Source organism: Capricornis sumatraensis, chromosome 7 (genome assembly GCF_032405125.1).
Source record: "Capricornis sumatraensis isolate serow.1 chromosome 7, serow.2, whole genome shotgun sequence".
Taxonomy (NCBI): domain Eukaryota; kingdom Metazoa; phylum Chordata; class Mammalia; order Artiodactyla; family Bovidae; genus Capricornis; species Capricornis sumatraensis.
In genome coordinates this window covers 105,550,777-106,036,259 of record NC_091075.1, presented here as the reverse complement: position 1 = coordinate 106,036,259, position 485,483 = coordinate 105,550,777, and the positions used below count along the sequence as shown (strand labels likewise).

General features: G+C 47.5%; 4 protein-coding genes and 1 non-coding gene across 8 annotated transcripts; 1 reads left to right on the top strand and 4 right to left on the bottom strand.

Moving 5' to 3' along the window:
• Nucleotides 1-21,941: 21,941 nt before the first annotated feature.
• Nucleotides 21,942-164,365, bottom strand: EVC2 (EvC ciliary complex subunit 2). The gene is made up of 20 exons (XM_068975462.1): nt 164,207-164,365; nt 160,028-160,096; nt 158,006-158,192; nt 155,307-155,416; nt 149,490-149,543; nt 130,400-130,534; nt 127,672-127,811; nt 96,372-96,696; nt 89,572-89,811; nt 85,276-85,451; nt 82,372-82,531; nt 74,614-75,068; nt 69,934-70,138; nt 64,543-64,665; nt 45,567-45,794; nt 36,279-36,493; nt 32,966-33,053; nt 27,288-27,484; nt 24,804-24,905; nt 21,942-22,400 (listed from the first exon to the last, which is right to left on the bottom strand). The coding sequence occupies exons 1-20, from the start codon at nt 164,354-164,356 to the stop codon at nt 22,130-22,132; spliced, it is 3,630 nt and encodes a 1,209-aa protein (XP_068831563.1). The 5' UTR covers nt 164,357-164,365; the 3' UTR covers nt 21,942-22,129.
• Nucleotides 76,336-76,442, bottom strand: LOC138082502 (U6 spliceosomal RNA). The gene has a single exon (XR_011145129.1). It is a non-coding gene; the product is annotated as a U6 spliceosomal RNA (small nuclear RNA).
• Nucleotides 164,366-180,678: 16,313 nt separating the features above from the next.
• On the top strand, nt 180,679-272,439 carry EVC (EvC ciliary complex subunit 1). 3 transcript variants are annotated; one of them, XM_068975219.1, is made up of 22 exons: nt 180,679-180,852; nt 182,785-182,910; nt 189,044-189,127; nt 191,224-191,456; nt 192,874-192,958; nt 203,360-203,458; nt 206,427-206,564; nt 210,126-210,284; nt 214,742-214,958; nt 217,530-217,678; nt 220,200-220,298; nt 237,526-237,738; nt 250,943-251,052; nt 255,140-255,350; nt 257,253-257,459; nt 260,173-260,317; nt 263,207-263,318; nt 267,433-267,559; nt 268,878-268,971; nt 269,911-269,913; nt 270,038-270,149; nt 270,623-272,439. In XM_068975219.1, exons 1-22 carry the CDS (start codon nt 180,679-180,681, stop codon nt 270,705-270,707), a joined length of 2,982 nt encoding a protein of 993 aa, XP_068831320.1. In that variant the 3' UTR covers nt 270,708-272,439. The 3 variants fall into 3 exon arrangements, with proteins under 3 accessions (XP_068831320.1, XP_068831318.1, XP_068831319.1); XM_068975217.1 differs by lacking the exon at nt 269,911-269,913 and having other exon boundaries at nt 270,626-272,439; XM_068975218.1 differs by lacking the exon at nt 269,911-269,913.
• Nucleotides 272,440-275,076: 2,637 nt separating this feature from the next.
• On the bottom strand, nt 275,077-339,603 carry CRMP1 (collapsin response mediator protein 1). Of its 2 annotated transcripts, XM_068974858.1 has the most exons (18): nt 339,429-339,603; nt 334,994-335,062; nt 330,172-330,234; nt 321,656-321,706; nt 316,590-316,597; nt 316,122-316,210; nt 310,458-310,642; nt 309,072-309,236; nt 302,168-302,229; nt 300,175-300,255; nt 294,497-294,565; nt 292,652-292,772; nt 289,521-289,677; nt 285,435-285,576; nt 284,449-284,619; nt 279,054-279,233; nt 277,852-278,017; nt 275,077-275,733 (listed from the first exon to the last, which is right to left on the bottom strand). In XM_068974858.1, exons 1-18 carry the CDS (start codon nt 339,601-339,603, stop codon nt 275,642-275,644), a joined length of 2,046 nt encoding a protein of 681 aa, XP_068830959.1. In that variant the 3' UTR covers nt 275,077-275,641. The 2 variants fall into 2 exon arrangements, with proteins under 2 accessions (XP_068830959.1, XP_068830958.1); XM_068974857.1 differs by lacking the exons at nt 316,590-316,597; nt 321,656-321,706; nt 330,172-330,234; nt 334,994-335,062 and having other exon boundaries at nt 339,223-339,603.
• A 78,307-nt stretch (nt 339,604-417,910) lies between these two features.
• Nucleotides 417,911-480,049, bottom strand: C7H4orf50 (chromosome 7 C4orf50 homolog). The gene is given in 12 exon segments (XM_068974982.1): nt 417,911-418,156; nt 422,554-422,675; nt 424,308-424,356; nt 432,699-432,881; nt 435,013-435,069; nt 443,148-443,309; nt 450,787-453,321; nt 454,990-455,117; nt 456,376-456,487; nt 468,178-468,771; nt 472,731-472,869; nt 479,763-480,049. Coding segments are annotated over 12 exon segments (4,614 nt in total).
• Between the last annotated feature and the right edge of the window lie 5,434 nt (nt 480,050-485,483).

The following is a 485,483-nucleotide window of genomic DNA, read 5'->3' as shown; positions in this document are numbered from 1 at the left end:
TCCATACGTTGCAAGCAGGGCCACACCTAGAACATTCTGCTACCAGCTGGGGCCACAGCCCCAAACCCCAGGACGACCGTCCCCAACTGTAGCAGTGCAGGTCTCCTTCTGCCCAGATTGGCAGGACAATGTGAGCAGAGCCATGCAGGCCTCCTCTCCACACTGACCTCTTAAGCACAGGAGGCCCAGCCCAGACCTCCTCGGGCCCTCTCACCAGCTCTGTGCCTCCACCCCCACACCCTGTACGCTCTGCCACCACGGGTTTGTCTTGTAACCTCTCCTAGACTTGCCCCAGGGACTAGAGTCTTCTTTGCTGGTAGAGATTGCGAAAAGAACTTGAGAACTCTCCAAGGGCCCTTCCTTCCACCCCACCACCCCAATGCCAGCAATGACCAGTGCAGGAATACACAAGTCTGCACCTTGGCCTGTGGCAGGACAGACTCTGAGGATGACCTCTGCTTCCGCACTCCGCTGTCAGGCTGAGGCTGGAGTCTCACCAAAGATCAGAATCTTCCCAAGTTGGGAAAAGCATTCATTAGGCAGAGTGAAAGAGGAGAGTGAAAAAGTTGGTTTAAAATTCAACATTCAGAAAACTAAGATCATGGTATCCGGTCCCATCACTTCATGGCAAATAGATGGGGAAACATGGAAACAATGACAGCCTTTAATTTCTTGGGCTCCAAATCACTGCAGATGGTGACTGCAGCCATGAAATTAAAATATGCTTGCTCCTTGGAAGAAAAGCTATGACCAACCTAGACAGCATATTGAAAAGCAGAGACATTACTTTGCCAACAAAGGTCCGTCTAGTCAAGGCTATGGTTTTTCCAGTGGTCATGTATGGATATGACTGCTGGACTATAAAGAAAGCTGAGCACTGAAGAATTGATACTTTTGAACTGTGGTGTTGGAGAAGACTCTTGAGAGTCCCTTGGACAGTAAGGAGATCCAATCAGTCCATCCTAAAGGAGATCAGTCCTGAATATTCATTGGAAAGACTGATGCTGAAGCTGAAACTCCAATACTTTGGCCACCTGATGCGAAGAACTGACACATTGGAAAAGACCTTGATGCTAGGAAAGATTGAAGGCAGGAGGAGAAGGGGACGACAGAGGATGAGATGGTTGGATGGCATCACTGACTCAACGGACATGAGTTTGAGCAAGCTCCAGGAGTTGTTGATGAACAGGGAAGACTGGCGTGCTGCAGTTCATGGGGTCACAAAGAATTGGACATGATTGAGCGACCGAACTGAACCAAAATGAACTAAGGCAAAGGGTGGCGAACCAAACAACACAGTCCCTGACTTCAGGAAGCCCACTGAGAAGAAGAACAGTAGCTTCACTAATGGGTGCCAATGACTGCAGAATGAGGAGGGGCGAGTGCCTCTGTTCATGGCGGAGTTCTGTTGCCCAGCGATGGCACGTTGCTTCAGCCATCTTTCACACATGAGCATACTCCAAGGACCGTTCCCACTCCGCTTCTCAAACCGTTGTGCTGCCTTCAAGAGTGGAGCCTGAACAAAGTCTGTTGTTGTTCAGTGGCAGGTGTCTCCCAACCCCAGGATCCCCTGAGCATCCTGGGTTTTTTCTGTGTGTGCTGGTTCTCTTGGGGACAAACACACAGAATCCAACCTATAAACAAGGCCCTCGGGTAGACAGAGATCCAATTCCCTCTCGTCTTCTGAGAGTCCACTTTGAAGAGAAACCGTGTTGTTTTGGTGTTTGTGAAGGTGTTTGGGTTTTTTTTTTTTTTTAACACTTCCTGAGAAAACAGAACTGAGCATCAGTGAGGAGCTGGATGACAAGCGTAGGGGATAAAAGCTGTCTTTCCCCTACACTTCTGAGCTTTTCTGACAGCTCCCAGCTGAGAGGAAGCAAAATGATGAAAGATAAAGGACCCCAGAACAGAGAGAGGGTGAATAAGAGGGTGACCTCATCTCCTGGTTGTTTCTCGTAGAGTCTCATTTGACAAGATGCCTTCCAGGTGACCCCGCTGGGAGGGTGCCCTGTACCTCACACAAAACCTTACTCAGTCTTCACAACAAAGCTAGGATTCTTTTTTCTTCCCCCGTAAGAGATTAAAAATTGAAGTTCAAAGAGGTTATGGAACTTGCTTGTCCGAGTAATAAAAGACCCTGGGTTAGAACCCAGATATATCTACCTCCAAAACTGAGCTTTTTTCTACCAGATGACAAATATCTTAGGGATATAATTTCATCCACAGTCTCTCCACATTTCACCTTTTCAGGCAAATCTTGTGAGGGTTAGATGGGGTGATGCATGTTAAGCAAACACACTAAGCTGCTCCCTAGAACTGGAGGAAGTGATGTTATGGTTGCGGTTGCTGGATTGCTGAGATGCTGTTGTTGTTGTTATGTTGATGAGGGTGGTGTTAATATACCTGTCTGAATTCATTGCTTCTGTTACAGTTTTCTAAATCAACCTGAACTTCAGCCAGCCATAATTTGCCAGGTTCCTCAGGAGAGAAATTTCTTCCCCACTTCAGATATTTCCATAAAGGCAAGAGTATTTCCATCCCCTCCACAGGAGGGAGCATCTGAACCCCTCTGTGTTTCATCACTGAGCTGGGCATGCTCGTCTCAGACTCCTCTTCTCAGAGAGCAGACCGCTATGCACCATCAGAGTGCACCCCTGACCAGATCGGGGTTAAGTCTGAACTCATCTTGTACGTGTGAACTGTCGTGATGGTAGGGAGTAAGCCTACCTAATGCAAGGGATGAAGTAAGAGGAAATCAATGCAGCCACTCAGCTCAGGTACAGGGACCAGCCCGTGGTGGTGGTGGTGGGGAGACAAGGAAGAGTGACACTTCTGAAAGCCAGCAGATCAAGAAGCTGGTGGACTAGTGCCCTGAAGAACCATATTCCAATCCTGGCTGTAAAGATGACATTTTCATCTCCACCTGTTATACTCCTGTGTTAGTTGCTCAGTCTTGTCCAACTCTTTGCCACCCCATGGCAAAAAGAGCCCACCACGCTCTTCTGTCCATGGGATTTCCCAGGCAAGAATACTGGAGTGGGTTGCCATTTCCTTTTCCAGGGGTTTTTCCCAATCCAGGGATCAAACCCAGGTCTCCCACATTGCAGGCAGATTCTTTACCATCTGAGCCTCCTGGGAAGCCCATTACACTACTGTTTCTTAATTAGTTCAAAGTTAGGTGTTATCCTGCCTCCAAGATACCCACAAATCCCTCATAATATAATTTGATCAAATTGTCACCTCACCAAAGAAGTCTTCCCTTCTTCCCACAGTGAGCTCTCCCACCTGTGAATCTCTGTACCAGCTCAATATTTATTTGCATTCCAACATCACATCTATACCATGAGATACGTGCACCCAGCTAGACTGTGCATCCTTCAGGCTGGAAGTGTGTCCTTTGCTGCCCCCCTCCCATCTGCGGGATTGATGTCTTCCTGCTTCCTTTTAAAGCTGAGCATCCTTCTCCTCTCTCCCCAGTGACCTTTTGAGTGTAGCCCCCTCTGAGCTGAACCTCTGGCAGACAGTTTAGTGGCTGATAGTTACTTGCTTCAAAGCTTCTTCAAGCACAGTGCTCAGGGTACTCAAGGTGAAGGGCATTAATCAGATTTGTTTCCTGGACAGCTTGTGTGGAGTGAGAAGCTGACCTGCAAGGTGGACAGTGGGGCACCCAAGGCTGGTACTTGTGAGCGGTACACCAGGCACTCTAAGGACCTAATCTCATTTCATCCTCACAGGCCTGATGGCAGGAGGGACTCTAACCACCCACTGCAAGGGCGAGGAGGACAGGAAGCTGGCCTGCTTCATTCATTTGCTCAGCAGATGTGCCTACTGTGTTCTTGGATTTCAGGTGCTTGAATGGCATTCTTTCTCATGGAGCAGTCATTTCAGCGAAGGGAGACAGAATATAAACAAGTAGATGACACAGTATGTTATAAGCTGATGGGTGATATGGAGAAAAACAGCGCAGGAAATGAGAGGAGGAGGATGGAGGGATGGATTTGCAGTTTTCAATGAGGGAAGGTCTCATTGAGATGGCCATGTTTGAGTGAAGGCTTAAGGACGTGAGGAAGCAAACCTGTAGATGGTGAGAGAAGAGTACTGCAGAGAGAGCAATTGGCAAGTTCTAAGGCCCTGAGGCAGCAGCATGTCTGGCTGCTTGAGGTACACCAAGGTCCAAAGTGGCTGGAGCAGAATAAGAGGAGAAGGAGTGGGAGACACAGTCAGGCACATAACTGTCCAGTTGGTTTGACTTTACAGGGTGGAGAAAGGAGCCTGACTTTATCTCTGCCTGAGATGGGAAGCCTTTGGAAGGCTATGAGCAAAGAAAGCACATGAGCTGACTTACCATCTTTACAGGATCAAAGAAATTAAGATTGTTCCAGGTCACATAGCTGGCATGGGATAGAAAGACAGGTCAGTGTATCGAACTGTGAAGACTGTTATTGCCTTTCACCACCACTATATCAGCCAGAGTCCCTTGCTATTGCTCGTGACTAAGAAAGTTGACTGATAGCATTATGTGAAAAATAAAACAGAGGCTGAGGAAAAATGGGTGAAAGTGGCATACAGTAGATCCTCCAACAACTGAACTGCTTAAATGAATGAATACATATGCTTTGGAAATTGTGAGACACTGTACAAAGGTGAGAGATTGTTTTTGTCTTATTTTATTTTGCACTGACCATTGCGCTTGCCTCAGCCAATCCTTTAAAAGTTTAAAAGCTTTCCCAAGACATGGAAACAACCTATTAATAAAAGTCTATAGACAGATGGATGGATAAAGAGATGGTACATATATACAATGGAATATTACTCTGCCATGAAAAAGAATTAAATAAAGCCACTTGTAGCAACATGGGTGGACTTAGAGATTATCATACTAAAAAAGTGAAGTAGTTGGGAAAAGACAAACATCGTATGGTACCACTTATATGTGGAATCTAAAATATGACACAAATAAACTCATCCACACTAAACAGAAACAGACTCAGAAGCATAGAGAAGAGACTTGCGGCTGCCAAGGGGAAAGCGGGGGTGGGAGAGGGATAGTTTGGGAGTTTGGGGTCAGCAGATGCAAACTATTGTTTGTGGAATGGACAAACAGCAGGGTCCTACTGCATAACATAGGGAGCTATGTTCAATATCCTGTGATAAACTATAATGGAAGAAAATTGGAACAGAAAAGTGGAAAGGAATGTATATGTATGTATAACTGAAACACTTCACTATACATCAGAAATTAATACAACATTGTAAATAAACTATACTTCAATAAAATAAATTTTTAAAAAATGTTAAAGGATTTCCCATCTCATAGCAATGGGAACTAAAGGGGTTATTGATCACTTCTGGGGATTTATTTTTTTCCCTTAGCATATTGTCATTTTGTGTTAGCAAATTTCCTGTGATCTTGTTGCGAAGTAGGGGTGGAATAACCTCCTGCTAATTTATCAAATCAACATGTTTGGGCTTCATGTTCAACAACTTCGAACATCTCACACCACGCAGCCTGCACAGAATTATTTTCCGGACACAATTGCAGTGAGTGATAAAGGCTTTAATTGTTTTTGATATCCCCACTGGTCAAAAGTTTTGATATCCTGGTTTTCCTCCTGCTTCTCACAGAAGTCTATCAGTTGGCACAGCATCTGGTATATAGAAAAGGCTCGATTTCTTTTCAAATGAACAAAGAGGATGGTTGGTGGCCACGATGCAATAGTTTTATTTTCTCTCATCTCTACTCTTAAGAAAACAAGGGGAACTTTTTTATTTGTCTCCCTCTATTTTTTCTTATTAGCTGGAAAAAGGTGCGAGTTTCAAATGTGTCTCCTTACTGACAAGCCATTAATAATGAGCAATAGCCAGCGGTACCCTCACCACCAATTTAAAGAAGTTTTACTTTCCAGATCCCACCCTTTCCAATCAAAGAGTCTGAAGATCAAGTTTGAGGTGACGACAATATCCAGGAACAATATCCAAATGCCCCTACTTGTCACCTCCAGTGAAGTTCACTTATTGCCACTTCCACTGAGCATAGACATCTTAGCTCACAAGGCTCCCTGGGAGGGTGAACCCCAGCCCCCCAGCCCTGACTGCCCCTCTCTGAAGCAGCCTCTGCTGTACTTCTCCTGAGAAAGTGAATTTCCAGATGCGCTTGCCTCAGCCAATCCTTTCTCTTTTGCAAATCAAAGTCTCATGTCAGTGCATCTGATTGGTGAAGCCTGAGTCACATGCCTGCCCTGAACTGCAAGGGAGGCTGGGAAAGTGAGTGACTGATTTCTGCTTCAGGGATGCAGAAATCATAAGGAGGATAAGATTCCAAGTTTAGGAAGGTTATTCCCCAGACTAGGCAACCACAAACAGGACTATATCCACTGAAGACTTTCTCTTACAACTGTGTTCTTCTATTGTGTCATTACATAGTACATGCTCAATCAGTGATGACACCACTTTTCTCTAGCCTTGCTTCCCTGCCCATCCCTAAATGTCAGTCTTTCTGCCTGGGTTCCTGTGCTTGGAATTTCTTCCCAGGGACCCTTTCATTATAAACAGAGCTTTGAAAAAACATACAATGGAATTCAGGGCTTCTCAGGTGGCACTAGTGGTAAAGAACCTGCCTGCCAATGCAGGAGATGTAAGAGCCATCACTTTGATCCCTGGGTCAGGAAGACCCCCTGGAGTAAAGCATGGCAAAAGAGTCAGACATAACTGAAGTGACTTAGTATGCACGCACAAAACTGAATTCAACATGCAGAGGTTTACCTTATCCAACTTCAGCAAATATTTTATAACAGATTCATATAAATATTCAATACAAATGTATTTCAAAGATACTATTCTCTTTAAAAAAAAGTCTAGGTACTGACAGTCTAACTGTTATATCAGAACCTTAGCATCCTTCACCCAAAAGATGCTTGAAGAGTTTACCTGAATGCTTGGTTTCTCCACAATATGCTTACTTATATTGCTTTTTTTTTTTTTAAGGAATACATCTAATAATTTAGAAGCAATAAGGGAAAGTATTTTTACATAAAATTAAAAACATTTGCATGAAAAAATATAAAACTTTAAATGACAAATGTACTAGGAAAATATCTGGAATTTAAATCACAAGAACAACAAAGTGTTAGTATCCCTAACATATAAATCTCTATAGAGTTTTTCAAAATTATAGAAGGAAGAAAAACCCTGGTGAGAAATGAGCCAAGAAATGAACAGACAATTCACAGAAAAAGAATCTCAATTGTATGAAAAGATGAACTTTACTGATATGAGAAAAGTAAATTAAAAGTATTTTGGTCTAAGGACAGGGAAGCCTGTTATGCTGCAGTCCAAGGGTTCGACTGAGCAATTGAACAACAGTCTAAGCTTATGACCAAGATATGGTAACAAGAGCTAGATTAATCCTCTGCCTAGGAAAAATGTCTTTAATAGACAAAGGTACAAAACAACCAATTTCAAGACATTGGACATTGGGCAATAAAAGACAGTGAACCTGAAAGATGGGAAATAAATCCCCTTCTCCTCCTGCCTATGATTGTCCCACTTTCTGCCTTGAGAGACATTACAGGCATCCCTGCAGGGAAGGGAACTCAGATGGAGTCCAAGGGCTCCTTGAGTTAAAGAGACAGAGCTCGGAGTCCAGAGAGTTCAAGGTGGCCAGAGATTCTGGGTAGGGCACTGCAGAGGAGAGAATTTCAGAGACTTTCAAAGAGCAGCCATCCTCTAATCAGTAGAGTACTATGCATGTGAGAAAACTATTTGAGGCCAGTGAAAGAACCACTAAAAAGGACTAGAGGGAAGAGTATTCAGGGCTCACACAGGGCTGGGAATAGTGCTGCTCCCAGATCTTACAACATTTTAATTCAGGGATCATTCTGTAGAGTACTAAGAAAAAACACGTCCCAATAATGGGGAATAATTCAGTTCAGTTCAGTTGCTCAATCGTGTCTGACTCTTTGTGACCCTACGGACTGCAGTACACCAGGCTTCCCTGTCCATTACCAACTCCCGGAGCTTACTCAAACTCATGTCCATTTAGTCAGTGATGCCATCCAACCATCTCATCCTCTGTCGTCCCCTTCTCCTCCTGCCTTCAATCTTGCCCAACATCAGGGCCTTTTGCAAGGAGCCAGTTGTTCACATCAGGTGGCCAAAGTATTGGAGTTTCAGCTTCAGCATCAGACTTTCCAATGAATATTCAGGACTGATCTCCTTTAGGATGGACTGGTTGGATCTCCTTGCTGTCCAAGGGACTCTCAAGAGTCTTCTCCAACACCACAGTTCAAAAACATCAATTCTTCAGTGCTCAGCTTTCTTTATAGTCCAACTCTCACGTTCATACTTGACTACTAGCAAACCAAAGCTTTGACTAGATGGACAATTAGCCATAGACTAAACCCTGCCCTGGTTTCCACTTAATAAATCTTAAATGTGTGCCTGTGTGCTCAGTCATGTCCGACTCTTTGCAACCTCATGGCCTGTAGCCCTCCAGGCTCCTCTCTCCATGGAATTCTCCAGGCAAGAATACTGGAGTGGGTTGCAGGGCTTGAACTTGAGACTCCTGTATCTCCTGCAATTGTGGGCAGATTCTTTACCACTGAACCAAAATCTTAAAATCCAGACTCAAAAGATCAAAATGTCTCCCAGTGATTAATTGCATCCAAGAACAAAGGATATTTATAGGAATACAACATATCTAGGGCTTCCCTGGTGGCTTAGATGGTAAAGAATCCACCTGCAGTGCAAGAGACCCAGGTTTGATCCCTGGGTTGGGAAGCTCCCCTGGAGAAGGAAATGACAACCAACTCCAGTATTCTTGCCTTGGGAATCCCATGGACAGAGGAGTCCAGTCCACAGCATTGCAAAGAATCAGACACAGAAATATCTATCCCCTGCTTCTGTTGCTGCTAAGTCATTTCAGTTGTGTCTGACTCTGTGCAACCCCATAGAGACGGCAGCCCACCAGGCTCCCCCGTCCCTGGGATTCTCCAGGCAAGAATACTGGAGTGGGTTGCCATTTCCTTCTCCAATCTAGCCCCAAACAAGCTACAATGATTATCATTCAATAAAGTAATGTCAGGCATGTAAAGAATCAGGGAATATGATGAAAATGAAGAGGATAAGAAATCAAATGGACTTAACTCAAAACAGAAATGATCAAAATTTGTTGGAGTCACCAACACATTTACTAGAGGGAAATTTATAGCACTAACTGTGTATATTAGAAAAGGAGATAGATTTGACTTCAGATTTCCCCCTAAGAAACTACATTAAAAAAAAAAGAACAAATTAAACCTCAAGTAGGGACTTTCCTGGCCATCCAGTGTTTGGAAACTCACCTTCCAATGCAAGTGGTGCAGGACTGATCCCTTGATGTGGAGCTGGGATCCCACATGCCTCATGGCCAAAAAACCAGAACGTGAAAACAGCAGAAGCAATATTGTAACAAATTCAATAAAGACTTTAAAATGGTCCATACTTTTTGAAAAAATCCTGAATTTAGTCAAATAAAGGAAATAATGAAAATAAGATCAGAAATAGAAAAAAACGTAGAGAAAAATCACTGAAACTAAAAACTGGTTCTTTGAGGAGGTCAGTAAACTTGATAAGCCTCTAACCAAGCTCATCATCATGAAAAACAAAAATCAAAGACAGCACAGATTATCAAGACTAGGAATGAGAGAAGTAGCATCACTACAGATTCTACAGAAATTAAAAAGATGACAAGAAAATATTACAAACAGCCTTATGTCAATAAATGAACAATATTTCAATAGGTGAAAAGGAAAAATTCCTTGGAAAATGTAAACTACCAAAGATTATTTAAGAAAACACAGAACTTTCTATGTGTTTAAAGACATTGACTTTTTAATTAAAAATCTCCCAATCATGAAAATTCTCAGTACTCAAATTCCCTTTGCATTCTAGCAAATATTTAAGGAAGAAATAAACCTAATTTTCCTCATACTCTTCCAGAAAAGTAAAGTAAGAATATACTTTCCAACTCATTTTTATGAAACCAGCAATACCTTGATTCCAAAACCAGAAAGATAGCAGAAGAGAACATTCAGTTCAGTTCAGTCACTCAGCCGTGTTCGACTCTTTGCGACCCCATGAACCGCAGCATGCCAGGCCTCCCTGTCCATCACCAACTCCTGGAGTTCACCCAAATCCATGTCCATTGAGTTGGTGATGCCATCCAACCATCTCATCGTTTGTCTCCTTCTCCGCTTGCCCTCAATCTTTCCCAGCATCAGGGTCTTTTCAAATGAGTCCACTCTTCGCATCAGGTGGCCAAAGTAGAAGAGAACATTGCAGATGAATATTCTTCATGATCTTAGTTGCAAAAGTTTTCAGGGAGATTTTTGTAAATAGTATATTTTATTTTAAAAGAACAGTATATCTGACCAAGTTGAGTTTGTCCCAAGAATAAAAAGTTGATTTAATATTTAAAAATCAATGTAATTTATTCTAAAAATTATGAAAAAGAAAATCTCTTATGAAATAGGTGAAAATTTAAAAAATTTTACAAAATGTGGCATTCATTTCTGATTAAAACTATTAGCAAAGTAGGAATTGATGGAAACTGGTGAAGATACGGAGGGGGGTTCCCACAGATGCCCAGACTGAGCCCCCAGTTTGTTTCTCCCTGAGGACACTGAGCTTTGAGACAAGTCCAGCCTTGTCTCCAGGACCCGCCCTGTCACCCTGACCCTTTAACTCCGGAACTCCTTCACCTCATCTTCCCATCCTCACTATGACTCTTCAAGCCTGAGTTCCTTTCCTGTCTGAGCATCCCACTTGGTCCTCCCAGCTCAGGTACACCCAGTATCCTTGGTCACATTCTCCTCAGTGCTCCCTAGAAAGAGGGAATCATAGCATCCGGTAGATGGCTCTGGGTGGCCCTGATCCATGTCCCTCACCAGGAAGACAATGAGCTCCTCCCCACAAGGCAGGCAGTTACCCACTCACTCATTGGATAAATATTCACTGAGTATCTACTATGTGTCAATACCCAGTGTACTTACCAATAGTTGAAAGAATAAGTGAATGATGCTTCCATTTGCAGACCAGGGGAGTCAGAATGGTGCAGAGGAAAGACATGGGCTCTGGAGTCAGAGACACCCAAGTTAGAAACCCAGCTGAAATTTGCATAGCTGGGTGAGTCTCATGGACAAGTTTACTCTGAGTCCCAGTTTCCAGAGGTAAATGGGAATAGTAATATTGAATTCTGAGTCTAAAGAGTTTTGAGGAGTAAATGAGAATGTTCATAGAAGAAATGGCACACAGAAGGCTTAGCTTTTTTCCCCATAAGAAAATTCTCAACTATTTCTGGTCTCCCATCGGCCACACAAGAATTTGGCAAAGATTTTGAGTTGCCCACCCAAACCTTTTCTCCTTTTCTATTTAACTTCTTCTTCATATGTGCTCAGTTGTGTCCCACTATTCGTGACCCCATGGATTGTAGCCCACCAGGCTCCTCTGTCCATGGGATTTCCCAAGCGAGAATACTGGGTTGCCATTTCCTTCTCCAGGGGATCTTCCAGACCCAGGAACTGAATCCATGTCTCTTACGTCTCCCTCAGTGGAAGTCAGGTTCTTTACCCCCTGGGCCACCTGGGAGTCCCAGTTTGGAGAATGCCAGTTCCAAAATGCCATTTCACATCCACCCTTGTAATCGGAGTGGTCATGTGACTTAATTCAGGCCAATAATTTGTAAGCAGACCTTAAGAAGTGGGGCTTTTAGAAAAGTTCTTTAAAATGAGCTGCCACAGTTGGTATATTTTGCTCTTCTTCTTCCTCTTCTCACAGCCTAGGATGAGGATGTGATGACTGGAGTTGCAGCAGCCATCTTGGGACCATGAGATAATTGTGAGGATAGAAGCCATGCACCTAGGACGGCTTGAGCAGAAAGATGGCATTGGTGACATTGTGGAACTTCTGTCCCAGCTTGCATGCCACTTCTGGAGTGTGTGTTGTGTGAGAAAAAACTAAACTTCTGTCTTATTTACCTCACTAAAATCTTTTAATCCTGTTACATGCAGCAGAACTCAATCTCTAACTGAAATCACGAGTGTCTGCTGATCACTCAAATGTACCCAATAATAGCACAGTAGAAAAACTGGTAGGAAAGTTGGTTTTATGGTTCATTATTGTTATGTGAAGTGGGTTTTAGATACTTCTAAACCAGGAATATGATTAGAAGGCAAATAATGAAAATCATGCTCTTTATACCAAATCTCTGATTTTAGATATCATTCTCTGCTCTTATCTGATTACAAAGGCAATGAAGATTCATTTTAACAAATTTTGAAGCTATTGAGAAGCACAAAGGAAAAATAAAAGAAAATCATCTGTAATCAATTCTCTGGGGACAAGTAATGTTAACGTTTTGCTTTACATTCTCAAGGCCTTTTATTTTTTTAATTTCTACATAATCACTTGAAAAACAAGGCTCCTTTTTCTTCCTCTTTCCTTCCCTCTCTCCCTCCCTCCCTCCTCATTTCCTTCTTTCCTGTTTCATTAATTCATTTACTGAACAGACACTGATTAAATGGTAAACACTGTTGTCTCCCATAAGTCTGCATATTTTTTTACTTATTTGTATTTGTTAAAGCTCTCCTAACTATTCATCAACACCACTGAACAACTGAATAACAACAAAAAAAACTGAATAAAATATAGAATGTTTATATTAGGTTGTACTGCCACAAAGACATCAATAACAACACAGTCAGTCATCATTTGGTAGGCCCTTAATATGAGCCGGACATCGGGAGTCGGCTCAGATGGCTTGATGGCTCAGATGGTAAAGAATTTGCATGCAATGCAGGAGCCCTGGGTTCAGTCTCTGGGTTGGGAAGAAACCTTGGAGAAGGAATGAAAACCCACTCCAGTATTCTTGCCTGGGAAAATCCCACAGACAGAGGAGTCTGCCAGGATACATTCCATGGGGTCACAAAGAATCAGACACAACTGGGTGACTAATACTTCATACTTCATTGGGAGTTGACTTTCTCTTTTCATCCTTTCCACAACCATGAGATGGGTATTATTTCATATCCTTGCTGTACAGATGAACAAAATCAGTATTATGAAGGTTGAGAAGCTAGTCTAGAGTCCCACAGCTCATCGGGGGCAACACAGAGCCTCAAATTTGAGTCTATCTCATACATTGCTCTTCTTGCTCCAGCTTCGTAATGGAGAAACTTAGATGACTGATTTCAGATCTTTTGTCTTGTCTACTATATGCCTTTAATGGTATACATTTTCCCTTACATACTGTTTGTGCTGAATCCATACATTTTTTCAAGTTGTATTTTCATTTTTGTTCAATTCAAAGTATTTTAAAAATTTTCCTTGAGACTTCTTTTTGACACTTGTTTTATTTAGAAGTGTGTTTTTTTAATACCAAATACTTGTGAGACTTTCCAGCCCTCTCTCTGTTTTTGATTTTTAGTATAGTTACACTGTGATATGACAACATACTTTGTATAATTCCTTTTCTTTTGGATTTTTTTCAGTTGTGCTTCATGGCCCAGAATGTGGTTTATCTTTGTGAACTTTGCATGTGAACTTGAGAAGGATGTGTATGCAGCTGCTGTTAGATGGAGTATTTCTCCTTGTAGTTCTATCACTTTTTCCCTCATGTATTTTGATACTTTATTGTTAGGTGCATATATATTTGCTGCTGCTAAGTCGCTTCAGTCATGTCCGACTCTGTGCGACCCCATAGATGGCAGCCTGTCAGGCTCCCCGGTCCCTGGGATTCTCCAGGCAAGAATACTGGAGTGGGTTGCCATTTCCTTCTCCAATGCATGAAAGTGATAAGTGAAAGTGAAGTCGCTCAGTCGTGTTCAACTCTTAGCGACCCCATGGACTACAGCCCACCAGGTGCCTCCATCCATGGGATTTTCCAGGCAAGAGTACTGAAGTGGGGTGCCATTGCCTTCTCTGGCATATGTATTTAGGATTGTTATATCTTCCTGAACAACTGACCCATTTATTAATATGTATTATCTTCTTCATCCATGATAATTTCCTTTGTTCTGAAGTCTGATTTGCTTCCTTGTATAACTACAGCCTTTTCTTTTCTTTCTTTCTTTGATTAGTGTTGACATGCATGGAATATCTGTCTCCATATTTTTCCTAAAGGAAATCAACCTTGAATATTCACTGGAAGGACTGATGCTGAAGCTGAAGCTCCAATATTTGGCCACCTGATGTGAAGAGCCAACTCATTGGAAAAGATCCTGATCCTGGGAAAGACTCAGGGCAGGAGAAGAGGGTAGCAGAGGAGATGGTTGAATGGCATCACCAAGTCAATGGACATGAGTTTGAGCAAACTCTGGGAGACAGTGAAGGACAGGGAAGCCTGGCATGCTGCAGTCCATGGGGTTGCAAAGAGTCAGACAGGACTGAGCAACTGAACAACAGAACAAATCCCTTTACACAGAATCTGTTTAAGTCTTGGGTCATGCTGGGACTCTCTCAGTTGGCCTGTCCCTTCAGATTTCAGGGTGGGAGTTCGCCCTGTGACTTCAGTTCTCTGATGGGCCCCAGAAAAGACATTGGTTTTCAGTTTTTTCAGCTTTTCTTCCTGTTGGAGAGAGAGAAGTTCTGATTTCTAAGCACTTTACATGTCAGATCTGAATACAGAAGTTGCCTGAACACTTTTACATCTTCTACTTCTCCCATCATGCTCATATTTTCTCCTTCATTTTGAACATACAGGGAATATATAATAGCTGATTTGATGTTCTCATATGCTAATACTTTCGTATCTGTCATTTCTAATACAATTTCAGTTGGATGGGTGTGTTTTTTTTCCATGCTTATGGATCTTATATTCTTGTTGTTTGCATGCCTAGTAATTTTTAATTGGATGCCAGACACCAGTGACTTTATGTTTATTGGGCACTGGAGTATCTTGCATTCCGTTAAGTGGCTTTGGGCTTTGTTTTGTCATGCTGCTAAGTCACTTGGGATCAGTTTAAATTGTCTGAGGCTCCTTTTCTTCTTCATTTTTAAATCTTTTTAATGGTTTTATCAAAATAAAATTCACATACCATAAAGTTCACCCACTGAAAGCATCCAGTTTCTTGTGTTTGTAGTATATTTACAAAGTTATGCAATCATAGCTGTAATCTAACATTGGAAAATTTTCGCTACCCCAAAATGTACCCAATAGCCACCCCATGGTCCTGCCCATCTCTATGATTCCAGGCAAATATTAATCTACTCTCTGTCTCTATAGATTTGTTGAGACTTGCTTTAAGCTTTCTATGATGGGCCCAGAGCAGTTAATTTATTCCCATTACCAAGGCAAGATCCATCAGAACACCAGCCGATGCATCACACTCAGGCTAGTGGGAATGGAAAATATTCCCAGTCCTTGGTGAGCTTTGGGAATTGTTTGAAAACTACTTTTTCTGGTGGTTTGTTCTCCCCACTGACAGTTTCTCCTCATGTACACAGGGCTCAGTATCCAGACAGACTCAAGGGAGCCCTTCTATTGATATTAACTTGCCCTCTCTCTCTCTTGCCCCTCTAATGTCTCTCCTCCATATTCTGCCTTATAAATCTCACTTGCCTCAGCCTGCTTGATTTCCATTCTCTGTCTCCTTACCTAAGGAAACTGCTGGGCCCTGGGTTCCCCTCCCTGATCTGCAACCTTAAAACTCCTCTGGTGCTGAGCTGGGGCAGTCGCAGGGCTCCCTTCATGTACTTTCCTTCTTTCCAGTATCGCAGTCCCATGCTGCCTGTTGCCCAGTGTCTGAAAATAGTTCTCTCCTATATTTTGTCGAGTTCTCCAGTTGTTTAAGTTGGGAGTTTAAATTCAGTCTGTTACTTCGTCATGGCCAGTAAGCCCTTCCATATTATCTTGAAGCAAATCTCTAACATCACATAATTTCTTTCATAAATATTTCAGTATGTTTCTCCAAAAGATAAGGAGTCATTTTTAGCCATAACTACAGTTTCTAGCCAATTATTAACTCTAGGGAAAACAAAAAGTTACACAGAAAAAGGAAATTAATTAAAATTCACTACATGGCTCAACTTCAAATGAAATGTTATTAATAAAAATGCTGAATATTTAGTGAAAATTGTGTTTTAATTGCATCAGATAACTGGAAAGGAAGACTATGTATGTTTACCTGTGTATGTGTGTTTACATGTATGTGTGTCTAAGAGAGCTAAATTCTCATCTGCTATACTAAAAGGTCAATATATATTATGAATAACACAGCACTGAGAAGTTGCAGTATGCTCCTAAGAATATAAAAGTTGATGCCACAAGAAACAGCTAAAGAACTGAGAATAGTTTCTCCTGGAAAAGAAGAAATTAGAGGTAAGGGGACCATAAAGGGCTGCAAGAGACTGCCATTTAAGCTTAAATAGAAAAAAATTAGAAAAACAGAAATACTAAAATTTGAACATGTCAAGGAAATTAAAAATAAGGCAATAAAAGATAAAGAAAATGAGGTTCTTATATAAGTTCTGATTCTTGAAGAAGATCAATGAAATTGCTATACATGTAGTTATGTTAATCAAGAGACAGAAAAAGAATAAGCTATTATAAATCAGAAGTGAAAGCATGGTCATCACAACTATTTTCATGGATATTAAAAGGAACATAAACAAGTATTTTCCAAAACTTCATGTTGTATATTTGATAACTTATATGAAATGGACCAGTTTCTGGATAGACACACAGTACCAAAACTCACACAAGAAGTAAAAGACTATATAAATTGGCTTATATCTATTAAAGTTCTTGAATCAATTGCCTTCCAAAACAGAAGGCACTTGATCCAGATGGACTCACTGGAGACTGTTTCATATGATTATTATTATTCAAGGAAGTTTAGTTCAGTTCAGTCACTCAGCCATGTCCAACTCTTTGCGACCCCATGAATCGCAGCACACCAGGCCTCCCTGTCCATCACCAATTCCCAGAGTTCACCCAAACTCATGTGCATCAAGTCAGTGATGCAATCCAGCCATCTCATCCTCTCTTGTCCCCTTCTCCTCCTGCCCCCAACCCCTCCCAGCATCAGGGTCTTTTCCAATGAATCAGTTCTTCACATCAGGTGGCCAAAGTATTGAAGTTTCAGCCTCAGCATCAGTCTTTCCAATGAACACCCAGGACTGGTTTCCTTTAGGATGGACTGGCTGGATCTCCTTGCAGTCCAAGGGACTCTTAAGAGTCTTCTCCAACACCACAGTTTCAAAGCATCAATTCTTCGGTGCTCAGCCTTCTTCACAGTCCAACTCTCACATCCATACATGACCACTGGAAAAACCATAGCTTTGACTAGATGGACCTTGGCAAAGTAATTTCTCTGCTTTTTAATATGCTATCTAGCTTGGTCATAACTTTCCTTCCAAGGAGTAAGTGTCTTAATTTCATGGCTGCAATCACCATCTGCAGTGATTTTGGAGCCCCCCAAAATAAAGTCTGACACTGTTTCCACTGTTTCCCCATCTATTTGCCATGAAGTGATGGGACCGGTTGCCATGATCTTAGTTTTCTGAATGTTGAGTTTTAAGCCAACTTTTTTACTCTCCTCTTTCAAGGAAGAAGTGATACCAATTTTCTACAATTACTTCTGGATAGTACAAGCAGAGGAACCACTTCCTAAATTGTTCCATGAGATCACCATTACCTTAATACCAAAACCAGATAAAGCTATTACAAGAAAGAAAAACAAGTTAGGTGGCTTCTTTAGAGCCACATGGTAAATGGCAGATCCAGGATGGAAATCTAGATGCACTTTCTTCTTTGTGTCTCATTACCACTCAACGGCTCCTTAGAAAGTGAAGACTTCCCTATAGACACAGATAGGAAGGCTATCAGAGGACAGTTCATGGAGGTCTTGTGAGTAATGAAAAGTTTTTGGAAGTCTTTCAGCAAGGGAGTGACTTATATATGGCTACCACAGAACAGACAGGTTGTAGCCAATCCAGAGGAGAGGCTGCTGGCACCATCTGGGAGAGACAGGACCTAAGCAGGCAGGGAGGGGCGGGGGAGGGCATAGGTTTTACCACTGTACTAAGGCAGTAGTACAATCAGCAAGATTTGGTCATCATATCTGGGGGATTGAGAAACAGGAAGATGTCTAGGATAACTTGTAAATTTCCGACTTGGTCCCATCCACTCAGAGAGGGGACATCTGTAGTGGAACAGGTTTTCTAGGAAGCCAATGGGTTCAGGGTTGGACAGGCATCTGTGACAAAAGGGTCTGGAGCCCAAGAAGTCCAGGATGGAGGTAAAGACTTGGAGTCATAAGCTTCAAGCTGTTCCCAAATATCCTGTCAGGTTGGATCTCACTCCCAAATCCCCACAGCAAGGCTTTCATGTGCGTGTGTGCATGCTCAGTCATGTCTGACTCTCTGTGGTCCCACGGACTGTAGCCCACTAGGCTCCTCTGACCATGCAATTTGCCAGGCAAGAACACTGGATTCTCCAATGCATGAAAGTGAAGGCGCTCAGTCGTGTCTGACTCTTCGCGACCCCATGGACTGTAGTCGACCAGGCTCTTCCGTCCACGGGATTTTCCAGGCAAGAGTACTGGAGTGGGATGCCATTGCCTTCTCCAGATGGACTCTGCATATAAGTTAAATAAGCAGGGAGACAAAATACAGCCTTGACGCTCTCCTTTCCCAATTTGGAACCAGTCTGTTGTTCCATGTCCAGTTCTAACGTTGCTTCTTGACCTGCATACAGATTTCTCAGGAGGCAGGTCAGGTGGTCTGGTATTCCCATCTCTTGAAGAATTTTCCACAGTTTGTTGTGATCCACACAGTCAAAGGCTTTGGCGTAGTCAATAAAGCAGATTTTTTTCTGGAACTCTCTTGCTTTTTCAATGATCCGGCGGATGTTGGCAATTTGATCTCTGGTTCCTCTGCCTTTTCTAAATCCACCTTGAACATCTGGAAGTTCACAGTTCACATACTGTTGAAGCCTGGCTCTCATGGAAGCCTCTCATAGATAGCCTTCCATATATTGTGGCAGGTTCAGCCCTTCTGGAAGGGTCACTGTCTTTACTTAAGGTGGAAACAGGAATGAAAGGAAACATAAAACTCAATTTTGTGAATATGTTAAAATAGAATAAATAAGCTTCACTATTGCACACCAACATTTTACTGAATGCTACCATTTTATATGATATGTGATATCTTCACTGCTTGTGACATCCTTACCCTAAGGTAGGTGTTAGGGCCTCTGCTTTCCAGATAAAGAGACTAAAGAGACTGAGGTTCAGAGTGGCCAAGTGACTTGCTCAAAAGTTGTAGAGCCAAGATGTAAACCTGATCTACCTGATTTCAGAAGCACAAGCTTTCCCATCATGTCTTCGTGTTTCTCATGCAGTGAGTTAAGAGAACTTAAACCAGTAGTTAGCCTTTCTCTGTCTATTAACATAGGGAGTTATTATTAGGTTCAAATGTTGTATTTTGAACAGTTTGAGCACCTCCTGTTGTTGCTAATAGCTTATTCATTCAACCTTCAGCCCATAATTTTGAGACATTTTTTCAAATCTTTGTGTGCAATCTACTTTCAGTCATGCATAATTCCAGCTGAGTCCTAGAATCAGGAAATTATTAGAAAAGCAAACCGATCACCTTCAAAGAATACAGAAGGACATAGATGTGGCAGGCCCATGCCACCACCAAGCGCTTCACAGATCTGGTTTCATCTAATTCTTGTAATCTCATTATCCCTTTGTTGATGAAGAAAATGAGGTTCAGAAAGGTCAGGTGACTTGCCCAGGACACACAGCTCACAGGCAATAGAGCAGGATCTGAACTGTGTTGGCTTATACCAAAGACCGTGCCTTTTCCATTCCACTACCCTGTGTGTGAAACTCACTGCCCTTTCTCTCTCCGCTCACTTGATCTTCTGATGGGAAAATCGACCCCATTCACTTTTTTCTCCTGCATTTGAACAGCTTACTTGTGAATATCCACTATAGCAGTGACGTGATCAACTGACAGCCACTATAATGGTCCACAGAGTTCCCTGGAAGAAGTGCCACCCCCAGTAAAGGTCCCTGATCACCATGCTGCATGGTGCCCATGGAAAAACTGCAAATAGGACTTGACCTTCATGGGGACTCCCCAGGGGTCCAGTGGCTAAGACTCTGCACTCCCAATGCAGGGACCCTGGTTCGATCCCTGGTCAGGGAACTAGAGCCCACATGCCACAGCTGAGAGTTCACATGCTGCAAGGAAGATCCTGCCTGGTGCAACTAAGACCTGGTAAAGCCAAATAAATGAATAAATATTTAAAAAGAGAGAGAGAGACTTGGCCTTCAGGTTGCCAAAGGCAATGCAGAGTCTCCTGGCAGGTAAGGTCTGAAAGTTAGGAGACTTGGGTTCAAAGCGAGGATTCCTCCTTTACAGGTGGTGTGATTGCCAGAAACTTTCTGATGCTCAGCTTCCTTGGGTGTAAGATGGGAGTAGTTATCTCCACCTGCTGGGTATCATCAAGGATTAATAAGTGGATTCAAGTAGCTGGAAGGGTCTATTAATAGAAGTGATTCTCTTGTAAAAGATGCTTCATCATCAGGATCCCTTTTCTTCCTCTTGCTGGTGACAGGACTCCCTGCCCAATCATTTCCCACCGTCAGGAAAGACCCATGGTAACTGTAGACCCAATACGATTGTAACTGTATTCTTTGCCTTGTTCTCAGAAATGCTCATGCAACCACCACTATGAGGATGGGAAGGTCAGGGTACAGGAAAGCACGCTGTGAAAGACAAGGACCTGTGTGCAGTCAGTTTGCTGGCAAACAAGCGAGGGCAAGTGTGTGTCCATTTACCGAGTCCAGGAGAAAGACGAGAGTTTGGGGCTGTAAAGTCTTCAGTGAGTCCTGACTTTGTTACTTACTGGCTTTATGATCTCAAGCTTCTGGGTTTCCTGATTTGAGTTGGAGATGGTACACCCCAGTGGCTGGCACCTCTTCAGGCACCTGATGATGAAAGGCAAACCTCTATTGAACATCACAACATGGGCCAAAAACCTCAGAAGGGACTAAAAATAAATGGTTCCTACAGAAAGCAACAAATGAACTTATGGTTGCAGCAGGGAAGGATGGGGGAAGGGACAGTTAGGAATTGGGATTGACATGCACACACTGCTATATTTAAGATGGATACCCAACAAGGACCTACTGCGCGGCACGGGGAACTCTGCTCAACATTATGTGACAGCCTGGATGGGAGCGGAGTTTGGGGGAGAATAGATACATGTATAGGTATGGCTGAGTCCCTTTGCTGTCCACCTGAAACTATTACAACATTGTTAATTGGCTATGTGTTGTTTAGTCGATAAGTTGTGTCTGATTCATTTGTGACCCCACAGACTGTAGCCCACCAGGCTCCTCTGTCCATGGGATTTTCCAGGCAAGCATACTGGGTGCCATGTCCTTCTGCATAGTTGGCTATGCACGCATGCTAAGTCGCTTCAGTTGTGTCTGATTCTTTGCGACCCCATGGACAGAATGTAGCTCACAAGGCTCCTCTGTCCATGGGATTCTCCAGGCAACAATACTGGAGTGGGTTGGCACGCCCTCTTATACTGCAATATAAAATAAAAAGTTAAAAAATAAAACAAACATAAAAAATAAGTAAATAAATGGTTCCTACAGAAAGCAAAAATGAGTCTCCTTGAGAGTAGCTTATATAAAACACATTAATCAAAAGTTCCCTTGATAAAAATAGAATATGTAACAAACACAATGTGAGAACTGAGAGCCTTGCCCTTTGGCACACAGCCCACACTTCAGTCAGGTGTTTCGGGTATGTGAACTGGGGGTTGTGGGGGGGAGTCTCCCCCAGATCCTCCATGAGCTGGACTGAAAGCAGTGAGGATTCATGGGGTAGTCCCCTGTCTCTTCATGTCCCTTGTGATGCTGAAGGGAGTGGGCCACCTGGGAATTCATGGGACCAGATTAAACTGAGTCCTTGAAAGTCATGGTGGGAGAGGGGGAGGGTTAGAGATGTGTCAGACTCCTTCATGTACAATCGATACCTGCGAGTTGTACATAAAACACGCACACACGCAGATGGGCAGGAGAAAACAAATCTTTGTGTCTTTAGACTCTAGAAACTTCCCTTTGGGCTAGTTCATGCCCAAGGCCCACGCAGCCTTCTTGGTGTTCAGAAAGTTCTTTTTCTTCTTCCTGGGAGGAACATGCAGTGAGATCTCAGGCTCCTTTGGATTTCTGAAGATAAAGAGCTTTTCACCCGTGTTTAATAAATCAACGGCTTCTGCCCCTACAATGGGCACTGGGGTCAGTTCGTCAGTGGACTCCAGGGACAGGTGAGGCCAACTTCCTTTTCCAGAGAATATCACCCTCTCTCTGAGAGGGGGACACGTCTTCTTTAATATGCTAAAGAGAGAACAGAAAATCAGACTGGACATGTTTGGCAATGTACTCTCCTGAGTGTGCTGGACAAGGTTCTCCAGGAAAACTCCCTCTTGGTTCCTAGGTGCCCAGTTAAGTGTCATGTTATAGGGTTTTCTCTGTGGTTGCCAGGGTGGCCCCTGAGATTAGCTGAAGCCCATGGCAGGGGTGGCTGCAGACGGCTCACACTGACTCATCACTGTTCACTTCTCTGGAGTTTGGTGAGCCTGTTGTCAGCATGCTGTCAGCATGCGATCAGCCAGGGTGGGGGTGTTTCACACCACGGAACCTGACAGATTCTACAAGTCAGAGCTTCCTGTCTCCCCCCAGACGACTGGGATACATTGTCCAGGATGCCACTGCCTGTGGGCCTCACACTAAACACAGGCTGGTAAAATCTGAGTGTAAGGCAACAGTTAGAAGTTAGGTAAAATGTGTTAGAAATAGAACAGAGTGACACACTGGGGGAATATCCTATAAAAGGGTTGCTGGAATCCTGCCCATGAGCAGTCCAGTCCCTCAGTTCCAGCTGCACCTGGAAATGGCTCTGACTCCCTCTGAGAGCCCTATATGACCCGAAAGCCGCAGGGTCCTTTGCCCAAGCAGGGCAGGACAGGGCCATGTCATTGCGGGCTGACATATTGGGGGCCACTGGTAGGCTCATGGGCCCTTCCTGAAGAGAAGCGGCTTTGAGGTTCCAACCCCGTCACCATGAACTCCTGCCCTGGCAGCTGTGTCATCTGAGCAAGGATTCAAAGACAGCTCCATCAGCTCCCTCTGACTCACAGTCTCTCCTCCTCCCACCACCCATCCACAGCGCCTTGAGGCAGAGAAAAGGCAGGCACAGTGGCCCAGCACCATGGGCCCAGGGTCCTCCTGATCTGCACTCGCCCACTGACATCAGTGCAGCCCCGGAATGCCTTTGCTTTCCCAACCTCATCCTATTCTAGGACCCCTGACTTCCAGTCCTTAGTGGAGCGCTTTCCCTTTATATGGCCTGAATTTAATTTTCTTGGTTTGGGCTCAATACCCTGATCTAATTCCTCTGGGACTAAATTTTGATGTCCAGCCCATTATCAATGGCTCTGAGACTGTTATCATGGACTCTTTGGGCAGCTTGGTCTCTGCAGCTTCACCCTGAGAAATTCTGGAAGGTGCAGGACTCGGCCACGTCCTTTGGGCATCAGTATTTCCACAGTACATTTTGGTTATCACTTTTTAACCTGTTACATGAAAACGGGTTAACGTAAGTCTTGTCACTCGTGTTACTCTTTTTCCAAATTTCTAGTGGGAAACACACGAGTTCCGGAGTCTGTTGTCTGCGGCAATCTAAAACCACCCTGCCTCCAATTTGCCTCTGCCCTCCAGGTGTGCCGTCCCCGCAGCTCAAAGAGAAAGGGACTCAAGAAAGTGAAAAGAGCAGTGGCCTGGGAGCTCAGGGAAGCAGAGGGCTTGGTTCAGTGCCCCTGAATCCCACGGCCACTTTTCACCAGTGGGGGTCTCTTCCTCTGACCTCCCTGGGCTGGTAAAGCGTGGCCGTGGGATTTCTCCCATTTGCCGGAAGCAGGGAGGCTCAGTGCAACAAGATGAGAAAGGGCTTTGTAAACTATAAAATCTAAGCCTTTAGAATTATTAGGAATAATTCTCCTAATGAGGCCCCATTTAAAAAGAACCACTAGTTAAAATAAGTACTGCAATTAAAATGCTAATAAATGATAGCACATTGTCCCAGTGATAGCAGGCGGCTTATCTTCAGCTCCTAGACTAAGCTCACTTTGCCGTTTTTTTAAAAAAATGGAAGGATAGTTGATTTACAATATTGTGTTTATTTCAGGTGTAAAGCAAAATGATTCAGTTTTATATATGTATTGTTTTTCAGATTCTCTTCCATTATAGGTTATTACAAGATACTGACTATATCCCTGAGCTATACAGTAAATCCTTGTTGCTTATCTATTTTATATGCAGTAGTCTGTATCTGTTAATCCCATATTCCTAATGTATCCCTCCCCACCCCTTTCCACTTTGGTTCCATAATCCTGTTTTCTAAGTCTGTGGGTCTACTTCTGTTTTACCTTCATTTGGTACATTCATTTGTATTATTTTCTTAAACTCCACATATAAGTGCTATCGTTTGATATTTGTCTTTCTGTCTGACTTACTTCACTTTAAACTAAGCCCATTTTGGTAGTATGGCTCTGTGTTCATGCTCTCCCTTGAAAGAAAAATAAACTAAGCCCACTTTGAATAAAGATGTTATCTGGAGGGAAGGAGTGTGTTGCGTCCGCAGTAACCTTCCCTTCACGGTCCCCTCCACCTCCCCTTCCGGGCTCATGGGTGCCCTGACTGACAACCCCTCCAGCCCACCTGAACAGATGCCCTCCTTACCTCTCCTTCCTCTTCCGAGCCCAGAGCATCTTCTCTAATCCTCTGCTTATCAGTTCTCCACGAAGTTTGCTCTCTAAGGCTTGCCACCAGCCCTGGTGTTTCCTGAAGGCAAGAAGAGACATTCTTATATTTTCAAAAAGAACAGAACCTTCAAGCGATGCCTAATCCTAAAAAGCCCTCTGGGAACTCCTTCCTTCAGTATGACATTTGGCTGACAGGAAAAACCCTGAGAGTATTCACATTTGCTCACTTACTCACTCTGTGAACACTAATCAAGCATCTTGCTGGCCAAGTCAAGACACAGTTTCTGCCCCAAGGGGTCCCCAGTCCAGGGGTCACAAACAGGTAGCACGTGACATCGGTCAGATAGAGGGAGGCTGCCGAGATGTGGGGACACTTGAGCTGAGTCTGAGCATCCCAGCAGTTGAATGCATGGAAGATTCCAGAAGCAAAGAGCTCTCTGCGCCGGCTTGTGTGTGGTCCATCTCCCCCAGAGTGGACGTTCTGGGCGGCAGGACTGTCCCTTATTCTCCCACCTACACCGGTGCCTAAGACAGTGGACATACTAAAAGCTCATACATGTTTTATAAATACATGAATAAGAAGATTGAGAAGGTACAATGGAAGCTTAGAAGGAGGGTAAGGCAGCGAGCCTGAATGCCACGTGATTCTCAACTGAAGAAGGGACAGCGAACAGGACAGCGGGAGTGAGGAGATGTCCACGGGCTTGGGTTCAAGTCAAGTCAATACAGGATCGAGTGTCCGCTGGTGCCTGGCTCTGGCCAAGTTCATCCTCTGCCTCAGCTGGTTCACACTGAGCAGCTATGGGGGTTGGGGGGTGGGGTGGGGGTGGGTGCTGAGAGGGGCTACGGGGAAGGCAGAGCGCGGGGAGGGGCGGCTGTGGTGAAGAGCCCTCACCCAGGCTGGGCCAAGCTGTGACCATGCAAGGTCCTGCTCCAGGGTTTCCCCCAGTACCTGCTGCCTGTGTGTCCTCTGATTGCACTAGAGAAAGCAGGCTGAAACAGGAAACTCCGACCACGCCCACACCCAGCCCCGACCACGCCCACCCACACCCCTAGTCCTGTGACCACACTCACGTCCAGCCCCACCCCCGTGCTGGGTCCCTCCTGCTCTTCCCGGCCCCTGCAGACTCCCTCCCCTCCCCTACAGCTGTTTTCACACTCCCATCCTTCCTTGCACCCCAACCTTACTCTTGTTCCTCTGTTGTGCATCTTGCCTTTGTGAATCAGGGACTCCTTTATAAGTCAGGGAAAATAACCTGCATATACACACGTCCACACAATCATGCATTTCCACAGACTCACGGGCATCAAGACGCCCTTCCCTAACCTCCAGGGGATCCTCGTTGAGGACTGGGCTTTGCTGCCTGGCCTTCAGCACTTTCCACGTTGGTCATGGCTTTCCTTGCAGCCTCACCCTTAACAAATTCTGCTCTCAAGTGGCACGGCTGGCTGCCCCATACTCACCTTAGCCAAGGTCCCCCTTCATGCCTTTCCTTAATAAAGACCCTTAACTGGCAAAATGCACACCTGCAACTTGACCCTAAAGTATCTATGCAGCCTTATCCATAATTGAGGAAAAATGAACCCAAACTAAATGTTCAGCAATGGAGTAAGTTACATACACTATGCTACACACCTCAGTAAAATAATAAGCAGCTATGAAAAATGATTTCTATGGAGATGTTTCTATAACTGGGAAAAGCATGAATTTTTTAATTGTTAATAAAAATAGCAGAAAGTCGAAACAGATGTTTAGGAAGACGTTTGTATGTGGACAAGAGCTGAAAGGTAATAAGCAAACTTGCCTCTGCTATAAGGTTCTGAAAAGCAGGAGGTAAGGCTGTATATACTGGGATTCCTATACATGCATGCTCATGCACATGCACACACACACACACACACACACACACACACACACCACACACACTCATACAACCCAGCAGACAAACCCATTCTGGAGGAAGAACTGTAACAAAATGCTAATAGCCAGTTGCTCCAGCTGATAGAACCATGAGCTGAGTCTGAGCATCCCAGCAGTTGAATGCATGGAAGATTCCAGAAGCAAAGAGCTCTCTGCACTGGCTTGTGTGTGGTCCATCTCCCCCAGAGTGGACGTTCTGGGCGGCAGGACTGTCCCTTATTCTCCCACCTACACCGGTGCTTTTCTTTGCCTTTTTCCTTTATGCATTTACTGGATGTATATGGCATATTTACTGCCCAAGGAAACCTACTGTCTTAAGATCCCACTGCGAAGTGAACCGGTGATGAAAAGAGACGCTGTGGACAAAACCCTTGGGCCTGCCATGACTTCCAGGATTCATGATGACACTCCTGGATGCCGTCTACTCCTTGAGTGAGGAAGTTCCCCTGGGAAGCCAGGTGTGCTTGTGCCCATGGTCCGGCTCACCACCCCCAGGAAAATGGGACCTCATTTTCCAAAGGCGGCCGACCCTGCACTCACCCCCTCCTGCCCAGGTCAGCCTGCACCCCGCTGCCATTGTTCTCCACCACGTGGTCTTGATGCTTCTGGCCCACGGAGTCCAGCACAGCCAGCAGCTCGGCCTGCGAGGCTGCGGGCAGAGCCACGGTCAGGAGCCGGCGCAGTGTGCTCCCCGGCAGCATCGTCAGCTTCGACAGGTACGACGCCAGTCTCAGCTCCTGGAGGAGGGAATGCAGGGACTCAGAGCCTCACAGCTCTCACCTTGATGAACAGCAGGGTTGAATGGATCACGGTCTTAGGACTTTTTGTCCCAGGGAGATAAATATTTTAGTAGCTTGGTCTTGAAAACATGTCCCCAAATTTACAGAGCTGTCAAGAAAATCTATTTGGTCAGCAGCCTTGGCTCCCCATGACATTCCCTAAGCCTTCATCCATCCCTTCCAGCTACCCTCCTGGATAGAGGGTAACTCACTCATCATAGTTACAGCCCTGGCCGGCAGCCAGGCCAATTAGTAATTTCTCCTCCTACTCATGTTCCGTGAGGCGGCAGGGCTCAGAGGGAACAGCACAGGCTGTGGAAACAACTGAAAAGGCCCTACAGCAGTGGAGGGTTAAAGAAACTGTACTATGGCCATACCACAGAATTCCAGCCTGCAGTGAAAGAAATGGATGGATCCCTAGGGCTTTCCGCTGCCTGGAAAGAGCCAGGCTGCACAGTCACATCCTGTATGATTCCAAGTGAGTAACCAGAGTTGACAGAATGTAGGGATGGAGAACAGCAGAACTGGCCAGGAGTTAGGGACGCAGTGTGCTGCATGCTAAGTCACTTCAGTCGGGTCTGACTCTTTGTGATCCCATGGACTGCAGCCTGCCAGGCTCCTCTGCCCACGGGGTCCTCCAGGCAAGAATAATGGAGTGGGTTGCCATTTCCCCCTCCAGGGGATCGTCTCAACCTAGAGATCGAACCTTCATCTTTTATGTCTCCTGCATTGGCAGGCAGGTTCTCTACCATGAGCGCCACCTGGGAAAAGCACAAAAATGCTGTTAATTACTCCAAGGGCCACTACCCAGAAATAATTATCAGTAGCATTAGGCAAAGCACACTCTAGCAATCTTTCTACGTATGTATGTAAATAGATGAATGGATGGATGGATGGATGGATGGGTTATACAGATGGATAAATGGATGAGTGGATAAATGAGTTATGGACAGTGGATGGATAGATGATGAGTGGACAAATGGTCAGATGAATGGATGGATGGATGCAGAGATGGTTGGGGGATGGATGGATAGACAGAATAAATGGATAGATGGAAGGATGGGTGGACAAACAGCCAGATGAAAGGAGAGGCAAACAGATGGAGTGATGGACAATGGGTGGATAGACGGACATGAGTATAAAAATGAGATCACAATCCATATAAAATAATATCTATTTTATGTATCTGTTTTGTTGCTTGCCTGCTCTATCCACTAGAATATCAGTTCCTGAGAGACTGGGCTTCATCTGTTTACTTTGCTGCTAAAATCCCAGGGCCTAGGATAGCACTTGCCACTTACTAGGAGCACAGTCAATATTTATTCAAGAAAAAAGCCTCTTCAGAAGATGTTAAGCTGACTCTAAGAAGGAATGATGCTAAAGCTGAAACTCCAGTACTTTGGCCACCTCATGCAAAGAGTTGACTCATTGGAAAAGACTCTGATGCTGGGAGGGATTAGGGGCAGGAGGAGAAGGGGACGACCCAGGATGAGATGGCTGGATGGCATCATGGACTCGATGGATATGAGTCTGAGTGAACTCCGGGAGTTGGTGATGGACAGGGAGGCCTGGCGTGCTGCGATTCATGGGGTCACAAAGAGTCGGACATGACTGAGCGACTGAACTGAACTGAACTGAAGTCATATTATATGTGGTTAAAAAAGAATTCCACTCTACTGTCTACAAGTCATACTGGCACCTCGAGGGAGTAAAGGAGATGAGTTCAGTGAGGACCTCAGGTGGGGTCCCAACCTCTTCCCACAGCACAAGGAACCTTTCTGCCTTGCTGAGTTAGTACCATTCATTTTAAAATGAGCTCCCCCTTCCCATTTTAATCACAAAACAGTTAGGAAATATTTTGCTTCAAAGGGAATGGTGCAGTAGCATGAAATGAGTAGCACCTTTAAAGGAAGAGAAACTGGTTTAAAACCAGCTTCACCACTGACTGGCTGTGGGACCTTGGCTAAGTCACATCACCTCTCTGACCCTCAGTTTCTTCATCTGTCCAGTGATGGTCCTCTCCATGCCTCTCCGTGACACTGGGCTGATATCCACTGCTGCTGGTACCACTGCCATCTCAGAAGGAGTGATGGATTTGCAGCAGTGCCTCGGGGAGGCTCTTCCCACTGCCAGGGCCCCCAGAGCAACAGTGAGTATTAACTGGGATGATGTGTGATGTGTCTAGCACAGAGCAGACATCTGAGTGTTATTTTGACATTGTCATAAGTATACAAAGTTGCATAAATATGAAAACATGGGTGCTCATGTGGAAATGATCCTTCATGCAAATATTGTAATTCAAACTACGCTGTCCCTAAGGTAGTGTAATAAGCAGGAAATAAAACAAAAGACACAGAGAGGTGGGGGAGGGTTGGGAGGGAGGGGGAGAGAAAGACAGAGATTGCAGGGGAAAGAAGAAAAAGAAGGAGGAGAAGAAGGAAGAGGAGGAAGAGGGGGAGGAGTATTCAGAAGAAGTAGAAAGAATGGGGGTGGGACTGGGTTTCCCTGGTTATTCTCTTGCCTGGTACAAAGAAAAAACAGGCAAAAACAGGACTCTTCTACAAAGGGAGTGATGGTTAATTTTATAGGTGAACTTGTCTAGGCCACAGTGCCAAGATTTATATGGAGAAACATAATTCTGGATATATCTGTGAAGTAGCTTTTGAATGAGATTAACACTTGAGTCAGTGGACTTAAAGCAGATTGCCCTCCACAATGTGGGTGGGCTCCATCTAATCAGGTGAAAGCTTGACCAGAACAAAGACTGACCCCTGAGCCAGAGGGAATTCTGCCAGTAGTGGGCCTTTGAACTTGAACTGCGACACTGGCTCTTTCCTGGTCTCCAGCCTGCTCTTCCATATCGTCAGCCTATTTGGACTTGCCAGTCTCCACAATCACATATGCTAATTCCTTAAAGTAAACCTCTTTCTCCCTCTTTTCCCAAGTCTTTGTGATTCTGTTTCTCTGGAAAACCCTCACTAATACACAAGGGCTGGAAAGAAAGAAATGAAGTTGAGTAGACATGGCTGGGGGATTCTACAAGGCACAGGATGGGGAGGGGGTGCAAAGCAAAGTCACCCTCCTAATGATTCCTGCTGCTCAAGACTTCCATCCCATCAGCATTTTACTGCTGACAGAGCCAGTTCTTTAGCAGAGCTCACAGTTTAAAAGAGCCAACAAATTAGGGGTGAACCTGGATGATATTCTACACATGGCACTTTGGCCATCTGTCAAGTCTCTTAGTGACAAAGAGGAAGGGGAATCACAGTGAGCATGGGAGATGGCTCAGTTCCCACAGAGACCCAGGCCAGGAGCAGCATGTGCTCTGCAGGGCAACAGGGCAGGAGGAGCACGTGCTGTGTAGTCACCAACCCCAGGCCGAGTCCTGAGCTCCAAGGAGGACGGTGAGCCCTGGAACTCTAAGCCACCCATTCATACCTTGGTTGCTCTATTTGCAAAATAGAGAAGATAGTTCCTGATTCCCAGCTTTCTGCAGGGATTAAATGAATAACTGATATGAGTGCCTAGGATGATACTCAACGCACAACAGGTGTTCTGGAAACTTCTGCTCCCTCCCCCATCCCCAGTCTGGAGCTCAGGCTAAGAGATGTGGGGTAGAAGAATGTGGGCTCCAATCCTAGCTCCACCAGGCTCCTCAATGTGAGCTTGGGCAATAATGTCCCCTCTGGAGGACCTGTGTATAAGGGGATGATAGTAGAATTGCCAGACAGTGAGATGAATGGCAAGTACTCTCCTGGGTCCTGCCATGAGTGGGTACTCCTCTCTTGCTGTAAATATCAAGAAAGCCCCAGTCAGCTCTCATGTCAAAGAGGAAGAAGCATGTTAGACTTAACTACTGACTTTGACGCTTAACTTTGTCTTCCTGTCTGGTGTGATTGGCAGAATAATGGCCTCGAAGGTGTTCATGCCCCATGCCAGAACCTGTGAATATGTCATTTTACATGGCAAGGGACTTTGTGATGAAGCTTAATGATCATGAGCTGAGAGTATCCTAGACTGATTATCCAGATGAGTCCAACCTCATCATCATACAGGTCCTTAAAAGCACAGTACTTTTCCTGCTGTGGTAGGTCAGAGAGAGATGTGATGACGATGGAAGAAGCATCAGTAAGATGTGATTTGTTGAGTTTGAGGGTGAAAGAAGGGAGCCATGATCTAAGAAATTCAAATGCCTCTAGAAACTGGTAACAGCCATCAGCTGACAGCTAGCAAGGAAATGAAAACCTCAGTCCTACAACCACAATGAATCAAATTCTGACAATTACTGGAATGAGGAGGAGACAGATTCTCCCAGAGCCTTAGAAGGAGTACAGACCTGTTGACACTTTAATTTTAGTCTGGTAAAACCCATGCAGGACTTCTGACCCACAGAACAAGAAGATAATAAATTTGTGTTCTGTTAACCCACTAAATTGGTAGTAATTTGTTACAGGAGCAATAAGAAACTAATACAAGTGAGAAGATGTGTGTGCCTGTGGACAGTTGTGGCCAATCCTGCTGGCTGGACACCAGAAAGTGCCCCTACCCCTGCTCCCTGCTGGCTCTCTTTGGAGGCTGAAAAGGAAGTGTGGAACTTGCAGCCCCCCAGCAACCAGGGATCCATGGGTCGGGTCTCCTCAGGACATGAGTATAATTTGCTTCAGAGACTTGGTGGCATGTACTTTCTTGGAAAGAAAAGATAGCAGAGTGATTGTGTTCTACCTTCACCCTCTTCACGTGAACACAGACACAGCAGCTGGAACTTCAAGGAGAGGTGGGAAGAATCAGAGTGTAACAGTGACATCGTTGAACTGAAGCAAGGTCAGCAACACCTACCTCCCAATGGCCTGTGACTGGCATAAGCCACTGTCACAAATCACATTTGCTGAGACTCAAAGAAACCAGGAAGCCCGCCTTGGGATGCACATGAAACACCACTGGTAGAGTTACGTAACTCTGCGTATGACTCCGTGTGCACAGCCTCGCGCTCTGTCTCAGGAACACTGGTGAGGGCTGCAGCTCTGGCCAAGAATGAGACTACCTAACCTCAACACAGAAAAGTTGAAACGTGGTGTACAATCTCAGCATTCTCCTTATATGGCCCAGATTTCAATGACTAACTTTGTCCCTGGTAGAACTTACTCTGTGTATATTAAACCTATTTAAGACTGAGAAGAAGACCATTTGGGTGCCTGTCTAATCACAGAAAAGAAACTGACCAGGGCAGCGATTACTATTGTTTTTGCTGCTGTTGTAACCCCAATTGAATGTCCCCTAGGTGCTGGCCCTGGGCCGGGCCTTTTCACAAATCCTCTTAGCAGTTCTCAAGGTTCCTGTTACCATCTGTGTCCTGCAGGTGAGGAAACGTGGACTCTGAGAAAAAGGTCAAGTTATGGGCTGGCAAGGGATGGACCCAAGGCACAGTGAACTTGTTCTCACCTGGCCATACAGGGTCACAAAGGTGTCAGTCTCCATATTCTCCAGCAAATCTTCCAGCACGACACTGTCTTCTTGCTCCTCTCTCACACTAGGGTGAAAACAAAATCTCTATCAGTTCAGTGTTGTTATAAAGTGATCCTATGAGAAGACTGTCTAGTTGGTTAAATAACAAAGTATCAAAAACCTAATCTACATGATTAAAAAAAAATCCATCAAAAGAGATAGCCAGAAGAAGCTGTCCTCTTTTTAGCTAGATTATCTCACAAATACATGAATCAGGGACTGCTCACCAGGATGGAGGGCTCCTTCAAGTGAGAATTTTTGTGGGAACTATATGGAGACTTTTCTGTGGCTTTGAAGGGCAACTTGTACTCTGCATGGCTATTAGTATAACTGATGTCATCTTGGGCCCTTACAGTATTTCCTGTCCTTCTGCTGACCCACCCAGGACTGTGCAATTAATCACTTCTCTGTCATCAAAGGCTTTGTAGTTAATAGATATTGTTTAACAATCATTCAGTTCAGTTCAGTTGCTCAGTCGTGTCCGGCTCTTTGCACCCCATGAATCGGAGCACGCCAGGCCTCCCTGGCCATCACCATCTCCCGGAGTTGACTCAGACTCACGTCCATCAAGTTGGTGATGCCATCCAGCCATCTCATCCTCTGTCGTCCCCTTCTCCTCCTGCCCCCAATCCCTCACAGCATCAGAGTCTTTTCCAATGAGTCAACTCTTCGCATGAGGTGGCCAAAGTACTGGAGTTTCAGCTTCAGCATCATTCCTTCCAAAGAAATCCCAGGGTTGATCTCTTTCAGGATGGACTAGTTGGATCTCCTTGCAGTCCAAGGGACTCTCAAGAGTCTTCTCCAACACCACAGTTCAAAAGCATCAATTCTTCGGTGCTCAGCCTTCTTCACAGTCCAACTCTCACATCCATACATGACCACAGGAAAAACCATAGCCTTGACTAGACGGACCTTAGTTGGCAAAGTAATGTCTCTGCTTTTGAATATGCTGTCTAGGTTGGTCATAACTTTTCTTCCAAGGAGTAAGCATCTTTTAATTTCATGGCTGCAATCACCATCTGCAGTGATTTTGGAGCCCAAAAAAATAAAGTCTGACACTGTTTCCACTGTTTCCCCATCTATTTCCCATGAAGTGATGGGACCAGATGCCATGATCTTCGTTTTCTGAATGTTGAACTTTAAGCCAACTTTTGCTCTCCTCTTTCACTTTCATCAAGAGGCTTTTTAGTTCCTCTTCACTTTCTGCCATCAGGGTGGTGTCATCTGCATATCTGAGGTGATTGATATTTCTCCCGGCAATCTTGATACCAGCTTGTGTTTCTTCCAGTCCAGCGTTTCTCATGATCTACTCTGCATATAAGTTAAATAACAGGGTGACAATATACAGCCTTGATGAACTCCTTTTCCTATTTGGAACCAGTCTGTTGTTCCATGTCCATTTCTAACTGTTGCTTCCTGACCTGCATACAGATTTCTCAAGAGGCAGGTCAGGTGGTCTGGTATTCCCATCTCTTTCAGAATTTTCCAGTTTATTGTGATCCACACAGTCAAAGGCTTTGGCATAGTCAATAAAGCAGAAATAGATATTTTTCTGGAACTCTCTTACTTTTTTCATGACCCAGCGGATGTTGGCAATTTGATCTCTTGTTCCTCTGCCTTTTCTAAAACCAGCTTGAACATCAGGGAGTTCACGGTTCACGTATTGCTGAAGCCTGGCTTGGAGAATTTTGAGCATTACTTTACTAGCATGTGAGATGAGTGCAATTGTAACAATCATTCTCTCTCTGCTAAGTCACTTCAATAGTGTCTGACTCTGTGTGACCCCATAGATGGCAGCCCACCAGGCTCCCCAGTCCCTGGGATTCTCCAGGCAAGAACACTGGAGTGGGTTGCCATTTCCTTCTCCAATGCATGAAAGTGAAAAGTGAAAGGGAAGTCGCTCAGTCGTGTTTGACTTGTAGCGACCCCATGGACAGCAGCCTACCAGGTTCCTCTGTCCATGGGATTTTCCGGGCAAGAGTACTGGAGTGGGGTGCCATCGCCTTCTCCCTTAGGGTCAGGTATTTTCTGTGCTTTGTTATTCCCTAGAAAAAGATTAAAACCTTCCCTGAAGTATTCCTGGCATCCAGAGACTAGTTACTCACTCATAAATTTTGACTTAGGAACACACATCCCATTTCCAAGCACCTACCCCATAACATAGGTTACTTAGAAAATTGTCTCAATGGCCCCTCGGTTTAGAGTGAAGCTGTGAAGCCTTCTGGGTTGTTGTCCACGTGATCCCACTATGTGAGTAAGTTACCCTAGATAAATGGATCCATTGGTTAAATGGAGCTGCCTGCCTTGCTTTTCAGTCTCAAGACGCCTGCTCAGTACAGTGGGTGCTTTTTGATCCCTCTGACCTCCAACAGTGATCCTAATTAGGTGATCTCAGTATTAGCGGTCATGCCTTGTGCTCAAGAACACCAAGGTCTGGGGTCTTCATCCACCACGTGCTCCTGTGTTGAGGTGGGCCCAGAACCATCTCCCAAGGGTGGACCTGGCTCTGACCACAGAAGCTGGGTGACACCTTATCACATGAGGTCTCCATCAGGCTTCTTGACTTCCCCACAAGGTGGCCTTCCCAGTCTATCCCCTCAGATGATTAAAGCTGGTATTCTGGGTTATCTATCCTGCCTCTTGCTGGTTATTAGGCCTGATATACTGCAATTCATGGGGTCGCAAAGAGTCAGACACGACTGAGCGACTGAACTGAACTGAAACCCTGTGAGGGTACAACTCATACAAATAGCTTGATCCGCAGCAATTTTCTCCATGAAGCATGGAATACATTAGGGTGTTAAATATACTAAAATCCATAATCAAGTCCAAGTCAAATCAACATCTCTGAGCATTTTCCTCTGATCAAACAGAGTCAGCCTCTTATGCAATTATTTCAGTGGAACAGAATTGTGCTTTGATGTTGTGTTTACACAGAAAAGCATAATCAAACACATTAAAGTCACCTGTAATCTCACCACACAGAAATCACATCTATTACAGTCTGGCCTATTTTCTTTCAGTGAATTTGCATTTTCAAAAATGGAGTCATGCTATGTATTATAGTTTTCACCCTGTTCTTCACAGTGGAAAATTACAAAGCTGTTAAAAATTGTGTTTTCCGAAACATACATGTACCCCTGTGTTCACTGCAACACTAGTTACAATAGCCAAGATATGGAAGCAACCTAAGTGTCCATCCACAGATGAATGCATAAAGAAGATGTCATACACTGGGTCCTTAGCTCACCTCTGCTGGTGATGCTCCAGTAGCTTCTGACCCTTGCTAAGGGCTCGCCGCAGGACAGCAGAGACTTGCCTTTCAGAATCTGTCTCCTCCGGTTCCTGCAGAAGCCCAGGTCCTTCGCCTGCCCACTGCTGCCAACTGTCCAGTGCCCGCTGCAGCTGGGCCGCCTCCTGGTGTGCCAGCTGGTCCTCCAACTTTCTCTCCAGCTCCTGGAGCTCCTGCACACAGAGGGGCAGGTACTGAGCACAAGGCAGGTGGGCCGAGGGATAAAATCCACCCCTCTTGGCTCAGCACTGAAAGCCTGGCAGGACCTTCTCTTCTTTTTTAAATTAATTAATTTATTTTAATTGGAGGCTAATTATTTTACCATACTGTAGTGGGTTTTGCCATACATTGACATGAATCAGCCATGGGTGGACATGTGTTCCCCATCACTGTCCGCCCCCTGCCATCCAGCTGTGCAAATAGCACAACGAGATTGCATCCGGGTCTCTCACACCTCGTGCCTTTGCACATGCTGTGCCCCTATCTGCAGGCCCTTTCCCTGTTTGCCTGGCCAACTCCGAGTCTTCTTTCAAAGACTGGCTTTAGAAGACCCTCCTTGGGGAAACTGCTTTGTGCTGTCTCAGCCATAGTCCATGATGCTACTGGCTAGAGCTGCTGGGGGTCCTCACCTGGGTCCACATTTCCTGTGGCAGCCCCCAGAGACATTTCCCTGTTGGGCCGATGCTGAGGTTAGACCAGTCTTTGTGATTCTTATGACTATTTTTGTGACTTCTTGTGAATCTATAATTATTTCAAAATAAAAAAGCTGAAAAATATTATTTTCAGTAAAACTTCAGTATTAAACATTCAGTACAAATTAAATATTAAACAGACACTAGAAAATGAAGGGTAGAAAGATGTGAGGGAACAGAAGCATGTTACAAAGTTAGCAGCTTTTGCCTGCACACTGGGACAACACCTCAGCCACAACCATCAAGGACCTTGAAAACACAAGGAACACATTCTGGAGGGTACATGGCACACCTGGGCCACACAGCAGGGTCAAAAGGAGAGAGAAAGAACATGACCCGGGTGCTCTGCCATTTTGGGGGTCAAAGGTGGAGTACCTAGGGATCACTGGTTCTCTCTCTGTTGGTAAACTTAAGACAGCAGGAATTAGGATGCAGAGAGGGCAAAGCAGGTTCACTCAAGAGATCAGTTATGTAGGTCAACCAGAACTTCCCAGAAACAGGAACTTCATGGGTGGGGCAGTCTGCTTTTATCTAGTTGTTTAGTTGGCAACCTGTTTATTTCAGTCGGATGTTTTTGAAATGGTTGCCTCGGTAATCAAAAGCTGTCAGGGACTTACTACAGGCTCCCTATGTTCCTTGAGAGATACAGACACCCCTTCCTCAACTGCCCACTCACTACCCCTAGTATTTTCCTGTTACAGACTGAATGACTGCTTGTGGCGCCTTAGATCCATATGCTGGATCCCTAATCCTCAGTGAGAGGGTGCCTGGAGGTGTGGGCTTTAGGGGTCAGTAGGGCTTCCCAGGTGGCACTAGTGGTAAAGAACCCACCTACCAAGGCAAGAGATGCAAGAGATGCAGGCTCCATCCCTGAGTTGGGAAGATCCCCTGGAGGAGAAAATGGCAACCCACTCCAGTTTTCTTGCTGGGAAAATCTCATAGGCAGAGGAGCCTGGCAGGCTACAGTCCATAGGATTGCAAAGAGTCAGAGAGGACTGCAAGCAGTCCTGCATAGGTTTAGACAGACATGAGGGTGGGGCCCCCCATGATGGGATTAGTGCCCTTATAGGAAGAAAAAGAGATTGGCGCTCTCTCTGTCACATGACAGCACAGTGAGAAGGCAGCTGTGTGCAAACCACAACGATTCTTCACCAGAAACAGAATCGGCTGTCACCTTGATCTTGGACTTCCCAGCCTCAAGAACCGTGAGAAAATCAATGTCTGTTCTTTAAGCCCTGAAGTCTATGGTGTTTGGACCCAGCAGCACAAGCAGACTGGAACAATCCTCTATTTCCTGCTAGAGTGTGAGCTCCTGGGGTGCAGGGCTGCATTTCTACCCCCTCATCTGCAGCCCATGGCACCTGCCCAGCAACTCACACCTGTTACAGATGTATGTGGGGTATCAGCATGTATTCTACACGATGAAGGCTGGGCTGGACCAGCAAACGTGGATCATGCCTCACACCAACCATTCTCAGGTCACACCCAGCACTGCTCTCAGTGCCCTGCATAGATTCATCTCATTGAATCCTTATAAAAATTACATGGAAACCATACTTCTTTTCCGTTAGCTATGTAGAAACTGAGGCAGAAAGAAAAAGGTCATGTGATTCTTAAGGGGGCTTCCCAGGTGGCTCAGCAGTGAAGAATCCATCTGCAATGCAGGAAACACAGGACACATGGGTTTGGTTCCTGGATCAGGAAGACCCCCTGGAGGAAGGCATGGCAACCCACTCCAGCATTTTTGTCTGGAGAATCCCATGGATAGAGGAACCTGGAGGGCTTCAGTTCATAGGGTTGTAAAGAGTTGGACATGACTAAAGGGACTCAGCACGTACGTCCATGAATCTTTAGTGGCAGAATGAGAATATGGCACCAGGTCAGCTGGCTCCATGATTTGGTTTGTGCCCTAACCCTCAAGCTATACTGTCTCTCACTGGCCAAACAAGAAATTGGCAGCCTGAGGCCATCAGAGTCAGAAAATCTGGGAACAAGAGACTATCCACAGTCTGTTTAGGTGGGGAAGAGAGGGTGGGCAGGAAGGTGGGCTTTAGGGGTTACTGGCCAGTGTTCTACCAAGGGGTGGGGTGAGGGTGGGGTTTGATCCTAAGAGGCCTTGGATAGACGGCATCAGGTGATGGTCGTCGTTGATCTTCCTAAATTTTGTACAAAACAATCTGCCTTTTTGCAGAGGCACCAAAGCTTGCATCAAAGTCTCAGAAACATTACTCAAAAATCAAGACATGGAGAAAATGGCAAGAGAGGTAAACTGAGGTCATGGCATGGAGAGCATATAGGTTTTGCCTCCAGTGCTGTGAAAAGTTTGGGATGCTCTGAGTACTGGCTTCTGGCATGATGAGATTTCCAATTGTTACCATCCTTCTCTTTGCTGCACCCCAAATGGAAACATAACCAAACACAGCGTTTCCAACAGCACTAATGAGTTTCCACTCCCATGTTCTGTCAGTGTGCCTGGAGCTGGTCATGGACCAGGCTTCCACTGAGGTGCCAGCCCCAGCCCACTGCATGGGGAAGGAAGGGACAAACCCACGCCTGCCAGTGTCCCTGAAACAGGCAGAGCACAGAAAGCTGGCATGTCACACTTTGATTTTCCAAGACCAGGTGAACCCCCGTTGGGAACAAATATATCCTGCAGGTTCTAAGTTGCTGATGGCAGGTTCTCCCAGGGGTCAGTCCTATCCTCAAGCCCCTGCCACTGAGCACTACTGGAATCCAAGATGTGGTTCTAGAATCTGCTCTCTTCACTAGAGTTTCCATGCTGAGGCAGGGACTCTGGGATTGTCTTGCTCATCCCTCTCCCCAGCAGAGAGTAGGCTTCCCAGGTGTCTCAGCTGTAAAGAATTTGCCTGCCAAATAGGAAACCTGGATTGGATCCCTGGGTCTGGAAGATCCCCTGGAGAAGGAAATGGCAACCCACTCCAGTATTCTCACCTGGAGAATCCCATGAACAAAGGAGCCTGGCAGTTTACGATTCATGGAGTCACAAGCGTTGGACATGACTGAGTGAACAGCAGCCGCAGCTTCCCAACAGGAAGCAGGCGCCTGGCCTATGGAGTCACAGTAATCAGCATCATCTTATTATTAATAATAATAATGGCAATTAGCACGCACCGAACTTCCACATTGTGCTAGATTCGATTCATGGTATCTTTACATGAATTAATATGTTTGACCTTCATAAACCGGCACAAACTAGGAATTTGTTAATACCCCATTATATAAGTAAGTTAGCTAAGGAGCAGAGAGTGTAAGGACATGTGAAGTCCCAAGAACCTGAGAGAGGAGTAACTTCAGGTTTCTCTAACTCGGGGCGCTAGCTCTGGAAAGCACTCTGTAGACATCTGTTGAATGAATGGATGGATGGACAGATGGGTAGATGATGATGATGAAGACAGACAGTTCCAGGCCATTTACTGGGCATGAGGGATTCCGGGGTGAATGAGACATGGCCCCTAGACTCTGGAAACTCACAGTCTAGCGTGGGAGACAGTTGTGCAAACACAGATACAGTGACAGCTAACAGGTCACCTCACGGAATCTAGACGGAGGGTGAGCACAGAGCTAGGAGAAATCAACTCTGCCCAAGGGAATCATGGATGGCTTCACAGAAGAAGCAACATTTGGCTTGTTGCAGCTGCCAGAGAGGAGACTGTAGGGTGGGCAGCAGAAGCTTTCTAGACAGAGGTCCTTCAAAGGAACTGAGGCCTGAATGTATCTCAACCGTTCAGGAAGGTCTAAGGGCTAAAATGCAGGGTCTGAGGGAGGGAGGGGTAGAGGGGAGATATTAAAATATGGAGCTGGGAATGGGGCTGTCACTAATTATTTTTATTTTTCAGAAATGTTGCTTTGGCTGAAGGGTGGAGGAGACTGCAGGAGGGAAAGAAGGAGCCAGGTGAGAATTGGTGTGAGAACAGGAACTGGGCTTTGCAAGCAGGAGGTGTGGGCTTTGATTCCCAGTTCTGGGACTGTCGTAAAATGAGTTAACAGTCCTAAGCCTCAACTCCATCTGTAGAATGGGAATAAAAACATCTCGGGGCTGACAGAAGGTTTGCACACTTAACACGATGCCCTGGCCCTGATGAGAGCTACTCCTGGTGTGATTTTTTGTTTTCAGGTCTAGATTTGTCTGAGTAGCGAAGCTGGGTGGCAAAGGTCAAAAGTAAGAAAATTAAGGCAGAATCGACAGACTGAGTGACTGGTGGTGAGTGGGCAGTAAGGCAGAGGACAGAAAGGGAAGACATCCAGTCCAGGCTTGGAAAAGTAGATACGCACCAAGCAACTTGCTGCTGCTAAGTCGCTTCAGTCGTGTCCGACTCTGGGCGACCCCAGAGACGGCAGCCCACCAGGCTCCTCCGTCCCTGGAATTCTCCAGGCAAGAACACTGGAGTGGGTTGCCATTTCCTTCTCCAAGGCATGAAAGTGAAAAGTGAAAGTAAAGTCGCTCAGTCGTGTCCGACTCCTAGCAACCCCATGGACTGCAGCCCTCCAGGCTCCTCCGTCCATGGGATTTTCCCGGTAACAGTACTGGAGTGGGGTGCCATTGCCTTCTCCGACGAAGCAACTTAAACTGGATTAAATACAGTGGGTGCAGTTAGCCTGGGGTCACATGATGTGTTATGAGTAAGACCATCACATTTAAAGCTGCTCATGATTGCCATTCAACTCCATGATTCAGTTCTGTCCTTTCTGTGGTCCAGTTTCACAAAATGAGTCTAAACGCTTCATCAAATGAAGGGAACCTGACACAGTTTTCTTAGGAATCACTATTTCCAAAGCATTTCATTTCATGCTTTTAAAATTCTGAATGTGTAACAGCTTAAAAGCCCATTCCCAACAGGAAAGTGGTTTTCCCAGAATGATCAAATTGCAGGATGAAAGTCTAATATCAAGTGTAAAATGATAGGTTTGTCTTCCCTCCAAATGTAAATCTTCATTTAAAAAAAAAAACAGCATTGTATCCATAGTTTTATCAGTTGCTTCCAATTCAGGACATATTAACTCTTCTACTTCAAGCACATTCGAGAATAAGGAAGCTTTGATGTCACTCAAAAGGGCTTTAACGTAAAATTGAAAATGTAAGTATTGTGCTACCCAATTGCTAGTAGAAACGAGGGTTGTTGCAAGTAAAAAGGGCCATTAGGTGTCTTAGGGTTGAATTGAGGTGTTTCTCACAGAGTTCATAAGCTCCTCCTTCCCCTCTATACTTCATTATAATGAAGAGATGAATTGGGAATTAAAAGCCAGCAGCTCCTAGTGTCTCACTTTGTTGCTTATTTGCTTGACACGTGACCATGGTCCTGCCCCTCCTCTGAAGACCTCACCTCCTTCACCTGTAATTCCAAGAGGTGGCCTTGCCTCCATGCCAATCACCTACCAGTGATACTCCCTGTGGGTTTTGGGTAAATATCTTACAGGATTTCCTCCTATTGCTAATTTGCTAAGGAGTCTTTCATTGGATGAGCACTGAATTCAATAAATTACCTGTTCTGTTCACACCAAACTAATCACAGGAATTGTGTTTCTTTAATCTGTTAATCTGATGAGTTTTGTTCACACATGTTTCAGTGTTAAACTAACCTTATCTTCCGGGGAAAAACTCATACTGGTCGTGCTGTATCTTTTTATAGATGACTGGATTATTCATTAATATTTTTTTAGGCTCATAGGTAAGACTAAACTGTATTCTTTCTCATACTAGTCATGTCTCGTTGTGGTGTTAAGGTTATATGAGCTTCATGAAAGGAGGAATATTCCGTACTTTTATTAACATCCGAATAATCTGCATATGAGATTGGAAATTTTTGCTACCTTAAGGTTTGGTGGAGTTCGCCTATAAAACCATCAAGGTTAGATATTTGTGTGTGTGTCAGAAGATTCTGAAACTATTGAATCAATTTCTTTCATGGTAACAGGACTATGGAGATGTTTTTCTACTTGAGCCAATTTTTGTGAGCTACAATTTTTTTAGAAATGTTGAAATTCACCTACATAAAATTATTGCTCATAGAATTCTCTTATTTTTAAAACCTCGAGGGCATCTATTGTCATGTTGCCTTTTATACTTCTGATGTTACTTCTTTATCTCTTTTTTAAATGGTCAATCTTGCCAGATATTTGCATATCTAATTTAATTCATCACCTTGGAGATTTTCTGACTGAATGGCTAAAAGTATTTTTTAATTCTTTTGTTCTGGTAGCAGAAACCTTTGATGACAAACTCACAGAGGGGACTCCCCGCCCCCAACCCTGGCAGGGCTGGAGATAGACAGGTGATCCTCCTTTGAGCACAAGTGGCTTCCCCCCGACCACCCACCCTCCGCACCAACCCCACTGGTTGCTCTTCTCCTCAGGACATCCCACAGCCGCACCTCCTGGTCCTTCAGATTAACCCCCAACCCCTGGAGGTCCTGGTTTCCTCCCTTTGCTTTTGGATTTCAGCCTCTGGGTTTGCATTCATCTCTTTCTGTGAGTTCAGACTTTTCCAAGCTATCCTCATCCCTTGGGGATTTTCCTCATCCTACTGTGAGCTCACAAAGCAAGAAAAAGTACATTGATTTTTATTTATCCAGTGTCGGATGTTTTGTGCTGGGATATCTACAAGGTTTCCCCTTCCTTCCTATCCCTACAAGCAGGTTTCACAGTGCAGGGTGACCTCTATTTGCTGGAAAAATAGCCTGGACTCTTCAGAATCTGGGCTTCCCAGGTGGTGCAGTAGTAAAGAATCTGCCTGCCAATGTGGAAGACACAGGAGATGCAGGTTCGATCCCTGGAATGGGAAGATCCCCTGGAGAAGGAGATGGCAATCCACTCCAGTATTCTTGTCTGGGAAATCCCATGGACAGAGGAGCCTGGCGGGCTACAGTCCATGGGGTTACAAAGAGTCGGACACGACAGAGCAACCAAGCACACATGCTTCAGAGTCCAATGTTATTTATGATTTTCTGTGAAGCAATGGGAACCTCCATCGACGGGATCAACTGAGATATCTGTGGACATGACCCAGGGGCTAAAGTCAGAAAATAATACTTATGAGCTCTGTGGACCTTGGAAAAACTTGGAAAAACCTTGGAAAAAGCTTGACCTGCCACTTGCCCAAATCTCATTTCTTTACTTGAGAATTGGGCACAGAAACACTACCGAGTTCACAGCATGGCTCAATGATTAACTGACATAATGTCTGACAAAAAGCATAATTGCCAAAAGGCATAAAATTGCAACTTATTATTAATCATGCTTAAACGATCATCTTAAGATGCATGATTGAGTAAAGAATTATTAATGCTTAAATGAGAGCATGCCCATTTCACACAGCTCGTTAGTGCTCTCCTGCCACACACACGGCACTCAATAAATGTGAGTTCCATTTAGGTGACTATTATAATAATACATACAGGAACTAAAATTAGTCCTCAAAGCAGTCACGTCGCTAGCTTTTGTGTTATGAATATACCTCCCATACCTTGAAAACATACAGCATGTAGAAATAATGGTAATAATTAAAATTTTGAAAATAAAAAATCCAATACTTCATAACATCTAAGGCACCCTTCACTGAAAGCTGTGCTAAGTTGCTTTGCTCCTGCTGCTGCTAAGTTGCTTCAGTCATGTCCGACTCTGGGCAACCCCAGAGACGGCAGCCCACCAGGCTCCCCCGTCCCTGGGATTCTCCGGGCAAGAACACTGGAGTGGGTGCCATTTCCTTCTCCAATGCGTGAAAGTGAAAAGTGAAAGTGAAATCGCTCAGTCGTGTCCGACTCCTAGCGACCCCATGGACTTCAGCCTCCCAGGCTCCTCCGTTCATGGGATTTTCCAGGCAAGAGTACTGGAGTGGGGTGCCATTGCCTTCTCCAGCTAAGTTGCTTTAGGCATGTCCAATGCTTTGTGACCCCATGGACTGTAGCCCACCAGGCTGCTCTGTCCATGGGATTCTCCAGGCAAGAACAGTGGAGTGGGTTGCCATGCCCTCCTCCAGGGGATCTTCCCAACCCATGGATCCAACATGCATCTCATATCTCCCGCATTGGCAGGTGGGTTCTTTACTACTGGTGCCACCTGGGAAGCCCTCATTGAAAGCTACACAGCTACTTTTCATTGTGGTGGTGGTTTAGTTGCTAGGTCGTGTCTGACTCTTGGGATCCCATGGGCTGGGAACCTACCAGGATTCTGTGTCCATGGGATTCTCCAGGCAAGAATACTGGGGTGGGTTGCCATTTCTCTCTCTACTTTTCATAGCACTCTCAAAGAAACAAACAGCTGCTGGCTGCAAGAGGAATCCCAGGTTCCCAGATGTTAAAAATGCTAATATTTAAAAGGTTTGCTTTCTGAAGGCAATGAAATAGAGGAGCCTTGGGCAGCAACAGTGCACCAGCCTCCCACGTAAGTTACCTCACTCAGCCCTCCCCAGGACCCCTTGGCAGAGACAGGACGGCGGATCATCCATCCGATGGTGGGAGAAATGGAGGCAGTCACCAGAAAGAACCACTGAGGGGTGCACTGTAGCGGGCATCCTTTCCTTCCTGGGTCCTGCACTCACCGGGCTGTGTGACTCCAGAATCTGCATGCAGGCTGACTTGGTCAGAGTCTCCGATGCGCTCAGCTCCTCCAGAAGCAGGTCCTGGATGCTCAGGAGGGCGGTGTACGCCCACAGGGTTCTGGCCATCCTCGCCGCCTTCTGAAACTGCAGGGAGACGAGGGACTCGGCAAAGAGTCCCTCCTGGGCCTCCAGCTGCTGCACTCTCTCCCGAAGCAATTCTCCTCGGACCTGGGAGGGGCCAGCCAGAGATCAGAGAGCCGTAAGTAAGGGGAGGGCAGAGGATAGAACCTGCAGCTTACAAACAGCAGCCGGTATCGGTGATATTTGTATCGGTGCAGGTAGGCAGCCAGTCATCCAGTCAGGACCCTGAGGAAGGTCTCAAGAGTTAGAAGCAACAGTACTGGAATCTCAGCATGCAATTTAAGACAGCAAGGGCACCTCCGCTCATAAAGACGGTCACTGCAGGGCTTTTGGAATCTAGCTGTTCATTCCACATTTATCATTCTTGGAGGGAAACTGAACTGTGTTGCTCTCCAGGGCAAAACCCTTCAAGCTTCCCCATCCTACAGGATGAAAGTTCAGTCTTCCTAACAAGGTCTCCAAGCCCTTCCCACCCCCATCCAGGCTAAGGTACAGCTGGTCTGTTTCACCACCACCACCCCACACCTAGACTTCCATACCCGTGATGGCTCATGCCCTGCCCACCAGGCTCCTTGCATCCACAAATCCAAACTCTTTGCTATGATTCAAATGCCATGCATCCTCGTCCTCCGGAAACCCTCCCGTTTGTTCTCTGCATCTCTGGTTCCCAAGGAGCCACTTTGAAGCATCCTCACTTTGCATATCTATCGCCCCCTTCTCTGTGTTTCCTTCCTCTCTCAAGTCTCTCTTCCCAGTTGGCACCGTACTGTTTACCCCAGCAGAACAAAACTCCTCTGGGGGAGGGCCTTAGCACCTGAAGGGCTCAGAAGAAATTCTAAATGAAAGAATCCTTCACTCAACTAAGTAAGTATTGGGGAGACCTGGGTTCAATCCCTGGGTTGGGAAGATCTCCTGGAGAAGGAAATGGCAACCCACTCCAGTATTCTTGCCTGGAAAATCCCATACACAGAAGAGCCTGTTAGGCTACAGTCTATGAGGTCGCAAAGAGTCAGACACGACTGAGCGACTTCACTTCACTTTGCATATCTATCGTCCCCTTCTCTGTGTTTCCTTCATCTCTCAAGCTCCTCTTCCCAGTTGGCACCAGCAGAACAAAACTCCTCTGGGGGAGGACCTTAGCATCTGAAGGACTCAGAAGAAATTCTAAATGAAAGAATCCTTCACTCAACTAAGTATGAATAATTTGTTCATTCCAGCATCTCTACATTTTTTTCTCCACATCACTACCTCTTACACTTTCTCTAGAAAACCTGCTACAGAGAACACAGTCTAATAGATGGTAAAGAATCTGCTTGCAATATAGGAGACCCGGATTTGATCTCTGGGTCGGGAAGATTCCCTGGAGGAGGAAATGGCAACCCACTCCAGTATTCTCACCTGGAGAATTCCATGATAGAGGAGCCTGGTGAGCTACAGGCCATGGGGTTACAGAGTCAGACATGACTGAGCTCATGCAACTCAACTCTCTGATTTCACCACTTGAGCCCCTAAGGGTAAGTATACATTCCACTCCCCTGCCCGGGAAGCTAAAGCACAACCCCCACAGTAGCCTGCATAAGCACCATATCTCGATGAGGCCCTTAATTTCACCTTTAATGGTTTATGGAATTATATTCCCAGTAGCCCAAAGTCAAAGCAATCCAAATGCTCCTCAACAGATGGATGGATAAACAGAACAGGCTCCTTATCTACATGATGGGATATTATACAGCCTTGAAAAGGAAGTAAATTCAAGCAGATGCTACAGTGTGGATGACAGGGAAATCAACCAGTCACAAATGCATGAATCCCATAGGATTCTGCTTATATGAGTCTCCTAGAACAGTCAAGTTCATAGGGTCAGAACATAGGATGGTGGTCGCCAAAGGCTGGGGAGAGGAGCAGTGGGAGTTAGTGCTTAATGGGGACAAAGTTTCATTTTGGGAAGACAAAAAATTTCTGGGGATGGATGATGTTAATGGTTGTGCACAATGTTAATGTACTTAACACCACTGAACTGGACACTGAGAAAATGGTTAAGATGCCACATTTCATGTTATGTATATTTTACCACCAAAAAAAATTGAAAAAATGTTTGTGAAACATTTTTTCCTGTCGCGTAACCTATTTTTAAGAGTCACGTGTTTGTATTTAGAGGTTTTAAAGTAGTTGGCATATTTTCCTGATGTAGAGGCTGGCAGAAGATGATGCCCTGGGTTCTCCCATGTCTGTACAATTTTCTTGTCCCCATTGTGTGTGCTTCAGAGGAGAGCAAGTCCCAGCTTGAAAGGCTCAGATTTCACCTATATGATCTGTCCTTCAGAAAAAAACTCTGCCACAGGGAGGAGGGAAAAAGTGCCCCAAAGAAGAAAATAGTATACTTTGGGTGTTGTTGGCTGGAAAAGAAAATTATGCTGAGGGTAATTTCAAAGGCTTCTTGGAGAGGTGGTCCTGGCCACAGGCCCTGGAGAAGGAAGAATGACAAAGGAAACTAGTTCTTCAAGACACACTGTGGAGACCTGCATATTTAGCTCACAAAACAGCCCACTATTATCAGGGACCAGAGGCAATAACATGCAGAACCACAGCATGAAACAGTTCCTCTGCAAGTTGTTATTATTCAGCCGATAAGTTGTGTCCAGCTCTTTGTGACTGCATGGCCTGCAGCATGCCAGGCTTCCCTATCCTTCACTATCACTCAGAGTTTGCACAAACTCATGTCCATTGAGTTGGTGATGCCATCTAGCCATCTTATCCTCTGTCACCCCCTTCTCCTCCAGCCTGCAATCATTCCCAGGTCTTTTCTAGTGAGTCAACTCTTTCCATCTGGTGATCAAAGTATTGGAGTTTCAGCTTCAGTCCTTCCAATGAATACTCAGGGTTGATTTCCTTAGGACTGACTGGTTTGATCTCCTTGCAGTCCAAGGGACTCTCAAAAGTGTTCTCCAACATCACAATTTGTAAGCATCGATTCTTTGGCACTCAGCCTTCTTTATGGTCCAACTCTCACATCCACACATGACTACTAGAAAAACCACAACTTGAACTATACAGACCTTGGTCAGCAAAGGGACATGTCTGCTTTTTGAGAACTTCATTTCCCTGCTCGGAGGAAACATGAAGTCTTGTTATCAAAAGGATGTTACTAGACCCCACTCCTTCCTGGTTTGGAGCACCAGCTGGACAGCCATCTGCCTGGTGATCTGCAACCAGATCATAGGCTCAATTCAGTTGGTTTCCTGTATCTCAGGGATCACTTTTGATTATTGTCTAGGTCAAGACGCAACAGTTAGAACCAGACATGGAACAATGGACTGGTTCCAAACTGGGGAAGGAGTATATCAGGGCTTTACCCTAACTTATATGCAGAGTACATCATGAAAAATGCCAGGCTGAATGAAGCACAAGCTGGAATCAAGATTGCTGGGAGAAATATCAATAACCTCAGATACGCAGATGACACCACCCTTATGGCAGAAAGTGAAGAGGAACTAAAAAGCCTCTTGATGAAGGTGAAAGTGGAGAGTGAAAAAAATAGCTTAAAACTCAACATTCAGAAAACTAAGATCATGGCATCTGGTCCCATCATTTCATGGCAAATTAATAGGGAAACAAGGGAAACAGTGACAGACTGTATTCTCTCGGGCTCCAAAATCACTGCAGATGGTGACTGCAGCCATGAAGTTAAAAGATGCTTGCTCCTTGGAAGAAAAGCTATGACCAACTTAGACAGCATATTAAAAAGCAGAGACATTACTTTGCTGACAAAGGTCCGTCTAGTCAAAGCTATGGCTTTTCCAGTGGTCATGTATGGATGTGAGAGTTGGACTATAAAGAAAGCTGAGCACCTAAGAACTGATGCTTTTGAACTTGTGTTGTTGGAGAAGACTCTTGAGAGTCCCTTAGCCTGCAAGGAGATCAAACCAGTCAATCCTAAAGGAAATCATTCCTGAATATTCATTGGAAGGATTGATGCTGAAGCTGAAGCTCCAATACTTTGGCCACCTAATGTGAAGAGCTGACTCATTAGAAAAGACCCTTATGCTGGGAAAGATTGAGGGCAGGAGGAGAAGGAGACAACAGAGAATGGGATGGTTAGATAGCATCACTGACTCAATGGACATGAGTTTGAGCAAACTCTGGAAATTGGTGATGGACAGAGAAGCCTGGCATGGTGCAGTCCATGGGGTCGCAAAGAGTCAGACATGACTGATCGTCTGAACAATAACCAGTGTTTTCAAAAAACGATTGTTTCATATATTTTGTTCATTCCTTTTTGTGTTTTAGGTGAGGGGATAATTTGATGCTTTAATTCTGTCTTGTGTGTGTGTTAGTTGCTCAGTCGTGTCCTACTCTTTGTGACCCCACAGACTGTAGCCCGCCAGGCTCCTTTGTCCATGGGATTCTCCAGGCAAGAATACTGGAGTGGGTTGCCATTTCCTTCTCCAAATTCAGTCTTGGCCCAAAGCAAAATGAGTAGAATTATTTTGATTATTAAATAATCCACTATTTTTAATTGACTATAACAGTGCCTGACACATTGGAGTGTTCAATGATGGTTAGCAGTTGTTGTTTATTGTTCATTTTAATTTTATTATTAAAGGTAGGACATGGTTGGTGCCAGGCTCCCCTGGTGGCTCAGTGGCAAAGACTCCGCCTGCAATACAGGAGATAGAGGTCAGTCCCTGGGTTGGGAAGATCCCCTGGAGGAGGGCATGGCAACCCACTCCAGTATTCTTACCTGGAGAATCCCAAGGACAGAGGAGTCTGGTCCATGGGGTCACAAAGGTTCAGACAGGACTGAAGTGACTGAGCATGCAGGCACATGGTTGGTGCCATAAAGGAGGTCTTTATATAGGGCTACGATAGTTGAGAGGATGGAGAAGGGGAAGGGAGAGGGGAAAGTTGTGACGACCTCGGCATTTGAGCTGGATATTGAAGGACCCAGGCATTCAGGAAGAGGGACCAGCAAACCAGAGGCACTGAGGCTGGAATGCACGGGGTCCCTATAGGATTAGTGAGAGGGTGAATCAGACCAAAATTGAGAGGAAAAGTGGGAGATAAGGTCATAGAGGTCAGACAGAGACCACAGCACAGAGGCCCTCACCACCAGGTGAAAGTAGGTAGCCTTTCTCTGGAGGCAATAGAAAGGGGGCTATGGAAAGCTTTCTGAAGTTCTTCAAAAGGAAAAATGTGAGTGATGGGAGATAAATAAGAAAAGGATGAAAGGTCCCCTCATGACACACCTGCCATGACCTAAATTTTCACGTTTCCTCCATGTGATTTCAATCTTCCCTGCCTTTGAACAGGTAACGGCCCCAGTAAGCTATAAGGTCTAGTCCCCTGGAGACACGCAGGGTACAGTGAGGTGGCCAGGAGGGATATCTCATTTTATTTATGCAAAAGTGAAGGTTGCTCAGTCGTGTCCAACTCTTTGCGACCCCATGGACTATACAGTCCATGGAATTCTCCAGGCCAGAATGGGTAGCCTTTCTCTTCTCCAGGGGATCTTCCCAACCCAGGGATCGAACCCAGGTCTCCCACATTGCAGGCGGATTCTTTACCAGTTGAGCCACAAGGGAAGCCCTATGTATGCAAAGTTATTCCTAAAATGGAGGATAAGTGTAAAGCCTTTTGTATATACTGCAAGAACAACTTGGACAGTGAAATTAAGAAAAGAAAAATTCTTTAACAACCTATTTCTTTCTTCTTGGAAAACTTAATTTGTTAATTCCAGCACCATGAGAATGTGCCTCCAAAGGGGGCTTTCATCCTTGTCTAAAAGAACTCCTGGGAAAAGATACAGATTTGCATTTCTATGAAGTATTAATGACAGATTTAATTAAATATTCAAGCTACCTAAAGTAATAAAAATTCACTTCCAAAACAGTATGCTGCTAAATACTCTTATTTTAAATGTGAAGCTCAAACAATTTCCTAGTTTCCCTGACAGAATGTGCATTTTGAAGGAGTTTCTTCTATGCTCTCTCTGATGTCCTTTATCGCAAAATAAAATCAACCTGTCAATCAGCAGAGAATTACTGGGACTCTAAGGAGTTCAAGACATCACACCCCTCCTCCTTGCATAAGTTTGGAAACAAATACAACTGGATGCATGGGTGAGCCAGCCAGACACCAAATGTCAGCTTTAATATTGATGAAAACTAGATTGGAGAATGTGGCTCAGATGAGTTTACAAAGGAGTGGACACTCCCCCAACTAACCAGCTTCCCCCCCTAAGCTCATCACATCATGGTCAGAGAATTGGGGCTTCCTGCAGGCAGGCAGGCTTCTAAAGAGAGGGGGAAGCTCAGTTCCTTCTTTAATACCACCAATCAGATAGCACCCTTCTTGGAGAGAAGTGGGCAAGGAATGGAAAGAGGCCAGGATGTCACCAGCAAAGAGAAAGGAAAGCCAGAGGTCAGAAAGGAGTCACATCAGGAATTTTATAACCAAATGCTGGGAGGAGATGTTGATGAAACACTATTTAAATATAAGCATTCACTCCTATTTGAGTGGCTGGCCACTTCCCAAAGCAGGTCAGTCTACATCATGCTCTTCTGGATGGATTCAAAATTTAAGACTTTCTCCTTTATCTCGCATCAAGAAGGGGGTGGACTCAGTAATGGTGTGTTGTTCATATTTGTTGAATGAAATAGCACCCTGCTAAATAAACATCATTACTTAAGATAGAAAAGTCGATTTCTATGCCTGGAAAGACATTTCCACCCATCCCATCATCTAGATCATTAAAGTGCAAAAATCTCAAACAGATTAATTTGACTTTGGAGGCCAGTGGGCTTGATTAAACCAGTCAGTGTAGTTTTGCTTATGGATGATCTGTAGTCCTTTATGAACTCTTACCACCGAAGTAGCTATGTGACCTAAACAAATTGCTTAACTTCTCTGAGTCTTGGTTTTGTATGTGTAAAGCAAACAATAAGATAATAGGTGACAATGTCTAGTATAGTCTGTGGTTTAAGCCCCTAATAAACAGTAGCTGCCATATTCTTACTGCTGCTATTATTTTCACTATCATTACTGTAATCAGTTAAATAGAGCTGCCTTTGGGTTGCTCTAAAGATAAAAGACAATAGCTTATAATACTGAGAATTTTCTTTCCTCCTTTAGGAAATTTCTTCATTTCTAATTATAAAACACACACAATGGAGAAAAATATTAACCATTGAGATTCCTGGTGAGAGACAGTAGATTTATAACATGCATCTACCATTCTACTTAAGGCTATTTAAGGCTATTCTACTCAAGTGAAGCTTTACCTACTGACTACTAAAAATCTCAGTCCTCTTCCCTCATTTGGCTCCTGACATGTGCAGCAAGGCAGGAGACTTGTCTTCTCTGGGAACTCTAACCAGACTTTAGAAAAATTCTAAAACTACTGTTGTTGGGAGTTCTCCAAGTTCATGGTTCAGCCCAATCACACCAGAGTGAAGGTCACAGTTTGCAAACCCCAGTTACAGCTCAGAGACTCCAAGCAGCTTTTAAGTACTTCACTCTTAAACATGAGTAGACCACGAAGGATGGCCACTTTCCTGGGAAAACTTTAATGAATGTAGAGGTAGCAATAAATATGCAGGAATTGAAAAAAAAAAACCTAAAAAATGAATGTTCTCAGAGAGATATAAGAGCTATAGAAGCCTTAAAACAACAAGAGAATGTTCTTTCTTTAAGAAGAGAGTGTTGAGAGAGGGCAAAAAAAGCTCTTGAAAAAATTAAAATTAAAAATATAAATAAAAATTCAAGGGCTTCCCTGGTGGCTCAATGGTGAGGAATCTGCTTACCAATTCGGGGGACATGGGTTCAGTCCCTGGTCCAGGAGGATCTCACACGCTGCAGGGCAACTGGGCCGTGGGCCATAATGACTGAGTTCATGCTGTAGAGCCAGTGCCCCACAAGAGAGGCCACTGAAATAAGCAGCCCGGGTGCCACAACTAGAGAGTGGCCCCCATTCGCCACAACCAGAGAAAACCTACCCAGCAAAGAAGACTCAGAACAGCCAAAATAAATAAATAAATAAAATTAAAAAAACATACAACTCAAAGGTTTGAAAAATAAAACTTAAGATGTTCCCCAGAATGTAAAGCAGAAGAACAAAGAGAAGGAAATTAGTAAAAAAAAAAAAAAAGAAAGAAAGATAGATAAACGGTCTGACCTCTGAATAATTAGAGATCTACAAAGGCAGATTAAAGACCAGGAGTAAATCATCAAAATTAGTCACGAACATATTCCAGAATTCCAAGATGGGTCAAATTATCCATCAATTATGGGGCAGAAGGAAACATTTTCAGTCTTGCAAAATTTTACAATATTAAATCCTCCATGTGTCCTTTCCTTGGAAACTAGTACAGGATATATTTCAATGGGGAAACAATGGAAACAGTGGCTGACTTTATTTTTTGGGCTCCAAAATCACTGCAGATGGTGACTGCAGCCGAAATTAAAAGATGCTTGCTCCTTGGAAGAAAAGCTATGACCAACCTAGATAGCATATTCAAAAGCAAAGGGCTGTCTAGTCCAAAGCTATGGTTTTTCCAGTAGTCATGTATGGATGTGAGAGTTGGACTGTGAAGAAAGCTGAGTGCCAAAGAATTGATGCTTTTGAACTGTGGTGTTGGAGAAGACTCTTGAGAGTCCCTTGGACTGCAAGGAAATCCAACCAGTCCATCCTAAAGGAAATCAGTCTTGAATATTCATTGGAAGGGCTGATGCTGAAGCTGAAGCTGCAATACTTTGGCCACCTGATTCAAAAAACTGACATTGGAAAAGACCCTGATGCTGAGAAAGATTGAAGGCAGGAGGAGAAGGGGATGACAGAGGATGAGATGGTTGGATGGCATCACTGACTTGATGGACATGAGTTTGAGCAAGTTCTGGGGCTTGGTGATGGACAGGGAAGCCTGGCATGCTGCAGTCCATGGAGTCGCAAAGAGTCAGACACAACTGAGTGACTGAACTGACTGTATTTCATTAAAGGAACATATCAGGAAAGAGAAGGGTGAAGGGAATTCGTAGCATGACCTCAAGATGGCAGCTGTGCATGAAGTACAGAGGCCAATGCCTGCTTTGGAGCACAGCTCTCCAGAGGCACAGAGAGAGATGTCCTCAAGAAGATGGAATTAATAGATGACATGACTTGTGTGATGGTCTTGATAGGATATTTGGCCATCCACCAAGAAGTGATTGAATTAGTGATAAGTACATAGAAAGGTAACCAAAGAAAAAGAAACCAAAGGACAATAATGACTCCAGAAAAAACTAAAAGTTATATAGGAAAAAAATAAATCTGTTTTTATATGGCTCAGATGTGGATACTTTTTAAATAATCATAGTAATAGAAACCTTAAATACAGATCTATCTGGATTGAATATGGGGGAGAATAGGAAGGGCTCACGTGTTGCACGATGATAGAAGAAAGACAGCTATATCTTATCTTCTACAAAGAAAAGTGAATAGATAATACCCGAAACAGACAACAGAAACAGACAAAATACCCAAAAGAAACAGGAAGACAAGCATGGTATTTAACGATATGGAGGTAAACACCAGAAGATCAAACTGAAAAATTACAAGTTGTTACCTCCTGGGGATTTGCAAATGTGTGTGTGTGTGGCTGAGAGGGCTGCTTTTTGGGAGGCACAAAACTCATAGAGTTACATGACTTTTTAAAAGGATGCATGCATGCATAAGTTTGATAAAAATGAAAAGTGAAATTTTAGAATGGACGATGTAGAAAAATGTTACTACAACCAAACTATCCAAAGATAACCATGACAACATTTTGGTATGAGAAAAGTAGAAGTAGAATGAAAGACTGGAAAGGTAAGCTGAAGACTGTTTGTAAGGTCTTGAATGTAATGCTCAGGAATCTAGGCTTTGTTTCGGAGCAGTGGGAACCTATGAAGCTTCTCTTAGGAACTTTGCTCAATATTTTGTAATAACCTAAATGGGAAAAGAATTTACCAAGAATAGACATGTATGCATATCACTGAATCACTTTGTTGTATACACCTGAAACTAACACAATACTGTTAATCAACTGTACTTCAATATAAGATAGAAATTAAAAACAAGGAAATTCCCTTAAACTGGTGCTTCAGGGAGATGACTCTGACAGACTCTGCCTTGAGGGGTAAAACAGGGTCAAGAGCAGACAGGAAGAGAACCATCTGGAGGCTTTCCCGGTCTTTGTAGGTGGATGAATGGATTTTCCCTTCCAAAGTACTTTTTTTTTTTTTTTCCTTCTCCCAAGCTTTATAAGGACCTGCACCATCAATTTTCTCTCTTGTCAGGTCATCTGAAAAAGCACATTATTCTCATGCTTAAGCTCCAGTCACTTTTGAAATGACAGGTATGTGAGGAGCTATTGCTGACAGAAGCTGTTCCTGCTCCAGTCACCTCTGCATAATTGCTGAGGCTGCTGCAGAAACACACTGGGGTGCATGGCCGATTGCCGTGCAGGAGTTTCACTCCTGATGAAGGGATTGCTAATGAAGTGTGCAAGCATGGCATATTCTGAAACCTGGAAACAGTGAATGAATAATGAATGGGTGAATGGTTATGTGGCAGACACGGCACAAAGACAGAGGGCATCATTAAGACAATACCAGAAATCATGGGTGAGCAGAAAATACAGTCTTGCCATTTTCATTTATATTTGAATGTCCCTAAAGATATATATGAGGTCTCCTGCATGGCAGGCAGATTCTTTACCATCTGAGCCACCAGGGAAGCCCAAAGATATATTTGAGAAATTTGTATATCAGTTCAGTTCAACCACTCAGTTGTGTCTGATTCTTTGCGACCCCATGGACTGCAGCATGCAAGGCTTCCCTGTCCATCATCAATTTCTGGAGCTTGCTCAAACTCATGTCCATCAAATCAGTGATGCCATCCAACCATCTCATCCTCTGTCATCCCCTTCTCCTCCTGCCTTCAATCTTTCCCAGGATCAGGGTTTTTTCCAATGAGTCATTGCTTCACATCAGGTGGCCAAAGTAATGGAGCTTTAGCTTCAGCATCAGCCCTTCCAATGAATAGTCCGGATTGATTTCCTTTAGGATTGACTGGCTTGATCTCCTTGCAGTCTAAGGGACTCTCAAGAATCTTCTCCAACACCACAGTTCAAAAGCATCAATTCCTCGGTGCTCAGCTTTCTTTATAGTCCAACTCTCACATCCATACATGACCACTGGAAAAACCATAGCTTTGACTAGACGGATATACTCTGTGCAAAACCAGCAACAGAACACACCAAATATGAACTGAAATAGTCTTCATTTCTGGATCTATCAAATAAAAATTGGCTAATAGAACAAAGAAATGAGCATCAAGAGACCTGTGCTTTAGGCTTTATTCCACCACTCCACAGCTATGTGATCTTGGACAGGCCTCTCCACCTTTCTGAGTTTCAGTATTCTTACCTGTGAAATGGAAATAGTAAGAGTCGCTCTACTCGATTTACTACAGAGGGGTGTGGGATACACACAGAGGTTCCAAGATCATTTGAAATATCAAGAGACTGAGAAGAACCTAAATGTCTTTTAACTGAGCATCAGTTAAGTCATGTAGGGTTCATTCATATCATGAAATGCTATACTGAAGAAAAAAGCAACGAGGAAACTGTCATGTACTGATACGAAAAATTTTGAAATTCCAGGGTTAAGTAAAAAAGCAGAGATGATAGACAGATGATAGATGGACATAGAGATAACAGATAGACATAGATAGATAGATGAACACAGAGAAACAGCTCCATAGACAGCTAGATAGATCTATTTCTAATGGCTGGAAAGTAAAAATGAGCCACATAGTTTGTGCTATGTTTTCTACTCTGCTCTATGGACTGGCCCAGGCATTAAAGCAGGAGAAAGAAGCCACGTTCTCTGTCCTGGTCAAGGCATTCCACAAGTAAAACCTTGGCCAGAGGCCACTATGAGTGGCAGCCTTCCAGCCCTACAGACTGATCAACTGCCCCAAGCTCTTGAGAGTCTCCTGAAGTTCAAGGTGCATGTGTGTGTGTGCTAAGTTGCTTCAGTCCTGTCCAACTCTTTGTGACCCCATGCACTATAGCCCACCAGTCTCCTCTGTCCATGGAATTCTCCACACAAGAATGCTGGAGTGGGTTGCCGTGTCCTTCTCCCGGGGATTTTCCCAATCAAGGGATCAAACCTGTGTCTCTCAGGTCTAAGCTGCATTGGCAGGTAGGTTCTTTACCACTAGCACCACCTGGGAAGCCCAGGGTAGATGCTCAAATGTCCCTTTACCAGGTGGGCACGTGCCTCTGAGCTGCCTCCCTTGATTGCCCTCCAGGACACGGTAACAGCACTGACATGATGGACCCCTGCAGAGAAGAGCTCTGACCATCAGTCAAACCCACCTTGGAACCTTATTCTTGCCGAGGTGTCTGGTGTCCCCAGAGAAGAACCCAGCTCTTGATTGGGGCTGGGACTGCAACTTTACCTCCGTCTCACACTTAGAAGCAGAAGGAAAAGAAGTGGAAAGTCTAAGACACAGCCCCCAACCCAAGAGCCAATGAGAGCAGAGGTCATGAGAGGAGGACCAACCAGCAGAGACCAACTTCCAGAAGCACTAATGTATATATCCTGCAAAGGAGTCTCTACAAAGTGCCTAAATCCCGACAATGTTCCCCTAAAAGGTCCAAGCTTCTCAGTGCAGTCTTCCAGGCCCCTCACGGTCCGGGTCCTGCCTGCCTCCTAGTGCTCCTTTCTCCAAATCTAACAGAAAATTCTCAGCCTTTCTGAGGACAAACAAAGCCACAAGTAACCCTCAGTAAATTCCAGACACGTGTTATCATATACACTTTGTTCTCTAATACATACTAAGAGTAGAAACCAATAACAAAAGGATAAGGTTTCTTTTTTTTGAAGGATCTGTTAAAATTAAAAATCAGTCACCAAAAGATAAGTTAAAAAGTCTGGCCCTGGCCATGGCAGAAGAACGGGAAACAAATCTACTCATGAACCAGATTTGCTTTCCCACAAGTAGATAATTTCCCTCAGGGTGGTGACGACTTCGCCTTCCAATGCAAGGGGTGCGGGTTCCATCCCTGGTGGGGGAGTTAAGATGCCACATGCCTCACAGTCATAAAACCAAAACAAAACAGAAGCAATATTGTAACCAATTCAATAAGGACTTTAAAAATGGTCCACATCAAACAAATCTTTTTTAAAAACTAGACAAACCACGTTATGAAACAGTTTTCAGACTCAACAATGGGAAGCACAGGACTGGGATTCTTGAGAGGAAAGGAAACAGACAAAGGTGAGCCCCACGGCCGCTCCAGGTTCCAGCCTGAATGCAGTTCCTGGGACCCAAACGGATGTAGTGGGAAGCACAGGGGGAGACCAGCAGTCTCGGTAGCTTCAGAAAACAGAAGCACAGTTTGCGAGGCCACTGCGTCTAGAATCTGTGGAGCAGAGTTCCAAGGAAGAGGAAGCTGCCCAGAGAGAGGAAGAGATCCAGAGATTTGCAGGAGTGACCTCAAAGCTCTGGCTGAGTACTGTGCATGCTTGAAAAACAAACCCCATGCCAGGCTGGGGAAAGAACCATCAGAAATAAGAGGCAGAACCATTGCTGGAGCTCACACAGAGCTAGGAAGAGTTTGTGTTCCCAGTACCCAGAATGAAAGACCCCATAACACCCAACGCAGCAGGTCGAGTTCTAAGAAGGGTGTTGCCTCAGCAGCGGGAATAACCTTAGCCCTCGACTAAAGCCAGCTCTGGACCCAGCCTAATAAGGCAAGTCTTGAAAGGACAAAATGAATCCCAATATATGTACATGTCAAAACTCCAACAGTAATAAAGAAAATACAAAAGCCAGTACCTAACATGTAGAATCTACAATGTTTAACATCCAATAAAAAGTTACCATGCGTGCAAAGAAGCATGAAAATATGATTCATAATCTAGAGAAAAATCAACCAATGGAAATGAGAGCATTGATAGAATAACCAGACAAGGACACAAACTGATAAGAAAAATAATTGAGGTGTAAGGATCAGAAGGGAGGTTACGAAACTGTGATTATTTGCATACAGTATGAATTACTATGGGTTTCTCAGGCGGTGCTAGTGGTAAGAACCTGCCTGGCAGTGCAGGATATGTAAGAAACACTGGTTCGATCCCTGGGATCTCCTAGATCTCCAGGAAGATCTCCTGAAGAAGGGAATGGCAACCCACTCCAGTATATTCTTGCTTGGGAAATCCCATGAACAGAGGAGCCTGGCAGGCTACAGTACATAGTATTGTAAAGAGTCGGACATGAATGAAGCAACTTAGCACAAAAATTGTTAGGCAAAAAATCAGTAGAATCAACAGACACATGCTCACAACCATCCCAAGAGGTAGGTGCGTCTGCCATCACACTTGGAAGATGAGCACACTAGGGAGGACACAGAGTGGTTGAGCAACTTGTTCAAAGTCACACAGCTAGAAAGTGGCAGAGCCAGGACTTGCACTCAGCAGTGTGGCTCTGGAGACAGAAGAAGGAAGTCTGGAAAGACTGTTAAAAATTGGTAACACTTTTTTACAACAGCATAAAATAAGCCCCAAACATAATTAAAAATAGGTCATCATTCACAATTGCAACCAAACCTGTAACACATCAGGGAATCACCATAAGGAATACACAAGACCTTAGGTATATGTGACCCTAGAATTTGTCACCTAAGCTTAAAGTATAAGGGAAAGCTGATGGGAATAGACATGGGGGTGAAGGGGAGACTGGAACTGTCCCAAGCATATCGAGATGGAGGTTCACCCTATATAATGGAAACAGATGTAAAATCTATTAAAGATCCTAAAAAAAGGTCCACATAAAATAAGAAACATTCCAACTTTTTGGAGAAGAAGACAATTCTCAAGTGAGCCTCTAATTTTAGTTCAACCTCAACAGAGATTTCTTTTGGAACTTGGTTGACTTATTCTAAAATATACACGCCCCCTGCACCAACATCTCCCAGGTTGAAAGTCTGCATCTGTGCATTTGTAATGAGCCCATCAGAAGGACCAGGTATCTGTGGAGGGTCACGGGTGTACTCCAGACACCCTGGACAGCTCCTCTGACCAGAGTTAACACCTTACTCTAATAACCTCTCTACTGGACAGAAAAGGTGGGCAGGTAGGAAGCCAACATTCATCCCTCTGCTGGTCTCTCTTTTCCTCTCTGAATCAGTCACACAGCTCTTTCCAAATGAGTCACACTCCCCTCATTCAAGGCAGAGCTCAGGGTAGTCAGGGGGGCTTTCATGTGAAAGAAAGAGGCAAACTTCTAAACGCTCTGTGCACCAATTGCCTGCTCATCTAAAACTGAACGTCTCAAGAGCAGGATCCTAGAACAGGGCCAGGCCCAGAGAAAAGGCCACAAAATGTTTCTTACAGGAGGAGGTGAAGGGGCCGAGGAAAAGGGGAAAGCCAAGGAGGTCAAGGAAAAGAAAAAAGATGGAAGCAAGGGAGGGGATTTCAGGAGGAGGATCAACAAGTCCTGCTGGGAGACGGAAGCCTCCTTGCAGTCACTACAAGCCCAGCCCCGTGACAGGAAGGGCACAGGTGATGGAGACAGACGTGCCTTTTGGAAGCCCCAGCTCAACCCCTCCCTGATGGCATGACCTTGGGTAATCCCCTCAGCCTTTCCAGACAGAAGAGTCCCAACCAGGGACATAGCGATCTGGGGCTGAGGGTGGGGGGATATCTGATGCAGATTCTATTTAAGAAAGGGGGTGCCCGCCAGCTGCTCCCAGCCTGCTCTGCAGCCCCAGCCGTGAAGCCGTGGTCCCCCTGGGGACACCCGGGTGCCAGCCAGGCCAGGGATTGACCATGGGTCTTGGGACAGTGGTCAACAACCCCCTAGCTCCATCTAGACAGCTGCACGAGCTTAGAGGGGCTTCCCAGCGCTGAAACAAGATCAAACAACTCTCAGCTGTTGGCATACCACACTCCTCCTCCCCCGACCCAAGTGCTGTCATTTCTCTGCAATTACCCTGCAATAAAAAATCTGAACAACGGCCGCTTGGATGCTGAGATGTGGCCGATCAATTTCGGGAGGAACATCAAAGCCGCGTACTGGGGAGTGCCTATTTTACTGGCACTGAAACAGCCATTTGTGAAGATGGCCTGTCGTGAAAGGTCACAGCTGACAAGTGACTCTTGGCCGCCTTTCTCTGTGAGCCTGGGATCGGGTGGTCTATGAGCTGCCCCATCACTGGGAGAAATGGCCACGGAGCCCACTCCAAAGGTAAAAAGCACCTTTCAGCCCACTGCTCCTCACAAACTGGTGGGCTATTACTGTCTCTCTCTATATTTAACAGATGTGGGCGCCAAAGTGTGCTCATCCAACATTGCACAACTGCAGGAAATAACTGTGTTCTGTGAGAATATTCCGTCGGTCCTGAAGACGAAGATGAGATAGAGCTTTAAAATGTTGGGCCCACCACCCCCTAGTTACAGAAACTCAGGTGAACTCAGTTGGAGACTCAGTTTCCACATCTGTAAAATAGGGATATGGATCATTCCTATTTCTTAGGGAAGTCAGGAGGGGTAAAGCCTATGGAATGAATGAGAAACAGGTTAGAATGGTAGATGTACGTGGGGTCAGGGGAACTCAGGGAAGGTGGGCTGCTGCGTCTGGCTCAGGAAACCTGGGGAACTTCTAACCCCGTCCTTCACTGTCTCTCTCCTCCTTCTTCAGTGCTGATGAGACGCAGCCTGTCTTCCTAGCCAACACTTGAGATCCTTCCACCACAAATCTGCTCCCACACCCCCTTGGTAGACCCCACACTCCAGCAAACCAGCTTTTGTATGGGGCTACAGGCTCTCTGGGCTCCTCCAAACCTGCACTGTGTCCTTGGCTATGCCTCAGACCACCCATTACTCCCACCAAACCAAACCCTAAGTTATTCTTCTCCGACAATATCCACCTTATGTTTGACGTGCATGCATGCATGCTAAGTCACTTCAGTTATGTCTGACTCTTTGGGACCCTATGGATTGTAACATGCCAGGCTCCTCTGTCCATGGGATTCTCCAGGCAAGAATATGGAGTGGGTTGCCATGCTCTCCTCCAGGGGATCTTCCCAACCCAGGGATTGAACCCGAGTCTCCTGAGACTGCTGCACTGCAGGCAGATTCTTTTACCACTGAGCCACCAGGGAAGCCCCCTGAAGTCTGACAGTGGGTCCCAAACCAGTGTGCATTGGGGGAAATGTCTTGCCATACCTGCCATGTTGCTAGTTCCTCCATGTAGCCCCTGCCCACTCCACCCCTTTCCTGTTCCCCTCCTGGGTGAACTGGGAATCCGCTGGGCAGGCTTGGCTCAGCTCTGCTCTGGAGCCCCATTCCTGCTCCTCCAGGAAGCCTGCCCCCACGACACCCCAGGGATGCCTCAGATTGGTCCATTTAATTCTGGGGTGTTTAGCAAGCCCATTTGGCTCTCTTATAATTTCTAGCTTCTGAATTAGCCTTGAACAGTAAGACAGATGGTATTTCCACATGTACCTGCCTTAGTCTTTGTCTCATGTCTCAATAGTACACGAGTGGGAATAAGGGTGCTACCACTTGGTCTCATAGGACATCAGCAACCTGGCACACCGGGAAGGGGCCTGACCTTGCCAGAGCAGGTGCTATGGCTCTGCCAGATGATGCATTTGTGTTCTGAGAAATACAGTTTAAAAATAATAATAGTTTTTAATAATAATTAAATTTTATTTCATTTAATAATAATTAAATTTATTTCATTTAATAATAATTAAATTTCATTTCATTTAATAATTAAATTTTATTTCATTTAATAATAATTAAATAATAAATTGAATAATACTAAAATTTTAATAATTAAAAAAATAATAATACTTTTAAAACTTAGGCAAAGGACCTGTGGGACAGAAGGTAGGAACAAAAACAGCAGCTCTAGAATACGGTCCATACATCCACTCACTGACACACTCCTCCGGGCGCCTGCCCTTACTGGGGGAGGTGGCAGGCACCCCAGCAGTGACAACGTGGTGTCGACTCCTAAATGTCACCTCCTCAGAGACACCTGACCTGACCCTCCGACCCACTGCTGATTCTACTTCCCTCTCACCATCCCCCTGCCCGTCACTATCACAGCATCTTATTCATTTCTTTAACCGCGCTGACCACAGTCTTGCATTTTAAGGGCTTTCTGTCTAGAATGTGCATCCCTGAGAGCGGGGACCACCCAAGGGATCATGGTCCCTTCAGCATCCCAGTGGATGAAGGCACAGCGTGAGGCATGCTGGGACAGGAAAGGGAGCTGGTTGGGGTGGCAGGGGTGGGGAGGGGTGAGAGGGAAAGTGGGTGTTCCAGGAAGGCTTCCTGGAAGAAGGGGCACCTGAGGACAGCTGAGGACAAAGTTGAAGGTAAAGAAAGGCAGAAAGGTAAATCCAGGAAGAGGGAAGGACAGGTAAGCAGCATGTGGTCGTACGTGGTGTACAGACAAACCAAAGCCTCACTGGAGAGATGAAGAAGGGGAGCTGGAGAGGGAGGTCAGGCTGCAGGCAAGATATACGGGAGACAGAGGGAAACAGCACGAGTGAACCCCTCAGCACCGAGCCAGGGGGAAGCCCAAAGGACACACCTGAGACCTCTGGGTGGAGAAGTAGAGGAAAAGTGTTCCAGGCAGAAGGAGCAGGAGGAAAAGCATGGTGCCCACGTGCAGGAGCACGGCGTGAAAGCCGGGTGCAGGATGGAGGCAGATACTCACAGCACCCGAGGATTCTGTATGCCCTCAAACCGGGCAGCGGCCAGCCCTGTGATGAGTGGCAGGGGAAACACTGACCTTTTCAACCAGGTCTTCGGGAGCCTGTTCCTCAAACAGCTGAATTTTATCTTCAATGCACTTCTTCAAAAGATCTATCTTGCTTCTGCTCTTGGAGCGTGGCTTTCTGGCCTTGGACTGTGGCTGGAGTAGGGAGAAAACATGGGTGAGAAAGTGATCGCCAGCAGGCGGGGGCAGCCCTCGATCTCTTCAAGCCCAGAGAGGCTCCTGCAGCTCTCTGCAGCGCACAGCTATCTTAGCCAGAGATGGGTGGAGAAATGAAGCCTTTCTTGGAAGGAGCTCTGATCACTGGCCATTGGTCTTGGTGTACTCTGGGGGCTCATCCCACCAAGGGGAGGAGAAGGTTGCTTGTGGGCAGCAGATGGACAGAGACACTCTCAGAGGGTCAGAGAGCGCCATGAAGACAAGGCGATGGAATGAGCGTGCTGGCTGGGGATGGGGACATGTCTGCAGAGGTGTATGGCTGCCGAGGACATCTGCATGCGTCCATTCAAGGAAGCACTATGCTTGGGGGCCAGGGGGATGTTGACATAGACCATTCTCCTAGAATAGCAATCTGCACACCCTGCACACACATACTAGCTGCTCACAAATGTGAGGACATGACACTGCAGCCGAGCCTGGCAGGACAAGGTGTCAGGAGGGTGAAAATCTGGGAACAGACCCCAAAGATCTGAAGCCCTCAGCAAATGTGAGAGGGGTTAAGGAAGAGGTCGTGGTTGCTCAGTAAACTGATATTCAAGGAATGAATGAATGGGTCTAGCAGATGCTACAATCTCTGAGGCTCCGTTTCCATACCTATAAAACGGAGATAATAGCGCCTACCTCACAAGATTACTGCCAAAACAAAACACAAGGTAACACAAGTGTTAGTCGCTTAGTCGTGTCCGACTCTTTGTGACCCCGTGGCTCCTCTGTCCATGGGCTTCTCCAGGCAAGGATACTGGAGTGGGTAGCCATTCCCTTCTCCAGGGGATCTTCCCAGCCCAGGGATCAAACCCAGGTCTCCTGCAGTGCAGGTGGATTCTTTACTGAGCCTCCGGGGAAGCCCTTAAACCACATAAACATAACAACATAATATAACACACAAAACACAACGTCACACAGTGCAGCACAGCCTAACACACTGCAGTATAACACAGCAACAGGCCACATCTGTGACACAGCAGCGTGCTGTGACAACAGAAGGCACATAACATGAGAATGTGACGACAGGGCATGGCAGCACAGCCAACACAGCCCGGTGCAGCACAGCCGGATGGAGCACGACCACCGCAACGCAACGCACCCCACCTCAGAGGCTCAGCGCAGCATGTGGCCAGCGGCCACCCCCACGAGGGCGGAGGGCGGGTGCTTTGCGCTCCCTGGCTCACATGCCTGCCCTTGCTCCTCTCTTTCATTGCCATGAGCCCCCAGAGCCTGCTGTCAACCTGGACTCAGGCCTGTCCACTCTGCCCCGGCTCTCATGACCACGGTGATAATAGTAGAGGGGACCAGCATGTCCTCGGGGCTTGCCTTAGCCCACTCAGAGGAGGCCAGCACTGAAAGGAGAATTCACTGAGTTCAGATGCCCCATTTGACAGAGGCCAGGAGAACAGAATCAGTGGCCTCAGCCACATCACAGGAGCCCTGAGCACTCGACAGTGAGCCTCCTGACCCCTGAGCCCAATGTCTTTAAGTACTCAGGCTGGGCTCACTGACTCCATGAGTGAACTACAGTTTTCATCTCCTGTTCTAAAGGAGGTAAGACCACACTAAAAACGGAAATTGTGAGTCAGGGCCTCTGAGGAACAGAGCTGGCCTGGAGGGTAAGATCCTGAAACCTAGAGTGAGGATTGGCACTGGGAGGGGGTGAAGCCAGAGTGGGGCGGGGGGGGGGGGGTCTGATCATGTACACCTCTCTCAGCGCCCACGTGCTGTGATATCAAGTTGGTTGACCTTGGAAGGGGTACTGACATGAGGGAAATGGGAAAATGCTACAAATTAGGAACGATAAACTCCCATCCAGAGTCAGTTTACCAGCACATGGCTCATCAAGGGTCAGATTCAGTGGAACCTTGAGACCACAGTAGAACTTATATCCTGGCAGAAAGTGCCAAGGAAAGGCTTGGAGGAAGAGGAGGGAGCAATCTGACTTGCAAGTCTGTTAGAGTTTACGAGAGCCTCAGACACTCATTTGCCTCAGTCGTCGAAGAACCCTGGGAGGGGCCAGCTGATGTGTCAACCAGACGATTCTGCTCTTGTTTAGGGCGCTGAATCCAAATGGTGATCAACAGAGAAGAAACTGGAGGGCTACCTGGTGGTCAGAAGAAAGACCGAATGGGGAGGCCCAAGGGAATGGGGATGTATGGAGTACGATTAATTCTCTTCTACATATCAGTCTATCTAATGCCGAAGGCTGAAAACCAAGGAATTGATGCTTTCAAACTGTAGTGCTAAAGGAGACTCTTGAGAGTCCCTTGGACTGCAAGGAGATCCAACCAGTCCATCCGAAAGGAAATCAGTCCTGAATATTCATTGGAAGGACTGATGCTGAAGCTAAAGCTCCAATACTTTGGCCACCTGATGCAAAGAACTGACTCATTGGAAAAGACCCTGATGCTGGGAAAGATTCAGGACAAGAGGAGAAAGGGACAACAGAGGATGAGATGTTTGGATGGCATCACCGACTCAATGGACATGGGTCTGAGCAAACTCCAGGAGATGGTGAATGACAGGGAAGCCTGGCATGCTGTAGTGCATGGGGTCACAAAGAGTCAGACTCAACTTAGCGAGTGAACAGTTCCCACAGTATTAATCTTCATTATACTCATTTTATAGATGAAAAAATGATGTATAAGAAAAATAAGGCTATAATAAATAAGATAAAATATGAATTAAAAAAACTTTTAGGTGCGAGCTCCCAGCTCGCTTGCCTGCAGGTAACTCACCCACACCCCCAGGCTGGCAGGGGAGGAAGGCCTGGTGATGGAGTGGCTCCTGGGGTGCCCTCCCATGTCTGCCCGCCGTGATGTTCTTCTCGAGGTGCTGCTGGTAAAGACAGCCAGGCTCAGCCAACTGCAGGCTCTATCCCTCACCTCCGCCCCTGCATCTCTACAGGGTTTCCAGGGAGCAACCTTAGGTCCAGGGCAGATGCTCTGGCCCTCTGGGACACAAGGCCAATTCAATTTCAAAATCCAGCACTTTGAACAGCTTACAGTCAGACACTAAATTCCTGCTGGGATCGGCCCTTGGTCCAGCTCAAAAGCCGAGGAAACACACTTCAGTTCAGTTATGTGGAAACTTTTTTTTTTAATTAACTGTTCCAAAACCTTTTACACATTTTTGGGTATAACCTGTCCCTAACTCTGTAAGTATCACCATTTTATATATCTTGCAACATTCTAATAAGAGAAATATAAAAAAATAAAATAAAAACCCACTTCAAAAAAAATCATAATGTTTTTGAAAAACTATTTTCATGTATTTATTTACTTAGGCTGTGCTGCAGAGCCTCTGGGATCTTAGTTCCCCAACCAGGAATGGAACCCAAGGCCCCTTCAGTGGAAGCATCGAGATCTAACCACTGGACTGCCAGGGAATTCTCAATCCACTATTTTTTTTTTAATGTGCATACTAAGTCATCATGTCTAGCTCTTTGCGACCCCGTAGACTGTAGCCCACCAGGCCCCTCTGTCTGTGGAATTTTGTAGGCAAGAATACTGGAGTGGGTTGCCATTTCCTCCTCCAGGGGATCTTCCCGACCCAGGGACTGAACCCGAGTCGTTTATGTCTGCTGCCTCAGCAGGCGGATTCCTCACCACTAGCGCCACCCGGGAAGCCTTTTTTTCTAATGTGAAATGATGTAAAATCTTCCAAGTCGGTTCTGTTCACTGATTTTATTCAGAAAGGATGTGGCTGCATTTTTTTTTTCTCCTCAAGGAGAAGCACTGGGTTTAAAGTCAGAAAGCACCAGCTCCAAGACCAGTCCTTCCACTCTGTCCTACCTCAGTCAATTAATTCACTTTTCCTCTCGGTCAGTTTTCTCATCTGTAACATGGGGACAGAACATCTACTCCCGGCCCTGCTGAGTTAACCACAGCTGAGTTAACAGACGTGTAAGTGATGCGAAATGCTTTCAACCTCAATGTGATAGCACCTCAAGGGAAGCCCCCCACACTCTGCCCACATCTGGTGGTTGGTTGGTTCAGTCAATAACACTCACTGCACACCTACTATGCGCCAGGCACATTCTAGATGCTGGGATGGAGTGAATGGGAACTACACACAGGGAGCTTGTTGGTGGGGGCGGTGGTGCACAGACCGTGAGTACACTGAGTAACCAGGACATTCCAAATAGCGATCAATTCTACGAAGAAGCAAGAACACAGCATTCTGGATGCCTGAGGAGGTGATGACTTTGGATAGTGCTCAGGGAGGACCTCTGTGTAGATGACATCTGAACTGAGATGTGAAGAAACAGCAAAGAGTTGGCCCTGTGATATTCCTGACAGAGGAAACAGCAAGTTCAAAGGCCTTGTAGAGGCCAGGTTCCCCAGAGGCAGAGCCAGAGACAGCAGGGACTGGGGTGAATGCTGTTTCCTGAGAGAGGAGTTCAGAGCAAGCCACAGGAGGTGTGGGAACCAGGACCAGAGGAGGAAAGGGCTAGGTAAGGTGGGGGCTCTGGCCTTGACTGGCCCACGGAGGGCTCCAGAGTAAACCCAGCACCCAAGAGCTGCCTCTCCGTGGCACATAACAGGTGCTCACTGTAGGTAGGTCAGGGCTTTCCCGGTGGCACGAGTGGTAAAAACCACACCTGCCAATGCAGAAGACTCAGGTTCAATCCCTGGGTCAGGAAGACCCCTGGAGGAGGGCATGGCAGCCCACTCCAGTATTCTTGCCTGGAGAACCCCGTGGACAGAGGAGCCTGGCGGGCTACAGTCCATGGGGTTGTAAAGAGTCAGACACGCCTGAAATGACTTAGCCCACACAGGCATCTGTCAATCACCCTCCAAGCTCTGGGATCAGAGATGCCCTTTTCCACCTGAGCTGCAGTGAGCATCTTCCTCATGCCACTTACACAAGCCTCCTGCGTGGGTCAGTGGCTGTGGCTAAGGGAGGGAGCAGGAGGGAGAGTCACCTCTCAGGCCGGGTGGCTCCCACCACCAAGGGCAATCAACGCCCAGGAGAGGGGTGGACCTGTTAACCATGAGTGCTGGAGACTCACAACTGCTGGTGGACAGTGCTAAGGCAGGTACCAGGGTGTCCACTACAGAACTTAAGGCAGTTCCGGGAATGCCCAATGCTGGCATGGCGAGGGCTGAGGGCGGCAGTGGAGCTGGATTATACAGCCTCAGCAGCTGGAGGAGGCCCTGCCTCTGCCAGCACGAGGCCCCGAGACGCCCATCCTACCTGCAGCTCAGGGGCGGCCACGGCCTGGTCCAGTTTCAGGAACTCTGCTTCTCGCCAAGCCGTCTGGAATCGTTGCAGCAGGACTCGGGCCCGGATTTTGGGGAGGGCCAAGCTCCTGTCCATCTGAGCGAAGCAGCCGTGAACTTCCTGCCTCATCCCAAGCAGCTCCTCTTCGGACAGAGAGAAGGCAGAAGAGCAGAGCTTCCTGGAAAAGCAAGAAGAGTGGTCTGTTCTTGAGGCGGGTTGTGCTGGGGATGGGGAAGTGGAAATTCAAAGCTCAAATTCCATTAGTCAAATCCATGTCCGGAAACACCCGCCATCTCCTGGATCAGGCATTCATTCCACAATGGTTTCTTCAGCACCTAGTATGTGTCATGTTGGTGTGTGTGTGTGTGCACGCTCAGTCGCTCCGTTGTATCTCTCTGTGACCCCCATGGACTGTAGCCCTCCAGGCTCCTCTGTCCAAGGGATTCTCCAATCAAGAATACTGGAGTGAGTTGTCATTTCTTTCTTCAGGGGATCTTCCCCACCCAGGGATTGACCCCGTGTTTCCTGCATTAGCAGACAGATTCTTTACCACTGAGCCACCATATTGCACTGGACATGGAACCATATCATCTGTTTGATTATTCTGGCAATGTCTGATCAGCACTGGCTGCAGAAAATACACTTTGCGGATGCTTTAAAATTTGGAAATACCTGCAGGACATTGCTGTGGGAGGCCAGGGCCGGGTCTATCAGGCCCAAATTTCCATGGAGGGGTGTGCAATTTCGGCTCAGCTAGAAAGTTCTCTCCTGGGAACAGAATAAGACTATCAGAGCTGATGTGGGCCCCCAGCCAGAAGTAGTCTGAAGGCCTCAAGCCCACAGGGTTTCATGGGACCCACCAATTTTTCTGAAGCACATAAGGAAACCACAGCTGCTCCTTTGTACCTTCCTTCATGGAAATCCTTGCCCCACATCTTTGCTGCTTATGTGGCCTCTAAGGTGAAAGTAATTCTGAAATGAATCGGAGTCTTTATTCTTCCCTGGGTGGCCTAGGGACTTTCCAGGTGGTGCCTAGCAGTAAAGAGTGTGCTTGCCCATGCAGGAGATGCAAGAGATGAGTGTTTGATCTTTGGGTTGGGAAGATTCCCTGGAGAAAGAAATGGCAATCCACTCCAGCTCTTCTTACCGGAGAATTCCATGGGCAGAGGAGCCTGGTGGGCTACAGTCTGTGAGGATACAAAGTGTCGGACACAACTGAACATGCACACATGTGCTGGGTGGTCTGGTCTTGATCCTCAACTAGGTAGGCACCAAGATATACAGAAACATGGGAGACTGTCTTTGCCCTGCAGGAGTTTAACATCCAGGCAGGAGTTTAGAAACAAGGTCTTAAAGACATGCTTTCCCTGGTAAAATATGCATCTTGATTAATTCTCACTTCCTCAGACCAGGTTTACAGCAACTTCATCCCGTTTGAAATCAGGAAACTTATAAAAACATGTTTCTGAACTATTGTGCAAAGTCATTTCTACTTAATGCCTCAGAAATAAAGGCTGAAACCTTTTAGAGTCTTAAATAAGCAAGTATATAAGCAGGACCCACATTGTGTGTACTGTGAGTTGGCCCTCTTTAACCCTAGGGAAAATCATAGAGGTTTTCTGATAGAAAAGTAAGATTTCTCTTTTCCTGTTTTATCAGCAGCGGCTTTAGTAATATTCCCTGCAAAATGGAACCAAATGAAGGCGAAGAAGGTGACCATCTGATAATGGGAATGTCAAGTCCAATCCACAGACTTTAAAGAGCCAGCCCAAACAGGTTGGATGGAGCAAAGAGACTTTGGTAAAATGCAGATTGAGCTGAATAATTACTGCTGAGAACAGCTTGTGCAAATAAGAAGTGACATTTAAGGGTCTGATTTGTATGGGCTTGGAGAAGACAGCATCTTGTTTGTTCAAGTCAACAAAAACTAACACAGACTGTAAGCTAAATAAGGACAGACCCATAAAAAAGAGAGAGATGAGAAAGAAGGGAGAGGTCACTTCATCCACACCAAGACACCCTCCCTCTCCACAACACCTGGGACCTCTCCTCGCTGGGTGCAGGGTCAGTCCCCAGGGAGAGCACTTAAGGAGGAGACACTGCATCACAGAATCCCGGAGGACCCTGCTCCATGGATGTCACTGCCATCAAGGAAGGAAGGGCGTTGCAGAATGACGCTCTGCTGTCTGGTGTCCCTGAAAGGGTTCAAGGAGAGCCCAGGCTTTGATGCAGGTGGAGAAGACCACAGATGTCAAGCAAGCAGCATGGGGCTCAAGAGAGGAGGTGGACAGACAGACTGAGCAGATATACTGGGAGGGACTCCTTCCCCTACCTGCCCCCCTGACCCCTAATACCCTCTCTATGACCCTATGTCAATAAGTGTGTAAATACTCAGTTGCTAAGTTGTGTCCAACTCTTTGCGATCCCCATTGACTCTAGCCCACCAGGCTTCTCTGTTCATGGAATTCTCCAGGCAAGAATACTGGAGTAGGTTGCCATTTCCTCCTCCAGGGGATCTTCCTGATCCAGGGATTGAACCCATGTATCCTGCGTCTCCTGCATTGCCAAGTGGATTCTTTACCACTGAGCCACCTGGGATGTCCTATGTCAATATAACCATTTCTAATCAAAAGAGCTGTAGATTCAGAATTGAAATTGCAGCTAAGATCCAAGTTAAACTACAGAATGGTCACACTGAGGAAAGAATGGTCAAAGGGCTTTGGTTTTGTTTATTTGCTTGAATAGGGTTTTCTGGATTGCTTTGTTCAAAGAGAAAGCAACTTGATGGAATATTGATTGGTGGGTCCATTGGTTTAAGGAAGTAGCACTAAGTTATAGCCAAATGCCCACAACTAACAGTTTCTATTACTCTAAATAAATAGACTAGGGAGGTGGGGGCTATTGTTTCTCTCCACTGTGCTGTTGGTGGGGCTTTTGATTTTGTTTCTCTGTGCAGTGAGACTGGTCTCCCCATTTCACACCCAGACAAGGACCCACCAAGCTGCTCACCACCCAGTCCTGCCTCCTCTCAGCACAGCACCAGTGGGTACGGTCCCCTCATCTCTGGCTCTGTACCAGCTCAGAGTCTACCACCCAAAAAGATCCTGATCCTCCACACGATCACCTGGTTAACTGCTCCTGCTTTGCTCATCACAATCATCTACCTGTGTGTCTGTTCTCCTCCTGATACTCTGAGTTCTTCCTACACAGGAATGATAGCAGGTACCTCTTACCATCCACTTATTTCTGATCAAAGGTTGTGTTAAAAGATTGACATACTTGCTCACACAACCCCTCGTCAATGCTGGGAGTTGGCATTTTGCTAGATGGTGATCTAATGGTCTAATCTAGAGTCACTTCCTTGTCCCTTGTCAGCTCAGCTTTTGTTTACAGGGGTTACCCTCCAACAATGTTGGAGATATAAACACCCTTAGTAGCCCCAGGGAGGGAATCCTGAGTGGTCTAAGGCAGGATTGGCAATCTGTGGCTTATGGACCAAATCTGGCCCACTGTTTTTTTTGTCAATAAAGTTCTATTGGAACACAGTCATGTTCATTTACAGATTGCCTGTAGCTGCTTTCATGCTGTGGCCAGAGTTGAATAGCTGCTACAGAACCATGTAATCCTCAAAGCCTAAAGAAAAAGTCTTAGCCCTCTGGTCTAAGACAATCATGGCCTTTTCAGCCTCCTAGCAGGTGAACAGTTGGGCATGGACTTATGATGTAGTCCTGCCCAATAGGATAGGGAAGATCAATGCCACAGATGTTAGAAAGAGATGATGTGTGTGACACCTGGAGCTGCAGCAGCCATCATGAAACCATGAAGAGATGAGCCCAAGGACCAAGGTAGCACATTGAGTATAGCAGAGCAGAAAGATGTTGAGGGCTGAATCCTTGATAGTATCACTGAGTCATGGAATCAGAACTAGAAAATTCACCTCCTGACTTCTTATAAAACACTTTCTTCACTTTCTAACAACCCAATAGTATCATGTGCTACTCAAAGCGCCATAAATGACAGAGCATTGTCATCCCATTCCACAGACAAGAAAGATGAGGCTCAGGGAGGTTAAGTAACTTGTCTACACTCAGACAGCTGGTGGTGGTGCTGGGATTTAAACCCAGATTTTTGGTCTACACCGCCCACATTTCATTCCTCTCTGTTGCCCCATGTGGGTGGTGTTTGAGGCTCCTCCAGTTTCCAATCTGATGTACCAGCCCCAAACAGCTGCCAAAGCTTTGCTGGCATCTATCATACAACCAAAGCCCCTCTTTATTTTAGTTCAGTTCAGTCGCTCAGTCATGTCTGACTCTTTACGACCCCCATGGACTGCAGCACACCAGGCCTCCTTGTCCATCACCAACTCCTGGAGTTTACTCAAACTCATGTCCATTGAGTTGGTGATGCCATGCAACCATCTCATCCTCTGTTGCCCCCTTCTCCTCCCGCCTTCAATCTTTCCCAGCATCAGGGTCTTTTCAAATGAGTCAGTTCTTCGCATCAGGTGGCCAAAGCCCCTCTTTGGGCCACATTAAATCTCAGTCTCAGGATCAGGTGTCATGTGTCTGGCTATGCCCATAACCAGCAGGTGGAATCCCTCCCCCACCAGTGGGAACAGAGGAGGAGGGGCGACACAGAGGGATTAAGACTCACGTGAAGATCAAGCGCTCCCAGTGTCTCAGCTCCGCCTGCTCCTCTGTGGAGGCCTCCAGCGCGTCGTCCTTCAGTCTCTGCCTCACACTCTGGACGCCCTCCTGGCCCCGGTCCCTCTCCTCGCCCTCCAGCCGCTCGGCCCGGGCCACCAGGTCCCTGCCGTGCTCCTCCAGGATCTGCTGCAGGAAGAGCCAGGGCACCCCGCGCTTGAGCAGCTCCTGGGTCATCCCTGAGTTCTGCAGGCGCCGCAGCTCCTCCGTGGCTTTCTCGGACAGCGAGAGGGTCAAGGCCCTGAGCTCGTCCAGGGCAGCCTGGTCCAGGCGCTCCTGCAGCTCCTCCAGGGCGGCGCTGTGCTCGGCCATCAGGCCCCGCCACTGGCCCAGGTACTGGCCGGCATCCTCAGCGGCCCCGGAGGCTTCAGCGATGGACAGCTGCTCCCTCCGCTGTTCCTTGTGCTGCCAGCAATTCCAGAGGGGACAATTAGCAGAGGGCGGGGCTTGGCTGGTACAGCCCTCAAGAAAACACTTTGGGATATAGCTGCAGGAGGCACAGAACATCAACAGCCCTTTCCCCAACTATTGCACATTTGGCAAATTATTCTTTAAAAAAAGGAACTGATGTTCTCAAAGACCAATGGAGAGAGCCAAAGTATGACAGCAGCGGAGGAGAAAGGAACTACCAAACGGTTACTTTGAATGAATGCTTTGCTCTTCTAAAACCAGCTGAGTTGAGAGTGTAGCGCTGACATATATACACCACCATGTGTAAAACAGACAGCCAGCAGGAACCTGCTGTGCAGCACAGGGAGCCCAGCCTGGCCCTCGAGGCTGACCTAGAGAGGCAGGCTGGGGCGTGGGGAAGGAGGCATATGTTTATATACACACACACTTATGGCTGAATCGCTTTGTTGTACAGCAAAAACCAACACAACTTTGTAAAGCAATTATCCTCAATTAAAAATTTAAAAATTATTGTAAATACTAGAAGAAATAAAAGGAAAAGCAACTAAATTTTTCTGCAAATAGGCCAACAGGAGAGAAATACTTTAAGAGTGTGTTCAGAGTTGGAAGGACTATTGATTTCTCCCCACGGTCAAGACTTAAACAATAAGAGAGGATGTTTCTATTAAGATTCTTTTTTTTTCTCTTGCCTCAGTCATTTTTTCTTTGGTTACGTTTGTGTTTTTCTCAATCAAAACAATTCTTTGACCTCTGGGATTAGCACCAGGGGCTGTGGAAAGGTGACTTCACTAAAGTTCTCAAGATTTCCTTATGAGTACATTAACTTTGGAAAAGGCAGTGTGTGTGCACATGTGCGTGAAGTTGCTTCAGTCGTGTCCAGCTCTTTGTGACCCTAAAGACCGTAGCCCACCAGGCTCCTCTGTCCATGGGATTCTGCAGGCAAGTATACTGGAGGGGGCTGCCATTTCTTCCTCCAGGGGATCTTCCCAAACCAGCGATCAAACCTAGGTCTCTTAGGTCTCCTGCACTGGCAGGTGTGTTCTTTACCACTGCCCCACCTGGGAAGCCCCAAACCAGTATAGCTGGCTTAAATTTATATTAATAGGAGTGATGGTATGCTTTAGAAATGTGGTAGATTAAATACACCAGTAACTCTCATTGTACGTGGTGTTCAGGATTAATGGCTAATTTTTTTTAATTGGAGTATAATTGCTTTACAGTGCTGTGTTAGTTTCTGCTGTACAACAATGTGAATCAGCTATAAAAAAAAAATCATGGAATGAATTTGCATGTCATCCTTATGCAGGGGCCATGCTAATCTTCTCTGCATCATTCCAATTTTAGTGTATGTGCTGCCGAAGCAACCACAAGACTCTATCTCCTTAACACATCCTCCCCAAAGGAGAATAGCACATAACTTGATTGAACTTTAGTAAAATGTGATCATCTTTATGTGTTTCAAAGAAGGATCCAGGGCATCTTTTTCCCACCTTCTTCACTTAAACAGTATTTTTTCTTTCTTGCTCTCACCTCCTGGACTAGACAAAATCTGCCTCTGTGTATATTAATCACAATATTCCTAAGGCAAGGGGTGGCAAATTGGATAATTCAAAGGCAAGATTTATGGTGAGGATCCAGGCAAAGGAAAAGGCTTAATTTGCTTCATCCAGCTGAACTTTAAGCATTGCCTCTTTTGTTTGAGGTTTCATGGCTTTTAAGTAAGTTAATAAAGCTGATAAATGTTCCCCCAAAAAAGAAAATTTGGAGAAGGAAATGGCAACCCTCTCCAGTATTCTTGCCTGGAGAATCCCATGGACAGAGGAACCTTGTGGGCTAGAGTCCACGGGGTCACAAGAGTCAGACACGACTAAGTGACTTTAAAAATAACTGAAAATGTAGTGAAAACTTCATTTGTTTGACTTTTGTTGGACATGTATTTATTGAGTAGGTAAAGCTCAAGAGGCAGACCACATGTGTTCCAATCCTGGCTCTTCCACTTACACGCTGAGATAACCCAAATGACTGTCTAGCCCTCTCTGTGTGTCCAGCGCCTAAACTATAAAGAGGATAATAATAGAATCTACTTCATAGAGTAGCTGTGAGGAGTCAATGAGATGCTCAAGACGTGAGTCAACTACAAATTGGCACTTAGCAAGAACGTTGCCAACTGAACAACAAAGGCATTTGCCACCTGCCTCTACGGAGACTGAAGCCCATGCTGCTATGGCTGCTGACTTCAACACCCCTGACAGAGTTCAGGGTGAGTGAGACACTCTGTGCTCCAGGGAATCTGGTGGGACAGGACTTTAGATAGTTGGACGTTTTTAGAAACAGATTTTATTACCTCAACCCTTGCATCTCCTCCTGTCTAGAGAAGCACTAAATCCCTTCATGGTGACATCAGATCCTCATGATAACAATAAACCTTTTGTAAAATGAGTGCTTAACGGTACTGAACTCCCTCTTCACTAGAATCTTATATATTGGCCTCCCCCCACTGCTGCTTTGGAGCAGCCTCTCAGAGATATCAGAGATGCTGCCTCTTGGGCTGCAGTTCTTGTTTTGCCTCAGATAAAATGTGTAGGTAGCTCTTAGAGAAGGGCCTGGTGCAGAGTAGGCATCAATGAATGTCTGCTATTATTATTACCACATCTCAGGCACATAGGAACTGAAAATCAAGATATTCTCAGAGAAAAAACCCTGAGATCCATGAGAGACAATTTAAATACGGAGGTCACAGAGGGCTTTTAAAGAAGAAGATCTATATGGATAAACAACAAGGTCCTTCTGTATAGCATGGGGAACTACATACAATATCCTGTGATAAACTACAATGGAAAAGAAAAAAGACTAACCACCATCAAATGTAATTATATTTGCTATAATTATGCTACTATGAATTTTAAAAACGTTAAAAAATAAAGGAGACCCAAGAGAGACCTGAGGGGTGAGGTCATACCTCAGTCGAGTGAGGACGGGGAAAAGGATATTTCTGGAAGAAATAACAGAAGGTATAAAAGGCGTTGTGATGAGAAAAAAGCTGACATGCTCAGAGATGTCAATCACAGTGTTATTTATAATAGTGTACCCATGGGGCTTCCCTGTGGCTCAGCTGGTAAAGATTCCCCCTGCAATGTGGGAGACCTGGGTTCAATCCCTGGTTTGGGAAAATCCCCTGGAGAAGGGAAAGGCTACCCACTCCAGTATTCTGGCCTGGAGAATTCCATGGACTGTATAGTCCATGGGGTTGCACACCCAGCTTTTCATTACAAGGAAGAAATAAAAAGAAAAGCCTATAATAGTTGTCCCCAGCAGATAGTCTGGGTTCTATTTTGCACAAACATATCTTTTGTTCGTGGGTTCAGGTGACCTGAGAGTGTCAGTTCCTTCCTTCTATAAATACTGGTTAAGAACCTGCAACATGTCCTCAGTGCTGAGGATACAACACAAACCTTTGCCTTTGTAGAGTGGCATTCCAACCCTGTGGCACTCACAAGATTTAGCAAAAGCAACTGTAAGAAATTGTGCTCATGGAAAATCACTGGAATCTCTGCAGTTCATCCATCCTTGCAGATCCTAACCTTGAACCAGGCCAGACCATCAGAGAAATATGGGTATAAACTCCATTGCTTTGATCCTTGAGCCAATGGAGATAAATGAGGCAATGCTGAAGTTGGGGTGGAGTTCAATGGCTGAGATAAGAATCACAGCTTCCTGTTGGGCCCAACATTCGGTAATAAAAGTAGACTTTCTATCAATCAATTTAAGTTATTCTGCTTCCCTCTCCTTCCTGAAAGGTACCACCTACGTCATCCTGACAGCCATCTATGTCATCCTGACATCTCATATCTCCTGAATCTGTCCTTGTTCCCATGCTCAGGACATGGTCTCATCATCACTTCTGATCTGGTCAAGTGCTAGAGCCTCCCATAGGTCTGTACCTTAGGGCTCCTTCAATTCTATCTGACAGGCTGCTCAATTGAGCTTCCTAAATTCCAAATCTGATCTTCCTTCTGAAACCAAGCAGGACCCTGTGGGGCTCCTGGGCACTGAAACCTTTCAAACAGTTTCTAACCAGGGAATGGAGGGGATTGGAGACAAGAGAGGAGCAGTCAAGAAACACTAACGCAGCCACAGGGCAGGGTCCTGGTTCTGCTTCAAGGGATACATATAACAGTATCTTTGAGCTCTTCTGCAGAACTGAAACTCCCAACTAATGGAAGACATTCAGTTCAGTCGCTCAGTTGTGTCCGACTCTTTGTGACCCTATGGACTGCAGCATGCCAGGCCTCCCTGTCCATCACCAACTCCCGGGGCTTACTCAACTCATGTCCATCAAGTCCGTGATGCCATCCAACCATCTCATCCTCTGTCATCCCCTTCTCCTCCTGCCTTCAATCTTTCCCAGCATCAGGGTCTTTTCCAAGGAGTCAGAATCAGGTGGCCAAAGTATTGCAGTTTCAGCTTCAACATCAGTCCTTCCAATGAATATTCAGAACTGATTTCCTTTAGGATTGACTGGCTGGATCTCCTTGCAGTCTAAGGGACTCTCAACAGTCCTCTCCAACACCACAGTTCAAAAGCATCAATTCTTCGCTGCTTAGCTTTCTTTATAGTCCAACTCTCATATCCATACATGACTACTGGAAAAACCATAGCTTTGACTAGATGGACCTTTGTTGGCAAAGTAATGTCTCTGTTTTTTAATATGCTGTCTAGGTTGGTCATAGCTTTTCTTCTAAAGCACAAGTGTCTTTTAATTTCATAGCTGCAGTCACCATCTGCAGTGATTTTGGAGCCCAAGAACATAAAGTCAGCCACTGTTTCCCCATCTATTTGCCATGAAGTGATGGGACTGGGTGCCATGATCTTAGTTTTCTGAATGTTGAGTTTTAAGCCATCTTTTTCACTTTCCTCTTTCACTTTCATCAAGAGGCTCTTTAGTTCTTCTTCACTTTCTGCCATAATGGTGGTGTCATCTGCATATATGAGGTTATTAATATTTCTTCCAGCAATCTTGAATCCAGCATGTGCTTCATCCAGCCTGGAATTTCGCAAGATGTACTCTGCATGTAAGTTAAACAAGCAGGGTGATAATATACAGCCTTGACGTACTCCTTTCCCGATTTGGAACCAGTCTGTTGTTGTTCCATGTCTGATTCTAACTGTTGCTTCCTGACCTGCATACAGATTTCTCAAGAGGCAGGTGAGGTGGTCTGGTATTCCCATCTCTTGAAGAATTTTCCACAGTTTGTTATGATCTACACAGTCAAAGGCTTTGGAGTAATCAATAAAGCAGATGTTTTTCTGGAACTCTCTTGCTTTTTCTATGACCCAACAGATGTTGGCAATTTGATCTCTGGTTCCTCTGCCTTTTCTAAACCCAGTTTGAACATCTGAAAGTTCACAGTTCACATACTGTTGAAGTGTGGCTTGGAGAATTTTGAGCATTACTTTTCTAGAGTGTGAGATTAGTGTAATTGTGTGGTATTTTGAATATTCTTTGGCATTGCCCTTCTTGGGGATTGGAATGGAAAGAGACCTTTTCCAGTCTTGTCACCACTGCTGAGTTTTTCAGATTTGCTGGCATATTGAGTGCAGCACTTTAACAGCATCAGATTGAACCTGGGTCTCCTGCATTGGAGGCAGAGGCTTTAACCTCTGAGCCACCAGGGAAGACTATGGAAGATGCTAGCATTCTTCATTTCAGAGAAGGTGACAGTTAACCTGCTTATCAAGAGACCACCTGAGGCCAGATTAAAGAAGTGCAGGCCCTGCACACACCCTGATCCTTATCAGCAGTACCGCCCTTAAGGTATAGCTATAAACTCCTCACCAAATCCTCCCAGGTAGGGACACACAGTTTTTTAGGGCAAGGGCCTGCTGTGTCCTCCTTTTCCTGACAAAGCAATAAAGCTTTGCTTTTCTATTTCACCCAAAACTCTGTCTCTGAGATTTGATTCGGCACTGGTGCACAGAGATTGAGTTTTTGATCAATTTTCCTGAAAACTTCAGTGTTCAGGGACACTTCAGTATTCCCTCATCCTCGGCTGAAAGTCAGCTGGCAGCCCAGCACACTGCCTTCCTTGAAGAGGTGCTGCTTCCTGGCCATGCCTCCCCCAGCCCCTGCCCTCTCAATCCTCATGTTCTTGGAGCACAGCAGGGCACCCTTGCCTGAATCCTTCACGTTTGAACAAGATGCCTGCCCACCACCTGCAGTGTCCTTCCTGTCTTGCACACATCAGATGCTCCCTGTCCCCAGGACTCAGGTTCAGCTGCACGTGCTCTGTGCAGCCTTCCCCAGGTGTTGGTGACTTCTGTGCTACCGGAGCATGAAGACAGCACAGGGTGTTTGCCCCTCTCCAGGTGGGCAAACAACTGAGCAGGTTAGCATCAAGGGCAAGGCTGAGACTCTAAGTCACACAGTCCTGGACTCAGTCCCACAACTGCCGATCACTAAACATGTGACCTTGACCTCGTTACTTAATGCTGTAATCTGAACGCTTGTGGTCCCCCAACATGCAGATGTTGAAACCTAACACGTGTTCTGAGGATGTAGGAGAGGAAGCTTTGGAAAGGAGCGTAGGGCATGAGGATGGAGCCCCCTGAATGAAATTAGTGTCCTTGCAAAAGAGGCCCCACACCCACCCACAGAGCTCCCTCCTCGCCTTCCACCCTTCTGACTTCTTCCACCAGCAAGGAGTCTATCATCTGCAACCTGAAGAGGGTCTACATCAGAACTTGACCTTGCGGGAACCCTGATCTTGGACTTCCAGCCTCCAGAACTGTGACTTATCAATTTTTGTTCTTTATAAGCCACCTAGTCTACAGTATTTTCTGTAGTAGCTCAAACGGATCACAACACTTAAGCCCTCTCAGGTTCAATGTCTTCATCAGAATAAAGACAGAAAATAGTAGTATCTACCTCACAGGGTTAATAGAACAATTAAGTAAGATACATAATACACTTAGCACAATGCTAAGTAAACACTCCATAAATGTGATAGTAGCCGCCAGTCATTATTCACTGGAACCAGCACTGCTATTCTCTTGTCCTGGCAGACATTACTAATCTACCACAACCATCAGCTTTGCTGAGCTGAATGGGACCCACCGAAGCCTTATGACAGCATTCCAAAGAGTCACTACCAATCAACTCCAGATGGTGCATCAGGATGCCTGTCCAGTCACCCTTCGGATCCTAGCCTTCTGATGGCAGTGCCTGGCAGTGAAACTGGCACTTGGTAGGTGTTCACAATGATTATGCAAAAAATAAATGTCATAATTCCTTATATACCTTTTGCAGCATCTCTCGTCTTCTCTTAATTATTAGTTTTTGGTGGAGTTTTTTCTTTTCCTGCTTCAAGTCATTGTCCAACTTCTGTTTTATAGAAAAGACTTCTGTTTGAGCCCGCTCCAAGAGTACTTGCATCTGATCTTCATCCAAGTAGCCTGCTCTAGATGAAAAAGATGCCGAGTTAGTTGATGTACTGTCCAAACTCACCTGCAGCTTGAACGTGCTGTGGATGAGTGTTTATCTCCATATTAGTTTGGTTTGTATCTGAGAAATCTCTATCATCAGAACGGCCAGCTAAGACATTACTAAACTGCAGGAAGGGAAAGATCATCTTTTTTAGAGGCATGTAGAGGAAGCTCAACATCACAAGAGACATCACCTGTTAGGGCAGAAATTGGGGAAGAGTTTTTGGAGAACGTAACATTCAAGAGGACCACAGTGGAACAAAAAGAATCTTCCAGGAGGAAATGATGGACTAGGACCTCCTGGTGACATGAATGGCACAAGCAAAGTCCAAGAGATAAATCAGGGAAAGCTCAGTGTGAGGGTTAACTCTGTGTATTGGATAGACTGGCCAGGGTGCCCACATCAAGGATCATGCTTGAGTGTCTCTGTGAGGATGTTTTCTTGTGAGATTAGCATTTGAATGGGTAGGCTCAATAAAGCAGACTGACTCTCCCCAGTGTGGGTGGGCATCACCCAGTCCACTGAGGGCCTGAATAGAATAAAAAGTGGAGGAATAAGAAATTCCCCCTTCTTTCCTGCCTTGCTGTTGAACTGGGACATCTCATCTCATCTCCTTTTCTAAGACTGGGATTTCCCCAGTTCTCAGGCCTTTGGCTGAATTGCACCACTGGCTTTCCTGTGCCTTCTCAGCCTCCAAGCCATGTGAGCCAATTCCTCAAACATGTCTTACTGGATCTGTTTTTCCACATGCTGTCAATATTACCACTACTGTTCCCAGTCTGTTTGCACCCCTGGTCGAGGCCCCTGCTTGGCACACAGTAAATTCTCCATGGAAGCTTCCTGAATGAACGATAGATACACATTTCAGAAATATGTCTGTGCCAAACTACTAAAATAGGATTTAAAAATCAGAGGTAATATACTTCCCTGGAAACTGCTCCCAACAGTACAACCAGCTGTCTGGAGCTTCTGCTCAAGGCAAAGAGCTGTTTCTTTCACTAGAGTGAAAATGAATCAGGAATGTCAAATCAACCGCAGTGACAAATTCATTAGCATCTTTAGGTGAGAAGTGTTCATATAATTTGCACTTTACAGAATCCTCATTAAAGATGGCAAGAGAGCTGGAAAGTCCTAATACAATTAGCTAGATAGTAGAACCAATCACAAAACCATAGTTGTCCTAAGAAAACCAACCTTATCATCATGGCCCTATTCATTTTAGAGCTTGCAACCTACAAAGAATAAAATTCATTGTTGACAATCATGAGTCTCAAAGACTAGCTGAGAAGAAATGCTGTCAAGGGGCTAGAAGCTATAGTGATTAACACCATTTACCTGGCCTCATGGTACCCCAACGTTGCTGAGAAAAAATACCCAGAATCCAAGATAAGCATCTATGTGTATATACTTAATTCCAAAGGTCAAGACATGGAAGCAACCTAAATGTCCATTGACAGATGAATGGATAAAGATGTGGTATATACATACACATATACAGTGGAATCTTACTCAGCCATAAACAGAAGGAAATAATGCAGACAACGCCACTTGCAGAAACCAGGATGTAGCCAGAGATTAGCATACTAAGTGAAGCAAGTCAGAGAAAGACAAATATCATATGACAGTGCTTACATGTGGAATCTCAAAAAAAAAAAAAAGATGCAAATGGACTTATTTACAAAAAGAAAAAGCCTCACAGATATAGAAAATAAAATTATGATTACCAAAGTGGGGAGGAGAGGAGGGATCCATTAGGAAGTTGGGATAAACATATACATACCACTATATATAAAATAAATAACCAACAAGGACCTACTGTATAACATAGGGAACTATATTCAATATTTTGTAATAACTTATATTGTTAAGTAATTAACCTCCAATTAAAATAAATAGATTTATATTAAAAAAATAAAAATTCAATAAAAAAAGATTCTGGAAAAGAATATATATATATACACGCACATACACTCATTTACATGTATAACTGAATCAGTGTGCTGTACACCTAAAACTAACAGAACACTGTGCATCAGCTATAATTCAGTTTAAAAAATTCCCCAAAACATAGAAAACAAAGGAGAATGCAAGAGCCAGCAGTGTGCTGGAGCTCAAGGAGAAGCAGGCTGTCCTGACCATCCAGTTCCTCTAAGCCTCCACCACTGATGCCTCAATGAAATGCTGGGAATCTGCTTTAAAACGACTCAGGGTCAGGATGAGCAGCTACATCAAGACTGGCCACAAGTTGGTACCTACTGAAGTTGATGATGGGAACATGTTGGCTCATTGTAAAGTCATCTCGACTACTGACTATATTTTAAATATTCTATCATGCAAAGGATTCTTCTAGCTAGAGAATTCTTAAGAAATAAGTCAAGTAGCCAGTGCATTCGATGAATGAACAGAAGTAGATGGTCTCTAGGGCTTCCCAGGAGGTGTTAGTGGTTAGGAATCCACCTGCCAATGCAGGAGATTAAGAGATGTGAGTTTCATCCCTGGGTCGGGAAGATCCCCTGGAAGAAGGCATGGCATACCACTCCAGTACTCTTGCCTGGAGAATCCTATGGACAGAGGAGCCTGGTGGGTACAGTCCATGGGATCACAAAGGGTGAGATACAACTGAAGCGACTTAGCAGCAGCAGCAGCAGATGGTCTCTACGAGGAATGTTGGAGGAAGGCTGTTTATCTGCGTTACCTGGGGTGGTTCAGGAGTCTTACCTCTCGTGTTTCTGGATGAGGAGGGTTAGCTGAGCAGACGCAGTGCTCAGCAGGCCTTGCACACGGGTCTCTGACGACTGGATATTCTGGACCAGGTACTCCCTGTGGCCGAATCTTTTACTGAGATGATATCTCTTACTAGCCTGGAAAAAGTCCATTAACTCTTCGACACTCTCCTGTTTAAAAGAAAATCGAGAAAACATGCCTAATTAAAATTTAGAGAAAATTCTTTCTAGTCATTTAAAATATTACATCTCCTTTCTGAAGAAAATATACAGGAATAGAAGCCCCGAGATGAAAACCTTAAATTCCCAGCCCTGAACAAAGGCTTAGAGAAAAGTACATACTAATAGGAAAGGGAAACTGCTGTATAGCTCAGGGAGCTCAACTTGGTGTTCTGTGATGACCTAGAGGGGTGGGAAGGGACGGGTGGGAGGGAGGCTCAAGAGGGAGGAGAATATATATATACACATATATACATACTTATAGCTGATTGCTGCATAGCAGAAACTAACACAACATTGTAAAGTAACTATCCTCCAATTAAAAATAAATTTCAAAGATAAATTATAACAAAGGAGGCAAGAATATACAATGGAGTAAAGACAATCTCTTTAACAAGTGGTGCTGGGAAAACTGGTCAACCACTTGTAAAAGAATGAAACTAGATCACTTTCTAACACTGCACACAAAAATAAACTCAAAATGGATTAAAGATCTAAATGTAAGACCAGAAACTATAAAACTCCTAGAGGAGAACATAGGCAAAACACTCTCTGACATAAATCACAGCAGGATCCTCTATGATCCACCTCCCAGAATTCTGGAAATAAAAGCAAAAATAAACAAATGGGATCTAATTAAAATTAAAAGCTTCTGCACAACAAAGGAAAATATAAGCAAGGTGAAAAGACAGCCTTCTGAATGGGAGAAAATAATAGCAAATGAAGCAACTGACAAACAACTAATCTCAAAAATATACAAGCAACTCATGCAGCTCAATTCCAGAAAAATAAATGACCCAATCAAAAAATGGGCCAAAGAACTAAATAGACATTTCTCCAAAGAAGACATATGGATGGCTAACAAACACATGAAAAGATGCTCAACATCACTCATTATCAGAGAAATGCAAATCAAAACCACAATGAGGTATCACTTCACACCAGTCAGAATGGCTGCGATCCAAAAATGTGCAAGCAATAAATGCTGGAGAGGGTGTGGAGAAAAGGTAACCCTCCTATGCTGTTGGTGGGAATGCAAACTAGTACAGCCACTATGGAGAACAGTGTGGAGATTCCTTAAAAAATTGCAAATAGAACTACCTTATGACCCAGCAATCCCACTGCTGGGCATACACACCGAGGAAACCAGAATTGAAAGAGACACATGTACCCCAATGTTCATCGCAGCACTGTTTATAATAGCCAGGACATGGAAACAACCTAGATCTCCATCAGCAGATGAATGGATAAGAAAGCTGTGGTACATATACACAATGGAGTATTACTCAGCCGTTAAAAAGAATTCATTTGAATCAGTTCTGATGAGATGGATGAAACTGGAGCCGATTATACAGAGTGAAGTAAGCCAGAAAGAAAAACACCAATACAGTATACTAACACATATATATGGAATTTAGAAAGATGGCAATGACGACCCTGTATGCAAGACAGGAAAAAAGACACAGCTGTGTATAACGGACTTTTGGACTCAGAGGGAGAGGGAGAGGGTGGGATGATTTTGGAGAATGGCATTCTATCATGTATACTATCATGTAAGAATTGAATCGCCAGTCTATGTCTGACACAGGATACAGCATGCTTGGGGTTGGTGCATGGGGATGACCCGCAGAGATGTTATGGGGAGGGAGGTGGGAGGGGGGTTCATGTTTGGGAACACATGTAAGAATTAAAGATTTTAAAATTTAAAAAAAAAAAAAAAAAGAAAGAAAGGGCTTTGAAAAGTGCATTCAAGACCTGGATGGTAAAGTCTTATCAAAACAATTTTGCTGCCTTAGGAATGGAATGTATATTTCACTCAGGTGTCCTTCACCCACATGCAGTCACACCTCTGAAGTTCCCCAAACACAGCACCAGGTCAGGTGCTGAAGTTCTGGGATAAATCGCCACTGGCTCTGACCCCAGCACCCCCACATTCAGCGAGCACATGAGATGAGTCTGGTCACAGAGTAGCAACAAGTTCTTAGAATTTACAAAATGCATAAAAACCCAAGCAAGCACATGAGAGTAATAATAGCCTAGCACACACTGGGTGCTTCTTCTGGGCCTGGCACTGGACCCAGAGTGTTTCTCATCTTTTCAAACTTAATCCAGGGAGAGGATTCTATTATTCCCATTTCACAGATGACGAAACTGAGTCCACATAGCTGGTAAATGACTGAGCAAGGCTTTGAACCTCAGCCATCTAATTCCTGGGCCTGTGCTCTAGCTCAGTAGAGGCTGTCTCACAAATCGAGCTTCAACCAGTAGCACCGTAATTCAATCAGCAGAAATGAGACCTGCAGTAATTAAAACATCAGCCTTAGTGTGTTATCCCACAGACTGGCTCTGCCGTCTCTTTTCCACCTGGTGAAATACTGTCCATGCAATGGGTTACTCGGAGGTTCAATGTCTTCTTCAAAAAGAAACATACGAGGCCCTGGACTGTCCCCTTTCCACACAAAAGCTATAATCTTTCCAGGTCCAACACCTGAGGATTTGCACTCTCCAGACAGCGAAGAGTGGAATGGTCAGTGGGATGTGTCCAAAGGCCAGCTTTTCCCTAAGAGTTCTTGGCAGCACAGTCAACACAGCAGGAACGCTGAGATGATATTTCCATCCTCCACAGAGCTGGATCCCATGAGTCGGCTGATCTGAGCCCTTGATGTCGGGAAGCTCAGAGTCGGGGTCCTCAGATACCAACGTGTCTGTGCTGTGGCACTATTGCCACAGCTGTTACTTTCTGTCCCCAGTCTTATGAGCAATAAAACATGTACTTTCCGACATGGAGAGTCAGACATAGCTCATCATGAGGAGTAAGTAAACTGGCAGCAAAGTCTGTTCATCCCTAAGGGATGCTCTAGGGTCTGAATACCTACCAAGGAGTTTATTTACTCTCCTAAAGTTTTAGTGGCAAAAACCAAGAGGAAAAAGGAGAGGCTGGCTAGTTCTCTTCACGCTCAGATGTCCAGTACCTTCAGAGAAGGGTCCTCTTTTCCCACAGAAGGCTCACGAGGGCCACCTGGTCTCCTCCTGGGATGGCTCTGCTCTGTCACAACCCTTACTCACAGGGCCTGAGTCAGAACCAGAACTCCGGTGTGTTACTGCACACCAGTGATCTCATTCTGTGTATACAGGGCTTCCCTGGTGGCTCAGACAGTAAAGAATCCGCCTGTAGTGCAGGAGACCTGGGTTCCATCCCTGGGTTGGGAAGATCCCCCTGGAGGAGGACATGACAACCCACTCCAGTATTCTTGCCTGAAGAATCTCCATGGACAGAGGAGCCTGGCGGGCTGCAGTCCATGGGGTCACAAAGAGTCGGACATGACTGAGTGACTAAGCACACACATATAGGTGCAGGTAAAAGACCTTAGGCAGGCCTCGTAAAAATATTGACAGTCTCATATAAACTATAGGTTTGGCCAAAAAATTCATTTGGCTTAAAATGTTACAGAAAAACCTAGATGAAATTTTTGGCCAATCCAGTATTTGCACAGTCATCTAGGAATTCATTCTGTCTGGATTAATGACACTCAAGCTTCCATGCACATATACCCACAAATTCACCCAAGCCTATGAAGACAGAGATCATAAGCCCTAGGTACACATCACCACACATGTGCACACACACGTACATATATGCACTTATATATTTCTAACTGCTATGTATATTAAACATATATTGTGCCAAGCACTGGCTTTCTGTGAATTTGATTAAATCTGCATCATACCACTTTTAGTATGGGGACTCTATTACTTCCATTTTACAGATAAGGCAACTGAGACCCAGAGACACTTGGCAATTTGCTTTAGCTGACAGAGCTGACAGGTGGTGGAACTAGAATTCAGGTCCAGGTGAGCCTAAGTCCAGGGCCTGTGCTTCAAGCCACCATTCATTTGACCTGCTTACTGGAAAGTCACCCTCTACATCAAGAGGTGGAAGGAAGACGGGGTTACTTCACTGGAACCCAGCACAAAAGAAGAGACGGGACTTAACTTGGGGAGAGGAGACATTTAGTGAAACAGTTCAGGAAAATGACTCCTCCATCAGAGGGAGCCTCATTTGAGGCATTACCTGTATTTTAGAGTAATCTTGCAGCAGCATTTTTGCTGCCTCTGGCTTCAGCTCTCCTTTGAAAATAGCACTTTTTATCTGGGTAAAAAAGATATTGTGCAGTTCGTTCCTCTGGAAAATGGCCAGCTGCCTGTGGGCCTTGGCAAAGTCCTCCTCCTGCTGTAGAGCGAGCGACCTCCTCAGGTGTTCCTGCTCCAGGCCGTGGAGGGTCCGCAGGAGGCTGCTGCACTCGACGGCGGACTGTGGAGAAAAGAGGGAGTGTGTGTGGGGGTGACACACCAGCCAGGTGTGTACAGGCACATGCACGCAACATGCAGGCACACACATGTCCCAACACACATGCACAATGCACATGAATGCACCCAGCAATAAGGCATATATATACATGCACACTCGTACAGGCACACACATGTACACACAGGACACATGCATGCACCATCAGCATACATGTGCACATTGGACATTGATGCACATAGAAAATGCACACGCATGTGAAGTTACATACACATGTACACACAGCACATATACATGCAGCGCCAACACACACACATGCATATACACATGCATAGTGCACATACACACACCCAAAATAATGCATAGACATGCACACACAGGCACATACACAATACACACGTACACACAGGACACGCACATGCACCATCAACACACACATGCACAGTGCACATAAATGCACATAGCAATAATGCACATACAAATACACAAAGAAGCACACGTATGCACTCACATGTACACACACATACACACAGCACACATGCATGTACCAGCAAACATACACATGCACACACCCAGTGCATATAAATGCACACAGCAACAAACAGTGCACATACATCCACAAAGATACAGGTACACACATATGCACACAAGGCAATACACTTACACACACATACATGCAGATGCAAGCACATGTGTGCACACACGGAACACACACATGTATACACACATACACAGAACCATCTGAAAGAAGAAATTCATAAGTGTGGAAATCTTCAAATCAAACTGCCTGAAAATAGCCCACAAAATGGAAACATCAATGGACTGTGCTGTTAAGCCTCTCAAGCTTATTTCCATCATCTTTCATTTTTAACTTAGTTGAAGAGAAAAATAGCAGTGATCAGGCCCAAGCTGAGATCATTTGTGTAAAAGAGAGGCAAAGAGGAGGTAGGAAGTGGCTTCTGGGATGCCTGCACTTTCCATGGTCCAGAGAGAAGGCAGGGGACACACTTTCACTGAGTTCCTGATGCATCTGCACTCCCATCATCTCAGAGACTCATGCTGCAGGAGGGTGTGTTAGTAATCCTACCTGCAGGGGCAGAATTCTAAGAAGACCCCAAGATCCCTGGCCCCTGGTATAGACATCACATGAATCCCCTCCTTTTCAAGGGACATAAACTTTGAAGATGATGAGACTGTCACTCCCATGAGCCACAGAAATGTGTTCATTCCCTGCTCCAGTTCAGTTTTCCTGTTGCACAGATGAGAGACTAAAGTGTAAAGCAAAGGACACCCCTTCCCAGGCCTGCCAACCAGGAGAGGTCATGTGACGTGGCCTGGCATAGGACACACTAGAGTGGTGGGGAGTGGGGCAAGGTGGAGACAGAAAGCCCTGCCTACAGGGCCAGCCACTTCAACCCACCAAGGAAGGCTCTGCAGGACTATGCACTTGGTGTGGCCACATCTTCCCATTTTTTTTCTTTTTTAAAGAGAAGCTGAAAGTCTGGGTTTTCATCCAAAATTTTATATTTTAAAAACTGGCAACATATGTGCATTTTTAAAGACACATTAATATAGTAGTCATTCACCACAACTCCCTACTGAACTTTTCACTAAAATAGACTTTTTGGATAAATGAGGCATGTTTATCCTTTGGCTTCAAATGCCTGAAAAAGCAACATGCATGGAGGGATTGGGGGACAGGACAGGGCACTTCAATCCTAGCTCAAGAATCACAGGCCTGGGCCAGGCTATTCTGGCAACTGCTATTTACACTGACTCTACACCATCAAGATGGGGAGACAATGGAAACAGTGACAGACTTTATTTTCTTGGGCTCCAAAATCACTGCAGGTGGTGACTGCAGCCATGAAATTAAAAGACGCTTGCTTCTTGGAAGAAAAGCTATGACCAACCTAGACAGTATATTAAAAAGCAGAGACTTGACTTTACCAACAAACGTCTGTCTAGTCAAAGCTATGGTTTTTCCAGTAGTCATGTATGAATGTGAGAGTTCGATCATAAAGAAAGCTGAGGGCTGAAGAATTGATCCTTTTGAACTGTGGTGTTGAAGAAGACTCTTGAGAGTCTCTTAGACTGCAAGGAGATCCAACCAGTCAATCCTAAAGGAAATCAGTCCTGAATAATTCATTGGAAGGACTGATGCTAAAGCTGAAGCTCCAATACTTCGGCCACCTGATTCAAAGAACTGACTCATTGGAAAAGAACCTGATGCTGGGAAAGACTGAAGGCAGGAGGAGAAGGGGACAATAGAGGATGAGATGGTTGGATGGGACCATCGACTCTATGAACATGAGTTTGAGCAAGCTCTGGGAGTTGGTGATGGACAGGGAAGGAAGCCTGCTGTGCTGTGGTCCATGGGGTCAACAAAGAGTCGGACATGACCCAGTGACTGAACTGAACTGAATGAACTACATCATCAAAAATGTGAAATTGTATCCAGAAATTATGACTGTACTAAATGACACTCCCTGTACTCAATTTAGCAGGCTGGGCAAATTGTAAAAATGTTTTATAGAAGTTAATCTACCAGGGTGGTTAGAGTATAAGAGTTCTTGCACGGAAGGCATTTCTTCCTTAAGCACACACATAGAGGAGTTAGGAGACCTCAGGGAGCTCAGGGCAGGTGGTGCTGGCGCTGCCTCTTCTCCAAGCATCTGGGAAGCCAGCAGATCTGGAAGAGAGTCCTGGTACACAGCACATACCCTGAACGGCCAGTGGCTGCTTGCAGGAAGCTGGGCAAGTCACTTCCCCTCTGGGCTTCCGTTTCCCCAGCTCAAACTGAAAAGACTTCATAGGCTGACTGTTTTATGCCATGGGCTTCTTTAAAGTTACACAAAATAACGAAACATGATAAACACTGTATAGAACAGGGCCCACGGTTCCAAGTTCTGGTCTAAGTCCTACACAAGCATTAATATTAACTGTCCTATAAGACAGGCATCATCATTATCCCCAGTGTAAGGATGGGGAAACTAAGACCCAGGGAGCCTGAACAATGCACCTGGAGGAGCAGAGTGAGATCTAAACCTAAGCCACCTGCGCTCAGAGTCCATGGTCAGCACTGACCTCCCAAGAACCTCTCCCTGGAGAAATGCTTTGAAAACTCTTTGGGATTACATAGGCCTTTCAATTGGAGAAGGCAATGGCACCCTACTCTAGTACTCTTGCCTGGAAAATCCCATTGATGGAGGAGCCTGGAGGGCTACAGTCCATGGGGTCACTAAGAGTCGGACACGACTGAGCAACTTCACTTTCAATTTTCACTTTGATGCATTGGAGAAGGAAATGGCAACCCACTCCAGTGTTCTTGCCTGGAGAATCCCAGGAACGGGGGAGCCTGGTGGGCTGCCATCTATAGGGTTGCACAGAGTTGGACACGACTGAAGCGACTTAGCAGTAGCAGCAGCATCAGGCCTTTCAATGTGAACAGAATTCACTGCTATACTAATTATTGGAATTCCTAAACTTTAGTCAAGAAAACTGATACTGCCCATTTTGTTTTTTTTAAAGCAAATTTTTGGAGGAATAATATGACTGATATATTTTCATGCATTTTTATTTAAAGGTGACTATAATAAATGAACAGATAAGTACCAGGTCGTCAATAGTTTTCTAAGATGGAATGGTTTGAACAGACTGGAAGGGAAATAGCTCTGTTACCTTTTGCCCTTCAGATGGTATTTTTGGAAGTAGAATGGCTTAAATAAAGAGACTGGTCTCTGCACAAGGTGGCCTGGGAGATCCAGAGGGATAGTCCCCTCCCATTGGCCCCTGCATGGACGAAGCAGGAAGACACTGTGTGTCACGCCTTCTCAGTGCTCCCAACAGCCAGTGTAAATAATGAGCCAATACTTAAAACTGCATTGCCTTGGGCGGCCGTGAGGTGCAGTTGCTGGGATGAGCTGCCTGTGTCAATCTTGGTCCACCCACCTGTCCTACGGCAGGTGACCTTCTCTCCATCTGATTCCTTCCCTATAAACATGGGATCCTATCAATTTCCACCTCCCTGAGTGAGTGTGAATATTTGAAGAGAAGGTCCAGGTGATGAGCTTAGAACAATTCTTGGCCCACAGTGAATGCTAACTAAGTGTGAGAGCATTTCATGAAATCAGAAACTGTACTGTGATGGTGAGTGGAAACAAGCATGATATACTGTTAATGAACTGCATAAACTTCACTCAAATAAGAAAATACATTTAAAGCAAAGGGCTTAAGCTGAAATCCTAGGACAGGAGTGGGGGCCCTTTAGCATAGCTATATCTCCAGGCTGAGACACAGTAGAACTCAACAAACAGGCTGAACAAATGTTGGTCTGCTGTTGAGCTGTCAGATGAGTTTCAATTTTTTTTTTTTGGAGGGGAGGAGTTCTTTTTATGCTGTGGAGCTGGAGTTGGCAAGCTTTCAGTAAAGAACAAGATAAATATTTCAGGCTTTGCAGGACACATCGGGTCTCTGCCACATATTCTTTTTTGTTTGTTTTTATTTTTTGTAATTCTTTAAAAATGAAGAAACCATTCTCAGGGGTCAGACAGAAAAAGGCCAGGCAGGATTGGACTCCTGGGTCCCAGCTTGCTGATCTCTGCTTTCCAGTCCTTCTCAAGCCTTCTTTATTGAACGCATATTATTTTTATCAGAAAAAAAATTAGAATAAATTTAGGAAATGAGAGAGAGAGAGAATGAGGCTGTTTGGGACTGAATCACTAACTGTGTGTAATGCATTCTTTTTAAGTGCTGAGCTCAAGGAAACACGGTCCTGACCTATAAAGTCACAGATGGAGATCAGAGAGTGCGGTCAGCTAGGGGAGCCTCGGCGAGCTCAACAGTGCCCCTCCTTAGAAAGACACATCCACCTTCTGACTCCAGCACCTGATGAATGTGATCTTCCTTGAAAGCAGGGTCTTTGCAGATATACTTAAAGATCTCATGAGGTCATCCTAGATTATTTGGGTGAGTCCTATATCAAAAGATGAGTGTCCTTATAAGAGATAGAAGAGAAGGTGACAGTGTCAAGGGGCCATGTGAAGACAGAGCTTAAGATTGGAGGGCTGTGCCACAAGCCTTCAAGGAATGCCTGGAGCCACCAGAATTTGGAAGAGGTGGGGGTAGGGGGGATTTCTCCCCAAGAGATTTCAGAGTGGGCACGTCCAGCTGACACCATGATTTTGGACTTCTGGCCTCCAGAACTGTGAGAGAATGAATTTCTGTGAACTGTTCTAAGCCACTACGTCTGTGGTCATTTGTTATAGCAGCTGCAGGAAATTCATACAGGAGCCAAAGAGAGGATAAGTCACACTTATTTTCTTATCCCTAAAATGAGATGGGTGTTGAAGTGAAGGGACCCCAGTTGCAGGGGAGGGGGTGGGAGCGAGATAGCATAAATCACCCCTCTCTTCTTCACTGCCCGGTCCACGGTCTGACCACAGGTGACCATGTGAGAGCCAGGACGCGTCACCCCAAGAGCTCTCCTCACTCCTGGGGAATTCTGTGCACAGCTGCCAGTCTGGGGAATGGACATTAGGAGTCGAGAAGCTTGTTCCTAAGTAGATGTTAGACACCTCCCCACCCCCCCACCCCCCCCACTGATGGATCAGGATATGTGGGCTCAAGTCACTAGAGCCAACCAGTCATCTCTTTCATGAAGGAAGGAAGAAGTCAGGCTGGATTTGGTACACTTGGGAAAAAAACACACTGGCATGATTCCTTTCAGGATAGCAACTGACACTCTAAAAAAATGAGAGCTGGTCTCTGATCAACAGAGGCCGGCCCTGGGAAGGCTGACGGATCAGAACTCCCAGGTCCCGTACTGTGCAGGAGAGCCTTCTGTAGCCCAGACCAGGGGACACCTTTCCTGCATTACTTTTCCCAGCCACTCGGAGAGGCTGGTGCCCTTGCCCTTGATTCATAGACTTACAGAAGCTAATCAGGGCCTTCAGGAGCAGAGGGGAGTCTAGGCTTGTTTGGTTCCAGAGCCCATGCTGGAGAGAGAACCATGATGTAGTACAGTGCAATCCAGATGGACACGCATGCACTGACATCACAGCCCCCTGAGCTATGGCTTCCCAGAATGAAGCCTTTCTACTTGCCCCATTGCCTTCCACGGCACTTGAACGTGCCTCTGTTATAACACAGCTGAATGAAGTCATACTTGTCATATGTGAGGATCCTTCATTAGCAAGAACCATGTCTCGATGTTCTCTGCACCTTCACTGCCTATACAGCAGTGATCAGTAAATGCTTTCCAAATGAATTCTGGGTGGTTGGATGGGTGGATGGATGGATGAATGGATGGATGTGTAGACGGACAAGTAGATAGAACAGTGGTAGGTGGCTGGATGGATGGGTTGGGAGTTGGATGGACAGAAGCACGGATGAGCCGTGAGTGAATAAATGGATGGATGAATGAGTAGATGGGATAGATGGAAGGGTTGGCAGGTGGGGAGAATGGATGGATGGATGGATGGATAAAAGGGATGGATGGGTAAATGATGAATCCCTAAGAGGAAGGAGGGAGGCAAAAGAAAGCCTCCCTCTCAAAGCTGCCTTACCCGCTCACTGACACGTTTCAGCACCTCTTCTGCTTCCTCCAAGGCTGCCATCTCCCTCTGGTACTGGCTTTCTGTCTTCTTCCTTGTTTCCAGGTCACACTCAGCCGTCAGAGCCACCATCTTCCGATCATACTCCTCTTGAATTTCTTTCTCCAGCAACAGAAACTGCTTTTTGAACACAGCACCCATCCTCCTCTCCACCTGAGGGGAGAGCTGGCCACTGCTGGTCAGATTTTTCAGCAGAAGAGCAATGATATCTTTGCTGATTTGAGTTCGACAAGCTTCCAGATCTGAGTCTGCCCGATTCAGGGTTGCAATTTCCAACCTGGGAAACACAGAGGTCAAGAGAATTGCATTACATAAAATTGCAACAGAAACCAAAGGTCCCTCAGAGCGCTGAGGTTTTTCAATTATTTGTGGGCAAGGTCTTTCTTTTTTCCTTTTCTCTCCCTTTCTCCTCTTCCACTCCAACCAGTTACAAAAGGACACTGAATAAAGCAGCAGAATCTTGCTTAATAAAATTCCAACCATGTTGGAAATGACATGGAATATAACTAATATAAGACATGGTCTTTCTCAACAAACCATAAATCAACAACATCAACAAGACTAAGAGAAAATGGTTAAATATTTGGAGGATTTCAGAATTAAAGTTTACTTTTTTCCAATTAAAAATTAATTTATAGGTGTGCCAACTAAATGTAACCTGGTATCCTGTATGGAATCCAGAAATATAAAAAGGACATGAAAAACTAGGGGAATCTAAATAGAGCTTAATTAATAATAAAGTAACAGTATTGGTTCATTATTTTTAACAAGTGTACCATAGGAATGGAAATTTTAATAATAGGGGAATCTGAGTACAGGGTATGTACAAACTCTCTGTACTATTTTCTCAGTTTTTATGTAAATCTAAAACTGCTCTAAAAATGAAGTCTACTCAGGAAATATTGTGAGATACTTCACAGGGTCTCAGATTCTGAAACTTGATTGTGACAACTAAAGACACACATATACATCAGCCTGTCTTCAATGTGGCTGAATTTTATGGTATCTCAGCTATACCTCCATAAAACTATTAAAAAATACAAAGGACAAAATTAATTTATGTTCACAATAGAAAAATCTGGAAAATAATAAAAACACCAAAAAAGACTTCATTGACTGTAGGTCTACCACCCAATCAGAACCAACGAAAGCATTTTGTTGTATTTGCTTCCAGTTTTTTTTTTTCCCTGCACATATTTTAGGTACATAGATCCAAGTACAATTTTGTCCTTTTTTCATTTACTACTATAGCAGGCATCTTCAAATGGTGTTTAAAAGCTGCAAAAGTTTCTTTTATAATGGTTGAAAAACATCTCACGATGCGGTGTACCATGATTCAATGACTCGTTCTTCTGGTGGTGCACATTTGGGTTACTCGAAAAATTCAAAATCTAAAATAACCTGAAGTAAACATCCTTTGTAAAGAGTTTTTTTTTGGTATTCACAATGATCTCTTCGGTATTATTTTCACAAAGAGTGTCAAATGTGGGTCAGATGCGACCAACATTTTTAAGTCTCCTAGGACATCATGCTAAAACCACTTTGCAGAAAAGCTTCCCATCAATGCAGTAGGTCCTTATTTCACTTGTCCCTCTACTTAAACATTTTTACCAATTTGATAGAAAATGGCATCTGACTGTAAAATATAAGAGTCTTAAGAACACTTTATTGTGGACATTTTTAAGCATTTAAAAGTAGAATAGTAGGACTCCCAATGCAATCATTACTCAACTTCGAAAACTGTCAATATTTACCAATCATGTTTTAGCTACTCTACTCAAAGTCTGAGCATTTTAAAGCAAACCAAGCTATTTCATTTTACTTTGGATTTCCTCAGTATGCATCATTAACTATCAGGAATATATGTGTGTCTATATATAACGTTTATATACATATATACGGGCTTCCCAGGTGGCACAGCAGTAAAGAATTCACCTGCCAGTGTAGAAGACATAGAAGACACGGGTTTAGTCCTTGGGTCTGGAAGAGCCTGTGGAAGAGGAAATGGCAACCCACTTCAGTATTCTTGCCTGGAAAGTTCTACGGACAGAGAAGGACTTTCTCTCCTCAACAATGCAGTTACTCTGACATAAAGCTCATAATTAGGATAGATGTTTGAGTCTTTGCTAATTAAAGAGTTGGTGTCATAGCAACCTCCAATGGTGACAAATGAGTTGGGAGTCTATTCATTGGTTTATTTGCTTGTTTGTTTTGGTATGAGAGCAAAAGATTAATAAAACTTTCCCCAACTCCCTGAGAATCTGAGCTCTGGCTAACTTCTACCCGAAAACCTCAGAAGGGTAAGAACATCAAATGTGATACTAGGTGACATGGCTTATTATAAAAATGATGCCTGATTGATAAATTACTTCTGGATGGGAGGACTTGTAAATGAACCATACATTCTGAATAGGGAAGCATCCTCTGAACTTCCCTGAATAAGTTCATTCTTGGACCTATGCAAGTCCCTTGTGGAACGCTGGAAGCTATGCCTGTGAGTTCCTACAGAAGATGCTGGCAACTGTGGGGTATGAAGCATTTAAGTTAAGAAGGCTCCCACACTTGCCTGGTGTGGACTGAATTTCCTTGCACCGGTGCTGTGTGACCTGGGGAGAAAGCACCTCAAAGATAGGTGTAGGCTGCAGTGTGACCTGAGACAAGGGCACCCACAGAAGAATGTCAAACTCTGCACTCAGAGGACATGAATGCTGTGCTCCATCCTTGAGCTACACAGAAGGGGTGGAATGTGGCCTATGGAAGTCTTAAGAGTCCAGCCACTCTTTCTAATGCTCAAATTTTACCATTTTAGATCAAAATGGTTCCCACGTCCTTTAGACCAAATCAACCTAATTTTAAACAAAAGCTCGTCCATTTCATTCTTTCAGTTCTTCAACAGGTATTTACTGAACATGGCATGGGCAGAGAGTGCTTTGCAGGTTACAAAGCAAGGAAGAAGCAAAGAGATGCCTCCAGGTGATGTGTGCATGGTTAAATATCCAAGGAACCAAACAAACCATGGTTCACAGGTTCAAAAAAAAATTACTTCTCTACTGAGACAGGCAAGATAGATTTCACACCTTTAACGAAGCTTTGTGTGATAGACAGACAGTGTCACCCCCAAAGATGTTCACGTCCTAATTCCCAGAAGCTATGAATCTGTTAGGTGATACGGTAAAGGTTGCAGATGGAATTCAGGCTGTTTAATCAGCCCACCTGACAACAGAAATTGATAACAAGGTCTTTAGAAGTGGAAGAGGGAGGCAGAGGAGAGGTGGGAATCAGAGGAAGAGGTGATGAAAGACAGAGAGGCAGAAGTGATGAGATAGTCAGCTTTGAAGATGAACAAAGGGGCCACAAGGCAGGAATGTGAGCGGCTCCAAGAAGCTAGAAAAGCCAAGGAAATGGATTCTCCCTACAGCTGACACCTTGATATTTCCTGAAAAGGGAAAATGAATGTGTTAAGTCGCTCAGTCATTTCTGACTCCTTGCAATCCCATGGACTGTAGCCCACCAGGATCCCCTGTCCATGGAATTGTCCAGGCAAGAATACTGGAATGGGTAGCCATTCCCTTCTCCAGGGGATCTTCTTGGCCCAGGGGTCGAACCTGGGCCTCCTGCATTGCAGGCAGATTATTTACCATCTGGGCCACCAGGGAAGCCCCTGATATTTCCGAAGAAGGCCCATATTGGACTTTGACCTCCAGAATTATAATATTGGGCTGGCCAAAAAGTTTGTTCGAGTTTTCTGTAATAGCCTACAGAAACATTTTGACCAACTCAATACATTTGTGTTATTTTAAGCCACCAAGCTTGTGGTCATTTGATACAGCTGGATATGAAACTCATTCACCTTAGCTGATTCACGCCATCCATCCATCATTCATTCGTTTATAAACTTGTATGTATGGCTGCCTGTTGGATAAACTGCAAGTGCTTTCCTAGGGACATGAAGACTGAAATGAACAGGAGGACATGTCCCTATATTCTTTGCTGTTAAACCACTTCTGAGCTTAAACAAGCTGGGTAAAGGACTTAGTTTCCCCATCACCTCACGGGGACCATCTTCATAGGTTTTTGTTCAGGGTTAAAAGACATAAGAAATAGAAAATGCACGGAGTCTGGCATTTTGTCGCTTCTATATGCAGTAATTTCCTTATTCTTTACTATTCTCTCTCCCGGGAAGCTGGCTTCAGAAGAAAGAAGTTCCTCACACTTCACCCTTTCTGACTGCCTGGGAACGCAGGTTCACAAGCACTTTCTGTTTTAATAGTATTAATGTTAATCACCATGGATAAACGCTCAGAAGCAGCAACAATAAGAGCTGTCAGGGTGTTCCAAAGCCACAACAGAAAGAAAAATGTCCCTTTAAACCAATTAAAATAGCATGCAATTAATGAAGCGATCATCTGTTAATTTCCCAAATGGCCCAGAAGAACAAAATGCATATTAAGAATGTATAGTTGGCATATAGGACTAGGTCCACTTGTGAAATTCCCATCACCCACTATGGCACTTACAATTATTTAGACAGTGAAATACACATATTTTTCCAACCCTCTCCCACAAATTCTCTAATGCCTCCAGGAAACAAAGACATTTTAAGTTACACAGGCTGGACTGAGATTCTTAAAATTCTCTACTACTTCACAAAGTTGGCAGAGTCGGCAAGGTTTAAACCTGCTTTCCTAGGGAACATTCATTTGGGATTCCCAGGTGGCGCAGTGGTAAAAAAATCTGCCTGCCAGTACAGGAGACGCAAGAGACTAGGGTTCGATACCTGGGTTAGGACAATCCCCTGGAGTAGAAAATGGCAACACTCCAGTATTCTTGCCTGGAAAATTCTACGGACAGAGGAGCCTGGCGGGCTATAGTTCATGGGGTTGCGAAGAGGTGGACATAACTGAGCACACACACGCAATTCCTAGGGAACTTTCCTTTGTTCAGGTCACAGAAATGTTATCTTGTCACTGTACTTTAGAGGGGGAGGTATTTGCTCAGGCCAGTTTTGCTACACACACACCCTGAACAAGTAAGTGATAGCCCTCTTAAAAATGAGTGACTTCATATGGAACTTAGAACAGCGACCAGCACAGAGGAAGCACTTCATAAATATAAGCCCTTAAAATGTATGAATAGGCTTGTCTATGATAACATCCTTCTAAAAGAAATGGAACAGCTGAAATTATCCAAGAACAGATAAATACTTTGAATAGCTACTGATGATAAAAGAGAGAAAATAACATGAGTGTCTTTTTCCTTATTAGTTCATATAAAAATTAATCAAGTTCTCACCAAATGGCAAGTAAGGTGTCAGGACAAAATCAGGATAAGATTTGATGCAGGAAATGTTCTGAATGAGAAAGAGGACTCATTAACATGGAAGGTAATTCATTCAGAAGGAAAACGAAATGGCCACGGCCATTTTTTACAGTATAAATCCAGTGTCTTCAAGTTGGCTGGTGTAAGCATAATAAGCATAATAGACCCATGAAAACCAACTGAGTATTCAGTTCAGTTCAGTCGCTATTAGTGACACTGAAATTTTCCTCATAGGAGCCAGTTTCCATGGCATTTTACTGTAGCAAGATTCTATGCAGGGACTATAAATCATATTTATATCCAGTGGATTTGAGGGCCTGGACAATGGATATTTAGGGGGAAAGACCCCCTGGGTGTCCTCACTGCAAAATTGTAATGGCAGGTTAAATAAGTAAACACTGTGTGTGAGTGAAACGCTGGGTAAAGTTATGATAAACCTTAAGTCTGGTGGCTCAGATAGTAAAGAACCCGCCTGTAAAGCAGGAGATGCAGGTTCAATCCCTGAGTTGGGAAGATCCCTTGGAGGAGGGAACAGCAACCCATTCTGGTATGCTTGCTTGAGAAATCCCATGGACAGAGGAGCCTGGTGGGCTACAGTCCATAAGGTTGCAAAGAGTCAGACACGACTGAGCAACTTTCACTCACTCACTCACACTCACTCTCACACTCACTCATTCACACTCACACTCACGTACACTCACTCACTAAGTTTTTCAGTTTGGTATAAACTCAAATAGATTATGATCAGACTCAAGGTCAGCAGTCTGTGTCCTTGTCCTTGACCTTTTGCTCTTAAAGATCTCTTGGTTTAGAAGTCACACTGGTCCCTCTCTCCAGCCTTGAGCTGCTCCTCAAAGGAAGCACAGATGTAGACAGAGGTTCATCTTTTCATCCTGGTGTTTCCATATCACTGCCTGCTGCCCACTCCCCATTCCCACCTCCTCTTGTTGGCCAGACCCCAACAGGACAGCTCCGGAAGAGACGAAAAAGAGAAGGGAGGGTTCCTCTCTCCACTTGCCCGTTTCTCAGGAGATGATGTTTCACTATGTCTGAAAACATCATAAGCCTGGAAGTCACACCAATTTAGCTTCCAGTCTCAGCTTCTCCCTCCCCGTTAAGCCCTGGGTGATTCAGGTGAGTTACTTTATGTCTCTGAGCCTGGTTTCCCAGTTGGTTAATGAGGAAATTATCACCCCTGTCAAATGAAGGTCACTGAGACACAAATGACCTTATCTATCACAGACATAGCGAGCAGACTTGTGGTTGTCAAGGGAGAGGAGTGTTGGGGGAAGGACTGGGACTAGCAGATGCAGATTATTATATGTCGCTGTTTATTGTTTACACTAAGCTGTGTCTGACTCTTTGGGACTCCATGGACTGAGTGGACACATCTCCTACGTGTCTCCTGCTTGGCCGGCAGATTCTTTACCACTGAGACACCCGGGAAGCCAAATTATTATATATGCATGCTAAGTCGCTTCAGTCAAGTCAAACTCTTTGCGACCCCATGGACTGTAGTCTATCAGGCTCCTATGTCCAGGGGATTCCCCAGGTGAGAATACTAGAGTGGGTTACCATGCCCTCCTCCAGGGGATCTTCCTGATTCAGGGATTGAACCGCATCTCCCGAATTGGTAGGCAGATTCTTTACCACTAGCATCACCTGAGAAGCCCAAATTATTATATATAGGAGGGATAAACAACAAGGTCCTACTGTATAGCACGGGGAATTCTATTCAATGGCCTGTAATAAACCATAATAGAAAAGAATATGAAAAAGAATGTGTATACATGTATACGTATATATAAATTGCTTTGCTATACAGCAGAAATTAACACAACATTGTAAATTAACAACTATATTTCAATAAAATATTTTTTAATGAAGATCATTGAGATGATTAATAGTGCCTTTTATGCACAGGCTTTGTTTTAATAGCTTGATGGGTATCAAACCATTTAATCCCCATGATGACCTTGTAAGGTAGGTGAAGAAACTGAGATGCAGAAAACTTAAACAATCTTGTTGAAAGTCACATCATTATCAGGTGGCAGAAGTGAGATCTGAAGCCGTGCCATGAGACCAGAGTCCAGGCTCTGCGCTCTGCCGCACTGCCTCACACTGACATGCTCAAAGTCCTGAGCCAGCACCCGGCACAAAACAGATGCTGGAAAATGTTACTTCACGTTGTCGTTGCTATGGTAATGGCCGTCAGAGTCTTCCGTGGCGTCTTTCTTTATGGCAAAGAAGAAAATGTGAAGAGAACGTAAGCAGATAGATAGAGAGAGAGGCAGAGAGACGAGTGATAGATACACAGGTGGGTTGCACATGAATTCTTATTTGGAAAATTAGATTTTGCTGTACCTGGAGACTAGATGACGGTGACAGGAAAGGAACTGTAAGACGGAACGTTTAAAGATGGCTTTAGAAATGAGATCAACCTTGGATTTCAGCTAAGTCATCATTCCAACCAATGCCCAGGTTTCCTCAATGCTTTTCCCGCTGGAGTTCCCCAGCCTCCACTTTGTCCACACACAGGAGGGGCGTTAAATGCTCCTCCGGGCATCTGTCCATTGCGGGAGAGCTCAGTCAGAAGGGTCCTCTTTGTAACCCTCTGAGAGCCACCTTCCTAAAGTTTCCATCGTTCCAGGTTCTGCCGTCTTCCTGGTGACCTCAGAGGTATCTGGGGATGGTGACCACATGCATACCAACTATCTCCAGTCATGGGTATATGACAGGGTTTTACCAAGAGCAATGAGAGGCCAGTGAAGTCAGGGTCACTGAAAAGAAGGGACCAAAGGCCCTGGATGTGAGGTTGAGTGCAGGTAGCCAGTGAAAACGTGCCAATGGCCAGAACTCAGGCAGTGAAGCTGAGATGGACATGGGGGAGAGCTCTGGAAGGGACAGGTGAGGGCCCCTGAGGAGAGGCCATGTCGAGATGATGCCCACAATTCCCTGGGCTGTTTGTTTCCTCCCATGGGACCCCAGATGAGAATTCCTGGTTAAAGATGAGAAAAGGCCTTTTGAGAACTACAAGCTGCCCAAACTGACACGCATGACTCTCTGGTTTCCTGGAACGGGTATAACAGAATCTTAGGAACCAGGCAGGCTCAGGACAACAGAAATGTCTTGGGTCACAGCTCTGGAGACCAGAAATCTGGATCAAGATAAATAAATGGGAGCAAACTGATCCCAGAACTGGAGATTAACTGTGCTCAAAACTGTCAAGACGACCACTGATGAGACCACTAATCATGACCAATTTCCAGATGACTGTCAGCTGATCGTGCTGTTTCTAAATGTTGCCCCTCCCTCCACGTATACTCCCTGGAAAATTCCCTCTAAAAACTCATGCCCTCTGACTGGCAGTGGGAATTTGGTCTTTGGACATGAGAATGTCTTCTCCTTCTGTTGCCCACCTGCAAGATAAATGAAACATTTCACCAACTGTGCCTCTCAAGTATCAGCTTTCAAATGGTGAATAGCTGGACCCAACTTTTGGTAACAATACTTCTTCTCTGGCCAAGAATTTAGGCCTCTAAGATCCTCCGCAGCATTCAGACTCTAAGATCCTGTTTTCCCAGGAAAGTAAAAATCACTTTATACTTGAAGTTAGCTAACAGATGATCAGCAATTTGTGCAAACAATTTCCATGCCACATTTGTCTTTTCACTAGTGTACAAGGATGGGCTCTTACATAACCAAGGAAAGCTTATTTTCCCACCCATCGATGCATACAAATAAAACCTACCTTTGTGGCTCATTTAATCTTCACCACATCCCGACATTTCATGAGGACCACCTCCAAGGTGCCTGATTCTGGGAGCCTCAGGGAACATTCAACCCCTCATGAGCTCAAGCACCACAGTTTCAGGAGGTGAACAAACCTCTAGGCTCTTTATCCTCACCCTTGCACAGAGTTTATGACTTTTCACTTTACGAGCACTGGATGCAATCACAGTATTAATCACATTCTTATTCACTCATGTAGCAACATTTACTGAGCACTTGGGATGACTTTTCCACATCTCGAGACTGGTGCTGGTTATAGGGCAGACACGTGCTAAAGACAAGATGAAGTTTCATGGTGCCTAGCACTGTGTGTGTGTTAGTCACTCAGTCATGTCCAACTCTTTGTGACCCCATGGACTGTAGACTGCCAGGCTCCCCTGTTCATGGAGTTCTCCAGGCAAGAATACTGAAGGGGGTTGCCATTTCCTTCTCCAGGGGATCTTCCTGACCCAGGGATTGAACCCAGGTCTCCTGCATTGCAAGCAGGCTCTTTACTATCTGAGCCACCAGAGAAGCCTAGCATGGTGTGGAATCACATATTTCCCATGTGATTCTCTGATGAATGCCTGTCTTCCTCACTAGACTATAAGCCCCAGGGACCAGCACCCTGCCTCTTAGGCTCACCCTTGCATTTCCAGCCCCTTGCCACCTAATGTAGACTGAACAACTGCAAGGCACACGTGGACAGAGGAATGAATAAGGAGTTGGGAGTCACCAAGAAACTTGCGTCCATTTCTGCAAAACTTATGAAGCTGTGCCATAGAAAGAAACCATAAGATTCAGTGGGCAGAATACAGCCAAGAGCTAAAGTGATTGGAAAGATATGAATCACTTACTATGAGCCAGGCACTCTCAGGTCTGGGTGACCGTGAGTTCATTAAATGCTTACCTCCCATGGTGTGGGCATCATCACCATCCATCCTCATGCTCAGATGAAGAAACTGACACACAGGGCTTTGATCGAGGCTATCAAATGATTAAGTGAAGGAGCCAAGAGTTGGGAAGAGCGCTGCAACTCAAGCAGCTCAGTGCTATTCCCAAGCTACTTCCTCTGCTAACCAGACAAGGAAACACGACTACACCTTCAACACAGGAAGAGTTGTCTGACCTTACACTATATAAGGAAAGGGCAGAATTAAAGCTCCCAGGAGGTGCCATGGTTTCCTATTAGATCAGCACAGGTACAAAGATCAACTGCCCCTCTGATGAGGTTAGAACTTCCCTGGTAGCTCGGATGGTAAAGAATCTGCCTGCAATGTGGGAGACCTAGGTTCAATCCCTGGGTCGGAAAGATCCCCTAGAGAAAGGAATGGCAACCCATTCCAATATTCTTGCCTAGAGAATTCCATGGACAGAGGGGCCTGGTGGGCTACAGTCCACGGGGTCAAAAAGAGTTGGACACAATTGAGTGACTAACACTGACTAACTATGACTAGGTTGTGCTGTCAAACACTGGGGATGGCAAACTGGTCCAGCCTCTATGGTGGGCAACTGGACAATACCTATACTTTTAAAAATGCTCACTAATGCAGCAATTTGACTTTGAAAAAGTCACACTACGGGTGGCCCTGTACGTCTGTGACCAGAAAAGCACTGCAGTGCTGACCAAGAGGAAACGTGGTAGAATCCAACCACATATTCTTCAGTGGGTGGCTGGGAGGTACAGTGGTTAAGACCACGAGCTCTGAACCCACATCCTGACTGCAGCTCATACTTGCCTTCTGACCCTGGGCAAGCGACTTAAACCCTCTGTGCTTTAGTTTCCTCATCTGTAAACCGTACTCAGCTCAGAGGCTACTCTGAAGAGTAAATATTAAATATGTCCATGTCAATAAAACAACCAGGTCTGTGTTTCACTCACATTAAATTTTTTAAAAATTCAGTTGTCATTACTATTACTGGAAAACTATGTCCCACTTAAAGAGCAGTGTTGTTCTGCAGGTATAATCAACACTCTCCAAGATTGCTGCAAAGTAAGGGAAAAGGAAGCAAAACAGTGGGTAAAGTATGTGATCATCTTGCATTTTAATAAAGGCGTGTCTGTGTAAATATCCATACAGTCATAGACCATCTCTAAAGGGTACATGACATTGCCTTTGCCTTTGGGGATGACAACACCATGCAGGCAATGAGACGATAATTTGGTTTTCACAGTACGGCCTTTTCTGTCATTCTAATTCTGTGCCATGTTCATTAGTGACTGTTCAAAAATTCAAGTAAAGAAACAGGGGGAAAAAAGCAAACATGGGTATTATCAGAGTCTGGGATGATGTATCTCTGTGGAACAGAATGAGTTTCTGGGTTGCTTCTGACACCCCCTTTCCTGGCCGCTCTCTGAGGCTGGTGCCAGACCAATGTGGATGGTGACGTGCAGATGGTGGCCCGGGACAGGACCCCAAGAGTCTGTGAGAAGCACCACCACCCCCAGCGCAGCTGGCCCTACCAGCCAGAATGCACAAAGTTCCATCACTGAAGCTGACTGATGGAAATGGCTGGTGCTGGGGAGGGGCCGTGTGTGTCTTGCCTCTGTCTGTGATCCATCCATATGGGAAGTGAAGGAGAACTGGAGCAGGAATCCCCTGAAGTCAGTTGTGGAGAGAGTCCAACTGCGGGGCTGGTTATGCCTCCAGCTAAAAGCCACATCCTCCAGCCTAGGTTTTCTACGTAAAAAAAGAGTGATTTTTGTGGCTGGGCTGGACAACATGCCTGAGGTATGTCTTATTTCCCAACTGGTTCGGAACTCAAGGTGGCGGGAGACGGGAGTTCCTTACTGACCCCTCAGACACGCCCAATTGTTGAGATGATTCCTTTTATGGCTAAGAAATTCCTAAGAGGATGCATGAACCTCGTGGTCTAGAAGGAGTCGGGTGGAAAAAGTGAGATGCTGAGTCAGAGAGCATACCCATCACATCTTGCAGAGGTTAGTGAAGTGTGATAGTCACTCAGTCGTGCCTGACTCTGCGACCCCAAAGACTGTATAGCCTGCCAGGCTCCTCTGTCCATGGAATTCTCCAAGCCAGAATACTGGAGTGGGTAGCCTTTCCTTTCTCCAGGAGATCTTCCCAACCCAGGGATCAAATCCAGGTCTCCCCCACTGCAGGTGGATTCTTTACCATCTGAGCCACCAGGGAAGCCCAGGTTAAATGGACCATTTATAACTACCTGCACACAGCAGAGACACTGTGGTGGGGATGGGTGGAGGGTGCAATTCAATGATCTTCCCAGCCCGCGCCTTCTCCTTGTGCTGCATTTATCTGTGTGAGATGATTCACCCTGTGGATGGTTGCATCTTGAGTCCTCCCTTGGCTTGGCTTCCTCTCCAGCACCTCATTCAGCTTGGTGCCAAGCACTCAGTGGGAGCTTGGTAAACACTTGCTGAGAGGAGCTTGCTGGACACACATTCTCCAACAAACTGTCACCTAGCTGGGGAGACGAGTGAGGGTCACCATGGCAACCAGACTGGTGTTGCCGCTGCTCTGCTTGGCAGCAGCCTCACTGTAGCCTGCCAGGCTATGAAAATCCCTCTCTGGCTTGTTGGGTCCTTATGGGACCCCAGGGCAAAGCACAGGCATGAGGACAGGGCTGCTTCCAATTCAGTTGGCCTGGGTAGCAAGATGCTTGGTCATTTGATGCTCTGGGTGAACTCGATCCTTCCAGAAACCTAGAAACAGCCTAGACTTGGGTTATCTTGTCAGAAGCCCATTCACCTTCTAATAGTGTCCCGATGACCCTTCAACACCCAGCACAAATTTTAGCCACTCATTCATTCACAAGACGATTGCTGATGCTTACCTAGTGCCACCAAACTGGTTCCTCCCGAGGGCTCGGGGGTCTAATGTGGAAACAGACACAGCCTGAGTATCACAGAACCACGAGGCAAGGGCCCAACGGGAGACCAGGGTCGGGAGCAATGAGCGGCTCTTGTTTGTGTCCCCATCGTGTGGCACAGTAACTTACACAAGCTATTAACAGATGCTTAATCAATACAGGAAGAAAATGGAAAGAAGGTGGGGTTGGAGAGGGAAAGAGAGGGAGGGAAGGAAAGGGAAGGGAATGAGCTATCCTCAAAGTCATTTAGGATTTGAGAAGAGGGGGATTCCCTGGTGGTCCAGTGGTTAAGACTCCAAGCTTTCACTTCTGAGGGTCCAGGTTCAATCCCAGGTGGGGGAACTAAGATCCCCACAAGGCAAGCAGCATGGCCAAATAAAAAAGAATTTGGGAAGAGAAGAGGAGGGAGTTATTTATTGGCTCCCTAAAACTCACTACCACCCTACAAGTCTCCAGTGGGGCATCTGGCCAGAGGTGATGAGGTGCAGCTCTTCAAGGCCATGAGTATTTTCTGAGCCCCTGCCGTCTACAAGTCACCATTTATGTCCCAGTCCTACTGAGGGCAATGCAGGTCAGTTCAGTTCAGTCGCTCAGTCGTGTCCAACTCTTTGCAACCCCATGAATCGCAGCACGCCAGGCCTCCCTGTCCATCACCAACTCCCGGAGTTCACTCAGATTCGCATCCATCGAGTCAGTGATGCCATCCAGCCATCTCATCCTCTGTTGTCCCCTTCTTCTCCTGCCCCCAATCCCTCCCAGCATCAAAGTCTTTTCCAATGAGTCAACTCTTCGCATGAGGTGGCCAAAGTACTGGAGTTTCAGCTTTAGCATCATTCCTTCCAAAGAAATCCCAGGGTTGATCTCTTTCAGAATGGACTGGGGGGCGGGGGCGGTGCAATGTCACGGGGAGGGCCACCCTCACCTGGATTGGGCCCCTTTCCCTCCTAGGAAGTCTCCTTTGCTCAGTTCGAGAAGAATCTCCATCCAATGGTCTGTAAGCAACAAGGAAGACCAGAGGGCACTAGCCTCGGGTCAGAGACCCGGATTTGAGCCCTGGACCAACCACTTCTTTTTTTTTAATTCTATCTTTGGCTGTGCTGGGTCTTCATGTCTACACACAGGCTTTCTCTAGTTGGGGCGAGCAGGGGCTACTCTTCAATGCGGTGTGTGGGTTTCTCATTGCTGTGGGCTCTCTCGTGCAGCACAGGCTCTAGGGTGCAGGCTTCAGTAGTTGAGGCACATGGTCTTAGTTGCCCTGCCGCATGTGGATTCCTCCCCGACCAGGGATTGAACCCATGTCCCCTGCACTGGCAGGTGGATTCTTAACCATGGACCACCAGGGAAGCCCCTCAACCACTTCTTAATGGAAAGAAGACCATCCCCAGTGGCCCTTGTCTGAAGAGAACCCTCAGGAACATTCCAGAAACAATGCTATGACTCACCTTCTTGAACCCTTCAACCCAGTTCTCACTTCTTCCTGTGAGTCCTCAAGCCTCCACTTCCTCCCTCATTCTCCTGAGATTTCCTGATCACTTCTTGGAATAATGGCCATTCAAAGACATCAGGTCCTCCCGGAAATCTGTCAATGCAGCCTTTTATGAAAAATGGGTCTTTGCAGATGTAGGTGAAGGACCATGACTTGGTGAGACCATCCTGGATTATCCAGTAGGCCCTCAATCCAATCAAGAGTGTCTTTCTAGGAGAGAGGCAGAGGGCAACTGGATGCATACAGAAGAGGAGAAGCCAAATGGAGGCAGAGACTGCAGTGATATGGCCACAAGTGAAGGACTGCTGGCCCCCGCCCTGTGGATGCTGGAAGAGGCAGGAATGACCCTCCCCAGGAGGATTTACAGAGATGCAGCTCCATCAACTTCAGCCCAGTGGAACTGCCTTTGGACTTCTGGTCTCCAGGACTGTGGGACAATAAGTTTCTGCTGCTTGGCACCATCTAGCTGATGGTACTTCCTGACAGCAGCCACAGGAGGCACCACACTCCCTTTGTCCCTCTCCTGCTCACCTGGAAAAGCCCTTCCCATGCAGAGCACGGGGCTGGCCACGGTCCTAGCACCCTATGAGGCAGGCACGGTTATCCCCATTTTATAGATAAGGCAACCAGAGTCACCCAAGAGCTAGTGGCAGAGCTGGGACCCACACCAGGCAGTCGGGTTGCTGAGCTCGAGTTCCTAAGCCCTGGGCTCTACCACCACCCTTCAGTGGTCTCTGCAGGGGACGGCGCCTCCTCCAGGCAGGCTGGGACCCCTGGCCTCAAATGGGCCCTCCACCTGCCTGGTGATTCTTTGGGGTTTCTCTAGTAAACCACTTCTTCCTCTGGCAGGACTGCTCCATATTTCCTACAGTCCTCCCCACACTTCCCCTCCCCGGTGTCCTTAGCGGTTCTTCCTTGAGAAACTTCAGAAAGGCACGTGCTGTGTTTACACCTCCTACACTTCCCACCACACACCTGCACACACCTGCATTTGCTCTGGGTCTTCCTTCCCTGGGTGATGGGTGATATGCCTCTCCAGCGCTTTCAATGGAGCCCTGGTTCCATCTCCTCACACCTCAGTGACCTCTTCTCTGCAACTATCCCTGCTTTCTCCTGCACCCTCCATCTCCCCTCCTTTGTGCTGGACCATCCCCATCAGAATGCTAAGATGCTCTGGCATCAGCCTTAAGCATTCCCTCTCATGGCTCCATGTTCTTCTTAAGCTCCGGCTGCATTTCTCTGCTCCCCGTCATAGCACAGCACCTTGCAGAAGCCGTCCATACATCTTGTTGCCATTCTACTCATTCTATCCTGGCTTCCTACCTCTGCCTCTCCCCCAAAGCTGCTCTGATCATCGATGATATCCCAGCGGCCAAAAGCAAGACATTTGACTGAACTCCAGGCAATACTAGACATGGTCCGTCATCCCATTTATTTTCTGGAAGCCCCCTTCTCTTGACTTTCCTGACCTCCTTGTTCTCCTGGGTTCTTCTTACCTTTCTGACTTCTAAATGCCGGCATTCTTTAGGGGACCATCCTGGTTCCCTCCCCTCCCTGTCCTCCCCAAAGGTTCCTCCATCAACCCCCTCTACTTGGCACCTCCATCCAGACTTCCACCTGGTAACAGACCTACACAGCTGACCGCCACTTGACGTTGTCATCTGGGTGTCTCAAAGGCACCTTTCAGTCGCCATGTCCAAAACTAACTTCCAGTCTTTTCCTCAAAATGCAATCCTGTCCTCTTCCTTCATCTTAGGAAATAACATCACAGTCTCCCAGTTGGTCAGGCTGAAACTTAGCATCACCTCTGATGGCACTTTCTTCCTCAAATCTCACTCGCAACCCCTCAGCAGGTCCTGCTGAGTCTCCCTCATTTGCTCCTTGATTCCTTGTGTACATATGAAGCCTGTAAGATGGACATCTGACAGAATTACAAAACATCCCAGGGGGTCTGGTTTGAGGAGGCCTGCACCTTCTCCTAATCTTTGCCATCAAGTTAACTGCAGTATGTATATAAAAAACGTATCATATGATTGGCACATAAAAAAACTACTTGATAACAGGCAGATCTTTGGGCTGGCTTTACTGAGCTGCACAGCTACTGTGCTTTATAGAGACTGAAGGTTTGTGACAAGCTGGTGTCGAGTAACTCTATCGGTACCATTTTTCCAACACCATTTGCTCACTTCCTGTCTCTGTGCTGCATTTCTGGCAATTCTTACAATATGTGAAATGTTTTCATTGTCATATACTTCTTATGGTGATCTGTGATCAGTAATCTGTGACGATACTACTGGAATCAATTCGCAGCACCACTCTAGCACCCAGACAAGATGGCAAACCCAACCGATAAATACCGTGTGTGTGTTCCATCTGCACCACCGACTGGCTGTTCCATCACCCCTCTCCCTTTCCTCAGGCCTCCATATTCTCTCAGACACAACAAGATGGAAATGAGGCCAAACAATAACCCCACAATTGCCTTGAAGGGTTCAACAGAGAGGAAGTTCTCTCACTTTAAATCAAAGGCATTTTTTAACAATAAGGTATTTTTAAATCAAGGTATAGACGTTGTTTTCTTAGACATAATGCCATTGCACATTTAATAGACAAGAATATAATGGAAACATAACTTTCTTATGCACTGAGAAACCAAAAAAATTCATGGAACTCACTTTATCTTGATAGCCTGGAACCAAAGCCACAGTAACTCTCTGGTATGCCTCTACACGTATTTAAAAGCCTCGGTTTTACAAATACTCTTTGAACACACACTTAATACAAAACAAAATTTTGAGGCAGTTTACATGGTGATGTTGGTATCACTAAAAGACAGCAATAAGCTTCCATTTAATAAAAGAGGAAATTAACGCAGACCTAGACTTACTTTCTTATTTTTCTTTTCCTCTCTAGAAAAACCTAAGCTCAAGCTTTAAAAAGCTGTTCTGTCAATAGAAGAGTGAATTTGAAAGCACTCAGGCCTGGGACCAAATCCATTACCTCGTATGTGACCTCAGGCAAAACCAATAAACCTTCTGGAACATCAGCTTCTTTTGTTAGAGTTGTTGTGAGAATTAAGAAAGATCAGGGTATGAGGTGCTTGGCGGTGGTCAGGGCGAGAACAAGAAAGGAGCTAAAACTCTGTGGGCATGCCATGCTTCCAGAAGCTTCCAGGACCGGCCAGTCTGGTCAGTTCCTCCTTCCCACCCTGCCCCCCACCCTAACCCCAGCCCACCTGGGGCTGAGCCACCTCCATTATAATAGTCAAGGAGCATGATAAAAATCAGCGGAAATATTCCTTCCTCAAATCCTCTCTGTTTGAGGCAGCCTATGAATAAACAATGTAAAAGATAAACAACCAAGCAAACCAAGGAAATGTTCTTTGAGAAAAATAAATCAGCAAAACAGAGCAAAGTTATGGCTCTGATGGGTCTCGGAAATGAGGTGACAATCAAATCACCAGCATGTTTAGAATCCCAGCTAAACCTCATGGAACAATTACAAGTGGAATAAGTGATTTGCTGGAGGAAAAAAAATCTGTTTAGTGGGGAGGTCATCACAGGTTCCCATACATACTAAGCCCCTGACATTCTGAGTGACATTTTCTTTCTGGGAGTTTCTAAGCCTGACATAAGTCAAGATGGAAAGATTAAAAGTAATTGGCAATGCTAGGATTTTGTAAATAATTGCCAGGTCCCAAAATAAGCATCCAACTACAATGCCTGAAAAAGAACTGGCGTTCAATAAAAACTGCATGTTGGGATGGGGAGGGAGGGCAGAGAGATGGGGGAAGGAAGGGAGGAGAAAACTTAGTTTCCTAGTTAGGACTTTCAGGTCATGCTTGATACAAAGATTAATATTCTTTGGACAAAATAAGATCAGTTCCCAGTGAGAAATTTAAGTCCAGAGCTACTAAGTAATTTACAAGAATAAAATCTTGGTGAACCTCAATTTCCCTATTACATTCACACACCAGTATCAGAAAATTGCAGCAGCTACAACACAAGAGAAGACTCTACACATGGACATCACCAGATGGTCAACACCAAAATCAGATTGATTATATTCTTTGCAGCCAAAGATGGAGAAGCTCTATACAGTCAGCAAAAACAAGACCGGGAGCTGACTGTGGCTCAGATCATGAACTCCTTATTGCCAAATTCAGACTTAAATTGAAGAAAGTGGGGAAAACCACTAGACCATTCAGGTATGACCTAAATCAAATCCCTTGTGATTATACAGTGGAAGTGAGAAATAGATTTAGGGGACTAGATCTGATAGATAGAGTGCCTGATGAACTATGGACAGAGGTTCATGACATTGTACAGGAGACAGGGATCAAGACCATCCCCATGGAAAAGATATGCAAAAAAGCAAAATGGCTGTCTGAGAAGGGCTTACAAATAGCTGTGAAAAGAAGAGAAGCAAAAAGCAAAGGAGAAAAGGAAAAATATAAGCATCTGAATGCAGAGTTCCAAAGAATAGCAAGAAGAGATAAGAAAGCCTTCTTCAGAGATCAATGCAAAGAAATAGAGGAAAACAACAGAATGAGAAAGACTAGAGATCGCTTCAAGAAAATTAGAGATACCAAGGGAACATTTCATGCAAAGATGGGCTCAATAAAGGACAGAAATGGTATGGACCTAACAGAAGCAGAAGATATTAAGAAGAGGTGGCAAGAATACACAGAAGAACTCTACAAAAAAGATCTTCACAACCCAGATAATCACAATGGTGTGATGACTCACCTAGAGCCAGACATCCTGGAATATGAAGTCAAGTGGGCCTTAGAAAGCATCACTACGAACAGAACTAGTGGAGGTGATGGCATTCCAGTGGAGCTATTTCAAATCCTGGAAGATGATGCTGTGAAAGTGCTACACTCAATATGCCAGCAAATTTGGAAAATTCAGCAGTGGCCACAGGACTGCAAAAGTCAGTTTCCATTCCAATCACAAAGAAAGGCAATGCCAAAGAATGCTCAAACTACCACACAATTGCACTCATCTCACACGCTAGGAAAGTAATGCTCAAAATTCTCCAAGCCAGGCTTCAGCAATACGTGAACCATGAACTTCCAGATGTTCAAGCTGGTTTTTGAAAAGGCAAAGGAACCAGAGATCAAATTGCCAACATCCACTGGATCATGGAAAAAGGAAGAGAATTCCAGAAAAACATCTATTTCTGCTTTATTGACTATGCCAAAGCCTTTGACTCTGGATCACAATAAACTGTGGAAAATTCTTCAAGAAATGGGAATACCTGACCACCTGACCTGCCTCTTGAGAAACCTATATGCAGGTCAGGAAGCAACCATACGGTCAAAGTGATTAGTCACGACCCTCTTCCTTAAGGTATGGATTGTCTTCTGGCCTTATGACCCCTTACTCCTTGTTTCCTTGGTAACTTGTAAGTCTGGTCTTTTGATCTTTATCTTTGCTGAAAAAGCTACCTTGTAAAACAGTATATATACTCACACAAAGTTCAATAAAGCACCCTTGTTCCACTAGAGACTTGGGTCCCTGTGTCCTTCTTTCTCTTTCTATCTGACTAAGTTCTTTGGAGTGTGGAAACCTGCCAAGCTCACTTTCCTGCCCAGGCTTTCAAGACCTTCTCGAGAGGACGCCCTGTGCCTTCATGAGTGGTACAAGCCTTGTTCTAGGGCTTTATTGGTTTTCTGCATAACCCAGGGAATATTAGTCTCTTTCCCTCTTTCACTTTCTTATTGTTGACTCCGGACCACCAGGTTCCGGTCCATTAAAGGACCGCAACACTACTCATTTTCAAGTTTTGGAAGAAAACAGACTTTTAGTTATGAAATATACTAATAATCATCTGCTCATACCACTTAATATCATTAGTGCTAAGTCGCTTGAGTTGTGCCTAACTCTGTGTGATCCCATGAACTGTAGCCTGCCAGGTTCCTGTGTCCATGGGATTTTCCAGGCAAGAATACTGGAGTGGGTTGCCATGCCCTCCTCCAGGGGATCATCCCGACCCAGGGATCAAACCTGCATCTCTTATGTCTGCTGCACTGGCAGGCAGGTTCTTTACCACTAGTGCCATATCATTAGAGATATTTACAAATCTCTCCCAGTAACTGCCCCTTTCTCCCTTTCCACCCTCTCGGACAGTGTGGCAAATTTAAATTTGTCAACCTTGGCATTCTGATTAGGGAATTAAGCTAAAATGAAGGATCACATCTGAATGGCTGCACAACCTTAACACTCAGAAATGGATTAGCAGGCCCGATTCCAGCGGGGTGTGAAGTCAGCCTGGGACTCGTGAAGCTGGCAACCTGGCCTGCACCAAGGCACTCACTCAGCTGGGAAGGAGCCCCCTTTCAAGCAGGAGGAAAGTCCCTCTCTACTTAGAACACTGCCTCAGCCCACACGGTTCTGGGAATCGACACAACAGAGCTCTCCTCTCCGGGCAATGAATAGTCCCTCTAAAGATAGGGAGGCCACACTTTCTGTTTCTGGTTGGATCTTGGATCCATCTCTATGAGCCACCCGTTTCCAGGGAGATAGGATCACTCAGCTGCTCGATTTTGCCTCTGAGTTTGTAACTAAGCAGGACACTATGGGGCTGAGTGACAGTCAGCCAGCAGATTGTGACCCATGTGTCCAGCCGGGAGAAACAGAGTGGGTTTGAAACCTGTCCTCTCATAGACTACCGTGTATCCTGGAGCAAGCCCCTTAACCTTAACTTCTCATCTGTAAGGTGGCAAAAAGTGTTACCTGCTTCCTAGGGTTCTTATGAGGATTACACATATTTGTAAAGTTCTTAGAACCGTGTCTGGCTACATGTTCAATTACACATACATAGAACACTAGAAAGGCTTCCCAAAGTGGTGCTAGTGGTAAAGAACCACCCACCAATGCAGGAGATATAAGAGACACGGGTTCGATCCTTTGGTTGGGAAGACCCCCTGGAAGAGGGCATGCCAACCCACTCCAGTATTCTTGCCTGGAAAATCCCATGGACAGAGGAGCCTGGCTTATTGCAGTCCATGGGGCTGCAAAGAGTCGAACATGACTGAAGCAGCTTAACATACATGCAGGCAAAACACTATAGGTTCAATAAATAAAAAGAAATGGATTGTGGTGGAGGACATCAGCATCATGGTGGAGTGAGACATTCCCTTTTGCCTCCCCCTTCAATCTATCATCAGTAAAATACCCACAAGGCAACAACGGTGTCTTTGCCCAACAGGATGTCAGAGAATTCCACACACCTGTACATCTGAAGGTGGACACACAGGAACAGACAGAGGAGGCAGACCCAGGGGAACAGCAGAGTTGATGCCTGTGGTCCTGGTGTCCCCAGCCCTGGCAGATGAGCCCACAGCCCCATACTGCCCTGTAGCACCAGGAAGAGGCAGCACAGACGAGGACAACCTGGCTGCAGCAGTGCCCATGGCTACAGGGAACTGGGCAATGACAGCGGACCTGGGACCCTGTCCCTCCAGCCTCTGAGTTACCCATGACTCTGGTCCCCCAGCTCTCTACCCACAGCAGGAGAGCCCATAAACCTTACAACACTGGACATGCTAGAGGTGCCCATGTGACTCCAGCTCCTTCCCACCTGAATCCTCCCCCATAGTGGCTGAGCCTGCAACTTAGGGGTTCCTAGAGGTGGCAGAAGAGCCCCTCTTCCTGGTAGCAGCACCAGTGATGCTGGCAACAGCAAGGCACCAAGTAACCAGAAGCACAAGGCGTGATGATGAGGACACAGAGCCACACCTCTGACAAGGGCAGTGGAGGACTGCTGTCTATTGCTATTGCTAAATCACTTCAGCTGTGCCTGACTCTGTGCAACCCAATGGACTGTAGCCCACCAGGCTCCTCTGTCCATGAGGATTCTCCAGGTAAGAATAATGGAGTGGGTTGCCATGCCCTCCTCCAGGGGATCTTCCTGACGCAGGGACTGAACCCACGTCTCTTATGTCTGCTGCGTTGGCAAGCGGGTTCTTTACCACTAGTGCCACCTGGGAAGGATGAAAAGTGTTAATTCTTAAGTCTATCTAGAGGCAGCTCAGAATCAATCAAAAACATGTTTGCTACTTCAAGTGCACTGGCAGAGGAACAACTCACCGAGCACCACGAAGAACCACAGAAACAATATGTCACAAAAAGAAAATGACAATTCTTCAGAAACCAAACTCAGAGTCACAGAATACTGAGATCTAATGCATTCAGAATTCAAAATAGCTGTCGTGAAGAAACTCAGCGCGCTACAAGAAAACTCAGAAAGGCAGTTCAGTGGACCAAGGAACAAAATTAATGAACAGGAGGAATACTTTACCAAACTCAAAAAAAGAACCAGACAGAAGTTCTGGAGCTGAAGAACTCATACGCAAGGTAAATAATGCATTAGAAAACATTGGAAATGGAGCAGCCTACATGGAAGAGAGAATTAGCAAGCCCAAAAATAGACATCTAGAAATGATACCGGTAAGAAGGTGAAAGCGAAACAAGATGTTAAAAAAAGAGGGAAATTCTAGGAGAGTTATTCAGCTCATTTGGGAAGGGTAACATTAGCGTGATGAGCATCCCAGGGAAGAGAGGAAGAAAGGAACAGAGAGTTTACTTAAAGAAATGATAACAGAAAATTCACAAAGCTGGGAAAGGAATTAGATAGACAAGCTTATGAGCTAATTATTTGAGGTAAAACGACCTTCTCTAAGACACATTACATTAAAATTGTTGAAAGTCAATGACAAGGAAAGAAATTTAAAGCCAGCCAGGGTAAAAAGGACAGCAACCTACAAAGGAACCACTGTTAGGCTATCAGCAGGTTTCTCAGCAGACACTTTACAGGCCAGGAGGGAGCAGAATGACATTCTCAAAACACTGAAAGATATAAACTGTCATCCAAGAATCTCTATCCAGCCAGGTTATAAGTCAGATATGAAGAAGAAATTAAAGGCTTTCTGAGGCAAACAACAGCTGAGGGAGTTCATCACCACTAGACCTGGCCTACAAGAAGGGTTGAAAGGATCCTTTTGACCAGAAACAAAAAGGCAAAGTAGCCAAAAGCTTGAGTAAGGTGATAAACAGAATGAGAAAATTGTAACTCTTTCCCAGAATAGGTTTTAAAACATTTTATTACAGCTAAAGGTTAAAGGAGCGGGGAAAGCAGAAGAAACAATGATAACTACTTCAGTTTCATAACTCACAACATAAAAATGGATAATTTGAGAAAACAAAAAAATAAAAGGGGAAGAAGAAAAAGATGGAACCCAGGCAGTGATATTATCAGCATGTGTGTGCTCAGTCATGCCTGACTCTTTACGACCTTGTAGATGGAGAAGGCAGTGGCACCCCACTCCAGTACTCTTGCCTGGAGAATCCCGTGGATGGAGGAGCCTGGTGGGCTGCAGTCCATGGGGTCGCCAAGAGTCAGACACGACTGAGCGATGACTTTCCTTTCACTTTTCACTTTCATGCCCTGGAGAAGGAAATGGAAATCCCAGGGACAGGGAGGCCTGGTGGGCTGCCGTCTATGGGGTTGCACAGAGTCAGACACAACTGAAGTGACTTAGCAGCAGTGGCTGCAGACGTGGCCCACAAGGTTCCTCTGTCCATGGGATTCTCCAGGCAAGAATACTGGTGTGGGTTGCCATTTCCTTCTCCAGGGGATCATCCTGACCCAGGGATCGAACCTGTATCTCGTGCACTGCACGTGGATTCTTTACTGCTGAGCCATGGGAATCCCCATCAGGAAAAGATGACTATTTTATCTATGAGAAGTTTTACACAAACATCACAGTAACAACAAAACATAAATCTAGAAAAGAAAGACAAAAAATAAAAAGGAGGACACTGAGAAAACATCAGAGAAAACCATCAAATCAAAATAGCAGACAGAAACACAAGGAGAAAAAAAAAAACAGCGGAGAGATTGAGCAACCAGAAAACAAAATTGTAGTATTAAGTCTTCATCTATCCATAATAACCTTAAATGTAACTGGGTTGAATTCACCAATTAAAAAGCATACAGTGGTTGGATGGATTAAAAAACAGGACTCAACTACATGCCGCCTCCAAGCGACCCACATCAGCTCTACAGACAAACACAGGTTCAAAGCGAAGGAACAGAGGATGCTGCTGTTAGCAAATGATGGCCCAAAAGGTGTGTCAGTTCAGTTCAGTTCAGTCTCAGTCGTGTTTGACTCTTTGCGACCCCATGAATCACAGCACACCAGGCCTCTCTGTCCATCACCAACTGCCGGAGTTCACTCAGACTTGCGTTCATCAAGTCCGTGATCTCATCCTCTGTCGTCCCCTTCTTCTCTTGCCCCCAATCCCTCCCAGCATCAAAGTCTTTTCCAGTGAGTCAACTCTTCTCATGAGGTGGCCAAAGTACTGGAGTTTCAGCTTTATCATCATTCCTACCAAAGAAATCCCAGGGTTGATCTCCTTCAGAATGGACTGGTTGGATCTCCTTACAGTCCAAGGGGCTCTCAAGAGTCTTCTCCAACACCACAGTTCAAACCCATCAATTCTTCGGTGCTCAGCCTTCTTCACAGTCCAACTCTCACATCCATACATGACCACAGGAAAAACCATAGCCTTGACTAGACGGACCTTAGTCAGCAAAGTAATGTCTCTGCTTTTGAATATGCCATCTAGGTTGGTCATAACTTTTCTTCCAAGGAGTAAGCGTCTTTTAATTTCATGGCTGCAGTCACCACCTGTGGTGATTTTGGAGCCCAAAAAAATAAAGTCTGACACTGTTTTCACTGTGTTCCCAACTATTTCCCATGGAGTGATGGGACCGGATGCCAGGATCTTCGTTTTCTGAATGTTGAGCTTTAAGCCAGCTTTTTCACTCTCCTCTTTCACCTTCATCAAGAGGCTTTTCAGTTCCTCTTCACTTTCTGCCATAAGGGTGGTATCATCTGCATATCTGAGGTGATTGATATTTCTCCCAGCAATCTTGATTCCAGCTTGTGTTTCTTCCAGTCCAGCGTTTCTCATGATGTACTCTGCATATAAGTTAAATAAGAAGGGTGACAATACACAGTCTTGACGTACTCCTTTCCCTATTTGGAATTAGTCTGTTGTTCCATGTCCAGTTCTAATTGTTGCTTCCTGGCCTGCATACAGATTTGCCATACTCATATCAAGCAGAACAGACTTGAAGACAAAAATGGATAGCATATTATTATGAGGGTGAAAATTTATCAAGAAGATATAAAAGTTATTAATGTATTTGCACCTAACATAGGAGCACCAACATATATAAAACAATTATTAACAGACTTAAAGGGAGAAATGGGGGCTTCCCTCGTGGCTCAGTGGTAAAGAACCCACCCACCAATGTAGGAAACATGGGTTACATTCTGGGTCAACAAGATGTCCTGGAGGAGGAAATGGCAACCCATCCCAGTTCTTGCCAGGAAAAATTACATGGACTTGCAGGCTACAGCCCATGGGGTCGCAAAGAGTAGAACATGACTAAGTGACTGAGCAGACACCCACCCACAAAGGGAGAAATTATTTCACATGGTGTTGGAAGTCCTAGCCAGAATAATGAGGCAAGAAAAAAACTAAAGGATCCAAATTGGAAAGAAAGAAGTAAAACTGTCACTATTTGCAGATGATATGACTTTATATATACAAAATCCTAAAGACTCCACCAAAAAACTGAAAGAAATAATAAACAAACACATAAAGTTGCAGGGTACAAAATTAACACCAAAAAAATCTGTTGCATTTCTATATGTTAACAATGAGCTACCAGAAAGAGACATGAAGAAGTAAATCCCGTTTACAATTACAACACAAAATATAAAATAACTCGGAATAAATTTAACCAAAGCGGTGAAAAGACATGCACAGTGAAAAGTACAAAGCGCTGTTGAGAGAAACTGAAGAAGGCTCAAATAAATGGAAAGATAGTCCATGCCAGTGGATTGAAAGGATGACCTTGTTAAAATATCCATGTTACCTAAAGTAATCTACAGATTCAAGGAAATCCCTATCAAAACCTCAAGGACATTTTTCACAGAAATAGAGCAAAAATTCTAAAATGTATGACATCACGAAGACTGAACAGCCAAAGCAATCCTGAGGGAAAAAATAAATAAATAAAGTTGCAGGTATCACAACCCCTGATTTCAGACTATGTTACAAAGCTACAGTAATCAAAACAGCATAGTACTGGCACAAAAACACAGATCAATGGGACAGAACTAAGAGTGCAGAAATAACTGCATGCACATATGGACAATTACTTTACAACACAGCAGCAAAGAACATACTACGGATACAGGATAGTCTCTTCAATAAATGACGCTGGGAAAGCTGAACAGGCACGTGCAAATAAAATGAAACTAGGCCACTACCTCACATCATGCTCCAAAATCAACTCAAAATGGACTGAAGACTAAAAGGTAAAACCTGAAACTATAAACGTCCTAGTGGAAAACATAGGCAGTTCATTCTTGGTCATGGGTCTTAGCAACATCTGCCCAGATATGTCTCTTCAGGCAAAAGAGTCAAAAACAAAAATAAACAACTGGGACTACAGCAAACTAAAAAGATTCTGCACAGCAAAGAAAACTATCAACAAAATTAAAAACTATTCAATGGGAGAAGATATTTGCAAGCAATTATATCTAATAAGCAGTAATATCCAAAACATATGAAGAACTGATACAACTCAACAACAACAAGACAACCCACTAAAACATGGGTGGAACTGAATAGACATTTTTCAAAGAAGATATACAGACGGCTAACAGGCATGTGAAAACAATAGCATGAATTATCAGGGAAACACAAATTAAAACCACAGTGAGATATCACCTTGCACCTGTTCGAATGACTATTATCCAGTGAGTGTTGGTGGGAATGTTGGTTGGATAGCATCATCAGCTCAATGGACATGAGTTTGAGCAAACTCCTGGAGATAGTGAAGGACGAAGAAACCGGGTGTGCTGAAGTCCATGGGGTCACAAAGAGTCAGACATGGCTGAGAAACTAAACAGCAATGGCCATTATGGAAAAGAGTCTGGAGATTCCCCAAAAAACTGAGAACAGAACCACCATATGATCCAGTTATCCCACTCTGGGGTATTTACCAAATAACATGAAACCATTAACTTGAAAAGATACATGCACTCCCATGCTAACTGCATCATTACTCACAACTGCCAACTTACGGAAGCAACCTAAATGCCCACAAACAGACGGATGGATAATGGATGACAGATGAATGTCCCTGAACAGATGAATGGATAATGGATGACAGATGAATGTCCCTGAACAGATGAATGGATAATGGATGCCCATCAATGGATGAATGGATAATGGAATACTACTCAGCCATAAAGAGATGAAATCTTTCCATTTGCAACAACACAGACGGATCTTGAGGGTATTATATAAGTGAAATAAGTCAGACAGAGAAGGAAAATACCATATGATTTCACTCATCTGTGGAATATAGAAAACAAACGAAAACACAAAACACATGAACAAAATCAAACAAAACCTAACTCGTAGATACAGAGAACAGAATCGTGGTTACTAGAGAGGAAGCTGCTAGGGGAAGATGAAATGGATAAAGCAGATCAACTCTATGGCGATGGATAGAAACTAAAATTTTGGTGGTGAGCATGCTGTAGATACTCACATAGATACTCTACTTCTCTGTGTGTATATATATATACACACACGTATAAATAATAAATATATATATATATATATATCCGTTCAGTTCAGTTCAGTCGCTCAGTCATGTCCGACTCTTTGTGACCCCATGAACTGCAGCATGCCAGGCCTCCCTGTCCATCACCAACTCCCGGAGTTCACTCAAACTCACGTCCATTGAGTCGGTGATGCTATCCAGCCATCTCATCCTCTGTCATCCCCTTCTCCTGCCCCCAATCCCTCCCAGCATCAAAGTCTTTTCCAATGAATCCACTCTTCACATGAGGTGGCCAAAGTCTTGGAGTTTCAGCTTTAGCATCATTCCTTCCAAAGAAATCCCAGGGCTGATCTCCTTTAGAATGGACTAGATGGATCTCCTTGCAATCCAAGGGACTCTCAAGAGTCTTCTCCAACACCACAGTTCAAAAGCATCAATTCTTCAGTGCTCAGCTTTCTTCACAGTCCAACTCTCACATCCATACATGACCACAGGAAAAACCATAGCCTTGACTAGACGGACCTTTGTTGGCAAAGTAATGTCTCTGCTTTTCAATATGCTATCTAGGTTGGTCATAACTTTTCTTCCAAGGAGTAAGCGTCTTTTAATTTTATGGCTGCAGTCACCATCTGCAGTTATTTGGGAGCCCCCCAAAATAAAGACTGAAACTGTTTCCACTGTTTCCCCATCTAGTTGCCATGAAATGATGGGACTGGATGCCATGATCTTCGTTTTCTGAATGTTGAGCTTTAAGCCAACTTTTTCACTCTCCACTTTCACTTTCATCAAGAGGCTTTTTAGCCCCTCTTCACTTTCTGCCATCAGGGTGGTGTCATCTGCATATCTGAGGTGCTTGATATCTCTCCCAGCAATCTTGATTGCAGCTTGTGCTTCTTCCAGCCCAGTGTTTCTCATGATGTACTCTGCATAGAAGTTAAATAAGAAGGGTGACAGTATACAGCCTTGACGTACTCCTTTTCCTATTTGGAACCAGTCTGTTGTTCCATGTCCAGTTCTAACTGTTGCCTCCTGACCTGCATATGGGTTTCTCAAGAGGCAGGTCAGGTGGTCAGGTATTCCCATCTCTGGAAGAATTTTCCACAGTTTATTGTGATCCACCCAGTCAAAGGCTTTGGCATAGTCAATAAAGCAGAAATTGATGTTTTTTTGGAATTCTCTTGCTTTTTCCATGATCCAGGAGATGTTGGCAACTTGCTCTCTCGTTCCTCTGCTGTTTCAAAAACCAGCTTGAACATCTGGAAGTTCACGGTTCACATATTGCTGAAGCCTGGCTTGGAGAATTTTGAGCATTACTTTACTAGCGTATGAGGATGAGTGCAATTGTGTGGTAGTCTGAGCATTCTTTAGCATTGCCTTTCTTTGTGATTGGAATGAAAACTGACCTTTTCCAGTCCTGTGGCCACTGCTGAGTTTTCCAAATTTGCTGGCATATTGAGTGTAGCACTTTCACAGCATCATCTTCCAGGATTTGAAATAGCTCAACTGGAATTCCATCACCTCCACTAGCTTTGTTCATAATGATGCTTTCTAAGGCCCACTTGACTTCACATTCCAGGATGTCTGGCTCTAGGTGAGGGATCATACCATTGTGATTATCTTGGTCGTGAAGCTCTTTTCTGTACAGTTCTTCTGTGTATTCTTGCCACCTCTTCTTAATATCTTCTGCTTCTGTTAGGTCCATACCATTTCTGTCCTTTATCGAGCTCATCTTTGCATGAAATGTTCCCTTGGTATCTCTAATTTCCTTGAAGAGATCTCTAGTCTTTCTCATTCTGTTGTTTTCCTCCATTTATATATACATATATAAAATATTAAATATTTACATAAATATACTGTACTTCTGTAAATATACAGAGGTAGAAATATAATGTGGTACACATGAAATTTAAAAATGTTATAAACTAAAGTTAACTCAATAAGTAAAAAAATAAAATAAAAATACTTAGATCTTGGTCCTTAAAGGTAATAAATCACTAAATAGACAAAAAGAAAAGAACTGAACCCAGTTTAGCCAACAGTCATATCACCTGGTCTGGATTCTCTCTCAATATGTCACTTCCTTTCCTTCACTACACTACTCAAGACCCCAATCTACACATCAGTCATACTGAGTTACTGACACTTCACCAAACATATAATTTGCTCATTTCCTGTCTTGACATCTGCCCTGTCTTTCCTCTGCCTGAAAAGCCTTTCTTCTCTTAATCTACTTGAAAATCTTGAAGAATTAGTTAAAATATCTCTTCCTCTAGGAAGCATTTCTATGACCTGCTCAGAGGTAATTACCTTTTCTTTTGTGCTCAGCGAGCCCCAATTTTAGCATGGTACTCATCAAATTTTCATGATCACTTCAATTTCTGTGTTTGTCTTCCCACTAGGTCAGACTGCCTCACAGCTCACACTATGTTCTGTCTTTTTTCTTAAATACCAAGCATAGTCTTCAGGGCATGGCAGTTGTTTGATTATGACTCAGTTAAGTTCAGCTCAGTTCAGTCACTCAGTCAGGTCAGACTCTTAGTGAGCCCATGGACTGCAGCACGCCAGGCTTACCTGTCTATCACCAACTCCCAGAGCTTACTCAAACTCATGTACATTGAGTCAGTGATGGTATCCAACCATCTCATCCTTTGTCGTCCCCTTTTCCTCCTGCCTTCAATCTTTCCCAGCATCGGGGTCTTTTCCAATGAGTCAGTTCTTCGCATCAGATGGCCAAAGTATTGGAGTTTCAGCTTCAGCATCAGTCCTTCCAATGAATATTCAGGACTGATTTCCTTTAGGATGGACTGGTTGAACCTCCTTGCAGTCCAAGGGACCCTCGAGAGTCTTCTCCAACACCACAGTTCAAAAGCATCAAATCTTTGGTGCTCAGCTTTCTTTATAGTCAAACTCTCACATTCAAACATAACTACTGGAAAAACCATAGCTGATTATATGGACCTTTGTTGGCAAGGTAATGTTTCTTCTTTTTAATATGCTGTCTAGATTGGTCATAACTTTTCTTCCAAAGATTATGACTACTGAGTGACAAATGAATGATAAGTGGATGAATTAATGAACAAAATACACTCAGTGTTTGCTCTCATGCTGCTGTAGATAGAACATTAATGATATCCGTGGAAATATAATGTGACTCAGAATACTTACTCTTCTAAGGCTTGAAGCATGCTCCCAGGGTCCTCAGAAGACAGAATGTCTATCATTTGGTCATTGAGAGCGAGATCTTCATTCACACCATCAGCTGAGGTGAACTGGGAGTGCTCCAGCTTGTTTTCGTGATGTTGAACCTTCAAGAGAATTTCAGGAACAACAATTGAGTGGGCCTTCCTGTGAATGTCACATGCTGGAAAAGTCATGAGGGAACGTGGGGATCTGTAATCAGAGAACCTAGTGGTGAGCAGACAAGACTCAGGCAGAACATTGCACTTTCCTGGGCCTCATTTTCTCATCAAAGAAATGGGATCATAATTCCAGTAGCCCTGCACAGACTTGTTGTGTGGATAAAATAAAGCAGGAGATAGAAAGAGCTTTATAACAATAAAGATCTAATACAAATATTTCACCATCACCATCATAATCATTGTTCCCCCATCCTCATCATCACCACCAACACCATCATATATCATCACCACCATCATCGCCACCAACACCATCATATATCACCATCACCACCACCACCATCATGGTGCAGGAGAATATTAACAGATGGCAGATGGACTTCAACATCATGGATCTGGTTGGTTTCTAATCAGAATATAGAGTTGTCAGATGGAAGTGACATCAGAGATAATTAAGCTCAATCCTTCAGCTGGATAGATGATGTATCTGTGTTGCTCTCTGACATTACTAATGCCACAAAAATGCATAATAATTATACTAACATTTAAGAATTTCTGTCTCTGTGCCTTGTATGAGTTATATCATGAAAATGTTACACAAAATGTGTTGATGTCCCCACTTTACATACATGGAAAACGCAGCTCAGAGAGATGAAAATGACATTATTAGAGTTCACGCAGTTCATAAAGAGCCTGCATGGTATTTGACCTGAAGTCTACCTAACTCTAAAGGCTACCTTCTGCTTTATAACGCATTTTCTCCTTGGTCACCACCACAAAGAAAAAAAATTTTTTTTAATGTGGAAAGATTTCATATTGTGATGTTGGAAAAAAAAAATACTACTAGAGTCTTCAGATCTTAAATCAAATTCACCCTTTGTTTTCCTCCCCTGGTTGTAACAATCAGCCTTTAATCTCCGAGAAATGAATTCTGCTCCTTCATCGAAAGAGCAGGGAGAGTCTTGCTCATCTGTGATTGATAACAGCTTTGGGAGAGTAAGTAGAATGTCTCATTAGATGGGCCATTTTTCTTTTCGTCCCTTCTGCCTGTCAAGGAGATTGTGGGTTGACCTCACTTTGAAATGACAAGTCTCTCCTCCAGGAAGTAGAGACAAAATGAATAACAGGTCAAGACTACCAGCCTCCAGAGGCGGGGTGTGTCCCTGGAAGCCAGGTTTCAGCCTATTCTTGGCTACCTGAGGGCTGTTTAGCTTTACTGGACTCAGTTTCCTCACTACACGGAGAAGAAAAAGATGACAAATGTTCCTTTCAAGTTGCTGGACCTCTGGGTGACAGGCACCCAGCATCCATGGTCCTGCAGAAATGAACCACCCCTCAGGGTGCTCAGTCCCAGCAGTGACTTCTCATCCTAGGACAGCAACCTGTTTCCCTGCCTCCGTCTTTCCATCCTCTGATTGGCTGCAGGGTGATGGTGGAGTCTCATTCCTTCACATGTTCACTAAGTGCCAAGTGCCAGGCTCCTAGCCAGGCAATGGGGATTACAGCAGCCAGCATCAGTCCTCCAACCATGACCCCTGCCCTTGCTCTTCCATGCCTTTGAGCCCAAGATCTACCAGCCAAGACCTACATTTCTTTCCCTGAAGGCTCCTTCTGGCCTTCAGAGTCCATGTCAGGGAAATAGGGCCTTTGTCCTGGCCCCCTCCCCACTCCTGTCCTCAACCAGCAGCATTTCATAACTCAATACCCATTCTCTTTCTCCCTTCAGGCAGGATGACTCTGAGGCTGGTTCTACACTGTCCCGAGTTCCCAGTAGTAGCTTGACTGGCTGCCTTCCTTCCCACCTCACTCCCCCATCCCCTACATTTATTTCCTGGGGTCAGTTTCCATATAAACTATTTGCATTTGGATCCTGGTCTCAGGGTGTGCTTCTGTGGGAACACAGACCAAGACAGGAACACAGAGAGTGAGGAGTTCACAGATGAGGATAAACAATGGGGAGGGGCGTGGTCCAGAAGCCAGGGCAGGAACCCAGAGGGAAGGCCCCTGACTCGGCCATGAAGTGGCCAAGTGACGACATCCAAGGAGAGGCAAGGCCAGAGATGAGTCTTACAGGACATGTCAGAGTCCTGCTCATTGAAGAGCAGAGGGAGGATTACAGAAGCATCCTCTCTGAGCGTGGAGAGCTCAGCAGTCATCGTCTAGAGCGGGATGTTGGGGTGTGAAGCTGGACCACAGAGGGCTCTCTTTATAAGCCATGCAAAGTCATCTGGGCTTCATTCGGAGGACGAAGGGCAGACCAGGACCTGAATCAGGGTGTGGCATGAATGCACAGTAGGCCACACAGGCAGGCCAGAATTAGGGGTTCCTATCCTGGCCATCTGGTTAGAATCATCCAGGGATGATGGGGATGCCTCCCGGCAAAGCAGTCCGAGTCTCTGCAGGAGGGCCTAGCTGTGAGCATGCATCACAGTTCCCCAGGGGTCCTGACATCCATCCAGAGTTGAGGGATAAACTTGAACCTCACATCTGCCACCAACCAACTGCCCTCCAGGAAGAAGATGTGCGTGGATTCCCACCTGATGTCTGCTAAGCGAGCTTCCCTTCACACACTGGTATCGAACCATGAAGAAAAGCACAGCCCAGGTCAGCACCAGGGAGAGGATGAAGGCCACGCAGAACCCTGCTGCGTGGAGGCCGTGGTTTGGCAGAACCTGTGGGGATAAGAGAGAGAAATAGATTTGTTCGTGGTCACACTTCACATCTTTCAAGGCAAGTTACAACTGAGTTAGAGAAGAACAAGAACAGAGTCAGTGAGACCAGCCTGGGTTTGGATGGAGCTTTGCCTCCTATTAGCTGGTTGCCTTGGGACCACTGCTGAACCTCTTTGGACCCAAGCACTTCAAGGAGCTGAGCATGGAGGCTTGCACATGACAGGACCAGCCACCCCAAGGCTGGCACATCACAGGCACTCAGGAATGTTAAATTCCCCAATCAAATATGTAATAATCCTAAGGCAGCAGGAAGGACCCATGACATGCTTTCAGTCGGGCAGAATTTCGCACAGGACAGAGGAAGAATCCATAGTGCCCTCAACTTCCCTCAAGGCTGTCCACTCCCCTGGCCCTGGGACCACTACCCATTAGGGTTGGAGCCCACTTTGGATGTCGGGGTCACTCTGGAGGATGCACGTGGCAGGAGCAGCATCACACAGCAGAAGGCAGCCCAATAAAGGACCATCCAGGGTGGGCTGCAGAACTCACGCGAGCTTCATTCAACGTGCCAAGCATACTCTCTCCTGGACGGCTTTCTCCGGGCTCCACTCTGTGACATCCTGGGACTAATGTGGATCCACCAATGGGCCAGGAGTGGCCAGCACCAAGTAACAACTGTGAGAAGCAGTAAGTTCTAGACTCCCCCCACATTCCACCCCTCCCTCCACCATCTCTTTGGGATCCAGAACGTGATACAAGACAGCAGCAGCTGCCATCTTCCTAAGCACTCAGCATGCGGCAGGCCTGGGGCCAAGGTCATGCTCTCACAGCAGGGCTCACGTCAGAATCACCTGCAGGGTCTGTGTTCCACCCTCAGGGATTCTGCGTCACCAGACCTTGGGCAGCAACCGAAAAGAAGCATTTCTAGCAAGTTCCCAGGGGTTGCTGCCGTCCTTCTTGACCAGGGGCCACTCTCTGAGATCCCCTGGGCTAAAGGTTTCACAAGAACTAACTCCTTGAATCCTCCCAAAGACACTTTGAGTAAAATGAGGACAGCTCTGGCTTTCAAATCCTACCGACCTGAATTGGAATGCCTCCTCTATCAAAAGAGCTGGAAGGTGACAATATTTGGGGGCCAGGGACTTGACCTCTGAGAACCTCAGTTCTCTTATCTGTAACATGGGGATAAAAACATTACTTCCCACAGCAGGGAGAGTAAATCAAATAAAAACACAGAGGAGTTGCATGCAAAGTTTGACTCTTATATTTAATTGACAAATATGTATTGGGTGTCCACTGGGTACCAGGCTGCATGCTAGAAGCTAATAAGATGGAGATGCGTTCTCCCTTGTGTGATTATGCTCTTCCTGTGGGCACTGGCCAGGGCTGACCCAGACTACATGCTTCTCACAGACAAGGGCCTGGAGCAGCACAGCAGCTGAAGCTCGGGCTCTAGGCTCAGACCATGGGGCGTGGGGCCCAGCTCTGCTACCTCGTGCCCAGGTGGCATCGAGGAAATCACTTCATCTCCCTCTCTCTCTTTTTGGTGCGGAGCATTTTTAGTCTTTTATTAATCTGTTACAATACTGTTTCTGTTTTATATTCTGCCTTTTGGTTGCAAGGCATGTGGGATCTCAGCTCCCTAACCAGGGATCAAGCCCGCACCCCTGCATTGAAAGGTAACATCTTAGCCACTGGACAGCCAGGGGAAGTTCTCACTTCATCTCTCTTTGCCTTTGCTCTTCCCTTGTAAGACAGAGATGAGAGCCCTCCAAAGGGCGTGCTGAGGATTAAACGAGAAACATGAGCAAAATCCAACGAAGTCATCAGAAGGGGGCCTGACTGTGAAAGTCGCTCATGAAATGTGATTTTTGCCCTGCCTTCCCCTGTGGGCTGGGTGACCCAAGGCGACTCCACTGGTCCAGAAAGGGGGGTGTTAAGTAGTGGCCATTAACCACTCATTTCATCAGAAGGTTATCTCAAAAACAGGCCTGGGAACTTCCTGGTGGTCCAGTGGCTAAGACTCCATGCTCCCAATGCAGGAGGCTCGGGTTTGATCTCTGGTTGGGGAACTAGATCCCAAATGCCAGGACTAAGAGTTTGCATGCTGCAACTGAGATCTGGTGCAGCTGAAATAAATAAATTAATTAAATAGCTAAAAAAGAAAAGAAAAGAAAATAGGCCTGGCCTGAGAGAGCCTCCCATTTTGATGGTACTTGAGTTTTTACCAAAATGTCTATACTCAAAAATGAAAGGGAAAAAATGTCTGTGTCCTTAACAAGGGGCTTTAAAATGTCCACCCCTCACATCCAGGGTTCATGCCTCAGGAGATAATTCAAAGCTATACATAAAAGTTTACACACAGATTGGTTTTTGCCATACATCGACATGAATCAGCCATGGGTTTACATGTATTCCCCATCCTGAACCCCCCTCCCACCTCCCTCCCCATCCCGTTCCTTAGCCTCCAATTAAAATAAATAAAGTAAAAAAAAAAAGTTTACACACAGGTTGGTTGATATGGACAGAAGATTTATTTACATATAAGACTGTTTTTAAGAACATTAAATAAAATTACAAATGTGGATGTTTCCTAAATGCTCCACAATGTGGAGAATGGTTAAATATTTTCAGATTCTATGAATTATTCTATCCATATAATGGGCAATCATTCAGCCATTTTATAAATTTTGAGAAGCAGGGTAACACATGCATGCCAGTGGAAGAAAAGGGGTTTTTGACAGAAGGCAAGGGTTTAAAAAGAAAAGTGAATAACCTATGTGACCTTCTGCACCCTCTTCTAACTCTACTTCCCACACGGTTAGATATTTAAATAGATACTGGTTTTAGTTTCTTTAGTTTAGTGAACCAGAATGGTTAGTTAACTTAAATATGCTAAAAATTACACATGCATCTTTATTTCTCGATTTATCAACATTACATATTGTTTATGAATTCCTGCTATGACAGATGTGATTTAGGTCATGAATTTTTACCCTAAAAATCAGAAGGATTTGTTACCTCCCAAAGGCTTTATATCCCTCCTTACACTTCCTCCCAATTTTAATAGTTATATTCAGTCAGCTATCTTTGCCTAACTTTGAAAAGTTGAAACTCAATTTTTATGGCATTAAATGTAGAGAATATTTCTTGTCTTCTTACTAAGAAACGTCATGAAACTAAAGCCCAATATTTTCCTCCTCCATCTCTCTTTTCACTACTTCTGCCCTCCAGAATTTATTGTTTACTTTATACATACCTGCTGCTAAATCACTTCAGTTGTGTCCGACTCTGTGCAACCCCATAGACAGCAGCCCACCAGGCTCCCCTGTCCCTGGGATTCTCCAGGCAAGAACACTGGAGTGGGTTGCCATTTCCTTCTCCAGTGCATGAAAGTGAAAAGTGAAAGTGAAGTCACTCAGTCATGTCCGACTCTTGGCTACCCAATGGACTGCAGCCTACCAGGCTCCTCCATCCATGGGATTTTCCAGGCAAGAGTATTGGAGTGGGGTGCCATTGCCTTCTCCAAATATGTATGTATATTCTGCAATCACAATTAAGTCTTTGTGGTGGTTTATAAGTTAATTCTAAAAATAAAAAAATTGAAGACTATCACGATTATGATTAGACATATGTATTCACTGCATATGAATGGATATGCAAATTCACTCAAATTAACTGAATGTAATCCTGTGTAACTAAACATACACCCCTGTGTGCATGTGTATGCTAAGTCACTTTAGTAAGGTCCGACTCTTTGTGATGCTACGGACTGTAGCCCGCCAGGCTCCTCTGTCCATGGAATTCTCCAGGCAAGAATACTGGAGTGGGTTGCCATGCCCTTCTCCAGGGGATCTTCCCGACTCAGGGATCAAAACCAGATCTTCTGCATTGCAGGCAGAATCTTTACTGTCTGAGCCACTAGGGAAGCCCAATATATGCCCCTAAAAGTGACATATTTTTAATGCAGTGCCCTTTATTACCCTATCAATTTTCAAAATCATGACATATTTTTAGAAAACTTCAATTTGGACCAACACTTCCTTGTGAAACTTTTTGTTTTTCCTGGGGTTTCTCATTGCTTTTCTTTTTTCTTCCTGGTGTGACATCCATTTCCTTAATGATACCAGTTGCTGCAGGGAGTCATTTTGTTGTTGTTGTTCCTTAACGTCATCACTCCAGGAGCTCTCTGACATTCTGATCTACCCAGGACTGGCTACTTTCTAGGCTTGCTGCACTGCTGTCACTGCAGGTTTCTCTTTACTGCTTTCTGTATTCCATGCATGCTCAGTCACTAAGTAATATCCAACTCTTTGTGACCCCACAGGCTGCAGCCTGCCAGACTCCCCTGTTCATGGGATTTCCCAAGCAAGAATACTGGATTGGGTAGTCATTTCCTTCTTCAGGGGATCTTCCCAACCCAGGGATAGAACCTGTGTCTGTTGCATTGGCGGGTAGGTTCTTCACCACTGAGCCACCAGGGAAGTCCCTTCTATAAGATTGTTATATTACTGATTAAAGAAAAGCTACGTTTTGGAATCCATTCCTCACTTTTTCTTGTATTTTTTTTTTTTTTTAGTTTGATAGAGTATTTTCCATATTTGTGTGCTCTCAAGTAAATTTGTGTAGAACATGCTTTTATTTCTTATGTTACTCTGCACTCATGTGATTGTTATCTTGGCTGAGTCCAAGGTCCAAAACCTTTTTCCCTCAGAATACTGATGGTGCCACTCCACTGTCTTTTAGTGTGCCTGATGACCTCTTAAAAGAATCTTGCTTTCTAGGAGTTTTAAGTTATGAATGCTCAACCACTTACAAGAAGATTATGAATTATGTTTAAAATGCAGCGAAACACACATTATATAACATTTACCATTTTAGTCATTTTTAAGTGTACATTTCAGTTATGTTAAGTACGACCACACATCACCACCACCTCCAGAACTTTTTCATTTTACAAAACTGAAACATTTCCTCTGCCCAGTCCTGCTCCCTGCTCCTCCCCTCCACAGGTGATCTGATTATGATGGGGGAACCCCATGACCACCTCCTGGGTTCAATGATTCATGAAGACTCACAGGACTCAGTATACAGTCATCCTCACACTATGATTACAGGGAAAGGATTCAAAGAAAAATCAGCAATAGGAAAAGGCACATGGGGCAAAGTCCAGTGGAAACCAAGAGCAAGTTTCCAGCGTCTTCTCCCAGTGGTCACACAGGACAGACTTAATTCCTCCAGCAATCAGGGTGATGACCCATGTGAAATGCTGTCCATTAAGGAAACTCATTTGAGACTTGGTATCCCTGGAGAAGTGGAAGGGGTGGAGGCCTACAGATATTAGAGGACAGGAAGGCCTGTGTGCTGCAGTCCAAGGGGTTGCAAAGAGTTGAACACGACTTAGTGACTGAACAACAACAAGCCCTGGAGTAGGAAATGGCAACCCACTCCAGTATTCTTGCCTGGAAAATTTCATGGACAGAGGAGCCTGGTGGGCCACAGTCCATGGGGTCACAGAGAGTCAGATATGACTGAGTAACTGAGCACACAGGCACGCATGCAACTAGGGTTTTTACTCAGGACTAGTCATGTAGGCATCCTCTGCCTGCTACCGTGTGTGTGTGCTGAGTCACTTCAGTCATGTCTGATCCTTTGCCACCCTACAAATTGTAGCCTGCCATGCCCTTCTCTGGGGGCTCTTCCTGACCCAGGGATCAAACCCATGGCTCTTATGTTTCCTGGGTTCTTTACCACTAGTGCCACCTGAGAAGCATGTACCAAAATTCCAGGCTCCCAGAAGAAGACAAAACATTTTCAACATAAAATATATTGTTTATAAGAACACGTTAGGCAACGTGAGCCACTCTTAGTTCGGTAAATGGTGAGGATCGTCCTGAAATCCAAGTTCCCAAGTGCCAGCCAAGGACTCACCTTGTAAGCTGGCCTTTCTAAGGATAGCCAACTCAGGTCAGCTATGTTAACTCTTCTGCACACTGGCTACTATGTTATACTCAAACCCTGTCTCAGCACCTGCTTCCAAAGAAGCCAACCTGTGACCGCAAGCTTAATTCAAAATGACTGCAGACCTCAATGCTCAATGTTCAATTTACAATAGCGAAGACATGGAAGCAACCAACATCCATTGACAGATGAATGGATAAAGAAGATATACACAATGAAATATTATTCAGACATTAATAAAGAATGAAATAATGCCATTTGCAGCAACATGGGTGAAATCTAGAGATTATCATACTATGTGAAGTTAAATCAGACAGAAAAAGACAAGTATCATATGATAAAGCTTTCAAGTGTAATCATTTTAAAAAATTATATAAAGGAACTTATTTATGAAACAGAAATAGACCCAAAGACACAGAAAACAAACTTATGGTTAACAAAGACGTAAGCGGGATAGAGATAAATAGTTTGAGACTAACATATACTTCCTAATCTATATAAAACAGATAACCAATAAAGACCTACTATACAGCATAGAAAACTATACTCAACATTTTGTAATAAACTATAAGATAAAGGAATATGAAAAAGAATATATATATAGGCAAAACTGAATCACTTTGCTGTACACCTGAAACTAAAACAACATTGTAAATCAATACACTTCAATTAAAACAACGGTTGCAGAATATGGGAACATTTAACACATTATTGAGGAGCTGGGAGACAACTAACCCATTTCTCATTCCTGGGATCCCAGTGCAGTCTGTATGTAGTTAAGGTTAAATTTATCTGACAGATGAACAAGGTCAACTTGACCTTCTAGACAATCAAAGCCAAGTTATGTCAGAACTAGGAGCTTTGGTCCTGATGGTTATTGAAACCTGAATACAAGCATGTTGCCACATACGACTCACCTATGATGAATCAGCCTCTGTCCACAGAGGCTGTTATCAGAGATGATCAGAAAACCAATTCTGTTTTCAGACGCAAACACCCTGATTCTAAATCTTACATTTTGATTAGCACCAAATTGAAATGTAAGTTCTCCATTTGTGCTGGCCACAGCCCTCTGAGCCCTGATTTGTGTACCTACCAGATAAGAAAAAACAAATCAATACATATGAAAAGCAGTTCACAGAGCTTATATTAAAATACTGATGGAAAAGAGACAAAATGTGTCTAAAAAGAAAAGGCTGTAGATCAGTGATCTGTTTTCAAGGTTTTTTCTTTCACAGAAGGCAAACATTTTTTTTTTTTTTCAGCTGTAGGGAAAATAAAGGAGAGGTGAAGGACATTAATGACATTCGATCACCTACAATATGCCATTCTAGGCTAGGTGCCTGTAGGGGGTTAAATTGTGCCGTCCATAAAGACATACTAAAGTCTTACCCCTAGTACCTCTGCATGTGACCTTGTTTTGAAATAAGGTCTTTGTAGACATGACCAAGTTAAGATGAGGTTATATGGGATTGTGTCTGGTCGCTCAGTCGTGTCCAACTCTTTGCAGCCCCACAGACTAGCCTGCCAAGCTCTTCTTCCCACGGAATTTTCCAGGCAAGAATACTGGAATTGGTTGCCATTTCCTACTCCAGAGGATTTTCCTGACCCAGGGATCGAACCCACGTCTCTTATGTCTCCTGCACTGGCAGATGAATTCTTGACCACTAGCACCACCTAGAAAGCCCAATCCATACTGGATTAGGGTGGATCCTGAACCCAGTGATGGTCTCATTATAAGAAGACGGAGGCTTGGAGACAGATACACACAGGGAAAAGACCACGGGGTCACGGAGGCAGAGATGGGAGTGATGCAGCTACAGTTGAGGAAGGATTTCCAAGAGCCACCTGAAGCTAGACAGAAGCAAGGAAGGAATCTTTCCTAGAGCCTTCAAAGGGAGCCAAACCCTGCCGACACTTTGATTTCAGTCTCCTAGCCTTGGGAACGGTGTGGGAAGGAGTTTCTGCTGTTCTAAGTTTGGTGATCATTTGCTGCGGCAGCCTCAGGAAATGAACAAAGTGTGTTAGTGTTTTATCTCATTCAATCAATCTTCAGCAATCTGGTGAGGGGTGTATTATCCCCTTTCCATTGAGAGATAAATGGAGATGCAGAGAGTTCAAATAGTTAATCAAAGTCCACAGCCAAAGAGCAACACAGCTTGGTCTGACTCCAAACTCTGTGTTTTCCCCTCATACATCAGACCACTTACCATCCAGGGGGCTGTCTGGTTTTCTAAGCACATATTTAGTCCCAGCCTCCCATACCACGGTAGAAGTTGCTTACATGATGGATGAGAACTAGAAAAAAATACTGGGGCATAACTTTAGGCAGGCAGGATCAATGTACTAAAAAAGGCAGGAACAGAACTAACTCATTCTCCCAATCAAAATCTCCCTCCCTCCCTCCCTCCCCTTCCTACTTCATGAAGTGGAACAGCTGAGACAGGCCACCAACCTCTTCTTCCAACCTCCACCTTCTCTGAATCTCCACCTTGAGATCTCGCCCTCCTTAATCAGTTGCATGGCCAAGATAACTTAAAGAGCAGAGGCAGTGTGGGGAGCAGGAGCTTAATATATTAATAACAACGTGGCTGCAGGAATGAATGCCTATATATTTAGGAAGAGGAAAAAGCCAGGCCGGCTCTGCAGGCCACACCATCTTTCTCCCCTTCTCTCCTGCAATTTCTACTTTCCAATGTGAGGTGATAAGTACACCTAGGTAAAGACTGCCTCCTTGGGGCAAGCCCACTCACAACTCTCACTTTCTTCTTTTTAGCCTTCTCCATTTATCTGTGTTGCTAAGGTAAGCTAGGTCCTCCCTTGACTTGCCCACAGTCCCTCTGCTCTTCAACTTTCCTCTTCCATATAAATGACCAAAGAAGAATGAATCTCAAGATTTTGTTTTATGAGAAGGAAGAAGCTCCCTAGAATCACTCATATCACCATCATTAACATCACCACCAGCCGCATCATTATCGCCATTATCACCACCATCACTGTAGCTAATATATATTGACCAGATTCTGAGCACCAGGGATAGTTCCAAGTGCATTACATGCATTCATTCCCCACAGCAATATTATAAAGTGGGCATTACTTTAATCCATATTTTCAAATAATAATACCAAATACAGGTAAGTTAAATAGATGGCCTAAAGTCACAGAGCTAGTAAGCAGTAGACCCAGGATTCACATCGCAAGGTGTAGATGAATAGCTTTCACACCACAGCTGCCTCCATAGGGCTCAGGCTCCAGCCTGGCCTTTTACCAGGAGCCTTGCCTTGAACTGTCAGGGACTTGTGCCACTATGAACATTCTGATACTCTCTCTGAGCACCCAGCTCACCTTATTAGGGTGTGACTAGTAAGGCAGAACTTTAGAATTCCTGAGTCTCTGGTCAAAAGCCTTCTCAGTCCCTTCAACACTATGCTTAACTATCAACATTTTCACTGATCTTTCACCAGAGGCCAAGTAATTCCTTTCTAATCGCTGCTGTTGTTGTTTAGCCACTGTGTCCGACTCTTTTGCAACCCCATGGACTGCAGCCCACCAGGCTCCTCTGTCCAGGGGATTTCCCAGGCAAGAATTCTGGAGTAAGTGGGGTGACATGTGTGGCTGAGGTGAGGGGGAAAACCTGAGGACTAGGGTGGGAGGAGAGACAGCCCCTGGCTCAGCTCAAAAGACAAGGAAGACCTTCCAAGAGGTGACTGTGGGCAGAGGGCAATGAGCCAGGCCAGGAGGAGGGCAAGCCAGGCAGAGAGAAGGGCATGAGCAGGACCTGCACATGGCAAGAGACACAGTCCAGTTCCAACACAGTGGGTTAGCAACATGCAACATCTTTCTATGGGCTTATGGGAGATCATGGCAGGGTTTTAAGTCAGGAAATAACATGGTCAGATCAGTGTTTTAGAAATAGAAATCTGGCTACTGTGTGGCTTCAGCCTGGAGGAAGGCAAACCTGGATGCTGAGGATCAGAAACAAGGCTGTGAGAAGCAGTAGAACATACTCATAAATACCATGGACCTAGGCCATAATTGCTGAGAAAAATTGAAGGTGGGAGGAGAAGGGGACGACAGAGGATGAGATGGTTGGACGGCATCACCAACTCAATAGACATGAGTCTGAGTAAACTCCGGGAGTTGGTGATGGACAGGGACGCCTGGCCTGCTGCGGTCCACGGGGTCGCAAAGAGTCGGACACGACTGAGGGACTGAACTGAGACCCTAAGTGGGGGTTCAGCTCTCAGTTCTGCCCTCCACCACACAGGGGAGACCCTGAGCCTCCCCCTCCCTAAACTGCATTTCTGCATCTGTAAAATAAGGGCAAAAATCTTGCAGACAAATTCCACTAATCATCTGAAGCACAGATTTCAAAGAGCCTATTTATCTTAAACTTCATTATCTAAGAATAAAGAAAAGGAGGTGGCTCAGTGACCCCAGCCTCCCCATCCCCAACGTCCCCACTAACTTTCCTTCTCATCTCTGGAAAAGAATCATCTGTTATTACCACCTCTTTAATCACATATGAGCTGGTAGCAGATTCCTTTGATGAGTTTCACCATTGTTATTTATGAAGAGCAATGCCAGACCAAAAAAAGACTTTCAAAAGAAATGCTTTAAGTGCTTAAAATCCAATAAAAAGTTACACGAGCATGAGGAAAAATTGTTTATACAGTTTGACTTCAGTTATGTAAGAAATGCATTCATAGACTTGTGGAAAGCAAGAAACCACCATGTTAACAATGGTTATCTCTGGCGGCAAGCCTGGAAGGTAATTCTTCTAATTTTCTCCCTGTGTCTGTCTCTCTTTCTCTCTGTGTGTGTGTGCATGTAGAGTGGTGGTTTCCTTAAAATGTCCACAATGGACATACATTAAATCCCATCCCCTGCCCAAGCCAGAAAAGGTCTGAAAGGGAGACCATATTGATTTCCCTAGAGGAGATTTTAGGAGTAATTTCACTAAGATCCTTCCACTGCTTGAGGAAGCAGAGGGCTGTGGTCCCACAGCCCTTGCGGGGCAGCTCTGACAGCAGAAACTCTCACAATTCTGGCAGGAGCCAGAGCTTGCAGGTAACCACACACACTAACAGAGCTGTTAAGTTACAATCTAGTGAAAGAGGCTTGGATTGCAGAACCACAGAGCATGATTCCATTCCTCAATGTTTGTCATCAAGCTTCAGGACCTTGGCCAGTGCCCAGAGCATCTCAGGACCTAGGAGTTTTTTTATTCTCAAGTGAGGACGTAAAACTAGGTAATCTTTAAAGTCTGTCCCTGGGAAAAAATTCTACTCTGATGTCAATAAAAATGTATTAAGTGCTAACAAGGGGAATAATCTCAAAGTCACAGAGTGACAAGGTTTATCGGATGTCCCAACACCACTGGATCCCAGCGAGGGGTGCCACCAGAATGCTTGGGAGATGTGAAGGAATCACGGAGGTGGAGAAAATTGCTCAGGGTTCCCATAGGATGTATGCAAGCTACCCAGAAGACAGGAAAGAAAAGATCAGCATATGTAAAACCAGAGTAAAGTGGGAAACACAGGAACCCCATGGCACTGCAATATAGCAGAGGCCACCATTTTTGATGGAGACTGAATACCACCTAAGGGAACTGGGCTTTATCAGCAGGCAGTGGGGAGCCCCTCCAGAATAGAACGTGAGCAGGCTGGTGTTTTAGGAGGAGGGGTTGGAGGAGAGCAGGACTGGACAGGCAGGAGGCTGGGGTAGTCATTCAAACAAGATGTAACACGGAGAAGGCAGACTGATGAAACGTCACTGCATGCCTCCAGCCTTCTGTGTGTGTGTGTGTGTGTGTGTGTGTGCGTGTGCATATACGCTTAGTCGTGTCCAACTCTTTGCAACCCGATGGCCTATAACCCACCAGGCTCGTCTGCCTATGGGATTTTCCAGGCAAGAATATTGGAGTGGGTTGCCATTTCCTACTCCAGGGGATCTTCCTGACCCAAGGATCGAACCTGTGTCTCTAGTGTCTCCTGCATTGGCAGACAGGTTCTTTATCACTGGCACCACCTGGGAAGCCCTCTGAGTGAAACCCAAAGTCACATGATTTTGCCAGCAGAGTTACAAGTTCCCTCCACTGTGCTAAAGGGTACATATTGTAAATCCTTGCATTTGAGAAATTCTCATATCATACATAGCTACTTACAGAGGCATTCTTTATCTTATAAACTAATAGGAGCTCTTTATATATCATAAAAAGCTGGAGTAGGAAATGGCAAGGCTGTATATTGTCAGCCTGCTTATTTAACCTATATGCTCAGTCGGACAGGACTGAGTGACTGAACAACAATACATCATAAAGACACTGCTGTTGTTGTTCAGTCACTCAGTCCTGTCCTACTTTTTGTGACCCCAAGGGCTGCAGTACATCAGGCTCCCCTGTCTTTCACTGTCTCCCGGAGCCTGCTCAAACTCATGTCCATAGAGTCAGTGATGCCATCCAACCATCTCATCCTCTGGCGTCCTTTTCTCCTTTTGCCTTCGATCTTTCCCAGCATCAAGGTCTTTTTCAGTGAGTAGGCTCTTGGCATCAGGTGGCCAAAGTATCAGAACTTCAGCTTCAGCATCAGTCCTTCCAATGAATATCCAGGACTGATTTCCTTTAGGATGGACTGGTTGGATCTCCTTGCAGTCCAAGGGACTCTCAAGAGTCTTCTCCAACACCACGGTTCAAAAGCTCAGCTTTCTTTATAGTCCAACTCTCACACCCATACATGACTACTGAAAAAACCATACCCTTTGACTAGATGGACCATTGTAGGTAAAGTAATGTCTCTGCTGTTTAATATGCTGTCTAGGTTGGTCATATCTTTTCTTTCACGGAGCAAGTGTCTTTTAATTTCATGGCTGCAGTCACCATCTGCATTGGTTTTGGAGCCCAAGAAAATAAAGTCTCTCATTGTTTCCATTGTTTCCCCATCTATTTGCCACGAAATGATGGTACTGGATGCCATAATCTTCGTTTCTTGAATGTTGAATTTTAAGTCATCTTTTTTACTCTCCTTCACTTTCTCCTTCACTTTCACACTTTCATCAAGAGGCTCTTTAGCTCCTCTTCACTTTCTGCCATAAGGGTGGTGTCACCTGCATATCTGAGGTTGTTGACATCTCTCCCAGCAATCTTGACTCCAGCTTGTGCTTCATCCAGCCCAGCATTTCACATGATGTACTCTGAATATAAGTTAAATAAGCAGAGTGACAATATCCATGATTTTCCTCGATGTTTTTTTTCCCCATAGCATATTAACCAGGATATACTTTTTACAAACTGTTTCATCTGTTTAGATTTATATCTGTTGAGGGAATTCATCTTCATTTTTCTTCTGGAAGATCCAGTCAATTGCTCCCCAAATTAATAAATGAAACATTCTCTCCCCATTAAGTTGAAATATCATTTTATCAGATACACGTATGTGTAGATACTCTGTTTTGATCCACTGGTCTAGTTTCTCTTGCAAGACTGGCATATAGTGTTAATGCAGCTTTCTAATTTTTCATATCTGATATGGAAAATCTTCCCATGCTATTCTTCATTTTAACAATTTCTCATCTAGCCTCATACATTTATATTTTCAGATGAAACTTTGATTGATTTGATCACATTCCTCCCCCCAATTCCACTATTATTCTTACAGGAATCACACTCTAAATGAATCTGGATGACATACCAATTGGTTTAAATGTCTCACTCTTGATTAGATCCAGATCCTTGGAGTAAAATATGGTGACTTGTTCTCCCAGTGCCTGGCAGGATGCCCAGCTTTACTATAAGAAGCTGGAGTGAATCAGAACACCTCCACGCAACTATTATACACAGGACGGATAAACAAGGTCCTACTATAGAGCACAGGGAACTATATTCAATATCCTGTGATATGGAAAAATATGAAAAAGAATATATATGTATAACTGAGTCACTTTGATGTGCAACAGAAATTAACACAACACTGTAAATCAACTATACTTCAACAAATTTTTTTTTAAAAAAAAGAACTCCTGCACTCAATGTCCAGCACAGGGTGGAGTGATTATTCTCCTCTCTGTTCATCCAGGAGGCAGAGAGGACTTCTTGAGGCCTTATCTGACAGGTGTCAGTTTCACCCTCAAGAAATTAATAAAAAATTAAGGAAGTAACGGGGTCTCTTCCAAGGGTTGCAGATCCCAGCTTACATAATGAGTTACATAATGTGTTTACTTTGTACTGGGTTGGCCAAGATGTTAGTTCAGACTTTTTGGCCAACCCAATATTGTTTTACCTGCTTGATGAAAATGTCAGAGGAGCTTACACCTCACTGCCAAGCTCTCCTGTTCATCAACACATGTTCCTAGTATAATGACATTACCTTCGCAGGTGCCCAAGCCAACCTGGTGGCTCACACACTTTACCTGGCAAGGGCCATTACGTGCACCCTAATGGTGCCAGGCACTGTGCTTGTGTGTGTGCGCTAGTTGCTCAGTCGTGTCTGATGCTGCACTGTGCTTGCACCCAGTAAATCTTGGTTCACGTCCAACCCACAGTGAAAACAAGCTTAACCTTGATGTCAGATCTTCAGCTGCATATTTTGGAAACCTCTCCTCCATCTTGAGTTAAGCCTTTTTTTTAAGCTCCAACTGAACTCTTACCTCTTCCAAGAGGCCTGCGATCCACCGAGTCCTCTCAGCTCCCCTGCACCTTGTCAGTACCACTTGATCTATGATGTTATGTCAGGTTCAGTTCAGTTTTCAGTTCAGTCACTCAGTCATGTCCGACTCTTTGCGACCCCATGAATCGCAGCACGTCAGGCCTCCCTGTCCATCACCAACTCCCGGAGTTCACTCAGATTCACGTTCACTGAGTCAGTGATGCCATCTAGCCATCTCATCCTCTGTTGTCCCCTTCTCCTCCTGCCCCCAATCCCTCCCACCATCAAAGTCTTTTCCAATGAGTCAACTGTTTGAATGAGGTGGCCAAAGTACTGGAGTTTCAGCTTTAGCATCATTCCTTCCAAAAAACACCCAAGGCTGATCTCCTTCAGAATGGACTGGTTGGATCTCCTTGCAGTCCAAGGGACTCTTAAGAGTCTTCTCCAATACCACAGTTCAAAGGCATCAATTCTTTGGTGCTCAGCTTTCTTCACAGTTCAACTCTCACATCTATACATGACTACTGGAAAAACCATAGTCTTGACCAGACGGACCTTAGTTGGCAAAGTTATGTCTCTGCTTTTGAATATGCTATCTAGGTTGGTCATAACTTTTCTTCCAAGGAGTAAGTGTCTTTTAATTTCATGGCTGCAGGCACCATTTGAAGTGATTTTGGAGACCAAAAAAATAAAGTCTGACACTGTTTCCACTGTTTCCCCATCTATTTCCCATGAAGTGATGGGACCGGATGCCATGATCTTTGTTTTCTGAATGTTGAACTTTAAGCCAACTTTTTCACTCTCCTCTTTCACTTTCATCAAGAGGCTTTTGAGTTCCTCTTCCCTTTCTGCCATAAGGGTGGTGTCATCTGCATATCTGAGGTTATTGATATTTCTCCCAGCAATCTTGATTCCAGCTTGTGTTTCTTCCAGTCCAGCATTTCTCATGATGTACTCTGTATATAAGTTAAATAAGGAGGGTGATAATATACAGCCTTGATGAACTCCAGTTCCTATTTGGAACCAGTTGTTCCATGTCCAGTTCTAACTATTGCTTCCTGACCTGCATACAGACTTCTCAAGAGGCAGGTCAGGTGGTCTGGTATTCCCATCTCTTTCAGAATTTTCCACAGTTTATTGTGATCCACACAGTCAAAGGCTTTGGCATAGTCAATAAAGCAGAAATAGATGTTTTTTCTGGAATTCTCTTGCTTTTTTCATGATCCAGTGGATGTTGGCAATTTGATCTCTGATTCCTCTGCCTTTTCTAAAACCAGCTTGAACATCAGGAAGTTCACGGTTCACGTATTGCTGAAGCCTGGCTTGGAGAATTTTGAGGATCACTTTACTAGTGTGTGAGATGAGTGCAATTGTGTGGTAGTTTGAGCATTCTTTGGCATTGCCTTTCTTGGGGACAACCTCACAAATTCAGTCACAGCTGATGTACACCATTTGTCTTTTTTCCTCTTGTTTAATGTTGCAAAGTGGGGGGACGGATAGTGGGTGATGGGCAGTCTGAATCTCCAGGCTGCCGCAGACTCCACTGCACCTTGGAATCTCCCATAGGCCTGACTCACACACTTGCAGCACTGGTGTGACTCTCACGGAAGTTGAGCTTGAGACTCTGATACACACCATTTACACACAGTTAATACAGAACAGTTGCACAACAGTATTGTTCGCATGTTTCCTAACAGTGATGAGGCTTACTGAGCATGTAGAAGATGCCAGGCACTGTGCTCAGTACTTTGCCTGCCTCAGTCCATTTCCTGTGGTTATCACCCTATAAAGCAGGTATTGTTATTATTCTCATTTTACAACTAGCATACTGAAGTCCAGGGAAGTAAGTAGCGTGCCCAGTGTCACATACAATCAGTGGGGGAACAGGGATTCAGGGTCAGGCTTCTGGCATAAAAGCTTATTTTCCCCACAACACTATAGGGCCATCACTGACTCGTCTCATCTCTCCACTTGATAATGACCTTTATGAACATGATCCACAGGTAGAGGTTACCTGGCCCAGGGACCAGTGGGGCTGAAATCCAACCCACTGCTCCACCGCCTAGCCTTGCACCCATGGATCTTGAACAGGCATCTGGGGCAGGACTCCCAGAGGACAGAAGTCTCAGGCCTGTGTGTGAACGCCCTTCTGCACAGCTGGTATTAGAACAGGACTTGAACCTGGGTGCTTTGGCTACAGACCCGTGCTGTCTGCAGCCTGGGGGGCCACCTATTCCTGCTTCTCCTGAAGGCAATGCGTGAGGCAGAGGCAGCCCTGAAGACCTGGATATGGTGCGCCTCCATCCTCATCAGAGGGTCTGGGCCATAGTGATGAAGTGAAAGTTGTTCAGTTGTGTCCGACTGTTTGCAACCCCATGGACTAATTCTCCAGGCCAGAATACTGCAGTGGGTAGCCTTTCCCTTCTCCAGAGGATCTTCCCAACCCACAGATCGAACCGGGGTCTCCTGCACTGCAGGTGGATTCTTTACCAGCTGAGCCACCAGGGAAGCCCAAGAATACTGGAGTGGGTAGCCTATCCCTTCTCCAGGGGATCTTCCTGACCCAGGAATTGAACTGGGATCTCCTGCATTGTAGGCAGATTCTTTACCAACTGAGCTATCAGGCCATGGAGGAAGGGCTCATAAAAATTAAATGAATGTTCTCTGACCTTTATTGCAATCATGCAACCATCAGCTACCTCCTCTGCTGAGGGGCAATCACAGGCAATGATGACAATCAGCCCAATCAGGGATCTTTACCTGTTAAGGGCCATCCACAATGTAGGGCACAGTGGGGGACGCACGGACCAGCCAGGAGAACTGTCTACACCTGTGTGCCTGCCTCAGATTTTGTTCCTGCCTCTTCTCTGCAGGAATTCGGCTTGCTAGGAGGCAGTGTGGTCCACTGCCCAACAGCAGGGCTCTGGAACCAAAGGGCCTGGGTTCAAATCCCGTTCTAACACCAGCTGTGGAGAAAGGTGCTCACACAGAAGGCCTGAGGCTTCCGTCCTCTGGGAGGGCTGCCCTAGGTGCTGGGCCGTGGCTGGTGTCTGGGAACTCGGATTTCAGAGGGTTCCCGCCATCCCCTGATAAGTGGGGCTCACGGCCTAAACTGCTGTGCATATGGCGTGGTTTACACTCAACACACACTGTTCTGCTGGGAGGTGCCAGACTCCGGGTCTCTAATGATTCCCTGATGGACAGGAGTTCACATGTGATGTCACAGCTCCGTGCTGGAGGAATTCAGCGTGCCCTGCGGGTCTCCACTGGGAGAGAATCTGGGAAGCCTCTCCTTGGTGTCTTCAGAGCCCGTCCCGCATGTCTCTTCCCTTTGCTGACTCTGCTCTGCACCTTTCTCTATCACACATCAGCCTGAGCACAACAGTGTGTGTAGTGCTTTGGGTCCTCCTAGGGAAACCCTGCACCTGGGGGTGGTCTTGGGAGCCCTGACACATGGTCATGTGACCCTGGGCAAATGCCTTGACCTGGGCATGCCGCAGTTTCCCCATATAAGAAATGGAGGCAATTTAAAAGTTCAGTCTATCCCCCAAGATTGTAGTGAAGATGTCACGATTCAGCAAATGTAAACACCTTGGCCTGGTAATTACTGGGAGGCTTCCCAGGTGGCATTAGTGGTAAAGAATCCACCTGTCAATGCAGGAGGCACAAGAGATGTGAGTTGGATTCCTGGGCCTTAAAGATCCCCTGGAGGAGGGCATAGCAACTGCTCCAGTATTATTGCCTGGAGAATCCCATGGACAGAGGAGCCTGGTGGGCTAACGGTCCATAGGGTCACAAAGAGTCGGACAGGACCGAAGCAACTTAGTACGCATGCACTGAGGGTTGAAGAAATGTGTACTGTGTTTATATGATGAATAAACACTTGACAAGCACGTGAATGAATGGATGCATGAGCTGTGGGTGAGCGAATGATGAAGAAAAAGGGAGAAGCGTTCGTGGTGGACTGCAGAAGCAGGTCTCTAGGCCCTGGGAAGCTCTGGGAAGACAAACCACGGACCACCCACTGGCCACAAGCAAACACCGAAAGGCAAGTACCAGCCCGCTGAACAGATGTACAGATGGGTGGGTGGGGCCCCAAGCAGGTCCCAGGCAGTGACCAATCCATCCTGCCCAGATGAAGGGGTATTCAGAAAACCAGCCAGACAGCCCCCAGGCCACTGGGGAACCCCAGACCACAGGGAGCCCCCAGCCTCGGCTCAGGTCTAGGAAGCTGAGGCCAGCGGTGAGCCCCTCCCCTGGGCTCTGAGAACGGCAACAGACCACAGACCAGAGACAGAAAGAGATGCACTGGGCGGGTAATGTGGGTGTCCCGGTCAGAGGCTTGATCTTACCGTGATCTTTTCTTCTGCTGTTATGGTGAAGGGGGCTCTTAGCTGGGTTCTATTCTAGAAAAAAGCATAGAGAAAGCAGTTCAGTCAACCAGTTTTGGCATCTGAGACACCAGGTAACAAGTGGTCTGTTTCCGACCCACCCACCTGGAGCTACAGTGGGTTCTTGACTGTCGGAGGTGGGGGAGTGGTCAGAGGAGGTGGTGGTCTTAAAGTCACTTCAGGGGAAAAGGTCTGTGGAACCGTGATGCCTCCTCTCCCGGAGGCGTGTGTGAAATCCAGACACCAGTTCCCCTAACAGCCAGGGAAACACAGGCATCATACCCGGGTGGTGAAGCACTTGGAGGGGAGTGAGGTCAGGGGAAAGGAATGACCCTGAGCAACTACCCACCTCCTTCTGCAGGGTCTGGTCTGCCCCCTGCAGGAAGGAGGAGAGAACTGCATGCTCTGACGTGAGTGAGGTCCCCTCTCATTCCAGTGCTCTCGACCTCCCAAGCCCCAACACCCTAAACATCCACTCCCATACTTTCTAATACTCCTCTGCTTAGAAAATATAGAGAACGAAAGGTGAGCATTATGACTGCTATCTGTCCAGTTCAGTTCAGTTGCTCAGTCGTGTCTGACTCTTTGCGACCCCATGAACTGCAGCACACCAGGCCTCCCTGTCCATCACCAACTCCCCGAGTCCACCCAAACTCATGCCCATTGAGTCAGTGATGCCATCCAACCATCTCATCCTCTGTCGTCCCCTTTCCCTCCTGCCCCCAATCCCTTCCAGCATCAGGGTCTTTTCCGATGAGTCAACTCTTCGCATGAGGTGGCCAAAGTATTGGAGTTTCAGCTTCATCATCAGTCCTTCCAATGATCACCCAGGACTGATCTCCTTTAGGATGGACTGGTTGGATGTCCTTGCAGTCCAAGGGACTCTCAAGAGTTTTCTCCAACATCACAATTCAAAAGCACCAATTCTTCAGCACTCAGCTTTCTTTATAGTCCAACTCTCACATCCATACATGACCACTGGAAAAACCATAGTCTTGACTAGATGGACCTTTGTTGACAAAGTAATGTCTCTGCTTTTTAATATGCTGTCTAGGTTGGTCATAACTTTGCTTCCAAGAAGTAAGCGTCTTTTAATTTCATGGCTGCAGTCACCATCCGTGGTGATTTTGGAGCCCAGAAAAATAAAGTCAGCCACTGTTTCCACTGTTTCCCCATCTATTTCCCATGAAGTGATGGGACCAGATGCCATGATCTTCGTTTTCTGAATGTTGAGCTTTAAGCCAACTTTTTCACTCTCCACTTTCACTTTCATCAAGAGGCTTTTTAGTTCCTCTTCCCTTTCTGCCATAAGAGTGGTGTCATCTGCATATCTGAGGTGATTGTTATTTCTCCCCGCAATCTTGATTCCAGCTTGTGCTTCATCCAGTCCAGCATTTCTCATGATCTACTCTGCTATCTGTCCAACCTCGTGGTATCTGAGGAGACCCAACACGAGAACATGCTTCTTTCTGGGGTTGGAGGCAGAATATCTTGCACCTGAAAGGCAGTGCAGAGGAGTGGGAGGAAGCAGATTATGCAGGTTCATGCTGGGCTTCATCATTCCCCAGCACTCTGGCTTCGGACAAGGTACTGACCTCTCTGTGCCTCAGTTTCCTCATCTGTACAGTGGGAATTTTATTCATCTGGTAGGCTGGCTGTGAGGATGAATCAGAAGAGTGCCTGGCCCATAAGGTAGAGTGCTATGAAAGTATGAGTGCTGCTGGGTGTAGCAGGTGGTGATAGTGGTGGCTGTATCATCGTAGATAACCTTGCCTGGAGACTTGGAGCCAGAGTGAGCTAGGCAACTGACCTAGGCAAGTGAGCTAGGTTTAATTCTATCACGGCTACTCTCGAGGCATTTTCCTCTAACCTGAGCGATGGTCCACCCAAAGCAGGAAACCCCCTGATCCATGTCCTACAGTTGTTACGGCAGCTATACTGGGAGCACTGGGCCATCCCAAACCCATCACAGGCCAGCTGGACAAGCTGATGTTTTAAGGAGGGAAATGGATGTGAGAGTTGGACCATAAAGAAGGCTGAACACCCAAGATTTGATGCCTTCAAATGGTGGTGCCAGAGAAGATTCTTGACAGTCCCTTGGACTGCAAAGAGATCAAACCAGTCAATCCTAAAGGAAATCAACCCTGAATATTTTTGGAAGGACTGATACTGAAGCTCTAATACTTGGGTCATCTGATGCAAAGAGCTGACTCATTGGAAAAGACCCTGATGCTGGAAAGGACTGAAGGCCAAAGGAGAAAGAGGCATGAGATGGTTAGACAGCATCACCAACTCAATGGACATGAATCTGAGCAAACTCCGGAAGATAGAGAAGAACAGGGAAGCCTGGCATGCTGCAGTCCATGGGGTCGTAAAGAGTCAGAGACAAACTTAGCAACTGAAGAACAATGGAAATTAAAACACACACACACATGTCTTTAAAGAAGAGACACCTATGAAGCAATCACTTGGCCCTTTCTGTTCCTGAATTGTATGTGCTGCAGAGTATTTGTGGTGCCCTGTGAGTTTCAGGGTCTTCTGAACTAGTGGGTTCGAAGGCTGGCTTCCTCTCTCTCTCTTCTCTCCCTCTGGGTCTGTCCTTGCTGTTTCTTGACACCCAAGGTCTAAACAGAGAGGGGCTGAAAGTGTGCTACACATCTGTCTCCATCTTTTTGCAAAACAGAAACCATCAGCCTACATCCATGATATAAACTTCAAGGCTTAAGAAACATGTTTTAGAGCACACCCTGAAGCCGGGAAACAAGGACCACGTGAGATCCAGTGATGGTTTCACAAGGTGGGCGGGATGTTTACACAATATACAGTAAGGAACTGGAGATGAACGTTCTAGATTCTTCCCTCTTGACCTCCGCTGCATCTCTGTCCTGTCTCAGGTATCCTTGTATGAAGTTGAGGTGCATGTGTCTATACCTATGTACACACGTGTATACATGTGTGTATATCTGTGTGTGAGTTGGAGAAAGTAGTTTCCAGACTCAAACACAGTGCATTTCTGACAGTACCTCCCTCCTGTGGTGAGGATTAGAAAGCAGTAACTATTTTTATTGCTCTCATACCATTTTAAAATGTCAGAACTGGAAGAGATGAGTTTGAAGGGACTCTTTTGACCCCCCCCCCTCATTTCTCAAGTGGGAAAACTGAAGCTCAGAAACACTGAACCGTTCTAAACACACAACGAGGGCAGCATTTCAGCCTCTGAAGTACCAGACACCAAGTCCACGCCAACATGAAGGATTTCACCCCACTGGGCACCTGCATTTTTAAATAATTCCTTTATTCTCCTATTTGTAGTGTGAGCCTCTTTACAGCCGACAAGCAAAGCAGACCCATGTTCTTACGTGGAGCTGACAAGATTCTCTCTCAGACCTGGATCATTTTCAATTCCAGACACACTGGACCTTCTCTCCATCCTAGAGGAAGGCCCGGGAGTCACCCAAACTGGGTGACTCAATTAGAGAACGAGGCATAGGAGCCTTATCCAGCCCTTATCCGCTCAGCGAACACCGAGCTTTCTAGGAACCTTTTCTAGGGCAGGTCTAAGAAAGGCGAGGCTGACAGACTAATGCAAACAGGGAGGAGCCTAGAACACACACCATCAAGTCCGGAGCTCTAGAATCTCCACTCTGTCCACAAAACTGCCCAGAGAGAGAGCTCCGAAGGCTTGGAAGGGAAAGGAAACTGAAAGCCACATGCAAATATAAAGTCATCGCTTTTATCCCCACAAGAGACTGGAGACCTGGAACAGCCTCCCTTTTTATTGGTGAGAAACCAAAGGCTCAGAGAAGTTAAAAAAGAAAAAAAAAAACACACCTGCCCAAGAATCATTAGCTCACTGTTCTATTCATGCACTCACTCAGCAAGTAATTACCGAGCACCTACTGTGTGCAGGGCTCTATTTTTGGCACCAAGAACACAGATTGGGAATAAGACCGATGGGGTCTCAAGGAGCAACATTCTAGTGGGAGGATGGAGGGTTACCAGGGTGATGGGGTTGATACAACACACACAGGCACCAAGCAAAGCAATGGACAGGATCCATTGGGGGTGACGGCCAGAGAGCCCCAACTCCACGCCTCCCACAGCCCCCGCCCCAGCCTCCCCAGGCTCCTCAGGGAGGTGTGAGGCTGCCTTGGTCTAAAGTCTTAATGACCCTACACAGGGAGTTTTTTATTTCACTGGGTTTCTGAGTTTCTCACTGTGGGTTTCTGACTGTTGCCTTTATCTTAAATTTTGACTTTAGCATATTTGGTTTCCTGTCCTTTGAAATTCAGACAGTATTTTTTTCTGGGCCTTTTATTTCCCTTTTTTTATCCTTCTCTGTTCTCGTTCTTGACTTTGCACTTAATTGTTTTCTGAGACATTTGTCTTTTCTGACAGTTTCATACAGCTTTCTCATATCTGGTCTTTACCTTTATGGAATCTTTCATTTTATTTAATTTTATCCAGGATTAGTTTTCTTAATGCAGCAGAAACACCGCACACAGGCCTCTCAGCCTTGGAAGGAAGGAGCTGGCAGCTGCGAGGTCTGATTTTGGTTTTGCCACGTGACCTGGAGTAGTTACACTGGGAGCCTCGTTTTCCACAACTGTTATGAAAAGTACTTCCTCCAGGGGCTGCAGTCTGACAAAATGACCGGAGTTACTGCAGTACAGCAGATCCAGGTTTGATCCCTGGGCTGGGAAGACCCCCTGGGGAAGGGAATGGCTACACACTCCAGTCTTCTTGCCTGGAGAATTCCATGGACAGAGGAGCCTGGCGGGCTATAGTCTGTGGGTTGCAAAGAGTAGAACACAACTGAGCAGCTTACACACACACACACACACACACACACACACACACACACACACCGAGAGCACAGTCTCCGTGAGGACAAGGACACATCTCCCTCTCTGTAGCCCCAGGGGTGCACAGTGCATAGCATGGGCCACACACAACCACATTCATCACCCACTGGATTGACAAAAAAGTGAATGGAAAATGCAAATGCTCATGGTAATGGGTTACAGGTTGAATCACGTCCCCTCAAAATCCACGGTTGAAGCCCTGACCCCAGCGTCTCGGGATGTGTCTGAATTTGGAGATAGAACCTTCCAGACGTGATTAAGGTAAAGCGAGGCCATCACGGCGGCCTCTAACCCCACCTGACAAGTGTCCTTAGAAGGAGACTATGACACAGACAGACACAGAGGGGTGGCCACGTGAGACACAGGTTGAAGACACCTGTCTACAAGCCAAGGAGAGAGGCCTCAGAAAGACAACCCTGCCCATACCCTGACCTGAACTTCCATCCTCCAGGGCTGTGAACAAATACATTTCTAATGTTTGTGAGCCAGCTGGTCCACAGTACCTTTTCACAGCAGCTCTAGCAAACCAATATCAATAGAAAGTGTATGGTTGCGTGCTTATTACACACAAGACATGGTGATGAGAAATTAACGTCTAAGTAAATAAATTTTTAAAAAAGGAAAAAAAAACTATGTAGACATGTATAAATAAATATGAGGCCATGGCGAAAAAAAAAAGAAACTAACGTCTATGGATGACATATCTTGATAATCAGGTCCATAGAGGTTACAAGGAGCTAAAAGGGAGCCTGGTTCATGGCAAAGTGTGAGATTCCAGGGCCCATTCACTAATCCAGAACTCGGCATCACTGAATGAATGGAGGATGGAAGGAAGAAGAGCATGAACAAAGGATACTGTGCTCGAGGTTTCTAAAACAAGGACAAGACAAACCACAAGTAACACAGACAATACCGGCGACGAACTCTGGAAAGAGAGCTGGGCAGGAAGCAGCAGGATGTCTCCATTCCTGACGTCTCTGGCCTCCAGCGAAGCTGTGTAGCTGACCGAGAAGGAGTCTCCGACTGTTCAGAGAGAAGGCACATGCGGTCATCAGGGGGGCCCCTGCACACCCCAGACACGGCTGAGGTCCAAAGGCGGCGGCAGCCAGGGCCCTTTGAGCTCACATGCTTTTCTAGCATGGAGAGTAAATCACACAGGCGTGCTCTTGGGCCCACTCTGCTCTCACTCAGAAGGGCTGTCAGCAGGTGCAGGGAGCTTTACCTGGACCCCCAACCCATCCAGAAATGCCTGGGGCTGGGCGGGTCAGCCTTCCTAACTCAGGATGTATTTAGCTCATCCACTTAGGAAATCCAGAACCTTTCTGTCTTGTTTGGAATCCAGGTGGGGAACCTATTTATTCCCAGTGATCCTATTCACACAATGAAGGAAAACTTTACAGAACTAACTTTCGGGTGACACTAGCTGCCACTTTGACACCTCCAGGCAGCCTGGTCCTGGGAGCCCAGCACGAGGCACAGAGAGGCAGGGGAGACCCGGGAGAGGGAGAAGAAGGCCACTCGGGCTCACGGAAGGTCCCTTCTGACCTCATGGTCGCTGGTTGGTCCTTAATTACACAGAGAAGCTTCCCTAGAAGACAGGGTTTCTGACTCAAATCTCCCCTTAATAAGGAGCCAGGATTGAAACGCCAGCTGTTAGGAGAAGGCACCTCTGCTATAGGGAGGGGTCACATCCCAGGGTGAACCAATGGGCTCTGGAGTTGTGGGTGGGGAACTCTCTTTTCTTTAGAAGGACTCCCGGAAGTGGGTGTCACGGCACCCACAGTTCACAGCTGCAGGGGCTGAGATTCAGGGATGTGCAGAGCGCACGTGTCAAGAGCAGAAGTCAGGGAGTTCATGGGCGAAGGGTGTGGTCCTGGCTCCGAGCAGGTGAAGCACAGGAGTGGCAGCTGAGTGAGGGGCAGGGGAGCAGAGAAAATTCCTCCAGCGGGACACACGAGTAGGAGCTGATGCCGAGCCGTCGGAGGAAAGTGCCCAGTTCAGGATGGTAGGAGCATGGGCTACACAAGGCCACTGGAGCAATAAAATGAGAGGCAGGCAGAGTGCCAGGCCATGTTGCCCCGTTCAGACTCTGCAGTGACTCTGTGAGTCTGGGGGACACACACCACGTCTGCAGCTCAGAGAAATGCAGTGATTTCCAGAGGCCACACAGCTCTGAAATGGCCAGGAGTCAAGGGAGCTCTGTCTGAGATCGAGTCTGGGCTCTGCTCTCAGCCCTATGTTCCTGTCTCTAAGCACAAGCTTAAGAACTGGGGAGATTTATTTTACATCATTGAAGAAAGGCATTGAAGATCACTTAGCTGAGATGTACCATGACAGTTTTTACACCATTGCTTAAACCAGCGCCAGCAAAGAGGTCACTACTTGCGGGCCAACTCCACTGACAGCATCTGTCAATAGTACGGTGTTAAGATGGATTCTGAAGTCTCATCTAGATTCAGAAAGAGTGGTGGCGTTGATGAGCAATGTGGGCCATGTATATGGAAGCGGACAGGTCAGTTAGAGTCCCAGGCCTGTGAGAGGCACTAGAGCATCGTGGGTATGGGGTGGATGGAGAAGTCAGACTGAGTCTGTCTCCGCCTTGACTGCCAGCCCTGGGCCTTGGGCAAGTTCCTCATCACCTTAGTTTCTTCATCTGTAGACAAAGCACCTTCTTAGATAAAAGAAGTCCCACCTTCCTAGCAAAACTGACAGCTCTGAAGTCAGAGTAACAGCTGCATCCCAGAATTATTAGTTTTTTAATTACTTGTTCATTTTTGGCTGTGCTGGGCCTTCATAGCCGTGCAGGCTTTTCTCTAGTTGTGGCTAGCGGGGGCTATTCTCTAGGTGTGGTGCGTGGGCTTTTCATTCTGGTGACTTCCCTGGTGGTGCATGCGTTTCAGGAGCCGGGCGCCCAGGCTCTAGAGCATGGGCTCAAGAATTGTGGGGCAGGAGCTTCATTGCTCTGCACACCTGGGATCTTCATGGATCGGGGATCGAACCTGTGTCTCCTGCATTACTTCGGAGCCACCAGGGAAGCCCCCAAAATTGGTTTTAAATCTCCTTAATTAACCAATGACAAGTTCACTTCAGGAAACACACCTCTGAAAGCTAACCAGTGATGGTGTCACGCTTTGAACGGGAGCTAATTAGCAGCAGAGTCACTCCTGTGAACACAGCTGAACACGTCAAGAGCACATTTCCTGAGCTGATGCCAAACCCCTCCCGTGTCTGTCCAGCACTCCCCCAAATAAGCTCTTCATTTCACTGAGTGACAGTCATTTTGATCATCCGGCTGATGGATACAGTGGGGTTCGCTATAACCTCTTTGTGTACATTTGAAATTGTTCATAATAAACTTTGAATATACATATTTTTAAAAATCCTTCCCCAAATCCCACCTCTCTCAACCTAAGTGATAAACCAGCTTCCTGGTTGCAGACGCTGAGCAGGGGTCTCCTCTGATGCCCCACCAGCAGATTTCATCATGAGGACCAACGGCATGAACACAAGTCCCGTGTCTGAGAAGATGCCTGCTGCCCATCCCGTGCTCTGTGCCCATCTGTGTGTATCTCCATCGTATCCCACACTTAACTTTGTACATGTGGCTATTACCTTGCAGAAACTTCTTCCTGAAAGCCTGGAAGCCTCTCGAGGTCTGGTTTCCAGCTGACTCCCTAACAGTGAGGCCTGTGATGTTGTCGAGTAAGAGCAGGTCGGAGAGGTTGGTGGCTGTGGGTGTCCTGGTGTTGTTCACAAACAGTCGCACGTGGGCCGATGGCCACTCACTCTGCACAGACACCTAGGACAGGAGGAGAAATGAGGCCAGACTTGCTGGTGAGCCCGACTTCCCAATGCAAGGCCCCAGCTCGGCCTGAACCCACTAGGTCTGCAGGTAGAGGGAAGGGATTACAGTCTCGTGAAGGTTCTAGAATTCATCAGGTCTGATTTCAAAGGCCCCAGGAGAATTTTGACTCCCACTTGACAAGTTGTTGCTCAGACCAGTTCAAAGAAACCAGGACCCTGAAATGCAGTGAAACCACAGAGAAACTTAAATGAAAAAACATCCATGCATGAGACTACAGTAGGGGAGATTGTCAAAACTGGGGTCACCAAGAAAAACAAACTGCAGCACTTTGTTAATCCATTATTTTGAAGATTCAGTCCCAGCCAGTCCAGGGCCTCTGACTGTCATCCGATCTCCAAGTTTGCCCTGAGCTGGTCTCCTGTCTCCTGGCCAGCCGCCTTCCGGGTTCTGCTCACCCATGTGTTTGCACAGCTCAGTTATTCAAAGCCAGTGGCCCGTCTCCAGCTTGGCTCCCCACCTGGCCTCTGACACCTTGTCCTGCCCCCTCTCTCAAAGCCTATTTCCCACCATTCCTGCCCTTCCTTCACCCCAGCTCTGCTGAAAGAGACAGAGGAGCTGAGAAAAGAGAGGGAAGCCATGTACACCCCCAAGAAGAATGAGCTCTGGATTGTAATAAGTGAAAAAAGCAAATTATAAAACTTGGTATATAGGGTACTGTCAAAAACTTGGTGTATAGGGTATAGGCAAAAAGGGGAAGAAAGAAGGTATGTGTGTATATGTGCACATGGGCACACACGCATACTCATAGCTACACTCATGTAGCAGGAAGCATTTCTAGGAGGACACATGAGAAAGTGGTAGCTCCAACTGCATTCCAGAAAGTGAGGCAAGAGAGCCAAGGGCCTGGGCTGCAGTGAGAGCTGTGCGGTACACAGTTAGCTCAGCAGGCCTGGACTATCCAAACCCCGCCTGTCCCAAAGAGAGGACCAGCTCCTGAGAGACTGGCCCTTAAAGCCCGTGGAATATCTTGTCTGGTAAGAGTGTCTTGCTATACTTATGGCCTTGGGCCACCCCAGGTGGTCTGTGCTAACCATGTGATTCATGGTGAGGGCTTTGGGCAAAGCTGTGCTCAGGTGACCTGAGTAACTGAGGTCAGTGACATGAGTGCTCCATCATGATGGATCCTCAATAAAAATCCTGGACTCCACGGCTCGGGTGAGCTTCCCTGGTGATGTCACACACCACTGCTGGGAAAAATTAGATGCTGCTCCTTCAGGTCCATCGGGAGACCAGGTGTCTTGGGCCTGGTCTCCCCAGAACACTGTCCTACGAGCTCTTGGCTTTGCTGACTATAATCTATAAGCTCTGCTGTAATAAACTGTGACTGCGAGTAGGGCAGCTTTTCTGAGTTCCCTGAGTCCTTCTAGGGAACCACTGAACCTGACGATGGTCTTGGGGACCCTCAACACAAGGATCATGTGAAGGTCATCCCATGAGATTAGTAAGAATCAAAGACCTAAAAGACATTACATAAATTTATAAACTGTTGGCATCATACCAATGTTAAAATCTGGGAGAAAATACATGCTTTCTTTCCCATCTTAAATAATCACAGAGGATTTTCAGTAATGATTTTGTTGTTACAAAAAAAATCTTGGTGCTTCCATATAAAATATGAGATCCCTGTAAGTCACTTCATCACCCATGTCCAGATATGGGTAGACGGCCATGTGACTTGCCAGTTGTTTAAATACATAACTCTCCTAATACACATTTTCGGCAAATTCAATTACTTTCTCCTTAAGTATAAACCACCGATGAATACTCACCACTGCACATTTCTGAAAAATTACTCCATTTTCAGAAGTCCCTTGAATGTCTCTTGAAATGTCTCCATACTACAATAAAATATAGAACTTATTAGAAAATGAAAAACATTTCATGCTACACATGTTAAATAAAAGTACAAGATGAACTTTTAAAAGTGGGGGGAGGGTAGAGGAACTTCCCTGGTGGCCCAATGGTTGAGACTCCATGCTTCCAATGTAGGGGGTGCAGACTAGGTGCCTGATCCGGGAACTAAGATCCCACATGCTGTGGGGTGTGGCCAAAAAATAAACAAGTAAAAGGCAGGGTAGAAGGGTTACTTTTGCAGTCATGCATTTTGACCCTGAAGATTTTTTTTTTTTAAGTCTTACAGAACTGGAACTTAAAACCTATGAATAAAGAAAAATGTGGACATGTGATGACATGGCGCTATGTCCTGTTCTGAGCTGCGTGTCAATGACATCATTGTCACAGGGACTCAGCGAACCAGGGCTGACACTTTAGCAGGAAGAATGTGAGCAGAGCTATGGAAAAATCCTGTGGGGATTGCTCACATGACCTGGTTTCCTAGGCCTTGTCGTTGTTCAGTTGCTAAGTCATGTCCAATTCTGTGCCATCCCATGGATTGCAGCATGCCAGGCTTCCCTGTCCTTCACAGTCTTCTTGAGTTTGCTCAAATTCATGTCAATTGAGTCAGTGATGCTATCTAACCATCTCATCCTCTGTTGCCTCCTTCTCCTTTTGCCTTCTATCTTTCCCAACAACGGGGTCTGTAGTAATAAAGAATCTGCCTGCCAATGCAGGAGATGCAAGTTCGATCCCTGGGTCAGGAAGATCCTCTGGAGGAGGAAATGGCAACCCACTCCAGTATTCTTGCCTGGAGAATCCCATGGACAGAGGAGTTCGGTGGGTTACAGTTCATGGCATCTCAGAGTCGGACAAGGCTGAGCGACTGAGCAGCGCAACACACACGTGTCCTGAGTGGGGCACACAAGCCACACAGCAGGAACCTGGTGAATATGGACCATGGTGTGTTGAAGTGCTTCTTGCGAGCTGGATCTCTCATTAGCAGGTAGAGAATCCACCCAGGACTGGCCTCTTCCAGCCCCACGAGGGGCTTCCCTGGTGGCTCAGTGGTAAAGAATCTGCCTGCAATGCAGGAGACCCGGGTTTGATCCCTGGGTCAGGAAGATCCCTTGGAGAAGGGAATGGCTACCCAGTCCAGTATTCTTGCCTGGAAAATCCATGGACAGAGGAGTTTTGTGGGCTACAGTCCATGGGGTTGCAAAGAGTTGGACACGACTGAGTGACTCACACACACCTCCCCTGGAAACCAATGGAAAGCCAGGGCTCACCCACTGGATGCCAGCTCCATTGCTCCTTGTAAACATAGCTGATACCTGTTCGTTTTCATCCTTGCACATGCCGCTTGATCCCAGGCCATGCATCCCCACTGTCTGCCCCACCCACCTTCATCTGTGGTGGGTGGAGCCATACTCTGAATCACAGACCAAGGCAGCTCTCAGTGATACCGATAATCCTAACAATGGCTATTCTTTCCCAAGTGCCAGGTGTATGCCCATCACTGTACACACATGATTTCTATTTCTCCCATTTCACAGATGAGGAAACTAAGGCTCATGGAGGTTAACCACTTGCCCAAGGCTGCACAGGTAGGAAGCTTGGACTCTACCCAGGCAGTGTGCTGGTTATAGCTCCATATGCTATGATAGGATAGGTATAGGTAGGTATAGGTATAGATAGGATAGGTATAGCTTCATATGCTATGACTCTCCCATAGGGCACACTCCTTCTCCAGAGCATGACTCTCTCATTGTCTATTGTATAGAAACGAACAAAGACGCAGAGAGCAGAAGTGATGTTCTGAGAACATTTTGACCACAGGCAGCAGCATGAGCTGTTGAAGCCTTTGATTCTGGTTGAGTCTCTGTCCATGACCCCACCCTCATGCTTTGATGTGCCAGGACCGCAGTAAGTCCTTGAGGGCAGGCATCTGGCTTTCTAGTCTTCAGATTCCCACACAGTATCCTGCATATGACAATCAGATAAACACAGTTTGTTGGGCAAAGACACACAGGAGGGGGATGGAGCATGGACTGGAAAGCTGATGACCACCATGGTGGCTGGATGCAGCTCCTCCTGAAGCCCAGAACCTGGGAACATGACCCTATTTGGAAAAGTGGTCTTTGAAGATGTAATTAAGCCAAGGCTCTCAAGATGAGATCATTCTGGGTTTAGGTGGGTTGGCTTTAGCCAGGTCCTAAATCCAATGACAAGTGTCCTCATTAGTGACAGAAGAGAAGACACACCCACAGAGAAAAGGACCCAAGAAGGTGAAAGCAGAGCATGACAGTAAATGACAGGTGTCAACTGGCTGGCCATGGCTCCCAGATACTCGGTCAATTGCCTCCTGATGTCACTGTGAATGTATTTTTAGATGAGATCTAATGTTTAGGTCAGTGGACTTTGAAGGAAACTAATGACCCATCATAGTGTGGGTGGGCCTCACCCAATCAGGTGAGGTCTTAACAAAAATGATGAAGGTTTCCCCTAAGGAAGAGTGCATTCTGTGCAGACACTTTCCAACTTGAGTATCGGTTCTTTCTGGGGTCTCCAGGCCACACTTGCAGATCGTGGACTTTGCCAGCCCCTACAATCACATAAGTAATTTCTTGAAATAAATCTCCCGCTCCCTCCTTCACATATGTGTGTGTGTATCTGTGTGTGTATACACACATCCCACCGGTTTCATTTCTCTGTAGAATCCCAATATAAAGATTGGAGTGATATAGCCACAAGCCAAGGAAAGCTCCCGAAGCTGAAAGAGATAAGGATGGATTTTCCCCTACAAGCTCCCAGTAAAAGCACAGCTCCACTGATACCCTGACTTTGGCCTTCCTGCCTCTAGAAAAAAGAGAGAATAAATTTCACTGTTCTAAGCCACCATGTTGGTAATAATTTGTCACACAACTATCTAATACAAAGTGTGGGAGACTAACACAAAATGTAGCCAAGGGCCAAGGAGGAGCTTGTCGCCGTAGTAGCCTGTTGGCTGAATCCAGTGGTTCTCAAGCCATTATAAGTCATGACAGCTTAGGGGAGAGTCAGCCTCACGTGGCACCAACACATTACACAGAGTATGAGGAACACCCGGAGCAGGGACAACGGCTAAGAGCAGGGGTCACACATCCTAGTCCTGCCGCTTCAGCCTGTGGGATCCTGAACAAACTCCTTAATCTCTCCAACCTTCAGTTCCTATTTGTAAAAAGGGAATAAAAATAGTACCTGTTTAAGAAACTCATAATGAGGCTCCAGTGAGATTATGCATAGAAAGCACTAAGCCTATGGTTTTTCCAGTAGTCATGTATGGATGTGAGAGTTGGACAATAAAAAAAGGATGAGCGCCCAGGAATTGATGCTTTTGAACTGTGGTGTTGGAGAAGATTCTTGAGAGTCCCTGGGACTGCAAGGAGATCAAACCAGTCCATCCTAAAGGAACCTGTCCTGAATATTCATTGGAAGGACTGATGCTGAAGCTGAAGCTCCAATACTTTGTCCACCTAATGCAAAGAGCCGACTCATTAGAAAAGACCCTGACGCTGGGAAAGATTGAGGGCAGGAGGAGAAGGGAACGACAGAGGATGAGATGGTTGGATGGCATCACTGACTTGATGCACGTGAGTTTGAGCAAACTCAAGGAGATAGTGAAGGACAGGGAAGCCTGGCATGCTGCAGTCCACGGGGTCGCAAAGAGTTGGACATGACTGAGAAACTGAACAACAACAGGCCTGGCAAGTGGAAAATACTTTTTAAACATTTGGCACTATTATCGGTAGCAGCGTTTTCATAACAGGTGCAAGTGAATCGATCCAGTTAAAGTAAAACCCCATGCACTGCTTTAGAACCAGCAGATAAGGCTGCCTAATGCTCAGATTCACACATCCTATTCATCTAAATACTGTATATTGTATAGAAGAAGCAGCTCTCTGTAAAGAAAAATGGATTTGCTCCCTAATGACAACTACATTTAGTGAAAGAGAAAGAATAGGTGTTTTTTGGAGGAGGAACAAAAGCCTGTGACATTTTCTACACAAGTGATCCAAAACTGGTTTCTTTACAACTTCTGATATGTCTTTAAAAGAACTGAACATGTTACTTACCAGGCGGTGTGTTACAGCAGAGTCTCTTTTAAACAAGGTCTTCCTAGGCCATGAGTGTGTAAAAGCAAAGACAGAATGAACCCATGGCTCACTAGAGGCTGCAGAAGCCAGGGGTGGGTTAAAGACTTCAATTTCCTTACTGAATTTCATTCTGAATGGCGCCTCCTCTGCAAAACAGTAACGTGCATGCATTACACAATACAAAAAGGCAGTGGTTAAACTCTGGAAGCAAACCACATGATACATGGCAGGCATTTGGAAAATCTTTGCTGAGTAAGTGAACAAGAGTGTGGACGAATGAATGACTTAATTCTTTGCCAAGAAAGTGAGAAGTTCTCATTGGGAGCCATAGAGCTTAAGAAGAGTTTCTTGAAGTGTGTGCTTCTTACCTGAGCTGTAGGCTGAAATGTACACACCTGGCCCTCCTGTAGACCGGCTGAATCAGAACCACTAGGCAAGGGAGGAGGCATGGGTGATTCCTACACTTAGCATCAGAGGGCCCTGGGTTCCAATCCTGGCTCTGTCACTCGCCAGCTGTGCCCTTGGGAAAACCTCTAATCACTCTGTAAATTTCTATTTTGAAGTGACCAGAATTGTGGAGCCGTGCCTTTTCAACATTTATCTTCTATCCAAGTACAAACTGTATATGGGCTGAGAATGAATCCTGTTTTTCACGCTTCCTTACACGGAGTATTGATAGCAAGGTCTTTAGAACGGCTTTGGAACCCCTTTTATAGAATTTCTAAATAAATGTAGGAAAAATTTAAATTAAAAAAAAAAATGTGAAACTGGATCCTGGATAAAATCAGTATCTTTTTTCCCAGAATACTATCTGTGGTTCAGTTCATGATGTTGGAATAGGGACAAAGGTGAGCCTCTGGAAATTGAGAGCCCTCCCCATGGAAACCGGTAGGTGCTTTCCCAGGCTGGCTGCTCAGTTGGACTGTTCGAGGCAATCACAGAAGAGGCACAGAACACCCACCTCCAGACCCCAGTCCAGTCCTTCGGGCTAAGGGACAAAGACTCACTGGTCTCAAATCTTAAGGCCACTCTGGGCTTTGTCTCTGGTGGGGGTGTCTAAGCCCCTGCTCCTCCAGGTGCTCAGAAGGCCCAGCTGTGGGCTCTGATGGAGACCTGAATGAGAACAGACACCGCTACTGTCCACAGACAGTACAGAAGGAAGTCAAGCTCTGACCTGACCATTCCTCCCACTACGTCACTACCCAGCGATCTCCCCACTAATGTGCTGTCACGTGGGTTATCGGTTGTGACTCTGCAGCTGTTTGAATGCACCCTCTCTCCCTCACCTCTGGGCTCCCACATGCCTGGAAGCCTCTCCCTCTGCTTCCTTCTCCTGCTAATTACTACTTCTCAGGACTCACCTGAGACTCAACACCTCCTCCAGGAAGCCTTCCCTGAAGCCTTCCCAGTGACCTCCTTCCTCTACCCTCTGCTCTCACTACAACCACAATCCTAAGTACACTCACTCCCTTACCCAAAATGTCTGCTTAATTAGTAACTAAAAGTTTTCCGTGACTATGGTAATATCACCTCAACTTATTTTACTCAAATGAAAACACTGGATTTTGTAAACTTTTGTAAAGTCTTTTGCAAAGACTGCTTGTTGTTCTTCAGTTGCTAGATCGTATCTGACTCTTGGCAACCCTGGGGATTGCAGCATGCCAGGCTCCTCTCTCCTCCACTGTCTCTTGGGGTTTGCTCAAACTCATGTCTATTGAGTCAGTAATGCTATATAATCATCTCATCCTCTGTCATCCCCTTCTCCTTCTGCCTTCAATCCTTCCCAGCATCAGGGTCTTTTCTAATGAGTCAGCTCTTCATATCAGGTGGCCAAAGTATTGGAGCTTCAGGTTCAGATCAGTCCTTCCAATGAATATTCAGGACTGATTTCCTTTAGGATTGATTGGTTTGATCTCCTTGCAGCCCAAGGGACTCTTAAGAGTCTTCTCCAGCAACACACTTTGAAAGCATCAATTCTTGAGCATTCAGCTTTCTTTATGGTCAACTCTCACACCCAAACATGACTACTGGAAAAACCATAGCTTTGACTATACGGACCTTTGTTGGCAAAGTGATGTCTTTGCCTTTTAATACACTGTCTGTGTTTGTCATAGATTTACTTCCAAGGAGCAAGCTTTAACTTCGTGGCTGCAATCACCATCCACAGTGATTCTGGAGCCCAAGAAAATAAAATCTGTCACTTCTTCAACTTTTTCCCCCTCTACTGGCCATGACATGATGGAACTGGATGCCCTGATCTTAGTTTTTTCATGTTGAGTCTTAAGCCAGCTTTCTCACTCTCCTCTTTCACTTTCATCAAGAAGGCTCTTTAGTTCCTCTTCATTTTCTGCCATAAGGGTAGTGTCATCTGCATATCTGAGGCTATTGATATTTCTCCCGTCTATCTTGATTCCAGCTTGTGCTTCATTCAGCCCAACTTGTCACATGATGTACTCTGCAGATAAGTTAATTAAACAAGGTGACAATATACAGCCTTGTCGTACTCTTTTCCCAATTTTGAGCCAGTCCATTGTTTCATGCCTGGTTCTAACTGTTGCCTTTTTACCTGCATAAGGTTTCTCAAGAGACCAGTAATGTGGTCCGGTATTCCCATCTCTTTAAGAATTTTCCACAAGTTTGTTGTGATGCACACAGTTAAAGGCTTTATTGTAGTCAATGAAGCAGAAGTAGATGATTTTCTATAACTCTCTTGCTTACTTCATGATCCAGTAAAAGTTGGCAATTTGATCTCTGGTTCCTCTCCCTCTTCAAAACCCAGCTTGTACATCTGGAAATTCTCAGTTCATGTACTGCTGAAGCCTAGCTTGAAGGATTTTGAGCATAACATTGCTAGCTCATGAAATGAGAGCCATTATACAGTAGTTTGAACATTCTTTGGCATTGCCCTTCTTTGGGATTGGAATGAAAACTGACTTTTTGCAGTCCTGTGGCCACTGTTAAGTTTTACAAGTTTGCTTACATATTGAGTGTGGCAGAATAACAGAAGACATAAAAAATGCTTCTAGCCCCCCCAGAAAATGAAATACATTTATCCCTGGAATAAAACAAGGTGTATTTATAACCTGTGTCAATTCTGGATGAAAAGTCTGTTCTGCCTTCCCAGGACCCCTCCCTTCAGGGCAGGCCCCTGACTAATCAGTAAGATTCTAGCTCAGTCTCTACAGACAAACCTGGATCCCAGCACATCCTGGTCCCTAGGAGGCCAGACTTAAGCCCAGAACCCAGAACACCAGTGATGGGACTGGGGACTGGCATGGGACTGACTGTGTCCGTCAGTCTTCCCTGAACTTCTGTCGAGCTACAGAAAGTCTCTTCCTTTCTGCAAGTGGCAGCAATTACTTCCACATGGAAAGAATGTCCCTGAGAATGACACTCATTAGACGAAAGCAGGAGCCTCGATGGAAAGAGAAAAGCAGAGCCCTGAGAACACTGTGCTCCTGGATCCGGGGCCTGTGCAGTCCAGCGATAAGGGTCAACAAATTGCTCATTGCTTAGTTAGTTTCAGTTGGATTTCTGAAACCTGGTGTGGTAGACTTTCAGTGTGTGCATATTCAGTTACGTCCAACTTTTTGCAATCCTGTTAGGCTCCCTGTCCATAGGATTTCCCAGGTAAGAATACTGGAGTGGGTTACCATTTCCTTCTCCAGGGGACCTTCCCGACCCAGGGACTGAACCCAGATCACCTGCATCTCCTGCACTGGCAGAAGGATTCTTTACTGCTGAGCCACCTGGGAAGTCAGGTAGACTCAGTAATGGTCCCCAAAGACACCCAGGTCCTAATCTCAGCAACCTGTAAATATGTTCTCTTATGTGGCAACAGACTCTTCACAGATATGATTAAATTAAAGGCCCCTAATTTAACTGATCAGGAAGTAACCTGGATTATCCAGGGGGCAATAAATGTAATCCCAGATGTCCTTACAGAGGGAGGCAAAGAGAGATTTGACATGCAGAAGAGAAGGTTATGGGACCACTGAGGCAAGAAGCAATGCTGCTGGCTTGGAGGCTGCAGGAAGGGTCATGACCTGCAGGATCCAAGGAATGAAGCTCCAGATCCTGGAGAAGGAAGAATATTCTTCCCAGGGCCTGGAGAGAGTGCTGACACCCTGACATCAGACCAGTTAAACTGACTGAACTTTTGCCCTCCAGAACTATATGAGAATACATCCATACTGTTTTACCACTAAATCTGTGATAACTTGTTACAGCAGCAAAAAGAAACTCATACAGTTGACTAATACATATACACTAAAACACATTCTGCGTTTTCTTCATCAGGCACCTTCAGGGGAGAATCAAGATTCCCCCTTACCTGAATCATTATTGATTCTTGATTCTTACCAATTATTATTGAATCTTACCAAGACTCAATCACCACCTTACCTGAACTCAGATCTGGGCACCCAGATCACTGCTGCAGGAGGGGACCCAGTGCCTTTGTTCTGTAAGGTACATAGGTGAGCAGGGTGCCAGGGAGGAGGTCTATGGCTTTAGGGTCTGGTTCTCTCTCATGGTCAAATCAATTAAAAAATCAGCCAAGAGAAAAACTTACCTGGAGTTGTAACGTGAGAGTTTTCCACACTGGGCCAAATCCCAAGGGGTAAGTCCTAAAAGTCCAAAGACACAAAGACGTTATTGAAGAAAACACTAGGAGTGGTTGAAAAGTCATCTCTGTAAATGGCTTGTATGGGGAAAACAGTACATTTATCCTGACACCTGATATAAATCTTTCTAAGTCAACCATCAACACCAGCATCTGAGTAGAGGATTATATAATTGCATTCCTGGAAGCTGTCTAAGGAGACAACACATTGCAGTGGAAATTTCACACAGTTAGACCTGAGCTTGAATCCCAGCTCTGCTTTTCACGAAGCCTCTGATGCGGGGAGAGCCTCAAGCCTCTGAATTCCCAAAACCCTGCTCTTTTTCACGGAGTGGTACATAAAACACTGGCCTGGGAGTTGGAGACCTAGATTTGAGCTTGAACCATTTATCTGCTGTGTGTCCTTGGTCAAGTCTCTTAGACTCTCTGAGCCTCAGATATTTCTTCTGCAAAGTGTAGAACTCCCCCCAGCTTGCTTCACCTTGTTCAGTGATGAAAATTTGTCCAAACAGGGCTCAGTCAACCCCTCCATCCCATCTTTGTGAAATACTGAGCCCTAAAGAAGCACAGAGCCCTCCACTATAAAACAGTAACAATAATCATTATCATGATTATTACTATAGTGCCTTGGCTAAAGCCCTTGAAATGGGCCAAGCCCCATGCTGTGCACAGCAGCATTATTCACAATAGACTAAAGGCAGAAGGAACCTAATGTCCACTGATGGATGGATGGAGAAGCAAAAGTGAAGTGAAAGTTGCCCAGCTGTGACTAACTCTTTGTGACCCCATGGACTACACAGTCCATGGAATTCTCCAGGCCAGAAGACTGGAGTGGGTAGCCTTTCCCTTCTCCAGGGGATCTTCCCAACCCGAGGATCAAAACCAAGGTCTCCCACATTGCAGGTGGATTCTTTACCAACTGAGCTGTCAGGGAAGCCCATGCAAAAGTGGTCCATGCATAAAATGAAATATCATTCAGCCTTAAAACGAAGGAAAATCTGTCACAGGCTACAATATGGATGAAACGTGAGGACATCAGGCCAAGTGAAATAAGCCAGTAAGGAAAATGCAAATAGTGTATGATTCCACTTATAGGAGATATGTAAAATTCATAGAGACAGAAAGCAGAAGGGTGGTTGTCAGGGGCTGGGGGACACCAGAATGGGGGGTTGTTGATTGATGGGGACAGAGTTTCAGTATCACAAGATTAAAATAATTCTGCAGATGGAAACACAAAAATGTGAATGTATTTAACATTGCTGAACTGTACACTTAAAAAGGGATAAGAGGGTAAATTCTGTTGTGAATGGTGGTGGTGGTGGTTTAGTTGCTAAGTCATGTCCAACTCTTTGCAACCCCCTGGACTGTAGCCCACCAGGCTCCTCTGTCCATGGGATTTCCCAGGCAGGAGTACTGGAGTGGGTTGCCCTTACCTCCTCTAGGGTATCTTTCCAATCCAGGGATCAAACCCGCATCTCCTAAATTGCAGGCAGATTTTTTACTGACGAGCCACCAGGGAAGACCATTTTGTTATGTATATTTTACCACAACTACAAATATAAATATATAAATAAAGCAGGTCTATGATCATCTAGGAAAAAACTCTGAGATATATCAAGTGAGACCACTGGATCACAATAGGATGAATAATACAGTCTCATCTAATAAAAATGACAATAAAAATAAAATAAAACAATAAAAATAAAATTAAAATATTTAATAAATTTAAAAAATATTTAATATATTGTTATATATTTGATAGTTATATTTACTTTATTTTTTATATAAATTATGTTAGTACATGTGCGTGCATACTCAGTCACTAACTCACAACCAACTCTTTTGTGACCCCATAGACTAGTAACCTGCCAGGCTCCTCTGTCCATGGAATTTCCCAGGCAAGAATACTGAGTGGGTTGCCACTTCCTCCTCCAGGGGATCTTCCTGACCCAGGGATTGAACCCTAGTCTCCTGTGTCTCCTGCACTGGCGGGCGGATTCTTTACCACTGAGCCATCAGAGAAACCCCATATTAGTACATATAGTTACATATTTAGTAAGTTACTTTATTAGTACATATACTTATATATTTAGTAATATGAAAATATATGTAGATATTTAACAATATGTTTAGTATTAATTACTTATAGGTTTAATATATAGTTACATGTTTAACAATATGGCATATAACACCATAGATCATAATCATGTATTATTTTTAAAAGCCTAGGCAGGAGTATGCATAAGTGTTAGCCTTGGGGACTTGGGGACCAAGTATGTGTGCAGTAGAGGGGATCCCTGTCTCCACACCGCATGTATTGCTTTGTTCCTTGTAACAAAGAGCATGTGCCCATGTCTCACCACAACAATAGCAAAAACGACAGTAATAAGGCCCCAAGTGATGGGGACAAGACCTCTCACGCCTGGTAGAAACATTGTCCCTGAGATCTCCCTGGACAGGTATGTGTGGCCAGAACAACCACTAGCTCATAACACGCCTCCACAAGGTGGAAAGAGGCGCCATTTTCTCTGAAGAATACCGTGTGCCAGACACTGTCTTTGCTGCCATTTGGCAGGAAAAAAGAAATCTAAGAGCTTCCATTCTAGGCCCTGCATAGGGACCTCCTTCTAACAAGTATAGTACGTTGGGCGGGCAGGGAGGGTTGGGGGGGATGGGTAGTGAGTTCATGGCAGAGCAACCTGGCCAGTGCTGGTCCAGCCAAGATTTCAAGGTCAACAACAACAGCAAAACATCCCAGAAAAATTCCTCTAAATTGCTTGTCCCTACTCCTGAAATTTAAGACCACGCCATAGTTTCCACCTTATCTAACATTTCTTCCCCTTCGACTGGGAGTCAGCTAAGGAATCATTTTTGTCATTTTGTGTTTCATTTAAGGAAACACTGACTAATTAGATCATTTTCACTGTGTGGGCAGACATCTGTTCCCAGATTAATTTTTGGACGCCAGGCAGAATTCCAGGCAACTCACAGTTATTTGAAAGTTTTCCATCTTTGTTTCCACTGGTAGAAACAGCTTTCTTAAATATTCCACTCTTTCAAATAAGTTAATTAACAGTATCTCAAATTTATGTTCATATCTAAGCTAATGTTCCCAAACTGGGAAAATTTCTAGTCAAAGAAAATTCCCAAAGCTGTTTTGTAGGACAAGGTGTTCTGTACATTACTTTTTATGTGGCTGCATATCATTATGAACATAGAGACCACATTTTAATGTTTCTAAATCTGTCTCCTTTGATGCTCAGAAATTGAATATGTGCTTAGAACCATGGGGTATTTTTTTCACTGTAATAGAAATCTGAAAACAACAACAACAAAACTAACAAAACAAAGATTGTTTTAAAAAAAATCCACAAACAGCTATAAGTCATGTTGCCAGATGCACCCGGATGAATCCCAACAGAAAGCACCCTGCAAAATCCCCACCCAGTCCTCCTCCAAACTGCCAAGGTCCTCACAACAAAGGAAGTGACAGCTACATGTACAGTGATGTCCTGGGTGGGGGCCTGGGACCAAAAAGGACATTGGGTACAAGAACTAAGGAAATTTGAATAAACTATGGACTTTTTACAATGGCTTGTCAAGGTTAGACCATTAATTGGAATAAATGTACCTTACTAGGGCTTCCCAGGTGGCTCAGTGGAAAAGAATCTGCCTGCCAGTGCAGGAGACACAAGAGACACGGGCTCAATCTCTGAGTCAAGAAAGATGCCCTGGAGTAGGAAATGGCAACCCACTCCAGTATTCTTGCCTGGAGAATCCCATGGACAAAGGAGCCTGGCAGGCTATATAGTCCATGGGGTTGCAAAGAGTCGGACACGACTGAATGACTAAGTACATGTGAGTGCACATACCTTACTAACGTCAGATGCCAAGAGTAGGGGCAGCTGTGCATTGAGGGGGGGAATATATATGAATTTTTTGCACCACGTGTATGATTTTTCTAAAATCTAAAACTGTCCTAAATACTAAAATCTGTTGACTAAAAAAATACAAGAATTAATTGTGAGGTCTCTGGGGTGGACAGTGGTGCCACAGGGCACCAACTCCCACACATATCTGCCTGTGCCATCCCTGCCCCTGGAATTCTCCACCTATTCTTTCCCCAGCACTTGCCACACGGCAGGCTCTGTGGCAGGCCCCTGACTTCATGGAAGGACAAAGGCCCTGTTCCAACAGACACTTCCATTCAACAGAGAGGAGCATGATAGCAAGTGCCCAGGGAGCAAACGACTCAGCAAGCCCTCTTGGCTGAGGCTCCTTGAGGTCTCATCAGTTCCTGGGTGTCACTAGCCTAGGCGTGCCTCTCTGGGGACTCCTTGGCCACCATGAGCAGCCTGGTCCCACAGAGACCATGCCAACCACCAGTCGATACCCCACTTCAATGTCCAGCCTTCCCTTCCCTGTGTGAAGCCCCTCTCCAAGATGGCACAGGTCAGCTGACAAGGTCATGATGACCTCAACAGTCTCATTTCACAGCCAGTTCTCCATCCCCATTGCACACAACTCACCGGCAGTATTTGGCATGAGTGCATTTGCATCTTATGGCTGCTGTAACAAGTCACTACAAACTGAGCGACTCAAAACAAATATATGCTTATTATCACATGGTTTTGGAGGTTGGGAGTCTCACATAGGTCTCACTAGACTAAAATCAAGGTGTCTGCAGGGCTACATTCTTTTCTGGAGGCTGTGGGGGCAGCCTCTTCCAGCCTCTAGAGGCAGCCCACCCTCCTCAGTTCATAGCCCCTTCCTGCATCTTCAAAGCCAGCAGCAGCAGGTTGAGGCCTCACAGGGCATCTCTCTGACCTTCTTTCAAGGTCACATCTCCTTTGGACTCTCTCCTGCCTCCCTCTTCCATTTTGAAAGACCCTTAGGATTATACTGGTCCACCGAGATGATCCAAGGTCAGCTGAATAGCAACGTGAATTTCATCTGCAGTATCAATCTCTCTTTGTCAAGGGATGGAACACACTCACAGGCTTCATGGATCGGGATATGAACATCACTGGGGAATCCTCTCTTCCTGAAACACCTTCCTTCCTTGTCCTTGGTTTCCTTCCTATAAAATCAGCCACACTTTCTGATCTCCTGAATCCTTTCTTCTTTCTGGTCTGGCCTTGGTATTGCTCCAGGCCTCTGCCCTAAGGCCTCACTCTTCCCAAACTATGCTTACCCCCAAAGGGTAAGCCAGGTCCTGGGTACACCAGGGTTAAAGGCATGTGTGCACTAACCACTCCCTGGTAAAGATCTCTAGCTCAGATTTTTCACCCAGATCAGGACTCGCTCATCACCACTCTCCTACACATCTCTACCTGGATGCCACGTGGTGGGGGGCAGGAGTGGGGGGTCAAACTCAATAAGACCAAATCAGAATTCCTCATGGCCTTCTGAGGCTTCTGCATATGAGCTAACGGTATCCCTAGTCTTCTGTGTGTTCAGGCCCAAGTCCTTGTTTTCATTCTTGACTCCTTCCTTCGTGTCTCTCAATCTGCATCCCGTCACAGCAAACTCCACTGGCTCCACTTTCAAATATATATCCCAAATCCAGCAGCTTCTCAGCAGCTGTCCACTAACCTCACTGGTCCATTTCATCTCCATCATCTGTCTGGTCTCCTGCCTGCCTCTGCTCTTGGTCGTTACTTTCATCGCTGCCCTCTATTCTCATAGCTGCCACGGAGATGCTTTAAAAAGACGAGTCAAAGCAGGTCACTTTTCTGCTCAAAACCCACCCACAGCTTCCAACAAAATAACAGTCAGAGTCTTAACCACCATCCACAGGGCCTTTCCTTATGTGGCCCCTCCCCATCCTCTGGCCCCACCTCCACCCACTCCTCCTTCCTACCCCCCCATCCCTGCTCTAATCACACCAGCCTCCGTGTGGTCCTGGACCACACCAAGCACATCCTGCCTCTGGCCTTGGTCCTCACTGTCTCTGGCCCTTGTCCTCATACGATCTCCTTTGGGAAATTTTTCTCCAGAAGCACCCATGTCCCTCCCTCATTCCATCCAGGGCTCTGCTTAACTGTCACTGCCCCAAAGCACTTTCTATGACCACGCTGTCCAAACAGTACTCAAAGCCACCCCTTCCAGTCCACTCTGCCCACTGCACTTCTCTACAGCCTTAACTGCCAACTCCTACATCATAGATTAATACCACTTGGTGCCCTTTTCCCCCTAAGAATGCTGGATTCTAAAGGGCAGAGACTGTCTTGCTCTCTCATATCTCAAGCACCTAGAACGGTCTGATGCCTAAAGGGGGTGTCCATAAACACTCAGAAGACTCTTGCTCACTCAAGTCTTCACGGTCTCTCTCCTTCCAGCACACTTCCAATAGAACTTTCTGGGATGGTGGGAATGTTCTATGGTCTGGGCTGTCCAATATGGTAACCACTAACCTATGGAGCCACCAAGCACCTGCAACATTTAAATTCAAACAGCCACAACATGGCCAGGGCTACTGTACTGGACACAGCAGTTTCAGAACATCTGGGAAATGGTTGTAACTATTACCTCACCCTTTGCAGGAAGGGATAAGGATTAATAAGTTAACATGAGCATTTATGCTCTGGTTTTCAAAGCACTCTTGTGAAAAAAAAAAAAAAAAAAAAAGCACTCTTGTGAATGGCCTGGCAACAAACATCTATGTGAATGTTCTGGCATTGACTTTACAAAGGAAAGAGCCGTTGAGGACAGGCGGGTGGGCTCTGAATGTGAGAGCACAGGACGGGCCTGGGGGGCATGGCACTCTGGGTCTCAGTGTTCTCTTCGGCAAAATGGGCCAGATACTTCCCATCTGAATGGCCAGGAACAAGTGAAAGGACTCTGTGAAAACGTTCATCATGATCTTTCTAAAAGCTCAGAAAATTAACACAGTATTATTATTTTGTCTTCTCTAGTGAAAGCCTAAGAACCAATCATAGACAGTGAAAGAAATCTCATTTAAAAGACCTAAATATCTGCAGCGAGCATAGCAGGCACCCTGGGGCCTATACTTAGAAAATGCAACAGAATAAGAGGAGCCAGGCCCTGAGGAAGGGCTGGGAGGACCACAAGGCAGCGACGGGCCAGACCACTGGACGGGCATTCCTGGGAGCAGAAGCCTGGATTTGCAATTGCTGTCAGAGTGAAAGCGGGTGTGAGCAGGGGAGAAAAGTGGTCAGATGTATACCACAGACAGGTCATCTACAGGTCGGGGGGACATGAATGGTAGAACGCACAAATTAGGGGAGCGGGAGTAACCCAGAGGAAAGAGTCATCAAAGGCCAGAGGCTGAGGGATGGGGGACTGAACCTAATGGATGCAGCCTGGATGGGAGAAGGACAGACATCTGAGATGGTCAGGAGGAAAAGGCAGTGGCCTGGCGATCAGACTTGGGAGAGGAGGAGGCGGAAGTATCTAGGATGTGAGCCAGAGCTCCATGCCCTCCCAAGTTAGGGACCACAGGGGCAAGGGCAGGGTGAAGCAGAAATGGCTACATTTGCACTCGCAGAAAACTCCAGCCATCGTGCCTTTTATCAACTGCTGCACTCTTCCGGGGCACTCACCTGCGAAAGTCGTTCCATCTGCACTCCTGAACTCATCTAAACGCTCACATCGACCCTCTGGGGTAGACCCTGCAATAGTTACGCTCACATCGACCCGCTGGGGTAGACCCTGCAATAGGTACAGATCAGAAGCGACCTGCCCTAGGTCTCAGAGCTCTTAGGTGGCCGAAGGGGATCTACCGGGCCGCCTGTAAGGTCCAAGCTCTCAGCCACAAACCACACCGCTTTCCCCACCTTTCCAGGGCGTTTTCCGGCCACAAGCTGGATCCACCAGGGTTGCATCTTACTCAGATCCCGCCCTCTCTTTCGGGTAATTTCCCCAACCCAAAGGCCCCCCACCCCCCACCCCGCCAGGAGCGTAGGTGAAGCCACATCTCAGGAGTCAGACCCGAGACTGGGAGCGGGTCCTCCTTACCTGGGCGGTCCGCTCAGGCCCCGCCCCAGGAGCCGTGGGGGGGTCCCGGAGAGGCCGCGGGCCCAGGGGGTGCTGGAGGGGAGCCCGCCTCGGGGGGAGTGGGCCGAGGTTTCCGGACTCCGCGGGCAGCGCCAGTGCAGCGGCCAGCAGGCTCCCCGCCAGCACCCACGTGGCTCGCCCCGGGCCCCTCGCGGAATACATTGCCCGTCTGGGTCCCGCGACCCCGCAAGTGGCTGGTGCAGGCGGAGTTGGGGCAGCTTCCGGACCCCAGGCCCTGCCCCGCCGCCGCCGAGCATGCTCAGTGCGAACCTCCGCGGAAAGTTTTCTGGGAACAAGACACTGGCATCTGGGGCTTGGCGAGCCAGCAGGAGGCCTTGCACCAAGCGCGAGAGGGAGGGAAGGAGGGAGGGAGCCAAGCTGGCGAGGCCTGGGAGAAGTGGCCACACTTGGGTTTCCTCTTGCTTCACCTGGGGGCTCTACCAAAAGGAGATCGGTGACTCCTGCTCCCAGAAAGTTGAGAGGTTCCAAGTGCTCCTCTGTTAATGGCTACTCCGTTCTCGAAGTCTCAGCTCAGGCCCGTCTCCTCCAGCAAGACTTCCCTGATACAGTGGACGGAATCCCGAGTCTACGCAGGAGCAGCAGGCCCTCTTCCTCCCTCTCTCTCCCTCCTCCCATTAACGAACTGGGAAGCTTTTGGAGAAGGAGAACCATAGGGGTGCAGGATGGCAAGGAGAGGGGCTGGGCGGGAAATTGGCAGCTCGTGGCCAGAGGGCAAGGCCAGTATTCGCATCCTTTTAGGTTCAGGTCAACCCAGTCCGTTCCCACTGCCTGAGCCCTCGTTGTGGATAAGCCCTTGGACCAGCTCAAGAACCCATTCCCACATCCCCTGGTCAGGCTGTGGACCTATGTTCTACCTACACGGCTTTTCATTAGAATCCAGCTTGGCTAAGAGATGCCTGCGCACACACGGGAGGATCCTGAGATACACCAAATACCAATTTGACTGGGAACCAAGCAAATCATAATGATTGGCCAAAGGAGAACCCAAAGAAATGCCCCATATAGGTGACTGAGGCTGCCCCGGGGGGGAACTCAGGGACTCTCCACCTGAGTGTTTGTCTGCAGGTACTGTATTCCTTTCCCTCCTATAAATACTTTACTTGCTTCACTACTCTCTGTCTTTATGGAAATTCTTTTCTGCAAAGCCAAAGGGCCAGATCCCTTGTCACTGACTCCTGGTCCAGTGGCTAGGGTCCAGTGCTTTCACTGCCACGATCCAGTCCAGTCTCTGGCTGGGAACCCAAGCCCTGCTCCAAACCACTGCAGGCAGAGGCCAGACACTGGGGACTTTCCTCTCTGGGGACACTGAGAGGGGAGCTGGTGTCTGGAGCCAGGAGTCAGCAGCTGAAGAATCTCCCAGAACTCTCCATGGGGGCAGGGGGTAGGGCTCTTATTCCCCGGGACCCTCAGGGACAGCTCATACCTCTTCAGTCTCAGCCAGGAAATCTGGTGCTTGTAACCCCCTACTCCTACCCCTCCAACAGGCCTTTCCTGACTTCACAGGGACAAGACGGGGGATTTGGGAACCTGAGAATTTATTAGCCAAGCTTTCCCCATGGGGTTCACTGCCCTCAGTGCTACCCAGCATGTGCCTGGAGTGAGACAAGGCAAAAGGCTAGATGCTGGAGCATTAATTCTTTTAGAAATTTAAAGGATGATTTTTACCTTCAAATAATTGTATAATAAAGAAAAATGCAAACACGATAGTTACCGAGTCCAAGCTCCCTCTGCTCGCCATACAACAGGACAATGAATCTGAGACACAAGGTGTTGAGGCAAGGAGGATGACTATTTGGAAAGCCAGCTGATGGAGAAGATGACAGGTTAGTGCCTAAATAACCATCTTGTCAGGGCCTGGTTGCCAGGTTCTTTTATGGATCAGAGATGGGAGGGAGGTGAGGAAACAAACTAAAAAGACTATTCAATCCTTGCAAATTCCTCTAGAATGGCAAGCCTTAGGCAGGGGGATGTGTTATCCTTGCAGTCCTTCACAGATAGGCAGATCAGGTTATCTCCCTGAAGCAGGCCATCATGTATGTTTATCATAACAAAAAGAAAGGCTAGAGTCACAGAAGCAGATCCAGCGTAAATTTAAAATTAGCCCTTCCTGATTACACTCCATTTTAAACATTTTATTTTGTATTGGGGTACAGCCGATTAACAAACAATGTTGTAACAGTTTCAGGTGAACAGTGAAAGGACCCAGCCATACGTACACAGTTGTCCATTCTCCCCCAAACTCCCCTCCCATCCAGGCCACCCCATGATAATTAGCAGAGTTCCATATGTCATAGGTCCTTGTTGGTCCTTGTAGGTCCTTGTTGGCTATCTATTTTAAACCTAGCAGTGAAAGAACACTGTATTTTTAAAAATAAAAGCCTGAGTATCCAAAGAAATAGCCAGCGTAAAGCAAGAACTTCTGGTTTTCGCCCTTAGACATGTTCCCAAGAGTCTTGGAGATGCTCCTGGGGAAGCATTTAAGAAGCACCGCGTGGCAGAGTGAGTCCTAAAGCCGGACAGACACAGGTGTAACTCTATCTGCCCCATTTTCTATTGCAAGACCTCGAACGAGCCACGACTCCTGTCTAGCTGTCAGTTTCTTCATTTATACAAAGTAAATCTACATAGTAGTTCCCATCTTGCCAGCTTGGAAGGAGTGAAGAGGAAATGATGGAAAAACCCAGAAACTTGAGCTGGATGTCCAGGTAAAGGACATGAAACCCCTCTCTGTTGAAACAGATCCCTAGGTTACCTCTGCTCTGGCCCTCATAGGAAATTAAGCTCCAAAGGGTAGAAGTGTGTGTGAGTGACTCTGTGTGTGTGTGTGTGTGTGTGTGTGTGTGTGTGTGCCCCAGCAGCCAGAATGAGAGCTAGCATCAGTAAATGTTGCTTATAGAAAGAACAGATGCTGAACTCATCTGCCTATCTCCCTGCAAGATGCTCTCTGCTGGACCTTGTCTGGTTGATGGCTAGCCTGGTGCTGGTTCAGACAGTAGGGTCTCTGGATAGGCTGAGTGAATGAGTGACCACGTGACATCTCCGTGGCTAGCCAGGGCTGGATGTAAGCATCTCCCTATAGGTTGTCTTAGAGGAAAGCATCGACCATCCAGGAAGAAACTAGCAGTAAAACAGGAGTCTTCAGGCAAACAAGTTCAGAGGCAGGGCCGGACTCTGAGACCCAAGGATGGCCAACTGCTAGAGGTCATAGGGCACGGCTGAGTCACACCTGCAATGAATCACTCACCGCGGACCCTGATCCTCACCAGAAGGAGGGGGCGCATATAGTAAACGCCCATCTCAGAAGGCTGGTAAGAAAGTTACTTGGATCACCAAGCTAAATGCTTAACAAATTCTAAGCATTCGATAAACTTAACCGAGCAACACCCTCCTCGGGTGAGGACCTGGCTGAGGTCCTCGGCCCCACTGGAAATCGGAGCCCTCTGCAAAACAAGACTCCTCCCGGAAGGTTCTCCTCGCTGGGAAGCGCGCCTCTGGCCGGGCATGCTCAGTGCAAAAGGCAGGGCCGGAGGCGGGGGTGGCTCAAAGTTTGGAGCAAACGGTCCAGACTCCTCCCTCCGGCTGGGCAGCTCCGGAAAGCCAGAGAGAAGCAGGAGGAGGATACACAGGCCGGAGAAAACGACGGAGCGCTCCGCGCCGCTCCCCTGACCCCGCCGGGACCCGGAGTCCGGCAGCGGGCACCCGCCAGGGATGGAGCGCCGGGCGGCGGGCGGGTGCCGCGCGCGGCGGCGGGCGGGAGGCGGCGGGCCGGCCGCCTGAGCGCCCCCGGATGGCCCGCGGCGAGACGAGCTGCGGGAGCGACGCGCGGCTGCGGCTGGGCCGGGACGCGGTGCGGCCAGCGCCCGCTCTGCTGGTCCCCGCCGTGCTGCTGGGCACCGCGCTCGGCCTCGGCCTCGGCCTCTGGCTCGGCTGCCGCTCTGCGCGCCCGCGTCTCCGGCACCAGGTGGGTCGGCCGGGCGGGCGGCCGGGTGTGGGGTGCGAGGGCGCGGTCCCCCCTCGGCGCCGGGGTCCAGGCTTCCACTTGAGCCTGATCACGGGCATCGCGCGCGCGACGGGTCCTGCCCTGGGGTCTAGTGTTCCCCTTTTGCTACGGGAGTCTGCTGGAGACAGTAACTGCAGTGGGAGGCGGCCAAGTGACAGATGGGCTTTGGCTTGCGATTCCCCTGAAGGGTCCCCTCCATCCAACAACTGCCTGTGACCTTAGACAATGAGGTCTCCAGGCCGCGGTCTCCTCTGCAGCATCAAGGATTCGGACTGATGGGCTGGGCTCACCGTGGTGGGCTGGAGGGCAGAGAATTCCCTCGCCTCCCCCAGTCTCCCCATCCGCCTGTCCATTCTGCTTCCTTGCTGTGTGGATTCCCCCGCCCCACCTCCCCTGGAGACCACCCTGCTACATCAGCATGCGCTCATCATTCCACACAGCAAAAGTCTGGGGAGCACCTTCTGCTGCTAGGCAACGCCTCGGGACAGCAGTATGCTCCTGCCTCTGGAGGAAGATGGAGTTGGACAGATTACTAGTAAACATTTGATTGTAACACAGCCAGAGGAGTTCTGTAATGGGGAAATGGAAACACTAGCATTGCTGGCTGTGTGCTGGGTGCTGAGCCACACTCTGTACTTGAATTGTCATCTCATTGAATCAGGAAGCAACAGTTAGGAACTGGACATGGAACAACAGACTGGTTCCAAACAGGAAAAAGAGTACGTCGAGGCTGTATATTGTCATCCTGCTTATTTAACTTATACGCAGAGTACATCATGCGAAAAGCTGGGCTGGAAGAAGCACAAGCTGGAATCAAGGTTACCGGGAAAAATATCAGTAACCTCAGATATGCAAATCACACCACCCTTAATGGCAGAAAAGGAAGAGGAACTAAAAAGCCTCTTGATGAAAGTGAAAGAGGAGAGTGAAAAAGTTGGCTTAAAGCTCAACATTCAAAAAACGAAGATCATGGCATCTGGTCCCATCATTTCATGGGAAATAGATGGGGAAACAGTGGAAACAGTGTCAGACTTTATTTTTGGGGGCTGCCAAATCACTGCAGATGGTGATTGCAGCCACAAAATTAAAAGACGCTTACTCCTTGAAGGAAAGTTATGACCCACCTAGATAGCATATTAAAAAGCAGAGATATTACTTTGCCAACAAAGGTCCATCTAGTCAAGGCTATGGGTTTTCCAATAGTCATGTATGGATGTGAGAGTTGGACTGTGAAGAAAGCTGAGCACCGAAGAATTGAGGCTTTCGATCTGTGGTGTTGGAGAAGCCTCTTGAGAGTCCCTTGGACTGCAAGGAGATCCAACCAGTCCATTCTAAAGGAGATCAGTCCTGGGTGTTCTTTGGAAGGAATGATGCTAAAGCTGAAACTCCAGTACTTTGGCCACCTCATGCGAAGAACTGACTCATTAGAAAAACCCTGATGCTGGGAGGGATTGGGGACAGAAGGAAAAGGGGATGACAGAGGATGAGATGGCTGGATGGCATCACTGATTCTATGGACATGAGTCTGAGTGAACTCCGGGAGTTGGTGATGGATGGGGAGGCCTGGCGTGCTGCGATTCATGGGGTCGCAAAGAGTCGGACACGACTGAGCGACTGAACTGAACTGAATAAAAGTATTGTGACCAGCATCGATGTTAAGCTGTTGCCCCATCGCAAGGAGCTCTCAGGCTACTGGGGGTGGCAGCGGGGTGGTGACCGACTCAGAAGAACAATGAAATGAGCCTCGAGCCAAGTATCACTTCCAGGGCCTGAGGGCACTGAGGGGACCAGTAGACATGACGGCTGGGCAATGGGGGGCTGATGGCTCCTGCAGGGCACTCGGCTGACCGACTCTGACATGCTCTCCTGCTCACCTCCACCTTTGGGTTTTAGAAAGACGACACTCAGAGTCTGCTCAGGAATTTGGAGTCTAACATCCAGACCCCGTCAGCAGCTGGGTCCCCATCCAGGAGGAGGAAGAGAGAAGCACTGACTTCAATGGATGAAGAGCCTCTAGACGTAAGTGGGGGTTGGGGTGCATCGGAGGAGGCTCACGTAGGATGTCCTATGTCCAGGACACAGATTATCCAGTCCCAGTAGGCTTCTCTTGGAGATATAATTTACACACCAAAAACACGCAGATTTCAACTTACAGTTTAATGAGAGACAAGTGCATACACTCTTGTCACTGAGACCCCAATCAGGAATGTTCCTTTATTCCAGAAATTTCTTTAGTGCTCCTTGTACAGACAGCCACTGCTATGACTTCCGTTGCCGTGATTGGTTTTGCTGCTCTAGAGTTTTACATGAGAGCAATCGCACGCTTTCTTGTGCCTGCTGGTCTAAGTCATTGCTGCGCTGATCAGCCACTGGTCCCTTTCAGTTGCTCAGTGTGCTGTGGGGATATGTCTCCAAGCATGGGTGGTTTCCATGCCTGGTTATTCTGAACAGGGCATCTGTGAGTATGTGTAAGTGTTTCCATTTTGTTTCATTTCTTTTGAGTAAGTATCTAGGAGTGGGAGTTCTGGGCCTCTGACGGAAATGTTAAGAGATGGGCGTTCCCTGTATCTTTCTTTCCATCCCCTCCTTCTACATCTCCCACCCTGAGTCAGCCCATAGGGTATCACTTCATACGTGAGCTCCATGGATGAAGAGGGCATTTCTTCCAAAGGAAGAATGAGTGACTTCTAGTCACTTCCTAGTCCCTAGAAAGTACCACAGACTCCAGTCATTCAGCATCAATTGCCAAAAGGTAAATATAGACATCTAGGTAAGTGAAGTTGCTCAGTCGTGTCCGACTCTTTGCGACCCCATGGACTGCAGCCTACCAGGCTCCTCTGTCCTTGGGATTTTCCAAGCAAGAATACTGGAGTGGGTTGCCGTTTCCTTCTCCAGGAGATCTTCCCAACCCAGGGATCGAACCCAGGTCTCCCACATTGTAGGCAGACGCTTTAGCATCTGAGCCAGCAGGGAAGCCCAAGGGAGGGAAAGAGCGAGAAAGAAAGAAAGATCCTGGGAAAGGGGGAAAGATAGAACAAAGTTTCTTATTTAGCATCTACTGGATTCTAGGCACTTTTACATATGTCATTTCTGAGTGATGTAAACTGTCACGTGAATTCTCTCACGCAATCCTTTCAGCACTCCATGGTATAGACCTTGTTTATGGGCCCAGTTTTCCAGATGGGGAAACTGAGTCTTGTGGAGCCAGGTCACTATCCCAAGCCTTGAAGCTGATATTTGGACCTGGGGATGTTCAACTCCTGTCCAGGAGGGCTGCGTCCCTGCACCCCATGGCCCCTGATAGTCAGGGGCCTGACTCTGCAGCCTCCGCTCACCAAAGGAGGAGAGCGGGCCAGGTGTTTTAAAACAAATTTCACCAAAAAGTTGGAAATCCATAGGGGAAGCTTCTGGATAAGCTGAAAATCCAGTTTTCGAGAGTCACACCCTGCCTGTACTTCCCAAGGGTTCTGAAGACAGGGCTCCTCCTCTCAGCCCTGGGCAGGATTCCCAGGAGGGATTGGAAGCCCCAGAGCTGCAGAGGAAGAGAGAGCGCCTGGCTGGTCTCAGTGATGAGTCCGCCTTTCCTCGTCTGTGCTGTGTGTCTCCAGCTGACTTGCTCAGCCTCTCTGTCTCCAGGTGCTTGTCTCCCAGTGTGTCTGTCGGTGTGCTTATCATTGCATCTAACTGTATGTCATCTCTCTCATTTTGTGTCTCCACGTGTCTCTGTGTGACAGTGTGGCTGTGGAATGTCTCTCTTAGTTTCTCTCTCTCCCTCATCTGTCTCTCTCATTCCCTGTGATCCCCTCACCACTCGGGATTAAAACTCTGCTGACAGAAATGAAAACAAAGATCCTCGAGAAAACCTGTGGGCAAATATTCCTGACAGCCCTGTTCACAGTAGCCCAGACTTGGAAACCCCAACTGTCCATCAGCTGATGAACAAGTAATCGGAATGTGGTCGCTCCATACAATGAAATACTGTTCAGTCGTAAAAACAACACAGATGAACCTTGAAAATAGGATGCTAACTGAAAGAAACCGGTCACAAAAGACCACATGTCGTAAGATTCCAAGCATCTGAAATGCCTGGAACGTAAAGAGACCAAAAGCAGATTGGTAGTTGCTTAGGGTAGGGACAAGGGGTGGGAGGGTAGGGGGTACAGCTAAAGGGTACAGGTTTCTTACAAAATGACAAAAATGTTCTAAAATTGACTGTAGCAAGGGTTGCATGTTTCTGTGTATATTACAAAAAGCATTAAATTGTACAGTTTACATGGTTCAGTAGCATGAATGATATTTTAATAAACCTATTTGAAAAAAAACTCTTCTCACACAGAAGACGACCTCAGATATGATGCAAAAAAAAAAAACACTGCCTTTGGGATCCAGAATCCTGGAACCCAGGCCCAGCTCTGCCACCTGTGTGCTGTGTGCCATTGGGCAAGTGACCCAACCTCTCTGAGCCTCAGGCTTCTGAGCTTTGCCATGACAGTAGTGGTGGCGGCCCCATAGGGTCAGCCATGAATCAACTCTGTAAATCCCTCTAGCACAGAATGAAGCAGTCTTTGCTGGGGAGCCCAGTCTGTCTGCCTCCCAGAAGGCTAACCCACTTCTTCCACCTAGTAATGTTTTACCTGTGAACTATTTAGGTGTGCCTCGCCGATGCCCATTATCTAGCTAATAATTGCCAAGAGTTAAAGATCTGCCTGTTCCGGTGACTGGCTTTGCTGAAATACCCCTGTCTACAGCAGGCTGAGCTTGTCAAGGAATGAGGGCAGGGCTGACTTTAACAGGGCGATGAGCTATAACCCTGACACCCTCCAATGCCCAGAAAACCAAGGCATTTGGGGTCCAAGTCACTCCTTGCATGAACTCTGTTTTGATAAATAACTCACATTAGCCAAAAATACACAGAAAGTTCCAGAAGACTCTGAGGACTGCTGCTTCACAGCCTCGTCCTATCCTTTGGCTTTGGAGAAGGGAGGGGTGGTGGGGCACAGCTCCCCTCTGGATGCGTCTGTGCATTTGCTGAAAAGAGTACCTTTTTTGGGTGAGTGAAATGGTTTTTCTTTTCCAACAATTATGTTTTAATTTTCTGAATAATTGCGTTGCTTCAGCTGAAGAAGTTTTACATTGTAAATCTGCACTACAGCCTATTTTCTGAATAAATGTGTTGCTACGGTTGGGGAGATGATCAGAATTTAGAGGACAGCGGAACTTAATAAGAAGAGCTGTGAGAAACTGGAAGCAGCCCAGGCTCCGGGTCCTCAGCTCCACGTCTGCACGTCTCAGGTGGACCCCTGTGTCTGCATCCTTTGATTCTCATGTTATGTTTTTCCCTGAACTGCGTGTGTGTTTGGTGTCTCCCCTGTAGAAGATGAGCCCCTGGAAGGCAGAAAACAATCCTTCCTCTCATTTTCCACCCCCTTCCACTCTGCCCTTTCTCTCCACCTCTGTTCGGAAGAAGTGTAAAAACGCGCAGGCCGTTTCTGCTTCCCCATCTTTCGTTGAAGAAGTGTTGTCTTCCCCGGATCGTCTCCGGAGGCCAGCTTCATAGGCGGATGACCTCCCATGTGGCCACTGAGGCCCTCTGCCCAGTTACCCCCTCCCTGTTCCTGGACTTTGCTGTCTTGAGATTCTTAATCACTTTTGACTAAGGGCCCCTCCCACACAGATGCACCCCAGCCCCTATTTTCATTTGGCACTGGGCCTCGCAAAGTATGTCGCCAGTTCTGAAGTCAGCCTTTTTGGTCTTACTGCCACGCTGTTGTACCATTTTCCCAGCAAAGATTGAAGAGACTGTGACTGATGGGCTGCTGTGGGCTGGGGGCAGCTATTCTGTGTTCACTCAGATCCAAGGAAAGCCAAGGAAGCTAGGGAGTTGTATGGTTAAAAGCTTGTTTGAGGGACTTCCCTAGTGCTTCAGTGGTTAAGAATCCGCCTTCCAATGCAGGGCACACAGGTTCGATCTCTGGTCGGGGAACTAAGATTCTACATGTCGCAGGGAAACTAAGCTTGAGTGCTCTAACTAGAGAAAGCTCGCATCCACGTTGCAACAAAGAGCCTGTGCAGCCAAAAATTTTAAAAAAGAGCAGTCATTTTTTTTAAAAAAAGGCTTTTGGTTGCTTTGGGAGACTGGCTTGGAAAGTGTCCACCTCCGAGCCTTGCTTTACCTCTCTGTGAAATGGGCATGATCATGATAGAGTCGTAGTGAAATGAGCAGACATGCATCAAGCATGGAGTAAGTCCTTGGTACATGCATAGGGAGTCACGTCAGAGGCTGTTCCAGCCCACTGGGGTAAGTACGATGATGGCCTGGGCCTGGATTGTGGCCCTAGAGAGACGCTTAGAAGGTTAGGCTGGTGGGCTTCGTGGTTGATTGGATGTGGCAGGTGTGGGAGTGACCAGGACCTCAGGATCTGACTTGTGTCCCTGGGGTGTGGTGAGGCTGACCTGGGGGCTTCTCCTCTAAACTCCCACTGACCTTGCAATTGCATGGCTCTTCCTCTTGTTCTCATTTCTGTCTCGTGGAAGGAGACGGACGGTGGCAGCTGAAGAGGAGAGCTAGGGAATCTGAGCTCAAGTCCCAATCCGGACGTTGAATAGCTGTGTGACCTCGGGTGCACAGCTCAGCCTCTCCGTGCCATCTTCTCCATCTGGGAAATGGCAGCATCCTTGGAAGTTAAGGAGGTGGCACACGTTGGGGGACGTCCCCCATTCTTGTCGTCTGAGTCTGTTTTTGTAAGCAGTGGTAAACTGCTTGCAGTGCAGCTAGACATAAAGACCTGGGTTTGATCCCTGGGTTGGGAAGATCCCCTGGAGGAGGGCATGGCAACCCCTTCCAGTATTCTTGCCTGGAGGATCCTGTGGACAGAGGAGCCTGGTGGGCTGCAGTCCATGGGGTCGCAAAGAGTCGGACACGACTGAAGTTACTTAGCACACACACAGGTAGAGACAGGCATGACAAGACATAGGGCCCTGCTGCAGAGCTTCCTTCTGTCCCGCTCAGAAGGGCACTGTGGTGAAATCCTTTCTGAAGATGGGCACAAACCACATCACAGGCTCTGTCGGGTGCTGTTTCAATGTCTCACGCTATGAGGAAGTGATAAGTTCTTCTGCATTCCCTGTGATAGGGTTTGTGGTTCCAAGTAGAATGTGGCAATTGGCAATCAATCATTTGTCATGGAGTTCTTTTTTTTTTTTTTTTTTCCTTAAGATTTAGTAGAAAGGTGTTGGCATCTGGTTGCTGAGTTGAGATTCCCCCCAGCCTGGAGGGCCAGGCTCCTGACCGGTCTGTCTGCTTGACTTCATTCACCCACTGAATGTGTCCAAGCCCTTATTCAACACTGACTGTGCAAAGTCCAGGGGTGACCCTAACAGGAGAGTGATACAGAGAGGATGTGGGGCCGTGGAGCAGGCTACGAGTCCGTCTGTTCAGCTGTGTCAGGGAGATGGGTCCTGAGCAGAGGTTGATGGCAGCTCTTTACTATTGAGATTCAAAGTGGTCCATCGCCTCACTTGGGCTCTGTTCTAGCATCTCCGCTGGGGGCTTTGTCCACATCTACGTCCCCGTCCCTGGGGGAGATAGGCTACCTACTTCCTGTCTGGGCAGACGGAGGCTCAGAAAAGTGAAAAGATCTGCCGAAGCACGTATGATCTAATAAAAAGCCTTGCATGAATATTGCCACACGTAAGTTTTTATATACTTGGTAGTGCTAAAAATATTAAGGTGATTCGCAACTTTTAGGAAAAGTTTTGGTGTTGTCATGTTATTTAAATCCTTATTTCTTCCAAAGCTGAAGACTTGGAATTAAATTAAGAATGTGCTTTGTAACATCTGTCTATTCATCCCCTCACCCACTTGTACCTCTGTCTCTCCCACATCCATCCGGACACCCATCTATCCATCCATCCATCCACCTGCCCCATCCATCTGTCCATCCACTCATGTATCCATCTATCCATCCATTCATCCATCTATCCATCCATCCATCCTCCTAGCAAGTGAGCACTGCTTGGCTCTAAATGTGTCTGTTGTCGTCCCTTCCCAGGGCCACTGTTACCAATGGGATGTGGCACTTTGGAAACTTGGTGGTTTGTCCTTCATTTCACCAAAAGCCTCCCCGCGCCATTTATTCTTTCTTCTTCCCAGGAATACGAGCCGTCTTTCAACAGCAATATCACAGCGTTTGCACTGAAGGCAAAAGTTGTCTATCCCATCAATCAGAAGTTCAGGGTAAGTGTCCTGAGCTCCGTCTTAGAAATGCAATTTACCAGTAATGTGCTGGAGATTGGGGTAGGAGTGGGGAGACGCAAATGTGCAATTTGGGGTCCTATTTGAGGATCTTATGGCAAGTCATTTTAATAGGGATAATTTTGTGGCTTTGTAATGGAGCATGACTTTAGGGTGAATCCACGTTACGATGGTGTTGCCAGGCACAGGGTATGCCCATGGTGGAGCAAGGTATTCTCATGACTCCAGGCGACAGCACCATGGGGCAGCATCCACTCTCCTCTTTCAGCACTAACACAAATACTGATGCTAATACATGTTACTAACATTGCTCCTCATTCAGAGACCCCAGGACTCATGCCAGCAGCTGACTCTTAACTGAGCACTTACTGTGGGGCCAGCATAACCCTCAGCATCTGTGACACATTAGGCGTTTTAGTGTTCCTCGCCATGTGCCTGTAAGGTAAATAATACCGTTATCTCCACTTGATGCACAAGGAAACTGAAGCCCAGAGAGGCTGATGACCTGTCGGAGGTCATGCTGCAGGAAGTGGCAGCGCCAACGTCGTACCCGCAGGTCTTACACCTGGAACCAGGAGTTCACACCTGGGGCCAGGCATTTTGCAGAGGGCAGCATAATCCCTAATGCTTCAGGCAGCCCTCGGCCTAGGAGATGCTCCATGAAAGAAGGAATTTCCTGCTCGAATAAGTTGAGGAAAGGATGGCCTGCTCTCCTGGTGATAAAGAAGACAGGCTTGAACCTAGCTCCCAGCTCAGTCATTTACTCCTAGCCATTTCCTGACTTCTCAGGGCCTCAGTTTCTTCATCAATTAAATGGGGATGAAGAGCCCTCCTTCCTCACCTAGTTGTCTTGAGGGTTAGATGGGGTATTAGGCATAAGACTTAGAACAGTGTTTGATGTCTACACACTCAGTACACGTTCAGTTTTTTAAATTATTACTTGCTTTTGAGGACAGCAGAGCATAGCGAAAGCTCTGAGAATTCCTGCACCAAAGAAATGATTCCAGGGACTTCCCTGGCAGTCCAGTGGTTAAAACTCCATGCTCCTGAAAAGGGACACAGGTTTGATCCCTAACTGGGGAATTAAGATCCCATAAGCTGTGACACGGCCAAAAAAGGGGGATAAATGATTCTACTTTGTTCACACAGACTTTCCTAAACTAATTTTTCTGTGGAACATTCACAATGAGCAGTAACTGCTTATAGTTCATGGAACTGCTTCCTGGACACACACTGGAAACCACTTCCTTCACTATCTGGTGGATGGGTGACGGCTCAAAACTCCCAGACTCAGGGCGTTTATTCCTCATGAGTACCTGTGCTGGGCAGGCTCGGTGGTGGGCACTGCGGATTATCTCGTGGTCAGGAGGGCACTGTCCTCACCTGGATGCCCTCTGAGCCCTGCAGATCTTGTAGGACAGTGTGTGGTCAGGCAGGACAAAAATGACCCAGGACCTGTGGAATCCAGCCCGTGCCGGGCCCGGGGAGCAGGGAAGGAAGATGCAGGGGTCTGTGTCTGGAGGGAAGGAGGTTTCTGCTCCGCAGATGGTGACTGAGGGGAATTTGATGCATGGGAACCAGAATCCGGAAAGGCCCCGAAGCATGGGATGACAGTGAGGGTTTGGAGCTAGCCGCCAGCTCAGTGCCCTCTGCACACACCTCTGGGAGCAGCAGATTTGAGGCTGGACACACGGACAGCTGATGTTTGCTGAGCCCTCCAGGTTTGCCAGGCACTAGGCTGTGTCCTCATGTTGTCATGGCAGTGGGCAGCGGCGTTCCCTGATAAGGAAGGTGGGTCAACAGACAGAGCAGGCCTGGGGTCTGAGAGCTGGCGGGGAGGAGCCTGATGCAGAGGGGCCAGCCTCCAGGGATGAAGGATGAGACAAGAGCTGTGATGCGGGTCCCTGGGGCCACGGCCATGCCCCTGGGGTAGAAGCTGCAAGATCCACTCACACCCTCCCCATCCTCCCCGGCCTGGCCTTCCTGGGACCCACTGCGTGTGTCGTGGGTAGAATTACAGAAACACGCTGGTGATGGGTCACGTAGACTGAGAGGGCGCTTTGTCTCCTGTCCCCCAGCCTCTGGCCGACGGTTCCTCCAACCCATCTCTGCACGAAACCTTAAAGCAGGCCGTCCTGCCGAACCAGCCACTGGAGGCGTCCCCTTCCAGCAGCCTGGGGAGCCTGAGCCAGGCCGAGAAGGACGACTGCAGCTCCTCTTCCAGCGTCCACTCGGCAGCCAGCGATGACAGGTTCCTGGGTCGTAGCTTCCTTGGAGCAGGCAGCTTCCCCGAGGTGCTGACCTGCGAGAGGTGAGGAGGGGGCGGGTGGAGGACTCAGACCGATGGGCCATATCCTGGTCAGTGGAGGAAATGGAGGCCCAGAGTGGTTAAGGACTCAGCCATGGACACAGCGACCCAGTGTCAGAGCTGGAGCTGAATGTGTGGCGTTGGCTGGCAGATGGGTTAGGGAACCTGGCCTGGGTCCTGGGGGAGAGACTGGAGAGGCTCTTCTAAGCACTGACCTGCCTCATGCCCTGCATAGCAGCGGCTGGCACTGATTAAGTGCCTTCTGTGTACAAAATAATAAGCACTTTGCAGAGATTATCTCATGAGCACGAAGACCAGGTCTGTCTTATTCACAGCTGCGTTCTACCAGCCAGTGGGAGCCTGAGACAGATAAAATGATGAATAAATATTCATGAGTCAAATAATTAATTCCTCTTAACAGCCCTCAGTCATAAAGGTTGTGAAGTAGATGCTAATATTGCCTTCATTTTACAAAGAATAAAATGAGACACAAAGAGGCTGTGACTTGCCCAAGATCACACAGCAGGTGAGCGTTGGAGCCAAGTTTAACCCCGATGCCTTGTTGTTAGCAGTCCACGCTCTAAATTGCCAAAACGCCCAGTCCAGAGCAGAGTTCAGCACACAGTAGTTATTCAGTAAAGTAGTTGGCAGATTTGTGTGTTAGTCCTGGGGCCTCTGTTGACTCTGAATTTCTATAAGTCCCTGCAGGCCTTGGGCGAGATGAACAAGGCACAACCTGGCTCAGGGCTGGGGAGAGAGAGAGGGCTCAGAAGATGTTGACCCTGCAGAGGGCCCCAGAAAGAAGGGACGTCATTGACTTGGAGCTTTCTTGGCTCCCCTACCAGGCTGGAAAGGGATGTTTCTAAGCATTCGGACGAAGAGAACTCCTAATAGCTCAGGTGGGAGTGTAGTATTTAAAACACCTTTGCTTGTGTAGGAGAAAAAGTCAAAGGCCTTTTTCTACATGCTGTCACTTCCCTGCCCCTGTGACCACATGATTGCTACTAGGTTTCTCTGACTGTTGATTTCCTGAGTCAGTTTTCCCATCTGTAAAATGGGCATGAGAATGTGTACATGAAGGCAGAGGGGAAGGATGACACTTGATGCTAGACCTGAAAATGCCCGGGGCGGGGCCAGGGGAAGTGTTCATTTTTCTTACCTTCCATCTGTTCCTGTCTCCCGTCTTTGATTCTCGAGCAGCTGTGCCCTTCTGGCCACAGGTGGGTTTCAGACATGTTCTTTGATTTCTCCTAAGTGCCTTGGGTGGCTGTGAGGAATCTTAGCACACTGCCGAATTTAACGTCTGGAGTCAGGGTGCACCGTGGCTCGTCCCGAGCAGGGATGTCCTGATAACTCGGCAACCTCAGGCCCCGCTTCAGATCCGCTGAAAGTCTCTTCTGTTTCTCTTTGCGCTTCTCAGTGTGGACCTTGACTTGTGCATCTACAACCTCCACTTGAAAGACCTGCTGCAGCTGGACGCGGCCCTGAGGCAGGAGAAGCACATGGTATGTGAGTGCTCAGGACCCAGAGGCCCGCCCTCCATGTGCGTGGAGTCCTGGGGACGCTCGGGAAATGGGCATCAGTGACAGTGGAGCCACCACGGAGGGGGCAGAGAGAGACTAGGCATCCGACCACAAGACGCCTGCAGATGGGGTGCAGCACTGTGTCGGTTAAGGGCTTCCCTGGAGGCTCAGTGGCAACAAATCCGCCTGCCAGTGCAGGAGATGTGGGTTCAATCCCTGGGTCAGGAAGATCCCCTGCAGAAGGAAATGGCAACCCACTCCAGTATTCTTGCCTGGGAAATCCCATGGACAGAAGAGCCTGGTGGGCTACAGTCTAAGGGGTTGCAAAAGAGTTGGACACGATTTAATGACTGAGCATGCACACGTGTGGGGCTTAAGCAGATGGCTGGGTACCTACTCTCTGGACACACCTCTTGACAGAGACAGAGAACAAAGAGAACAGTATTTTTAGAGGAAGGATAATGGTGATCATAAGATTTAGGATCACTAACTTTATTGAGCGCTTACTACACACTAAGCCTGGGGGTGTCACACAAGTGGTTATGTTAAACCTCATACAACCTGGCAAGTAGGTGCCATTATGATGTCTGCTTTACAGATAGGGAAACTGAGGCACAGAGAGGAGACAGGCCCTAAGTCATAAAGTGCTAAGTTGGGGCTGAGATGCGCAGTTGCGTACCTTGTCTGAGTGAAGAGAGGAGAAATCAGAGCCGTGGACATCAGGAAGCAAGATAGTCTCTGCCACGTACACGTGAATCCATGCTGGATCCAAGCCACAGGAAGTCAGAGGAATGAGTCCCACTGCAGTACAGAAGGCCACTGGGGCTAAAAGAGGAATTATCGGGACTTCCCTAGTGGTCCAGGGGTTAAGACTCCACCCACCTACTGCAGGGGGCGCTGGTTTGAGTGCTCACTGCTCAGGGAACTAGATTCCCACATGCTGCAGCTAAGACCTGGCACAACCAAATTTAAAAAAAAAAAATTTTTTTTAAGGAATCATTTCTCCTTGAGACACAACCTCTGAATTACTGAGTGAGGGAGGAGAACTCCTGAGAAAAGGGATGAGAGAGAAGGCCTGTTAGGAAGAGAAGAGGAGGAGTAGATGGAGAGAAATACAGACAGACATAGATAGGCCCACAGGTGCTCCATTAGAAACTGGAAAAATAAAAGGACACTAAATTGAGGATAAAACAGAAAGAAGTTTTGCTCAATGTGAGCAGAACAATCATCACGATCAGGCCCCAGTATGTGAAACCACGGATCATCCTAGGATTCCAGAAATCAAGCCCTGCAGACGCCCCTGCAGAAGCCCGGGTATATGAGACACTCACCATCCTGAAGTGCAGCCTGCTTTCATCGTTCTCACCTGGTCCTGCTTGGGGGCAGGTGGCCCTGGTGATTCTCTCCACGGCCCTACTCCCTGGGGGTGATTGTTTCTGTGCTCAGAGCCCCATCGGGCTGGTGAGGGCCGTGGTGCTGGCCAGCCTCACCCCTGGAGCAGCCAGCGACTGCCCACAGGGAAGCAGCCTGTTGTTGTAGATGGAGCATGCACCATCACTCATCTGCCCATCTCCCCTGCAGGGAGCCTCCCTACCCTGCCGGGCAGCACCTGCCTTTATGGAGTCTACTGTTCAGAGGAGATATGGCAGTCAAAAGACTGCACAAAATGCACAGAGGCAAAAAATATGACAAAGCAAATAAATGATGGAGTACCATAGAGCATATAAGAGACGACCTGAGGGTGTGTAGGCTTTGAGGAAGTGATCAGACTTCCATGGAAGGAGACACTTGAACCAGAAAAGTTCCAAGAGCACCAGAAACAAGAACTTCCAGATGTTCTAGCTGGATTTAGAAAAGGCAGAGGAACCAGAGATCAAATTGCCAACATCCGTTGGGTCATTGAAAAAGCAAGAGAGTTCCAGAAAAACATTTACTTCTGCTTTATTCACTATGCCAAAGCTTTTGACTGTGTGGATCACAACAAACTATGGAAAACTCTGAAAGAGTTGGGAATACCAGACCACCTCACCTGCCTCCTGAGAAATCTGTATGCAGGTCAAGAATCAACAGTTAGAACTGGACATGAAATAACAGACTGGTTCCAAATTGGAAAAGGAATATGTCAAGGCTATATATTGTCACCCTGCTTATTTAACTTATATACAGAGTCCATCATGAGAAATGTTGGGTTAGATGAAGCACAAGCTGGAATCAAGATTTCTGGGAGAAATATCAATAACCTCAGATATGCAGATGACACCACCCTTACAGCAGAAAGTGAAGAGAAACTAAAGAGCCTGTTGATGAAAGTGAAAGAGGAGAGTTAAAAAGCTGGCTTAAAACTCAACATTCAAAAATGAAGATCGTGGCATCTGGTGTCATCACTTCATGGCAAATAGATGGGGAAACAATGGAAATAGTGACAGACTTTAATTTGGGGGACTCCAAAATGACTGCAGATGGTGACAGCAGCCATGAAATTAAAAGACACTTGTTCCTTGAAAGGATAGCTATGACCAACCTAGATAGCATATTAAAAAGAAGAAACATTACTTTGCTGACAAAGGTCTGTCTAGTCAAAGCTATGGTTTTTCCAGTAGTCACATATGGATATGAGAGTTGGACCATAAAGATAGCTGAGTGCTGAAGAATTGATGCTTTTGAGATGTGGTGTTGGAGAAGACTCTTGAGAGTCCCTTAGACTGCAAGGAGATCCAACCAGTCAGTCGTAAAGGAAATCAGTCCTGAATATTCATCGGAAGAACTGATGCTGAAACTGAAGCTCCAATACTTTGGCCACCTGATGCGAAGAACTGACTCATTGGAAAAGACCCTGATGCTGGTAAAGATTGAAAGCGGGTGAAGGGGACAACAGAGGATGAGATGGTTGGATGGCATCACTGACTCGATGCACATGAGTTTGAGCAAGCTCCAGGAGTTGGTGATTGACAGGGAAGTCTGGCATGCTGCAGTCCATGGGGTCACAAAATTCAGACATGACTGAGTGACTGAACTGAAAAGTTAGAAACTTGGGTTCTAATCTACCCTTTGACACTTATCAGCTGTGTGACTGTGGGTAAGTTACTTCCCCTCTCTGGGCCACTTTAGGAAAGGTGTAAAAATAATATATGTCCAGCTCTTACTCTATAGAATTATGGAGTTAATTTGTCCATAGACTTTGAAAAGTCTCTGTGGTTACATATATCTGTGGCTGATTCATGTTGGTGTTTGGCAGAAGCCAGCCCAATATTGTAAAGTAATTATCCTCCAGTTAAAAGTAAAAAAAATTTAAAGAACGCACAGAAAAGAAAAGTCTCTGTGGGCCAAGCTCTGGGCTCTTTGGGGATGTGTAACCAGCATCATTACAGCACCGTTTATGAAGCATTGATACTCTGCTAGGCTAAACACTTCAAATGTCTGATCTCATGGAAACCTCACTGCTGTTTCACTCATGGAGAACCTGAGGCTCAGAGAGGTCAATCAGTTGCCCAAGATCACATAGCTGGTATATGGCAGAGTCAGAACCCAAATGAGATTTGTCTGAGTATAAAGTCTGTGTATCCTCAGACCCCAGAACAACGCCCTACACAGAGTATGTGCTCAGTAGAAATGTGTCTGGCTGAAATCAACATCACTCTGGGAGAAGTGCTTTTTAAGCCTGGCTTTTCATTCTCTGCAGGGCATGTCTTCATGTGTGAGGACCTAGAAAAACACAGGGAGGAGGAGAGAGCCATGTTATGCAAAGACTTCAAATTTTGTTCCTCTGGTAGAGATTTGTTATCACAAGTCAGATTTCAGAAGTGATTCAGACCAGAAGCAGCCTAGAAGCTTAGAGCTCCCTGGCAGCCCTTGAGGAAGAGTAGAGTTGTCATCTTTAAGAGCAGAATGGCAGAGACAAAAATAGATTAGGGTCTATGGGAAGGGGGTGGCTACTGTCAGATGAGCAGTAGGACTGGGGGTTTCTCCTGGTGCTGGAAGATTCTCTATCTTGTTTGTGGCAGTGAAAGTGAAAGTGAAGTTGCTCAGTCGTGTCTGACTCTTTGCGACCCGTGGACTGTAGCCCACCAAGCTCCTCCATCCACGGGATTCTCTAGGCAAGAATACTGGAGTGGGTTGCCATTTCCTTCTCCAGGGGATCTTCCTGACCCAGGGATCGAACCCAGGTCTCCCACATTGCAGGCAGACGCTTTAACCTCTGCACCACCAGTTTGTGGCAGTGGTTATAGGAATCTGTTGTTCAGTCACTAAATCATGGCAGACTCTTTTGCGACCCCATGGACAGTAGCATACCAAGCTCCTCTGTTCATGGGATTTCCCAGGCAAGAATACTGGAGTAGGTTGCCATTTCCTTCTCCAGGGAATGGAACTGAAGCCAGGTATTGGCAAGTGGATTCTTTACCACTGAGCCATCTGGGAAGCCCATAGGTAAAATTGCATAAAACCACAAACACACATACACACACAAATGAGTGCCTGCCAAAATGAATAAAAAATGAGTAAGGTCAGTTAGCTGTATTGGACCTATGTTGATTTCCAGGTTTGGTATGATGTTAATACCACAGTGATGTAAAATAGCAGACCTGGGGGTAAAGCACACAGATCTCTACTGTTCTTGCACCTTCCTCTAAGTCCACAGTTGTTCTAAATTGAAAAGTTTTTAAAATGTAAAGAAATGGGGCAAGACCAGGAAACATTACTGTTCCAGTCTGGGGTCAAAAAGAAAATAGATTTCAGATGGACATCCTGAGAAAAGAACGTTACTTTACATAGCCTAAGACTTCAGCAGGTAAAAAGCCAGGCCAACTTTTATCTTCTTAGAGCTTATTAGTACTGGCAAGCATAATGAAGCCACAATAGACGTCCCAATAAATTTAAGGTCAAAATCATATCAAGCATCTTTTCCAACCACAGTGGTATGAAACTAGAAATCAGTTACAGGCATACATTGGAAATAGTGTGGGTTTGGTTTCAAATGACTGTGGTAAAGTGAATATCATAGTAAAGTAAGTCACATGAGTTTTTGGTTTCCCAGTGCATATGAAAATTATGTTTACACTATACTGTTGTTTATTAAGTATGCAATGCATATCTAAGAGAACAACTGCATAGCTTAATTTTAAAATAGTTTGTTATTTTAAAATTCTGACCATCATCTGTGCCTTCAGCAAATTGTAATCTTTTTGCTGGTGGAGGATTTGAAATATTGCAAGACTTACCAAAATGTGACACAGAGTCACAAAGTGAGATAATGCTGTTAGAAAAGTGATGATGAAATACTTGCTCAACACGTGGTTGGTACAAACCTTCAATCTGTAAAAATGAAATGTCTGCAAAGTGCAATTAAAGCAGAATTCAATAATATTAGGGATACCTGTACAGGAAAAAAACTGGAGAAATCACAAATATGTGAATATTCAATATTGTGCTACTGAACAACCAATGAATCAATGAAGAAATCAAAGGAGAAATTTAAAAATATTTTGAGACAAATAAAAGTGGAAATAAAACTTGGCAAAATCTGAGGAATGCAGCATAAGCAGTTCCTAGGGGGAAATTCATAGCCATCCAGGCTTACCTCAAAAAACAAGAAAAATCTCAGATGAACAATCCAACTTTACACCTGTAGGAACTAGAAGAAGAAAAAGAGAAGCCCAGAGTTAGTAGAAGGAAGGAAAATAACGGAGTTCACAGTGGAAATAAATGAAATAGAGACTAAAAGAGTAAGCATTGAAAAGATCAATGAAGCAATGTATGGTTCTTTTAAAAGATAAACAAAATTGACAAATCTCCTGACCGAAAAAGAAGGATCAATGGCTTCACTGGTAAATTCTACCAAACCTTAAAGAAGATTTAATACCAACCCTTCTCAAAGTGAAAGTGAAAGTGAAGTTGCTCAGTCGTGTCCGACTCTTTGCGACCCGTGGACTGTAGCCCACCAAGCTCCTCCATCCATGGGATTCTCCAGGCAAGAATACTGGAGTGGGTTGCCATTTCCTCTCCAGGGGATCTTGCTGACCCAGGGACTGAACCAAGGTCTCCCACTTTGCAGGCAGACGCTTTAACCTCTGCACCACCAGGGAAGCCCTTAAACACAAGAATCCAAGTACTAACATCAAAGATTTCAAGGGAGGAAAGGAAGCCAAGTTGAAAGAAGAAGGGGGACGAGGTGGGAGGGGTGGGGTGGAAAGGTGGCCTTACAGATGTCTCCTGCCACCTACAGATGCCCAGGCGTTATGGGACTTTTCCCTGGGCCTCCAGAGAAGGGAGGACTGGAACTCAGCCCTACCAGAAATCAGACCAGACCAGAAGCAGAATTCGAGTTCTCTGCCAAGAGGAGGTGATCAGTCTCCAATCCTCAGCTCAGGCTGAGGGCCCTTCGACCAGATTCCTGTGTCCAGGACCAGGGGACTGAAAAAACAGGAAAGGATAGGAAGGGTTAAGGAGAGGAAAGAAAGAGGGAAGGGGAGAGAGGCAAAATACTGAAGACGATGAAGTGCTTCCAAACTCATTTCACTAGGCCAGCATTTCCCTGATACCAAAACCAGATAGATGCCTGGAAAAAAAAGAAAAACACAAACCAGTATCTCAGGTAAGAACAGATGTAAAAATTCTCAACAGAATATTAACAAACCAAATTTAGCCACAGATTGAAAGGATTATAGCTTCCCTGGTGGCTCAGATGGTAAAGAATCTGCCTGCAATGCAGGGGACCCAGGTTCAATCCTTGGATCGGGAAAATCCCCTGGAGAAGGGAATGGCTACCCACTCCAGTATTCTTGCTTAGAGAATTCCATGGACAGGGAAGCCTGGCCAGCCCCATTCCCTGGGGTCTCAAAGAGTCAGACAGGACTGAGCAACTAACACTTTCACTTTTTCACACCATAATTAAGTGGGATTTATTCCAGAAATGCAAGGATGGTGCAACATCCACAAATCAGTCAACATGATACACCACATTCACAAAATGAAGGATAAAAATCATGTGATTATCTCAAAGCAGAAAAAAGCACTTAACAAAATTCAACACGTATTTATGAGAAAAATCTCTCGACAAAGCAGGCCTGGAGAGAATGTACCTTAACGTAATAAAGGCGACATATGACAAACGCAACTAACATCATACTCAACAGTGAGAAGCTAAAAACTTTTCCTCTAAGATCAGGAACAATACATGTATGCCCACTCTCACCACTTTTATCTACCATAATACTGGAATTTCCAGGGAAGTTAGGCAAGAAAAAGAAATAAACAGAATCCAAAATGGAAAGGAAGAAGTAAAGACTCTTTTCAAGACATGATTTTACACATAGAAAAGGCTTTACAGAAAACCATTAGAATTAATGAATTCCGTGAAGTTGCAGGGTACAAAATCAACATACAAAAATCTCTTGTGTTTCTATACACATAAAACGAGCTAACAGGAAGAGAAGTTAAGAAAACAATCCCATTTACAATTGCATCAAAAAGAATAAGATACCAAGGAATAAATTTAATTGAAGAGGTGAAAGTCCTATATACTGAAAACTTAAGACTTTGATGAAAGAAATCGAGGAAGACACAAATAAATGGAAAGATATTCCATGCTCATGTATTGAAAGAATTACTATTGTTAAAATATCTGTATTACTGAAAGCAATCTACAGATTCAGTCCAGTCCCTATCAAAATCTGAATGGTATTTTTCAAATAGAACAACCAAAAAAAAAATCCTAAAATTTGTATGGACACACGAGACCCCCAAATAGCCAAAGCAATCTTCAGAAAGAACAAAGCTGGTTATGTCAATTAATTATCAAAAACAAAAGATGCCTTGCTTCATAAGTATGTCTAACTGACCTTTGACAGAGGTATAAGGCAGCTCAGTGGAGGAATGTTAATCTTTTCAATGAATTATGTGCAGTTGAGTATCCATAAGTAAACCAAAATGAACCTCAAGCTAAACCTCATACCTCATGCAAAAATTAACTGAAAGTGGCTCATGTACTTAAATTTAAAGTATAAAACTATAAATCTTTTTTTTTTTAAAGGAGGAAAGTCTTTGGGATCTAAGCAAAGGGTTCTTAGATTAACACCAATATTATGATCCATAAAATGGAAAACTAATAAATCAAAACTCATCAAAATAAACTTCTGCTCTGCAAAAAGCCCTGTTGAGAGGATGAAAACACTGAGGCAGTATTTTGCAAACCACATTCTAAAAAAGAAATAGCACTGGAGAAGGAAATGGCAACCCAGTCCAGTGTTCTTGCCTGGAGAATCCCAGGAACAGGGGAGCCTGATGATCTGCCATCTATAGGGTCGCACAGAGTCAGACATGACTGAAGCGACTTAGCAACAGCAGCAGTACCTACAATATATAAGGAACTCTCAAGCCTCGATAGAAATAATAATCCAATTGGAACATGGGCAAAAGACATGAACAGATATTTCACCAAAAAGAATATATGGCTGACAAGTAAACACACACAAAAGCACATGAAAATATGTTCAACACCATTAAGCCATTGTTGTTGTTCAGTCACTCAGTTGTGACCTACTCTTTGTGGCCCTGTGGTCTGCAGCACATCAGGCTTCCCTGTCCTTCACCATTACCTGGCGCTTGCTCAAACTCATGTCCACTGAGTCAGTGATGCGATTCAACCATCTCATCCTGTCATTCCTTAAGCCATTCAGTTCAGTTCAGTTCAGTTCAGTTCAGTTCAGTCACTCAGTCGTGTCCGACTTTGCAACCCCATGAACTGCAGCACACCAGGCCTCCCTGTCCATCACCAACTCCCGGAGTTCACTCAGACTCACGTCCATTAAGTCGGTGATGCCATCCAGCCATCTCATTCTCTGTGGTCCCCTTCTTCTCCTGCCCCCAATCCCTCCCAGCATTAGAGTCTTTTCCAATGAGTCAACTCTTCACATGAGGTGGCCAAAGTACTGGAGTTTCAGCTTTAGCATCATTCCTTCCAAAGAACACCCAGGACTGATTTCCTTTAGGATGGACTGGTTGGATCTCCTTGCAGTCCAAGGGACTCTCAAGAGTCTTCTCCAACACCACAGTTCAAAAGCATCAATTCTTCGGTGCTCAGCTTTCTTCACAGTCCAACTCTCACATCCATACATGACTGCTGGAAAAACCATAGCCTTGACTAGATGGACCTTTGTTGACAAAGTAATGTCTCTGCTTTTGAATATGCTATCTAGGTTGGTCATAACTTTCCTTCCAAGGAGTAAGCGTCTTTTAATTTCATGGCTGCAGTCACCATCTGCAGTGATTTTGGAGCCCCAAAAAATAAAAGTCTGACACTGTTTCCACTGTTTCCCCATCTATTTCCCATGAACTGATGGGACCAGATGCCATGATCTTTGTTTTCTGAATGTTGAGCTTTAAGCCAACTTTTTCACTCTCCACTTTCACTTTCATCAAGAGGCTTTTTAGTTCCTCTTCACTGTCTGCCATAAAGGTGGTGTCATCTGCATATCTGAGGTGATTGATATTTCTCCCGGCAATCTTGATTCCAGCTTGTGCTTCTTCCAGCCCAGCATTTCTCATAATGTACTCTGTATATAAGTTAAATAAGCAGGATGACAATAGGGAAATGCAAATTAAAACCACATAAGATATGACTACATACCTATCAAGATGGCTAAAATAAAAACAGCAGCAACACCAAATGCTGGTGAGGATGTGATGAAACTCGATCACTAATACATTGCTGGTAGGACTATAAAAGCCCACTCCAAAAAACAGGCAGTTTCTCATAAAATTGAACATGCAGTTACCAGAAGAACCAGAAACTGTACTCTTGGACATTCATCACAGAAAAACTTATGTTCACTCAAAAATCTCTATGTGAATGTTCATAGCAGCTTTATTCAGAATAACCCCAAACTGGAAAGACTTAGATGTCCTGCAATAGGTAAATGATTAAACAAACTGTGAAGACAGCACCCTTGGACTTGCCAAGGTGTCCCTGCCTATGGAGGACCCTTCTTGATTTAAAGGACACTTCCATCCATTGAGACAGGGGGCTGGAGTGGATGACTTTACACATCTTAATTTCTTACAAGTGTTCTTCTGATTGTTTCCAGAGAGAAGCAACTCCCACTTTGCCTTGTCTGTTTTCTTCACTCATGGAAATGGGGAAAGTGGGGGGCTTCCTAAAGAGTAGGCTCCTTATAAATATGTGCGGGAGAGATGAGGCATTTTTCTTTAGAAGCTTCATGAAAACACAGTTCATTATAGGCCACTGTCATGGTTTTAAATCTGAGGTCTTTTCCTAGAGCAAAAATTGTGGGGATAACGGGAGAAAGAAGATGGTAGGAGAAAAAGGAAGGAGGGGTAGAGATACCATTGTTTAAATCTTTCTTGTTTTGTTTCCCTTTTCGGCAATAGATGTTTATTCAGATTTTTAAAATGTGCCTCCTTGACCTTCTTCCTAAAAAGAAGTCTGATGATGAATTATACCAGAAGATTCTTTCAAAGCAAGAAAATGTAAGTCTTCAACCTATATTGCAAAGTAACTTAAAAAGAGTTTATTCAGATGTATAAAACATAATATCATAGGGAAGTATCTTTTATGTGTAAAAATACTTTATTACAACATACAGTTTTCAACACAATATAATGATATATAAAACTATAGGTATAAACATAAAGATAACAATATATATTATTAAAATGTGGAAAAATATTGGAAGTAGGAAAAAAGAAAAGTCAGTCCTATCCAGTACTCAAAGAGAACCACTATTGATGTTATTTTCCATACAGTTTGGGCGTATTTTAAAATATATACCTTGTTTATTAGTTACAACTGTTAATACCACTTTGCATTCTTCTCTTTTCAGCCTTTTATACAACCTTTATATTGTTCTATGCACAGCAAAATGAATCAGGGCAGTAGAGGTTGATACCATGGTCTGTCTTTCACAAACTCTCAGAATGCTAGGTTTTTCATTTGTGCCATGGGATAGTAATTCCTGTCCTGTGGGATTACAGAAAGGAGAGAGTTGTGTATGAAACATGTAACAAAGTAGCAGCTCAGTTCAGTTCAGTCACTCAGTCATGTTCAACTCTTTGTGACCCCATGGACTACAGCACACCAGGCCTCCCTGTCCATCACCAGCTCCCGGAGTTTACCCAAATTCATGTCCATTGAGTCAGTGATGCCATCCAACCATCTCATCCTCTGTCGTCCCCTTCTCTTCCTGCCTTCAATCTTACCCAGCATCAGGGTCTTTTCAAATGAGTCAGCTCTTCACATCAGGAGGCCAAAGTATTGGAGTCTCAGCTTCAACATCAGTCCTTCCAATGAACACCCAGTAGCAGCGAGACACTGATTATATGATCTTGACCATCATCATCAATATCATTGCCATTATTATCGTTTCAATACCAACACAGTCACCACCACCACCACCATTATCATCAGTGTCACCGTCACCACCGCCATCTTTGTTATGGTCGTGATCCTTCTTATGATGACCATCACCACCGTTACCTTTGTCTTCATTGCCATTCTTATAATTGACAGCACCACCACCATCACCATGCTTCTCCTTACTTCCAAAAGCACTACCAACATTCCACCATCACCACCACCGTCGTTGCCGTCACTCATTACTCCCATCGCCAGCATCACCTGCATCGTTGTCATCTCCATCCCGGTGACCGTCACCCCCTCCACCGTCATCCTCATCACCATCACTTCACAACCCTCACCTTCATTATCATATCATTGTCATCACCCTCACTGCCCACCATCACCGTTATCTTCATCACAGTCACCATTGTCATCCTTGTCGCCACCACCATGAGGTTCGGGAGACTGGGAAAGAATGTTTCTTCTTCATTCCCCTGGATTCCATGTGGGAGGATTCATCACTAGATCCCAAGGAAAAGGCAGACCAACTTCGTTTTTCTTGTCATCATCGTCATCATCCTGAGTACCACTATTGTGATCATCAGGCGGTGCACACAGGGCTTTACACGTATTATTTAATCTTCACAGCAGCCCTGTGAGTGGCCATCATTATTTTTGTTTACAGCTGAGGAAGTTGAGGTTCAATGAGTCTAAATGACTCTCCAATGACAAAAAATAATCATTATGTGGTGATACTTGCAGTTATATGAGTAATGAAACAATGTCATGTGTCATATAGCAAGAATAAGAGCTTTGGTGTCTGCAGGTCTGGGATCAAATCTCACCTCTACCACTTATAGAGCATTTTAATTATTATAGTGGCTACTATTCACTGAATGGCATCTGTCTGAGGACTTTAAATGCATACTTTCCTCTAATATTGACAGCAGCCTTAGAACCTCTGTATGAGGATGAGAAGTACCCAGAAATGGCAGCTGCTTTGGAGAGAAGCAGATAATGCATGCAGTTGGAAGAGTGGGCCTCTGGAGTCCATGGGCCTAAGGGACCTAACCTAGCATATCACTTCCTACTGGGGAACTTTGAACAAGATATCTCAGCTTCTCATAGATGAGTTTCCTCACCTGGAAAGGAACCCTCATTTCTTTCTGGTAGAGATGCTGTGAGAATTAGAAGCCACATGTGGCTTCCACTTGGACAATCAGTAGCAGTTTTCCTAATGAACCTGAACCCACACCAGTGTTGATTTCATGTCAGTGAACACAGGTCTGGAGAAAACAGAACTGCCACCCACACTCTATGTGGGGGTTTGAAGGACTCCATACATAAGGTTCTCCTTTCCCTTCTAAGATCTGATTTAATTAAGAGAAAGTGTTGGGGAGACATATATACAGATGTCAGCTTTATTACTGAGAGGATCCTGCTTGCAGGGTATGTCTTAGATATATAGCAATCATGGCTTCCTAATGCTGAATCCGAGATTAGCTAAATTGCTTACCTAAATCACTTGCTGGCAAAGCTGGGCCACCTCAGGCCTCCCCACACACAAGAGAGACCCTTGCTCCCCAGCTCACTCTAGACTGCAGCCATACCAGGGTGGTGGCCTCCCCTGAATGGTCTGTCCCAAAGAGGATGAGGCTGGGCAAGCTAGGGGCTGCGCTCACTTCCTGCTTTTGAACCACCAAATACATATCACTTCCTCCCTGGGGTGCACTAAGTAATCCTTCCCCATGGAAACCAGAGGAGTGGAGAGGAGATATTCCATCCCACCACTCCAGAGTACCATGACATGTTCCTGGAACTTCATCAAGATTGGAAGATACGTTTCATTGTTTTTAAAGTATGGCCTGTTTGGGGGAGGGTGAGGAAAATACAGAAGAAAATACATAATCCATTATTCCTGAGGCTTTACATTTAATGAGAAAAATAGATTTTTCTCATCAGTCCTTCAAAAGGACAATACCCAGAGCATTAATTATCATAAGAAATTTTTTTATGATAATGTGATAAAAAATTAAAAGCATTTCTTCTCTAGAATTTAAGATACATTAGATTTTCTTTGTCTTTTTCTTTTTTCTCCAGGACTTGGAGGAATTAGAAAAGAGACTTCAGGTCAAGCTGTCAAACACAGAGATGTCGGGTGGCAGTGACTCTGAATACATCACCCTGGCAGATGTGGAAAAGAAGGAAAGAGAATATTCTGAGCAGCTAATAGCTAATGTATGTGGTGGATTTTCTTTCCCCTATCAAAAGCATGGTTTCTGGGACAGTTCATTTGGCAAGATTAAAGAGCTGGTACCTAGAAGCATGTTTAATACTCAAATTCTCTGTTGTATTTGAGTATTAAATATACCCTGGAGCCAAGGATCCCATTTCTGAAGTTAAGTGATAAAGAAGGTATAATTAAGGGGCCAAGATTTACTGAGGGAGTCTTTTATTTTCCTTTTAATGAATTCTCCTTGTTTAAATTTTAGATGGATCTTTTTATCATTCAGAGCAAATATCGCCCTAACCCTCTGTGACATTACTGCCCTGTGGGTTAGAGCAGATGCCAGCTGCTAACTGCTCAAACTCCAGGCATCACTAATAAAGGCATGTTTTAAATTCCAAAGAGGATGAATGGTTTAGTCACTAAATCGTGTCTGACTCTTGGCAACCCCATGGACTGTAGCCCGCCAGGCTCCTCTGTCCATGGGATTCTCCAGGCAAGAATACTGGAGTAGGTTGCCATTTCCTTCTCCAGGGGATCTTCCCAACCCAGGAATTGAACCCAGGTCTCCTGAATTGCAGGCAGATTCTTTATGGGTTGAGCTACGAGGATGGCTCAATCATCCTCAAGAAGATGCCTTCCCTCAAATTCTGGTTTTTGCTTTGACATTCTACTATCCGCTGTTCACATCTTTTGAATTAAACAAATATTTCCTTGGCACCCTGGTGTTATTCTGGACACTAGAAATTCACAGTGAACGTAGACCTGGGCCTTCTGGGAAGATGCTCAGGCCAGTCTGGTGGGAGGACCGATAGGTGAGCAGGTGAGGACTTTGTGGCTTACAGGGACCATGACAGATGGATAGATGGGAAGACCGAGGTACAGGGGAGGGAGCAATTCATTTTACTCTCTAGAGTTAGGAAAGTCTACATAGAAGAAAGGGCCATGATGAGGTTTGGGGGGAAGTGTGGATGGATGCTGTCCAGTGGGTGGGCAGAGAAGGGAGCCAGGGCAGAGAGCAGGCTGAGCAAGAGAAAGCCAGAGGTCTTCCCTGAGGGCTTTCATCTCACGCCAAGGAGATGGGAGTCACTGAAGGGGCAGAGGGTGGCTTGGTTCATCTGTTTTAGAAGCACTGCCCCGGCTGCTGAGCAGGGGATCATTAGGAGTTTGGGGGCTAATCCAGTAGGAATTTCATGAAAGCACTTGCAGTAGGGATGGAGAGGCAAGAGAAAGTGGGAGAGCTGAGAGGGTTGTGTCTGAGGAGGTGGTGGCGGGAAGAAGAGGGTGTAGAGCGTCAGCTCTATGGAAATAAAGACCCCAGAATGGCAGCAAGTCAGGGCGTAAAATGCTGAGCGTGGCTTGATATCTTGAGTTGGCGATGCCTGGAGATGGAGCGTCTCTACTGAGCTCAGGTGGGAGCACACGGAGAACAAGGATGCTCGAGATGAGATGGCTCAGGGAGGGTGCTTAACCCAAATTCCAGTGGTCCGCGATCTCCCCAGAGCAGTGGAACATCTTGTCCTTGTCTGACCATTTCCAGCAGAGGACTGAGAGTTCTCAGGAGATTCTCTAACATATTGGCAGCATCCAATAATGGAGATGCCCCTGGCCCAGGAGTACCGGGAAGCCCGGCATGCTGCAGTCCAGGGGGTCCAAAGAGTTGGATACGACTGAGCAGCTGAACAACAAAATTGGTATCATCCAATAGCAGAGATGCCTGTGGTCCAGGAGTGCACGTAGAAGGGGTAGTAAAAAGCCTTATGCCAAATCTTGGATCCTGCCAGCATTGAAGGAGCAAGATTCAAGAAGAACCAAAACAAGAAGCAGAGGATAGACCTTGAAGAACCAGGAGAAAATCATGTCATGGATGCCAAGGGGATTATGAGTTTTTCAGAACAACAGAGTGGGCATCCTGGTTCTCTGAGATGGGGAGAGAATAGGCAGAGCTGCTGGGACATAGAACTGTTTCCGGATGTGCGGGAATTCGCAGATGGTAGTCCACCTTCATCCTCTGTCGTAGATGCTTGGATGGTATCACCGACTCGATGGACGTGAGTTTGAGTAAACCGCGGGAGTTGGTGATGGACAGGGAGGCCAGGTGTGCTGTAGTTCATGGGGTCACAAAGAGCCGGACACGACTGGGTGACTGGACTGAACTGAACTGAGTCCACTTTCTGGGATAGCGGTTGAAAAGGAGGTCATCTGATGGGATGAGAAGGGCAAGAGCAGGGTGTGAATGTGAGTGAGGAGGTGGCGGGGGTCGATAAAGGGTTTGCTGAGCTGCCATGAGGCCCGGGAGATGGGAGACGAAATTTTCAAAGAGGTGCCAGTTCTTACAGGTGTAATCTTTCTCCTGGCCATGCCCAGGAGAGATGGTTGCTTGGTTTGACTGAGTTTCAGGTCTCCATCTATCTCTACCCATAGCAGCAAGATCAGCATGGACTTTTAATACCACTAAGCTCTGACTCTCCCATGCGCTGCTGAGTGAGAAATGTCCATCTTGGCATCTGAGGGCTGGAGCCAAGCTAGAGAAAACCACCGCTGTGGAAGCTGAAGGGGCCTGAGCCCAGTTCCCCTCTTCCTCTTGACTCTTGGCCAGTGACCTAACTACCTGAGCCTGTTCCTTGTCCTCCCAATACATATTTTATCTAGAAATGAGATGTGTGACACGTGGAGCCTGATGTATAACCTGCATGCTATAAAGAAAAGTTGTTATGACTCCAGGTGTCATTGTTCTTCGAGCTGTGGGAGGCTGCAGTGACAAAAATTTAGCCCGCGACACTCTAAACCACTTAGCGATTTCCTGCTCTGCTCTCAGTAAAATGGGGAGAAAAGTGTTAGTTGCTCAGTCGTGTCTGACTCTTTGAGACCCCATGGACTATAGCCCACCAGGCTGCCCTGTCCATGGAATTCTCCAAGCAAGAATACTGGACTGGGTTTCCATGCCCTCCTCCAGGGGATCCTCCCAACCCAAGTCACCTGCATTGCAGGCAGATTCGTTACTGTCTGAGCCACCAGGGAAGCCCAAGATTGAGGAAAGGGGAAAAGATTGGAAAGCAAAATGTTTTTATGGTTATCATCGTCTCTGCCATACTGTTCTTTTGTACTTTTAGGGCAATAATTAATATTTAAATGGCCATCCATGCTTTTATTTCCAGGATGGATTTAATCCCTTTTAAAGAGCCGGAAGCTTCCAGGAGGACACTGTTGAATTTCATGAGCCCCTCCCCTCCTCATCCCAGGCAGCAATCACAGGCTGTTTTTCTTAAGCAGCTGTCTTTCAGCTGCTTAAGCTGGGGGATCTCATTGTGTTTTCCTTCCTTATCAGCCGTGCACTGGTGTTTGCTGAAAAGCCGCCTTGAAACTGACTGGCACCCACAAAAGAACTAGGAGGAACTTCTGGAGAATGTGATTGTTGCCAAGATAACTTGCTCCGACTTGTGGAAGTGTTTAGAATCTGAGTTTGTGATAAGGGGTGAATAGTAATGCTCAAGCCTGAACCAGACAGGTTTATACCTTTCTTAAATAAGTTTTCTCTCCCCCACCTCTTGCTTCTCACTCTCATTTCACAGATGGAAGCTTTCTGGAAACAGATGGAAAACATCCAGCACTTTCTGGTGGACCAATTTAAGTGTTCCAGCTCCAAAGCCCGACAGCTCACGATGACTCTGACAGAAAGAATGATTGCAGCCGAAGGGCTGTTGCGTGATTCTCAGGATTTGCAGGCTCTGGTAATGCTGGAGGGGGCGGGGAGGGAACGTGATATTCAGACTATAGATGTGAAATCAGAAGCTTGGAGGGCTGCAGGGATAATTAAGTTCCACACCTGTATACTGTACACGGGGATACAGAAGCCAGAGAAAAGCAGAGCATCCATTCGTCCATCTATCCATCCGTCTGTCCATCAGGCATTTATCTATCCATCTGTCTATCCATCCATCTGTCCATCTGTCCATCAGTCACAGAGAGATCTATGCATCTCTCCATCCATCCATTCATCCATCCGTCCATTCCATTAATGGAAAAGCCTGCCAGCTCCATGTCACTACAGCATGGAACACTGGTTCTCAATTCTGGCTGCACGTTGAGGTTATCTGAGGAGGTTGAAAAAGTACTGCTGTTTGAATCCAAGATGGGTCCCTCTCCCAGAGATTCTGACTTAACCAGTCTAGGTTTTTTAAGGTTCCAGATGACCACAGTGAGCAGTCATAATTGATGCCCACTGGTGGACAGAGCTTTGGGTAGCTCTCCTGATGGCCCCATGTATCATCACCGAGGGAGCTTAAAATAATGCCTGTGCCCCAGGCCTTTTGCACAGAAATCCAGTCTGATTGGTCTGAAGTGAAGATCCTGGCATTGCCAGTTTTAAACTCCCCTGTCCCAACAATTCTCACGTATAACTGGGAATAAAACCACTGATTCAGAGGAATTCACAAATCCAAATCCAACTTTGAATCTAAGCTTAGCCAGTTGAAGCTGTGTGATCTCGAATCAGTTACTTAACCCCTCTGAGCTTTGATTACTGATTGAAATAATTTCATACCAGGAGTTGCTGCAGGCAAGGCCCTGGGAGATGCTCAGAAACTCAGTCACCATGGGGTTTTGCCATGGAAGTTTTGGACTAGCCTAGCTGTATGTAAAGCCCAGGACACTATGCACCTATTAACCCTTTCTCTGACCTTGGGAACTCATAAGCTCAGACCCATGCACCCGCCCAGGTCACACCTGACTCAGAAACCTGCGGCAGCCCTGCCCTCAGCTCGAAGACTCAGCTCCTCAGAGAGGAGATGGCCCTGTTGAACCTGGAGATTCCTGCTGCTTCTGCACAAACTGCTCTGCTCCTCAAAGTGTGGTCTGCAGACTGGCAGCATGAGCTGGTTAGAAATGCAGAATCTTGTCCCCGTCCCGAATCAGGGTCTGCATTATAACAAACTCCCAGCTGCACAGAGCTATTTGAGAACTTTGTCTGCTTTTGGTTATCATGTACATGTAGTTTCTTTTCTCTCCTCTGCACTGCTGAAAGATAGACACAGATACTTCATTCCCTGTGAGCAGAGGGACCGGCCAAGCAATGCACCTGGGACCCCCATACTGTCTAATGACATCCCTCAGCCTGTGCCCCAAACTTCCTGGTTTGCGGTCCAAGCCCCTTTGAGTTGGACTTTAATTTGATAAGGCTGCCAATATGAATGCTCATCAAAGGAGAAAGATTTTTTTCCTTTTACTCTTTTTTCTTTGCATTTAATTATTATTCCATCAGCAGGATATTGATGCTGGGGGAAAAAAATGGTATCCTTAGCTGACACCGGCCCAAATATTAGCCAGTCACTCCAGAGAGGAAGAAGGGGAAGAATTTTCTCCAGGTTATCAGTAGGTCCTTACTTCAGTCAGCATTTCATGAGCACCTAGTGTGTGCCACATCTTGTTATAGACTGCAGACTTGAGCTAGAATCCTGACCCATTCCACACTTGCCTCATTAGCCGTGCGACATTAGGCAGGCACCTTAACCTCTCTGGGACTCAGTTTCATCATCTGTGAAATGGGAATCCGAATAGCATCAGCTCTGAGAGTGTTAGAAAGTGGATGACAGGTAGCACCTTTACAACAGAACTTGACCCAGTGGGAGTGCTCAGTATGTGCTAGTGATTGGATTCTGGCAGGTCACATGTCAGCAAGGAAAAGAGATATAAATAAATCATTGTAATGATGTGTGAAAAGGCTATAACCTTTGTTTGTACAGAAGTGGGACGGCTTGGCTCTGCTTGCATCCTATGTACAAAAAATAAAAAGTAGCTTCTGTATGATGGAGTCTGCTGATGATAAGCTCCAGAGAATTTTAAATTCCCAGGCTAGTGACATCTGAGTGTCTGGCCTGGGTAGTTGGAATGTAACACACGGCATCACTGAATATCAGAACAGGAAGAGCCCTAGAAAGGGCCCCAGAGGTTATCAGAATCAGTCTCTAGGGATGTTCAAGAGAAAAAGGATGCCAGGAGAGAGGTGGGCACCTGCTGTAGATAAATGTGACAGCAGCTTGCATTCACCAGCACCTCCTGTCTTCTGGTCTCTATTTTAAGTGCTATTCATATTTTGATTTATTTAATGATCACATACGCTCTGTAAGTCACATCCACTGTGCCCAAGGCTGTGCAGGTCTGGAGCCAGGCTTGAGGCTGGGTACATTTGAGGACCAGCTACACTCAGAGCCAGCAGTGGCCCCTGCACCTCCCATGCAAGTCCTTGTCCCCCTCCCGCCTCCCATCTGAGCTCCTGTGTTCCTGCTCACCTCTCTCCACTCCTGTCTTTCCTTAAATATAAATCCAGAGGGTGCACTGTCACTGCCCAGCCAGGGGGCCTCACTTAGAGGACCATCTTAGAGGTGGCTGCTCTAGACACGGGACGCCTTCCACTACCCTGGGAGCCTGGCGGGACCGCTTGCCGGCCACTCCTGCACTGAGCGCTTATCCTCTTGCACCCTCTAGTGGTTTTGGGCCCACTGATGGCTGTCAGGCTTATTTATTTAGTTGGAGGAAGCCCAGCTAAAGGCAGGAGGAGAATGGGATGACAGAGGATGAAATGGTTGGATGGCATCACCGACTCAATGGACATGAGTTTGAGCAAGCTCTGGGAGTTGGTGATGGACAGGGAGGCCTGGCATGCTGCAATCCATGGGGTCACAAAGAGTCAGACATGACTGAGTGACTGAACTGAACTGGAGGAAGCCCACTGTCTCTGGGCTAGTTTGATGGCCTTCCGGAATAAACCTCAGCGTTCTTATCTGTAACTAGGGTATCATTGTCCTGGCCCTGTTCACATGTTGTTATAACACAGACCAATGCAGCTCAGCAAACAGTGAGGCCCAGGTCTGGGAGATGGGTATGGCCCCAGCTATGGCCCCTGTGTCCAGGGCTCTCGGTCCGAACAAGGCACAGGAGCTGTGGAGCTGGGAGGAGGGACCGAAGGTTTGGGGAAAGGCCAAGAAAGCGACCACACAGTCCACAAAGATAAGTAGGAGCTGGGCAGGCAGAGCAGTGAGAGGTCGTGGGCAGGGTGTTCCTGGAGGCGGCCCTGCATGCGCAAAGGCCCTGCAGAGCTGACAGCTGGGCACGCTGGGCAGTCCGGAGCAAGGAGGGTGTGGGATCAGGCTGGAGGCCCAGCCAGGCTCGTCCACTGTGCCTGGGAGTTTAGATTTGCTTTGAAGGAAGTGATTGTAGGGTTTGGGCCTGGGGATGTCAGATTCATGTGTGCACCACAGAAAGGCCCTTCCATCTGCCATGCGGGGAGGAGCAGAGGGGGCAGCTTGATGCCAGGAAAGCCAGGGCAGTTGCCCAGGTGGAACTGACCAGGGCCTGAGCTGGGCCTGGCTCTAGGCCAGCAGGTAGGAAAAGGAGGGATGTGGAGAAGGCAGGGCTGCAGGTTTGATGGGGAGAAGGGTGCTGAGGCTCACTCAGGCCATGGCCATGGAGTCCCGGGGGTCTGGAGGACCACCCTAGGAGGGAAAGGCGTCCTTTCACTGAAACGCAGGGCCTGTGACTCTAACGCCATGCCCGGGCTCCCATTCTACACGACCTGCAGGGCCCGCCTCTGCCCTTCGTGGACATTTCCTGCATGGGGAAGGCATCTTTTCCGAGGGGTGTGTCCTGAGTGAAGGACAACCCAGTAGGGCTGGCGGACCTGTTCTAAAGTCTAGCAGCTGGGGTCTTCCTCCCCGTCAGTCTCACCTGGAGAACTCTTTAATCCCCAGCGCTCTGGTTTCCGGAGGCTCGAAGGCCAGGAAGTCCCGTGACCCTGACTATTTCTCCCAGCCCTCCTCCACATCCAGTGGAGGCCAGAAGCCCTGTCGACCAGGGAGGGATGACGATGAGGGAGGTGGACTTTCCTGTTTGGTCATGTGCGTTTATTGAGCTTCCCCCAGAGACGAGCGAGCCCACTGTGGCGCGCTCACTGTGTACCAGGTGCTTTCCGCGTGTCATCCAGCTTCGGCCGCACCACATCCCCACGAGGGACCACTTTGTCCCCATCTGAGACGTGCACACAGGAAGCTCAGGAGAGCGGGAGCTTCGTCTGTGCTCTGCTCACAGGGAACCAGGGACCCCAGGATGGAGCCCGTGGCCGTTAACAGCCCCTCATGGCCAGGCACTGACTCTGAAAGTCCCAGCCTGATGCCCTCCATATTGGTTTTCCCAGGACACCCTGGAGAGGACGCTGGGGCGGGCGCACGTGGCCAAAACGATGGAGTTCCTGAAGCTGCAGGTCCAGGAGGAGACCAAGTGCCGCCTGGCGGGCATCTCCCGCAGCCTGGAGCTGCTGACCGTCGAGGGGAAGCTGTCCGGGCGGGAGAAGGAGGACCTGCTGACCCAGCAGCACAAGGCCTTCTGGGAGGAGGCGGAGGGCTTCGGCAGGGGTGAGTGAGCAGGCCAGGCCAGGTGCCTGGATCCCCTTGCTGTGCTGCGGGCCATGGGGGCCAGGGCTGGTGGTGGCACTTGCAGGCATCAGGAGTAGCTCCCACGAGGCTAGCCTGGGCTGCCACCCCCAGTCACTTAACCTCTCTGAGCCTCGATTGTCCTGCCGTGAAGCAGAGGTAATAGGGCTGCCTCCCAGGGTCCAGTGTTGCCTGCTGTATCATCATCAGTGATTCGGGCTGACAGAGAGCCCCCCGGAATACTCAGAGAACAAAGCCCAGAAGCCCCGCAGGAGTCTCGGGGCCTGGCTCAGCTGCAGGTGGATGAAGGTGGCTGGGGGCCGGGCATGTGGGAACTGGGCGTGACTATTTCCCACACGTGCTGCTGCTCCCGGGCTGGACCTTGGGAGTTGAGCAGGTCAGGGCTCAGGACATCAGGGGCACCCAGGACAGTCCAGCTCACACCACTGGTGGGACCCTCAGGAAGAAACCTGCAGGGCAGGTACCCCCTCTGCACCTCCTTGGACCCTCGGCAGGAGAGCCCCTCAGTGTTGAGCCAAGGCTATATGTGCGTCTGCGGCCTGAGTGGAAGCATAGCCAGGGCCTCTCCAGGTCAGGAAGTCTGTATGGCAGGGGATCTGTGTGCCTAAAGGTCTCCAGCAGCTTCTGGAGACCTTGTAGGACCAGGGAGGCTCTGGGTGTCTTACCTGCTGGGGCAGCCGTAACAGACATTTATTTCTCACGGTTCCGGAGGCTGGAAGTTTAAGATCAGTGTGCAGCCAGTTTGGTTTGTGGTGTGGGCCTGTTTTCTGACTCACAGACAGCTACCCTCTCACCACGTTTCACATGGCAGAGAGCAAGCTTTCTCGCCTGAGTTCCTCTTCTTAGAAGTCAGCAACCCTATGCGATTAGGGCCCCATCCCTAGGACTTCATCTAATTTCATAGGCCCCGCCTCCAAAGGCAGGCACGTGAGGCTTAGGACTTCAGCTCATCACTCTGGGGACACAGTCCAGTCTCCAGCACCAGCCTTCCACTGCAGCCATTGGCTTGATCCTTCTGCAATTGCTCTGTCCTCTCTGCTGTGCCTGCCCACTGCCCTTTGGAGAGCAGGCTGTCCGTACTGGGACTCAGGACTCCAACCAGGCTGTTCCACAGATGTCTGTGTCACGGGGTGGTCATGCGTGACCGCATGGAAACCTGCTGTGGCTGGGACTTTGGATGGCGTAGAATCTGAATGCATCTGGCCTTGAGGTCACCACACGTGGTGGATGGGGCTTCACCAGTGGGAGGGAGTGGCCGGGCTGGGATGGTGAAGCAGCCCCTTAAGTGGGGCTCCTGTGAAATAGAACAAGACAGAGGAGACAAGGAGACAGTCAGGGGTGGAGGGAGGGCCCTGGTCTCTCCTGGCTGCACTCTTTCCTTTGGTGCTAGAAGCTAAACAGATTCTCAGGTCCTAGGAAGCACGCCTGCACTGGGAAAAGTGCCCAAGGGAGTATGACATGTGGGGCAGTCGGGGGAGGCGAGATGCGGAAACCAACGTCTCCAAGGGCTGCAGCCCCTTGCAACCCAGCCCTCACCTCCTCTCCAACCTCTTTGCCCAACATCTCCTCTGAAGCCCAAGTGAACAGAATCTAGCTGGCCTCTTCATTGTCTCCACTCTCAGGAGTCTTCTCTGGGGTCCCACGCTGCCTGGGTCTCCTCCCCCACCACCACCCCGGCCCTCATCAGCACAATTCCTTCTCCTTCCGCATTTCTTGTCTTCCCTGGACCGTGAGCACCTTGACAGCTAGGCTGGGCCCTGCTCACTGGTAGGCCCCCGTTCCCAGCGCTGCGCTTGGTGCGCCTCTGAGGCTGAGGGGCCTGGGTGGGCCGAGAGGTTGTTTTTAGTGGCTCAGTGGGTAAAGAACCCACCTGCAATGCGGGAGACCTGGGTTCGATCCCTGGGTGGGGAAGATCCCATGGGGACGGGAATGGCTACCCACTCCAGTATTCTGGCCTGGAGAATTCCATGGACTGTGTAGTCCGTGGGGTTGCAAAGAGTCAGACAAGACAGCGACTTTCACTTTCCTCTCGCCTCAAGTTTACCTTCCCCCACTGCAGGGGCCCTTGGCCTTGGTCCACCCGCCTCCTCTTCTGCTGATCTAATAACTTGCCTTGGCAGGTTTTGGGTCTCGACTCCAGTCTGAAATGCCACTGTCTTCCTGCAGACTCAGGCCCTCTGTCCTGTGTCACCTGCCCCTCCCTGTGCCCCCTCCTCCCCTCCCCCATACACATATACTCTTTTCTCAGGAAAACGTCCCTTCGTTTCTCTCCAGGTCAGGGTCAGGGTGAAAGCCTTGCATGTTTCTCTGAACCCCGGGCTGTGAATGAGCGAGGGATGAGTCCCTTAAAATGACAAGGAACTCTGAGGAGCTCCTAACACCCGCCTTTTGGAAGCACCTAAATGATAAAATAAAAATAAGAAATGAGACTTGCCCCAGTGTTTCTGACACTCCACGTGCTGGAAGAAGCAGCCGGTGGAGGTTTCGCCAGGCGAGCAACCTGCAGTGTCCCTTGTTTTGTTTCAATTGCAGAGTTTGTCCAGCGAGGCAAAGACCTGGTCAAGGCCTCGCTGGTGCGCCAGGCAGAGGAGATGGCAAGGCTTGCACTGGCCCAACAGGAGGAACGGAGGAGCTTCCTGGCTGCGGGGCAGCTGACCGCCCACCCCGAGGAGTTCCTCCAGGTGACCTGCTCCCGACTCACGCCCAGGTCCACAGGCATAGCCTTCCAGGGGAGCCACAGGGGCTGTTTACTCCTTGTTACTGTGCTTGGGAAGCCAGAGGCTTTGGCATCCGGCAGAGAGAAGGTCTCTCCTTGCATCCCACGTGTCAGTTCAGGACCTTAGCCAAGTCGTTTGAGCTCTGTATCCATAGCTTCCCCATCTATAAGCCAGTGATGTGAGCGTCACTGCCCTCACTGAGATGAGCGAAAGGCAATGGGAGGGTCTGAGGAAAGGGCGTCTCACAAATGGTGCTGGGCAAGGGCCCAGCCTACAATGGAGATCACCAGGCAGTGTCCGCAGAGGGGACAGGCATGTCCCAGGTGCGAGGCAGGCAATTATAGACAGGGATGGGGCCCCTTGGTGGGTCAGGTGACAAGTCAGAGGAGGACCCTGCACATGGGGCTGAGCAGGAAGGACCAGAGAGGTGGGCAAGCTGGACAGTGCTCGTGGCCTTGACTGGGAACAAAAGACAAGGGGACCCCCCAGGAGGACAGGAAGCAAGATGTCACCCTGCTTGAAGGAAGACAAACTGGTGCAGCACAGGCTGGAAGGACAGGGCTTGGGGTTCTCAGAGGACAGAACTCTGCCTCATGGTGCCCTGTCGAAGAGCGTGTGGGGAGGGGCTGTTGGTCTCTGGCTTGTCGCCCAAGGTCATTAAGCATTTGGGTGCTGGGTTTGAACATTGCCTCTGCTGCTGTGTCTGGCTGACCACTTGGCCTTCAACTTCCTCGTCTGTGCATTAGAAATCATTGCGCCTATCTAATGGGGTTGTTGGAACTCAACCAGACCAAGCTAGGGACAGCCATGGCCTGCCTATTTTCTCTGCACGAGCATTTGCTTGTCTCTGCTCTGCCAAGGGGATGGCAGGACCATATCGGGGTTCAGACTCAGCCCAGAGCACAGACACTGGTCCTCCCTGGGGGCCAGCATGGTAGTGTGGCTACTTCCCCTGCCCCCCAGTGAGAAGCCAGCTGAGGGACCCTCAAAGACAGAGGAGAAGTCTTCTCATCCCTGGGTCCCTGGTCCAGTGCTCTTGCCCACACATAGAGCCTCCTCCCAGGACCCATGCATGGGTTTCTGGGATTTGACATAAAGTGGGGTGGGGGCTGCTTCTGTCTTTGAGAAGATTCATTTGAAATGAGAGTGATAAGATATGATCATACAGCTCTGCATTACCCTGGGATTGCCGGGTCCTCCTCCCTGACATCACATTGCTCAGGGGGAGTCCTGAGTGTGGAGACAGTGATGCCACAGCTCTGCAACCCAGGATCTCAGCCCAGGCTGGTGCACACTGATTCTCAGGAGACATGGGGCCGAGGAGGGAAGGGTTGAGTGGATGCATGCGTGAATGAAAGAATAAGTGAGCGAATGAATGAATGGGTGGACCCACAAAGTGTTAGCCGCTCAGTCATGTCGGACTGTTTGCGACCCCATGGACTGTAGCCCACCAGGCTCCTCACTGCCCATGGAATTCTCCAGGCAAGAGTAATGGAGTGGGTTGCCATTTCCTTCTCCAGGACCCACAGAGGAACACATAACAGAATGAATAAATGGAGAAAAGACAAACAGATGAGTGAGTGAATGAAGAAATGAAGGGTTGAGTGAATGCATGGACAAATGCATCAATGGGTGGAGGCACAAATAATTGAATGAATGAATGGGCGGCAGACAACTGAATGAGCAGGGACTGATGAAAGAGCGTGGACTTTGGCACCTTGCCCAGCCCCTCCCTCTCTGGCTTCTGGTCCTCTCTCTCAGCACCCCTCCTGTTCTGCTCCCACCGAGACCAGAGGCTTCTGACTGCCAGGTCACCACTGCTGTTACTCCCTGAACCTGGCTTGGATTGGCTTCCCATCTTCCCTCCAAGGACCCCTCTTTGTCCATCAAGACTCAGCTTACGTGTCTCCCTCACAGGGACTCTTGCCCTTCTGCTGACCCCCACGAGGAGTCCACCCTCCGTACCTGGGCCCCAGGTGCCTCTCTGACTGTGTTTGGAGCATCTGGTACACGACTCTCTGTCACTCTGTTGGGCTCCTCAAGGCTGGGCCAGCCGCATGGTCAGAGGGGCCCGGCTGGCCACTGACCACCCTGATAGGGTTCAGGCTTTGCTAGATGGGCCTCCCAAGACCTGGATTGTGGTCCCCAGGAGGTAAAATCAGAAAATGATATCTAGAGGGCTTGTGGTCAGGAGAGAGGGGCGACAGGGCAGGGAGGCGGTGGTGGGGAGGGTGGCATCTTCTCCTGCTGGTAGATGAACAAAAGCACAGTCTCTTGTTTTCCTGGAGATGAGATTTGCTGGTCCCAGCCTCAGCCGCAGTTCATAAGCCATGAAAATCATGTGACATTCCTGTGCCTCGGTTTCCTTGGGTATAAATCAAGAATGAACATCCTTCCAATGTGCGAGGCAGGGTCATTTGGGGAGGTTGTTCAGGGGAAACAAATCAGCATCTCTCTGCAGATTCGGCCTCTGTTTTACTTGCAGGCATTTCACGACATCCTGGAGATGCAGAGGCTGACGCGGCATGACCTGGAGGAAGAGGAGGACGTCAGGGCTGCCCAGGCTGTGGCCGCGCTTTGCCAGGTACGTGGCCTCCAGGCAGGACTGGCCAAAAAACCTCAGCATCCGGGCTTGCGTGAGAACCTCACGTTCTCGGGGTCCCTGGCCCCCGAGACCCTCTGGGCAGAAACCAGGGAGGGCAGTTGTTGGTCCAGGTCACATCTGAGGCCCCTTCCATTTCTGAGATGTTCGGGACTCTCACCTCCAAGTATTCCTGGAGGCAAGGGTCTTTAAAAGTCAGCTCATCCACGTTGAGAGTAGGCTGGCATCTGTGGGTGTCGTGAGTGTGGAGCGGTGATGAGGAAGGAGGGTTAGGCTTGAAACAGAGGCCTGGGTTCGCGTGCCGGCACTATCTCTTTCTCCCTGGGCAACCTCATTTAGCTCTGGAATGAGGGCTGGCTCTGAGGAAACAGGAGAGAGCACCCAAGCCCGCCAAAGTCAGAGGGTCTCCGGGAGATGATGATGACTGAGGCAGACAGAGACCCTGCCCCAGGCAGGGCCCAGAGCTGCTGGGAAGGTGGAGATGTGGCCCCAGTCAGGAAGGAAGGTGACATGTGCCGCGTTGGTGGGGAGCGCCCCAGGGAAGGTCCACCTGGATCCAGAGGGCCTGAGTCTGCATCCTGGCTCTCCTCCCTCCTCACAGTGCAACCTCCAGAACATTACTTGGCCTCTCTAGGTCTCAGTTTCCATATCTGTGAAATGGGGCCAGTGATGCCCTTCTTCACGGTGCTGTTGTGAGCACTGAATGTGCACGAGATGAGACAGTAGTTGGCACCCGGGACGTGCCCAATCCAAGTTCACTGCCCTTACAACATCTCTGCTAATGGATGCAGAGAGGAGGGGCGAGAGACGCCGGGGATGGGGGGATGAAGGTGAGTTCAAAGATGGCCATCCACAGAAGGTGCTGCCTGAGAAGGGTTTTGAAGTGGGAGGCAGGCTCCAGGTGGACCAGGAGTCAGCAGGCAGCCCAGACTGGGGAGGGAGCACAACCTCCATGATGACGGCAGCATGTGGGGTTCAGTGGCATCTGTATGAGTTTGCAGAGGCCGCCACAGCAAAGTGCCCCAGCCTGGCCCTTAAATACAGACATTTATTTTCTCATTGTTCTAGAGGCTAGAAGTCCAAGATCAAGGTGACATCAGGGTTGGATTCCAGTGAGCCCTGTCTTCCCGGCTTGGAGACGGCCACCTGCCCACTGTGCCCTCACGTGGCAGAGAAACCTCAGGCATCTCCTCCTCTTACAAGGACACCAGTCCCATCAGATTCAGACCTCCCCCTATGACATCACTTTACTTTCACTCTCCTCCAGGGCTGTATCTCCAAATATAGTCAGAGTGGGGGTTAGGGCTTTAGTATGTGAATTTTGGAGGGATGTAATTCCATCCGTAACAGTGAACCTCAAATTTCATGTCCATCGGGAACCTCAGAATGTGAACTAGTGTGGAAGCAGGGGGGCTTTGCAGATGTGATTAGTGAAGGAGAGATCATTCTCGGTTAGCGTGGGCCTTAAATCTGACGACTGGTGTCCTTACGAGATGGTCATCGTGAGGACGCAGACACAGGGAGGCGGCCGTGTGACGACAGAGGCCGAGACCGGGGTGATGTGGCCACAAGCCAAGGAACACCTGGCGCCTCCAGAAGTTGGAAGGGGCAGGAGGGATCCCCCTAGAGCCTCCGGAAGAAGCTGACCCCTTGATTTCTGACTTCTGGCCTCCGTATCTGTGAGAGAATAGACTCCTGTTGTCTGGGTGCTTTGTTTTGGCAACCCCAGGACATTGATGCCAGAGCCAGCTTTGCTCAAGGCCAGCCCCTGTCGTAAGTGCTTTCTGAGTTTTTCATCATTTCATCCTCATGAGACTCTTGTGAGGCAGAAACTGCATTTTCCTTCTTTCACAGATGAGGTGCCAGGAAGGGTCTTCTTGAGAAAACAGCCAGGTGGGATTCAATTTGTCAAAGCCCAAGATTCCCAGGCAAGAAAGGAACAACACCATCCCCAAGGGAGTCAGGACTCAAGTCCCTGGGCTGGGAGTGAGGATACTGCGTTCTAGTCCCCCTCTGGGTCCTCACATGCTGTTTGACTGTGAGTTGGTTACATAACCTCTCTGAGCCGGCTCCACCATCCCGCTTAGGTCCCACAGCCAGCCTGCTACAGTGAGATGGGATTTAAATAAGTCTCTCCAACTTCAGTGCTCTTGTGCTCACCATGACCCATGCTGGTGAGCGTGGGCTGTGACTACAGCAGTGAAGACAAGTTTCTGAACCCAGACGGCCTAGGGGCCAGTCCCATTCCAGCCATTGACCAGCTGTGCAATTGGAAGCAGGTTATCTCACTTATGTCCCAGTTTCCTCCATGTTAATAACATCCGGATGCACAGCAGAGTTTGAGGACCGCTGCTTTGGTGGGGAAAGGGTGAGAGTCCAGTGGGCTATGACTCAGGGGCACTTGCCACTGATGATGTCCAGGACCCCCGTGCCCATCTGCGCTCTCATCCAGCAGGAGTTAGTGTCCAGCAGGCTGTCACTTCCTCCCTTGAGCTGGGATTAGAATCTAAAGTTTTGGTCAACTAAATGCTGCTTTCCTCCTCCGCAAAGCCAGGGGAAAGCACCTGGTTACTGCTATGAGGAGGAAATACACATACCAGTGCCTGGCCGATCTCAGTGGGTGGCCACCAGTACAGCGTTGTCTATTAATAAAGATCTGTTGATGATGCTGATGTGACCACAGCCTAATCCCTCCAGCAACATCCTTAGGATGTTGCATATTTGGCTTTACTGCGGCTGGTCTAGATGCTGGCCCGTTAAAGTCTGGTCAAGGAGGTAAAGACACCCTTGTTTCTAACATGAGGAGAGGCCAGCGGGTGTGAGCGAGGGGCAGTCCCTGCTGGAGTTTCGTCTCAGGAGGAGGCACTTAGAAATGCCCTGTGTTAGGAGGGGTTGGGGGCAAGGTGAAGGGGTATTGGTAGTTCTGTGCAGGTGCTTTTGAAAGAAATGGCCAGAGACCTGTGCCAGCTTCTCCCCCAGAGTCAGTGCAGAGCTGTTTCCTATTATTCATGCTGTCATTTCATACCAGTTCAGTCGCTCAGTCGCGTCCGACTCTTTGTGACTCTTTGACGACTGCAGCACGTCGGGCCTCCCTATCCATCACCAGCACCCAGAGTTTACTCTGACTCATGTCCATTGAGTCCATGATGCCATCCAACCGTCTCATCCTCTGTCGGCCCCTTCTCCTCCCACCTTCAATCTTTCCCAGCAGCAGGGTCTTTTCAAATAAGTCAGCTCTTCGCATCAGGTGGCCAAAGTGTTGGAGCTTCAGCTTCAACACCAGTCCTTCCAATGAATATTCAGGACTGATTTCCTTTAGGATGGACTGGTTGGATCTCCTTCAGTCTAAGGGACTCTCAAGAGTCTTCTCCAACACCACAGTTCAAAAGCATCAATTCTTCGGCACTCACTCATTTCACATAGAGCCCTCTGGTTCCATATGTGCGTGCGTGATAAGTCACTTCAGTCGTGCCCAACTCTTTGCGACTCCATTGACTGTAGCCCGCCAGGCTCCTCTGTCCGTGGGGTTCTCCAGGCAAGAATACTGGAGTGGGTTGCCGTGCCCTCCTCCGGGGGATCTTCCCGACTCAGGGGCTGGACCTGCATCTCTTTCATCTCCTGCATTGGCAGGCGGGTTCTTTATCGCTACACCATCTGGGAAGTCCCCTGGTTCCAGGCAACTTTGGTTAAGTTTACATCCCTTAAACCTGGAACTCATCGCCTTGGGTATTGGGAATTGCTTTACCTGATATTTCCGGAAAAAACGAGGTTGAAATCCTCTGGTGTAGTGGAAAGAAGCCAATTGGAAGACTGGAATGCTGGCGAGGACGTTCCTGGGTGGGCAACATTGAGCGAGGAGAGTCTTAACCTCTCGGAGCCCTTTTCCTTATCTGGGAGATGGAGACAGAAAGCCTGTTGGCCTTTGTGGCAGCGCAGAGTGCAGGGCGGGTGGGGCTGAGGGCCGGCACGTGGCTGGTGCTCAGGTAACACCTCCCCTTCTGCTCAGTCACTGAGCGTGTTGAGCAGGAGGCCCTGAGCCCAGGGGTGGTAAGCCCGCCTCTGGATCCAGGGCCTGGTGAGAGTGTGGCTTCCTCACCAACCAGCTGTAAGCTTGAGAGCTTGTTAGTTCATTTGTTCAGTGAATATGATCAAGCACTGCTTTGTGCAACCCACAGTCTCAGCACTGCGGCCTCAACAGCGAACCGAAGAAAAATACTTCATTTTTGTGACGTTTGAGGGGCACGTGTGGGGTTCCAGCAGGGAGGCCAGTGTGGCAGCTGTGGGGGTGAGGTAAACAGGAATGGGCTGAGGTCAGAGCCTCGTCTCGGAGGGCCTTGCAGTCCATCCGAAAACATTTGTGTTGCCTTCTTTTACATATTTATTTATTTCTTTATTTATCTCTTTGACTGTACCAGCTCTCAGTTATAGCATGTGGGATCTTGCATCTTTCTTGTGGCATCATGGATCATGAGTTGCGGCATGGAGGATCTAGTTCTCTGACCAGGGATCAAACCCACGCCCCCTGCACTGGAAGCTCAGTGTCTTAGCTACTGCACCACAGGAAAGTCCCTGCATTGACTTCTGAGTAAGAAGGGAAGTTTCAAACGTGTTTTGAGTAGGGAAGTGACTTGCCTTGTGATTCCCAAGGGTCCTCTGGTTTCTGTGTAGAGGACGGACTGTAGGGGGCAAAAGTGGAAGCAGGGATCCCTGGGGAGGCTTTGCAGGGGTCCAGACAAGAGACGCTGGGGGTCTGGGCCTGGATGATGCTCGAGGAGGTGGTGAGAAGGCATGGGATGGGGGTCTGTTTTGATGGTCAACACCTGGGTCTCCTCTTCAAGTGGGGATAATTTTCTTCCTATGGCTATTCAGAAGTTTGAATAAGTTCACATGTGCAAAGCATATAGAAAGGAATGTGTGTGGCACACAGTGAGCACTTAAAAATCCAGTATCATGAGCCTGGTTATTATCACTCACCATCTGGAAGGGTGTGTCCGCACCGATCACGCTCACGAGGTGACTTGCCTTGCAGTCTGCTGGCTCTTTCCCAGACCTGGTCACACGGAGACATAATCCCCCCTTTCTCTGGACACTGATCAAAATAGTGTAGGCACGGTGACTGCGAGATAAATTTGATCACCGCCTACCGGTGCTCAGGCTACAGAGAAAAGTGCATTTTTCTAACTTCCCACTGTCTCTTGGCCTCTTAAACAAACAGTAAATTTTCAGTTTGACTGCGATGGATGCCTGTAAATTACATGTCTTGGTGACTCTTAAAGGGATTCCTGAAACGAGCCTAGAGTCTCCCTAATAATGACAGGCACTGAGTTTGCCACTGTCATTTCTCAGGGTGCCCCAGAGACCTGCTGATTTGTTTATTTATTTCTGCCTGTCTGCCCCATGCTGTCTCCTGAAGAGCTCCTGGGTATGTAGGATAACAGCCCTGCCAAGGTCAGCTCTCACAGCTTCAGGTTCTCAAGGAAGTTAGGGCAAAGAAGAGAGGAGAAAAAGTGAAACTCTGTCTTTGAAGAAAGCAGAAATAATAATGACAGGCACTCGTGACGTATTTGGGAGTAGTCCCTGTAAGGTACGGAGTTAGAGTAGGTGAGGTTCAGAAAAAGAACGAGACTGGCACTTTACAGGAACAGATCACCTTTAATGAGGTTAGAAGGGGCAGCAGTCAGATTAGCGAGCTGCTGCATTTATCTAAGAAAAGAGTAAGTATATATAGGCATGTTTGTAGAAAGCTACTGTCTTAAGGGGGCCTATTCTTCTCCAAGATTGCTGGAGTAGTTATCTCTTAAACGGCTGGGGCAAGGAGTTCTGGAGCTGGGCCGGCTTGGAGCTGGGCGTAATCAACCTAATGTCTATTTTTCCTTCGGGTGAGAGAGTTCTTTGTTTTGCCTAGAATGGTGGGAAGGACCTGGAGGGGAGTTTTAATTCCAGGTTACCTTGAGCCATGCAACCTTCCTTCAGTCCCTAAGATCACCCTCACTTCTGATATCAAATGCAAACCCAGGGGTCCCCAAGACCACCCTCAGGTTCTTCAGTTCTATAGAACGGTACTTGCTTTTTGTTGTTGTTTTTGTTCAACTGCTCAGTCGTGTCTGACTCTTTGCAACCCCGTGAACTGCAGCACTCCAGGCTTCCCCATCCTTCAGTATGTCCCAGTGTTTTCTCAAACTCATGTCCATTGAGTCGGTGATGCCATTCAACCATCTCATCCTCTGTCACCCCTTTCTCCTCCTACCTTCAATCTTTCCCAGCATCAGAGTCTTTTCCGATAAGTCAAGTCTTTGCATCAGGTGGCCAAAGTATTGGAGCTTCAGCTTCAGCATCAGTCCTTCTAATGAATATTCAGGGTTGATTTCCTTTAGGATTGACTAGTTTGATCTCCTTGCTGTCCAAGGGAGATCAAAGCTATAGATCATCAGTCCCCAACGTTTTTGGCACCAGGGACCAGTTTTGTGGAAGCCAGTTTTCCAGAGGGGGATGGAGGGGAGTGGTTTGGGGATGATCCAAGCACATTACCTCTGTTGTATATTTTATTTTTGTCATTATTACGTCGGCCCCACCTCAGATCATCAGGTATTAGATCCCGGAGGCTGGGACTCCTGCTCTGGAAGGACTCACTGAAAGCTGTTCTCATGGTTACAGTTTAGGCTACAGATCAAAGTCAGCCAAGAGAAGAGGCACGTGGGCAGAGTCTAGAGTTACAAACAGGAAGCTCCCAGTTGTCCTGTCCTAGTGAAGTCGTGGACAGCACTAACTTCTTCCCAGAACTGTGTCTGACACTACATTCTGAGCATTGCCAACCAGGGAAGCTGACCCAAGCCTTAGCATCCCTAGTTCTTTCTGGGGCTCAGTCACGTAGATATGGTTGGCCACCAGCATGGCTCACCTTAACCCCCAGACCCTCTGCAGGAGGAGCTGATGCCACATGGCTCAGGAGCCCCACCCTAAATCACATCATGGTCATAGATTGTCTGAAGCTTCCCAAGGTCCCCAGGTAAACAGAGACCCTCTTATCAAGAAGGACATTCGAAGAACTTAGAGGTCACTTCCTAGGAAGCAAAGACTAAGGCCAGGCCTCTCCATTAGCCAGGGCAGCTCTTTCCTGTGCAGCACTGAAATTCTGTTCAAGGTCACACAGCTGGGGAGTCTGGGATACAGGCCGAGGGCCCTAATGTTCAGGTGGGGAGAAGCGATTCGGTTGACAAGGGAAGGGAAGGGAAGGGGCAGGCCGTCCTTGCTGGGAGCCTCCTGCATCTCCTGCCTTGGCAGGTGGATTCTTTACCTCTGAGCCACCTGGGAAGTCCAGTTACTCTACTAGTCTTATTAAAATAGAGCCGAAAGCCATGTTCCTCTGGCTTGCTGTGGCATGTTCTGCAGAATGCAGCTGGGGATGACACATTGCAGGCAATCAGTCAATGCTGATGAGTAAGTGAATGAGTGAATGAATGAATCGGTGACTGTGTCATGCAATCAGTGGCGCCCCAAAGATGGTGTGTTCTTGCTGCCAGAATAAACTACCGCAAATGTAGTGGCTCAAAACCACAGAAGCGATCACCTTATGATTCTGGAGGTCAGAATGGGTCTCACTGGGCTGAAACGAAGGTGTCAGCAGGGCCGTGTTCCTTCTGCAGACTCCAGGGGAGAATCCGTGTCCCTGCCTTTACCAGCTGCTGGAGGCACCTGCATTCTTTGGCTCGTGGTCCCTTGCTCCATCTCCAAGCCACAGTCGGGCTTCTCCTGTGTCCATGTCCCAACCTACATCTCCTGTCAACTCTGACTGCCTCCCTCTTTCGCTTTCATTTACAAGGACCCTTGGAATTATCTATGTGGGACTCACCTAGATAATCCAGGATAATCTCATCTCAGGGTCCTTTTAATCCTTTAATCACATCTGTGAAATCTTGGACTGTGTAAAGTGGACCCTTCAAAGTTTTCAGGGATTAGAGCAGGGGCATCCTGGGGAGCCATTATTTTGTCTACCACATATGGGAAACAAATTTTCAAAGAGTACAAGATATTAGGTTTGGGAGAAATACCAAAACAATGACTTGGGGGCAGTGTTCTATTGGAAGTAGATCTTGGGAAGAAAGTTGACAGAAGTGTAGGCACCATATAGGTGCTGTCTGTCCCCAGAGAGAGGATTTCACTGGCTGCTATAGAGGGTAAGTCCATTCCATGGTCGTTTATCAAGGTTAAAGTGTGATGCCTCGTCACTAAGTATGAGTCTGAGAAAAAATAGACTAGCGCTTTCACATCTGCCTTATGGTAGCAAGCTACAGAAATGTGCCTTTTTTTTTCAATAAGGCTAACAGGGTAAGTGGGCTTCCTAAGTGGCTTGGTGGTAAAGAATCCTCCGGCCAATACAGGAGATGCAAATTTGATCCCTGGTTCAGGAAGATGCTGGTGGCTCAGAGGTTAAAGTGTCTGCCTGGAATGCGGGAGACCCTGGTTCAATCCCTGGGTTGGGAAGATCCCCTGGAGAAGGAAATGGCAACCCACTCCAGTACTCTTGCCAGGAGAATCCCATGGAGGGAGGAGCCTGGTAGGCTACAGTCCATGGGGGTCACAAAGAGTCAGACACAACTGAGCGACTTCACTCACTCAGGAAGATGCCCTGGAGGAAGAAACGGCAACTCAGTCCAGTATTCTTGCCCGGAAAATTCCATGGACAGAGGAGCCTGGCAGGCTACCTTTCATGGGGTCGCAAAGAGCTGGACACAACTGATCAACAGTTGTCAATAACAACGATAAGTAATTAATTTATGTTTCCTTTATTTACAGTAAATATAGTAAAACGTGCCCATGCCCTCAGGTTACCATGTAGTACTCAATTATACCTGTCCTCTCCTTTTAGTAATTTTCACAGTCCGCTCATTTCCCTGCAAAGAAGTACAAAGTGCGGGTAAGATAAGAGTCACCCAGGTCAGGCTGTGGGCCTGACGCAGCCGTGTACCAGCTGTGAGGCCTGGTCACTGGTGAAGTGATACCACTTTACCTCCATGATCTAGGAATTCTTAGCTACCTTCTTTGTACGCTGACCGTGTGAAAGAACCCACTTAATACCCTGGAATGCTACCCATAGCTCTCAGGATGAAATCTAGCATCCTTAACCTGGCCGTGATGACCACCCAGCCTGCTTCATGAAGTGCTCACATGGCCTGACTCATAAGACCCATGTGACATAATACCCAAAAGCCAACCTTGTCTGGTCCATGAGGCCCACCCTGCTGGGGCCATAAGACCCCCTGACCTAGCCCACAAGGCCCACATGACAAGTCCCACTCACCACCTGTCTGGAGTCATGTCCTTTGCTCCCTGCCCTTCAACCAACCTCAGACATCCCTCAGCTCCCCGAAGGTGACCTTCTCCTTCCTGCCACAGTGCCTTGGCACATGCTCTTCTGCTGCTTAAATACTGTTTCCTCCAGCCTCTCAGTTTGGCTTGTTGTCATTCTTGTTTCAGCTTACACATCACTTCCTTGGGGAGTCCTTCCAGATCAATTAGATCCCCTGGTCTGTCCCTAGGGCTCCCAGCCTCTCCTCCATCACACTTGCCATAGTGTACCATGAGTTCCTTTGTGATGCCTGCCCCCAGACTGGGCTGTGCTCCCTAAAGTCAGGGTCCACGTCAGCCTCATTCACCCAGTGGCCGTGGCCAACAGTAGGTGCTCAAGAGATATTTGCAGGATGAACCCATGCACGCTGGTTCTCATGAACCCATGAGAATAAGACACCTTTACACCAGAGCTTTCACCTTTAGGGCCCCTTCCATCTGGTGTGGAATCACATAATTATGACTACACTCATGCTGTGCAATGAGACACCCCAAAACCCAGTGGCCAAAAATGACAGTGATGTATCCCCAGGGTCTGTGTGTCTGCCAATAGCTGGCTGATCTAGGAATGACTGATACAACTTGACCATACTTTCCTGTCTCTCCTCTCCTCCTGGGACCAGTGGCTGGCCTGGAGATGTTCTCCTAGCAATGGCAGAGAACTAGCCTCCAAACTAGCCCACTTGGCCTCCACCTCATTCTGTTGGCCAATGCAAGTCATGTGACTGACTCAGAGTTAAAGGGTCGGGGAGATGCTTCCCACTCTTCTGGGGAAAACATGTCAAGGCTATGTGGCAAAGGGCATGGCTCTGGGAGAGAGAAAGATCTGGACCCAGTGTGCCCTTCCACACACGTGTCTCCGGCATCTCCTGTCTTCCGGGTGCAGATAGGGAGAAGCCCCAGAGAGGAAGAGAGTGACCCCTAGTCACACTGCTGGTGAGTGGCCCAATGCAGGTGGTGCCCAGGCTCTTGACCCTTGATCCCACCTACTTCCCGTTTTTAAGAGACCCAACTTGACCTGTGTCTTGACCTGTGACCTTGCACTGTTCCCTGGGCACACCCCACTCTGAAGCAGGCAACTGTGTGTCTTAGAACACGCAGGGTACCGTCCCTGCCAGGGAACATTTCTGGTTCCTGTGATGAACCGAAACTCGGCAGAGAGCCGGGCCATGCCTGTAGGATCCTGGAAGGATGTTTTATTCACTCAGTCACCACCCACTGTGATCAGGACATCTTCGGAGCTGGTCACATTCATGCCTTGCTGGTCCTGACTGCCAGGTCTTGACTCCTCCTTCATGAGGCACTGAGCCCCTGCCTGCCCCAGTCTACTCCCCGCCACCCCACCCTGTTGGGGTGACCCCCTACTGCTCCTCTGCTTCCCCAAATCTGTAGCTCACCGCACACTGCTCCACCAGGCTTTCTCCCGCCTCTGCTGGGAAGGGTCCCCTTCCTTACCTCCCTTCACCCTACCCTGCAGACAAATGGAACCAAACTGCCTTTTCTCCAAAACGTTCAGTTCCTGGAAGGAAAATAGCCATAGGCAGCCTTTGTGAGAGCCTAACTTTCCCAGCCTCTGCAACGATAACAGCCAGCATTTATGAAGTGCTTGCCCTGTGCTGTGTGTTTGTGTGAGTGTTCAGTTGCTCTGACTCTTTGTGACCCCATGGACAAGCCTGCCAGACTCCCCGTCCATGGAATTTTTTCAGGCAAGAATACTAGAGTGGGTCGCCATGCCCTCCTCCAGGGGATCTTCCCAACCCAGGGGTTGAACTAAAGCCTCCTGCATCTCCCGCATTGCCAGGCAAATTCTTTACCACAGCGCCATCTAGGAAGTCCGTAATCCTGATCGTCAGTCCTCAAGGCAGGTGCTGTCTTCACGGGTGGACTTTGCGTCGTATCCCTTTTGCAGATCAGACAATTGAGACTTCCATGAGCTCCAGAATATGTGTCCTTGCCCCGCCCCAGAACTTTCTCTGAAAAAAGTCTGGGAAGGGCACTGCTCCTCTGGGTCAGGGAGCAGAAGCGAAAGCCAAGTGACAGAGGAGTCCAAGGGAACTGCCTCCCTAGCTTGGGTTCCCTGTGCTTGTGTTTGAGGAAAAGTGCAAAAGGCTGAGGCACCAAGGTCCGCCCCACCCCTGGCATCTGACCCCTCACACATGCTGAGAGGGAAGAACAGATTAATTCCAGTTCTGTTTCAGGTGGAGAATGAATCAGCATTTCCCAAACATAACATCTCAGTGTAAAGTGGAAGTGCTGTGTTTTGTGACCTGTCAGAGCATGTGACAATGATGCTGATGTGTCTCTGTCGAGGGAGCAGACAGGATCCGGTACGTTTTGGGAGTTTTTTTTTTAATTAGAAAGAGCCTCGACTAGTGAACCATGTAGCTTTTACAAAGTTCACCTTTCTTGAATTTCAGTTCAGTTCAGTAGCTCAGTCACATCCTATTCTTTGTGACCTTGTGGACTGCAGCACACCAGGCTTCCCTGTCCATCACCAACTCCCAGAGCTTACTCAAACTCATGTCCATCAAGTCGGTGATACCATCCAGCCATCTCATCCTCTGTCATCCCCTTCTCCCACCTTCAGTCTTTCCCAGCATCAGGGTCTTTTCCAATGAGTCAGTTCTTCACATTAGGTGGCCAAAGTATTGGAGTTTCAGCTTCAACATCAGTCTTTCCAATGAATATTCAGTTTCAGCTTCAACATCAGTCTTTCCAATGAATATTCAGGACTGATAGCCTTTAGGATGGACTGGTTAGATCTCCTTGCAGTCTAAGGGACTCTCAAGAGTCTTCTCCAATACCACAGTTCAAAAGCATCAATTCTGCAGCACTCAGCTTTCTTTATAGTCCAACTCTCACATCCATACATGACAACTGGAAAAACCATAGATGGACCTTTGTTGGCAAAGTAATGTCTCTGCTTTTTAATATGCTGTCTAGGTTGGTCATAGCTTTTCTAAGTGTCTTTTAATTTCATGGCTGCAGTCACCATCTGCAGTGATTTTAGTTCTTGAATTTACAAACAGCATATTTTTGTAGTTTGACAATCATGAACCAAAAAGAAAAAGGTATGTCTTAGTGTCCACAGCCACTGCTACCAGATGATAGATTCCAAGGTAGGAGAATCAAATGTTCAAAATCTGTCTCCTGCCTGGAAGGAAATTGGGATTTCCAGGGGCTGGAAGAAAATGTAAGTCACTCCCATATTATTAAACCATTTTTATTGTAAAATGTAACAGATACAAATAAATGGATAACACAGAAACTTACAGGTTAGTGAATGATGATTAAAAACACATCTGTGTAACCTCTGCCCAGATCGAGGAAGAGATCTTGGCCAGGATCCCTGAACACCCCCCATACCTCCTCCCTGTCCCAGTCTCCTCCCTGCTCACAGGAGCCAGATCCTGGCTTACATGGAAATTCAGTCTTTGCTTAGATGGGAATGGGATTGTATAGCATGTTAGGTTTGCATCGCTCAACTTTGTATGGTGAGACAAGCTTTGTGCCTTGTGAGATTTCTCTGTATTATCGTGTGCAGCAATATGCATTCTTCCTCACTCGTCTATAGTATTTCACTGTATAAGTACACCACCATTTATCCATTCTACTGTTGACGGACATTTGTGTAGCTTCTTATTTTAGACTGCCACACATTCTGCTGAACTTTCTTGTGGATGCTGTTTGATACACACATGCACCTATTTCTCCTGGGTTTAGGAGCAAGATTGTTGGATTCAAGAGTTATGTGCAGCTTCAATCTTTATTCTACAAAGTTACTGACATAGCCCCCAATATGATTAGCATTTTGAATTTATAGATCAAGTTGGTGAGGATGAACATCTTTACAATATTAAATCTTCCAGTCTACAAACATGGTGTATCCTTGTCTTTATTTGTCTTATTAATTTTCCTTAATATTGCTTTTTAGTTTCTACCCTCAGGTGAAATGTTTGCTATAGATTTTTTCTGATTAAGGAAGCTTCCTTCCATTTCCTATTTTGCTAAGAATGTTTCTTCTGCATGGAAACTACAATTTGTGAAATACTTTTTCCTTCATTTAGTCCCATAATTAACATTATACTTTTCTGCTTTATTTTATTAATGTGGCAAATTGTATTGATTTGGATAATGCCTGGTTCAGACAGTAAAGAATCTGCCTGCAGTGTGGGAGACCTGGGTTCAATCCCTGGGTTGGGAAGATCCCCTGGAGAAGGGAATGGCAACCCACTCCAGTGTTCTTGCCTGGAGAATTCCATGGACAGAGGAGCCCAGTGGGCTATAGTCCTTGGAGTCACAAAGAGTCGGACAGAGCTGAGTGACTGACACCATCATTTTTTTTCCTTAAGTGCATAGAAATTTAGAAACTTTGCATCTTTCTGGCAAATTAAACCTTTTGATATTATGAACTGCTCCCCTTTGTCTCGAAAGGAGCTTTTTTTCCCTAAAGACTATTTTATCTACTATTAATGTAGCAAAAAGTGACCCTGTGTTTATTAGGTGCTAGTTATAGTCTCATTCATTCATTGTCAGAAAAATTCATCTAAGAGCATCATGGTTAGATCATGTGTGGTGAGGCCTGGCCACCAGGGTCCTATGGGTGAACTAACACAATTTATTTAACCTCCCTTTCACATGTACAGATGAAGCCTCAGTTTCCTCATCTGTAAATGTGTTTCATCAGTTTTGAGAGATTTCTCACCCACTGTCACTTCAAATATGACTTCTGTCTGAACTCTGCCTTCCTTCCTTCAGGGACTCCAGTTAAACATGTGGGACTTTCTTACAGTATCTTTCAGCCTTCATCTTCTCCTGCATATTTTCCATCCTTTAGCCTCTCTTTACTTTGTCCTAGCTTTTCTCCTGATCTGTCTTCCTGTACGTATTCTCTCTTCAACTGCATCTAAACTGCGATGAAACCTTTGCATTGGGTTCCTATTATTGGGCAGTGTTCTTCAGTTCTAGAAGTTCTAATTTTAAAAAAAGAAACAACTAAATAGCATTACTTTTTGTCATCTCCAGGTCTTTGCTTTAAGGTTTAAGAGTGGCTTTTAAAATCAGAAGCATAGTGAGCATCAGCTCTGAAGTCTGTGTACTGTGCTCCCCAGCCTGTGGGTTTGCGTGTCTGTTGTCTGTGTAGCTCTTTGGACATGGTCTTGTCTCCGCGTGTACTCTCCTTGTATTCTCGTCTCCTCTTGTGCTGTTTGTGCACTCATGTATTTTTCACTGTTTGCCTTATCTCAGATTTGTACATTGTTTATAAAAATATTTTCAGGCATACAGTGATGTTCTCCTTCTCCAAAGATTTTTTTCCTTTGCTTCTGCTGGATGACTGGGTCTCAAATGATCTAGAATCCTCTTCATTCAAGGCCTAAACTTGAAATACGCTGGGCCACCCACATGAAAGGACTCCAGGTTGCCGTGTGTTTAGACCTGTCAGATCTAATTTCCTTCCATTTCACTCATGTTTCTGTATTGCAGCTTTTGGGTTCCCAATCCTTGGCGTGGAATGATTTACCCAGGCCCCAACTCATGGTGAGCCATGAGCTCCACCTTCTGTGCCTTCAACTACCGGAGGCTGTCCAGGGTCCATCAGCTGCGCAGGAATGTCCCTTGGATTGACCTACACCCTGTATATAAATGCAGCCCAAAGGCTGGGCACGCTTCTCTGATGCCATCTTCTCCCAGACCTTGGACCCTACACGCTATACTTCCTTGTTAGCTCTTTGGGACTTTTATGATGGTTTAATAAACATTTTGTCCAGCTTTTTAAAAACATTCATCCTCAGTGGGAAAAACTGTTTCAAATTACCTACCTGGCCACTATCAGAAGTAGGATCTCTAAGTCTTCTAAAAGGATGTGGATCCCTTATGCCCCTGTCATGGACACTTTATTCCAAACAAAGTTCAGTTTGGCCATGGGCTTTTTAGACCATGGTAGTCACTGAGTTTGGGCTTCCCAGGTGTCTCAATGGTAAAGAATCCACCTGCAAATGCAGGGGATGCTGGAGACTCAGGTTCAATCCCTGGGTCAGAAAGATCCTCTGGAGGGGGAAATGGCAACCCACTGTAGTATTCTTGCCTGGATAATCCCATGGACAGAGAAGCCTGGGGGCCACAGTCCATGGGGTCACAAAGAGTCAGACACGACTGAGCATGCATGCATGGTCATTGGGTTTAATTAACACAGAGTTAAATTTAACTTATATTCATTGAGCCCACCAAGTATGAGCTAGGTACACCAGATGAGATGCTAAGAATTTTTTTCCAAAAAAAAGAAAAAAACAAATATCCTCATACCATACAAGTTAAGAGCATGAGTCCAATAGTCCAGTAGTCAGAATCTACCCTCTACAAATGTCCAGCTACTTCTCTTCTCTGGTCTTATTTTTCTTGTCTATAAAACAATGGTAATTATAATAGAACATCTACATTGGACTATTGGATGAATGATATTATGCAAGAAATGTGTTTATGACACTCTGGCACACAGTAAGAATTCATAATTATTAACAATTTAAATATTATTACCTGATATTTGCCAGGTACTCTTCTAGGTGCTATAGATGCTAAAGTAATAAGACTTTGTTCTTGAGAAACCTCACGGTCTAGTCCATGAAAAGGATAAACAACTAATGGCCACAAAAAAGCCTCTCAGAAGCGGAGACCTCAGATAGAATTTGGAGCACATGTAGGGAGTTCCTAGATGGAGAAGCGGGAATGGGTGTTCTGCCTCCTGTTGGTGTGTGATACATTCAGAAACTGCAGTCAGGTGGTTGGTCTGGGAGGATGTGAGACGTAGGTACAGAGTATGACGCAGCCACTCTCAGGCAGTTGTGGTCCAGGAGGACTGACAGATGAACTGTAGTTTTGATGCCCTGGTGGGGCTAACCAAAGAGCTGCAGGAGCCCAGGGTCAGAAATGCCCTTGTTAGTCTGAATGGCCCAGGCAAGGCTTCACAGAGAAGGGATTTTTTTGTAGGGGTTTTGCAGGATGAAGAGGAGTCCATTTCAGATGTGCAAGTGCCTGGAGGTGGGGCAAAGTGTAGAGGCTTGCAAAGTATCTGCATAATGAAACATGCAATATGTCATTTATGTGAATTAACAGGCATACCAAAAGCCACGTTTGCGGACATCACATATAGTGAAAGTATAAACATCTAAATTGGAGACACAGATGCTGAATTCATGGGGATGGCTGATTTTGAGGAGACTAGGTGGGAGGGGAAAAGAATTACAGAGGGAAATTAAAGGGTTCCGACTTAATCTGCAAGTTTTAGTGTGGAAAAAGAAAACTGAATGGTGGATTCAGAATGTTTAATATATTATTATCTATATGCTTTTATTTTTCACAATTAAAAAGATACATTTTTAGAGAGAGAATGGAGTGGGGAAGGTGGGATGAAGGAGCAGAATGGTGAGTAATGAATCAGGACTGCCTTGAAGCCCTGCTAGGTAATTCTGATTGCAATGGAGGGAGGCCCTCTAAGGTATTTGAACTGGAAATGAAAGGGCTGTGCTTCTACAAATAACTCACCTAAATGTGGAGGATGGAGGGAGGCAGGGAGACCAGGGAGGGGCTGTGAACATAATCTGGATGGAGGTTTAGAGGAGATGCTGGTGAGTAAGGGCTCACTGGGTCAGGGGGCAGGTCTGGGGCTTGACTGGGTGCAGGTGAGAGGGCTGGAAGGCAGCCCGTATTTCCCAAGACTGTGTGTGCTTGTGCGCATGCGCATTTGCACACACGTGTGCGATTCGACAATTCCCTTCGCTGGATTGCCTCTGTGTCTTGTGGGGAGACCTTGGCCCTGCCCAGGGTGAGACCATGACTTGTAACTCCGTCTTGTGGCTCTCGGCTTCAGGAGCTGTACTGCAGCACCATGGAAACGTTCCGGAAGTTCGCGGACATCCTGTTCCTGCAGACGCTCCCCCGTGTGACCGACCTCTCCCAGGCAGAGTGTGAATACCTGAGGCAGGAGGCCCAGGAGAACTCGACTCGGCAGCTGGAGAAGTCGGACCGCTTCCGGAGCCAGCAGTGGAAACTCTTCCAGGATCTCCTAGAGCAGGAAAAGCAGGTGCGGCATTTTGTAAAACTGGGTCTAGAGTCTGTGTTTTTCATTAACTTTTGAAGGATAATGAGGCATTTCTTTCACTGAGCATCCCCAAGTGCCTGTGCTGAGTGTTTTACCAAGATTCTGGTTGCCAGCCTTTCACAACGGCCGGCCGGGTGGGCTGGGATGGGAAGAGGAGGAGAGCAGACCTCTCCTCTCCCAGTGTAGGAGGTCAGGAGATGACGCCCAGAACCTGTTCTTTAGAACAACAGAAGTAAATTACTAAGGGAGTGGACGGGGCTGGACACAAGGGACTCCTATTCAGTGAAAGTCTGTTTCATTATTAAAACCATACATTGGCCACCTGATGCGAAGAACTGACTCATTGGAAAAGACCCTGATGTTGGAACGGATTGAAGGCAGGAGAAGAGGGCAACAGACCATGAGATGGTTGGATGGCATCACCGACTCAATGGACTTGAGTTTGAGCAAACTCTAGATAGTAAAGGATGGGGAAGCCTGCTATGCTGCAGTCCGTGGGGTCGTAAAGAGTCAGACACGACTGAGCGACTGAACAACAATATGTGTGGTAGGCAGAATAATGCCCCCACATCCTAATCCCTAGAACCTGTGAATATGCTACCTAACAGGGCAAAGGGGACCTTGCAGATGCAATTAAATTAAGGATTTGGGGACATGAAGTTTATTCTGAATTATCTGAGTGGCCAGTGTAATCACAAGGGTCCTTTTAAGAGGGAAGGAAGAGGGTCAGAGTCAGAGGAGATGTGATGTCCTGGGCAGAGGCTAGAAGGATGTGGGCATCAGCCAAGAAATGGGAGCGCCCTCAAGGAGCTGGAAAAGGCAAGGAACAGATTTCACCCCTACCCCAGAGCCTCCAGAAGGAAAACAGTCCTGTTCCTTTCATTCCAGACTCACCTCCAGAACTGTAAGGTACTAAATTTGTTTGAAGCCACAGAGTTTGTGGTGCTGTGTTATAACAGCCATAGGAAGCTAATATACATCAATTTTATTTAAAAAAAAATTAAAACTGTCAGATTTTCAAATATGACACATGGAAATGCCCCCATTTCCCTTCTTTCTTGCTTTCCTGCTTGCTAGAGGCTGCAAAACTAATGTGCTCAATATCCCAGTTTCTAGAAGTGGCCTCGTTGACGGAGTTCTAGCCTATGAGACAAGGTGCAATACCTGCAGGGAGCTTCTGTTCACTAATACAAAGGTCACGTGTTGCTAAGAAACATCTTCCTCTTTAGCATTTCCTGTTCTTCCTGCCCAAAGCAGTTACGGGAGGACTGGAGGACCGCTGGCCTTCCTTTGACTTAGAGACGAGGTGAAGGAGGGTGGGGCAGAGAGCCGGACTGTCCCAGCCCTGGATTGCCCACCCCTAGGTGCTTGTTATGAGAAACACCATGTCTTTTTCCGTTGAGTGTTCAGTTAGTTACAAAAAACCCTCAATGTATGTATCTGATATAAATTTTCTAAAGAAAATAGGGTGAGCTGTCCAAACTACCAAAAAGTAAATGGAAGCACCGTGCAAACACAGGGCCTTTCCCTGTGGGTGGGCACAGGTCTAGGTGCCTGCCTGTCCGGTTTATTAGACCTGCTAGTTAATTTCAGTCTGCCATCAGCTGTTGTCCTATGACCAGTCGTCGTCTCCTGCATATGTGGCTGGTACGTCCTAAAGGGCAGTAGCCCGGATTTTCGTATTTCACTTCCTTATTCAAAACCCACTAGCTGGGACATAGCAAATGCTCAAAAAACCTCACTGCATTTCCCGGGATAATATGCAGCTTTGGAAATCAGCACAAGATCACCAGGGGATGTTCATGAAGCTGAATTCCTCCAGATCATACCAATCCCGGATCCCAGGCCGTATCATTTGCCATCTCTGGGGAAGCAGGGGGAAACCTGGGCCTCGGCGGTTTGGAAAGCTCACCAGATAAATCTAAAGTGCCTCTGATGTTGGCTCCCCAAGTTGGGGGGGTCAGCCCTTTTAGAGACAGTTGTGGTTTGCAGACAGTCTTCTAACCTTGGAAGCTGAATGCCTGCATTTGAAGCAGAGTAGCCCAATGGCACCCCACTCCAGTACTCTTGCCTGGAAAGTCCCATGGACAGAGGAGCCTGATAGGCTGCAGTCCATGGGGTTGCTAAGAGTCAGCAGGACTGAGCGACTTCCCTTTTGCTTTTCACTTTCATGCATTGGAGAAGGCAACAGCACCCCACTCCAGTATTCTTGCCTGGAGAATCCCAGAGACAGAGGAGCCTAGTGGGCTGCTGTCTGTGGGGTCGCACAGAGTCAGACACGACTGAAGCGACTTAGCAGCAGCAGCAGCAGCAGCAGCAGCCCCATTAATGGGCTCCCCTGGCGGCTCAGTGATAGAGAATCCACCTGCCAGTGCAGGAGGTGCTGGAGAAATGGCTTCGATCCCTGGGTCGGGAAGATTCCCTGGAGAAGGGCATAGCAACTCACTCCAGTGTTCTTGCCTAGAGACAGAGGAACTTGGCGGGCTATGATCCATAGGGTCTCAAAGAGTCAGACATGACTGAAGCGACTTGGCACGCATGCACAAAACCCCATTAATGGGCTTCCCTGGTGGCTCAGTGGTAAAGAATCTGCCTGCCAACACAGGAGATGCAGGTTCCATCCCTGGGTCAGGAAGATCCCCTGAAGAAGGAAATGGCAACTCACTCCAGTATTCTTGCCTGGAGAGTTCCATAGACAGAGGAGTCTGGCGGGCTACAGTCCATGGGATCACAAAAGAGTTGGATGTGACTTAGCGACTAAACAACCATGGCGTTAATGGCCTGAGTGACTTTAGCCAGTTAGCTGACCTCCCACAACTCTGTGACTTTGTACAACTTACTGAATTTCTCTGAATCGCAGCTTTCATGTGAAAAATATGGATCAAAATACCCTACATGGTTGCTGCAAGATAACACAGGCAAATGCAGGCTAAGACCCTTTGCACTATATCTGTTTAATCACTTTATAACATTGATATTGAAAAAAATCCAGAATTTCAGTTCTGATAAATTATTAGGCAAAGTGTCATGATTCATCCAAAAACCTCCAGTTATGAATCTTTTATTTTAAGCAGATATCAGACAGTACCTAGATTCTGGGTTTTGTTTTTTATTCATTTACTTTGCGAGCATATGCACATATGTGACTTTCCCTGTGCTTATACAGAGTATTTTGAGAGGAGTTTTGCATTCAAGAAGCAAACAGGAGGGTTAATGACCTCATCAACTGATTAAATAAGTATGACCGAAGACTGCTTTCTCAAAATGTGTATGTCAAAATTAATTTACTGATTGATTGTCTAATTGCCTTAAATTACTATAGATATTTAGGGATCCATATTCTCTCCCGCTTTCCATATTTCCTTGTTGATGATGAAAATGAGAGATGAACTTTCTGATGAATATTTAGTCATGAGAAGAAAAGGACTGACAAAACTCTTCGTGGAAAATCAAACACACACCCAGACTATAAAATTCATTTTCCACCTATTTTCTAGGTAAAAGGTCTTGGTGATTTCATACCTCATTGCTCAGGGAAATTGTTAAATATTGTGGATTTTGTTAGTTACACAATTGGAATAGGATATAGGATCAGTTCAGTTCAGTTCAGTCGCTCAGTTGTGTCTGACTCTATGCAACCCCATGAATAGAAGCACACCAGGCCTCCCTGTCCATCACCAACTCCCGGAGTTCACCCAAACTCATGTGCATCGAGTCGGTGATGCCATCCAGCCATCTCATCCTCGGTCGTCCCCTTCTCTTCCTGCCCCCAATCAGGGTCTTTTCCCAGCATCAGGGTCTTTTCCAATGACTCAACTCTTCACGTGAGATGGCCAAAGTTTTGGAGTTTCAGCCTCAGCATCAGTCCTTCCAATGAATACCCAGGACTGATCTCCTTTAGGATGAACTGATTGGATCTCCTTGCAGACCAAGGCACTCTCAAGAGTCTTCTCCAGCACCACAGTTCAAAAGCTTCAATTCTTTGGCACTCAGCTTTCTTCACACTCCAACTCTCACATCCATACATGACCACTGAAAAAACCGTAGCCTCGACTAGACAGACTTTTGTTGGCAAAGTAATATCTCTGCTTTTTAATATACTGTCTCAGTTCAGTTCAATCGCTCAGTCGTGTCCGACTCTTTGTGACCCCATGAATTGCAGCACGCCAGGCCTCCCTGTCCATCACCATCTCCCAGAGTTCACTCAGACTCACGTCCATTGAGTCCGTGATGCCATCCAGCCATCTCATCCTGGGTCGTCCCCTTCTCCTCCTGCCCCCAATCTCTCTCAGCATCAGAGTCTTTTCCAATGAGTCAAATCTTCACATAAGGTGTCCAAAGTACTGGAGCTTCAGCTTCAGCATCGTTCCTTCCAAAGAAATCCCAGGGTTGATCTCCTTCAGAATGGACTAGGCCTTAACTTTCCTTCCAAGGACTAAGCGTCTTTTAATTTCATGGCTGCAATCACCATCTGCAGTGATTTTGGAGACCAAAAAAATAAAGTCTGACACTGTTTCCACTGTTTCCCCATCTATTTCCCATGAAGTGATGGGACCAGAGGCCATGATCTTTGTTTTCTGAATGTTGAGCTTTAAGCCAACTTTCTTACTCTCCACTTTCACTTTCATCAAGAGGCTTTTTAGTTCCTCTTCACTTTCTTCCATAAGGGTGGTGTCATCTGCATATCTGAGGTTATTGATATTTCTCCCAGCAATCTTGATTCCAGCTTGTGCTTCATCCAGCCCAGCATTTCTCATGATGTACTCTGCATACAAGTTAAATAAGCAGTATGACAATATACAGCCTTGACGTCCTCCTTTTCCTATTTGGAACCAGTCTGTTGTTCCATGTCCAGTCCTCTAACTGTTGCTTCCTGACCTGCATATATCGGTTTCTCAAGAGGCAGGTCAGGTGGTCTGGTATTCCCATCTCTTTCAGAATTTTCCACAGTTTATTGTGATCCACACAGTCAAAGACTTTGGCATAGTCAATAAAGCAGAGATAGATGTTTCTGGAACTCTCTTGCTTTTTTGATGATCCAGCAGATGTTGGCAATTTGATCTCTGGTTCCTCTGCCTTTTCTAAAACCAGCTTGAACATCTAGAAGTTCACGGTTCACGTATTGCTGAAGCCTGGCTTGGAGAATTTTGAGCGTTACTTTACTAGCGTGTGAGATGAGTACAATTGTGCGATAGTTGATGGACAGGGAGGCCTGGCGTGCTGTGTTTCATGGGGTCGCAAAGAGTCGGACACGACTGAGCGACTGAACTGAACTTGAGCATTCTTTGGCATTGCCTTTCTTTGGGATTGGAATGAAAACCGACCTTTTCCAGTCCTGTGGCCACTGTTGAGTTTTCCAAACTTGCTGACATATTGAGTGCAGCACTTTCACAGCATCATCTTTCAGGATTTGAAATAGCTCAACTGGAATTCCATCACCTCCACTAGCTTTGTTCGTAGTGATGCTTTCTAAGGCCCACTTGACTTCGCATTCCAGGATGTCTGGCTCTAGGTGAGTGATCACACCATCGTGATTATCTTGGTCATGAAGATCTTTTTTGTACAGTTCTTCTGTGTGTTCTTGCCACCTCTTCTTAGTATCTTCTGCTTCCGATAGGTCCATACCATTTCTGTCCTTTATCGAGCCCATCTTTGCATGAAATGTTCCCTTGCTGCTGCTAAGTCACTTCAGTCATGTCCGACTCTGTGCCACCCCATAAACAGCAGCCCACCAGGCTCCCCCATCCCTGGGATTCTCCAAGCAAGAACTGGAGTGAGCTGCCATTTCCTTCTCCATTGTATGAAATGTTCCCTTGGTATCTCTAATTTTCTTGAAGAGATCTCTAGTCTTTCTTATTCTGTTGTTTTCCTCTATTTCTTTGGATTGATCACTGAGGAAGGCTTTCTTATCTCTCCTTGCTATTCTTTGGAACTCTGCATTCAGATGCTTATATCTTTCCTTTTCTCCTTTGCTTTTTTGCTTCTCTTCTTTTCACAGCTATTTGTAAGGCCTCCCCAGACAGCCATTTTGCTTTTTTGCATTTCTTTTCCATGGGGATGGTCTTGATCCCTGTCTCCTGTACAATGTCACAAACCTCCGTCCATAGTTCATAAGGTACTCTATCAGATCTAGTCCCTTAAATCTATTTCTCACTTCCACTGTATAATCATAAGGGATTTGATTTAGGTCATACCTGAATGGTCCAGCGGTTTTCCCTACTTTCTTCAATTTAAGTCTGAATTTGGCAATAAGGAGTTCATGATCTGAGCCACAGTCAGCTCCCAGTCTTGTTTTTGCTGACTGTATAGAGATTCTCCATCTTTGGCTGCAAAGAATATAATCAATCTGATTTCAGTGTTGACCATCTGGTGATGTCCATGTGTAGAGTCTTCTCTTGTGTTGTTGGAAGAGAGTGTTTGCTATGACCAGTGTGTTCTCTTAGCAAAACTCTATTAGCCTTTGCCCTGCTTCATTCTGTATTCCAAGGCCAAATTCGCCTGTTACTCCAGGTGTTTCTTGACTTCCAACTTTTGCATTCCAGTCCCCTATAATGAAAAGGACATCTATTTTGGAGTGTTAGTTCAAAAAGGTCTTGTAGGTCTTCATAGAACCATTCAACTTCAGCTTCTTCAGCGATACTGGTTGGGGCATAGGCTTGGATTACTGTGATATTGAATGGTTTGCCTTGGAAATGAATAGAGGTCATTCTGTCATTTTTGAGATTGTATCCAAGTATTGCATTTCGGACTCTTTTGTTGACCATGATGGCTACTCCATTTCTTCTAAGGGATTCCTGCCCACAGTAGTAGATATAATGGTCATCTGAGTTAAATTCACCCGTTCCAATCCATTTTCATTCGCTGATTCCTAGAATGTCGACGTTCACCCTTGCCATCTCCTGTTTGACCACTTCCAATTTGCCTTGATTCACGGACCTGACATTCCAGGTTCCTATGCAATATTGCTCTTTATTGCATCAGACCTTGCTTCCATCACCAGTCACATCCACAGCTGGGTTTTGTTTTTCCTTTGGCTCCATCCCTTCATTCTTTCTGGAGTTATTTCTCCACTGACCTCCAGTAGCATGTTGGGCACCTACTGACCTGGGGAGTTCCTCTTTCAGTATCCTATCATTTTGCCTTTTCTTACTGTTCATGGGGTTCTCAAGGCAAGAATACTGAAGTGGTTTGCCATTCCCTTCTCCAGTGGACCACATTCTGTCAGACCTCTCCACCATGACCTGTCCGTCTTGGGTGGCCTCACATGGCATGGCTTAGCTTCATTGAGTTAGGCAAGGCTGTGGTCTGTGTGATCAGATTGGCTAATTTTCTGTGATTATGGTTTCAGTGTGTCTGCCCTCTGATGCCCTCTCCATCTTACTTGGGTTTCTGTTACATTGGACGTGGGTATCTCTTCATGGCTGCTCCAGCAAAGTGCAGCCACTGCTCCTTACCTTGGATGAGGTCACCCCCTCCTGACCTTGAACATGGAGTAGCTCCTCTTGGCCCTCCTGCTCCTGTACAGCCGCTGCTCCTTGAATGTGGGGTTGCTCCTCTCAGCCGCCACCCCTAACCTAGTGGTCTTCAAAGTGTGATCCATTCTAATGCAGGTGTGTGGGCTTCTCCCCAGCCTGCTGGGTTAGGCCAAAAGATGCCTGACATCCCCTCAAAGATGTCCTCATCCTAATTCCCAAAAGCTGTGAATGTTACCTTATGTGGCAAAGGGACTTTGCAGATGGGAAGTAAGTTAAGAATCTTGAAAAGGGGAGATTATCCTGATTGTGCAGGTGGGCCCAAGGTAATTGTTGCTGTGGGGTGCATCATTTGCAAATATCTCCCATTCAGTGGGAAGCCTTTCCATTATGTTGATAGTTTCCTTCAGCGTGCAAAATCTTTTTAGTTTCATTTAGTCCCATTTGCTCATTTTTGCTTTTGTTTCCTTTGCCTGAGGAGACATGAGTGGGTGGTCATGCTGAGTCATGTCTGATTCTTTGCGACCCCACGGACCATAATATCCCAGGCTCCTCTGTCTGTGGAATTTTCCAAGCAAGTATACTAGAGTGGGTTGCCATTTCCTCCTCCAGGGCATCGTCCCAACCCAGGGATCGAACCCAAATCTCCTGGTTGGGAGGTAGATTCTTTAACACTGACCCACCTGGGAAGCCCCCTGAGAAGACATATCCAAAAAATATTACTAAGACTACTGGTGAGTGAGGCTGGTCTTGGGGCTAGTATGGGGCCACCGGTTGGTGGGCAGGGTCAGGTCCTGGGCCAGCTGGAGGCTCTATGGGTCCTAAGGCAGTTGGCCTGCTGGTGGGTGGGCTTGTGTCCTTGCCTGGCTAGCTGCTTCACCTGAGGTGCCCTAGTACTGGTGCTGACAGGCTGGTGGGCGAGGCTGGACCCCTGTGCTAATTAGCCAGAGCGGGGATTCAGAAAGGGTGCTTCCGAGCATGTGTCCTCGTGGTAGAAAGTGTTAGTTGCTCAGTCATGTCTAACTCTCTGTGACCCCATGGACTGTAGCTTACTGGGCTCCTCCATCCGTGGGATTCTCCAGGCAAGAATACTGGAGTGAGTTGCCATTTCCTTCTCCAGGGGATCTTCCCGACCTGGGTCTCTCGCATTGCAAATTCTTCACCACTTTCGAGGTAGAAAGAGCTCCCCCAAATGGCTGCTGCCAGTGCTTCTGTCCCCAGACGGAGCTCTGGTTGCCTCCTGCCCCTCTGGGAGGCTCTCTAATATCAACAGGTAGATCTGACCCAGGGTTCTTTCAAATGACTACTTCTGCCCTGGTTCCTGGACCTCGTGAGGTTTTGTATGCAGCCTTTGAGGATGGATCTCTGTTTCCGATGATCATTTGGCTCTCCCAAATATAAGCCCTGCAGATCTTCAAAGCCAAACGTTCTTAGAGTTCCTCTTCATAGTGCAAAACCCCTGGGCTGGGGAGCTTTGGACCCCTCGCTGTGTGGGGAGAACCAATGCAATAGTAATTATCCTCCGTTTGGGGGTTCTCCACCTGTAATTATGGGACTTGACTATATGCTGACCCGATCCTTTTGACCCTTCTCATTGTGGTTTCTCCTTTTTTCTTGATCTGGTGTTTTTTCAATTGGAATATAACTGCATTACAATGCTGTCTTAGTTTCTGCTGTACGATAATGTGAATCAGCCATATAGGTATTCATATATCTCCTCCCTTTGAGCCTCCCACCCCCCTCCCCATTCCACCCCTCTAGGTCATCACAGCTGAGCTCCGTGTGCTGTAGAGGAACTTCCCATTCATCTTTATACCGTTGGTTGTAGATTTTTTTCTGCTGCTCTTCAGGTCATTCTCATCAATAGTTGCTCTGTGAATAGTTGTAATTTCGATGTGCCCGTGGGAGGAGGTGAGCTTAATAAGGTCTTCCTATTCTGCCATCTTGACCCCTCCCTGCTCCAGAGGGAACGTATATCCCATTCATTTTTAAGATGCAGATTTAGTCACATTTTAACATCTCTAAAACTGAGATCTTCTTAATTTAATTGGCAGTGATTTTTCTCTCTGCATGGGATCTAAAATAACTGCATTTCATAACCACTGGCACATTAGACTTGATAAAAGATACTGTGTGGCATCAATTCATTTCTCCACTCATTTCATGCAGCGTAAAAGCCAGAGTCCTTATCCTGCCCTGCACGGCCCACATGTCGGGAGCTGACCTCTCCCTCTCCTCCCCGTCTCCCTTCTCACTCCACTCTAGCCTCCCTGGTGTCCTTGTATGCCTCTGGCTCCCCAGCGTTCCTGCCTCGTTTGTCCTGCTTAAGAACTTTCTCCCAAGCCACCTTCACCCCAAGACCTTCTCTGCCTGCTTTTAAATCTGCAGTGCCTCCCTCCCCCGTAGCGCGCCAGTGTTTGCCTAAGGTGTTGATTTCACTTCCTGGCTCACTTATAAACCCACCTCCTTTACAGGAGGGCTTCCCTGGTGGCTCAGATGGTCAAGAGTCTGGCTGCAGTGTGGAGACTTGGGTTCGAGCCCTGGGTCAGGAAAATCCCCTGGAGAAGGAAATGGCAACCCACCCCAGTATTCTTGCCTGGAAAATCCTGTGGATGGAGGAGCCTGATGGGCTACAGTCCATGGGGTCGCAAAGAGTCCGACATGACTGAGCGACTTCACTTTCCTTCTTTCTTTTCCTTTATGGGAGAATGTTCCAAAACCCCCAACACGTAGCAGGCACGTGCTGACTGTTGGTTCCTTTTCCCTTTCTCTCCTTAGTAGGTGAAACTTTGAAACAACAGTAACCATATTGGAAACCACAAATGACCCAGTAGCACTTAACAGGGTCAACACTCTAGCCCAGGGAAGCAGCTCTTTGCTTCTGAATTCAAACCTTCATGAACTTGCCTTCAACAATATTAAAGAAATGGTGTGACCCCTTTGGGTACCATCTGGTTGGATGATCTCTGTACTCCTGACCATCTTTGGATCCTGTTACTAGGTTTATCTGTCTTCTCTAAATGCACATCAAAAACCCCCATGTACTTTAGTGACAATGTTAATTTATTTCTTAGGGAATCTAGACTGTGTTGAATTTACTAGAGTGTTCTGGTTTCCTAAGCACTTTGACAGGTTATTTTAGAGTTCTCACAAAACACATCAGAAACTGGCTTTAACAAATAGTTCTGGGTCACATAGTGTGATTTTGTGTGATTAAGTGTAAGTGCTTTAAGTTACAAGGCCCAGAGAACTGAAGCCTAAGCTGCTTACTCACACTCAAAGCCTCCGTGAAAGTGAAAGTGTTAGTTGCCCAGTCCTGGTTGACTGTTTGCGACCCCATGGACTCTATCCTGCCAGGCACCTCTGCCCATGGGATTCTCCAGGCAAGAATACTGGAGTGGGTTGCCGTTTCCTTCTCCAGGGGATCTTCCTGACCCAGGGGTTGAACCCAGGTCTCCTGCACTGCAGGCTGAGTCACCAGGGAAGCCTCTGTGCTTTGTCCCTATTCTGCATGCCGCATGGCCATCTCCAGAGAAGCACTGCAGATGTAGGGGAAGGGAAAGAGTCTCACCTTAAAGACGGAGCCCTCGGTGTAACACAGTCTAACTGCGTGTTGCTAAGTGCTGGTTTCTCCTGGTGATATGAGTGAGCGAGGGAGGTGCATGGTGGACCTGGAAAACATTCGAGCTTTGGAGACAGACAGACTTAGATTTGAGTTTCTGCTATTCTTTTTAGTGCATCAGTTGTGTGGCCTGGGACCTCACAAGATGTTCACAGACAAAGCCACACTGAAGATGAGCTAACATCCAGAATTACGAACACACAGGGAACAATCTGCCATAAGTGAGAGCCAGCACATACAGCAAGCACCAAGTGTAGACCACAAGCACCAAGAAATTCAGATGGAGAGACTATTAGAGAGCACTTATAAAGGAAGTATGTTTGAAACAATAAGAAAAAAAAAAACCAAGAGGAATTACTAGCATAAAAACAAGACATGATATGAAAAGATGGCATATTTAAAAACTATATACTTTTATGAATGAAAATTGTAATCATGAAAACAGAAATTTAATGGATGTTAAATATCAAATTCAATGTTGTTGAAGACACAATGTGTGAACTAGGAGATAAAGGTGAGAAAGTAGTTCAGAATATGACATGGAGGGCTAAAGAGATGGAAAAAATGAGAGATTAGGAGGCATGGGCAGAGAAGGCAGTGGTATCCCACTCCAGTACTCTTGCCTCGAAAATCCCATGGATGGAGGAGCCTGGTGGGCTGCAGTCCATGGGGTCGCTAAGAGTCAGACATGACTGAGCGGCTTCACTTTCACTTTTCACTTTCATGCATTGGAGAAGGAAATGGCAACCCACTCCAGTGTTCTTGCCTGGACAACCCCAAGGACAGGGGAGCCTGGTGGGCTGCCGTCTATGGGGTCACACAGAGTTGGACACGACTGAAGTGACTTAGCAGCAGCAGGAGGTATGGGAATAGAATGTGAAAGTCCTGGGGGTACTTCCTTAGTGTTCGAGCAATTCTAGAAGGAGAGAATGGAGAGAATGAAAGAGAGATAATATTGAAGCTGATAATGGATAAGAAATTTTCAGAAGTGCTGACAGTCATGAATCCTAAGGTAAGAGAAATGTTGATTAACTTTGGATTTGTGGAATCAGGAATATATGTTAAAATTTTTTAATGTAGATAGAATAGAAATAGAATAGGTAACTTTCAAAGCAGTAGAAGAGAACAGTAGTGATAACATAAAGATCCCCTTTAGAATAAAAGCTACAGGGTGCCTAAAAATAAATCTGACCAGTGTTTATAAGAGCTTAATAGAGAAGACTTCCCTGTAGCTCAAACGGTAAACAATCTGCCTGCGAGGCAGGAGACCAGGGTTTGATCCCTGGGTTGGGAAGTTCCTCTGGGAAAGGGAATGGCAATCCACTCCAGTATTCTTTCCTGGATAATTCCATGGACAGAGAAGCCTGGCAGGCTACAGTTCGTGGGGTCACAAAGAGTCGGACATGACACAGTCCAGTGGAGAAGTTTATAAAATGTTATTGAAAGGATAAAGAATTGAGAAAAAGGCTTTATTCTTGGATAGGAAAATTCAATTTCTATAAATAAGTCTATGAATTTAATCTAATTACAAAATGAATCCCCAAAAAGCTTTTTCCCAAACTTGATATACAGACCCTAAGATTCATGTGTGAAGAAAAGGAACCAAGAATAGCTAAGACAGTTTTGTACAAAAGAATATGGGAAGACGTGCTATAGCAGCTATGAACTCTTGTTATAAGTTGCAGAACTTAAAGTGTGATGTCCTGGTACAGACAGACCTGCAGAATTAAAGAGCCTGGAATGAGATTCATGTGCACATGGAAACTATGTCAGACAAAGTGGCATGACAGGCCAGTCATAAGAAGATAGATTATATCAGAAATGGTGCTGGGACAATTCTTGGAGTAGGAAATGACAACCCACTCCAGTATTCTTGCCTGGAAAACTTCATGGACAGAGGAACCTGGTGGGCTACAGGCCATGGGGTTACACAGAGTCAGACACGCCTGAAGTGACTTAGCACATAAGAGAAAAATTAATTAAATCAAAAGAGGGATTTTTAAAAATAAGAAACAAAAAGTATGATCTGACAAAGCACTGATGGATGAAGTGAACTTGAGGTTGACCCCTGTCCCTCTGTTGTGGGGTTTAGGTGTGGACGGAGGAGTATGCACTGTCCACTCTGCTACAGACACACCTGAGAGATGACCATGAGAACATCATCCACCGAGTCCTGGGCCAACTTGGCAGCCTCAGTGAAGAGTGAGTACAACTTTGTGTACGCTGGGGGCCTTCTGTGCAGTGTGATGCTCCATTCTAGCCTCTGTGTCCTCATCTGTAAGTTAGCTCCCACCCCCCTGGGCCTCCCTTACAGTGTGGTTTTGAGAACAACCAAATTATAAACATGAATATGAAATACACAGTGATAGCAGAGTGCCATGTATGAAAGGTTGAAGTCAGACCTGGTGTGGGCACATGAATTGTTCTTACCCTCAATTTTCTCATCCATAAAATGGGGCTAACAATACCTACTTCATAGAGTTGTCTTTCATAGAAACTTTTAAAACACCTTTTGTGAGGTATAGTTTACATACATTATTTTTAAGAGTACAATTCAATGATTTTTAGTTAATTTTAAGAGTTCTGCACCCATCACCACGATCCAATTGTAAAACACTTCCATCACTCCAAAAAAGACCACTTTTGCCCATTTTCAGTCATTCCTCATTTATTAACAAATTTTATATTTTAAAATATTCTTTCTTTAGTTATTAATGTGGTATCACTTTTTCAGCTTCCTGAAATATATTTCTTTTTCCTTATTTTACATAAGAAAAATTATTTAGATATAGCTAATTTTCTAGTTGCCCAGTCCTTTCCAGGAAATTATTTTGTGTATATATCAAGAAGCATGTGGATAGCTGTATTGTTGGATAGGTATCAGGAGTAGGGAGAATCTGGTGAGCAAGTTAAGGACAGTAGTGAGCAATTGGAAGATTTATCTAGTCTCAAAACTATGTCTTTTAATAGTTCTAATATTTAGTCCATTTATATTTAATGTACAACTTTATGGTAATATATTTAGATTTTTAATCTATCTCCTTTCTGTTTTATGTTTTTCCAATCTGCTCTATGTTCCTTTTCCTCTCCTTTCTTACCTTATTTTGGTTTCAGTTCAGTTCAGTTCAGTCGCTCAGTCATGTCCGACTCTTTGCAACCCCATGAATCGCAGCACGCCAGGCCTCCCTGTCCATCACCAACTCCCGGAGTTCACTCAGACTCACGTCCATTGAGTCAGTGATGCCATCCAGCCATCTCATCTTCTGTCGTCCCCTTCTCCTCCTGCCCCCAATCCCTCCCAGCATCAAAGTCTTTTCCAATGAGTCAACTCTTCACATGAGGTGGCCAAAGTACTAGAGTTTCAGCTCTAGCATCAGTCCTTCCAGTGAACACTCAGGACTGATCTCCTTTAGGATGAACTGGTTGGATCTCCTTGCAGTCCAAGGGACTCTAAAGAGTCTTCTCCAACACCACAGTTCTTTTGGTTTAGGTGTTTTATTATTTTCTATTTTCTCTCTCTAATTTAGTTTTTAGTTATATATTATATATATAGTATATATATATAATATATATATTATATACTAATAATTTACCTTATTAGTTATATATTCTTTACTGTGATTTTAATGGTTCAGAGATTTTGAATTGCATCCTTTGTGTGCCAAAATATAGCATACGTTAACATGTTCCTTCTTTCAAGACAGTAGAATGCTTTATTTCCATTAGTTTCTCTCTCACAGAGGAAAAATGCTTTTCTTATTGGGCAGTTTACATAAAGAATCTGCCTGCAATGCGGGAGACCTGGGTTTGATCCATGTGTTAGGAAGATCCCCTGGAGAAGGGAAAGACTGCCCACTCAAGTATTCCAGCCTAGAGTATTCCATGGACTACAGTCCATGGGGTTGCAAAAAGTTGAACATGACTGAGAGACTTTCACTTTCACGTTCTTTGTACATTTGCAACTCCACAAGATACTGTTTTTGGTTTATGCAGTCAGTATTCATTTAGATTGACACTTTATGTTGCTCTTGATTCTTTCCTGCATCTTTTAAGTGTCCACCTAGGAGTATATCTTTTTGTATGAAGGTTCTGTTTATTTTAGATACTGACAGATTTTCTTAAATTCTGTTTGTCTGAAAATGTCTATCTCCGTTTTTGAGGAATGTTTTCATTGGGTGTAAAATCCTAGTTTAGCTGTCTTTTAAATACTTTTAAAGAAATCTTTTGTTTCTGATTTCAGTTGTTTCTGATTGCTTTTAAGATCTTCTTTTGTTCTTTGGTTTTCATCATTTTATTATAATATGCCTAAACATGGATGTGGGTTTTTGTGCATTTCCTGTTTGTTTTTACTAAATCTGTAGTGATCCTTGAATCTGTAATTTGCTATCATTGATCGGTTTTTTAAAATTCCGAATCTTTATCTCTTTAAATATTCCTTCTGCTTATTCTTTTCCTACTCTTCCTGGGAATGCAGTTTTATGTTTATTAGATTTTTTTACCTTAGGTTATTTGTCTGTTATATGCTATTCTGTATTTTTGTTCCTTGTAGTTCAGTCTAGATAGCTTGTTCTGGCTCTCTTCCCCTTCACACTGTCCTCAGTTGTGTCTTATCTGCTGTTCAGTTCATCTACTGAATTCTTAATGCTGGTTACTGTGTTTTTAGTTCTAAAATTTCCACTTTATTTTTGTCATAGTTTCCAGTTTTCTGATCAGATTCATCTTATTTAATTTCCTGAACATATTCATTATAGCTGACTATTTTAATATCAAGTATCTTGTGGGTATGTTTCTATTGTCTGGTGTTTTTTTTTTTCCTTTATTTTTGGTCAGTTCTTATCTGTTTGCAAGTCTGGTTATTTTTATTGAATGCTAGACAGTGTTATTAAAAAATCGTAGTAATAACTTAGGACTTTGAATGATGGGATCTTCCTCCAGATAGGATTTATCTTACTTGCAGCAGGGATTTCAGACAGTGGCAGATCAACCACTCCACTGGTGAATTTAGCTGATTCAAAGTTAGGTCTTTACAAGGGGTGATTTCTTATTTTTAGGAGTGTTTGCTGGTTCTCTCCTCCTTGGTAAACTGACTGACAGTTTTCTGTTCCACTTTTCAGGCTGTAAGAAAATACCTCAAGTTATAAAACCAAATATTGAGCCTCTCTAAACCAGAGTTTCCTACTTGACTCATTGAGATAGGAACTCATAAATAGTTCATGATTTCAGTTCTGAATGTTAATTTTGAGAGTCATGTAAGAAATTTGAGTGGATATGTACTGAAGGCAACTGTATATATGCATCTGAATCTTGAGGCAGAATGTGATAAAGTTAAAAAGGTTAATCAAAGGACAGATGACTGACTGTAACTCAAGTGGGCACCCACATCTAAAAGGATGGGCAGCAGAAGATGGGATAATTTTAACCTGTTGCCTCTGGAAAGGTTCCCTGTGGGGTGTCTCTTAGTGGGTCAGTGTATTAGTCAGGGTTCTCCAAACAGAGCCAATAGAAGATATAGTACTGGTGATAAAGTAGAGATATAGGTGGGCTTTCCAGGCGGCACTAGTGGTAAAGAGCTTCCCTGCCAATACAGGAGACATGGGAGACACGAGTTCAATCCCTGGGTCGGGAAGATCCCCTGGAGGAGGGTGTGGCAACCCACTCCAGTATTCTTGCCTAGAGAATCCCATGGACACAGGAGCCTGGAGGGCCACAGTCCATAGAGTTGCAAAGGGTCAGACACAACGGAAGCAACTTAGCATGCATGCATACGTACAGGTATAGAGAAGCTGAGAAGTCACAAGATCCACAGTAGGCAAGCTGGAGACTCAGGAGAACCAATATGCAATTTCAGTCCCAAGTTCAAAGGCCTGAGAACTCGGGGGGCTAATGGTGTGACATCCAGTTTGAAGGTCAGCAGTTCCAAGACCCAGGAAAAGCCAATGTTCCAGTTTAAGTACAAAGAGAAGGAAGTACAAAAGAAAACCATGTCCCACTCAAGCCAGGCAGGCAGGAGGAGTTGCCCCTTACTCGTGGTTAAGTGGGCCATTTCATCTCTTCAGATCTTCAACTGATTGGACAAGGCCCACCCACTTTAGGGAGGACCATCTGCTTTACTCATTTATTCGTTAATCTCATCCAGAAACACCCTCACAGCAGCTCTCAGAATGATATTGGATCAGCTGTCCATTCAGCCCATGGCCTAGTCAAGCTCACACATAAAATTAACCACCACACTCAGTGAAGCCAGGAACACTCACCCCCCACCCCAACCTCCTCTCCACTGTCTCCAAAGGTCCACTCAGTGCATCCTGCAGGGGCACGGACTGCTCCTGCGCTCAGCTCTCCGGAGGCTGGCTCTCCGCAGCAGCGCCATCACCACCCTGGCCCAGATGAGGCTGTCGGGGAAGAAGAGCCTTCTCCAGGAGCTGCGGGAACAACACGCCCTGGAGCAGGGCTCCTCCCAGTGTCTGGATGAGCACCAGTGGCAACTGCTCAGAGCCTTGGTAAGACCGTGCCTCAGCCCCCTGCCCATCCCAGAACAGGAATGCCGCTTCCTTGGCTTCCGGGTTCCAGTCTGGTTTAGTCAAAGCCCCAATCCTGGAGACTTCTCTGGTGGTGGCTAAGATTCCTTGCTCCCAGTGCACTAGGGGCCTAGGTTCAATCTCTGGTCAGAGAACCAGATCCCACATGCTGCAACTAAGAGTTTGCATGCTGCAACTGAGAGAAAAAAATGAAAGATCTTGCATGCTTCAACTAAAAATATCCTGCAAGCTGCAATGAAAATTGAGGCTCCTGTGTGCCACAGTTAGGACCTGGTGCGGCCAAATAATTAAATGAGTGCTTAGTTGCTTAGTCATGTCCGACTCTTTGTGACCCCTTGGACTGTAGCCCACGAGGCTTCTCTGTCCATGGGATTTTTCAGGCAAGAATACTACAGTGGGTTGCCATTTTCCCACTCTCCTGTGTCTCCTGCATTGTAGGCAGGTTCTTTACCCACTGAGCCATCAGAGAAGCCCCCAAGTAAATAAATAAATTTTTAAACAAGCAATGGAGACAGTGGCACAATAGGTACCCCCTGTTGAGGGCACTCAGTATGCCCAAAGCTTGCAGTGTATATGATAATGACAATTATACTAAAGTTGCACAAGAAGTCAGAACACAGATAGGTACAGTCATCATCAGGGGTTGAGAGAAGAGGGCTCTGTGGTCTGTTTTAAGGTCTTCACAAATCTAAAGAAAGACTGTGAATTGCAGGGCTGGGGTTTAAACCCAAACAGTCTGACTCCAGGGCTCCTATAGCCACTGAGCTGTATGAGCAGCTGATGTTTTTTGACCTACGAGTGAGGGACAAGCTCACCGTCTCTTTTTCTCGGCCCCGGAGAACTTGGTGGGAAGCAGGCAGCACTTCCTGCCCTTCCTCCAACTCCCCACCCTCCTTCTCCAACCCCTATTCCTTCAAGAGATGGACTCCCCATGGGCCCTGTGTTGGCTTCCATGATGTCCCAGACTACTCTCAGACTCAGATGTGACTGAAGAACCTCTCTGCTGTGTGACTTTTAGAAAGTTGCTCGGCGTCTCTGCTCCTCTGTGTCCTCATCACTCCTGGTGTTCAGGTCTCAAAGTGTTTGGGGTGAATGAGTAAGTTCTTGTACATGTAAAGAGCCATGGATGGCACTGGGCAAATTGTTGCTGCTACTGCTAAGTCGCTTCAGTCGTGTCTGACTCTGTGCGACCCCATAACGGCAGCTCACTAGGCTCCGCTGTCCCTGGGATTCTCCAGGCAAGAACACTGGAGTGGGTTGCCATTTCCTTCTCCAATGGATGAAAGTGAAAAGTGAAACTGAAGTCGCTCAGTTGTGTCTGACTCTTAGCGACCCCATGGACTGCAGCCCACCAGGCTCCTCCACCCATGGGATTTTCCAGGCAAGAGTACTGGAGTGGGGTGCCATTGCCTTCTCCAGGGCACACTGTTGGTGCTCAATAAATGCCCAAAGGGATCATCAAGATCCCCAGGCTCATCCACTGTGTACAAGTTTTTGCCAGCCCAGAGGTGCCCACTTCCTACCCCTTCTCCAACCTTCCTGGGACCCCGGGCAGGGCCGACCCCACCTCCTGGTTTGGTCCTGACCAGAGCATCCGTTGACTTCCCTGGAGCTCATATGGTAAAGAATCTGCCTGTGATGCAGGAGACCAGGGTTCAGTCCCTGGCTCAGGAAGATCCTCTGGAGCAGGGAATGGCAACCCACTCCAGTATTCTTGCTTAGAGAATTCCATGGACAGAGAAGCCTGGCGGGCTACAGTTCGTGGGGTCGCAGAGTCAGACACGACTGAGCAACTAACACACACGCAGAGCATCCATGCAGGCGACAGGGGTCTCCAATCTTCTCCCCGCCCAACTTTTCCAGGAGGCACGTGTGCTGGAGGAGGCCGGCAGGCTGGAGGAGGAGGCACAGCAGACGCGCCTGCAGCTTCAGCAGCAGCTCCTGGCTGAGGCCCAGGAGGTCGGGCAGCTGCTTCAGCAGCACACAGAGCGTGCCATCAGGCAAGCGCTGCTGAGCCACGCACGGAACACAGCCTCCAGGAGCCGGGCCAAGGACATGGACGACTTCAAGGTGCGGGGCCACCCCAGCCTCTGGGGAGCCCGGGGGACTAGAGGCAGGGGTCAGGGGCGAACAAGAGGAGGGATTTGAGCAGAGCAGCAGCCAGGCCTGCCCAGGAGCCTCGGGCCCTGCAGAGCTCTTTGCCTCTGAGCTGCCTTTTCCCCCTACCCTGTAAGAGGGAACGCCTGCCCCATGGAGCGGTGAGGATTTCTGCCGCTGCCCGGCCCTGTCTCCTGTCCTTCTGAGCACCAGCTCAGTCCTTGCAGCGGCTCCGAGAGGAATGTCATTTCAGCCAGAGCCTCCCAGTGAGTCAGTGGCAGAGAACAGAGTCTGAGCCTAAGTCCCTCCCCGAGAGGCAGGCCCTCCCTGCCCTTGGCCACCTCTGTGGGAACCTGAGCACTGGTGGAGTTGTCCCTGATTGCTGACCATTTCTGCTAACATCAGTCTGACCTGAGTAAGCCATGGTTTTCTCCTTGCACTGAGTTATGACAAACCGCAGGAGTGAAAACTGCCTTCGTAAGAAGTGACGTGGGCATTGCCCTTCTAAGTCAATGGAGGGGTGGGTGCGTGGGGCTTTGACTGCCTCATCTCACTGGGCTCTTATCACAGCCCTTGCCTGGAAAGGATAATTTTTCTTCCCATTGTTCAGATGGGAAGACTGAGGAGTTTCACTGGGCGGAAGACATGCTTAAAGCCTCCCAGCCGCAGTGAGTGGCTGGGACTGGAGGCTGGTCATGCCTGGAATGACCAGCACGTGCTTGGCTTCTCCTTGCCTGCCTCCTCCCCCAAGCTGTGAGAAAAGGCAGGGGGCCCCCATGTGTTGCAGATCTCAGCAGACAGCGTCTGTGGCTGGTACCCACGGGAGGTGTTTTAGATTTGGGCTGGCAGCAGACCCATCTGGGATGTGCCAGGACCCTCGAGGGCACTTCCGTGAGTCCCTTCACTTACATAAAGCCACTCACCTGCACAGCAGAGAGATTGGCCCCTCAATTCTGAAACACCCCATCTGGTTCCAAATCTCTTGTGTCTGCCACACTTCCTCATCCAGACCTCAGGGCTAGTGATGCTGGGAGAGTCTCTTCCCTCTCCTAAAACCTTACAGCTCTGACCTAATCAATGGTTGTTACGCGAAAACAGAATGAAATGCACGTGTGGCACGTCTTGTCCTCGGCTTCTCCAGAGGACTCTGAGTCAGGGTTAAATAACGGACCCCCACCAGACACACACCCACCAGAAAGAACGTGGGCCCAGTGTCTGGAAGGATGTTCTTTGCTGGACCTCTGTTCACAGGGCCCCTTGGCCTTGGGCCCTGTGGCCGGTGCTGGGACAGAGGAGCCAGGCAGCCGCATTCCTGCCTTCAGGGAGCTTACCGTCTACTGGAAGAGGACACGCTAACCTTGAGAAGTTGTACTGCATGGGAGCTGAGATGCAGGCAGTGCCGAGGGGGATCGAGAGAGGGCTGAAATGTTGGAGATTCTAGAGCAAATGTGTTTGCTGACTTGACTTGACTTTCCAGCCAGAAAAACTGGGGAGGAGGAGAGGAGGGTGGCCGGGATGGAGGCCCTGGAGAAGGGAGGAGGGCTGCAATGCAGAGGGGTGGAGATCACCCCCCTGTGGCAGGAGGCTAGAGGGACAGAAGCTGTGATGTGCAGGTGGGTTTGCTTGGGGAGAAGAGGGACTTCCTGTCTTCTGCGTTACACGTGCTAAATAAAATCCAAGGAAGGCTGTCAGTGGGAGCTCCTGACCGGAAGTGCAAGGCCAGAGCTCAGAGTCCTTGGGGGCAAAGTCAGATGTGAATGTTGGATGGAGAGGAAGAGAGAAGCGGCTGCAGTAAGGGAGGAACAGGACTTGGGGGTGAGGAGACGGGCTCTCATCTCCTCTGCGTCCTGAGCTGCAGCCCTCCTCACCGCCACGGCTTCCATCCATGCCGGCACGTCAGGGTGTATTTCTCAGCCCTACGAACATAAGGAATCACTCAACAATAATGAATGGGCATTTTTTTTTTCTTGCCCAAAGCTTGAAGCCATTCAGTAAATGTTTGCTGAAATGGGGACTCGAACCTGACCTTTGCCCATCATCTCATGAGGTAAAAGGTAATGACTTTACAAGTGCCCAACCAACATGTCCCCAATGATGGGGCATCCCAGCGTTTCTTCTCCATTCTGCTTTGGGTCCAAAGGTGTGTCATTGAAGACTGCGTATAACTGCAAGTGACAGAAATCTGTGCTTAAATAAATAGAAGTTACTGATCTCACATAACAAGAAATGTGGTGGTTCCAGGCTGGCACAGAGGATCAGTGATGTGACCAAGGACCAGCCTCTTTCTTTCTGATCCGTCATTCTTGGTGTTGGTTTTGTTGCCTCATGGTCTCAAAATGGCTACTGCTGCTCCAGACATCAGTCTGTGTCCTGGCCAGAAAAGGGAAACAGCAAAGTCTATCACCCTCACCAAGGCTTTGCTTAATGTTGGGAAAAGGGAAGCCCTCAACAGATTCTCCCTAACTTTGCATCTCACTGGTCAGAACTGAGTCATACACCCAGTGTCAGACCATCCCTGACCAAGGAAAATAAGATTATTAATGCTGGTTTAAACCAGCCAGGTACTCGCTACCTGCTCTGAACCAGCGAAGTTTGGGAGCAAGTGGACTATGGGAGCCAGGACTGTGTTGGCCGTAGCTGGCTCTGTGTGTGCCCTCTACTAAGACTTTTCCCCTCCTGCCCACAGAGAACGCTGATGGAGGCAGCCGTGGAGAGCGTCTACGTGACCAGCCCTGGCATCGGTCGGCTCGTGCAGGCGTATTACCAGCAGATTGGGAGGGTCATGCAGGACCACGAGGAGAGAAGGCTGCAGCATCTGAAGGCCCTGCAGAGTATGGCGCCCTCCACGAGGAAGCCCTGCCAGCAGCGAGCCAGATGTGCTCTTAGTTGGGGACGGGGCGGGATGTCAGCGTTTTCAAATGGTTATTTAAGGGGGTTTAATTTTTTTATGTTTTATGTATTTATTTACCCTTGCCTTGTCCCCCAAACCACCTTGAAGCCACCTTGGCTTCCCTGGTGGCGTAGATGGTAAAGAATCTGCCAGCAATGCAGGTTCAACTCCTGGCTGGGAAGATCCCCTGGAGAAGGGGGTGGCTACCCACTCCAGTATTCTTGCCTGGAGAATCCCATGGACAGAGGAGCCTGGTGGGCTGCGGTCCATGGGGTCACAGAGAGTCAGACACGACTGGGCAACTAACACTTTCAATGACAATGACTTGTCCCCCAAAGGCTTTTGAAAAAGCACTTAAAGAAACATATCTATACAGTACAACAGAATTTTTTTTTTAAGAAGATGAATCAGGACAAGGAGGGGACAGTGAGATGGAGTTAAGGTTCTGTCATCGTCTGGGACATATGTGAGCACATTCCTACTTAAGAGGGGACATGTGTTTGCCTCTGGGCTTCCTGGTGGCCAAAGAGATAGAAGTTCCCTCAATTTAAGCTGTCATAGTGACAATGAGTAAGAACAGGCCAATGGCCCATATGTGGGCACATTTACACATGAGAGCCAGTTTTTCCCTGGGCTCTCGTACGAGGCCACCCGGGGGGTGGAGCAGACCAGACCCCCAGGGCCAGCAAGAACATCATTGAGTAACAGACAAATACCAGTTCCTTAAAGTCCCTTCTTATAACAGTCCTCCCTGCACCTGGGGCTTTGGGGCAGGGTAGAATCCCATTTTCTCCGATGGGTTTTTCCTGGATTGTCCACAATCTCTAGACAAAGGATGGGCAGCCAGTCCTGGGAACAGGTCTTCCGTGAATCTTATTTTTCTCAATGAGCTCAGCTGCTGCTTTTTTCTTGCCCTGGCCCTGGGGAACTAGAGCTCTACATTCAAATAAAATCTGGGACCTGCCCAGAAATCTGCCAGCAGGCTACAGATACTTCCTGATGGTTTTCTCAAGTAAGGGTAGGTCTCCTTCAGCAGGAGGCAGACATGATTGATCGTCCCTGTGGAACATTCAGGAACCGGGGTGTTCACATCCCCTCTCTAAGCCTCAGTTTCCCGACTTGTGGGGCCAGGCTCAGGCTCACCCTTCATGCATCCTCTCAGCTCTAATTTCCTTCTTCCCTGATACCCCAACTTAATGAGAGGATTTCTCAGCAAGTGCCTTAAAATGATATAACTTGATCACATGAACTCCTTTTTTCATTGTCAACTATTAGAGAGTCCTAGAATGCTATGCCCCTGGGGATCATCCAGGATGGACCTTTCTATTAATTCTAGAAAGCTTGGATCCAAAGGAGTTCAGTGGCCTGTTGACATCTCATAGCTCAGTCAGTATGGCAACTAGGTGAGTGTAACTGGATAAACGTAGCGGCTTCTTGCCTGGAGAATCCCAGGGACAGGGGAGCCTGGTGAGCTGCCGTCTATGGGGTCGCACAGAGTCGGACACGACTGAAGCGACTTAGCAGCAGCAGCTAAGAATAAGCATGTTCTGAGATGACTAGCCCAGGTGGCGCTAGTGGTAAAGAACCTGCCTGCCAGCGCAGGAGACAAAAAAGAGACTTGGGTTCGATCCCTGGGTCAGGAAGATCCCCTGAAGAAGGTCATGGCAACCCACTTGTCTGGTGAATCCCATAGACAGAGGAGCCTGGTGGGCTACAGTCGATGGGGTCACAAGGAGTCAGACACGACTGAGACGACTTAGGACACAGCATGCACAAGATGACTAGGAAATATGAAATAGATATATATATGTTGAAATCTGAAAAAAAATATATATATATATATTGTTATGGCTGTGGTCCATAAATAAGCAGTTAATTCAGGTAGTAGTAAGAATCCAGTAGAAAATAATTTTGATCGTCTGTTTCAAAATATACCGTTGTTTTAAATAATAAAAAAAGAAGAGGAAACATAGACTAGTATACCTCAGACTCAGAAACCAAACCTCTCAGCTCCTTGGAAAGCACCCAGTTCAGCACCCACGTCTGTAGGACTCACTGCATGTGTACAGCGCTTTGTGTAGGATGATTTTCTTTCCTGGTGTGGACTTTTGACCATTTTTGGTGGCCTTTTAGTGTTGACCCTTTCATATTAGGCTTTCCTTTCTCCTGATACTTACAAGAAAGCAGGGCTGAGCAGATGCAGGCAGAGCTGGGGTACTGCCCTCATTGGTGCATGAGGTATGATGGAAATTGTGGCTTCCTCGTGCAGACGATGCCCTTCCCAGGGTGAACCAAGGAGCCGGTAAACAGCACACCTGACAGCAGGTGTGTCCTGCTCACCTCGGCCCCCCAGCACCTGGCCCCCTCCCAGCACAGTGTCAGTCCTTCACACACCCACCTTGATCACTGTGTCCTGCTCACCTCGGCCCCCCAGCACCTGGCCCCCTCCCAGCACAGTGTCAGTCCTTCACACACCCACCTTGATCATTGTGTGTCATGCGGGCTTCCCTGGTGGCTCAGCTGGTGAAGAATCCGCCTGCAGTGCAGGAGACCCTGGTTCAATTTCTCGATCAGGAAGATCTCCTGGAGAAGGGATAGGCTACCCACTCCAGTATTCTTGGGCTTCCCTGGTGGCTCAGACAGTAAGGAATCTGCCTGCAATGCAGGAGACCTGGGTTTGGTCCCTGGGTTGGGAAGATCCCCTGGAGAAGGAAACAGCTACCCAACTCCTATATTCTTGCCTGGAGAATTCCAAGGACAGAGGAGCCTGGTGGGTACAGTCCATGGGGTGGTAAAGAGACAGACACAAACGCGTGACTTTCACTTTCAGGTGAGAGAATGGAAGATTACAAGCTGCGGAAAAAGCAAGAGCTTGCCGATCCTTCGTCCGGGGCCGAGATGGTGGGTGGAGCTCAGGAAGCCTCCAGAGCTGTTCACCAGAGGTGAGGCCTCCCTGCCAGCTGAGGGTCCCCACGCTAAGGTCCCAGCCCCTGTGTGTCGCCTTTGTCTCTAATACACTCTCAGCAGCTGACCTCCTGTGCATTTGCCTGTGGGCCTGGGTCTCCTCTCCTACGTGGGAGCCCACGAACCCCCCGTCTGGTTCCCCCTCTAACTCACAGCCCCTGGAAGGAACTTTGGCACAAGGGCACAAGTCAAGGTGTGCTGAGGGCTTCATCCCAAGGTCAGAGTGGTCTTCACAGCCCTGATGTGACATCTTCTCTCTGATCCGTGCTTAGCTGAGACCCCGGGGGCAGGTGAGCCCAGGAAGCATGGTGAGGGGGCAGGGAAGGAGGAGGAGGACCGTTTCCTGCTTCTGCCATAGCAACGCCCCCCATGCCTGTAGTCACAGCCCGTGTTATCTCAGGGAGCCGAATGTCAGAAGTTAGGTGGATGCTGCTGGTTTTTCTGGGCCTCCCAGGCTAAAATCAGGGTGTTGTTGGCTGGGCTCTCGTCAGAGGCTCTGGAAGCTTCCAGGCTTCTTCAGGTGTCAGCAGAATCCAGTTTCTTGTAGAACTGAGGTTCTGTTTCCTTGTGGCTGTTGGCTGGGCCCACCCTGGCCTCCCAGGTGCCTCTATCTGGTCCTGGCATGTGGCCCCTGCATCCGGAACATTAAATCTTGCCCACGCTTGTCATCTCTTCTGCCGCATCTCTCTGACCCCAGCGGGAGAAACCTCTGCGTTTACAGACTCCAGTGATTATTGTTGTTTAGTCGCTTGGTCACGTCTGACTCTCTGCGATCCCATGGACTATACAGCCTGCCAGGCTCCTCTGTCCATGGGATTCTCCAGGCAAGAATACTGGAGTGGGTTGCCATTTCCTTCTCCAGGGGATCTTCCCTACCTAGGGATTGAACCCAGGTATCCTGAATACAGGATACAGACAGATTCTTTACCACTGAGCCACCAGGTAAGTCCCCCAATGATTTAGACCCACCTAGATAATCCAGCAAAGAAGGCAGTGGCACCCCACTCCGATACTCTTGCCTGGAAGATCCCATGGATGGAGGAGCCTGGTGGGCTGCAGTCCATGGGGTTGCTAAGAGTCAGATATGACTGAGCAACTTCACTTTTTCACTTTCATGCATTGGAGAAGGAAATGGCAACCCACTCCAGTGTTCTTGCCTGGAGAATCCCAGGGACAGGGGAGCCTGGTGGGCTGCGGTCTATGGGATCGCACAGAGTCGGACACGACTAAAGCGACTTTGCAGCAGCAGCAGCAGCAGATAATACAGGTTAATGTCCAAATCTTAAAATCAGTAACCTTAATCACCCCAGCAGAGTCCTGATTGCCATGTAACATAACATCTTCACACGTTCCAGGGATTAGGGTGTAGACACCTGTGGGGGGCGCTGTGTGACCTACCACTAGGAGAGAAAAGCCAATAAGACCTGTGACAATGAGGGGTTTCCATGCCAACTGAGGCCCAACCCCAATCTGGGCCTTCTTATGGACTCAAGGAGATGGGCATGGAAGGATGGGCATTGAGGGTCATGTATGAGCCTCTAAATCACTGAAACTAAATCACACACCTGCACCCTCACTGGGCTTTGCTTCTTTATTTTCCATAAACCCAACAGAGTTGGACCAGGGGGTGGCAGAGGCCCCAACTCTTGGGTCATTGGGGTCAAAGTGGAGCGCTTGGAGCACAAGATGTATAGAGCTCAACTTCCAATGACGCCAGCAAGGGTCTGGGAGAATCTGCAGGGTCTTGCTTGGCTCTCCAGCCCTTGAGACTGAAGCCCCGCCCTAACCAGGGGACACAGGCCCCTCCTGGGCAGTCCTGTCACTTCCCAGCATTCCCAAGAGCCAGGCCCATGGGGGAGATGATAAGTCAGCTGGATGACAGTCAAGAGTGACCAGGACGAGAGATGACGTGGGTGTGGGACTTGAGGCTGCTCACAGAAAGAAGCCACCAGGCCTCTGGCAGGCTGAACAGGGGTCCCCAAAAGTGAGGTGAAATTTGCTCAGTTGTGTCCAACTCTTTGTGACCCCGTGAACTATACAGTCCATGGAATTCTCCAGGCCAGAATACTGGAGTGGGTAACCATTCCCTTCTCCAGGGGATCTTCCCAACCCAGGGATCAAACCCAGGTCTCCTGCAATGCTTTACCAGCTGAGCCACCAGGAAAGCCCAAGAATACTAGAGTGGGCACCTATCCCTTTTCCAACAGATCTTCCCGACCCAGAAATCAGTGGATTCTTTACCAGCTAAGCTACTGGGGAAGCCAAAAGGTCCATGTCCTAAGCTCTGGAACCCATACATGCTAAGTCACTTCAGTCATGCCCGACTCTGTGAACCCATGCACTGTAGCCCGCAAGGTCCCTCTGTTCATGGGATTCTCCAGGCAAGAATACTGGAGTGGGTTGTCATGCCCTCCTCCAGGGGATCTTCCAGACCCAGGGGTCGAATCCACATCTCTTAGGCCTGCTGCATTGGCAGGTGGGTTCTTTACCGCTAAAGCCATCTGGGAAGCCCAGCTGGAACCCATACATGTGACTTTACTTGGAAAAAGGGTCGTTGCAGATGTCATTTATGTTAAAGATCTTGAGATGAGGCCATCACTCTGGCTGATGGCAAGGGAAGCAGGGGGACATCTGACCACACATGGAGAAGATGATGTGACGACAGGGGCAGACTGGAGTGATGCAGCTGCAAGCCAAGGGGTGCCGCCAGGCACCAGAAGAGGCCGGGAACAGGTTCTCCTCTAGAACCTCCATGAGGAGCACAGCCCTGTCGACTCCTCGACTGAAGATTTCTGGGCTCTTCCATGAGAAGATAGATTCTGTTGTTAGAAGCCGCTTAGTTTGGGGTCATTTGTTAGAGCAGCCCCAGCAAAGTAACGCAGCCTATTTGAAGGTGTGAGAGAGACCACACTGCAGAGCCCTGACCTCAGCTGCATCATAGTTACTTGTTTGATATCTTTCCCTTTCCTCAGCTCAAAGTAGGGCCCTATAAGGGCAGAGATTATGAGTCCGCTATTCAAAACCCAGCATCACACCTGGAAGTCTAGAAATACTTCTGTGAATCAGTGAATGAGTGGGTGGAAGGATGGATGATAGGGTCTTGTAGGATGAATAGGAGTTTACCAGAAAAAGCAAAAAAAGAGGGAAAGATATTACTGGTAGAAAGAAGGGCATGGAGCAAGAGCAGGTGGAATTTTGTGCCTTCAGATACAATCCATGGACAGCTGATGCTAAAGGTGTCTTCTGCCTTCAGCTCTAAAGTTCAGTGCCTCTCAGAAAACCAATCATAAGAAGGAAAAGACAACGGCAGAGAACAATTGTGGAAAGAGGGTGGGTGGAATTGAATGTTCCCCTTTGCTGAGGACCAGAGGAAGGTCTGCTGAGGAGGGGAGGGGGTCTCTGCTCCCGAAAGGGAGGTCGGGGGGGGGGGGCTGTCTCCAGGTCAGGGACCCTGCTTCAGCCCCAGCTCTGGCCTCTGCCACTCCCAGTAATGAGGCTGTCCTATTCAGGACTTCTCAGACTCTGCCTTCTGGGAAACAGCCTTCTGTTTTAGAGGGAGGAGCTAGGGCAATTCTGACATTTTAAAAAAAGATGGGTCCTTTCAGGGGACCATCTCACCCACTCCCCACCCTCGCCACACCCCGGAATTAAATGATTTTTCTCCTACGAAGATGCCACTTGCAGGCCAAACTCTTTGCAGGTGTGGGACTCAGGGTCTCTCCACCACCACCCCGGCCCTCTGAGCTTCTCCTGAGCTTTTCTCCTCTCTGTCCCGCGGATGTCACCAAACCACCCTGAAGATCAAGTGAAAAATCTGTCTGTGAGACTCTGTAAACTCCCTAGTGTTCATCAGAGTGCATCTGTGTTTCTGATGAGTCAGTCGCGGGGCAGAGGGAGTCGAGCTGCAACTGCGTCTCGCGTGGCTTCGATAAATCCTGCCGCCATGGTAAATCATGCCTCTCTGTTCTCCCCAAGGGCTCGGCTATCAGTCACTAGTTCCGCTGATTCAGCAGGTCCTGGCGGGAAGGTCGCGCTGGGGCTGGTGAACCCGCCGGCAGGGCAACGCTGACGGCCGCGTTCCTTCCCCCGCAGGATGTTGGCGCAGCAGAAAAAGTTCCTGGCTCAGTTCAGCGCGCATCAGCGGAGCCGCCGCGACATGCGGAGGCGGAAGGCGAGGGTCATGGACCATCTGGAAGCCCAGCTTGAGACCCAGCTACAGGTACTTGTGAAAACGCACCTGTGCCATGTGGGCAGTGGTTTACAGGGGAGTGGAAATAGTGAAAGGCCAAGCTCGTGGTCACGTGACCCGTCACGAAGGCACAGGAGCCTTCGTGGGAACCACACACGCCCTCCGGAGCCCCTTAGCCTCCACGAGTCTCCTGGGCTAATGACGCATCGGCCTTGCAGCTCGATTATGAACTTAGATTCCCCTGGGGTCTGCAGCGCCCAGCCTGGGGCCAGGCCCGGACCACTCATCAGCTTTGTCTGTAGAGCTGAAAAGAATGAGCATCTCCCTTGTATGCGAATCGCCACCCCCCTCTCGGTGTTAAGGCTGACCTTAGCATCGTTCAGGCAGCGCTGCTGGGCCCGAGGCTTGTACTTTATCTAGAACATCCAGGACGCTCATATTTCATGATGTAAAGTGGATATTTCACCCCAGAAAAATCTCCTCAGTGTGAGATGATAAGGTACGGCTATAAAGCAAAGCTGCTGCTAAGTCGCTTCAGTCGTGTCCAACTCTGTGCGACCCCATAGACGGCAATCCACCAGGCTCCCCCGTCCCTGAGATTCTCCAGGCAAGAACACTGGAGTGGGTTGCCATTTCCTTCTCCAGTGCATGAAAGTGAAAAGTGAGAGTCAAGTCGCTCAGTCGTGTCCGACTCTTAGCAACCCCATGGACTGCAGCCTACCAGGCTCATCCTCCATGGGATTTTCCAGGCAGGAGTACTGGAGTGGGGTGCCATTGCCTTCTCCGATAAAGCAAAGCAGCTGCCCTTAAAAAGAAATCAGATATTCCAGAAAGGGAGTGCTGAGCACAGTGTTGACCCATCTGAGTATTCACCAGCAAGTGTGGCTACAACAGTTCTATGACAGCCAGGGTGGTGACCCCTATTCCCTGAGGGTCTCCTATAGATAGTCCCTGAGCTGAGGGCCTTACGTTCATCTACAGCCAAGAGTGGGTTACCCCTGGCATTTTACAGGTGGGGAAACTGAGGCCCCAAGGGATCAGGCAGAGGGGGGGTTAGATCCTGGTTCTGTGCTGCCTTCACGGAGTCCCTCACACCTCAGTATTCTCATCTGTAAAGTGGGACCCACAGCCCGAGTGAGTGAGGACAGATGGCCAGCTGCCCCTGCATCCCACATGCCTCGGCCGCTCCAGGCCTCTCAGGATGCTTCTCGGGGAGACAGAGACCGCTCCACGTGGGAATGCTGTCCTGTCTCCACTCTGAGCGCGTCCACCTCGATCTGATGGAAGGGGCTTTAGAGGCGGAGCACGGCAGAGGGAGGTCCCACTGACCCTCTCTCTTCGCATCCAGGAAGCTGAACAGAACTTCATCTCAGAGCTGGCAGCATTGGCCCGGGTACCTCTTGCGGAAAGCAAACTATTTTCAAATAAACGTGGGCTCTCAGGTGAGTCATAGGAGGAACGCCCTGCAGGCTGGCTGAGCAGGAATATAGGTTCTAGCCCCCAGGTCTGCCCCCAACCGGTGTGTGACCTCAGCACCACGTGTACCCTCTCTGGGCTTTTGTGTCCTGTCTGTAGATGAGCAGGCTAGACTAGGATGCCTGCTGGACCCCTGGCCCTCCAACCTGCTATAGGTCCGCTCAGCAGCCGACTCTCATCTCTGACTCCATTTCCCCATCTGTGAAATGGGAATCATTAGTCTTTCTCCCCCTGCCAGTGGAAACTCCAGTGACATCACAGGTGTTGTGGCAAGAAGGAGGTGTGTAAAATCACAGAAGGCCAGGGACTTCCCCGGCAGTCCACTGGTTAAGGCTCTGCACTTCCCAGGCAGGGGGCGTGGGTTCGATCCCTGGTCAGGGAACTAGGATCCCACATGCTGTGTGGAGGAGGGAGGGATATATGTGCTCAGTCGTGTCCGACTCTTTGCCACCCTGTGGACTATAGCCCACCAGGCTCCTCTGTCCATGGGGACTCTCTAGGCAAGAATACTGGAGTGGGGTGCCATTCCCTTCTCCAAGGGATCTTCCCCACCTAGGGATCGAACCTGAGTCTCCTGCATTGCAAGCAGATTGTTTGCCGTCTGAGCCACCAGCGAAACTCCTTGCTGCGTGGCATGGGCAAAAAACAAAACAAAATTCAAAAATTTGGGGAAGCGCTTTAGAAAAAGAGATCACAGATCACAGGAGGCTATTAAAAGCTACAGTGCCAGCGCTGTGTTCTAAGGTTCTCACTGCTTTGGGAAGCTGCCAGGCTAGCTGGGTGTGGGATAAACACAGCAGGAGCCTGACCGACTGAGTTTGAATCCCGGCTCGGCCACCTCCCGGCCGTGTGGGTTTGGGCAAGCTCTCACCTCCCGCGAGATCTCAGTTTCCTTGTGAGTTAAGCAGGTCTAAGAGCAGTAGGTACCAAATGCACTTGGCCCCCAGAGCTCCCCAAAGAGTGCCAGGCTGGGGTGAAGCGAGGCCAAGAGAAACTACCCGAGCCAATGTCTGGTTCACGTGTCTTCATCAGAGAAGCCCTTAAGGACCAAAAGGAAGAAGCCAGCACCCCGAGAGAGAGGAGACACTGGGGGTCCCCAAGATGATGACCCTGCCTTGGGGGGCCCCACGTCAGGATCGCTCAGGTACAATGGGGCCCTTGTTGGTCTAAACCTGGGCGGGAAAACCGGCATCTCTTGCAGGTGTTGACTCAGGTCCAAGAGCTGATGGGTGATGACGGGAAGTCTTGGCGCTGTTGTTAGTGTCCAGTTTGGCTGCGTTAGCCATGATCCATCAGCATCCAGCCAGAATAGCCAGCAATCCCAGGCCTCACCAGGGCCACTGGGTTTAGACACTTCGGGATTGGCGGTAGGGTGGATCCGTCCTGGGGCACCGCAGTCCTCTGAGCGTGGATTTCTTGTTCTTTGTGGCGCTTGGATGGCCTCCCACCGAGCATAGGGGAGCTAGGAGTTTTGTTTCTTAACCGCCCATGTCAATATGCCAACTGTTTCGACAGCCCATCACTGCCTTTTCACGTGATCAGGTTGGATGCATGGCTGCACCACGACAGACCTGGAATCACTGTTCTGACCAACTGCATTTCTTCCCTATTTTTAAGCAGCAAAAGGCTGAGCCAGCAAGAAAGTGAAGTTGGTGACGGCGAGAATTCCAAGAAGATGCTAAAGAGAAGAAACCACCTGTAGCTTAAGGCTGCTCGGGATGGGCCCTGAAGACCCGGGCATTCTCTGAAGCCCGCTTGCCCCTACCCCCAGGAGGATTCGCCACCCTGGGGGTGGGGGGGAAGATGGGGTCTTCCCTCTGCCCACCGGCTTGTGCGGGGCTGGAGAATGGATGGCAGAGTCCCAGGAAACGCCTAAAAGAGTAAGGCGGACCGTACCGCCTGCGAAAGTGACAAGCTCCCAGTGTTGGGAACACATCTTTTCAAGTTTTTGTGTCTCCTCAGCTTTGAGACGTGGCTCGGTTCCTTGGGGAGCCCTTCCTTCGTGACCCTCTATAACCTCCCATTCTGCCAAGTGCTGATGCCCCCCAGACCTGCCCTCACCGAGGCTGGGTGGCCTCAGTCCCGCCTGGGGCCCTCTGCTCTCCAGCCGCCCCGTGGAGTTCTGCTGCTGGTGAAGGGTCACCAGGTGTTGATGGTGTTTTCTGGGCGAGGGCTTTTCTCCTGCACCTTCGTCACCCCCACTCCCTCTGTCCCATGCACCGTGACCACTGGCCAACCCGGATTCTCATCAGGACCCAGTCCCTTCTTTGGGCTCAGCCGGCAGCTCTGGCCTGGTCTCCATAAGGGGATCTGAGTCTCAGGTCTCATGGCATAGACCATGGAACCCCTCGCCTGTGGGCCTGTCCTCAAGGACCCATACAGGCATAATGGCACCTGCAGCAGTATCTTCTGTTGGAGACATTTAAAGCGCTAGGTAGGGGGCCCTGCCCTGGAGTAGGAAATGGCAACCCACTTCATGTTCTTGTCTAGAAAAAATCCCATGGACAGAGGAGCCTGGCAGGCTACAGTCCATGGGGTTGCAAAGAGTCAGATACGACTGAGTGACTGAACACACATGCAGGGAGGCCTTGCCCACCCTGAAGACTTCTTCTGAGAACCGTGAGGCTTTCTGCTAGACAGCTGCCTTCCCCTAAGGAGAAATGCTTCTCCCAGAGCTGGGAATATCCAGAAGCTTCCAGACCAACCACTGCCAGGAGAGGCCATTCCCACCTAGAAAGAAAATTGATCTTTTCATTGAAATCAGGGATTCTCAGTCTTGGCACTGTGGACATTTGAGGTGAGAAAATTCTTTGGAGATGGGGGCTATCTTGTGTATTATGGCATGTTTAGCATCATCAAAGAACCCACCTGCCAATGCAGGAGTCCTAAGAGATGCCGGTTCGATCCCTGGGTCGGGAAGATCCCCTGGAGAAGGGCATGGCAACCCACTCCAGTGTTCTTGCCTAGAGAATCCCATGGTCAGAGGAGGATGGCAGGCTGTGGTCCACAGGTCGCAAAAGAGTTGAGCATAACTAAAGAGACTTAGCACACATGTGGCCTCTACCCATATTGTGGGAACATTCCCAACTGTGTCAACAAAATGTGTCTCCAAACACCACCAGATGTTCCCTGAGGGGCTGGGGGGGGGTGGTCGGCATCATCCTCTGACCTAAGGCAGAGGGCGCCAGTCCCATGTGTGTCTGGGATGAGAGTTTAGCATTTCCATGAATTCCCAGTACACAGTGGGCTTCAGGTTCTAGGAGCTCCGGTCTCAGGGAGTTTCTGGACCGACCATCTGTGGTCTGAATTTATATTTCTTAAAACCCAGGTTAGTCTCTCTTAGTCAGGAAAGAGCGGCTCCTTAACAGAAGAAGGGATCCATGCTAGTTGCATCATTTGTTAAGGATATCTCCCATCAGAGCATCCTCAAATCCTAACTGGGCGGGCACCCAGTGGAGTTCCAAAATTAACCAGCAGCTCCCTCTTGTGGCTAAATAAAAATTACCTTATTCTGCAGTCTTGTAACAAGCGATGGCTTCCTTCCTGCAGTCTTCTGAGAACCTGGTTTACATAGAAATTGCTTTTGTCACGTGCGTCCTGTGCCCAGAGGTAGTCTGGAGGCAAATGCCTCCTATGTTGGGAATGTCTGATTTGACGACGAGGGTTTGGTAACTGCAGACGCCCTGACAGCACCAGAATCCTCAGAAGATCATGAGCAGCAAAGCAACCTCCACCAATCTTGCATGGGTGATGATTTTGCTTAAATGGAGCTTCCTTAGCCCAAGGGAATATGTCACATGTCACAGGCTGCTGGGCTGCTTGGCACAGTGTGGGGCACATTACTCTCCATGAAGGCTTGTGGGCTGTGTCTGTTTTCATCACATCCCAAATTGACTCTGGGAGTGTCTTTCATAATGGAATTGCCTCTGTGATCACAATGGAACATGGACTTCTGGAAGCCCCAGGACCCGCGATGGTGGGTGCAGGTGGGACAGCCAGGTGTGGAGGAGGGCTTTCAGGCCTGACACTGAGCTGCATGAGCTGCTCACCCCAGGCCAGGGGAGAGAGGAGCGGCCAGAAGGCCCTGGGGAACACATCTCAGCCACCCTCCCTCCGTTTGGGTTGTGTCCCCAGCTCTTACGGGATGTGTGTGGTTACAGTGATGGAAGGAGGTGAAATGGAAGGGGTTCATGAGGGATAGTATAATGACAAGTTTAGTGGATTAATTTTTGTGCAAATTTAGCCTCTCTCAGCTGAGTTGCTGGGATGAAGCCAAGGGGTATACAAGGTCAACAGACTCCTAGGGTTCCTCCAGCCAGCCTGGGGACTGTCTTGTTCTCATCACCTGAGGGCTGATCTTGCTACTGTTATAGAAGCCTCCTGCTCTTCCCTCTGCCCTGGACCACCCTTTTCTAATCTGTCCACACTTCCTAAAACACAGATCTGACTGCTGCTCTTCAGTGGCGATCCCTTGCTCTTAAGAGGGGAAAAAAAACAGTCTTTGACATAGGCCACGGTTCTGGTGAAGTCTGGTGTTAGCCACCCCTCAGCCCAGCTGATGCCCTCGCCTCACCCAGCATCCAGCCTGTCTCCTCTCTTGGCCTCATGCAGGCCACACCCTCTGCCTACCACATGGCCTTGCCACATGACTTTCTGCCAGGAACACTTCCGCCTCCCATCCCCTTTGCCTCATTAGCTCCTAGCCATGCTGACATCTCAACAGGGCTCACAACTTCCAAGAGTTTCCCCTGCCCTCCTTGACAATATCAGACCTTCCTCTTTCACTCTTAAGAACTGTTTCTGCTTTTTGTTGCTGGGATGGGAGAGGGGATGGTGGTAGATAACACTCTATTTCTCATCCAGGTTTGGAACCAGCTGAGATAGAGGCAAAGCAGCTACACACATCTGCATATCAGCTCTGTAACTGGTGAAGCCAAACTAGGGACTCAGTGTCCACAAAGAGCCTGTTCCTACATTCCCCTGAACTAAACCTGCCCACTCCTTCCTTCCACAGACACAGACATGGCCCCAGTCACAAGCCTCTTCCATGGGGTCACCCCCACAACAATAAGAGGAGTGGCAAGGGGACCCAGATTTGGCAGGGATTAGGGATGGGCTGGAGAGATGGGAGGGTATCTGGAACTTGTGTATTTGGGAGTTTCATAAAAAAGCCAATACAATTACAAAAGATACTAAGTGAATATATATTCAGAATGAGAGAAGATCAGAACAAATTATATTTTTAAAACTTAATGAATTCCACAAAATCACAAATACAAAAAAAAAAAAAAAAAAGTAATTTTTTAGGTCAATGAATTGCCTAACCTCTCCTCTAATTCTTTGTCCTAATGTTGCTCCACCGTGCCCCGGAGCCAACCTGCAGTGTGTGGCCTGCAGACTCGCGGGCTTCGTGTTGGTTTAGCTTGAAACTGGCTACAGTGGGAGTGTCTGCACCAGAGAAGTCGGCCCTTTGCCAGCCATCCTCCTCCTCTTCCCGTCCTTGGTCTCAGGATCGAACACTCCCCAAATCACCACCGGCTCCCTCTGCTCCCTCCTCTGTGTCCCCCACCACCTAACGAGTCCTTGTTAAAGTAAGCACCGCTGTCTGGTTACCATGAGGGGAAGGTCCAAGCATGTGCACCCAACCAGCCGCCACTTCAATGCCAACACCCCAGTCCGGGAATGGGCCATTGATTTTATTTTTTCACAAGCTTTGAATTCAGAAATAAGAGTCACAATAAGTCAGTCGTTAAGTAAAAATGGGAGTGATTACAAAGGAAAACTATGTACAAAACTTTAAAAATCTGACTGCTCCATCATCCGCCTTGGAGGGACCAGGACACGGGCACCGGGAGCAGCCGTGGCCCCACCGTCCTCAGCCCTGAATGCGGGCGGGAGACCCCTTTCTGAGGGTAAACCTGGCTCGGCCTGCAGTCCGGAGCTGGCTGGAAGGACACACACGGACCGGAAAGACATGGCGAGCTACCGGCGCCACGGAGACCAGGGTTCCTGACACAGGACGCGGATGATGCTTCTCGGTAAGCAGGTGGGCGTGGGGGGCTCTCTCGGCTGGGAGAACCCACCCAGGATCTCACCGGGGGTGTGGGGGGTGGGCCGATGAGGACATACTTTCCTTATGAGGAGAGATCTGGAGTTGCCCGCCGCGGGGGCTTGAGCTCTGGGCTTCGTGTCTGTCTACCTGGGTCTTCGGGCCGTCTTCCATCAGACGCACGCACGGACTCGCATACATAACTTAGTAACATGCATCAACTATCCTAGAACAGCTAGAGGGGTGCAAGGGAACCACTCGGAGAACCATGGAGCCCGTGGCGTCAGGAGTGGGAGGAAACAGTACAAGACAAGGTCAGAACCTGTGTTCACTAAGGAGGGGCCTGTGGAGACGCCATGCTCTGAGGTGGACTCAGATGAACACACGACTGTGGGCAGGGGATTTCCAAGCAAACACACCACACTAGTACCACTTCTTCCTAAACCAAAAAAAGGGAAAGAACATCATTCCATCTCCCTCCCCCCTCCATCAGTACCAAACACAACTGTGGGCTTCCAAACACTGACAGGGTAAGGGGTGGACGTCCTTCCCAGAATCCTTCACTCTGGCTCATCCCTGCAGCGCCTTCACCCAAGGCTGGTGATGTTGGAGCGGCCGCCAGGGGGCGCCACGATGCGGTGGCCGGTGCGCCGCGGGTTGTTGTCATCTATCTGGGCGCCTGGGGAGAGACACGGCCAGTCACTCGGAGATCTGTGGACACCAGCTCCGCCGGCTGCTCCTGCCCTCTCGTGTCATGTCCCCATGTCAAGCCCTTGGGACATGGAGCCCTTGTCCTGACCAGCCCTCCATCCTCCCGACCCTGCAGTCCAGGCTGACCGCTGGGACGGCTCCCTGACCTCCACGGGGGCCAGTGCTCTCTCTTCTATGCCCCACGAGGTCCCAGGGCCATCCTCCTGCAGCACTGACCACTCTGTTCTCTTTTCTTGTCTGGCCTCATGTTCTTGCAACAGGGGAAAGGGATAGTTGCTCAATCGTGTCTGACTTTGTGACCCCACGGACTATACAGTACATGGAATTCTCCAGGCCAGAATACTGGAGTGGGTAGCCTATCCCTTCTCCAGCGGATCTTCCCAACCCAGGAATCGAACCAGGCGTCTCCTGCCTTGCAGGCGGATTCTTTAGCAACTGAGCTATCAGGGAAGCCTAAAATAAGGGGACAAATAATTATTGATTGCCTACTATGTGCAGGCACAGACTTGGTGCTTAAGCATATGTTGTTGAGTTCAAGGCACAGAGCAGTCCTGTGAAAGGGGTGTTGATTTACCCCTAATTTACAGATGACGAATTTGAGGCTCAGGTCACCCATTGTAGGGGCACCACTGGAGGGCAGAAAAGCCCGAATTCTAGCCCCAAGTGGTCCGTCCCCAAAGTCCAACGTTCCCAAGGTGTTTTATGTGTTACGTGTGGGGGCACATGTGTGGGCATGCATGTGTGCCTGTGTGTGAACACTCAGAGCTGGATTTACCCACCCCATTTGCCACAGGCAGATCTGCATGGAGGTAGGGACAGCCTTTTTTGTTTTAAATCTGCAAAGCTAACCGTCCGTTCCAATCTCATGCATTCTCTTGCAGTTAAAGATTTTAAATTCCAGCACTAAGCTGGGCTGGCACTCAACGAATATGTATTGAGTAAATATTGAAAGCTGGATAATGCTGGGGAGGAGGAGTATTGTGGGGAGGGTCCGGTCAGAAGATTTTCCTTCCAGAACAAATGGGCTCAGGGAAGGCAAGAAGGTCTGGATTGAGGGACCCCTTAATTCATGTCCCCCATTGCATGATCCCTGAATTATTGTGGTAGGTGGTCACCCCCACAATTTAAACTGGTATTTAAACTGGTATCTTCTCTCTGTCCTTCCATTCTCCCTTTTGCCAACCATATTGCCTTTCTATTTAACTGCCCTTCACTCCTGCTGGACTACAAGTCAGCCCACTGACAAAACTCAGCTCTGTTTTTGTACAGCCCATGAACTAAGAATAGTTTTTGCATTTTTTAATGGTCTTAGATTTTGCCTCTTCGCTCACAAAACTTAAAATATTTACTATCTGGCCTTTTAAGGAAAAGTCTGCCAACCTCTGGACTGGACTGAGGCTGCCCAGCCATGTCTTATTCATCATCATCTTCCTAGTGCCTGGCACAGCAAGAAACCATGCTAATGCCTCAATCGAAATTCCAAGGTCCCAACACATGCACGCCTGCCCTCGTGTGGTGAGCTGATGAAACTGCAGACACGCATCCCAAGAGCCTTTGGAAAGGCTGAGGGACCGCAGGAACTTCTGATTTTTGTCCACACACATTCGCTGAGCATCAAGCCCTGGCATTTTGACACTGAAGGTTTTGGGGCCTTCATTTCCTCCTTAAATAAGTGTGAATAATATGACTCTACACACAGGGCTGCTGTGAGGCTGAAACAGTCATGAGTGTGTGATAAACCACCATGGATGGGACTAGCTAAAGATCTGACCCAGAAGATACACCCAGCAAAGGCAGCTACTGTGACTTCCCCTCCATGCTCAGCTTCATGGTGGACCCAAGTGCGTTAAGGACGAGAACATGGACAATTCACGCAGATTCTTCATAAACCAGGGTCATGCACCTCTATGCTGCCCCCATGGACCCCCTCTGCTTTCTGCACAACCCCGGGAGGAAGGGAGGAGGGGATTCCCCCACTCCCATCTTTGGTTCCTTGGGTGTCTGAGGCTGCGGGTCCGTTTCTCAGGAGTTCCGGGCGCTGGGAGCCACTGCAGGGTGCGGACCCTTGGCTGCTGTAGCTTCTCACCTGATAAGCTGAAGTTGGACTGGTGGAGGTTTCTGATGGGTGGAGGCTGGTGTTTGGAAGGCGAGGATTTGACAGAAGGAGCGGGAGTTGCATATTTGGGTGTGGCTGGCACCTCGTACACAGGCCCGTCATACATGCCCCTGGGAACCCCTTGCAACCCAGAAACCTGAGAGAAGGGTGAGAAGAGCAATTGATTGACAAGATGCACATAGGCATTCCTACGTGCAGGAGAGTGACCTGTGGTCTCCCTGGGAATACGCACAAGTGTGCACACACATGCTTGCACACGTGCCACACACAGGCACACATTCACATCCACCGGCATACCTAAATACACACACACACGTGTGCACACATGCATATGCATGCACACACCATACACCCCCACTCCACATACACATAATTCACACATATGTGTATATACACACACACAAGCCTGGATACCAACATGCATAATACACACGCCACATGCATACACACAATTTTACACATGTACGTGCATGCCTACATACATACACTAACACACATATAATGCACACATCACACATGCGTATGTACAATCTAACACATTCATATAAAGACAGGCATGCATGCACTCACATGCATACACACACACACAGCTTCCTGCAGAACTCCAAAGCCATTTCCAAGAGGAAAACACTTTCCCTGACACCCCCACGAGGACCCCTGAACCGAGGACTGGGGGCATCCGAGGGCCTATCTTCACTGTGGATTAGGGGATGTTGGGTAGTTTGTTTGGAAGGTGATCCCAGACAGATGGAGAAAGGATGAGAGGGTCACCTCTAACGGCAGCTGGCTCAGAGCAACTGCAGACACAAACCTCTGCTGGGACCCAGAAGTGAATGGGCCAAGGACCCCAGCTCTCTGCATGGGTTGAGGGCTGCCCCAGGGGACAGAGCCCTGAGCAGAGAAGCTAAAACCTGCAGGGGCTCAGGTGGGAGGCTGGGAGCCCACCAATGGGCTCAGAGCCACCCAGGGGTCTGTGGGCGTCTGCCTTAGGTACTGGCAGACAGCATGTGGCCAGGGACACAAGCAGGTCCCCAGTGTCAGTGACAGCGCCCCAGCCTCACACCCGCTTCCCTCCTCCGTTGCACAGGGGATGGCACCGCGACCCCAGTCCTCGGCTCCCTCCTCCTACACAGGAGGAAGGGGAGGCTCAGGCAGAGGCCCTGGACCATCACCTTGTTCCGGATCCTTATACGCTGGTAGAGGTACTCGGGGAAGGGCTTCCTGGGAATGAAGCGGCCCACGCCCTTGTTGACGTTGATATTGCCATCCTCGAAGACGATCTTGCCCTGGCTGATGACCACCAGCGGGGAGCCGTGGCACTCCATGCCTTCAAAGATGTTGTACTCCACGGCCTGCAGGGCAAGACCACGGGTTTAGTCAGTTCCCCAGGCTTTTCTCTGCCCTGTTCATCCTCTGCCCTGGATGAGCCCTGTTCATCCTGATGGCGATTCTGCTACACAGGCTATCACAGGCATTTTCCAGTGTTTATTCTTTCTGGGAAACACCTTAGCGCCATGTAATATTCCTTTGCATGCTCTCATTTGTATAATCAGCCCCTCACTGTTAACCTTTCATGTTGCTGGTGGTTTTATATAATCTAACTAATACCCTCTGAGGATCTTGAATGTGAATGGGGTCCCAGGAGTTAGGAAATGCAGCCACTCTGGCTAACACGGACATTTTGGGGTCTCATTTTTAAAAACATTCTTTAGGAGAGTTTCCTAAAATTAAATTACTGGGTCACAGGGATATGAGCTTTTTAAGGGCATTCATTGTAGACTGCCAAATAATTTTCTGAAGGCATCAGATGAACGGACATGACATTAGCAACAGGGGATTATTTAGTGATTTCACGTCTATGAAATCCCCCCCAGCACTGGGGAAGGTCATTTTTATCTTTTCTGTCTTTTTGAAAAATAATTTGAAAGACAAATCATTTCCTTAAAACATAACACATGCCTTTCATAATTCCTAAAGTGACTATAACCAACACCAGCCACACTCTCTGATTATTCAAAAAGTGGGTCATGTAGACAGCAAAAATTCCAACTGTACAAACGATACATCATTTTAAAAAGTAGGTCTGTCTTCACCCTCAGACTGAGAAGCCTGCCTCACAGTGGCATTCCCCCAACGGGGAATTCTTCCGAGGCTCAGGATAAACTGCCCACAATGTCACATTCTCTATTTCACAACCACATAGAGTTTTGGCTTTTTTGGCTTTGTTTTTTAATGTTAGTTTTTAATTTTGGGCCACACAATGTGGCTTCTGGGATCTCGGTTCCCCAACCAGGGATCAAACCTACAGCCTCGGCAGTGAAAGCGCAGAGTCCGAACCACTGGACCACCAAGGAATTTCCACAACCACACAGAGTTTTAGAAGCTAATAAAATTGCTGCATTACTTAAAGGTGCTATATGAACAAAGTAAAATTCAAACCGTACAAACGACTATTGTATATAACCTGTCGTCACGTCCGTCCTGGGCCCCCAGATATTTTCTGTATGTGAATAACTATCTCATGTTCCAGGTGCTCTGTACACAGTTTTTTCACTTTTGCTTCTCTTCTTACCTCCGAGAATGTTCCTGTCAGCACATCTCGTGGGTTAAAAATGTCTTGACATTCCTTAAAATGCTGAACTGGATTCCACCCCAGGGACATAATCAGTTCGGTTCAGTCGCTCAGTCGTGTCTGACTCTGTGACCCCAGGGACTGCAGCAGGCCAGGGACATAATATCATTTACTTACTCAGTTTCCAGGGACAAACATGAGGGTCATATCCCTGCTTTTGCTAAAAAGCAGGATAAATACCCATGGGTGTCCACACAGGCATATGTGAACATCTTCCTCGACATGGTGTTTGGGCCAAAGCATAAATGGATTTTAACCTAGATTTGCCCTTCGAAAAGGCAGCACTGGTTTACATTCCCAGTGAAACCCCATCAATCGGTTGGCCTCCTTGTTGGACCTCATCTCTGTCCTTGTAAACCCCTGCATCTCAGTCACTGGTGCGGGTGAAAACATTTTACTACAATGATTTGTATTTGGTTAATTACACATAAGGTCAGGTCTGTTTTTGAATGAATTGAAACCCTTTGTGTATTTCTTCTCGTGTCACTGAGCTTTATGCTCCTTTTTCTATTAGGCTCTTGGTATTTTCTTTAATGGTTTCTAAGGACATAGTCAATGCTAAAAAAATTTCTTGTCTGTGAGAGCTTGAATAGAATTTGTATCCTACTGTTGTGTGCAAATTGTATAAATCTAAATTATGTTGAAATAGTTTATAGTGGTTTTCAGGTCTATGATATCCTTCTACTTCTCTGTATATTCATTCTATTCATTTTTGAGAGTTTGATATTGAAAATCCAACTACAAATCTTAATTTATCTACTTAAAAAAAATTGTAATATATAGTGTAATTATATGTAACCTTTTTTCTGCATTTCCCAAGTCTCTTGTTACCATACTTTCATAAAATAAAAATTATAAAAATTAAAATACATTAAAAAAATTTCTCCCTTTGTTTGCATTGCCAATGCTTCCCCTGTTCATCTTCTGCCTTTAGATGTCATATAAAGTAATAAGTATTATTACCTGCTGCAATATAAATGTTTTTTTTTCTTGGTTTTATTTGTATGTAGTCAGTGGCCAAACAGACCAGTCTTCTCCTTCATAGCTTCTAAGTTTTGTGTCTTGCTTAGGTCTTCCCACCTTCAAAATGATCATTTTTTAAAATAGGTATCATTCTAGTCCTTTCATAGCTTCACTTTATTTCAGTCTTTGACCCATTTCCGTTTGTCTTGCAGTCAAGAGTACAGTAGAGGTCTAGCCCTGTGAGCCGAGTATTCAAACACAATTGACTGAATAACTGTCTTTGTCTAATTTCAACTGTCTCCTTTGTTGGATATCAAATTCTTGTATGTAGTCAGTCTATTACGTGGCTCTCTTTTCTCTTTCTCTAATACCAAACTGTGTAGATCACAATAAACTGTGGAAAATTCTGAAAGAGATGGGAATACCAGACCACCTGACCTGCCTCTTGAAAAACCTGTATGCAGGTCAGGAAGCAACAGTTAGAACTGGACACAGAATAACAGACTGGTTCCAAATAGGAAAAGGAGTACATCAAGGCTGTATATTGTCGCCCTGCTTATTTAACTTCTATGCAGAGTTCATCATGAGAAATGCTGGGATGGATGAAGCACAAGCTGGAATCATGATTGCCGGGAGAAATATCAATAACCTCAGATATGCAGATGAAGTGAAGTGAAGTCGCTCAGTCGTGTCCGACTGTTTGCGACCAAATGGACTGTAGTCTACCAGGCTCCTCCATCCATGGGATTTTCCATATAAGAGTACTGGAGTGGGTTGCCATTTCCATCTCCAGGGGAAATTCCCGACCCAGGGATCGAACCCAGGTCTCCCGCATTGTAGGCAGACACTTTACCGTCTTAGCCACTAGGGAAGCGTATGTGCAGATGATACCGCCCTTGTGGCAGAAAGTGAAGAACTAAAGAGCCTCCTGATGAAAGTGAAAGAGGAGAGTGAAAAAGTTGGCTTAAAGCTCAACATTCAGAAAACTAAGATCATGGCATCCAGTCACATTACTTCATGGGAAATAGATGAGGAAACAGTGGAAACAGTGGCTGATTCTATTTTTCTGGGCTCCAAAATCACTGCAGATGGTGATTGCAGCCATGAAATTAAAAGATGCTTACTCCTTGGAAGGAAAGTTATGACCAACCTAGACAGCATATTAAAAAGCAAAGACAGTACTTTGCCAACAAAGGTCCGTCTAGTCAAGGCTCTGGTTTTTCCAGTGGTCATGTATGGATGTGACAGTTGGACTGTGAAGAGGGCTGAGCACAGAAGAATTGATGCTTTTAAACCATGGTGCTGGAAAAGACTGTTGAGAGCCCCTTGGACTGCAAGGAGATCCAACCAGTCCATCCTAAAGGAGATCAGTCCTGGGTGTTCATTGGTAGGATTGATGTTAAAGCTGAAACTCCAGTACTTTGGCCACCTCATGCGAAGAGCTGACTCATTTGAAAAGACCCTGATGTTGGGAAAGATGGAGGGCAGGAGGACAAGGGGATGACAGCAGATGAGATGGCTAGATGGTATCACCGACTCAATGGACTTGAGTTTGGGTAAACTCCGAGAGTTGGTAATGGACAGGGAGGCCTGGCGTGCTGTGGTTCATGGGGTTGCAAAGAGTTGGACACGACTGAGTGACTGAACTGAACTGAATATCACTATCTTGATGATTGTAGCTCTATAATATGATTTAATAACTGGGCTGATTAGCATTGGTTCTTTCATTTTTTTCAGAAATGTTTTGGCTATTCTCACATTTTCCATCCAGGAACTCAGATTTTCTAGTTAAAAAACAACTCCATTATTTTTATGAGAAGATGACTTCAGCTTTATAGATTAAATTAGAAAGAACGGATATTTTTATTCTATTGAATCTTTTTTTAGCATAGAAGAAATTGCATTTTTGGAACTCTTCAGTTTTGAGTATTATTAAAACAGGAATTTGATTCCCATTCTGTTTTTCCAAGTGCTCTATAATTATCTCACAGTGAAGGTATCGATTCTTTATATTGATTTGGAATCAGCCTTATTGTTTGTGATGGTTTTTAGGTGTGGACTCAGGGCTTCAGGGAAATAATCAGATTGATTTTCTACAAACAGATGTTAATACTACGCCTTGGACTCTTCGTGGCCACTGCCTCCCAGGACCCAGGCAGATGATCTGTTTTCAGTTTTAATATTTGCTCATCTAATGTGTCCTGAGTCACCCGGAAGTGATCCTGCTAGGCAGTAATTTATAATATTTTTTGAAGCCTAAATGTGGATTGCAAATGCCAAAAAGTGGTGCAAGAAGCAAATTACTAACTCCAGTCAAAACTAGCCAGCTGCGCACTCACTCAGCCCAGTACGATCTGCTGTCTTCTTAGTGGAGCGAGTGAGTGAAGTCACTCAGTCTTGTCCAACTCTTTGCGACCCATGGACTGTAGCCTACCAAGCTCCTTTGTCCATGGGATTCTCCAGGCAATAGTACTGAAGTGGATTGCCATTTCCTTCTCCAGGGGATCTTTCCGACCCAGGGATCGAACCCAGGTCTCCCGCATTGTAGACAGACACTTTATCGTCTGAGCCACCAGGGAAGTCAGTTAAAAGCCACAGTGGCATTCCTCACTTGGGGAATTCTATGAGGCTCAGGTTATATCACCCACACAGAATTAAGAGCAGAGTCAGCTGAGAATGCTGCCAGGAACCCCGGAGACCGAGGGAGAAAGAGATGAGGGGGAGAGAGGAGAGAGAGAGAGAGAGAGAGAGAGAGAGAGAGATGCTAGAACAGTTCCGCTGAGCCTGCTTCAAACCCCTCTCCCAATCTCTCCAACCAGAGGAGAAATCAGAATGACGGAGTCATACCAGATATCAGATCACGTTTCAGTTAGAAAATTCATAAATCATTTTTAACCAGAGGCTCCTAAAGTGACCGCAGAGCAAGACCCGTTCAACCAAGGCAGGAGCGTCACTGATAAACCAGGACTTACCGACTTGTGACTCTTGGCTGTTATGGTCTTCATCTTGTCTGGGTCCCAGATGACCACGTCGGCGTCCGAGCCCACGGCAATCCGCCCTTTTCTGGGGTACAGGTTAAAGATCTTGGCTGCGTTGGTGCTGGTAACAGCGACAAACTGGTTCTCATCCATCTTGCCGGTAGCCTGAAGCAGAGATCCGCTGATGAGAAGAGCTGCTCACAGTAGGATCAGAAGGGGCAGACAGCACAGATCTAAAGCAGCCAATGGGAGTCCTTGCAAGGACTCCGGAATTTTCTTCTCCTCTGCCCGCTGAAACCAGGCCACCTTGAAAGAGTGCCAGGGGCCTGGCTTCATCAGAGCAGAGGAGATGTAATTAACCACTCCAAGGTGTGTTAATATTTTCCTGATGGCCATCCTGACATCTGGTCAATTTCACTGGGCCCAAGTTTAATTGAGAATAAAAATCTACTGTTTCAAGTGATCGAGGTGTGACCCAGGGATTCCTTATGGAACAGAAAGTCTCCGTACCCTGCTCTCAACCCTAACCTCGAACACAGACATGGTTTACAGTTATCTTTACATGGACTAAAATGTGGCTCAAAACAAAATATCTTCATCCTTAAAAACTAAGCAGCTGCTGTCTCATCTGCACGTGCAGAGGATGCTACGGTGCTCACATTGCTTTCTTTTCTAATGAAAAAAAATTTTTTTAAGTTAAAAAGAAAATTTTGGGGCCACATCTCAAGGCATGTGGGATCTTAGTTTCCCAGCCAGGGGTTGAACCCGTGCCCCATGCATTGGAAGCTTGGAGTCCCAACCACTGGACGACCAGGGAAGTTTCCTCAAGCTTTCCTAAGGGTCCACCTGCTTTCCACATGCCATCCTGGTACATTCTGCTTCTCCCTCGAAGCCAGAAAGGAAATTTAGGCACCAGAAGGGCCTAACACACTGCTTCAATGGGCCAGGAGGGCCGGGAGGAGGGGATGCCACCGCCTTACCACCGCCTTGTCCCAGACCACGGTCATGCGCTCCTCTATCCCGTTGACGCCCTCAGGGATCAGAGTGAAGTTGTCCTTGCCCACCGCCTTCTGTGCGGTGCTGTAGGGACAGTGGCTGCTGCCCGTGACTTGCAGGTCTCCACTGGCAAAGGCAAAAGTGGGTGGGGTTCAGACCTGAGTTCACGTTGAGGATCAGGCTTTGACTTAAACGCCCAAGAAGGCTGTGAAACTCAAACCCTAGTGAGATTCAGGGCACATTATGGGTTTTACTTTGCCGACAAAAGTCCATATAGTCAAAGCTATGGTTTTTCCAGTAGTCATGTACAGATGTGAGAGACCATAAAGAAGGCTGAGTGCCAAAGAATTGGTGTTTTCAAACTGTGGTGCTGGAGAAGACTCGTGAGAATCCCCTGGAATGCAAGGAGATCAAACGAGTCAACCCTAAAGGAAATCAACCCTGAATATTCATTGGAAGGACTGATGATGAAGCTGAAACTCCAATACTTTGGCACCTGATGCGAAGAACTGACTCATTGGAAAAGACCCTGATGCTGGGGAAGATTGAAGGTGGGAGGAGAAGGAGGTGACAGAGGATGAGATGGTTGGATGGCATCACTGACTCAATGGACATGAGTTTGCACAAACTCTGGGAGACAGTGAAGGACAGGGAAGCCCATGGTGTCCCAAAGAGTCAGACAGGACTGAGCAACTGAACAACAACAGTAGGCTTTGCTGAGTGACACCACAAAGTCCATTGGCCTTTGGTGTCTAGTTGAAGACTGGAAAGAGACCTGGGCATCAGGAGTACGTTCTGTGTGAGTGTGGACTCTGGGTAAGGCTCCCCACGTCAGCCTTTTCCTCCTGCCCTAAAACAGGTCTTGGGGTGCTGGTCTGTTCTTTTCCTTTTTAAAAGTTTTTTGGAGTATAGTTGATTTACAACACTGTATAGCAAAGTGAGTCAGTTATACATATACATATACCCAGCCTTTTTTAGGTTCTTTTCCCATATAGGTCGTTACAGAGTACTGAGTAGAGTTCCCTGAGCTATGCAGTAGGTCCTTATCATTATCTATTTTATATATACTAGTGTCTGTATGTCAATCCCAACCTCCCAATTTATCCCTCCCCTTTTCCTTTCAGTAGCCTTCAGTTTGTTTCCTACATCGTGAAAACATCTATTCTACATGTTTCTGCTTTCAGTATCACATATTAGCTTTTCTCTGTCTTACTTCACACAGTATGATAATCTCTAGGACCACCAGTGTTGCTGCAAATGGCATCGTTTCCCTCTTAGTGGGTATGTCTTCACCCCTCGGAGAGAGAGTCCACAGTGCCCCCACGACGCAGTATCCGTGCAGAAACTTGCTGAGAGCAGAAGCTACTACAGATGAACGGCTGACTCTGCTTCCACTCTGCATCTCACTAGACCTCTGCACAACCCTTTGACTTTACAAATCCAGCAGGTCTGCTTTTAAATCCCGGACCTGCCACCTCCTGGTCAGGTAAGTTGCTCCTCTTCTCCACATGCATAAAACAGAGAAGAGAATAGAACCTTCCATCCAGGGTCACTCTGAGGAGCCAATGAGCTACTTGCCTGGCACTCAGCTCCAGACAAAAGGTGTCAAAGATGCTAACTCCCGTGCGTCTCTCTCCTTCCTCCACCAACCTCTTCTCTCTGAGTGCTCAAGGAATTTTATGTTATGTGAATGTTATCTCATGGTTTAAAAAAGAAAAGAAAAAAAAATGAGTGCAGCCAATGAATGAATGAATACATAAATAAGTAAGTGAGCCAAACACCTAGCCTCCAGGACATGCCTGTGAGTCTCATGGAGTCAGAGATGTTCGTGCTGGAAGGAAGGTCACGCCCCTGGCCTCATATCCCTGCCTGGTCACATGGGAAAACATAAAGTGCTGACACGGGTCATCCTTCTGAAGGCTGGTGTTTCTGTGCTGTGCCCAAGGGACAAAGTGCTATTTATTGATTTGTTGATTGCAACAAAGTGACACAAGCTCACTGGGTTTGCTCTTTCGTCCCTCAGGCATTGGAGAGAAAATACTTTGGGACTATGTGATGAGCCCCAAACTGGCATCTAAATCAATGGAATAAGTGGAGCGTTATTTTGTGATTTTCAATGAGGGCAGAGGCCAGCCTCTAGTTCAGAGCCCCAGGCATGTGAGCAATCTTCTGGACATACAAAAATACTTTCAGATGTGATATTCACTCATTTATTCAACAAAGGTATGTGGTCCTGTGTCTGGCACAGTCTTAGGCAATGGGGACGAACCTACAAGCAGAAAGAGACAAATGACTGTGTTCATTTGTTGACATTCCAGTGTGGGGTGGAGAAGTCAGAACATACAGTCTATCAGGAGAATGAGTATTAGGGTGTGTGGGGTAGCACTGGCGTTGCCATTTTTCAGAAGATGATTCAAACTCTCTCTTTAAGAAGAAATCTTCCAGCAAAGAGCAAATCGGAAGATGAGCAAGAAAAGAGTGCTAGGCAGGGGTAGAGTGAATGCAAAGGCCCTGTGGCACCATCCTGCCTGGGGTATATTTAGCTTGAGACCAGTGGGCTGAACCAGGGGAACCGAGGGGAGAGGAGGGCCTGGGAGGGCCAGGGAGTGTTAGTGAGGAGTGAAGGTCAGACCAGGTTCAGCCCTGTGGGATATTATGGGAACTTGCATTTCACTTTGAGAGGAAAGAACCCTGGAGGTCTCCTGGCCAAGGGATGGCTTGGTCTGATTAAAGTTTTAAAATTTCTCAGCATCTGGTGAGAACAGACTGCGATGCGATTAGGGTGTAGAAGGGGCCACATGGAAATAAAAGAGGCTAGTTGGGAGGTGAGAAATGATGGTCCTTGAGCCAGGATGGCTGCAGCCAAGGAGGAGGAAGTGGCCAGATTCCAGGACCTTTGATCCATGTCCTGCCTCCTCCTGAGATGGGCAAGATTTCGGGGGAAGCAGCTCCCTGGAGGAAGATCAGGGGTTTGTTTTGGACTTGGAACTGCCCATCAAACTTCAGGCTGCAGACTCTGAGTGATTGGATATGTATGTCATGGGCCGCTGCGTCCCTTTTAGGGAAAAGGAATTTGAATGCTGGGTACACAGCCTCACCCTCTTAAGGTTCCTGCTGATTAGAAGCTCCTTCCTATCCTCACCCATCAGGCAAACTCTTATGAATCCTTTAGCTCCAGGCCTGATGTCACTTCCTCTAGAAAGCTTTCCAAGCTTGCATCTCCACTTCCAGAACGGCTTGCACCCCTCACCACTTAGCCTTCTCCTGTGACCTCAAGTATTCTCGCCTCACACTGGAGGACAGCAGAGAAGGGACTGAAGCAGCTGTGCACCTACTGGGTGCAGGAAGCAGACCAGAATGCACTGGCTGCTGTGAACCCTGAATTCCAGGCCTTTTGCCTACACTACCTCACACCCAGCTCTGCAGCAGGTACTGTGTTCTCCCTACTCTGAGCCAACTGAGGCAGAGACATTACAGGTTAGCTGACACGGCCCGGGTGACACAGCCCATCAGGGTTGGGATCCTGGACTCACATTCCTAATTCTGTGTGTTTCCTAATGCACTGCAGTGCCAGGCACACAGAAGGTGCTTAAATATTGCTGAATGAATGGCAGGTGACCTATAAACTTGAACAGTTACTGATTAAAAGGCCTGAAAGTGTTAAGATGTTCAGTTGTGTCCGACTCTTCGTGACCCCATGGACTGCAGCCCGCCAGGTTCCTCTGTCCATGGGATTCTCCAGGCAAGAGAACTGGAGTGGGTTGCCCTTCCCTTCTTCAGGGAACCTTCCTGACCCAGGGATTGAGTTGGGTCTCCCGCACTGCACGCAGATTCTTTACTATCTGAGACACCACAGAAGCCCAAAAGGCCCGAAAGCGTGCTGTAAACTACGTGGAGTTTTGTTCTGAGGTCTCCCGGAGCGCCCCACCCAAGGTCCTCTCCTAAGTGTGTCTTAGGCAGTTGCACTCTCCCGCCCACCCGCTCAGCTCTGCGAACCCGCCCATCTGCCCAGCCCCGAGACCCCGCCCACCTGCCCAGCCCCAACACCCCAGCCACCCCAGGTTTCTCACCAGGCCAGTAGGGAGGTCAAGTAGTCAGGCGTGGTGGGGTCCGGGCTCAGGGGAGGGGAGGTCACAAAGGCCGCCGCCTTGGCCCAGTTCTTGCTCCAGTAATGGGTGCCATCCGTCCCCAGACTGGCAGCGATGGGCTCACCAAAAACGAGGGGGCCTTGGAAGGCAAACAGACACGCATGGTTGACAGTGGATGGTCTCTTGTGGGAGATGCTGATGCAGGAAAAGAGAATCTCAAAGGCCGGACAATGAGACTGGGGATAAATCACACCGGTCCTCTCCATCAGGCTTCACCACACACACCAGAGGCCCCGCCCCTGGCCACCAGGCACTCAGCACCTGCTGTCCCGCTCAGTGACCCTGTGGACCATCAATGTTTTCAGCACTTGGATCTGATCATTATCTGTTTACGATGGTCCGTCGAGGCACAGACACCTGATGTGCTGTCTTCGCATGGGTTCTGCCAAGAGCAGATATTCAAGTGAAAAATCGAGTTTAAGCGTTTTATCTGGAGGTGATTCCAGGAAACAACTCAGCGGGCACGGAGGACGGGACAGAGGCCGAGAGAGACGCCGAGGACAGGTGAGTGAGCACCCAGTCATGGCCATGGGCGCCCACAGCTTGGTGCCCTGAGGGCTCCAGGAGCCTCAGCTTCGTCTCACCATGCAGAGCGAGGGGACCAGGGTATGCAGCCACCAAGCCACTGCTGGGGGCTTCTTGCTGAGCACTCACTTTCCAGGGAGGGACCAGAGGAGTTTCTGCCAGAACAAAAACCCACGGGCAAAGTCTCAGGCTTAGCGAGAATTCCTGCAGCTGAGGAAGTGCCAAGGGGACTTGGGCCCACGGCTCTGTGGCATCTGCCCGGGGCCACGCTGCTGGCGAGTGGGAGGGAGGCTTTGGTCTCCAGCAGCCTGGCTCTGGGATGGTGCCACCCAACGGCAGTGGTGGGACTGTCCTGTGCCGAGCTGTCCGGGGGAGGAGCCACCAGCCACACGTGGCCCTGGAGCATGAGAAATAGGGCTTATGCCACTGTTACTTATTTAGCCGCTTAGCGGTGTCTAACACTTTTGAGACCTCCTTGGGATTTTCCTGGCAACATGACTGGAAGCAGGGTGCCATTCCCTTCTCCAGGGGATCTTCCTGACCCCGGGATCGAACCCATGTCTCTGAGTCTCTAGTGTTTGCAGGCAAACTCTTTACCACTGAGCCACCTGGGAAGCTACTAAAGAGCCAACTTAAAAACTGTATTTAAATTTGCTTCATTTAAACTGAAATAGCCACACATGGCTGGTGGTCACCTTATTTCTCAGCAGCTCCAGGGCCTGCAGGCATAGCTACACCAGCATGCTTACTGCTGCTTTTAAGCTCCTGTTACCGCTCTGAGCCGCAGTTTCCTCATCTTTAACCCAGAGGTGGTCCTCAGCAAGCTGCGCTGGCCTAGAGCGCTATCAACACCTCCACCAGTTAGCTTGCCCTTAAAATACTAAAACCAGGTATTTGGGGTTCAAAACTGCTCTGTTCCCAGACTTCCCTGGTGGCCCAGTGGTTAAGAATCAGCCTTCCAATGCAAGGGATGCAGGTTCAACCCCTGGTTGGGGAACTAAGATCCCACCTGCAGAAGGACAGCTGAGTTGCAACTAGTGAGCTCACGCACAATAGAAGATCTTGTAAGATGCAGCTGGGACCTCACACAGCCACACAAATAATTTTTTTTTTTTAAAAAGCTGCTGTTCCATATGAAAACCACCAGCCGCATTGTGGCTTTCAGGCATTTGGAGTTGGGGCTGGTCTGAAATGAGACATGCTGAAAGGGGGAGATACACACTAGACTTTGAAGATGGTACAGAAAAAATAACGCCAAATATCCTGTTGGTACTTTTATCTTAACTACAAGAGGAGTGAATATTTTGGACACATTAGGTGAAATATCTGGTTGACCAACAAGTTCGTTTCGATTTTTTTGTCAAATTTTATGGAAAAAAACTCAAGCTAACTTTTTTGGTCAACCCAGTAACATATATCATTAAAGATTTTTAAGACCAGAGCCACCTGCACTTTCCATGAAGGGTTCCTGTAAGAAGGGGGAGCCCTCCGGTACAGAGGGTGGTGGGTGCTGCCAGAGCTGTGTTGCTCCTACTGATTTTCACCTGGCCACCCCGTCTGACCCAGAGTTTCCGGTCAACCTCATACGACTCCCAAAGCGTGGATGGGGTGGACCTTGTCTGGGTGGCAAACGTCCTTGGTGAATGTCCACAAGGATCAAAGAGTCTAGCCACTGTCTCCGTGTGACATGAGCTACTGTCATTCTGTCTGTCTCCTCTGTCCATCTGTCATTCTCTCTCTCCCCATCTCTCTCGGCCTGATTTTGGGAAGGAAGGCTTCTCTGGGAGACCTTGCTCACTCTCGACCTGCTAGTTGTTGGGGGCTGTGGGCCTCAATCACAAGGCCTGGGCAATGCATTTGGACGCCTCCTCTGAGTCTCCTGGGGAAGGGCCGTTGAGCGGGTCAGTGGGTAAGTATTATGTCCACAAGTCTTAGAGCTGGAGGCGGACTTCCTGCCTCACTCCCCTGCTGTCCAGCACGGGGCTGTCCCCGAGACCCTCTGGCGTGTGGAACAACATCTTCCTCCTTCCCAACCTGCAGCTGAGGCTCTGTGTAGGCCCCACAGTGGAATCTGGGTGGATGTACCCTCGAGAGGCCCTGGATGGAGGACCCAGGATGAGGGGCCCAGAGAGAAGCAGAAAGAAGGCGGGGAGGACCCAGGAGCTGATGCAGCCCCAGCTCCATCACTGCCTTGATGTGAAACCCTGGGGAGAACTTGGAACTCCTCATACATGGTCTCATGTGACCCAGAGAAGGGATAATCACCTTAGCTACAAATGGAGAAAATGAGGACCAGAACACCACTTACCTGGGGCCTGTGGCACACCAGGAATCAAACCTAAAACCAACCACCCATCTGGCATCTGCCCACTGTCCAGCTCCCTTTTCAACCTGGCCTACGGAGCTCAGGCTGGGCACAGCTGGCAGAAGGTCTCTATCCTGGGCAAGAGCTCCACCAGTGAACCTGAACCTGCTGGACACGCCCCTTCCTCACACCCAGCGGAGATCCCGGGTGCTGGGCTGCGTACCTTTCTTCCTGGCCAGGGTGATGATGTCCGCCGCGCTCTTACTCATCACCTTGGTGATATACACAGGGCAGTTGATTCGGCCCGCGATGGTGATGGCCCGGAACACGGCCTCGGCCTCCAGCTGCAGACACAGCGAACACACAGGTCATGAGGGGAGGGGTGGGGGCACCACCCACCCTGAGCACCCAGGGCTCTTCCTGATCAGCCTTCCTCGATCTTCCTTAATGAAGTGTGGTCAGAGAGAAATCTATCGCATCAAGGGAGGAAGACACTGTAGATTTTTAAAAAGGAAGAAAAAGTCAGAGTGTGTTCAGCTAGAGGGTTGGAAGGCAGCACTGTGTTATTTGCATGCTTGGCAGTGCTCTGAACGCTCTGTCTGAAGTTCACCTGAGCGGAACAGGCCATCAGAAGGTCCCCACGCTGCTCACATGCTTGGTGGCGGCTGTTCAGTCACTCAGTCGTGTTTGATTCTCTGTGACCCCATGCAGCATACCAGGCTCCCCAGTCCTTCACCATCTCCTGGAGCTTGCTCAAACTCACATCCATTGAGTCATGATGCCATCCAATCATCTCTTCCTCTGTTGCCCTCTTCTCCTCCTGCCTTCAACCTTTCCCAGCATCAGGGTCTTTTCCAATGGGTTGGGTCTTCGCATCAGGTGGCCAAAATATTGGAGCTTCAGCATCAGTCCTTCCAATAAATATTCAGGGTTGATTTCCTTTAGGATTGACTGGTTTGATCTCCTTGCTGGCCAAGAGTCTTCTCCAGCACCACAGTTCAAAAGCATCAATTCTTCAATGTTCAGCCTTCTCTCTGGTCCAACTCACATGCCTGGAGGTAGTTATTTACAAAATTCCTGACATCAGGGAACACAGGTGTTCCCATACATTCCTTCCTTCATTCAACAACTATGTGAAACCACGTGCTATGAGGTTTGGTCTCTGTACTCCCTAGTCCAGTACTTCTTGAAAAAAAAAAAACACTGATGTTTTTATTGTCTTATTTTTAATTTCCAATCTGTCGGAGGCCCACACATGGCTGTGCCGCTCTTGGCTGGCAGGAAGCCCAAGCCACAGCCAGGTGCCAGGAAAGCAGCCACACCTAGAAGAGTCCCCATGGTGCTCACATGCCTAGAGTTGGTGGCAACGTAACATGCTACAAAGGTTTATAAACACTGTCTCTCTCACCAGAGACTGGGAACCCAGCTCATGGGCATGGAGCTCACGTTTGAAGCACTGGGCCAGTTCAGGAATCCTTGGGGTAAGGAGTCTGTGTGTTCGTGTGTCGTGTCCCATGTTCCAAACAGGCCAGCCCAAAGCGGAGATCAGGGAAGACCGCTAATGCTCTGATGAGACATCAGAAAATATGGGGCACCCATTCTGTCTGATGTTCAGTCAGCTTGCCTTCCTTCTGTCCCTGCTAAACACACACACAGAGGTGCGCCCTATCACTCACTCCTGGGGCAATCTGTCAAGTCTTAGAGTATAGCGGACAGGAGGCCTATGCAGAGGCAGTGGTTTGGAACTCGCTCTACCTGGGACATGGGGCTCCACTTTCCTGTCGTCAAATACCCTGAGTCCTTGGTTGGGATTCTGAAGTGTCCTTGGGGTCTTGGTGGGAAGTGTCTGGGCCCTGGGAGAGGCAGAGCCTTTCCCAACTCTTCTGATGGATCTGCAGCCCCCAGAGCTCCCGAGCCCCAGGGCAGACCCTGGAGAAGACCAAACGTGCTGAGATGCTCATACGGGAATGGGATGGGGCCGGGGGTTCTAGCCAGCTGTTCCAGCTGGAACAGCATCGGGGTAAGCTCTCAGCTATGTCAGAGTCACACCCAGCGGAGGCTCCTTTACCTCTTCAGGTCTGCTCAGAGCATGGCCCTCAGGACCCGTGATGCCCATCTCTAAGATCCGCTTCTGTTCCTACAAGATAAGAACGAATGAGTCAGTGATGGCAGAATGCCAGAGCCAGGAAAGGCCAGTCCTCCAACCCATTAGACGGATGGGACAGCTGAGCCCAGGAGGACTGGACCGTGTGGAGTCTAATGGCTGGGGACATCCACAACTTCTTTGGCCCCTTCACTCTCAGTGCCCACCTTCCCCCTTTGCGATGTCCCCATCCACAGGCGCTCTATTCAACCCCATGGGACCAGTGAGAGGAAGCAAGGTTGTAAGAAATGAGCCTCAAAGACCACCCTCCACTCTTCCAACTTCTAGGTCTCTGCTGCACAACAAGAGAAGGAAGCAGGTGGTGTGTGGGCGTGACATGGAGGCGGAAACCACAGAATCCTCAACTGGGCATCCAGTTCCAGAACTGAGCATGTGTGTGACTTTGGGCACACGGGTCACACTCTCGTGAGTCTCAGTCCTCTCTTCTTTCCTTTTGTTAAAAATTGAAGTATAGGTGATCTACAAGGTTGTGTTAGCTTTAGGTGTACAGTAAAGGGATTTATTGCAAGAATTAATGCTGAAGCTGAAACTCCAATACTTTGCCACCTGACGGGAAGAAATGACTCCTTAGAAAAGACCCTGATGCTGGGAAAGATTGAAGGCAGGAGGAGAAGGGGATGACAGAGGATGAGATGGTTGGATGGCATCACCGACTTGATGGACCTAAGTTTGAGCAAGCTCCGGGAGTTGGCGATGGACAGGGAGGCCTGGCATGCTGTGGTCCATGCGGTCGCAAACAGATACAACTGTGTGACTGAACTGAACTGAATCAGTTCAGTCGCTTAGTCATGTCCGACTCTGCGACCCCATGAACCACAGCATGCCAGGCCTCCCTGTCCATCACCAACTCCCGGAGTCCACCCAAACCCATGTCCATTGAGTTGGGTGGACTCAATGGATGCCATCCAACCATCTCATCTTCTGCCGTCCCCTTCTCCTCCTGCCCCCAATCTTTCCCAGCATCAGAGTCTTTTCAAATGAGTCAGCTCTTTGCATCAGGTGGCCAAAGTATTGGAGTTTCAGCTTCAACATCAGTCCTTCCAATGAACATCCAGGACTGATCTCCTTTAGGATGGACTGGTTGGATCTCCTTGCAGTCCAAGGGACTCTCAAGAGTCTTCTCCAACACCACAGTTCAAAAGCATCAATTCTTCTGCATTCAGGTTTCTTTATAGTCCAACTCTCACATCTATACGTGACCACTGGAAAAACCATAGCCGAAAGTGATTTAGTTATACACAAAAGGAAAAAACTGAATGAACTTTTGGGCCAACCCAATATATTGCTTTTCAGATTCTTTCTCCTTATAGGTTACTATAAAATACTGAGTAGAGTTCCCTATACTATACAGTAGGTCCTTGTAGGTTATCTCTTCTCTATATAATAGAATGTATATGTTAACCACAAACTCCTAATTTATCCCTCCCCCTCAACCTTCGCCTTTGGTAACCATACATTTCTTTTCTAATGTCTCTGCGTCTGTTTCTGTTTTGTAAATAAGCTTATTTGCATCATTTTTTAATTTTAGTTTCACATATAAGCCATTATCATATGATATTTGTCTTTGGCTTACTTCATTATTTCATTTAGTATAATCTCTAGGTCCACCCATGCTCGCTGCAAATAGCATTATTTCACTCATCTTTTCTTCACACTGGAAATAACAGCGGCTACAGCTGGAGTTGCTATAATGCATCACCAAGGTGGCAGATGAGAAATGTCTGGATGATGTATATACAATCTACAGTGTATACATATATGTGTGTGTATATAGTGTATATTGAGGGCTCTTGAATCATCACCCAGTTCTCATTCCCTCTACTGTAGCTTCATCTTTCTGGCACTTATCTTTCTAACAGAAAAGCTCAACCTCAAGCTGATACATGAAATGGTTCCCTGAGCTAACGGCCTAGATGCAAAGCCATTGGCTCCAAGGCTTCAAGATGTCCCCTCCTTAGGAATGCTTCAGCATCTCAACACTGATCTCTTTACATCGCCCAGATGTCAGCTGTGCTGCTGCTATTTTTAACTTCTCCAGTTTCTGTATCATATTCTGGAACACATTCCTATGAGAAGCCCCAGACCCTATCAACAATTAAAAAAATCGTAATTTTCAACTCTTCATTTATGGTTATTAAGCTTGAGTTTATTATAAGAACATAAGCTGGAAATGATTTCAAGATCCAACAGCTGGGGTGGATTTAAGTACAGAACGGGATAATGTCAACTACTGAAGATGATGTTTACAAGGCATTTTGTAAACTGTTTACAAAAAGATTTATGATACGGAGACATCCCTGTGAAAGACTGTTTAAACATCAGTTACTATTTCTGTTGGAAGGAAGGAAAGAGGAGAAAAAAGAGGGAAGACAAAAGATGAAATAAGGGGGGGGGTGCGGAAATGGATTACAAAAGGCTAGAGAAGGGTTTCTAGTTAAGGATCATGGCTGAATACTACCATTATTGTCACTGCATCCTGAAACTCCACTACAGTGATAGACACTGTACCCAAGAACCGAAAGAATGCAGAGATGTCAAAAATGTTTTGCAACTGGGGAAGCAGAGGTACAAAAGGTAACATATTTACTGGAGCTGAGAAAACTCAATCTTAAATCAGTAGCAAGAGATTTCCCTGGTGGTCCAGTGGTTAAGACTCTGTACTTTCAATGCAGAAGGACCAAGTTTGATCCCTGCTTGGGGTTTCTGCGTAGCTGTTGGTAAAGCATCTGCCTGCAGTGTGGGAGACCCAGGTTCAACTCCTGGGTCGGGAAGCTCCCCTGGAGAAGGTAATGGCAACCCACTCCAGTATTCTTGCCTGGAGGATCCCATAGACAGAGGAGCCTGGCAGGCTACAATTCATGGGACCGCAAGACTTAGCACTATCTTTCTTTTCTTTCTGGAGAACTTCGATTCTAGATGTTGCGTGGTGAGGCCAAAACACACACACACACACACACAACGGCAGCAAGGAAAGCTAAAAAGCCCCGTTTAAGAGCTGGGGCTCCAGAGGCTTCCCTGGTGGCTCAGCGGTTAAAAAAAAAAAACAACCTGCCTGCCAATGCAGAGACATGGGTTTGATCCCGGGTCTGGGAAGATCCCACATGCCATGAAGCATGTGTGCCACATGCTGAGCCTGCGCTCAGAGCCCAGGAACCACAATTACCAAGCCCATGTGCTGAAACTGCTGAAGCCCGTGCTCCGCAACAAGCTAAACCACCGCAATGAGAAGCCTGCAAACCACAACTAGAAAGTAGCCCCCGCTCGCCGCAACTGGAGAAAGCCCGTGCGCAGCTACAAAGATCCAGCACAGCCAAAAATAAACAAATCATTTTTAAAAGTATTAAGGTTCCAAACTCAACTTCTTTCACACATTTGATGAGACACAGGTTGGCACACCCTGGAAAAGTGGGTAACAGTAACTACAAAAGCTAAATGTATGTACCCAACCACCCAGGAATCCTACTCCTAAGTATTTACCAACAGAAATGCGAACATACGTTTCACAACAAACTGAACAAGAACGTTCAAGAAAACATTACAAACAAGAGTCCCAAATTTAAAACGATCCAAATATCTATCAGGGGCTTCCCTGGTGGCTCAGACAGTAAGAATCTGCCTGCAATGCGGGCAACCCAGGTTCGATCCGTGGGTTGGGAAGATCCCCTGGAGAAGGAAAAAGCAACCCAACTCCAGTATCCTGGCTTGGAGAATTCCATGGACATAGGAGTCCAGTGGGATATAGTCCATGGGGTCCCAAAGGGTCAGACACAACTGAATAAAAATAAATAGAAAAAAAAACTATCAACTGGAGAACAAATTTTGATCTATTCCTGCTGTGTAATTCTACACCATGATGAAAAAGAAAACTCTGTGCTTTAGGAAGCCATAGAGATGAATCTCACAGACCTAGGATTGAGCGAGGTCAAGCGAGGTCAAGCGAGGTCACTTTCTCCCTCACTTGGAAGGAAGCCGGCCCCCATGATGTAGCTGTCCATGTGTCAGAGAGCCAAGGGGGCCTCTGTCCAACAGTCAGCAAAGAATAGAGGCCATCGGTCTGATAGCTTGTGAGGAACTAATCTTAGCAACAACCCTCTGAGCGACGCTGGAAAGGAATTCTGCCCCCGACCAGCCACGAGACAACTGCACCCAGACCCAACACCTTCAGGGCAGCCTGTGAAAGACCCCGAGGTCAAAGACCCAGCAAGGCCACACCTGGACTCTCAACCCACAGGACCGTGACACAGAAGAAGTTTATTGTTTGAGGATGCTAAATTCGGGACGGGGGGATTGTTATGCAGCCACGAGAACTGAAACAGGTTTTGGTGTACAGAAGTAGGGTTTTACCATGAAAGCGAAAGTCGCTCAGTTGTGTCCGACTCATAGCGACCCCATGGACTATATATAGTCCATGGAATTCTCTAGGCCAGAATACTGGAGTGGGTATCCTTTCCCTTCTCCTGATGGCTCAGTGGGTAAAGAATCCACCTGCAGTGCCAGAGACACAGGAGATATGGGTTCGATCGCTGGGCCGGGAAGATCCTCTGGAGGAGGAAATGGCAACCCACTCGAGTATTCTTGCCTGGAGAATCCCATGGACAGAGGAGCCTGGCGGGCTACAGTCCAACAGTTCGCTAAGAGTCATGAGTGACTAAGCACACACGCACACATATACACTACTTAGCGTGGCATTAATTACTTTCACTGGATGCATCCAAATCTTCTATCTTGATTTGTGGCATCATGATTAACCCAGCCCTTCCCCCGCAGGAGACGACGTGACCCTTCTGATTTCCTCCTCTTCTTCCCCATCCAATCAATCATGAGTCTTGCAGAGAGTGCGCTCCTCCTCTACCGTACTCTTGCCCCTTCCACCCGCCTCTGTATCCTCTCTTCATCTCCTATGAGTAAATCCTAACCGGTCAACCTGACTTTACTCCATACCCATCAAATTCTCCACCTCATGGCCAGAATGATCCAAATGAGTTCATGTCTCACTTTACCCAAAACTTTTGCACGACCACATCTGCTACATGTCCAACGCTGAGCTTTGCACACACAGTATCACTGACCCTCAGATAAAGAACAGGAGCTTTCCTGGGGTGGAGCTCCCTGCCCCATGTCAGAGGGCCAGGAGATCAAGGAGGCTGGGCTGGAACTCTGCTGCTAGCCTGCGCTCTGTCCACTATCCCTGCTCCCAAAGCTCCTAAGTCACGGAGGAGGACGGGCAACTCCAGTTTCCACGTCTGTTGCCTCTGGGGTCCCCTAGGTGTGCCAAATGCAGTTTCTTTCAGATCTTCATTTACTGCTCATGCAAACTCTCCATGGTTCACAGGGCAGTCATGTTACCCCGACTGTACAGGTGAGAAAACTGCAATCCAAGAGTCACTATGGCCTGCCAAAGGACACGCTGCAGACAGTGTGTGAGTGAGTCACACCCAGTGTCTGACATGCCACCCAGCTCTTGGCTTGACCCTTCATGCCTAGTGACCTGGCTGACTAATGCCTCCACCCTCTCTTCTCATAGGCTTTACAACAAGGAGAATGAGACTGAGGTGGAAAGCCTGGGAATTCAGACCACTCACCTGAGCTATCAAATCGCCATTTTCTGCGTGGACCAGGATCACAGCTCCCAGCCCCTTAAGGAAGGTGAAGGCTTCATAGAGCTAAGGAGAGATGAATGGGGGTTGGGGTAAGATAAAGATATCACAGCACAAGCATTTGCAGACTGCCCTTATTGCTCACACACACAGTCATCCACCTGCCGGGATGGTCCATCCACATCAATGGAACACATTGCTCAACAAGTGAGCACTGGAAAAGATCTTCCCTTAGCCCTACACCCTCCAGATCCAAAAGCAGGAAGTTAAGGTGGGGGGGGGGGGTGGCAGTGGTGGGGCATAATTGATAAAAACCACACCAAGGCATGATTATGCCCACAAGTATACCCACGCAGGCCTTTCATTTCCTTTGTGGCTTTGCTTCTTTGAAGTATGTAGTTGTCAATGGGGACAAGTGCAGCTGAGCAGTTTACTGAAATTGTATAATTAAACCCGCTGAGCCTGTATTGCAACCACCACCAATCACAGGAAATGTGTACATCTTTACAAAAATTCCATCCCATGTCATCTTACAAATCAGTGTACTAGGGGGGACCAAGTCCTTTAATAACTCTAATGCCCAGATCACAAATATCCTGCCAAGCATCACCTGATTTAGCCAATCCAGGTCCTGCCCACACTGCCCACCGGCCTCTTACAACCCACAAAGGATCTGTGGTCAGACAGTTGTATCTGGAGAGGACCAGAGCCACATGTTCCCTCCCTTTGCCAATCCCAACTTTGTCCTCATTGCATATAAGACCTCCCTCACCCAGGATGTGTGCTCTTAGGGGTAGACAACAGGTGATGGAGGCATATGGAGCCATGGAGCACTTTTGAGGACCCACCCCCTGAATCTGCTAAGCTCCATTTCTAACCAGGGCTTCAGTGAAACAGACATTCGAATGAAACAGATGAAAATGTCAATTATGCTAGAGAAACACACACTACTTTTTCCATGAAACTGAACGTACTTTTAGCCTTTAGGATGCCTTTGATGGTTGCATCAAAGGTTTCCAGGACATCCAGGGGTAAGTTATATCCTGTCTATTTTGAAAGGGAAAACATGGGTGCTTCCTCCATTGCACATGAAACCCCACGGTGATCATGACAATCTGCTTATTAATACCCAAAAGGCACCTGCTGTGTGCCAGGCTCTGCCCTAGAGCTTTACTTGTACAGAATCATTTAATCCTCCACAACCTCTCTTAATGGCAAGTGCAATCAAGAGCCTAAAGCACAGAGAGGTTAGGAAATCTAGCCCCAGGCTACACAGCAAAGTCGGGGCTTGCTGTCAAGCAGTCTGGCTCCAGCATTCATTTCCTTTGGCACCACACTGCCCCACCTTTTTAACAAGCAGAGGGCAGAGCGATAATAACAAAACCAAACCAGGGGTCCTAGTAGTGAAAGAAGGCCTGGGGCCCAATAAATTGTAACCCACGAGATCTGTACTCCTCAGAACACCATCTTCCTTGACTCAACTCATCCACATAACAATTGTTTGAGGTTGACAGGGCCAGCGGCGATCATGCTGTACAGATGAGGAAACTGAGAAAGGACGTGACTTGCAAGTGACTGGAGGAACAGCCAGGCCCTGCTTCAAGTCAGAGACCTAAGGAAATGGTCCCCAAACTCGCTTGAGCCCCAGAATCAGCGGCAGAGCTTTCGGGTCATACAGATTCCTGAAGTCTAGCCCTCAGCATCTCTGATGGAATCTGAGAGTCTGTGTTTTTAGTGAGCTCTTTACATGAGGCTGAGGACGAGCTGAGTTTGGGAACCACCATGCAGGGGCCCCCACTCTATGCCACTCTAGCTGGAAAGGAATACAGGGTGATGACTGACAGTTCGGTGTCAGAACCAGGACTTGAACCCAGGCCCTTCCTCGGCCTGCTCTGACATCTCCCCTGCCCTGCACTGCCTTCCTGACAAGGCAGGTCTATTCCTGCCCCGGGGAGGTGGAGGGTGTACGAGGACCTACCTGGCTATCGGACATTTGGTAGAGATCCTTGTAAGCCATGTAGACCTGGAAGGAATTGACTCCTGTTTCAAGACACAAAGAGAGCAAAAAATGCATTTAAGAAAAAAAAGAACATGCCTTGCCGGTAAATCAATAAGCACAGTACAGAGTGGTAACAACCAAGTTGGAAGGGTGCCATCAGAATTCACAGCAGGGGCATCTAAGCTAGCCTGGGGGCAGTGGATGAGGGTCAAAGGGGGCCTCCAGGGAAAGTCACATGTCAGCTGAGTCTGAAAGAGCAGGAAGAGGAAGGGGAAGAGGAAGAAGGGGACTGGGGGAGGGGCGGAGGGAGAATGAGGGGGAGGGGAGGGGGAAAGGGAAGGAAGAGGGAAGGGGAGGGGAGCTACCTGGGCTGAGAGGGAGGGGTGTGCGTGGCACAGACTGAAGGAAGGATAAAAGTACATTAGATGTGCAGGTGCTACAAAGTGTCCTGTGTCAGAAGCAGAAAGATCATGTGCTTTTAAGAAAATTCCCTTACGCTTTTTCATTCTGGTAAAATATACGAAACAAAATCCAGCATCGTAACCATTTTAAAGTGTACATTTCAGTGGCATTCAGCGCATTCACGATGGTGTACAGCCATCACTATTGTCTAGCAGGACATGTGCTTTTAAAGCAAGGGCATGACACGATCAGACTTTTTTGTCCCAGAAGGACTCTTCTGGAAGGATGGGTGTGCAGAACAGCAGGAAGACATGAAGGCGAGTTGGAAGACGCTGAAGGCAAAAGGGACACGTGAGGTGAGGCTCTGAACCAGGGCAGGAGCTGCAGGGATGGAGAGGGACTGAGAATGTGAAAAGGCTGAAATGACAGGATTTACTGTGCAGTCAGAGGTGGGGGAGCGGGGAGGTGGGGAGAGGACTGCTCCTAATACACCTTCAAGGGGCCCGAGACCCAGGGATCATTATCTCACCTTCCACACCCACACGTGCTGAAAAGAGCCAACTCACTGGAAAAGACCCTGATGCTGGGAAAGACTGAGGGCAGGAGGAGAAGTGGGTGAGAGAGGATGAGATGGTTGGATGACTTCACTGACTCAATGGACATGAGTTTGAGCAAGCCCTGGGAGATAGTGAAGGACAGGGAAGTCTGGTGTGCTGGAATTTGTGGGGTGGCAGAGGGTCGGACACAACTTAGCAGCTAAACAACAACAAACAGGTAAAACCACAGTGAAAGGTAAATTCACAGCCTTAGATGCTTCACTATTTTCGGAAAGAGAGGAGAAACGTATCGATTGAGTAAACTTCTACGATCAGTTCAGTTCAGTCACTCAGTCCGGAAATTCACCAGAAATTAGAAGTAAACAATACAAATACAAAAACAGAAATAATGAATTAGCAGAATTGATAAATATGCCTTAGAACTGGCTCTGGTGAGTGGGTGGATGGGGGTAAAGCTGTCTCAGATTCGCTTTCGTCCAAATCATGACAGAGCTGACTCATTTTAAATGGAAAATTTCTTTAAGTTAATTCTTAAAAATTCAAAGTAAAAAGCAAACAACCAACATGGTGAACATATCTGCAACAAACTAAACAAAATTTCTTTTTTCAAAACCTCTTATTTAAAGAATATCGGCCAGGAGTTACTTCTGGGCAAGGAGGGAGTTTTGACTACAGTGGGGACCAATGAGAAGTTCATCACAGAGGTCTTTGGGGCAAAGTTCTACTTCTTGCCTGGAAAGGGTAATCTTATAATTCATAAAGTCACATTTTTTTCTTCTGTGGTTTTCTGTATGCTTCATTTCATAGGTAAAAAAAAGATTAAAATAAAAGCAATAAAGCAAAAAAAGGCAAACAATTTTTAGACAACTTTTTTTAGTTGGCTAACAAAAATAAACACGATTTGGTCTTATCAAAGTAATTCAGATGGAAACCTCAATACTGTACATTTTAGAATATGCTGCTCAATGCTAGTGAATAAGCATCAAAATGAGCCCCTCTTTCATAACAAGTGACAGTAACATTGGCACCACCAATTTGCACCCACTTAGAAAACCAATCCGTACCAAGAGTTGTGTTTCAGTATCTTTGGCCCAATAATTCTACCACTAGCGGCAGAGCTTTGGGAAATACAGTCAGCCCTGTTACTCAAAAACCTCCCAAATTCATGAACTCCATCATCACAGTCCTCCTCTAAGGAGGCTGCAAGGAGCACCAATGCTAAAGGATGATACTGAACACCTGCTGAGCCATCAACCCATTCATAACACCCTCCAGTTCTCAGAACCGTCTTACATTTTTTAGCAAATAGCCTTCCCATATCCAACCAGTACCCTTGGAAGCAGCCATGTTCATACCACGTGGCCACAGATCACAGATGGCTGGTCCAGGGCTGGGCATCTGACAGATGCTGAGCTGAGCCAGGGGGAGGGACTGAGGCCAAGTGACAGCAAAGGACATCTGACTGGTCTTTGAAACAGATGTCCACCCAGACAAAGCGTGGGCTGTTGTATTCCACTGCGGGGACTACGGAAATAGAGAATGCAGGTCAAGGGTAGGAGGAGGGCAGGGCTGGCTCAGACAGAAAGGCAGGGATGAGCACAGGGAGCCTTCCTGGCATGGCATGGATGTATTCATGGATCGCTGAATACACGTCTCTGTCACTAAAGGAAAGCTGCTTTGTTTAGCATAAGCCAAGCTCTGGAGTGAGTCTCTTGCTTGTAATCAAACATAGGGAGGCTGATATCTATATTGGTGAAGAAAAACTGGATTCATCAACAATTAATAGGTTTCTTGGCTGCAAGACTTACAGATTTTTACATGATTTTTACAAACACAACTCGATACGGATTAGTTTTCCAAGTGGGTGCACACTGGTTGTGCCAATGTTACTGTCACTTGTTATGAAAGAGGGGTTCATTTTGATGCTTATGTGCATTAAGAATATTCGAGAAGAGAATGAACAGGGAGCATTTCTGAAACTTATGAGAGCCCAGAAGCCCTTTCTCAGGGAATATTCATTATCTCACCCATCAAATATTCACTGAGTATGGACTGTGGGCTAGTACCATTCTAGAAGCTAGAGATACAGCTACGAAGGAGGCAGGAAGGATCCTTGTCTATATTCTAGTAGAAATAAGCCGTGAACAAACAAATAAATGAGATAATTTCATGTAAAAGCAGGAGGCAGGAAAGGCTGGTAAATACTTTAAATGTTCACAAAACTTTTGCAACAACCTTTCTCAAGAGGTAGAATCTATTTTCTCATTTCTTAAATGTGGGCTGTCTTGAGACTGACTCTGAACAGTAGAATGAAGCAGAAGTGTGAGTGGACACATTCCAAGCCTGGGCTCAGAGGGCTTGCAGCTCCATCAGCCTCACAGAGTCAGCATGGGAAGAAGCCTATGAGAGCTGCCGGGGAAGGGAGGGTGCAGAGAGCCATCCCAGGCAGCCCCACCTCCCAGCTGGGGCCTAAGGCATAAGTAAGCCACATGTGGGCAGCAGAACCGCCCAGCTGAGCCCAAACCAAAGTGCCTTTCCACAGAGCTGTGCACAAATAATAAATGTTGCTTTTTATTTGTTGTAGTAAAATACACCTCACCTAAAACTTACCATCTGCACCATTTTAAGTGGTTTAAGTACATGCACACTGCTGCGCTTCCATTTCAAAACCTTTCATTTTGGCAAAACTGAAACTCTATCCCCATTAAACACTTCTGCTTCATTGACTATGCTAAAGCCTTTGACTGTGTGGATCACAACAAACTGAAAAATTCTTAAAGAGATGGGAATATCAGACCACCTTACTTGCCTTCGGAGAAACCTGTATGCAGGTCAAGAAGCAACAGTTGGAATCAAACATGGAACAACAGACTGGTTCCAAATTGGGAAAGGAGTATGTCAAGGCCGTATATTGTCACCCTGCTTATCTAACTTATATGCAGAATACATCATGTGAAATGCCAGGCTGGATGAAGCACAAGTTGGAATCAAGGCTGCTGGGAGAAATATCAATAACCTCAGATATGCAGATGACACCACCCTTATGACAGAAATCAAAGAGGAATTAAAGAGCCTCTTGATGAAGGTGAAAGAAGAGAGTGAAAAAGTTGGCTTAAAACTCAACATTCGAAAAACTAAGATCATGGCATGCAGTCCCATCTCTTCATGGCAAATAGACAGGGAAACAATGGTAACAGTGGCAAGCTTTATTTTCTTGGGCTTCAAGATCACTGCGGATGGTGACTGCAGCCATGAAATTAAAAGACTCCCTTGAAGAAAAGCCATGACGAAGCTAGACAACATATTAAAAAGCAGAGACATTGCTTTGCCAATAAAGGTCCATCTAGTCAAAGCTATGGTTCTTCCAGTAGTCATGTGTGGATGTGAGAATTGGACCATAAAAAAGGCTGAGCACCAAAGAATTGATTTGTTTCGGATTGTGGTGTTGGAGAAGATTCTTGAGAGTTCCCTAGGACAGCAAGGAGATCAAACCAGTCCATCCTAAAGGAAATCAACCCTGAATATTCTTTGGAAGGACTGATGCTGAAGCTCCAATACTTTGGTCACCTGATGTGAAGAGTCGACTCATTAGAAAAGACCCTGATGCTAAAAAAGATAGAAGGCAGGAGGAGAAGGGGATGATAGAGGGTGAGATGGTTGGATTGAATCACTGACTCAATGGACATGAGTTTGAGCAAGCTCCAGGAGATGGTGAAGGACTGGGAAGCCTGGCGTGCTGCAGTCCATAGGGGAGCAAAGAGCCAGACATAACTGAGCGACTGAACAACAGCAAATTAGACACCAACTCCGCACTGCCCGTCCCCCCAGGCCCTGGCAACCACCTTTGTACACTCTATGAACTGGATGACAACAGGCCCCTCCTATGAGCCCAGCCAAACAGCATCTGCCTTCCTGTGACTGGCTTATAATGTCCTCAAGGCTCACCCACGTCATAGCAGGTGTCAGAATTCCCTTTCTTTTCAAAGCTGAATGACGCTCCATTTTACGGATGGACAGCATTTTGTTTATCCAGTCATCCTCTGATGGACATTTAAGTTGTTTCCTTTTTTGAATAGAGAATTAACACCAAGCTTAGACCAGGGGTCTCACCCTGATACCAGAGCTCTGGTGCTGAGATCATTGGGTGAGCCTCAGAGAGGTCAGCTTGGTGACATGCACAGTATCATATAGCCAAGAAGTATGAGGGCAGGATTCAGATCCAGGCAGCCCAACTTCTGGGATCTTTTTACATCCTGGACTGTGATTCTGTATACAAAAAAGTGTGTGACTCACAGCAACTTCAGTGAAGGGATAAAACTATCTGGATATAGAAGTTCAGACTTATAAGACCCAAACTGGTAAATAAGCAAGGAACACCATCAGATGTTCACATAAAGGAAAAGCGTGCACAAAATGTTTAACATAATTAGCGGTTGAAGCATTGTAATGTTCAACAGTAGAGTGACTTTTATTCATCAAATTAGCAAGGATTTCATAGAAGCAATAACACCCAATGGTGCAAACATGCAGGGAGTGAGAGACATAGGGCAGTGGGCATGCAAGTGGGTGCATTTCTGTGAAAAGCAATTTGGAAATAAGTGTCAGGCTTTTGAAAAAAGTTAAAACTTTGACCCTGTAATGCCATTTCTGAAAATCTAAGGAAATAATTAGAGATGCAAACAAATGTTTATATACAAAGGTATTCACCAAACACAATTTACAGTAAAGCAAATGGAAAACCTAAGTGCCCAATAAAAAGGAAATAGCTAAGCAAATTGGCCATTACATTGTATGTTACAAGTCATTAAAAAGTTATTAATGAAGAGTAATGATTGTTCATAAAATGTTAAGTGAAAAAAGAAGAATTCCAAGTAACTGCTACTGTATAACTATATAAGGAGAAAACTGTCTAAAAAGGGAATGGAAAGCAATAATCTTTAACATTGATAATAAGTGGTGATTTGGGGGTAGGACCAGAGGGGAAACTTTTATTTTCCTTCTCTTGATTTTCTTTTTTTGTATTGTGGTGATGATATTTTATAAGAAAACACAGCATATGTATTTTAAAAATTGAAAGTACCCCCCTTTCTCTCCTTGAAGCATCTCATTTATCTAAGGCTGTCTCTTCAGAGAGCCTCAAAATTGCCCCCCTTTCTGGAGGGACCACTCATATCTGGTTTACTCTGTTCTCTTCTCTGCTTCTGTGGGTCTTCAGTTCAGTTTATCTTCATTTGGTGTAACACACACTGTAAGGTACCCACACTGTGAAGGGACAGCCTGTGTGAGCCCACACAGAGGAGGGCCAGGTTGGACATAGAGAGGCACAGACATGATCCCCTCTGATCATAAGCTCAGAGTTTAACAGAAGAGCCAGACAGACAACAAGGGTCCTTCAATCCAAAACACAAAGCAAAAGCAATGGAAAAGGTGTGCCAAACAGGCCCCAGTAACCTGCTATGGATATTCAAGGGATAAAGCAATTCTGATCAGAGAAATCAGAGGAGGTGATAGTTGAGCTGGGTATCAGAGAGAAGAAAGGGCATCCCTGGATGCAGATATAGCAGTACCAAGAACAAAGACCCAGCAGTGTAGCAGGTTTCAGGGGGTGGCATTCAGGATAATAAACACCCAGATGAGTGTAGTGGGGAGAGAGAAAAGTGAGGCTAGGTCAGTGGGGGCCTTGTGTGCAGGCTCAGGAAATCAGGCTTTTTTCTATGAACAGAGGGACTCTCCAAAGGATCTGAAGGAGAGGAAGACAGACTCTTTAAGGAGGGTCCAATATTTCCACTGTTGATGTGGCAGGGCAGAGCTCACAGCTGGGCTCAGCACAGATGCAGTTAAAGAGGTTCGTAACTCCACAAACCAGACCCACCAAAGATACGATGATTCCAGAACTGTGCCCCACTTCCGGGGCTGTAACTGACCTTTGTCCTGCACCAGGACCTCGAGCTCCTCCCGAACGCCATCGTACCAGCTGGTGATGTCCACGTGGAGGGAGTAGTCACAGCAGGATTTGGTGTCTGCTGCTTCATGCCATTTCTCAAAGGAGGTCAGCAGGCTGGACCCAGGTTCAGGAACAACATGGTCAACTGGGACAGAAAAATATCACATCCCAAGAGGCTCAGGACCCAAGCTGTTCCAATGGCAGCCTCTTCCCTGCCATCATCATCACCACCACCTCCAATATCAGCATAACTACTGCGACCATCCCTTATCCCCCCATCGCCATGATCATCACCACCACTTACACCATCCAGACCAACATCCTCAGCATCACCATCCTCTTCATCACTCTCACCATCGTCAACATCAATACTGTTACTGTCATCACCATCATTATCAAAATCATCAGCAGGGAAACGGTCACCACCATCTCAGTGTTCATTGCCACCACCACTGTTACTGTAATCTCATCTTCCTCCTCATCACCATCGTTATCATGACTGCTTATTGAATGCTTACAGTGTATCACATACTGCCACAAAGGCTTTACATAAATTACCTAATAAAATCCTCACAACTACCCTGTAAAGTGAGTATAAATACCCTCACGTGGCAGATGAGGAAACTGAGGCTTAAAGAAGGTGAAAAACGTCCAAGGTCACAAAACTAGTAAGCAGTACAGAGAAGATTCCCAGAGTCCAGTCAGCTATAAAGACAGGACTGTTTCCTGTGACTCCATGTTACCTTCTTGGGCATAGAATGCAAAGGTGAAAAGGACTTAAAAGAATATGAACTTGACCATCCCTTTTTCAAATAAAGTCTTAGATGTAAAGCCTATCAATGGGGAGACATCTGTCTTTTAAACCACACTGGGCTCTGCACATCCCTCTGTTCCCGCCCTGTTTCTAACATCCACCCTTCACAGCCATAAAGAGCAGTATCTGCTACCCAACCCCTGTCACTCCTCCACCCATGTAGAGCATCAAATTAGCCTTTGCTAATTTGCCTTTCCAGTCCTTACTCTACATGACCTCTCAGGACATGTCAAATCACTCTCTCCTTCTTTAAACTTACTCCTCCGTGGTTTCCATGGCAACGTGATTTTCAAAGTTTGGAAACATTGTACTATGCGTCATTATCACAGCAGCAATACTGACACAATCACTTCCCAGCTGTGAAAATTTCAGCAGCTTATCTCTCTGAGCCTCTGCTTTCCCAATGGTCATAACAACACCTGCCTCACTGATTCTAAAACTTTAGCCTTCTGCACACTGTGTACCCAGAGCAAAGAGCCTGATGTTGCTCACGATGCTGGGGCTTTGAAAGAGAAGTAGCAGCCTATGGCCTAAAGCAGGGGTACGACTCACTGATCATTGTGGTCCCGCCCACCAGCGCTGCTTTGGTCCCTTGGAAGAAGTCGTCAGCAGCCGTCATCCCCTGGAAGGGCTTCTGCAGGTAGGTGTTGACATCAATACCTCCAGGAATAACCATCCGCCCATTGGCCTCAATGGTCTTCACTCCACCGGGAACAATTAAGTTCTCCCCTATTTGCCTGGAAATAGACAACAAAGACAGACTTTGGTTCTGAAAACAAGTGGCTGCCAACTGTGCAGTTTCAGTTCCATGAGATAAACATTTCTGAGGCAAGTCCCACCCAGGGCACCAGGTGGACAGAGAAAACTCAGGCAGGGTCCCTGCCCTCCAGGGGCTCACAGTCTAGTGAGGAGGAGAGACATATAAGAAGACGTTTATTACAACCCAGTTCACACTGGGGGATGTGGAGCACAAGGTGGGCCATTTCATCAGCCCTGGTGATCTGGGAGGGCCTCCAGGGGGAGGCAGGGGCAGAGCTGAACCCAAGAGCAGTGAGACCAGCATTGGCCTTAAGTGGGAAAGCGTTCTCTGAACAGCTTGTCACTCAAGAGTACTTCATAGTCTCTTGGAAACTGCCTGGGGGACACAGAGATGAGCAATGGCAGGGGGACACAGTGACAAGACCCCTTAGCTCTGCAAGTCCTCAAAGGCAAGGCTATGGAGTGAACTCTGACAGTCCCAAATCTGTATGTTGAAGTCCTAACCCCTAGCCCTTCAGAATAAGACTATATTTGCAGAGAGGTCATTAAGGTACAACGAGGTCACTAGGGTGGGCCCTGACCCAACATGACCAGTATTCTCATGAGCAAAGAAGATTAGGACACAGACATGTACAGGGAAGACCACATGGGAACACGGAGAAGACAGGCATCCCAAGCCTCAGAAGAAACCGACCTACCCACACCCTGATCTCAGACATCCAGCCTCCAGAACTGGAAGAGACAAGTATCTGCTGTTAAACCTCCTCATCTGTGGACTCTTATGTCAGGCCCAGCAAACTGATACAGACATGCAATCCCCATAGAAAACAGTTGTGAGCACCGGCCTCAGGAAAGCTGCTTAACCATCAGGCATTAACACCGTAAAACCTGCCATGAGGGAGTCACACCGAGGGTGGCAGGGCTTTTCTAGATAGACTGACCAGTCCTTCCATTCCCCACGTGCTTGCTGCCTGCAAACGACCTCGAGAAGGGGGGCAAATTCCAAAAGTTGGGGAAGGAGGAAGAAGAGCCTAAGAATCTCAAAGCCTTGCTCCTGTGGCATCTATCGGCTGTGCCTTGTGTGCTGGCACCAGAGTCAGGAGATGTATCTAGGGGCCAGTGGAGGGACAGGGTCGGGGGTGGGTGCAGAAAGACCAGGACAGATTCAACAGCCTCCATGGCCAGCGCCCGCCTGAGACCACAAGCAATGCTTATTTAAAACAGAAATCCAGGGGCTTCCCTGGAGACTCAGTGGTAAAGAACCCGCCTGCCAATGCAGGAGATTGATCCCTGATCCGGGAAGATCCCACGTGCCGTGGAGCAGCTAAGCCCATGCAGCACAGCTACTGGGCCTGTGCCCTCGTGCCCAGGAGCCCAACTACTTTGCCCGCAACTACCGAAGCCTAACACCCTAGGGCCCATGGTCCACAAGAGAAGTCCCCGCAGTGAGAAGCCCCCACAATGACACCAAGAGTAGCCCTTGCTCGCCACAACTAGAGAAACGCCGACGCAGCAGTGAAGCCCCAGCACAGCCAAAAGCGCATAAATAGAAGTTTCTAAAAAGAGATCCAGTTGTGCTGAACTGTTGGGATCTGGCCCCAACATTAGTTTCTCTAAGTTATCTAAAAACATCAGTAATGAAGACGCAGGAAAATGTTGCTTCAGTGACCACAAAAGTCAGGTGCCAGAGTCCACACACAGGAGTAGAAGCAGAAGCTCCTTGATCTTCTGGACTCCTGGGCTGGCTGCTTGGGGCACAGAGGTTACCGGGCTTTATGTGGGGGGTCTTCCAACAGAAGTGGAGCATCACACAGTTTGCCCTGAAAATGGAAATGGGTCTAGTCCAAGCACTGTGGCCAAGGCCATGGTGAGCCCCCAGGAAATGTCAGCATATCTGCCAATTTCACCAGCACAACAACTGCAGCTGCTGCTGCTTCTAATCGCCAATCCTCCTCCCTCTAGAATTCCCATCATCATGTAGAGAATCCTGCCGGGTCCAATCTCCTCACTGCCCATTTCCAAGATCATGGACGATGCCAGGAGCTGAAGGGAAGGGGGTTCAGGGAAGTCACCCCCGAGCCTTATAACTGCTATTGTGCACTGACCATAGAAGACTTTTCTAAGGTCTCATTCACGTTCACACCAATTATTAAAGATGACAGGGTGATGTTCAGAATGTGCACCACTCACAAAGGAACAGGCACAGCCCAATCAGAACGAACACGTACACAGACACCTCAGCACAGCCTTCCAGTGGGAACCAGTGGAGTCACAGCCCAGTTTGATCCTGGTCTGTGTGATTTGGCTGCCACACCGCAGCGCCAACAAGGCCTACCCTTCAGGGCCATTCTAACCAGGCAGATCATCGCCTTTTTACAAACCCTCTCTCATCTCTTGCCAACAACTCGTGAGGGAGGAAGTATTCACATTTTACAAAAGAGGAAAACGGAACTCAGAGAGGGGCGGTAACTTGTCCAAGGCCACCCAGCGAGTCAGTGTTGGGTCTGGATTCAAGCTCAGATGCCTTCCTTCTTCCCTTCCACAGAAGCAGCAGGTTCTCTCCAAACTGGGATTAAACTAAATGGGACCCCCAATGAGCCCCCATGAATTAGGAGGAGGACTCCCTGAGTGGTTCTCAGTGGCAATGTGGATGGAAGGAGAGGAAAGAAAGGAAGGAACTCAGAGAAGCAGAGACCAGTCCACAGCCAGCATCACCCTCACCACCATTCAGAAAAAAAGTCCTCAGCCATCAGTATCTGATTCTCCAACGCTCAGCAAATTGGATGGAGCCCTTGATGAATCATAAGAAATGCTGCACAAACATAGCTGAATGGCTTTTAGTAAAATTTGGTGAATGGCCGCAAGATGAAAGGATTCTTAGGGTTTAATCAGAGTGAAGAGGAATAACTGAGCCGCCTCGTGCCAGGCAGTTCCTTGGGCTCTCCTCACTTCCACGCCTCCTTCTCAGCCAGCAGGGACCTGGGCCCCACGCGACCATCCGAGACTCTGTAAGGCATTCAGACATAGTCACTTGCTCTGCTTAGTAAGGCAAGAAAGGCACCTCCAGTGCTTAGAAAGCTTTACAGCAACAGGGTTAAAAGTAAAAGGCATCTCCTACGAAAAGCTGATGAATCTTGGATTTACAGACACTGCTAATTTCCTGAATACCCTGGGTGACCTAAGTCCTAAGTTTCCAGGAGTTCACGCAAACAGCAAGCACTTAATAACTGCAGCCCAACCTATGAGCACAGGCTCCATCTGCTCACATCCTGGACTGCAAGTCTTCCAACCCCCAACTGCACATGGCCAGTGGGAATAGTGGTTCCGTGAAAGGGTTCTCCATGTCACTATGTCCTTCACGCTCAGGACCCCAGAGGCCTCACATAAGTGGGGAGCTCAACGCGGAGCGGTTGTGTCTCATCTAAGCTGCAGTGACTCAGAAACCTCACTTTACCATGCATCTCACCACACTCCACCCTACCCCACCATCCCTTTATGGTTCCAGGCTATACCATGCCTGAGACCGAGGTCCCCACCTTCTGATGTCTAGGTTTGTATGTTACACTTGCTTCATCAACACTCTGGGGTCCCATCCATCCCTGGCACAGTGCTAGGCCCTATGGGATGGCAGGCAATGACAAGATCTCTCATCGGCAGCAAGGGCTTTGGCGGAGGTGGTGAGGGGAAGGTGGGCACGTTCAGCACAGAGGAACAGTCTGGGTTCTGGAAGGCTTCCTGGAGGAGGAGCCACACAAGCTCGACCGGTAGGACAAACAGGAGCTGGGAGGCAGGGGCATGACATGAGGATGGGGGAGGGGCAAGGCATTTCAGATGGAGCATTTATGGATGCAAGTTTCCCAGGGGAGAACTGCTTGGCAAGTTCTACAAAGGCCATTTTTAGTGCAGACGGAACTGGGGGAGGGGGAGGGAATAAACTGGAAGAGGTGAGGCCTGAGCTGGACCGGAAATGGTCAGATCCATTCAGGATAAATTGGTGGGGGGTCAGGCAGAGGGAGGCCGGGAAGGTCTCAACGCTGCCCTTGGCACCTACTCCTCACAGATGGTCCCTTAACACACAAGACAATCCACAGCCTCCTCCTCCTCATCCCTCCTCTTCCTCTGCCCCTTCCTCCCTGTCCTCCTTCTCCTCCCCACCAACATCATCATCATCAGAGGATACACGCCCAGGATGGATCCACCAATAAACATTCGTTCCTATTTGAACTTGACCCTGCTCACACCCCCTCTGCCTTCTTTCCAGGGCCAGCTGCCCACGTTGGATCCGAGATGATCTCCAACTCTGCTCTTCCCAACTCCAGAGGAAGAGCCGAGCGGCAGAGCAAAAGGTGGAAACCATGTAAAAGCCACTGTCTGGTGTTAGGGGCTGAACAGTGTCCCCCAAAGCCCACATATTGAAGCCCTAACCCTCAGTAACTCCGAATGTGACCACGTTCGGAGACAGGTCTTTAGAGGGGTAATTAGGTTAAAATGAGGCTGTTAGGGCGGGTCCTAATGCAATAGGGCTGTTGTCCTTTTAAGAAACAGGGGGGCAAACCAGAGGCATACACAGAGGAAAGGCCACGGCAAGATGGCCATCTGTGGGGGTGGGTGCGGGGGAGGAAGGCTCCAGAGGGAGGGGACATAGCTACGCCTAGAGCCGATTCACACTGTTGTACCGCAGAAAGCAATACAGCATTGTAAAGCAACTACCCTCCAATTAAAAATAAATCTAAAAAAAGAAGGCGGCTGTCAGCAAGCTAGGGAGAGAGGCCTCAGGAGAAACCATCTTGTTGGCACTTCAACCCAGGACTTTAGCCTCCAGAACTATGAGAATAAATTTCTCTTGTGTAGGTCTCCCCATCAGGGGTATTGTGCTCTGGGAGCCCACCCAGACTCACACTTCTGGGATGTCCTACACAGCTGAAGAGCCAGCCAGCCAGGAGAAGGCACAGGAGAACTCCAGAGTTCCAAAGCATGTCTTCCCTATACCAGACAAGAACCCTGCCTGGAGGCCAAACATGCCTCCTTCTCTACTGGCGCCCTCCACCCAATTCCAGAAACTGCGGGCAGGTAGGGAAAAAAAGCTTAGAATCTAGTCAGGTGTGCTAGGCTGGAATTGGTCCCTTGCCCCTAACTCAATCTGCAACGTGGAGCAGCCACTTGCCCCCCGGGGCCCACCACCTGCCAAGAACAGAAGGGCCGGTGTGTGTGCTTCACAGCCTCTGTGGGCCTCACGGCCTGTGTGAGCACCATGGCAGGGAGCCTGTATCGTCATGGGGTACACAGCAAACACCATCCCCTTCTCCACCCATGGTTTGTGCCTCCCCACACGTCTCCATCCCTGGGAGTCAGAGCCAGCACACTTATTCTGGGGCAGAATGCCAGCCTTCTACTTCCTCTAAGGGCTGGACAGCTTAGGGAGATGGGCTCCTTAAAAGGTGTGTTTGGTCCACCCACTTTATGAGTCCATCTTCCAGGTAGACGTCAGCGTAGAAGGACTGGTCATCGTTGATGATGCGTCCGCCCTTGATGAGAAGTCGGTCACTCTGAAAAGCCAAGCAAAGTAGTAAATGTCATTATAGAAAAGCCAAGAAATGCTTTTTTCTAACTTTCAACATAAAATTTTCAACTCTTTTCTAAAGTAAAGAAATGGCCTTAAAAAGCCCCCTGTGAGCCTTCATCCAGATTCTTTCAAGACTTCATCCTTCTCCTTTCACCTCTTTCCCTCCTTAAACACTGGCTTTGCATTCACTGAGATATTTTAAAGCAAATCTCAAACATGGTATCATTTCATCCATAAATGCTTTACTACATAATCTGTTAGGCAATTAAAAAAACAGCAACAACAACAAGATCTATTATCCCAACAAACCCAGTCATCAATTCCTTCAGCTCAGTTAATAACAAGACCATGTTCAATTTTACTTGATTGTCTCAAAAATGTCCTTTTACGCTGGGGTATTGTGACGAGGAAACCACCTGAAGTCCCCAGAGCACATCCAGCCCACAATTCTCTGCAGTCCACTGAAATCTGTACCACCTCCTCCTCTTTTTAAATGTCATTCATTTGTGGAAGAAACTGGGTCATTTGTAAATAGAACAAGAATTTCTTCAGGCATTATTATTGAAATTAACAAAACTCAATTTAAAGACATTTTCAAACAAGTGAAATGGCCAAAAAAATAAAGTGACATTCCCCAGGAAAAACACCACCAATCAGTGTTCTGATGTTTTTTCCCGATTTCCCTCTACTTCCGTTCTTGTGATCCTAGCGCACCTGGTCATTCACTGACCCGTGCACCCATCAGATACTAGCCCAGGAGCCTGGAAGAACAGGAGAAGAATGAGCTCTCGTGGAGCTGGTGAGGGACCGACAGAGGTTTAACAAATCTGGGAGTATGTTGGGTTCAAAAAAGGAGAATTATAGGGTGCCCATCATGGGCACAAAGCAAAAGGGCTGCTGACCTTACTGGGGAGTCAGGTAAGGCAAGCTCAGATCTAAAAAATAATTCCAGATAAGTTGGACCAAAGGGTGAGGAAGAAGGCCAGTAGGGTGAGTGCTAAGTGCCTGGGCAGGAAGAACGGACCTGACAAGGCCCAGAGGTGGCAAAGAATATAGCCAATTCTAGGAGCTAGTAAGAACACACAGTTGTGTCCTTTCTGCATTTTACCATAAGCCTGTCTCAAGTTATTTCATTTAAGGGGTTACAAAATATTTCATTTTATGGATACACAATAGACTGTTAATTATTCCCCCATGGTTTTCAATGGTTCACAATGATACATATTTCTACAATGAACAACTTTGTGTATAAAGCTTTTCTTTTAATCTGGACTGTTTGTTAAGCTAAATTCTCAGAAATTGAACAACTGAGTCAAAAAGTATAAACCGTGCTTGCATCCCTTGATAAATATAACTAGACTGCTTTTCAAAAGTACCTCTCCAATTTGCCATTCTGAGACCACCAAAACACCCCTGGTTGTCATTAATACTTGTTAACTTGCGCTTCTTGGAGGCTGAGAACTTTTTCTGCTACATGTCCATTTACTGTTTGTGTTACCTCCTAGCTGGAGATGTGGTGATGGACAAAGCACAGCCTCTGCCCTTAAGCCCCACCCCTTGGATAGGCAGCCAATTGGTACTGTTATGGGAAATAGTAACAACTCAGAGTCGCCACCTCAGACGGAGGGTCTTGCATGGGTTCTTCTGAAAACTGAGCCTGAGATGATTCTAGAGGCAAGCAGTGATTCTGGGAGGTGATTCCAGGAGGTGGAGTAAGGGAGGCAGGCTTGGAAATCCAATACAGGGTACCCACTGATCCAGCTACCACAGGGTACCCAGTGAGTAACTGGGGCTAGATCCCACCAGGGCCCCCGGAGAAACCCTCTACAGATACAGAATGCACCTCAGGTGGGTCCCAGTGGTCCCTCAGCACTGACCACGAGAGGAAGGCAGAGGATGCTGCATAAGCCTAGAAAAGAAGGCTGTCACCCAAATTAAGGAATCAGCAAATGGAATGCATGCATGCATGCGCACGCAGTCATGTCCAGCCCTTCCCGATCCCACGGACTACAGCCTGCCAGGCTCCCCTGTCCATGGAATTCTCCAGGCAAGAATACTGGAGGGGGGTTGCCATTTCCTACCCCGGGGGATCTTCCCAACTCAGGGAGCAAACCCACATCTCCTGCATCTCCTGCTAGTGGGTTCTTGACCACTAGTGCCATCTGGGGCTTCCCAGGAGGCTCAGTGTTAAAAGACAAGCATGGGACACAACTCAGTGACTAAACAAACACACTAAGGAATCAGCAAAGGCTTGCTGAGCAGAAACAGAGCCTACAGCCCGCTACGCAGAACCCTCTAGTGGGTTCTTGCATCAGTGTGTTTCCTCCAGAGTGAAGGCTAAGTTAGTGAGACCTACTTAATCTGGACTCCTATGTAGGCGAAATTCACTCTCTCACTTGCACCAGGCAGCTCTCTGCTCAGTGTCACCTGAGGGTCCTCCCCTTGGCTGGCTTGTCTGGGACACCTTACATCACCTACTCATTTGAAGGAAGAAAAAAGGGGTCTCGTCTGCAGACCCCTCACCTCTTACCCACTTTATGTTTACACAGTTCTTAACATAGTACATCTGACATAGCCTACATTTACATGTGTTTATCAATGTGCCTTGTCGCATTGACATCAGAGGTGTGTTTCCCCACTGGCTGCATCAGATACCACTCACAGGGAACCAATTGCACTCGCGTTACTGTGGAAGGATGGGAGCACCTACAGTTGTCCCTGCAGTTCCCTCAGAGACTTGATTCCATGAGGGCAGAGATTTCACCTGTTTTCTTCACTGCTGGGTCTCCAATAATTTGGGCACAGCCTGGCAGGAGAGATGAACGGATGAATGCCTGAACTAATTCTCGAAGGATAACTGCGTAAAGATGGAGAGAAACCCCCAGGCCCAACCACCCGCCTCTTATCTTTAAGACAGAAGCCAGGACCAAAGGAGAGAGCCCTGGGCACTGCGTATCCAGAGGCAGAGACACACTGCTGTGCAGTTTTCTTGGGCACTGGAAAGCAGAGCAATGTGACTCATTGGCAGCTGGTGCCTGGTTTCTGGAACACGGTCTCCCGTGCGCAGCCGTCTGCCTCGTCACATTTAATAGAGGGCTTTTCAGGCTAATCCTGAAAGGTGGTATTTAATGCACTGTACCCAGAAGATCAGCCTCACCCAGCTCTGCTCTTCCTAGAATCAGATGTTCAAAACCCCGCCCGCCCCCCCAGCTACCAGCAGATACCATGTGTAGCTACCATCAGGGTACTGGCTCTTGCTGTTCTCAGGGGCCAGCCTATTTCTAAAACCAATAAGCTCACAGCAGAAGGCAAGAGCTGATGTGACTTCTTTTTTCTTCCTTCAAATGAGTAGCGTGCTTGCCTTTCAACTGACACTTTCAAAAGCATGTTCTTTGGAACTCCAGCCCAGCAGGGTTTTAGTAGATGTTGATCCAAAAGGGGATTCCCAGGTGCAGCGAGTTTAGAAAATTCTGGGTTAAAGAGATGCAGAGATGGTTTTTATGTCAGGAATTCCCAGATCCTTTACTGCTGATGTGTAATGTGAATATTCAAGAGGGGAACTGAGTTGATCTGTTCCAAATTTAGGCCCTTCCCATTCTGTGGGACACTTGACAAAGATACTTTTTCTCAGAAGACATCTCAGGAAATGTGCTTCATGGCTGTGGCGCTCTCCATGCCTGCTTGTGCTGAATGGTTCTCAGGGAATGTGAGGTTCCACTGACCTCAGATGGAAATGGAGCTTGAGATGGGCTGATCTCCCAAATTCACAAACTCAACATGGGTGGAGATCTGACCCAAGGTTTCCTAATTTCCTGTCCAGCGTTCACTCCATCAAACACTCTTTTGTCCCATTTTTAAACGTGTTCACCCATTTGGGGGCTTCCCTAGAGGCTCAGCAGTAAAGAATCTGCCTGCAATGCAGGAGGTGCCGGAGATACAGGTTTGGCTCCTGGAAGAAGGCATGGCAACCTACTCCAGTACTCCTGCCTGGAGAACCCCAGGGACAGAGGTGTCTAGTGGGCTACAAAGAGGTTCGCAAAGAGACACGACTAATGTGACTTAGCACACACGCACATGGTAGAAGCCATAACTACCCGTCATCAGATGCAATTTAGAAAGAACCTGAGGCTCTAGCTCTCTAGGACTCCCTTTCTTCATGCAGGAAGTGTGAGTGAAAAACCCTACAGAGCTGTACTTCCCTCCAACAGTAAATTTTATGACACATAATTTTGAAGAGTTTAATAAAAATCACACATTAAAAAGGAAATACCAATATCCTGCCTCTCCCAGGATTACCACAAGGAGCAAACAGTCAGAAGATGTAAACAATCACAAACTCTGTACAAGACTCACTATTTATTTATTTTTTTAAGACTCACTATTTAAATACCAAAATGAAATACCTCATTAAAAATTCAACAAAATCTAACAACAAGGGTATGTCAGAGACTGCCCACTTCTTCCCCGGTGACAGCAGTAACCTAAAGAGACTTACACTCATCATGGTTCACAGCCTTGGATCAGTGTTGTGTAAGAACAAACGTTCAGAGTCAGATGCAGCTTCCAATCCCTGCTCATTTGCTACCCATGTGACTTAACCTGTCTGGGCCTCAGTTTCTTCATCTATAAAATGGGGATAATTGTCCCTTCCTCATAGGGCTGAGGGAGAACCCCATGGGGTATGTATATAAAATGCTTTGCCCAGGCCTGCCACTGGTGAATACTCAGCAAAGTTACACATTGTTTATTCTTTGCCATTTTCTGTAGCAGAAATTACACTCAATAAATATTTGCTTAAGAAAACAGTACGTGCAGCTAAAAAAAAATCTTGCCCATTAGGAATTCTCAGGCCAGTGGGAAAGACTGAATCATAACCAGACCTTTGCACCCCAGTGTGGGAAGGGCTTGGACAGAGGGGTGGTAGGAGCAGAGAAGGCCTCCACTCCAGCCCTTCCAGGAGAATCGTGCTTATTCTGAGCTTGAAGAGTGAGGAATTAGGCATGTGGCAAAGGAGAGAGGTGGAGAAGGGAATGGCAATCCACTCCAGTATTCTTGCTTGGAGAAGCCCATGGATGGAGGATCCTGGCAGGCTGCAGTCCGTGGGGTTGCAGAAAGTCGGACACGACTGAGCAGCTAATACAGACAGAGGAGATGGTAGAGGGAGGCAATAGCAGGGGACAGGCATGGGTCAGGGGGTTCCAAGAGCGCTCCAGGGTCTGTCAGTGGTTTCCTCTGGCTGAAGGAGGAAGCTGGAGAGGCAAGCAGGTCCAGGCTCACAGGGGCTCTAACGCCACAAGCAGACACAAGGCTGGGCTGGTCACGATGGTAATGACGATCATGAAAAGGCTTTCACCAAGGAGGAATTCAAGCCCACCAAAGCTTCTGAACTGGGACTGCCCACACTGGGCAGAAGTGGGAGAAGAGACACTGATCATCTGCACAGCTTCCTTCAAGCTGGGATTTCTTAGTGAGGGTATGCCTCAGCCATTTTACAAATTGTATCACAGATCTTGACTTTTGACCTAGAAATTCAGTGCTGGGAATCTGTCCTCAGGATAATATCCCAAACAGGGTCAAAGAATTATCCACAAAGAGGTAAATCAAAATGAGTGACAAGATACCACACCACTAATGGCCTAACACTCAGCTACCAAAATATCCCCAGGATTTTATTTATCTATTTATGGCTGTATGGGTCTTTGCTGATATGCACAAGCTTTCTCTGGTTGTGGTGAGTGGGGGCTACTTCTCTTGCTGCAGCCCACGGGCTCTGGGGGCGTTCAGGCTGCAGTAGCTGCGGTGCACGGGCTTCACTGTCCTGTAGATCCTAGATTCCCAGACCAGGGATTGAACCCACGTCCTCTGCACTGGCAGGCAGACTCTTAACCACTAGACTACTAGAGAAGTCCCTCCCCAGGGATTTTAAAGGATAAAGCACAGTGCTAGAGAATAAAATGTTAGGTGGAAAAGCAAAATACCAAGCTCTCTACATGGTAGATCTTTCTGGTAGTATCTGACTCCACCCAGTGCAGGCTTTGGGGTGCTTCCCCATGTCCCCATTGCCCCTTGTGCACCCCTCCCCCACAATGCTCATCACACTTCATGGTCATTGGTCATGTGCCCATCTCCTGCTAGGCTGGATACCCCTCCATTCCCAGAAGAGCTCCTCTGTGTGACTCATCTCCAAATCCCCAGGGACCATGCAGGGCCCTTACAAAGTTTTTAGCAAATGTTTGCTGAGTGGGAGGGGAGGAGGTGACAGCCAGGAAGGAAGGAGAAGAAAGAGTGTTTGAAAAGACAAAGGGCATGAGGAAAGAACAGTGAAATAAAGGAGTGATAAAGAGGGAAGGAAAATGAATGAAAGAGGGAAGAAGGAAAGGGAGGAAGCTGGGGGAGAAATAATGAAAAAAGGAGGACAGAGTGGACTGACAGATCCGAAATCTCTGTTTTATGCTTTTAACATTCCCCGGAAGTCTAACCCTGCTGCCTGGGAACAGGAGCTTGCTTAGTGCAAATCCTGTTCAATACACGTGAGGTTGTTCAATATGGGTGGGGCCCGCCTACACCTTGGTGCTGGGCAGTCATCACATCTCCATGGCCAAACATCGTGGGGAGCAGAACAGGAGCACAGAGAACGGAAGGCTTTCTTCTCCAAACCCAACCCTAATCTCCCTTCCAGCCCCAACTGCGAGGAGAGAGTAGGTGTTGGCAGGATGCCTTTGCTCTCTTCATGAACATCAAGTACCATGTTGAATGCCACTTACGAAAATTAGCCTTTACAGTTTCCGATATTTCTACCCACACAACAGCAAAATAAACAACCATCAGTTAGGAGGGGAGGTCTGGATCACACTGTATCTCGTGTATCACTTTCCTGAGGGAAGCATGAAGCCTCCCTGAATTCTGTTCTCCTTCCTGCATGGTGGGAATAAAGTCTGTCATTTCCAAAGTAAAGTTAGAGGAACAGAAAACTCATTAAGCTCTGGGGAGCTTTAGAAGAAAAACAAGGTTCCACTCTCATCAAACCAACCACTTACCCCAAAGTCACTAGTTTAGCAACCTTGGCTGCTATCTGGAAAACATTAGAGAGTGAAAGTTGGTATTACAGAGACAGAGAAAGGCAGTGACTATTTCACCAAGGAGAGGATGTTTGAGCTGGGTTCTGAAATATGAGATGCTCATGAAGTTGGAGGAGGGCATGGCAACCCACTCCAGTATTTTTGCCTGGAGAATCCCTTGGACCTAGAAGCTTGGCAGGCTACAGTCCATAAGGTCGGAAAGAATTGGACACAACTGAAGTGACTTAACACACACACACATACACACAGACATAAAGCAGAAAAGTGGAGGAGAAGTGGAAGATTCCAGCAAAATAAATAGTATTCACATGGCCACAGTTCTGAAGTTTTCAGGTTCCATGAAGTAAATGAGGACTGGAAAGCAGTACTGTATGCTGTCCATGGTCCTGAAACACCACTAGGCACCTGGAAACAGATTTCCTGAAACCCTGTGATGAACTGTGGTTTCCCTGGAGGCTCAGATGACAAAGAATCTGCCTCCAATGCTGGAAACCCAGGTCCTATTCCTGTGTCTGGAAGATCCTCTGGAGAAGGAAATGGCAATCCACTCCAGTATTCTTGCCTGGAGAATTCCATGGACAGAGGAGCCTGGTGGGATACGGTCCATGGGGTCACAGTCAGACACGACTAAGCAACTAACACTTTCACTTTTTGATGCTGAAGATCTGGCTCCCTCCTACCTCACCCATCCATGGAGTTCTTCACTGCTTTTCTTTCTTAGATCACGGCGTATCTGTAATCTTTATATTCCCACAGATCAAAAACAATCATGGATTATGCTTCACATTGTACGCAACAGCTGGTTTCAAGTACATCTCACTGAGTGCCACCGTTTCAATACTTTAATTATTCCACTCAAGAAATCGGGGGGAGAGCCTGTGACACCCCATATCCCCTCTCCTACCATGCTTCACTAGTTCACACACTGGAATCTGGGGCCAGTGGATTTTGTTGTTGTTCAGTCTTGAAGTCATGTTTGACTCTTTGCAAGCCCATGGACTGCAGCAGGTCAGGCTCCTCTGTCTTTCATGATCTCCCAGAGTTTACTCAAATTCATGTCTATTGAGTTGGTAATGCTATATAACCATCTCATTCTGCTGCCCTCTTCTCCTTTTGCCTTCCATCTTGCCCAGCATCAGGGTCTTTTCCAATGAGTCAGCTCTTAGCATCAAGTGGCCAAAGTATAGGAGCTTCAACTTCAGCATCAGTCCTTCCAATGAATACTCAGGATTGATTTCCTTTAGGATTGACTGGTTTGATCTCCTTGCAGTCCAAGGGACTCTCAAGAGTCTTCTTTAGCATTGCAATTCAAAGGCATCAATTCTATGCTCAGCCTTATTTTTTGGTCCAACTCTCACATCATTACATGAATACTGGAAAAACCATAGCTTTGACTATATGGACTTTTGTTGGCAAAGTGGTGTCTCTGCTTTTTAATACACTGCCTAGGTTTGTCATAGCTCCCCTTCCAAGGAGCAAGTCTTTTAACTTCGTCAGTGGATGAGTGAGTGCCAAAAATAGGGGTATTGGCTTTATACAAAGAGGGCAACTCCATCCACTTACAGGCTGTAAGTGTGTAGAGGTTTTGATCAGGCTGCCTGATTTATCAGTGGGAAGGGGCTCAGAGTAAATAAATGACAAATTACTCCTTGAAAGATGAAGAACCTTTTTGTGTCTGAAGGGCAAGCACAAAAACAAGTCTCAAAAAGGTAAGGGACGTGCTTGTCCGTGCATTGAGTGCAGGCAGAATTGCTTTCTCATAAGGTAAGGAAATGTCAAGGTGAGTTCTGAAAGTTCTTAGCCTTTTAAACTCTACAAGCCACTGACTGACATTAAGTCACTGACTCACGCTTGCAGCTCAAACATTCAATTGGACAGACAGCTATGCCCTCCACTCATGCAAGTACAACTCACAACATGGCACCAGAGCCTAGATAATGCTGCAAACCCAGCATTGGGATTCCAATCCTAGTGGTTTTGTCAAGATTTTCAATTGCCAGATCTAGTTTATGGGACAGGATTTTATGTTATTAACAAATACCTCAGACGTTCTTGACGGAGACCTTCTGTGCTAGACTGGGTTCTTTCTTTCACATTCCTTCCTGCCCTCCCACCCTGGCCATGCTCTAGTATGGGTGCAGGGCTCTCCCAGTCGCACCGACTGTGGGTGTGCCTGCATGACTCGCTTTGACCAACAGACTGAGAGTGGATGTTGAGTGCACCAATCTGAGCATAAGCTTCAAGAGGCGGGTGGGTTTCAGCTCAATTTCTTAGAGAGTTCGTCCTCCACCATGAAAACCACAGGACCCAAGGAATGATGCCTTCTTCAGTCTGAGTCTCAGAATGGGATGCTGTGAGGAGCACAGCTGATTCAAACAGAAACCTGAAGACAAGTCTAGCTGAGTCCAGCTAAGCCTCTGCCACCCACAGACCTGAGAACAACAGGTAACTCTTGTTGTAAGCCACAGGATTACGGGGTTGTTTGTTATGCAGTATTATTGAATCAAAGTGAACTGATACACCATCCAAAACTTGTGCCAGGAGCCACAGCCCCAGTAGCTGCTGTCTGATTTTCTAGCTCAAATACTTTATAAACCTATGACTCTGTTCCTACCCCTAATGACCAGATCCCTCTTTCTTCTAGGCTCCCCTCCCAGTTGTCCCAACCAGCCTCCCTGCAGTAGCAAGAGCTACCTACAGTGCAGCTGCATGCTCTTATTAATTCACAAAAATCATTTGCCTTTGGTTTTGCCTCAGGGGACAGCCTGTCAGCCAGCAGCCCTTTGCCACACTTTCCAGGAAAGCAGCCCTGGAAGTGGCAACAGGCCTGAGACTGAATGTAATGAACATACATTTGTTCTCCGCCCGCATGAGGAGAGGACACAGTGGCATCGCCCTCCTTCATGAATCAGAAATACAGGTGGTCTCCAGGGGCTGCAGGATTTTCTGTGAGCTCAGGCCCATTTCCATGGCAACTGCAATTTTAACAGCGAGATCTCAAGTTCCACTGTACCTAACAGACATTCAGCAAATACTGATGAACTGAATATCTGGTTTTAAAATGACACAGCTGTCATGACCCCAGGAGCAGGCAAGGTCTTCAGGCTTCCTACAGAAGGGAGAGGCCAGACAAATCTGGATGTATGTGGAGACCCATTTCTGCACTTCCTTGTCTCTGCTTTTTATCTTATATAAAGCAGTCGGGACAGAAATCCTTTGCCTTCAAGAAAACTACATTCCCGAGTACATACTAAGGACCAGTTGCACTACACGGATTTTCATCTCTCATTCATTTTTTTTTCCTGTTTTTAATTCTGAAGTTACATTAAGAAGCAGGTATTATTGCTACAAATAAGCAAACTCAGAGAAGTGATATAATCTGCTCAAGGTCACCCGGACAGGAGATAATGGAGGCAGATTTGAACCTAGTGCCACTGGGTACCTACCAAGTGACAACCCAGTGCCCTGTGACAGTTACCCCAGTGTTCCTAGGTAAGATGCCTGTGCCTCAGTTCCCTGCTTGAAGAATGGGAATGAGCAAGAATAGATCATACATATCAAACCCATTCCCAACGTCAGGCATCTCGCGGCCCTTCTGATAGGATTGCTGTGAGTGTGGCCAAAAGGGGGTAGGCAGATTAAAGGCTCTGAAACTTGGAAAGGGCTCTCCAGTGGTAAGACAGGAAATGCAGAGCCCTATTCACCTAATAAAGATGCCCTGGGTGGCACAGTGGTAAAGAATCTGCCTGTAATGTGGGAGCCGCAAGAGGTGCAGGTTCGATTCCTGGTTCAGGAAGATCCCCTGGAGGAGGAAACGGCAACCCACTTCAGTAGTCTTGCTGGGAAAATGCCACGGACAGAGGAGCCTGGTGGGCTAGAGCATCACAGAGTCAGACATGACTAAGCATTCACCTAACAATTACTGACAACACCTCCTGTGTGTCAGGTGCCTCCACACTTACTATCTCATTTAATGCTCATTTAACAAGGAAGCAGTGCTGTCTGCTGGCTAGGGACATGGTGGGTAGAGGCCAGAATGCCTGAGTTCTAAGCGGGCCCCACACTTATTACCCTTGTTCCTTAGGGATGTTTACCTCTCTGTACTTCAGTGTTCTATCTGTAAGGCAGAGACTGGTTTTGAAAAAGTAAAGGAATTGATGTGCAGACAGAGCTTAGTGTCTGATTTATAAAGTCCTTGCAACCTGGGGAAATAAATCTCATTCAAAAGCCCAGTTCCATTTTCAGCTTCTCTCTAACCTCTCACACCCCAAACCCAACATCTATTCCAGAAGTATCCTTATACCTACCTGCTGACCTCCACCTCCCACTGCACCTGCCCCAGGTCAGCCCTCTTCCCCGTCTCCCTGCTGCCTGCCTTGACCCCTCCCAGTGACCCCAGCCAGTGACCTTTCCGAAACACAAATGCAGCCATGTCGTGTGTGTGCTTAGTCGTTCAACCGTGTCCGACTCTTGGGACCCCATAGACTGGAGCCTGCCAGGCTCCTCTGTTCATGGGACTGACCATGGTGTGCCTCTCCTTAGACCTCTCTCCAGCTTGCACTCACATGCAGGATAAAGTACGCCTCCCAGGCTCTTCCTGGTCTGACCCCTGTCCTCTCCCAGCGTTGCCCCATATTCGTCTATTCACACTATAGTCTGGTTATCTAAGGCCTCCCAGGTGGTGTTAATGGTAAAGAACCCTCCTGCCAGTGCAGATAGATGTAAGAGACATGGGTTCGATCTCTGGGTCGGGAAGATCCCCTGGAGAAGAGCATGGCAACCCACTCCAGTGTTCTTGCCTGGAGAATTCCATGGACAGAGGAGCCTGGAGGGCTACAGTCCATAGGGTCGCATAGAGTCGGACGCAACTGAAGCAGTTTAGCGCTGCGTTGCACTCTGGCTCGCTAAGCCGCACTTTCACAGCCCTGGGCCTTGGACTATGGCATCTGATACCTGGACTTCCTGCCACGCCTGCTCTGCCCATTGATTTGCAGCTCACCTTGTCAGGCGCAGCACTCTGCCTCCAGGAGCATGTGTTCACCTCTTGGAGTTTCTATAGCACACGGCTTGTACTCCTTAGTAGCATCATTTCACAGCTTCATCTTTTGGCTCATTTTTGTTTGTCTATTTCACCCATGAGACTGTGAGATCCTTCACCCCAGAGACTACAGCTTACTCCTATACAAGTTGTTAGCTGGGTGACCTGTGGTAAGAACTTAATCTCTGTGTTCCAGTTTTTTTTTGTTTTTTTTTTCCCCCGTTAGTGGAGCTAATCAAAGTACCCAACTGACAGGATTACTTAAGTAAAAGCTCTTGACACACTAAATACTGGCCTATAAAGCCCAGTGCCTTATGCGGAATGTTCTGTGTGTTTTGGAGGAAGCAGGAAAAGCTTCCATTGCTTTTATCAGCTTCTCAAAGGAGTCTGACCCTAGAAAGTATTTAAACCAGTTTGCATGTGTGCTAAGCCATTTCAGCTGTGTCCAACTGTTTGCAACCCTACAGACTGCAGCCCACCAAGCTCCTCTGTCCATGGAATTCTCCAGGCAAGAACACTGGAGTGGGTTGCCATTCCCTCCTCCAGGGGATCTTCCCGACCCAGGGATTGAATCGGCATCCCTTATGTCTCCTGCATTGGCAGGCGGGTTCTTTACCACTAGCACCACCTGGGAAGCCCAAGCCAGTTTAAAAGGAGCCCAACAACTAAAGTTTTATTTTGAATCCATTTCATTCTCCATGCTCAGAAATAAAGAACAGCAAAAAGAAAAAAAGGCGAGGGGGGGGAGAGGGAAAAAAGGAAAGAAAAATCCAAATATTGTACTTAGAAACTGCACTGAAGAACTGGGGACATTTTGAAAAACAGAAGGTCCTAGGTAACTGAGAAACATCTTCCAGATCCTCCAGGCATATCCGTGTGAAAGAGGAAGGCATCTGTGAAAATTTCTGAGGGCGAAAGGTAGACTCTCTCTCTACATATGAGATTTTTCCAACAACAGAGCTGCCCAGGAGTAAGCAGGCTGGTGTACAAAGTGGTGATCTCCCTGCCTCTGGAGGTAAGCAAGGAGAGGGTACTTAAAACTCCTACACTAGAGGGGAGGCTGGGGGTGTGGGAGAAGCAATGGACACTCTTTTCTGCGGCCTCAAATGTATAAACACAGGGAAATTTACAAAATTTGAAAGCTTCTTCTCAACTTTGATGCTGTATAAATCAACTTTTTGCTTAGGACTGAATCCCTAAGGTTCTATGAATACGGTCTGATATTAATGTAAAGTACATGCGTGCATGCTAAGCTGCATCAGTCATGTCCTAGTCTGTATGACCGCATAGACTGCAACACACCAGGCCTCCCTTTGCTACATAAATTAAGTGACTTACCAAAATTACACAGCAAGTAAGCAGAACAGCTAGGATTCAAACGCAGAGAGTTTGACTTCAGAGTCCACATTCTTCCATTCTGGCTTTATCACCATCCTCCCAGCTCAAGAACTTCTAGAGCCTTCCTATTACCCTCAGAATAAAGTCAGAATTTCCTATACTTGGAGCTGAATTATCTACTCCAGTTCTGTAAAGAAAAGGGATCTGAGAATAAAGTCAGAATTTCCTATACTTGGAGCTGAATTATCTACTCCAGTTCTGTAAAGAAAAGGGATCTGAGGCCCAGAGAAGAACTGACTTGTCCAAGATCAAACATCCTATTTGCATTTGAGCCAGACTTAGAACCCGCGAACTATTTCTGTCACTCTGAGCGCATTCTGCCTCACTTCTAAAGCCCTGTAGAATTCTCCAGCTCCCCAGCCATTCAAATGTATTTCCAGTTCCTCACCCTCAGATTCAGCTATGTAAAATCCTCACTCTGCTGACCACGTTCATTCTCCAGCCCAGGTCTTGCCCAAGCTATTCCACCTGCCTTGCGTGCTCTTCTTGTGTCTCCACCAATCAAAACCCTCAACACCTAGCTCATGCCATCCCCCAAGCTCCCAGAGACTAACTCCAATTGCTTCTGGCAAAAGCTGAGCCGTCCCTTCTCTGAACACCTCTTATACCTATGCTCTGCTCCGCAGATCACCCTCTGGTCATTTTTCAGTCATTCCAGGTATGTGCAATTTTCCATTTAGCTGGAAAGGTGAAGATCATGAAATATGTGTTTCTAATCGCCCACTGCATCTTGCACAATTCAAGGGACAGAAAAGATCTGCAGTTAACAGTCGCTGATTACCTGTCATTCTATATCTTCATCTCCTGTGTTGCGGGGAGGGAACTGTCATCTGTTAGTCACTCACTATGTGCATTCACAAATGTTATGTGTTTTCACGTACTCAGTCTTGGCCAAGTTCATTATAAAACACAGGCGCTCAGGTCTAAGTGTGTACAGTTATGTTATAGAAGATGTCACAACGCAGTATCACTTGCATGCTCTCTGATACACCTTTTAAGAATCTAATTTAAAATAATTTTACCCCAAAGAATATGGCCAACTACTCCTTGTCTGATCATGAACTTGACCAAGCTGAGACTGTCTGCTTCTCTGCCCAAGATGACAGAAGCCCCGATTCAGAACCAGATTCAGGACCAGATGTCCGCTAGTACTCCTCTTGTGGGCCAGATCACTGGCAGGTTTGGTCTCTGCTCTTCCTAGAGTCTCAGTCCTGCTATTCTACTTCCCTCAGATTTCACTAGATGCAAGACAAATCCCTGCAGGCATCTCAAATTCTTTGCATAAAAAGGCACCAAGATAAACCACATAGTTAAAGCCAGGCTGAACACCATCTTTAGGAAGAAACAAGCTTTTTGCACATCTGTCTATTAGTAATTGAGTCTGATGTACTTTTTTATTTAATGATCACTTTCTTCCCTGCTCATCTCATCTTGAATGTTTGACTTAACACACACACACACAAAGATTTCAATCAGACGGTGACTATTTTAGCAAGCAGACCAGATTATCTGCTCTTCCCTGCTTGAATGGACCTCTTCATTTCTCCACAGGCCACAGAAGAAGCTTATCAGTTTACTCTTTGAGAAACAGGTTGCCTTCCTCAAAAAACCCAGTTAGAGATCATACAAATCCTCTTTTTAAAAAATCTATTTGAATGCCATAATGGTCTGCAAAAATCACAAATGATCAGTACACATGGTCTTATTTGTAATAATAATAATTCTTGAACCATCTCAGTGGACACTCCTGCCTCCCCTTCGGTGGCTCCATGGGGACACAGCGCATCTGCAGAGTCATCAGCCTTTGTTTGTTCAGAGCCACGCCCAGGATGCCCTACTCACTTAACCACCCAAGTGGGCACCAAAAACCCGCTTTAAATTAATCCCGGCTGCGCCATTAATTTTTTAAAAAGCCACACGTGAAAGGGAGCTTTATTAATATTTTAAACAATCCTTGGGGGCTGAAGCCAAGTGTTTTGATTTTTTTTTCCCTCTTCTCTATCAGGCTACTCTAGTATCTCAAAAAAGGCGGAGGCAAGGAATAGAGGAAAAGACACCGGAGTCAAGATGAGTAGAAGAGGGCTTCCGTGATGCAGCTGTCTTTGTCCCCACTGTGCCCTGTCTGGGGTGTCCCTTCTCCTCTGCTCACATCCTCTCTCCTATCTCTTGATTTCACTGCCAAAGCTGTGACCTTATCCCCTTTGTTCAGACGAACGAGCTGAGGCTCAAGGGGGCACAGAGACCCAACATCAAGGGGACTTAAGGATGTATCTTGGTCCTTTTGACAGCCCCCCCGACTTGGTCTCTCCACAGGCCACACACACACCATGGCTGCCAAAAACATCTTACCTGTCTCCAAGGTTTGCTCTAATTGCACAGAGAAGCCGCACTTGGATGCAGAGGTCGGGCTCCGCAATGCTGACTCCCCTTCAATTTCCCAAGGGGTCACACTCTGGCCTCAGGGCCTCCCCTGACTCTCAGAGAATCCCCTCCCTCCTCCCTAACTCCCTCCCCCTTCCAGAACTGGGTGTTGCTGTGGTGGTCCCCTCAAGCCTCCTGTATTTCCCTTATAACAACCCCCCCCCCCACCTCCCTACACACACACATTTTGTTGCCATTTCAGGCTGAAATGTCTGTCTTCACTAAATTCTGGGAAGGTGAAGGACACGCCCATCTTATGTCCACTTTCCTTAGCACACAGAAGGTGCATGGAACAGACCAGATCCTATTATTATTATTAACCTAGGAACTGAGTACTGTTGAACAGGTTAACGGAGCAGTAAGTGAAAAGCCAAAATGCCCGTCCACTCACTGAATGGCATGCCGGTTCTTGTCACTTCTTATGCATTATCAGCCAAAGATTCTCAAGAAGCTGCGGGCCCTACAAAGGAGCTCCATCCAAGTCCATCCTCTCTGGCTTCTCCTCTTAAACCACACACCCTTCTAGCTGGAGTGGACTACGTGCTCAGTGGCTCAGTCGTGTCCGACTCTGTGACCCCGTTGACCGCAGCCTGCCAGGCTCCTCTGTCCACGGAATTTTCCAGGCAAGAATACTGGAGTGGGTTGCCATGTCCTACTCCAGGAGTGGACTATGTGGGCTACATCAAACACAAATGCCTTGTCAAGGGCCACTTTTCTAGGAACTAAGGATCATTTTCAGCATCTCTCCTCCCCACGCTACTGGAGCTGCCAGAGCCACTCTCTCTGACTCTCCTTGACACACAGATTGACTGCCTGCTTTGCACAAAGGACTAAAGAAGCAGGATCAGGATCGGCCAGAAGTTCTGAAGCCCTTGCTGTGTGCCCACCAAACACTAAGCCCTTTGCCAGGGTCCTCTTGAATGAATGCTCCAGGGTCCTGTGAAATGGCCAGGGCTTGGCACACTCTGGATAGCAGAGCCCCAAGGCTCAGAAAGGAGGCAGAGCAGGGCTGAACACCCAGATCCATCTGGCATAAAAGCCGGGCCAGTTCAGCTCCACTCCAGAGGGCCCCAGCCAGCAGGCAGGGAGACTACTGCGGTCGTGTAGAGAGCCATACAACTCCAGAGGCACTGCTCTCATAGACCCACCTCAAAGACCATCTTGCTAAACTTCCTTCGTGGAAACGGGGGTCCAGTACAGGGTACAGATCTGCTCTGGTCCACAGCCACAATGGTACCCAGGCCTCCAAACTCATCAATCACTGCGTCACCTCCATCTCCTGCCTCAGATCCCTTGAGGGCAGTGTCCGAGTCCAGAAGCTGGGACTGGCTCCTACGAATATTCCACACGTTCCTCCCACACTGCTTGGCCCTGAGGCAACCACATCCCTCCTGTGGATTCTTAGCCAGCTACAGCATTAAGGGATTGGTTGCATATGCCTCTGTGTTTCAGAGGGCAGGGATTAGGGATGGCTGGTGGCCCCCATCTTCAGGAGTCACATCTCTGGATATGACTCAGCAAAGGTCGGCTGACAAGACCTGAAGCTGGGCCAAGGGGTTTTCTAAGGGAAGACTCAGTCCAGAGTTGGGCAGGAGGCAGGGCTCTTCTGGAGAAGCAAGGGGGCCAGCCCCCTCCCAACCTTCCTCTCAATTGCGCCCCAGTGCTCCAGCCTCCGAGAGCTTTAGGTGGACAATGTCTCCTTCAGAAGGCTTACCGAGAAGATTCAATAAAACAAGATTCACAATACACCGGGCAGATAAGTGGGTAACATCAGTTCCTTACCCGTTACCCAATGTGGCCCTCCCCAAGGTGCTCTGGGGCCATCCCTGAGCTTTTATCCCTTCTGGATAAAGGAGGATGCTAGCTTTCCTGTCTCAAACCTCAAGCATCTTCTCGAGGATTCCATGGAGATGGAATTCCAGCAGGCCGTCTACGTGGCTGCTCAGATACTAGCCACCCAAGGCCCATGGTTTTCCCCAGCACCCGAGGTCCACATCCCTCAGGAACGGTGTGGTTCAGCCCTAAGGCCCGGCAGGCAAGGAGGATGGAGGCCAGGTCTCCGGGCCCCGCTGTGCCCTCAGCTCCCCACCCTGAGACAAAGCCGAAAGACCTGGGAATCCTTTGTTTCCGGCCACACCCTGGGACCCAGAGGACGGCTCAGCCCCCAGCGCGATTCCTAAACCACCCCCCAGTGTTAACCCTTTCAGGGCCACAGCCCCCCCGCCCCGCGCCAGTCTCTCCATTAGGTTATTTTTAGCTGCCGTGAAGACTGGGAGGGGCTCCTCCATCATGGCGTTTGTCTCCAGGTCCAGACTTCCACTCCACTGGTCTGGGCGGGAAGTGGGGGGCAATAGACGACCCTTTCCCCTCCTTAGCAGGCAAGGAACGCTGCTGCGAGAGGCCAGAGCTGGACGGTGCAAAGCCCCCCCCTCTATCCCCGCGCTGGAGTTTCGGCTCCAGGACAAGGAAGGAGGGGGTTCGGACCCCCGCGCCCCTCCCTCTTTTGTTCAGCTCCGCATCCTCTCAGTCCCCGCCATCCTCTGGCACATCCCGTGGCGAAGGGGGCGGGGGGCGGGGGGCGGTGGCCGCGGGGGAGGCGGCTGCAAGCCCGCGGGGAGAGGGACCCGAGGCTCCAGCCCCGCCCCGCCATGCGGGGCTCCCCCTCCCCCCCATTGTCCCCAGAGGCTGGGGGGGAGGGGGCTCCAGAGCCGAGCCCGGCCCCGCCCCACCCGCCGCGCCGCAGGAAGCCTGGCCCGCCGCCCCTGCGGACCCTGGCCGATCCTCGGCGTCGCCCACCGCCCCCCCTCCCCTGCCCCGAGATCCACGGGGCTCGGGGGGCGGGGGCCCGGCTTACCGTGATGTGCGGGATGCTCTTCTTGCCCTGGTAAGACATGGCCCCCTCCCCACCTCTTGCGCCCTCGGCCCGGCCGGGGGACTTTGTGGGGTTGGCTTTCGCTCGGTGCGGCTGTCTCTCGGTCCCGCTTCCCGCGGGCGCGGCGACAAAGGCCCCGGCCCAGTGACGAGAGCTACGGAGCTCGGCTGCCCGCGGCTGCTCGGCCCGCTCGCCCGCCGCCGCCGCTCCGGCTGCCAGCACCGCCCGGCTCCGCGAGGAGGGCGGGACGAGGGCGGGAGGAGGGGGCTGCAGACAGACAGCTCCTCCCGGCAGCGCGGAGCCGAGCACGATTCGCCCCTCTCGCCTCGAACCAGGAAGCGCTTCCCTTCCGATCACCCCCTTCCCCGCACTCCGCCCCCCGCCCCCCAACCAACCAGCCCCGCCGACCCCCGCCCCGCGCACACGCCCTCGGCCAGGCCCCGGCCTCGCTCTCGCGATTGGGTAGGTCTGGTTTTTTCAGGGCTCTTTTGAAAGCCAGAGATGGACTTCGGATGCGCAGGCGGAGACCATCGGCAGCGCCACAGGTGTGCGATCCCGTACAGGGGCCGGGGCGAGGGGGCTCCGGGAACATCTGTGTGGGGGAGGGAATGTGGGCCTGATGCCCAGAACCCCCCTCCCCCTCCCTCGGCTGCTGGAGTGTTTTGAGGATACAGTCCAGCAACCTCCCGCCTTTGACCTCTCATTCCACAGCCTCCGTTTGTCTGCTGCGCCACTCGCTGCACAGCTCAAGCATATATCCAGCCCCAAGCCCAAGCCTTTATTCAAACTGTGCCCTCTCTCGGAGTATCTTACCTCCTCTGCCGGACTCATCTCTAATGCCTTTTCCATGAAGCTTTTCTCTGCCACCCCTCCCACCCCAATTACTGAACCCGTCTCTCCGGGGACTCAGTAGGAACCTCCCTGCAGAAGCAGGGACCCCCTAAGACAAGGCCCTAATTAGTGGCTGACCTGCTCTACCGTCTGCAGCCCACCCCCTCACACCACACAACCCCCTGCCTATGGGGCCACCGGGTCATTCCCAGAGCCTGCCTACCAGACAATGATTGCTGATTTCAGAGCCAGACCATTGTCACTAAGATCCCCGCAGCCCTCCGGGGCAGGCTAGGGGTCAGGCGGGGGAGAGGGAAGTCCTGGTTCCCATTGGAGAGTGAACAATAACCCCAGCACCCATAGGTCCAGATGGTGCTTTGGGGAGAGGTGAGGAGCAGGCTTGGGCATGGCTTGATAAACTTGGCAAAAGAAAGAAAAAAGAGAGCCCTAGCAAGCCCCCATAACACTAGACAGGTGCCCCAAATCTCCAGGCAAATTAAAATGCTGACCTTGTCACTTTCAGCCTACAAAACTCAAACCTCGGGCACAGGCTCTGTTAAAAGACCCCATCTTGTAAACGTCAAGCTGCCACCCAGAGGAAGGGTGCACTAGGCGTGCTAAAGCCCCCCACCCCCACCCCCCACCTCTCAGTTTAGGGCCTGAAGCCCTTACCTCCATCACCACTTGGGAGCCCGTCCTCCAGTCCAGGATGGAGGCCAGAGTTGTCTGAGCCTTAAAATGAAGATGGGATGTTCACAAAAGAGAAACAGTTTAGTATTCCAGGAACACTAGGCCATAAGCTTCCCATTTCACAGGTGGGAAATTGAGGCTGACACACAGGTAAAATGTCTCTCGGATATAAAGCATGTTAGCTGCAGCAGAGCAGTGACTGGAAGCCAGGTTCTGGCATACCTAGTCTGGAGGTCATTCTCCTACATTCATTCATTCAGCCTCGGCTCTGAGCTGGGTCCTAAATTCTTGCTGCTAACCGGAAATTGGGGTCTCCCTCTCCCCCGACTCTATATTCCCTTCCTCGGCGTTGCTAAGTGCTAGATTCCACAAACCAGGGAGTCCCCAGGGCCCAGTCTGGGCAGGGTAGCTCCAGGGGTGGGGTCGAGAACTCGGGGGAGGGGCGCGGGTTCGCTATTGGCCAAACAGACCACAGCCCCGAGTGGACTTCCCGGGTACAAAGCGCCGCATTCGCTCAGCCTCGGGCCTTGGCAGACGCTGCGCCTGCGCCACCGAAACCCCTCCTCCCTCCCCCAGGAAAGAGGTTTATGGGTGGGGGGAGGGCCCGGGTACCCTCTGCAACGCGCAGGAGCAGCGAGGCCCGCCGGCTAAGGGACCCGAACCCCGTAGCCGCGAGGCCCGCGCAGAGTAAAACGCTCCCCCAAGGGAGATCACGAGCCCCTTGGCTTCACGGTCCCGAACCTCGAGTGCTTCTGGGGTCCTTGGCGCGCCCGAGGCGCTGCCTTTTGTCCAGAAACCATGGAGAAAGAGGAGCGGGCTAGAGGGGGAGAGGAAGGAGGAATGGAAGAGGAAGCGACCAGCGTCCCCAGGGGCCGAGGCGCGGCTGCAGAGCCGTCCAGGGCCGATGCTGGCGTTAGTGACATTGACCGCGGCTCCTGATGGACGCTCTTCCACAGCTCCCGGCTGTGCACAAAGCTCTCTCGCCTCCCTGAAACTCCACCACACTATGAGGGAGGCTGGGAGATGCCACCTCCATTTCACAGATGAAGAAGCTGAGGCTCAAGAGGATGCACAGCCCTGACTGGAAACCACGGTTCTGCCGTATTGGCCCCGGCTTCTAGGTCCGCGGTCCCCGAAGCCTCCCTCTCAGGCTCTTAATCCTGGATCGCAAGTGAGGTCGGACAGCAGGGAAGGAAGTGGGGAGGGAGAGATAGAAAAGGGGTACGGACAAGGAGACAGGACCCTCTCGACATCTCCCTTCCTTGCCCCCTTCCCGTCCCCACTCCCGCGCACTGTAGACCTTCCGCGAGGAGCCAGATTCAGGACCACGGAGAGTTCCCGAGCTCCCCTGACAGAAAACCCGGGGTGTGCGGATGGGGGCTGGAGGAGACCCACTATTGAGTCGGAGCAACCACAGGTCGGCCCAGCCCCCATTCTTCCAAGACCCCCCACCCACCCACCCAGATTTCTGTCCAGATCAAACTGCGGCTCCCTCACTGTATGCCTCTCATAACATTTAAGGGGAGAAGGGTTCATAAAAATGATAATAATGATAAAACTCATAATACACGACGAATGTTTATTGAATGCTCGCTACCTGGCGTCATTAGCTGATTTAATTTTCACAGTGTGTCTGTCGCGCCCACCCTGGCCTGGGGTGAGGCGGGAGTGCCAAACAGGGACCCCAGCACCCATAGTGGCCTGGGACCCGGGCAGTGCTCAGACATGGAGTTCTGGGGTGAGGCGAGCATCCGGCCGTCGGGTGCTCCAGTTTCTGTTCTCCAAGCACCTGACCATATATCCCACAGCTGGGTCGTCTATCCATCCATCTTCCCTCAGTGGTTCTGGTGACCACCAACTAAAGGGAGATAAGCCATAGGGCCCAATGCCTGGCGTTCCCTCTCTCTGATGTTTCCCCCGCTTTCACGAGGAGAGAAACCTCCAAGTCTACTGACCCTGGTTCAAATCCCTGCTCTGTCTCCAACTTGCTCTGTGAAGCGAGCACACTGGCGTCGTGCGGGACTCAGAAACATTCTCTGAAGGTGTCGGGTGATTGCGGTTCGCGGTTTCCAGGTCTATCTGCCCGACGATCTCAATCTTTAACCAAATCCTTCCCCCCAGAAAACACAGAGGGAGCACTCAGGAAAGGCTTAAGCTTTAAGCCGTGTAACCAGAGGCATTTCATTAAACCTTTCCCGGCGCTAGTGACATAGGAGGTGCTCCATAATTCCTCATGAGTGAGTGAATAAATGAAGGGATGAATGCGGAACAGAGCTACTCGTCTTCTTAAAGCAGAGAATGGGGACCTTTGGATGAAATTAACCCCAGAGGACCCTCTGCGCTCTAAGGGACCATGTGGCGGCTTTAGCCAACTTACTTCCCTTCTCAGAACCTCGGTCTCTCCCTTTCTGCAGAGGAGCAGGGGACTGGATCTCGAAAGACCCTCTGGAGTCTCATGGACTATGCTGGCCAACCCTGACCAAGTGGCCAAACCTCTCCAAACATGCTGTACGACAGAGTGGGGGAGGGGCCTTTGGCGCTCTCCCAAGCCCCGGGGCAGTGGCCCCCAGCACTCCGGCCCCCGGGCACTGCCTCCGGGCGGCCCCACACCCCGCGCCCCTAGGACCCCACCCCCTCCGTCCGGCCCACGCGCGCCCCGAGGGTACCTGGCCATTGTCCCGGCCGAGTGGCAGGTCGCGGGGCGCGGGGCAGCGGATGCGCAGCGCGGGTGGTCTGTCGTCGCGCTCGCCCGGCGAGCTGACGGCCGAGCCCGAGGGCTCGCTCACGTCGCTGGCCGTGTCCTCGCTGCCGCCGGGCCCCGGCAGGCCGACCGCATCAAGCCGGCCAGCACTGCGCGGGGTGCGCGCGGAACCGCGGCGGCCCACGCTGTACGCGTCGAAGTCGATGGTCTTATTCTCGTAGGCGCCCTCCACCGCGGCGAACATGCCGCCGTACTTCTGCCGCGGGGTCTGCGCCGCGCTGCCCGGCCGCGCCAGGTACACGGGCAGGTCATCCTCCGTGTTCCACGCGCGCCGCCGGTCCGCCATACCGGTCCAAGCCCCGCTGCCCGACCGCGCCCCCACCCGCCCGCCCGCTCGCGGTCCTGGCCACCGCCGTGCGCCGCGCTCCGCGCTCGGTGCGGGCCCGCGGCTGCCCAGGCGCGACTGCGGCCCGGGCAGGGGCGGGCCGGGGTGCGGGCCGGGGCGGGGCCGGGGCGGGGCTGGGGCGGGGCCTCCGGGCGGCTGTCGAAGAGCACCGCGGCCGGCTACAAAGGACCGGGAGGCGGGGACCGCGGCGAGGGCGTGGAGGGACCGTGACGTGCCCTCGCCGCAGCGCCGAGGGCGGGCAGCCCAACCGCAGTGCCCTCGCCGCAACCCACTCCCCGCCCCCAGGCCGAGCGCAGGGCGCGAGGAGAACGAGGGGTGCGAACCACGGGCACGCACACACTGCCAAGCACACGTAGGTTGGTATTAGCACAGCAGACAATTACGCCATACAAACACGTGAGAGATGCACAAACATGCCGGCGCACACGAGAGTCGGTTACACACACGCTCCCCAGACACACTTAGTCCCTTTCATGCCCATCATTGGTAATTTTGCATACACATACAAGCTTGTATATATTCCTAGTCAGTCACGCACACATACACACACACACATAGACGCAAGCCAGAAATTCTCAGTCACCCAACCCAGCGCACAGACAGCATCACACCGAGACTGATTGCACAACCAGAGAGACGCTCACACATTGGATACTGCATTCATTCACTCAGTGCTATCATACTGAGTGCCCCGCTGGTGCTTAGCACGTTTTGGGCACTGGCAACGGCGCAGTGAACAGAATAGATGGAGTCCTGCCCTCCGGGAGCTGACATTCTCCAGAGGAAGGAGACACACACACACACAGCATATACCGGGCAGGGCTGCACACCAGGAAGGATGAAACCGCAGGGCAGGAGGGATGTGCTAGGACCGCATTCATGCCGACAGGCAAGAGAAATACACTCTTGCACGTGAACCAGTGACTCACACATGTACACGAGGCTGACTCCTGCAATAACCCCACAACAAAGAGATTTTTCATGCCCTTATACCAAAGACTAACTCACAAGGTGACTCCAACACACACAACCCCGACAGGGAGCCCACACACAAATCCACCCCAGAAATATGAGTAGTCGGGAGCTTAAATAGCAACACGCTCCAGAAAAAGACACACAAAGAGATCATTTCACACACACTGCACACACTCCTGTCGTCACCCACACAAATATTCCCCATTCCAGGGTCACCTCCCATGACCCCAGATGCAGCCCACCCGTGCTGAGCTACAAATTTGCAGCCTGGTAGTCCCAGGCTTCCTCTGACTATGGCCAGGGTGAAGGGCATGGGGTCTGGGGGTCATCCTGCTGCAGTTTCCCTCTAACCCCCTTCAAAGCCAGGTGCCATGTGCCTTCTCTGGATGTCCTGGCTCATTTCTCCCTGATCGTGATCAGGCAGAGGGTCTTAAGAGTCTCCAGGGACATGGTGGTCCCAGCTGCTCTTTCTGGATGGGCAGAATTGCCAGCTGCCAACCCCCGCTCCTCGAGCAAGTTCAGACATGCCATATCGGGCTGGGTGGGGACCCAGCTGGGAGCGTGAGTGCCTCCTCTTGCACCCCCCACCGCTACCTCTTCCAGGGCTAGGAACTGTCCCTTCAGCACCCAGCCTCATAGTTCTAGGAGTCCCAGACTCCGGGATGCAGTGCAAGTGTATTTTTAACAAAACCTGCTCCCGTTTCTGTGAAATACTGTTTTCAGAACATTCCAAGCAAGGAAATTTCATGGTGGAGACCACATGGAGACTTATTCTAAAGCTCCAAAACTATTCATGGTGACTAAACCCTTAGAAAGGTCTTTCCTGGTGGCTCAGACAGTAAAGAATCTGCCTGCAATGAAGGAGACCTGGGTTCTGTCCCTGTGTCAAGTAGATCCCCTAGAGAAGGAAATGGCAACCCACTCCAGTATTCTTGCCTGGAGAATTCCATAGACAGAAGAGCCTAGCTGGCTATAGTCCATGGGGTCTCAAGGAGTCTAGCTTTTTGTGTGACTAACAAACACAACCAAACCCATAGAAATAGAGAATTCAAGAATCTGAGTTAGATGAAACTTTTGAGGTCAGTCCTCATGCTGGATGCGTGCATCTGCTCTCACATCTTAAGGAGACAGTCTCTCTGGCTTTGCTTAAATACTGCTGCTGATGGAGAACTCACTACTTTCCAAGTAAACCCTTTTCACTGGGAGAAAGGGCCAGGCGGTTGTCAAGACTAGGAGGGAGTGCGTGGAAGGAGAGAAAGAGTCTTCTCTGTGCAGAAGCTAGAAAACATAAGAATAACTCCCGCTTATAGAGTTTGCCACATGCCAAGGACAATTGCAGGCACTTTACATGTCATTGCTCTTGTAAGGCTCACAGGGACCTTTGAGATACATACCATTTTAGCTATCTCTTTCAAATGAGAAAACTGAGTCTCAGGGAGGTAAGTAGCTTGTCTAGGGTCACAGCTGGTGAATGATCCCACTTTGGACTGAAACACAGTAGTCTGGTCCCAGAATCTGCATCTCAACCAGTATCCTTTACTGCTCCCCACAAGAAAGCTGGCTGAAAAGTTCCCACTGGAGAGGGGAGAGAAAAGCAGGAACTTGGCGTAGGCAGGAGAGTCTAGGTTTTTTAGTTTGAATCCTGTGTTCCATGCAACCTTGGGCAGCTGATCACTCCACATTCATCCATCAGACATCTTGGGTGCCCACTAAGTTATTGACTTTATTTTCCTCCTCATCTCCTGCGTCTTCTAGAGGAGGGGGATCTGACTTTTACTGAAAACCCGCCGTATGTCAGGGTCTATGTTCACACCGTTTATTTCCACACATTGCATCCGCTTTCCGCAGCCCCCTTGGTAGATGTTATCACCTCTGTTTCCAGGCTGGGGAGCTGAGGATGACAAACCTTAAACCCATGGCTCAAGTGAACCTCCAGGATGTGACCATGCTGGGATTCAACCTCAGGTTTGTCTGAGTGCTTTCTACAGCATCATCTCATCTTAAGACCAGTAACGCCAGTGTAACAGAGGAAGGGAGGTAGAAACAAAACCAGGGTGTAAGTTAGGAAATGTGGCTACCAGCCTGTAGGGACACCAAGGGGAGGGATGTCTGCCAGAAGCCAACAGAGGGAAAGTCCAGAAAACCCGAGCACACTGCCCCTGGTCCAGAGGGTGACTGTGACCTTCCCCATCCTGTACTCTGACTGCTCTCAGCCTTCCAGAGACTAAGAAGGGGGTGCTCATGAGTGGATTGAACTGTGACATCTGGTGAAGGAAAGCCTCCAGCTCACCCTGTCTGGCTAGGAAGCCTTCCAGGTGATGGCAGAGAATAAACAGGAAACAGAGAGGACAGGAGCCACTACTCAGCTCTGTGGCATATCCCCCATTAGGGACTTTTTTGGTAAATATACAAAAAAAAAAAAAAGAAAGGATTGAAGAAAACCCATAAATTATAGAATGGAGAAAAATAGAATTTAAGTTTATTGTTAGCTGCCTAATTACACGCTTAGCAAAACTGTGAGGCAAATAATAGATTATTGTGCTCATTTTGAAAATAAGAGAAAAGGTTTAGAGAAGTAAAGAAAGCTCCCTCAAGTTATATGGCCAGCAAGTAGAGATACAGTTCAAATCCAGGCCTGTTTGATTCTAAGATGTCTGTTCTCTTCTCGTGCCTCCAAATCAGCTCATAGGGGATTGTGGGAGGCAAAATAATGCCCCCTCTTCCCAAAGACGTCCACCTCCTCACCCCCAGAACCTGTATGTATGTAACCTTACATGGCAAAATGTACCTTGCAGACGCGCTCAAGTTCAGGATCTTGGGGTAGAGAGATTATCCTGGATGATCCGAGTTGGCCGAATGCAATCACAAGGGTCCTTATAAGTGGAAGATGGAAGGAAGCTGGAGGGTCAGAGAAGGAGATGTGGCAACAGAAGCAGGTCCAAGAGCCAGAGTGAGATGTGAAGATGCAGGGCTGCTACTGGCTTTGAGCCAGAGGAGGAGAACATAAGCCTAAGAAGGCAGGCAGCTTCTAGAATCCAGAAAAGGCAAGGAAGCCAATTCTCCCCTAGACTCCCCAGAAGGAACACAACTCTGCCAATACCTTGATTTACAGCCCAGTGAGTTTCGGTTAGGCCTTCTCATATGCATAACTGTAAGATAATAACTATGTATTGCTTTAAGCTCGTAGGTTCATGGCAATTTGTTACAGCAAAAGTAGTAAACTATGGACTGTAGCCCACCAGGCTCCTCTCTCCATGGAATTCTCCAGGCAAGGATACTGGAGTGGGTAGCCATTTCCTCCTCCAGGGGATCTTCCTGACCTGGGGATTGAACCCGCGCCTCCTGACAGGCGGATTCTTTACCACTGAGCCACCCGGGAAGCCCCAAACTGTTTATTCCCCACCAAAAGTCAAGAGTCTTGGATTTGGTGCCTTTTTGTTTTGTGTCAGGGTCTACAGCACTCTGTAATGAACCGGCAGTAAGTTAAACATTCAAAAAGGAAAAAAAGAAAACTTTAATTGTGAAAAAGGATACATTTTAATGTACAAAATTACACAAATTATACATTTGACTAACATAGAAAAATACATCTTGGTAACAAGAGAAAATGCCAGCCTACTATACACAAGATTGAGCAATCAATACAAATCTTGAAAACCCAACTGGTCAGAAATCGGATGGGCATCTCCAAGGATGGATCGCTGTGTCCATTTCACTGCAGGTGGGAGTTTGGGGACAGCCACTGCTCCAGGACCCAGAGGAGGGTCCCAAAGAACACCCAAAAGGAAGTGGGGGTGGGGTGTCTGCCTGTGTTGCCAGACCACCCCACTGTGAACCAGTGCTTCAAACCGAGGGGAGGGGCAAAGCACAGACTGCCAAAATTCTGACCCTGTGTGGATTAATAGAGATGTCCTTTCAGATGCATGCAGTTACAAGGTGTAGAGTTCCTGTGCACTTGGGACCCACTGGGAAAGTACATAATTTCCAAAATGACGTCTGTGCTTCACAGCTTTTATGTGATACCTGCCTAGGATTCAACCTGGGAGAGTGAGAAGACTGAGGAGATTCTGCCAAAATGAACTGACAAGCCATGCTCATCACCTTTGCCAGTGACACCCAGGTCATTTCCCTGCCTCCCCAGCAAAAATTGGTTGTGCGGCATTGAACGTTGGGCGATCATCTCAGTTACCCAACTGAGGTTGGTGGTTCCTGTCCCACCATTGCACTGAAATGCATCTGAATTAGGTTCAATATGTTGAGGGAAGGTTCTCAACATCCACAGAGCACTAATCTGTGCTGAATGCTTTAGGAAACCTGTACTAACTCATTAAGGCCCACACCTTCCTTGATGTTTCCGTGGAGGACATTGAGACTGCAAGAGGTGAAGTATTCCGTTAAAGCTTGCACAACCAGTTGGTGGCAGAGTCATAGAACCCTGTGAGAGGCAGAACTTGTCTTGTCCTGATGCCACGTCTAATAGTTAATAGTTATAACATCGCTGCATAGATTTATTGTCCCCATCACTTTCAATGTCATATTTGCAAACATTGTGTTTTACATATTACTTTTGCTTTAAAAGGAAGCTATTGATAGAGTTGATACTGAGTTTTCAGCCCATTCATTTGTCTTTCTCTTCCCTTGTTCTACCATCATATAAAGGTATCATCAGTTTACCTTTGGGCATCGCCTGGTGATGCTTTTCAAAAACAAAAAAAGTTGTTGTCAGAGAAAACCTTATTTTGATGGTATCAGTTCTCCCATTAGTCTTCCTATGACTCATGTAATACATTTATGCCAAAGATGCAGACATCAGATTTGGATGGGAGCTGTGCTTGCTGAAACTAGAGTAGGATTTGGGGAAAATCAAATGGGGTAAAGCAAAGCCAGTCCTCCCATCCTAAGCCTCCTGACATTTTAAAAGCAGTTTTAAGTTCAAGGCATACACTCTATTTTTGTAGAAATTCTCATAAAACAGAAAAGAGGACTAAATACAGCCACAAACTCCTGAGGTTTCTTCTTCTCTGCCTCCTTAAGGTACCAGTTCAGTTCAGTTCAGTTCAGTCACTCAGTCGTGTCCAACTCTTTGTGACCCCATGGACTGCAGCAAGTCAGGCCTCCCTGTCCATCACCAACTCCCAGAGTTTACTCAAACTCATGTCCATTGAGTCGGTGATGCCATTCAGCCATCTCATTTTCTGTGGTCCCCTTCTCCTCCTGCCTTCAATCTTTCCCAGCATCAGAGTCTTTTCAAAAGAAAATGTACCAGAGAATTTCCAAAAAATGCATTTCAGAGCCAGGTAGGAACACAGGTGACCACTGGTGCAAATGCTGAAGAGAAATCTGCTTCTATTTGCTTACATGACTGGTCAATCTATATATCACACTGGACTCAGAATTCTATCTGCTTCTGGAAGATTTGGGGATGCAAGCAACTCTACCCAAGAAATCTGCTTTAGGTGGCTGTTTTATCACTCAGTCATGTGATCGGAACCTTTGTGTAACTGTGCCATGACCAAGAACTCAGCATCCAGTTTTGCTGCCGTGTAGCTCCAGTTGGCTACAGTGTGCTATGCGTTTCATTTCATAGGATCATTAGCAGCTTAAAAGGGCCTAAAGATGAAGTTACCAAGCCAACTTGTGGAATGCAAAATATTCCAAAGATGAGCACTTTCCTCCTTTCACCTCTGAGAATACAGGTTTTTCCTAAGCAAAGAGCAAAATGGGTCTGACACAAAGGAAACCCACAATGGCATCTGGGTACTTAATAAACACAGTGGATGGGAGAATGAAAAGAGACAGCGAGGCTATAGTTGGAGAGTTCTCCCCCTGGCTGCTCGTTAGAATCACTGGGGGGCTCTTTAAAGACCCTACCTTGGGCCCGCTCAAGACGACCTGATTTAATTGGTCTGGAGAGGAACTGGGTGTTGTGTTTCTAACTGCTCTCCAGGTGAGTCCAACACGCAACCAAGGTAAAGACTCATCACTGCAGAGGACATGGCTGCGTCCTACAGGTAGCCTAGGAAGGGGGCACGGTGGGACTCCCACTGCACCCACCCCCTGACTCCCAGCCCCTCCCACTTCAAGGCACTGTCTGAATACAGAAAAAGAGGCTGAACGTTTCAAATATGTCAGAAAAGTCTAGCACCCTATTCTCCGACGTTGACTGAATTCTCGAGAAGTGTCTCATTCCAGACCTGGAATTTCACCCTGGAATTAAAAGAAAAGCTGTGAATCCCTCAAAAGAAGCTCCCACCAGCCTGAACGTTAAGAAGCCGCAAGTTTTTGCAAAGTTTACTCAGTAAATCGCTGCGTAACAGAAACAGAAAGAATCCCATCTTTTAAAGGATTTGGGCTTCCTGTCCTCTGCAATGATGGATAAGTAAGTTCATACAGTAATCTCATCACAGAATGATTCATTAACTTTTGATCAGCTTTGCTGCTTCCTTTTCACACTGAGAAACTAGGGTAGGGAGGCTTTGGAAGGGGCGGATTTAAGCTGCAATCATCTCAGCGTAGCTAAGAAGTAGGTGAGTTTTCATATCTTGGGATTCAGGACTTCCCAGGGAGAAACATGGGGGGAAATTCTTGGATCAAATAAGCGTTGCCTGGTGGCTCAGATGTTAAAGAATACACCTGCAGTGTGGAGATCTGGCTTTGTTCCCTGGGTTGGGAAGATCCCCTGGAGGAGGGCATGGCAACCCACTCCAGTACTCTTGCCTGGAGAATCCCCGTGGACAGAGGAGCCTGGCGAGTTACAGTCTATGGGGTCGCAGAGAGTCGGACACGACTGAGAGACTAAGCGCACACACAAGAGACGCCATGTGGATTGTAATCATTAGAAAACGGATTGCATCAGACTCAGATCTAGAATTACAGATCAGAAGAAGGGGCATTGTGGCACAGCCGGAGAGCCCTGCATAAGATATCAAAACCAGATTTGGTTCCATCTGCCATCACGAAGCTGTGGGATTATGGGTGTGTCCCTTAACCTCTCTGGGCTTCAGTTTCCTCACCTGTAAAATGGGGAGAGGCAGAGATGTCAATACTGAAGTCTGTAGCTCTAACAATGGATGCTTCCAGATCTGTTATCCTAGTTCCTGCACCACTGGCCTGCCTGGGCAGAGGCATGACCACTCCCAGCACACCTCGGTCTGCAGAGCCATCAGACCACGTGGTCTCTGTGTGTCTGCTCTGCTGCTACACCTCTGGTGGACCTATTTTAAGAACACTGCCTAGCAGTTCACGGGGAAATGTTGCCATGCCAACTCGCTGGCTGTTGCTAATCACAATCTATGAATGCGCGGAACAACCATCTGACAAGCAATTCTCTTCTTCCTTAGCCTGGAGACCTTCTCCAAACTGTCATGAGGCAGATCACCTTATGCCTAGCAGCACATAGCAGGTGTTGATACACAGTGGATGTGCATCGGATCAATGATGTGAATTAATGACATGAAAGCGTGTGCACCACACTGAAGTCTGAAAAGCGCTTTCTCGTCTCATGTATCTATAAACACTCCTAGCAGGTGCTAAGGCAGGTGTTTTATTGCTCCCTTTGACAAGTAAGTAAATAGAGGATAGGAAGTGACTTTTCCATGATCTCAAAGCTAAAAGGTTGCAAAGCCCAGACTCCAGCCCAGTGACTCTGTTTTAAACCCTAATCTCTCTCCTGCAGCAGATGGTCTCTTGTCTCTCCAGGACATGGTCAAATCCAGTATATTCATGCAGAACTTAAGAGGTGACAAGTGCATTTTCCATCTGCCTTCCCATTTCCTCCATCCAAAGCCTGAAGGTAGAGAGGCGGGGCTCTGTCGAGGCCGCAGATGGCCTCTTGGGTTTCCTGGGTGCAGCGCGATGGACTGCTCCATTCAGGAGGGCCTCACGGGCCCACAAGTGGCTCAGAGGCCTCCCTCGGGGTCTCTGGGAAGGACTGAAGTAACAGAAGTACCATCTAGGATAGAAAGACCAGTGATGGGTTATGTCAGGACAAGAATGCCATCTGGGGCAATGCATGTTCAGCAACAGAGATGAGCCTGGAGGGTGAAGCCTCACGTTAAAAACCAGCTCAGAAGAGGCATGTCATAAGGGGTAACTGACCGACTAACCGACGGACTGATGCAAAACCTCCCCATGAGAACTGGGTCTGTCTGGTATCTTCTCTAAGCCCGGACCTGGCTGGATGGAGGAAGGAACCCCAGTGAGGGTCACACATCAACTCCAACAACACATGGATCCAGGAGCCTCCAGTGGAAAGCTGAAAACTACATTTTTTCCCTCTTTTAGTTTTGAAAATATTTGGAAAATATGCCATCCTTTGAACCTCAGAGGGAGACTTTTGCTTGGGAAGGGAAGGAAGACAACTGAACTCAACTGAGCATCAATGCTGTGCCAGGCACCTTAGCTTTCTCCCCCACCTTGTGCTGGTAAGGACTAGGATATCACCCCATCTGACAGCCGGGGTTCTGCAGCTCAGAGAGACCGGTGACCTGCCTGGGGCCCCAGAAGGTGAAAGGTGGAGGGTGGCCTCTGAAATCAGGCTGACTCTGAAACCAGACTCTGCAGCCAGGCTGTCCCCGCAACATCAGGACATCATGTCTTTTGCCAGGTTATGCCCTGCTGCCAAGGGGATTTGCAGCCCTGAACAAAACCCTCACTTGTTCCAGAGGAAGCACCTGCTGCATGCCAAGCCCTCTGCTGGGGGCTTCCCCCTCTCGGTTAACTCTCAGAACAATCTAGTCCCCTTTCCCCATTTTGCAGATGAAGAGACAGACCTCTAAACTCTGAGCTGCCTGACTCACCTGGGCTGTGTAATAAGCTCCTCACATCCTGACCCCAGGTTCTAATCACCATGCATCCCCTTCTCTGTCTGTCTCAACGATTCTGTGAAGCTGTTGGAAAAGGTTCCCTCCCTCGCATTTCCCTTCAAAAAAGAATCTTGGGCTCAGAACGGTCAAGGTCATGGTTGGGGGGTGGAAGGGGGAGGCAAGTGGCAGAGTTGGAACCAGAATGCAGTCCAAGCCTTCCTGGATGACTGCAGTCACATCACCAGCCTGTCTGTGAGACCCTGGGCCCAGGTCACTGTGCCTCTCGGGTCCCTGTGTTTCTACCCATAACCGAAAGATGCTGGGCAGACCAGGTGGATGAGGCGGGGAGCAAGGAGAAGACCAGGAGAGAGTGGGGGCCTGAGGTCCCCTGGGCTATGTGCCTGTCTGGGGGCAAGGGATGAATGACCGGGCCTCATTCAGCTCTGAGTGTGGCCAGGAAGCTAGAGACCCTGACTTGCCAGATCTACTGTTTTCCCAAGAGAAGCCAGAAATCCAGGTTTTTATGAGAAATCTCTTGGCTTTTAAATGTCATCTGCTAATTCCCATATTAACAGATATAACCTAGGTTTTCATACCTCAATGTTCACGGCAGTATTCACAACAGCCGAGAGAGGGAAGCAACCCAAATGTTCATTGACAGGTGGATGGATCAGCAAAATGTGATCAGACCACACAATGGAATATTATTCAGTCTTAAAAAGGAAGGAAATTCTGACACATGCTACAACATGGATGAAACTTGAGGACCTTGTGCTGATTGAAATAAGCCAGTCTCAAAAAGAAAACAACTCTGTGTGATTCCACTCACGTGAGGTCCCTAGAGTCTTCAATGTCATAGCGACATCAAAGTAGAATGGAGGTTGCCAGGGGCTGGGGGAGGGGAGATGGGGGTCAGTGTGTGGACAGAGCTTCCATATGGGAAGAGGGAAGAGTTCTGGAGATGAACGGGGGTGATGGCTGCACAAGCTGTGACTGCATTTAATGCCAATGAACTGGGTATTTAAAAATGGGTAAGGTGGTAAATTACACGGTATGCGTGTTTTCACCACAATTAAAAAACAAAGCAAAACAAAACAAAAGCTAAGCAAGATATGCTTGTGAGCCAGATCTGGCCTGAGGACTGCGGACTGGGAACTGTCTGAGGTCTGTCCCGTGGGTTGTGGGGCCTGTGTGAGCCCAGCCCTGGTCCTGCTGAAGTCCCAGATGTGAGGGCAGACCCCACCCACCAGCTGCCTTCTTGCTATCCGCCTCTGCCTCACAGCAGAGGCAAGAGAGAACTCAGCTCACCAGTTTGTACATGCACAGCCCGCTTTTCAGGATGCCTTTCTCGGGGCGTTAAGACTTCAGACATCCCCGTTAGCCCCTCAGCTGCCCGAGTGAGATGGCCTCATGGCCAGCCCTGCCGTTTACAGGCAAGTCTTCCCAGAAGGAGTGGACCCTCTCGGTCTGAGCCCAGCTGCTGGGCCACAGTGCTCTTTAACCGCTGGGTGAGATGAGCAGAAACACAGCTCCAGTACTTTGGGCACTTTGGGGGTGCTTTGGTTATTTGAGAGAGATGGAAAATTCATGGACACAGTGGCCAAATGAGACTTACGAGTAGAAAAAAAGAAATCTCTACTTATTCTGGAAGCAGGTGGGGGCTGGATTCGGAAACTCCCCAGCTGGCCGGAGCCTGCCCCACAGTAAGACCCCAGATGATGTTTGCTGCAGCGGGACAAGCCTCATCTAATGAAGGACATGATACAGGGAGGGTTATAGACTCATCAGAGGTCTGAGCGGAGAGGGACGCCAGAGGGCTCATGGTCACACCCATTTCACAGATGAGGAACTGAGGCGCGTCACTGGCCAGTTAGAGCCAGAGTTGGGTCTCTGGGTTCCTTAATAGAGTCCTTTCCCCCTAGACTAGGGGTGCTTGACCCTTGGGGGTCCCAGTCTCATTTGAGAATCTAGTAAAGTCCATGGTCCCTCTCCCTAGGAAAGTGCTCACACACATACAGTGTTTTGCACAGGCTAGCCCTGCACAAGCTGTGGAATAGCAAGGGGGCTACTCAGATGTCTTTCACATCGTGACGCTCCCAGGCTCCACATCACCAATCTTGGGTGTCAGCTATATAGAACGGTAATGAGTGCTTTATGGCAGAGAGCCCTCCTGAGCAGATGTCAGTATGTCAGTGAGAAAAGATAGAATTGCATTTTACCAATAGCTATTCCAGTAGTCATGTATGGATGTGAGAGTTGGACTGTAAAGAAAGCTGAGTGCCGAAGAATTGATGCTTTTGAACTGTGGTGTTGGAGAAGACTCTTGAGAGTCCCTTGGACTGCAACCAGTTCATTCTAAAGGAGATCAGTCCTGCGTGTTCTTTGGAAGGAATGATGCTAAAGCTGAAACTCCAGTACTTTGGCCACCTCATGTGAAGAGTTGACTCATTGGAAAAGACTCTGATGCTGGGAGGGATTGGGGGCAGGAGGAGAAGGGGATGACAGAGGATGAGATGGCTGGATGGCATCACCGACTCGATGGACGTGAGTCTGAGTGAACTCCGGGAGTTGGTGATGGACAGGGAGGCCTGGCGTGCTGCGATTCATGGGGTCGCAAAGAGTCGGACACGATTTAGCGACTGAGCTGAACTGAGCTGATGATTCCTGATCACACAGGAAGAATCGTGGTGTTTGGGGCACTTTTGCAGCCTTTAGTTCATTAGGTCATTGGAACAAAACTGTCAAGTAGGCATGAGGCCCCTCAAACAGACGCACGAGTGGAAATTCGAAGGGTAGTCATCTGTGCAGGGACACAGCTTAGGAATGGCCAAGCCAGTCAGGACCTTGGGACTCCAGCCCCTGACACCTTCCACCACCCTGTGCCAATACATACAGGCTTCTGACAGCTAACAGCCATCCCGTTGGTCCCCAGTTGGTTTTACACAGAGTAGAGACGTTGTCAAGAGTGACTTGAAATAGGAAGAGGGTTGTTGCCTTGCGGTTCAGATCCCTCGAAGGGATCTCAAATCATGGGGCCACCTGCCACCCTGGGCAGTTGGGAGCGAGGTAAATATTTTCCAGTTTGATGCACTTGCCTCTGCGCTGCCTTCTTTCCTGCAACAACAGAAAACCAGGGAGATGAGCTCTTAAAGGGAACATACCACCCTGCATGGCATCTACATAAAGCCACCTGAACACACAGCACTTTAAGATGCCGGGAAGCCCACAGGCTTCCCTATTTATTTGTGACTGCGCTGAAATCACGATGGGCTTCCTAGGTGGCACAGTGGCAAAAATTCCACTTGCCAATACAGTGGTCACAGGAGCCACGGGTTTGATCCCTGGGTCGGGAAGATCCCCTGGAGGAGGAAATGGCAACCCACTCCAGTATTTTTGCCTGGAGAATCCCATGGACAGAAGAGCCTGGAGGATTGCAGTCCACGGGGTCACAAAAGAGCCGCACATGACTAAGTGATGGAGCACACATGTAAATCATGGTATCTATATATAAATCATCAGCTGTTCTCTCTAGAAATGAATCTTAGCTTGAAATTAATAAACAATGCTCTCTTCATCTGGGGTGTTTTTTATATTTTATTGAAGTATAGGTGATTTAGAATGTTGTATTAATTTCTGCTGTACAGCAGTGATTTGATTATACATATATATATATTCTATTTCATTTTCTTTTCCATTATGATTTATGACAGAATATTGACTATAATTCCCTGAGCAATATAGCAGGACCTTGCTGCTTATCCATTCTATTTGTAAGAGTTTGCATCCACAACCCCAAACGCCCAGTCCATTGCTCTCCCTCCCCACCCGCTTGGCAATCACAAGTTTCATCTCTATGTCTGTGAGTCTATTTCCGTTTTGTGGATAGGTTCATTTGTGCCATATTTCAGATTCCGCGTATAAGTGATATCATATGGTATTTGTCTTTCTCTGTCTGCCTGACTTCAATTAGTATGATAATCTCTAGTTGCATCCACGTTGCTGCAAATGGCATTATTTTGTTCTTTTTTATGGCTGTGTATAGGTACCACATCGCCTCCATTCATTCGTCTGTCAATAGATGTTTAGGTTATTTCTGCGCCTTGGTTATTGTGAATAGTGCTCTATGAACCTCAGGGTGCGTGAATCTTTTTAAATTGTAATTTTGCCTGGGTATATGCCCAGGAGTGGGATTGTTGGATCATGTGGTAATTCTATTTTTAGTTTTCCGAGCAACCTCCATACTGTCTTCCATAGTGGCTACATCAACTTAGATTCCCACCAGCAATATAGGAGGATTTCTTCTTCTCCACACTCTCGTGTTTTTGAACCTTGAAACAACACGGGAGTTTCGTGTGAAGAAGCATTCATGTACAAAGAGGGTGTGTCGCCTTCACGAGACGCTTAAAGGGGCCAGCGACCAAGAGAAGTTTAAAAATGATTGATCCAAAGGAAGAAAGAGACTGAGGTTCTCAGGGATGTCTTGTTTCAGCCCCTGAACAAAGCTAACAGGCAGCTGCTCTCTGTGAGGCTCGGTGCTAGGCATTGAGGTTACAGCGCTTGGCCTTGTGTGCTCAAGGAGACCGACGGTAACCTAGGAATCACAAGAGAAATATTATATCCCAGACACGAAACAGGACAGAGTGAGACAACTGCAGGGGGCCAGAAAGGACTAACCTAAATGGGAAACAGCAGGAACATGAGCGGGGAGGAGCATTCCAGGCAGAAGGCTGACAGCCTGTGCAGAAGTCCTGTGGAGAGAGGCAGGGCGCACAGCCAGCCAGCGGGGAGAGACCAGAGAAGTGAGAGGAAGCCTCGTGAGAGATAAGGATGGGAAGGCCTGCCACGTGGCAGATGCTGGCATGACGGGAAGTTGGGGAGCTCCAGTGCAATGCTGGGACGCGATAAGGGCTTAATGAATGAAGGACAAAAGGAAGAAAGGAAGTAGATGAAGGAGGAGGGCTGCCTGGAGTCGGTGATATTTGAGTGGTGTCTTGGAGATAAACAAGAGTCCTCTGACCAAGAAGTGTGAGTGAACATGGGCTGGGAGGACTCAGCAAGGCAGATTCAGTTTGCCAGGAGGAGTCTTCTTGAGTGTTGCCAGACCAAGAAGTGTGTATTTGGACAATTTACACGGGGCGGGGGGGTGGGGACCTAGAAACATTAAAGCCTTATGGAAGAGCAGCAATGCCTTTGCAGTTCTACGGTTGCTCCCATAACTTACTGCACTGAGCTGGCTTTTAATACTGAGGGTCTCCGGAGATGGATAATAAAGGCTCCCACTTCATTCCCAGGCACGTGATAAGGATATTGGTGAGGACGCTGACCACAGCGTTACCTTGTGTGTGTCTCCAGCCTCGGCATAAGGTCAGATCTCACTTCCTCAGTTTATTTGTGTGGGTGGTTTTTAAGTCTGCTTTTCAAAACGTATTTGCATAGATCCTGTAAGCTGCTTTCAATCCTTTTATTTGAAGGAAATAAGCAAGGTAAAAATAGATCCAATTACAGTCCCTCGAGCTTCTAGGACCACTGGTACCCAAACTTCACTATACATCAGAAGCATATGGAGAGCTGTGTAAGATTCAGATTCCTAGGCTCACTTTTAGACTTACGGAATCAGTACCCAGGAGATGGACCTCAGAAATCTGTGCTTTCACTGAGTCCCACACTCATATATTCAGCTGGGTGGTTTCTAGACATGAAGTGCACACGTCAAGAGCCTGGCCTCTGGGTACCACTGCACTTGGTGATGCTCCAGTCTGAGGACAAATCTGGCATGTAAAGTTAATGTTTCTGGAATCAGGTGCATGAGACCAAATAGAAGAAATCCTCATCTTTTGCCTCCAGCATGCACCAGGTTGGTACCCAGCTCCTTGCACTGATCTTGTATTCATCAAGGAGTTAACATAACAGCTCTTCCAAGATTCATGAACTTGATGGATCCCCTCTATAACCTATGTGGATCACCCATAGATGATAATTCCTGATAAAGTTGCATCTTGAAAATTATAACAATTACAAAGATACTCACGTCCTGAGGGATGATCAGCATACAACAAATTGGAGAAATCACTAATGGAGGATGACATGCAATAGAGATTCTAAAAAGGATTTTAAAATGAGGATGCTTACAATATTCACATACACATTCTATGAATGAAATGTAGAGTGACAGACCCAAGAGCTCAATCAATAGGCTAGACAGACACAGATGAAGAGAGGTTTCGTGAACTGGAAGATGAATCTGGGGAACTTACCCAGAATTCAGCACAGAGAGATAAAGAGGTGAAAGGACAAAGGGAGTTACTCTAGACTGAGTGGTTGGATGTTGCATTTTGGGGGAGGTAAGGCCCAAATGCCAAGGAAGCTCCGGCCATCAAAGAAACAAGAGTCAAGGGTTTCCAGGCAGAAGTGGAAAATGTGTAAAATGCTTAAGGTAAGAAAAAGCTCGCCAGGAACAGGTTGATGTGTTTGAGGCAACTATGGCAAGTTGCTGTGGTTTCATCAGGTGAGAAGCCACCACAAGGAAGAGGAAAATATGATCTTGTGTGGAGTGGACTTCAGCTCCAAAAGCAGTGGTTAGCAGGAGGCATGCTTCAGCTGAGGGCAAAGAACTTTCTAACACTGAGAGCTAACCACTCATCCATTCATCCATTTAGTCACTTATTCACTATCAAGTGCCTACTCTATGGCAGGTGCTGTGTTCAAGGCTATGGGGAATGTTAGAGTAAATAAAACATGGGCATCTATGTCCCCAAAGAACACAGTTGAGTGAGTAAAATAGACAGGTACACTCAAATTTCAGACAGAATGAAATGCTGATTTCACAAAATATCAGAGTCATGAAGGTGATCTGACTGAAATGTCGGGATCCCTCCTGGAGGAAGCATGTGCTCACTGCACTGTAGATGTGTGGATATCAGAGGGGACTCCTGCGTGTACATAAGGAACAGTTACCCAGTGGACCTGAAAGTTCTTTCCAATCCTAGAACTGATGATTCTATAAAACAACAGCAGGTATGTACATGCCAGGGGAGTTGGAGAGGGCTAGACTGCCGCTTCACCGCCTAGTCCACTGGGGGAAGCAAATGTCTGAGCAGATAATGGCGGAGATCCCAGGCAGAGAGACGGCCACATGATGGGGAGAGGGGAAGCCCTTGGGTATAAGAAAATGAGGGCAAAAATGGGGACACCAGTCAGTGCCCTACTTAGTTCCAGACCTTTGTGAAGACAGGAGCGCCTCAATAAGGGACTGCACTCTGACAGGAGGGGCTGACACGGACGTGACTGTCCTTGACACCGTTCACTTAACACCCAAGGTCATACAGCCTTTTTTCTGGGGGATGTACAGAAAAGACGAGAAGGTCATACTTAGGGACCTCTTTGTCACTGATCTTTCTCTCACTCTGATCTGTAAATCCAAACAATGCTGAATTGACCTACTTCACAGGTTAAAGGCACTTGGAAAGTGAAGAACTGGTATTCTCTGCTGTTTCCTTCTTTTCTTCCTGCCCAGACCACCAGCATATTTTACCTAGATCACGGAAATAACTTCCTGACCAAGATGTTGGGGCTGGCCTCACCTTAGTCCACTCTCTACACAGCCGTCAAAATTACTAGAAAACCGATCACATCACTTCCTTGCTTCTATTCTCTGTCCTTCTCTGCTCTTACGATAAAGCCAAGTTCCTGAGCAAGAATTCCAGGACTATGTAACCTCCAGCCCCACCACCTGTCTTATCTCATCTCTTGAAATGCAAACCCTTCCATGTCACATAGCCTCCCCACAAATTCCTTGCAACTGAGTGAGCACTCGCCTTGGTCACATAAGCAGTGTTAGGTGCCTAGGGGGTGGAATCAGCAAATAGGTACTTGATGGCAAGTGTTCCTGGCATCGATGGGCACGTTCAGTGGGTTTTCCCCTCAACTCCATTCTCCTCTGGGTGTTTTGTTGAATAGGAGCTTCCATTCAACTAACCCTTCATCAGGAGCAGTTGTTGGACCAGAAATCATTTCCCTTCTTTATGTGTCTCTCATCTGAATGTGAAGTCCAGCTTGGTCAATTAAGTAGATGCTCGGCTCCCTGGACATGCAGGACAGTGAGTTGAGTGCTCTGGATTGGCATAAATAGAAAGTGTGTGCTCTCAGGAGCTTGCAGGAAAGGACAGAAGGATCTGCAGCCTCCACAAGGCAATCAGGACCAGGATGCGGGGAGTCTTGGGAAATAGAAGTGAGGAGGGTTCTGTGGGGGCATCTTCCCTGGGGAGCCGGTGCTCCAGGTGGAAGGACCAGCAGAGGCAGAACTTGATAATCCAAAGTTACAAGAACAGCAACCCTGGACCATGCCTATTATGTGTCACCTACTGCCCTGAGCGCTTGACAGATACCACCAGACTGAATCCTCAAAACTCCCCGTGATCCACATTTATCATTTCCCCCATTTACAGAGGAGGACTTTGAGAGGCTAAGAGATAAATTTCCCCAAGATGCTACAGCAGGTAAGTGGTGGGGTGGGAATTTTAAACAAGACCTACCAGACTTCAGGGGGCTTCCCTGGTGGTAAAGAATCTGCTTTCAATGCAGGAGACCCGGGTTCAATCCCTGGGTTCGGTAGATCCCCTGGAGGAGGAAATGGCAACCTACTCCAGTATTCTTGCCTGAGTAATCCCACGGACAGAGGAGCCTGGTTGGCTACAGTCCATGGGATCGCAAAGAGTCGGACACGACTGAGCGACTGAGCCTGAGAACTAGACCCAGGGCCTACAGAAAAAGGCGTGAGTGACGGCCCAAGCGGCTGAGACACTGCTGGTGAACAGGGCGAGTGCTGGCAAAGAGCAGATTCAGTGTGGATCGACTTAGTGCAATCCTCATTGAATGCGAACCAATTCTAACATATTTCCTCAGGGAATATTTAGCATTTTCTTGCAGGTAAAGGGAATCAAATGCAAAATTCACAATTAAAAAAATAAATAAATAAACATCTTCAAAATTTAAGAACCTTCACAATCTGCTCCATCTGGCCACTAATTTTTATATTTTTAATGATGTCTGTTTTGATCCACATTATGCTATAAACAGGTTTGGTGTGAATCATGGTGTTTTAATTAGAATACTAGTTATTCTCAAGAAGTCATCTAAAATAAGTCCTTGTATAATTAGTTGAGGAAACAGACCTCTAGAGAGAAAGTAACCTTACAGGAATCACACTACAGGCTGAAAGTGACCTTACAGCCTTTGATAGATAAGGCTGAGCTTGGACTAGCTTTCCAGTCCTGTAATTGGTACTCCAGGAGATGGTGAAGGACAGGGAACCTGGTGGCTGTATGTAGTCCATGGGGCTGCAAAGAGGCGGACATGACTGAACGACTGAGCAACAGCATTGATCCAGAACCTTCTGGGTACCAAGCACCAGGCAAGAACCTACTTTGGTGTCAGTGAAATAATGAAATAAAGTCCCTTCCCTCAAGCTGCTCATATTGTTTTTTTCTGTTTTGGAACCTTCTTACTGAATTCGAAAGTAGTACCTTGTCCTTATTTTTCTGATAGATGTTTCACCAGCGTTGCTGTTTCTTCTTCCTTCATGCCTTCTGAACTTGTGTTTTTTTCTGGCCCCTCTCAAAGCCCAAACCCCACCTCCTTTAAGCATCTGAGATAGATTTTGCTCAAACTCTTCTTGGATACATCCTCTCATGGGGAGCTCACCACCATGCCACAGACATTTGTTTCACTGGACACCCGATTATTGGGAAATTTCAGTGTGTATTTTTTCCAACACCACCAAATAATTCTCCACTTCTCAGGAGACAATGACTGGAGGTCCTATGATTTAACTCAATTCTGACAAAATCTACCTGGAGGAAGCATCAGCTCCCATGTGTTAAAAGCTTAGTCCTACAAGACTGCCCCCACTTCAGATGCCAATCACAAATCTGTGTTGTTACCAATAAGGGGTAAGTTAGAAGTTCCTATGACCTTCTCCTTGGGACTTTTTTAAAAGATAGTTTAAAATTTGTTTATGTTTGTTAATATTTCTTTATTTGGCTGCGCTGGGTCCTAGTTGTGGCACAAAGGATCTTCGGTCTTTGTCGCAGAATGTTGTGGCATATGGGACCTAGTTTCCTGACCATGAATCGAAACTGGGCCCTTGCATTAGGAGTGTGGAGTCCTAGCCTCTGGACCACCAGGGAAGTCCCCACCCCAGCTTAGGTTGTTTAATTTTCTAAAGGGGCTCAAAGAACTCAGAGGAACATTTATTCATGTTTACCAGTATATTATAAAGCATATTGTAAAGGACACAGGTGAAGAGGTTCATAGGGCGAGGTTCAAAATGGTCCCCAGCGCAGGAGCTTTTGTCCCCATGGAGTCTGGTGTGCCGCACCCTCCAGGCACATGGATGAGCTCTGGCTCATCCACCTGGAAGCTCTGTGAACCCCATCTTTTTTTGTAAAGGCTTCTTATAAAGAAACAGCAGTGTAACTCCAAATAGAATCACTTGTGCTAAGCCCCGCATCAGCAAACCAAGACCACATTTCTAGCCTGACGGCAGTCTCAGCCTCTCCCAGCAATGTAGTCTTACAAAGTCAGTCTGGGATTTCCTGGTTAGTAGTAGTGAGGTAATTCTCCCAACAGACCCTTCATCACTTCCCCAAAAGATGAAGCAATCCACTTTCTTAACTCTCTGTCAATAAAAGGTCCAAAATCATTGCAGATGGCGACTGCAGCCATGAAATTAAAAAACGCTTGTTTCTTGGATGAAAAACTATGACCAACCTAGACAGCATATTAAAAAGCATAGACATTACTTTGCCAACAAACGTATATCTAGCCAAAGCTATGATTTTTCCGGTAGTCATGTATGGATGTGAGAACTGGACTACAAAGAAAGCTGAGCACCGAAGAATTGATGCTTTTGAACTGTGGTGTTGGAAAAGACTCTTGAGAGTCTCTTAGACTGCAAGGAGATCAAACCAGTCAATCCTAAAGGGAATCAGTCCTGACTGTTCATTGGAAGAACTGATGCTGAAGCTGAAACTCCAATATTTTGGCCACCTGACGAGAAGAACTGACTCATTTGAAAAGACCCTGATGCTGGGAAAGATAGAGGGCAGGAGGAGAAGGAGACGACAGAGGATGAGATGGTTGGACGGCATCACTGACTCGATAGGCATGAGTCTGAGCAAGCTCCGGGAGTTGGTGATGGACAGGGAAGCCTGGCGTGCTGCAGTCCACGGGGTTGCAAAGAGTCGGACACGACTAAGTGACTGAACTGAACTGAATAAACGGTTTCTGTTTTGTATAGCTCCTTGGTGTGCTCACATCTGACTCTTTGTGACCCTAAAGAACTGTAGCCCACCAGGCTCCTCTGTCCATGGGATTCTCCAGGCAACAATACTGGAGTGGGTTGCCATGCCCTCCTCCAGGGGATCTTCTCGACCCAGGGATTGAACCCATGTCTCCTGATTTGGCAGGTGGGTTGTTTACCACTTGCGCCACCTGGGAAGCTCTCTGGGGGAGATGAAAAATTCCAACGCTCTAATCACAGGGCTGGTTCCTTAGCAACTGGCCCCCACCTTTTGGTTACCTGGGGGCATCTCTCCCCAGTCATCTATATAATGTAACAAAGCCCATCTGTATCTCAACAGTTGAGACATTCCAAGGGTTTTGGGAGCTATGTGCCTGAAGCAATGGATGGAGGATCAAATATACATTTCTTATCATAAGTTATATCTATGAATGGAGTAAAAATGAGACTTGCTAGAATGTGTGTTAAGCCACTGAAGGGATATTTCACATGGCATTTAAAGCCCAGAACAGGGTCCACTCACTGAGGGCCTCTCTTCAGACACACTGAGTCTGGTTTGAAGGTCCCTTCCTTCTGTTTCCCATGGCCCTTCCTGGCTCCTGGGGCTTCATTAGGATAAGGAGCTATGGGCTTCCCAGGTAGTGCAGTAGCAAAGAATCCACCTGCCAACGCAGGAGATGCGGGCTCGATTCCTAGGTTGGGAAGATTCCCTGGAGAAGGAAATGGTAACCCACTTCAGTATTCTTTCCTGGGAAATTCCATGGGCAGAGGAGTCTGGCTGGAGCCATAAAGAGTCGTTCTTGACTGATAGTGGCAGAAGATGAAGAAAGGCACAGCTTTTTCTGCAGGAAAACCGCAGTGGTTAGCTGGTATATGTGAAGAGCTCTCAGGAAAAAACAACCCTGATTTTTAGCATTTGCCAATTTCTGTGATATAAATATTCCCACTGTGGCTGATTTCCAGCCACCAATGGGATGTCACTGAGGAGCTGGTAGAGATGTTCACAAGCAGCTCTAACCAACCAAGAGAAGCCAGTACCAACCCACCACTGTGTGTGTGTGTTTGGGAAGAGTGGATGCATAAAAGAATGAATGAATGAATGAATGAATGGGAGAGAGAGATACCAATTTCACACAAGTGACAGGAAAGAACTGGAATGAACAGGATATTTTTTATAACTGCGGTAAATAGACTACAAATAAAATAAGCCGGGATCAGTGTAAAAAGCACTTTAAGCAGCTTCTCCAAATTACTTTAAAGGAATCAGGCCTGTTTTTTTTGTTTTTTTTTTTCATAAAAGGCCATGATGACAAAGTATACCAGCTCTATAACTTACTAACTCTGTGACCTTGGCCACGATACTTAATCTCTCTCTCAGTTTCCCCATCTGTAAATGACAAAGATAACACCCATCACAGGGCTAGTGTGATGAAGGGCCCTGGCAGAAGTGAAGTGAAGTGAAAATGTTAGTTGCTCAGTCGTATTTCTTTGCGATCTCATGGACTGTAGCCCACCAGGCTCCTCAGTCCATGGGATTTCCCAGGCCAGAACACTGGAGTGGGTTGCCATTTCCTCCTCTAGGGGATCTTCCTGACCCAGGGATCAAACCCGGGTCTCTTACATTGCAGGAGGATTCTTTACCAGCTGAGCTACCAGGGAAGTGTGATGAAGGACTCTGGCAGACATGCAATGATTGTTCTTGAAATAAATTTTGAATGAGTGTAATGGGGATCAGCGTGCAAGTGTGTAGTGTAGAAAGAGCATATACTATGACACAGATAGCCTCTGTTCTGTTTCCATGAGTTTCCTAATTGTATGGGATACAAAAAATATAGATAAAAGTAAAATGCTCTTTTCCCCCCAAATGCCCTAATCAGTGTTTCAATATCAAGATTCATTGGACCATTTTCACTTTCACTGTTCTTAACATTCTGGTCCAATTGATGGATTCTTTCATGAGTTGAGGCCCCTCTGAATCTCATTACACTGGGGCTTCTGGGGATATTGATCCTCTTTAGAAATAAGGCAATAAATCGTCCACAGACCTAATGACCAAGCCCACTGCTAGGGGAGAGAATTCAGAAGGCAGGTTTCCTCACCGCATTGTCTGTCTTTAATTGAACTTTTATCATGAGTTTGCAAATCTGATTCAGCAGTAGGTATCAATGACTTAAAACTGTTTGTTCCCTTTGAGGTAGTAATTCCATCTCTGAGAATCAATCTCCAAGAAATAGTCTTCAATGAAGACAAAAATTTATACACAATGATAAGCATCACATTATTTATTATGAAAAAAAAGGAAGCCACTCAAATGTTCAATAACAGGGGTCAAGAAAGTTTTGTTTATGAAACCATGAGAACTGAAGTTTAGGAAAACTATGTTATCACGGGGGGGAAAAAACCTACAAGATGAGATTAGATTTTTTTTTTTTTTTTTAAGAAAAGCAGCATATAGGGACTTCGTTGGTGGGCTAGTGGTTAAGACTTTGCCTTCTAATGCAAGGGGTGTGAGTTCAAACCCCGGTCGGGGAACTAAGATCCCAAATGCCTCGAGGCCAGAAAATCAGAACAAATAAAACAACAGAAGTAATATTGAAACAAATTCAATACAGACTTAAAAATTTTTTAATGCATGTGAATAATTTTTTAAAAAGCAGCATATAAATTATACTACAGTTATGGATATTGGAAACTTACCTATAAGGATAAAAAAAGACATGGGCCAAAATGGCAACAGCTATTTTGTTCTTATGGTTTTCGATGTTTTCTTCTTAAATTTTTTTTCTCTATTTTATACATGTTTTTGTAACAAACACACATTACTCAAAATTAATTTTCATAATCTGAATTTTTAATAGTATGTGTAAGTATACTGTGGCCTTTCTAACCAAATATAGAAATATATTAGGAAGCAGTGACAGATTTTATTTTCTTGGGCCTCAAAATCACTGCAGACAGTGATTGCAGCCATGAAATTAAAAGATGCTTGCTTCTTGGAAGAAAAGCTATGCAAACCTAGACAGGATATTAAAAAGCAGAGACATCACTTTGCTGACAAAGATCCATATAGTCAAAGCTATGGTTTTTCCACTAGTCATGTATGGATGTAAGAGTTGGACCATAAAGAAGGCTGAGCACCAAAGAATTGACACTTTTGAAATGTGGCGCTGGAGAAGACTCTTAAGAGTTGCCTGAACAGCAAGGAGATAAAACCAGCCAATCCTAAAGGAAATCAACCCTGAATATTCATTGGAAGAACTGATGCTGAAGCTGAAGCTCCAATACTTTGGCCACCCGATGCGAAGAACTAACTCACTGGAAAAGACTCTCATGCTGGAAAAGACTGGAGGCAAAAGAAGGGAGCGGCAGAGGATGAGATGGTTAGATAGCATTATCAGTTCAATGAACATGAATTTGAACAGTCTCTAGGAGATAGTGGAGGACAGAGGAGCCTGGCGTGCTGCAGTCCATGGGGTCACAAAGAGTCAGACATAACTTAGTGACTGGATAACAGCAAGATAGCCTTTCTAACAAGGCCAGCAGCTCTATAAGAAGGAACACATATAATGTATAATGATATTTCGCATTCTTCAATTGTTGGAAATACTTAGTCTAATGTCCTATTCTATAGCGTTAATGTGATTTGTACTCACTCTCCCATAGATGCAACCTTGAGTTCGTTTTATGTGGCTGAGTCAGTAACTTAATGGGGCCTGGAATTGGCTTATGCACAGAAATGCACAGAAAAGCATTTGCATCATCTGAAAAATCAGATATAAGTACCATATCAGAGTCTATTTCTCCACCAGGATAAATTCTTGTGTATTCTCAAGAGTTTTAGTTTAGTCTCATTTATCTGTTCAGGCACATTTTTGATCCAATAAGTAGCTCAGAAAGGGGTTACTCTAAATTCTATGCCTGTAAATACTATCTTCAATTCATAAGATGAGCCCTGGAATGCCTCTAACTTGCTCCTAGTACAACTCCCCTCCAAGCCATCCTCTACATAATAACCAAGGTGATCTTTCTAGAATGTAGCTCTGGTCCTGGCAGTCCTCCACCTGGCTTAAGGACCTTCAGTGACTCCCACGGGCACATCAGGTCCTCCTCCGTCTTGCCTGTGAGCACACCCTCTAAGGACCACTCACAGCCAGTTCTTACTATTCCCAGACACAACATATTGTCTGTGTGTGTGTGTGTGTGTGTGTGTGTGTGTGTGTGTGTTAGTTGCTCAGTCGTGTCCAACACTTTGAGATCCATGGACTGCACATGCTAATAAGGAAAGTTGCTGGCCAATTCACAACTTTTCCCAATCCTTTTTTCTTCTGTCATCTCCCAACCTAGAGGTTGGAAAGGTGGTAATTGGCCTTCAGGTAGGAATGGCCATGGAACATATTTACGGGCAGACTTGGCCAATGAGATACAGAATAAAGTCCGCTGGAGCCATCTGGGAAAGGTTTACCTTCCCCTCTTGGGACAGAGATGTGAAGCCTGAAGCTGGAGCAGCCCTGTTGTGACCATGAGGCACTCATCACCTGGAAGAAACACCAACAAGCGCAGACAGTGGATCTGAAGGAGGGAAAGCAGCTGAGTGGTTGCTGGTATCACTGAGATCCCAGGCCAGCTTTGAGACCATGCACCTCTGACTCCTTGAAGAGTGATTAAGGGGTTCTATTGCTTGCAGCAACATGTCTTTTATTGGACTCACTCTTCCGTTAAATAGGAAATGCACACAAAATGGTAACTTCAGCTCCTGGAATCTTCTAGAAGATCAGTCCTTGTTATTCGCCTCTCCTTTCTTCCTCAGTATCTCTTCTGGGCCGTCTTTACTCACCTGTCGGGAACACTACCCAAAGCTGTCGGGTACTTTTACTGCAAGATACCAGGTTGTGTGTCTGTACACATGATTTGACTGCCTGTGACAAAAATCAAGTTTATGTTGATTTGGAATTTACAGTGAGGGTCTCTTCCATCCCCAGGATGCAGCGGTTATACACAGCTGTAATCAATTATACAAGCCCCGCCCCACCCGGGAAGAAACCTTTCTGTTTCTCCTTGGCTGTGACTTTCTTCTTTCTTACTCTTCACTGCCTTCCTTCACGGTCACAGGGAACCTGATACACTGACAGCTCCTGAAGTTACAGTGGAACCTGTACCCAGAGAGAATGGTTCTGTTTCAAAATGAAAAATTCTGGAGTTCTGATTGGCCTGCTTGGGTCAGGTGTCTGGCTGTGGGCCAATCAACAATGAGGGGAGGGAGCAGAGACACCTAGGTTCCACCCCCTGCAGAGCAGGTATGGAGCAGGCTATGCCCAAGCTTCTGGGCTGGTCTCCCTCACACCACGGCTCCTGCCCACCTTTCCCAGTACAGAACTGGTCGCCCCAGGACAGCATGAGTTACTCAAGGGCAAAAGCCAGTATTCTGTTGTTCATAAAAACTGTCTTGGTTTGAGTGCCTCCCAAAGCAGAATCTGAGACTTCTAAGTAGTGCACAGAAGTCCCTTTTCTGCTTAGAGGATGGGAGCCCATGCCTGAGGTGGGCACAAGGTGGTCTGAGCACCTTGGAACAAGTCATCATTGCTGAGAGCAGAGACAGGCTCCAGAGTGTGGCACTGGGGCCCCGAAATATCTGCTACACAGACAAGAAGGGTGAACCCCAGAGCTGCCTTTTCTTAGATGTTGGAAGGGTCCCTGGTTCAATGCAACGCTAGTCTGACCTAAATAAAGGTTTGGCCAAACAAAAGTAGACTCAGACAAGGCCCTACTGTATAGCACAGGGAACTATATTCACTATCCTGTGATAAACCATCATAGAAAAGAATATGAAAAATAATATATATATATATAATGGAATCAGTTTGCTGTATAGCAGACATTAGGACAACATTGTAAATCACCTATACTTCCCTGGTGCCTCAGATGGTAAAGAATCTGCCTGAAATGCAGGAGACCCGGCTTCAATCCCTGGGTTGGGAAAATTCCCTGGAGAAGGGAACGGCAAGCCACTTGAGTATACTTGCTTGGAGAATTCCATGGACAGAGGGGCCTGGTGGGCTACAGTCTGTGGGGTTGCAAAGAGTAGGACACAACTGAGCAACTAACACTTTCACTTAACATACTTCAGTTAAAAAAAAAATTTTAAGCGTATCCAGGATTTCCAGACCACCTGTGTGGTACCTACCCTACCAGATGCTCCCAACATTTGTTTTTGGATGAAATTCTCTAACACTAGCACCCCTGAAACAGGCATTTGAAATCAAAACTACCTTGCTTGGTGAAGCCTAGACTCCCACATGGCACTTTGCTGTCACTGGAGAGGTTTAGTCCAAAGGGAAAGTTGGGGCCTGAGAATCTCTGAGAAGATGACCTCATTCACACAGCTCTGCTCAGCAAGTCTGGGTTGCAAAAGCTAGACAGAATCCCTTGGATGGAGGAGCCTGACTGTCTGCAGTCCATGGAGTTGCAAAGAGTGGGACATGACTGAGAGATCTAAGATAAGAAAATAAAATTAAAATGTCCAGAAAGGTATAACTGAAAAATCTCAGTGATCTTAAAAAAAAAAAAAAAAGACAACTGCGGGCCAGGATGCAGAGAGGTTTATGGGTTTCAGTTCTTCTATTTCTACCTTAAGTCTTGAGGCACACTCACAACCCCATGGTGGGTTTCCTTACTGGGGGCTCTCTACATGACTGAGTGACTTCACTTTCACTTTTCACTTTCATGCATTGGAGAAGGAAATGGCAACCCACTCCAGTGTTCTTGCCTGGAGAATCCCAGGGACGGGGGAGCCTGGCGGGCTGCCGTCTGTGGGGTCGCACAGAGTCGGACACGACTGACGTGACTTAGCAGCAGCTAGTGCTTCAGAGATCACCCCAGGTCTCAGTTTGTACAGGTCATCTGGAGGTGTCCAGTCTCTGACAACTGTAAGTCATCATGAGCCAAGCAGAGACCCAGGGCGAGGCGATGCAATCAGCTCAGAGTGCAATGAGATGCCGTGGTCATTCATCAGAGAGCCAGGCACCAGACAGACACAAATGATGGCTAAGAAAAATGATGCCAGGGCCGGAGGGTGAGGCGCAGAGCGAAAGGGTGACGCTCGACAAAGAAACCACACTGTCACTTCTGTCATCAGGAAGCTCCCAGAAGAGGCCCCCGGAGACAGGAGACCCCCAAATTCAACCACAAGACAAAAAACTGGGGGAGAGGTTCCCTGGCACAACCCTTCCACCACAGCAGGGGTGTCAAGCATTGAGGATCACGGAGCAGAAAGTGTGCTCAGCCCTGGGTTACAGTCCTTTCCAATTTTGTGTGAAAATTCACGTGACGCCACGCCGCTGACCCTGACACACAGCATGTGTCCATCGCTGGTTGTTTCTTTCTCTTCCCTCCTTCTCCAGCCATCACCAGCAGCCCCAGTTTTGTCCGAATGTTAACGCTTTTGTCATTCGGACCTTTCAGCTCCTCATGATGCTCGGCACCTTGGGGCTCCCTCACTGGTCTTTCTCACGTCCACTCGTGACCCTGCTATCAACTTTTCAAACACCGGACACAGTGAACCAACACCAGGGCAGTTCACATCTCTGCTTTAAAACTCTCCGGCAGCACTGAGAAGAAAACAAAAACTGCCACCCCAGCATCCAGCCCCCTGGATGGCCAGTCTCCCTGACCGCATCTCCCAACACCCCCTCCCATGCTTGCTGCCCTCCAGGGACACTGACCTTGGACCAGCCCTGGAGTCTCCAGGCCCTTTCTTGCCTCAGGACTTATATATGCTGTTCCCCCTGAGATGATGCTCTTCCTCACAGCACCCAGAAGGCCTCTACTCACCCTTCAGGTCTTAGCTTAATTGTTCCTTCCTCTGAAAGTTTCCCCACCCAGAGTCCCCGGTCATAGACCCTCATGTTCCTCTTCATAGCAATGACGAGAGTGGAAATTGATTCATTTCTTGTGTAAGCACTTATGTACCATTGTAGTCTGCTGTTAGTTCTGTGAGGCTAGGACGGTGGGTCTGTCTCACTCCTGGCCAGAACTCCCATGCCAAGCCCAGCATCTGGCACATCAGAGGTATTTAATAGATATTTGATAGATAAAATATTTGATAAAGAAATGAATGTCACTTATCTTGGACAGATAACATGTCATCCTGGGTTAAAAAGACCAAAGGAAGTTTCTATTCTTCACTCACATTCGGATTTTAATGGCTGTGTGTGTGCTAGGTTGCTACTGTTCTGTCCGACTCTTTGGAAACCCATGGACTGAAGCCCACTAGGCTCCTCTGTCCATGGGATTTTCTAGGCAAGAATACTGGAGTGGGCTGCCATTCCCTTCTCCAGGGGATCTTCCTGACCCAGGGATCGAACCTGAGTCTCTTACATCTTCTGCATTGGCAGGCAGGTCCTTGACCCCTAGCACCACCTGGGAGAGTCATCTTTTTTTTCAGAGAAAGAAATAAGGTGAAACAAAAAGAATTTTGGACGCTTTACTGACAAGGAACACCAATGTTTCTCTCCCCTGTAAGAAATGATCTAATAGGGACTTCCCTGGAGGTCCAGTGGTTAAGACTTCACCTTCCAATGCAAGAGGCGCGGATTGGATCCCTGGTCATGACATTAAGATCCCACATGCCTCACAGCCAAAAATCCAAAACATAAAACAGAAGCAATATTGTAACAAATTCAATAAAGATTTTAAAGATGGTCCACATCAAAAGAAATTGTTTAGTAGTCATAATGGCCATCATCACATGGTATTCAGGGTGTGCAGTGTGGAGAGCTGGACTCTTGTCATCACACACCTCCCCAGGATGGAGCACTGCCCCCATCTCCTACATCACAGATGAAGAAAGGGAGTCATGGATGCTGAATGCCTCGCCCAAGGGGACCCACCTAGAGCTCGGTGTTTCTCGAGGTCAAACCTGGGCAGTTTAGGTCCTGAACCACATTCATAACCATTCACATCACCACCTTTGGAGGGAGAAAACCAGCCCCATCTCTTAACACAGCTAAGTCTTTGCCAGCGGTCAAGTTAATCAGTAATGAACTTGTCTCCTGCTCCATGTTGGGTCCCCACACTCTGCAGCCACACAGACAAGCGGAGTCAGGGCCGGGCCTGGGGGAATGCAGTGCATGATCTCAGAAGGAAGCTTTCAGGGGAAGGCGAGAGCGACTCCTGCCTTAGCTGCTGTCTGGTGAATCGACTTTCCCTGGGGCCACCTCTCAAAGGCACTTTGGGGAAACTGATCGCCTATGTGGCCCTTCTGAATTTAGTTTCTTTTGCAAGCAACTCCAGAAGTTTCTGCCTGGTGGAGGGGCCACTGTGGAGGCCACATGGATCCAGACTTCTCGTCAAAACTGCCTGGGAGCTGGCAGAAGTGCCAATGCCTGGGCCCCTCCCAAACCAAGCAGAGGGAGCCTCCCGGCCTGAGGACCAGGCATCAGGGTCATTTAAAGCTCCTCTGGGTGTTTATTAATGGTCCAGCCCACACTCATCTCCAGGCAGATGGAGAGATCATGGCCTGGAGATGCTGAAGGCTCATTCAAGGGCCCACAGGGACTAGTGGTTTTCAAAGACAGCTTGTCAATGGGCTTCTGTTAGGACAGATATTAGTCTGTGTCTCCTCTGTTGAGCTGCAGGGTGGGCGGATGTCAGTCCTCAGGGCTCCCCTTTCTCATTCAGGGTCCCTCAGCTGTGCCTTTTCTAAAGCTGGAGGTACTGCCACTGACTCCGGGGCCTGTTTTAAGTTCAGAGGAGGCCCCAGCTCTTCAGGTTGGCAGATATGGTGTGCAGTTTTGGTGTACACTAAAGCTCAGGAAGGTTCTGGAAGTCTGGCTGGACTAGCTGGGGATAACACAGCATGTCTGCCCCCTCACTCCTCATAAGCTGTGGAACTGAAGCAGACGCAGATGGGGGTGGAGGTAGGGGGTACAGCCCTTTCTGGGGGGACTCATCTGCTTCACTGCCTCCAGCAGCCCTATGGAGCCTCTGCAGGGAAGCCAGTTCAGGACGTGCCCCAGAAGCACAGATGGTGAGGATGGCAGCTCCACCTTCAAGAGCCTCCTCTGTATGTTTCCTGAAACCTGGGAAAATGGACATGGTGTTGAGCGGGAGCCCCTTTGCAGGGTTTGCTGCTGTGAGCAAGAGGGGTCACAGCTTGGTACCCAGTGGGCCTTGGAAGGACCACAACAGACAAAATTGCTGTTGAAATGAAAGTGGGCAGAGAAGGAATGCTCACGTCTGAGCTTCAAAGAAGGCACACGGTATGAGATGCTTTATCTGGATCAACTCTGAATTGGGAATTTCTCAGGGCTTCATCATCGTCATGTACTGTGCAGTCACTAGGACCTCAGCCACAGAGCCAGACTACAGAGTTCAAGTCCCACCTCTGCTCTCTCTAGCTCTGTGATCATGGGCAAGTTTGTTAACCTCCGTGTTTCCACGTCTATAAAGAGGTGTGATAATAATATACACTTCACAGACTTGGTTGTGATGATGGGGTGAGTGGATGTGTGCAAAGTGCTTCTAACACAGCCTGGAGCATTATAAGCACTTAGCTGCTGTCTTAGTCCATGCCTGCTGGGATAAAAAGTACCATCAGAACCACAGAAATGTACTCTTCACGGTTCTGGGAGCTGGAGGGCCGGATCAGGGTGAGAACCCTCTTCCAGCCTGCAGCCTGTCAACTTCTCTCTGGGAGCTCTCTGGGGTCTCTTTTATCAGGGCACTAATCCCATTCATGTGGGCCCCACCCTCCTGACCTAAGTAACTCCCAAAAGCCCCACTTCCTCATACCATCACCCTGGGATTAGGGCTTCAACATAGAAATTTGTGGGAATACAAACACCCTGTCCATAACAGTTATGAATATTGTTCAGCTTATGTGATGAGGGCAGGAGAATAAATAGTGAATTTGAGTTTTAATTGCAAGTACTAGGATGAGATGGTTGGATGGCATCATCAACTCAGTGGATATGAGTTTAAGCAAACTCCGGGAGACAGTGAAGGACAGGGGAGCCTCACATGCTGCAGTCCCTGGGGTCGCAGAGTCAGGCATAAATGAGTGATGAACGACAGCATGAGAGCAGAGCAAAAGTAAACGACTTTGTTCGGATCAGCACGAGAGTTGTGATGCTAGCTCTGCAGGTGACTTAAAATTGATCCCCTTGGGCAAAGAAGCTGAACCCCTAGGAAGCCTCAGTTTGTGCCCCATGGCCGGCCACAAGTGACCCTTAGACCACAGGTCGGTGAAACTCTGGGATGTGACTCACTGATTTGACTGATGCCTCTAGACCTGGGTGAGCTGTGGGGGTGGGGATCAGAAAGGACCCTGTCCATCCATTTCTGGGCTCTTGTATCTTGAGGGGATCCCAGGAGAAGAGAAGTGTCCCCGTGGGGATGTGAGGTTGCTCGCTGTAGAGCAGGTAACGGAGCCCCTTCCAGTCTCCTGTTCTGCATTGCTCATCACTGCCTGGGCGAGGGGATTCTTTGGGAGCTCAGAGAGAAGCCAGAGACTCATCCCAGTTGTGCGGTGGGCTGGGGGAAATACAATATGACTCCTGTGGACAAACGGGCCTGAGCCCTGGGACAAATGCCATCTGGGAAACGTGCGTGCATGCGTGTCTACGTAATGTATAGGATGGCACGTCTCTGTGTGCACAGACAGTGAGAGAGATGAAAGACATAAGACAGCGAAGATACAGTGAAGAATGTGGGCTAGAGGCAGCTTCAGCTGATGGAAACCACCGAAGCCTTCAAGGAGAACTTGCTTCTGAAGCAGCATCCCAGGGCAGCAGGGCTTAGGGAGGGAGGAAGCCGTGAGAAAGACACGGGGTGGGAAAGGCTGCATGTGTCTTGCGAGGAGCCAGAGGGTTGGGTGCGTTGGCAGGTGGGGCTGGAGCGAGAGGAGGGGGAGCAAGAACCAGAGAGGGTGGCAAAGACTACCAATGCCGAGTTTAGGGGTTTGGACTTTTCCCTGCAGATGACAGTGAGAGAGATTCGAGAAGTATTTTTCTACATGGCAGTGATATAAAAAGTGTTGCTCTTTGGGAAAAAAAAGAGCAGTCTGTTGTCTGGTGTGGGGTGGGGGTGAGAAAATGGGGGCGGGGGAGCTGGTCTGAGGGTGCAAGCAGAGAGCTGGTGATGGAAGGTGGAGAACTCAGCTCCCCCACTGGACACAAAAGGCAGTGGAGCAGCTCTCTGATCCCACTTGGATGTCCCTGCAGGAACCGGTAACTAGAGCAGCCACAGCCCAGAGCTTGGCCACCAGCTCACCAGTTTCTGCAGAGGAGGCGGGGAGTGATGGGAACTCAGAGAAAACACAAATGGAAAGATCTCAGAGTGGTGGCCCAGATCAGACTGCAGCATTGTTAAAAGAGATATGAATAACCTTGTGGGCTGGGGTAATGCATGCCTGGTCCCTGACTGCTCAGAGAGCAGCTTTTATTAAGTTGGTTCAACTTGACACTCATCCACCCACACCTTCCAGATGTCCGGTCCTATGCTGGGTGTTGGGGAAATGCAGAGGACAAGACAGAGTCCTTGGCCTTAAGGAGCTTGTACTCGGGGGGACGGGCCGGCCCTGCACATGACGAGTGACCCCACAGAGGACATCAGAGGGGGAGGTTCTGACTTAACTGTTTTCCTGTCTCACATGCGGACGGTCAGCACTTTGGGGGCAGGAACAGGGCTTCCCCCTTAGTACCTGCACCCCTGGTTGCCCCGGGTGCAGGGTAGACACATTGTGTGTTTATGAATGAAGAGAAGGATGCACAAGGAGCTGAAGGTATGGAGGGACCCAGGGAGTTTGCTGGCCTGCAGACTCCACAAATCTGCCTGCAATGCAGGAAGCCTGGGTTAGATCCCTGGGTTGGGAAGATCCCCTGGAGAAGGGAATGGCTACCCACTCCAGTACTCTTGCCTGGAGAATGCATGGACAGAGGAGCCTGGTGGGCTACAGTCCATGGGGTTGCAAAGAGTCGGACACCACTGTGCGACTTTCACTTTTCAGCCTCCAAGCTCCAAGTAACTCATCACTCATAGTCTCTTAACTGGTTATGTTTTCTGAGTCTCTCAAAAACCCTCTGAAGGCAGGAGGCTGGAGCTTCATCTCACACCATGCCTCCCTCTTGGTTGCCCTAAATTTTAATTAGTCATAATCATTATAAACGTGTTTATAGCACTTCAGCATTTCCAAACCACTTCCCGCACATTATCTCCCCGGGATCTCACGCAACTGCGTTAAGGCAGGAAGATGATCAGGGCGTTTGCGACTCTCCCTGTCACACGAGGGAAGGGAACCGATGTCTTCCATGTGCCCTCGGGCACTGCTTGCCTTCCATATGCTCTCATTATCCTTACTTTTACACATGTAACTTATTTAATTATCTCTGCAACAAGGCCAGGCCATTATTATTGCCGTTTTACAGATGTGAAACTCACATGCAGAGAAGTCAAGCATGGCGCCCAAGGGGGTACAGCAAGTGAGCTGAGATTCAAACTTGATTCTGCCTGATTCCAAGTCTAGTCATAATGACAACAAAGATGCTAAGTATGATGATGGTGATGATGGTGGTGTCGGGCACTTACTGAGTGTTAACTCTGTGCCAAGCACTGAGCCTGGCATTTACATATTTTATTAAATGAATACTCACTGAGTACTAATTAATTAATTTAATACTCAATACTAATTTACTCCTGACAGTCCGCTAGGGTAGCTGCTACTATTATCCACCGTTTTTTTTCACTGGGCCAGATGCACTGGGGAGTGTGTATTTCACAGAAGGTGATAGCTGTCACCTGATGCTTCACAGGCATTAAGTAACTCCAGGTTTAACGCTTTGCACAACCAGTTTAGGGCTCAGTATGTAGCATGGCAACAATGTGTACAAAATAGTAGTGAACCAGACATTGGGAGACTTCCTCCCAAGACGCATAAACGAAATATGCCTTTAGACAATACTATTTGAATTTTATTTTCACTATGTGGCTTCCCAGGTGACACAGTGGTGAAGAATCCACCTGCCAATCCAGGAGATGCAAGAGACAAGGGTTCAGTCCCTGGGTGGGAAAGATCCCCTGGAGTAGGAAGTGGCAAACTGTTCCAGTATCCTTGACTAGAAAATTCCATAGACAGAGGAGCCTGGAGGGCTACAGTCCATGGGATCGCAGAGTGGAACACGACTGAGAACGCACATCCTTATTCTCATAGACTCTAAAAAGGAAGACTTCATCTCCAAAGAACACAATTTTTTCGAAGAATTCAAGGTCTTTCAAAATGGACTAGGCATCTTGGGGCAACAGTGAGCTCCCCGATGCATTACAGGAAGACAACAAGCCCCTCTTTGGATCTGCTTAAGTTTCAGTTGCTATGGGGCATCACGGCAGGACTAGGAAGGAGACTGTGAAGGAACGGGAAGATCGTAAGATCTGGAAAGAGGTCTGGGCTGGCGCCAGACACCAGGCCAAGGACCAGACCCCGGGGAAAAGGGCACTGAGGGGCAGGAAGGGCGCCTTGGTGAAGAGGCCTGGGGACTGCACTCGCAAGAGGGGAAGCGGGGGAAGGTGGGGTCCGGGGCCCCAGGAGAGCACTCTCAATAGTGGCTCCTGGACAGGTGGGGTGAAAGATCAAGTTCACAGGACCAGGAGGCGGTCTCGGGGCTGCCCAGGTGGAGACCTGGTTGGGGGTGGGGGAAAGCCATGTCTGAAGAGTGGGGCGGCGAGCAGTGTAGGGAGCGGGCAGAGTGCGTGGAGACTGGGAAGTCTGGCAAAGAGGAGACGGGGTGGGAGACTGCACAGGGGCTTGCCTGTTTGGTTTGTGTTTAGCCTGAGACAAAGGAACCAGGGGTTTGGGAATGCTTAAAAGGAGCGGCTGATTCTAAGAGAAGGCACGGGGGAGGGAGGCAGAAGTGGCCGAGAGGGAGCCCCCTTCCTCTGGAACGGCAAGAAAACGAGCTACATTAGGGAGCGGGTGTTGATGATCTTAAAGACCCAAGGTCTCATGACAGGCTTCCCTGGTGGCTCAGTGGTAAAGAATCCACCTGTCAGTGCAGGAGACGTGAGTTCGATCCCTGAGTCGGGAAGATCCCCCGGAGAAGGAAATGGCAACCCACTCCAGTATTCCTGCCTGGACAATCCCATGGACAGAGGAGCCTGGCAGGCTACAGTCCATGGGGTCACAAAGAGTCAGGCATGACTGGGTGACTAAAAGCAAACTCCAGGCAAAGGGGCACCTGGTGAGCACAGAGGCGTGTGTTGGAAATGGTGGCCGTTCCTTCTGTAGCCTGAGAACTAGAATATAAACAAGCTCAAGCTTGACCCCAGGCCACAGGGCCTGGCAGGCCGATGGTCACTCCGTCGGGTGGCTGCACCAAAGGAGGTTCTGGAAGGAGTGAGTGATCCTGGAGGCAGCCAGTCTGTCACTGGAAACACTGACAGAAGGGTGGCTGCATCAAACAGACGGGTCCCTCTCTTAGGCATCCCCAAATTGGGTTTCTATGGCAACCTGCCTCTGACCTGCATATCCCACAATCATTCAGTTTCAGCAGAGCCCTTGCTGAGAATGCACCCAGCAGTCTCAGAGACTAGGAGGTATGGTCTGGTCCTGGCCTCAGGTAGCTATGGTCTTGTTGGGGAGGCTAAGAGAGACAGACATCCACCAGCGTTTAGGGTGAGGACAGCTCAGGACTCCTCCTTAGGAACCAGGGATGGCTTCCGGAGGTGGCAACACCTCCTGAAAGTTGAAAGTGAGCTGGAGCTAGTGAGGCAGAGGAATCTGGGGCCTGGGGACCCTGGGAAGAGTGGCACCCTCGGGGCAAGTTCTCAGCAATGTAGAGAAAGAAGTGAAGAGTGACAAGGAAGATTTCAAGGCAGAAGAACCCATGGGCAGAGGGTGATGTTGTGGTGCGGTGAATCCCAAGAGAGCTTTACCGTGTGTGTACATGTGTGTGTGTTTGTCAGGCTTGCATTTTCATAAGGAAGATGTATTAATTTGGTAACTTAAATAAGCATAACAGTCAAAAAAGGGAAGAATCCAAAATGTCCATCACCTGGTGAATGGATAAACAAAGGACGGCATATCCACACAGAGGGTTATTATTCAGCCATAAAAAGGAATGAAGTGCTGATGCTACAGCGTGGTAAACCTTGAAACCACTTGCTGAGTGAAGAAGCCAGACAGAAAAGGCCAAATATGCTAAGAGTCCATTTATATGAAATGTCCAGAAGAGGCAAATCCGTAGAGACAGAATGTAGGCGAGTGGCTGCCAGGAGCCAGTGGGGAGGAGGGAACGGGGGTCGTCTGCTTACTGGGTATGGAGTGTGTTTCATAGTTTGTGAAAATGTTCTGAAATTAGAGTGGTGCTGGCAGTACAACACTGTACTAAAATCCCCTGAATTGTAAATGATTTAATTGATTAAATTGAATGATTTAATTGACTAAATTGTAAATCATTAAAAATGATTAGAATGATGAATTTTACATTATTTGTGTGCATGCTAAGTCACTTCAGTTGTGTCTGACTCTGCAATTCTATAGACCGTACCTGCCAGGCTCCTCTGTCCATGGGACTCTGCAGGCAAGAATACTGGAGTGGGTTGCCATGCCCCCCTGCAGGGGATCTTTCTAACCCAGGGATTGAACCCACGTCTCTTACATCTCCTACATTGGCGGGTGGATTCTTTACTATTAGCACCACCTGGGAGGTTATTTACCTCCATTTGAAAAAAAATAGATGACCCAGCAGAGCATTTGTACCCTCAGACTTGGAGACCACATTTCTGAGCCAGAGGAAGAACTAAGATGATTGAAATAAACCAGTTCGTAAGTAGAAAATGCCACCCACCCCCATGACCATTCATTCTTCAGGCTTGCTGTTTCCCACTCAGCCAGGCCACCTGCTCGCTGGCCTTAGGGAGAGCCACAGTGCTTCCATTACCCCTTCACATTCATTCATTCATTTGCCCATTCATTCGGTAAGGATTTTATGGGCGCTTTCTCTGTGCCCACATTTCAGGTGAAATGCACGGAGGTCCTGCCTTCTTGGGTCACCGCTGTGGAGGGGAAGACAGCCTAGGAGCAGCTGCACATGGTCAATGGCCACAAGCACTGTGAACCACCCAGGAGGGTCAGGGGTGGGGAGGGGACTGGTATGCAGTGTCATCTGCAGTCAGCAGCACATCAAAGCCAAAGGATGGGTCATCCACTGGTGACCTGGTATCAGGTCATGGCAACAGATGAGCTGGCCACATGTGTCGAGGACCACCATCGGGCCCCCTGGCCTCAAGGGTGGGAGTCCTCTAGACCCTGCCACGTTCTCCTGCCCATCACTGAGCACTGACCACACCCCTACAGCCACATTCAACTCCTCCCCATCCTTCTGGCCTCGGGCCCTCGTCGCTTTTGTTCCCGCTGCTTAGAATGTTCCTTCTTTCCTCCCCTGCCCTCTGCCTGGTAACTTTTCTAGTCTTCATGTTTCCGCTCAGACGTGGCCTCCTCCAGGAAGCCTTCCTTAACTGCACTGCCCATTCGAGGTCAGGCACCTCCTCTGGCTCTCAGCACCGACCACACAGAGTCGCCATTGTCTGATTCCAGTTGTGTGTCCCTGAGTGGACCCTGAGCTCTGCCAGGATAAGAGTCCTGCCTGGAGCTCTGTGTCCCAGTTCCGCCTTGGTGGAGAGCTCTACAACTATGGAGCTGCCATTAACACACGGAGCTTGCAATCTGAAGGCACATAAAGTTTATAGCCTTCTATAAATGCTAAATGTTCATAATACACCTGATAATTTAATTGAGATGGAGCTCATTAAGTCAAAAGTAGAAATAAAAATCTTTCACAGAATTCCCCTAAACAATGTATCTTAATTCATATATCCTATCCAGTGAGTGTCCATCAGACGCAGAGTCCTGGAATAAGAACCGCAAAATATTGACTCTTACCAGGTCAGGAGCGAAAACAAGAAATAGTAAATAAAGCTCTTTAGCCGGTGGGCTGACTCTCTCTCTCCCCGTGATAGACAAACGCTCACACACATACACACACGCGCATGCGTGCGCATACTCACACACAGCTTACCTCAGACAGTGGCAGCCGAGTCCTCTGTCACCGGGGAGTGCGTGGAGCCGATGATGAAGTACCTTTGTTTGCTCTGACCGGAAGCAGCCGGCAGGTCCGCAGGGACAGAACAGGAACAGAGGAGGCGAGATTCTCTATGAGCTTCTGGAGGAAGAGGGGTGGGTACTGCATGAGCTGGAGGCACAAACGCCCCACACCTCCTACTATAAAACATCTCTCTGGGGCCAGGAGCCGTTTTTACCACGGAGGACACTTCATGTCACTTCCAAGGGGAAAGTGACTTCTGATATACGAACAATTCCTAAGAGGGATACCTCCAAATTAATATTGAAATGCTTTTTAAAATCTGTTTTTCGCCCACTATAGAATTTTTATGTGCACCTTAAAACTATTTGGGGAAATAGTTTAAAAACCAAAGATATTTTTATGTGCATCTTAATACGATTTGGGGAAACAGTTTAATAACCAAAGACATTTGGAGAAATAAACAAAAGTAAAAAAATAAGTCAGTGTCCCAGAGAATACATTCACGTAGGTTTTCAATAAGATTATAAAATTTCACAAGTGTTCTGATCTTGTATTCTAAGAGTTCCTCAAAGCACCGTATTTGTAGCAGCCATTGTGACTGCTGCAAAATCTGCCAGTTTATCGTTGTAAACCCACCTCCTAACCCTGCCCTTGGTGCACGGCAGGCACTCAGTAAGTATGTGTTGTATGAATGCTAAATGACCAATATTTCATTAATGGGATATATTGCCATTTACTTAACCGTTTCCTGCAGTTGGACCTTGCGGTTGTTCCTAATAACTTGCTATTATAATACTGTGATAAATTGTGCAATTAGTTTTATATATGTGTCTCAACGATCAACCAGAGAATCCCCTCAAAAGGTTTTACCCAGGTGAAGGATGTGAATAGTTTTCAGCTTGCAGGCTCATCTGCCAACAGACATTTTTTTTTCAAGCCAATATCTGCCTTACTTTAAAGGCTGGAAGTTGGGTAAATATTCCTTTATCCCAAACCCAACACCAAGGCAGCTAGAATTTACATTTTGTTTTGCAAAAGCATGCGCGTTCTCCTTTAGGAATAACATTACGCCTTCTTGACTTGAATTCAGATATGAAATATTTACTTTTGAAAAGCCCAAGAGAACTGACTCTGATATGAATTGTATTTTAATAACAGTGACTTGCATCAGAAGCCAAAGGACAGAAGGGAAGGAGAGGGGAAATTTACAATTTACTCTTTATAAACAGAAAAAAAAATGTAAGCGAGAAACTCAGGGAAATGAATTGTCTGTGCCTTAAGACTGTCTTGAGTAAATACAGTTGGCGGCAAGCTTGAAGCTGCCTGGAGCTCTGTTTGAGTCAAACTCAAAGTCTCCATCAGTGGAGACCACTGTAAATTGAGAGAGAATTAAAAGTTGAAGAGCCTGATCTGATTACCTAATTCTACTACCATCTAATAAAGGGTAACTAAGAGCTGGAGATGCTAGGTCATTAAGGGCCTCTTATGACAATAAGCAGCTTTCAATACCTTCCACCCCTTAGCAAGTGACCTTTATTGGGTACTAACCAGAGGAGTGAAGTTTCAGGTGGTTTTTACATGATAGGCTTATAGCCTTGTGAATGTGGCCTTTAACTTCTGCTCCTGTGTTTCCAGGACTCAGATCACACCTCCAGACATGACAACCAGGTGTCATATGGAAATTGTTGGGTCCTGGCAGAGGTTGCCCATATCGTGAAGGGTCTGTATATGTGCTCAGTTTAGTTCAGTCGCTCAGTCGTGTCCGACTATTTGCGACCCCATGAATCGCAGCACGCCAGGCCTCCCTGTCCATCACCAACTCCCAGAGTTCACTCAGACTCGCGTCCATCGAGTCCATGATGCCATCCGCCATCTCATCTTCTGTCGTCCCCTTCTCCTCCTGCCCCCAATCCCTCCCAGCATCAGAGTCTTTTCCAGTGTGCTCAGATGCATCCAATTCTTCACAACCCCATGGACTGCAGCTGGCCAGGCCCCTCCCGTCCATGGAGTTTTCCAGGCAAGAACACTGGAGCGGGTTGCCATTTCCCACTCCAGGATTGTGAGGGGGTACAGGACTGAAAATCAGGGGCCCTGGGCTCTGAATGCTGTGACTACTCTGATACTGACATGCTCTGGGGTCTTGTTCAAGGTGCTGCCTCTCCCTGGCTTCAGATTCACCCTCCTTCGAGTAAGGAGCTTAGATCAGATGGTCTCTGTGTGCCTTTGACTTCTTCGAAAGTATCAACTAGTGATAAAAGTCACTATGCACCTGTTTACTATATGCCAGAGTCTCAGAAGCTCTACGGGGCCAACCCTTGACACCTCAAGCTCCTCTTTCTATCATCTCAGACTGACTCTGGTTTCAAGTGTCGACTCAAACCATCTTCAAACTCCTCTGAGCTTTTTATTTATTTTTTTTCAGTTGGCCACTTCATAAGGTTGCCGGGAGAGTCAAAACACTGAGGTTTCATAAACTTTGAAATGGAGAAGGAAATGGCAACCCACTCCAGTAATCTTGCCTGGAGAATCCCATGGACAGAGGAACCTAGAGGGCTACAGTCCGTGGAGTCGCAAAGAGTCAGACACGACTGAACGACTACCACCACACTACTAAACTCTGAAATACTAGACGATTTTGACAATTTAAATCAGAGCGTATCTGAGAGGCTTCTCCCCAGTATCACACTGGGGGGACAGGTGCAACAGCTTTGTAATGGGGTGCACGGAGAAAGGGCCCCCCAAGCCTCGCACACCTGGAGAGGTCAGATTGCTGCTCTAGAGCCTGGGTCACCCCTTCAGTAGGGGTACAATCAGCTCCGACATCTGTCTCCCTTAGGAGCACGTGAGTCCCCTGAGGGCAAGGACCACGTTTAGATTCAATTCTGCCAGCCACTTTGCTGGGACCAGGCATGGGAGCTCAGTTGCTCGGTCGTGTCGACTCTGATAATTTCTGGACTGCAGCCAGCCAGGCTCCTCTGTCCATGGGATTTTTCAGGCAAGATCACTGGAGAGGGTTGCCATTTCCTCCTTTAGGGAATCTTCCCCACCCAAGGATGGAACCCAAGTTTCCTGCGTCTCCTGCATTGCAGGGGGATTCTTTATCCACTGGGCCGTCAGGGAAGCCAGGCATGGAAGATGCTCCAAAAAATGTTCAAAGGCATAGGGGGAAGGAGAGAGGTGGGGAGGGGACAAAGAACGAAAGAGGGTGGGGGACCACCCTGGGCAGGACTGCGTCGATGCTTTGTGCGTAGAGAGTGACGGTTCAGCCCACCTGGCGTCCTTGCAATGAAGCAAGATCTGTTCTCCTGGGTCTTTTCCAAGGAGACTTGGATGAAAGCACCATGCCCAGATTTCACAGGTCACTAGAATCCATCTCTGTCAGGCCCAGCTGAAAAGACACTCCCAGAGTCTGGGACAGAGCTAGAAACACCCCATAAAGAGCCCCCTAGGGCCTCACCATCCAGACACTTGGCGGGTGTGTTCCCATGACTCTGGTGGTTTGTATCCAGGCCAAAACAGAGGCTGCTCTTAGGGGGTCTGAACAGCACCAGGAGGAAGCACATTTGGTCTCTTGAGTAAAGGAACACACTCTCATGTGGGTGAAGGCTTTCACTGTCAATCTCCCAATGGGGAGATGGAATCACTGACCAGGATTCTCTCTGTGGAGGAGAAAAAAGGCTTAGGAACAAAGAGCTATTTTCCTTGAGGTTATTCAGCTCTTAAAGGCCAAACAGAACTAAAATCCTACTATTTTTGACCCTGAATCCACTCTCTAAATACTCTGATTTGACTTTGCCCTTATTCTCTCCATCCTGCTAACACAAAAGCCCTTCCCTGCTCCTGGGCTGACCCTGGTCCCCTCTTCCTACTGGAGGATTCACTGGGTCCACCTCCTTCAGGAATTCTCTACGCATGCCAGCTCCCCACATCCACCTGCCCTGTCCAGATCCAGACTTCTTCCTCTGGGCTTTGACACAGACCTCACCACCCGTCTTGTCCTTTGGCTTCGATGCCATTTTCTGCCTCTGTTCACTTATTGAAAATGTACAGAGCACTTAGGGGAAGGGAGACTGAGGCCGGGAAGTGAGTCTAGTGGTTTAAGGCCACCCAGAAGGTAGATGAGGAGCCATGGGATTGGATGTTCATTCAGTGAATTTAGAGAGTTGCCACGTGACTCCCAAACACTCAGCTCTTTCTAACATCTGCCTCTTTATGGGGCCGCATTTCTGCACAAGATTTGGACATCAGCCCATCCTCCGGGTCAGGATGGCTAGTCTAACTCACTAACCTGCCAGGCGTTAGCCCATCGGCCACCGGTTCACACAAGCACACGCACCGTGCCTGCAGGACTTGGCTAAACGCCCATAGAGCAGAGAGGGTATCATCTCTACTCCAGCATTTTCCATCCTTGGTCCATTTATTGAGCCGTGAAGCCGAGCTCCTTTAGAGAATTCAAACATTAGAGAGGGACGTTTAACTCCCAGATCTGATAGAAAGTAACTCTTGGGAACCTCAGTTTCCTTTGGTGCCAGATAAGAATATCACCAGTTCATGGATTAGTATAGACGATGCGTTAATGATGACATGCAGCCCAGCTCCTCCTGGCATATAGCAGGCACGCCGTAAGTGGCACACTATTTTTGTTTGTGTTGAATGTTATCACCTGTTTTTATAATTGTGTTTATTATTGGCTGTGCTGCGTCTTCACTGAGGCACAGGCTTTTCTCTAGCTGAGGCAAGCCGGGGCAAGCAGGGACGAGTGTGGGCTATTCTCCAGCTGCAGTGCGCAGGCTTCTCAGTGCAGCGGGTTCTTTTGTTGCAGTGCGCGGGCTCAATGGTTGTGGCACACAGGCTTAGCTGCTCCCTGGCAAGTGGGATCTTCCTGGATCAGGGATCGAACTCGTGACTCCTGCATCGGCAGGCGGATTCTTTACCAATGAGCCGCCAGGGAAGCCCAACTGTTATCATCCTGGTCTCTACCCCCACAGCTTTTATAGCTAAGTTTGCTTTTAGAAGAGCTACCCTCAAACCAGAGATTAGGTGCACTGTGGCGAGAAGCGTCAATTTTAAGTGACCCAGCAAGTCCTGAGTCCTTTAGTCCTTCGGCAGCTCAGTTTTCCCATCTGTAAAATGGGGATTGTGGGACCTGCCCTCCTCTCTCACAGAGGGCAGAGGAAGAACTGGATGCAGTGAGCCCCATGAAAACACTTTTTTAAAAGGGCTTTTAAAAGTTCACTTCACAGAACACAAAGATACGCTCTTGAGGCCCCCACATAAATCTCTGGATGCCTCCCTCCAGATTCTGGGAGAAGACCAAATTCCCGAGGCCACCATTCACAGAACTCTGTGGGCTTTTTCTCCTCCTCCAGCCTCTTTGAATGGCACTTCCTGCCTCCTCCCATCCCCACCCCCACCCCCTCCATCAGCCGCCGGGGAACTTCCCTGACCTCTACTCTCCTGACTAGCATCCATCACATCAGGCTACACTCCAATTACTTGCTCATGTGACCGGAGTCCCTGAGGGCTGGCGCTGTCTTGCTCAATCCTGTGTCCCCAACACCAGCATTCAACCAGCCTGGACTCGTTAAACGTCTGCAGCAGGAAAGGGGGTGGGGGGCTGTCTCAGCAGGAGCCGTTTTCATCCTGTTGTACAGTGGCTTCTCCCTTGGGGCTCAAGCGCTTATGGAAAAGGGGCTAAGGCAACAGCGAAGTCCTCTGTGGCCTGGACCCACATAGAGGACCCATTCTTAAGGCTGGCACACAAGCAGCCGTGGGAGGCGTGGGAGTCATGTCCCTTTAGGATAGAAAAGAGCCAAAACAGTGGATCCTGGTGACATGGCTGCAGTGGGGAGGGGTGGGAGGAGAGGGTCAGAGGAGAAGGAGAAAGGAGAGAAAGGCGGGTTAGAGGAGTGAAGCAAGCTAGGTCATCCCCTATGCTTTTGTTCTTAAATTGCAGAGGTAACATGGTGTAGGGGGTTGAAAGTGGACTCTAGAACCAACCCCTCAGCACCTGAGCCCCTGGACAACTTATGTAATTTATGTAACCTCTCTGTGCCAAAGTCTTTGACTGTGTGGATCACAACAAACTGTGGGAAATTCTTCAAGATTTGGGAATACCAGACCACCTGATCTGCCTCTTGAGAAATCTGTATGCAGGTCAGGAAGCAATAGTTAGAACTGGACCTGGAACAACAGACTTGTTCCAAATGGGGAAAGGAATATGTCAAGGCTGTATATTGTAACCTTGCTTATTTAACTTCTATGCAGAGTACATCATGAGAAACACTGGGCTGGATGAAGCACAAGCTGGAATCAAGATTGCTGGGAGAACTATCAATAACCTCAGATACGCAGATGACACCACCCTTATGGCAGAAAGCAAAGAAGAGCTAAAGAGCCTCTTGATGAATGTGAAAGAGGAGAGTGAAAAAGTTGGCTTCAAACTCGACATTCAGAAAACTAAGATCATGGCATCTGGTCCCATCACTTCATGGCAAATAGATGGGGAAACAGTGGAAACAGCGGCTGACTTAATTTTGGGGGGCTCCAAAATCACTGCAGGTGGTGACTACAGCCATGAAATCAAAAGATGTTTGCTCCTTGGAAGAAAAGCTACGACTAACCTAGACAGCATATTAAAAAGCAGAGACATTACTTTGTCAACAAAGGTCCGTCTAGTCAAAGCTATGGTTTTTCCAGTAGTCATGTATGGATGTGAGAGTTGGACCATAAATAAAGCTGAGTGCTGAAGGATTGATGCTTTTGAACTGTGGTGTTGGAGAGGACTCTTGAGAGTCCCTTGGACTGCAAGGAGATCCAACCAGTCCATCCTAAAGGAAATCAGTCCTGAATATTCATTGGAAGGACGGATATTGAACCTGAAACTCCAATACTTTGGCCATCTGATGCAAAAACTGACTCATTTGAAAAGACCCTGATGCTGGGAAAGATTGAAGGCAGGAGGAGAAGGGGACAACAGAGCATGAGATGGTTGAATGGCATCACCGACTCAATGGACTTGAGTTTGAGTAAACTTCCAGAGTTGGTGAGGGACAGGGAGTCCTGGCGTGTTGCAGTCCATGGGGTCGCAAAGAGTCGGACACAACTGAGAAACTGAACTGAACTGTGCCTCAGTTTCCTCATCTGAAAATAGGGATAACCAAAGAAAAGTCTACAAATTACAAACGTTGGAGAGGGTGTAGAGAAAAGGGACTCCCCCTACACTGTTGGTGGGAATTTCAGTTGGTGCAGCCACCATGGAAAATAGTATGGAGGTTCCTCAAAAAAACTAAAAGCAGAATTACCATGTCATCTAGCAATCCCACTCCTGGGCATACGTCCAAACAAAACTCTAATTCAAAACAACTCATGCACCCCTATGTTCACAGCGGCACTATTCTCAACAGGGAGACAAGGAGACAACTTGAATGCCCATCGACAGATAATGGACAAGCAAGACGTGGTGCATACATACGATGGAGTACTACTAACCCCAGCCCTTAATGGAATACCACTCAGCTGTAAAAAGAAGGAAATAATGCCATTTGCAGCAACATGGATGGACCTAGAGATTATCATACTGAGTGAAGAAAGTCAGAAAGAGAAAGACGAATGCCGTATGATACCACTTATACATGGAATCTCAGATATGACGCACTTGAACCTATCTACGAAGCAGAAACAGAATCACAGACATAGAGCACACACTGGTGGTCGCCACGGGGGAGAGGGTTGAGGGAGGCTTGGAGCGGGAGGTTGGGGCTAGCGGATGTAAGCTTTTACATACAGAATGGATAAACAACAAGGTCCTACTCCAATAGCACAGAGAACGATACTCAATATCCTTTGATAAACCATAATGGAAAAGAATATTTCAAAAAGAATGTGTGTGTGTGTATATATATATAGCTGAAGCACTTTGCTGTATACAGTAACTAACACAACATTATAGATAAGTTATACTTCAATAAACAACTTTTTAAATTGAATAAACAAAGTTCAGGGATCCACAGGGTGGCTGTGAAGACTAAGTGGCTAAGAAGTAATGAGTGTCTGTACCTAGTAAGCACACAGGAAGTACCAGATGCTATACTTAAAAATAAGGAATCAAAAAAAAATTAAAAAAAATAAGGAATCATTCGAACGTTATTAATTCTTTCCACATCTCCACTTTTTTTTTAAATCTTTCTGTCCAAATAACCTCAATATAAAATTTTTGGCAAGTTTGTTTTCATGGGAAAATTCAACACAGAATTGAGCTTTAAAAAAAAAATCAATTGCCCCTCCTCTAATCCAAGAACTTTCTCATTCTTCATTTCCTGCAGGAGAATGCCTCACTCCCTGGTACAGCCTCCCATGTCCTCTGTGATCTGATCCAATCAGCCTTTGCTTCATGACCTGCTGCTCTTCTGTGATTCCTTGTTCCAGCCACACTGATCCCTGGCATGTTCCTTTGCCCATGCCTTAGCTTCGAATCACCTGCCTCATCACAGCCCCCAACCTCCCAAGATCTATCCTCATCCTCATCTCATATATCACTTCCACAGCCAGGCTGGGAGAAGCAAGACTTCCTTCCAATGTGGATCTGGTTGGGGGAGGGGGGAGGGGGTGGTCCTGAGCCATGTGATCCCAGGACTTGGGAACATGATTTACTTGTGAACAAAGACAACAGTAGTAATAATAACAATAATGACATTTATAATAATAATACTAACGGCAAATGTTGTATATGCACATTTATGGGCCAGAGACCACAAAAAATGTCTTCCTATATCCTGGGAGGCAGCGCAATGTTGGCTTAACAGCCTGCCTTTGGACCTAGACTGCTTGGGTTCAAATGTGACTCCCCACTTTCTGGCTGGGCAACAGTTCTATGCCTCGTGTTTTTAGCTGCAACACAGGGTTAGTACTTGTGTGCACATATGGTTGCTGTTAGGACTGAGTTAATACATGTGAATGCTGAAAACTGTGCTTGGCACTCAAGAAGCTCTAGATTCATGATTGCTGTTACTAAAGGTAGTTACTTCTTTCCTCCCAGCAGCTCTGTAAGGAAAGCACTTTGCAGGAAAGGGAGCCAAGGTTCACCCAGGTGAGATGAATCAATCAGGGGGATGGGGGAGGAGCCATATGGGATTCAGATTTGACCTGCTGCTCAACCCAAGTCCAGAGCTCATGTCTTCTCTGTGTTGCCAGAACTGACTGGATTTTCCTTGCTCCCATGTTTCCACAGGATCAATTTGTGATCACCAGAACTCACTGGAAATGCAGAAGTAGATCCAGACCGACTGCCTGTTGACAAGACCCCCTGGTGATCATGTGCACTTTGACCCCTGAGAAGCGCTGCCTCAGGGAACAAGCGTTCACTGAAGGCAATGGCACCCCACTCCAGTACTCTTGCCTGGAAAATCCCATGCATGGAGGAACCTGGTAGGCTGCAGTCCATGGGGTCGCTAAGAGTTGGACATGACTGAGCGACTTCACTTTCACCTTGTACTTTCATGCATTGGAGAAGGAAATGGCAACCCACTCCAGTGTTCTTGCCTGGAGAATCCCAGGGACGGGGGAGCCTGGTGGGCTGACGTCTATGGGGTCACACAGAGTCGGACATGACTGAAGTGACGCAGCAGCAGCAGCAACCCTGTAAGGCAGTGGTCACCTTCGTTACTGCTGGGCTTGGGGCATGAAGAGCATCAGGCTGAAAAGCAAACATCTATTAACTAAACGCAGAGGGAATATCATACCCTCCAGTTAATTTTCTGTTGTCCTCTTCAGGCATGGTCTCCTCTGCTTAGGATCAGACTCCTGAGCAAATAGAGACACGGTCCCATGTGGTGCCCAAGGCTCTGAACTGGAGGACTAGGCTCTTAGGTGTCCAGTCTTCCAGTCTGTCCATTCAACAAATATTTCCTGAATCCAACCTTGATCTGGGCTTTATGACAAGTGAGGTTGTGAGGAAGACCAAAGAAGACTTCTCCCCCAGTACGGTGGATGCTATGACTTCCACATTGCTGGATAAAGCACTGAAAGCATCTTCTACATGAAGGGCTGAACTCACAAGCCGGGAAGGGAAATCTCCATGAAAGATGGCGCCCTGGGAAGGCTGTGCTGTTCTCTGTGAATTAGGGGAATGGGACATAACACTTATGCAGGGAGAGTCCTGCTCTGGAACTGAGATCATCATGTAATGCAGGGCCCTTGAATAACGTGTCCCTAGATCCAGGTGGGGAAATTCTCCCTTTAGCACAAGAGATCATAAGATTTGCTTGTCTTTCTCAGTCAGAGCTCTAAGTGGGGGGAAATGTCTCCCTTGAGAATACGTGACCACATGCCTGTATCTCATGGGAATGTGAGGTTGAACTCAGACCATCCACATGGCGCACAAACCTCCAGTTAGTAGATGAATAGATAAAAGGTTTCCTGAGCCAGTGACACTCTGGTTATCATACGCCTAATATCCTAACACCCACAGGCCGGTGATATTCCTGAAATTCCTGGGCCTGATATTGTTGAGCCTATAACAATCTTACGGCTGAAGCTGAGACACATAGGATTCTTCACACCGATTAAGTCCCACAGGCCAAGATTACAGAACACCAAACAAAAGGATATTTTATGAGTGAGACACAAGACATAATCAGGAGAGTTAAGTTTCCTAAGAACATCAAATAATAGAACTATTGGATAGCACCATAAAGTAGATTCTAAAAATAATGTCTAACTTTTATAGAGTACTTAATATGGGTCACGTATCGCTCTGAGAGTTTTTTTTTAAATATATTGACTCATTTAACCTCAAAATAATTTTAGGTGGGTAGGTATTATTATAACTTCCACTTTAAAAATGGTAACACTGAAGTATAGAAAGAGTCTGAATTCAGAGACTTCGTGCTGCAGAAAAATACAGTACCATTGACGATTCGCCTGAGGGAACTAGCTAGGATATTACTTAGACAGAGTCAGAAAACATGAAAGAGAGGTTACGAGTTGAGAAAAAATAAGGTAGTCCAACAATGCTACTATGAGTTCCAGAAGGAAAGACAGGAAAGAGGATAATATTCAAATATATAATGGCAGAATTTTCCAGAAATATTGAAAAATATAAATTCTCAGGTTCAAGAATTACAAGTGCCAAGTAGGATATATAAAATCAATGTCATCTAGCAGAACTTTATAATCCCCCAAACAAAGAGAAAATACCAAAATCAACCAAAGAGAGAAAGAGACAGATTACCTAAGAACGTACAGCAATTACACCAATAGCAGATGTCTTGATAGAAGCCAGAAGACAGTGGAATGACGCGGTCACATTACCATCAAGAAATAATTGAAGATCTAGAATTCTATATCCAGGTAAATGATCATTCAATAGTGAAAACAAAGTAAAGACATTTTAAGGCAAAAACTGAGGTTAACTGCTAAAATTCCTTGCTGATAAGATGCTAGTAATCAATGGGCTCCAGGCAGAACTAACTTGAACCCAAAAGAAGAGTACAAAATTCAAAAAGGAATGGTAAGCAAGAAATTGGTAAATCTAAACAAGTAATGACTATATAAAACAATAATGACTAATTTGTGATGTATATAAACAGAGCGGAAATATATTATTGGATAATATGAAAATGTAAAAAGATATATCATGATTAAAGTCTTCTGGGATTTTGTGTACAGGTGGATGATAGAGATATTAATCCAAGGATGCACAATAAAATGTTAAAGAGTACTCCAAGAATAGAAATATAATATGTACCTGGGGTAAAGTGTGGAATAAAGAAAACAGTCAGTTTTATAGAAAGCACAAAAGGAGAAAAATAAGAATGATAGCAAAGGCAGGGTAAATAATAGGCACAGAACAAGATGATGGAAATCAAATGTATATATTAGTTACTATAATAATTATAAATGGACTAAATTCTTCTTGAAAAAGATAGGGATCATCCTACTAGATTTCTAAAATAAAGCTACATGCTGCTACAACCAGAGACATACCTAAAATATAAGGACAGAGAAAGACTGACTGTTAAAAGAACGGGAAAGTCATACCAAGCAAATATTAACCATCAAAAGAAACTCAGTGTAGCTATTCAACAGTAAGCAAAATAAACTTGAAAATATCAAACAGTATTAAGGATAAAGAGGGTGACTACCTAAATGTAAAACATAGGTCGATAGTATGATAGAAAATTACCAGAATTATATGCATCAAAGAATATAGCTTCAAAATACACAAAGCAAAAATTAAGAAAATTAGAAAGAGAAATTGTTAAATCTACTTCACAGCTGGACGTTTAAACACATCTTCCTCAGACTTTGACAAATCAAGGTTACAAAAATGCCAGTTAGGACAAATCATGTTTGAAGAACACAGGTAACAAACTTGATATAATGGTATCTATAGAAGTCTGAAACTAATAATAACTACATATGCTTTATTTTTAAACATACAAGGAATGTTTGCAAGAAGTAATCATAGTCTTGGAAATAGAGCAGGCCCCCACAAGTAAAAAATATTAGAAGGTTTTGTGATTCATTTACTGGGTCCCCTAAACAAGCCATTTTTCTTCTTAGGCCTCAGTTTCCTCAAATGAGTTAGTTGAGCTGATTCATCCCCAAGTCCCTGATAATTGTTTTATTTTTAAAATTAATTTAGAACATCCCCAGTTTCAATACTGCTAAATATCACATGGATCAAGACAAATTCTTCTTTCTCATTGTAAAAACCTGTCAAATCCCTTTCACAATATAATGTCAGTTTTCTCCTCTCTCTTTTTTTTTTTTTTTTATCATTTAAGACAAATGACGCCTCTTTCTGCCTTGGCTTCACCCTAATCTTCCCAAGTTTGCTGCTGAGACAGATGGCCCATTCATCAAGTAGCGAGCCTTCCTCTGTCTGCTCATGTTTATCTGCTTCCTCGATTTATGAAAGAAATAGAACAAATAAATCACCATGCAGCCTCTCAGTCATTGTCCAGAATCAGGCACCATCCTCACACCATCCTGTCTCCACAGTTCTCTCCCCTTCAGTCCTTTCTCCACACTGAGTCCAAAATGGTCTTCTTTAAACACATGAGGTCATTTCCCTGCTGGAAGCTCCCCATGGTTGCAAGGGAGCCACGAGCTCAAATTCCTACAGTAGCCCAGCAGCATGCTCATTGGGTCTTTTCCCTGGCAGAGTCTGAATAAGGATCCTTTTCTTCTCAGCCTCCAGACTGGGGAAAACTTGCTCTACAGTTCAAAGGCTTTCTTATTGGTTTATCTACTCCCCACCCGGCCCAGCTTTAGAATCTGGCAAATGTCCAGAGGAGAAAATGAACTAGGCATGTGACTCCCGCACCCCCATCTCTAATTTTGTCTCTTTGGTCCCATGAGTGGGCATCTCCCTGTCCCCAGTAGCAGCAGCCACTGGACCAGACCTGGATTCATGGTCTTGCCCCCAGGTTGCAAAAGACCCAGAGAAAAAGCAGCAGCTGGCTCTTCACAGTTGTCCCCTCCCCCGAACCTGTCTCCCTCCAGTCCTCACTGATTCAGCTGCTCCCTGAGAATTTAAATGGATAATTTTTGTATTTCATACAAAACAGGCTTTCTCATTGTTCTTGGCAGGAGTGATTGTCTAATATCTCTAGGAGCTGCTGACAACTCCATCCTACCCAGGACTGCATCTCATTTTTAAATCCCAAACTTCCTGGCTCCAAACATCCAGAGACAACAGCAATGAACTTGTGAAAGAAGTGCTGTGTCCACACCACCCAGTGTGTGATTAGGGCCTCAAAAAGTGACCTCACCAAGAACCCCCACAAGACAGATTAGGGCTAGACCATTCTATTCCCTCCCATCAACTCAGGCCCCTCAAAAACCATGCACCCTTCTCTTGCTTAGTGACTGGGAAAACCACACACCTCTGCTAGTATTAACATGCTTCTCATCAATAAAATCATCACGACTTTGCCATTGTCCTCGTTGTTGCTGAGTTGCTCAGTCGTGTCCAACTCTTCACAACCCCATGGACTGTAGCACTCCAGCCTTCCCTGTCCTCTACTATCTCCCAGAGTTTGTTCAAATTCATGTCCATTGAGTCGGTGATGCTATTTAACCATCTGATCCCTCAAAACAAATCCTAACTCTCATCTGTAATTCAGTTGGCTATTTTGCATTTTATTCAAATCCTGCATTTCTCATTGATAGAAAGAACCCTAGTGCCCTCCTCCCAGCCCCTGCCACCATCTCAGTCATTTTAAGGGATCTGCAGATGTGGCTTGAATATTCCTAATATAGCGAAGTTCTCACCTCATCAGGAAGCTAATTTTGCTGTGTGGACAACAGTTATGGAAGCCAATGTGCTTGGCAAGTTACCAGAGCCTCAAAAATGTTAGCTGTTTCTGTGGAAGACTGTTTGCAGAGCTGGTCGAAAGAATCCCTCCTTCTGCATGCACACGCATTTGCAATATGACTCCCCCACCTTGTCACATGGTTAGATGAACAGAGAGGGGCAGACGTGATCATCGTGGGTGTTCTGGCCTCAGGAGACCTTGAGGCACTTGCTCTCTTGCTCTCTCTTTCAGTTGCTCATTTGCTTTAGTCTTTATTTTATATGGAGTATAGTTGATTTGCTGTCTCTCTTTTGGAATGCTGCCTTGAGACCACCAAGTGCAGAAGCCTGAGCTAGCCTCCTGAAGGATAAGAGGCCATGTGGAGCAGCGATGAGCACCCTAGCTGAACAGACCAGCCTACTGCTGACTGGTCCCAACCATCAGACACGAGGCCATCATCTTAGACTACCTATCCCCAGTCAAACTGTCTGATCTCCCCAATCAAGAAGTCAGCCAAAAAACTGTAGAGCCAGTCCAAACCTAACCCATACAGGTGAATAAATGAAATAGGAAAGGTTTTAATCAGCAAGATCAACAATATCTAATAAACCTTCCTTCTGCCAATTATTAAGTGTTCTGATGGTGATTTCCATTAAGTAGGTGCTTCCTCTATGCTAGGCTCTAAGTATTTTACTAAAGTTCTTATAATCCTAACAACCCAATGAGTTAAGGATGATCATTGCTAATGCGGAAACTGAGGCCCCAAGACCTGAGGCAATTTACCTAAGGCTGCCTGTTCAGCAGATAGAGAAGCAGAGACTCTGGTGTGCCGGCCCCAGTTCCCACATCCTCTGTCTCTGCCCACACCACTTCTTTCTTACCCCGTAATCCTCTCACCCACCCCGTTTCCTCCCCATCTCATGTAACTTCCTTCTGGGACCCATATACGCAGAATGGCATGGAAGGAAGAACTCAAATTTGTTTACTGAGTATTCATTTAGGCAATAACATGCATCACACGTGTTGTGTGTCCAATACTCTTCTAGAAATTAAGGATACCAGTTTTGAGAACACAGTAGATCAGACCGCTAAGAGTTTAAACACGTGCACAGCACATACAATCACTCTGAACACATTCTTTCATGGGGGTCTTCACAGAAGCCTCATTGGGTAGACATCACCTTCCCCCTCTTACAGAAGGAGCTGAAGGGAATAAGGACACTCACACAAGGTCACCTAGGGGGTGGGACCCAGGTTGGCCCAACCTCAGACTTAGGCTTTCCCCAATTCACCCCTGAGACCTTTTTCCACCCACAGCTCCTGGGGATGGATGTCCTCCAAGTCTTCTCCAAACTAAAGACTCCATTTCCCATCTTTGTCCTTCTAATGTCTTAGTTTCAATCTCAAGAATCTCCTGTTCACTAATGTTTATTTTTAAGACTTGCTTGGGGAATTCCCTGGCAGTCTAGTGGTTAGGATTCTGCACTTGTGCTGCAGGGGGCTTGGGTTCGATCCCTGGTCAGGGAACAAGGATCCTGCAAGCCACACAGCATGGCCAAAAAATATAAATAAATAACAGATTGTCTTAAAAACTAATTTTTTACAAAAGGGCTTGCTTTCAGCTAAATTGAGTGCTCATTTATGGAGCGCTGAGCATCTGCCAGGCACTGGGGAAGGGGCTGGCAGGGAGAATCCCAGTCTAGTTGCTTAAGGAAACTGCAGGAGAGGTGGCACCTGGTTTCAAATAACGGTGGGGCAGGTACTGGAAGTGAAGGCAAAAGTCGCTCAGTCGTGTCCAACTCTTTGCGACCCCATGGACTGTCCATGGAATTCTCCAGGCCAGAATACCGGAGTGGGTAGCCTTACTCTTCTCCAGGGATCTTCCCAACCCAGGGACTGAACCCAGGTTTCCCGCTTTGCAGGCAGATTCTTTACTAGCTGAGCCACAAGGGAAGCCCGGGGCAGTGTAGAGTGGGTTACAAATAGACTGAAAGGGGTTCCCTTTGTGCACACACTACCCCAAGAAGCAGCAACGATCAATGCCAAACTAATCAGTAATGGCTACTATTGCACCTATCTGCTTTGCTCAAACTTAAGATCAGGGGCAGAGTGGTCCGAGAACAGACCAGGGGCTTGAGGGTCTGATTGGGCCCAAAGGGGAATCACCGGAATCCACAAAGGGACCCTCAGGAATCTTGCCTGTGCCAATCACCATACGACTAGGACAATGACAAGTCTCAGTTTCAACATCTGCAAAATGGGAGACAAAACCAATTTCTTGACATTGTTACACAAATGAAATGTAGCAACACGTATGAAAGGCCTTGAAAAATGCCCAGCATAAAGTTAGTAGCTGGTGGGACTTATAATTTTACTAAAAATGCGGATACTATCAAATATTTAGTGAAGACTTGCTATATGCCAGGCTCTGTCCAAGTATGTTACATACTCGATTCATTTCCTCCTACAAGTAATGAGTATAAGACAGGTGCTGTGCTGCCACCTTCCATTTGAGACAACAGAGGCACAGAGGGGTTAAGTACAGTTTACCTGCAGCTAGTTAGTGGCCTGTGGTGCTGGAGAGGACTCTTGAAAGTCCCTTGGACTGCAAGGAGATCAAACCCGTCAATCCTAAAGGAAATCAATCCTGACTATTCACTGGAAGGACTGACGCTGAAGCTAAAGTTTCAATACTTTGGCCACCTAATGTGAAGACCTGACTCATTGGCAAAGACCCTGATTCTGGGAAAGATTGAAGGCGGGAAGAGAAGGAGATGACAGAGGTTGAGGTGGTTGGATGGCATCACCAACCTGATGGACTTGAGTTTGAGCAAACTCATGGAGATAGTGAAGGACAGGGAAGCCTGGTGTGCTGCAGTCCATGGGGTTGCAAAGAGTCAGACAGGACCAGGCGACTGAACAACAGCACAGTAAGCAGCCTAAGAGGCTAGTTTCAGAATCCAGTCTTAACCAATATGCTCTCCTGCCTCTGTAACCAAAAGGATGACAGCACAAGGTTGGATGGGAGATACTAGGAAATATCACACACACACTATGATCTCAAGTTGAAAAAAGTCTGCTGCATAACGAAGATCATCAAAATGTTGAAAGTGAACATTTCGTGATGGTGGGATTCCATGTGTTTTGTTTGTGTGTGTTTTCCAAATTTACTCAAACAAATACATACCAATTTTTAGAAGCAGGAAAACGTTTTTTAAAACTTTGTTTAGAACGTTTCCTAGTAGCTGCTATTCCAGGCTTGGTTAGGCACTGGGCATATTCATAAGGATATTATATTACCCTGGATTTTCAGGCACTATCTGGAAAGTTTATAAACTGACACAGAATAGATACTCAATACACGTTTAGCCTCTTTCTTCTTAGTAGCAACAGCTATTTATAGTGTTCCACGAAGCACCCATAGTAGGCTTCTTCCTAAAGTGATCATATCTTCCCTAAAATTGTTCAATTCAATTCAGTTCAGTCGCTCAGTCGTGTCCGACTCTTTGCGACCCCATGAATCGCAGCACGCCAGGCCTCCCTGTCCATCACCAACTCCCGGAGTTCACTCAGACTCACGTCCATCAAGTCTGTGATGCCATCCAGCCATCTCATCCTCTGTCGTCCCCTTCTCCTCCTGCCCCCAGTCCCTCCCAGCATCAGAGTCTTTTCCAATGAGTCAACTCTTCACATGAAGTGACCAAAGTACTGGAGTTTCAGCTTCAGCATCATTCCTTCCAAAGAAATCCCAGGGTTGATCTCCTTCAAATGCAATATGTGGTTTCTTTACATTCACTCTGAAGATAAGCCTCCAAGTTTTCCCAGGGGTTCACATTTTGATCCCTATATTTAAGTTTTGAATTTTACTGGGGGTGCACTTCTGGGTTGATGTTTAGGCACCAGTAGGTAGAATCTGGTGTGCCCTGGAGGTATGGTATATGTGATATTTTTTCCATTCCATGGGGGGCAAGAAGATTAAAGCCACCCTCTGCCCTTCACCATAGCTGTGCAACCTTGGGCAGATTCATAAAAACATCATCAAGCCTCAGTTTCCCAATCTATAAAATGGGTATCCTCTTCTTTATCCCTAGTATGGTCATTGGGAGACTCAAACAAGAGCATGCACAAGGAAATACTTTGCAAATTGTGAAGTCCCATCCAGAAATGAGAGGTGGAAATGATAGAGGCAATCACACAGTCTTGCTGTGGTCTGAATATCTGTGTCCCCCACCCCAATTTCATACATTGAAATTCTCATGCTCAATGTGATGGTATGAGGAAGTGGGGCCCTTTGAAAGGTACTTAGGTCATGAGGGTAGAGCCTTCATGAATAGGATTAGTGCCCTTGTAAAAGGATTCTACAGAATTCCCTTCTGCCTGCCATGTGAGGACACAGAGAGGAGTCAGCTCTCTGTATCCCAGAAGTGGACCCCCCCATCCAAAACCAAACCATGCTGGCACCCTGATTTCAGAGTCCCAGAGCTGTGAGAAATAAATGTATGTTGGTTATAAGCCCCCAGCTTATGGGATTTTATTTTAGCAGCCTGGATGGACTGAGACAACACCAACAGCATGGTGGATAAAAAATGGATAGGACCCCTGGACCTGTCTGCACCCTCACCCATTTAAGGAACCAGCTTGCCTCACAACTTGGAAAGCAAGCAAGGGGAACTGTCGCTTGTTTTTGTCCTTCTTGCTGCAACAGGGGCCCCAACAAAACCTAAATTTCTCATCTTATCAATTTCTATTGATTAAAGGGTCCAAGAACCTAAGCCAGTGAAAACCTCAGGTGCCTCCAGGCCCACAGCCTGTCCTTCAATTTCTAAAATAAATCGTGGTAAAAGATACGGGGCTCCACCACTTGATCTGCACGGGGAGGTGCATCGGGCTGAGAATTCTACAGCTTTTTCGGCAAAGCAGGTAATCTAGTCAGGTCCTGGAAGCCCCATCCCCCACTGCATTAGGGGAGCCGAGGCAGAAAGCGGAGGTTTCCCTTAGTAAGCAGCATTCTGATTTAGACAGCCTGGGAAGGCGTGACATCTTAATCAATCTTCCTTCAGGGGCTGTTTCTGATTCAGCTTGGCACACAGATTCCCCAGGGGCTGAGCAGCTGCTGGTTGCAGGTCTTGCTAAGGCCAGACCTTGGGGACTCACTTCATTTTCCTCCAGGTCATCTTCCCCCGCACTGAAGAGCCCACTGGAGTTCCAGGGGAGGGAAAGCCCTACATTGTATCCATGGACACGAGTTCCGAGCATCCGTGCATCAGTGATTCACTGAGGGGCCCCCCGCAAACAAGATCTGGGAGCGCTTTAGAGTTACCACTCGAGGAGACACAGTTCACAGGTTTGCCCAGCCTCCTGACCCTCACGAAATCTCTCTCCATCTCAGCATCTCCTATTCATTGATCGAGGGACAGACTAATTTTTCTCCACTTCCCAGGTGGCACTGGTGGTTAAGAATCTGCCTGCCAATGCAGGAGACGTGGGTTTGATCTCTAGATAGGGCAGATCCCCTGGAGAAGGAAATGGCAACCACTCCAGTATTCATGCCTGGGAAATCCCATGGGCAGAGGAGCCTGGAGGGCTACAAGTCCACGGGGTCGCAAAGAGTCAGACACTACCTGGACACTAAACAGTAAGAACGCTCTGCTCTGCGCTGGGTGCCAACTGACGGGGCCAGCTGGGCCTCTGCTGTCCTCCCAGCCACCAGCGGTATCCATTTTCTGGACCCCAGAAGGCTGACCCCTAAGCATGACCTCTTCTAGCTTGATTTCTGGCTTCCAGTTTGGTTCAGCCAATGAAAGGCAGGAGGAGGGGTCAGGAGGGAGGCAGGAGAGAAGGTTCCAGAATTTATTCCACACCCCCTTGGGAGCATGTCCACAATGGCTGAAGGTCTCCACCACAGCCTGGCTCCCTGCAGCCTCGGGAATAGCAGAGGCCTCTCCAGGCCCTACTTTCCTTCTTTCTGTCCTCCGTCCCCTCACCCCCACTCTCCCGACAACGAGCACACCCTCTTCCATCACCCCTTTAGGGAGCGTCTCCTCTTTCCTGCCTGGACCCGGTTTGTGAGATGAATTTAGTAGCTGTACTGTGTTACCTCCAGCTGTGAACCTTGAGGACAGTACCCTGAGTGAGATAAGACAGTCATCACAAGGGCACAGACACTGTACAATTCCGCTTAAACAAGGTACTTAGCGTAGTCAGATTCACAGACAGAAAGTAGAATGGTGGTCTCCAGGGGCTGGGGTGAGTTGTTTATCAGGGACGGAGTTTGTTTGGAAGATGAAGATGTTGGCGAGATGGATAGTGGTGATGACTGCATAACAATATGAACGTACATGTTGGTTAAAACAGTAAAATTATTACGTATATTTTATTACCAAAAACGACACACCTGTCAATCACAGTGTGATGACTTTATTTAGATCTTGACTCAAAAAACTGCAAAAAAATTTTTTTTTAATATATGTATAAGATAATTAGAAACTTGCACACTGATTGGATATTTGATTAAAAAGGAATTGTTTGCGGTATGGTGATGGTGTGGTGATGGTTACAAAAATATCTTTGAATTAAGTGAAAAGTTGTCTAGTTTTACTTCAAAATAATATGTGTGAGGGGAAGCGGCGGGGGCAGGGGTATACAGATGAAGACAAGATTGTTCTTGAATTGCTAATTTTTGAAATTTAGTGACATCTACATGGGAGTTCCTTCTATTATTCTGTTTGTTTTGAAAATGTTTGAATCTTTCATAGTAAAAGGTTTTTCAAAATGAAGTTAAACCTCAGACCTGTCTTTTATTCGCTGGGTTCTCTAGGACATGCTATTTCATCTCTCTCCTGCATTCCTCTTCACGCAGTCTTCTGCTTGAAACGCCACCTGCTCTGAGCATCCTGGGATGACACCACTGTGGGTATAGGAGCACCTTCCTCATTTCTATCCCTCTTCCTCCCTCTTCATCCTCTTCATCAATCATGACTTGAACTCACACCACGTATGAGTGTGGGTATAGCCTTTCTCTCCCCCTCTGACTCAGTCGTAGCTGCATGTCCCACACCAAGGAGCATGCCTGGCACATAGGAGATGACTGATAAGAATTGTTGGAATGAGTGACTACATGAACTATCTCTAAAATTACGGAAGCAGTGACTGCTGCTTCAAGTCGACAGGACCACGAGCGCAATGACACGCTCAGCCCAAAGCCCAGGAGAGGATAGATGCTGACTGAGCACTAACTCCTTTTTTCCTTTTCTCTCCATCTTGAAAGCAATGCATGCTTACTTATCAGAGAAATGCAAATCAAAACTACAATGAGGTGTCACTTCACACCATGCAGAATGGCCATCATTAAAAGGTCTACAGATAAATGCTGGAGAGGGTATGGAGAATGTAAATTGATACAGCCACTATGAAAAGTAGTGTGGAGGTTCCTCAAAAAACTGAAATAGAGTTGCCATATGTGATCCAGCAATCCCACTCCTGGGCACATATCTAGAGAAAAATATAATTCAAAAGCATATATGCACCTCAAAGTTCACTGCAGCACAATTAACGACAGCCAAGACATGGAAGCAGCCTGAATGTTCATCAACAGATGAGTGGATGAAGAAGACGTACAATGGAATATCGCTAGGTCACTTCAGTCGTGTCTAACTCTTTGCACCTTATGGACTGTAGCCAGCTAGGCTCCTCTGTCCATGGGATTCTCCAGGCAAGAATACTGGATTGGACTGCCATGCCCTCCTCAATGAAATATTACTCAGCCATAAAAAATGAAACAACCCATTTGCAGCAAACGGATGCAACTAGAGATTATCATACTGAGTGAAGTTAAGTCAGAAAAAGACAGATATCATATGATATCACTTATATGTCTATGAAACAGAAACAGACTTACAGATATAGAGAACAGACTCCCAAGGGGGAGGGAAGGATTAGAGTTTGGGGTTAGCAGATGTAAACTATTATATACAGGATGGATAAGCAACAAGGTCCTACTGTTTAGCGCAGGAAACTGTACTCGATATCCTGCCATAAACCATAAGAGAAAAGAATGTGAAAAAGACCACATACACGCATAACTGAACCACGTCGTTGTGTAGCAGAAGTTAACACAATATTGCAAATCAACTACTTCAAAAAAAATTTTTTTTAAAGCAATCATGCTTTTTTTTCACTTTATCTTCCTGAACCTACAACTCTTTGTGTGTGTGTGTGATAAAAAACACATTAATAAAACTGATCATCTCGACCATTTATAGATACAGACTGCCATGCAATAACTCTCTAGAACTTTTTCAACTTGCAAACCTGAAACTCTACACCCAGTGAACAATCATGCCCTGCCCCAACCCTGGCAACGACCATTCTACTTCCTGTCTTCATGAATTTGTCTCCATTAGATAATCCCATAGAAGTGGTGAGCTTCCCATGTGGCTCAGTGGTAACAAAAAAAATCCACCCGCCAATGCAGGAGATTCAGGTTTGATCCCTGGATCAGGAATATGCCCTTGAGAAAGCAATGGCAACCTACTTCAGTATTCTTGCCTGGAGAATCTCATGGACAGAGGAGCCTGGCGGGTACGGTCTATGGGGTTACAAAGAGTCGAACATGACTTAGTGACTATAAGCAACAACAGCAATGTATAAGTGGTATAAAATACACAGTATCTGTGCTTTTTATTTTTTTTTTTTGGTATTTGTGCTTTTGTGACTGGCTTATTTCACTGAGCATAATATCCTCAAGATTCACCCACATTGCAGAATGTGTCAGAATATCTTTCCTCTTGAGGCAAAATCATATTCTGTTGCATAAATAGACTGCATTTTCCTACCTATTCTCCCGTTGATGGACACCTGGGCTGCTTCCCCGTCTCAGCCACTGTGAATAACGGTACATGAACACAGGAGTGCGGATTTCTCTTTGAGACCGTGATTTCAGTTCTTTTGGATGTATACCTAGAAGTAGGATTGCAGGATCCTATGATGGTTCTATTTTTAACTTTTTGGGGAAACAGGCTGTCTTTTGACTAGAAGCAGAGAGTGCCTCAAGCGTTCTGGGTCTTTGGGATTTCAATATAGACAAAACTCTTGACCTTACAATACAACAGTGTGCGAGGGCAACTCAAATATCCCAGTGAAAAATGTGATGCTAGAGGAGGCTGATGATTCATGCGGCTCAGAAAAAAAGGTAGGGCTTGACTTAGTAAGAGATGGGCTAATTCTACTGAAAAACCTGGCCAAAGCCTTAGGTTTTAAACGAGCGCAGTCTATGTCTTGGATGAGAGCAGACACAGGGGTCCCTCTTCACCTCAACAGGTCAGGCTCCTAAAAGTGGTCCAGCAGAGAAGACTGGTGGTGGAAGATTTTGAGGCTTCCTAGGAGCTAAAAGGTTGTGGGTGGACCAATGAAGAGCCAATACAGAGTTCTCTGAGAATAAAGAGGATGGTGAGGCAATATATGATATACAGAAAACATGGATAAAACATCAAGGGGGTGGATAGAGCATTTTGTCCCCTCGTTCCACAGAAATTTTTTAGGTTCTTTCTTCCTTACATTTCCATTAAGATGCCAATGAATTTGCTCTGTTTTGTTGCTGACAGTGTGAATAGGGAGGCCACACCAGCTGTATTTGACTTTGTATCCAAATGCCCGACACCTAGGAAGAGCTGATGCTACCTAAGGCTGAGACCATAGAGGCCAATCCCATGACCATTTTCCACTTGTTTTTTATAATGGGACACTAGTTTTGTTTGGGGTTGCTGTGTGTCTAACTAACAGACTGCACTCCCAGTTTCCTTTACAGCCAATTATGGCCCTGTGACTATGTTCTGAACTTCAACAATAGCAGCAGAAGACGTCTGAAGGGCTCCTTAGGGAGTCGCTTCTCCCACTACTCCACGATCAAAAGTAACATGTTTTCTTTTTTGTTTTTGGCTATGCCGGGTCTTTGGAGTTGCAGTGCATGGGTTTCTCGCTGTGGCGGCTTCTCTTATTGCTGAGCACAGGCTCTAGGCGAATGGGCTCAGTACTCATGGCTCAGTAGTTGTGGTGCACGGGCTTAGTTGCTCCGAGGTATGTGGGATCTTCCCAGGTCAGGGATTGAACCCATGTCTGCTGCATTGGCGGGTAGATTCTTTACCACTGAGTCACCAGGAAAGCCCAGTGATAACCTATCTTCTGCTTCCTGGAACTTGGACTTGATGGCTGACACTACAGCAACCATCTCAGTTCATGAGGTGACTTTGAGAATGGAAGTTTTGATCTGAAATATTAGAGAATAAAGAAGGTGCATGTAGACCATTCAGGTATGACCTAAATCAAATCCCTTATGATTATACAGTGGAAGTGATAAATAGATTCAAGGGATTAGATCTAACAGACAGAATGCCTGAAGAACTACGGACAGAGGTTTGTGACATTGTACAGGGGGCAGCGATCAAGACCATCCCCAAGAAAAAGAAATGCAAAAAGGCAAAATGGTTGTCTGAGAAGGCCTTACAGACAACTGAGAAAAGAAGAGAAGCTAAGGGCAAAGGAGAAAAGGAAAGATATACCCATTTGAATTCGGAGTTCCAAAGAATAGCAAGGAGAGATAAGAAAGTCTTCCTCTGATCAGTGCAAAGAAATAGAGGAAAACAATAGAATGGGAAAGACTAAAGATCTCTTCAAGAAAATTAGAGACACCAAGGGAACATTTCATGCAAAGATGAGCTCAATAAAGGACAGAAATGGTATGGACCTAAGAGAAGCAGAGGATATTAAGAGGAGATGGCAAGAATACACAGAAGAACTGTACAAAAAAGATCTTCACGACCCAGATAATCATGATGGTGTGATCACTCACCTAGAGCCAGACACCCTGGAATGTGAAGTCAAGTGGGCCTTCGAAAGCATCACTACAAGCAAAGCTAGTGGAGGTGTTGGAATTCCAGTTAAGCTATTTCAAATCCTGAAAGATGATACTGTGAAAGTGCTGCACTCAATATGCCAGCAAATTTGGAAAACTCAGCAGTGGCCACAGGACTGGAAAAGGTCAAGTTTCATTCCAATCCCAAAGAAAGGCAATGCCAAAGAATGATCAAACTACTGCACAACTGCACTCATCTCACATGCTAGTAAAGTAATGCTCAAAGTTCTCCAAGCCAGGCTTCAACAGTACATGAACCGTGAACTTCCTGATGTTCAAGCTTGATTTAGAAAAGGCAGAGGAACCAGAGTTCAAATTGCCAATGTCTGTTGGATCATCAAAAAAGCAAGAGAGTTCCAGAAACACATCTGCTTTATTGACTATGCCAAAGCCTTTGACTGTATGGATCACAACAAACTGTGGAAAATTCTGAAAGAGATGGGAATACCAGACCACTTGACCTGCCTCTTGAGAAACTTGTATGCAGGTCAGGAAGCAACAGTTAGAACTGGACATGGAACAACAGACTGGTTCCAAATAGGAAAAGGAGTACATCAAGGCTGTATATTGTCACTCTACTTCTTCAACATACATGAGGAGTACATCATGAGAAATGCTGGGCTGGATGAAGCACAAGCTGAATCAAGATTGCTGGGAGAAATATCAATAACCTCAGATATGCAGATGACACCACCCTTATGGCAGGAAGTGAAAAGGAACTAAAAAGCCTTTTGATGAAAGAGAAAGAGGAGAGTGAAAAAGTCGGCTTAAAACTCAACATTCAGAAAACGAAGATCATGGCATCTGGTCCCATCACTTCATGGCAAATAGATGAGGAAACAGTGGAAACAGTGGCTGACTTTATTTTTTTGAGCTTCAAAATCACTGCAGATGCTGATTGCAGCCACGAAATTAAAAGACACTTGCTTCTTGGAAGAAAAGCCATGACCAACCTAGACAGCATATTAAAAGGCAGAGACATTACTTTGTCAGCAAAGGTCCATCTAGTCAAAGGTATGGTTTTTCCAGTAGTCATGTATGGATGTGAGAGTTGGACTATAAAGAAAGCTGAGCGCAGAATTGATGCTTTTGAACTGTGGTGTTGGAGAAGACTCTCGAGAGTCCCTTGGACTGCAAGGAGATCCAACCAGTCCATCCTAAAGGAAATCAGTCTTGAAAATTCATGGGAAGGACTGATGCTGAAGCTGAAACTCCAATACTTTGGCCACCTGATGGGAAGAACTGACTCATTTGAAAAGACGCTAATGCTGGGAAAGATTGAAGGCAGGAGGAGAAAGGGACAACAAAGGGTGAGATGGTTGGATGGCATCACCAACTCAATGGACATGAGTTTTAGTAAACTCCGGGAGTTGGTGATGAACAGGGAGGCCTGGCGTGCTGCAGTCCATGGGGTCACAAAGAGCTGGACACGACTGAGCAACTAAACTGAAATGAAATGAACTGAACTGAACTGAGTGATGCCCATGGGCCCCTCTGAGACCTCTGAATGCTCAGCCCTGAAGTACATAAAGAAGCTTCTACTTCACTTAAGCCATCATTATTTTGGAATTCATTATATGCATCCAAACTCATTTTTAATTGAAACACTCTCCCTTGCATGTTAGGACCCATCCTGGTCTCAAGGTCACAAGTGGACCTGGAAGCGTGAACTGGAAAAAGTCTGAGTTGCTTTTATATCAGCTATGCTGATTAGTTTTCCTTCCCATCTTCCCAGTACTCAGGGCTTACAGCCCAGATTCTGCCCCTGATAACTTCCTATCAGATCAAGCCATCAGACTTTCTTATACGTATCCAGCCTCTCCTTCTCCTCAGGGCCAGGAAAGAAGTCTGTTCCCTGCCTCCAGAAGCCTCCATGTAATGAAGGATATAATTTATCCCATCCCCTTATTCCTGCTGCTAGTCCTTCAGGCTTCCTCTTGTTGGAAACCCCAGCTCAGTCATTTTCTCATTATTCCCAAGAGGAGTGACTCATGGTTTGGGTTGAATAAGACTCAAATTGTCATGGCTCACAAAAAGAAATAAGACTAAACTTGCTAAGGGGTTACTGTTGGAGGAAGAATTATGTTCTCATGTTGCATTCACCGTACATGTACTGTTTATATGACCCAAACCTGTACCCCATGAAAAACTCCTCTGCATTTCAAGGCACAGAAAGAGTACCATGCAATGTGGGAATCAGGAATCCCAGGTCTCAGGCCCAGCCCTATCCCTGACTTCCTCTGTGGCAAAGGGAGCCACGCTCCCCTTCTCTGAGCCTTGATGCCCTCATCTATAAAGCAAGGGCCCTCAAAGGCATCAGTTAATTTTATCCCTCTGCTCCCAAATCTGCCAAATGAAAGTTCCCCTGTGCTAGTGAGCACCTTCTTCACAAAATACAAATGTTCCTAGAAACTGGCAGTCATTCACTACATAGTATCAAGTACTAATAGGTAAACAAGATGACGTTCCTCCTAACAGTACGGTAAAGCCATCTGTACTGAATGAACTGGAATGATCATTGTGAAGGAGGGAGGAAGGTTATGGTTATGAAATAAAGGAAGCTGGAATGAGAAACTGAAGCTCAGAGAGAATATACCCCCTTAGGTCCCATAGCCAGTTAGGTGCAGTACTAGTATTACAGTCTGTCTCATTCCAAGTCTTTGTCCACCATCCTGCAAACCAATACTTGCAGAAAATCTCCATGATACAAGAAATACAAATATTAAGCTGAGAAAAGATGCCACCCTACGTATAAGGTGAAATTTATGGCCCTAATAATAATAGCACAGATAAGGCATCTGTATTAAACGAGTAAGACAGATGGTGTGTAGTAAATAGCAATCCTTCCAAAGGAAAAATTCCAGAGATGAAGAATGATTATGAAGTTTCCCTGCCCCCCACCCTTACACGTCTGCCTCTTTCTCCATTCCTGCCTGTGACATCTTTACCCGCTGACCCACCTTCCTTCCATCCTAGACCCCCAGAAATGTCTGGGCTCTTTACTTCTTCGGCAGCTAAAGGCAAAAGTCCCAGTGCAGGAGAAGTAGGGGTGGGGAGGGGACCTGGGTTCGAATCTAGCCCCCTCTTCTGCTGAATCACTTCCTTCCCAACCCCCCATTCCAAGGCAAACATGAAAAGGACAGTAATATTTCTCATACAGCAAGGTTTGGATCTTGTGAGTGCTTAGTCATGTCCAACGCTTTGCAACCCCATGGACTGTAGCCCGCCAGGTTCCTCTGTCCATGCAGTTCTCCAGGCAAGAATACTGAAGCAAGCTGCCATCTTCTACTCCAAGGGACCTTCCCCACTCAGGCACTGAACCCTCATCTCTTGCGTCTCCTGTGTTGGCAGGCAGCTTCTTTACCAGTGCACCACCTGGGAAGCCTGTGCCCTAGAGACAACCAGATATGGTAAAATAGGTGCTGGGAGCACCACTGAAAGAAAATCGAGCAACTAATTCATTCATTCAATAAACATTAATTGAACCCCTAGTAGACACCCAGCACAGTTCTAGGCACTGGGGATGTGGCTGCAGAAAAACAAAACAAAACAGTATTAGGGGCGGTAGGAGGCGGTCAGATTCTGGATAAATTCTGAAGGTAGAGCAGACAGGGTCTGCTGATCTGAGGATACACACACACAGGAGAAGGAGGGGGAGGAAGAGGAGAGACAGCACAGAAGTGAAGCTCACTTTGCAGCTTTTTTGCTCTACTGAATTCCTGTAAGAAGTCACAATCACACCTCCGAATCCTGAGAAGGCTGGTGACGGGCCCGGGGCACCTCTGAGGGAGGAAGCCACAGCAGGACTAAATATAGGGGGATTGAAGTCTGTACAGGAAGCAGCTGGGCCCTGAGGCCCCTGCCCCCGGATTGCTCACCCAGGCGACAACCACCCCGAACCTGGCTGCTGGTGAGAGGGAAGCTCCAGGCCTGGGACTTCAGGAAACATCCCTTCTCACTCCACTTCCTCTTCCTTAAGGGAACTTTGGAGGAAATACTTCAATTTCCTAAAAGATCAAGGGCCGAAAAATAAAATACCACCTGGCTCCTTTGGGGGATGGACTTGATTTGATCATTCTTTTCTGCATGTTTCAGTTTAGATGTGTTTGGAAAAGGAAAGCCGAGTTCTAGCAGGCAGAGCAGGGAGGAAGGAGACAGTGAGAAGATACAGAAGGGACTTCCCAGGAGGTCCAGTGGCTTAATCACTTCACTTGCACTGCAGGGGGGATGGGTTCGACCCCTGGTGGGTAACTTAGCCCAGCCCAAACAAACAAAACATAACAGGGACTTTCCTGGCGGTCCAGAGGTTAAGAACCTGTGCTTCTATTGCAGGGGGCACAGGTTCGATCCCTGACTGGGGAACTAAGATCCTGCATGCCACATGGCACAGCCAAAAAACAGGGGGTAAAGAGAGAAAGACAGAAAATGAGCAGAGATGGGCGCTCTGACACTTAAGGATGACTGCTCCATGTACTGCCAGGTCCTTAGCTCTTACTCCACTGAGGGTACATGAAGATTGGTTTCACTTGGAGATATTTTATATCAAGGAGTAGCAAAGGAGGGTGGCAGAGGGAGCAGAAAGCTGCCATGTGCCTCCTGTGAAGGGCACTCTTTGCACATCCGGTTGCTTTCTGTCTTGATTGCCATCACACGTGAGACACGCTCAAGTCCCGCTGTGAGGGTGTAGTAGTTGGGATGTTTCCAATGGGTTCTTCCTCCTCTTGCCCATGACCTTGAAACACTGGGAAGTGGGCAGAGGAGTCCATTTCCCCTCTCCCTGATGTTCTACCTGTTCACATGACTTGCTGTGGCCACTGGAATATGGTTCTGGGCATATTCCAGTGTTAAGAGGCACTGATGCCCCTTCCACCCTCCTGTGTGCCACCAGAAGACCATGAATTCCCGGAATTCGAAGGAGAACGTGGTGACGGGTGCCACAGGCCTGAATCCAGCTTCAGCCTACAGCAGAGCCGCCCTGCTGAGCCCAGCCTGGTCAGCCAAATTGCAGCCCACCATAGACCTGAGAGTGTGAGCATGGACATGGTGAGCTGAGTTTGGGCTGGTTTGTTATCTGCCGATACTGAAGCCACAGCTGATCAACACAGACAGGTTAAGTGACTCCCCTAGGGACACACAGCTATTAAGCAGCAGCCCTGTAACTTTCTTACCTAGTGCTCCTTCCCTCCCCTCAGGGTTGGGGCTGGGGTACAGAAGTTGGATGGTCCTAGGTAGGACCCAGAGTTCAGGGCTCAGACTCTTTGGGGGGAAAAAAGGAAGAAATTCATGGCCATTCCTAATGATGCAGTGAACAGAAACCACCATCCTGTTGAGGGCTGCTCCCAGGCCAGGCTCAGGATAGCTTGGGCTCTTGAGTCAGGATCAAAGATGCACGGGGCCAGGAACAGCCCTACAGCACTTGGCAAGCTGGAGAGCTGCACAGGGAAGGCCTTGGGGGCTCCCTGACTCCTCCAAGACCTGCTGACGTGGCACCTCTGGGTCTGAGTCGGCAAAAATCAGGTGCTGAGGCTGGTCTGGAGCATTTGTGCAGAATCACAAAAAATGCCCATTCCAGGTGGCTCCAGCCCGCAGCTCTCTATATGAACTTGTAAAAGGCACCACTTCTTCTAGACAGGCATGGTCTCCTGGCAAGAAGAGACAGCAAGGGGATTTGACCCCCTCTGGCCCCTGGACTACATACTTGGTTCAGTACACAACATGAACAACCAGACCAGCAGCCCTGGAAGAGGGGGCAGGTTGGCTGTTTGGCTCTGCTGCCTGACCATGGACCCCACACTCCCAGCTGGTGGGCCTGGATCCTGCTCTGCTGGTCACACCCAGGGCAGCACCTGGACACAGTTCGACCTCAGTGTTAACATGTGTCTGACGAATAAACCATCAGTAATGATAGGGATGCTTTTGAACTGTGGTGTTGGAGAAGACTCTTGAGAGTCCCTTGGACTGCAAGGAGATCCAACCAGTCCATCCTAAAGGAGATCAGTCCTGGATGTGAGGCAAACACCAGGGGGTCCTAGTCCCCGGATAAGGGTGGCAGAAGCCACAGCAGCAGCTGGGAGCAGTAAGCCCTGCCCCCAACTCTCCCCACCTCCAGCCTCACACCTGCTTCCCGTCGCTCAATTACTCTTAGCTGCCAGCAGTCAGAGCTGCGAGCTTTGGAGCAGAGCCCTGGAGGGCTTGGAGGCCCTCGGGAGCTTTTGGCGGAGATTTATAGCCAAGGGGAGATTTGATGTGCCTGCCTGTGGGGGAGGGCTGCAGGTGGGTGGTGGAAGGGAGAGTAGGGAGTAGAGAGAGGGAGGGGGTTGGGAAGAGTAATGGAGGGGATTAGCTCTGGGCAGTAATCCAAGCGGCAGGGCATCCCTGAGCCAGGCAGCGCAGCAGAGAGGCAGGGCTTAGGAACACGGCAGGCTGGCACCCCTTCTGAGAGCTTTGTCCCCTACAAGCCAAGAAAACTTAACACCAGGTCTGTCTATGTGGTCTCACCTTAAAGGGTGAGTGATGATGCTGTGAGCCCAAGGAGCTGTGAGAACCTTGTGAAGGTGGGTGTGGCCCATGGCACAGATGGGGGCATGAAGCAGCTTCTTTTTTTAAACTTTATTTTCTATTAGATTTTATTTTTTAAATTCAGGTTGCTCTGGGTCTTTGTTGCAGCGAGCAGGGAGGCTACGCTTTGTTGCAATGCCCAGTCTTCTTACTGGGGTGGTTTTTCTCGTTGTGGCACTTGGGCTCATCAGTCTTGGTTCTCGGGACCTAGAGTGTGAACTCAGTAGTTCACACTCTAGGCAGATAACAAACCAGTAGCACGGGCTTTAGATGCCCGCGGCATGTAGGATCATCCCAGACCAGGGATGGAACCTGAGTCCCCTGCATTGGCAAGTGGATTCTCATCCACTGCGCCCCCAGGGAAATCCAGGAAGCAGCTTTTATGAGATGTCCCTCCCTCCGTAGCCCACATGGTTGAGCGGGTGTCCTCCTAGGGACACGAGCCACTGTTAACCCCCTTTTCACTGCACAGAGACCCTCAGGATGAGTCCCCTAGGAGGTCAGAGCTCAAAGGAAAATTCTCTAGTCTGCTTCCTTTCATTGGTGATTCAGTGCAATCAAACCTGTGTTATTCCCCCCTTCCGCCTTGACTATCAGGAAGCTCAGAACTCATTTTTTCCCCATTCAATTGTCATAGCTGCCCACAGCCTCAGTGTGGAGGGTATAGCTATTCTCTCCTACCATCAATTATTATTTGGCCTTAAGTATTCACTCTTTAATACAGATTATTTTTAAAATTTATTTACTTTTATTTTTGGCTATACTGGGTCTTCACTGCTGTGTGCAGGCTTCCTGGTATCCATGTCTGTTACTTAAGTCTCTTTAACTCCTTGGACGGAGACAGGGACATACATGGGGCAAGGTGGATTACACAGGTACATGTGTGAGGACCTGTGTATCAGGCACTGGGATTCAAGGTCCAATGGAGGAAAAACTAATTTCAGAGTCAGAGCCAGACAGACTGGGGCTCAGATCCAGAGCTCTATCTGTCTGAGTATCTGTGAACCTCAGTTTTCTCAGCTGCATAATGGGGATAAACTACCATCCTTCACAAGCTGATCAGTGAGGAATTTCAGAGACACACTGCAGTGCCTGGGGTGGTGATGGCTGTTATCTGGTCAGTGGGAGGCACTGTATTTTATGCAATTCCAGGAATGGGAAGACATGCTGTGCCTTGACTTTAGCAGGTAGAGAACTTAACAGCATCAACAACAGTAATAATATCTTGGCAATAAGCTGAGTTCTGTGCTTTATGCCACACTAAACTGTCTCCCTAAGATACGAGATCCTTTAAATGTCCCATTTTATAGATGAGAATACTGAGGTCCCCAGGGACCCAAGGTCACACAGAAAGGAAATGGCAGGTGGACTTTTGAGGCCAGAGCCTGCTCTGTTGCACCCTAGAACTGCTCTCAAGGAGGCAGGCTGGGCAGAGCGGACAGGAGGGCAAGGATGGAGCAGAGGGTAGATAAAGCTGGAGGAATTGTCGGTCGGATCCCTGAAGAGCTGAACGTCAGCACCTGAGGCTGGGCTGGTCCTGCAGATTCGGACTTACCGAGGGGGAAGAAGCAGCTCAGGAAATTATTTTCCATCCTTACCAGTAATTTCTGTATTTTTGAAAACATTTTCTCTGGATGGCGGGGAATGTTGGCTTTCTACTTGAAGGCATACCAGCAAGTTTAACTTGAAAATAACATCAACACCACAAGCAGCTACGATGCAGGCATCTAGCCTCTACTTAATCCTTGTGGGACACACTTTGGGAGGTGAATTTGTTACTCTCATCAGAAGGAGGAAATTGAAGGAAATTGAGGCACAGAGTGGGCAAGCAGCTGATGATGGCAGAGCTGCACAGCTCATACTGAACGACCCACGTTAGATCCGTCCATTTTTAATGAGAGTCAAATGAAGCAAGAAGGACTGGCCCAAGCAGCACAAATGAGCTTCCTTATGGTTGATGAACAGGGGCTTTTAGGAAGTGAGAGATACCAGCCCAGCCTGCCTCCTGAAGATCTGGACAAAGATACCCTCGAAGCCGCGGGGAAGCTTTCCAGGAATAGGCAGACCAAGGAGAAGGACCAAAGATCCTGGAGGAAACAGCAGCAGTTCCCGCACAGGAATTGAGCTCCTGTGACCGTCAGTGTTGAAAAGCTCCTGGCAGGCTCCTTACAGCCCTGGACAAGCTTGGCTGCATCGCCACACGCAGACCCTCAGCAGCACCGTCACTGTCTCCCGATCTCCTTACAGCGGTTCCTCCGAGAGCCTTTGCAGTCCTAAGCCCTGTCTCCACCTGCACCACCAGCATCGGCATCCTCTCCTCATCACCCTCGACTTCCCTGATTCCTCCTCATTTCGGTTCTTCACATCACACTCATGCAGAGGAAACGACAGCAGCATTCCTGGTGTTCTCACCACGTCCCCTCTTTTTGGTGCTTTCACTCACTCACTCACACCCACCCTAGGTTGCGTCCCCATTGTACAGATGAAAAACTGAGGCACAGAAAGGTAAGGTGAGGGGAGGATCCAAACGGGGTGGGTGTTCTCAGGTCCTGGGCCACCTGCCTCCCAGCATCAGAGCGAAAAAAGGAGGGATGCGCCTGCAGAATGGAAACCCGGATGGTCCCTCCCTGAGGCCAGGAAGCGGGTGCTGTCCACTGAGCTGTCTCCCCAGTCCAATGTCCCCCCTCCTCCTGAGGACAGGGCCCTGTCTGTCTAGTTCACCACCTGAAGCCATGCTGGCCCATCCATGGCAGGGGCTCAGAAAGGAAAGGCTAAATTGAAAGAGCACATCTTTGAGTGCATGATGGCAGGGACCGCCAAGCATTGCGAGGGCGGGTGGAAACCATGCAGCTTCAGAGTGGGGCTGGGAGAGGGGGTGGGCAGGGCTCTCCAAGTGACAAAAGCTTCTCTGCTCTGACCCAGAAGTTCCAGATTCCAGGAATCTGGCCACAGATGAATTCACACATGAGTGAAGAGATGGGTGGGCAAGCATCGTCGTGACAGTCCTGGATTTAACAGCAAAAGATCAGAAATGATGCACATGTCCACTGAAGCAGGGCTGTCCACACAATGGAAAACAGTGCAACTCTTCTTTAAAATACATATATATATATATATATATATTTTTTTTGTTATACTACTCAGCTTGCAGGATCTTAGTTTCCTGACCAGGGATTGAACCTGGGCCCTGGCGGCAGTGAAAGCACCAAGTCCTAACCACTGGTGCATGCGTCCTAAGTTGCTTCAGTCATACCTGACTCTTTGTGACCCCACGGACTGTAGCCCACCAGGCTCCTCTGTCTATGGGATTCTCCAGGCAAGAATACTGGAGTGGGTTGCCATGCCCTCCTCCAGGGGATCTTCCCGACCCAGGGGTTGAACCTACCCTTCTTACGTCTCCTGCACTGGCAGGTGGGTTCTTTACCACTAGTGCCACCTGGGAAGCACCCTAACCAGTGGACCACCAGAGAATTCCCAACGGTGTAACTGTTTAGAAAATGAATGAGAAATTTTTTTTTCTCATGTGGAATTGTCACCAAGCTGTAGGAATTGAAATAAGCAAAGCACAGGCCAGAGTGTGTAATAATGCTCCATCGGGGTGAGTGCACGTGGGAGGCGACCATGCAGAATATACAGAGTGTCTCTGGAAGGAGTTATTAGAAGCTGGGCTCGCATTTGCTTCTTGGGAGGGGAGCCCAGAACAAGGGTGGAAAGGAAACTTGCACCGTGTAGGCTTCTGTGCCTTCTGAATTTTGAAACATGAAAATGTCTTCCCTATACCAACAAACAGGAGATGCAAGAGACATGGGTTTGATCCTTGGGTCAGGAAGGTCCCCTGGAGGAGGAGACGGCAACCCACTTCAGCATTCTTGCTAGGGAAATCCCATGGACAGAGGAACATGGTGGGCTATAGTCCATAGGGTCACAAAGAGTCGGACATGACTGAAGTGACTTAGCACACAGGCACACTAACCCTTGTAAAATCACACAGGAAACTCCTAATAGGATTGCAAAAAAAGCATCTCTTTGCACTGGGGGACTGTAGACAGATGTTTTATCCATCCGCCTCCCATCTCCTACCCCCGACACTACCCCTAGCCTTTGCCCGTGTGATTGCCCCTACCTGCAAGGCCTCCCTCCCTGGCCAAGCTCTACTCATCTCCAGGGCCCACCTCAGTCATCCCTTCTTCCAGGAAGCCCTCCCTGACCCCTCCCTCACTGGTCAGCCACAGCTTTGCGCCCCTGGCCCCTGCATGCTCCCTGCCACACCCTCCTTATGGCACTCCATCTAGTCCATCTGTGCAACCGTCCCCCCAGGAGCCTGGAGGATGGGAACCTAGAGTGAGACTCCTGAGACTCGGCCCCCAGCTTCTCATCTGCCCTGACAGGCAGGTGCTCAGGGAAATATTTGCTCAATAGATCGCTTTGCCACAGGAACGAAATGCCTCCCAGAAGGGCATAGCAGCAAACGGCAGTGAATCAGGTGCAGGGGAGACTGCACTGAACGCTTGTACCGCCTGGCCACCAGCCAAGCCAACTCTCTCATCAGATTTGACTAAAAGCCCAGGTGGGGCCTGTTCACAGGAGTCGGGGTGGGATGTGCATTTACCTCGCTGTGTGCACGGCTCCCGTTCTGCATAGCTCGGCCGGGCTTCGCCAAGAAGGCCTCGGCTGCTGCTTGCTGACAGCGGTGTGATGAATTGTTTTCTGCAGAGGCGGCCAGGCTGGCCCATCTGGCTCGTCTCCAGGGGCCTCGGGTCACTCCCGAAGCGTGGGGCGGCCCAAGCCAGCTCTGGTGGGTCAAGTTCCTGCTTGACCTTGCTTGGTCACCCTGGGAAGGTCCTGTCTCTGGCCTGGGAAGTTTTGACCAAGCTGGGCCCTGGTCCCATCAGGCCCATCTGGGGCGGCAGGGGAACATAGGGTCCCTTCCAAGGGCTGAAATCTATGGTTCAGGCCAGGAAGTATCCAGAGTCTGCCTTCTCAAAAGTGCCACCAGGAGGAATCACCATACAGAGCAGTGACCCAGTGTGAAGAGATCCAAAGTGCCATTCCAGGTGGGACTCCTGGCTCAGGGTACTAAGTGGCTCCTGTCTTCAGACTGTGATTTATTATGGAATCATTGGGTTACGCCAAGACTGCTGTGACTTCTTTAATGGATTTTCCCCTGTGGCCTCTCTGCTGAGGCCCCGAATGTGAGCAGTGGTGGAAGGAAACATTCAAGGACACTGATGTCTGAACCTGGTGGGAGTATCTGGGGACCAGAAATGGCCTTGACTGCCTCCGGCGGGCTCGGTCCTGCAGCTCGGCTGGCTGCTCACCCCAACGTCACCCGGTTCCCAGCTTGTCTTGAGCGTAGTCCCAGTGCTCAGAGTGAATGGCATTGTTCCAGAAAAAAAGCGGGGAGAGGGCAAAAGAGGAGAGTGCAAACCAGCGTAGTGAAGGTCTCCGCAGGATGCCACACAATCGGCAGTCGGCAGTCACGGGGTGGCGGGTCTGGTTCAGATCATGAAGGTGAGGACGACATTCCAATCTGGGGACTCGGTGTGTGATGGGGACATCTTCCAGGAGGTCCTGGAGGGTGGAGACAGGCATCTGCTTTCTTCCTGTTTCCCAGCACCTCCCTGAGGTCCCAGCACTCACGTGGGGGTTAAATCAAATGCTTACTGAACAAATGAATGGGTAGATCCGTGGGTAAACCGATCCAAGGAACCGTGGATGATCGTGATGACCCACGACACATCCCATGGGCTAATGAAGATGGTAGCAGCCTGGTGAGCCGCTGCTCTCTCTTGGAGGTGCTTTTCTTATGTTTTGATGGCCTCCTAGGGTTCCTCAAAATCAATCTATTCATTTCCATCCTTGTGCTCTGGTTAGGCACCTGGGGTGTTAACTTCAAGGAAGCTGGGTGAGGCTGTGTGGGAACTCTTTGCATTGTTCATTTCAGCATAAAAAGTGAAAATACATTAAAATAAAATCAATAGGTTTTGCCTACTGCTCCAGGAGCCCTTGGTTTCCTGTCCTGGTCCTTCCTTGGCCTCCCATGACAGCCGGTTCTAGGTGGGAACAGAGTTAGGAGGGTAACTCTGACCTTCCCTCTAGCCCCTCCCAAGGAGAGAGACGATGTCTCTGATCGGTGAGCTGCGGGCACAGGGTCTGGGCTAACGTGACCCAAGCCCCCTCGCCTCTTCTTCTACCCCTGGGTCCTTCCTGGAGGAGGTAAGTGGTGCTGGGCAGGGATAAGGCAGCGACTCTTAGCACGCGGCTTGGCAAGGGACTGCCCTACCTGTTTCCCCTCTGGTTGCACACTGAGAAGTTTCATGCCTCAGACTTTGGCCCCTGCTGTTCCCTCTGACTGTAAGACGCTTCCCCACCTCACCCATGTATTCGGCACCTCGTTGGGCTTAGGGACTCTGCTCAGCCATCCTTCCTGAATGACTTCCCATTCCCCCAAGCCAGGCAGAACTAGCCCTTGCCTTCGTCTCAAGTCCCAGGGCGCACTTAACCATGAGTGCATGGTGAACTGTTTACACCTGCATCTCTCTACTGCCCTGTGAGCCCCCAGGGCAGGGACCAACGTGACCTCACTTCCTTCTCCCGCATATCTTATTGCCTGGCATACGCTGGATTCCACAAATGTCTATTGAATGAATGGGCTTATCGGAAAGTTCTAAGTGGTTTTAATGTTCGAAAATGTAAAAGAGATAATGATTTCAATCAAGCATCTCCTTTGGTAGACAAAAATCTTTTAAAACGTGGGGAGGGGCCTCAGGCAGGAACGTAACCAAACAGCTGACAAGGTTAGGAGCTATTAGATCAGGTCAGGACCTCCCAACCCGGCACTGCTGACACCTGGGGGGATGACTCTTTTTGTTTCAGGAGGCTATCCCAGGCACTGGAGGGTGGTGAGCAGCATCTCTGACTTCTACTTGCTAGATGCCAGCAGCAGCTTCCCAGCTGTGACAACAAAAATACTGACATTGTCAAATTTTGCCCTGGGGGTGGGGGTGGGGGATGAGGATCACGCCCAGTGGAGAGCCACTGGGCCGGCCACTTGGTAGGTTTGGGAACAGTCGGTATTCCCTTTGCTGCCTGGATGTTTGCAAAGCTGCGCTCCTAAGAATTTGCAAGTCCAGTTCTCCTGAGCTCTGACAATCACCACAGCTCCTTAAGCCACAGGCAAAGCCACTTGCCACAGAATGAGGGGTTTGATTGCTACCAATTTCTTAAAACGCTCTCTGAAAGTTCTGCTTCAAATTATTTATGGTGTGGAGGAAATGGCCCCCAGAGAGTGCACAGTCCAGTTCTATTTATAACTCCAGTGGTGATTTATTGACCTGGGAAGTGCTGCTGAAGCTTTGCTGAAGCTCTTGGTCCAAAGCCAGGATCTGTGCAGGGCTCAGGAGCTCGGGAGACGGCAGGAGGTCATCGGACTGGAGGCCAGGACAGGACGTTCTGGCTTTTTCTTGCAGACACTGCACAGGGAGCCCTGGTTCCATGGTGACGGAAGCCTGGCATATTTCAGGATCGGCCATCAGCCCCGAGGGCAGGGGAAGCTGGAGGCAAGAGCACAGTGAAATGGTCTCTGATTCTAATGTTCCTAAAAGCCCCTCTGACCCCACATTTTATCCAAGGAAGAGATGGCAATGGTAATGAACATTTACTGAGCACTTTCTGTGCCTGGAAGCTTCTATTACATTTCAGCAAGGCACACGCCATCAGCACTGAGTTATGGATGGAAGCGGAGATGCGGGTGGGGAAGGCTCAAACCCCGGATCCTCTAAAGCCCTGGGAAGACCGTCACTGGTATCTCTGTAGTGATGTCCTCTGTAAATTTTGTGTGTGGTTCACAGTGACAAGAGATGGTGACCTTCTCATTAAAAGGAAGCCAGTGTCCACTGGATGCCAACCTCCTTCTTCCCCTTTTTTGTTTTTTCCTTTAAGCTCAACCATAAAATAATTGTGACATGTGACAAATTTAGTTACTGCCCTTCAAAAAATGACCCCGTTTTGCTTCTAGGTCATTAATCCCCTGGTGTCATTTAGAGTTCATTTTCACTATGGGAAGCTCTTACCCAAAGCTGGCCCAGAGAGACGGCTGGCAATCTATTTTTCTGCAGGGCAGAGAGCTCTGCTCAATGCCTGTTACAACTGAACAGAACCAAGGCTGCGGGCGAAATGCAATGCTGGGGATGGACGAGGTGTGAGCGTGACCTTCTAGAGAAATCACCCAATAGCCCCCTCCCCCTGCCTCATTCTTTTTCCAAATCCACTCAACAAGGCCTCCTATGGGCTTGGTACTATGTACAGTATTGAACAAAGATATTTACATCAGCCATTCTGTCGTTTTGGGATAAACTATCCTGTGGCCTTGAGATCATTCCAGTAAAGGAGATTATCCAGCGGCCTTCTATGGTATGGCGAGAACTCTGAGGAAGGTTGAGGAACACCTGGAAAACCTGGAACCGTAAGAGTATTAAGATGCGCCTGGGTTGGTCTGTTCGTTCGGTTTATGCTCCAACTCTTTCCTCAAAAGCTTGGCTATCGGTTTCTGCCCAGTATCACTGACTGCAGACATTGGACGGTGTTTTCTCACACTGAACTCTAGACTGTAACCTTAACGAGGGCAGGAGGGGCAACTTTCAACCCCCCTAACGAAGGCCCAGCACAATCTGGACGCGTGATGACCGGAGCACCAGCTCGCGAGCCGGGCTGCCCGGGCGGGAACCCCAGCTCTCCAGCCGTGTGACCTGGCTAGCTATCCTCTCTGTGCCACACCTTCACTCGCAGGTGAAGGGGAGCAAATGTTGAGATCTGTTTTGTGGGTTTATAGTGAGTACTGGGGAGAAGGCAATGGCACCCCACTCCAGTGCTCTTGCCTGGAAAATCCCATGGACGGAGGAGCCTGATAGGCTGCAGTCCATGGGGTCACTAAGAGTTGGACATGACTGAGCGACTTCCCTTTCACTTTTCACTTTCATGCACTGGAGAAGGAAATGGCAACCCACTCCAGTGTTCTTGCCTGGAGAATCCCAGGGATGGGGGAGTCTGGTGGGCTGCCGTCTATGGGGTCGCACAGAGTCGGACAGGACTGAAGCGACTTAGCAGCAGCAGCAGCAGCAGCAGTGAGTACTGGATAAGCTGATGTATTGCACAGAGTATGCAGTCAAGAAATGAAGGCAGGACTTCCCTGGGGTTCCAGCGGTCAAGCATTCGCCTGCCAGTGCAGGGGACATGAATTTGATCCCTGGTTTGGGAAGATTCCACATGCCATGGGGCAACAAAGCCTGTGAACCACAACTACTGAGCCCATGCTCTAGAGCTCTATGGGCCGCAACTGCAAACACTGAAACACCCATGCTCTGCAATGAGAAGCCGACACACTGCAATTAGACAGTAGCTCCCGCTCGCCACAGCTAGAGAAAGCTCGAGTGCAGCCACGAAGACCCAGCACAGCCAAAAATAAAGGAACAATAAAGACATAAATGTTAAAAAGAGAAATAGGGGCCGGGGCTCTTTCTCAGGGCTGTTCTCATCAACATCATCATTACGATCTCCTAGACTCCCCTCTCCTTCAGGCTTCAGCCTCGTTTAATTTCTTGCCAGTCCCCCAGTGCTTTAGGATTGCTCTCCCCTCTGTCTTTGCAGTTATCATTCCTTTTGCCTAAAATGTCTTCTACCTGCTTGTGATAAGGTAGGTCTACGATCAAAAGTCAGGTGTAATTTTCCTAGAAAAAGATCAGAGCTGGAAAGATGTTCTCATTATTAGATAATAAGCCTGTTGACAAGTAATTCAAAATGAAAGTCATCAGGCAAAAACAAACAAACAAATTTTAAGGTCAGTCAATAACACAGCTGTCACTTATTGAACACCTCCTGCGTCAGGCAGTATGGTAATTGCATTATGTGCGTGATTTCATTGAATTTCCCCAGAGACCCTGAGAGGGAAATATTGGCTCCATTTGTTAGATTAAAAAAATTAATATAGCATGAAGGCAGGAGAGAAGCCACGGGAAAAAAAAACAATAATCATAGGTTGAAATAAAATGCTAAGAATAAGGTCAGTTTCCTCCTAAGTAATGGTTGCTATTCTTTTTTCTTGAGCATCTCTTATATTCCAGACACATATTCAACTCTGCTTATCTGATTTTATCCTCATATCAACAGTAGGCATCATTATCCCCATTTTAAAGACATAGTAAGTAATCTGCCCAACGTCACACAGAATTACAACTGAGATTTGAACTCAGGCCTATCAGACTTCAAATCTCATAAGTAAAATAGGTTTTCTCTGGGAAAACAGAGTGCTGCTCTGGCTCTGGCTGCATGCTACTAAGTCAGCTTCAGTCACGTCTGACTCTTCGGGACCCCAAGGACTGTAGCCCATCAGGCTCCTCTGTCCATGGTATCCTTACCCTCCTCCAGGGACCTTCTCGACCCAGGGATCGAACCTGGGTTTCTTACGTCTCCTGCACTGGCAGGCAGGTTCTTTACTACTAACTAGTGCCACCTGGGAAGCCCTGACTCTGGTTTGGACATTCTGGACCAAACCTTGAGTAAATGCAACTAGGAAAGCTGGACAAAATGTAACGGAAGATCCACTTGAAAGCATCTGAGAGCCCCAAAGACCATAAGGATCCATGGGACTAAAATTCAAGACAGGAGAGAAACCAAGTGTAGCTGGCCCACATTTGAAGGTTGTATTTCCCCTCCAAGTGAAGGGGGAGCCGGTGTGTGGTGGTGGCAGCTACGAAGTATTAATAGAAAGCTAAGCAGAGCTTTTGACAGCCTCATGGGGTGGGCAGGGGCTAGGGGAAGGCCACTGATAAACATTACAGGCTTTTGCTTAGAATCCTGAAAGGCTGGGCCCTATGAATAAAAGTGACCAAGAAACAAACAAATCTTATAAGTATGAAACTCATCCCTGAATCAGTTCTGGTATGAAGAATGGAAACAGCCCTGTCTGGATGAAGATACTATCAAACGAAATCTCAAAATATGCCTTCACATTTTTTCACAAATGATGTCTAGCACTCAATGAAAAATAACCAGACACAGAACACACAAAAATAACCAGACACAGAACAAAAGAGAAAATTAAAAAATAGAATAAAAAGAGACTATAAGGGAAACCTGGTAGCTCAGCTGGTAAAGAATCCACCTGCAATGCAGGAGACCCTGGTTCGATTCCTGGGTTGGGAAGACCCCCTGCAGGAGGGACAAGCTACTCACTCCAGTGTTCTTGGGCTTCCCTGGTGGCTCAGATGGTAAAGAATCTGCCTGTAATGTGGGAGACCTGGGTTTGATCCCTGGGTTGGAAAGATCCCCTGGAGGAGGGCAAGGCAACACGCGCCAGTATTCTTGCCTGGAGAATCGCATGGACAGAGGAGTCTGGAGGGCTACAGTCCATGGGGTTGCAAAGAGTCAGACATGACTGAGCAACTAAGCGCACACATAAGGGAAACTGGGGCGGGGGGGTAGGAGGGTGTTTTGTGGTCACTTTCTAGTTCCTGACCTGGTGATGGCTTTACGAGCATAAATCGCTTCGCGGCAATCCACTGAGCTGCACACTTCTGAGTTGTGCCCTCTTCTGTATGTGCATCACCTCTGAGCCACCAGGGAAGCCTGTGTTTTCAATAAAACTGTTTCTTTAAGAAATTAAGTGACTGGGACTTCCCTGGTGGTCCAGTGGTTAAGAATCTGCCTTCCAATGCAGGGGACATGGGTTCAATCCCTGGTTGGAAAATTACGAGTCCACGTGACGCTGGGCAACTAAGATGGTGTGCCACAAACACTGACCCTGTGCTCTCTGGAGCCCACTTACCACAACTACAGAGAAGCCCGCATGCTGCAATGAAAGATCCTGCATGCTGCAGCTAAGACCCGAAGTAACTGAAAAATAAGCCAATATTTTTTTTAATTTTTTTTAATTAATTGACTGATGTCTTCTCACCTTCAAAGAATCCAGTTGAGCTGTCCATGCTGGCCACTCAGCCTCAGGAATAGGCTAGGACTCTGAATGCAAAGGTCTCTGCAGGACACTGTCCATTTGGGGATTCAGGAGGCATTTCTGAACTAGAAGAGGATATGCCCACTCAAACCTCAATCCAGAAATCTATTCTAAAAACTAGCAAGTCTCTGAGCCTTTTCATTCTCTTTCATTCCCAGATCCTTCACCCCATGACAAAGTCCCTCTTTTGAAGGGTGCTTTTGAACTCTATGAGTGCCACACCCACACCCCTCTGATGGTACTGCCATGGTCTTCAGGTATCCTCGAAAACTGCCTGCCTGCTTCACCGTCTACTACCTGGCTATAAGCTCCTTCAGCACAAGGACCACCACCTCTGCAAGCCAGCTCATCTTTGTAAACCCTACAACACTGATAGGGGTCTGGCACGCAGCAGCCTTTTGGAAATGCTGAGTGAATAAGTAACTTCATCAATCTGGTACACTTCTTTCTTTCAAGGATGAAGAAGCTGAGCCCAGATAAAGGAGGAGACTTGCACAAACTAGTGGCAGAAGCAGGACCAGCTAGAATTGATGTGCCTCCAACTGTGAAAACAGATGCCAACCCAGACAGAGGTTGGCAGAAGGGGAGGTCCATCCTGAGCAGCTGAAAACTAAAGCCAGGTCTCTCTTCCTATTTGTTGGCACCGTGCAACATACCAGGCACTAACACATCTGAAAAAGATCACATTATCCTCCTTTTAAAGATAAGGGTCCCAGGCTCAGAGAGGTTAATTAACTCATCCAAGATCACACAGCTGGTAAGAACAGAATCTAGTAATAAGAATCTCTAAGCAAGCAGTTATAAAGAGCAGCTCAGTTGCCTAAAGGTAACATTATCCATACTTTCTTCACTTTTATATTGAGCATCTTAAAACAAAATAACCCTAAATACACCCTCAGGAAGCCCCGTCCCCCAGGGCTGACAGTCCACTGCACTGGTAAGCTAAGGCTCAGGGAAATCTTTTCTTTTTAATAATAATAGAACAACAAAATCCCACCCATGTTACCATCTAAGTAACCATTGTTGGCATTTTAGTTTATCTTCTAGCCTAAGCTGCCAGTCACTCACAGATATTCATCTACAGTTATATCAGTGGTGTATATGTTCACTCAGTCATGTCTGACTCTTCGTGACCCCACTGACTGTAGCCCATCAGGCTCCTCTGTCCATGGAATTTCTCAGGCGAGAATACTGGGGTGGGTTGCCAGTCCCTTCTCCAGGAGATCTTCCTGACCCAGGAATCGAACCTGGGTCTCTTGCATTGCAGGTGGATTCTTTTACCACAGAGCCACCAGGGAAGCCCCTCATAGTTAATAAATAAGAGTTAATTAATAATACCAGAGTTTTCCTGAATAGTTTTTCACTGTTATAAATAACCTGCATGTATATGCCTGTCCACTGAGCTTTTCCACACATAGAATTATTTACTCTGGATGAATTTCCAGGAGTGAAACTACAGGGCTGCAGAATTTGGCCATTTGGGTATGGCGGTATTTTTCTAACATGTCCTCCTTAAGAGTGAAATGAAAAGGCAGAGCCAAGCAGGAAAGAGAGTGCAAGACAGCAGGCTCTGGTTTCCTTTAGTCGTCTGCACTTGGCTGTGGGCATTTCCCCACCCTGGCCCACCTGTCAGATTGTCTTGCTGGCCTGGACTGGTCTGAGTATGCAGACTCTTCCTAACTGAAAATCGCACTGACCTCTGACAAATGCCATCATCTCAGACTCGATGTTCAGGTGGTGGCTTGTCTGGAAGAAAAGACATCCCAACAGTTACTCTGCATGACACAGGAGGAAAAGCCTTCCACACTTGACTACAACTGGAAAGATCAGCCCCTGGCCCCTGCAGAAAGTCCATCCTATGGCTGGATCCAGTTTCCCGTGTGTGCTAACATGTAGGCAGGGCCCCCTCCCTCCTCTGCCCAGGACCCCCAGGGGAGTCCAAGGATTTGCTCCCAACGATACAGGTGTAAGGAAAGCTTCTATTTCCTTTATTCAAACTGAATCTCCAAGTGGAGACTGATGAATAGGTTTTAAAAGCTGTTACAAACATAGACAATGTGTTACAAAGCAAATATATCACTTTGTTGACTCACGTCTGTATACTCAAAGGTCTATGGTCTTTCCAGATGTGAGAGTTGGACCATAACGAAGGCTGAGCACCAAAGAATTGATGCTTTTGAACTGTGGTGTTGGAGAAGACTCTTGAGAGTCCCTTGGACTGCAAGGAGATCAAACCAGTCAATCCTAAAGGAAATCAACCCTGAATACTCATTGGAAGGACTGATGCTGAAGCTTAAGCTGCAATATTTTGGCCATTTGATGAGAAGAGCTGACTCACTGAAAAAGACCTTAATGCTGGGAAAGATGGAAGGGAGAAGGAGAAGAGGGTGACATAGGATGACTTGATTGGATGGCATCCCCATTGCAATGGACGTGAACCTGGGCAAAGTCCGGGAGATGATGAGGGACAGGGAGGCCTGGCGTGCTGCAGTCCATGGGGTCACAAAAAGTTGGACATGACTTGGCAACTGGACAACAACAAAAAAGGCCGGGGAGCAGGGCAGGGCGAGGAGGGCAGCCACACGACAGAGTCTCCAGGAGAAATACTCTCTCTGCATGAAGGTCCTTCCGGCCCCTTGTGAGAGCCGATCACTGAGCTGCTCCTGTGACCCCTGACTCAGTACCCAGGAATCCAGGTCAGGCTGGACCCAAGTCCCTGCACCACTCCATGGACCAACTGTCCTCCTCTTCCACACACGTGCACAGACTCTGGAAGAGCTGAAGTGGCAATAGGAACTCAGCTGGTCAGCCTGGCAGCTCCCAATGGGTTCAACAAGAGCAACAGCTGGATCTTCCAGGCAGGTTACAGTTGATTCCAGACCAGCAGCCCAGATCTTGCTTCCTTCTGGGTTTTCCAGTGGGGAAGGGGCCCCGAGTGCAGTGTAGCTGTGATAGCTCCCTTCTCCCATTTCCACTGTGTCCTCCAAGTATCTGCACCAGCCACCTTCCTGCCCAGAGGATCCTGCACTCTCATTCTCTGGTGAACTTCTATGCATACATCAATAACTAACCCAAGTGTCCCCACCTCTATGAAATCTTCCCTGACTCCACTTGGCTGAGTTCAGCCACCTGCCTATCACACAGCCCCTCTATGCTGCACTGGGACACCTGGGCTCTTTGACTATTCCTCTAAATGGATTGACTAATCCAGAGACAAATATACAAGGACATGGATGATGGCCCTACCATCTTCTGATACTAATCCAATCACACGACCACTTACTGGGAGCCCTCTGCACCAGGCACAGCGCCTGTTCTCTCACTGCATTTCCTGCCCTCAGAACACTCCACTTACCTCTCCTAAAACTCTGTGTCTTCGAGGACCATGACCCTTCACGCCCCAGAGCCTTTGCACATGCTGTTCTCCCAGCCTAGAGGGCCTTCACACCATCCATCTAAATCCTTAAAAGCCTAGTTTTGTGTGCTTCCTCCTCCAGGAATTATATTTCCAAATCAGACTCCTTCTCTCTGCTCACTGCTATGCTTCAATTGAATGCTTTTGCTTGCACCTGGGTTTGGAGTTAGTTTTATTAGACACAGATTTCTTGTCTTTGTGTCCAGAGTAGCCTCATAGCCACTAAACTACTTCCACAGGCACTGCATTCAGTACGTGATCAGAGATCGATCTTTCTCCTGCTTCTCGTTTATCCCATCAGCCTGGAGAGGCACAGAGCCAGGCAACCTCAGGTTGAACCTGGCTCTGCCGCTTACTGGTTCCATGGTCCTGGCCAAGTGAGTTGAATTCTCTGAGTCTTGCCCTCTCCATCTGCAGAGTGCTACCATGAAAATGCCCCTTGCAGGGTTTTGTCAGAACCAAATAAGAATAAACATCTACTAAACGTTCCACGCAGAGTAATAGACGGATAAAGCCTCACCCTACACACTCCACTACCCTGCCTCTCTCCCCAGGTAAATTTTTGGGGGGGATATTCTCCATAAAAGGCAGCAGATGAAGAGAAACTAATTGCCTGGATCCTTGGAGGCCCAGTCTTAGGGTCATTGATTTAATGAATTAAGGGAGTTTAGGGCCCTCAGTCTCGCTATTTCTTTCAAGATGAGATTCCATTTCCAAAGGCTCATATATAGATCTTGTTGACCAGTGCCCAGAGGAGAGCAAGATGTTTCCAGGACGTGGAGAATGGAGGAAAAAGCAGGGCAAGAGGAAGTGGAATTAGCAGCTTCCTCCCCTGGTTGCATGTGTCTTTTTAAGGCTGGGGTCTCAACGACCCTCTGGTGTTAGTACACCAAGCCCCTGACCGCCCCCAGTGGAGCAATTTCTGCTTGACCTTATATCCTCTGTGAATATCTTTATGTGATGGCAACATGATGGGCATTTGAGGGGGGGTCTCACAGAGCCCTACAAGAGGTTAGCAACCCCTACCCTGTGCTATCTAGGCCTAAAAAAGCAGGTGACTTCAGGAGGTGAAGAGTGAGCATTGGGCCACAGGGTGGCTATTCTTCAGGGTCTGGGTTTCTTTATCTGCCAAAGGAAACTCCATGCCCATAGAGAGGCCAGGGAACCTCATGTCCCAGAAATAGCAGGGAGCCAGGCAGGGCTAAGACATCCAGTACTCTGATGGATCTTCTGTTTGCTGAGCTGACCCCACCCCCACCCCCACTGGAGCCTGCAGGAGGCTGGGCATGGGCCGGAGGGCACCCTTTCTCCACCACCCCTTGGCACCCAGGCATCTGCCTTCAAAAGTGGATGACACCCGAGCACAAGTAACAAAAATGGTGTTTCCTTCTTAGCTTGGGAATGTCAACAGCCTAGGTCCTGGTGAAATCCAGAAAAAAAGAGATGTCCTGGGGCTCGGGGTCAGGAAAAAAGTTAAGGGGGCCCCTTGAAGGTGCCCAGAGACATGCCCAGTCAAGTCAGTTTGAGGATGGGGTGAGACTGAGAACCCCCATGTCCATTTGAGAGTCCAAGAATGGAAGGAATCTGCCCTCCTCGCACTCCCATCTCAGCTGAATCCAGGGAGGTACCAACACCCTGTGTTCCCAGCTGAAAGACAGCCAATCTGGCCTCGTGGGATTCCCTGCTTCAGGACCAATGCTCGAGAGAACCTACAGAGTTGGGTAAGGGCACCAGGTCAGATGCAGGGCTGACCTGCAGACAGTGGCAGCCTGGACAATGAGGCAGATCAGGAAGATGGCAGCTCTGAGGGCTGGCCGCCCCCATCCCACCCACGTGCTGTCCTGTGCCCTGAATGTCTGTGTCCCCCTGAAAACTCACATGCTGAAATCCTAATCCCCAAGTGAGGGAATTTGGAGATGGGGTCCTGGGGAGGTGATCAGATCATGATGTCAGGGTCCTCTGGCTGGAACCAGTGTTCTTGATAGAAGAGATGTTAGAGAGCCGGCTTCTCTGTCCACCATGCGAGGACACAGTGAGAAGGCAGCCGTCTGCACCCCAGGAAGAGAGCCCCCACCAGAATCCCACCATGTGGCTGATCCCTAGCTTCCAGTCTCCAGGACTGTGAGAAGTAAGATGCTTGCTGTTTAAGCCACCCAGTCTGTGGTATTTTTGTTAAGTGAGCCCAACAGACTAAGACACTTTAGATGCAGCCCCGAGAAAAGGGCCTGGGGCCTGAGCCCACTGAGGCTCAATTTCTATCACCCACCCAACCAAGGCGAGAAGAGGAAGTTGATGGGAGGCAATCACTGACCCTGAGCCATGCTATGGCAGGAGGGGGAGCACCCTCTTCCTGAAAGGGTGGAGCTCAGATGGACCCCAGCTCTGAACCCCAGCCTGCCACCCCTGGGTGTGACCTTGACCAGCTTTGACACTGGGGCTCAGTCTCCTCCTTGACGAGGGGGGATATTGGGAGGATGAAGTGAATAAACCACAGAAAGTGCTGGCTCAGGGCAGGCTCTGTGAGTCTCCCATTATCACTGACTCCCAGGAATAAATGAACAGCAGCCTGTCCATATGGGACAACCCCCTCGTAGCCCATACCCCGCCTTCCCTCAGGAGGCTGTGGTTAACAGGAGCCCACTCCCGAGCGCAGGGCTCCCAGGACCTGCCCTCTCGGCTCTGGCACGTGCCCCCCCTCCAAGTCCGTTAAGTGTTCCCCCAGCCAGTCAGGCAGCCCTCCTGGGCTCTGAGCCCAAGCCCAATGTCCCCACTGGGAATTCCATCTGTGTTCTCTGAAACGAAAATCAGCACCAGTAAAACCCACTTCCTGCCCAGCTGCCAGTGGGAGGAGCTGCCGCCACCACCATGAAGGGTCTCTGTACCCCCAGGGCTCTGCTCGGCTGCCTGGGCCTTGGGTATTTGCGGCCTGAGCCATCTGGCTGCCATGTCCATGGCCTGCCTGTGACTCTGCAGCCCAGTCCAGCCCACAGGCCTGCTGGGATCATCCTCCCAAAGCACAGCAGTCACTGTGCACCTCTTTGGCAGCTCCCCATTCATTGAAGAACGGGGTGCAAACACTCCTGTGGCCAGTCAGGTGCCCGTGACCTCCTGTCCAACCTCTCAGAACTTCTTCACTCGGAAGCCCCCTCATTCCAGCCAGCCTGGAGCCCTTTTTGCTTCTTAAATACATCACGTTTATTTTTCACTGCCTTATATTAATATAGGGCTTCCCTGGAGGCTCAGATGGTAAAGAATCTGCCGGCAATGCAGGAGACCCAAGTTCAAACCCTGGGTCAGGAAGATCCCATAGAGAAAGGAATGGCTACCCACTCCAGCAGCTTGCCTGGGAAATATCATGGACAGAGGGGCCCATTGGGCCACAGTCCCTGGGGTCACATATTAATATTTGCACACAAGGATTGGCCTTGCAGGGACAACAGGGACGGACTCACTGAGGGCCTGGTCTGTACGTGCCAGACCCCTGCTGCTGCCCATATGCCCCAAAGGCCCACACCGCACCCAATACACACTGCCTTTCCACCCTGCAGTGGCCCTGCACAGAAACCCACGGCCAGGTTCAAACCCCAGCTCTGCTTATGCAAATGACTGAACACACAAAAGGCTGAGCTAGACAGCTGCTTGTAGACATGTATCTTTGGGCATAACCTTCTTGAGCCTCAGTTTTCCCATCTGGAAAGGTGGGGGATGATAATAACAGCACCTCCCACACAGGAGGACTCCCTAAGTCAGTTACATAAAGTCCCCATGGTGACACATGTCAGTGTTCCCTCCTAAGGCTTCAGAGTAAGACAGTGGCAGAGCTAAAATCTGAACCCAGGGCTCCTGGATGGCTGAGCCCACCCCCTTGACAACTGCTCACATGAGGACCAAGTTCCTACCTGTGGGACATCCCTGTACAGGGTGTTTCATGAGTTATCTCCAACTTCTTCATGTTCATTCTACCAAGTAGGATGTAATATTCCTATTTTACAGATGAGCAAAGCAAGGCTCAGAGCAATTAAGGCACACACACAGTCTCCATCTTTTCCTTTTTGACACTCGCTGTAATTTATGATTATTTCTCTCCTTGTCTGTGTGCACATTTTGGCCTGATTCATCATTTCTCCCCAGACCCCAGCACCATGCTCAGCTCGTGACAATAGGTGCTCAATAAATATCTGTGAAATGAAATGGCAGGGCCAGGCTTTTGTGGTTTGTGGAGGGGACAGTAAGCTATTCCTCAGATCAAGAAAATGGGGGTGTTCTTGGTGAGCTGTAGCCATGAAATTAAAAGATGCCTGCTCCTTAGAAGAAAAACTATAACCAACCTAGACAGCAGATTAAAAAGCAGAGACATTACTTTACCAACAAAGGTCCGTCTAGTCAAGGTTATGGTTTTTCCAGTAGTCATGTATGGATGTGAGAGTTGGACTACAAAGAAAGCTGAGCATTGAACTGATGCTTTTGGACTGTGGTGTTTGAGAAGACTCTTGAGAGTCCCTTGGACTGCAAAGAGATCCAATCAGTTAATCCTAAAGGAAATCAGTCCTGAATATTCATTGGAAGGACTGATGTTGAAGCTGAAGCTCCACTACTTTGGCCACCTGATGTGAAGAACAGACTCATTGGAAAAGCCCATGATGCTGGGAAAGATTGAAAGTGGGAGCAGAAGGGCACGACAGATGATGAGATGGTTGGATGGCATCACCAACAGGATGGACATGAGTTTGGGTAAGCTCCGGGAGTTGGTGATGGACAGGGAGGCCTGGCATGCTGCAGTCCATGGGGTTGCAAAGAGTCAGACACGACTGAACAACTGAACTGAACTGAATTTGGTGAGCTGATTTGTAAAATAAAGCAAAATGGGTCACAGCAGATTCAAAGTCACCTGAAAAGGAGGGAGTATAAGTTTATGATTGGCCGTGACCTTTCAGAATATCCACAGGGGAGACACCCTGGCCCCTGGGGAGGCCTGTCCAGGCCCAGAAGCACATCCTTCCAGGAAATGAACACATCAGGCTGATGACACCACTAACCCTCTCTGTTTTCATCCCAGGCTCCCAAATGACCTTCTGACTACAAATGTTGATTGACTTACAAACGAGCCAATGAACCATGAACTGGACTTTCCAGATAACGTCACTACAGGGAGCGAACAGGCTGACTGTTTTTCCATCCATCCAATATTTCAGCCTGTGCATAGCTTGATCTTGCATGAGAAATGATTGTTAGTGTTCGGGTTTATACCTCAGACTCTATGAATTTTGGTCAATGTAAGTCAGTCTGTCCGGTCCCAGTGAACAAATCGGGTCTAGTTTCAGAGCCTGCCAGACAGAACAGCCCCTGGGTGGGTGGGAGGGTTCACTGCAATGAGGCCTTCTCAGCCCACAGCCAGCCTCCCTCCCAGGAGACCCCTGGCACATCCAACAGCTTTCTTGGAACTCTGCTTTCAGTCCTGCCTTAACTGAGACATGGGACTGTGCCAGGCCCCTCAAGAAGATGCTGACCTCTCTCTCCACCCCTATTCTGCCTCTGAAGAAGCTTAAAAGCCTCAGGCAGAGGGATGAGCACTGGTCTGGGAGTCAGGGGCTCCAGGTTCAAATTCTGACTCTGAACCAAGTTGCTGTGGCCCTGAGCAGGTCCCTTGGCCTCCTGGTGTTCACATGGCTGTGTGGCAATTTGGATTAGAGGACACCTAAAACCCTAAAGGCTGTAGGGGAAGGAACGGACAGAGAGGATTGGCCTGCAGAGGCTGGGCTGGGAAGGCCATCAGGGAGATGCAGACGTAGGGCTACACTATCAAAAGCAGGCCCTTCTGACTGCAGAGCCCCGGGGAGGTGGTGGAGAACAGGGCTGGCTATATCCATAGCAGCAGCTGGATTTCCCCTTTCCACAATCAGGAACTGAGCTAGTTTGGTAGGGGTGCTGCTAGCTGGTCCCCAGGAATGGGGTTGTGTGCCCGACGAGTGTGTGTATGTGTGTGTGCTGGCGTGTGAGTGAGTCTCCTAACCTCTCTGAGCCTCAGTCTCCTCTTTCATTGACCATTGAAAGAGGAGATTCTCATTCATTTAGTTCGTGACTTCATTCATTCAACAGCTATTCCCTGAGCAGTTCTGTGCCTGGGACTAGAGAGACAGAAATGGTTAGGGAGCAGCTCTGGCCCCAACAGAGAGGCTCATAAAAGTCTTCTAACAGTAGGGGGAAATTCCTCTAACTTGCTGCATGAGTCGTGCCCATGTGCCATGTAGGATTCAAGGCCGGCTCCTGAGCAAGGCCACACCTGAACTGGGCCCTGAAGGACAGACGGGAGGCTGCAGGGCAGACAGGAATCCTGCCAGAGGAAGCGGCAAGTTCTAAGGTCCTGGGGCACCCATGAAAGAAATGTCTGATGAGACAGAACTTGTATGACACTGAATTAAAGTCACGGTTTCTGTGTCTGTCACCCGCACCATGTCATGAGACTTTCTGAGGTTAAGGATAACTGGATCACGTCCGTATGCCAGCTCTGAGCAGAGGCGCTGGCACGGAGGAGCCGTGTTCCAGGCAAGGTCAGCGGACAGAAGGAGGGAGGTCAGGGCAGGTGGATGACAGGGCAGGTCAGGAGGTGGACAGGCAGGTGCATGAGCCCACAGTCCCTACAGGAAGAGGGGCAGGGCAGTCTGTGGGACCCTACCTCTGGGACCCTCGGAGCCAGGAAGGTGGCTGTGTACTCGGCCAGCGCCACATCGTTCACCATGTTCTGCGCCATCTGGGAGAGCAGGTGGCTGTCCGCCCCGTGTCTGCGCAGCTCCTGAAGCAGGTGTGTGATCAGGTGGTTCCTCTCCCAGCACTTGTGGACCAGGGAAGCCAGCTTGGCCTGAAAGGGTGGGAGTGAAGACACAGCTGGTGGGTCCATGGATGCCGGGCTCCTATGGGGATGGGGCGGCTGAGCAGGAGGGGCGGGGCACTGGCTCCAGGTTTTGCTTCCCTCAAACTCCGGGTGGCTCAGCTGGTAAAGAGTCTGCCTGCAATAGGGAAGACCCAGGTTCAATCGCTGGGTTGGAAAATCCCCTGGAGAAGGGAATGGCAACCCACTCCAGTATTCTTGCCGGGAGAATGCCATGGAGGGAGGAGCCTGGCGGGCTACAGTCCACGGGGTTACAAAGAGTCAGACACGACTGAGCGACTAACACACACACACACACACACACACCTGTCTTAGCTCAGCCTCCTTCCGGCCATCCCTCCCTTCACACAGAAGCCAGAGGCAGCTTTGAAAACAACGGGCCACACTACTGCCCATCCCCTTTTGGATGCCTTCTGGATGGGTCTTCAGCCCCTCCACCAACCAGCTATGAGACCAAGCTCCTCTCTACCCCGTGACTTGCTCATCTGTGCAATGGGCACTGTCGCCACACCAAGACAGAAGGAGACGATACAGACAAAGCACGCACACCGGCCAGCCCAGGCAGGTGCCCACGCGGGAAAGGTCGAACCATGCCTCTCCAGCCCCATCACAACGATGACCCTCTTTCTCATGCCTCGTGTTCCAGACACACTGACCCACTCCCCACCCCCGACACCCTAGACTCCTCTGTGGCTCCGACATGTCCTGAGCCCAGGAAAACCTTGTGCAGATCTGTTCAGAGGCCAGCCTGGGCAGTGCCTCCCTGGGCAGGTCCCCCTCATGCTCAGAACTTGGGTCCCTCTGTGCCCAGGCTCCTGGCTCCTACTGTCCCAGGAGTAAATCTTTACATCTGTGGTTCTGTCTCCTCCATAGCCTGGGGGCTCCTTAAGGGCAAGGCTGACACGCTCCTGGATTCCCTGCACTGTCCTCATTCCATGGCTCCGCACAGGAGAGATCTGTTACGTGGATGATGTGAGTGTGTGACCCTCTGGCCATGAAATGACCTCCCGCTTCTGTGCACATTTGGAGGAGCTGTTCCATCGGAGGACATAGTGACCCCTTCCTGCCAGAACTCCCTTCCAAGCCCAGCCCAGAGGGTCGGGGACCCTTGCACATCAGTTTCTAGGCAGTGATGTCCCAGTGCCCAGTACTGCTGGTGCACAGCAAATGACGACAATAACAGAGGAGCAAGACCACCTCCCACTTTCAAGAGCGTTACCGTTTGCACTCTACTTTTCCATCAACGCCGTATTCACTGAGGGTCAGAAGGAGCTGTGAGAGCAGGCCAAAGGGTATCACTATTATTTCAGAGGGGGTGGGATTCGGCAAAGTCAGGAGGGTCTGGGGGCTCAACTATGTCCTTCTAATTCCCAGCCCAGGGCCCCTTCCGGCCCACCTTGCCTAGAGAGTGGGGAAAATGGACAGTCCCTCCAGGCACTTGGCACTGCCCAAGTCCAAGTGCCATGTGTGAGCCTGCACATGTCATCTCACCCAAACTACATCTTCAACTAGCATATTGAACCCTATGAATCCATAATGCCTTATCTGGGAATGTGTCCTCAAGAAATGTCTAGATGTGCAGAGAAAACTTTTCTAAGGAAAAAAAAGTGCAGCATGGTGCCTATGTGGGAAAATGCAAAAGAGACAGGCAGGGAGCGAGAGAGGCAAGGAGACTGGACAGAGGGATTTGAACACCCGCAGGGTCTGGAGGCTTTATGAACTGCAGTCTCCTGCTTTAGATCTGGCAAGAACGGCAGCTTCAAAGGCTGGTAAAGACCCACGTGGCACAGACATACCTACGCAGGTAGAGTAGGGTCTCAGACACATGTAAAATACACTAAAATAAAATACATGAAGATGCTAGATTCAGAAGGGAACCTGGGGTGCTGTGTTTCTCTTTCTTCTTCTTTCCAGTGTTTTTATACAACAGACATGCACTAGTTCCTAATGGGAAAAATATCGGGTTGGCCAAAAAGTTCGCTTGGATTGTTCCATAACATTTTACAGGAAAATCCGAACAAACTTTTTGGCCAATCCAGTACTAGGCTCTCTTTTTCTGTTTTGAAAGAGGCATTTCATGCTGATTTCACACATGTATTACCTTCAAAGGCGTCACAGCCAAATTCACTTCATGGTGCTTTTTCTGAAGTTCATCAAGCTGAAAGAGAACCAAGATTTTTGATAACACTGAGTGGTGGGTTCCACAGCTTGCTGCGTGTACAGGCAAGCTGTGCTCAGAGAGCTTGGCTCTCATCTCTTTTCCCCCAGTAGTTGGTGGTGAGAACACAGGCCTTTCCCATCAGCTGCTCGACCAGAACAGAGGAGGAAGGATTCTCTGAGCACCAGAGTATGAGCTCTGCCACACCGCAGGTGCCGAAACCATTCTATTGCCTCTTCCTTCAGGAAGCAGGGCTTCCTAGGTAGCTCAGTGGTAAAGAAATGGCCTGTCAATGCAGGAGCTGCAGGAGACACGGGTTCTATCACTAGGTCAGGAAGATCCCCTGGGGGAGGAAATGACAACCTATCTGTTATTCTTGCCTGGAAAATCCCACGGACAGAGGAGCCTGGCATGCTACAGTTCATGGGGTTGAAGAGTCTGACACGGCTGAGCATGCAAGCACGCAAACAGAAAGAAGGATTTCCCCATTCCCCATGCAGAGGCTGCCAGAGTTTTTTGGTGCAATGTCAAACCTATAGGTTTCCTAGACAGATGTCCTGAGTCCTGTGACTTTGCGAAAGTCAAGTCTTTCTGTGCCTCAGTTTTCTCATCTGTAAAGTAGGGGCAATGTTGTTGTTGTTTAGTCACTAAGTCGTGTTGCACTCTTTGCGACCCCATGGACACTAGCTTGCTAGGCTCCTCTTGTCCATGGGATTCCCCAGGCAAGAATACTGGAGTGGGTTGCCATTTCCTTCCTTAGGGCATATTCCTGACTGAGGGATCAAACCAGTGTCTTCTGTGTGACAGGTGGATTTTCTACTACTGTGCCACCTGGGAAGCCCAGGGGTAATATTACTGTCCACCTAATGGGGAAGATTGGATGAGGATTCTACGAATCGATTCCTGTAAAGCGCTTAGAACAAGGACTGTTATCTGGCCAACATTCAATGAATATAAACCATTATTATTCTCTGAGGCAGGCACATGTATGAAACCACCTTGGGTCATCCAGCCTAGCCCAGTGCCCAGCTGAATACCACTGAGTGATCCTCACTGATGCTCGGCAGAGTAGAATTGTGCAGCCAAGTCCTGCCTGAAATTCCTGACCTACAAAATCATAAGCTACAATAAGATGGGTGTTCCGGGAATCCTTCTCACACACTCTCTGATTTTCTCTGTAATCACTACAAGAAAGCTAGGTGGATAAAAGTCCTCTTTCCTCTCCCCCAAGCTCTTCTGACCTCTAATACTATTTTCAATCCTGCATACCCATAATCAGAAGCCATATGTGTGTATACACACAGATGAAACTATATCATACAAAATGCTTTACATCTTGTTCTTACAGCTTGCTGTTGTCATTTAATATAAAATCAGGGGTGTCTATTCTACCTTAATACATACAAACCAATCATATTTTTAAAAATCTTGCATATTATTTAATCATGAGATTGGAACAAAATTATTTAACCAATTCTTTGTTTATGAACATTTATATTGTTTCTATTTCTTTGCTTTAAAAATAAGACTTTAATGAACATTTCCATATATCTATTTTAGCACACTTCTCTGAATATATCTAAAGATTAAAATGCCAACTCCAAGCAGACTGTCTTCTATTCAAAATGCACACCATAATATTTGCAGGCTTGGATGAAATCTTCTCTCTACTTCAGTGTAAGAAATAGCATGAATATATTGCTGTGAGCCATTCCCTTCTCTTCCCATGGAGAAGGGAATGGCAACCCATTCCAGTATTCTAGCCTGAAGAATTTCATGGATAGAGCAGCCTAGTGGGCTACAGTCCATGGGGGTCGCAAACAGTCAGACGCAACTGAGCGACTAACGTGTATACTGGGTCATTTGCAATTAAAAAACAAATGAGAAGTAAAAAGACAACAAAATGGGAGAAAACGCCCATCCTATAGTTAATAAGAAACCTGTATCTATAATATATAAAAACTCTCACAACTCAACAACAAAAAAGAAACTATCCAATTACAAAATTGAGGGAGGGAGGATCTGAATGGACATTTCTCCAAAGAAGACACATGAATTGCACATAAATACATGAAAAGATGCTCAAGGTTATTAGCCATTAAGGAAATGCAAGTCAAAACCACAATGACATAGCACCTCACACCCACTAGGACGATTAGCAACTAAAAGACAGACAGAAGCAAATGTTGGTGAGAATGTGAAGTTGGGACCTTCATCCATCACTAGTGGGAATGTAAAATGAAGCTATCAGAGACAGATCTGACAGTAACTGTGATTAAAACACTTAATAATTATATTACAAGACTTTCATCAGAGAACTGGAAGCTATCCAAAAGTAACCAAACAGAAATTCGAAGACTCCAAAATACCATGCCTGAAATGAAGAACTAAAATAATGAGTTTAACAGCAAATTTGATCACCTAAAGAGTATTATCGGAGAAGGCAATGGCACCCCACTCCAATACTCTTGCCTGGAAAATCCCATGGATGGAGGAGCCTGGTAGGCTGCAGTCCATGGGGTCACGAAGAGTCGGACACGACTGAGTGACTTCACTTTCACTTTTCACTTTCATGCATTGGAGAAGGAAATGGCAACCCACTCCAGTGTTCTTGCCTGGAGAATCCCAGGGACGGGGGAGCCTGGTGGGCTGCTGTCTATGGGGTCGCACAGAGTCGGACACAACTGAAGTGACTTAGCAGCAGCAGCAGCAGCAGCAGCAGCAGCAAAGAGTATTATATAACTGAAAGATGGATAATAAAGAAATATCCAAACTGAAGCAGAGAGAGACAAAAAAGAATGAAAGTAATTGAAAAAAAAAAAAGACTTAAACACATATTGGATATGGTAAAAAAAAAAAAAAGTTCTAACTTGTACAATTGGAGCTACATTTTTCACACATCAGTGACAGACAGGACAAAAACGTCAGCTTACCTCCCACATTGGTCGAGGGCACAATCAAAAATATCCCCCCATGAATGGCTTTGACTGTGGAAGTGGGTGCCAGCATTTTATGGAAAGCAAATTTGCAATATATATTTAGGATGAGCACTATTTCTTCTCTTTGAACCAGTAATCCCACTTCTCTGAACTACTGTAAAAAAAAAAAAATGATATATGTGCTAAGTTGCTTCAGTTGTGTCCAACTCTCTGCAACCCAATGGACCTTAACCCACCAGGCTCCTCTGTCCAACAGATTCTCCAGTCAAGAATACTGGAGTGAGTTGCCATGCCCCTTTCCAGGGAATCTTCCCAACCCAGGGATTGAACCCATGTCTCTTAGGTCTCCCACACTGGCAGGCAGGTTCTTTACCATTAGTGCCACCTGGGAAGCCCCCTTTTCCTCATAAACATACTTGAATATGTAAGAAACTCCCCCTGACCCCCTACTTCGTTTTCTTTAAACATTACACCCGTTTGAAGGATCTTAGTTCCCTGATCAGGGAAGGAACCTGGGTCCCCTAAAAGTGATATATAAATTAATGGAAATAACTATAGATCCAACAGTAGGGGCACAGAAATCACAAACACCCTATAGATTACTGCACAGTCCAAAAAATAAAGGACAAAAAGGCTATGAAGCAATATGGATAGAGGACATAAAACTCCATGTATAGTGTATTCGATTATACAAAGAATGCATTAAAAGGAGTCAGAAATCACATCAAAATGTTGATAGTATATTTTCATTCATCAGTTTGTAAAAAAAATATATAAAGTGTGATATGATTCAGGGTGACCAGTTGTGGGCAAACAATTGCACTCATTCCTGGTGAGAGTATAAATGACATAACCATTTTGGAGGGCTATTTGCCATTATCGATCAAAGTCAATATAGCCTTTGACACAGTAATTCTTTCACTAAGATTTTAGCTTTTGCATATGTTGCAGAAACATACTCTAAGATAGATGTATAAAAATGCTTGTAGAACAAAGTAACAGAAACAATTTAGATTTCCTTAAACAAAGATTCCATTAAGGAGGTTATGGTTTGGCCTCTGGAAAAATGATATGCAAGAGTTTAAAATACTGTAGTTCAATTTGCATGTATTGATTTGAAAATATCACCAAAATTTTTTATTAAATGATAATATCAAGATACAGAATATTTCTGTATGGTATGATTTCAGTACATGAAAACTCAGCAGTAGCCACAGGACTGGAAAAGGTCAGTTTTCATTCCATCCCAAAGAAAGGCAATGCCAAAGAATGTTCAAATTACCACACAATTGCACTCATCTCACACACTAGCAAAGTAAAGCTCAAAATTCTCCAAGCCAGGCTTCAACAGTTCGTGAACTGTGAAATTCCATATGTTCAAGCTGGATTTAGAAAAGGCTGAGGAACCAGAGATCAAATTGCCAACATCCACTGGATCATCCAAAAAGCAAGAAAGTTCCACAAAAACATCTACTTCTGTTTTATTGATTATGCCAAAGCCTTTGACTGTGTGGATCACAACAAACTGTGGAAAATTCTTCAAGAGATGGGAATACAAGACTACCAGACCTGCCTCCTGAGAAATCGATATGCAGGTCAGGAAGCAACAGTTAGAACTGGACATGGAACAACAGACTGGTTCCAAATTGGGAAAGGAGTACGTCAAGCTGTATATTGTCACCCTTATTTAACTTATATGCAGAGTACATCATGAGAAATGCTGGGCTGGAGGAAGCACAAGCTGGAATCAAGACTGCCGGGAGATATATCAATAACCTCAGATATGCAGATAACACCACCCTTAAGGCAGAAAGTGAAGAGGAACTAAAAAGCCTCTTGATGAAAGTGAAGAGGAGAGTGAAAAAGTTGGCTTAAAGCTCAACATTCAGAAAACGAAGATCATGGCATCTGGTCCCATCACTTCATGGCAAATAGATGGGCAAACAGTGGAAGCAGTGGCAGACTCTTTTTGGGGGGGGTCCCAAATCACTGCAGATGGTGACTGCAGCCATGAAATTAAAAGACGCTTACTCCTTGGAAGGAAAGGTATGATCAACCTAGATAGCATATTCAAAAGCAGAGACATTACTTTGCTGACTAAGGTCCGTCTAGTCAAGGCTATGGTTTTTCCAGTAGTCATGTATGGATGTGAGAGTTGGACTGTGAAGAAGGCTGAGCGCAGAAGAATTGATGCTTTTGAACTGTGGTGTTGGAGAAGACTCTTGAGAGTCCCTTGGACTGCAAGGAGATCCAACCAGTCCATTCTGAAGGAGATCAGCCCTGGGTGTTCTTTGGAAGGAATGATGGTAAAGCTGAAACTCCAGAACTTTGGCCACCTCATGCGAAGAGTTGACTCATTGGAAAAGACTCTGATGCTGGGAGGGATTGAGGGCAGGAGGAGAAGGGGAGGACAGAGGATGAGATGGCTGGATAGCATCACGGACTTGATGGACGTGAATCTGAGTGAACTCCGGGAGTTGGTGATGGACGGGGAGGCCTGGCATGCTGTGATTCATGGGGTCACAAAGAGTCAGACATGACTGAGAGACTGAACTGAACTGATGCAGATGACACCACCCTTATGGCAGAAAGCAAAGAACTAAAGAGCCTCTTGATGAAAGTGAAAGAGGAGAGTGAAAAAGTTGGATTAAAACTCAACATTCAGAAAACTAAGATCATGGCATCTGGTCCCATCACTTCATGGCAAATAGATGGGGAAACAGTGGAAACAGTGACAGACTTTATTATTTTGGGCTCCAAAATCACTGCAGATGGTGACTGCAGCCATGAAATTAAAAGACGCTAGCTCCTTGGAAGAAAAGTTATGACCAACCTAGACAGCATATTAAAAAGCAGAGATATTACTTTGCCAACAAAGGTCCGTCTAGTCAAAGCTATGGCTTTTCCAGTGGTCATGTATGGAAGCGAGAGTTGGACTATAAAGAAAAGCTGAGTGCCGAAGAATTGATGCTTTTGAACTGTGGTGTTGGAGAAGATTCTTGAGAGTCCCTTGGATTGCAAGAAGATCCAACCAGTCCATCCTAAAGGAAATCAGTCCTGAATATTCACTGGACAGGCTGATGCCGAAGCTGAAACTCCAATATTTTGGCCACCTCATGGGAAGAGCTGACTCACTGGAAAACATCCTGATGCTAGGAAAGATTGAAGGTGGGAGGAGAAGGGGATGACAGAGGATGGGATGGTTGGATGGCATCATTGACTCGATGGACATGAGTTTGAGTAGGCTTTGGGAGTTGGTGACAGACAGGGTGGCCTAGTGTGCTACAGTCCATGGGGTCGCAAAGAGTCAGACATGACTGAGCAACTAAAATGAACTGAACTGAACTGAGGCACACAAATAAGTACTGAAATGTGGGTACATAGGATTGAAAAAATAGAAGTCAGAGAGGTTGGGGTTGAGGGGGAGAAAGGACCATATTGTTCTGCCTTTTTAAAATATTGAGATAATTTTAGGTTTATTACAGTTTTTTTCCTTTTTTATTTTTCTTAATGGAGGATAATTGCTTTACAATATTGTGTTGGCCTCTGTTATGTACAATTAAAAAAAAATACAGAGAGATCTCTTGCATATTTTGCCTGCTTTCCTCTAACGGGGAGGAAAGTTTTCTGTAAAACTATAGTATATTACAAGCAGGTATTGATGTGGATACAATGTACCATTCTTTTTTAAAATTTATTTTATTGAAGTATAGTTGATTTACAATTTTGGGTTTCTGTTGTACAGCAAAGTGACTGTTACACCTATGCTGCTGCTGCTGCTAAGTCGCTTCAGTCATGTCTGATTCTGTGAGACCCCGTAGATGGCAGCCCACCAGGCTCCCCTGTCCCTGAGATTCTCCAGGCAAGAACACTGGAGCGGGTTGCCATTTCCTTCTCCAACGCATGAAAGTGAGAAGTGAAAGTGAAGTCGCTCAGTCATGCCCAACTCTTCGCGACCCCATGGACTGCAGCCCACCAGGCTCCTCCATCCACGGGATTTTCCAGGCAAGAGTACTGGAGTGGGGTGCCGTTGCCTTCTCCGGTTATACGTATATTATGTTCTTTTTCATATTCTTTTCCATCATGATTTATCACAGGATATTGAGAGTAGTTCCTTGTACAGTACAGGGCTTCCCAAGTGGCCCGGTGGTAAAGAATCCACCTGCAATGCAGGAGACACAGGTTTGATCCCTGGGCCAGGAAGATCCCCTGGAGGAGGAGAAAATGGCAACCCACTCCAGCATTCTTGCCTGGAAAATTCCAAGGACAGAAGAGCCTGGTGTACTACGGTCCATGAGGTTGCAAAAAGTCAGACAAGACTGGGCGACTGAGCAACATACACGCTATACTGTAGGACCTTGCTGTTTGTCCATTCTATATATAATGGTTTGCCTCTGCTAATCCCAAGGCACCATTCTTACTTGGATCTCTCTAGCGTGTGTGCATGACTATATGTGTGTGTGTGTGACTGTAAGTGTGTGTGTGTGTCCCAAGTTATGAACAATTTTACCACCTACCCAAGCTTGTGTCTCCACCCCCGCAGACACAACACCAAACCGCTCTAACGACTGCTCTTGTTGCTCCTTTGTAGTCACACCCACTTCCCTCCTACAGAGAAAAGACTTCTATTTATGTACCATTTGACTTTTTTGTTTTGTTTTTTGAATGTTGAGTTTTTTTTTTAATTGGAGGTTAATTACTTTACAATATTGTATTGGTTTTGCCATACATCAACATGAATCCGCCACAGGATGGGGAACACGTGTATACCATTTGACTTTTTAAAAAGCCATATACATGTATTCCTGGAGGAGAGCTGGCATCCCACTCCAGGCTTCTTGCCTGGAGAATCCCATGGACAGAGGAGCCTGGTCCATGGGGTCACAAAGAATCGGACACGACTGAAGTGACTTATGTACACACACATTTCTTATTTTTAGATCCAGTAGAGGTTACCCAGATGGAGGAATTACAAGCCTTGTTTTTCTTTCCTACACTGCTCTGTACTTTCAAAATCTAATAAATGCTTGCAAACTGCTAGAAATGTCCAGTGAGCTCTTAATTCGTCTACTTTCTAGTCTTGCCGGAGTGAGGGAACGTTAGTTTACAGGCTGGAAAGGAAGTGTGGGCCCGGCCTACCTTGCCTTTGAGATGCTCCGCTTCCTCGCGAGAGGCCTGCAGCTCGCGGTGCGCAGACCCCTGGCCTTGGAGCTGGTACTGCAGGGTCAGTACTTGGTGATGGAGTCGTCTGACGCACAGTCTGAGGTCCTCCTCGGAGGCTGAGGCCTCCTGGTCCTGGAGCTGAGGAATAGGAGTCGAATGCAATTCTTAGGTTATCTTCCAAGTAATGTGCCTTGTGACAGACAGTACCTGTTTTCCTTCTTGTGTTCCTGCTTGTATGTTTCTCATAGTCCACAGATTTTATAAAACAAAGTAATAGAAATCACCCCAAACACTATTAGTCAGCATAAACATCATTCCCACCCATTTATTTTCTTATATTTCCAGTCCTTCGTCACCGACTCAATGGACATGAGTCTGAGCAAGCTCCGGGAGTTGGTGATGGACAGGGGAGCCTGGCGTGCTGCAGTCCATGGGGTCGCAAAGAGTCAGACACGACTGAGTGACTGAACTGAACCCATGTACACATACGTGTGAGCAGCCTTGCTGAGTTTCTTGAGTAGGGGAGTTGGGGAAGGTCCAGGGAATCACAAAATAACATTCTAGAGTGTTATTTCTTAAGCTCATTTTGGCATATGAAAAATACGCACATGGCACGGCATCCCGGAGTTTGTTTTAATAGACGCCCATCACCATTGTACTGAAACACAGTATGATGACTGAAATTTAGTGTTCACGTCCAATTATGAGATGCTTATTACACTAAAGTTTCATATATTCCTAAGAAAGAGAAGATGTTGCATTTTCCTTAAGTACTTTTCTTAAATCAGTACAAAACATCCTCTGACTCTTCTTGGGTCAAACCTGAGCAGGTTTCATATGAACATCAAGTAAGGAATTTCTGGGAGTGCAGAAAGTGAGAAGGGAGAGGCTGATTTTTCACCTTGAGATATGTGGTCAAATAGTGGTGATGCTACTGCCCCCAATGGTTCTGGACTCTAAATTTTTATTTTGTAATAATTTATATAAATACATACACATAGGCAGGCTTATATGTGTGTATATATGTGTATACACACACACGTACACAGAGGGCTTCCCTGATGGCTCAGTGGGTAGAGAATCTGTTCTGCCTTCAACACAGGAAACACAAGAGGCACAGGTTCGATCCCTGGGTCGGGAAGATCCCCTGGAGGAAGGCATGGCAGCCCACTCGAGGATTCTTGCCTGGAGAACCCCATGGACAGAGGGGCCTGGAGGGCTGCAGTCCACAGGGACTCAGAGTCAGATATGACTGAAGCAACTGAGCGTGCACACACACACACACACATATGTAGCCACATATTTTTTCTATATAACATTTATATGCCACATATATCTTTTGTATCCTGCTTTTCTCCCTTAATATCATGTCATGGGCATTTTCCCATATCATTAAATAATGTCTGAGACCCTGTTGTTAGTTTCTATACGGCATCCTGTGGTATGCCGAATACTCAGATTATTCTAATATTTTGCTGCTGTAATTGGCGCTGTGACAGAAAGCCTTATCTGACACAGCTCTCATTCTTCCCCTAAGGTCATCAGAGGGTGACTTTCTGTATCAAGGGCCTGAGCATCATTAAGCTCTTGATTCATGCTACTAAGGTGGCCTTGGGAGGGAGCAGTCCTGCTAATAATGAAAGCTCCAACTGCAATGAGTCAGGGGCCCCAGAAACCTGAGACGTCTCACACAACCTTGCTCATGGTCCCAGCTGTCTGCTTTCATTGGAAGCAGCCTCCCTGGGAACTGAAAGTCCACAATACATCTCTTCCACGTGTTCCTGACCTGAGTGTGAGCTGGCAAGAGGAGAGGAGAGAGAAGATGGCAGAGACGTAGAGACGACAAAGTGTGACTTGGTGGCTTGTAAGCCAGGAATACGATAGCAGAATGTGTGTGTTTTTTTTTTAATTAATAGAAATCCATAAAGCGTGGGCCTGAGATTCACAGACTGGGCCCCCTCAAGAACAGATGGGTGCTCCGAATGGCTCTGTAAAATCTAAGACTTGCAAAACAACTTGGCCTTTCTGGGAAGTTTTGTGTCTTTGCTGCCTCCCTGCTCTGCAGTGACTTGGGTTTCATCCCCAGCATCCTGGGAAAGCGTCCACAGGACATTCTAAAGTGTGTGGGGTGGAGGTCAGCCTGGCCTGCCATGTGGGACTGCCCCAGACAGTGACCCCTGTTACTGGAAGAGATGGCCAGAGCCTGGGGCAGGCCCACTTTCGGAGGCTCTCTCCACTCTCCAGGGAGGTAAGACACACAGATGTGCAGCATTTGCTGACTTTTGTAGTGTAAACACCATCATGGCCAACTGCAAGCTACAAAAATGGCATCATGGGAGCGATGTGCGTGAGCCATCTCTGCACAGAATCCATCCTGGAGGGTTGGGAGGAGATGCCCTAAAGTGAGGGCTTCCCAGTTGGTACTAGTGGTAAAGGACCCACCTGCCAATGCAGGAAGTATAAGAGATTTGAGTTTGATCCCTGAGTAGGGAAGATCCCCTGGAGAATGAAATGGCAACCCACTCCAGCATTCTTGCCGGGAGAATCCCCTGGATGGAAGAGCCTGGTGGGCTGTAGTCCACGGGGTCACAAAGAGTCAGGCATGACTGAAGTGACTTAGCCGGCATGCAAGCCCTGAAAGGAGACCTGGAGGGTGAGTAGCAGTTCCCAGGAGAAAGCTGGGATGTGGGAGGAGCAAATCTAGGATCCAGAAGTGTAGAGATTGGGGACCTACCTAGCAACAGCTCATGTTTCCAAGGGGCCAGATTATAACTCACCAAAAGGAAGCTGGACTTCGTACCAAGTGCGACAGGAAGACACAGAAAGCTTTAAGGGTTTTTATTTTAAAGAAATAAAAACACGATCAGGTTTGTGACTTGGGATGTAGGAAGAAAGCTTTCCTCCCCCTCTGCCTTCTGTCCACTACCAATTCCACTGATTCCAACTCTGGTTTTTGTCTGGAATCCTCTATGTTTTTAAAAAAATTTCAAATTCCTCTATGCTAGCATCATCTCTCGGCAAATTCCTCTTAACTGTTCTCCTTGTGTCTTCCCTGTGCCTTTAGAGCAAACAGTGTTCTTTTTAACATAGAAATGTAATCATGTTGTTCTGATGAAAACCCTCCAATAGTTTCCCACTGCATTTAGAAGTGATCATAATTAGAGCCTACAAGGCCTTCTGTGGTCTTTCTCATGACAGCTTTCCCATCTACACCTCAAGTTATACCTCACATGTGCCCAGTGTGACACAGCCACGCTGGCAACTTTCTGCTTTTCCAATAGCCTCAGGGCCTGGCCACTTGCTTCTCCCTCTGCCTGGAATGTTCTTCATCTGCTTCTCCTTTCAAACCTTGAAACTCTCAGCTTGAAATTCACCTCCTCTGAGTTCCAGTCCCCAACTGGTCTGACTAGCTGGGATTTGACAACTATAAGATATGAGGAAACTACATAGAAACAGTTCTCTGCAGGCACGAATGGCGCCCAGTGCAGGGCTACCATCCTTGAGAAAAAAGGAAGCCCAACAAGATGAGCTCCACATTCTCCCTGGAACATTTTGCAAACCATGGCTTAGGGAAATAGATAGATGCCAAGCTGAACACTGCGGTCCTGTTAAGTGAAACCAGAGACTGGGGTCAGGGATGCTATGACAGCTGGGATGTGTGGGACAAAGTAGTAGAGAGAAGTGAACTGCAGAGAAAAAATCCAGACGCTGTCTTAGAAATATCCTTGGGTACTTGGTTGAATCATAAGCGGCACAGCATAGTGCAAGACTCTGAGATGGTGAAGGACAGGGAGGCCTGGTGTGCTACAGTCCCTGGGGTTGCAAAGAGTCAGACACAACTGAGTGACTGAACAGCAATGGAAGCCTAGCAGAGAATAGAAGCTGGGAGGTCAGTTGCTGAAGAGATTTTGGAGGTCATGCCCTGCTACAAAGATGGCCAAGCAAAAGTGGAGAATCTTTAGTCAATGCTCTGAGAACTCGCCTGATGCCACTGAAAGGCCATGCCCTAGAAGCAAGGGCCATACTTTAGGAGTAAAATCAAGCCCTGGTACTGAGGGGGAAACTGAAATAGACATGCAAGGGAATAATATGGTCTGCTGGTCATTCGGCTCCCTACTAGGACAAAACTCACTCAGCCTGCTCTAGAGGAAGCTAATAAACAGGAATCCCTACAGCATGTTCTGCACGGTGTCCAACATTAAAAAAAAAATTACTAGACACATGAAGAAGCAGAAAAGCGGGATTTAACTAAGAAACAAAATAGTCAATAGAAACAGACTCAGAGTGATCTACATACTGGGGTTAGCAGATAAGAACTTCAAAATAATTATGATTATATTTCTTTAAAACACAGGAAAAGATGGAGCAAATGAATGACAGTATGGAGTATTTCAACAGAGAATCAGAATCTCTTTTGAAAGGGTAAAATGAATATTTGATTGCAAAATACAATAAATGAAATTAAAAACTAATTAGATGGATTTATTAGAAAACAGGACATGGCAAAACTTTTAGTGAGCGGGAAGACAGGTCAATAGAAAACTCAAACTGATGCACAAAGAGAGAAAAAAATACAGAAGAGTTTCAAAAGATGTGGGGATAAAGTAAAAAAAAAAAAAGTCTGGGTTTCTAGGAGGGAAGAGAAAAATTGAAAAGAACAAAATATTTAAAGAACTAATGGCCAAGAATTTTGCAAATCTGATTAAAGACATGACTCCACAGTTTCAAGAGGTGCAGAAAAACCAGAGGAGGATAAACATAAATAAAACCTCGTGTAGACACATCATAGTCTGACTGCCAAAACCCAAAGATAAAAGGCAAATCTTTAAAAATAGTCTGTGGTAAAATGACACATTTCTGTCAAGGGAAAAAAGGCAAATTATTCAATTTCTGAATAGAAATTGTGAGAACTAGAAGACAATGAAATGAGGTTTTTAAAGTGTCAAAAGAAGGAAGCTATCTGCCTACCTGAAATTCTGAATCAAGGGGAAGAAATCTGTTAAAAGTGGAATTGAAAAACTGTTCTCCTAAAAAGAAATTTGAGAGAATTCATCACCAGCAGACCCTAAACTACAAGAAATAAAAAAGCTCTTCAGGTGAATGTAAAAGACATCCACAGAAGTAGAAGAAAGAATGGATAGTACAAGAACGTAGAAAGATACGAGTAAATAAAAAAAAAAAATTAGTGAGTGTTTAAAACTATCTTAATGGTGCTTTATAAGGGATGTTATACACAGAAGCAACATAGCTGACAAAAATAAACAATGGAAAGGATAAAAAGGAATAAATGGAGTTAAACTATTAAAAGATTTTTGCATTATTTGAGACATGGTAGAAGTACTAAAGTAAATTTTAATGATTAATAGATACATTTTGAAATATTCAGGGTAACCACTAAAAGAATGACACTGAAATGCATGAAAAAGCAAGCCAGTGGAGAAGCAAATGGCATAACAGAAAACAGTTTACCAAAAACAAAGGGAAGAAAGCAGGGATAAAAGAAAACGACAGATCAGACAAACAGAAATACCAACAGGGCAAAAAGAAAGCCAATTACACCATTATGTATATGAAACAAAAATGGAACAAACGCTCCAACTAAAAAGCAGAGGATGTCAAACTTACTCAGAGCTAAGTTTAAAAGAAAGCCATATGCTGCTTCTAAAAAATATGCTTTATATATGAAGATACTGATAGATTGAATGGAAAAATATGGATGGTATAAAAAAGTTATATACCATGGAAACACATACGAATAGAAACTGTTGTGGTTATTTTAATATCAGACCAAGTCCATTTTAGGGCAAGAAAAGTGAGAAATGAGAGACATTTCATCATCTTTATAAAGAACTGATTCACCAGGAAAACATCATAAACCTAAATCTGGGCGTAGCTGAGAAATACCTTCAAAAACAGGAATCAAAACTAACATAACAAAAAGAAGAGATCCTAAAAGTCATCTCAGTAGACGACAAAACGAATAGGCCACACATCAGTAAAGTTATTGGAGATTTGATTAGCATAATTAACCAGTCTGGCCTAATTAATACTCAGCAACAGCAGAACATTCATTCTTTATAAGGGCACACAGAATATTTCCCCAAATAACCATCATATGGTCAATAAAACCAGTCTCAATGAATTTCAAAAGATTTCAATAATATATATAGTATGTTTCTGACAACAATGAAATAAAACTAGACATCAGTAACAAAAATATAACTAAAAAATTACACAAATGCTTGGAAATTCAACAACACGCTCCTAAATAACCCATGGGCCAAGGGAGATATCACAAGATAAATTAGAAGCTACTTTGAACTCAACAGACATAAAAAGTACAACTTATCAAAATGTGTGGGTTGTAGTTAAAACAGTGCTTAGAAAGAAATGCATAGATTTAAATGCATGAATCACAAAAGTAGAACAGTTGAAAATCAGTGATCCAAATTTTCAACTCAAGAAGCCAGAAAAAGAACAGTCAACTAAACCAAAAAAATGTAGATGGAAGGAAACAATGAAGTTATTAGAAGAAATCAATGAAATAAAATATAGACATTCCTTGGTGGCTCAGATGGTAAAGAATCTCCCTGCAATGCAGGAGACCTGGGTTTGATCCCTGGGTTGGGAAGATCCCCTGGAGGAGGAAATGGCAACCCACTCCAGTATTCTTGCCTGGAGAATCCCATGGACAGAGGAGCCTGGTGGGCTACGGTCCACGGAGTCGCAAAGAGTCAGACATGACTAAGTGACTAACCATATACAATAAAGAACATCAATAAAACCAAAAGATGATCCTGTGAAGTGATTGATAAAATTGGAGAGAAAGAGAAGAAAGACAGAGGCAGAGAGATCAGATATGAATGTATACAAAGGGTACACTGTATATCTTACAGCCACTGGAACAAGGTCATGGGCATTTCATCCTAGGAGGCCTGAAAGTAGAGTATTGTCCACGGATGAGGAAAACAACTCAGAAAAATCATGGACGGATGTAGGCAGTGCAGAGGTGAGTTTGAACCTTGTTTAAATTCTAAAGCCCCCTGCTGTCTCCTTTTTAAGCCCCAGTGTGCAGCGTGATAGAGGTGTTGGCTAAAGTTGTGATGGTAATCAGATTACAATGTAGAAATGTATCAAGTCAACACACTGCACACCTTAAACTTCCACAGTGTTGGGTGTCAATTATACCTCAATATAAATAAATACATATATACCAATAGAGACTCGATAAGTAGAATAATGACTTGAGCTGTTTGAAAAACTTTTTGGTCTGAAAATACAAGCTCTCATCTTAAAGGATAAACACCCTCTCCATGTCCCACCAGATACCCATCTGAGCAGCCTGAGCAGAGGCAGACTCGCATCTTCTTGTCGTAGGCAAGAATACAGACTCTGGAGCCTGAACCCCCAGGTAGAATGTGGGCTCCATCCCTCCCAGCTGTGTGACTTGAGGCAAGTCACTTAACCTCTCTGTGCCTACGTCTCCTCCTTTGGTAAAAGGGGATGGCGACTGTTCCTCCCTCTCAGGGCCGCTGGAGAACGTGGGAGTAAAGGATGTGGTCAGCGCTACAGAAAGTCAGCAAGATGATTCAACAGCCACGCAGAGTCAACCTACCCGGATGCCACCACGCGGGGACCTCGGTGCTCGCCCTTGGTCCGCAGAACAGCTTGGTGTTTTTTCCTCTTTCTCCAAATGCGCTTCTTTCACTCCTGACCCGTCGGTGCTTCCTTGCAGGGCCCTGGATCCTGTGGCGTCTCCCCAGACCAGTGACGGAGCAGTAGAATCAGCGCCGCATCTGGAATCGTCCAGGCCTAAGCACGGTCCCGTCCACCCCTCAGCCAGACCCATATCCTGCTCTGAGGGCGGCCCGGGGCCTCTGGCAGTCAGTTGCCCTGACATCTGAGTCACCTGCACCCCTCTTTCTACCGTCTTCACCTGGTCCACCATGCTTTTCCCCTGGAGATGCTCCTCTGCTCTCACCAAAGGCCCCCCACCTGTGCTGCTCCCCAACACAACCTCCCCTTCCAGGACTTGGATCCTTCTTAGGTGTTCATTCTCCCCTCTGAAGGTGCGGATCATGTCTTCTATTCCCAGGACGATATCCTTTATCAGCTGTTTGTAACTGACCCCGAGCTCCGAAGTCAGTGCACCGAGCTCCCAGTTCTCCAGGGTGACACGCTCCATCACACCTTTGGATTTCCGGATGCTCGTGGACATGGCTTTCTGGATTTGCCCCAGGTGCCCTTTCAATCTTTCGTTTTCCTCTTCGAGCTCAGAAATCTTGCAGTAACTCTTCCCGTTGCAGTCTTCAAGCTCAGAAATGACCTGCACGTACTGGTCCAGTTCCCTCTTTAAGTGAGAGATGTCTCCTAACAGCATGCTTTTATCCTGTTCGAGCGCGGATATTTTTTTCACATTTCTCTCCCTCTCTTTTTCCAGGGCGCACAGTTTTTGGTGGCATCTCTTCTGATCCCCCTGAAGCCTGGTGTTATCACTTAAAACGTTGTTTCTCTCATTCTTCAGTACAGAAATGAGCTGATGAAACCTGCTCCGTGCTCTCTCAAGGGCTCTCGGTGGCTGCAAGAGGTGGTTCCCACCATGCTCGGAGGGCCCTGCTGGAGGGCCCGGGCTCAGGTCAACCAAATCCAACATCAGTCCTGGAAGAAGGCTGCAGGTTCCCAGGGCCTCAGTCTCTCCCCGCTTAACATCTTCACCAGGCTCCTTGGGGTTTGTTCTCTCAACAAAACAAATATCCAAACCCAGGTGTGTCAAAGCCTGCGGAGGGTGCACGACCGCCTGGCAGCTGCACCATCTCTGAGCAAAGCCCCAGGTTTCTCCTGCCAATGAGGAAGCTCTCTGTCCACACCCCCCACTCCCAAGCTTCAGGATGGAGAGGCCTTGGAAACAAGCCTCCATCTCCCTTTCGAACTCCTCTATTCTGAGTGCAGACTGGTCAAGGACTCTACTTGGAGCTGAGGGGTGACGGGTGGCTCCGGCCTCCTTGGACCAGAAGCCCGATCCAGGAGATGGTGGCGAACCTTCTTCCTCCAACAGGGAAAGAATTTCCTCGGCCTCACTGTCCTCCAAGCCAGGCTCCTCCAGGACATCCCTGCGACCCAAGCTGGACAGCTCCTTCTCCCTCTCTTCTTCCTGTCCTTCTTCTTCCTGTCCTTCGTCCCCAGGGCTTACCTCTGGAGGAAGCAGAGCGTTTCTAGACCACACAGGGTCTTCCTCCTTGCCCTGAACTCTCCCGATGGCTCTGCTCTGCTCTGTAAGGGGCTGGGCATCCACTGAAGATGGCCCACTGGTGCCCAGAGACCCAGAGAAGGTGGCTGCGGGGGCCTCTTCCTCTTCTAATGATGATAAAAGCCTTCCTCCTCCTCCTTCTTCTCCTTCTCCTCCTTGCAGGCCCCAGACATGCCCTTGCTTGTGTCCCCACCTGCTCAGGGATTCAGGACCCTCCAAGGACACTGAGGTCTCCCCCTGCAGAACAAGCGGTGGAAGCTCCCGCCTGTGCCCAAGGCAGGATGCTGCGGCCAGGGGTTCAGAAGCCCTGGCCTTCATCCACGCGCCCTCCGGGGCCCTGACCCCAGCCACCCTCAGACTCTCCCCGCTTTCCTGACCCGGCTGACACCTGTCCCTGCTTCCTGCCTGCTTTCTGTCCCAAGTCCTCACCTCCTGCCTCTTCAGTCTCCACCCTGACCCTGGGGCTCCTCCTCCCCACTTCCCAGAGTCTTTTCCATCCTTGGCTTCTCTCCCGGGAATCTGGTGATGTGAAATGTGCGAGGCCTCCTGGCCGAGCAAGGCAGTGTGGCCTCTTGCCCGGTGGTGGCCCCAGTTGGGGTGTCCTGCGGCGGAGGGAGTGGGCAGGGGCCGGGCCTCCAGCACCTGTTGGGTGTGCAGTGTTTCTGGGGGAGCTTCCAGGAGTAGCAGCGGCAAGGGAGCTGGGCCCACAGCCCGGCCCTGGGGAGGGCATCCAGACGCCTGCACATGGAGAGAGGATCCCTGGGCAGGCCTGGCTGTGAGCTTCTGCCCTGGAACCCAGGTCAGCTCTGCGGGGACTGGTGAGCCGTCCATGGACCACCCTGGGGGGCAGCCACGAATGAGAAAGAGAGTCTGGTCATCCAAGCAGGGCTCCGCTGGAGTAAACTAGGGATGGGAAGAGAAGAGAAAGTGTGAAGCGCCCCTCTCCCCAAGGGGCCCTCTCCACTTTGGCCTCATCTCCCCATCCAGCCATAAGGGTCTTCCTAGCACAAGCAGGCCTGTGAGCTCCCCCAGGGCCTTTACACCCACTCTCCCCTCTGCCTAGAATGTCCATCCCCCCGCATACCTCTCTCTCTCTCTTGCTTCACTAACATCTCAGCTCAAATACTACTTCCTCAAAAAGGACCCCCTGGCCACTTCCTCCACTGTCTGTCCATTGACCCCACCTGACCTCCCTCCATCGCGCCCTCCACTCACTCAGATCATGTAAGATGTTTGTGCGTGTGTTGTCGAACCCACGCGACCTCCCGCCCTAGCCCTGCACCGCCCACATGGGGCTCCTCAAATGTAAACCAATTAAATAAAAGTTAACGCTCAGTTCTGCAATCACGCCAGCCACGTTTCAAGTGCCCAGAAGCTACGTGTGGTTCACGGCTCCTCTGCTGGATGGCACGGACATAAAGCAGGCCAGCGTCATGGGAGGCTCTAGTGGACACACAGTGTAGACCATCTGCCCCCCGAAGGCAGGGACCCTGGGCCTAGAACAGTCCAGCGCACACAGGAGGGGTTCCAGAGATACTTTTGAATGTATTTTTATAGTTACTTGGTGGCTCAGATAGTAAAGAATCCTCCTGCACTGCAGGAGACCTGGGTTCAGTCCCTGGGTTGGGAAGATCCCCTGGAGAAGGAAATGGCAACCCACTCCAGTATTCCTGTGTGGAGAATTCCACGGACAGAGGAGCCTGGTGAGCTACAGTCCATGAGGTCACAAAGAGTCAGTCACTAACACTTTCACTTTTCATTCAATGCATTTAACCAGAGAGGAGGACTGGCCCAACTCAGAGAATAGACCCAGTCTGGGAGGTGAAACCCAGCTTCGTTTGGTCTCACCAGGAGCCCCCGGTTCACCTGTGATCATGACCCCGCCCCCAGCCCATGGCCCCTCCCAGCTTCGCCCCCTTTACTTGGCGGGCCCTCCCATCTGGCCTGCCCTTCCGCTGCCCTGCCCTGGTTTCCAGTCTGTCTAACTCTGTCCTTCCATTGGGGTCGAACTTTTCTACAAAGCTCTTCCCACCCCAGGGACTGCTCTCAGCTCTTTTCCACTTTGGACATGACACAGCACACCAGGCAGGGCTCAGGGCAGGAGGTGAGCAAATGAAAGTAATGCAGGAAGGCCCCTCTCTCTAGGACCACACCAGGGCTGGGTGGAACCAGGCTCCCAACCCTTAGGGAACGGCATGGTGCAGAGTGTGGGCTATGGAGACGGGACCTCAGTCCCTTCCAGGGTTGGGAGGCCTTGGGAAATCACAGCCTCCTCCTCTGCAGAACGAGGGGGTCATGGCTCTTGCCCCACAGCTGGTAGGGAGGTTTCAAGGAGATGAAGTTTGCTATGTAGCAGCTGGGCCCATGCACACAGCTGGGGCTCCCTTCCTGTCCACTCCTCACCCGGGGCTCAAATCGCCCTCTCAATTATTTCCAGAATCTTCTTCCAACCCTGAGCTTCTTCCCCTCCCTCTCCCACTTGCTGAATGGTGGTCACACTGTGCACCATGCACAGCAGGGCTGATTGGACCCAGGTAGCACCCCAGGCGTGGAGAAAGCCGCTGGCCTCACCTGTCCACGGTCAGATCCTGCAAGGTCTCTGGGGAGCTTGTTCGTGGTCTGCAGGCCGGGGACCAAAACAGGAGGGCCTCGTCCAGCCCGGACACAACCCCATGCATGGAGCCCCTTGGAGGGCTGTCCTGGGAAGTGACAGGAAAGAAAGAAAAGAAGGAAAGTGAAGTCGCTCAGTGGTGTCCGACTCTTTGCGACCCCATGGACTGTATCCCAAAAGGCTCCTCCGTCCATGGAATTTTCCAGGCAAGAGTACTGGAATGGGTTGCCATTTCTTTCTCCAGGAGACCTTCCTGACCCAGTGATCTAATTCGGGTCTCCCACATTGCAGGCAGACGCTTTATCGTCTGAGCCCCCAGGGAGGAGACCCTCCCAGGAACTTTTTGGAGAGTGTCACCAATAGCAACATCTGCTGTTAGGATGAGGCAGGATGTCTCGTGACTCAAGGCCTTTGAACCCCCAAAGGTGGCCTCAGGGTCACCACTGCCTGTTTGGTGAGGAACCCAGCTCAGTGATGGCGAGTGACCATCCATTGATGAGCAGCAGAATCAGGTCTGGGAGCCACCTCTTCTGACCACAAAGCCCAGGACACCTCTCTCAGCCCCTCACCCTGGTGGTCACGCAGGGTCGTAACTCCCGGGCCCCAGCCCCACACGGAGTGGACGGAGGAGCTGATACCCAGGCTTCGCCAATGGATCCCGCTTGTTTCCCCAAGGACAAACTTGACCTTGTCTGATTTATCTGCTCTGCTCCCCAGAAATGTGGAGGGGAATGGTCAGCCTTGCCAGTCAGCAGCACCACTGGGTATTACTGACCTTATACGGAAACTGAACTTGACCTTGGAGGACTACATGCAAACCACAGACAGGTGGACCCTGTGGCTTTGGGGCTCCCTGAGTGCTCCGGCTTTTACAGCAGACACCCCAGAAGCTGCACCCGAGGCTGTGAGCAGACACACTGGTTCCCATCAGCTTAGAGACAAGCGGCTTTCGAGCCTGGTTGCTCCCAGACCTCACACCTGTCTCACACCTGAGCCATCACTGGGGTGGGCAGGAAACAGAGCAGCTCCTGGCTATCACATGGTCTCCAAAGACAAACCCCCCTGAAAGGACCCTGCTGCCCAAGGCTGGCACGTGTGTTGCCTGGCTGGCACCCTTCTGAGGGCTGAGGGAGTGAGCCTAAATGTTGCACCACAGACCTCGTCATAGGCATTGTGGAGGCTGAGCCCACTTTTCCCAGCTGGGTTGCAGTGAGCAAGGGACTCTACCTCTCTGAGCCTCAGCTTCCTGTCTGCAGAGCAGGGACCATCACCCTGTTGGGTAATCAGGACATCGTAAGTGAGCTAGCCCGTCAGTGGCTGTCCATGAAGACCCCTCCTTCACGCACCTGCTGAGCCCCTCTGTTCAGGTGCCCCGTCAGGGTCTTGGCTTCCGCAAGCATCCAGCTCCTCCTCCCGGGGCAGGGACATTGATTCATCCTGAACTTGGCCCAGGGCATCCTTGATGAAGACACAAGAGGTCAAAAGAGTGGTGGGTGTCCCTGGTTGAACTGCTCTCTCCAAGCCTGTCCCCATCAAGCCCTCCCAAAGACCCTAGGAGGGAGTTGAACCCCCTCCCCTGGTGAGGACAGCAGAGGGCACATGGCCTGGCGGAAGGGCCCTGGCCCCGTGCGCTTGGTCCTGCCGATGAAACTGCCTCCTATGAGCTCCTAGACTCCACTTAGCAGACGAGGAGCTTGTTTGTTCAGCCAAGACACCCCCGGGCTCCCCAAGGCAGCATCAAAGGCTCCAGGCCCCTTCCCTTCCTGGGTGGAAGTTTCCTCTGTGTCCACTCTCAGAGGTGGCACCTGCCCAGGGGCTCTGGGAATCCTGTCCCTCAACTTTCCACAGGCCCAAATGGCCACAGCCAGCTGTCCCCGCCCCAAAAGACAAGCAGGGATACATTTGCGGGGCTTCCCCGACCCAGCACACGCGCCCTCCCAGCCCGCGGAGCATGTGACAGGCAGCAAGCACCCTGACTGCAGCTACAGCAGAGAAGCATGGGCCCAGCAGAAACACTCAGCTCCGGTCAACGTCCACGAGGGGCAGGGGACAGGTCTCCTGCAGGCTCCCACGGCCTCGGGTACTTCTAGCCCGGTTCCAATGGGTGATGCTTGCTTCCCCCCTGCATCCACACTAGCCCCGAGGTCCTTCAGCAAGGAAACTTGCCTTCATTCTGTCTTCACCGCCACCCCTGCCAGGCACACACTAGGTGCTGAATAAATGTTTGACAGTGGATGAACAGACAGAGCAGGTGTTTCGAACTCAGGGTGCATTTATTCAGCAAATATTTATTAAGCTTCTATATGGCTTCCCCATATCAACTCATCTTCTTTCCACAGAAACAGACCCAGGATTTTATTCAGAGATGCGATACATCATCCAAGAGACTGCTGCTGCTACTAAGTCGCTTCAGTCATGTCCGACTCTGTGCAGCCCCATAGACAGCAGCCCACCAGGCTCCGCCGTATCTGGGATTCTCCAGGCAAGAACACTGGAGTGGGTTGCTATTTCCTTCTCCGATGCATGAAAGTGAAAAGTGAAAGTGAAGTCGCTCAGTCATGTTCGACTCTGCAACCCCATGGACTGCAGCCCACCAGGCTTCTCTGTCCATGGGATTTTCCAGGCAAGAGTACTGGAGTGGGGTGCCATTGCCTTCTCCATCCAAGAGACTACATTTCCCCAGTATCTCTTGAGTGCACAGTTGAGTAGATCCGCTGCGTGCGTCTTCTGGGAAAGCTTCTTATAGGAAACTGATTCAATTGAGCAGGGCTAACCCCACACCCAGGCTTCCCTGGTTGCTCAGAGCGGAAGAATCCGCTTGTGACACAGGAGAAGCGGACTTGACCCCTGAATTGGGGAAGATCACCTAGAAAAGGAAATGGCGACCCACTTCAGTATTCTTGCCTGGGAAATCCCCTGGACAAAGAGGAGCCTGGCGGGCTACAGTCCATGGAGTTGCGAAGAGATGACTTAGCAACTAAACAGGTAAGGAACAAGTAATGGGTCAGGTGCTTTTCTAGGGGAGGAAGAAATGGAAGTGGACAGGTGATGCCCCATGCCCTCCTCACCCGTCCCCAGGCCCTCACCTGCTCTCAGCAGACTCCTGCATTGACCCTTAACTGGATCTCCTGCTTCCCCTCCCATCCTGCCCACAGTTGCCAGAGACGTCCCCTAAAATGAAGAACTGATGCTTTTGAACTGTGGTCCTGGAGAAAGCTTTTGAGAGTTCCTTGGACTGCAAGGAGGTCCAACCAGTCCATCCTAAAGGAGATCAGTCCTGAGTGTTCATTGGAAGGACTGATGTTAAAGCTGAAACTCCAATACTTTGGCTGAAGAATCCGCCTTTTTCCAATGTGAAGAACTGACTCATTGGAAAAGACCCTGATGCTGGGGAAGATTGAGGGCAGGAGGAGAAGGGGACAACAGAGGATGAAATGGCTGGATGGCATTACTGACTTGATGGACATGAGTTTGGGTAAACTCTGGGAGTTGGTGATGGACAAGGAGGCCTGGAGTGCTGCGGTCCATGGGGTTGCAAAGAGTCAGACACGACTGAGTGACTGAACTGAACTGAACTGACCAGCAACACCCGCTTCGGCTCTCCCTCAGTCCACTGTGCTGCAATCTGGCGTGGGAGGCCATCCAGGGCCATCACCGCCGCCCCTGACACTCCCTGCCCTGGCTTCTGGCTCCAGCACCTCCTTGTCCCCTCCCCACCCTTGTCCCTGCCTGCCTCTGCACCTCCACACACACTGTTCCTGCCGCCTGCCTGGGAAGGGTAACTGGTTACCTGCTGCCTCCTCGCAAAGCCCTTCCATACCCCGCAGCAGCTGAGCACTCACTCACTGAAATAAAAACTGGGTTGGGTTGCCCTCCTGTTTCCACCCCTTCCATGCTTCCCACTGCCCTGAAAGATAAAACCCCCACCAGCTCGGCCTCCCCACCCCCATCTCAGCTCCCTAGATGGACCGTCTCCCGCCCGCCTTGGGGCCTGGCACCCCTATTGCCTGCTGCCCGCACCTCTCCTCCCCACACCTCGGCTCACCTCACCTGCTCCTTGTCGGGGCCTTCCTGACTCTCCCCCAAATGAAGCCCCTCCCTTCCATAGCACCCCATCCTCATACCCCAATCTGTGACCTTGCAGTTACCGTGTGACAGTCTGTGTCTTGTCTAGTTCTCCTCAGAGACCCAGGGGGGACCAGACCCTGGCCACACCTTAGAATCATCCAGAAGCTTTTAACAAGTATCTGAACAAGGCCTCAGCCAAGACCAATTAAAAGCAGAGGGGTCTGGGCGCGGCCCTGCTAGGCACTCAGACAGGCCCAGCTGACCGGCCAACAGGTCTGTGGGTGTCTTCTGCCCACAGACCTTGGGTTGTTCCTTGGTTTTCTCCACTGGCTTCCCACATGATCAGAAGGAAACATTTTTGTCAAGAGCTTCCAATCACCATTGGAACTAGATGGAGAAGGTAAAAGAGGAAAAGAAAGGGAATGGGACGCAGAAGGGGAGACCAATTCGAAGATGCGAGAACAAGCAAGAGAGGAGCAGAAGGAAGAAGCAGGGAACAGATGAAAGGGAGGTGGAGGGAGGTGTCGAAGGCCACCACCATTCTGCGGTTCATTTCTATTTGAATTTTGTTCTAACACCCAAGTTGACTTTGACTCAGTTCTACAAATACTTTGAGTCCCTACTACGTGGCTGGCCCATTTCTGGGGCAGGGACACAGCCATGGGGAACATACACAGACCTCTGCCTTGAGGAGGAGACTCAGGGGAGGACTCCTGAGAAGATGATGCCATACCCATTTCATGTCACAAGTGATAAACTCAATTCTCAGAGAGGGACAGTGACTTGCCCAAGGTTACCCAGCACAAACAATGGGAAAAGAGGACCAGAATTCCGGTCTCTGAACCTGATCCGGGTCTTCTCTCCACCTTCCTGCCCCTCTCTGCTCAGTCTTGTCAGCCCTCCCTACTTTCCACACTCTCAGGAGCATTTGCCTGTAACTTTACGTGGTTTTAGTTTTAACCTGTCAATATTTTGAAAAAAAGAAAACAAGGAATACAGTGACATCTAGGCACAAATACTATAAATGTGTTAGACTATATCCCTCTTGGCTTTTTTTTTCCCTTTTCTATGCATAGATATTTAAATTCTTCCAAAAATCTGTTTCTACAAAATGTTGACTTTTGCTTTCTGAATTTATCATGGGATGGTATCAAAAAATCATTCCCACAACTTTTGTAATTTCTACAACCTCTTCTGCAAAGCAGTGCTTTAGGGTCACCTTATTATAATCTCTGATGTAAGGAATGCCTTCACTTACCAAATCAGGTCCTTCTGATCAGACATTGGGGTTGTTTCCAATTTTTACCAACTGTAAACAGCGTTGAGGTACTTTCACTATTTAAGAAATATTCAGAATCTTGAGGTTTTGCTCATTTGTATTTGTTTTACAAGTAATGGAACTGATGTTCTTTGTAAGACCACTGGCCATCTGTACTACCCTTCATGTGACTTTTGCCTAGGTTTTTATTTTTGACATTATGGACACTATTTTACAGCCTTTGCTTGCTATGGAAGTGAGTGACAAGTGTGTGACACACACTTCTGCACAGATGCAAGCTCTGAGCATGGAGAGGCTGCCTAGCTTGAAGGAACAATGAAAAGATTCTCATACCCGCCACCAAGAATGTTCTATTCACACTGCTGGGGCTGAGAAGCTGACCGGAGCGTTCACTTTTCCTGAAGCCGCTGCCACCTGGAGTTGGGGGTGGGGTGGGTGGGATCTCAGCTCTGGGATGACAGCCTGACACTGACAGAATAAGAGACTGACTTTTAATCTCTGTACAGCCAACTTGCTACCCTCCAGGCCAGGCAACAGCCCCTGGGCTGTCCCCTGTGGCGGCGATCATCATGCTTGTTTCCCCTACAAGCCTTTGAAGAGCAGGGTCACCTCTCCAGCCCCTCATGCCCTGGCACGGTGCTTGGGACATGAATGGTGTCTGGTGCACACTTGCTAAAAGCGTTCAGACACATCTGCAGATGAGCCTTGCTTATCTTGAAAACCAGGCTTCCCTGGTGGCTCAGAGATAAAGAGTCTGCCTGATATGCAGGAGATCGCCTGCAATGCAAGAGACACATTGTTCAATGTGAGAGACCCAGGTTCAATCCCCAGGTCAGGAAGATTCCCTGGAGAAGGACATGGCAACCCACTCCAGTATTCTTGCCTGGAAATCCCATGGACAGAGGAGCATGGCGCACTGCAGTCCATGGGACTGGAGAGTCAGACATGACTTAGCAACTAAACCACCACCATCTTGCAAGCCAGAGTCCTTTTAATTTTCTTTCCCCTGGGATCCTGAGTAAACACTCCCTCCCCAAATTCCTCCCCAGGTCTGGACTTTGTCCTTGAAATGACTGTTTCTTCAGGGAGCTGGGTTCCAAGCAATTTGCTCTAGAAACTGTATACTATGTGATCCTAGATAAGGCAAGTGCCTCCTCTGTGGGGTTGGGGACAAGGACACTGACTCCTGCCTGGCAACCTCCCAGCATTGAGGAGATCTTGTTTGGGAAAGTGTTTTGTAAATATGAAGCAAATAAAATATCCTCTCATACAGATCATCTTCACCATAATTCACACCATGACGCCCAGAGTCTTCAGATGCAAGTAACCAACTGGGGGCGGGGAGGGTCCTGGGTGGAGGCACCCTAACAATTTGTAATAATTTTCTCTATGACACCCACTTGCCAGGGGCTAGACTGCCCTCTGGTTTCCCACTTTCTATACCTCACTTCAGCATTGCCATCTTGGGGTGGTCCCTTCAGCCAGAAGTTTCTATTTCCCATGGGCATGGAGCAAATATCTCCTTTGGGTCATCTATTCACTGAGTCACTTGCTTGCCAAGCATTTCACAGCGTGTGTCCAGGGGCTGGGATTTAGGGCTGAATGGTACCCAGCTGGTGATGATGAGGAAGGCACAGTTGTGGGGAGGTAGGTAGCCAAGTCTGGCACAGTGAGAATTAGGGCCCCCAGGGGTGGGTCATGTCATGATGGGGACACCAAGGAGGGAGTGAGATGATGTGAAATCAGGAAAGTCTTCCTGGAAGAAGTGGCATTCTCACCAAATGTAGAGAAAGAAGCAGGGGTTTACTGAGAGGCCAAAGGGAGCAGGTGGTGGAAGCCTTTAGACCCAGGGAAGGTGAGCAAGCTGAAGGAGCAGGAGCTCAAGGTGGCTGGAGTGGGCTGGAGGAAGGGCTCTGCAGTTAGCCTGAGTACATGGCTGGAGAAGCAGGGCCCTGAAGGCCGTGGTTAGGAAGTGGAGCTGGAGCCCCAGGCGATGGAACTGCTGGGGGCTTGTGAAAGGAGATCATTTGGGGGTTACACCATTACCCAGATAAAGGCATTGAAGACCTGCTGTAACTCTTAACCCCTTTGGGTCTAACCCTTTTGGAAATGCAGTCAGCCTTGGGAATTCATACAAGCACACAATGATCTCAGAACTCCAAGTACAATTCCATACGTGCACAGTCCCGGGCAAGGGGCAGACCGAGACCCTGAAGGACGCTCTCCGGCTTTACAGTGTGGTTATCGATACGTTGTAGCATTTCAACTTTAAAACTGCAGGTACTGCTCCTCCATGAGCTGGTGACTGGCTGGCACTTCCCATTGCCCAGCGGCCCCCTGGAGGATTTCTTCCTCTCCAAGTGGCCCTTTCTGACTCCAAGATTCGCAGAGTTGGGGCTATCAGTGCCCTCTGAGAGGAGGACAGCTGGAAGACTGTGACATACCCCGTGGCCCTGGGTGCATTCCCCTCCCAAACACCAAGGTCCCCAACAGTGACCCACAGACTGTCAGGCCCCTCCCCCTTCCTCTGACGGCACCCTCTTGCCTTAGGCGGTCTTGCCATCCTGTGCGGGCAGGGGTCTTATCTTACTTCCCAGCCCCAGTACTGAGCTCACCACATCATGTGGAGTGGACACCTGTTAAATGCTGATTACTGACCCACAGACCAGTAAGTTACTGGAGGAGCAGAGTGTGGCACCCACCAGTGCATCCATCCACCAGGACGTAAATCCTTCCCCATCACTTAGTGTCAGTGGGAACCCTGGGACTCTCCATGCCTCCACTTCCTCATCTGTATAATGGGGGTAAAAGAGCACCTCCCTTGAAGGTCGCTGAGGGACAAAAGGAGTGGACAACAGATGTAGAGCACGAGAAATGGCATCTGCTGCGAAGATTCCCTCATAAACACAGGGATCATTCTGTACCCACACGGAGCTGGTGAAGAAGCGCATCAGGGAAGTAGAACTGACAGTTCTAGCGAGTCATGGGGCCTCTGCGACAATGCATCCAGTAGGGTGCACTGGGTGTGCCCTCCAGTGTCCTCCCCAAACTTCCTAAGTTGATGTCCTCACCTCCAGGACCTCAGAACATGACCTGATTTAGAAATACAGTCCTTGCAGACACAGTTAATTAGGATGGGGTCATTAGGGCGGGCCTTAATCCGCTGTGACCACTGTCCTTATAAAAAGGGAATATTTGAACACAGACACGTATAGAAGGAAGACGACGAGACACAGGGAGAAGACGGTCAAGGAGAGAAGCCTGGAACTGATGCTCCCTCACAAGTCTCGGAAGGAATGACCCTGCAGACACCGTGATCTCGGACTTCCAGGCTCCAGGACTGTTGTTGAGATCACCCAGTCAGTGGTCCTTTGCTAGAGCACCGCAGGAAACTCTCATAGCACTTACCTCTCCATTTGATCAACAGGGAAATCGAGGCATAAAATGAAATGATGTGCAAGGCTCCCAGGGCTCCCAGAGGGCAAGGCCAGGCTCCAGATCCACCAGGCTGGGGGACTTGACCTTGCCTGTCTCCATCTGGGAGAACTGCTAATGTCTGGAACAAAAAGCTGATCACCCAGGTGCCGGGCCCCCTCGGAAGCGAAAACAAGCCACTCGAGAAACACACAAACCATGATGAAACAGACACCGACAACCAAAGTAAGCCCTTGCCAATAACACTCTCCCAGACAAGCTGCTAGATTGCTAAAAGCCAGAATCAGTGACCGTCCCACGACATTTTATACTGAAATGGTCCCTGACATTTGTTCCATGTTTAAAGGGCTCTTGCATTCGTGTTCCAATGGGCTCTTCACTCTGACACACTTAGAAGGCACCGAGCACTGCTAGCCCTTTGCCCAGCAGACAGGTGTTAAAGACCCCAAGTTCACAGGGTCAGAGATGGCCGGGAACCTAGAGCAACTGAGCCACAGGCTGAAAAGGGCCTGGACCCACCTGTGGGGCCCCAATAATAAGAGACTCAGACAGTCTGTGGTCCTTTCTCCCTCCCTCCTTGCATTTGATAAATATCTAAGTTCCTTCCCATGTCAAGTGCTGTGCTGGAGCTGGGGTTATGGCAGAAAACGGAGAGGACCCGAAGGATTCTGTGTGTGGATGGAAGGAAGCAGAGAGGGAAGGAAGGCTGGTGAGAAAGAAGGTGGAGTGGGGATGGGGGCGACACGGGGCACCTCACGTGGGGTGGGGGCAGGGTCCTTGCACTTGCACGACCACAGAGGGTGACATGAGTCCAGGTATGTTTCCATGGGCTGTTACCATGCCAACCCCCCTGCCCGGGGCGGTCTTTCAGGATGACTACGGAAGCAGCCTGAGGACCCTGCCTTCAGCAGCTCACCCTGCGGTTCACGGGCACTTGCTCCAGAGAGGCTGGGCCTGGCACCAAGGATAGTGCATCATCTGGGCCTTCAGCCCAGGTCCCAGGAGGAAAGAGGAGGAAACACTACCTGAAGGAGGCCAAGGAGGAGGAGGAGGCGAGGCCGGAGTCATCGCTGGCTGTGTGAAAGCATGACTGTGGACTGAATTGTGTCGCCTAAAAGTCAAATTCAAGTCTGAACTCCTCCCCACCCCCCCCACTGCCAGCACCTGTGGCTGTGACCTTGTTTGGTAACAGGGTCTCTGCAGATGAGGTCATCCTGGAGCAGGCCGGGCCTCGCCCATCTCACCTGCCCCTGCAGACTGCCTCTGAAACCAGGCAGAGGTTCTCAGCCCTTTGGCCGAGAGAACCACTCCTGGGGACAGCCCTGCCCAGAAAGCCACCAGTGCTCTCCGTCTCCCTCGGCCCATGGGTTGCTGTGATGGGGGAGCTGGTGATCACAGGCCCTGTCCACTCCAGGGCCTTGTCAGCCTGTGTTTCCATCAGCATCTTCCACAGATCAGAGGAGACAAATCGCAGTCACCTTTAACCGAGTCCAGGGCTTCCCAGGTAGCACCCGTGGTAAAGAACCCACCTGCTAGTGCAGGAAACGTAAGAGATGCAGGTTTGATCTGTGGGTCGGGAAGATCCCCTGGAAAAGGAAATGGCAACTGACTCCAGTATTATTGCCTAGAGAATCCCATGAACAGAAGAGCCTGGCAGCCTACAGTCCACGGGATTGCAAAGAGTCGGACAGGACTGAAGTGACTTTGCATGCAGTGAAGCCTAAGCTCTCGGAGCAAACAAAAAGACAAGAAAGAGGAAACCATGATGTAAGCAGTGTGAGTGATTCCATCCAGCCTCCGCTGGACGTGACAAGCCCATGAAGACGTGATGGTGAAGATGATGATGGTGATGGTGACAATGATGTGACAGAATCTAAATCCTACCGGGTACCAGGCTCTGTACCAGGGCCTTCCCTGCACTTTCTCATTGCATCCTCATAATCACACTAGAAGCAGGTCTCAGTATCGTTCCCATTTCACAGTTGAGAACACTGAGTCACAGAAAGGCTTAGTAACCTCCTGGACTTTATCGGCACTGGTAAGAGAGAGAGCTGAACTGCTCTGTCCACTTGGGGTCCCACTTGCCACTTAAAGCATGAGCCTCGCACCCCAGTGCATGTGGTTCCCACGTTTAAGGATCAGCATTTTCTATTCCACAGGCCCCTGCTCCCTCTGCTACTCATCTGATAACGGGCCAGCTTCTCCCAATGCTAGAGGCAAAAATGGCTGGGGACCACACTTGATGAGCAATTCAGGGAATTTTTGAGAGACTTTTGACTGGGCACCGCAACCTCCAGCAAAGTCTTGAGAGCATGAGCCCCTCAAGAGATGTAGCTCTCCTCCAGTTTCTTGAGATTTTTCAATGATAAGGCCTGAAACATCTAAAAAGTCACAGATGTGTGTCAACAAGGGGCTTGTAACTGATGGCACCCAAACCACTGAATGCAGCCACTGATGCTGCACCAAACTGCTCAAGACCCAACTCGGGCCCCAGGGTCCCAAGGTAAGGACAGCTTCTTGGAGTCACCGCCCTGATCTGGCCCGGGTCCCCTTGCTGGCCCTGATTCTTTGGCGACCCTCCTGGGTCTCAGTTCCTCCATCTAGTCAGTGGAATTGCACCTGGCTTGCAAGGCTGCTCCAAAGATTAAATGAGAGAATGTAAAATGCACAAAATACTTACTCCTCACCAAAGCATTTAGGTATTCAGCCTTTCCCTTTGATAAAAGAGAGAGCAGCAGGGCAGAGAGACTGGGAGAATAAAGGCTGTAAACCAACAGCCTAAATTAAAGCCTTACATTTAGGAAAATTACAGAAAGGATTCTAAAGGACAGTTTTCATCTCTACACCATTTATTTTCTGAAACTGCAACAAGATGCCAATATCAAAGGTACACGACTTTCCTTTTATCTGATGAACTTAATGGAGAAAGAACGAACAGGAAATGCAAAGGTGATATTGGCAGGATGAAGTACTAAACAGAGAAACTGTGAGCACAGACAAACTCATTATTAAAACAATCTAGGCAGGATACACTTCATGATCTTGAGGAAACTCAAGTTCCAGTTAATTTGGAATAGACTGTCCAGGCCAAAAGATAAATGTGATTTTTTTTTTCCAATGAGCCATCTTCTTTGGGTTAAGGTGGCTTCCTGATTTTTCCTTAAATGCAAATCAAACCACTGGGACCTTGACCTCTTGGAGGGAGCTGACTAACTCTCTCCCTTTACAGGGAAGCGGCCTCGTATGCAAGAAACCGAGCACCCTGGACTCACGTGCAGCGTGGATCAAATTCCAGTTCTGCCTCTTCTGAGCTGTGTGACAATAGGCCAGTGCACTGCCTCTCTGAGCCTCAGCCTCCTCTGCGGAGTGCGGACATGAACAGTACCTGCTTCACAGATTTATGAACATTAAATGATGCCTTTGAAAACACTGCAAGGTGCCAAGCACATGGCAGGAGTAATATTAAACACACATTTTTGCTCTTCTAATCAGTTAGATGATAACATAAATGTCCAGCCTGCCCTTGGCTCCAGAGCTTAGGAAACTTGCTCAGGGTCACACAGCCAGTAAACAGGAGAACTAGAAAGGGGCCCAACCCTGCATATTCTCTACTGCACCAGCCTTGGGGGTCTCCTGTGTGCTGCTGCTTGGACTGCGGCTACGGAACCCATCTGACCTGGATCTGCCCTTGACGGGCTCACAGTCTAAAGAAGCAGAGATGAAGATGCATATAGAGGACCACCAGGCTGGGAACCACGGTCACCTTCGGAGCTGTGAGGGAGGTGGGAAAGGCTGACTGCTTTCCCAGGGAGAGGGTGGATTGGGAGGCAGGAGCACCGGACAGTTACTCCACATTACACGTGGAAGAGAGCACCTGGGGCCTGGCACAGGCAGGGACCCACAAAAGGTCAGATAGCTGGACGCACAGGAGGGACAGATGATGAAGGCTGAAAGGAAGCTGGCTGGCTCCCTGGAGAGTGTTGGATGCAGAGATGGAACAACGAGATGGTCCGGTGAATGAGATGATGGAGGGTGAGTAGGAGAGCGTGGATGGGTGAACAAGAGATCGGGTGAGTGAGTGGAAAGGTGGATGGGTGGCTGAGCAGGTGGACAGATGATGGGGAGGTGGCTGGACTGGTGAACGGGTGAGTGAAGTTGTATGGGTGGACCGGTGACACCAGGTGGGTAGATGGGTGGATGGGTGAGTGGATGGAATGAAGGAGGGATGGATGGGGATGGTGGTTTGGAGGGGTGGGTGAAGAGGAAGACTGGGGAATGAAGGAGTCCATGACTTGACTAAGTGGCTGGGCGAGAAAGTTAAGAGGAAAGCAGAAAATCACTCGCACCCTGGGTTGTGGTCACTTACCAGGCTACGGGGACCAGCGGGGCCCTTGCTGAGCGCTCTCTCCCCGGGCGCCTGGGCTCCCAGTTCCCCTCGTAGGCTCTCGTTGTGCTGGGTGAGCTCCTCCACCTGGGCCTGCAGGCCAATCTCCGACAGCTTCAGCCCATAGATGGAGCAGCGCAGCTCTTCCAGCTGCCCGCGGAGCCGCCGCTCGGTGGCGCGCTGCTCCCGCAGCCGGCGCGCCGCCTGGTCCCGCTCGCGCTCGCCGCGCTCGGCCCTGGCCCGCAGCGCGCGCAGCTCCGCGGCCCCTTCGGGGGCGCCCCGGAGGTCGCCCGGGCCGGAGGATCGGGGGCCGCTGGGGTTCGGGGCGTCGAGCTCGGCCAGCAGGAGGCCGGCGGCGCGACAGAGGCGCCGCACGTCCAGCTCCAGCCGCTGCACCTGCGCCCGCAGGACACGCTCCTGCTCGCGCACCAGGCGCAGCTGGCGCCGCTGGATCCGCCGGCCGCGCTCCAGGGCCGCCGCCTGCCGCCCCAGCGCCGCGTCCTTGCGCCGCAGCCGCTCCCGCAGCCGCCGCAGCCGCCACCGCTGCCGCCGGGCCGCGCGCTCCTTCTCCCGAACCTACGGGTTTGCGGTGGAGGAGGGTGTCAGGAAGGCCGCCCGGGGTCTCACTGAGCCTGTCTTTATTTGAAACTTCGATACTTTGCTGTTCAGCTTGCCTTTTCTTTTTGCATTAATTTTTACATTAAAATATTGCTTTGAACCTTATTTATCTCAATGACGGTTACTGGCGCCCTCTTAAATGTTGCCCAGGACGCAAGTGCCTTCCTTCACGTCCTCTTGAGCTCCAAGGACAAGGGCTCAGGGAAACTTGGTCAGGATGGGGACCGGCTGGTGCACACCGGGAGGGCCAGTGGTTCCAACACGGAGTACCCCCACACCAGTTTGAAAAGAGCTGACACCTGGAACCCCCTGGGTGTCGCTTCTTCCACGTCAGAACCTCCCAGACCTCTCCGTTGTTCAGTGCCTGAAAGGACCATGCCTGGTCCAGTAAGGGTCAGCTGAAAACCGTGACTTCTGGCCGAGACAAGATAAAGAGTGTCACAGCAGCCATTCCTTACTGTGAATATGACCCCAGGAGCTACTGAGAAATGAACTGCAGAATGTCAATCAGCTAAAAGTCACTGATCCACCATGTGTCTGTCTCAAGGATTTTTGTTTCTGCATGGCTCCCTGCCTATCCAAGAACACACCTCCCTGTTCTTAAACCTTGACCTCCCAGACCCATGGGCTATACACTGGACCAGGGTGACCCACTCACTGCAAAAATAAACAGGGTCCTGGCCTAATATTCAGAATTAATTTATGCACATGGGTAGACCTGCCTTCCTGTTAAGATCTCTTTCAACTGTTAGTGCCTGCACATGTATTTCTTAAGAGCTTGCAGAAGACAAAACAAAGAAGAGCAAACGAGAAACAGGAAACCTGAGAACAGCTAGGCAGGCTGCTTTCAGGGGAAATTGGGGCAGAAGGAACTGGAGTCAGATTCCCTGCAAGGGCTGCCTGATGGTGCGAATCCCCAAGTCAGTGATGCTTAGAGCCCAGAGCTCCGTTACCTAGACTGGTCTACCTCGATCACCTTTGGGATTGACCACAGGTCACCACAGAAATGAGGTGTCTTTGTATGCAAATGATTACAGCAAATACAGTCAACAGTGGGGCAAATTGTCATTTGGCAGATATCAGGTACAAAGGGCAGAGTTCACGCACTTCTGCAAACTTGCCCTGAAATGCAGATAGTTCCAGGCAGAGGTGGAGGGTTAGCATCTGGGCTGGGTTGAAGCTGGGCCAAGTGGTCTCCGAGGGGGCCCTGAGCCAGCCCCCTCACCACTGTGAACGTCCGCCCTTCACCTGGAAACAGTGTTTTGTGACAGGACGTTCCCAGGAGCATCCTGATGACAGAACAGAATGCAAGGCGTGTGGGCCACAGAGCTGCAGGTCCTGCAGTGTCTGGAGCTCACTCCCAGCATTTCTCTGACTTGTCACCCTCACTTCTGTCTCCCCATCAAAGTATGAACCTCTGGTGATTGCAGAGCTTTGCATATATTATTCAAATTTATTTTATTTTTTTGGGCACGCCACGAGGCATGAAGGAATCTTATTTCCCTGACTAGGGATCAAACTCATGCCCCCTGCAATGGAAGCACAGATTCTTTACCACTGGACTGCCAGGGAAGTCCCAGGACTGTGTATGCTTACCTAGGAAATCCTACATGTATATAAGGCTTTATTATAGGCTTTATTACAGGATTTTCTACAAAGAGATTACATGGTTGATGGCGGGAGCCCACACAACACCGCTGTATTTCGGGTTAAAAAGTCCTGGATCTTGATGATGATGGTTTGTGAACCCAAGAGGATAGACTCAACTTTCTGCACCTAAAGTTCAATGTAAAAGGAGAAAGCGGCACTTGCGTGTCTCCCTGGTATCTCAAAGGCTAACTTCGATTTAATTGAACTTCTTATCTTCCCTGCTTCACCTCTATTTCCTTTAAAAGCTAATCGATCTGGTGTTTTTCAAACTTTTTGGACTGCTTCCCATAGTAAGAAACATCTTTTAAGAACGTGGCCCGTTACACACATGGCAGGTGTTGACAACTGGAACAAGCTTCACGAAACAGCACTCCTCTTCACACACATGATGTCCTTTCATATTTCCTAGTCAATTCCATCTTTAAATGCTGGTTGCAAGTTACAGAACTGATTTCACAACCCACTGGCGGGAGTCAACCTGCAATTTGACAATTGCTGTGCTCGCCTGTGAGTAGCAATTTGCTAAAAGAGGATGCCTCTCAGGATCTCTGGGTCTCTGCCCACCAAGTCTCTGCTCTCCAGCCTTCGTCTTCTCTCCCCTGGAACACTTCAGTAAAGACTAGTAATTACAAAAGCAACTAGTGCTATTTAAATGCCTACTGTTGTGAGTGTTTTACACATATTAACGGATGCTGAAGCTGAAGCTCCAGTACTCTGACCACCTGATGTGAAGAACTGACTCATTGGAAAAGACCCTGATGCTGGGAAAGACTGAAGGCAGGAGGAGAAGGGGACAACAGAGGATGAGATGGTTGGATGGCATCACTGACTCGATGGACGTGAGTCTGAGTGAACTCCGGGAGTTGGTGATGGCCAGGGAGACCTGGCGTGCTGTGACTCATGGGGTTACAAAGAGTCGGACACAACTGAGAGACTGAACTGAACTGAACTGAGGGAAGCCTGACGTGCTGCAGTCCATGGAGTCACAAGGAATCGGGCACGACTGAGCGACCGGACTGAACTGAGCTCTCTTAATGTGTGTGTGTGCTTAGCTGCTTAGTTGTGAACGACTCTTTGTTAACCCCATGGAGCCTGTAGTCCACCAGGCTCCTCTGACCATGGGATCCTCCAGGCAAGAATACTGGAGTGGGTTGCCAGTTCCTACTCCAGGGGAATCTTCCCGACCCAAGGATTGAACCCGTGTCTCTTGCATCTCCTTCACTGGCAGGTGGATTCTCTACTACTGCACTACCGGGAAAGCCTAACTCCCTTAAACCAGACAACAATTTAGGAAGGTTGGTGCTGTATCATTCCCATTTCACAGAGGAGGAAACTGAGGCCCAGAGAGGTTAAGTCATCTGGCCTACATCACAGAGCTTGTGAGTGGCAGACCAGGGTTGGCTCCAGACATCTGCCTCCAGAGCCAACTCCCTTAACTACCCACTTCTTCTCCAGTTATGCTCTAACTTGCCCCCTCCATACATCACCTCTCTTTCCCATTCGATTAGAGTGATATCCCCGAAACCCTGACTTGAGCCTCTCCTGCTCAAAGTCCTGCCCCCTTTGGCTTCCAGACTTTGATTCACGCCATGGTTCTGATGATTTGTCCCCCTTGGGACCCTCCTGTCTCAACTCCCAGTCCTGCTATGCTCTTCCATACCTCCGTGCCTTGCCCAGGCTCTTACCCACCCTTGCATGCTGTTCCGCAAGGCCCAACTCACAAGGCCCAGATCACTGCAGCCTTCCCCGCTTCCAAAAGCACACTGCTGCCTGCACGTTTCCTCATGGCTCCATCACCCGGTTTTGGAGTTACTTGCCTTCCATCTGTGTCCCCACCCACAAGCCAGCTCCTGAAGGCAGAGACTCGGCATCAGTCCTTCTCCTTGTCCTTAGGCCAGAGCTGGCTCCCCTGATGTCAGGCACCAAGCCCACAGAAATGAACCTCTGGCCAGAGCTCCTAGTGGGTGCACAGCTCCCACAGGCCACCCAGTGGACCCCAGCCAGAGCCCTGTGAGGGGGCAGGGCAGGACATGAGCCGCATTTCACAGATGGGTCAGTTGAGGCCCAGGGAAGTCACGTGACCTGGCCCAGGTCCAGTGGCCCCTGACTGCACTGCTACAATGAGGACCCCTCTCACCCCTCCTGTCTGGCTCTCCAGGCCTGCCCCCATGGTCTATATTCAGGCGCAGCTGCTGCCACGTCCAAACCCATAGGGTGACTCTGCTGGAACAAGAAAAAAGTGCCGGAAAGGAGGAGAAGCTGTATACCTGGCTGGCAAGCTCCCCCTGCAGTGCGTCCAGCTGCTCCTGGGCCCGGAGCGAGACGCTTCGCTCCTGGAACACGCGCATGCTCAGCTGGTCCACCTTCTGGAGGAGGTTCCTCTCTGACAGCTCCAGCTCCTGAATCCTGCGCATCAAAGCAGCAAGGCGCTTACTCAGTGTTGAGTCCTGCCCCGGCCACAGATGCAAGGCCTTGCACCAAGGCCACAGCAGCAGTGCCCAGAACCAAGGACACCTCCGAGGCTAATTGAGCCCCTTTGTAACTGTTGCCAAAAAACCCCCTGATCACCACTAACAAGCTTCCTGACTCCCAGTTAGGCAAAGATGCCCACTCCAGTAAACACCCTATTGCGCCCCAACCAGTCACCTAACACCAGCCTTCCAGCAGCAACGGTCTTTGTCTTGAGGCTATAAACATTGGCTATTGACCGACAAAAGCTGTCGACTCTGGCCCATCAGGAGTCGTTGGCCCTCTGCGCTCACAGCGACCACCTTATACCTGCTCTTTGTTCATAATACACTCACTCTTTTCTGCGGTCCTCTGTGTCTGGAAATTCTTTCCCAACCTGTGCACAGACTGCCCCAACACTCAGGATGAGGTAAGCGTGGCCTAAGGTTTTCACAGACACTGGGATTATCTTTTTTTTTCTTCTGTTTTTTGGTCAATTTGATATTCAGACAAAAAATGACATTTTATAAAACATTCGTATATATGTTTTTCAAGATAATCTAAAATACTTTGGAGACCTCTTTTGAATAACAAGGCACCAGGAACCTTAACAGTGTTCTCAACCCTTCAACCCTAAACCAGTAATTCCCAGTACGGGTTATACCACCGAAGAAGGACTGAGCCCGGACCAAACATCTGCATTGTCTCAATTAGTCCTCATGTGATCAGCCTTAAAGTAGGCTCCTTTTCTCCTATTTTGCACATGAGGAAACAGGATCAGAGAGGCCGGGCAACTTGCCCAAGGTCACACAGCATTATGGAGTCCAGGCTGCATGACTCCCAAAGTTAAAGTGTTAATCACTCAGTCATGTCCGACTGTTTGTGACCCCACAGAGTATAGTCCACCAGGCTCCTCTGTCGGAATTCTCCAGGCAAGAATACTGGAGTGGGTTGCCATTCCCTCTCCAGGGCATCTTCCTGACCCAGGGATCGAACTTCAGTCTCCTACATTATACAGGCAGATTCTTTACCATCTGAGCCATCAGGGAAGCCCATGACTCCCAAACTCAGGCTCTAATCCTGTGCTCTGATGCTTTCCACTTGAGCTACAGTCTTGCAAATCTCTTCTAGGGAAATGATTAAAATGCAGAAAAAGTTTTTTGTGATTACAAAAACTCTGAATTACTTACAGAAGTGAGAAGTTGGAAATGACCTGTGTAATAGTTATGGAGTATTCTTGCCTAGAGAATCCCAGGGATGGGGGAGCCTGGTGGGCTGCCGTCTATGGGGTCGCACAGAGTCGGACATGACTGAAGCGACTTAGCAGCAGCAGCAGCAAGCCTCTGGAAGTCTTTTTTATTATCCCGAGGAAGAGCTGAAGTTGCATCATATGCAAAGTAATACTCAGGCTGGAAGTGAGCTCTGACCTCAGCTCCATAGACAGGAGAAGCACGTGTGGATGGCGGGAAGCCATAAGGGAAGGTCTGCCTGCTGGTCCCATTGAGAGAGGAGGAGCTACAGTGACTCACTTGTCTGTCTCCTGCCTCGTATCCAAGTCCCTTCCATGTGCCAGTCTTACTTCTGTACTAGATCACCATGACACCCATGGAAAGCACGTCTGCTGCCTATGTGGACAAGCTCTACCCATCCTCACCCTTCACTCAGCTCCACACCATGTGACCTGCACCTCCAGGACAGACTCTGCTTCCCCGGGAGAGGGCCCAGATTTGCCTCCTGGCTCTTCCACTCACCAGTCATGAGGCCTTAATAGGGCTCATTCACTACTCTGACCCCCAGGATCTTCATGTGTAAGAAGTAACTGCACCTTGCTCTGGGAGTTATTGTGATGATTAAATAAAATGATGCACAGTTATTAATGATCAGGCCAAGAGCCCCTTCTCCTACTCTAGTTTTGAGGCCCGGGGGGAAGGTCTCTAAGATGACAGAAGGGAGGGTGCCGTCTTGTATAGATGACAATCATGTTCCTTCTAAAATGAACCAGAGGAACAGAGCTCATGCTTAGTCGCTCAGTCGTGTCTAACTCTGTGCGACCCCATGGACTGTAGCCCACCAGGTTCCTCTGTCCCCGGGATTCTCCATGCAAGAATCCTGGAGTGGGTTGCCATGCCCTTCTCTAGGGGATATTCCCGACCAAGGGATGGAACTAGCATCTCCTGCATTGGCAGGCAGGTTCTTCACCACTGAGCCACCAGGAAAGGTTAATCAGTCAGAGAGTTGGGAGGAGTACCTTCTGATTGATTATAAAATGTGGTGATACCTGAATGAGAAAAGAGAAGCCTAACTTTTTTAGTTTTTGAGACCAACCGGAAATGTTAAATCTGAGACAATATTTAATCCTGGTATTATCCCATTACTTAAATTAAGCAGAAAATGATTAATCTCATTGCATCAGGCTGAAAAATGGCCTCCAAATATAACAAAGATCTATGAATATAACCTTAAGATGCCAAAGAGACTGTAGATGTGATTATGTTAGGTATCTTGAAATGGAGAGATTATGCTGGTTTATCTGGGTGGGACTAACTTCAATTATAATTGTCCTCCTGAGAGAGTGGCAGAAGGTGAGACCACGTGACCACTGAAGCAAGATGCTACACTGCTGGCTTGAAGATGGGGAGGGGCCAGAAGCCAAGGAATGCACCTATAAATGCTGGAAAAGGCGGACACAGATTTCCCCTACCCCGTGACTGTCGGCCAGTGAGGCTACTTTAGAACTTCTGCCTCCAGAACTGAAAGACAATGAACGTGTGTTGTTTGAAGGCAGCACGTCTGTAGTAATTTGCTTTAGCAGCTGTAGGAAACATTTTTGTTGTTTAGTCGCTCATTCATGTCCTACTGTTTGCAATCCCATGGACTGTATGTAGCCCAACAGGCTCCTCGGTCTATGGGATTCTCCAGCAAAGAATACTAGAGTGGGTAGCCATTTCCTTCTCCAGGGGATCTTCCTAACTCAGGGATTGAACCTGCATCTCCTGCATTGGCAGGCAGATTCTCTACCACTGCACTACCAGGGAACCCCCTAGGAAACAGACACTTAACAGATAAGAACTAAACAATGAAAATACTTTTTTTCATTGATTAGTGATAAGTTAAAAATATATTATACTATGTAGAACTGCAAAGAGTGGTATGAAACTGGGAGACTCTATCAGGGAACTTCCACCAGGATAAATGGGTGCCTTGTCGCTGCAGGTACCATTGGGCAGGCTGCTTGGGTCTGAGGGCCAGCGTCCCCACGTGATTGTATGTGTGACTGGGGAGAAGTTATTAAATACTTAAGCCAGCACTTTGATTTCCCTACCTAGAAATTGAAGATATCAATATTACTTCGTTTTAAATATTTTTTAAGGATAAGTCACTCTGCTTATTTAACTTATATATGCAGAGTACATCATGCAAAATGCCAGGCTAGATGAAGCACAGCTGGAATCAAGATTGCTGGGAGAAATATCAATAACCTCAGATATGCAGACGACACCACCCTTATGGAAGAAAGTGAAGAGGAACTAAAAAGCCTCTTGATGAAAGTGAAAGAGGAGAGTGAAAAAGTTGGGTTAAAGCTCAACATTCAGGAAACTAAGATCATGGCATCTGGTCCCATCACTTCATGGCAAATAGATGGGGAAACAATGGAAACAGTGACAGACTTTATTTTGGGGGCTCCAAAATCACTGCAGATAGTGACTGCAGCCAGGAAATTAAGATGCTAGCTCCTTGGAAGAAAAGCTATGACCAACCTAGACAGCATATTAAAAAGAAGAGACGTTACTTTGTGCACAAAGGTCCATCTAGTCAAAGCTATGGTTTTTCCAGTAGTCATGTATAGATGTGAGAGTTGGACTATAAAGAAAACTGACTGCTGAAGATTGATGATTTTGAACTGTGGTGTTGGAGAAGACTCTTGAGAGTCCCTTGGACTGCAAGGAGATCCAACCAGTCCATCCTAAAGGAAATCAGTCCTAAATATTCATTAGAAGGACTGATGTTGAAGCTGAACCTCCAATACTTTGGCCACCTGATGTGAAGAACTGACTCACTGGAAAAGACCCTGATGCTGGGAAAGATTGAAGGTAGGAGGAGAAGGGGATGACAGAGGATGAGATGGTTGGATGGCATCACCAACTCAATGGACATGAGTTTGAGTAAGCTCCAGGAGTTGGTGATGGACAGGGAGGCCTGGTGTGCTGCAGTCTATGGGGTCGCAAAGAGTCGAACATGACTGAGTAACTGAACTGAACTGAACGATTAAGCCTGTTAATACTTGTCGAGCACGTAAATAGTACCTTACCCAGAGCAAGCACTCAATAAGTATTCAGTTGTTATTAATTTTGTTGCATGTAGGTTGGAAGTGAATTTGCAACAATGATGGTGTTATGGCCCTGTGAGTGGGGTTCTCTTTCTCAAATTTCTAACACTGTGGTTGCATTAGTTTTACCATAAATACTTTAAAATTTTAACTCTTTAATGGAAGTGAGATCCAATGTACACTATCGATCTTTTACTGTGCCTTACCTGGAGGAAATCCACGGTGACATTAGCCTGAAGTCTATATTCACAGTTGTGTGTTCAGACCCTGGCTTCAGCTCTTAGTGACCCTGGATAATGTATTCCATCCCCTGAGCCTCAGTTTCCCCATTTGGAAAAGGGGCTCATATCACTTTGTGTGTCACAGGGTTCAAGAAACAGCTATCTTCACCTGTGTGTGGGAGGACCTGCACTGTGGCCCAGGCCACAGGCTCTTGGTAAGCCTTAACTCTTTTTCTCCAAACCCTTGCCACGGATCTTGCTTTCCCTTCCGCCCTGCTTCTGTGGGACACAGCCCACATTTGGGGAAGGGAATGGCTACAGAGGACATGAGAACTGAGGACCCAGTCCACATTTCCCCATAGGTGGGTACAGGATACCCCCCTTCCCAGGATAGCCTCACCCCAGCCCCAGCCACAGAGGCCCTTCCCCTCCATCACTCATGGTGTCTCCAGGCTGTCTGTCTTTTCCTCACATGGAAGGGTCTCCTCTGGCAGGGGTTTCCCACCCATCTTTTCCAGGCCTCGTGACCTCATTTACACTGCCAGCTATAACCAGTTGTGGGTTATACTTTTATCTCTCCAGGCTGGGGCCCTGCCTTTTCCAGCTGTCAATCCCTAGAACTTGTGTTTTGGACTGCGTGTGTGTGTGTGTGTCTCTTAGTCATGTCCAATTCTTTATGACCCCATGGACTGTAGCCTGCCAGGTTCCTCTGTCCGTGGAATTCTCCAGGCAAAAATACTGGAGTGGGTAGCCATTCCCTCCTCCAGGAGATCTTCCTGACAACCCAGGGATCAAACCCAGGTCTCCCGCACTGCAGGCAGATTCTTGACCGTCTGAGCCACCAGAGAAGCCCCTTTGGACCAAATATGTCCCCTGAAATACATATGTTGACGTTAGCTAACCCCAGTACCTTAGAATGTGACTGTATTTGGAGACAGAGGTTTTTTTTTTTTAAAGAGGTGATTTAGTTAAGATGAGGTCATTAGGATGAGCTTTGATCCCATTTGACTGGTATCCTTATAAGAAGAGGAGACCAACATGCACAGAAGGCACAGAGAGACGGCAGACATCAAGCCATGGAGAGCAGTCTCAGAGAAACCAGCCCTGTCCACACCTTAATCTTTGACTTCCAACCTCCAAGACTAGGTGTCAAACAAGAACATAGGCTTTGGATAAAGACCTGGATTCAAATGCCCCACCTCTGGACCACGTTGCTTCCATTAGAAAAGAGAGCCTATGCCAGGAGGTTCAGCTATTTTCATGCTGTGCTGTGCTCAGTTGTGTCCAACCTTTTGCAACCCCATAGACTGTAGCCCACCAGGATCCTCTGGCCATGGGATTTCAGCAGGCAAGAATATTGGAGTGGGTTGCCATTTCCTCCTTCAGGAGACCTTCCTCATCCAGAGATTGAACCCACGTCTCTTGCATCTCCTGCCCTGGCAGGCAGATTCTTTACCACTGAACCACCCGGGAAGCCAGGAGGCTCAGCAGTGAGAATCAAACAAACACAGGGAATCTGCTACAAAGATGACAGAAGAGATGAAAGGCCAGACATAGCGGACAGGCAACCCAGAGGTTAGCCACCACTGGGGCCACTTCTGCCCCTGGGGCTGGAAGGACAGACAGAGAGAAGGTGGAGACACCAGGGCCCAGGAGCAGGACCACAGAGGATGCCAAAGGCATGACTGAATGGCAGCCACTGTGGGAGAGGTCACCCAGAGCAGAGGAGAGGTGGGAGAATCCTGGCCTCTCCTTCCTCCTCCCTTCAGCGCCTCCCATTGGCTGGATCCACATGGAAACCAATGAGCAAGGGAGCCTGGGAAACAGGCTCAGTGCCTGTGGTACAGAGCAGAGGATGGGAAAGACAGAGGAGCCAGAGGCTGCTGTGGGCAGACTATGGAACACTGACTGTTTTGCCTGCATCCTTAGCCAGAGAATGGCTTCCCTGGTGGCTCATAGGGTAAAGAATCTGCCTGCCAATGCAGGAGACCCAGGAAAAGTCCCTCGGTTGGGAAGATCCCCTGGAGAAGGGCATGGCAATCCACTCCAGTATTCTATCCTGCCTGGAGAATTCCGTGGGCAGAGGATCCTGGCGGGCTACAGCCCATGGAGTCACAAAGAGTCAGACACGACTGAGCAACTAACACTTCCCTTTCCTTCAGCCATAGAATCGATTTAATACATGCTTCTACCACGATGAGGCCCTAGGATTTTTTTTTTTAGGCTGTAGGATTCTTTTTTTTCTTTTTTAGTCCCTAGGATTCTTAACGTACACAAAGAAGAGGTCCAAAGGCTATATTTACCTGCTCCTCAGCCCAGACTCCGAGATCATGTACTTGTCCACAGCCGCCAACAGCTTCTGCTCCGAGGATTCCAGCTGCTTCCTGAGTGTTCCCGTGTCCACGTCTGGGCTTCTGGCTGCTCCTTCAGGAAAACATCCCTGCTCCTCATCACTCTCCTCTACATCGTGGAAGATCCAGGACGTGTCGATCTTCACATCAACATTCATTATATCAAACCCATCACTGCTGGGGGCTCTGACAACGTAACTGAAACTTTTTTCAGTCCGTCCTTTAGTCTTCGGCTCCATCCTGCACATTGTTCATGGGCCAAGACTGAATAAAATTAAGTGAATCTGTAACATTGACTTTCTGGAGACTTCCAGGTGGCTGCAGTGGCTTGATTGTGCAGGAAAATATCCTTTGAGGAGGGCAAGAAGAGGTGGATTATTTATGAGTGGGAGACTAGGGTTTCACCTGCACAAACGTCATACAATATGAATGAAAGCCTCTCATTTTACAAGCCAGCATGCCCACACTCATCCAACGCAGAAAAGCCACTTGGAGTTACAAACTGAATCATGTGTACAAAGAGGTAAAGTAAAATTTCCAGGCAGAACCATGAGCGTGTTAGAGATTCTCAAGAGTGACACTCAAGTTTTCACCCAGCAATAAATGATGTTCTAAACTTCCTTTCTGAGTCCAGCAAACACTTATCACTGGCTTGGAGTTGACTACGTGGAGGGGAAGGGAAACTAGCACTGCACTGGGCCATCTTGCCTTACTTAGTCCAGTTCTCCTGCCTGATAACCCTGTGAGATGGGCATTTTCAGAACCATTTTATAGATGACATGATGAAACAGAGGCTCTGGAAGGTAGAAGAGCTTATTCAGGCCTCACAGATGGGCAGTGACAGAGTCAGGATTCAAATCCAAGCCTGGCTCCGAAGCTAGAGGGGCTGGGCTTCCCTGGTGGCTCAGTGGTAAAGAATCCAGCTTTCAAGGCAGGAGACATGGGTTTGATCCTTGACCTGGGAGGATCCCACGTGCCACAGAGCAACTGAGCCCACGTGTCACAACTACTGAACCTGTGCACCAGAGCCCGGAGCCACAACTACTGAGCCCGTGTGCCCTAGAGCCAGTGCTTGGCAACAGGAGAATCCACTGCAATGAGAAGCCCATCACCACTAACCAGAGAGTAGCCCCGCCCCTGCTCTCCACAACTAGAGGAAAGCCCATGCAGCAGTGAAGACTCAGAACAGCCAAATAAATATTAAAAAAAAAGAAAAAAAAAAAGCTCAAGGGGTGAAGGATGAACCAAGACCCTGAACAGGAGGAAACACATCATGTCGAGTGTGGGGGAGCCTGAAGCTGGAAAGGCGGCCAGGGAATGACCCATCGCAGCCAGCAAAGGTGGGCAGAAGGCTCCTCCAGGGGGAAGAAGCATCAGGACCGGAGTCCCAGGACAGAGTCAGGAAGGTGAAGGCGATGGGAGCGATTGGGTTTGGCTGGCCCAGTGGACACAACTGAGGGGGAAATGAGGACCCAAGCAGGACAGGTGACTTGTGACCATATACTTGTGGGCCTTGGGCTCCAGGATGTGGACTGTGGCATCTCTGTGTGGGAAGTGGGGGTCCCTGGAGTGTTTAGAGGCAGGGGGGCCCTGGTCAGATCTTACTTTGAGAATTGGAGCACTGTGAGGGTGTAGGAGGTGAGAACAGAGGCAGCTGGCCACGGAAGAGGAGCCAGTCCCATAAATAGGCCCAGTGGTACAGGAATCAGTAGAAATTTAAACTAAGAGGCTTAATTCTCCGTAAAATGATGGACATTAAAGAGATGTATGTGCATGCTAAGTCACTGCAGTCATGTCTGACTCTTTGCAACCCTGTGGACTGTAGCCTGCCAGGCTCCTCTGTCCAAGGGATTCTCCAGGCAAGAAGACTGGAGTGGGTTGCCATGCCCTCCTCCAGGGGATCTTCCCAACCCAGGGATCAAACCCACGTCTCCTATGTCTCCTGCATTGGCAGATGAGCTCCTTACCACTAATGCCACTTGGGAAGCAAGAGTTTGTGCTTAGTCCCTCAGTCGTGTCCGACTCTTTGCGATCCTTTGGATGATAGCCCACCAGGCTTCTCTGTTCACGGGATTTTCCAGGCAAGAATACTGGAGTGTGTAGACATTTCCTCCTCCAGAGTAAAGAGATGGACATCTCTAAAAACGATGGATGAGACTTCCCCTGCCCTTTTCTGAGAGGATCTACTTTAGAAAACTTATAGTCTTTCTTCATCTCTTTGAAATACATGTAAATCCTTTTAAAACCCCATAAACCTTTTGCCAGTTTTATGACCCAGGAACATCTTTCTCAAGATCCTGGGAGCCATCTCTTCGGCATGCAAACATGCAAGGAAAATAGGACCTCATCTCCCAGTTCCCGTGGGAGGTTGGAGCCTACATTCGTGATCACCTGGCTCCAAGTTGCACAACCACCTCTTGTTCTAAAGATATGAGAAACTCCATTTTCCTTTGTATAAAACAAATCAACACACACAGAGGGTCACCTCAATAGCCAGATGGACTTAGGGCAACATACATGTAATAATTAGTGTTGCCAAGTTCTTTAATTTGAGAACAAATTATTGCTTATCCCGAAGATCTGTATGAATAGGGTCTATCTCCTTGGCTCATAAGATTATGAATTCTTTTCTTTCTTTGAAAATCTCTTAGCAGATGGTCTGTGATGCACATCACATTCCGGTTTGGTGCTCATTTGATAATGATTGTTTTCTCTCTTATCTATCTCAGCAGAGAGAGGTAGTCTGGCTTGGGAGAAGATTGTGTTTTAAAATATATTTCCCAACCATGCTGGGAAAAAATTTAAAATTACCCCAGCAAGATCCTATTGTATAGCACAGGGAACTATATTCAACATCCTATAATATATCATAATAGAAAATAAAAAATTTAAAATATTTTTCCCCAACAGTAGCCACTGTGTAGGGTGGCTCAGGGGCTTGCAATAGACACAGGGAGGTCAGAGGCAGCAGGGCGGGGTATCGGCCGCGAGGGGGCGCTGTGGGGCAACTTAGATTTCTTGTGATTATCCAATGGAACTTCGGACAAATCATTTAATTTCTCATAAAAGGTAGGGGTGGGTAGTAAAAACAGTACCGACATCAAGAGCTGTTGATGCATAAATGGGTTGCTGTAGGCAAAGCACTCCTGTACAGAGCCCGGCACCCAGTGAACACAGTGGGCAGGCTGTCAGGTGGTGGACAGAGGCAACCCCTTGCAGTTACTGGCTGCCTGCCTGGGCTGTGTCCACCTCTGTCTCTTATGTGCCAAGTTCTTAGGCAATTAACTCTGCCTCTTGCAAAACAAGGTGAACAGCGGTCTCCTCCCTGCTGCTGCATGAGTCACTTAGCTCTCAAGTGCCTGGTCCTGTGCCTGGCACAGTGAGTCCCCAGGGACCCTGGCTCCAGGAGCCTCCTCAAGCAGGGGGACTGATTGACAGCTGACTGAGACAGGGTGACCACCTAAAAAAAAATCACAGTGCCAGGCCTGCGAGGAGGAGGGAGCAGGCAGCCCTTTCTTAGGGAAGCAGCTGGAGTAAAGGTGCGTCCTGTCTCCTCCCTCCAGGACAGGTGAAGGGCGTTTGAGCCCCCGAACCTCCGCTTAACAATGTGTCTTCAGACTCTTTTTGGATAAGCCACCAAGACTGTGGGGTCCACATGGAATGAACCCTCTGTGTCTGAGGGTGAAGGGCAGGAATGTGGATTATCAACTCTGTGGGCTTCTCAGAGCTGGAGACCTGGGGGAAGGAGACTGATGGCCACAGCGCAGCTCTAAGGACAGGGCCCTGCATCCTCGGCAGCCTGGGTGAGGCTCCCCAAGGCTGAGGTCACAGGAAGGACACACGGCTTGACCTACAGCAGGGCACAGGGGTTCCCCTTCAGACCAGACAGCAGCCCGAGAGAGGCTGAGGGGTAGAGGAGGGTTGAGAGGGAGGTGAGAGGAGGCTAGGGGTCTGGAAACCCACAGCTCTGCCCTTTGAGCTGGAATTGGGGGTACAGTGTGGGGTCTGTAGGAGTTCCCAAGGGGTCTTAGACAACTTCGGGGGAGAAGCACCCCAGTTTGGCAGGCATCTAGCAGGGTCTGGTTAAATGGAAGAAAAGAGAAACAAACATGCATTTTTTTGTACTGGAAACATCAGGCGGGGTTTCCACTCATCACACACTGAATCTGGAAGGAGAGGGGAGAGCAGACCTCCCAGATCCTGAGGTTCAACTGTGTACCTCGAGGATCAAGAAAGAGGGAGGCGGCTGACGGGAGGAGAGAGAATGCAACTGCCAGGCAGGCACCGAGTGAACGCTAAATCATGAAGCCCAGCTCCCCAGGTGACCAGGGCCCCTCAGCAGGGCCCGTGCATGTGCAGAGCACCTCCGGGGCTGTCCCCTCTCCAGCGGCACCTCCCCCCACCCTACCTCCCGGCCCGCAGGGCCATGGGCACCAAGTCAGTGCATCTGGGATACAGGACTCAATCAGCGCAACTCAGAACATGCAGTGGAGGGAAAACCACCCAGTGAGCCCAGGACTTTCCTATTTCAGAACTGGAAGTCCTGACCTGGGTACACTCAATGGCTGGTCACCTGCAGGGCTGATCCCTGGGCCCACATGACTGCCAGAAGGTGGTGGCAGGGCACATTCTGTCATCTAAACTTCGTTGCTCTACCCCTCACAAGTGTCCACTGCCGAGAACTGAGGGGAAAGGAGGGGGAGGAGGAAAAGAAGGGAGGAGAGGAGGAATGAAGTGTAAGTTGTGAGGGGAGGGGTGAGGTGTAAGGGTGTAAGAGGAGGGGTGAGGTGTGAGGGGAGGGGTGAAGTGTAAGGGTGTAAGAGTAGGAGTGAGGTGTGAGAGGAAGGGTGAGGTCTGAGGGGAGGGGTGAGGTGTAAGGGTGTAAGGGGAGGGGTGAGTTGTGAAAGGAGGGGCGGGGTGTAAGAGGAGGGGTGAGGGGTGAGGGGAGGGGTGAGGTGTGAGGGTGTGAGGGGAGGGGTAAGGTGTGAGAGGGGTGAGGTGTGAAAGGAGGGGTGAGGTGGAAAGGTGTAAGGAGAGGGATGAGGTGTAAAGGGAGGGGTGAGGTGTAAGGGTGTAAAAGGAGGAGTGAGGTGTGAGGGGAGGGGTGAGGTGTAAGGGGAGGGGTGAGGTGTGAGGGGAGGGGTGAGGTGTGAGGGGAGGGGTGAGGTGTGAGGGGAGGGGTGGGGCATGAGGGTGTAAGAGGAGGGGTGAGGTGTGAGGAGAGAGGTGAGGACGAGGAGTGGGATGCTGGGCACTTAATCAGCATGGCATAGCATGAGATTCCTGTATCAGATCTGTTAGAAGGCAGGTGGTAAAGGGTGGACCCAAGCTTGCTCCTCTCTGAGTGAAAGACTGACTTGGGTTCAGTTGACTCGGTAGCTCTTCTGCCCTGGAAACCACACTTGCGCAGAAGATCAGCTGCCTTGCTAGGCAACAACCACACTGGTAGCCCTGAGCCCTGTGCCTCACCTGGGCTCGTGGACAGCTGTGGATGGCCTCTGAGAACACGAGTACGCACCTGGTGGGCCACCGGAGCTCTGAGGCCTGCTGAGTTCAGTGGCTCTTGTGACTGGGCCTGTCCCTGGCAGGAACCTTGGAGGCGATGCCTAGGACTGTCACAAGAAGTGCTGGCTCTTGTCGAGGACTTTGGGCTTCTAGGCCAGGGCAGCTCCC

Coding starts and splice junctions, on each gene's coding strand:
- EVC2 (XM_068975462.1), bottom strand. CDS start 164,356: ATGAAATTCAGTAAGGAAATTGAAGTCTTTAACCCACCCCTGGCTTCT. Junction 155,417..158,005: donor CAGGAAGAAGTTTCTGCAAG/GTAATAGCCACA, acceptor CTCTCTGAACAG/TCGGAGACTCCTTCTCGGTC. Junction 45,795..64,542: donor CCGAAGACCTGGTTGAAAAG/GTCAGTGTTTCC, acceptor GGCCCCTCCCAG/GTCCGAGGAGAATTGCTTCG.
- EVC (XM_068975219.1), top strand. CDS start 180,679: ATGGCCCGCGGCGAGACGAGCTGCGGGAGCGACGCGCGGCTGCGGCTG. Junction 257,460..260,172: donor AGGACATGGACGACTTCAAG/GTGCGGGGCCAC, acceptor TCCTGCCCACAG/AGAACGCTGATGGAGGCAGC. Junction 267,560..268,877: donor AGCTTGAGACCCAGCTACAG/GTACTTGTGAAA, acceptor CTTCGCATCCAG/GAAGCTGAACAGAACTTCAT.
- CRMP1 (XM_068974857.1), bottom strand. CDS start 339,603: ATGGCGGACCGGCGGCGCGCGTGGAACACGGAGGATGACCTGCCCGTG. Junction 294,566..300,174: donor ATGGCGATTTGATAGCTCAG/GTGAGTGGTCTG, acceptor CTTATCTTGTAG/GAACAGAAGCGGATCTTAGA. Junction 292,773..294,496: donor CTCTGAGCAGACCTGAAGAG/GTAAAGGAGCCT, acceptor CTGTGTCTGCAG/CTGGAGGCCGAGGCCGTGTT.